Below are 455,512 nucleotides of genomic sequence, written 5' to 3' on the forward strand. Positions count from 1 at the left end.
AAAGATCGTAATTTACACCAAAAATTAAGATATTGTCTAAACATTTAATTTGAGACATAAAAAAATTTGTACCAAACATGTTATTTATGTTATATTAATACTATCTATGTATATTCTGAATATATTTTTAAAAAAACCTTTGCAAACCAAACTGAAAAATACCACGCCTGCACTTCGTGAACATTTAGATGTAATAATTTTATAATATCTTTTGGTGGAATGGTTTTATAAGATCGCGTATGGGCATTTTCGTTAATTGAAGGTCACTTAAAATGTGGTAAGATCCACATCCAACTTTATAATAAGTCACTGATGCATAAAATGGTTCTCACGCTATATGTAGTAACATTTGGTAATATTAATCATCAGTTATTTACCTATATTTATCTAGTTGTATGAATAACGATCTCTCTTAAGGCGATTGTGATTTAATTCGTTCATAATTAAATAATTGGTTTAAAATTATAGATATATACAGAGTAGCCGCAAATAATGTGTTCTATTAAATAAATTTCGAAATAGACAACGAAATATGTTATGACATCGTTTTTGTTTCTCATATACCCAGTTCCACTTAAAGACAAAAGAAAATTCATGGTCATTTTATTATCTTATATTTTAAATCCTTTTGTTAATTTTATAGCGTTTTATTATTTTGTAATAATTCCATTACTGTTGTATAAATAATACAAAATGGTATTAAATATGTTGTTTATTTTTTATGGTTACATTTATGTTTAAGAGAATCGATTCTTAGTGTAGTATCGATTATAGAAATCGAGATTTAATAAAATGACAGTGTGATGCGAGAAAATATAATGGCCTGTTTCGTAATCAGCTAACAATTTCTCTAGATAATAACTAATGTTATTGATATTGCACTTTAATTATTCTATATATAAGTGTTGAAAACAGAAAAATTAACACGTTCTCATGACTGTTTAATTGTATAAGATAAAAAAAAACGAGTAAAAGTTACTTTGTTCCGTTTTTTCACACAATTTTTTCCCTATCGTGAATCTATATATCGCCAACAGACAAATATTTAAATCGAATTGATGAATCATCCGCCTTACAAACACTGTTGCCACTAATTCAAAATTTATAACTAGAAGCAATTGAGTTGTAATACTAGTTCGTATATCAAATGAAAAATAATGTAATAATGTGATAATTTTCAATTAAATTAAAATAATCTATAATCATTAATTGTTTTTATTTAACCAACATCTCATATCCCGTCTAATACAGGTAATTGAATAATGCAACACCGGACTCATTAAAAAAAATTGAGCAACCAACTTATAATAATTGAATATTTATTGTGGGATTAATTACATATTTTAATCAACAATGTCGAGTTTGTTTGTTAAATGAAAGTAATATGAGATTTCACCTCGAAATTATTTAATGAAATTCATATAAGATAAAATCTGTCGTCGCCATTATTGTGGTTACGACATACCTAAATCTAGCCGCAATAATATCATGCATTTTTTGCGCGGAATTCTTCTTCTTTCACTATACCTACGGTAAGTGGGTTAGCCGGCAGTTTATTTTCATTTATTTGCTATTTGAATAATTCACTATATTCGTGTGTCATCTTCACTTTCTCTTTCTCGACTCGTTTCGACCTTTTAACCTATTGTCATGAGAAAATTTCATAACGAACTCTAAACTTTAAAATGGAACATTAGCTTTAGGTAAATTGAAATAAAGGTCGTACGAAAGAGATTCAATATGAAAAAAAAAATAGTTATTTTTTCATTACTATTGGCTAAAAATGACAAATTATATAATAAAAACTTTATATTATTTAATTGATTTCATAGTAAACTTCACGCTTGTTCACTATTTTTGATTCATTTGTCATTTTCAAGGCCATTCACCCTATTATATCTATAGACGGTATTAATTAATTTTATATACAGGGTGATACAAAAGTTTCATTAGATTTGCAATTTATATTAGTTACATCTCGCTAAATTGTTTTAACTTCCTGTTCTTTTGTAATAGAATGTCGTGTTGTTTAGAAAATTAATGTAATGATCATGTAACAGTGAAATTATAATAATCGATCAACTTCACAATGGACCAAAAGAAAAATAATTGAACGGGGATTTTGATGAATTATTTCAACTAAGCAGATAACTATGGTTGAAATATATTAACTTATTATCACATTTAGATTTATTAACTAATCAACAAGTTTGAATTTTACAATTTCCTTTTTAACTTTTACTAATTATTAGATAATTAATTTCGAAAGGGCTATTAATATTAGGTATATTGAAAATAGTTATTTAATGATTAAAACTATTTTAAATGATTTATTGGTTAATAAAAATCACATTTCTTCCTTTGCTACGAGGGCTACTACTTAAGTTTTCAGATATGGCAACACCGACGAAACATCGATGCTCTGCATAAACTGCACTATCACATGTTTTGGAGGTACCTCAATCGGGATTGATTCAAACGCATCCAAAAATCTATTGATCTCAATGGAGAATATTTTGTAAAACAATAAATCCATATTGTATAATTTTAAATATTTGTCTATCTGAAAACTTAAGTAGCAACCCTCGTATTTAATTGTTTGTACTGTTCTTTTTCACCTGATTTCCAAACAACCTGTAAAATAGCAAATGAATAGATCTATTGTTTTAATAGTACGATCGTGACTGCAATTTCAAAATTCCAAGCGATGCACTAAGTATTTTATTAATATGAAATATTCCACTATTTTATTATTTTATTTCTTATTAATTTGTTCATTTGAGTTAAATAAGTATAAGCGATCGCCAAACGAACGCGTCAGTTCATTGTTCCGATTTTTATTGTTCTATGCAATGACCTCTGTCGATAGAGTAAAAGGCGTTGTCACGTTGTTAGAAAATTCCTTGAATCACAAATTTATAAATAGAAAACTGATTAAATATCGTTAATTTTCAATATATTATATAATTACATAACAACCGTTTATAGTGATGATTATATATTAAAAATATTTGTTAATACATAATTATACCGTTATGTAATTTACATATAACTATTTAAAAAAGAAATTATAAAAAAAAGATAGTTATTAATTTATATTTATTTTAAATAATTCGTTGTGGAGGTGGAAGATATGAATATTCAGCGTTTGAAATACTCAATATTGTTGATTGACCTTGTATATTAAAAACTATAAACGTTTGTCATCTTCATGTTTCTCGGTGTATAAAAAACTATGCATTTTATAAATCATAACATAAATTTAGGCAGTTTATAATTCGATCCACCATAACCTTAAAAAACTGGCAACAGCATATACGTCAAATGTAGAGTAGATGTTTTTATTAACTTAGTTTTTTATATTATATAAAATCAAACCTTACAAATTATTCGTAATTAAACTTTACAAATACAAGAAATTTCCTTTTTTTTCTATATCGTGACTGATACCTTAATACGTAATATCAAAATTGTCAATTTCGAAACGTATTCAATAAAAGAACAAAATGCAAATGAAAGGTGAAATCACCTAAAGAAATACCTGACCAAGAATAGTTATCTGATGATGAGTCGGTGTATACATACCAACCTACAAGTTTGATAAATTTCATAAGGTCAAATTGAAGATGTAGCAAAACAATAAAAGAATCCATTGTGAATTCTCAAGGATAATATCGATCGTTCCTATAAGACGAATGTGTTTTTATTAATACATAATTTCTTACAGGACCGGATTTACTATGAGTACTAATACATATATTTTTTACGATTATTGATAATTACTATAGTAAAAAAACATTTTTGTGCTATCTAAAACTATTGAATTTCTATTCCATAGATAAATTATATACGGATATAGAAATATATTTAGTTGATGTCATACCTTAAGATGGCGCTACTTTAAGAATGTATGTTAAATTATATTGGCAACATATCCAACAAGCTTTAATATGTAATATTTATTTTCTTGGTGAAATTTTATAATTTGATAACAAAAAAATAAAAAATTGGTAATAATTCCGTTTACCTTGATGGTTATTGACGAAGAAAAAAAAAATAATTCAATTGTTCGCGCTTACAAATTGTGCGATCACATTAAAAAAATATGATTTAAATAGGTCTCGGTGATATTTTGAAACAATGGGAAGTGTTACACAATTTCCTAGACGTGAAAATTGTAGATAAATAAATGTAAGAAGTCGGCCAGGTGTTTTCAAAAACGATTTTTACGCTTACTTATTTTCACGTATACTATATTAACTAAATAATTAGTTTTAATTTGTTGTTACATTTTTATCGTATTAATAAAGAAATTAATTATAACTGAGTTCTATTAAATTGTTTTGTGCTGCCATCTATATTTCAAACGCTGAAGCTATAATGAAATTCTCGAATAGTCAACTGTAAATATGAAATAGTAGGGGGAACGGGCGAAAATCTGAAACTGATTTTTTTGCGTATGTTATTAGTTGTTTATAAAAAACAAGTAAGTATATGATTATTTTATATAAATTAATTGATTTTGAAATTTTGTAAATACCTAATAATCAACAGTTATAATCATATATAATACATACATACATAATATTTGAATAAACAAAAAATGTTTTTGTAATTGTTTATGAAAGAGATACATTATAGATGTGAGTAAATCGAATATATAATTTTCAAAATTTCCAAACTTGATTGCGTTGTGCTCTATTTTTTAATTGGTTCTCAAATGAATGTCATATTTTGACATTTTGACAAATTATTTAACGTCAACTTTGATAAGTATTAAAAAAATTATTTTTCATTATTAAAAATGCAATTAATATAAACCTGTTTCCTTTTTGCCGTATTAACAGAAAAATTAAAACCAAATTCTAATTAACTGTGTTGTTCTGCTACCTATGTCTTAAAAGCTAAAACTCTAATATAATTCTCGAATAGTTAACTGTAAATATAAATTAGAAATAGTGGAGCGCATCGCGCCAAAAAACTAATTTTTGTGCGTATTTTATCACTTTTTTGTAAAATAAAATTAAGAAAATTACTATTATACTATATTATATAGATTAATTGATTTAAAATTTTCATAAATAGATAATAATAGTTATAACAATAAATCGTTAAATTTGAAGAAGTAGAAAATGTTTATGGAAGTGATATATTATTAATTCGTATATATATTTATATGAATATTTTTATATAAAAATAGCGTGTCAATTTTACAGGAATTTTTGTCAAATATACATTTTTAAACAAATAATCAAGACTTGTCAAAAATATGATTGCGTTGGTGGCGTTTTTTAATTGGCTCTCCAATAAATGTCATATCTTTTTTGACATGTTATTTGAGGTTAATTTTGATAAGTAAAAAAAAATTATTCTTCATTATAAGAAATGCAGTTATAATAAATTCAACAGGTTTTCAAACCAAATCAATAGCAGTTTTATAAAAAAATTTCAAGTAACTGAAAAAAAAACTAGTTTTATATTTTCTGTTTAAAAAACAAATAGCCGGTTTGCCAACATGGCGTATCTTTGGTGGTAAGTAATTTCTTATATTTATAAACTAATTTATGTATTAAAATATATTTTTTATTAATTTTTAGGCATATTTACGTAATACTCTCAATTACGCTTTTAGTTTTTGCAGTAGATAAGAGTAATTTTAAAACTTGTGATCAAAGCAGTTTTTGTAGGTTCGTATTCAATCACATCGTACAAAATCTAAATAATAATTAATATAAATACATTTTAGACGTTTGCGAGGTGTAAAACCAGGAGAAAGTAAATACGAATTAGATTTGGAACAATTAGAAATTACAGACGACTCGGTTGAAGCAAAATTATTAAACACCGAAGCTGGTGTACTTTTCAAGTTTTCATTAACAGCTATTAATGGAAACATTTTTCGAGTCCAAGTCGACGAAGCTTCCCCTTTATATCCAAGGTTTAGGCCACAATTTGCTTTAAATGGAGAACTACAAGTAGCCAAGTAAGTTTTTAGCTTTTCATACTTTATTTTGTGTTAAAAAATGTTTTTTTTATATAGATTAAAACTTATCGAACGAAATAAAGATTTTGTATCTGTGGGGTATAATAGAAATAAAGTTAAAATACATGCTAGACCTTTTAAAATTGATTTTTTCGAAAATGACGATCTGATCAGTGTTATCAATGGAAGAGGTTTATTCTCATTCGAACATTACAGAAAGAAACAAGAACAGGTAAGTAACCAATTTAAATATTTTTTTTATATATAAATAATTCCTTTTAGGCTGAAGATGGTGGAGAAATAGTTGAAGATCCTGGATCATGGGAGGAAAATTTCAAAAGTCATCATGATAGTAAACCGAAAGGACCTTCAGCCGTCGGTGTAGATGTCAGTTTTCCGGGAGCTTTAAGAGTTTACGGTCTACCAGAACACGCCGATCGGTAAGATACAATTTTTTATAATGAAATAATCGTAATTTTGATACTTTCAGCTTACCTTTAAAAACAACCCGTCCCGGTGGAACCGATCCATACCGATTATACAATTTAGACGTGTTTGAGTACGAATTGGATTCCACTATGGCTCTATACGGGGCGATTCCTGTAGTTTACGCCCACTCCACTAAAAGAACCTTGGGAATCTTCTGGCATAACGCTGCGGAAACTTGGGTAGATGTGAATAACAGTAAAGACGGTTTAGTCGCGTCTATAGTAAACTTAGTTTCAGGTGAATTGTTATAATGAATTTAATTTATTTAATGGTATATTTGATGATTTGATTTAGGTTCTTCGAATGATAATAATGTTGATGTACATTTTATGAGTGAAAGCGGTATTGTTGATTTATTTGTCCTAATGGGACCAACACCTAAAGATGCAGTAAAGCAGTACGCCTCTTTGACTGGGGTTCATCCGTTACCTCAATATTATACTTTGGCTTCCCATCAGAGCCGATGGAATTATAATGATGAAGATGATGTCACTACGGTACGTACTCCAATTTTTTGATGTCATGATTTTAGTTTATTTTGTTAGAAAAATGTGAGTATTTGGTGTTTAGTTATCCTGGAATGTGTCTTATGACCTTGAAGCTTCCAATTTATGGAGAAAATGGAAAAAGTGAATATTTGGTGTTGAGATATCCTGGAATATGTCTGAAGACTTTGAGGCCCTCCTTCAAAGGAAAACATGGAAAAACTATGAATATTTGGTGTTGAGATGTCCCATAATGTGTCTTATGAGCTTGAAGCTTTCTATGAATGAAGAAAATGTGAATATTTAGTGTTGAGTTGTCCTGAAATGTGTCTCAGGACCTTGAGGCTCTACTTCAATGAAGACAAGGAAAAAAATATTCATATTTGGTGTTGGGATGTCCCAGAATAAGTCTTTTAATGAAGATTGTCTTTGAGGCTCTCCTTTAATAAAGACAAGAGAAAAAATGTGAAATAGTGACTCTACAATTCAAGAAAATCAATTCAATTTCAACAGTTTTCAATAGTGTTACCAAATTTATGGTTTTGACTCATCTGATGGAATTTTATTGACGCAAAGTGACGAAAACAAATGTTTAATTCAATCTTGTGATAAATTGAATGTAGTTTTTTGAAAAACTTCAATATTTGGTGCTGGATTATCATGAAAAAAGTATCGATACTTCTAATCGACAAAGAAAAAATCATAAAATATGAATTGTTGGCTCTAGAAATTAAAAAAAAATAGGACACAATATCTTTTATATACATATACAGGGTTTGAGGAAACTTTGATATCCTGAAATCCAGCCAATAAGTCAATCGATCTTCAAAGTGGAGAATCAAAACTAATCTGTTCAAGAGACATTAGCATTAAGAAGATACCATTCTTAGAACCCCAATTGGACCAAAGGCTCAAAATAAACTCGCCGGCTGACCTAAAAGGTGGTTTAATCATTGTAGATGGAGACGGAGGGTCTTATAGGAGCTCAATGACTCAAAAAAGTTTTGATAACTAATAAAACAAAATTATAAAAAGGACTTTTATTGTCTTAATATGATTATGGTACATATTTCATTTTATATTACGTGTGTTTGTTGAAAAATGTATTGGGTTGTTCCCAAAAGTCTATCAAAGGGTAAATTCTCTCAATAAATAAAGAAAAATGGAAAAAATTTGGATTCCTTACTGTAGAATACAAGAAAATCGATTCATTGGCTGCTACAACGGGCTAAAACTGATTATAGAGCCCCTTTTGGCTCATATCTATGCATTTACGTCATTATTGCTGAGGAAAGGTCTAAAACGAATTTTGGGGCTCCATTTAAGTATCTGTTGAGGAACAGAATGATTCTAGGCCTATTAAGGTCCATATCCATATATTTAGGATCATTATTACCTAGTAATGGTTTATAATAGATTTTGGAGTTTCTTATAAGGGTTCCGGTAAGGAACAGAATGGTTTTAGCTCCATAGAGAGAGAGAATATGATTTTGATACAAACTTTTATAACACGTTTCTTGAAAATAGTGCATATTAGGGCTTATGTTGTCTTTGAATGTGTTTCAAGGGTTTAATCCTCCCCATAAATGGAAAAATGACAATTCTCGACTGCAGGGTTCAAGAAAACCAATTTAACATCCCCTACTATCCAATTATAGGGTTTTGTTTCGATATTGTTGCTAAATTAATAATTCTAACTCATTTGAAATTTTATTGTCATGATGAAACTTTTATTTTCAAATGTGGATTTTAGGGGTGGTATTGTCCTGGAAAGTGTTTCATTGAATTGACTTTAACGAACAAAAAGTGAATTACAGATTTTATAATTAAAAAAAAAAATCAATACAAAATTCAGATACAGTATTTTGTTTTTACATTGTTGCCAGATTAATAGTTTTTACTACATTTTTTGTGAAAAAAAAAATTAATTTTCAAATATTTCTAATGAAATTTGATTATTTATTATACTCAGGTGGTTCAAAATTTCGATGCCAACGATATGCCAATAGACACAATGTGGTTAGACATCGAATACACCAATTCGAAAAAATATTTCACATGGGACCCCATCAAATTCCCCCATCCCGAAACCATGATCAATAATCTAACAGCAACCGGTAGAAAATTAATAGTCATCATAGATCCCCATATAAAAAGAGAATCAGGTAATTCATTTGAGGTTTGCTTTTTATTTAAAAAAAAAACAGTCAAAAGTTTGACATTTCGAATTATTTCGATCTTTATCAAAATTACCAAAAAGTTCTAAGAAATTATAAAATATATTAAACGTATAAATAAATTGAGTATATATATATATATATATATATATATATATATATATATATATATATATATATATATATATATATAAACGAATGTGCTAGTGCGGCTCTGTCGTTTGTTTACGTCGCCAAGAGAATCTAATTATTCGGGAATGTAAACAAACAACAGGACCGGACTTAGTACGTATAAATATGTAGAATTCGTTATTTTAAAAACAATTTTTAAATTAGTTTATTTTTAGTTTTAAAAGCTGATTTCAAAAAAATCAACGAATCTATCATAAAATTACATCGTTTTAATACGATATATCGCAAGCGACTATATTTTTAAAAAATGAACAAACAAACCAAATTGAATTTAATTAATTCGACTTTATTTTAGGTCTGCTTTTATTAAAAATATTTTTTTTTTAAAAACAGTCAAAAATTATCAAAAAGGTCTAAGAAATTATAAAATATACTAAACGTATATATAAATTGAGTATTTTCGAAATATAAACGAATATGCTAGTGCGGTCCTGTCGTTTGTTTACATCGCCAAGAGAATCTCATTATTCAAACGACAGGACCGGACTTAGTACGTAAAATATGGTGTGCAATTCGTAATTTTATTAATAAAAAATTTCCAAAACTCATTCCAAATACCTAAAATAACCTATAAATATTTATTATTATATACAGGGTATTTCGTACACGAAGAATCAATATCGAACGGTTATTACGTGAATAATAAAGACGGTGCGGTATACGAGGGTTGGTGTTGGCCTGGATCTAGTAGCTATTTAGATTTTTATAAACCGGAAACAGTTGAATACTACAAAAATTTATATTCCTTGGAAAATTTCAAAGGGACCACTCACGACGTCAATATATGGAACGATATGAACGAACCTTCGGTTTTTAACGGTCCAGAAATAACCATGCCCAAAGATTGCATCCACCACGGTGGTTGGGAACACAGGGATGTACATAACGAATACGCTTTATCACACGTAAGTTAAATTATAACATTAAATAAATGGGATTAATAATTTTTTTATTGTTTTTACAGACCGTAGCTACGTTCTTAGGACTAATCCAACGTAGTCCTAACCGTCGTCCTTTTATCCTTACCAGGGGTCATTTCGCAGGTTCTCAACGTTATACCGCCATGTGGACAGGGGATAATACTGCGGATTGGTCTCATTTAGCTATCAGTTATCCGATGTGTCTTTCGGAGGCTTTGGGAGGTATCAGTTTCTGCGGGGCCGATATAGGGGGTTTCTTTAATAATCCCGATGCGGAATTGTTGCAGAGGTGGTATCAGGGTGCTGTTTGGTTACCTTTTTATAGGGCGCACGCTCATATCGATACTAGGAGAAGGGAACCGTTTTTATATTCGGATGACGTTAAAAATAGGATCAGGAATGCTTTGAGGTTAGTCTTATTTATATAGAAAATTAACCCCGGGGAATTTTTGTTAATAAAATTTTTGATTTTTTAATGTTATATAAAATTACTTCGGCAGTTAACGTGTTAATATGTATTTTAATTATTTTGGTGACACACAGATTTGAATTGGGTTGTATCGGGTGAAAACGGTTTTTCACGTGGATCAGAATCATCGAAACTGGTTTGGGGACATTAATTTCGATTTTATCAATAATAGAAATCCTTATACAAGTACCTGTTGTGTTAAAAATAAATTTTCTATGATTTTTCACACTTTTCCCTACAAAATTTCTAATCATTAGTTTTTTTTTTATCTATTTTTAATGTCCTGATGGGTTTATTTAAGTGATAGTGCCTCTAGTCAGAAAGTGTGGGCTGTTTTTACCCGCATCGATGTAATTAAGGTCATACTTTCTCAAAAATGTTCTAAAATGGATTATAGAGGCCCATTTAAGTTATCAGATGAGGAACAGTGTTCAGTGAAGGTTCATATCGATGTATCTGAAGTCTTAGAAGGGTCTAAAATGGACTATAGAGCCCCATTTTGGTTGTCTGGAGTTGTTTTCTATTTTGATCAGTGAGAAACAGTCCATTTAAGGCTTATATCGATATAATAAAGGTCATAGTTACTTAGAGAGGTCTAAAATGGACTATAGAGTCCCATTCTTGGCTTATTTAGACTGCTGCTAGTTCTATTAAGGCACATATCTATGTATTTAGGGTCGTAGCTTCTGAGAAAAGGTTTAAAACGAATTTTGGAGTCCTTTTTAAGTTTCTGAAGAGCAACAGTGTTCAGCGAAGGTTCATATCGATGTACCTTAAGTCATGGTATCTTAGAAAGGTCTAAAATGGACTATAGAGCCTCATTTTGGTTGTCTGGGGTAGCTTTCTATGATAATCAGGGAGGAATAGATTGATTTCAGTCCAATTAAGGCTTACATCGATGTAATAAAGGTCGTAGTTACTTAGAAAGGTCTAAAATGGACTATAGAGCCTCATTTTGGTTGTCTGGGGTAGCTTTCTATGATAATCAGGGAGGAATAGATTGATTTCAGTCCAATTAAGGCTTACATCGATGTAATAAAGGTCGTAGTTACTTAGAAAGGTCTAAAATGGACTATAGAGCCTCATTTTGGTTGTCTGGGGTAGCTTTCTATGATAATCAGGGAGGAATAGATTGATTTCAGTCCAATTAAGGCTTACATCGATGTAATAAAGGTCGTAGTTACTTAAAAAGGTCTAAAATGGACTATAGAATCCCATTTAAGGATCTTATCTATGTATTAAAGGCCATAGCTTCTGAGAAATGCTATAGAACGAATTATATATTCCTTGTTAAGTTTCTGATAACGTTTCCAGCAACTATGACCTTGAAGGTTGTTTTTACCTATATCTATGTATGATCTAAAACGGATTAAAGGGCCCCATTTTGGTTGTCTGGGTTAGTTTTCTATTATAATCAGTGAGGAATAGATTGATTTCAGTCCAATTAAGACTCTTATTCATATATTTAGGACCATTGATGCTGAGGAACTGTCTAAAACAGATTTTAGAGCCCTATTTGAGTTTCTTTTGAGGAACCGAATGGTTCTAGTCCTGTTAAGGCTCATATTCACGTATTTAGGGTTATGACATTCTTACTGATGGATGACTAAAATGGATTTTGGAGTCCCAGAAAGGATTATATCGATGCACTTATGGTCATAGTTTTTGGGGAAAGGCTTAAAACGGATTTTGGAGCCCCATTTAAGTTTCTGGAGAAGTTTTCTATTTTATTCAGTGAGAAATAGATTGGTTCAAGTTCTATGGAGGCTTCTCATTTTTCGTTTTAGTATAAAAAACAAAAATTTCAACCAATTGACTCCATTTTGGCTAAAGTATAACAAATCACAGATGAAGTTAATCGGCTAGTTTATTATATATTATACAATAATAGAGTAAAATGTGAAATTAATCAAATCCCTTTTTGTTACCGTTTAAAAAATAACAACAGAAATTGATCAGTTCACTTTTTCGCTATAGTATAACAAGCAAAAAATGGAATTAATCAGCTCTCTGTTCGTTTCAGTATAACAAACAAAAATTTCAATCAATTCACTCTATTTTGGTTAAAGTATAACAAATTACAGATGAAGTTAATCGGCTAGTTGGTATGTTATACAATAATAGAGTAAATTGTGAAATTAATCAGCTGCCTTTTTGTTACGGGTTAAAAAATAACAACAGAAATTAATCAGTTCACTTTTCCGCTATAGTACAACAAACAAAAAATGATATTAACAAGCGATTTTTCTATCTTTATATTTTAACCGAGCCGAGGTTAACGGGGGGTTGTATCCTAAAATTACCAAACATTATTTTTTTTTCTGATATATCGGTTGTGTTTCGTATCATAGTTTAAAAAATTTCAATTCCCACTATTCGATTAAAGTAATCTCATATAATGAAGTACATAGCAGACGCTCCATTTATTTTATACACCCGATTTTGTCAATTATTATTATTTACAATAAATTTGATCGCTGTATATATAATTTTTTATTATTTACAGACTGAGATACGCCCATTTACCTTTATGGTACACGGTTTTTTGGCAACACGAAACCACCGGCGAACCAGTAATTAGACCATTGTTCTACCATTACCCGGAAGACGAAAACGTCCTAGACATCGACGACGAACTCCTAGTAGGAGATTCCGTACTAGCCAAAGCTATAACCGAAGCCGGTGTCTCCAATGTGAACGTTTATCTCCCAGGAGGCGATTCGGAATTGTGGTACGACATAGAAGACTACAAATTATACCGCGGTACTGGTAATCACAACATACCGGTGTCGTTGGATAAAAATTTGGCTTTCTACCGCGGAGGTAGGATAATATCGAGGAAGGACAGACCGAGGAGATCGTCCAAAGTGATGGACAACGATCCTTATACTTTGTACGTGGCTTCGGATTCGAACGGGAAAGCCGGTGGATACCTTTACGTGGACGATAAGGAAAGTTACGGTTATAAGAAAAACGAATATTTGTACGTGTATTTTTCGTTCGATGGGAAAGTGTTGAGCGGAGTTAGTGTCGATAAAAGCGATTATCCTACGACTGAATGGATCGAGAAGGTTGTTATCCTCGGTCCTCCCGAGGGGATACGAGGAGCTAGACTTGAGAGTGGAAGTTTGGGGGTAGCGGAATTGGATGTTTCGTATACTACTGATGATAGGGCGTTGGTGGTTAGGAAACCGGGGGTTAGCGTCAGGGAACGGTTTACTATTACTTTGTATTGATTTTTATATTTTTTTGAGGGGGGAAGCGAGGATTTTTATTTCTTTTTTCGTTTAAATAGTGTAGTAGGTTTATCAGTTTTTTCTTTAAAGTACCAAAATTTGTGATGTCTAATAAAGTATTAAATAATAAACGAGTTTTATTTATTATTCTTTTTAATTTTACACATATTTCGAAAACTATTTTTTTACCTCGTTTTAGGAAATTTTTCGATATGTGGCAACGTCGTAAGGTTTTGTGAGTTTTTGTTGATTTAACAGTAAGTAAATGAAATTTTTGTTATCATTCTGAGATAATCGAGAAATTTTTGATTAAAACCGGCAATTAACCTCAAAAGTCGATTCAGATTAATTTAATCATATATTTTTTTTTAAAACTTAACGCACCTATATTGCAAAAACGATTTTTTTCCTCGATTAGGGAAATTTTACGATATGTGGCAACGTCGCAAGATTTTGTTTAACAGTAAGTAAATGAAATTGTTTTTGAAAATTTTTGTTATAATCCGGAGAAAATAATTAATTAACAATTAACTTTACCTACCAAACGATTTCAATTTCAAAAAATTGCAACATTTTTTCATATTTTTCATAAAACGATTTTTCACCTCGTTTATTGATGTTTCGATATAAGGCAACGTCGCAAGGTTATGTTAGTAGTTTTCATCGATTTAACATTAACCAAATGAAAATTTTTGATTTCTTAGAATTGTTTTTGAAAATTTTTGTTATTATACTGAGAACATCGTGGAATTTTCGAATTTTTTTCAATAAAAACGGCGATGTTCTTTTTCAAAAAACGATTTCAATTCTTGTATTTCATTCATTAAGAAAAAATTAGAACATTTTTTCATATTTTTCATAAAACGATTTTTTTACCTCGTTTAGGGAAATTTTTCGATATACGGCAATGTCGCAAGGTTATGTCAATAGTTTTCATCGATTTAACAGTAGCCAAATGAAAATTTTCGATTCTTTATAATTTTTCTATGATTCTGGAAAAATCTTGAAATTTTCAGTTTGTTTTATTTAAAACAGCAATTAATTTTTTTTAAAAGCGACTTCAATTCATTCAACCGGTAGTAATTTTATATTACTTTTATTATAAAGGAAAATTCATTTTTCAAAAATAAAATGATACTACTTCATATTTCAATTTTTCCTGATACCTTCATAATTCAAAAACAATTTTTTTACTTCGCCTAGGGAAATTTTTTGAAATGTGGCAACGTCGCAATGTTACGTCAGCGAATGTTTACATATCATTTAACTATTTGAATTGAAACTTTCAGTTTTTTTAATGTTTTTTATACTTTTTATATACTAATTTTTATTATTCTAAAACTATTTTAAAACAATTAGGATTTACATGGACCGGTGGGGATATTTCTATTCGCTTTTTTTAAATTCTAAATTTAGCAACAGCGACATCTAATCGCTAAAAGTCAAAGTTTTCAGTTTACTGGTAACTGTAAATACCAGTTTTACTTCAATTAGATGTCGCCACGACAGTTTAAATTTCGCATTTAGTTTGATATTTCGAAGCTTATAATACGAGGTGTGAATATTAATAACGAGACTTTTGTCAGTTGTTAATTCCTCGAGGACGTGCCCAATTTTGTATTTTACAATTTCAATAAACACCAATCTTGTTACTTTCAATGCAAATTTGATCGTAACGAGGTTGAAATCGCTCGGTGCCAGATTAGGGCGAATAAGGTGACTAACACTAACTTTTCAACCACACCTCGTAGTTGTTTATTTTCGATTTTATAGTCTTAGATTTTTCTATTTGGGAAATAAAACTACGGAGATTTTGTATAAAAATTTATTGTACTATAAATGTATACAAATTAAACCGAAAATATAATTTCTACCCTCTAGTAATACTTTTTATACAAAAAAAGGTGCTGCTCCTTGAAAATTGCACTAAACGAAAATATCGAAAAAAAATGGATTTTTTAATAACTTCTCTCAAATAAAAAATTATATACACATTTCGAAATAATAATAGAAAAAAACGTACTCGTATCGATCACATTAAATCATTCTACAAACTTTGGTAGGTACAATAAAACGTACAAAACTGGTTCGTAATTCAGTACGAATAATAAAAAACTAATAAAAATCGTAGTAAAAATTAATTTTTTAAAAAAATTCTTACCAAAAAAGATGTTTTTCTTTAACAATTCGTTATAAATAATCGTCAATGGATACTAACAATTAGGTTATGAGTTCAAATGAAACAAGTGAACGTGTAATGAAAACTCGGTCTTCTTTTTTATAAGATGAAAATATCCACTAGATAATAGAAGTGTAGTAGGTTTGATTGTTAAATTTGGAAACGAAATAAGAGAAAAGGCCACTAAATTTAAATTGATAGAATTTTAGATAGGATAATAATAGTTTTTAATAATAAATAAAAGGTAATTGAAAAGTAAAAAGATTAACGATCATGAAACAAAAAGTTAAAAGAAGATGATAAAACTAGAGGTAATACTAAAATCAACATAAATAGAAAAATAGTCAAAAAACCGATATAGAAAGAATATTTTAAAAATAGAAAAGAGAATTCCGAAAAAAACTTTTTTATATATACATGAAAGAATTTTTCAAAAAAATTAATCATTTTTAACATACATTTTTTTTTTTGAAAATATTGTTACTATTAAAATAATTAGAGGTATCTTATTTACGTTGGGATTCACCTAATAGTTTATAAATATAATACGAGGAATATGAACTTAATTGAATACTCGAGAATATAAATAAAATTTATAAAGGCAGTAATGATGATATTTGAGGTTATGTTTTATTAAAAGTTTATTAGTTTAATTATTTCTTAGGAATAGCGAAAACGATCTAGCACGACCGTATACGATTTTATTTCGTTTAATTACCTCAAATGAAAATGATGTTTGAAAATGGTTTTCGATTTTTTTACAAAAATTTCTATGGATAAGATTCGATTTTAATTGTTTTGACAGAATCAGAAGTTTTCTTTTAAGAAATCGATTATCAATAATCAAAAAGAGAAGCAGAATGAAATGAAAGAAGATTGATTCTAATTGTTTTGACATCAGAAATTATTTTTTTTAAGAAACTGATTATCAATTTCTGAAAATAGAATCGGAATGTTATTATTTAAAAAGAATGTATGGATAAGAATCGATTTTTGATTCAATTTGAGTTGTTTTGACAGAATCAGAAGTTTTTTTAAAAAAATCGATTATTAATTCTTAAAAAAACGAGCAGAATGTAATTAATCCATTATCTTTTGAAACTAATGCATGAATAGGAATCGATTTTAAAAACTAATTGACGTTAAAATCGATTTTCGAATAGAAAAGATTCACGTTAGTCCTTTTAAAAGTTTTTTGCAACTTTTTTTAGGGAGAATAGAAGAAATTATTCACGGAATTTTGAGGTTAAAAAAATATATTTATCGATAGGTATCGATTTTTAAGTCGAGAATCGCCACAAATTCTCGTTACAATCAATTTTTTATTCGAAAATTGCTACGTATTGACGTGTCTTTTTAAATGTTTTTTCCACATTCTCGGGGGAGTATAGAAGACATTAACAACGGAATTTTGAGGTTAAAAAAATAAAAGAATTTTCGGAATCGATTTTAAAAAAGAGAATCGCCACAAATCGACGTTATAGAAATATTAATCGATTTTCGAATCGAAAAGATTGATATTAGTCCTTTTAGATGTTTCGCCATTTTTAATGGGAGAAAATGAAAAGTAATCCACGTAATTTTAAGTATTTTTTACCAAAATTATAAAAAAAATCATTTTTTGTAATAATTTATACAAAAAAATTCATTCAAATACCATAAATAATCGAATATTACCACTAATATAGCGTTGTTGCCACTTATTAAAAAATTTCCTTAATACAAAGTAAAAAAAATCGATTTTCAATTAAAAATGTTATAATACGAGTTAAATTCGAAAATTCATAAAAATCATAACATTTAGATTATGAACAAATTATATATATAAAAAAAAAACAAAACAAAGTAATAACGTAGAAATGGAATATTTGAGGTTATGTTGAACATTTTTTAATAAATTGACATTAATCATTAATTTCGTAACAATCTTTTCAAAAAAAAAAAAAAGAAATTATTCGTTAAATATACAGGGTAATGTACAAAATAAAGTCCAAAGTAGGGTTTATTAATAAATAAATGTATATATATATATATATATATATATATATATATAAAGAAAAAGAAACGAAAACAAATTATTAATTATACAGGTGGTACCGAAAAACTTTAGTCTCATATCAAACTATATTGCGGAACACTACATCGTTTATATCACTAGGGGGAACGAGTTATTACCGACAATTTGTTTTATAAAAAATTTTTCTAATCAGTAACGAATTTTTCGGTAACAACGATTCCTCTATCTTTTTTTTTTTTCATTTAATATATCGATTAATTCTTCTGTCTAACGTCGACCAATTTGATATCCCTAACCTGCAAATTCTTATCGCTTTTGGCGGCGAATTTGATAAGCGCCTGCGTCGATATCTGCAACGCGTGCCTACAATCCAACCTAACCAAATTTTCGCATTTCGATAAATGTTCCAAACTGTTTTCCGTAACCAATTTCGAATGACTCAAATCCAAACCAATCAAATTAGTAACGGTATTCGATGGTTTAGTCGTCAATTGAGCTATACCGGCGTCGGATATTCTCGGACACATCCCCAAACCGAGATACTGCAATTTGGGTAAATATTGAGTTACGTACCTCAAAGCTATATCGGTTATATCGGTACCGGCCAATTTTAAATTTTTCAAATTTCTAAATCGGATTTTTTCCGATGCCAAAACCGTTCTGGTATCGCTATTCGGACCAATTATATCCCTCAAAGCGGAATCGTTGAAATCCGATATGAAACTCAAATCTAAAGCCACCAATACGGCGGAATGATTCGATTTCAACGATATGGCCGTTTTTACGTTGACGCTTACCAAAGATAATTCCTTCAATTGCCCCAAACGTTGTATCAACCAAGGTAATTGGAATTTGTTAATATGGCACCAATCCAAACTCAAACATTCCGGTTGTCTTCTAACTATACCTTTCAATATATCCGATGATATATGTTTCCGGTTGAAAGACATTTTTTTCCATAACGAAGGATCGACGGTGAAGGTTGCCCAGCTTTTGCACACCGTTGCCGCCGTTAATAATTCGCCGGGCGTTAAATAACGAAATATCAACAACATGCAACGTTTATCCATGGCTAGGTTGTTCGTGGGTGCCGTCGGTGCGGATGGTATCGGAGCCGGTCGTACAACTACCATCGGTTTTTTTAATACTTTAGTCGAATTGCTGACTATTTGTTGGGCGAGTTGCATCCGAAAGGCCGTTTTCCTCGGCGGATCCAACGGGGGGGTGGTTTTTATTTCGATTTCGGTATTTTCGCTGGATCTTCTCTTTTTTATCGGTAAGGGATCTTTGTGTTCAGTGTCGCTACCTGAATCAGAGATGTGTTCTTGATGGATTTTGTTATCGATGGCGCTCGAAGCGTCCGAACTTATCGACATGCGTCGTATATCCGAGGATTTTTGGCGGGCGCGAAAATGTCTCGGTCGGTAATCGGTGTTTTTGCCTAATTTGCAACACATCGGGCATTCCCATGAATTTGGCATGTCTTCGTTTATGTAGCCGGTGAATTCGGGGCATAAACGTTGAACGCATTGGGGATGGGCTATCTCGTAACATACCTTGAAGAAAAATCATTAAATTTCATCGAAAAAATATTAAATTTCGTAATAGACATGTAAATTTTTTAAAACTTACTATATATATACAGCAATTTATATAAAAAAATAATTTGAGGTTATGTCAACTATAATTTAAATGTTTTACTTCGACGTTGATTTTTTTTGTAGAAAAAATTTTGGAATTTGTATCAACATCGAGGTTAAGAAATATAAAAAAGGTTAAAAAAATCGAAATAGAATTGATATTTTCCAAATTTCGTATTATAATAAGTTGTCATGCTATAAAAATGTCTGGATTTTATAATTTTCAAAATCGCACAATTTTCAAAAATTACTTTATATACAACAATTTACGAATGAAAAAAATTAATTTGAGGTTATGTAAACGACAATTGGAATCAATTTTTGCCTCGAAGTTAATTTTTGGTAAAAAAAATTTGGAATTGAAAAAAATTATATTTCTACCAACATTGGGGTTAAGAAATTGAAAATTAGTGAAAAAATCAAAATCAAATTCATATTTTTCAAAATTTAGATACAAAATTTTGTCCGACGATGAATTCTGAAGCTATAAAATGTCGTAATTTTTGAAATTATAATGAAATTTTGAAAAAATTGCAGAATTTTTGAAGATTATTGTATATATATAGCAATTCACAAATGAAAATATGGGATATTGAGGTTATGTAAACAAAAATTGGAATCAATCAAATCATATATTAAAAAAAACCGATACAAAAACACACAAATTCAAATGATAATGAAGTTTAAAATTGTAAAATGCAAATATTTTTGAAGAATCCATCGACATAAAAAAGGAATAAAAAACATCTAATAAAATGTACAATTTTTTTAATTCACTTCATATAAGAGAACTTGGGGATAAAAAAAACATTTTCAGGTTATGTAATGACTATTGTGACCAATTTTCATTGAAGCATTAATCAAAATTGAAAATACCATAAAAAATTCGTTTTATATCGAGTATGAAAACTGTAAAAAATCAATTTTCATCAAAAACCATCAATTTGAAATAGAAACAATGGAAAAAAACTTAAATCAAATGGCCAATTTTTGAAATATACTGTATACACGGCAATGTACGAAAGAAAAAAATGTATTTTAAGGTTATGTAAGTTATGATTACGATAATTTTTGTTAAAACATCTAAATTTTGTAAGTAAATATCAGATTTTGAGAAAATATTGGAATTTATAACAAATTTTAGGTTAGAAAATTGAAAATTTTTCAAAAAAAAGCAGACAAATTGTCCAAGAACATAATACAAAAGTGGAAAAAATCGTATTATTTTAAATTTAAAAGCTGCGAAACGTAAAATTTTATTAAAAATGTCATTAATTCGAAGAATTGATCGAATAATATTGATAATGTGAGTAATTTTTGAAACGTACTGTATATTCAACAACTTACATAAAAAAAAATTAATTTGAGATTATGTAAAAGACAACGACAATAAATTTTCGTTAAAACATGTAAATTTTGTAAGTAATTTTGAAAAAATATTGGAATTTATAACAAATTTTAGGTTAGAAAATTGAAAATTTTTCAAAAAAAAAACAAAAAAACAGACAAATTGTCCAAGAATATGATACAAAAGTGGAAAAATTCGTAACATTTTAAATTAAAAAACGTCAAAAATGTCATTAATTAAAAGAAATAAGCGAAAAACATTGATAGTATAAGTAATTTTTGAAACGTTCGACAACTTAAGAATGAAAAAAATAATATGAGGTTATTTAAACAACTATTATGACCTATTTTCACTCTGATATTAATTTTTCATTATTAAATTTTAGTATTTAAATAAAAAAAATATTTTCAACGATTTTTGGGTTAGGAAGTTAAAAAAAATTGTAATAAACCCAAAACAAAATTCGAATTAAATATAAAAACATAAAAATTCTGTAAAAAAATATGATTTTAAAAATATAAATAGAAGAAATAAAAAACAAAAATAATTGAGGAATATTTGAGGTTATAATCTTACCGAACATTCCATCAAGTTGCTGGCGCTTTCGCACCTTTGGGGTCCTTTCTGTAGGGGCGTCACCGGCGTCTGCATCCATCCGTCCAAGCCGCAATGCGAACACGCCGCCGTAACCGGCAACATCGGTTGCAAACATTGCCTCATGTTGCAAGTCTGTTTAGCACGTCCCGGTCCCCCGAATTTTACCATATCCAAACAAAAACTGCATTCCCCACAATCGCTCCGTTGACAAGCCTCGCATTTTTTACATCTAAATAAATCGATCGTCTTATAATATCCCGATTTAGTATCCGGTGATTTTTTTATAAAAATCAACAATCGATTTAGTATCAAGTAACTTTTAGAATCGATTATCGTTCAATACAAATTTGGTATCGAGTTATTTTTGCTAGAGAAACGAAGAATCGATTTTTTGTGAAAATTTGGCATCGAGTCATATTGATTTCATGAAAAAAATCGATTATCGTTTGATTTAATGTAGTGTAGATTCAATTTTTTTATCGAAATCAAGAATCGATTATCGTATTAACTTGATTTGGTATCGAGTGATTTTTTATACAAAAACGAGAATCGATTATCGTTCAATACAAATTTGGTATCGAGTTATTTTTTCTAGAGAAACGAAGAATCGATTTTTTGTGAAAATTTGGCATCGAGTCATATTGATTTCATGAAAAAAATCGATTATCGTTTGATTTAATGTAGTGTAGATTCAATTTTTTTATCGAAATCAAGAATCGATTATCGTATTAACTTGATTTGGTATCGAGTGATTTTTTTATACAAAAACGAGAATCGATTATCGTTTAATACGATTTTTTTCGAGTGATTTTTTTATAGAAACGAAGAAACGATTTTTCGTAACAATTGTTATCGATTTATTTCATGAAACAACAAAAATCGATATCATTTAATAGAAATTTATTATCGATATATTTTTTTTTATAAAAATCAAGAATCGATTATCGTATAAACTCAATTTGGTGTCGGGTGAAGTTTTTTCATAGAATACAATAATCGATTATCGTATTAACTCGATTTGATATCGAGTGAATTTTTTTTATAAAAAACGAGAATCGATTATCGTTGAATACAAATTTGTTATCGAATAATTTTTATATAAAACATCAAGAATCGATTATAGTTAATACCGATTTAGTATCAATTCAATTTTTTATAGAAACGAAGAATCGATTTTCCGTAAAAACTCAAGTTGATATCAACCGCTCGTTTTATGAAACATCAAGAATCGATTACCAAATTAACTCGATTTTTTCAGAATATCAAGAATCGATTATCAATCAATTCAATATCGAATGATTTAGTTTATGATACATCTAGAATCGATTATCGTTCATACAGATTTAATATCAAGTGATTTTATTACTGAAATTATTTATCAACTCAATTCAATTTTGTATCAATCAATTTTTTTATAGAATATCAATAATCGATTATCGATTTAATCCGATTTTGTATCGATTTAATTATTTATGATTTGGTATCGAATGAATCTTCTTTTATGATACGTCAAAAATCGATTATCGTAATTTCTCAGCTTAGCATCGAATGATTCCTATTAAAATTTCTAAAAATCGATTATCGTACACAATCGAGACATGGTATTAAACGATTTTCAGTCAAATATCATTAAATGGTTATCTTATGATCCAGATTTGGTATCCAGTATTTTTTTTATTCATACATTTGATTTCTTATGGCATTTAATCATCCAGTCACCGTATTAAGCTGATTTAACACCAAGAATTTCGATAAATTATCACGAAGAAACTGTCCATATATAAACCATTCATGATATGCAGTAATTTCTTGTAACATTACACCAATCGGACTTTTTATGGAATATAAATCGATCTTCACATAATCCAGACTCGATCTCTAGTGATTTTTGATAAATTATCGCGAAGAAACTGTCCGCATATAAACCAAATTTAGTATGCAGTGATTTCTTGTAAAATCACACCAATCGGTCACCGTATTGAACTGATTTAGCACCAAATAACTTTTTATGAGTTAAAATGGATTATCACATAATCCAGACTCCATCTCTAGTGATTTTTGATAAAATATGAAGAAAAATACTGTTCAGACTTAACACCAAGTGATTACTTAGAAAATATCATGAATTTGTTCAATAAATAACGAAAATTCAATATGAATCGATTATTGTATAATCCCGATTTTGTACCTAGTAACTTTTTTTGGTTTAATAAAAAATAACGCTCAGTTTAATTATTAAACGGATACCCACCTAGTTCGTCTTCTCCTTGGTCCTCCTTTTTCTCCAGAACTTCTAGGTCCCTTAAAAACCCCGGTAGGTTTCGGTAATTTATTTAAATTATTTCCTTTGTTGTACGGACCCCTGGGAATCGAAAGTTTCGATTTATTTTCGAAATCATCGGGAACTGTCGAGAAAAACAAAAAATCAAAACTAATACTTCCGATTAAAAACGGGAAAATCCTTTTATACCTGTTAGAATTGGTCGACCGGTTATAGCAAGTTCTCTGCTATCCTGTCGATGAAGACCGATCAGAGTCCTGACGTCCTGTATTAACGAAATCGGATCCTTGAGTAAATCGGGGACGTTTTTTTTGTGCGGCGGTAACATGTGAAGGTACAAAACGATTTCCTGTGAAATCATTTTTTTTTAAACAAATTTAATTTGGTGATTTTCGTTTATATATTTACTTTTAAGCCGTGCAGTTCGGCTTGCGTGAGGTGTATATGCATCCTATCTGGTGGTATGGGGGCGTCCTGACCTGTCGTTAAATGAGAATTTCCTAATAAACAATGTACGTACCTCTCGAGTACGTACCATAACATTTCTGTGAAAAAAGGATACCGAAACTTCTGTGGAACCTGATAAATGGAAAATTTTCGAAATTTATTACGTAATTTCATGTGATTTTCAAACTTCAATTACTGAAATTTATCGTTTACTCAATTATTTAACTCAAAATAATAAAATTTTGAAAAATATTCATCAATATATAATTATAAAACTTGATGTAAATAATTTTAACGAAAAATTCATATTAAATACTTCTGAAAATAAAATAAACGTGGCAACATGGTATTTCGTTGACAAATAATGAAAATACTATACATTTTATCAGAAAACTATATAAAATTCCATGGTTTTTCCCTTACTTTCGCTATAAAAATGTATTTTCAACTATTATATCAAGAAAATCCGGAAATTGAAAAAAAATTTGACATGCTTGTATATAAAATTGTATATTTCCGAAACCATTTACGATATTAATTTATTTTTGATACGAATCAATTGAGGAAACGTGTGATTAACTGATTTTTGTATTGGATTCCACCAGTTTTATATTTCTGAGAAATATACAGGGTTAAAGTTGGAATAAATATTTTTTCAATAAATAACACTATATGAATTATACATCTACATTTGTGGAATGTCCACGTTGTATTGCAAAAACATCAAAAGAGAAATGTTGATTTTATCCTAGAAAAAAATTCCTTTCGTGAAGGTACAAAGCGAATTACATAACATAAAGTTGAAAGTTATGAAACGAAATTTGGTCACCGTATTAAGCTGATTTAATACCAAATGACTTTTTATGGAATATAAATCCATCATCCTATAACCCAAACTCGACTTCTAGACAATTTTGATAAAATATCATCAAGAAACTGTCCATATATAAACCATACTTGGTATACAGTGATTTCTTAAAGAAATTACATCATTTGATTGATGACCGTATTAAGCTAATTTAGCACCAAATGACTGTATGGAATATAAAACCATTATCCTATAACCCAAACTCAGTCTCTAGTCAATTTTGATGAAATATCCCGAAGAAACTAACCATATACGAACCATATTTAGTATGCAGTAATTTTTTTAAAAAATTATATCAATTGGGCACCGTATTGAGTTGATTTAACACCAAACAAATTTTCATGGAATATAAATTGTTCATCACACAATCCAGACTCGATTTCTCTTAATTTTTGAAAAAATATCATGAAGAAACTGTCCTTATATAAACCAGCCTTTCGTGATGATACAAAGCGAGTTATATATAATCTAAAGTTAGAAGTTATGAAAGAAAATTCCAGAATCTGCTAAATTTTGATAAGTAAATTCAAAAGTTGCGACTAATTATTAGCGGAAAATTAATGAAAATTGAATCGTTAAAAATGTAAATACGGAATAGTATTGAAAAAACTTTTTTTTTCTACAAGATGAAGAAAAATAGGTGATGAATAATATATTGAAATATTGGAAACTTGTAGAACAATTCGTGTTGATATTTACACGGTAAAATAATATGTTTTTAAACCCTCACCCATATCCTTAATGATTATCCTTTAAACATCCTTTTTATAAAACTAAACCGAAAAAAACACAAAAGAGTTCGAAATATTCATGTAAACAACACAACCGATTATTAGTAAACGCCATATTGACACCATATTGAATCACGTGGTTTGAAGAATATCTTTTTGGAATGAACGTTGCCAAATTTCATAAATTAAGTTTCTATTATAATCGAAGTTAAAAATAGTTATAAATAATATTAAATATGGTTTAAAAATATTTTTTTTCAATTTTAATAAAATAATGATTATTTGAACAGTTTTTTAAATAAATAGAATAAAATTTATTATATTTTATGTAACTTATAAAAATTGGAATAAAAAAAATGTTAGTAGGTATAAAACTTATTATTTTTCGAATTATAAATATAAAAAATAAAAAAAAAATCACTTACCTTCGTCGTATCCTCGACTTGTGCTATTTTGAGTTGTTTATCTATACCGTAGGAATGCAAAAAATTCCCGCCAAAAACCAACGAATCTACGGGTGTGTAGACTGCGTGTATCCACCCGGTGGGAATGAAAAACGTATTTCCTTCCTGTAAAACAATCCTGGCGCATTTTTCCACCGTATCCCCGAAGAAAATATCAGATTGTTTACCAGATAATACCCAACGTTCGTACAATTCCAAATTACTTTCCGTCGGCGGTATCAACCAAAATACTTTCCCCCCTAAGAAATAATTAAAAAAAAAATGACGATGATTTTTTTTATATTAATCCCGATTTAGTTATAATACCTTTGAGGATGTGATACCAAACGGACGTTCCTCCGAAATCTACGTGGAAATCCGTGTAGCACCCTTTTACTGACATAAGGCAATATTTTTGAACTTTGGGGTATTTCATTTCTTCGAGGACGTTAGTCGCTTCTACTTGACTTTCTTTTAAATGTCTAGGCCACACGCAATCCACCCAATCTATTTGTCTAAACAAGACATAATATCGTAAAGTTAGGTTAGAATCAACTAACCTTGGAGTACTCTATAGTACATTTATGTCATAATCATATGTTTGATTCCGTTGAAAATTTTGTGGAATAAGAAAATAAAGTTCTATCGAAGTGGCAACTGCGCTTTGAAACGAAACAGGTGCATGAACATGATTCATTATGACTCGAAGTAAATTCATATTTTACGAATTGTTAGTGTTATAAAAAATTTTAAAATAAATAAAATTTATAGAATGATGAAAAAGTTTGAGGTAGGTCACAAAAAGCGATACACTTTGGATGGTTTGAAACGCTACAGTAACAAGGGTCAATGAACCCGTTTGCTCGTAGACGCCATCTTGGAAAAAAATAGACCACTCCGAATGCGTCACATTTTTGAAACTTGAAAAACTGTCAAAGGAAAATAGAAAAGATAGAAGAGGTAAAAAGCGTTAGATTGGAGATCTAGGATTCCTGGAAACTCCTTGACGACGACGCGCCCGACTAACTTACAAAAAACGAGATTAGCGTCAAGGCCTGGCAAACTCCTTTTGGGTTCTTCAGCTCAAAAAATCGCTAATTTGAGACATCGAAAAACATTAAAGCCGTTACATTGGAGAGCATCCCCGTTGAGGTTATTCAGGATGTCTATACCGCATGGAAATCTCGATTACGAGATTCTTTCTCGGAACGCGGCCTACGCGATCAAGTTTTGCGAGAAACCAAAAAAAAAACAGTGGAAACTTTCTAGATGCTCCAGGTGTCACAAAAAATATCGAAAAGGAATGTCTGCCACCTGGAGGAACCTTTACGCGGAAATACTACGAAGATTTTAAAAAAAAGCGTCAGATTTGAGATCTAGATTCCTGGAAACTCCTCCACGACGACGACGTGATCGACTAACTTTCAAAAAACGAGCTGGCAGACTCATTTTTGGTTTTTCAGCTAGTGGAAACTTTCTAGATGCTTCAGGTGGCACAAAATATATCGCAGAGGATTGTCTGTCACCCGGAGGAACCTTTACGCGAAAGTACTACGAAGATTTTTTAGAAAAAGTGTCAGATTGGAGATCTGGGATTGCTGAAAACTCCTCGACGCCGACGCGACCGACTAACTTTCAAAAAACGAGATTAGCGTCAAATCCTGGTCGGTCTACAATCCCGGCAGACTTCTTTTTGGTTCTTCAGCCAATGGAAACTTTCTAGATGCTCCAGGTGACATAAAAAAGATCGCGGAGGAATGTCAGCCACCTGGAGGAACCGTTACGCGGTTTGAGGTGTGGTGACGACTCCAGAAATGTAGAAGAATGGACTGAAAAGGAAGAACCAGCTCCAAAGAATGCAAAGACCGTTCAGTCATGGCGTCATTTTTTTGGGATGCGCGTTTTTTCCAAAATTTTTTGTTGAGCCAGGTACTTCTCGTATAGGAAGTCATTTTCTGTTGGTTTTGTTACTTTTAACGCAGTTTTTACCCTAAGAAACAAGTAGAAGTCGCACCGTGCGATATCAAAGATTTAATCCAATGCCAAAAAACAAGATAACCGATTTTTTGACTTGGAGGGGCAACCAGAACGTGAAAACTCTTCAACATCTCCTCGGTCATCTTGAAAACGATTAAACCACTTAAAAACACGTGGACAAACATTCATTGTTATAAATATGAATTATGAGTTTCAGTTGCACCGCTACACTGGTTTGTTTACAGACGCGGTAAATAGTAGAATTCAGACTAAACAGCTGACAGTCGTTGTTAAGCGATAGCCACACCTCGTAGAAACAATTTCTTAGCGGATTTGGTACAGATTTGAAAAATCATTTGATACGTTAGGACGGTATCGGCTTCGTGGTCGAACTTTTGGTCAACAACAAACCAATTTGTGAAGAGATTCGTTAATAAGACGAATTTTATCAAATTAGGAACCATAAAAAGCGATTATTCGGTCAGTTGATGGACGAGATAATACGACGAATATTCCACAAAAAAATCGAGTTTCAGGTAGATATAAAAAAAGTTATGGGTTACCCTTTATGTAGTAAATGAAATAAATATATTTACTTTACCTTACTACGGTCGGACTTTGTACATAATTTTCTAATTTAGTATGAGAAAATTCTAAAGATATCACATTTAATAATTTGTCTTTTTCGGGTTCCTCGTAATATTTTTGCCACTCTTTCATTGTCATTTCACTATTTTTTTGCGTATTTACGTCCATTACGTCTAAAACGCGTCGAGAACCCACGCACATTCTTACGTCGTTTATTGTAAAATTCGAAGTTGGTACCCTTAGTCCTGGAACAAATACAATAATAGGCAAACGTTGTTCGGGGCGGCTAGTATATAACAACTTATGAACATTCCCCCATCAATATCCCCACACCCACCAGAATAATTGCACGCAAATTTGGAGATCGGCTCCATACATACCCAGGAGATCCTCGAAGACACCAATTCGATTTATAGGCAATCCAGAGTGGACCAGAAGCTTAGAGCATAGAAAAAAGGTCGATAATACCACGACAGATGCTCTTTCGAGCTGTCAAACATTATTATATCCTCCTTGCAGCCGGTCCTGCTTAGATTTCGTAGAATTAGAAAATTTGGCGAAGGCGAAATGTTCGGAATCCGTTTGATGTTTGTTTTATATAACTTTTTATTGTGGCAGGCGGTTTATTTACATTACTTCTTTTGAATAATTTCTAGGAAGGTCTATTCATTTGTTTTTTATTTTCTTAGATGTTTTTAGAATTATTTTTTGACATATAAGGAGTTATTGTAGTGCAATTTATAATAAATAGTCGTAGTGAAGAGACCGAAATAGAAAGTAATCGAAAAATTTAAATAAATTAGTTAAGTGATAGTGATAAGTGAATTATTTTAAATTAGTGTAGTGTATAGTGTTTATTAACGCCACGAATAGAAATCGTACAAATAAATAAGAAAAACATTGTGAGTAAAGACTTTGAACCAGAAACTTATCTATTCAAATACGAATCCTTCATTTTCATCTCGTCAGTTTCAACTCTGACAAACGATATTTCAGTCAATATTGACGCGAAGATTTGTACATTAAAAAAAAAAATGATATTTCGGTTAATTTGGATAACAAGATTTCGATATCCAAGTAGGACCGACTCCAAGGCGGAGGTGAGTTCGTAATTTCACATAGAGCAGTACTCCAAATATGTCCAGGAGCCTTTGGATGTCATCTGCTATTAAAACTGTGTCATCTGCATATCGTATATTATTGATCCATGTAATAGCAAAGTAATCGAAGAATTTAAATAAATTAGTTAAATGATAGTGATAATGAATTACTATAAATTAGTGTAGTGTATAGTGTTTATTAACCCCACGAATAAAAATCGTACAAATGAATAAGAAAAACATTGTAAGTGAAGACTCTGAACCAGAAACTTATCTATTCAAAGATAAATCCTTCATTTTTATCTCGTCGTCGATATTTCTGTCAATATGGATGACAAGTTTTCGATATCTAAACAGGACCAAGCAGGTCATTTATATCATCTGCTATCAAAACCTTGTCATCAGCATAACGTATATTATTGATCCATGTAATAGCAAAGTAATTTAAATAAATTAGTTAAGTGAAGTGAAGTGTATAGTGTACCATTTACTTTTATACCTAATTTTTGACCCTCGAGGGCTTCTTCGAATATTTTTTTTTCGAATAAAGGTGGGGGAACCATTCCCTTCTTAACAACTTTGAGGATTTTTTTGACCTTTAAAAGTTCTTTGTCAACTCAAACTGCGGCTGATTGGATCCATTATAAATAGAGTTTATCTGGTCTACGTAAAGTCGCTTCAGTTTTTGAACGAGTTTATGGTGTTGTAGTTTGTCAAAAGCTCATTAGTAATTATTATATATCAAATACTATTGATCAATCTAAACCACTCTTATGGAAGCAACGTTATTATAATTATATGGAAAAAAAATGTTTGTATCGGTGGAATTTGAATGAAAACTTACCCAATCCAGTCTTTTCCTTAAACAATAACGGGGTATTGAAACCGTGCCTTTGAAAATAAGCGACGTTCAATTCGCTACCGTGCATTTCTTTAACAATATTATGAGAAGCGAACGATGGATCTTCTAATTTTTCTTGTAGATTAAACGTTCGATGACCTTCGATGTCTTCCTCGCCCACGGCCCAATCTTCCGAATAAAGTTTCTTTTGTTTACGTTCCCTCTGTACAATAACAACGAAATCGTTTAAAACTAAATTATAGACATTCCCCGTATAATAAAACGACTGTATATTCACGATAAATACGAGGGTTGTCGAAAAAGTAAAGAATCTAATAGTAATTCGCGAAGTAATTCTGGACGTTTAATTTTAGAATAACTTTACCGGGTGGGCAATTAAAAACGATATCTCTTGGACGTATCTTTTCGATTTGGCGATTTGGAACAGGCAGAAAACGATTTACGACCTTAAGATAGGCCTTTCGTGCCCCATTTGATGTCGATGGAGTGGCCAGCATATAGACCCGATCTAAATCCGACAGAACATAGTTTTCCTATACCAAACTCGATCCCAGATCTTATTGTTGCAGTAGAAACCATGGTAGCCATAAATATGACAGGCAGCCGTTTTTATTCGCCAACCCGGTATATTCGTCACTTTCAAATTTAAGAAAGAACCAAAAGTCGATGTGACCTAAATCGGAATTATATGAAGTCGTACTCCATCTATATGATAAATGAGAACTTTTGGAACAAACCTCGTAAATAATTGATTGCATAGACCACTATATTTATAAAAAATCTGTTTATTACAAGTTATAACAATTTTTGAGACCCGAAGATGACATCACAAATAAGCAATGGAAGATTTCGAAAATTATTCGACCCAAAACGAAAAATATTTTCTAAAATTCTAAATCTACTTGTTCAAATAACTGTTACGTGAATGGAAGAAAATCAAATTAGTGTAACCTCCACAAACTTTTTAACAACCCTGTACATAGAACTTCCCAAAAACCGTGTTATATATTTTCGAATATTAAAAAAAAATTAAAATAAAAAAATTATCACGAATTCTATAAATAGAGAATCAGATGAAATCTAAAAAGTCCCCTAACGACGGTCCCCCAAATCCCCAACTGTTGAACCTCGACATATCAGTAACACGAGATGCAGAATCAATAAAAAACCAGATATAAATACCTCAGAATCTTATAAAAAATATTCGACCGATTAATTTATGTTTAAAAAACTTTTTTTTAACCAAAATAAATATTTAAAACCAACACGTACCATTCGCGAAATATAATTTGGTCGATCTTCGGCAGGAGTGAGCTTTTTACTCCTGTACGCCATCTTGAACACTACTGAAGCTCGTAATTTCTGCTTGGGTACGGGAGCTTTCAGCAAGAATATATATCGACAGTGTTGCCGGTTCACGAAACGATATATCCTTGATTATTATAAGCTAACAAAAATTATAAAATCTTTTATTTTATACGAATTGTAGTGGAAAAATATTCATTTCGATATTATTTCATTAATAATCAAGTATATATACCGGGGTTGATTAAAAAGTTTCTTATACAATAAAATTTTTGCACTATAAGAGATTTCAAAAAGATACCCTGGAACCAATTTCTTCTTAATACTGCCAAGCGTAGGTCGAAACGGTATAAAAAACCAAAAATAATAGTGTCGTTTATACGAGGGCATGTTCATATTAATCTATAACCATGATTGTGAAAAGGAGGAGCCTACAGGGTAGTCTCAAAAAACCACAATCGCTGAAGATGAACGTATTGAATTGATCAGTAAACGTCACCTAAGTCTAATGATCCTAGACTAAGTTGGAATTTCTGGAACCGTTGGCCAAGTTATCGTCTTCAGAAACTTAAACTAACTTAAGATTATCTTCAATTTCTGAAGAGGATAACTTGGTTAACGAAACGCGCGTCAGACAGTGTAATTGTGAGTGTCGGTGTAGTCGTGGTATAAACAGACTTTAGTCTCGTCGAAACGCGCGTCGGGCACTGTAATTGTGAGTATTGGTGTAAAGGTGGTGTAAACAGTCTTCAGTCTCGTCGAAACGCGCATCGGGCAGTGTAATTGTGAGTGTTGGTGTAAACAGTCTTCAGTCTCGTCGAAACGCCCGTCGGGCAGTGTAATTGTGAGTGGTGGTGTAAACAGTGTATTCAGAATAAGTTTAAAGATAGGGATCCGTCTGTGAATAATTTTACAGTGAAAAAGAGATTAAAAGGGACAATGAAGAAACCATTGTAAAACGTCAAAAATTAAGAAATAGGATATAAAAATTGGACACATTTTAGAGTGGAGTTTCGACTGAGAAACACGACCAGGTAGAAATTAGAAAGATTTAAAAAAAATTGAAAACAAAATGTAGTATGCCATTTTATGTATATTCCAAAAAAGAATGTTTTAAATCCTCTACTAATGCCAATTAAACGCTTCGAAGACTTAATTAGCATTTAATTTTCCGCTTTTTTCTTAGTTAAGTCAAAAGCTACTTTAGACAAACCTCGTATAATAATTCCAAAAAGAACACTTTTAACATTAATTTTTCTATTAACAAATTTATAAAAACCCTGTATATGAAATTGTACGTTAAATAATATTTTATAAGCATGGCGAACGTTATTCAAAAACAATAATTTAATATGATCGGGGAAATTTTCGTAGTATCGGCAACACGGTCGGGAAACGTTCGCGCAAATAACAGTAGGAAATCTAATTTAAAGCGCGCGCAGCAGTTATATCGTATCTTTATACCAGTGTGGTGGTATCAAAACGACTTTCTGTTTTAGTATACCGATGAAATCGGAAGTTTTAGGATGAGGTGCGTTCTCATTGTTTTAACTACAGGAACGAAACGAGTTTCAGACATCGAAATTATTCTAAATACATAACCTCCAAATAAAAACAAACAAAAGTCGTAGAAAACGATAATAATCAACTCAACTAGTGTCAAAAAAATGGTTATGTATAATTTTTGGTGTTTACAATATAAATATTATTTTAAATAAATTTTTACATAATATCCTGTATATGTATATATAGAACGTAATTTTGTTGAGAAACTATGATTTGAAAAATATTATATTAACTGGATTCAATGAATTTATGATGTGAAATAATGAAAAATTTTATGTTTCTATACGTCTCAGTTAAGACTAAAATGGATTCTGAAAGAAATACCTACATTTCAACGTGAAATTTGACATTAGAATTTTGACGTTCACAAAAACGTGTCAAATTTACGTAAATACGTGAAATGTATTGTAAACAAAGACTTCCATTATTGCGTTACTAAGGATTACGATTTGTACCTGCATAAAATTCAATTTCTCGATTGACCCAAGTAGTGGATGCACCAGTTCAAGCACCCCGTGCAATGACACGACATACGATCATAATAATTCATTAGATCATCTACCGTATTAATATAACACAAATAAACGAAAAAAATATAATAATAAAACGTCTTATCGAAGTGTACGCAGTCTATCTTAGTGGGCTTTTCTAAAGATAAAAGCCATCCAAGGTATGGCGACCAAGTTAAATGTATATAAGTGCTTTACGTGAGATTTGTTACTACAACTATGGCGTCTGCATTATTGAATTTTGTACTTACCAACTGTCTGGGTGGTTGTTTTTTACTTGGAGCCGCGTTTACCGACATTTTCACGTGTTTTTTGCTAAACCTACGTAAATATTTATCGTATTTAATGCGAAATTTTACACTCCACGTCTGCACAAAGCGCTATCCAAAGCGCAACTGAACTAAAACGAACAGCTGCTGTACATCAAGTCACGACTACAATACAATATTTTTATCTCCCTCGCTCCCATTAATCTCATATTATAACGTATGTCGGTTATTCAACTTTTCTTTTCCACTTGTCATAATTTGTGAAATTACAAGGAACTAAGTTCAAGTCCTTATATTTTTCGTAGTATTTGCTAATAGACTTTTTAGGACACGTATTCAAAGTTTAAGGGCGATTATAGATCAGAAAAAAAAAACAAAAAAAATAAACGTCACGTGGATGAATGTAAGGTTGTATAAGTTCTTTGTTTAATTATTTTGTCGTTTACTATTTTTAAACGTGTGTGTATGTAGGTATATTATGTTTATTAATAGCCTTGTACATTTGGTATTGTTTTGTAATAAAAGTGAAAACAAGTTTAATCATAAAAATATACCCCATTCACAAACATAACAAGCAGTAAACAAACAGAATCTTTCCAAATCTAATATTAATGTTTAGATATAACCTTAGTTGGAATGACGTTTAAATTCACGCCTACGAGGGCTATTGTAAAAATTAATCAATGAAACTAATTTGTTTTGTGTTATAATTGTAAAAAATTACGTAGTATTCATGAAATTCGAATGATATAGATAATAATACTTGATAGTTTGTGATTGCTCCGCGTGAAAATTGTTATAATTTTCTTTCGTCACCAAAGAATGTCATGGGTTACACTGATAGACAAAAAAAATTTACAGGAGGCTAGATCTTTAATTAGCCATCATGGTTGTATTCCATCGTCCTTGGCATAAAATAAGCACTTTGAACTTCAAATAGAACAAATAACTCGCTCTATATAATATTTATGCTTATAAATACATGCCAATTTGTAGTTTATTGTAAAAGTGTGGTTAACTCTATTTTTGATTATAAAAGATTAACCAAACCAAACCAAACTTAACCTAAAAAATTTCTAAAGATTTATACTTGTTCAAATTATGATATTAATTGTTTGTTTCTGTAAGTAATTTTCGAAAAAAAATGACATTCTTCGAAAAAAAATGTTTAATTATAGTTTCCTGAGACAATCGGGAAAATTTATGGATTTTGAATTCTTTATGGACAAAAGAAGTGTTCAAATTTTGGTTTTAAAACTTAGTTCTCATTTTTATCTTAAATAGCTTCAAGAAAATGTAAGAAAAGTATTAAAAATCTTAATTTTTCGATTTATATGACCAAAAAAGGGGTCTAAAGGATCTTAAGAACATATTGGAAAGTCGTGTGGCTTTACAAATACTTTTTCCATTATTTGTAATGTATTGGCATTATAAGAATAATCATTTGAACTGTGTTACAAAAATCGTGTAAGCCAGTGTTTATATTTACTTTAAAAACTATTCTTTAACATGGGTTTTACTACTTCAAATTCTCATTCTAATGTATATTTTGGAAAAAAAGCGATATCTTTGTTCTACAACTGTATTATCCACATATGTGTTAGCAATTTTATATTTTCTACATATTTATTAATATATACAACCTCCCTCGTATATATTTATGAGTATTACTTCCTGTGAGAAGACGAATCAATAAACAAGTACCGCTTAGTTGACAAAATACGGTTGATTGGTTACTTTCTAAATGTAGAAAATGAAACATACGAATTATTTAATTTTCTTCTCAAAAAAAAACTTTTCATTTTCACGCATTTCCTAGAACCACCATCTTGTATATCATCTTATAAATTACATATTGCAAATAGGTAACTTGTGTCCCTATAATATTTCAACCATTACGAAATAATAAAATTTGTTTACATTTTTTTATAAAAACTTTTTACTCTTAGTTAAAAAAAATCTGTTAAAATTAAATAATTTTTTTGCTTAATTGTTTATTTTGTGAAACTACTCGGTCGGTAACTTATAAATATGACGTTTCTTATATAGTCTGGGAGGCAACGTTGCAAATGACAATAATTTCAGGTTGCTTGATTCATAGTTGTATTAAATTTTATTTTATTTTATTTATTAAATTTTATTAGATGTAATCTCGCGATATGAAAGTCAGCAGGCTCAGGGAGGGTGGATAGGGGCTTCCTCCCGGACTAATAAGTACATACTTCAATTTTAATTTTGAAAAGTTAATCAGTAGAAGTATGAACAGGGGTGTAAATACTAAAGATTCGTTACTTTATTAATTAAAAAAAAATGTAGATATACGATATTGCTAAATATTCAAATTATTTAATTATTCTCTAAAAAAAACATTTTATTTCCACTTATTCCATAGAGCTGCCATCTTGTATCTTATTTGATAAACTACATACATACTCCAATGCAAATAACTTTTTCCCTAAAATATTTCAACCATTACGAAATATAAAATTTGTATACATTTTTTTATATCTACTTTTTACTCTTAGTTGAAAAAATCTGATAGAAGTGAATAAATTGTTTAATTTGTGAAACTACTCGGTCGGTAACTTATGAATATGACATTTCTTATATATAATGAGATTTTTATTCAAAAAAGCAGGAAGTTAACTAGTAGAAGTGGTGACAGTGATTTTTTTGTCACAAAAGTACGTGAATTTTTCAAAATGTGTCTATTTAGTAAGTTTTTATTGAATGAATTAATGAGTTTCCTTCTTTACATGTCAAATGTTGTTAAAAAGTTCTCGATAAGTCTGTCAAAAATAGAATGAATCTTTTGTAGTCCTAGGGGGTATAATTAAAAAAAAACGTTTGATGAATGCATTTTCATTTATTATGGCATTATTTCTAACAGTCTTATGGTTAACAACAAATTTCCAACAGAAAAATGAATTTCATGAACTCAAAGTTTTAATGAAGTGGTATAAAAATGTCGATGTTGCCACGTTTACGATACATTTACGGTAACCATTCCGCATCTGGATCAATTGTTTTCCTAACATCGTTGATTTGTTCGTTATTTGCAGATTTATCCGAAACTTTGTGATAAACATCTTTCGCTTTACCGGAAATATACTCTACCCCATCTCCTAATTTTTCCCCAGCTTTTCTAATAACATCCCCAGCTGCTTTTGCCGATATAGTTTCATCGTTAATATTTATATTGTATCCGGCGTTAGGATCTTTAGGACAGTCGTTTTGTTTGATAATCGAAAGATCGAATGGACTGATTTCCGCATTTTCCAACTTATTTCTCAACTGAAAAACATCGAAATAAAACGAAATCGAATCGATATTCTACGTTTACGTACCTTAGTAATATACATACTATCCAAAGTTTTAGTTCTCGATAATATCGTAGCGGATTGTCTATGAGAGAAAGCTATTTTTTGACAAGTGAAAATACCTGCGTACGTTTCGTAATCGGTACTAAATACTGTAAAACTTGAAGAGCCGGCAACACCTACAATAAATATATAAAACAACGTAACCTAACATATATTTATCAAATTACTTAATGGAAAGCTGACAGACATTTTAGCTGGTACACTTTTATCTAAAACTTTCAATGTGCCCTTGTAGTGGTATCCGTGTTTTAAAGGTGTTAAGGCCAGAAGAAAATGTTGACTAATTTCTTCGATATTGAATTGACCAGGTTCGTCACTTCTGGTTATATTATATAATATACAACTACTTCCGGTACTTGTTTTCTCTATTACGTACCATATTCCCAACATCTAAAAATAGTTTCATAAATTAATCCATAGAGGAATCTACTAAATCAATTTAAGTAGGAATTGTTCGCCATTTTGATTATCTTAAATAGAGGGCGTCGTCTATTGTACGTAATCATATACGTTAAAAGAAAATTTATTATCTTTTAGGTTTCAGAATATTTATATTATAGATATAAAGAATCGATATAAAATATAATCGATTAATATTCTAAAAATAATTATGAGAAATCTTAATACTCAATTTATAATAATGAAAAAAAAAATGTTTTGTTGAGATGGAAGTATCATGTCAAGTTCTTATACAGTGTGGTTAGTGTGCGTATACGTATGCCGTATACGATTTCTAATAGGTGAACGATGGTATATTTCAAAATTTTTTGTCTTATAGTCGATGAGCATCAATAACGAATACTATATAAAATGATTTCCAATCATACAGGATGTCCCAAATTCCCATTATTTTTAGAAATTTGTTCATAACTTCAGAACAGTTAGAGATACGTATATAGGGTATTCTTATACAGTACGATAGAACTATAAGAATGCTCTTAAAATATACAGGGTGTTTCATTTGATATAATGAAGTAATTGAGGTTTGAATTAGGCAAAAGTGACCTGTAATGGTAAAACTAATGTCACGATTGATAGTTTGAGATATTTTAAATCCCAGTAGTAGCAATCACTTGAAGTTAAATGGATTTTTCGAGGTTAAATTTCAATGACAATGCTTCATTTCCGAAAAAAATTGAAAATGTAAACGACAAAATCTAGATATATGGAACCTGATTTAAAATTGATCTAAAAATCATATATTTGTATTATTCAATTCCTCTTGGGACATCCTGTATATCTGTTTTTACACTTACCCTGTTCATTTCGAAATTGGGCATAGGTTCGATAGTAGGACAACTACCTAGATGATATGTATGCATTTCCACATTTTCCACTATAAAAAACACTAAATATAACCTCAAAATATAATTAAACATTTTTTTTATTTTATTAAAACGAATAATTTTCAAAAATTTCCCTCAACTACTGAAGAAGCGAGTTAATGACTGAATTCATTCAGTTATTCATTGTCGTTTTATACTTTGATGCCAGAAGCAAACCAACTAAATAACGTTAAATGAAAAGACAGAGACGGATTCGAACAGAATTTTCTTATTATCATGTTTCAGTGTTGAAAACGTGTGATAAATTGCTTGAATTTAATCAAACGGATCGTATTCTATTGAAAATTAATTTATAATAATGCCCAATATTCAATAATTATAATTTTTATTTTAGATTTTTACGATAATTTAATTTCTTACGCCGGTTCTGTGTGGTAGTTATACTTAAATTAACAATGACCCTAGATAATATAGAGACGTACAGCGGGTCAGATAGATCACGGTCGTATCGATTCATGTACATTATTTGTTTTGTTAATTTTATACTAACGGCATCTCTTGGAATAGTTTTTTTCACAATTATTCATAGAAATTGTTGAATTGAATGATACAATTAATCTAAAATACTTTCTCTTTTATAAATTGTTAGCTTTAATAAGATAAATTTAATTTAAATGTAATTGGTGGAATGTCGAGTACGAGACAGCTTTGTTTTACCTTAAAACCCATGATATTATCCGATTTATTGTTTAAAAAAATCAACTATGATGTTTTATCTACAAATTGGGACATTAAAAGATCAATAGGTCAAGTGTTTTTCGAAAAAAAACGTATTTGGAGTTTCAAGGTAACAAAGATTAAACACAAAATAAAAACGATACATCTGGCAACAATGAAAACGTCTGGAAACTGTTGAAATAACATTTCATATATCCATTTTAATATATAATGAGAAATGGGATTATTTATATCCTTACAGAAAAAACTTTTATGACATAACCCCATTTTTTTGTGGTTGGTTCTTCGATAAACACACATTTTTATTATATATATTTTTCGTATATTTTTTGTAAAAATTGCAGTTTAAACTCAAATATATTAAAATTCCCAAATATAATCTATTTATCTGATTAAAAACCAAAATATGTATTGGATAAAATGAGTGGGATTATATAAACGATAAATTCGGCAACATTGAAAATATCTGTAATCTTTAAGACATTTATAACTAAGTTTATAGTGTTTTGTCTACCAATTTTCGAAATAATAATTCATTTATAGAATATTGTTCTACTTTAGAATTCTACTTTAGAATTAGAAGTCGGATTTTTTTATCTCTTACAAAAAAATTACAAAGTAATGATCACAACTTATGTTTTCCAGCAAACCTAATTTTATAGGTATTATTTATATTTTTCCTACAAAAAATTGTAGTTTATACACATGTATATTAAATTTTTTAATAAATACATAATGTTTTCTAGTCAAATATGATATTTTTCTTTTATATAAAACAAAATTCATGAAAAGAAAAAATAAGCTAATGGTAAAAATAACATCTTATAAAATATAAACTTGGCAACAATGTAAACGTCAGACAATCAATTAGTGACTAGATGTTTCATATTATTAATTGGGTATGTTTCTCGTTTTTTTTTTTTGTAAAATTTGTAAATATATAAAAATTATTTTCAAATTAAATAAAGTAGGATTTAAACTTTATATGATTGAAAATGAAATTATGATTCTACTCTATTTGTAAACTGGGAGTAGTGATTTGAATTTATGTTGGCAATACTGTTGATTCCTGATTGGTCAGACTACAACCGATTTTACTCACCATATGATCAAAGCAACAACAGTGGTTATTTTGTTATTTCTTACATTAACGGTTTTTTATTATTTTTTAAATTTGTTTAAATTATAAAATTTTTGTTGTAATTAAGTTAAAAATGAAATATATAAGTGACTACAGTGCAAGTGTCTAAAATGAATTAAATTTGACTTTTGTATATTTTTGTCTACAAGTTTTCGAAATAATTATTCTTTCATACATCTTCGTTTATCAATTAGAAATCTTTTTTTTATGTATCGTACTGAATAAAATACTTGTTTTCGATGTTTACCTTAAATTTATTGTATAAATAGTTTGTTTTTATACAAATATGAGAATCTTTCTCAGAAATACAAAATTTTTTAGTCAAATATGGTAAGCGGAATACTGGGGTCAAGTAGATAAACTCTCATTTGATTATTGATATTCTATGAAATGTATAAATTGAAATAAAAAGATTACTTTGTTTTTATTTACGACTTAAACAGGTCAGGACTCAAATTGGATTTGTTCTAGTACTTTTTACTCCAAATAGAAATTGAGAAGAATTATTAGTTAATGAAAATTTGAATTTTTTTAACTGAAATAAGACTCATTTATCACATTTCAGGACTAAATAATTTTTTTTCACCAAAATTAAATTTGACTTATTTTCAAAGTTTTTTTTCCAAATTTAGGACTCATATTGCGCAAATTTGAAGTTTTTGTCCAAAATTATCCATTATTTTGTATTTAACTGTTTTTTAAACATGTCAGGATTAAAATTGGACATATTTTTAACGTATTTGATCCAAATTCAATCTTTTGAGGCCGGAATTGAACCCTATGATAACGGTTTTGGCCCAATTTTAGATTTCCAGGACTGAAATTGGACTTATTTTGAACACTTTTGACTCAAATTTGAGTTTTTTGACCAAAACTAATTCATTCTGTTTTATATTATGAGTTTAACATGCTAGGACTAGAATTGGACCCGTTTTCAATGAGTTGACCCAGATTTAGATTTGAACGACTTATTATATTTACTAATAACCCAAATTGAATTATTCAAGACCGAAATAGGACTTCTTTTTAATGTTTTCGGTCCAAATTAAGATTTGATAGATTGATATAGGACTTATTTTCAACGTTATTAACCAAAATTGAATTTTTTTTTAGACTGAAATAGGACTTAACTTTAAACGTTTTTGGTCTAAAATAAGATTTGAAGGATTAATATACGACTTTAACGATTTTGGCCCAAATTGAATTTTTTAAGGATAAATAGGACTTATTTTCAAAGATTTTGGTTAGATTTAATAGATTGATATAGGACTTAATTTTAACCTTTTTGTGCCAATATTATATTTGAACGACTTATATAGAACTTATTTTCAACGTTATTAACATTAATTGAATTTTCCAAGACTCAAATAGGCCTTATCTTTACAGTTTTTGGTCTAAATTCAGATTTGAAAGATTGATTTGAAACAAGCATTTTTTCGTCAAAATTATTAATTAATTTGGTAAATAAGGTAAATAAAAAAAACAAATTATTCTAAATACTATTTATTTTCGATTAAAAAAAAGTGTAGGTACAGAAAACTGATCTTACAATCACGAATAGGTAAATCAACTCATAATGAACAGTAGTTTGAAAAACATTCAATGTATATAGATTCATCAACAATATCTCATATGATACAGGGTGTACCAAAAAATATTCAATTGATCATTACCGTTTCAGTAAAAACATTCGACAAATGGTTTCACTAAAAAAATTAACAACAATCAACAATATTTCAAAATTAAAACTTTTTCCGAAAATAAAAAAATACAAAGAAACTTTTAACATGACCGCCGAACAAAATTTTGGGACACCCTTTACTATTAATATGTCATCTTTTCATTTCTTTTCACAATTCTATAAATAAATTACGTAAAAATGTTTATATACAAAATAATACACATTCCGAATGTCTTCTTTTCCCTGAAAATTAAAAAAAAAATCCATTTGGTATAGTGGTAAATAGTGAAAAGAGGATTTAGTACTATCGAATGGATCAAATTGGGACTTGCGATACTCATAAGGAACTACAATTACACTCAAAGTTACATTATCTGGTCCTTCGAGACGGATTTGAATAGTTGGAAGGCTCGAAGGTCCTTTTATAACAAAATTGAGTGTTGGTATAGTGGTAAATAGTGAAAAGTGGATTTAGTACTATCGAATGGATCAAATTGGGACTTGCGATACTCATAAGGAACTACAATTACACTCAAAGTTACATTATCTGGTCCTTCGAGACGGATTTCAACAGTTTGAAGGACCAGTTATAACAAAATTGAGTATTGGTATAGTGGTTAGTATAGTAAAAAGTGGATTAAGTATCAAGATCAGATTTTTTTTAACTAGATGTTGGGCCATTTAACTCAAGATGTGATATTAAATTGTGTTTGTCAAAAAAAAATATTATTTTACCTCAGTCGTCCTCCATGAATTCTTCGTCTTCTTCCTCCTCGTCTTCTTCGTCGGATGTTCCGAAGGAAAAAGATTCATCATCGGTTGACGTATTTTCATCGCTTTCATCCACTAAGATGTTGGACGTTTGATGTTCGTTATTTTCTTTTTTCCTCAACCTCGATCTCAACACTCGTTTGTCCGATACCATCTCGTCGTTTTCCTCTTTTCCTCTTCTATTTTCGATTTCCTTGACCGTTATTTTTCTTGTTTTATCTTTATCGTTATCTTCTTTAACGTCAGTCTCTTTATCATCTTTACCGTCTCTCGATTTGGGTTCTGTTTTTATTTTGATCGCTTCGTGTATCGCCATTTTGTAATTATTTATGTCCAAAGTGTGACCGTCCGAGGGCGCAACGATCTTGGTGTCGATTTCCTTTTCAACGGCGTTGTTGATCAAATGATCCGGTAACCTTTCGAGGGAAACGTACGGATTGTGAGGAACCGGAGTTGGGTCTTGCGCCGTATCCGTACCCCTCTTTCGATTGCTTCTCCGCTTCGATACGGGATCCTCTTCGAGTTTGTTAACGGGAAGATCTTCGGTTTTTGCGCTACTTCTCGTCTCACGTTTCGGACGGGCGAGTTTTTTGCGAAGGCGGGCACTAGTTGGTAAAACACCGGAAAATCTCACTTCCTAAAATTTGCACCGAACAGAAATTAAGCTAAAGACGCAAAACGATAAAGATAAAAGAAAACTAAGATAAAAGGGAGAGGAAACAGACACGAAAACAAAATAAACAGATAGAGAGGCAGAAAGTAGAGTAACAGACAAATAGATGGATAAAAAAGGCAAACAAGTAGACAGGAAGGCAGATTGTAGAAACATACCCAATCAGAGGAGTAAAAGAGACAGACAAGTAGATAGGAAGATTGTAGAAACATAGACAAATAGAGGAATAAAAGAAGCAGACAAGTAGATGGAAGATTGTAGAAACATAGACAAATAGAGGAATAAAAGAAGCAGATAAGTAGATGGAAGATTGTAGAAACATAGACAAATAGAGGAATAAAAGAGGCAGACAAGTAGATAGAATGATTGTAGAAATAAAAGAAACATAGATAGATAAGAGTCAAGGAGAGAGACTGAAAGGGGGCAGATAAAAGGAAAGTATAAAGGCAGAGAGATGGACAAGAAGCAAATAGAAAAACAGGAGGAAAGTAAAGAGAAGAGGATAGAGAAACATGAGCAAACAGAAGCCAAATGCATGGACAAAAAGCAGATAAAAAGTATGGATGGGAAGATATAAATAAAATAAGATAAAAGGCAGATAGTTGGATAAGAAGCAGATAGAAAGACAGTTAGTAAGATAGGAAACAGGTAGAGAAACGGATGGATAAAAAGACAGCGAAAAACATGAGTAGACAGATAGAAATAGAAATAAAAAGAAGACAGAAGGATACAGAAGAAAGTCAGATAGAAGAAAAGACAATAAAAAACAAAAGCAGGCAAGGGAAAAATGAATAGAAAAGAGAATGGAAAAGAAGCAAATGAAAAGTATGGATAGGAAGATATAAATAAAATAAGATAAAAGGCAAAAAGGTGGACAAGAAGCAGATAGGTAAATGAGAGTTAAATAGAAAGACATGCAGAGAAGAAAGAAAGTAAAAAACATGGTCAGAGAGACGTAAAAACTGATAGAAGAAAGATAAATGGACAAAAAATAGATAGGAGAAAAATAAAAAAAGAGATAGAAGGAGAAGAAGCAGATAGAAAAAGAGTTAGTAAAATGGGAGACGGGTAGAGATAAAAAGACAGCGGAAAAAATGAGCAGACTGGTAGAAAGAAGACAAGAGAAGCAGATGGAGAGAGGGGAGGCAAATATTAGGACAGACAGATAAAGGGAGATAAATGGATGGACAAGGAGTAGATAGAAAAAAGAAAATCGAACGATGAAGCATGAAAGACAGGAAAACAAAAATAGTTAGAGAAAGAGAGACACAGATGAACTTACGTCGTCCCTTTCGCGTTTTATCTGTTTCCTTTTCTTCTTATTCTTCTGTTTAGACGCGTCTTCGTCGGTTTCTTCTTCTTCCTCTTCTCGTTTATGTTCGGATAGATGTTTTTTGATTAAAGGATACGGTACGATTTCGGTACAATATTGACAAGATTTCGAATGTATTCTCATGTGTAAATTCAACATATAGGGCGTACCGAGATTAACGCAACATCTGGGACACGTCGAACAATGGGAATTCATGTGATTGATATGGTCTTTGAGTAAATGTTTGACGCCGCATATGTAACACATGCAATACCTAAAATAATATTATTTATTTGAATAGTTGAAATCGAATTCATTTCCGAGATATTTGTTCCTCACCTTGTTTTACCTTCGAAAAACAACAAATTGTTTCTGGCGTAAGGCGATGTCAAATAATCGTGATCGTTGACGTAAAATCCGTCTTTGGTATAGTGCGTGAATAATACGCACAATTCCCTATCGACGATTTGGACTTTTTCGGGGATTTTTTGTTCTTTACGGACGGTCGTTAATTTTAATTTTTTCCCCTTTTGCGTATCTGGAAATAGAAAAGAAAATCCCATAGGGAACGGAAATATATTCGAAATAAACGAGCCTCAACACATTTGCGGGAATAATTAAAGGGCGGAAGGCGATTTTTACGATGCGCGCGCTTATCGACTTGTCGTATACGTCAAATTGTAACTCGTCTACTGATACACACCATGAGGCCGGTCCTGTACTAATATATATATAATGAACTTGTTCGATGACATAAACCTTGAAGCCGGGCCTGTCCTATTATATTACAAACTAGCCCATTGATATAGACCGTGAAGCCGGTTCTGTACTAACACGTAACGAACTCGATACAGACTCTGAAGTCGGTCCTGTCCTATTATGTTACGGACTTTCTCATTGATATAGCCCCTGAAGCCGCTCCTGTCCTAATATGTTAGATACTCGTCCATTGATATAGACCGTGAGGCCGCTCCTGTCCTAATATGTTAGATACTCGTCCATTGATATAGACCGTGAAGCCGGTTCTGTCCTAATATGTAATGAACTCGCTCGCCCACCGACACAGATTCTGAAGCCGGGCCTGTTCTAAATGTGTTGTTAAAAATGAATTTTGGTCGATGGGCGACTATCTGTTTTTAACCCATTTACATTATGTTTTTACAGAAACAATTTCTGATATGATTTTTTTTTATTTGTTTTACGGTGATTTAAAGATTTCCGAGAATCGGAAATTCTAGAATGTGATGTTAGTATATATAACGAAGTTATAGCAGCCGTAGAAATCAATGGATAATTTGATGTCGTAGTGAACACACCAGGATAGTGACAAATCGATTAAAAGGTATATTTGATATTAATTTAAAGATGGTAGGGGATTTTTACCATGCGCGCGCATACCGACATCATCATCGAATTAAATCTATTGTTACGAACTCGCCAGCTGATGTAGACCTCGAAGCCGGTTCTGTTCTAATATGTTGTCAGAATGAATTTTGGCGGATGCGCGACTATTTTTTCTAAATTATTTACGTTATGATTTTCTAAGAAGGTTTTTATGTTTTTTACGGCAATCTAGAGATTTCCAGGAATCGCGGATTCTAGAAAGTGATTATAGTATATAAAATGAGGTTGTAATAACCGTAGAAGTTAGTAAATATTTAAAAGAGAAAAAAACATTAGGAAACGGAAATGTATATAAAATATTTGAAATTAATTTAACAGTGAGAGTATTACGAACTCGCCTATTGACAGAGACTGCGAAGCTAGTCCTGTTCTAAATTTTGACGGATGCGACGTTTGTAACTTATTCACATCATGTTTTCATAGAGACGCTTTCTGAATAAATTTTTTCGTTTTTACAGAAATTTAAAGATTTCTAGATATCGAAAATTCCCGAATGTGATGATAGTATTTAAAACGAGACTCTAGCAGCCATAGGATTTAGTAAACAATTTGATGTTATAGTGAAAACATCGTAATTGTAAAAAGTGAACTGAAAGGTGTATTTGAATAAATTAGTTGTTAAGTGTTAGTGAAAAATTGTTTAGTGTTGGTGAATAGGCAAAACAAAAGTTGTTTTTTCAATTTCAGTTTCAAATAGGGGAAAATCATCGAAAATGTCGATTATTGAAAAATATGAACGTAAATTTTGTGATTTCACATCATATATGATAAAAAATGATAATTTTTTTTAAGTTAATAATTTGTTAAAATAAACCAAAATACCCCCCTAGATTGAATTTATACTCATTTTCACAGAAAAAATAGACATATATATATAAAAAATTTCAGTAGTATACGAGGTTTGCCGAAAAATATTAAAATAGATGGAATGATTACAATGATATACAATAGGGGGATGAATAAAATCGAAATTTATCCGACTAGTAGATAAAAATTGATAGAGAAAGGTCACATTGACTGCATTTAGTTTTTTAACTGAAAAATTGCCCTAAAAAAGCATCACAAAATATATATTAACATAGTCAAAAGCCTTAGTGAGCTCCTTTAATAATGAGACATGAATTTCATCAACAATTTTTTTACTGAACTCACTGTTTATACTACCAACACCACAACACTGCTCGAAACACGTTTCGACAAACAAATTTTCGTCTCCAAAGCGCCAACATTACTTGAAACACTTTTCGACAACCAAGTGATTATCTTTAAAGCACCAACGTTGATTAATATACTTTTCTATAATCAAATTCTCGTCTTCAGAGCACCAACACTGACTGAAACACGTTTCGACAACAAAGTGATCATCTTTAAAGCATTAACACTGACTAAAACACGTTTCGATAACCAAAAACGTGTATCAAACACCAACTTTAAAACACTTTTCGATAACTAAATTCTCGTCTTCAGAGCACCAACATTGCTTGAAACACGTTTTTGGTTATCGAAACATGTTTCAGTCAGTGTTGGTACTCTGAAGACGAGAATTTGGTTATCGAAAAGTGTTTCAAAATTGGCGCTTTAAAGATGATCACATGGTTGTTGAAAAGTGTTTCAAGCAGTATTGATGCTTTAAAGATCATCATTTGGTTACCGAAACGTGTTTCAGTCAGTGTTGGTGCTTCAAAGATGATCACTTGGCTGTCCTGAAGTGTTTAGATCAATGTTGATGCCCTGAAGACGAGAATTTATTTGTCAAAAAGTGCTTAAATCAACGTTGGTGCGATGGTAGTATAAACAGGGTATTCAGTTCTAGAAAATCCAGTTCGGTTAAACGTTTTTCTAAGAGAAACGATTGATATTTTATCTATTGTTAATTGAAATATATACCAGTGGTAATAGTTTGTTGTGACGTCAATGTCGCATTCGAAATTACGTCCGTCGATTGGGGTTCCTCTTGTTTAATCATTTTTTTTCTCATCCTGTACATACGACAATATTCGGCGTTCGATTTCGTTTTGTTTATTGAAATTTTATCATCCCCCTTCTTCCTGTTACGATAATTTTTACATTTATCGGCGTTAGACAACGGCGAGTCTTGTACTAAAAATTAAAAAAAAAATCAATGATTGATTTTTATAATAGAACAAAAATTTTATACAAAAAAAAACGTAGAAACGTCGCTCAACATCTGGTATATTCGAGAACTTTCGAAAACAATAAAAAAAAACCAACCGCCTGGAACCTCGATAAATGGGTCGTACGATTTCGAAAACGCTCAACTAATGTGAACTTTAGATCGATCAAAAATTGGTCAGATGCGGAAATACAAGTAGAAATTTTGAAAGGGGCGTTGTTGCAGCAGGAAATGTTTCTGGAATGCACGTGAAAGGACGAGGCTTTTTGGAAGATTATTTTAGACATTATTCCGATAATATGGTTGATGACGTCGAAAAGATTCCACGAAATTCGTCGAATTGAATAACAATTTCTCGCAGCCTCGATGAATGGATCGTACGGCTTCGAAAATGCAAAAATACCGAGTTAAATTAACACCCTCAACCGGGATAAAACAAGAACAAAAATAAAATACTTCAAGAACAATGAGTATATATCGTTAATAACTAGTCCGCTACACAAACTGTGCAGCCGATTCTGGTCGATGTTAATAAAATCTAAAATTTGGTGGACACTCCAGAAACCAATTTTCAAATACGGTTATAAAGCAGCAATTCTTTGTATTGTTTTTTAAGCTGTTTACAGTATGTTGTAGCAGTTTTTACAGAATCAATTTCTAAGGAGACTTTTTTCGCTTTTTTTCAAGAATCTAGAATCCGAATTATCTAGATACCCGCTGTGTATAAATAGGTGATTATTTATCAGCCGATCAGTCAGTAAATATTTGAATTACATAGTAAATATAGGATAGGAACAGCAAAAAGTATACAGTACCGCAAATTCAAATAAATTAGTGTGTTAGGGGTTAGGGAATAGTTTAGCATTTAGTGAATATTTTAATGTTTAGTGTAATGGCGTAGTGATTGGTGAATAGTTCAATATTTAGTGAATAGTGTAGTGTTTAGGGGAGAAGTTTAGTGAATAGTTTAATGTTTAGTGGAGAAGTGTAGTGTTTAGTGAATAGTTTAATGTTTAGTGGAGAAGTATAGTATTTAGTGAATAGTGTAGTGTTTAGGGGAGAAGTTTAGTGTTTAGTGAATACTTTAATGTTTAGTGGAGAAGTATAGTATTTAGTGAATAGTGTAGTGTTTAGGGGAGAAGTTTAGTGTTTAGTGAATACTTTAATGTTTAGTGGAGAAGTATAGGATTTAGTGAATAGTGTAGTGTTTAGTGAGAAGTGTAGTGTTTAGTGAATATTTTAATACTCAATATAGAAATGAACTGTTCAGTGAATAGTGTGGTGTTTAGTGAATAGTTTAGTGTTTAGAGAATAGTTCAAGATTTAGAGAATAGTTTAAGATTTAGTGAATAGATTAATATTTAATGTAGAAGTTTAGTGTTTAGTGAATAGTTTAATGTTTAGTGGAGAAGTGTAGTGTTCAGTGAATAGTTTAATGTTTAGTGGAGAAGTATAGTATTTAGTGAATAGTGTAGTGTTTAGGGGAGAAGTTTAATATTCAGTGAATAGGTTAATATTTAGTGATTAGTTTAATGCTTAGTGCATATTTTGGTGGTAAGTGAATAGTTTAATATTTACTGATTAGTGTAGTGTTTAGTGAATAGTTTAGTATTTAGTGCATAGTTTGGTAGATAGTTTAATGTTTAGTGTATAGTGTAGTGTTTAGTGAATATTTTAGTTTTAGTAAGCAAAAAAGTCGCGTAATTTAGCCCATCATTAAAAATTGTATAAATAAATAAGAAGAAAAACACTACAAATATAAAAATTCACTTAAACATAAAAAAAAACATGAAAAAAAGATCTAAAAATCAAAAAATCAAAAAAATTTGGGGGAAAAAATGGAGAAATTGAGTAAAAGCAATGAAATAAGAGCAAACAAAATAAATAAAACTAAATATTATAAATCATAACATAAAAAATGTCATTTTGACATATTTTTGTTTGAAAACGATCATCCCCCTGTAACTATATACAATACTTGAATTACGAAAATATTGAAAATTTTAATATAAACGAATAAGAAAAATACCGATTAACAAAAAATTTTATACCGAAAAATTATCATCCACTACCATATATAACGTAAAATCACTTATAATCGCATATTTTTATATTAAATAATTTTTTTAACCACCCCGTTTCAATAATTATATAGACAACTACCTATGAATCAAATAATTTCACCAATAAATTATTTTTCCACTTATTGTGAAAATACAAGACCGAAAAGTGAAATATAAAATCGTATAACCCCCTATATTGAATAACTCACCTGATATACCGGTGTTCAGTGGTTTATTACCGTCCGGTTTATCATTACCTGTAATTAAATGTGAATCATAATATGGAGGAGAGTTGATATTATTGAAAATAAAAAAAATTTTACAACAATTGGGTAAAATAAGAAAAATTTTCTACCTGTAATTGGAACGCTGTCGTCTAATTTATAACCGTCTTCAGTTCTGATTAACAATCTCCCCCTATACATGAACTGATCGGGTAAATTGTAAGTTTTCTTTTCGACGTTTTTCTGAGGCGGTTTCAATACGGATAATTTTTTATTACTATTCAACATAGTTATTTTGAGATTGTCATTTTTTTCTTTGCCATCTTGTACTTTGGTCTGCTTTTTGAGTTTGAAGAAATCCTTCGGAACGATTAAAAAACAAAGAAATGATGATTGAACGCAAAGAATTTTTTCTAGGTTAGGTTATATATTTATTTACCTCCAAAGAAAAATTTTGTATCTCGACGAATTCTGGTACGTCTACGTATTGACTATTGTCGCACGAATCTAAAGAATTTATCAACTTCTGCCAAGAGCTTGTGTTACTAGCGTCATCTAAACTCAAATCGGGAGCACTAAGAGTGTCCTCATTGTCACTAGAAGAGAAACATACAAAAAAAAGATACTACAACAAATGACTCTCCCTATATTAAGAAACATTCAAACCATATACTACTACAAATGGCTCTCCCTGTATTAAGAAACATACATAAAGGATACTGTATTGAGAAACATACAAGCCAAGTACTACTACAAATGACCCTCCCTGTATTAAGAAATATACAAATCTATGATTAACACAAATGACTCTCCCTGTATTGATTGTTGTAAATAATTGAAACAGCTCAAAAATCACATTGAAATTTTGAGGTTGACTATAGAAAAGATAAACGTAGCGTTCTAGATGAATTTATTTAACATACAGGGTTTTTCAACTTTAAGGTTAAATAAAATCAATATAAAACGGGTATTCAAGAATTCTCCAACACTCCGATATTTATAGTTCAATTACAAACAATAGGAAAGTAATTCTTTCTATGATTTTACTGGTAAAACTAGTAAATATACAGGGTTTTTCAACTTTCAGGTTAAAAAAATTGATATGAAGTGTATTATGGGTTCTATAGAATTCCGAAGCTATAAAAACACAAAGATATTTTTAATTTAGCCAATAAGAATGGTAAAATGGTGTTTTTCGTGACTTTATTAGCAAAACTATTAAATATACCAGAATTTCCAGCTTTAGGGTTCAATAAAATTAATTTAAAAAATATTATAGATACTGAAGGATTCTGTAACTGAAAAAATACTCAAAATATTTCCAATTTAACAAAGAACAAAGGTAAAAAGGCAACCTCTATGATTATATAGACAAAACTATTACACATACAAGGTTTTTCAGCTGTAACTTTAAATGAAATTAATAAAAAAGTGAATAATTCATATTGAAGGATTATTGAGCTATAAAAACATACCGATGTTTATAATTCAACCACAAACGAAGGTAAAATAGCGCTTTCTATAATCATATAGACATAACTATCAAACATACAGGCTTTTTCAACGTTGATGTTAAATTAAATTCATAGTTTTATGAATTATGAGTATTAAGGGATTTCCAGCAACAATAGAGATAAAAAGGCCTTCTTTATGATTATATAAATATAATTATTAAATATACAGGGTTTACCAACTTTAAAGTTCAATAAAATTAACCTAAAACAAATTAAGGTTTTTTAGGTTTCTGAAGCTTTAAAAACACCCTCAGATTTCTTATTATACCACAAACAGGGGTGACAAAAGACGTTCTTCATGATTATATGAAATAAAGTATGTAATGTACAGGGTTTTCTAACTTTAAAGTTCAATAAAATTAATGTAAAACAACTTATGTATTTTAGGTTTCCGAAGCTTTAAAAACACCCTCAGATTTCTTATTAAACCACAAATAAAGGTGACAAAAGAAACTTTTCATGATTATATGAACAAATTCATTGAATATACAGGGTTTTTCAATTCCAAAGTTGATCAAAAAATAAATCATGGTATTGAAGGTTTTGTATCGACAATGAAACAAAAATAAAAAAGTACCTGTCAAATTAAAACAAATTTTATTAATTACTACTTACTCAGCTAAAGGATTCTTGGCAGGTTCCTCTAATGGTTCTGATTTAATTGTCACAGGACATAAAACAATATTTCCAGATAACTTCTTAACATTTGACTCACTTTTGTTATTGGTAACCTCAACCTGTTTACTAGTAGCTTGCGATGGAGTTTTATTGGTATTTAGTACCGCAGTACTGCTATCAGGAGATAACACCAAATGGGTACCCAACAGATTGTGAGCCGCTTTCATTTGTTGATTGGTCAAAGCCGTCTGAAGTACCTTAAATGAATTATCCGTCATTTGTTTATCTCCGTTTCAATAATAATTCCAATACTTACGCTGGAACTATTGAAAATCTGATTCGGGTTCCATTGTTGGGGTATCCTCAAATTTTCGTCCGCTTGAAAATTTAGTATATTTGCCGAAGACCCACTCTGTTTCTTTAATAAATTATCTTCTTTACTACTACCCGCGGTATTATCAAATCCCATTGTGGGCGGTACGGTGGTGTTTTTTTTGGAAGTATCCTGTTTTGTTATTTGGTATACGTCGATTTTTTCTTCAAAATCGGACGCGCTCTTCTGATTATCTTTCTCTTTATCAAAAACCTCATCAGAAACCGTACAAATATTGGAAATTTTGAATAAATTTTCTCCTCTTATTTTCGCTTTTCTTTTTTCCGCTTCCACTTGTTCGTCTTCCAAAGGATTACCAGAAAAATCGAAATAATGCCCATTTTGGTCTCTCAATAAACCCGTTTCCTCGCAAATACTCATCGAATTCTCTATCACGATATTATCTAAATTATTTTGTTTAGAGATATTCCCTTGGTTCTTATCCATTGTCGGTTCTTTTTTATTTGAATTTTCCTGATTTTTGATATTTGGAAAAGTTGAAGGAAACAATTTCTCGTTTTCTTTATGCTCTTTATCAATATTCTCCTTTTTAATCTCTCTAACTACTGATTCCGGTAATTCTTTACCTTCCAAATTCAAATATTTCCCTTCCTTATTTTTAAATAGCCCCGTTTGTGGGCACACTTTTAAAACTTCCACTCGTTGTCGATGTTCCGGAGGTTTAGATGTTTTGTTTTCCTTATTAACCTCCTCAGGTTGGGTCGGTTTATTTTTTTTACATTTTGAAGACTCCACCACGATTGGTTCGGTTGGTTTTGGCAATATCGGTATTCTTATCTTCCTAATAACTTGTTTAGACGCATTAGAACTAAGAATAGAATTAGTACTCAGTTCTGGGGTAGGTTGTTGTGGTACAAGTGTCCTGATCTCTTCAGAATGGACCGTATCTGTTTTAGAAGCTTGCTTCGTGCCCTCGTTGCTTAAAGGATCCTAAATTGATCAAATAAAAAGTCTACATGACCCTAAATTGAATTTGTTAACAATATTTGTTATTCAAATTAATAAAATCATCATAATTCATAAAAAAACTTGTATAATTTCCATAAAAACGATGTTAATACGAATGAGAATTGAAAAACATGTCGAAAGTATATATATATATTTGTTAAAACTCACCTGAGGAAAATCCTCGATCGAATCTTCATTCCATTCAGATAATATACTTTGTGCATCTAATTGTCCTTTGAACTGTTTTATATATTCTATAACAGCGGACAAGTCGATTACTTGAGCTGAGCATTGCATATTTTTTAGATAATCGCCAATTAGTGCTTCTGTTTCTAAACATCTTTTCCTAAATGTATAAGCAATTCTGAGACTTTCTTTACATTCAAAACACAGTTCAGGTCCAGTAGACAGTCCTAGATACTAAAATTAGGTTAGAATAATATTTGTTTTTATACGTAAATACACAATTTCTGTAACAAAATCTTCTTTTTGTTAACACAAAAGTTAATTATTCGTTTTAAAATATTTTTAATCGACAATTAACGAAAAAACGTATTGACGTGATTACCATAAAATAATAGCTGTGAAATTTGAGTACTTACTAGTTCTGGTACGATATATCTGAGTATGTGTGTAAACATCAATCCCTTACCAAAACCAGACTGTTCTTGTAATCTAAAAGATATACCCCTTATAGGCGTTAGACATGTTCGACAAACCGGAGGAACTCTCTGTTTATTTTCCACTTTGTTCTGCATCTTATAGCATTTTATAAACTAATTTATTTTATTTTATTATATATACCTCAATGATATCAAAAATTGACGTATGACATTATTGACTGTAATGACAATCTGCGTATAACCTAAAATTAGGTTAAATATGCGCAGTACGCTATATTATTAGTAACTTTTCTATTTGTACTAGAATTAAGTTGGTATTCGTAATGATAATTGACATTTGACAGAAAAAATATTGAAATTTCCAAAATAAATTTATAGCTTTTACGTTCGTTCTATTAGAATTGTTGATATAATAACATTAATTTACAATAAAAACAATACTGTATTAGGTATAAAGATTCAAATAACAAAGAAACATGGCGTCGGTAAAATTTTTTATAATTCATTTAACAAATCAGTAGTACTGACGAATTTTTTTGATATAAAACTTTATTCTACTATTAATAATATATGAAATTTGAGAATATCATCTTGATTATAATAAGAAAATAATTATTATTTTAACCATACCGCGCCATCTATTTTAGAAGTATCAAAGCTTATACGTCCTTGAAATCGAAACTTCAGTTTTCTTTAATAAACAATGGAATGAATTTACAGGTGAAACAGGTGTTTTTATTAACACGTATACCTAATTTTAATGTATAATAAGAAAGAAATATTTAAAGTTAGAGTTGAAAAATTTGTTTGAGATTCTCTATTTATGTACTATTTTCCATTATTAGATAATAAGAAATTGAATACGTAAAATATTTACATACAGGTTATGATCAGATATACAAGATGATGAATGTTTTCAGAAGAGACAGTACATCGAATATTACATTTTAATTTAAAATAATTGTAGTGAACATAGTTATGTACAGTTTCTTTCACAAATATCTTTTTAAAATAAAATAAAAAGAGATTATTAGCATTTGGTAGATTTATATAAATGAAAATTTATTTTTCGATTTATAAAGATAAATGTATACGAATATTTAAGAAAGCGGCCAGCAATAAGAAGAAGATATTAACTATAGTTTCATAAATGTTGTAGATAAGCGCAATGTTTTTTTATCTTGTATAACAATTTATAAATAGTAATGCTATAACATGAATTTTTTATGAAATATAATATTTAAATTATAAATATACGAAAATTAATTAGAAAATAATTGTAGCAAACTGATATTATAAGGAAAACAGTATTTTTATGATTCATTTAAAGATTTATAATTGTTGAAAATATTAATTTTCAATTAGTTAAAATAGCGCTTAACAAATGTTTTTATTTAGCTATTTCTTACGTAATGGATCTTACGAAGCAATTATTAGACTAGGCTTATATGAAATGCTCATTTGTTTTGTTTAGTAACCTTATATGTAATGAAAGAACCTTTATACATTGCAAAAAAATTATATTTTTATTTTCATAATTTCATTTTGACTTTGCTTCAAATTCGTACTCCACTGAATCGTCGGGTGAAATCGGAAATTAATAAAGCAGCTACATTCACGTTGCTTAAGAGAAACGTCAAAGTTTTAAAATAATTTTAAAACGTTAACGGAATTAGAGTGAATATATTTACAAACACGACTTCGATAGTATTTTAAATGGATAACTTTCAAACTCCAATAAAAAATAAATTGATAAATAATGTTATACAAATACCTCCGAGTCCTTTAATGAAAAAAATAGGATTCGGAACACGTAAGTAACCACAAAATTAGTTTTATTAAATTCGATTCGTAAATCAATACATTTGTAGATGTTGTTGTTTATGAATTTGAAAGATCACCTCTACCCGAAAAATCCCGTTCACCTTGGGCAATAAAGAAATTGATCGAAAGCCATAAACAACAAGATTCTGCCAAAACTGCTAATAAACGTTTAAAAGCAGAAGCCGAAATTCTTCGTAAATTAAATCATCCCAACATAGTCGGGTTTAGAGCTTGTACTAAACAATCAGATGATACGTGTATAATAGCTATGGAAGGATGTACTAGCTCGCTAGGGGATTTAATAGAGAACCGATTAGATTATTTAGGAGACGTTCCGTTTCCTCCAAATACTATTCTTAAAATGTCCAGTGACATTGTTAACGCTTTGGATTATTTACATAACGAAAAGTTGTTGTTACACGGTGATATTAAATCAATGAATATATTGGTTAAAGGAGAGTTTGTGATATGTAAACTTTGTGATTTCGGCGTGTCTTTACCACTCACTAAAGCCGGAGAAATCGATAAAGAAAAAGCCGGAGAAGACGTAGAGTACGCAGGTACGGTTATTACATACGATCTTTTTAAATTATTGATCCACAGGTGACTAAAAAATTGATTTTATTGGTACATTTTGATCTTTATCTACTAAAATTTCGTGTTTTTTTGTGATTAATGATTAATTATAGGTACACCTCATTGGTGTGCACCAGAAGTTTTTCAAGATAATCAGATAATTACGTCCAAAGCTGATATTTATTCGTTCGGTCTCGTTATATGGGAAATGTTGTCACTTGCTCCACCAAATATGTCGGAAAGTTTCGAAGAATCGTTTTTCGATTCGTCAATTGATGAAAAAATCGAACCAAGACAAAGACCTCCTTTACCGGATGTAGATTTAGAACCAGAGTATAATTTAGTTTTGGAAATATATTTTTGTTGTACGATTGTGGATTTTATGAAAAGACCAAATGCTCAAAATTTAGTGAAAGTCTTTAATCAAATTATGGATAAAAAATGATGATTTTATGTATATAACGAAGTTTATTAATTAATTTTTTTAAATCAGCTTCAAATAAAATATTCAAATTCATTTATTTCTTTTATTTCATATTCCTTTAAAAATTACGAAAAATTTATATAAAAATAGCGAATCAGGTTGTATACGAGGTACTTTGGAAAAATCAAACAAAAATAAAGTAATAAAACTTGAAAATTGGGAAGTGAATTGAAAACTTTAAATTTTGTAACCATTTTTTGAAATTAAATCAAACATTTCTATTAAATACCCTCCTACGCACATTTTTTACCTAAAATTATATTACTAAAAATATATTTATTTTTATGTATTTTGTGGTGTACTAAATAAATAGCCAAATCATATAAGTTGTTGCTCGTTCAAATTACCCCAAATTTTAGCATTAACAAAGTTTATAATATTTTTTTTTTCAATATTTTGTGTTAAAAACTTGTAATATGGCACTGTTTTATTAGTTTTATTCTCATGATTTATAATAACTTTATTCAAATGTAAAACTCATACTGATCAAAGTTTTCGTAAAATTTTACAAATATACAATTTTATTGATTTTCGATACTATTATAACCACTTGGCAACGTTGTTAGTCGAACCATTACTTCTAATATACTTAGTGGGGATTATTGCATGTTTGCCGGTTATATCCATCTATGGATTGTATTTGGTAAAATTGTTTTTAAAAAAATTTAATTCAATATATCGTTAATTTTATATTATATAAATAATTAAACTAATTTTAAATTAGTTGTTTTTTGAAGTCCATAATATTAGTCAAAATTTTATTCAAAACAATATGAATATAAAAAAATATTAACATTGTACAGTAAATATGGCAACGTTATAATCTTCTAGAACAATTATATTGGCGAAAGCTAGCACTCAACGCGACGAACATTTTGTGTTAATAAATGTTATTTAATCATTTATTAAATAGTTTTATTGTTTAACTTTATGAAAAATATCAACAATTACGCGTGTAGCTTGGAGATCATTTTCACTCAGCTTTATCCTTAAAAATGTAAGTATTTTTACATTTTACAATTATTGAATTGTATTGAGTTATTGAGTATTTTTTTTATAAATTCCTTAAAAGAAGTTAAATTTATTATGTTTAGCAAAGTTTTTTGTAATTATTTTTGCTGTATTATATTTCTTGAGGATGCTATTTTAATAAAAGAATTAGTAATTACTACGAAAAATAATTATCGCATATGGTATTTCAGCAATTGCTAAACTAAAAAGTTTACAAAGAATGCGATATAAAAAAATAGAAATCAGTGATAGTCCAAATGTTGAAACTAAATATTTACTCATGATAATTATTAATTGAAAAATATTAATTATGCATTTTTTTGTTTAATTTATGTTAATTAATTTGGTTAAAATCATACCAAGCAAACTAATAAAACAACTTAAAATTCGGAAGGTAACCTCATTTAACCAAACAAATTTAGTTGAATAGTTCGAATCTGTATATATTTTTCCAAATTTAGTGAAACGTTCCTATAAAATACCTTCCTCTGCATGTTTGTTTACCTAAAATTGTTTTACTATTTTTACCTATTTTATTAACGTCTGGTAACACTGTTAAGTATAAAACTCACGTCTATCGAGTATAGAGGGAACTGTTCGAAATGAAGAAAAAGTGTACACTAGTGCAGATATATTCAACAATGTTGTTGTTTTGGGAGGAATAGAGTATTTTTAGTTGAAAATTTAATAATCTCTCTTATTTTGGGTCTTTTGCAATATACAGTCGAACTCCGATAATTCGAACACCGATAATTCGAATTCCTCGTTAATTCGAACTTTTGCGTCGGTCCCTTGACATTCCTATTACTAACACATGTAAAAAAACCTCGATAATTCGAACTTTTGAAGTTCGAATTATCAAAAAAATTCGTATTTTCTGTGTTAATTACCGAAAAATTCGAATTTTTGGCGTTAAAATAATTGAAAAGTTCGAATTTTTGATGTTCGAATAATTGAAAAATTCGAATTTTTCTTGTATAAATTATGTATGTACAAAGGTATTAAAAAATTCGAACTGTTAGTGTTGAAAAAAATTGAAAAATTCGAATCTTCAGATTCTAGGTAAGACGACGATATTTTGTCGAATCACTCGATTTGCTTCAAAGGAAAAAATCGTCAGCATGAAGCAATCTAGCATAGCTGATTTCTTTACAAAAAAATAAATATATGTATTTTTTTTTTATTTTAAGATAAATAATCGGTCCTTTTTAGGACCAAAAATTCTTCAAACGTATACAAATTATTATTTTAAATAAATAAATAAATAAATAAACATGTTATATACCCATAACATATTTATTTATTTATAAAATGGAAAGATGCATGGAAATGCATACATATATGTATGTAAATGTGCACAACTCCGATAATTCGAACACCTCGATAATTCGAACTTTTGCTACGGTCCCTTGCAGTTCGAATTATTGGAGTTCGACTGTATTTCTATTTTTCTTATTTTATAAACATAATCTAAATAACTCGATGTTCACACCATCGAATTCAATGCGGACAAGAACAGTAACTAACCAATAGATTTTTCGTAGTTTTATTTTTTATATAAATATGTATGAATAAGAACTTATAATACAATGCTTTACACTGATGTTATAATGACGTCATCTTAAATGCATTTCATAAATACGTTCACATCACCTTGTTTACAACGTTGCCATATATATTTATTTTTCTCTTTCACTTAGATATCAAAAGTTTATCATATTTAATGAGTTTTATAAATTGTTTCCTCAACGTTGCCACGTTTTCAAAATAATCCGATTTCAGTAATAAGTTAGGAAATTTTTATTTAGAGTACGAATAAAACAATTTTTTTATAAAATATATTTATTTACAATATAAAATATACTTCTATATATACATATAATAAAATCAGATATATAATTAAATTAAATAGAGGCAATAGCCGAATTTTTAAAAAAATTATGAGCACATAATAAGGTAATATGAGGTGATTCAAAATTATACGAAATGATAATATTGTGAATAAATATTCGAAATCATTTATAAATACAATATTTTCGAATGTTCATTTGATATAAATTTATAATACAACAAAAAAATCCACAGAAAAATACACGTTGTGAATAATTTTGTATATGGAATCGAGTCTTCTAATAAAAAAGAAGAAATTACACTTTCGTCCCGCTTTGATGATGATCGCCTATCGTGACTTGCGTCACGAAAGGTCCCCTTCCTCTACCGGAAGTGGGATGTCTACCTTGAATCGGTTGATTCCTCGGTAGCGAATTCGAATTGACGTCCGGTTGGTAAACGGATGGTTGGTGATTTGACGTTTGTGATGCGTTTTGTCGCGATCGACCGCTATTCAGAATCGATTGTATGCTTTCGTATTCGTAATAGTTGGATACCGGACGTAGTTGGTTGTCGGTTCGTGTCTGACGTTGCGAGTGATATTGATGTTGTTTCCGACTGAAATTATTTAAAATATAGTAAATTCGGAAAGTATGGTCGAAATACGGGGTTTAAATTACTTAACGAGCTAGAAACAATATTATATCTACAACTTTTTACTTCTTACACTTTTCTTTTTGTTTTTTTTTGATAAATCGTGTTGATTGAGGTCCTTTTTGATAGAAAATCAAAATAGGTAAAAATCGGCTCAATTTGATCGAAATAAGTCAAGTTTCTACATGTTTTCTTGTCAAAAGAGACCTAAATGAAGACGATTTATTAAGAAAAAATTACTTTTTTGTTTTCTACGTGTAAGTATAAAAATACGAATTGACATCACTAAAATCAATGTTTGAAAAAAAATAATTTTTCCCAATTACTTACGAAATACAGTTAAGCGCGGCAACATAGCATACCGTTAAAACTATGTAATGATTTTTATATTTACGAAGTTGAATTTGGAAAAAAACTTAATTATGCTAGAATCAATAATATTTTTCCACAAAAACCAAAATTACAAAAATTTACTAAAAGAAAAACAAAACATGCAAAGCTGTATGAACATAAACACACTTTCCAATAGTTTACCATACATTTTCTTTCTAGATGTTTTAATTATTATTTTAAATTGTAATTAGTGTGTTTATTTTCTTAATATAATACGTAAAAACACCACTAGTTGGATATCACCCCATAAAAACAAACCCCCACGATTTGCAAAACCAAATAATCCATACACGTATAATAATTTACTTGAGGTCTCAATTAATTTTCTATTACACGGCTTTGAAGTTTGTAATTAAGTAAGAAACATAAAGAGAATGAAGTTTAATCTGAATATATCTCTCCTAAACGATTTATTTTAATACAATCCAAAAATTTATATTCACTATATAGTGGTTTTTTTTTGTAATACATATGGCAACATCGCGTTGTGAACTTGAAATTGATGCAGCGTTCTAAAACCTCATTCCTACTCGTGTCATAACAGTTTCGCCATCTTGGTATTACGAATTGATAATTTGTTTGTTATAAATTGTATTTTTATGAGATTTTCTTATTATAAGTCTTATTTTGATAATAAAAAATGATATTTTTCATGTGTTTTACGATATAATATAAGTAGGAATAGCGTAAATAAAAATCATCAAAACTAATACAGGTTAGTATACAAATATGATGAAGTGTTTTTTAACTTAATTAGTATAATCAGTATGTGCAATGCGTTAATATTTTGTGATTAAAGATATTTGCGAACAAATATCATGTTTAAAGCATTTTTTAAAGAATATTTCAATCGAAGTTTATCCTCTTTAAATTGATAAGTTGCTACATAATTTTTTTAGGTATGTTGTTAATTTTCAATCAAATATCTCATTTATCATATATCAATCATTGAATTAACTATATCTTCTTACAGTGTGTCTCAAAAATTAAATTTTATTCATAGATTCGATTTAGTAGATTGTTAACATGTAATTGATTCATACAAATTGGAAAATTTTTTTTTGAAAAATTTCAAATCAATTTCTTGAAATATATTTTTCTATAGTTTTTCAAAAAGTGTACTTACAAATAGCATTTTATTTCAAAAAATTGCCACATGGATTGACAGAATCTAGTAAATAACACAAAATTTTTGTTGAAATCCAACAGTGATAGTTGTTTTAAAAGTAACTCTGAGAAAACAGGAAATGTTTAAAAAATTGAATCCAGAGTATGAGCTCGGATGAAGCATGCTACAAGGAGCATTTTATTTAAAAAAATCTCCACGTGGATCAATAGAATTTCGTAAAAAACATAAAGTTTTTGGTGGAATTGAACAATAATAGTTGATACAGTATTAATACTGAGAAAACAGGAATTTTCAAATGAAATAAGTTGCAAGGGGCATTAAATTTCGAAATCTACACTTTGATTTAACAGAATCTAGTCAAAAACATTCGATTTTTGGTGGAATTGAACAGTGATTTGAAAAATTTAAAAGTAACACTAAGAAAACAGGAAATATTTAAAAAAACGAATCCTGTTTTGAGCATGAATTCAAATAGGAAAAAATATTTAGAATGCTGGTAGTTTTTTCCATAAAAATATATATTTTTTAAATTTCAACTATACAGTGTTTAAAAAAAATATGAGATGGGTGATTTCGTTTTTTCTTTGACTGAATATAACATTTGAATAAAATTACATTTTATTGAATTGCAAATTTGCTAATCATATTTTTGGCATAAAAATATACTTTTAGGTGTTAAAAATTCAGTTACCTTTGTCGTTTTAAAATTTCTGGGGCTTAAATATCTATATTTTTCAAAAAAAAAATCGCTTAGTGGTTATTTTACGTAAAGTATTTATGCTGTGGGGTAAGAAGCTTTAGCGTGAGTTAAAACAAGAAGGGAAATAAATAAAACAGTAACATTTTGGGGTGCATACCTTTCCTCCTCCACCTTTAATCTTTGCTGTTGCACCTGAAGACGCATCTGTACTATCTGACTATCAGATAGGGGGTCTTTATTGCGGCTAACAGGACAAAACAAGTGTGTTACATTTATGGGGGACGTACACAATGTTTTATTGCCAATAACGTGATATTTCCACGTCGTTCGGCAAATCATTTGGGTTAGTTACAATACAAAATGTGCACGCGAAAAGTATTAGGGAAAAAACGAGTTTCCAGGAAATTCTATATGAAAAAATATAAATTTTAATGCAAAAAATAGTATTACTGAGATTTTTCCAAATATTGTCGTTCTTTAAATTAGATTTTAGGTATACCTAGTGACCCATCATGAGCTAGGGGTTCCAAATGACGAAAATTTTTGTTAGTTTGTTGTTAACACCCTCTAGATCAGAAATTTTTATCATTGAGCGATTTGAAACATTACAAACCTCGGGGTTACCGTTTTTTAACATATTTGAATGGGTAAAAATGAAGATCTAGCAATGAAAAGTTAGCTAAGACCCCTGTAGAGTCTCTTCTCCGAATCTCCCCCGGAATTAACTTGAGCTGCTTTAGAAATTTCAGTTATAACGATGGAAATTTGCATAAATCCCAGTCGAATCTTTCCCTAGACCTCTGGGAGTTCACCTGGACAACCCCTGTAGAGTTTTCACTTTTGAATTTTTTGGTGGTTCACCTGGATCACTTTTGGAATCAATGATCTTATGGATGAAAGTTGCTTAAAACTGTCGAATTTCTGCCCCTAGATCCTTGGGAATTCAACTGGACCACTTCAGACCACTGACATAACGATAAAATTTTTTTTAGAGTCCCATAGAATCTTTGTTCTAAGTCTATGGGGGTTCACTTGGATAATTTTTGGAATCAATGATCTGATGTTTGAAATTTTTTGAAAACTTCCATAGATCCTTGGGAAATCACCCGCACCACTTATGAAAAAACTGACATAACGATAAAATTCTGTCGAGTCTTTGCTCTGGATCTCTTGAGGTTCACCAAGACCTTTAAGAAATAACTATTCGATACTATTATAATCCATCATAATTTTCAGTTGACTAACTGATCCAGTACCAATTCGACATTTGGTTACTTAAATACCTGCAGGAGATTTCGTCATAGTTTTGAAAATGGAAGAATTTTCACAAAATAGCGCTCGATTCCATTACAATCTTCGGAAGGTCAAAATTTCGACTTCTATTCCATTTAACCCACGTTTTTGACATCTTGGATACCGTAAAGTTTTTATTTCGTCCCCAACATGAATCAAGCTTCTTGACATCAAAATCTATATTTTCAAGAATATAATGCTATAAAAGTGAAGCAAAACAATCAAATAATTACGAAATTATAGTATATGAATGAAGAAAATAGCTCCAAAGGTCAAACGAACCCATAGGGTTGTTCGATGGTTGCCATACCGGTATGATCCATCGTGTCTTCAACCTCTATCAAATGATTCAATATTGATAAATCGAGTCCAAACGTAGAAATCTACTAGATGTTGGTATACAGATATTGTAAAAGGCTTTTGACTTGGTCCTCTTCCATAAACTCGAAGATTTACCAACGGATTCGTTTTAAAAATAATCTGAGGGTTTGTTAAAGAGTAAATTATTGAGTATTTATACTTTAATCTTCTTTTATCTCGATTTAAATAGAAAATTGAAGACATTAGGTAAAATGAGTACCCTCGGTTTTTCCCCTGTACTTTTCGTATATAGATATACACATTCACCCTAATTAAAATCATTCGAAACATTTGACGTATTGGAACGTTTTTCTCACCTGATATGATTCTGTAGTTCGTTATAATTAACGTAATGCGTAAAAGGAACCGAATCCGTAATTCCAGATCTACTTCCCGGTCGTCCGTATTCGACGTACGAATTTATCGGTTGTTCTAATCTCTGTTGATGTCTCTGATCGTAAACGTCTCTATCTTCAGTTTGGTAATAAGTGTGTCTGTGTGTCGTTCTCTGTTTGTGTAAATCCCTTTCGTGACGGTGACGGTGTTCCGATGAATTTTGTCTGTATTTTATCGAAGGGGCTACGGTATTTTCGGGTATCACCTATCGATCATAATAAAAAGTGAGGTTAAAACAATTTGGAAATACCGTACACTTCAAAAATTTCGATTAAAATTATTCGCGTTTATTTGGCGTTTTCTAAATTGCGGGATCCATTTATCGAATCATATATGAAAGATTTTTACCGATAATCGGATTACTTTATTTGATATTTTTGACTGAAACGAATAGCATTTCCTTTTTATTATGGAAACGTCGTATTTCATAGAAAATTCCCTTTTTTTTTAGTTATGGGCAAATTAAGATAAACTAAATTTAAGTAAACCTAACTAAATCGTGGTTAAAGTCAATTTAACCTATTCGAAATTTAAGTAAACCTTATCTAAGTCAAGTAGACCTAATCTAACCTAACATACGTCAAGTAAACCCAACCCAACCCGAAGTAAACCTAACACAATAGAAGCTGAAGTCAAATAAACCCAACGTAATCGAAATTTAAGTAAACCTGCCTTAAGGCAAGTAAATAAGACCTAATTCAATCAAAGCTAAAGTAAACCTGACTTGAGATAAATAAACAAGAACTAACTCAATCGAAGCTAAAATAAAACTGACCCAAGCCAACTGAACCCAACCTTATCGAAGTTAAAGTAAACCTAATTCAATAGAAGCTAAAGTAAACCTGACCTAAGCTAAATAAACAAGACTTAACTCAATCGAAGTTAAAGCAAACCTGACTTGAGCCAAGTAAACCCAATGCATTCAGGAAGTAAACCTAATCTAAGCCAAGTAAACCCAACGTAACCGAAATTTAAGTAAACGTAATTTAATAGAAGCTAAACTAAACCTAACTTAATAGAAGCTTAAGTAAACCTAACTTAATAGGAGCTAAAGTAAACCTGACTTAAGCCAAGTAATCAAGACCTAACTCAATTGAAGCTAAAATAAACCTGACTAAGCTATACAAACAAGAACTAACTCAATCAAAGCTGAAGTAAACCTGATTTGAATCAACTAAATTCAATTCAATCGAAGTTAAAGCAAACTTGACCAAAGTTAAAGAAACCAAACGTAATCAAAATTTATGTAAACCTAATCTGAGCCATGTAAACTTAACCTAATCGAAATTTAAGTAAACCTGACCTAAGCTAAATAAACAAGAACTAATTAAATCGAAGCTAAAGTAAAACTGACTCAAGCCTAGTAAACCCAACCTAATCGAAGTTGCAGTCGACCTAATCAAAGCCAAGTAGACTTAACTAAATCGGGGCTAAAGTAAACCTGACTTAAGCCAAGTAAACCTAACCTAATTTTTTTTTATCGCAAACCGACTAACCTGTACTTGTTCAGCGTGCCTATGTAAATAACCGTGTCGCTGATACAATTGCTCCCTTAAATTTTGCCCTTGTCCTAAGGGTTGTTGTACATGATTGGCAGTAGGCGACGAACGATTCTGTGGTGGTTGTTGAACGTTATGGTGCGTGGAATGATGCGAACTTTGCGAATTGTTATGGGAATTTTGATACATGGTATTTTGAGAACCCTGCGAAAGATGGTACGATCCTTGAGATTGATGGGATGTGGGGGGATTGGGAGTATTCGACGGTTTTTGCGTCATTTCTTGCGATCTTTCGCTTTGACTACTCTGACTTTTGTTATCGGGTTCCTGTTGGGGTGTAACCGCCACCGCCGTATCGAAATCGGCGGTGTGGTAATGTTGGACCGGTTCCGCCGGTTGGAAATCGAGTTTTCGGTGCTTGCCAAATCTGTAAGTCGAAAAATAAAATGCGATTCGTTATGAATTTTCGTTAATTATACCTAAACATCGATCCTATTCCTTTAAATATTCCCTGTTTCTTCTTGGCTGATTTATTTTTGGTGTCGATGGTCGCGTTCAAGGACGATTGTCTGGGGGCTCCTCTGCTATTTGTGAAACCGTCTATTTCGCGTTCGTTTTCCATAGGGCCGTCCAATAACCAATGTTTTTTGGCACCTATTTCGCTACGATGATTAGGATCGACTACGGCTGCTCTGAAACTTTCTTCGCATCCCCTACCTCGGATAACTTTTAGAGCCCCGTTTGGGCCTCTGTAACTGTAAGCGGGATCGCCTTCTTCTTGCATTTGTATCTAAATAAATAAACGAATAAATAAATAAATAATTTGATAAATTTATATTATTTATTACCTCTTGTACCATGGTTTGTAACGATTCCAAACTAGACGATTTTTTCATACCGAGACTCGGTCCTAATTGACCCAATTTATCGGCATCTGTTACGAAAAAAAAAAATCTAATTATCTATCGAATTAATTCGAATTAATTGGTATTTGTGATGATAAATGATAATTGCTTACATTCGGGATGTTCTGAAGACCTGTTTACACTAATGACAGACTCCACCGAACCTACTCGAACTAAACCGGCTGCGGGATTAGATGAGAAAACACACATAATTAGCACAAATATAGCATTCGGTTAATAAAACATAAAAAGGCGTACAAGAAAAGTAATGATTTGACAACAACTATTTAGAACACTATCCAGATCATCAAAATGTAAGAATTAAACCATCACGTTAAGAGGATTTCTAATGAACAAGAAACCAGATTCAAGTCGTAGCGACTTTTTGCTTGTCCCAAAATTGAAATATATCGTTACAAACTCATATCCGCCCAGTTTGGATATAATAGAATTCTATGATTCGGCGAATGCGCCGCTTTTGATGAAATACCCGGAATTCGTTTGATTTTGTTTTTATATAACTTTTTATAGCAAGCAGTTAATTTTTGAACATTTTTTTTTTCAACCAACACTGCGCATTCTTTAACAAAATATGCGCACTCTTCAAGAAATTCTGTGCATTCTTCAATTAATTCTGCGCATTTTCATCAAAATTCTCAGCATTTTTCAACAAAATTCTGAGCATTTTCAACAAATTTTGCGCATTTTCAAAAAAATCTGCGCATTCTTCCATAAATTTCGCGCACTCTACAACAAATTCTACGCATTTTTCAAGAAATTCTGTGCATTTTTCAACAAATTCTGCTCTTCAAGAAATTCTGTGCATTCTTCAATTAATTCTGCGCATTTTCATCAAAATTCTGCGCATTTTTAACAAATTCTGTGCATTTTCCAACCAATACTGCGCATTTTCAAGAAATTCTGTGCATTTACATTGATTCTTTTGACAAATTTATATTTATTTATTTTTTTTCTTCATTTTCTTGGTTATCTTTAGAATTATTTTTTGGATATATAAGGTGTTTACGTAGCGCAGTCTACCTTATAATAAATAGTCGTAGTAAAAACTCCGAATTAGCGAAGTAATCGAAGAATTTATATAAATTAGTTAAGTGATAGTGACTAGTGAAATTATTATAAGTTAGTGTAGTGTATAGTGTTTATGAATTGGCCCCACGAATTGAAATCGTATAAATAAATAAGAAAAACGTTACAATAACTTTAAACTATAGTAGTTGAGACCTCTGGGAACCATTTAAAATATTACAACAGTTAAATTAGAACCAATATTAATGGAACATATTTAAAGGTGTGTTAATATACCACTTTTATTGGATTGGAATAACGTTGTTAATCGAACAATTTCATTACTTTTCTTATACACCTCGTAGATAAGGTAACGAAGCAACAAATACAAACATTAATTTATATATATATATATATATATATATATATATATATATATATATATATATATATATATATATATATATATATATATATATATATATATATATATATATATATAAAATATGGTTTTAATGAGGATTGGCGCCGATGTAAACTCATTGTATATTTAGTGATTTAAATGAGTGTTTATTCACTAATAAATTGAAATATTGAATTCAGTTTTGTTTACCGAAAATTAACAATTGACAGATGAAATTGATTGATTGAAATCGATAATAGTTTGATAATTGACCATTTATTAGACTGTGAAATTTGAAATTGACAGTAGTTTGACAATAATTGACAGTTTATTGGACAATTGAAAATTTATCAGAAATTTATTGATTGTCGTTTGACAACTGTCAGTTCATTAGACATTTGAAATTGACAATAGTTCGACAATTCAGACAGTTGAAATGTTGACAGACGTTTTATAATTGACAGTAATTTGATATTAACGGTCGTTTGATAATAAGACAGTTCATTAGACGGTTGAAATTGACAGTTTATTAGACATTTGAAATTGATAATAGTTTGATAATTGATAGTTCATTAGACAGTTAACATTGACAGTAGTTTAACAATTGACAATTTATTGGACAATTGGAATTGACAGTTTATTAGAAATTTAATATTAACGGTCGTTTGATAATACACAGTTCATTAGACAGTCGAAATTAACAATAATTTGACAATTAACAATTTATTAGAAATTTGAAATCGATAAGTTTGATAATAGACAGTTTCTATTCGAAATTGACAGTTTAGTAGAAATTTGAAATCGATAATAGTTTGATAATTGACAGATGACATCGACAATTGACAGTTTGATAGAAATTTGAAGATTACAGGATGATAATTGAAAGTTTATTAGAAGTTCGAAACTGACATTTAATTGGACAGTTTACAAACGCATCGTGCTAGATTTTATAGATAGGAAACCTAATTTCATTTAAAATTCACTAGATACGGGGGTATTAATTGAAATACAATATAGAATATTAACTTACGTTTCTCCTTTTTTCTTTCCTCCCTCAATTTCTTCGATTTTTGATAGGTATCGGTATTTTTAGCGTCCAAAGTGGCGTGTCTCTTTTCGGACATACTCTGCCTACCGAAAGCGTCTCTAGAAAATCCTTGGGGATTTTCTAAAGATAATTGACTGGCGTACGTGGCGTCCGTACACTGTACGGTGGTTTGCGAAGACGTATCCGTACTTCTATCACCGTTACTTCCCGATAAATTCGTTTTAGTGTCTTCGTCGACGCGATTTTCCGGAATTTTGTTCGTCACGTGAACGTTTATCCTGAAATTACGAATAGACATTTAGAGAAATACGATTTTTCTTGCGATTTTAACGATTTAATTACTTTTGCGGATGCGGCAATACCCTGGAACCGTATTCGTCTTCGATGAGAATCGGTTCCGCAGTTGCCACGTTCACCGTAGCGCTGGACATGTTGCCGAATGAGTTATTTCCAAGCATGCTACTAGACCAAGTATCGTGAGTAGCCTGAAATTTATACGAAACTTGAAATATTACGACTACGTAATCTCCTTTTAGCTCTATAGCGCCTTTACGCACGAATTAAATATAATATTTTTTCTATTAACGACAATTTTATCGAAATACGAAAGTTTAATGGTAATTTTCCTTTATAAAATATACGATTATTAATATTTTAATCCAAATTTGAACAAACGGACGAAATTGTATAATTATGAAATTTTTTTTCGACATGTATAAATGTCGCATAAAAATAATTATTACTGAATGAATAGAAAAATAAAAAATTGTATCTTTGCGGCTTGAACCTGGGACCATCGCCTTATTATAGCCACTATACACTATGGAGACCTTAATAATACATTTTTTACGCGCTACTGTTTAAATAATATTTTTTTACGCACTCAAAAGTGTGACTAAAGTATTATTTCGATCAAGATTGTAGAAAAATTAATATTTTTTAAAAAATGTTTCAGTATATTTAAGACAAAAATGAAGCCTATACGTTTGAATACCAAAATAACAAGATTTTTGTTTACCAATAAAAGATTTAAAAATAATAAATTAACCGATTTATCTCTATATATTTCATAATCTTGTTATAAATTTAAAGGTGTTGTCACGTTTAGCTTTATTTCGCGAATAACAAGATTTTTTTCCAAATTAAAATTGATATTCAAATTAACGTTTTTTTTTGGTGAATCGTCTCGATTTTTTCATCTTTTCTGATTGAAAATTAGGGCACAAGATAAAAAAAATTACGTTTTGATTTATTCCGAATTTTTAATAAATAATTTTCAATCAGAAAAGAAGAAAAATTCGAGACGATTTACCACAAAAAAAACGTTAATTTGAAAAAAATCTAGTTACATATGAAATATTTTTAAACTTGGCAACATAACATATGTTTACGTCTATAGTGCCGGTTATAATAACTAAAAATATGCTATGTTGCCAAATATTTCATATATAATTAGATTTTTTTCAAATTAACGTTTTTTTGGTAAATCGTGTCGATTTTAGTTTAGGTTAGGTCAGGATATAAAAATTTGTTTCTTGTTAATTGAAATAATAATGAGATTAATGTTGTCACGTTTATCTAAATTTCATTGATAATTAGATTTTTTTTAAATCAATATTCATATTAAAATTAAACATTTTTTCGTCAAATTATTTAGGTTTCTGGTTTCTTATGATTGAAAATTAGTTTTTCAAAATTCAAAATAAGTCGAAACGTTGATTTTGACTAATTTTCAATCGGAAACCCTGAAATCAAAACAATTTAGCAACAAAAACGTTAATTTTAGTATCTAATTATTAATGAAATAAAGGTAAACGTGACAACATCGTTAAATTTATAACAAGATTAAGAAATTCATGATAAATAATTTCATTACATTACGAATCTCCAAATATTTGTATTTATTCATTATTTTTGTTTTTTGTGATAAATTTTTGAAAAACACTTATAATATGTAATCAAAATAATAAAATATAATAAAAATAGAAGTTCCACTAAAATTACTTTATTATAAATTTAAAAGTGGCAACACAGCATATGTTTAGATGTTATAACTGCCATCATGGATTTAAACATATGCCGTGTTGCCACGTTTAAATTTATAATAAAGTAATTTTAGTCGAACTTTTATTTTTATTTTATTTTATTATTTTGATTATATATTATCAGTGTTTTTCAAAAATTAATCACAAAAAACAAAAAAAACAGTATATACAAATATTTTGAGATTTTGGGTCAGGTCAGGATATAATAATTTGTTTCTTGATAATTAATAATCAGATTCTTCTTGAATCAATATTTATATTGAAATTGAACGTTTTTTTTGCAAAATAATTTTGGTTTCAGGTTTCTTCTGATTGAAAATTAGTTTTTCAGAATCCAAAATAAGTCGAAAAGTAAATTTTCAGTTAGAAAAAACCAAAAATCAAAACATTTTAGTAACAACAACGTTTAATTTGATTATAAATATTGATGTAAAAAAAATTTAATTGTTTTTTAAATTTAGATAAACGTGACAACATCGTTAAATTTATAACAAGATTAAGAAATGAATAGAAATTTATGATAAATAATTTCATTCCATAACGAATCTCAAGATATTTGTTTTTGTTTTTTGTGAATTCATTTTTCAAAAACAAATAATATTTTTTAATTAAAATAATAGATATCAAAAAAAAAGTTCGACTAAATTTTTTTATTATAAATTTAAACGTGGCAACATAGCATATGTTTAAATATTATCATATATCATGAATTTAAACATATGCCGTGTTGCCACGTTTAAATTTATAATAAAGTAATTTTAGACGAACTTTTTATTTGATCTATCATTTTAATTATATATTATCAGCGTTATTCAAAAATTAATTCACAAAAAACGAAAAAAAATCAGTATATATAATTATTTTAAGATTCATAATGTAATGAAATTATTCATCATAAATATCTATTCATTTTATAATCTTGTCATAAATTTAACGATGTTGTCACGTTTATATAAATTTCACAAATAATTAGATTTTCCTTAATTCAATATTTATATCAAAATTAAACGTTTTTTTTCGTCAATTTATTTTGGTTTCAGGTTTTTTCTGATTGATAATTAGTTTTAGAAAATCAAAAATTAGTCGAAACGTAAATTTTCAATTAGAAAAAACCAAAAATCAAAACAATTTAGTAACAAAAAAGTTCAATTTCAATATAAATATTGATATAAAAAAAAATCTAATTATTTCTGAAATTTACATAAACGTGACAACATCGTTGAATTTATAACAAAAATATAAAATTTTATAAAAAAAAAGAAATAAAAAAGAATGCAATACAAATAAAATGTAAAAAAATTTATTTTTTAATAAATTACCTTGTAATAACTTTCGTTTCTCAATTGTTGTTGTTGGAATTTTCCATTTCCCGTCAATCTTTCCAACACCGGATTCCAAGTATGCATGGGACTTAACGGACTAACGTGTCCGTTGGTATTGATTTGTGATTTACCCTCAGAAATATTCCCCATTCCACCATGCGGATTAAAAATAACCGTATCAGCAGAATCACCGGAATTATTCACCGAATTATCGCTTTTCTCCTGCGAATCCCCACCGGAAGTACTAAAAATTTTTCCGTCACAAACAAAATCACCAAATAATAATAATAATTTTTACTTCAAAATATTATCCACGGAATTTTTCCTCGAGCCGGTAATCGGCGATTCCACTTTCCTCGCTATCGTCAACGTGATATGTCCGGGTACGGGTCCTTCCGTATGCGGTATGGCGTTCTTCAAAGTTTCCATCGCGTCGCTATTCGTCTGTTGCAACAACGAAATCCCGTTAACGTTAAGCAATTGATCATTGGTACGTAATCTGTTATCCCTAGAAGCCGCCCCGCCGAACATAACACCCTTGATGAATATCCCCAGATCTTTGGTACCGCTGGTTTTTCCTTTGACGCTTATCCCCAAACCGGCTTTTTCCGAATCGTGAACTGGTATATTGAACGTTAGAATCTCGCGATGTTTCCAAGGGAAAACCATAGTTTCGTCGATTTGATCCGAAGGCTGAAAGAAATTTCGTTAAATACCCACACGAAACCATAAAACGAACCCATCACCAAAATATAACGTTAACTATAATGACGGTAAAGCGATAACTATATTGGCGCCAATTATTCCCTTCCGCGCAGTGTTGCCACTACTACAAATTTCTACCTAAATTACGAATTGAATGAAATAATAAAAAAAATATATTTACATTATCCTGGAATTGAGAAATTATTTTTGCTACCGATCCTTTTTCGGGAGTAGTCCGGTTTTGTAAAGCTTGTATGTGACTTTGTGGTAACGGCGGTATGCTCGGCGGTATATCTTCGATCGCATCTTCTTCTCGAACTTCTTTTAAATCCACGTCCTGTATAAAAAGAATAAATACGCTAAAGCACAAAGACGCAATAACACACAAGCTTTCAATTTAAATTTCTGCTACAAATAACATCTATGCTTGGCAACACTGTATTAGTTTTAATACTTACAATTATCCTTGGTAGAACGTTGTCTACGACGACGTCTTCTTGTCTGGATACTACTATTTTAACTTTACTCCCTAACGGTAGGCTTTTAATTAGGGCCACTGCTTCGCTTTGAGTTTTTCCGGTCATTTCTTTGTGGTTTACTTCTAGTAGTCTATCACCTATTTTGAGACGACCGTCCTCTATAGCAGGACCCTGATAAATATGAGAAAAAAATTAATTCGTAAAAAGTTTCGGTTAATATCAATTTGCACGAGTTTTAATGGCAACGTTGTCAGTTTGCACGAAAAATAGTAAAAGGTTTCCGTAAATATCAGTTTCGGTTTAAATCAACTTTACTACTCGGAGTCTTGAACAACAATGAAAATATGGTAAAATAATATTATTTTCCCCAAGCACAAAATGGCCGAAACGTCAAAAACGCGTGACTTGGAATAATCTATTGAATAACTGGAGTTTTTTTTTTAGGTTATTGATAAAAAAGATATTTATTCTGATGTAAAAAGAAACATTTAATTCCTAGTTTAATTTGTTGATTTGATATATGGTTCGTTAATAATTCAATTTTTTTCTAAAATCATATCTATTGGTAAAAAAAATAACGAAATAGTATCATTTAATCGAGCTTCTTCTGCGCATGCTTGTTATAAAGTCGATATACATTAAACGACTTCTGAAAATATATTTTTACTCGATTTATAACTGATGATTGAAAATAAATCGATTATCAATCATTTGAATGCCAACATTTTATTCTATTAACATTTTTTTATGCATCGTACAACTGAAAAAATTTGTGTCATGTCGCGATTGTGCAATCTATCAGATGGAATTGCACTGTTGTCGGCTTGTACGAAAAGTATTAAAAAGTTTCGGTAAATACCAATTTATATGAGGTTAAAACGTGATAATTCCTCTTCTTGCCGATTTTTAATTTTAAAAAATATGATAGATTAGACAATTCACATGTGCAATGGCGGTGTTGTCGGTTTGTACAAAAAATATTTCCAAATGCAAAAACATATGGAAATAATAGGTCATATTGATATGACGTCACGACGCGTCAGTCATTTACTAATCACATTGTGGAAATGGAAATAACTAGCAAAAATTCAGTAACTGGTACCTAAATCTGGGTAATGCGAGGTATGATAACGAATTTAAAGTGAATTTTAAGTGAAATATGATTTTTTTTTAAATAAATTCAGCCGATTTTTAAAAAAAATTGAAATATTTAGTGATAATTGAGTCAATGTTATCTAAATTTGGATAATACGAGGTATGATCACGAATTTAAAGTGAATTTTAACTGAAATGAATTTTTTTTTAAATAAATTCAGTTGATTTTTGAAAAAAATGAAAATATTTAGTGATAATTGAGTCAATGTTATCTAAATTTGGATAATACGAGGTATGATCACGAATTTAAAGTGAATTTTAACTGAAATGATTTTTTTTTTAAATAAATTCAGTCGATTTTTGAAAAAAAAAGAAAATATTTAGTGAAAATTCAGTCACTGTTACCTAAATCTGGATAATACGAAGTTTTTTTTTTCTTCCGAAAAAAAAAAAACTTACCACAGCGTTGATATTTTTGATGTAAATAGGACACTTTCCTCCGGCTGGGTTATCTCTCGTCGTAATACTGAACCCCAATCCGTGCGCCCCTTTCGTCAATTCGATCTCGATTTTTTTCCCGATTTTCCTTGTATTAGCAGTCAAAAGCCCTTTGAGATTTTTCGAAATGGCCGGCACTTTCTTCGTAGGAGACACGGTGGCCACTTTAGTGTTCGTACTTTCTGTAAGGTGGCCTTAATTTAAAAAATACTTCGTGTTCGAAACAACAATCTGAATAATAACAAAAAAAAATTCAAAACTAATTCGAAGACATACGTTTTTGTTCGCATTCCACCATCGAAACGTTCTCTTTATCGTCGGGATAAGCGGGGTAAACGGGCGGGGGCGGTTTCCGTAAACCCTCCAATCCAGACGTTTTTATCACTTTCAGTCTTAATTCCGGAGAGGTTAGGGACAGTTTGAAAATTTCTTGCACCCTGAAAGAAAATTAGATATGACAACTATGCACGGTCGCCGTTAACATCATCGTTGAATTATTCTGGTAGATCGGATCAGTTGATTGCGAAACGAAATATCCAACGAGTTCAATGAAGCATTGATTCGTCAATACAAAAATTGCAAAGTTTCCTCTTATTCCAATACCACAATTCCCTTTTTTTTCTTCTGGCTATATCGGCGTTAATTTCCCCCTAACTGTACTGCTAGATTCTTGTACGTAAAGCTCAGGATCCATCTTGTCTTCTTGCTGTGACGATCAATGGAAATGTTCGATTTTTCTATAGATCTCACTCTTCATGATGTGAGATGGTTTTAACCAGTCAAGTCTCTAGAAAAGGCGCAATTTCCCTGAGATATCGGCGTTCGAACAAAAAGCGGGTAGAAGGTTTCGGTTTTTCTCAAAATCAGGTAAATTAAAGTGTAATTATTCAATTGTATGCTATTTGAACATTAAGAAGATTACGTGGAATCTTCTAGGTCAGTCAGATGTCGACGGATTATTGTTTAACTGAACCAAGTTGTTCGGGAAAATGTATGCCTGTATTAAGTATTTTTAAAAAGCAGACGAAAATCCGAAACAGCCGTCTGACCCAGGCGAGGCGTTTGGAATCGTTGAAAAATTCATTGTGTTTCGAGACCGCGAAGGGATCGGGTCTCGAACGCTGTTTCTAGAGATTCGGCACGCACGAAGACTTTTTTCTCGTGCTATCTCTCCATTACCCTCGACATTAAGACCAACGCCCATAGGAAGCTTCTATAGTTTCGTAGTGTGCTATACAACCTCTACTAAGCAGAAACTGTTTTGAAACATACCGTATATGCCTCAATGGATCGTCTGGTTCCGGTTAATTAGATTCTGGTAGTGGAGATAATAGTAGACAAACTAGTTTGTCCTTCTGGTCAAGTATAATTGATTTTTCCGATGATTTCCAGCTTTTATTTAGTTTTATTTTCTTAGGTGACGAGAAAACTAGCTTTGGGGATACGTTGCAGCCTATACTGTTAAAGTGACAGTTTGATTTTGATAATACACATATTTGAGTATTTTTCGTCGATATCTAGCTAGTTTTATAAGAATTTTAGTTCTCTATGAACATTTTTTTATGAGATATGCGATAAACAGCTGAGTGAGATAAATTTTAAAATCAAATATTTCGATTTCTATATACATTAGACCTTTTAATTGAAATATTCATTTTTCTCAGTGTAGCGATTAGAATTTTTTTTCTTTCAATTTTAGGACAAATATGAAACAAATACTTTTTAAAACGAGTTGTCACTTAGTTTTTTACTATTTCTTTTTTCTTATTATCAAGTCACGATACACGTCAATTTGTCAGAGTTAAATCAACACAAATTAATCATTATATGTATCAAAATATTATTTAACAAAAAATACGATATATTAAGCAAAAAAAAAATATTATATACGAGGGTAACTCGAAAAAACAATTATTTTTATCAACTTGTTTCTAATGATGAAAAATGCGGAAAAACAGTTAAAAAAATCGAGGAAAATGTATGGAAATATTATTTTAAAGTTGCTCCATTCACTGGAATGATTCTTACGTGATTTTTTATTCTAAAATTTCAAAAAAACAAATCAAAACTACGGCTAAATAAAAATTGATTTTAGATAAACAAAAAATTGAAATATTCATTTTTCTCAGTGTAGCGATTGGAAATCTTTTTTTTTTCTTCCAATTTCTGTTATTTAGAATCACGATTTTGTGACGTACTTCAACAAATACTTTTCAAAACGAGTTGTCACTTAGTTTTTTGCTATTTCTTTTTTCTTATTATCAAGTCACGATACACGTCAATTTGACAGATTTAAATCAAAACAAATTAATCATTATATGTATCAAAATATTATTTAACAAAAAAATACGATATATTAAGCGAAAAAAAAATATTATTTTTATCATTTAGTTTCCAATGATGAAAAACGTTGAAAAACAGTTAAAAAATCGGGGGAAATGTATTGAAATATTATTTTAAAAGTTCTGCGTCCTTTGGAATGATTCCTACATGATTTTTTATTTTGAAAATTAAAAAAAAAAAACAAATCAAAACTACGGCTACAAACTCACCTTTGAAACGGTACATTAATTAAATTCTCCCCGTTGATTTCGACGACTCTATCATAAATAGCCAATCTCCCGTCCCTGTCTATCCTCCCTCCTGGTTCGATACCCTTCACCAACAACCCCTTCTCCCTTCCCAAACTGTCATAATCGGGTATAACGTGAATCCCCAACGGTCCGGGTTCGTTTCTTATCACGATGATTTCCTCCCCGTCCGTTCCCGCGGTGGTATTAGCTTGCCCCAAAGGTTCTTTCCGTCTCGATTCTCTCGGAAGCGAACCGGATATGTGCTGTCTGGAAACGGCGGCTCTTTCAGCCGCCTCCGCCCACCGATACCTAAATAATATAATCAAATTTCCATATCGAACGATTTTACGACAAATTCCAAACCTACCCAGCTCCGTCCGCTCCCAAAAACTGCATCGATAATCGATTGCTACCATCTCTAGTTATTTTCCTGAACCCGTGGTCTTCTTCTTCTTCTCTGGTATCGTCCATCCAATCAGGACTTGCGTAACCCGAGCTCGGCGGTTCTAATATCAATGGGGCGGCGCTCCAACGTTTCGGATGTTCGGAAGGCACGGGAGGACCTGTTGGAAGTTGATTCAAGCTGGGTTCGCTGCCGCGACGAACCTGCAGAACCGGTACACCGTTCGCTATTTGTTCGCCGGTTACTTCTATGTCGGTGAGGGGGTAGTTTGGACCGTATTTATGCTCACCGTCCTAACAAACAATCGATTAGGGTTTTTATTGTCAAAAACGAACTGTCAGTTGTCTCCGGAAGCTGTCTTTCACGGAAACAAACTTTCAATTCTATTTTTGGGAATCTTGAGTTTTTGACCATCCTATAAACCGAGGAGATTGAGAGAATTTGGACTTTTTGGAAAGGTGGCAATGAAGACATCCAAATAAAATTAATCAAGAGTTTGTATTGGGCGGAAAAAACATTAAAAATGGATTCAGGAAGAGCGGAAGAAGGTTTTATGGCATGTCAATGGAAAAACGACTGTTAGATCAATTTGTGAAACACAGCGAAGTATCGGTGATGGTTTAGGGATGTTTTGGAGGAGAGGCGACTGGTAAAAATTAAAGAAAAAAGCGTTTCGGCCATCAGAATGACAACGATCCGAAGCATTTCTCGAAGCTGCGCAAATAGAATTTGAAAGAGCTTGGAAAGAAGAATGAGCCGATTCAGTTACCCGATTTCAACCCTATTGAGTTGATGTGGAACGATTTGGACGATTATTGGACCAAAAGAACCTTGTAAACATATTAAGAGACTTTTTTTCACAAAAAAACTGTCTTTGGGGAGTGAACGTTCCAGTGTTTTTAAGCCTCGTAAATATACAAGGTGGTTCAAACTTAAGATAAGTTGTTAAAGGAACGGACTATAATAAAACGATTATAGAACGCCGCATAATAGATTTATGTTAGTTAACAGGAAATAATAATTTTATTTCGAAATAAATTCAACAGGTGATGCATAAAATATTTAATACAATCACGTCTTTTGATTTAAATAATAATAAGTATTGAAAACAAAGTCCATTTCATAAATTAGTTTCCGGACTTTGTAACATTAGACACAATTATCCTAACAAACAGTTTTAAATATTGACCATGTTGCCAGATTTAGACAAATAAAATGACTTTGATAATTTTCGAATGCTTACGTGAAAAATATCGGGACTTCCTGTACCAACCGAACTCCCGCTAGCTCCGTCTCCTCCTCCATGGATATGGGCGCCTTCTCCATCTTCGAAACTCGCTAAAATTTGTTCTCTATCGTCCGCCACGTCGTTTAATTTATCATCGGGATCTAAGATTCCACCACCGTGGGACTGCAAATTGTGAACCGAGACCCAGGAATCGGAACCCTTAAAAAAATAATATAGATTATGAAGCAACTTGTTAATATACTCAAGCACGATACGATAAACACGGTAAACATTATACACTTAAATGCAAAAAAAACTGTGCAGGAATATTGGATTAACACACACACACGTGCAGATCTACACGCCTCCGCACTTTTTTTTAATCGCCCTTGTTGATTTACTTGTACAATCAAACCTTTCCGGCATACCGGAACTTGTGTGCTGTACTTTAGAGATTTCCTTTTTATTTTATACTGGAGATATTATTTGTACAGATTTCTATAAACGTTTCGGTCTATATAGGCAAGCGACCCAGCAAAGGAAGTTTCCGACAAACCGGAACGTGTGTGTCGGGCTTTAGTGATTTCCTATATATTCATATAGATACCAAAAAATATACAGGTTTGTATTTATAGACGTTTCGGTCTACATACGCAGGCGATCCAGCGCATGTGGAAGTTTCCGACAAACCGGAACATGTGTGTCGAGCTTTACCTAAAACCGAGTCGTAATAAAATGCAATATGTGTTATTTTTGACGAGCTATTTCATTATACGTAACGTAAAATATTATATATAGATCACTAGGTGATTGAACAATTTAAAAATGATAATTTTATATAAAAACTTATAACAGCTTCATAAATACGACGAGAAATATTTTATGGTCTGGTAAATATGTCCTTGGATGGATGGACGAACGTTTTCAATTTTTTTGTATTCACAAAATTAAACTTTCTCTACTAAGTGAATTCCGAAGAATCTCTAATAATTAACCAACCGTTTAAATTTGGCAACCATGTAAATAAACCGTTTCTCTATATAATAAATTGACATTTAACGATTACTTCCCAGTATTCCGGATCATTTATCCTTGAATATTAATTTTATGTCGTCGAAAATAACACTTTAGGCACGTACGAATGTACCCGAAGCTCGTTTCAGAAAAGCAACCTGTTTAAATTACTGATACCTGCACGAGTGTAAAGTTCACACGATCCGTTAAAATGATACTTGATACCTAACAGAGGTAATAACTAGCAAAATTTGTCGTGAAAGTCACGTATATTTCTTCAAAAAAATTTATTATTCTTTTCAATTGACTATCTTATTTTTATTATTATATTTTGGTGGAATAGTAAACTTATCAATACCAAAAGAGAATGGACGCTGGAAAACATAAATTTAAATAAATAAATATAGCTGAATTGGTAATGAAATAACTCTGTATCTCATAAATAGTTAAATTTATAATAAAATAAAAGTATTACATTGCTATTGACGTATAAACTTACAATATGTATATTACGTCATCTTATTTGGCATAATAAAAACCTATTACTATTCCACCAAAACAAAATCAATATCGTCTACATTTTTGAAATATTATTGAAGTACTTGTCTCTTGATGGTACGATTTGAATTAAATTATGTTTATAAATCTAATTGCTTTTTAATAACCAGCAATTACTGATTATTTAATTATTTCGTGGAAAAGAAATTTATTTAGAATTATATATACGATAAATTATAGTAATATAAATGGTGACTCATAACTTATAACTTCGTGTGTGTACGAAAGGGCAAAACAGTTTTAAAAAAAATCGTGTAGATTCTTCACCAAAATTCGATAATTTTTAAATTTAAGATTTGCCACGTTGTCAAATTTAATTATAATTGATTTATGTGGTAAAAGTTCAGTACCTCTCTTGTCTTTTGACACATTTTAAAATTATTTATAATCTTACTTTTTTTTTTTAAATTGAACATCCTGAATTTTATTGCATCTTTAGAATCAGCTTGACTTCCCCATAACAATAATTTGTGATGGGTTTGTTCCATGGGGTATTTAAGAAGTTATAACGAATTTCCATGAAAATCGTAACGAATTCAATACTCTGTACAGTGTGATATTAAAGCTGCACTAGATTCTATTCTGGATGAGACTTCTACGGAGAGAAATCTTGAAGAAATTCCACTGGACAAAAACAGCGTCGTGAAGATGTTTCCATCGATTGTTTGGCAATGTTTTACAAAAGATAAGGATGAGGATGGACTTACAAGGTAGGACCGAGTCCAAAGAAGACAGTTCCTTCCACAGGTGAGGTTATGGAGTCACTTACGAGACGCTTCCTGTAGAATTTTTCGACGTTTTCTGTACGGACAACGAAAATAATACGTTGCTGTACAATTTTTTTTTCGAAATCGCCAGTATTTATAAATGCATTTAGCAGTATTCCTGCAGTATGTTTTCTCGAGTCCATAAAATAATAATTTATGTAAATGATACTTGATGCAAATTGAAGAGATGTCATAAAAAACCTGTCGCGGTGTTAGCTCGAAGAAAAACTCGTCCGTTTATGTATACAAAAATCAGGGTCGTACTGCATATAACAAATCAATTTAGAAAATTTTTCGTAATACAACATGATAAATGATGTTTTTTACGCACGCGTACGCGTGAGAAATCGCGTCCTTCTAAGCATCCACTCCAGGATAAATCCACGGATAGGTACGAATAAAAAACATTACGTCCCCTGTCATTATGACAGGTCCTAATTTTCGTTCGCGTAGATTCGCGCGTAAACAGGTACTTCTGGAAGGAAGAAGTCATTTTATAGTGAAAGAAATAAAACACCAGCGTCTTGCACAGGATAATTCAGATAAAAAAATTGAAGCTACGGAATCATCTAGATCATGTGGGGATTCTAGGATTTATGATAAGATTGAAAGCAGTGATATATCAATGGGCAAAAACGTCGTGTAAATAGGTTCAACGCATTGGGAAATGGGGCATAAAACTTCCAGAAAAACTGTTTTCATTGGGAGGAGTTGAGATGCGTAGAAACTTGTAGAAACTTTTAGGTATAGGTGCAAAATTGTTGATGTTCTAATGGTCTCATCAAGCCTTTCAATCCTTTGGATTACGACCATCACTTTTGGTGCTTTAAAATCCTCTTTTGAGGTGGATTACTATCCGTTTTCTTTATAGTTTATCGTTTGTCTTGGCTGCTTTTGTTATTATTTTTTTCCATTTATTTCGTTTCTGGAATTTTGCTCTCTGTTCTCTTATTTCTTCCCCTATTTTGTTTCTCCAAGTCTTTCTCGACCTGCCTCTTTTTCTTAGCCACAATGGGGTTCGATTGCGTTATTATTTTGATCATTTCAGTTGGTTTTTTTTCTCATTATATGCCCAATCCTGTTGAGTCTCTCATATATCAATATCATCATCATCATCATCTCCATTATCATGATCAAGCCTTTCGATCCTTTGGATTAGGACTATCGCTTTTGGTACTTACAATCCTTTTTTGAGGTGGATTACTTCCTGTTTTCTTTATAGTTTATCGATTGTCTTGGCTGTTTTTGTTATTTTTTTCATTTCTTTCGTTTCTGAAATTTTACCCTCCAGTTCTCTTATTTCTTCCTCTATTTGGTCTCTCCAAGTCTTTCTTGGCCTGCCTCTTCGATGGGGTTCGATTGCGTTAATCTTTTGATCATTTCAGTTGATTTTTTCCCCATTATAAGCCCAGTCCAGTTGAATCTTTATGCTTTTATGTATTTCACCAAATTTTCCTTCTCCACTTCTTTGTTTTTTTGGACCTGTTATAATCCTTATTGTCTTTCTCAAGGTCCTTTCAAGTTCTTCTTCTTTTCTTTTGTTAATTACTGTTGTTTACATAGCGTTGGTGATTACTGGCCTTATTAGCGTTTTGTACATTTTTATTTTGTTTCTTCCATAGTCTTAATATCCTTTTTGTATCCTTTCCTTTATCCTGTCTCTGGTTCTTTGTCCCTAGATGTTAGTAGTACTATTTAACTGGATTTTTTCTCATTCCTTCAAAGTAAATTTCGAAAAAAGTGAATAAACCAATAGATCGAAAAAAAAAAATTATAGAAACTGCCAAAAAAGACGAAACTTATTGAAATTTAATATAATAATTAGTTGTGTGCTAATTTAACAATTTTTTTATGCAATTATTGTATTGAATAAAAAACTGTCGACAATAATTGACCAACTGTTCGAAACGGGGTTAAAGACCTTGAAAAGAAAGCAATTTCGTACGAAATTAACCGATACCTCAATATTTATATGTATATACATACACTTTCACTTTAAATAAATTCGTTGTTATTTTCTTAGAACATAGATACAGATTTTTGTACGCAATTTTGTAAAAACTATATATTAACATAAAATATGAATGATATAAAAGTTGTTTCATCTTATTACTGTATTGGTTGGGTGTCAAAACTATTAATAACACACCAAGCGTGTATATGCTGACTTAAATACTAATTCTATTGTATACAAAAGCTAGAATCAATTATATTTTTTTAATTTCTTATTTATTAGACCTTTTGATATATTTAATCCATCTAAATGTTCTTGATTTTAGGTCTCTGCTGTGTTAAAATTAGTTTTTCTAGATAGATAAAATGACGTTTCGAGTTTTTTTTTGAATAATTTTTGGAAGATGAAATTTGACGTTTCGAGTTTTCTTTAAATCTTTATCAAAATATATTGGAAAAATTTTCACAACCTCTCGAACAGTTACATGACTTGCTTTAATGTGACCAATATCACGTGACAAAGTACAGCAATAACATGAGTTATTCGACGAATAAAGCAACGTTCTCTATCGGTAAAAAGCGAAATTAACTAACTTTATATAAATATCTGTTTTTGGTTCTTTTCAAAACAAAAAAGTATCAACCCTCGTATATTTATAAATATATATACAGGATGACTATATATATACGACGACTTGAAACTATCTGCATATGGCAAAATACTTATAGTAGAATCATGAAAATTTCTACATTTGGGTTTTCGGGTACGATCTTTTTAACTAAAATATTTTCAAAGATGGCCGACTTCCGGTAAAACCGGAAGTCGTCTGTAACTTTCTTATTTTAAATGTAACACTCTGTAAATTAATACGTTTTTGAAATATACGTGAAATTTTAGTATACTTTTGTCTAAAAACGTTTTTCGAAAAATGCATACTTTTTCAATTATTTGAAAAAATTTTGACCCTTATAAACTATTTTTTTACGAGGATACTCTTAAAGATATGAAAACGGTTTTTATTCGGTTGCTTTTGGCAAGGTCAAACGTATTTGAATCTATGTTGAAAAATTTTTCATTTTATACAGGGTGTGTATAAATAGTATTCAAAGTTTAACTCTATAAAAATCAAATTTTTCTATTTTTTTTAATAGAACCACCCGGTTTTTTCTATTTTAATGCATTTAGGGGTAAAAAATAAGGCAAATTCATGTATACTTTCCTTTGTCAAAAAAATTATATTAGAAAAATGCATAATTTTTGAGTTATTAATTTTTTTTTTAAATTTTGACCCTTATAAACTATTTTTTTACGACGACATCCTTAAAGATATGAAAACGGTTTTTGTTCGATTGCTTTTAGCAAGGTCAGACGTATTTGAATCTTTATTGAAAAATTCCTCAATTTATACAGGGTGTGTATAAAAAGTATTGAAAGTTTAACTCTATAAATATCAAATTTTTCTATTTTTTCAATAGAACCACCCGGTTTTTTCTATTTTAATGCATTTAAGGGTAAAAAATAAGGCAAATTCATGTATACTTTCCTTTGTCAAAAACTTTTTTTTGAAAAATGCATAATTTTTGGGTTATTAATTTTTTTTAAAAAAAATTGACCCTTATGAACTATTTTTTTACGAGGACATCCTTAAAGATATGAAAACGGTTTTTGTTCGATTTCTTTTGGCAAGGTCAGACGTATTTGAATCTTTATTGAAAAATTTTTCATTTTATACAGGGTGTGTATAAATAGTATGCGAAGGTTAACTCCATAAATATCAAATTTCTCCATTTTTTGAAATGGAGTCGCCCGGTTTTTTCTATTTTAATGCATTTAGGGGTAAAAAATAAGGAAAATTCATGTATACTTTCCTTTGTCAAAAACTTTTTTTAGAAAAATGCATAATTTTTGGGTTATTAATTTTTTTTAAAAAAAATTGACCCTTATGAACTATTTTTTTACGAGGACATCCTTAAAGATATGAAAACGGTTTTTGTTCGATTTCTTTTGGCAAGGTCAGACGTATTTGAATCTTTATTGAAAAATTTTTCATTTTATACAGGGTGTGTATAAATAGTATGCGAAGGTTAACTCCATAAATATCAAATTTCTCCATTTTTTGAAATGGAGCCGCCCGGTTTTTTCTATTTTAATGCATTTAGGGGTAAAAAATAAGGAAAATTCATGTATACTTTCCTTTGTCAAAAAACTTTTTTTAGAAAAATGCATAATTTTTGAGTTATTAATTTTTTTTTTTAAATTTTGACCCTTACAAACTATTTTTTTACGAGGACTTCCTTAAAGATATGAAAACGGTTTTTGTACGATTGCTTTTAGCAAGGTCAGACGTATTAGAGTCTGTGTTGAAAAATTATTCATTTTATACAGGGTGTGTACCAAAAGTGCTCAAATCTAGACCACACCTGCATTTCTAAATATTCACAGAAAACATTTAATATCTGGATATCGATAAGGTTTAGGTGTAGGAAAGTATTCATGAATTTGCCTATTTTTTACTCCTGAATAAATTAAAATAGAAAAAACCGGGTGGTTCCATTTAAAAAGCATAAAGAAATTTGATATTTATGAAGTTAAACTTTGAACACACTTTATACACACCCTATATAAAATGAAAAAATTTTCAACGTAGATTCAAATACGTCTAACGTTGCTAAAAGCAACCCAACAAAGACCGTTTTCACATCTTTAAGGGCATCCTCTTAAGAAAATAATTTATAAAGGTCTGCAACTGTCAAATTTTTTACAAAAAAATATGCATTTTTCGAAAAGAGTTTTCAGGCAAAAGTATACTAAAATTTTAGGTAGATTTCAAAAATGTCTTAATATACAGGGTGTTCCATTTAAAATAACAAAGTTACAGGTAGAGCCGGAAGTCGACGATTTTTGAAAATATTTTAGTTAAAAAGATCGTACCCGAAAATCCAAACTTAGAAATTTTCATTATTCTACTTCAAGTATTTGGCCATATACAGATAGTTTTAACTCGTCGTGGGACACCCCGTATATATATAAAACGAATTTTTTAATATTATATAGGTAAATCAATTTAAAAACAAAAATAAATCTTCGTACTTACTCGCAGTCTAGGTTGATTAACGCAATCGCACTCAAAATGTATTTTCCTTAAAAATTTTCGAAAACCGGATACGTTAATAAAAAGTTTATCGAGTCTCAACATTTTTTACTCGTATTAACATCGAGCTCGTTCTACGATTGACACAGGTACACTGAGACTTGTCTCCAGATGCATTAAGTTTAGTAAGAATCCCTTGGAATTCCCATTAAAACCTAGAGATATTTTGTTTACCTGTCCCCGGGGGTGTTTCATCAAAAGGCACTGTATTGAGGTTATGTCAGGTAATTTAATTTCTCGTGAATTAGATTGAAATAAGGCAATTTTAATAAATAACGTATTTTTTTTATACAAACAATTTGTTTCAAATTTATCTATTTATTTATTATCAATAAACTCGTTTTAGATGAAGGAATTTGTAATTACGATATTCAAACTTTAAATAACACTGGTCGACAAAAAACATGTTTTCTAATAACACAAGAATGATAAAAGTGTGATAAAATATATACAAATACGAAAAAAATAACTGTAACACGTGAGGTTTTTATGTTACATTCACTGTATTGAAATATTTATTGAAAAAATAATTCCACGTTTTTTTAATCGTACATAATGACAATATTTATAGAAGAACAGAATCTAGTTTACCTTCCATATTGGTTAGTCTAAACGTTCACTATTAATGGCTGCCAAACAAATACTAAACGACGTATTTTTCAAGCAACTACCGCCATCTCTATGTCGAGTCAGGTACTTCTGGAACGATCCTCGTACTGGCTCGAAAATTAAGAGCACTCGAAATGCCAGTCGAACGAAATGTTTATCAGGCTAAAGTGGTAGAAAAATTATTTAAAACATATTAGGAATATAATCACTCGAGATAAATGAAATATGTTAATGACGGCGTTTTTTTTTATCGAAGAATGTCTTTGGGCGTTTGTTATCTCGCAAGTACCTCGTAAAAATAGTTCTGTTATATATTATGAGAACTCTGGTTATCTTCGAATACCTTTCATAAGCTAATGTGAAACGAGATGATTTATTCAAATTGTTAATGACGTAATAACTTTCTGTTCTATTGATAATTTTAATATCGAAAGTGAAAATATTTAGATTTGGGCGACTTTCTTACGTACCAATAATTTTAATAAATATAATACGTTTTTGAAATCTACGTGAAATTTTAATATACTTTTGTCTAAAAACTTTTTTCGATAAATGCACACCATTTGAGTTATTCATTTTTTTGTAAAAGATTTTAACCCTTATAAACTATTTTTTTACGAGGACATCCTTAAAGATATGAAAACGGTTTTTGTTCGATTGCTTTTAACAAGGTCAGAAGTATTTGAATCTTTATTGAAAAATTTTTCATTTTATACAGGGTGTGTATAAATAGTATTCGAAGTTTAACTCCATAAATATCAAATTTCTCAATTTTTTTAAATAGAACCACCCAGTTTTTCTATTTTAATGCATTCGGGGATAAAAATAAGGCAAATTCATGTATACTTTTCTTTGTCTAAAAAATTTTTTTAGAAAAATGCATATTTGAGTTAATTTTTTTAAAAAAAATTTTTACCCTTATAAACTATTTTTTTACGAGGACATCCTTAAAGATATGAAAACGGTTTTTGTTCGATTGCTTTTAACAAGGTCAGAAGTATTTGAATCTTTATTGAAAAATTTTTCATTTTATACAGGGTGTGTATAAATAGTATTCGAAGTTTAACTCCATAAATATCAAATTTCTCAATTTTTTTAAATAGAACCACCCAGTTTTTCTATTTTAATGCATTCGGGGATAAAAATAAGGCAAATTCATGTATACTTTTCTTTGTCTAAAAAATTTTTTTAGAAAAATGCATATTTGAGTTAATTTTTTTAAAAAAAATTTTTACCCTTATAAACTATTTTTTTACGAGGACATCCTTAAAGATATGAAAACGGTTTCTATTCGGTTGCTTTTAACAAGGTTAGACGTATTTGAATCTTTATTGAAAAATTTTTCATTTTATACAGGGTGTGTATAAATAGTATTCGAAGTATAACTCCATAAATATCAAATTTCTCCATTTTTTGAAATGGAGCCATCCGGTTTTTTCTATTTTAATGTATTTAGGGGCAAAAAATAAGGAAAATTCATGTATACTTTCCTTTGTCTAAAAACTTTTTTCGAAAAATGCACACCATTTGAGTTATTAATTTTTTTGTAAAAGATTTTGACCCCTATAAACTATTTTTTTACGAGGACACCCTTAAAGATATGAAAACGGTTTTTGTTCGATTGCTTTTAGTAAGGTCAGACGTATTAGAATCTGTGTTGAAAAATTATTCATTTTATACAGGGTGTGTACCAAAAGTGCTCAAATCTAGACCACACCTGCATTTCTAAAAATTTACAGAAAACATTTAATATCTGGATAACGATAAGGTTTAGGTATAGGAAAGTATTCATGAATTTGCCTATTTTTCACTCCTGAATGAATTAATTCATGATTTTACAATGAGTATTTTGCCATATACAGATAGATTTAAGTCGTCATGGGACACCCTGTATATAATGGATGGATAAAGAATCGACCCTTTGGAGGGTGTAGATGAAGCCAAACGTCGAAAATTTCAAAACACCTCACTCGAGGGGCCTCAACTTTTTTACCATACACGATAAAAGAAAAACGGAAAATACGTTTTGAAGATCTCACGTATAAAATTTGGGGGGATTCATGGCATAAAATCAAGGAAAATTGGAAAAAAAATGTTTTTTCTTGAATTAAGCGCGATATACCCTACTCATTTATGGGGAGGGGTCCAGGAATCGCTGAATATTGAGCTTCAAATATTTTTAGTGTAGTTTAGTTATATAGTGTAAATTTAAAAAAAAATACTTCAACTTTAACCCTGTATATTTCTCACAAATATGAAACTGAAGGAATCCGATATGCTCAGTCGCTTAGACATACGACAACATATGACAACATAAGTCGTTATATCGAATAGTTTCGGAAATATAAAATTTTTTATACAAGCCCATCAAATTTCTAGATTTTTTGACATAACAGTGGCGAATACATTTTTATAGCGAAAACATATGATAAACCATGAAATCCCATGCATTTTCATGTCCAAAAAATCCGAAATTTTTGTTATTTTTCATATCAAATGTATATCCATGAAGTTTCCCTCAGTTTTTTTAGTTTAGGTTCAAAATTATACAACTACTATGAATCACATATTTTTTATCGCTCTGTATATATTTTTACTTTCAATTATTGTTCGCTTCCTTTCATATATTGAAACAGAAACTTTGGATAATTAAAAACGAGTGACCGAAACGACCTTGAGCGTCATCCGGCGATTCTTTCAACGATCCCATATTTTTTTTTTAAATTCGACTCCAAGTAAATTATTCCAAGAAAATCCAACTAACCGAAAAACACACTACAAAAAAATTATGACTAAAAACTTTAAATACGAAAATTATCTACTTCGTTGGTCACAAGGGTGAAATTTAATTTTGTTATAGTCCATTCGAACTAGAGAGCGAGCGCCGATTCGAAACTTCAAATCCTGCCGTAGAATTTTAACTTTTACTTTTAATTACGATGCGTCAATTTGTGATCGCGGTTGTCATGAAGATTAGACAACTCGAGACGTAAGATTACGCAGCTCGGGATTTTAATCGTGAAATGAAAAACAAAAATGTTTATTTCGTATTTATAAAAGACCCACTACCCAAATTCAAGTTATTTTATTTGACTAACTCAACCTAACCAACATAACTTAACTTATTATGCATTATGCGTTATGATACATTTGTACACTCATTTTTTTATGCATCGTAATTTTTATTAACCCCTCCTAATTACGTTCTATAAACCTCGTTTTTTTTATTCATTTAGTTCGTTTCCCACAATGGTTATTGTGGAAATATAAAATTCATTAATTACACTAAGAACAAATCTCGTGAGAGATAATTTAAATTAATTTAAAATGCGGTTTGATTGTTTGTAAATTGGCGTGACAATCGAAACGATAATGTGTGAATGATTGTTTATATTTTCGGAACGTACAGTGTTGTCAAATATCAAAAGCTGAGCTGACGTAAAAAGTATAAGTCTAAATAAATAGTTGAAGGTATTTAATTTATAATAGTGATTTGTTGTAAGGAGATACGAGATACACGTAATGTCTTTATATAGAAGGTGTTTTTAAATTTATAACCGTTCGAAATAAAGATTTGCTAGTTAAACAAACGTGTCAGTTTATAAATTAACCTCAAAAATATTGAAATTTTTCCTTTTTAGATCAACTTTTATAAATAAATATTGAAAATAATGGAATTTTATTAAATTTAAAACCGAATTTTCAAAGAATCGTTGAACAAACACTTCAATTTCTATATCGAACCCAAAAACATGGAAATTAGTTCAATTTGAAAGAAAATTCCCAAAGAATCGTTAATCAAAAATCCCTAGTTTCAAATTAACCCCAAAAATATAGGAATTCTCACAATTTGTAGTAGAATTTCTAAATAACCATGGAACGAATCCTCCAATTTAAAAACTAACCTCAAAAATATGAAAATTTGTTCAATTGTAGTTAAAAACTCTTTCAATAACCATAACAATAAGGAGATTTGTTCAACATGGAGCATAAATGTCCAAATGATCGTTGAACAAACTTTCAAATTCTTAAACAAACACCAAAAACATGGAAATTTGTTGAATTTGAAACGGCAACTTTTCCAGAATTGTTGACAATCGTCCAAATGAGAATTAGACCCATAATTTTCGAGGAATGGTTGAACAAACTCTCCAATTTTGAAATTAAGTCCAAAAACACGGATTTCTGTTGAAATTTAAGCAATCACCTAAAGGGATCGTAGAACAATCGTCCCAATAACAAAAACATGGAAATAAAATTTATTCAATTTGAAGCGGAATTTCCAAAGAATCATTGAGCCAACATATCAATTTCCAAATGAACAGAGAAATAGATGAACAAACTCTCCATTTCTCAACCCTCCACCAAAAACAAGGAAATTTGATGATTTGAAGCAGAACTTCCAAAGAATCGTTGAACACACTCTCCATTCCTCAACCCTACACCAAAAACAAGGAAATTTAATGAATTTGAAGCAGAATTTCCAAAAAATCGTTGAACAAACTCTCCATTTCTCAACCCTCCACCAAAAACAAGGAAATTTGATGAATTTGAAGCAGAATTTCCAAAGAATAGTTGAACAAACTCTCCATTTCTCAACCCTCCACCAAAAACAAAGAAATTTGATAAATTAGAAGCAGAATTTCCAAAGAATAGTTGAACAAACTCTCCATTTCTCAACCCTACACCAAAAACAAGGAAATTTAATGAATTTGAAGCAGAATTTCCAAAGAATCGTTGAACAAACTCTCCATTTCTCAACCCTACACAAAAAACAAGGAAATTTGATGAATTTGAAGCAGAATTGTCAAAGAATCGTTGAACAAACTCTCCATTTCTCAACCCTACACTAAAAACAAGGAAATTTGATGAATTTGAAGCAGAATTTCCAAAGAATCGTTGAACAAACTCTCCATTTCTCAACCCTACACAAAAAACAAGGAAATTTAATGAATTTGAAGCAGAATTTCCAAAGAATCGTTGAACAAACTCTCCATTTCTCAACCCTACACAAAAAACAAGGAAATTTGATGAATTTGAAGCAGAACTTCCAAAGAATCGTTGAACAAACTCTCCATTTCTCAACCCTACACAAAAAACAAGGAAATTTGATGAATTTGAAGCAGAATTTCCAAAAAATCGTTGAACAAACTCTCCATTTCTCAACCCTCCAACAAAAACAAAGAAATTTGATGAATTTTAAGCAGAACTTCCAAAGAATCGTTGAACAAACTCTCCATTTCTCAACCCTACACAAAAAACAAGGAAATTTAATGAATTTGAAGCAGAATTTCCAAAGAATCGTTGAACAAACTCTCCATTTCTCAACCCTACACAAAAAAAAAGGAAATTTGATGAATTTGAAGCAGAACTTCCAAAGAATCGTTGAACAAACTCTCCATTTCTCAACCCTACACAAAAAACAAGGAAATTTGATGAATTTGAAGCAGAATTGTCAAAGAATCGTTGAACAAACTCTCCATTCCTCAACCCTACACCAAAAACAAGGAAATTTAATGAATTTGAAGCAGAATTTCCAAAAATTCGTTGAACAAACTCTCCATTTCTCAACCCTCCAACAAAAACAAGGAAATTTGATGAATTTGAAGCAGAATTGTCAAAGAATCGTTGAGCAAACTCTCCATTCCTCAACCCTACACCAAAAACAAGGAAATTTGATGAATTTGAAGCAGAATTGTCAAAGAATCGTTGAACAAACTCTACATTTCTCAACGCTCCACCAAAAACAAGGAAATTTGATGAATTAGAAGCAGAATTTCCAAAGAATCGTTGAACAAACTCTCCATTTCTCAACTGTACACAAAAAACAAGGAAATTTAATGAATTTGAAGCAGAATTTCCAAAGAATCGTTGAACAAACTCTCCATTTCTCAACCCTACACAAAAAAAAGGAAATTTGATGAATTTGAAGCAGAACTTCCAAAGAATCGTTGAACAAACTCTCCATTTCTCAACCCTACACAAAAAACAAGGAAATTTGATGAATTTGAAGCAGAATTGTCAAAGAATCGTTGAACAAACTCTCCATTCCTCAACCCTACACCAAAAACAAGGAAATTTAATGAATTTGAAGCAGAATTTCCAAAAATTCGTTGAACAAACTCTCCATTTCTCAACCCTCCAACAAAAACAAGGAAATTTGATGAATTTGAAGCAGAATTGTCAAAGAATCGTTGAACAAACTCTCCATTCCTCAACCCTACACCAAAAACAAGGAAATTTGATGAATTTGAAGCAGAATTGTCAAAGAATCGTTGAACAAACTCTCCATTCCTCAACCCTACACCAAAAACGAGGAAATTCAATGAATTAGAAGCAGAATTTCCAAAAAATCGTTGAACAAACTCTCCATTTCTCAACCCTCCAACAAAAACAAAGAAATTTGATGAATTTTAAGCAGAACTTCCAAAGAATCGTTGAACAAACTCTCCATTTCTCAACCCTACACAAAAAACAAGGAAATTTAATGAATTTGAAGCAGAATTTCCAAAGAATCGTTGAACAAACTCTCCATTTCTCAACCCTACACAAAAAAAAAGGAAATTTGATGAATTTGAAGCAGAACTTCCAAAGAATCGTTGAACAAACTCTCCATTTCTCAACCCTACACAAAAAACAAGGAAATTTGATGAATTTGAAGCAGAATTGTCAAAGAATCGTTGAACAAACTCTCCATTCCTCAACCCTACACCAAAAACAAGGAAATTTGATGAATTTGAAGCAGAATTGTCAAAGAATCGTTGAGCAAACTCTCCATTCCTCAACCCTACACCAAAAACAAGGAAATTTGATGAATTTGAAGCAGAATTGTCAAAGAATCGTTGAACAAACTCTACATTTCTCAACGCTCCACCAAAAACAAGGAAATTTGATGAATTAGAAGCAGAATTTCCAAAGAATCGTTGAACAAACTCTCCATTTCTCAACTGTACACAAAAAACAAGGAAATTTAATGAATTTGAAGCAGAATTTCCAAAGAATCGTTGAACAAACTCTCCATTTCTCAACCCTACACAAAAAAAAGGAAATTTGATGAATTTGAAGCAGAACTTCCAAAGAATCGTTGAACAAACTCTCCATTTCTCAACCCTACACAAAAAACAAGGAAATTTGATGAATTTGAAGCAGAATTGTCAAAGAATCGTTGAACAAACTCTCCATTCCTCAACCCTACACCAAAAACAAGGAAATTTAATGAATTTGAAGCAGAATTTCCAAAAATTCGTTGAACAAACTCTCCATTTCTCAACCCTCCAACAAAAACAAGGAAATTTGATGAATTTGAAGCAGAATTGTCAAAGAATCGTTGAACAAACTCTCCATTCCTCAACCCTACACCAAAAACAAGGAAATTCAATGAATTAGAAGCAGAATTTCCAAAAAATCGTTGAACAAACTCTCCATTTCTCAACCCTCCAACAAAAACAAAGAAATTTGATGAATTTTAAGCAGAACTTCCAAAGAATCGTTGAACAAACTCTCCATTTCTCAACCCTACACAAAAAAAAAGGAAATTCGTTAAATTTGACGCAAAATTTCCAAAAGTTCATTGAACCCACTCCCCATTTTCTAAATTAACTACAAAAAAATCGAACTTTAATAACTTCTAAAACCTTTTCATTTTCATTTTGTTCTAAAATATATTTAAACTATGATAAAAACGTTGAACCAAAATTTTTTTGAGATCATATAAAACAAAAGCCGATTTCGATTTCTTACCTTTTTGATAGAATTATCGCTGGAAGGTCTAGTAATAGAAATCCTAGTAGTAGATCTCCCCGGAACGTTCCTCTGTAATTTTTCCACATTATAAGTTTGCCTCCAACCGAACAAGGACACTATCTTTTCAGCCACTTCGTTACACTTTGGTCCTGTCGTTACAGTTTGACAACCGTCGAACATTTCATCCCGACGTCACTTACGACAATATTTATAAAACGTACACGTACATAGAAAACACCTTCCGTTGATTATAACGTCAATACTGATAACAAATTTCCATGATAAAAATTTATTTAACGCGAATTTGAGGCGGCGTTCGCTTCAAATAATATTATCATCGTTGAGTTCCTTTCTCTTTTTAGAACGCAAAAACGTCCTCCGACTATTTAATAACAGCGAGGGTACGAGAAAACGGTGGGAAATTTTACCGCCTCGCCTGAATCTACTCTCTAAACTAAACCGTCGTATCAAACTGATAGCAGTCGGACGCACGTTCTGATTACGAGTCTAGAAAGAGAAAGGTAAGTAGAGGTGGTTAATATACTAATTATTCGGTTTTCCAATCCTATTCTCTAATGTTCTAATTAAATATGACAGCTGTCTCCATTATATACAAGGTAATTCGCAAATTAACTCAATATCGTATCAAAATTTTTAAATTGTATTTGGTAATTCATACGAGTACGGTCCCAACAAAGAAAAAACGAAAATTTCGGAAAGAAATCTATTTATTTATGAACTTAAGCTCAATTTAGCTCCATACACTTTTCCCAGCGATGTTGAATAAGTTCGGTAACCTTTTTATATTAAGAATCGTCAAGATCTTCAACTGCTGACATTGTCTAGCCTCATTGTTGGAAAATCTTTGACCAACAAGCCATTTTTTCAAGTTTGAAAACAGAAAATAATCCGAAAGGAACTAAATCAGGCTTATCAGGCAATAGGGAATATAAGGTAGTAATACATTGATTCTTAATGAAACAATACTCTTTACTTAGCCGAATGTTGTGATAAGTTCACCGTTGATAGTTTTTCCTATTTCAAGATTTCCAAAGGATCATCGAACTAACGTCCCAATTGCCAAATTAACGGAAAATTTTTTGAATTTGAAGCAGAATTTCCAGAGAATCTTGGAACAAACTCTCCTTTTCTTAACTCAACATCAAAAACATGGAAATTTGTTCAATTTGAAACGGTAACTTTCGAAGAATCGTTGAACAACCGTCCCAATTACAAAAACATAGAAGATTGTTCAAGTTGAAGCAGACTTTTCGAAGAATCGTTGAACAAACTCTCCGATTTTCGAAATAATACTAAAAATGCGAACTTTTGTTGAATTTTAAGCCTCCACCTTCAAAGGATCGTCGAACAACCGTCCCAATTACAAAAACATGGAAGATTGTTCAAGTTGAAGCATCATTTCGAAAGAAGCGTTGAACAAACTCTCCGATTTTCGAATTAATACTAAAAACACGGACTTTTGTTGAATTTTAAGCCTCCACCTTCAAAGGATCGTCGAACAACCGTCCCAATTACAAAAACATGGAAGATTGTTCAAGTTGAAGCATCATTTCGAAAGAAGCGTTGAACAAACTCTCCGATTTTCGAAATAATACTAAAAACACGGACTTTTGTTGAATTTTAAGCCTCCACCTTCAAAGGATCGTCGAACAACCGTCCCAATTACAAAAACATGGAAGATTGTTCAAGTTGAAGCATCATTTCGAAAGAATCGTTGAACAAACTCTCCGATTTTCGAAATAATACTAAAAATGCGAACTTTTGTTGAATTTTAAGCCTCCACCTTCAAAGGATCGTCGAACAACCGTCCCAATTACAAAAACATGGAAGATTGTTCAAGTTGAAGCATCATTTCGAAAGAAGCGTTGAACAAACTCTCCGATTTTCGAATTAATACTAAAAACACGGACTTTTGTTGAATTTTAAGCCTCCACCTTCAAAGGATCGTCGAACAACCGTCCCAATTACAAAAACATGGAAGATTGTTCAAGTTGAAGCATCATTTCGAAAGAAGCGTTGAACAAACTCTCCGATTTTCGAAATAATACTAAAAACACGGACTTTTGTTGAATTTTAAGCCTCCACCTTCAAAGGATCGTCGAACAACCGTCCCAATTACAAAAACATGGAAGATTGTTCAAGTTGAAGCATCATTTCGAAAGAATCGTTGAACAAACTCTCCGATTTTCGAAATAATACTAAAAATGCGAACTTTTGTTGAATTTTAAGCCTCCACCTTCAAAGGATCGTCGAACAACCGTCCCAATTACAAAAACATGGAAGATTGTTCAAGTTGAAGCATCATTTCGAAAGAAGCGTTGAACAAACTCTCCGATTTTCGAAATAATACTAAAAACACGGACTTTTGTTGAATTTTAAGCCTCCACCTTCAAAGGATCGTCGAACAACCGTCCCAATTACAAAAACATGGAAGATTGTTCAAGTTGAAGCATCATTTCGAAAGAATCGTTGAACAAACTCTCCGATTTTCGAAATAATACTAAAAATGCGAACTTTTGTTGAATTTTAAGCCTCCACCTTCAAAGGATCGTCGAACAACCGTCCCAATTACAAAAACATGGAAGATTGTTCAAGTTGAAGCATCATTTCGAAAAAAGCGTTGAACAAACTCTCTGATTTTCGAATTAATACTAAAAACACGGACTTTTGTTGAATTTTAAGCCTCCACCTTCAAAGGATCGTCGAACAACCGTCCCAATTACAAAAACATGGAAGATTGTTCAAGTTGAAGCATTATTTCGAAAGAAGCGTTGAACAAACTCTCCGATTTTCGAAATAATACTAAAAACACGGACTTTTGTTGAATTTTAAGCCTCCACCTTCAAAGGATCGTCGAACAACCGTCCCAATTACAAAAACATGGAAGATTGTTCAAGTTGAAGCATCATTTCGAAAGAATCGTTGAACAAACTCTCCGATTTTCGAAATAATACTAAAAATGCGAACTTTTGTTGAATGTTAAGCCTCCACCTTCAAAGGATCGTCGAACAACCGACCCAATTACAAAAACATGGAGGATTGTTCAAGTTGAAGCAGCACTTCGAACAAAAAATAGTCGGACGGTGCCAGATCAGGGTTAAATGGTGGGTGTTCAATCTCCATAAATCCACATTTGTGTACAACAGCCTTGGAAAGCGAAGCGCTATGTACTAGAACATTGCCATAACTTTTTTGGTACTTTCCGTGACATTTGCTTTTTTTTGGCACGGGTTCTCCTTTCCGATGCCTCTCCACGAGTCATATTTTCATATATAAACGCTCGTGGAGGATCCTTAAAAGATTTGTTTTGAAAATGTCGGTCTGCACTGCAATTTCTTTTGTTTCTCGGTACTATTTCTCAAATTATCTTTGATATATCAGACCCATTTTTATTTGCTGAAAACGATGGATACAAATCGCCGTAAACAATCACCAATCAGTTCTAATTTGTGTTGATGTTAATCATTTTTTATTATAATAATTATAATCAATTGAGGAACTAAATAGAATAGTTTTTGTTTAAAAAACTAAAACTTGTAGTATAAATCTGGCAGTGGCAACATTATGGTTTTGTTCTAAATATTATTAACCCCTGTAGATAATGTAAACAACTACGCGGTAATAAACTTTCTACATAATATTTATTTTCGTATATTGTTGGTTCAGTTACAAATTTATCTTTTTTGTTAATTACTCGCTAACAAGACAAACAAATTTATCTTTAGTGGTGTGTTATTTACTTTTGTAACGAGGTCACTCATTTTCTCTTTTCAAATTTCAATATTTTTCGCCGAAAAATACCCCAATAAGTGAAGTAACTCACGTTATAAAAACTTTTTATTCCCTACTTAATTATACAGGGTATTTCAATAAAAAAGAAACATCACATTTCATACTTTTTTACGTTTTCAAAGACCTCCGATGTCATATTATTGATATTCTATCCGAATTTTAGAAAATATTCGGTAGTCATGGTGTATATTTCTAAAGCCGGGTTGTCACTGCGCGAAACGAATCGTACTCACCTCGAAACTTGTTTCGCCTTCCGTAATGTGCACAGTGTATATGTGCACAATGTGTTTTCGTCCCGAAACGTTTCGTCCAGTCGAGACATTTTCGCGCAGTGACAACCCGGCTTAATAATATAATCTACGAGGAAGTACCTGGCCTGGGAAAATTGTATGGAGCTAAAATGAGATTACGTTGAAATATTTGAGCCAGGTACTTTCTTCTTCTTCGTATTAGGGCTTCCTTCCTTCCTAAACGTTTTTCGATTACATTTTTGAGTCCTTATTGAAAAAAATCTAGGGTTTGTTTAACCCCTGGGGGCCAATTCTTGACGATAGTTTAATGTCCGATAAACTGACCAAAGATCCTCATTCCTATCGGTGATTATTATAACAGAAAAATCAACTGCAGCCGCACAATTTAATCGACTAATTTTCTCACCTGAGCGCAACGAGAAAAAAAAATGGAATTTTTAATTATAGATTATTAGTCTTTAACGATCTAATCAAATATAATCATTATTCATTTATATAAGTACGTGAAGTACACATATTTACATAAAAATTACTTGCGTTGTATATTAAAAATGAAGCGAAACAGTTATACGACTCCGTGCAGTACCGGACTAGGATATTCCGATAATGGAAATTTTATTAATATAAGTTAAAATTCGTACAAAGGACACTCTGTATATAAATTGAAAAAGGTCTACGATGATTTATATGAATTGTAATTCAATTATTATTCAATATAGAAGCTTCTTATTCAGATTTTTACTACAGAAGTCTTTAAAATCTTCAGTAGGAATCTGCTGACTCATCATCTATCAGATTTACAAAGTTTTCTTATTTTCCTCAAGTTTCTTGGAATTATTTTCTGGGTTTTACGAGCTGAAGATGTCTACTATTGCTTTAGGTTTCTCGATATTTAATCTATTGTGTTCTAGCAGAATTTTCAACTTTCCTTGTTTCTTATTTAGTTGTTTTTTTGGTGTCTTCAAACTCGACGTTCTATAATATCTCGATGCTTTTCTAAACGCCAGCCTGTTCGAATTTATACTGTTCCAGCATGTTTTTTTAACATTTACTGATTTCTTCATCCACTTTGATGTCTTCTATGAATTCTCCAACATCCGCAGGACACCCTGAGATCTATAAAGATCTATAATTGATTCAGGTTCTTTAATATTCGAACATATTTGAATCTATTCAGTTCTAGAAGGATTTTTAACTTTCCTTGTTTCTTATTTAGTTGTTTTTTTGGTGCCTTCAAACTCGACGTTCTATAATAGCTCGATGCTCTACTAAACGCGAGCCTGTTCGAATTTATAGTGTTCCAGCATGTTTTTTTTAACATTTACTGATTTCTTCAACCACTTTGATGTCTTCTATGAATTCTCCAACATCCGCAGGACACCCTGAGATCTATAAAGATCTATAATTGATTCAGGTTCTTTAATATCCGAACATATTTGAATCTATTCAGTTCTAGAAGGATTTTTAACTTTCTCTGATTCTTATTTAATTGCTTTTTTGTGATCTTTAGACTCGTCAGAACACCTGATGCTCTAGAAAGTTCTATAATAGCTCGATGCTTTTCTAAACGCGAGCGTGTTCGAATTTATAGTGTTCCAGCATGTTTTTTAACATTTACTGATTTCTTCAACCACTTTGATGTTTTCCGAGTCTCTTTTAGTTGCTTTCTGTTTGCTATTGAATTTTTAGGCTCTTCAGAACATCTGAGGATCTATAGGATTATATAATTGCTCTACGTTCCTCGAAACGGAAGTCCATTTTAATTTATTGCGATTTTCAACTTTCCTTGATTCGATATTTCCAGCAAAATAAGTGAAAATGTTAGGAAATTCTTCGGGGATTACATTTATAGAACATGTTTGCCACAAACGACACAACCCGTCATATATTCAAAGAGAGTTTAATCGTGGTTAAAGAAACTGACTTTTTCTTGGCCCAGTTCTACTTCCAGCTGATCGGTTTTAAGACTTTTCTTTTTAAATTCGAGCAAATATAAATAAATGGAGAACAATACTGTAATTAAAGAACAGTCTCCAAGAAATGGATAATATATATATAGTATAATTTCAGAAATAAATTTCCATTTTTATTTTAAATAAACATTCGTTTGACTACAATGTGTTTTTTATCGTTTTTCTATAATGCCAAAATTTATGCCTCCCCTTGTATTTTCCCAAAAACGATTTCACTTACAAGAAAAAGTTTCAAAATTGGTTTTCTATGTGGTTGTAATTTTGGATATTACGTATACGGTCAAAAATATTGTAAACAAAGTATTTTTATCACGGGGGGGCGAAACTTAGATGCGAGGTCGTTGAAACTGATACCCAACTTATTTTTATCATATCAAAGGACTCGCATCACCGTGATTCCGGCGCAATTCAATATCCTTGTGTACACATTTTAGTCAGTGGTTGTTCGAAACTAAATTTTTTAAATATGCTCTGATTACACTGATCAACAACATATAATTTATACCAAATTTCGAATGTACTACGGCCACCAGACAATAATAAATCAATGACACAACAGGTGTTTTTGTAAAAAAAACAAAATTAGAAAAAATTTTCTTTGATGTACAATAAACAGCTGTGGCTTTGTATGGAATTATAGGCTCATTGATTAAGTCTTCGTAAATTTCCGGTTTATGGTTTCCCAGGGAACTTTTGACAACGTTTTCAAGCGATTTTTTCCAGATCCCTTTCCTTCAAACTTTATATCCTTCATTCGATCTCTTATTTGTGGACCAACTATAAGATCCCACTGCCATGTTTAGGCACATCTTTTACAAAATTTTCCATAGGGTCGAATTTTATATGTAACGTTTACTGAAAGATCATCTTTAACTTTATTCTGCCTTGGAGAAAGTGATCCATGCTTGTGTAGTGACTTTTATGTTTCTGCCGTCCCATTCGCAAATAAGACAACAGTATTTTGTGTAACCAAGATGTAGCAATAACTTCAAAATCTCCACAAATTTTCTTGGTTACGATAAAAGGTTTTATCATAAAAATTATTCTACATTCGAATGCTCCCCTTCAATATAATCCCTTTCCATGGCCAGACACCTTTCCATACGTTTTTTCCATTGATCGGAGCTGTGCTGGAAGTCTTCATTGGTAAGGGGCTTTAGGAGCTCTGCAGTTTTTTGTTTTACCGCTTCCATCGACTCAAATCGGGTCCCTTCCGAAGCAGATCTTTTTCTAACCTTTCAAGAAAATCTGAGCAAACCAGTTGACGCAAGAGTTTTTGATCAGGAGTCAGATTTTTTGGCACCACAGACTTTTCTCTAACCGTTTCTTTATCGGCATTTAGAGCCTCGACAATCATCCGGTTGCTCATTCGACGAATTTAGTTGATTTTGGTCACTGTTTCTGTAGTTGAAACAGTGAAAAGCGTTTACGCGTTTACGTTTAAATTATATCTTTGTTAATTTTTTATTTATGGGTGTAGAAAATGGATCACCCCTCGTATAATTTAATTTTTATTAGTTTATTTTGTAATATTTAATAAACAACGTTACTAAAATCAACATTATACATTATTTATTTATGTACACAATGTCCAAAACAAATAAAAATATATTACCGGGTAATAAGTCGCTAAAGGGACCGTACTATATGTACAAACACATTTTTTTTCACACGAATCAGTTTATTTTGTAATATTCAATTACAACGTTACTAAAACCGACATTATAAATTGTTTGTTTATGTACAGAATGTCCGAAACAAATCAAATTTTATTACCGGGTAATAAGTCACTAAAGGAACCGTACTATATGTAAAAAACATTTTTTTTTTCACACGAATCAGCTTATTTTGTAATATTTAATTAACAACGTTACTAAAACCAACATTTTATATTGTTTGTTTATGTACAGAATGTCCAAAACAAATAAAAATATATTACCGGGTAATAAGTTACAGCAGGAACCGTACTATATGTACAAACACATTTTTTTTCACACGAATTAGTTTATTTTGTAATATTTAATTAACAATGTTACTAAAACCAACATTTTATATTGTTTGTTTATTTACAGAATGTCCAAAACAAATAAAAATATATTACCGGGTAATAAGTCACTGAAGGGACCGTACTATATTTACAAATACATTTTTTTTCACACGAATCAGCTTTCTTTGTAATATTTAATTAAAAATGTTACTAAAACCAACATTTTATATTGTTTGTTTATGTACAGAATGTCCAAAACAAATAAAAATATATTACCGGATAGGAAAAACATCTGCAGAATACGAAGCCTAATTTATGTAATTTTATCATTTTTAGGGGAGATATGTGGTAGTGTAAGTTTTGGTAGAGAAATATGAAATATAAAAACCTCGTAAGCAGCTGGAGGTGGAGCTCCACAATGTGATTTTGTGACCTTAATAATGCACTCTAGGATTATCAAACACGTAAATACAAGATTTGCGTTCTAAACATGTGAAATCCGAAAAAAGGGGCTAATCTACCCGAATTGAGGGATTTGTAGTTGGACAAATCGATAGCCTGAGTTTCTAGATTCGAATTTAAAAGATTTCAAAATTTTTTAGGTTAGGTTAGTTTAGGTTGAATGAATTTAGGTTAGGTCATGCTGGTTTCAAACTCTCTGAGTTATATCAAGCGATTTTTTAAAAAATTATATGCCTTTGATGCGACTTTCTCGTTTCAATATCTTTTATTGTCCAATTGCAGCTGTAGAATCACTAACCGTCACATGATACGGAAATCTTACCGTAAAAAAATATCAATCAAGTAACATACAGTATGTTTTATAATCGTTTTTATAATTACGTGAGAATAGAATGAACTCCGAGAATGCAGAAAAATGCATCCAGTTTGCAGTTATTCAGGGCAACGCCTAAGTTACTAATTTATATTAGCTGTCGGTAGTGCAAAGTTTACTTATATACACGTTTATCAATGATCCTTGTCCTAACCTTGAATTTTTTACAATAATTTCGGTTTAAGGTTTAAATTCGATAAATCAAACGTAATTTTGGTCTATAAAAATAAAGAAAATTACGATCGGTGCGCTTTTCGGTGATTGAACTTTATTAAAAAATAAAAGTATGTCACCATGACATTCCATCGATAGTGAATCGAGGGAATTTCACGTATTGAACTGACTACAAAGCGTGAAAAGACGTAAAAATCACCCTTTTCATATAAGAGGAGAAACTATAACAAAATTACATGAATGAGACTTGAAATTGTCCAGATTGGGTCCCCAATGACTTTTTTCTGTTCTCAGTATCGGTATCATAAAAACCGATCTTGAAAACATTCTGGAGTGGGGTGGAACCAATCTGATTGAATTTAACGCAGTAAAAACCCATAAAACTAGAGTAGGTAGATATTGCATCACTGCATTACGATTTTCAAACGATAGAAATAGAGTAAAAATAGCACGGGAATATTAAATAATTATAGTGACATCCTATTTTATCGAAAATAGCAATACATGATTAAATTAGTTTTCTGGTATCTCAAACATATAGCGCCACCCTCGTACAAGACCAATTCATATTATATAAACGAAGAAAGTGATTTTTGAATCGATTATTTCATGGTTCACGTAAATCATCAAAATTCGTGGTAAAGTAATAATATAACACCCCGTATATCAAGTATATTTCAATTTTATAACTATCATTTGATTATTAGAAAAAAAAAATATGTCGTCGTTAAATAGTGTTTAAATTGCTTTTTGTTACCTACCTCTGTATATATATAAATGTCAATTTACTTTTTTTAATCAATACCACAATTCATACTAATGTCATATTACAAAATTGACGCCTATTGTTTTTTTTACCATAGATAATTATTAAAGATAAGTTTAATATTTCATTTGATACGTCACAGTTGAAAATACTTGATGATTTTGTATAATTTACGGTTTAAAATGAAGAAAGGAACGTATCTATATTGAATTTATATCGAAACATTTTTTTTATATTCAAAAAATTATATATATTAGATATTAAAGTGATAATTTTGAATTTGTGGATTATATTTCATATATTCACCCAACTCCCCCCGTATCAACACATTAATAGAATTCCATGTTCATTAAACTTTCTAACCTCAAACGGAATCGCGTCCCTATCTCACAGCGTAGTGAATATTTCGATTTTTTACGTTGGTAACCGTGAACGGACGTGAAAGAATAAATAATACGCCGGAATCGCGAATGGCGAGCACAAGTTCGCCTTGCGTTCGTTTATTGCATTCCGATTGCACTAACTGACAGAAGGTGAGGTAAGTAGATAAGCGACCGTTTTTACTAATATGGTGGGAATATTACGTTTTCTAATCATACGAGGTTCAATCAATATTTCAATTATTAAATTCCATAAACAATTTGTTAATAATGAAAATAGAGAAAAATTTTTTTTATAAAAGTTGTACGAAATCGACTAAATTTTTCTAAAAAAAATTCACAAAATGAACAGGGTGGTCAATAAATTAATTTCTTTAAATGATATTTAAGTAGACTTCATTTAATTGTTGTTTAAAATTGTATTATTACCGGATATGGGAGACGTAGAAAGATTTTTAGTATACCCGGTGGGCAACTAAAGATGTCGGTATCAGTTCCCAATGTTTAGGTTTCAGTTACCCGAGAAACCAAACTTACCTTCCAGATTTCGTATAAACTTTCACATTTTAGTAAATTTTTAATTAGAACCTTCCTATATGTCAAATTTAGCACGGTCATAATTTCAGCTTATGTTCCGTAAGAGGCACAGATTGTTAAATAAACTGAAGTTTTGGAACAAAAAGATTTATTTTGTGCCAGAACTGTTTTAGAACTGTCCGGACTGTGACAGAACTATCACTGGGGGTTTCAGAACTGCATAGAATGTGCCAGAACTCTCACAGGGGTTTTAAGAACTGTTTAGAACTGCCTAGATTGTGCCAGAACTCTCACAAGTGCTTTCAACTTTGTTTTATAACTACAACATGAACTCCACTGTGTTTTAGAACTATCAGCAGTTTTCAGAACTGTTTTAGAACTGCCTGTACTGTGCCAGAACTCTAATGGGGGTTTTCAGAACTGTATAGAACTGCCTAGATTGTGCCAGAGCTCTCACAAGGGCTTTCAGAGTTTTCAAAACTGTTTTAGAACTGCCAAGACTGTGGTACAGCTCTCCTATCTCCATCACTCTTCTAATGTGACGTTTTTTTGTATTTTTTTTTTAAATAAACTTTTTATGCATATTATTTTATCATAAATCTACAGCGTTGCATTTTTAGATATATAATTACCCGAGAAAATAATATAATTAGTCGTAGCCTTTAATTAGTCTTCTAAAACAATAAATCTAGTTGTCAACAAAGCTGAATATAAACTAAAATCAAAGTCGCATATAATTACGTCCGATCAAAATTCATCTCATCGCGCATACAATGAAATAAATTGCAAATATTTATTTACGAACGTTGTAATTTTACAGACACGTAATTCGAATAGATCGTAACACCACTCCCAACATTCTTCACCGATCAGAACCGAATTTACTTAAAAACCTGTATCACCATATGTATACAAATAAGAGTTAATCCGACCCTGTTCGTTGACTAAATAATTGAATCAAAGGCGTGACTTTCATATGCATACGTAAATAATACCACAATAGAAGATGTTAAAATTAATTGTACAATCCTCGTATATATACATACTTTCATAACTCATATCAAAACACTGATAGTTTTCTTTTCATAATAATTGAAAAAAAAATATTTATAAAAGGATGAAAGACACTCCAATGCTCTTCAGTTATTAACACGACAATAAAGATATAGATCTTTTAGAAATTCAATACGATTATTCAACGATATTATTTTACGTTAATTGAAAAAAACATTTTGAATGGGTTTTTTCTCATTTACAAAGAACACGTGCAAGATTATTTCTTATTCGAATATGTATGATAGATTCATACTTTTTACATAGACAACATACCATACAATTCCGAACTATTTCATGTAATCTAGTACACAAGTTATTTCTTACGCGTAGGCAACCAGTATAACAATTCAGTATCGTAAGTTGCATATATCGTAGTTATCTCACGTAGAAAAATTAATCGGTTCCCAGGTGTTTTGTGTGTGTATTTGAAATTGAAATAGTGAATAAAAAAGTAAACAAAAACATTTGCGGTCGGTGAATCATTTTTATCTCGTTCACCTTACGAAATGGGAGGTGATAACTGTATTTATTTATTATAAAAAGTGTTGAATCAATAGATTTTATTATATTAATATAAATATTGCAGATAGCAGTTTTTTTTGAAATGTGTAATTTTAATCTGTGTTGTGATAAAAATGCGTAATTATTATGATAATAAACTTGAATCAAAACTGTGAAATTTGATATTCAATAATGAATTTACCAACAAAATGATTCTGTGTAATCTATGACAGTGTTGTATGACATAACCTCAAAATATGAACGTGTATTTATTTAGGTCGAATGTATTTTTTTATTTAATCTGATTAATTATAAGATTCAATTACATGAAATCGTATATTATTCGAAAAATATCTCTTTTATCTCTTACAAAATGGTATGGATTGAAGTAACCTTGAGATGTAATTGTTTTAACCAAATTGAATTTATACAAATAGAGGTGTGATTAATCGCCATTATAACGAAGTTGTATAATCAGTACCAAATCATTTGTTTGTTTTTTTTTATATTCATTGTTTTTTTTACTATTCGATTCGTGTTATTCACTTTTAGTCCACCTTTGACATTGTTTGTTACAAAATTTGGCAACATTAGACGATTCTCCTATGTACGTGGGTTATCTAAAAAGTTTCCGTAATCATTTATATTTATCAACATAATTTTTTTTATGTTGTAACCTATTCAACCATTCCAAACTAATAGTAGCCGTCATACCGACATCTTCGAGTTGAATTCTGAAACTTTTTAGTTGGATTCAGATCTTTTTTTCCCTTTGGACATTCTGTAAATATTCAAATCTCTCTTGGTCTTCATCTACTTCTGTTTATTTTATACTTTAGATTGCTACTGCTATCCTGATTTGTTTACAGCGATAGTAGCACTGACAGTTTCGTAATTTAATAGCCATACCTCGTAATTTATCATCATTGTAGTAGCCGGTTAAGGATTCTTGGTAACGTGTATTTTAATTGTTAAATATGACTAATGTTATAAAAATTATTATTATAAACTTTTACGAGTTACCGAGAATTTCGATTTAATCAACGTGTCCAAGTAAGGGGACTGCATAATTCGATGGTGAATCAAGATGGTCGATTTGCATATTAGAATTTGCGGAATACAAAATATAAATATAAAAAAAAATAATTGATGCTTTTTGAAATCGAAATTACAACTTTTATTAACTATACGTATAATTTGTAATCGTTGAAACAATATTTTAACAAGCAAAATTAATCTTTCAAGGTCTTTACGGTAACAAAAAACCATTTATAATTGCTATACAGGGTTATTCAAAAATCCCCAGTAGTATATTTCAATATATTTCACATAAAGAGATTTCAATCCGAATAAATGACTAAATTGGTATTTTTGGAACGCATTGTTAACACTATCACTGAAAATTACGCCGTCTGACACGTGTTTCGTGTGCCAAGTTATCGTCTTCAGAGAGAGAAGGTTGGGTTTTGTTATTTTATAGGATATTTTTGTTTGGGCTAGAGTTTATTATAAATATGACCCCGATATAGGAAAAATTATCCTCTGCGATGCAGGAATTTATAATTTATGAGGTGATTACTTTCCGACAGATATCGTACGTGTGCTGGTAGACCTTGTTGGATCCAATGACGTTATAACGTCTTTTATGATTAAAACACCATCCATCATCATAAGTACGTGACTTCACAAGTTAATTTGATGAAATTAATAAATGGAGAAATCACACACATGAAATTTATCGAGTATCGAAGAAAAATAGTGGCACGTGAGAGGGGCGAGCGCCGCATCGCTGCAGAAGCCGCTAGATCAGGTATAGTACAGGGTTGGCATAGTATTATCGTAATACAGTTTGTTGTATAATTTTCTTAAACGTATCTGACACAGAGACAGAAGTTGTTGATTATACCCAGCCTAAAAAAAATTTTAGTCTTAATGAGAAAATTGTTGATGACGTTTTTTCAAATTATTCGTGAATACACCTAATCATTCAGTGGCCATCGAGAAAAAACATTGACAAACCGTTGTTAACGAAGATAATGTTACGATTAAGTTCGTGAAATGGGTCCTTAATACGGCTCTGTCTGGCTATTATGAAATCCTAAAACTCGGCGAAGACGCCAACATTTGATGTACGATTGAAATACCGGAAATTCAAAAATTCTTTTGATTAATTTCTATTTATTTGTTTTTTTTTATTTTCTAGAAGTTTTTAGAATTCTTTTGGAATATATAATAATATATAATATTAATAATAATATATATATATATTTAGCGCAGTTTAGTTATCGCAGTAATCGAAAAATTAGTTAAGTGATAGTGATAAGTGAATTATTATAAGTTAGTGTAGTGTATAGTATTTATTAATTAACAAATAAAGTAGAAAAACATTACAATAAGAACTTGCCTGATTTTAAAAGGTTAATATTTCATAATTTATTAAAAGAAATGGGATTTCAGTACAAGAAACAGTTTATTATTAGGAAAAGTAGAAATTATTGTAATCTGCTACTGGACTATAACAATTTTGGACAATTTTGATAGATGGCGTTCTAGAAACATCGTTCTAATGGATCTACCCTAATAAATGGACCTCTAGGCAGGTTGTTTCATAATTTGGTCCAAGCGTATACCATGTGGCATCCACCTGTTTTCGTAAACATAATTCAATGGCGTAGAAATTTGTTTTTTTTGTATAATTATTAAAATGGAGACTTTTACAGATATTTTATTGAAATGTAGATATTTTGGTTGTTTTAATCCTCGTGATTCGACAAAATATAAATTTTATTATGGCTATAAAGGAAGTAAATCATTTTCAATTCTATATATTTAGATTAACCTTCATAATTTTTTTTTCAATGATTCATCACAATACCATAGATTTTCATGGGAAATTATTTCATTTTAAATTGCTCTTAATTAATATTTCATATTATATTTTGAATAAAAATAAGATTAGATACATTACTCATTATAAATGGGGTTCCCATAACATAAAAGTAAAAAAAAGAACTTAATAAATTTGCTATAATACTCCAAGTTACACCCGGAATTAATCATTTCTAATGTTGGTCCCCATTAGGATCGTGTACCATCTTAATGAATACAATAAACCTTGAAGTTAAATAACCGGGGGTTAGTAAATTTGCCCACGAGAGATTCTATATCTGCCTGCGTTGCATTCGTGCACGGTTTTTAAATTCATCGAAGTCTAAAATTAAATTTGCACACCATCAAATTGTAATGTATCTTACGGCTAATCAACGATGGTTGTCCACATTCGTTATATAAAAACATCGAAATTACTTTGAAATAAACTATTTATTAAATAATGAAATAAGTACGAAATCAATCGTTTGTGATGTGGGTCCCCATTAGGATCGTATACAATCTTAATGAATACAATGAATCTTGAAGTTAAGTAGTCCGGAGTGCGTTAATTTACACATTAACAGTTTATTATTCAGAATCACTTCTGGTGCAGCTGTTGGGGAAGATTTCAAGACCCCAGTTGCCCATAAGCCCATAAGGTATTCAGACCAATTCTAGTACCATAAAATCCCACTACTTTCTCATCGAGTTTATTTTCCTTGACGACTCGATAAAATTGGTTTCCAGAATTTCACCGATTGAATATTTCACAATCATCCCTCGTAGATCGATTCCAAACAAATATTTTCTACGTAATTTTGAATATTTAAAATTTGTTTATATTCGATATACTGTATTCGTTAAGTCGACTCACCATCTCGTAATCGTAAAGCATGTAAAATGTAGGAAACAAGTCAAATTTTTTAGGGCAGCCTAGCATAACATCGATTCAATTGCACCTGTTTCCTATGAAGGTGTCGGTCTACCTGCGTGAATCCTCATTTTGAATCGACCGTTCGTCTGTATACGAATCGGGTATTAAAAAGAAAAAATCAAACATTTATAATTAATTTCAACTGAAACCATATTTGAAATATTTCATTTTAATTAAAATTCGTGAATTACGAGGAATATTAGAATAGTACCGATGTTTCTTTGTGACGCAATCAAACAGGCCTGTCAAGTTAGAGAATCAATTTACGGAGAAATAAATTCTGACGTTTTTTTGTAAAAATACCTAAATTAAACGTTTCTAATCATCACAAATCTAAAAATTAATTAAAAAATTCGATAAATCTATTTAGAAATGACGTAATTTTTCAAAAAAATAAACTTAACGTTTATCCGTAAGGTGGGTGCCGCGAATACTTAATGCTGATTAAAAACTCGACTGTATTAAAACGTTTAAATACCTCGGGTACACCTCTAGACCCCATAAAACAAAAATAAAATCAAAACAACTGAATTTATACGGGGAAAATGTTCCCATAGACAGCAATAAGGTCTTATTTCGACCAATAAGGTATTAACCATAATACTGGGTGTTTCCAAAAGTGTAATTATTAAAAAAAAATGGTAAAAAGTTATGTATTGTTTAAAATAAAAGTTTCATCCACCATATTCACCCGATCTATATTGAGAATTCGTTTGATTTGGTTTATGTGTCATATAATTTAGTCAAAAATTATAAAAAGAAATATTTTTCAAAGTACAATTTAGAGTTTTAGACGTGCCTCTAACTAAATTAAGTGTCTGGTAAGTGATAAGTAAATAACATTTATAATTTATCAAATCGCCCTCGTAATTATGTTCGATAAGAATAAAAATTTCCATGACTACGTCCATGGGGTTGGTCGTAATTCCCCGAAACCTTTTAAACGCACACAGCGAGAATCCCGATTGATTTATGCCTACCAAAGGCATAATACTTCGACTTTCATTTCATTTAAATTGAAAAAAAAAATCTTTTAGGATTTTAAAAGCGTTATATGTGGAAAAAACCTGAATCAGGTCGATTTTTATTCATAAATTGACAATTTACAGCATGTAAATTTCATGCCTGATACCAACAAGGTTCCACACGACACCCTTTCTTAAAATTTTCGCATAATTCAAAGGGGGTGCCGAAGGTGGATAATATTTTAATACTATAAATTGTCAATTTATAAACACATCGTACAATTTATTCTAATCAATAATGTTTGTTCGATTTGACCATGAGATGATCCCAAAAGTATAGTTTTTCCAATATCAATTGCAGATTATAAAAACTGGTTCGAAGCCCGTTTTATCTGCCATATTAAATTATAAAATATAAAGAGACGAGTACAATGTACCTGCCTGTAAGGGAGTTTGGTTTAAACCATATACCAGACGTGAACTGAGTCCTTTTTTTGTATCCTAATCGTTTTTTTAATGCAAAATGAGATTTTAAAGCAGAAACCATAAAGGAAAATGAATTTTATGCAAATAAAACAAAAGAAATAAAAACATTTCGATCCAAAGTATGTTTATAAATAATAATGGTAGTCAGAATCGTCTCTGAAGAAAACATTAAATTATAAAACGTAAATAGACGAGTAGAATGTAAATGTTTGTAAGGGCGTTTGGTTTAAGCAGGATACCAGACGTGAACTGAGTCCTTTTTTTGTATCCTAATCGTTTTAATGCAAAACGAGATTTTAAGGCAGAAACCATAAAGGAAAATGGAATTTATGCAAATAAAACAAAAGAAATAAAAACATTTCGATCCAAAGTATGTTTATAAATAATAATGGTAGTCAGAATCGTCTCTGACAGGAATATTTCGGCCAATAAAAACGCATTTAAGTTCACGATTCGATGTTTTGATTGGTAAACAGTGGAAATGATGAGTCCACGTGGACTGACGGTTTGTTAGATTTTATACGGGGAGCATACATTATTTTTTATTTCTTAAATTAGTACGTTGGTAACTTGTCCAGTTATTCCGAAAAAGTATGCAACCATTTTCCGGCACAACAACCGACATATTCGCATCAGCGTTGCCATATCTCAAAATTTTATGAAATAATGTATTATTACTAAGAAATGAGTCAACTTGGATCAAAATTATGTAAAATCCTTCTCTTATTTAAGTATAACATTCAACATTTATCATTTGAAGTGTTATTTATAGTGAACAATTCATTTTTCTGACATTCTAGAGTGAATTGAAACACACCATAACCGTTTTATTGAATGCCTCTTACTGTTTTAACGTAATCAGCTCGACTAAGAACTTCGTTTAGTAAGCTGATATAATATTACAACCGTGAAAGAAGCTCAAATAAACTGTACACAATTTTTTTTCTACGAGAAGAATGCAGCATTGCGGTAAGTATGCAAATGCATTAGTCGGGGAGCGCTCACTTCGATAAGTTTAAATTCGATTACAACTACAATCAAAATTTCGTACGATCATTTTAAATATTAATCCAAAAATTATCTAAAATTACCGCAACCTGCAACCTTTTTCCTGAAGAAGGATTGATAATCTTTATCATTTCGAAACGTTGCAAGAACTCTAATGTCAGAAACGCTGGTGGCCAAGTACGACTAGATAGAGTCCAACTTCTTAACTAAACCCAAAGTTTTACTGGACCTCCTGGCACCTGGTGCACAGACGGCGCTTGGAGGAATTACTTCAGCGGATGACACCCCAAAATAAATGGAATCTGGTTCGTTTGGAATGTTTACGTGCTATACTCAATCTGCTCAAATAACAGAGCTGCAATACAAACCCTAACGATCGGAAAGGTGTACTCTAGGCTTTTGTTGGAGTGTAATGAAAATCTAGTGAGTCATAGCTGCGAAATTCGTTCATTCGTTCGTTTGGGTGCCCGGCGGACTCTCTCGCCAGACTCACTTTGGCGAAATCACCGATGGTACCAGAATCAACTCTCTTAACTGTCTTCTTGCAAGACGGGCTCTACAGGAAGGGATAGAGACGTTCGACGTGAGATAAATGAAAACAAACATCTGACACGCCATTTGCGCACCATAGACATCAAAGACGATCCGGATTACAGCTAGTCCATGGAGAAGGATGATCCCGGGTCATCTGTGAGAGCCCACGAGCGCGGTTTGAGCCTCACAGCTTGTCGAGCACTTTCTTGACCGTTTTGAGGAGTAATAAATTGGAGGGAATCGTAGAAAGAGACATTTGGCATGAGATAAATGAAGACACACATCTGACACGCCATTTGCGCACCATAGACATCAAGGACGACACGGATTACAGCTAGTTCATGGAGGAGGATAATCCCGGGTCATCTGTGAGAGCCCACGAGCGCGGTTTGAGCCTCACAGCTTGTCGAGCACTTTCTTGACCGTTTTGAGGAGTAATAAATTGGAGGGAATCGTAGAAAGAGACATTTGGCATGAGATAAATGAAGACACACATCTGACACGCCATTTGCGCACCATAGACATCAAGGACGACACGGATTACAGCTAGTTCATGGAGGAGGATAATCCCGGGTCATCTGTGAGAGCCCACGAGCGCGGTTTGAGCCTCACAGCTTGTCGAGCACTTTCTTGACCGTTTTGAGGAGTAATAAATTGGAGGGAATCGTAGAAGGAGACATTTGGCATGAGATAAATGAAGACACACATCTGACACGCCATTTGCGCACCATAGACATCAAAGACGATCCGGATTACAGCTAGTCCATGGAGAAGGATGATCCCGGGTCATCTGTGAGAGCCCACGAGCGCGGTTTGAGCCTCACAGCTTGTCGAGCACTTTCTTGACCGTTTTGAGGAGTAATAAATTGGAGGGAATCGTAGAAGGAGACATTTGGCATGAGATAAATGAAGACACACATCTGACACGCCATTTGCGCACCATAGACATCAAAGACGATCCGGATTACAGCTAGTCCATGGAGAAGGATGATCCCGGGTCATCTGTGAGAGCCCACGAGCGCGGTTTGAGCCTCACAGCTTGTCGAGCACTTTCTTGACCGTTTTGAGGAGTAATAAATTGGAGGGAATCGTAGAAGGAGACATTTGGCATGAGATAAATGAAGACACACATCTGACACGCCATTTGCGCACCATAGACATCAAAGACGATCCGGATTACAGCTAGTCCATGGAGAAGGATGATCCCGGGTCATCTGTGAGAGCCCACGAGCGCGGTTTGAGCCTCAGCTTGTCGAGCACTTTCTTGACCGTTTTGAGGAGTAATAAATTGGAGGGAATCGTAGAAAGAGACATTTGGCATGAGATAAATGAAGACACACATCTGACACGCCATTTGCGCACCATAGACATCAAGGACGACACGGATTACAGCTAGTTCATGGAGGAGGATAATCCCGGGTCATCTGTGAGAGCCCACGAGCGCGGTTTGAGCCTCACAGCTTGTCGAGCACTTTCTTGACCGTTTTGAGGAGTAATAAATTGGAGGGAATCGTAGAAAGAGACATTTGGCATGAGATAAATGAAGACACACATCTGACACGCCATTTGCGCACCATAGACATCAAGGACGACACGGATTACAGCTAGTTCATGGAGGAGGATAATCCCGGGTCATCTGTGAGAGCCCACGAGCGCGGTTTGAGCCTCACAGCTTGTCGAGCACTTTCTTGACCGTTTTGAGGAGTAATAAATTGGAGGGAATCGTAGAAAGAGACATTTGGCATGAGATAAATGAAGACACACATCTGACACGCCATTTGCGCACCATAGACATCAAGGACGACACGGATTACAGCTAGTTCATGGAGGAGGATAATCCCGGGTCATCTGTGAGAGCCCACGAGCGCGGTTTGAGCCTCACAGCTTGTCGAGCACTTTCTTGACCGTTTTGAGGAGTAATAAATTGGAGGGAATCGTAGAAGGAGACATTTGGCATGAGATAAATGAAGACACACATCTGACACGCCATTTGCGCACCATAGACATCAAGGACGACACGGATTACAGCTAGTTCATGGAGGAGGATAATCCCGGGTCATCTGTGAGAGCCCACGAGCGCGGTTTGAGCCTCACAGCTTGTCGAGCACTTTCTTGACCGTTTTGAGGAGTAATAAATTGGAGGGAATCGTAGAAAGAGACATTTGGCATGAGATAAATGAAGACACACATCTGACACGCCATTTGCGCACCATAGACATCAAGGACGACACGGATTACAGCTAGTTCATGGAGGAGGATAATCCCGGGTCATCTGTGAGAGCCCACGAGCGCGGTTTGAGCCTCACAGCTTGTCGAGCACTTTCTTGACCGTTTTGAGGAGTAATAAATTGGAGGGAATCGTAGAAAGAGACATTTGGCATGAGATAAATGAAGACACACATCTGACACGCCATTTGCGCACCATAGACATCAAGGACGACACGGATTACAGCTAGTTCATGGAGGAGGATAATCCCGGGTCATCTGTGAGAGCCCACGAGCGCGGTTTGAGCCTCACAGCTTGTCGAGCACTTTCTTGACCGTTTTGAGGAGTAATAAATTGGAGGGAATCGTAGAAGGAGACATTTGGCATGAGATAAATGAAGACACACATCTGACACGCCATTTGCGCACCATAGACATCAAAGACGATCCGGATTACAGCTAGTCCATGGAGAAGGATGATCCCGGGTCATCTGTGAGAGCCCACGAGCGCGGTTTGAGCCTCACAGCTTGTCGAGCACTTTCTTGACCGTTTTGAGGAGTAATAAATTGGAGGGAATCGTAGAAAGAGACATTTGGCATGAGATAAATGAAGACACACATCTGACACGCCATTTGCGCACCATAGACATCAAAGACGATCCGGATTACAGCTAGTCCATGGAGAAGGATGATCCCGGGTCATCTGTGAGAGCCCACGAGCGCGGTTTGAGCCTCACAGCTTGTCGAGCACTTTCTTGACCGTTTTGAGGAGTAATAAATTGGAGGGAATCGTAGAAAGAGACATTTGGCATGAGATAAATGAAGACACACATCTGACACGCCATTTGCGCACCATAGACATCAAGGACGATCCGGATTACAGCTAGTCCATGGAGAAGGATGATCCCGGGTCATCTGTGAGAGCCCACGAGCGCGGTTTGAGCCTCACAGCTTGTCGAGCACTTTCTTGACCGTTTTGAGGAGTAATAAATTGGAGGGAATCGTAGAAAGAGACATTTGGCATGAGATAAATGAAGACACACATCTGACACGCCATTTGCGCACCATAGACATCAAGGACGACACGGATTACAGCTAGTTCATGGAGGAGGATAATCCCGGGTCATCTGTGAGAGCCCACGAGCGCGGTTTGAGCCTCACAGCTTGTCGAGCACTTTCTTGACCGTTTTGAGGAGTAATAAATTGGAGGGAATCGTAGAAAGAGACATTTGGCATGAGATAAATGAAGACACACATCTGACACGCCATTTGCGCACCATAGACATCAAGGACGACACGGATTACAGCTAGTTCATGGAGGAGGATAATCCCGGGTCATCTGTGAGAGCCCACGAGCGCGGTTTGAGCCTCACAGCTTGTCGAGCACTTTCTTGACCGTTTTGAGGAGTAATAAATTGGAGGGAATCGTAGAAGGAGACATTTGGCATGAGATAAATGAAGACACACATCTGACACGCCATTTGCGCACCATAGACATCAAGGACGACACGGATTACAGCTAGTTCATGGAGGAGGATAATCCCGGGTCATCTGTGAGAGCCCACGAGCGCGGTTTGAGCCTCACAGCTTGTCGAGCACTTTCTTGACCGTTTTGAGGAGTAATAAATTGGAGGGAATCGTAGAAAGAGACATTTGGCATGAGATAAATGAAGACACACATCTGACACGCCATTTGCGCACCATAGACATCAAGGACGACACGGATTACAGCTAGTTCATGGAGGAGGATAATCCCGGGTCATCTGTGAGAGCCCACGAGCGCGGTTTGAGCCTCACAGCTTGTCGAGCACTTTCTTGACCGTTTTGAGGAGTAATAAATTGGAGGGAATCGTAGAAAGAGACATTTGGCATGAGATAAATGAAGACACACATCTGACACGCCATTTGCGCACCATAGACATCAAGGACGACACGGATTACAGCTAGTTCATGGAGGAGGATAATCCCGGGTCATCTGTGAGAGCCCACGAGCGCGGTTTGAGCCTCACAGCTTGTCGAGCACTTTCTTGACCGTTTTGAGGAGTAATAAATTGGAGGGAATCGTAGAAGGAGACATTTGGCATGAGATAAATGAAGACACACATCTGACACGCCATTTGCGCACCATAGACATCAAAGACGATCCGGATTACAGCTAGTCCATGGAGAAGGATGATCCCGGGTCATCTGTGAGAGCCCACGAGCGCGGTTTGAGCCTCACAGCTTGTCGAGCACTTTCTTGACCGTTTTGAGGAGTAATAAATTGGAGGGAATCGTAGAAAGAGACATTTGGCATGAGATAAATGAAGACACACATCTGACACGCCATTTGCGCACCATAGACATCAAAGACGATCCGGATTACAGCTAGTCCATGGAGAAGGATGATCCCGGGTCATCTGTGAGAGCCCACGAGCGCGGTTTGAGCCTCACAGCTTGTCGAGCACTTTCTTGACCGTTTTGAGGAGTAATAAATTGGAGGGAATCGTAGAAAGAGACATTTGGCATGAGATAAATGAAGACACACATCTGACACGCCATTTGCGCACCATAGACATCAAGGACGACACGGATTACAGCTAGTCCATGGAGGAGGATAATCCCGGGTCATCTGTGAGTGCCGACGAGCGCGGTTTGAGCCTCACAGCTTGTCGAGCACATTCTTGAACGTTTAGTAAAACAATGGAGGGAATCGAATAAAGTTTTTTTGTTTAAAAATGTTTTATTGAGAAAAATAATTCGTTTTTAGGTTTATAATAACAGACGTCTGAAAGTTTAGCGAGGGAGAAAATGACGAATAAAGGGTGAAGGGATTATAACAGCTGCTGGAACCGTTGACTCGTGACCGCATTCGCATGACACGCTTTTTTCCAAATCCTACCCCGCATATATCAACGTAAAACTATAATAAAAATAACCCTATTTTCTAATATTTTTTTTACCAAAACCAACGACATCTATTTAAATTAACCTTTTATGGTGTGTTTACCGCCTACTATATCCCATAGATTTTATCATTTTATGTATATATATATATATATATGTGTGCGTGTATCTTCCTGTAGCATTACATAATTTATTTAATATACAGGTTGTGAAGAAAAAGAAATAAACCACGTCGACATATCCTAAGGGTCAGTATCCTTTCTATCGAGTGTATTATCTCGTAAACAACACGTTATCTAACAAGTGAAGCGTCAAAATGCACGTTGGACTGTTATTTTTTTTTCCTTATTATTTATCGCTACTTGTAAATCGAGTGTTATATCATACAGAGTGATCAATTTTATTCGAAGAAATCAACACTATGCGTATAAATAATAATAGTTATTAAAATGCGTTGGTAGCGAAGTTTTTATGTAAAACTGCATATACAGGGTCGTAAAATATGAAACGAAATAGATTTGTTAGAAATTAAAGTGAATATTTAGATACCTAGTAAGAAAATAAGTTTTTCAATTGGATTTTTCTTATACTTTCACGTTACCCTCGTATTTTAATAGTAGAACATTGACAAATGCCTTATTATAGTCGTTAAAACAGACGTAGGTATTTTGGTTAACATCAATACAAAAACCTTTAGAATATGGATATTTAGACATGCCCTTTTAGACCCCCCCAGTTTAATTTTATTGGTATAACCCAAGATCACATCGAACTTTAGTAGTTTTAGAAGAAATAAAATATTAACTTTCAATTGTGTCTGTTTCATGATATATAACACGTGCTCGTCGAATAGATGCGTTTCAAAAATGATTAACCGATACATGAAATAATTAATCTGCGCGGAAGATGTGTCAGGAAATCTTAAAAACAGGCTCTGTTGTCGACGCGCCGCGTTGTAGACGACAGTTGAGGATGATTTTTACAGCAGATCGGAAGTTTGCGAGTTTTACTTGTGGTCGGATGAAGCAATCTTCGAGCTGAATGGTTCGGTCAATCGGTATAACTGCTTGTACTGTTATAACAAGAATCCTGACGTTTTTATTGAAGCTTTTTTGGGCAGGTATTCGTCCACTTTTTCGAAAAACACGTGGCAGGTTATATGTGCGGGAGTTCATTTTGGAAACTGACACCTTGTGAGACCTTCTCAAGTACCGCGTTTTCTTAATAGGACCACACACTTTTTAAATTCAATAAAATTCCTGTATCCCACCTCGTATAATCACAAAATGTAAAAATAAACGCCCGGTTTTGTTTTAATTCATAAAATTTCCGAATTAAATAGTCAAACATCACGTATTTAACTTTGTACAGGGTGCGGCAGCATAACTTCCTTTTTTCAAAAGTTAATAAAACTTATTGTATGAATCAGAAAATTTTTATTCGTTTTTTATAATACAGGCACATACATAAAGTTTTGTTTTACTGAGTTTTGAAGATCAAATCAGTTAGGTGACGTCCCCCATTCTCCATACACTGAGTAAACCGATTTCTGGCGTTTGTCATGACTCTTGCCAGCATAGCAGGCGTTATGTTGGCAATTTCTTCCTGGATGTTCGTCTTCAAATCTTGTAGGGTCCTTGGACGGTTCACATACACACAGGATTTCAAAAAACCCCATAGGAAATAATCACAAGGGGTCAAATCGGGAGAGCGGGCTGGCCACTCCAAATCGCCCCTAATTGAGATAAGGCGCTCTGGGAAGTGTTCCCTCAAAACAGCCATCGATGTTCTTGAAGTGTGTGCCGTTGCTCCGTCTTGTTGGAACCAAGTGTCCCCTAAGTCCAACTCATCTAGCCGTGGGAAAAAAAATTCCTGTAACATGTTTACATACCGGTGCGAATTCACTGTCACTGTGACTTCATTTTCCTCAAAGAACCAGGGACCAATAATTCCACGTGAGTAAATTGCACACCACACTGTGACTTTAGGTGAATGCAAAGGCCGTTGATGCAATTGTCGAGGATTGGTATCAGCCCAGTAGCGCATGTTTTGTTTGTTTACGGATCCACACAAATGAAAATGGGCTTCATCACTAAAAAAAACAATAGCGTCCTCAGGAACGACTTCCAGAAAAACCTCACACGCGTTCCTCCGAGAATTGAAGTCACGTTCAGAAAGTTCCTGCACAATTGCCATCTTGTATGGATGAAAATGAAGATCATCATGAAGTATTCTCCTCACAGAACGATCGGAAAGTCCAAGGGCAGACGCATGTTTGCGCGCAGAACGCCGTGGTGATCGCAACACTGAAGTTCTAACTAACTCAATGTTCTCCGGTGATCTAATGGGCCGAGGGACTCCAGTTCTTCGTCTTGTCACACTTGCAGTTTGTCTGAACGTAGTGACCCACGTAACAATTGATTTCCGGTCCGGGACAGGGGCCAAGGGGGCTAAATTAAAGCGATTCCGAAAGGCGCGCTGGGTTGCGATCACAGAACATCCGCTCGAAAAGTAAACCTCAACGGCAAACGCACGCTCCTCACTGTTCCAACGCATGATGGCGACTGAACTGTGCCGGGACAAAACTTTATAGTCCCCCCTCTCGAACGAGACCACTAGCACTCCGTTACGACATCTACCGACTAAATGGCGAACTTTTTAAAAAAGGAAGTTATGCTGCCGCACCCTGTATATCAAGCATTCAACTTCCTTCATATACCTATTCGTAAAATTCCACGCATCCTACTAATTAGTTTTCATATTTAATCAAATATACCTAGTCGTAAATTAATTAAGAAAAAGCGTTCACTTCGTAATCAGCGAGTTTCCGTAGGCTTTGATTTCACTACTACCTATCAGTTAACCTTCAATTTCAACTAGAAGACTTAATTCATAATAAATTTCATTCAACACCGAGATATTATATTAGTTTTAGATTCACTGTGTATATCAATCATCCTTAAAGTAACACTTTTTTATATTTAATATATTAATTAAGCTTAGGACTATCCAGTCATAAATTAAATTATACAAGACAAGTTCGGAAACTTTCTCTTTAAAACTTTTTTTTCCAAAACAAATCTTCAAAACTTTGTAATAGGATATTCTCTTTTATTTTTATTTACGCGGGGTATCCTAAAACTTGGAGAAATTATTTGATTGCAGAATTAAATTTTGTATGTTATATATTACGAGGGTTTCTACTTAAGTTTTGATATATATGTCAAATCTGACATTGCCATCACAAAATTTGACGTTTTCAATGGTGAACGTACTCAAAACGTAAACACCAATGTGAATATGTCAAATCTGACATTGCCATCACGAAATTTGACGTTTTTAATGGTGAACGTACTCAAAACGTAAACACCGATGTGAATATGTCAAATCTGACATTGCCATCACGAAATTTGACGTTTTTAATGATGAACGTACTCAAAACGTAAACACCGATGTGAATATGTCAAATCTGACATTGCCATCACGAAATTTGACGTTTTTAATGGTGAACGTACTCAAAACGTAAACACCGATGTGAATATGCCAATTCTGACATTTCTATCACAAAGTTGGACGGTTTTAATGGTTAACGTACTCAAAACGTAAACACCGATGTGAATATGTCAAATCTGACATTGCCATCACGAAATTTGACGTTTTTAATGGTGAACGTACTCAAAACGTAAACACCGATGTGAATATGTCAAATCTGACATTGCCATCACGAAATTTGACGTTTTTAATGATGAACGTACTCAAAACGTAAACACCGATGTGAATATGTCAAATCTGACATTGCCATCACGAAATTTAACGTTTTTAATGGTGAACGTACTCAAAACGTAAACACCGATGTGAATATGCCAATTCTGACATTTACATCACAAAGTTGGACGGTTTTAATGGTTAACGTACTCAAAACGTAAACACCGATGTGAATATGTCAAATCTGACATTGCCATCACGAAATTTGACGTTTTTAATGGTGAACGTACTCAAAACGTAAACACCGATGTGAATATGCCAATTCTGACATTTACATCACAAAGTTGGACGGTTTTAATGGTTAACGTACTTAAAAAGTGTTGTTATACGAGTGATATTTGAGATGTTCGTCAAAAATGACGAACATTATCGTGCGATCATTTTCTATGAGTTTAAACGTGGATTAAATCAATAGCAAGGTGCCGATCAACTCGCTTCGACTTTTGATGATCAAACACCATCTCTAGACACTGCGATTCGCTGGTTTTCCGAATTCAATCGTGGTCGCACTTCACAATAAGATGAATTTCGTGAAGGTTCGTTCAAAATCGGCTTTTGTGCCAGGAATTAATCGATGCTGATATCGCAAAACCGTTATGTGACATACCGGGGAGTTTAATAAGGCATACTTAGTTCCATTAGAGCAAAGTAGAACGGTCAATTCTGAATGGGATAGGTTCTAAACCAATCGTAGAAGACGTATCATTCTTCACCACGACAATCATCCACCATACAGTCCTTATTTGGCATCCACTGATTTCTTCTTATACCTACATATCAAATATAAATTGCGAGGTGAACACCTGAAAAAGTCTTTCAAAATAAAACTGTCCACGAGTTTTTTTTTAAATCCCAATCCTTTATTTCAAATCTCGAATGTTAGAGCCTTGATAAAGATAAAATAAAAGATCGAAACGTTGGGATTTGAAAAAAAAAACTCTTGGATAGTTTTATTTTGAGTCCTCAACCTACAACACCATTCGAAATTTCATAAGAAAGTCTTTAGATAGATCTTTGAGCCCTCGGGGTCTGAAATGACCTGTTTTTTAATAGACACTAGGTATAAGTTAATTTCGTACGATTTTAAATACTTTAAGGAGGTTTTTCAACCCCCAAAATGAATGCGATTAATATTTTTGTTTGTATGTTTAGAATACATTCCTATTGATTGAAATCACGTCAATAACATTACCTTATATTGGAATTCATAATGTTGACTAACAATGGTATGTTATACCAGTGAAACAAAACACTATGTACATGACCTGAGTGGGAATTGCCATTGATGACGAATCAACGTTTAAATGTTAAATAGATGAACTTTTACTTAAACAATAGATATATAAAGATTACGTGTTTTGTTTGACGTAAAATAATCAAAATGTATATAAAAATATATCTGTAAAGTCGAAAACAAAAAGGTTAAAAGCATAATAATGATTATACTTAATTTGATACAACAAATCAAATACCCCCGGTAAAAATATTTATCGACGCCGTGTGTTAATTCATAACATATTTAGTAAAGAGTTAGAATTAATATAAAAACACGTGTTTATACTGAGATAAAACTGGTTTCCAACTAAAAAAAAAAATAATAACACTTCCAATTGTGAAATATATTTTACATGAATGTGATAATACTAGAATTTTTTACTAACTAAATATTTAATAATGTATTTAAAACATAAAATTTGTCAATAATTAATAATAATAATATTGATATAAAGCTATGATGAACATTACCAAGGAAACGACGTTTCACATTGCATACAAAACATAACCACAAATTCTATAACACAAACAGAACTTACCTTTCCCGTAGCTTTCTTATATCTCAAAGTAGCTTCCCTTATTAAGTCCTTGACCAAGATATCACCGTCGCCACAAGGCACAACCACACGTACACTACCAAAACACACTGTAACCTTCATTTTACATTAAAAAATCGCGGTTTCATAAACTTAGGTATGTTGACGCCATGCTACTATTCTAACGTACATTTCACCTTTACGTTTATTATCACTGCTGTCGCATTCCAACCGTCCGGTGTTCGTGATTCGAGAATGAAAATTTTCGTTGTGTCTTTCCGATTTGTGCACAGGGGCACAATTTTCAAAACAAACAATCGTTTAATAACACAACGTTTGCTTTCACTCGTAGAATTTTACGAACTAAAAATTTTAAACGAGTTTTCCCCCCCTTCGGCTACCTGTGCGATGTGGCCAATGGTTTTCGGGATACCAGCATGTGGCTGGCATGACAACTATCAATGGAATGTCGTTTTGGCTGCGTTGCCGATATGTACAGGTAAATTTGAGGTAACTCTATTTATTAAAATATTTAAAATTAATTTTTTACATATTAATATGAATTGAAGCCGATTCTAATTCGATTTTTAGAAATTAAAAATATATTAAAACGTGAATAAAAAAGAAAATTAATTATAAATACCTATACCAACTAATAAAATTAACAAAAATATCTACATTATCAATATACAATATATAAATATCGGCAAGATTCCAATATTTTTTTTTTTTAATTTTAAATTATAAATCTTTTTATTATTCATTATATGGTTGACGATTTAAAAATTTCTATATTATTTAGAAAAAATATGATACTAGACAACAGCGCTTTAACAGCGTAGTAGGAAAATATTATGGTTAAAAAATAATAAAAGGTACAATACTATAGACAACTAGCAATATACAACTATATTGAATGTTGTCTAATATTAGAATAATAGTTTGTTACGAATTTAATATACATAAATAGCTTTTTAATCCAAAATATAGTCTTAAGAATATGAATAATATGTTACGTAATATTTCCAATATAAATGATACTTAGATATTGCACGAAATGATTTTATCGGATTTTCAATAGTATATAATTATATAGTTTTATATGATGATTTTCATAAATATATGATTAAATTGTATCATTATTAATAATCAATATATGAATTTTGATAAAGACCGTAATCGGTTGAAACGTCAATTTTTACTTGTTTTTTGAAACCAATTTTCTCTCAAAAGAGACCTAATCAAAGCTATTCATCAAGAAAAACATATAAAAATGCCTAAAAAAAGTATTATTAATATAATTTTAAAATAATTATCGGAGCTTACTAGGCTAGTAACACTCAATACAGAACTGTTATGCTGGTTGCCTGTATAACTAAAAACTTATTTTGAAGAATTTAATTACAAAATACATTGTTTCATTCGGTTGATTGAATATCGTGAGATATAAATTATTTATAATGCGAAATTGTTTATTTACAATAAAATTAATGTAATTATATAATAACGTTTGAAGGTGTTGTCGTGGCCGTGAAAAATTAAATTAACTAAACGTAATGAAAGGCATAAAAGATATACATTTGTATTGTCAGGTGCACGCCTGTTATACAGTGTTGCCGTTTTTATTCAACGTATTTAAGTAGAACTTTTTTGTTAGATATTATGGTTGTATATTATCACTATATTTATTATTTAATTAGTGAAAAGGGATAAGATAGAAGTGGGATGATTTAAAAGAAAATATACTTTAAATAAAAGTCATATAATTGCATAAATAATAACATTTATTGTGTATTTTCTAACTATATATCAGATTAATTGAATTAATATTGAGGTATTCGGTGCTAGTATGACATATTAGCATTAGTTTCTCTCGATTTCATCTTCTTTATTGCCAAAATTTCGAAAATTAATAGAATCAAACTGAAGATAACCCCGCTGGCGAATATTAAAAATGCCGCATAACAATCTAGTATACCGGCGCTTCCGAAATTACTTCCCTTACTTTGACAAACCGGTTTTTTAGTGTAAATTCTATTCGTATCACGTCTTTGTATTCCATTTTCCAGAATTTTTCTCAAACTAAAATAAATAAATCAGTGGCGGGAACAATAATGTTTGAAAACCCCGAATTAATTGATTTTTACGTACCCCACTTTAATAATTTCTTTATAAGCAGATCCTTTCTTAATAGAGACCCATGGTTCTATCAAATTTATAAACACGATTTCTTTCAAACTACATTTTTCACTTTCCTGGAAAGTATTTCCTATCATTTTATAACCGGAAGAAACTTCTACGTGGAAAGCGAAAAAACCCTTTTGCACTCTACTGATCCCTTCCTGCATTGTCATGAAATTCGGTTTTTGTCCTTTAGGTGCGATTTTTTGTTGATAAATCGCTTTTCTAATAGGTTCATCTGCAGTCTACAGAGAGAATAAAAAAATTTTGGTTCCAATTAAATTAGAATCATACAGTAGATAAGAAATTAATTTCAAATCATTATAATCAAATGAAATACAAGACATCTACGCCACTGCTTCTCCACGGCGCAACAACAACGCGCAGAGAGAATAATAGACGCCAATTGTTTTTTAACACTATGTTAAAAATAAGTTCGTCATGATATTTTTTATTTATTCAACACAATAAATTCATATAGTGCATGTATTTTGTAGAAATCTAATAGAAAATGTTAATTTTTATTTCCTTGTAAATATGTAGTAAACGTCAATTTCTTCTTCTCTTTTATAGTTTTACGTGTGTTTGAGATATTAAGTTCTGTGATTAGAGGTACACATATTGTTCTAAAGTTAAACGGTTCTGGCTACTGTGTTCTATAAATATGTTAATAATTTGTAAAAATGTTATTTGGAAAATATATATTAACATAAGATAAAAGTTTGTGGTTACTGTATCATTAACGTTTTTTTTAAGAAATGTATCACCTAGTTTGTAATACTATGATTTGGAATAGAAATATTGACATTATATTGAAAGGTTCTGGCTAATTCACCTACTTAAGTGAATATAAAAACCAAGTTGATAAAATAAAATTCAAATATTTTAGATAGTTGTAATGTAGTAGGAATAAGTAGGACAATCACAACTCACCTTGAAATAATAATGAGAATAAACAATATCTTCAACCCCTAACGAAATTCTAGAATTTAACAAATCTTCTAAAGTTTTAATACTCTCCGTTGTGCTTTGTAAAATGGCGACTATATTAGCCGAATAAGAAGTATATAAAAACATGGTAGCTATAAAAGCGAATATTGTAGCTATACGACCGGCGTTACTTTTAGGTTCGGATTCCGCCCCCTGTTGCGTCACCGCACCCAATTCCATCACCAAAACATCGAAAAACCCCGGTCTCAAAGGCACCACCGAATTCGAATTATTTTCTTGTACTTTTTCTCGAAAAGTAGGATCTTTCCATTCCCATTTTACTATTATATAAATTACTATGAAAATCAGCGGTACTAAACCGAAACAGCTGTACCAAACGTCGGTATCGAACGGTAAAGTGAACACGTTCGATACGTACGATAGAGGGGGAGCTCTGAAGATGAATTTAGCGTAAGTTGGAGCACTCGGTGCTACGTATTCTATCACGTCTATTCGGTCAATAGTGAAAAATAAAGCTGTGCCTGTAAAAGATTAAAAAACAATCCTAAATAGTGAAATTATAGGCGGTTTTTTTTTTAACAAAAATGGATAAAAGTTGAACAACTACTATATTCTTCTGATATAACTTACTTGGTTTTGAAAACTAATTCTTTTTTCAATTATTACGAAATTTACTATTTATGCATTGAGAACCGGCAACACTGGTATTACCAGGTGGGCTCGGTCGTAACGAACTTGAAGTTAGGCATTTTGACAGAATATGAACGTTTTGCTGTGCGAATTTACATTAATTGAAATATAATCTTGTGTATTATGTGATTTTAAAAAAACATATAAATTTCAAAAATTCGTTTTTTATAATATCAGGATATAAACAGCAACCGTTATAGAATTCTTCTTTTGCTAACAACAAAAAAATTCAGCAATCTAATAAATCGTCAATATGCATTCCAAAATGGCCGTCGTGGGGTAAATAAATGCTTTTGCTATAAGTTCTTGTGTAGTTTCTAAAATTATTTATTTAATATGATACCCAGTGGTACGGCAAAATCACTTCTCAAAGGATAGCCTCCGGAAACATTGCTTTGCGTTGTTTTTAGTGTAGGTAAGCAGTAAATAAATTCTGAAAAGCAGTATATTGGAAACTGGTACATAGAAGAAAGTCAATTGTTTATCCCACGACCGTTGTTTCGACGTAGATCACCTGTTTTCTCAGTTTGTTTAATAAAAAAACTCTTCTTCTTTTTTAATAACGTGATTAAGATATAAGAATATTTACCTCCAATTTCAGCTCTATCTGATTGTAAATCTCCAATCATTCCAGTAAATTTGCTAGTATTACTGTCTCTGTAACCCCAAGTTGTATCAAATATAGGGGTAGAAGTGGCGTTTAAAATAACCAACAAATATTTCATTATCAACCAATTTAATTTGGATAATGGATCGATATGGGTATTTCTAGAATCCCAAAAATTCAATTTTAACAAAAATTAATTCAATAGATAATATCAGAAAAAGAAGAAGAAAACAAGCTAGTACCTGTAATCTTCTAGGTGTTTATATGTATCGGAATTAGTAACCACGTAAGAAATATTCAAATTCAATCCTTTCAAATTTGTTCTATTCCTCGAAAATGAAAGTTCATCGTATTTAAAAAATCCTTGTTTGGAATTCCATCGAGCTATATCATTTTCCAGAAATTCCGAAGAATCTTTCGACACTTTATACAAAGCTTTAATTTTGTATACGTAATTTTCTTTTTCTAAATTTTCCACGACAAAAATTTGACTGTCCAATCTGTAATAATAATTTTTAAAATCCTCATAATCGCCGTCGGACAGTATAATCCATCTAAAGGGTTGCTTAAATAGATCCATTTGATTACCCTAAAAACGATACGCGGGACTACAATTTATATGTTCAGATATTGTGAAATGGCAACGTTGTAATATCATAGGCGAAACATGGATATTCGGGAAAACTATACTTTTAATACGGAAAATTAACATGATTTTTAGATTTTTCGCACAAAAATACAAAGTATTCCATGTTTTTTGGCATACTTTCGTCCTAAAAAGATGTATTTATAATATCAACCGACAATGCCACTGTTGTCATATTTCAACCTAAATACCAATTTTTAAATCAAGACGTATCATATACCACGTTGCGATATTGAATCAAACCTGATTAAAATATTTTTAAATCATGTATAATTCCATTCATAACTGAAATTATACAGTATAAATCTAAATAAAACTTTTATTCCCCCTATCTTGGCAACCACAAAATGTTTAAAGGTCGTTTTTAGCAAACGCGCTTACTTTAAACACCAGCTCCATCTATATGACAGTACCTAACAGTTTACAGATTTCTTCCGCTTTTCGAATATATTTTTACTATATTGTTTTATTTCATTAAAAACTACGAACTACTTACTCGCTCTAGTACCATTACAATTCTTATCAATCAAAAATATTTGGTGTTCTGGTGGAAAAAATGTTTAAAGGTCGTTTTTAGCGAACGCGCTTACGACTTTAAAAACCAGCTTCATCTATACGAGAGTACCTAATAGTTTACAGATTTCTTCCGCTTTTCGAATATATTTTTACTATATTGTTTTATTTCATTATCAACTATGAAATACTTACTTGTTCTAGTACCATTTTCGTACCGTTGCAACTCATATCAATAAAAAATATTTGATGTTCTGGTGGAAAATAGTACGATATGTTTTTATTTGGGTTCTGAATATCGCAAGGGACGTTATTTGATGACAATTCTTTCCAAAGCAGTAATTTATTTTCTAAAAAAATATAGTTACGTCAGTCTAATAATCTGACATAAGATGGCGCTACGACGGAGTATACTTACCTCGTGACCAACAAATGAATGCATTAAGTTTAACAGGGCCCTGTAATTTTAAAACGAAATCATTTACCATTTTGATAGTTTCATATTTTGTTTGTAAAGACAACTCGAATGCGATAGTAAAAAAGGGCAAAACTACGTTTAGCCTCATTCTGGAATTCTTTAACGTAATCCTTGATAAAGCCCGTATTTATACTATCTATGCATTATTTATGTATAAATCGGAAACGAGGTGGATCACAATAACCAGTGATTATAAGCATTTTAATTTAAGTACGCGGAATGTGGTGATTATAGGTTAGGGTTAAGAATTACACAAATATCGTGTAGTTCTTTACGTTATTTCATCATGTACCGGGTGGGCAATAAAATTAAAAAGCAATTTTTTTAAATTTTACTTCATTAAGTGGCACTTTATGTACGATAATTGAATTCTGCGCATTTTTTGAGTGTATCGAATAAGAGATGGGGGAGAATGGGTACAAATGCCTGTAAATCCGTTGTATTTAGCCGATTTTCATAAAATAGATGTTTTTTGAAAAAAATTTTGTCCAGAAGTACGAAATATATAAATTAAATAAGTAATTTAATGTAATATACAATGTTATTTTCATGATATTTGATTTGAAACGAAACCAAATTTCTAGTTTATTATAATAGATTCAATCAGGAATTAACGCATATTAGTTGCGTTTCGTTGACTCTAGCCCCCAATACCATTTCAAGGTTATTTATTATAAGCGTTTCGAAGGTATTTTTTTCACCAAATATTGATGCGGAAATTAATTATAGAAAATTGATTTTGAATAGAAAAAAATCTATTAAAAAAATAACATATGTAAAGGAAAAATAAACGTTCGCTTCGTTACTTTCAAATCTTATAGCGAGTGGATCAAAATTATTTATGTCTCAAAAAAAGTTATGCAATACCATGTGAAAGTAAATAATAATTCGTTTTGATTTACTGATTATCCAACAATATTTGTCAATTTCACTTTTCATATTTTATATCAACGAAAATTGTTTAAAGCAAACATTAAAAATCACTTAAGAAAATTACGTCACGTCACGTGAACGATAATTTAAGTATAATAGAGACATACGAAGTAAATTATTAATATTTAGGTTGTTTATTGTATGTTGTAGATATTAAGTGTAATTTTTTTCTATATAAAATCCTCTTGACACCATTAAATCTACAATTTTAATAAGTTTTTGTCATAATACGAGATTATTACGAATTGACAACCGGCAACACTGGTGTCGTCAGGTGATCTGTCGTACCATCTTGAAGTTTGAAATATTTGACAGCACATAAACGATTTATGGCGCGAAAAATATATTTGTTGTTTAAACATATGATATTGTGAGAAAATTTTCAAATTATAATATATGAAAGATGTGTTTTATCAAAATATGAAAAATTTTGTGTTGTTGTGTTGTGTTTTCCAATAATAAATTAGTGATAACATCAAAAAGCAAGCACTACACAACTTTTATTTACGAGTCCTAAGGTATATGAATAATATTCTTTAGTGACAGTATAAACAAAAGTGGTATTTTATACTGATGTTTATGTAAATATGTCCGTAAGTTATATAAAAATATTATTACTCTAATCTAAGGATAGAAAACATTGAAGTATTAATATCTATACCTCCATCATTGAACAATGGAAATGTAAATAGATAATTTACTAGTTCATAAAGTATGTAAATGAGTTACTTAAGATATATTACGAAGGTTACCTACCTGTCGTAATATTAAATTGCATACAAAGCTGTATGTGAATTTATATTAAAACTATTAGAATGAGAACGATTCAATGACTATTGTTAAATTGGAAATCTGCAGTAGGAATCATTAAAAAAAAATCCTTTTTTATTATAATCAAGGTGAAATCTTGATGTGGAATATTCAAACTCGGTTTGTTCAACTCTTAGACTTATAAATTATAGTCCAGTCAAACTAGACTTCCGTATTTAATTAAACAATTAGGTATAAATAATTTTAGTTAAAAATTATTGTGATGGCTACTACGAATCAAAAAAAGAATTATTCAAATTCATAAGTTGGATACCGAGAAAAGTTAAGTTTAGCGTTTTTTGTTTAAAAACAACTGTGCAACTCTTTAGGCGACTGTACAATCTCAGCGAGACATCCCAAAACATGCTAGAGCATTATTGTACACTATCCCGCGATTCAGTGTCCATATAACCTTCTATTTCTTCAATAAATAATTAAGATATCGCAAACGTCAAATACATCATTTGATTCGTTTCGAAAATAATATTTCGTAATCGAAAAACGTAAATTTAGCCTTTTTTTTAATTTTAACACAACTTCGTCGCATAATAAAATAAAACATATTTTTTTTCGGTAATCATTTATGTTTTTAGCTAATTTGACTGGACTATTTCGTAAACTGTGTTTCCGATGTTTAGAAACAAAAAAGTTGCCAGTTTGTGATGAATTAAACTTACAAGATGGCGTCATTCGGTGTAATCATTATAAATAGTCTATTTAAAAAAATAGTTGACAAAAAATGGTCTATAGTGAAAATTAGAGATGAAAAATTCAATTCCAAACTTGAAATAATAATAATAATAAATAGTTAGGAGTTTTGATTTTCATACATAGAATTGGCTTCACTGTTTGTAAAGAGTAAAGTAAAATTTACTTGTTTGTTTTTTATATTGAGAACCGGCATCACCGTTTGTTAAGTAAAATAAAATCTTTATTTTAAAAAATCGATTTTAAATAGAAAACTAACATATGATGGCGTCTTCTATAGATTTAACTACGAAAGAACGTGTACAGTTTGCACAATGTATTTAACATCGAATCAAAACTAATTAACATCGTCATTCTTTTATGTGCCAAATGCAGTGGCGTAGCATAAAATATTTTAAATACAAATTTATTTCGATTTTATTGTTTCATAATACAAAATTTTATTTTATATTCAAGATATATACACTTAGGGTTACTAATTTATTTAAATAAATAATTGTTATTGTAATTTATCCCAATTATTACATTTTAATAAATTTATAAGAAATATTAAGCAGTTCTTTCAATACCCGCCGATGAAGGCATCGTCAGTGGGAGTAATGAGATGTAGAAGGAGAACTTGAAATAAAAGTTCTTCTTTCTAGTAGCGTTTAGTTTTAAATTGTTTCCATAGTACAAACTAGAGAGCAGGTCAGGTTCGACCCACTGCGATTTTCTGATAAAATAAAAATATGTTTTTAAAAATTCTAATTGTCGTATCGGTATTTTGTTTTTCGGGTGCGTTCGCGAAACTTGACGAAGTTTTCGAATGGAAACAAGTGAAATTCGAATGGCCAAACGAAGAAGCTGAGAAAATAGCCATTGAAAACGGGGATTATGTACCGGAAAATAATTTACCGTTGGGATTGGTTAGGTGGAAGGATAAACTTTTCGTTACTGTTCCCAGGTGATAATTTTTGATGTTTCTACTGGAAAAAAATGTAATAAAACGTAAATTTTTTGTAAAAAAGTTTTATTTTATCATTTTAATGTTTTTTTTTATCAATTTTGAATCATATCAATTTGAATATTTGATAATTTTATTCATAATAGTGTTGTTTAATGGAAATAGAAAAAGATTCAGTATTGGGTGGTGGGTTTTAGATGGAAGCATGGAGTGGCTGCAACTTTGAATTACATTCTACTCAATACAACAGAAAAATCACCTAAATTCCACCCTTATCCCGATTGGAACGCGAATCTACTTCCAAAAGAAGGAGAGGATCCAGTAGAAAACCAGATTGTATCAGTTTTTAGAATGAAAGTCGATCCTTGCGATCGTTTGTGGATAATGGAAACTGGTTTAGCAGATATTTTGGGTAATCCAAAGCTCGTTATTCCACCCTCTATCGCTATTTTCGATTTAAACACCGATAAGTTGATAAAAAGATATAATTTATCAGAAACTGACATCAAGGGAGAAGATTCGTTCTTCGCTAATATTGTAAGTATGTTTTTTTAAGTAAATACGACATAAATTCGAAAAAATTTTTTTTTATTAAAGATCGTAGATGTTACTAACGAAACATGTGACAAAGCTTTCGCCTACATCCCCGATTTAGGAGGATACGGTATAGTCGTATACTCCTTAGCCGAGGATAAATCGTGGAGAGTTAAGCACAATTATTTCCATTTTGATCCGTTAAAAGGCGACATGACCGTCGGCGGAGTTAATTTCCAATGGACCGATGGAGTATTCGGAGTTGCGTTAGGACCATTAAACGAAACAACCGGGTGAGTGGATTTGATTATTTCGCGTTAAATTTGATGAAATGACGTGTTGGTGTAGTTTCAGAACGGCTTATTTCCATGCCTTGGCTAGTTGCAATCAATTTTCCGTTAGTACGCAAGTTCTAAAGAACGAAATCTTGGCAACTGATCCAGCGTCGTTTGATTTATATCAAGTAGGTATAGGTCGTAAATATATTCAATTTGTTGTGAAAATTGGCAACGCTGTATAAAATAATATATCTTAACGGGGGCGTACTTAAGAATCGGGAAATTTCATCGACAATTTTTTTTTCCCTTCCATCTACTGCACTAATCAGGGGCACACTTTTGAGAATCGTGGAATTCGATCAAATAATTTATAATTTTTCTCCTTAATTTAGTTGGAAGGTATCAAAGATGATAAAGGACAATCTTCATCATCAGATTTCGATGTGAAAACCAACGTTTTATTCATAACGCAGCTACAAAGAGATGGTATAGCCTGCTGGAACCCCAGAACTAAACTCGAACCTGATAATTTCCCATTGGTAGTTCAAGATCATGAAAAATTGATTTTCACTAACGATATTTCGGTAATAGAATCGATTCTTTTTTTTTATTTATTGGAAATTTAATAAATGAAGTTTTATTTTCAGATCGATGCCGAAAGGAATCTCTGGATTCTATCGGATCGAATGCCAATTTTTATTTACAAACAATTAGATCCGAATCAAATCAATTATAGAATAATGAGAATTAAAATCGATGATGCAATCAAAGACACTGCCTGTGAAGCTTGAAATAATCGATCAGTATTATAAAAAACGCGATTTGCATATTGTAAAAAAAATTTTAATAGGGGGGAATAAATTTTTTTATGAAATTGTTATTATTTTAACCCTTACATAAATTGGGGTAATAGCATCAACCATAGAATTATTCTATTTCGTACATTCCGAGTGAGATTATTGATATGGTAGTTTTAGTCGAGTTCTGGTTTAGACTCTACACCCGTGTGTACATGGGAACGTGATTTGTCATGTTTGTGGAAACGTATTCTCGAAAATGGTTGAGTTAGCGATTTGTTGATTTTCTTCCTGTTGAACCTTATCTTGAGTAAGACTACTCTAGAATTTCAACTCAATCCAATCATTAGTTTGGTAGATATGATTTTTTAAACATTCGTATGTTTTACATTAGTATTCGAACATGGATAGGATAGAACAGTTTATTTTGTAGAATAATTATTTACTCTGTATATAAATACCACCTCTGATTGTTTCATTATTAAAATAAAGCTCGAAAATTCCAAATTCCGTTGAATAATTTACGGTACGAAATGGAATAATGGAAATTTCGAAAATCTGCTATGATGAGCACGAAAACATGGCTATAGCTGGATCTTCGGTTTCATAAGTTATCAAAACGTCCCTAAATTTATCCAACAATTGCAACAACTGACTCCTCCGCAGATTCTCCAGGTACATAATCTCCTCCACGTGGTGGTTTCCTTGGAAATATTCTTTCCTACATAACCGGGCGAATAATTTCAGATCTTCCGGGGTATTCGTCGCAGGGATCTAAAAAGGAAACTAATGAAGGTAAACACCACAATTTAAAATCAAATCGTGGTAAAAAGAATATAAAAAAAGTTTTTTCTTTAAAACTTCCTGCTATATTCAGCCCTAAACTACATAATCATTGAAATTTGTATTTCGTCAAAATGAATTGTACATTTTCTTGGTATTAATCAAAATATTTTCACTGATGATTAAATTAAATGACAGGATTAAATATTTATTGAAAGGATTAGTGTTGTCCTTTCAGTTAAGAAGCAGGAAAATCAAAAAGTCTTGTAAAGGATTAATTAAAATTGAAGTTGAATTAAATGTGAAAATACTGAATTTAACTATTATTTACCTTAAAAATCGAACTTCTTTCTTCATCTGGAAAGTCCAATAGTAATTCCTCTTGATAATCCTGTTTATCATCTTCTGTCGAAGTGAAACTCATATTTTCTAATCTAAATTAAAAAAAAAATTGTTCTGGAAAGATTAACCCAAAAATTTTGATGAAAGCTAGTCGATAAAAGGTTTCATTCATCCACCAGCCTCCTTCACAATTTGATTAAATATCTACGAAAATATTTATTTTGGAGAAAAAAGTTTTAAATAAAATATCTTATCAAGTGTCAAACTAACCTAACCTATTTTCCTGCAAAATATTTTGGGTCATAACATCCAAAATAATAGTTTTAATAAAAAAATTTATATAACCTTTTTTGTAAGTTTAATTTTTTATTTAAAACTTTTTTCTAAAATCAATATTTTCAAAAATATTTAGTAAAACTTGATACGGTAAACTAAGCTTTACACTTTTATTCCACTTTGGTAAATATCAGAGGATTCATCTTTTAGGAACCACATCCAAAAAAATAAATACTAAATTATTTTAAAGTTTGTATACTACTTACAAATAAGCGTTTCTACTAGATGTTATTTCTGTAGCTTCAGAAATTGTTGAAGCCCCACTTTCCGACTCAGTCCTATCAGCTGTTTGATAATTAGAAAGAACAGTGCTGCTTCTAGGTGATGGTAAATGTTTTTTAACAGCATCCCTAAAATTAATAACAATAACAACTAAATAATGAAAAAAACATCCAAACTAACACTTTATTTATAAGCAATCCGTTATCTGTAGGCATGTACTGAATATAAGTGTGCAGCTGCAACAATAAATGTTGTTGTAACATCCAAATAATAGTTTGTACTAGTTGTGATTGCTGCGAAGGGTGACATAAAGGGTTACACTTTTGTCCCAAAGACGTCGGAAGGGAAAATTCACCTATACAACGTATCAAATTCAAACCTACAAATAAAAACTAATAAAAAAATCGATCCTAGATCTAAAACAAACAGATTTACCTGGAAAAGCTTCTTTAAATTTATCTATTAAAGGCGAGTTCAAATGTATCGGAGCGTTTGGAGATATAACGTATTTATTAGTAGAACATATCGGGAATATAACTGTTGCTTTTGCCCAATATACTAAATGAGCGGTTAGTTCAAAAACCTTAAATTAAAACAATAAAAATCTAGTTAAATACAAAAATCACTTACCTACATGTGTTAATGTTAAATCAGAATCGGCTGCAAGGGTTTGTAAATTTTTTAGAGGTGAATACTGAGAGAGCATTCTGTTTAGAGAAGGTGAACCGTCCAATGATGTAAAATCGTTCATTTGATTTAAAGGATGCAGTAATAATAAACTATGATAAGGTCTTAGTGCATTTAAACATCTAAAAATTGAAATCAAACTAGATTATATATATATATATATATATATATATATATATATATATATATATATATACACATATATATATATATATATATATATATATATATATATATATATATATATATACACATATATATATATATATATATATATATATATATATATATATATATATATATATATAGGTAAAAATATGAAAATACCTGTCAATATCCCCTGGTTCTACAATTTTCCCTCTCATATGCCATTGATGCACTTTTTGTGGTAAACAAAAACTTAGAGGAATCCATTTGTTTATTCTTAAACTAACAAGCCCCGTTGAACATAGATCGTCGTACATTTTCTTAATATTAGCAGCTAAAGAACATTTTTCTAATATCAGAGTAAAAGCATTACTTGGGGTATTAGTAAATCCGTCATCGTGAGCAGTAGTCATTAATTGAGTTTGATCCGAAACGTAACCACATCTCTTTTCCTCGTATTTAAGAACAATACCCATTCTCTTACTCAAATCATGATAACATTTTACTAAAACATCTTATATTAAAAATAAATTAATTAACTAAACTTTTTACTTACCTACAGAATGACTAGCTAATGCTTGTAACGCGAAAACAATATTAACTAACATTCCAGATTCATCCTCTTTTTCACGCTTATTTCTTAATTGTAATAAGGTAGGATGACTAACGAATCTAACATCGTTTACTTTTAACTCAAACTTTTTGTTATACAACTCGGTTTTAACCGCAAAAAGTGAAGAAAGAACTTCATCGGTGAAACCGGTCAAATTTTCTTTATTTATATTTGAAAAAAGATTGTTATTACGATGAAGTAAATCGTCTACTACAGGGAGAGTATAAGGATTTTTTCTTCTAGTGTTAGAGGGTTCGTTATTTAGTTTACTTTGAAATGGATACCTAAACAATAATCTGTCACCCTTACTATCAGATTTAACCAATATAATACAAAGAGGACTAACTTCCATCCCTACAAACTTTTCAACTCAGCATCCCTCTAAATTGTTTGTTACCACAAATTCAAATAACCTAACAAAACATATCTGTCAAATTTTATGTAAATGTCAGTTAATTACACAAGGCGTATTTTTCGAAATGTAAATCAATACACTGACTGGTAGTAACGACGTAATCAACCATAGAATTAATCTTCTTTTTTTCTATACTAGTTGTTTACTAAAAAGAGCTTATCGAAAACTACCGATTTAAAATCGGGTAGATCATCTATCAGCTGATTGTAAATCCTGAATCAAATTTTGATTAGTTGCCGAATGAGACATAAGTACAAACAACTGTCAAATAAAATTGCTAATGTCAAATGTCAAAACATTTACGAGAACTGTCTTTCAAAATTCGGAACAAGGTTTAGAACATAAAGTAGTACTACTCTATGTCCTTAAGCAGAGCATACACGGTCAATAATACTGACAGTATCGAAAAATATTGTCAGTAATACTGATCGTGTAATCCGAGGTATTGAAGTACTGAAGAGGGTACTGAAGATTGATGCTTCAATCCATTCATTCCTCAGTTCTGGTCGCCGAGTAGTGGGGATACTGACAGTAATAATGACCGTGTGGCCGGGTTTGCTTCATTCTTCAGTAATGAGGCGGGTTTAGGTTGTGAAAACACGTGCCATCTAATTGATGAAATCTTGGAGTTCGACGTTGGTTTGCTTTTTGTAGAGTTGCCGTTTATTTTCTCTGAAAACGTGAAGCCTGCTTATTTTCTTACGAATTTAAGTTAAATTACGTTATTTAAATTAAGTTAAATTAAGTTTAATTACGATAAATTTATCTTCCTCAGTTATTAAATTGTGCAAAAACTCGTGCATCCAAAGTAAGTACAAGATTATTTTTAAAATACTGTGAATTTAACCCTCTGGGTACCACGGTCCTCATGAAAGTCAAGTACCACAGGGGTCCTTTTTGGACCCCAAATATTTTTTTCCATTTTAAATCTTGGGTTATTGAATAGGAAGTTGAAACTTGGTACTTTCACATGTTTTTGAATGCTAATAATGAATTTTACCTTCAAGTTTACTCATCTTTTAACTTATGCCCAAAAATAAATAAAAGGTGCAACTTGTTTTTTCTTGTATTTTCTGAAGAAACAATATTTTAAAACGGAGTTTACAAAGGTCATACAGCAGAGAAAGTTAAATTCTCGTAAAAGTGTTGGGTCCCAAAAGGACCCCATGGTACTCGGAGGGTTAATAACGAAAATATTAATCATAACTTCATTTACATTTTGTTAAATAATTTGCAGATGGAGGATAATATGGACGAAGATCTTAAATTATTTATTCATACTTTTGAATCCATGCCCGAATTGTGGAGCTCCACAGATCCAAATTACATGAAAAAAAATAAAAGGATGGAAGCCTTAAATAAATTATTGCCTTTGTACAAAAAAATAAAACCTAACGCGGAAATTTCCGATGTCAGGAAAAAAATAAATACATTAAGATCAAATTTTCGAAAAGAACTTAAGAAAATTGAATCTTCGAAAAGGTGAGAATATATACCAACATTTTGATTTTCTTAGTAAAATTTTATTTAGGCATTAGGTATAGTTGTTTTTATAATAATTATATAAAAAAGAAAATATGAAATGAATTTATTATGTTATTAAAGGTCTGGATGTGGTACCGAAGACATTTACACTCCGTCGTCATGGGTATTTTATGCTCTTCAATTTCTTGATAAAATCGAGCAGCCATTCGAAACCCACTCGTCGATTGATGTGGAAAACGAGGAAGAGGAACAGGTATGATTTTGATTGTTTGGTTTTTACCATAAATTTCAGTATTAAATTTTTTGAAATAAAAAATTAACATTTGCAAAAGTATTATGACAAATTATTATGTAAGATTAAAATATGTACAATATTTATCCCTTGTGGATTTTGCGTCGCTTGCATTCCTACTATGTTCTTCACGAAGACTAGCCCCTACATCTATGCTTTCAATTTCGTTTTGTGCACTAAAGTTTAGAGATTCCTTTTTTAAGTAATTATGCAGATAGCAGCATGCTAGTGTAATTTTTGTTGCTTTGTCAGGACCAAGATTTATTGGCTTTTGAAACACACCAAATCTTGATGCGAGAATGCCAAAGGCATTTTCGACTACACATCGAGCTGTGGACAGTCGTTTATTGAAAGTATCTTGCTCCTTTGTACATTTTTTTTGAGGGTATGGTTTCATAAGGTTGCAGTGCAAAGCAAAGGCCTCATCTGCCACAAAAACGTAAGGAAAATAATCCTCTGAACCTGGTAACTTTGTGGGAGGTGGAATATGCAATTGCTTTTTTAGAAACAAATCCCAAAATTTTGTATAAAAGAGGACCCCACCGTCGGAGATCCTACCATTAGCTCCTACATCCACCATTATAAATTCCTTATTTGCATTGACCAATGCCATTAAAACAATGCTAAAGTGTCCTTTATAATTATAATACAGAGAGGAGGTATTAGCCGGTTTTTTTATGGCGATATGCTTTCCATCAAGAGCTCCGAGACAAGTAGGAAAGTGGCAGTTCTTGCTGAATTCTGCTGCAGTTAATAACCATTCCTCTTCTGTTAAGGGAAGCTGTAAAAAAAAAAATATTTTTTAAATAATAATAAGATTGTTATTATTAGTAGTAATAAAAATTTGCTGTAATTAGTTACAAAGAATGTCAATCATTTTTAAAGCATGAAATATGAACATCGAGGAATTTTTTAACTCTTGTTTTATTTTTTAGGCTCAAGAAACTACAAACATAATTCCAGAGGACGATGTTATCACTCAGCCTTCGACTTCAATAAATTACAACAGAAAATCCAAAAAACAAAAAAAATGTAATAAACAATCAGATTTGCTGAATTTAGCGTGTGAGTACCTGACCAAGGAAAAAGAAGGAGATTACAATCTTAACTTAGCGAAAGTTTGGGCTACAAAATTGCAAAATTTGGATGCGTCCCAAAAAATACTTGCCGAAAAGGCCATAAACGACATTTTATTTGAGGCTACAATGGGGAATCTGCATCACAACTCCGTTAAAATCAACGAGCCGCAATCTTCCTGCCTCCATTCATCAAATCCTTCCCAAATACTGAACGGAACCCTTCCTAGTCCAGTCCATGTCCCTTCTACCACCACCACTTCCCCCCAAAAAATTATGATTTTAAACAATAATAACAATTATGATCCAATCGATGATAACGGCATTTCATCAAAAAATAACTTGAAGGACTACTATCATACATTTTCTGAATAAAATAAAATTTTGTAAAGTGTATAAATGCCTATACATACTAATAAAATATTTTACTAATTGAATTTTTTTGTTCAACTTACCTTGATATAATCTCGAAGCACATAGATGAGAGTTTCACATGTTTCAATTATCATTGAACTAATTGCTGCTGGGGAAATCAATGCTGAGAACTTGAGGTCAGCAAAATTTCTTCCTGTCGCCAGGTATCGCAAAGTAACAGCGAGTCGCTCTTTTGGACTGATACTTTGTCTCATATTAGTGTCTTGCTTTTTAATATGAGGTGAAACCATGTCCAATAAAGTTAAAAACGTTGTTTCACTCATTCGAAAATAATTTTTGAAATCTGCAGGATTTTTAACTACTATTTCATTCAATAGGTTTAAATGGGTGTACCTGTCTCTTTCCAACAGCCAATCCTTAACCCATATTCTTCTTTTTTTTCTTTTTTTTACAACAGCAGAAGCTATAACTATTGCCAAACAGGCTCTATCCATGTTAAGTTATCTACTAAAGGATGGAAAGCGGGAACTGACGAATAATATTGACAGTAATAATGACCGTGTGAATTAAACGAACATCAGTAATACTTTCAGTAATAATGATCGTGTAATCACAGAAAATACTGAAGAAGGGCACCTTCAGTACTTTTATCAATACCTACTGTCAGTTTTATTGACCGTGTATGCTCTGCTTTAGGAGCAATGGACAGCCTAAGTCTCAGGTCACAGATACGGGCGGAGCTTATACAGACTCCAAACAATTTCGTTGATAATGGTAAATGCCCATAAGCAATTGTTCATGTAGTGTTTTCGTGGTTTATGTGATAAAATAAGACTTTTCAGTTGAATATATTGTTGAAGGAATGTACGATTTAAGAGGTTTTTATTAGTTTTTCACGAGGTGAGTTAATTTAACATATTAATTCTGCTTCAAAACTTGTTGAGGTTAGGTTTAATATAAAACCAGAAAAAAGTTATGCATTTTGTTGCAGAAAGTCCATTAGTCTAATAAACCACTTTTTTTAGAAAGCAAGTTGTAAAAAACCTTGTGACCGACCTACTACCAAGACCTTCAACTGAGCCACTACCAGGTCCTTCAAGTGAGCCACTACCAGGACCTTTAACTAAACTATTGCCTTGGTCTTTAAAACGAGATCATGAAGTGACTCATATTAAACTTGATGCTTCACTCCTGAGTCCATCATCTGCATTTCAAGATACTGAGAATTACTTTTTGACGCAGCAGGTGGTTGATTGATGGTGATCACAAATTTCAATTATCTTTCAACTGTCTGCAGCCCTCACAAACTCGCAATATCCCCCAATTAAAGAAGTTGAGGAGTATTATTTGATTAACCATATGGAGTTGAGCCTATGTAAGACATATTATAATTTTGAGTTTTAAATATTTTTTATTGTAGCAATATATTTCATTATTCGAATTATTTTGTAAAAAGTTTAGAAATTTTTATTTAAAATTATGTATATTTAGATTTTACTTAATTTATAAATGACTTGATGTAATGCAGTTATTGTTAAAAGTAATAATAATACTGTTTTTCCAATTTAATAAAAGCCTGTAAATCCAATCACAATTGTCATAAAGTTAACAAATACGATTTGTTTTAAAAATCTTTATTGGCAAAATGGCATTTTACATTTATATAAAAAAACATAATTTCCTGAACAAAAATTTGTATGGAGTGGCTTTTCAGTCTAAAATGAATAGTAAAGATTTTTCCAACTGTATACTCTATCTGTTAACACTGTAGAATAGCCTAAAATCACATTGAAAAACGTCAAAAATTTTTATTTAATTGTCTAACAACTTTGGTAAGTATTGTTCTATATAGAAATTTTCCAAGAGTAAAATGTTTTCTTTCAATGAATATTCAAACTCTACAATTGTCACAACTGTTTCCTTCAGGTTATAAATACATAAACAAAATTTTTTATTTTTTAAAATATGTAAAGCTCCTTGAATTTGGTGATAATAATTGTGACTTGTATTTAATATCAAGTTACCCTCATTGTCATAAAAAACTGTATATTTATTGAAATTCCTCAATTTTTCGGACAACTTACCATTTCTGAAAGAATATGGGCATTTCACTTCTACAAAGGCTTCTTCTTCATCAATTATTCCATCAGGGCTAGCACCAAGAAGTCCTGAATTTGTAAGCCATACTCCAGTTGGCCGAATATTTAAATTATAAATCTGCTTCAAATGATCTAGAGCAGGGATGGGGAAACTTTTCTTCTGGTGCCAATTTTTGCTAACGAAATATATGGCGACCCAAGTAGCATTACATTATTTACTAAAATAGATATATTGTTTTAAGTTTTCTGAAACACTAATTTCTGTGAAATATTAAAAAAATAACATTTTTAATTGCAATTAATTGAACTCAAGTTAGCTGTGAAGTAAAATGTTGAGTAGTGCTGGTCTTTGTGGGAACGTGACATGTGGAACTGTTTTTGTTTCTGCATGACTTCATCATAAGCCGGCTCCATTGTGATGCTGAATTGTTAACAATGAAAAAAGGAGGTCATCCGAAAGCCTTTGAAAACTTTGGTCCACACAAATAGCTTGTACCAAACATAGCCATTATTTTCTGGGCGTGGGCAACTATATTTGGGTATTGTGTCCTAGATAAGGACTTATAAAATTCCAATTTGTCGGTGTTCAGAAATAGTTGCTTCAAATGAGTAGACGCATCTACTCGAGCTTCATTTTCAGTTTTCGCTCATATCCCCGTCCGCGCTCGCACATGTTGTTTTATGTGCGACGTGCACTGCCAATATTGCCAATTGAAGAGAATGTAATTTCTGATAATAAGAAAGTTGTACTTGATTTTTGTTTTTGGTCGTAGGCCGTAGTTTCCCATTCCTTATCTAGAGCATCTTTTTCATGAGTTCTACCCCACTGAATTGCTTTGATACCATCCAAATTGTATTCATCTCGAAAAATAATGAATTGATTATAATAAAAAATATATGTCAAATTAAGCTAAAGTAAGGAAATGCTACATAAAATACCATTTTTGAAAAGACTACTTTTTAAAAAATCAATCTAAGAGGCTCAATAAGCAAATTATTGATAACATCTATGACTAAACTATGAAATAAATTTATGATTTATTACTCACCTAAGAGTGTTTTGAACAAACTCACTGAGAATCTGTTTCTCCTGCATGCTGCAATAATAGCACCGAAGTTGCTAGCAGTTAATCGAAATTTTCTTGAAAGGTACCATTTTTCATTTGACACCTGGCCAGTAGGAGGACAAATATTTATTTTATTAGCTGATTATAAACAGCACATTTCTCTTTGAACACAGTCAGTATATTTGTGGCTTCCAAAAAGTCCTTTGAAGAAATTATTTCTTCAATTACTGGAAATCCATTTTTCAGCAAATTTATTGATTCCTCTTAGATAGCTAGGTAAACCAACAGTATTTCCAAAGCTGTGTAGCCCTTCCTTCAATCTGTTGATTGATGCTTCTGGTACCCCACCTTTAAGAGGTGTATAGGGCTTTGGTGGGTAAAGCTCTTCTGCAGATTTCACTGGCCCAACCTTCGGTTTAGGTAGGCCTTCCATGCACGCGCTTTATCTGTATAATGATAAATGTTTACATATTGTAATGCCCAAAAAGTGCCAACGCCGTATTTTACATCCCTGGGACTAGTGCAGGTGGCTTCTTCAATTTCACCACTACAATAAAATTATAACCGGATTAATTTCATATTACATTAACAAAGGTATATATACCTACCTATAGATACCTTGTAGCTTTTCTCTTTCATACTAGCAAATACTTCCCCTCTGATTACCTGCAAATCAGAGTCAAAGTCCATTTTGCATGACTGGACTCTAAGGCGTTTTCACCCCTTTTTATAATTTTGTTGTGTCATCTATAAAAGCACTGATGCTGGAAAGTTTTAGGACATGTTTAAAACCCATTATTTTCTTAACAATAAAAGGATCTGCAAAAAAAAACAAGTTTTAAAGCAGAATTAATATGTTAAATTAACTCACCTGGTGAAAAACTAATAAAAACTTCTAAATAGTACGTTCCTTCAACAATATATTCAACTGAAAAAAAAATCTTATTTTATCACATAAACCACGAAAACGCTAAATGAAAAATTGCTTATGTGCATTTATCATTATCAACAAAATTGTTTGGAGTCTGTATAAGCTCCGCCGTCTCTGTTACGTCATACTTAGGCTGTCTATAAAATTTTACTCGAGTATTCAAAAATTGATATTACCGAACGCGAATCGAGCAGTGAGTGTATTGCCGAACGATACTGAAGAATCAGAATTACAGATTCACCCAGCAGAACGCAGTAAAAACATATTTCTATCTTTTTATTTTATCTATGTTTGACATTAACAAAACAACAACACAATCAAGTATATAATATTAGAATACAATTGTGTAGTCTCCATACCTATGAATTTGATAAAATAGTGAATTTTCGAAGGGATTCATCATGGGTAATCAATTAGTGGGCATAGCCCCTTCTCAAATTTACACTGTAGACCGATATCTAACTGATATTCCAAATATAAAATTCGATACAAGGTAAGTAATGATTTATATAAATATATATATAAAACGTTATTTTTTTTATTATGCCCCGTAGTCTCGGAAGCACTCGGTTTTTAAAAGTAGCCAGAGCTGATTCTCAAGAGGGATTGTTAGTAGTAAAGGTATTTACGATTCACGATCCCTCGTTACCGCTCTCCCCCTACAAAGATCATTTAGAAAACGTGAGAAAGAAATTGAGCTCTGCAGTCAACTGCTCACCATATCAGAGAATTATTCTAACGGAAAAAGCGGGAATAATAATGAGGGAGTACATAAAATATAGTTTGTATGATAGAATTAGTACTAGACCGTTTTTAACGGATATCGAAAAACGTTGGATAACTTTCCAAATATTATACGCCCTCCATCAATGTCACAAAGTTGGGGTTTGTCACGGTGATATTAAACTCGAAAATATTACAGTAACTTCTTGGAATTGGGTTATGTTGGTTGATTTCGCTTCGTTTAAACCGACTTTCCTTCCGATCGATAATCCAGCTGATTATTCCTATTTTTTTGATACATCTCGTAGAAGGGTTTGTTATTTAGCCCCAGAAAGATTTTCTAGTACTAGTACTACGATAACTGAAAGTAGTTCATTAATTGCTGAAGCAAATTGTGATTCTGGTGAATTAACACCGGCTATGGACATTTTTTCTGCGGGGTAAGTTTCTTTTTTTAATAAATATATAATAATAAATTTATTTATATTTTATTTAGATGCGCGTTATTAGAACTTTGGAACGAATTACATGTTCCTTTCGAATATTCTCAACTATTATCCTATTGTAATGGGAAATATTCTCCTCAAAAACATCTTAATAAATTAGAGGATCCTAATCTCAAGTCTCTAATATCGAACATGATAGAAAAATATCCTTCTAAAAGAAAGAGCGCCGAGGATTACTTAGCAGAATATCGTGGAACTCTATTTCCAGAATATTTTTTTTCGTTTTTACAATCGTATATGCTGATTTTTTCATCTAGTCCCATATTATCAGCCGATGAGAAAATCATTCGTTTAAAGAACGATATAAACGATATATTTACATTTTTGGGGCCTATGACTAAGTCCAAGGAAGATAACGATAGTGATAAAACAGATAGTGAAAAAATTGATAAAGGAGAATGTGAAGGACTAGTTATTATAACAGCTTTAGTGACTTCTTGTATAAGGGGGCTCCATACGTGTTCCTCTAAACTATACAGTTTAGAAATTTTATTAGAATTAGCATCGCATGCTAGCGACGAAACTGTATTAGATAGAATTGTACCTTATATAGTAAGTACTTTAATTTGTTTTATTTAATTTTTTGAAATATTTACATAAATATTAACTCAAGTCGCACGCTCGCAATCAAAAGTCAAAAGATTACAATTAATAATAAAGAAAATACAAGTTTAAACTTGTAAAAATAATAATTCATTTGGTATTTCCCTACCTGATTCTAATGAAAGCTTTTTCATGGATGGAATAAGGTTCTTGTTCCATCTTGTTCTATACTATTCAATTCTTCAGTGAGAACCATTTTGACGACAGACTTGATGGCTAGTACAATTTGTCTAGCCTTCCATAAACGCTCGATAGGATTTAAATCCGGCCTACGCGTTGGCCAATCCATTTCAACATCTTGTAAATACTACAGTACGGAACCTGCAGTATGCGGACAGGCATTGTCCTGCATTAGGATGGAACTGGCGTAGGGAACGAAGCGATTCACTAAAATTTTTTCTTTGTATCGTTTTGTTGTTAATCACCACTCTCCATCGCCTGTTTCGATAAAAACAAACTCGATTTTGGTTGCTGTAAACTCGTCCTCTTCCATCGCTACAATACAGGCACATTCTGCTTAAGTCTAAAGAGGAAATGGAGGTCCATTGCTCCTCAATTCAATTTATTTGTTCTTTGGTAAATTGTAGACGGGATACTCGGTGGTCTGAGGTTAATTTGAGGCCAGTATCTAAACTTTTTGAATTGAGGTTAACTGCCTCAAGACTTCCCATAATAGTATAGTCAATTCTCGCGTTTCTCTGAGTTCTTGTTGGACCATCCAAGAACTTCCACTAAAAATACTGCGCGAATCTTTTTCCAGGTCTTCTATAGACGCGTCCTTTTCTGTCACTACCATGCAGACACATTCTGCTTTCGTTTTAGTAAATAATGAAGCCCCATTGTTCCTTAGTTCAATCAATGTGTTCTCTGGTAAATCGTAAACGGAATGCTCTGTGGGTTGGGGTTAATTTGGTGCTAGTATCTAAGCTTTTTGGCTTAGAGTTAGCTACCTCAAGAATTCTTATAACAATCCAGTTATTCCTCGCGTTTCTCTGGGTTCTGAATACCTGTAAGAGCCCCATTTTTCCAATGCTGTGCTGACCTCTCTCTTGGATTGTATACACTGCGACCCTATTGTGTCCGAATCTCTCGGATGTCTACCTTTTCCTTTCCCGAATCGCGTCTTCGATGGAAATTACTAATGTCTTAACAACGACGGAAAGTAGCAGACTGAAACTCGTTCAACGCACCGGCCACTGGGTAGTTTGACTGTTCGAGCAGCTTTATCGCTTGTTGTGTCCATATTCAGGTAGAATTATTGGTTGGTATTGAGGGAGGTGTGTATCAGTTGACGTTTAATGAGTAACTGATAACTGATCAGTTATCACTAACCGTCAGCGACTCGCGATTGCGGGAGTGTCGATTTGTTTGCTTACTAGCGAATTTAATCATTTGTAGATGTATTTAGCGCACGATAGTTCCACGCGAGTCAAAATATCAGCTATAAATACAATAACAAAATGTTTAGATTTGGTTAGTAAAATATCTAGATCGGATGCTAACGTCTTTCCGGAATATATATTACCAGAACTTGCTCCCCTAGCGACCGATCCGAATACTTGTGTTAGAGCAGCTTATGCTAAAAATATAGCAACTTTGGCCGAAATAGCTTTAAGGTAAAATACTTCATTTTCACGATGACGTTAAACGAATGAATAAAAAATATATATATATAATTTTTGAAGGTATTTAGAACAGATACAAAATGATTGGTACGATAATAATAATACCAATAAACAAACAGAGGAACACACGTTCAATTACGAACTGGAATTGCAAGCTTTACACGATATGGTATCACAAACCGTAACTGCCCTTTTGACTGATACACAAGCCGTCGTGAAACAAACGATGATGGATAGCGGTATTACGAAATTATGTGTGTTTTTTGGAAAAGTCAAAGGTAATTTCAATCGATACATTTTCGGTATTTAACACGTTGTTTTCTGGGAAATAGTACTGCGCTGGAGTTAATTTGGGACTGGTAGCTTGCCTTTTTGGTTTAGAGTTAACTGTCTTTGAGTGTTCTTCCAACTGTCTTTCTTTGAGTCTTCTTCTAACTGTCTAACTACTCTACGCGTTTCTTTGAGCTCTTGTTAAACCGTGGAGGTTCCTCTTCCAAAAACCACGTTTTCTAATATGTAACAAGGCGCGAATCTTTCTCTAGGTCCTTTGTAGACTCGTCCTCTTCCATCTCTACAATACAAACACACTCTGCTTTCGTTTAAGAAGATAATGGAGCCTCATTGTTCGTCAGTTCAATCAACGTGTCCATTGGCAAATCGTAGTGGGCTGGAGTTAATTTGGGGCCGGTAGCTGGACTTTTTGGTTGAGGGTTAACTATCTTTGAGACTTCTTTTAACTGTTTAACTACTCTAAGCGTTTCTTTGAGCTTCTTCTTTCAAGAGTCCTCTTCCATCCTTACCACACAGGCACACAATGCTTTTTCAATAACGTTATTGAATGCTTGTGGTGGTGTTTCATTGATACGGCGTCTAATTTCGGCTTTTAATCCTTCGATGGTTACAGATTTATTGGCATAAACCTGTGACTTCAGATAACCGCACAATCAGAAGTCTAAAGGCGTTAAATCGTAATAACGCGGATGCCAATTCTGGTCACCAAATCTGGAGCAAACCCCTGCAAGATCATGCGGAACTGTCCGACTGAAACCACATGTCGAGATCAATAGCTTCCAAATGAGGCACCAGAAACTGTGTTATCATAAAAACCATTGTGGAAGCATTGCTTTCTTAAGGTTAGCTGTCTTTTAAGTCTTCGTCCGACTATCTAACCACTTCACGCGTTTTTTGAGCTCTTGTTAGACTATCCAGAAGCCACTTTTTGTATTACGTTAATTTTGATCTTGAATAAAAAGGCTATAAAACAAGAACTGTTCGATGTTTTGATAGTTCAAAAACGTTTTTGTTTGAACTGATCGTTTTCTGCGATTTGTTTTCCCGATTTTTTCGAAGACTTCTGGTCGCTACGTTACTCTAATGGAACTGTAACAACATGTCCAATTATTCCGATTTTGCAATACTAGTTTACGCTTAAAGCGACAGCCTATTTTTGACGATTTTTACGAAATTCATCTTGCAACGATTGTATTTGGATAACCAGCGATAGATCGCCAAAAATCGAAGCGAGTTGATCGGCATTTAATTCAAGAACTCTTCCACAAAGTATGAATGGTTCGTTTAACCGAATCGAATAATATCTTCTGACGTCACAGTCACTCTACGCGTTTCTTTGAGCTTTTGTTAAATCATGGAGGTTCCTCTTTCAAAAGCGACGTTTTATTTTATGCAACAATGCGCGAATCTTTCTCCAGGTCCTTTGTACACTCGTCCTCTTCCATCTTTACCATACAAACACACTTCGTTTCGTTTAAGAAGATAATGGAGCCTCTTTGTTCCTCAATTTAATTTACTTGTTCTTTGGCAAATCGTAGCCAGGATTCTCGGTGGTCTGAGGTTAATTTGAGGCCAGGATCAGCTGCCTCAAGACTTCTTATAACAGTCCAGGCAATTCTCGCGTTTCTCTGGGTTCTCGTGGATTTTCTAAGCCCCAAAAAACGACAGTTTTTCCTATTAACGAAGCCATCGAAACGAAAATGGGCATATTATCTAGCAACCCTCGTATAAGTTAATTTTTCTTTGATATTTCGATAATTTGATGGTTAATTGAATCGGGAAAATTATTTTTGATGTGTTTTAGCAAACGACATTTTATTATCACATATTATCACATTTTTAAATGATAAAGAAGACAAAGAATTACGAGGAACTTTTTTTGATTGCGTAATTGGTGTGGCGGCTTATATAGGGTGGCACTGTTCCGGAATATTCACCCCCCTTCTACTTCAGGTAAATATTTATTACTATAACATTTAATTCATCGAAATTATGTAATACCGCCCTTTAAATATTTAGACTTTCGAAATAACAATTTGACACAATTTTTTATTTGATATGATTTAATTTTTCTTTTCCTCCTGGTATATTCCGAACATAACGGCGGTTTTTCTAATCTCTAGGTCGTTTTTTTGGAAATTTTTATTATTTCCTATGATTTAATTTTTCATTTTCCCCCGGTACATTACGAATCTAACTTGAATTTGATAGGAAAATAATAGTTTTTCATCCCACAGTGTTTAACCACTCATAAAACACCAGTTTTATGGATGCAATTCATTTCTTTGTATCTTTTAACGAAAATTTTTGGTTTTATATGATTTAATTTTCCTTTTGTCCCTGATACATTTCGAACTATCTTTGATTTGAATGAAAAGTAAGAATTTTTCGTTTTACAGTGTTTTACGGACCTTAAAACACTTGTTTTATGGTGCTCAACCATTTTATTGGTATCTTTTTGAAAAATTTAAAACTTTTCTATGATTTAATTCTTCTTTACACCTGGTATGGTATATGCCGAATCGAATTTCTATTTGATTCTTCTTAAAGTGTTTTAAATCTTTTAACGGCAATTAAACTGATCTCCAGATCATTTTTTGGAATCTTTTATTATTTCCTATGATTTAATTTTCCATTTTCCCCCGGTACATTACGAATCTAACTTGAATTTGAGATAAAAATGATAATTTTTCCTCCCATAGTGTTTTACGACTCTAAAAACACCAGTTTTATCGATTTTCCTTATTCCCCTGATATATTCAAAATTCATCTTTGATTTGGAAGAAGAATGGAATTTTTTCGTCCTACAGTGTTTTACAATCCTTAAAACACTAGTTATTTATTGATCCAAACTGTTTTTTAATCTTTTTGAGAATTCTTTGGTTTTTTTCATTTTCCCCCGGTACATAACTCGAATTTGAAAAGAAAATAACATTTTTTTTATCCCACAGTGTTGTACAACGTTAAAAACACCAGTTTTATTGATGCAATCCATATTTTTATACCTTTTAAAAATTATTTTGTTTTTTATGATTTAATTTTCCTTTTACCCCTGGTATATTGAAAATCCTTCTTTGGTTAGAAAGTATAATGGAATTTTCTCGTCCTACAGTGTTTTATAATCCTTAAAACACTAGTTTTTTATTGATCCAAACTATTTTTTAATCTTTTTGAGAATTCTTTAGTTTTTTTCATTTTCCCCAGGTACATAACTAGAATTTGAAAAGAAAATAACAATTTTTTTATCCCACAGTGTTTTACAACGTTAAAAACACCAGTTTTTTTTTAAATTAAACAATCTTTAATATCTTTTTAAACACTTTCATCATTTAATTTTTCTTCATCCCCTGGTATTTTGTTGATAGGTAGATTTGACAGATATTTTTCCTATGAAAATTCTTTTATGTTTACATGATATTTTTAGGGTTTAAGTGATTCTTCTGAATTTGTAACGGCTAAAAGTATAAACGCAATGTCCCATTTAACAGAACTGAACCTAGTGACTAAACCATCGCTGTGCGAATTAGTCACAGAATGTTCCTATTTTTTGGTACACCCTAGTTTATGGATAAGACAAGCAGTAGCCGGTTTCATATCCACTGCGGCTAGAAACCTTCCAGTTCTGGACGTACAATGCAAAATAATACCGAAATTGAAGATCTATATGAAATATCAGTTGATACAGATAGATAAGTGAGTCGATAATAATCGAAATTATTTCTTTTTTTTTTTTTCAAATTTGGAAAATTTTTAGACCGGAACTTCTGTTGGAATGTTTGGTGAGTCCAATACCGAGGAATGTTTATGACAGTGTCGTTAGTTACAACGAAATAGATTCGATTTTCGAGTTATTGAAGGAGAGGAGATGTTTGAGAGAGTGTGTTAATACAGGGAAAATACCAACTACGGATTATTACAGGGACGCCCAACCTAGTTTGAAAAAAGTATATATTTCTAACACGAGAGATATTTTATATCGGATAATAATTATTTTTTTTTGTTGTAGTTGGTTAAGAGATTGGAAGCTAACGGAATGAACGAAAATATCGAAGAGTATTTTTTGAGAATGGCGCATCATTTAAAAAAAATCAACAAGTACAAAATAATCCAATCGGAAAATAGGTTGAATAGAGCTTCGGAAGGGAAAATTGAAATAAGTTCCATTAACGGATCGGTGAAAAGCCATGTGATGAATTTGGGGGAGACCCAAAAGGGGGACTACTTAACGAACAGGTTTTTATACAAAAATAATATTAATATCTAATTTGCTTGTGCTCCATTTCTTTTTACATCATTTTCTTAGGAATATTGCCTCCACCTATACCTAGAAGACATTGTGTACAAGACTTTCCATCTCTTTGTCCTGCTTCCAAACTACGTAGACTCCTCCTAGAGGAGGCTATTTTTTAGGAGTATTATATCTCAATTTCCAAGTCCTTCAAAGGATTTAGGGTGATGTTTGACAGGGCAGTGAACTGTCAGAAGATCTATCATCTGTTTGATATCGTTTATGTTCATCATGAGAAGTCCATCAACCTTTATAACTACTTAACATCTCACAAATTTTCTTAATTAACACTTAAACTGATTCTTCAAATATCTGGTCATCGTATGAAGTTCTTCAACCTTTGTAGCTTGTCTTAGACTGTCCTAGGCCACGAATATTCGTCCAAAAAGACTCTAATCGATTATTCAACTATCTGGTCATCACTAGAAGTTCTTCGAACTTCTTAGCATCTCACAAATTGTCTTAATTAACATTTAAACTGATTCTTCAACTATCTGGTCATCGTCTGAAGTTCTGCAATCTTTGTAGCTTGTCTTAGATTGTCCTAGGCCACGAATATTCGTCCAAAAAGACTAATCGATTATTCAACTATCTGGTCATACAAATTTTTGCTAAAAAATGATAAGAACTGGCAATTTGGTACCCAAATACCCAATCCAGCTCCTACGGAATATCTTTGTCCATCTTGCAAAGCATTTGGTACAATGGTTTTTCACTGATTTCCTGTCGGATGTTCTGGTTTCAATTTAAGTGTCTGAATTAGCACGTGGAAATTGATAATTGCCTTTTTCTTAGTTACTTTGTATGTTGTAACTGAATTTTGATAAGAGTCCATGTTTCCAAATCGTTCCAATGACATAAGAATCCAGTAAATATGAAAATGTTTTTCTACATATATTATTAATCAGGATTTTATAGAAATAATGAATTAATTCCATTACTATTATAACTTTTCGCAATGTTTAATTTAAAAAAAAATTCACCTAACTTTAGACTACACAGAACTAACACTTCCGGATCAATAGACACTAACATTAACTCAGAATGGAATTATAGTACTGAAGTATTAACAAGACATTCAGAAAGTACCAATTCCGGTGGTCCACCATCGAGATCTACATCTAGCAGACCATCTTCGCCTCCGCCGGATACCAACATTCAATTTAATACCACAGAACCGTCTTCGAATGCCAGTCTACACGAAAGATCTTACATACAATGTAAGTAGTGAGAAAATTTTTTTATTTATAAATCAGTTTGTGTGTAATTATTTATATTTTATCGTAATTAGTGTTACAAATGACATAAAAATTTTTTCTTAGTCCCTTAAAAGCCCCTGTACAAATAATTAAAATTGTTATGGAAGTTAAAAATTTGATAGATCAAGTTTTTGATACTTGTTTAGGTGATTAATGTATAAATCAAGTTGCTGCATCCTTTTTTACAATTTATAAGACTAGAATCACGAATTAACCCTTTAATTCATCCCCTATTACCACACTTTCAGACTTTCAGTCACCTAAACACTAATTTTGAAGTATTTACATCATTATGAAAGTTGAAGATGAAGATTTCACATTTAGGAACCTGTCGAAGTGATTAACAGATAAATCAGTTGCTCAACAAGTTGCTGCATCGTTTTATTACAGTTTAAAAGGCTACAATCACGAATTAACCCTTCAATTCATCCCCTATTGCCACAAAAATGTTTAAGATTTGATACTTCACATTTAGACTCAAATTGAAGTGATTAATATACAAATCATGTTGCTGCTTTGGTTTTTAGAGTTTAAAAGACTAAAATAACAAATTGATCCTTCAATTCATCCCCTGTTACATCTTCAGATCGATAGGGAAGTTCGAATTGATCTAAATAATGATTTTTATTATTTACACAGACCGAAAATCGGATTGTTACATCGAACTGGCAAATTTGAAAAATAGACAACAGGATCACTATTTTGAAGCTTTAAGGTAAGTAACAGAGTATAATATGAAAATTTTCCCAAAATTATACTTACCATAAAGAATGTATTTTAAAACATTCATTTAATATTCACTTTCATAAAAATAATATGCTACTACTTACACTGACTTTTATATAAGTTTTTCGTACAAATTTTTGACTATTCACTGTATATTTTTATTACACATTATTATTAACTTTTTTTCTTTTGTATTTTTATCAGATCGCGCCTCTTCGTAGTCGTCCATTCATCTTATTTATTTTTTCTGGTTTATACGACGCTTAGACTATTTAGTTACATTTAGTGTGACTTCTAAAGCGGTAAAAAATAGGATTAACGTCAAAAACGAACTCCAAATTAATCGATTAGTGTTTTCCAATGCTTTTCGATTATTTTACTAAAATCGAGAACGTTTATAAATACATCTTTGAAGAGAAATCGATTTTTAAATAATCGATACTCCCCACTGATTCACAATAATCTTGATACATGTTCTGCTTCTTTCTTTTTACTCGCTATTCCAACATTTTCTCTTTGTTCTTCTTTTCAGTTTCATGCATTATCAATTTTTTTGCATAATCGTTGTATTTGTCAAATTCAATTTCTTTTAAGTCATAACTAAGTTCGAGAAATGCTTTAAGATATTAATAAAGCTATTAATATACAAGGATATTTTCAAAAGTACTTTTGATTATTCAAAGTACTTCAAATTTAGTATAATACAGGGTAATTTCCAAAAGAATTTATTTACTCTCGTAAAATGGTTTATTGAGATTTTCTTTTTTTTTGGAAGTGCATTAAATTACTTGATATTGAATTAAATAATACGGGGGCTTTTTCAAAAGTAGTTATTGTCTCTTATAAATGTATTATGGTTTTTCTTGATTATTCATTACAAACATGTAATTTAATATAATACTGGGGCGCTTTCAAAAGTACTTGGAGACTTTAAATTAACATTTATTAAGTAAGACGGGGGCATAATAATTTTTATTGATGTTCCAGTATAAATTGGAGAAATTGAATATAATTGATACGGTGTTACTTTCGAAAATAATTGTTGAAAACGACCTTATAATAATAATTATTTTGTTGCTCATTTGAAAATAAGTGATACGGGGGTACTTTCAAGAATAATTATGTTGAAAAAGATATTATAATAATTTTTAATGAAAAATTGAAAACAAGTGATACGGGGATAGTTTCGAAAGTATTTATGATGAAATTGAAAATAATGATAGGAGGGTACTTTTAAAAGTATTTGCGTTAAAAACGACCTTAATATAATAATTTTTATTGAATAATTGAAAATAAGTAATACGGGGGTACTTTCAAGAATAATTATGTTGAAAAAGATATTATAATAATAATTTTTAATGAAAATTTGAAAACAAGTGATACGGGGGTAGTTTCGAAAGTATTTATTTTGAAATTGAAAATAATGATACGAGAGTAATTTTAAAAGTATTTGCGTTAAAAACGATCTTAATATAATAATTTTTATTGAATAATTGAAAATAAGTAATACAGGGGCACTTTCAAGAATAGTTATGTTGAAAAAGATATTATAATAATAATTTTTAATGAAAAATTGAAAACAAGTGATACGGGGGTAGTTTCGAAAGTATTTGTTAAAAACGACCTCATAATAATTTTTATTGAATAATTGAAAATAACTAATACAGGGGCACTTTCAAGAATAGTTGTGTTGAAAAAGAAATTATAATAATTTTTAATGAAAAATTGAAAACAAGTGATACGGGGGCACTTTCAAGAATAATTATGTTGAAAAAGATATAATAATAATTTTTAATGAAAAATTGAAAACAAGTGATACGGGGGTAGTTTCGAAAGTATTTATGTTAAAAACGACCTCATAATAATTTTTATTGAATAATTGAAAATAAGTGATACGGGGGCACTTTCAAGAATAATTATGTTGAAAAAGATATAATAATAATAATTTTTAATGAAAAATTGAAAACAAGTGATACGGGGGTAGTTTCGAAAGTATTTATGTTAAAAACGACCTCATAATAATTTTTATTGAATAATTGAAAATAAGTGATACGGGGGCACTTTCAAGAATAATTATGTTGAAAAAGATATAATAATAATAATTTTTAATGAAAAATTGAAAACAAGTGATACGGGGGTAGTTTCGAAAGTATTTATGTTAAAAACGACCTCATAATAATTTTTATTGAATAATTGAAAATAAGTGATACGGGGGCACTTTCAAGAATAATTATGTTGAAAAAGATATAATAATAATTTTTAATGAAAAATTGAAAACAAGTGATACGGGGATAGTTTCGAAAGTATTTATGTTAAAAACGACCTCATAATAATTTTTATTGAATAATTGAAAATAAGTGATACGGGGGCACTTTCAAGAATAATTATGTTGAAAAAGATATAATAATAATTTTTAATGAAAAATTGAAAACAAGTGATACGGGGGTAGTTTCGAAAGTATTTATTTTGAAATTGAAAATAATGATACGAGCGTAATTTTAAAAGTATTTGCGTTAAAAACGACCTTAATATAATAATTTTTATTGAATAATTGAAAATAAGTAATACAGGGGCACTTTCAAGAATAGTTATGTTGAAAAAGAAATTATAATAATTTTTAATGAAAAATTGAAAACAAGTGATGCGGGGGTAGTTTCGAAAGTATTTATGTTAAAAATGACCTCATTATAATTTTTATTGAATAATTGAAAATAAGTGATACGGGGGCACTTTCAAGAATAATTATGTTGAAAAAGATATAATAATAATTTTTAATGAAAAATTGAAAACAAGTGATGCGGGGGTAGTTTCGAAAGTATTTATGTTAAAAATGACCTCATAATAATTTTTATTGAATAATTGAAAATAAGTGATACGGGGGCACTTTCAAGAATAATTATGTTGAAAAAGATATAATAATAATTTTTAATGAAAAATTGAAAACAAGTGATACGGGGGTAGTTTCGAAAGTAGTAGTATTTTCTGTATAGTTTTGGAATATGGTTTTCTTCATAGTTTAAAATATTTTTTTTGGGTATACAGGGTGTCCCAGAAATTGCACGCCAGGCTGACACGGGAGGTAGATCAGCTTTAGATCTATCAAATAAAAGCAACATGACCTCAGTAAAAGTTTTTTAGTTTTCGAGATATTAACACCTTTAGGTTTTTTCAGAAAATCTCTACTTTTTGCCCTATTTTTGTCTGTTATGGGCATAAGAAACCTCTAATTTATAATTCTTTTTTTTCTGGGCTACCACTAATAGTTGGTTGAGACAACCCAGTATTCATTTTAATAAAAAGTAGCACGACATTAACAAAAAAAACAACTCAATCTTACCTTTTGTTTCAAAGCGAAAACCTTAACTAAAGTTTGGTTAGCGACTGTGAAAAAAATGTACCAGACTGAGTCTGGTACATACAGAAAATGTTCTTAAAAACTAGCCTACTTAGTGCTCTTTAAAAATGGTATAATATTCATAGAATTATAAATTAGAGGTTTTTTATGCCCATAACAGACAAAAATAGGGCAAAAAGTAGAGATTTTCTGAAAAAACCTAAAAGTGTTAATATCTCGAAAACTAAAAAACTTTTACTGAGATCATGTTGCTTTTATTTGATAGATCTAAAGCTGATCTACCTCCCGTGTCAGCCTGGCGTGCAATTTCTGGGACACCCTGTATATTGAACTTACTCGCAAAGTGTTTTATATTATATTGAAATAGAAACAAAGAATGGGTGGAACAGGCAACTTGGCGTCCACAATTACCGCCCCCGGGTTGGAGATTGAGAGGCGTTTTGATAGCCCATTTGCACGAACATAAAGGAGCCGTAAACAAATTGTGCGTTTTACCGGATACCCCGTACTTCGCCAGTTCTTCCGTAGACGGTTACGTAAGGTAAAAAACTCGTTCTCAAAATACCATAATCGAATTGAAATTATCACATCTTTCGATTAAAGGTTATGGGATTGCGCTAAAATGGAAGGTAAAAACATCGCCAACCGATCAAAACAATACTTCAAACATTCGTCGAACATAACCGGCATGGCGGTGTGCGAAAGCGGACAATCCTTAGGCGTGATATGTCAAGATGGTTCCGTCAATATATTGAGAATAGACAACGCGAACAATAAGTAAATTACGTCACCGAAAACAACCCTCCAGAATCGTGTGAAATAAATCGATTTTTTTTTCAGGATGACGCCAGGACAATTTCGACAATTGAACCCGTACGACGAAGGTTTCGCCGTCGACGTTCAATGTTTGGATTCGGGATCGCAGAGCGTGTTAGTTTACGCCACTCTGTACGGTTCTTTGGTCGGTTGGGATCTTAGAGCGCCGGGGGTGGCTTTCAGATTGGAAAACGGTTTAAAGAGCGGGGTTGTAACGACTTTCTGTTTGGATTCGCACCAGAGTTGGTTGATGCTCGGTACCAGTAATGGTACCCATTCCGCGTGGGATTTGAGATTCCAATTACCTATCATGACTTTTGATCATCCGTCAGGTATCGATTTCGTTTACTTTGGTTTATTCCAGGTGCGCTTTGTTCGAGGAACTTTTCTACATTTCGGTATATATATAATTTAATAACCGCGGTGATTATCAATTTTTTTTTTTTGGAAAATCTTGATTGGAACGCACAGTTTACATAATTACATCGTCTGACCCGCGTTTCGGTTACCAAGTTATCGTCTTCAGAGACTATACCTTCGCCAACCGGTTCCATAAAGGTTTTTATGGAATATTTTTCGATTTTTCGCGATGTTCTGAAAGTGAGTGAAAGAAAAGATACCATATGAGCTTTACACATGGAGTAAAAGAATGGAAACATGCCCGATAGAGTGAAAAACTACCATTATTACTTGCTGAAGCCTTTTACAGGAAGTGAAAGGGAGAAAAAATGCCTGCTGGAGTGAAAAACTACCATTACTACTTGCTTGAGCCTTCTGCGGAAAGTGAAAGAGAGAAAAGATGCTTGTTAAAGTGAAAAACCACCATTATTACTTGCTGGAACCTTCTGCAGGAAGTGAAAGAGAGAAAAGATGATTGCTAAAGTGAAAAACCACCATTATTACTTGCTGGACCCTTACACAAATAGTGAAAAAGGAAAAAGATGCCTACTAAAGTGAAAAGCCACCATTATTACTTGCTGGAACCTTCTGCAGAAAGTGAAAGGGAGAAAAGATGCTTGTTAGAGTGAAAAACCACCCTTATTAATTGTTGAACCTTCTGCAGAAAATGAAAGGGAGAAAAGATGCTTATTAAAGTGAAAAACCACCATTATTACTTGCTGGAACCTTCTGCAGAAAGTGAAAGGGAGAAAAGATTATTGCTAAAGTGAAAAACCACCATCATTACTTGCTGGACCCTTACACAAATAGTGAAAAAGGAAAAATATGCCTACTAAAGTGAAAAGCCACCATTATTACTTGCTGGAACCTTCTGCAGAAAGTGAAAGGGAGAAAAGATGCTTGTTAGAGTGAAAAACCACCCTTATTAATTGTTGAACCTTCTGCAGAAAATGAAAGGGAGAAAAGATGCTTATTAAAGTGAAAAACCACCATTATTACTTGCTGGAGCCTTCTGCGGAAAGTGAAAGAGATAAGATATGCTTGCTATAGTGAAAAGAAAAAAAGAGAACCGGTATGATTGAACAAGAATGAAAAAAAAAACTAATTTAGCAGGATAACCAATAACTTGCAGGGATATCAATTTTCTTAGGACCTAATATACAATAAGACTCCAATAAAACGAATTGAGCCTTAAACTACAAAATACAAAAAGTTATTCGGATTGAAAATTGAAAAAAAAACTACAAAAAAATCTATTAAATTTTTCTAATCCTTCTAAAGGTTTTGATTTTAGGTCCCTTTTGTTTTAAAGAAACATTTAGAAGCATTAATATATCAAAAGGTGAAAGATATAAGAAATTTGAATTTTGTTGTTTTTGTTTGAAATTCCCGAATAAGTAGAAAATAACCTCACTTACTTCCAATTTTCGTATTTTCAACGACATATTGAACATATATTATCTTACAGATATTATTAGAAATCAACATTTTAGACGAAATTTTTATTTTGTAATATTTATATACAAGAAATTTTTTTTCAAATTTTTACACACAAATATTTGCGGTATTTCAATTCTTCTTTAATTATTTTCTATTTAATTTGGATATTAGTAGCTATACATCAAATTTTGAAACTATATATTCACCATAACAATTATTTCAATGGGATTTTGTTTTTCAGTCGTAAAAAGGCAATGCATATTTAAATATTAATAACCTAACAAATATACTATTGTTTTATTAAAAGTTTAACTATTATTCAAAAATTATTAACTTCATATTAAATGTATTTAAACCAATCAATCTACATACCTTTACATCTACGGCATATCAAAACGATGTGTCACACAATATTAACAAAAATTTTTTTCCCGAAAAATAACAACACAATATTACACAAAAAATTAATTTATCATCAACACTTTTTTCTTTTACTTCGTTTCGAAGCAATAGACAAAATTTGGAAATTTTTCACACCACACATTCCGCCATTTTGGAATTCAACTGTTCACGTTATAACAGCCATCATGGATTTAAATATACGCTATGTTGCCACGTTAAATTATTTCAGATTGTATCAATTTTGATTCATACAAAGAGATTATTTCAATATTGGAAATTTAGTAGTTAATATTATCAATTTTTTTATTATTGTATAATAATGACATGTTTTATTCCAATTAAAATCATAGAATTAATATTAAAAATAAAGAGAGGGAGCTTGTTCAAATGGGTCCTAATTGCTGATAAAGAAAGAGACAAAATGTACCACTCTCGATCTCTCTTAACTCTATTCTGATTGGATCGCCATAATGTCGAAGTATGGAAAAGCATTTTATTGGCGAGTAGAGGGAAGTAGAGAGTGATAAACTAATGCTCTTTCTCTCTCTAATCAAATAGTACAATCCCACTCACATGCTGCTCTATATTTAATATTAACTCTATGATTAAAATACAGTTGATTGTAAAGTTGATTTTTATTCGAATTCAAAAGGTAACGTAAGAATAAAAAAAGTGATGAGTCACCCGACGGAACATTCTTGGGTACTTTCCAGCGTTCAAGGTAACAACGAAATATCTATGTGGAACATAGAAACCAGCTTCAGACAGGAAGTTTTATGGGGCAGTACCACGCCGCCTCTCTCGAAACAAGTGAGTTCGTTGGTAAATTGAAAGGAAAATATTATTTTTTATGGTTTTCAGGGTACACCGCACAGCGTGTGCGCAATGTTGGGCGGTTGTATCGATAGATCTCCATTTCTTTTAACCGGTGGTAGCGATCAAAGATTGAGATTTTGGAATTTGGGAAAATCTAGTTTTGAACAATCTTATTTGGCCATTCCAGCAGCTAGCGATCCCATCGGTACGGCGTTGAGCTACAGACAACGAGTGATTGATGGTAAGTACCGTGATGAAATATTCATTTTGATACAGAATTATCATAAATGAAAAAGTTGTTATTATCATTATTATTAATACGGGGGTGGTTTCACGTGTATTATAACCTCCTTCAGGTACTAGCGTGATATACGAAGAAGCTTGCACTATGAGAAAACTCGATAGGGGTGAAGAAATACCTAGACCGGGACCAGAACCGCCAGCTGCTGGGCATAGAGATTGCATTTCAGATATCGCTATGTGTAAAGCGTCGCAATGTTTCTTGGTAACTTCGTCTAGAGATGGCGTTATAAAAGTATGGAAATAAGGGGTGGAATTCACCTATAAACTTATTTATTTATTAGGGGGTGAAAAACCATTTTGGAAAAATTAATCACGTCGTTGTCCTGTTGACTTAAATATAACAAAAACTTTATTATTTTCGTCGTATAAGATAAAAACTTTGTGAGTTAGAAAAACATGTGATATTCTCAAATATTTTAAGTATTTTTTCAGTTTATGTAAATATTATTACATAATAAAGCGATTATTAATCTTAAATTGTTTAATTTTTTGTTAATACCTAATCAATTTCCTAAAATTACATCTTTAACACGTTCACTGCCAAAGCAATTTTCACAGTTCTATTTAATCGTATTGTATCATTAAAAATTCTAATTTGCATACAAAGTTTTCGCCAAAAGATACAGAGAATATTAAAAATTTAAAGAAAAATTATCTCTTAGTTGAATTATATGAAAAAAATCTCTTTGGGAAGGTTAATTAAAAGTTATTTCATATACAAAGAAAATATAATCACACAAATTTATTTCACACAAAGCACAAGTTTGTATATGAACGTTTGAATATTTTTAGCACTAAACATCTGTTTTACACTAGTTTAATCACTAATTACGTAAACATTGCACATATTAAAAAGAAAGCAATAAAATATTATAGATGTTTGCACATCTTGACGTAATTGGAACAACTGTCAAAGTCATCTATCGAACGCTGTAACCCACAAAACGTACCCTTTGGTATGTTATGTGTACTCACCTAAACCATAGATAATTTTTTACATTGATCTCCATACTATAGCACAATAAAAAATCAGAACAAAAAACTCGTATATGCGTTTTGTGGTTTGGAAACAATACATCGATATTTATATAAAAGAAATATCAAAACTCAAAGTAGTGTGATAACTATTTAAAATGTACAACAAGTTTGAATAAAACAATAATATATTAAGTTATCAATAGACCAAGGCTATGCCGATAACACACATTTAACCATAGATATACATTTATTCCATATACATACGATTGAAAGATGAAAAGTTGAATTCCGAGTACGAATTCTGTATACGTGATCAGTGGTTTGGTTATACATCGATTTTTAAGTGAAATAAATATCGAAATTGACAATACTCTAATAATAACTATTCAAATAGTACATCGAGTTTAAATAAAGCAAAAATATGTATGTACACTAAATACGTAAATATTTCACACAACATATTTAGAAGAACAATTGTCAAAGTCATCTATCGAATGTTGTTTTGTTCTTAACACCCTCTCATTAACCATAGATAACCATTTAAACTAATAGATGGAAAGTTAAATTCGGAGCTCAAAATAATACATCGATTGATGTAATTTGATAAAAGAAATATTGAAATTCAGAATAGTCTAATAATATTAAAATTTGTATATAAAGTTTGTAGAATGTATTAATGTACATGAAACATCAATTATTCGTTTCTTAATATAACTAAAACTGTCAAAGTTGTAAAAAGTATATGATCACGTTGTCAATACAGTAACACTAAACCATAGATAATAACTCACTCTATATATGTACATATGATAGAATTCGATTCCGAACATAAATCACGTATATATGTAGATCTGTGATTTATAAATTGAAAAGGTATATGATAAACTTTAACTTTTTTTTTCAAACCATGTTTACCACCTCCATATTTTATATTTATATACTTTGATAATATGGGACGTTTTCACCCGATAAACATTCCAAATGACCTCTTTTTATTTATAAATATTTTGGTGAAAGTACCTATTAGTTCACATTCTAACATGTTAAGTGGCTATCATAAAAACGTTAAAATACATTAGAATCAAACATAAAATCGATTTCTAGGTGATAAAGTATAGATGTCAAATAATGTAAGGTTATCTACGTTATTTTAATTAGGTATAAATAATACTTATAAGCATTTAGTAAACAATTAAATTATTTGAGCGTAGATGAATTTAGTGATAGAATAACATATAAGTGTAATAAATTGAGCTTAGTAAGTGTTTTATTTATTCATTAAAGATCTTAGATTGACTACATATAAAAAATATTTCACGTAAAGTCAATCGAAACTCGATGAAAAATAATCTTTTTAATATTAAATAATATCCATCAAATCCTGATACAAGGTTCTTTTTTATTTATTTTATTAAGTATGCTTGATTTAAGATCTATTTTGATAAAGAGCGTGTTTATTTTTTGACTTTTGTTTCTTATAAAAAGTTATCAGAAATTAAGTGTTTTTGGAATGAATGTATACTCTTCTTAATGAGCTTTCTCATTTAATTTCTGTACAGATAATCATTCAACAGGAAATGATTAAATTATCTGTTGATTTTATTGCTTGAAACCACAGTTTAAAAACAAACATTTCCATAAGAATACGTGTTTATAATTATTTTAGATACGTATTTAAAAATGTCTAGTATATTACATAAAGTAACAAACCCTTTTAAAAAAGCGACATTCGGTATGGGTTGTTTTTGGGCCAACGACGCTTTGTATGGTGCCCAACAAGGAGTACTTAGAACTAGAGTAGGATATTCCGGAGGTACCACACCCTCTCCAACATACAAATCCATGTAAGAATAATACACATAAAAAAACAATTAATTTTTATTTAAAAATTCCATTTTTATTAAAATAATACTCAAATATCTATTTTTTATTGGTTTAATTATACAAATAAAAACATAACCTATTCGTTATTATCATATTTTTAAACCATTGAGTTTATATTAAAGATAGAGAAATGGAACTTTGATAATGAGAGAAAACATCAGTATACTACTCTCTATCTCGCTTTATTCTATCAGAATAACCAATTAACCAATCAGAAGCGAGTAAAGAAAGATAGAGAAAGGTAAAATTGATGCTCTTCTAACCACACTTTTGAATGTCACATTTTGACAACTGACACAGAACATAAATATATGGTTGTTCTAGCGGTGATCACACTGAAGTTATCGAAATCGATTACGACCCAAATGTAATTAATTTCGAAAAACTTCTCAAATTATTTTGGGACAATCATGAATATGGTTTAACAACTAGGATAAAAAAACAAGTAAGTCATATAAAAAAGACTTGAAGGTTTTTAAAACTTGTAACTGAACTTTTTTCAAGTATGCGTCATTGATTTTGTATCACGACGAGGAACAGAAAAATATAGCAGAGGCGTCGATGAAAAAGGAATCTCAAAATCGAAATGAACAACTGATAACTCAAATTATTCCTGCTGGACCGTTTTATCCGGCTGAAGAGTAATGAATATAGATTTTTTTATAGTTATAACGTTTAATTTTAATCAAATTTTTAGTTATCATCAAAAATACAGACTTCAAAAACATTCTTTTTTGTGTAAGGAAATATCTATTACCCCTGAACTTCTTCAAACGTCACATGCAGCAGCGCGTTTGAATGGGTACTTAGCAGGAATCGGGAAGGAGAACGACCTCGAAAACGACATAATTAAATTGGGATTGTCAAAAGCAGCTGGCGAATATTTGAGAAAAGAATTTAAAAGAAATGCCGGCGGTACTTTATACTGCTAAAATATTTCTAAATTCGATATCCAACACAAATAGAGAAAAACTATTTTATAATTATTTAAAAGCTAATTAAAAGTTTAGACTTACTGTTTTTCATTTTCACCTTTGAATTCACGAATCATTTTTCTAGTTTAAAATCTACGTTGCAACTATTTACAAAATGAAGGTAAACTAAACAAATCGCAAGTGACAGATGTTTACATAGCTTCCACGTTGTGAATTTTTTCCTGATATTAGTATGGAATGATTTGTAAGTGAATATTTTTTTAGTGATATATTTTTTTATACCAATGTATACACTCTGATCAGTTTTTGAACGACTTCCATCAGTTGCGGCTTGATGAAAATGTTCAGCAAGAGATTTTAAATTTTACCAAACTGCATTAACAGTTCTGAATGAACTAGCAAATTTTCCGCGCCTGATTCTAGTCCGCGTCGATTTTTAGGAGATTGATTTAAACAGTGTCACGTGATTATTTTTGGAAATTTATTCAATAATTTTGTAGCCACTCCTGATCTTTTTCCTAACATTAGACTTGCTCCGTCACTGGTAAATGCAATTAAATTTTGTTTCCAAATTATTTAAAAGGTATTCCACATATTCTAACAATCGTCAATCAGATTTCTACAGTAATATGACTCTTTCTCCTCTGACCTTCTATTTACCTCAATATTAACTCCAATTATTTCATGATCACTTATGCCAGGGAAATTTCTCGGAACCTCCTGCATAATCCTGAACTTTGAATGTTTCTTACTCTATTTGTGTCACTATTGTTTTTTTGCCAGTCAATGTTATTTTATGTCTCCCAGAAATACTGCTATTTGCTTATGTAATAATTCATCACCCATTTTATCTTCAAAATCTTGCAAGAAAACAGCCGAACTTGCGTTTGGGCACCTGTAGAATGCACCAATTAAAACACTTTTTTATAACAGTGATCAAAAACTGTAGTCAACAGGGTCATTAAGCCCAACAGATAATCCAAAGTAGCTCATTGCATAAATAATCACTCCACCAGTATGCCTGCTGTTAGATCTACTGCATGTTGCATCCATCGATATTAAATTCATTTTATAGTATATATAATAAAATAAACCACTACCAGGTCTTTCAACCGAACCACTACCAGGACCTTCAACCAAACTACTGCCAGGGTCTTTGAAACGAGATCATGAAGTGACTCAAATTAAACTTGATGCTTCACTCCTGAGTCCATCATCTGCATTTCAAGAAGCCGAAAATTACTTTTTGCGGCAGCAGGTGGTTGAATTACCTGAGAAGCTGGAAAAGTTATCGACAAGGTTCAGCTATGAAATTGTGAAGAACAAAGATGCTCATGTACTAATGTATACTGGTATTCCAACCAATGAGCTGTTCATGGTACTTTTTGAACTATTGAACAGCATTAAATTAAAATATTATGCTGGATGGAATGTTCAGATCGTTCCTAAAAGTGATCAACTGTTTATGACCTTAATGAAGCTAACGTTTAATCTTCCACATGAGTATTAGATTTAGTTGTAGTACAGCTGTCTTTCATACTAGCAAATAATTCCCTTCTGATTACCTGCAAATCAGAGGTGAAGTCCATTTTCTTGGCATGACTGGACTCTAAGGCCGTTTTCACCTCTTTTTATAATTTTGTTGTGTCATCTATAAAAGCACTGATGCTGGAAAGTTTTAGGACATGTTAAAAACCCATTATTTTCTTAACAATAAAAGGATCTGCAAAAAAACAAACAAAAATGTACCGCAAAAATAAAATAGACATAACCTCTCAACAAGTTTTAAATCAGAATTAATATGTTAAATTAACTCGCCTGGCGAAAAACAAATAAAAACTAAAACTTCTTAAATAGTACGTTCCATCAACAATATATTCAACTGAAAAGTCTTATTTTATCACATAACCCACGAAAACACTAAATGCAAAATTTGCTTATGGGCATTTACCATTATCAACAAAATTGTTTGGAGCTCCGCCCGTCTCTGTGACGTCAGACTTAGGCTGTCTATTAGTGGAATAAGTTACAGTGTTGTCAAGTTTCAATAAAAAAAAATCTTCAATATTTTCTTTTTTATTAATAAACACATATTTTACAAAAAAATATACTACTTAAAAAAGACAAACAACAAAGTTTGTACTTTTTTCAAGTTTACATGTATTCTACGTTTTTTATTACATTTACCAATGTTAACCAAGAACTTTAAAAGTCCTCGTAAAAAACTGGGGTAATTTATATTTCATCCTATAGTTTGTCAACTTGGAAATGCCATATTGTCAATTTATTCTCATTATTACAAAATATAGTAATTAAACAAATTTTTCACTTAAGACTATATATAGAAAAAGTAGTTCGTTTTTTATGAAAAAAAAACAAGATGTTAATAAAAAAAAAATAGTCAAACTAAGTTACTAAATGATTCAGCAGCTGTTCAATCGAACATAACCTCAATATACGTACATATAGAGAAGAGAATAGTTTTTGTAAGACCCTCGTATTAATTATTATAAAAATAAGTATATGACACGACGAAGATAGATAATAATAATTCAATATGCTGCAAAAACTTCGTTTTTTATAAAAAAACAGGAAATTAATTGAAAAAATAGTCAAAATATATTACAAAAAGATTTGACAGCTATTGAATCGAATATAACCTCAAAGTAATACATGGTAACGCTTTTGATTCACTCATTCAGATGAGTTGAAGTGAATCAAGGAAATATTTTCTCAAAAATAGTAAAGGGGAATTCAGGGTTTGCAGCTCATTTTTTCAAGCAACTCTTTGTATTTCCAACAAAACCTAGCTTATTGAAATAGATTATATCAAAGAACACATAAATTCTTTTCCTGCTGTGGAATCTCACTACGCCAGAAAAAATAGTGAGAAAAAGTATTTATCTAGCGATTTCAATATTTCCTCAATGTATAGACTTTACAAAGAATGGTGTGAAAAAACAGTTTGCCAAGAATCCAAAAGTAAGGACAAAGAGCATGCAGAATTTGATAGCAGCTTTCAAACCTTTACATTTGATCTGCAAAAAGTAATGCAGCTCCCAACATCTGCGGTTTCCCAATTTTATTATAGCCGAAAAATTTCTGTGTATAACTTGACTTTCTTTGAAAGCAAAAACAAAGAAGGAAGTTGGTTTTTTTGAAATGAAAGAAATCTCCTTATTTTCTCACACCTGCTCAGGCCAAAATCACAACCAGCAAGTCGTCGCTGCTCTTCTTTATACTGTTGTGAAATCAAGTCATTTAGAGGTGGTTGACCATAAATTTTTGGAATCCGGCCATTCTTACATGGAATGTGATTCCATGCATTCCACGATAGAAAGGAAAATGAAAAATAAAGAGATATTTATGATGAATCATTATAAACGAATATTTGAAGGAGCCAGAACAGGAAAAAATACGACACCCTACAAATGCTTTGAGCTGTAGTATACAGATTTCTTAGATTTAGGAAAACTCAGTTCTAAGATCATAAAAAAACTGATATAGAATGAAACAAGGTTAATTGGATTAAAATCAAATGTTTCAAATTTTTGAAAACAGAATCAAACAAAATATTTTATAAGTACAGTCACAAATATGACTACAAGGCATTAGATATTAATAGCTCATCAAATCGAGGAAGACCACGAAGCAATGATAACTGTTTCCCAGCTCTCGTCCCTGCCTATAGTGTCCAATTAAAGTTAAATAAAGCAAAGAAAAAAGACTTGATCCAACTTTGTGACAGAGGAGTCATTCCAGAGGAAGTCCAGCAGTGGTATAGAAATAAACCGTCTCTAGAAACTTCAGAAGTAATTTTGACCTGAAAAAATGTGTGAGATTTTTGCGTATATTATACTGTAAGATATTATATTTGTTTAGTGTTTTTCTCTGAATACAAAATATTTGTGAAACATATCTCTCTGTAAATAAAAAGATTATAAAAACATTATATTTTATTTCACTAACACCAACTAACGTACTTGAAATATTGTGGGAGGTAAAACTCATTAAATGTGAAAATTAAATTTTCGTCCACTATGAATCAAGTGTTAATTTAAAAAAAGGTAAGATAATTTAAAATTAGTTTAAAAAAAGGAATTCAGTGGAAATTTTGAATGATTTATGATTTTCCTATTTTTAATGAGCGTATCCCCGTTTTTTTGCTCTCCTGAAAAATTTTGATTTTGTTAATGACTTTTACCTTCAAGCATATATATAGTAGAGAGTAGTTTTGCTAAGACCCCCGTATTGATATTTAAAAAAATACATCATGATTTTATAAACAGAAATGGCACAAAGTGAATCAGTAGAGTAGCTAGGGATGGATCACAGCCCCACGAGGCCATTTGTTACAACTTAATTGATTAAAAATTGAATCATTGTAATGCTACTATGACTGTTACTATAAGGATAATTAAAGAAAAAACGAACTTGTTGATATGATTTTGCCCCCTAACTACGCTTCTAATATAGATTTATGTAATTTTGAAAATAAAATAAAATTACCCAATTACGACCAAATATTTACATGAATTGTTTATAAAACTTATTCACATATACATAAGGCACTATTTGCACTCCTTTGTTGTCAGCAGTAAATTCTATAAAAGAAAATAAAACCCATAAATTTATATAGAAATGCAAAAATTTAATAGAAAATTTAAGACCAAAAATATTGGTAAAAAAAGGGTGAAATTCTGTAAATGGAAATTATTATAATTTTATAAGGAAAGCAAAAAAAAGAAAAAACAAATATTGTGGATAAAACAAGATGAAACAGGCAAAACTTGAAAAAAAAATCATTATAATCGCAATTTACTCACCTTTACGTAAATCTTATAAAAATTCTTCATATTCTGTTAAAATTTATGAATATCCTGGATCGTTACAACCCCTTATATCGAGAACTAGATGTATGTCTTTGGGCATAAGAGTTACCCTATGGCAGTGCATGGCACATTTATTGGCATCTTCGAATAGATATGTCAAATATATCTCTGCAGCTTCTTGTATAGCTTTGAGAGCTTCAATTTGAATTTTGTGCGATCCCAACCCTTGTTCCATCAATATTTCTCTAATAAGACGAGAAAATGGGAGACGAGGGATGCAGTTTTGAACTGATGCTTGTAATCTTTTGATTTGTTTTAATGTTGTCCTGAAAAATGATTATACAGATTTTCAGCGATTATTTATATAAAACGTACCTAAAAATTTTGAATTCTTTATTTCCGATATTCATACACACTTTGCCGGAGCCGTATTTTCGCTTTTTCGGGGTCTTTTGGGAAACTTCATTATCAGAACGTTGCGAATTCGTTATTGACTTCCTTTGAGGAGCAGATTTCCTTTTAACCATTTTGTAGCATCTGTTCAATAGTTTTATATAGCGGCTGGTTTTATTTTATTAATTAAAAGAAATATATAGTAGTATATATAGCAATATAATAGTAACAGCTACAAACATAACCACAAACATAGACTAAAAATGTTTTTAACTACTTTTAAATCACTTTAATAAAATAACAATAAGATTAATAACAACTTTGTTATTTTCAAGTTATTTTAAATTAAATAAATAAAATTAGAACAAATCTTGTGTATAGACAGCGACAAGATTAACCGCCAATATTTTGACATGTATTTCGACCGTGGCTAATACTCCGGCACACACTCCGAAACCAATTATATTTTCAAATTTGATACAAAATTGATTGTGATCAAATACAATTACATTTTATTAAAAACTTTTTGATTTCAAAACCATGAAAGGATTATAATTGTTATCTATAAATATAAATAAATATGAATAATAATAATAAAATGCTTTTCGTACATTTTAACGTTTAATTTTGGTTCAATATTTTGATATAAATTATAATAACAATGTTAAACTAAAATTTTTTCATTACAACAACAAATTTAAGTAATCTAACTTTTGAAATATAATTTGTGTTGCCTATAAACAAACTTCTGAAATATAATAATTATGACTAAAAGTACGTAATTCGGTTTAATAATAAAGTAATATATCTATTTAATATTATTTAAACGAAATTAAAAATATATTTTATCAATTTAAAAGATTATTCGAGAACATATAAACAAAGTTTAACGATAAATAAATTCGTTCTAGATACATCTCTTTTCCCATATGAACTAATCGTCAATAGAAAATTCTAGGTTATAAAATGTCAAAGTGGAATGTTAAGTTTATAAAAATAGTTTAAAAAAAATCAAAAAGGATGAGTAAACATATGTACTCGACAGCAAATCTTTCCGACAAAGATTTAAAAGAACAAGGAAACCGTTTGTATAATTTGAGAAAATACGAAGAAGCCATAAATTGTTACAGCAAAGCCATAATCAAGAACCCAGACGTAGCCCATTACTTTACGAATCGAGCTCTTTGTTATCTGAAATTATTAAAATGGGAACAGGCGTGTATGGATTGCCGAAGGGCTTTAGACATGGATTCAAATTTGGTGAAAGGTCATTTCTTCCTTGGACAAGCTCTATTTGAAAGTGATAATTATGACGAAGCTATTAAACATCTACAAAGAGCGAATGACTTGGCGAAAGAACAAAAAATGAATTTCGGAGATGACATTGCCTCACAATTAAGAGCTGCTAGGAAAAAACGGTATTTATATACTTGTTTCGATTTGGTGTATTTTTATTGGAAATTTCGACTTTTTTTCACGTTTGATTATTTTATTTCTTGCGGTTGTTATTTTAATGACTTAGGTTATAATTTCTTGAACTTTAGATTGTTTTTTTTGTGAAATCTCGTCAAGTTTTTGTAAATATTGAAAGAAAATTCATTTAATTTTGTAATTTTACAGATTTTCCGTTCAGGAAGAAAAACGTATAGCGCAAGAAATAGAATTACAATCGTATTTGAATAAATTGATTGAAAGAGATAGAGAAATGAGGATACAAGAGGTGCAGAACGAAGAAGGCGACAATGAAACCACCAAACAAACCATCCAGAACATTAATGAAACATGCGAGAATTACCTAAACGAATTGAACCAATTGTTTGCGAAAATAGACGATAGGAGAAGGAAAAGAGAAGTGCCTGATTATTTGTGCGGGAAAATTAGTTTCGAGATTCTACAAGAACCTGTAATAACACCGAGCGGTATCACCTACGATAAGAAGGATTTGGAGGAGCATCTACAGAGAGTGGGGCACTTCGATCCGGTTACTAGAGTTAAACTTACCCAGGATCAGTTGATTCCTAATTTCGCCATGAAGGAAGTTGTCGATGCGTTTTTGACCGAAAACGAATGGGCTTTGGACTATTAATTTTTTTTTATTCGTTATCTGTTAAGTCTAGTGTTATGGTGTGCTATTCACATATAATTAAAGTTCTTTCGAAATGAGTTTTTATCGTTAAACGACGTTTCGACCCTCGTCGACCACCAAACGCATTCCGAACGACATTTCTTTGATCTCAAATTTTGAAAATTCAAAATGGCGGCCGTGTGAATTGGATTTATATTGTGTCGGGTACACAGCCGCACGCCATCTAACAGCACCGGTCATAAGATAGAATCAAATACGTAGGGAATTTTAAGTCCTGTAACATGATGCAACTAAATTTCCCTAAAAAATCTTTTTCGACTCTCAATTTTTCTAAAATTTGTAATTTAATCAGGAATTATAATGAAAATAACATAATTAAGTCAATATTTTATGAAAATATAGAGGAAAAGTTTCTGAGAATAATGGTTTTTTCAAAATTTGAAAATTCAAAATGGCGGCCATGTGAATTGGTGTTATATTGTGTCGGGTACACGGCCGCACGCCATCTAACAGCACCAGTCATAAGTTAGTGTAATAAAGAGCCAAAAACGAAATTATAAGTGAGTCCATCTATTGGGTAACCATAGAACTATGCTCTAGATATTTTTTGAAGTAAAAATTGGTATTATTAGACACTTTTGAAGGTTGTACTGTGTTTTGGATTATGGAAAAAGTATATATAAGGCAGGAGTTCATAGAAAAGAAAGTTTTGTGGATAATTGGAGATTATTTATATTATAATTTTTGATTAAATGTACATTTTATCATATTTTTACATTCTTTCGAAAAATTAATAGGTTAGGAATTTTTTTGGAAATTTTGTTGACACTGTTTTTTAAACTCCAACTCTTCCCCTATAGATTGGAAAAATCTGCATCTTGAAATTATTAATATTAATAAAACGAATGGAGATTGAAAAAAATTTATATATAAATTCAATTTGAATGGGATCCATTTTGAATTTTCAAAATTTTTAGGAACAATTCTTTTATATTTTCAGATAATTTTTACTATAATTTTTTATAAATAAACAAACTTCAATTTTTTAATCAGTTTTTTTGGAAAATTAAGGAATGAAAAATATTTTTTTGAAATCTAGTTTTATCACGTCATACGGCTTTAAATTTCCTATAAATTAGATTTCTACAACTTTTTTGTACGATCAAAAATCACAGAAATAAATTTCTAGTTATGGATATGATCGTCTTCAATGTTAATTTTTCCACTTAATCTACCGGACTATAGAATGACAAAAATTCAAACAACCAGAATTCTCATATTTTATTTATAAAATAAATAACAGTGAATTATTTACAAACTTAAATCAAAATAATTAATTTTAATATTTTTATATAATAAAAGAGTCTTAAATGTGCAGCATAAGGCAAAAATTTCTTCGTTATTGGCACCATTCCTTCCCCTTAATCTAAATACTTATTTCACAATGTCAAACTGAACGTACTAAATACAAGGTGTCCAAAAACCCCCCAAACAAACTACAGATACCAGACGTCATTTTATGTCAACCTAACCAAATTTTTTTTAAAGGAAAACGTCAAATTTTGAGGTTATTTATCTTCGAATGCCGCTTACTTCATTCCGGATAAATATTAGGTTAGATTCACGCCAAATCACATCTAGTGAATGTAATTTACGGACATCCCCCGTATTTAGCGCGTCAAATAAAATAAATCTTTCCAACTAAAATCATATCCCAGTCATAATAACGATCATTTAATTAATTTGAAAATGGTTGATTATAAATAATTCGAATTTCAAAAATTTCCACAATAAAAAAATATACAGGGTGTCCTAAAACAGTAGATTTGTTGTTTTACGACTTCAAACATTTTACGAGGGTTAATTCGAAAATAACAATGCTGACGAACTTAAGGCGGGTTTAACGCCGCCATCTTGAAGATTTGATACATTTTACGAGGGTTACTTTTACTTACTTTTTACATTATACGAAGGTCGTACAGAAAAAAAAGGAATAAAATTTAATTACAAATTTTTGTGTTTCCTATTTGGTGCCTAACGATTACCACATGTAATTGAGACTGCGTAAACTGATATCGAAGCGTTTCTACGAGGGTCGTATTGAGAGTAAGAGACGTTTGGGTCTGAAGTAACATTGGGAGGAATTAGCGCCGCCTTTTTGACATCCTCGATCTATAAGTATCTTGCTTATCATACTTCGTATACAGGGGAGTGTTCAAAGTAACTTTACTAATGGAAATTTATAATTCTTCTGAATGTAATACATGTTTTTATATGTTTGTCTGTCGAAATTAGAATTGCTAAAGAAAATTTTATCAAATTATAGAAAGTGAACGGTTAAAAGGTTACTAATTAGAACATATTTGATGATAAAGTTTCGTTTTTTCAAAATATTTAGCAACTGTTGAACGAAAAGTTTGTATTCATCTTATAGCCCCCGTATAAATCGACGAAATATTAAAAAAATGATAGAAACTTGATTTTTACATTGATAACTAAGAAATAGTGACCGATTTTTCTAGTAAAAACATTTTTCTCTTGTTTTTAATTAAAAAAAAAAAGTTGAATATTTTCCAAACAACCCTCGTAGACATACATATAATTTGTATAATTTTTTTATTGTACAATTAAACGAACAATTACTTTTCGTATAACCCTGTAAATCTATTATTCTAATTTTCATACATTCTACGAGGGAAGTTCAAAAATGTTTCAGTGTATTAGACTTCCTACAGTATTTCCCTTCCTTAAAAATGGAAAACGAACTGCTGCAATTGAAAATTATGAAGTTCAAGCTGTAATAAGAGTTTTTTTTTGACAAAAATCCAAAAATCAAAACAAATATCAGGAAAAAACTCCAAAAGTGGATCCCTTTTTCCATAATATCCTTGAAAGGAAGTTTTTAATCATCTTACAGCCTCCGTATTAGTAGAAGAAAGATTATTAAATGAGAAAAACATGATTTTGACATTGATACAATAAACCTGTGATTTTTCTAGTGAAACTATTTTTTTTTTAATTTTTTATTTCAAAAAGTAATATATTTTTCCAAACAACAACAAATATATAAATTTTTTATTGTACACATAAACGAACGATTGTTTTTCGTATAACCCTGTAAAACTATTATTTCAATTTTTTTATATTCTACGACAGGCGTTCGAAAAGCAACGAACATTTTGACTTAGTTTAACAACATTTCCCTGGCTTGAAAATGGAAAACCCACCGATGCAATTCAAAATCTCGCTAATAATTAAGTTCAAGCTGCAATAAAAGTTTTTTATACAATACACAATCGGCATCTATATCCAGAGATAAGAAATTGTTTATAATGCGATGAACTATTGAAATAATTCATTATTTAATTTTAAAACAACCGATACTATTGAAACATCCCTCGCACAACTCGATTATAAATAACCAAATGTTTCCTAAACAAAAGAAATTATACAAAAACGTGACATTTACCTATGTTTCGGTTAAAACCATATTTTAGGACACCGCGTATACTAGAATCCAAAAAAATCGTTTCGATATCGAAACATTTTCCCTAAATTGGTATATCGAGGTTATGTTTTTCGATGTACCGCCTCCTGGCGGTGGCTATCAATTGTTCTTTGCGTTCCTGGAACGATTTGGTACGTTCCGAAGCGGATTTCGGAAAAGAAGAAGCCGCCGTGCTAAACGAAGAGCAATTCGAAGAACCGGAAGTCGAAGGTTGGTTATTAGACGAAGAGGATTGTTCAGGGGTAAACTGAACTCGACCCTCGAGAATATTTGTGATCGTACTATCTACATTCCTCGTTATATCTAAAAAAAAATAAAAAATAACCAAAATAATAATACAGAATGGAGAATGATCACCCACTATATAGTCCTGATCTGTATCCGTACTACTATTTTTTGTTCGTAAAGCTTAAGACTGATATATAAATTGAAATTGAAACGATATTTAAGACGTATAATAAGTATTGTCTATTAAACTTAAATTACTATATAGGGTGTCCCACGACGAGTTAAAACTATCTTAACTTACTTAAGTAAAATTTTAACTAAAATATTTTCAAAGATGGCCGACTGTAACTTTGTTATTTTAAATGGAACACCCTGTATATTAATACATTTTTGTAATCTACGTAAAATTTTATTATAATTTTGTCTAAAAACTTTTTTCGACAAATGCATATTTTCTGAGTTATTAATTTTTTTGTAAAAAATTTAACCTTTACAAACCCTTATAAATTATTTTCTTACGAGGATACCCTCAAAGATATGAAAACGGTTTTTGTTCGGTTGATTTTAACAAGATCAGAAGAATTTGAATCTATTATTAAAAATTTTTCACTTCATACAGGGTGTATATAAAAAGTGTTCAAATTTAGACCACACCATATCTAAAAATTTACAGAAAACATTTAATATCTGGATAACGGTGAGGTTTAGGTATAGGAAAGTATACATGAATTTGCCTTATTTTTTACCCCTGAATGCATTAAAATAAAAAAAACCGGATGGTTCTATTTAACAAAATGAAGAAATTTGAATTTTATGAGGTTAAACCTTAAACACTTTTTATACACACCCTGTATAAAATGAGGCAATTTTTAAACATAGATTCAAATACCTCAGACCCTACTAAAATCAACCGAACAAAAACCGTTTTCATACCTTCAAGGGTATCCTCGTAAAAAAATAATTTATAAGGGTTTGTAAAGGTTAAATTTTTTACAAAAAAATCAATAACTCAAAAAGTATGCATTTTTCGAAAAACGTTTTTAGACAAAAGTATACTAAAATTTCACGTATATTTCAAAAATGTATTAATTTACAGGGTGTTCCATTTAAAATAACAAAGTTACGGTTTACGGTTCTACTAGAAGTAGGCCATCTTTGAAAATATTTAAGTTAAAGAGATCGTATCCTAAAACCCAAACGTAGATATTTTCATAATTTTACCATAAGTATTTTGCAATATATACAGATAGTTTTAACTAAGTATCGTGGGACACCCTGTATAATATTAAATACTTACACAAATCAGTGTAAATTGCGTTTAGCGGTACGTGCGGTAGGACTTCTTTGACTTGTTTCCCCATTCTGGTAAGTTCCGGGGTATTTAATGATCTGGTACGAGTTTGGGGTCTCGGGGGGGCAAAATTAGCACGTTTTTCCCATTCAGTTACATCGTTCGAAGTATAATTAGTCGTTTGTACCTGAAACGAATTTAATAAATCACGCAAAAAAATTAAATAAACAACTTGTAATTACACCTTCAGCGCCGTTGCCATATTTCGACGTACGTTTTCCGCGAATTCTTGATCGCTCATAGTTTTCCTATCCGATGGTTCAAGAAACGTGAGTCTGTAATTAGTTACGGGGGAAAACAGATAATAAACTAAATCACTGAAATAAGATGAACCCATTACGGTTACCGAGATATCCAAAAAGGGACGGTCGACTGTAATACAAATAGGTTGAACCTAAAAAATTATTTATTATATGAAAAATAAAAAAATAAAAAACAATAGTTAGGGGTTGAAATCGAACTTACTTTGTTGGTAAATTCGAAGGGGTATGTTTTGAATTTGAGAAGCGCTTTTCCGTTGGTTACTTTGTCTTCGGGGGCGAAATAAACGGGGGTCCTCTCTTCCATAAATTGTTTTAGGTTATTCTTAAAGTTATCTACGTTTACGATAGATCCGAAGCAGTAAGTACTAAACCCTAACACCCTTTCTACGGTCGTTCTACAACTAGGCTGAAAATTTTTATACTTTACATATATTTTGGCACGAGTACAATTTCCTTGGCGCCAGAATTTGGCTACGCCATTTTGTGAAATCGTGACGAAGCCAGGGCGAGTTCAATACCGCCAACTTGATGTTTACATACATGTTACGAGGGTTGTTTTGAATGTAACAAATCATGTCGAAGCCAGGGGGAATTCAACACCGCCTTCTGGATATTTACATACATGTTACAAGGGTTGTTTTAAATGTAACAAATCATCACGAAGCCGGGGCGAGTTCAGCACCGCCATATTGATGATTTTACACGTTCTACGAGGGATGATTTAAAAGTAACAAAGCTGATGAAGCTACTGCGACTTTATCATCGCTATCTTGATGATTTTATATATTATACGAGGGTTACTTTGAATGTAACAAGTCTGACTAATCAACGGGCGGATTTAACACCGCCATCTTGATAATTTTATACAGTTTACGAGGGTTTATTTGGAAGTAAAATGTGCATCAAAGCAAATAGGGGGTTCAAAATCACCATTTTGATCATTTCAGACATTATACGAGGGATGATTCAAAAGTAACAATACTGATGAAACTACGGCGACTTTAACATCGCTATCTTTTTGATTTTATACATTTTACGAGAGTTACTTTGAATGTAAAATGCCTAAAGAAGCAAAGGATGTATTTAACACCGCCATCTTGATGATTTTACACATTATACGAGGTGGTATTGAAAGTAACAAGCCCGACAAAGCAAAGGGCATTTTACATTCAAAATAACCCTCGTAAAATGTCTAACGAAACAAAGGACGGATTTAACACCATTATCTTGATGATTTTTCACATTTTACGAGGGTTATTTTGAATGTAACAAGTCTAACCAATCAACAGGCGGGTTTAACGCCGCCTTCTTGATGATTTTACATATATTAGGAGGGTTGATTTAGAAGTAAAATGCCCATAAAGAAAAGAGGAGGTTCAACATCGCCATTTTGATGCTTTTTCACATTTTATGAGGGTTATTTTGAATGTAATAAGTACGACAAAACAAAGGGCGGTAAAACGGCGCCTTCTTAATGATTTTACACATTTTACAATATCTACATACATATGATAAATTATGTAAAAATCAAACAAAAACTGTTTGATTGTTGAATTACAAGACTCCTATTTGATATAAAGTGATAAAATGTATCTCAAACTAACTAGTTTGTAACTTATAAATTCGTTTTGGCGCCAAGAAAACCATACCCTCACTAATATACTGATGAAATAATATGACAAAATATTATAAATATCATAAAAATTAAGTTTCCTTTTTTATTTTATAAAAATTTATACTTACCGATACGGCACCTGTAGCTTTACAAACAGCTACTTGGTCAAAAACTGATACGCTATTACTAATATATACATGAACCTTTTCTTTAACTTTAAGATTTTCAACATGAACTGATATTCCTAAACCTAAACAGGCCAGTTTATTGACAAACTTTTGAATCCTCGGTGTATCAGGCAAAAATTGACAAATGAGAAATAAGAAAAGTAGTAAACAACATCGTAATACTATTAAAACTAACCCCAAAGGGAGATAAAATATGAAAAATATAAAACTAACGTCACTATCAGGTATCCTGAAACAAAAAACCCTACTCAGTACATACATTTATTTTTTAATATTTACGTAGTTTAACTAATTTTAAACTGTTCGTATTATTATAATTTAAATAAATTGTTTTTATAATATTAATAATATACGTTTCTTACCTATTTCTAGCTAAGAGATTTGCAATTTCAACATTTGCCATATTACAGTTGAATTTTAGCACGAAAGGTCAATAAAATACTAACATTACTTTTGTAAAGAAAAGATTAAATAAAATGCATTTCTTCTGTTATGATACGCGTAAAATTATGATTGGATTATTTACAATCACTAACAATAATTTTTCAATCAAAAAATTTGGGTTTTAAGCATCAACCTCAAAAAAATCTACGATGACAACTAAAAATTAAAATGACGTTTATCAAAATTCTGGTATAAATTTCGACACATTTTCTCCCTCTTTCTATCACATTACGTGTTAATTCATAGACAAATTAATAGTTGGTAGATCCAAAGTTGAAATTTTTTATACAATAAAAACTCGTTTTAGGATAAATCTTTATTAGTCGATGTTATTTCAACAAAAAAAAACTCCTTAATAAGTAACGAGGAATTATCGATAAATACAAGCTGCCACTAGAAGTTAAGGAGCAATTTTATGTTGACACACGATGCTTGCTTGAAACGATAAATGAAGTCACGTGGTATAATGTCAAACTTTAAAACGCTAAAAAAAACTATAATCTATTTAATAATTGATCGATTAATATATGTTATATGTTAGGGTTATGATATAATATCTAATTGCACTTTTTAGATAACTAGTGCTCTTGTAATCTATTGTCGCTTATTTCAAACGACGAATAAGTTATTTTGGGATGACGTCACAATCAGCCGCCATATTGTCTTGGGGGACAAATAAAGCATTATTTACATTAAAATTATTATTAGTTTTATTTTCAATTTTGTAGTCGAAAATATTCATTTCAATGAAAAATGGGCTCGAAACAATCAATTATTGTACACAAAAGAAGTGAAATTTTTGTTTGACTATCACTATGATATGGCCGACGTTTCAAGTCACATTACGTGATATTTTGCGACAAATTAATTATTAAGAAATAGATACCAATATTAATTTATATATTCTAACCTCTCTGATATACAATTATAATAGATGAAAATCCCGGTATTTAACGAAAGTATATTGATTAAATTACAATATTTTGTTGATATTTATTTGTTATAACGTCAAAAAGAGGCGTAAAAAACCAAACAATTGATACATAATAACGTAGATATATATAACAATATATAATTTAATTTCACTTAGTTGTTTATTTTATTGCAAGATATATATCGATTATCATTATTTTAATTTTAATTGGCGAAAAATTCCTTCCTTTATGTATGCTGTCATATATTAGTCTATGCTATTTTTTCTCTAAGCATTCGCATTTTCTATGGTATAAATTTGTGACGTACGTGTCAATCAAATCATGTGATTTTAAAGCGCTTATATAAATGGCGGATAGGGGGGATTTAATGTTTATTTATCTTTAATTGCCTTTGTGACATATTTAGAATAAGACAAACCAGTAATAAAAAAGGTCAAGGACGGTATAGACATCGATAGTAAATAACAAAGTATATCAGTTTACGTTATGTAGTTATTATCTCTAGTGTTAAAACTTTTTTTACCAAAATTTCAACGATCGCTAATTTCCAACTAGCGAAAATGGAGCGTTCGAGATCGCAAGAAAATGAAGACGTAGAAACCTGTGATAGTGAAAATTGCTGTGATTCATCCACCAAACCTTTGTTAACGGAAGAAAGAATGAGGAGGAAATTGCAATTTTTCTTCATGAATCCTATAGAAAAATGGCAGGCTAAGAAGAGATTCCCCTATAAATTCGTAGTGCAAGTGATTAAGATAATATTAGTTACGTTCCAGCTGTGTTTTTTCGCTTACTATAGATATAATCACGTTAATTATACTTGGGATAACAAAATAACTTTTTCGCATTTGTTTTTAAAAGGCTGGGATACTACTAGAGAAGTAAACGCGTATCCCCCGTCTGCAGGACCTTTAGCGGTATACAAAATTGACGATTTCTATTCGACTATAGATTATGCTTATAAAGGATATTCGGATTTGGAAAAAGCAATCGGTCCGTATTCGTACGCTAATGAAGATAATAGCAAAAGTGACATGGTTCTATGTTTAAAACATTATAAACAAGGAATCATATTCGGTTTTAACGAATCTTATATTTTTAATAGCGAAATAGTTGAACAGTGCTACAACATCTCGGAACCACTTGATTCGTCTTTCAATTCGAAACGATTCGTACAAGATGAACATATCAAAATAAATTTTACCGCTTTAGTTGAATCTTCCTTAAAATTTTCCATTAAAACGGTGAATTTCAAAGCAGCCGGTCGGATTTCACCTCCGAATTGTTTTCTATTCAACATCGAAATTAATTTCAATAACGAAGATCACGATGGGCAGATGATAGTATCTCTAGACGCCGAACCTATTCGTTTGATATGCAAAGGGGACGTGTGGTATAAAACAGACAGTGAAATAGAATCAGTTCTTCGAAGTATACTCAACTATTTTGTTATGTTAATATGTATAACGTCGTTTGTTCTGTGTTCGAGAGCCGTTTGGAGGGCGCAACAATTAAAAGTGATCACCAATACATTTTTTATAAAAAGATTCGAACAACCATTGAGCCAAAAGGATAAAATGAAATTTCTAAATTTGTGGTACATCATGATCATAATAAACGATTTGTTAATCATAATTGGATCGGCCATTAAAGAACAGATTGAAAAAGAATCTTTTACTACTGATCAATGGAATATTTGCAGTTTATTTTTGGGTATAGGTAATTTGTTGGTGTGGTTCGGAGTATTGCGGTATCTAGGATTTTTTAGAACTTACAACGTTGTTATTTTGACGTTACAAAAAGCGGCCCCTCAAGTAGCTAGATTTCTACTTTGCGCTTTGTTAATTTACGCGGGGTTTACTTTTTCCGGGTGGTTAATCTTAGGGCCTTATCATTTTAAATTCAGATCTCTAGCTACGACTTCGGAATGTTTATTTTCTCTTATAAATGGCGACGATATGTTCGCGACTTTTTCGATTATGTCAAATAAATCTGTTCTTTTATGGTGGTTCAGTAGGATTTATTTATATACTTTTATAAGCTTGTACATTTATATAATTTTGAGTTTATTCATTTCGGTCATAATGGATGCTTATGATACAATAAAATCTTATTATAACGAAGGTTTTCCTAAAAGTAGTTTGGAGTGTTTCATAGGAGAGACGAATTGTGAAGACGTTACTAGTGGAATGTACAGAACTGATTCCTCGGACAGTTTGGGTGGTTTAATGAAAGATCTTTGCTGTTGTAAAAAAATATATCAATCATATTCCACCCTGACGTCGAATAGTCAATCAAGATCAAGTATACTTATATAAAAATTCAGTAAAAACATTTTTTTTAATTATATAACAATAAAAATAATATTTTCGTACAAATTTTAATAGTTTCACTTTTTACAGTTTATTTTTACTCGACTGTAAATTTATACGTTTTATTGTTGAATAAAAAGCTAGAAGAATTCACGTTTTTTCAATTTACCATGAAAAAATATCAAATTTTGCCTTAGATTTTACATCAAATGGTATTTAACCAGGAAAGTATCGAAACTTCTGACAGAATTAACGTATTGTACGATTCTATATTCCATTGGCTGTTTTTAATAATTCCCAAAGAATCCAAATACGTTTTAAATTATTTTCAATACTATTCAACGAACGTATTTAAAAAAAATTGATTTCTCGTAACAAAACAAATTCATACTGAGGACTTTTCGGAATTTATAACCTATAATATAACCCACAGAACATACCCAACAAGAATCTGCAAACTAAGTTATTATTCAGTAGAAACGCGTATTTTCGATGCGAGTGCTTTCGATGGTAGGTGGCAGAAATAATATATTTCCGTGATTCATATCAAACAATACTATATTCTATGTTATCCAGTTCCGATTTCGCAGTTTCCTGAATCCAGGAATATATTATAAACCTTCTTAGCCTAATAAATTATAAATTTTCCTACAAAATAGATTTTTAAGAAACTACCTTGATCAAAAATTAAGAGAGTTATATCTAACAACAGTTTTTTTGTAATAAATTTTGGAGTATAATTTGCTTTAGTGAAAAAAAACTTTATAAATATTGATTAAGGGTTGAAAAATATATATCGTGCGATCTTTATCAATCCCACATTTTTTTCTCAATTTTCTGAATGCTAAATTTTATTTTATTCAATTTTAACAATAAGGGACAGTTTTCACCTCTTACACTAATTTTCACATATTGACATAGGGAAGATTTTGAAATGAAGGATAAATAGAACTTAATTCCAAAATTTCACGCAAATGCGAAGCGTCTTAAAAGAAATCTGAAAAGATACCATATTTTCACCGTTATTCACTGGACTATTAATCCTAACAACTGTATTGTCATATTTTATTACAATAGATCAAGTTTTATTTGCCATCCAACAATTTGTAGATACTCACAATCATTAGGAACACATGAAAATATTTTGTTTTATTGATACATTTATATGTTTTACATAATATTATTCAAATTCAAAGTGGAAAAACATCATAATAAATACATAAAAATTATCCCTCAACATACAACGAACATTTTAACAACGTTGCCGGAATTTAAAAATAGTCGGACTATTAGGATATATAAACAATAAGGTTATAATTTAACTTTTTTATATTTCTTAATCCCTCCTATAAATTTGATAAAAACAGAAGTAGATGGAATGGTTTTTTGTTCATTCGTTTTAAAAACCTAATTTTCAATCCAATTTATTAAAATGATAACGAAAATATACCAAAACGTCAATTTTTACCTGTTATATTAAATATTAAAAGAGACGTAAAATCAAAAGGATCTACAAAAAAATGAATAAAAACAAATAAATATTTTAACAATCGTTCCACCACTCTAATAGTTCATGTTAAACATAAATTAATATACACATTTGATTTAAACTGCTAGAATAATAGATTGCACAATTTGACAACGTCTTATAAACGTATAAAAATTGCCTACTTAAGTAGCCATCAGCTGTCACTCATAGATCTTCAATTTAAGCAAATTAATATTAATGTATAAAAATAACAATTTTATTGTTAGAACAAATTATTATTAATAATATTCGCTTATATGATGTATCGATCGAAATAATAGATATTTACTTGAATAATGTAATATTATACGAGTAGACTGATCCCAACCGTTCGAGATTATATAAAACGAACGAAGGTTATATCATTTGTTACATGACGTGGTTCGAATACATCGTTGATGAATTGTAGTTGTTATATACTTTTAAATAAAATTCTGTTTATTTTGAACGTTTTTTTATGTAATTCATTTTTTAAAATTTGTAAAAATCGTATTTTTGTACTTAAAACATTTCTGTTATATTGTACGATTCTTCGTATTATTTTCCTTTACAGAGTGGTTCTGTATATTACAATGACTGTTATATCGCCATTTTGTTGATCGGGTGTATTAACGCGATTCTTTTGGGTTTTAATATAAATAAAACTACAAAAAACTAGTAAACATTGATGTATAACTCATATAATTGGATAAAATATCAACAAATACAAATAGCATTAAATCAATTACATAAATATATCATATTTGAGCCACACTGTACATACTGTATCATAGTTTTAATACTACATAGAAAATATTTGTTCGATAATTGTGGAACGGTGTAAATTTTTTAATGAAAAAATTCATTACAAAGATCATTGATGATTTTTGAAAATAGTTTTGTTATCTTAAAAGAGGGTTGAACTGTATAATAGAGAGTGTTGGTGTAGTGATAATAAACAGTGTGTTCAAACAATATTTAAATTAAAATTAGGAACTATCTTTCAGAAAATTCAATAAGTAAATAAGACTTTGGAATTAAAGGTCATTAAAACTAGAATTAAATAAAATCACAGAAAGTATTTACATTCGAAATTATCATTAAAGATACTTCATTTAAATGTAATTAGTACATTCATTAAATAACAATCTCTCAAATAAGATATATGTGGAATTTGAATATTTTTTTATATATAATGTAAAGTTACTTACTGAAAAGATTTCGATAAACTTTACAAAAATATAAAGTTCTTTTTTTAATAAATATAGTATTCACTAACTTGAATATACATAATAAATAAAATAAATTTAGAGATTTTAATCCCAAAATTTCAAATAGTGTTTAAAAATGAAAATCAGTTAAAAGTAAATATTTCATAGGTTATAAATGTTGTCAGATCTCGGGTAATAAACAATATGGTGGCTATTTATCAACCATAGACATATACTATGTCTATGTTATCGCTACTGCAGAAGTAGAAAATTCTGTAGAGCGTTCTAATAACCATTGACATAATACACGATAGTTATAACGTTCGTAATTTTATCGACAAAACAGTCCAAAGTGTACTTTCATGTCACACAAATATTTCAGTAATCTTTAAATGCGGTGTTGCCGTTGTGAGATAAAAATAATAGAATTTGGTACTTTATTTCTGGCGGAAAAATTTGTGGAACCAGACAGATCTTTATAGGAAAATGAAAACGTCGATAACTGAGAGGAATTTTTGGACGAATTGAAACGATTTAACACTCCATTGTTGTGATTGTCAAACCATTTCTATCGATACATTGTTATTGCTATCAATAGTTATTTAATTGAACCTGTATCTCGGAAACGTTCTTTCCCTTTGTTTCTATAACGAAAATATGAACAAAGAAAATACCGATCATCGAAGCAAAACCGAAAATATAAAAAGTACTGTCTTGCCCTATATAATCGCATATTTGCACATAAAATCTGGTAAGTAGGAAAGCCAAGAACCAGTTAAAAGTCCCCGCCGTAGAACTAGCGATACTTTTAATCTCAGTAGGAAAAATTTCCGAAGAAATAACCCACGGAATGGGCCCCAAACCTACCGAATAAGCGATTATAAAAACACACAAAGCGCTTACAGGTAAAAACCCGAGTTTCCCCAAAACATCCTCGTCCATTCCGCTCCGGTCTTTAAGAGAAAAATACACACCCAAAAAGAATATACTGAGCGTAATAAACAACGACGACACAAATAAAAGTATTCGTCTACCAAGTTTATCGATTACCAAAGAGGCAACGAAAGTTGCCATAACCTGAAAAAAACCTACAATAATAGAAGCCGTATTGGCATCTAAACTTATACCAGAAGCTTTAAAAATATCCGTAGTATAAAGAATAATCGTATTTATACCGGAAAATTGTTGAAAAAACATCAAAGAAGAAGAAATAACGAAAGCTATAATAATTGAACGTTTTTTAAATGTATCAATTAACGAAATACTAGTTTGTGTACTCTCCTTCAAAAAACCTTCAATTTCTACTAGTTCAGCATCAATTCTATAATGAAGCCCCCTTAATAAGATCAAAGCTTGTTTAGCTTCCTCGTATTTCCCTCGTTTTATCAAATACACCGGCGATTCTGGTTGAATTACAAAGAAAATAATAAAAATAAACGGTACGGAAGCGCACCATATGGTAAAATAAACCGGGGTCAAATATTTCCCCACTACGTACGCTAAAAATATCCCCACAGTAACCATGAGTTGAAAGTAACTACTCAAAGCTCCTCTTAACGATTTATGAGCGATTTCGCTGGTGTACAACGGCGCAGCTACACAACAAGCCCCCGCAGCAGTACCGGTTATTAATCTACCGAAATATAACATCAACACGTTTTCAGCAAAAATAATTAATAACCAACCAATAGTAAACGGGATGAATAGGAGTAATAGCGTTTTTTTACGACCTAGTATGTCGCAAATAAAACCTGTCGGTATACACATCACCATTCCTCCAAGCATCACGAAAGATCCAATCCAACCTAATTGGTCACTATCTAATTTAATATTACGATATTTACCAGTTTCTAAATCGTTGAGAATCGGTGACGTCCATGCTAGTACTGTACCCGCTGCCAACGCTGATAGGGTGGCTGGGAAATATGATTTTAACGTAAAAATACGAAAAAAATTGTATTAACCAACTTACCTGCAAATGCTGCGATATATTGTTTAAATTTTTTAGGTTTGTCCCCACTGTTATCCTGAAATAAATAAATAAAGTCAATAAACGTATACAAAAAGTTCTTATTTTTTCACAACAAAACAAAATGATTATAAATATCTTGTACACACTTACGACAGATCCATATCCGGATTCTTCAACTATATTAGAATTTGTAGAAGTATTTATTAAAGAATACCTGTCTTGACTCATATTAAATTCGATTACAACGATTTAATAAATGATTGTTTAAATATTTTGTTGTTATTATCAGCTGTTATAGTGACGTTTAACAAAAGTCTTCCCATCTGTTGCGCAGAATTAGATCTACTTCTTTTTTTGAATACTACATATTTTACATCTACAGCTACAACTAAATATATATAAAACAGAAATATGAGATGCCTAATTAATAAAAATACAATCATAATCTTTTAACAATATAATTGTATAAATATGAAATTGTATTTTTAATAACGATATAAGATAGAGAGTATTATATTTAATAAATAAAATTGACTATTAATTTAATGAAAAAGGGAAATTCGACAACATCGCGAAAGTAAAAATTGATACATTGTTCATTAAGGGTCAATAGTCATTACGGCGCATTCTCCAAATTTGTTGAATGTTTATTATGAACAATATTTGAATGTTAATATACTTTATTAAATCAAGTTAAATATAAGAAACTTCACGATATTTGTTTCGAAAAATTGTCAAATATAAGAACAAACGAAAACAAAATGAAATATTGGAAGATGGTTAGATAAAAAAATTATTATATTAAAAATTTTTGCATTAAAGTTAACTATTGACGTGGGTAGCGTGTCCTTGTCATGTTACAATTCTCTGATGATAAGTGGCATACCAAAAATTTTTGAAATAGAATTGCCATTAAACGTTAAAAAATTCTTCGTCGTCGATATAATAGATAACTATAATTTATTACAGAAATTAAGTATACAATTATTAACTAAATGTATTCAAATAACTTATCGTTTAACATTCTATTGTTCATAACATTCATTCTGTTGATTATTCTTTCGTATAAAAAGAAGCGAAAAAAAGCGAAACACCAATTCAAAATCGACAATGAACAACAATCAACTAACTTCGATTTTGTTGTGTATCCTCGTTGGGAGCACTTTGGGGCATGGTAAGTTTCATAACCTCACTTTTATACATAGTTTTTAATGATATGTAACATCTCAGTTATTATATTTTTATTGTTTAATGTTTTAAATACGTTCTCCATAAATAATTTTAAAAAAAATTACTGTTTTCACATATAGAAATTAATACATTTTGAATTGAGCCTTAAACTTTGAGTCAGTTTATATGATATACTCAACAGATGTTTTACATCGTTGCCACATCATAATATTTTTCTGATTACAATAAAAAACTATTAGGAAGCTATTATTCAATTTTTTTTTTAATTTTATTACAGAGTATCAACGTGCTAAATATCTAGCACCGAAATCGAGATTATCCTTGTTTAAAGAACGATCATCTGAAACCAAACAATGTCATTTACAATGCACACAAGAAAAACCGACCGGACCGTTGCAATTATTCGTTAACCAAACCACAAATCTAATAGCGATCGTTAACACAACGGCGAACGTAGCATTGATCATCGATATAAACGCCAATATAACAGCAATACTTAACGGTACAAGCGGTGGTGGCGTTATCATAGATATCGCAACGCAAACGGGGCGTTACATCAAATCGAGCACAAATATTAATCTATGGTTGAATTCACGGGATTCGTTCCAAATCTATTTCTCGAAACTAGAATCTCTAAAAGTATTATTGAATTTAAATATCGGTGTTAAATTTGACGTTAAATCATCTTCTAAGGAAACATACGAATTTACTGGAAATCTTTTAGTTAAATTAGTTGATAATATTGATATACAAAGTGATATTACAGTTGGTTTATCACTGTTTATCTCTATATCATCGAACTTTATTGTTTTGTTAAAAGGAAATCTTAATGGGATTCTCAAGTTGATCGGTGCAGCCGCAATACACCTACAAGGTGATGTATTGAGATTACAAAACTTCCTAAGTGGTATAGGCGTTATTTTCGGACAAATTCAAGGAGGTTTGTTCGCAATAATCGAAGCAAACATCTCCATCAATTTCTCTGAATTACTATCTTCTAGTAACGGTATTGAAGTACTGACTCGTTTGGTACTCTACTTAGGTGCTAAATTCGATTTATCTGCTCTGGGTAATTATTTGAACAGCGTCGAACAGCTGTTAAATGTCATAGTACAATTAGGAGGTGGAATTAGCGTCGGAGTAACCGGCGCTCTTAAAGTTATTTCTCAAATAGTCGGCGTTCTACAAGGATCAATCAATATTGAAGTTTTAATACAAACTCTAATCGAATTTTCCGCCAATAAACACGACGATATCGAAATCAAAGTCTATTGGGATACTTTAATCGAAGCTATACGCGTCACTAACTGCCAAAACGCCCTATCGGTAACTATCGATATTATAACGCAAATACAAAATAATAATTTAATCGTTTTGGGTATAAACGTCTCAGAAATACTACAAGTTTTGGTTACGGGGTCTCAAAAAGCTTTGGAATTAGTTGTTAAAGTTCTTATTCGAATTGGAGGTGCGGTAAATATTTCTCTATCTATTTCCATTCTTCTTTTCGCACTTATCCGATTAGTGACGACTGTGTACGGTGTCGTTCTTCTCAGAGGACTCGGTATAACGATTAAAGTCACTGGAAATATAGTGAGTTATATACTGAAGAACATCAATATTGGTAACATCATCGGTTTGCTTACGAAATTCGATGTCGTATCTCTACTTAAATCCATTCCTATACTGAGCGATATTTTTGCCGCACTTTCATCGGCTGTTCAAGTTAGTAGCGGTGGAGAGTTGCAGATTAGCGTGTTGTTGAAATCTGAACAATCCACGAGTGTCACCGCTGGAATTGGGGTTTTCATTAAGGGTTTGTTGAATATTAACGGTGCTACTACGCCTAAACCGACGCCCGTTACCCTTCCAGCTGTTGACGGCAATGGAAACGGTTACGGAACGTAAGTATAAATCATAAATATGACTTGACAACACTGTAGCGATATTATATTATTTGTTTTCCTCACGTTTCCGTGTTAAAATTTCACATAAATTTGACTCGTTTTTTACGAAAATCGAAAAATAAATTATTCTTCTTAACGGTTATGTAACTTTTTCTGTGGAAATCAATTATTTCATCCCTCGTATATAAATAGAAATATTTTCAACTCAATTAATACAAATCACCTCCCATTAATAGTTTTAAAATTATTTCATAATTAAAATAATACACGAATTTAAAATAATCATACTAAACTCATATTTCTATAAATAGTATTAATTTAGTCCAATAGTAGTTTTAAATTTTTTTTCCCAATAAAAACCGCAGATTTATTAATCTGACAACCTCGCATTTTTTATGTCATATCATTGACATCAAATATACCTCTACTTCGTTTTATGTGATGTTTATGTAGATTTATTTCTATAGTGCATCGAACGTCGTTGCGTTTGATTCTTTTACACAACCACAAAACTCATTATCAAATATTCATAATTTAATCGATAAAAATATTTTCGATTCTTTTAATATTTAGAATAAATGGTAATGGATCTATTGGTGGATCAGTTAATTTTGGAGGCAATGGTTTATTCCCTTGGTTAAATAGCTGGAGTTGGGGTGGAAACAAAGGTAAGAATATTATATATTCATATTAATAATCTAATAATGAAGTTTTCTATCGTCCAATTGTTTAATAATACAGATTTAAACTGTTTCTAGATACTCTAGGTAACGGAAATTCTAGCAGCGGTACTGGAACTGGTACTGGTAGTGGAAGTGGAAGCGGTACTGGTAGTGGAAGTGGAAGCGGTACTGGTAGTGGAAGTATCGGTGGAAACGGAGGCGGAAATGGCTCGTTTACATTTGGTCTAGGAGGTAAATTGAATGTTGAAAATTCTATACTTAATGACGAGAAAATTTTTCGATCTTAGGTGATGATGGCGCGTCTTCAGGAAATTCCGGATCATTTGGATTGGGACTGGGAGGTGAATTTTTTGATTATTATTGTTAAATATTTCCTATAAACCAATTTAATTTGCTTTAGGAAGTGGTAGCAATGGCGGAAATGGAAGTTCAGGAAGCAGCGGAGAAACTGGCTGGAACTTTGGTGGCAACTCAAATGGAAACTTAGGCGGCAGTGGCAGCGGTACTGGTAGTGGAAGTGGAAGTGGAAGCGGTACTGGTAGTGGAAGTGGAAGCGGTACTGGTAGTGGAAGTGGAAGCGGTACTGGTAGTGGAAGTATCGGTGGAAACGGAGGCGGGGATGGCTCGCTTACATTTGGTCTAGGAGGTAAATTGAAAGTTGAAAATTCTATACTTAATGACGAGGAAATATTTCGATCTTAGGAGATGGTGGCGCGTCTTCAGGAAGTTCCGGATCATTTGGATTGGGACTGGGAGGTAAATTTTTCGAGTATTATTATTCAATATTTTCTATAAACCAATTTAATTTACCATAGGTGGAAATGGCGGAAATGAAAATTCAGGAAACAGCGGTGAAACTGGCTGGAACTTTGGAGGGAACTCAGATGGAAACTTAGGCAGTGGTTTGAGTGGAAGTTTTGGCAGTAACGGTCATGGTAGTGATGGAGGAAGTAACGATGGTAGCTCAAGTGGAAATGCCGATGGGAGTGGAGGCTTGGACATAAGCTTAGACGGAAGTGGTAATGGAAGCGGCAGTGGAAGTGGAAGCGGAAGTGGCAGCGGAAGTGGTAGCGGAAGCGGTAGCGGAAGTGGTAGCGGAAGCGGTAGCGGTAGCGGAAGCGGTAGCGGAAGCGGTAGCGGAAGCGGTAGCGGAAGCGGTAGCGGAAGCGGTAGCGGAAGTGGAAGTGGTAGTGGAAGCGGCAGTGGTAGCGGAAGTGGAGGCTTAAGTTTAGGTGGAAGCGGAAGTATAGGAAGCGGACATTTTGCGCTAAGAGGTAAAAACAAACATGTAAAAATTAATATTTGTTCCCGGAGTGTATATTCGGGTATAAATGATCAAAAAGTCTTTTTAAAAAAGAAGAATGATAATCTTAGATTAAAGATGAGTATTTTCATTACATATTAATTTTTATTTGTTCATTTTCAGACAACAAGAATAAAGGACACGCTCGAAATCACCACGAACACTCTCGAACCCACCACGAACACTCTCGAGCCCACCACGGACACGCTAACAACCAATAAAATAATGAAATATATAGTCTTCCATTTATAGATACTGTAAATAAATAATACGCATCGTTATTTCGTTTTTTATTTATCACACTTATATTATTGGAAAATTCCAATGTTACATAACATTTCGAAATTGAAAGATAGAATCAGTACCAGCAGACTTTAAGGTATGCAACCCAGCATACGCAAGGAAATTTCAATGTATGCAACTCAACGTGCATATCAACTCTGCCTTTTATTATATTTAAATAAAACTGTTGTTACGTTTTATTTATTTAATGCATAAATAAAACGTTCCGCTTTTGCTTTAGTTTTATTTACACTATATGTATACAATTATGAATTAATACTTTACGGCCGGTTATTTCTAGCCTCTGTCATACAATACTACTACTGACAGCTTGACATTTTTTCGCGGGTTGTCCACTCTTGCCGATTCTCAATACTAAAGGTCTAATCACACTACAAGTGTGTTCTCAATATTAAAGGTTTAAATATCCTACAAGTGTGTTAATTTATTTAATATTATATTAGATAAAAGAGAGCGAAATGAAGGATATACAAAACAATTTGAACTCGAAAGGAATCTAAAAACATAAGTTCGATATACGAAACCAGTCTCTAAATATTGGGTTCACCTGTTTAGCTCATTTTTATTGCTTTAAAAGAAAATATAGCGGTGTGACTATATATTTAAATGTAATTAATGCATCTAAATGTTCTTGATTTTAAGTCTATTCTGTTTTAAAATCAGTTTACTTAATAATTTTTAGAAGATAAAATTTGACGTTTCGATTAATTTCAAAATAGAACAGACCTGAAATCAAAAACATTTAGATGCATTAATATATCAAAAGGTCTAAGAAATAAGAAATTAAAGAAATTTAAATGTAGTTTTTAATCTAGTGTTAGAGCTAACTAGGTATTTAGCAATGCAGTACTCAATACACAAGTGTATGTTTCTAGATGTAAAAGAATTGTAGATAAAAAAGAAGAATGTCAAAATTTTCAATGCCTGTTATTTCGTTATTTTAGCCGATTAGTATTTTCATTTAATCGCGATGTAATTTATCAAAAATAGTTGATGTTAAATTTTGTTTGTGCAATGTAAGATATAAATTGGTGTGTGTATTACAGAAAATCGTTGAAAAATATTTGTTGTGAAAGTGTGTGTAACTAATAAAGTGTTTTGTACAATTCTACTGTTCTTTTCGGTGTTTTTATTTATTTAAAAGTGTTTAACCCACGAGTTTCGTATAAAATAGGTAATTTTTCGTGTCCTCGATATACTTTTTAAGTGTTATATATTTTATTGCAAGACGAACGTTATTTAAAATGTTTCCTCAATATATTCGAGATACGTATACGTATATGACTGTTCTTTTCCCCAATTGCCACTTAGTACGTGATGAAATAAAACACAAGGTAATATAATATAATTTTAATATTTTTTTTTTTAAATAAAATATAATAAATTAAGCAATCAATAATATCGATAATGGCATATAATTGACTAAATATACAATTTCACACATAGTTATAAATATTCAAATACGATCTATTTATTTAATTTTAGATTTTCAATTGTTTAAAATAATCGTTGTTATAAAACAAAAATATTCGCACACAAATAAATTTGATGGAATTAAATTATAAGAGTGAACTGACATATGTCAAATTAAATTATTCACGATATCTCGTTAAAAGCGTACGAAATAATGACGTCGTAGATTTAGTATTACAAATTCATGGGAAGTTGGATACAAATCTCAAATTATTTCGTACTATCGATGAATAATCGATTATTGTTTTGTCAAAATAATGTTTACCAGTGGCGTGGGGTTTAAAAAATAGGAATAATTTTTTTTTGTTTTTAGTGTTTTACACGATTTGAATTTGTTTTTTGTATAAAATCAGAAAAAAAAAATTATAAAACGATTAAAACAGATAAAATTTTAAAATCACAAGATAAAATATTTTCGGATCACACGATCAACGTGTAAATCACGAAAGTCGAATGCGATGTAAAACATTACTAAAAAAAACAACAAATATATATATATAAAAACCAGGTACTTTAAATAAAAATTATGACTAATTATCGAAAGAAGGATTGTCGATACCCTCTTTTTCGCTAGATTTAATCGGTTCACCGCTTAAAATGGCTTGTACTTCCGCGACGGTTTTACCTTTCGTCTCGGGTACGAGGAAAACAATAAAAACAACTCCCAAGAAGCATATCCCCGAGAAAATATAGAAAGTAACGTCCGGTCCGACGCCTTCTTTCAAATTAACATAAAACTTAGTGACTATAAAAGCCAAAAACCAGTTAAACATAGCGGCCGCCGAACACATCGTAGATTTAATCTCCTGAGGCAACAATTCCGCCGAAATCATCCACGGAATCGGTCCGAAACCCAAAGAGAACATCACAATGAAAACACTCAAACACACTATCGGTAAAACACCGATAGCATCGATTCGATCTTGATCGATGAGATTTCTATAAGATAACGAGAAGTATACACCAAGAACCAAACCCGAAACCCCCATAAAAACGATCGATATTATCAATAAGATCTTCCTACCGAATTTATCGACTATTAAAGCCGATAAAAACGTAGCCACCGTTTGTAATACACCGACTATAATCGTTCCGGTACTCGGTTTCAAGCTAGAGGAACCGGCAGCTTTGAAAATATCCCCCGTATAAAAAATAACCGCGTTAACGCCGCTCAACTGTTGAAAAAACATAAGACCGAACGTGATGATATTAGCTTTGATACTAGCTTTAGTTTTCAATATTTCCACAAACGAATTTTGTTCCGAAGTAGATTTTTCGATGTTTTGTTGAATTTCTTTAAGTTCCGCGTCACAATTATATGCAGATCCCCGCAATCGTTGCAAAGCCTTCTTAGCTCCATCCCCGTTATTTTTCTTCATTAGATAAACGGGAGTTTCCGGTTGGAAAAAGAACACGGCCGCGAATACCAAAGGAATAACAGCGGATAGTACGGCTAGAGTTAAAGGCGTGACGAACGCGCCTGCTACGTAAACGATAAGAATACCGACGGTTAATAACAATTGAAAAAAACTTCCCAGCGTTCCTCTGATGTTCGTTTGCGCGATTTCCGCCGTGTAAATAGGCGCCGCGACGCAAAACGCCCCCCCGGCTAATCCCGTTAGAAACCTACCGGCGTATATCATGCTGAGATTCTTAGCGAAAATGACCAATAGCCAACCGATCGTGAACGGTATCACCGTTAAGATACAACTCCATTTTCTACCGATTTTGTCGCAGAGGAAACCTATGGGGAAACAGGTCACCATGGCTCCTAATGTTGCGAACGAACCGATCCAACCTAGAGCGTCGTCCGTTATTTCGATATCGTTGAATTCGGCGTTTTTTAATCGATCCGATATGTTGGCGGTCCAACCGAGGATAGCTCCGGCGGCTACAGCTCCCAGACAAACTGCAAAACAAAACAAAAATGTAAATAAAAAGTGTTAAATATTAAAAGATGAAGAAAACAACGAATAATTTGATTTGACAGCCGGGAAGATTTGGGAAGAAAGAGGAATGGTGTTTGAACAGGAAGAAACCAGACCAGATTAGAAATGTTGGAAGGACGAAGTACTAAAACGAAAGGATGAAAGCAAATAAAATATGTGAATAAAGGAAATTAAAGCATTCGACATTCATTCATCGGAGGAACAAAGAAAAACTTGAAACTTGACAATCAACTGCTAAATGATTTGAGACAGGATCTGGAAGAAGAAGAAGACGAAGGAAGAGTCAGTGAATGAAACCATCGAATGGCAGCTCTCTTAATTTGGCGGGGATAAATAAATCGTTTGTTCTTGATTGTTCGATCAAATTTGATGTTTGTTCGACCGTTTTATTCTTAATAATTAATTTTTCAATTCCCCAGCAACATCATGGTCTAATTATCGTTTTTGCGCACGCGCGCTTATACAAGATTACGCGGGGTTCATTTGAATCTCGTTCATAACAATGGCGTATAAGCCAAATAAACTCAAAATTTAGATTTAGCAAATGAAAATCGTAAATTGGCTCCATAAAATGTTTTACATTATCAAAAACGCATTTTTTTTAACATATTTAGATTTTAAACGGCTAATTATCAAAATAAACTTTAGACTTATATTCAGCGAATCAAAATGCATGATAATTATGTTTAGTTAAGTTTGAAAATTTTTTTATCATCATAGCTTCCGAATTCCTTTATTTTTCGGTTTTTTTTTTAAATTTTCTTGAAATTTTTAAGAGTATACAGGTCGAGCTTACCTCGTATTCGGATTCGGCGGGTTAAAATACAAAGACTTCGAAAAATCCGGTCAAATGTACAGAGAACTTTAATTTTTTATTGTGTGCCAGTGTAATTATTATTTGTGTTGACTGATATAAACAAGATTCAAATGAACCGCGTAATCTTGTATAAGCGCGCGTGCGCAGAAATGATAATTGAAAATTTAATAATTAAACGATCGAACAAACATATTTTTTTGACCGAACAAACGATAACTCACTGAGATTGAGTAAAATAATAAAAAAAACTCATAATTGATTACGTTAGGAGCTGAGTTGAGGTTAAAATTTTGATAATAATTTATAAAAAAATGAATTTCGAACAAACATCAAATTTGATCGGAAAATCAAAAACAAACGATTTAGCAAAAAAAAATGAAAAAAAATTTGTCTCCGCCAACTTAAAGGCTCAAATAAACGGGTTTTTACAAGCTAATAAGTCTGCTGTTAATTAGGTTAGGTTATTGTGAAGATTTGCTAAATTATTGGTGGTTTCCCTACAGTGTCCTATCTAGATCCTGTTGTGAAGATAAAGTGAAACACTAGTAATATTTCACAAAGACTACACCAACAAAGCAACAAATCGTCGAGGGATGCGAATTTTAACCGACTTATATATGTCTGAGCTGAAAGAAAATCAGTTGTTAGGCCAAATGGATGCGAAGCTACTTAAGTCTAAAATCAAGTCCATTAAAAATGAATGGTCGAAGAACATAACAAATCGCCCTAAGTACATGGGTTAGAAACCTCGACATTGTTGTTTCTGAAACTCGACACAGGTATTCCAGAGACTTGAATATCGTGTCCTGTTTTGGCAACATTTCCTCTACCATTCCCAATAGTTCATCAAACTGTTGACCTGTAATTCTCAATTCTATACGCCGCAGGATCTTCGTTTCTTCAGCTATTTCAGTAAAGTATTTGATGCACCTTAATCGGTACATCTTCCTATCCACGGTTTCACCCACACGTTTGCACTTTCCGTTTCGTGTTTTTAACTACAACTGCAACTCCCGATTGAACCAGATCCTCTGACATCTTCAACACTAACTCCTACTAGCAACTTGTGCACAAGCTACTGTGAGTACAAGCAGCTAGTTTACGAGCTGCTTGTGAAAAAAGCCGGCTTGTAGCTTGGAAACTCGCCCCGTGTACTTGAACTTTAAGAGAACTTCGAATGACAGTCGACAGGTTCCATTAGAGGTTGTAAACTCTTGAGGAAGCGAATATATGGGCACAAGAGCAGTTGCCAAACCAAATGGTAATTATTTACCCAGAACATAACAAAAATTAAATTTGACAATTTTTTAGATGTCGTATACAAAGTTCTAGCCAGAATGATAAAGAGTAGAATCGGTAAATACTCGACCACACAAATGAGATCTAAAAAGGGTTCATAATGAAGACTAAACCACAATAATAGTTAGGACCAAGGATTAAATCCGGAGCTTCTCTTTATGTACTGTAAAACATCCATTTCAGGCTCTAGCAGCTCTAGGAATACTTTATTTGGTAAAAGAACGAAACTTATCGAGTAATTTTGAAACAAAAATGTTGTTTAAACCGAGGAGATCCACTATGAGCAGTGTTCTAGAAATAATCCCGAGAAATATCGATTTAATAATAAACAATAACAAACTAAAAGTCACCTACTATTTGAAAATAAAGCAAAAGAATGTGAATAAATGAGCGATAGAGGAAAAAAAAACCCGTTAAATGAGGCCATTGCCAGCTAATTATCATTAACGATTTTTTTTTAAAGAAACAACCAAAATACGTAAGTTTCGATAGCGCGGAAATATATTACAATTAGTACACTATTCCACGATCTCTGAAACCCCTGAAAGCGGCTAAATGGTTCCAAGTTTGACAAGATTTGCGTCCTATTGGAAAGCTTGATATTGAATTTTAAGTAAATACGTGCGTTTAATCCTATCTACCCTAACCTAACTTGCAGCCGTAACAGATTTTTTCTATGTGTATAGTTTGTTTTACACGCCCATGTTAATTTCGACACTCAATATTTTATCCCCCTGTTAATAAATAATAATAAAACGTTTCTTACCGGAAAGAGCTGCGATGTATTGAGGCAAAGTTTTCGCCTGATTACCGTCGGCCATTTTATTCTGTAATAAAGTAAAATTTGTAAACTAAAATTCAAAATTCCCTCCGCCAACGATGATTAATTTCGAATGTTTCGATTTGCTAATATCGAATATGATTAATTTCTGTTTTTGTTTGTTAGACTGTATATACATAGTGGGTGGAGGGGCATAGTATATTACTGTAATTAACTAGAAGGTTTATGTTATGGCGGTATTAAAGTTATTATTAATAAAAATTGATTTGATTAATTCACATATCGGCTGTTTGGTTATAAAAAATAAGATTGAGCAAATAATTAATGAATACGTTAATCTAATCACGTATTACCAACCATTAAAATAGAAAGTGACATTTCTTTTTCTCTATATCTGGCTTTCCATATCGATTGCGGTCTAGATTCCGGTATGAATATAAAAAAAAAATTAAAGTATGTGGAATAATTTTCGACAATAAACTTAACACGAATTTCATTATAGTACAGGCAAATTAGGTTTTGATTTCCTAAATTATGGGAGGTTATGGGTTACTGAATAAGTCTTAACAAAATTACGGGCACGGTTTTTCAAAATTTTAGGAGTTGGAACTCAAAAATATTTTTAATCATGAATAACTCGAAAACTACGAGGAGGAATTCGAAAAAAAGTGCTAGAGAAAAAATATAGAGCACAAAATTATCTAAAAATTGGTTTTCAAGCATTTTTTCCTAACCTCAAAATTTTCACTTTAAAATGGGTTTATACACTCAAAAATATTTTGAATTGTGAATAACTCGAAAACTATGAGGATTTCGAAAAAAAGTGTTACAGCAAAAGTGTACAGTACAAAATTCTCTACAGATTGGTTCGCGAGCATTTTTTCCTAACCTCAAAATTTTCACCTTGCAATGGGTTTATACACTCAAAAATATTTTGAATAGTGAATAACTCGAAAACTATGAGGAATTCGAAAAAAAAGTGCTAGAGAAAAAATGTAGAGCACAAAATTCTCTATAAAAAAGTATCCCAAGTATTTGTTCCTAACCTCAAAATTTTCACCTTAAAATGGGTTTATACACTCAAAAATATTTTGAATCGTGAATAACTCGAAAACTATGAGGATTTCAAAAAAAAATGTTACCGAAAAAGTGTACAGTACAAAATTCTCTACAAAAAAGTATCTAAAATATTTGTTCCTAACCTCACAATTTTCACCTCAAAATGGGTTTATACACTAAAAAATATTTTGAATCGTGAATAACTCGAAAACTACGAGGAATTCGATTAAAACTACCCAAGCAAAAAATGTAGAGTACAAAATTCTCTACAGATTGGTTCCGAAGCATTTTTCCTAAGCTCAAAATTTTCACCGTAAAATGGATTCTTGGAACTTGAAATTCAGTAACCGAAAACCTTCGAGAATCTAGTAAATCAGAAGTGCCCAATTTAATTTCGGGTTTAATCCTATTTTACCTGTACTATTATAAAATTAGAGTGAAGTGAATGTGAAGTTACAAATTATTGGAAGGTTAGCAATCACACACCCTGTATTAGACTGCTGGGGATAAAGAGCCACCCCGTAGTTTAGAATTATTTGTTTATCAGCTTTATATTATATTCGGTTTCGAAATAAAAATATGGTATTCAGTCCAGTTGCCTTCTTACTATTCTATCAATCCGCCCTCGTAATATTACACTTACTCGTAAAAATTAAGGTTTTATTTGTTTTTGTTTATTTTCGTAATTGTTAATTTTTATAATCAGTTTATCTTGAAGTTATACGTAGCACTAAAATTTATATTATTTGCATAGAAATATAATAACCTAACATAAAATCATATATAATAATCCAAAGATGACATAATTATAATAAACGAAAATAGATGTGCAACGTCAAATGCTGAAAAATAATAATTCTAAAATGTGACATTTAATAAAATGAAATAATTGCCCCAATTACCCCCAATACCGAACGGAATTTGGGCTAGAAGTGAAACGTTGCTAGTTGTTCTTCTCCCGTAATTCGAACAAGCTCGTGGCAACATCGCGCTGTCACGTAATAAAGAGCAACGGAAATATTCAATAATTTACATATTATTATATATAATTAATTTTAATTAATTACTAATTATAAATTGCTCTGGTTAGATTTTAATTCATTAAAGGTTAGGGGTTCTCATATAGAAGAAGACTGCATCTTTGACAGTTTTGTATCACTATACCTATCCTATGTAAGATATCTAAGAGGAGTACGTAATTTTACATCTATTTAATAAATATTTGGTCGATTAAAAGTTATTATAGCGCCATCTGTATGTCACTTTATAAAGATGTATAAACAATACTACAAAGCTAATGTATTCGTTAGTGAACTATTACAGGGTGGACGTGGGCAGAAACTATTAGAAACAAAACAATATTTACCTGTCTCTAAAGGATATATTTACATCGAATACGATTTACAGAAAGTTGTAACGTTGAGTAACTAGGAACGATTATCTTTATTGTCAAGATTTTAAGTATCTCTTGGAACAATAATAGATAAGGTTTTAATATTATTTACAATCCAATCGGTCGCAGACAATGAACAGAGTGGTCCAATCTATCATCACAAACGAAATAATTTCAATAAAACTAATAAAAGTATCTTATTTCCTTAATATAATAATAGTTTAATATATCAATCGATTAAAAATCGACGTGGAGAAATTTTTATAAAAATTGAAATATATAGCGTCATTATGTATATTATAAATTAAGTCGAGATTCCTATTACTATTTACTAACACTTAAAGACAGTATTGTTTTATAATATTAATAATTATAATTGTTTTTATTTTAAACCAAAACATGCTAGAAAAGAATTGACCTCGTTCTAAATTTAACCTTGAAAATACTTGATTAGTAACGCCCTCTATTAGAGTCATATAAAAAAACTAATTTAAGGGGCGTGTCGACTACCAAAACATACACTGTTGCCAGTAATTTGGATGTAATCGAAATCGTATTGATTTTTGTTTTATCATCAATAAATATTGTTGATCCTAAAAGTTTTTAAAATGACTAATATTTATTTTGTTTTAAGAAATATATATATATAAATACTTTTGAAAAATTTTCCAGGCGTTCATAAGATTTTTAACGTTGATTATTGTAGTCGTTCTTTGTCGTAATAATATGACGTTGCATGCTTCTGAATTTTCTATTGGTGGCAAAATATAGACTAGTATATTTAAAAATTGACGCCTTGTATAAGATGTAAACAAATAATGTTGTGTATTTTCGATTATAGGACTGGGTAATGACCGTTAATTATCAATACAAAACAATGAATTTTATTATCTGTAAAAATGCATCTCTTGGAAATTAACACAACAAAACAAAATATACGAGGATGGTTCAAATGTATGGATTCTCCACTTCTGAACATCTATCAATATGCGTCTATCGCTCACTATCTGTCAAAACAAGCTGTGTCATTTAGGTTGACAGTTTTGACAGAAAAATTAAATGAGATGTTTGAAAAAAGCATTACTTAAACCAAGTTCGCTTGTAACATAAATTTTATTGGTACGAGAGTCGTTTTAAAATTTCTACACTCGTAATAATTGGAAAAATTTCAGTATCATTTTATTATTAAATATGCGGCAACGTCGCACTGTCGTCTAGCCAGTTTCTAAAGAGTGGGCAGATTCACAAACTCAGGGTATTTATGTTTACGTCACGTCAGCCACATAATGAAGAATTATGAAAGATTAATATTAATATTTCATTCAATTAAGATTTTTAAAGGAAGTAAACTAAGTCAAAATTATTTTAAATGTGTTTAATGATGATTTATTTTGATTTTAGGTGTCTATTCATATGAAATCAGTTTAAAATTACAGGTACAAATTTGACGTTTCGACCTACTTCGGACTTAACCAAGTAGGTCGAAATGTCAATTTTTCACCTGTTACTTTGAATAGATTTTTTATAAAAAGGGACCTAAAATCAATATAAATCATCACGAAAATCATATAAAAAGGTATAAGAACCGAAAATGAACACTTAATAAGACGAAAATATCTTTAATAACGTTAAAATATTTATTTTAATTCCTTTTACATTTTCCAGAGACTCCATTTTGGAAACGTTTTCAACTGACATATAATAGTTTGAAATATATTTTTAATCTCTATAACCAAATGTATATAAATAAAAATAATAATTTGGAATCATTTTGGTATTGATTCTATAATATGCTATTATATTTTAAGCGACGTTGTCAGATCAATAAAAATTTCTGATTACATTTAGAGGTTAATATATAAGTAAAATAAGATATGCAGTTATTTACCTCTCCAACTCGTTTGGAAATCACCATCTCATGAAACGATTGTCGTTGAACTAACTCAATTAGGAAGTAAGTAGGTTCATTCTTATACGGCAATAACAGCCAGTATCCCAGAGAGTTTATTATTAGATAATGCCTTCAGATTCAACAACATAAATAAATATTTTTGTCAACAGTTGTTTTTTAATAAAGCCTTATTAAACTTACGAGGGTGGACGTAAAATAATGTACGAAAATCGAATTAATTCTAAAAGAAACTTGATTGGTGACAGCGAAAATGATCTAGAAGAATTGTTTTACGTAATCTAGCTAATATTTTTCGTTAGAATTATACACTAGGAAAAATTCGAAACGTTTAGGTGTGGTTCATCTTTGAAAATAAGATTTTCTAAAATATTTCTGACAAATGATCCTTGATTCATCTAGTTCAAAGAATTGATTTCGAATTTCATGTTGACACAATGTCATACGGTCGTTTTGAAGTATTTAAACGATTTGTATCCACTACTGAAACGTGTTAGATTGTAAATTTCGTTTAATTAACTTTTTTTTTATAAACCAATATGTTAATTAGTGCAAAATGTTTATCTGATACGTAAATATAAATACGTGACATTTTTTTTAATATTTACATAAATATTTTGCAGTTTATATCGCATTTTGTAGGTTGGTAAACAAGAGTTTGTTTTTTTTTCAGTTCTGAAAATACGTAAAATCTATGATATATTAAAATTAAATAAAAATATTCGGAAGAGTTCATAAAAATCGACGACGGGAAAAAAATTACAACGTGGCAACGATGTAAAACATATGTCTTATTACTGTTACTTGGTAACAACTATAAGAAACCAATTAAATTCGTCTCCATTTGTCACGTGATACTTATCATATGTTTGTTTTGTTCACTTGTTTGGGATTTTCAAAATTATTAAAATCATAAATAATATGATCAGAATAATTTGAGTAACGTTAATTTATTTAGTCAACGGCACAGCAATCTGTGTAAATCAAAATTAATACATCGTATCTGTGAGATAAAGATAATTGTTTTCAAACGAACTGATAAAATCGATTAATATTATTTATTGTAAAAATACGATTCGCTCGTAGTACAAAGAATATTTTGATAATTTGGAGAGATTATTCTAAAAAATTACTTGATATCTGATTATTCAAATCATATTGAATTAATCATATGAAATCACATTTGATTATTATCAGACAAAAGTGTTTCAACCTCACTTTTTGTTGATTTCATTTTAATTAAGTGCATCTGTCAAAACGTTTTCTATTCACGCTTTCAAATGTTTCATCTGATTGTTTCCGAATGAAAGCCGTAAATAAACTTTTGATTGCGTTCAATTTGTACATGGTGGTTAATTTTAATATATTCATGAAACATAATCTTCAATTTAATGTCGAATAATTTGACTTTGAAAACGATTTCCGAATTAGGAAGAGAATATGCGAGTATAGTCAAAACATAATAATATAGTCCGGTCAAATTTGCTCATGAAAGGTTATGATTATGAAAACATTGTAATTCGTGCGATTATCAATAAAAATATCAGAAAATCGTGAAACATCTGTTTTTTCGTAGACTTTTCAATTTTAAGTGCCAAAATGTTTCCTTGTTATTCGATTTTTTATTTGAAAAAAGTCGCAATGTGCTAAATCTGGTAATTTAAACGGATGTGAAAAAAGAAGGAAGCTTTAGGTCGGTTTTAGTGGCTATGCCAACTGTTCTTTATCACTAATAGACTCGTTTACACTTTTTAATCGCTCATCACTTATAAACTGTAAGTACCTGACACGTGACATGGAAAAAGTCATATTATGAAGGAAACAATTGACAAACCTATTTGAGAACTGAAGCCCCCTTTGAAACTGTCAATTTCCTCACCTGCGCATGAGTAAAGACAATTATAGTACAGAATTTTATTATTACATCAGGGACTTTTGACCAATTTGACTGGGCTATAATGAGTGAGGGCGATAACTGGTTATTAGTGACAGAAAACTATTATTATTTTCACCTGTTACGTCACTTGATTTAGTCACAGTAAAAATTTTAATACCATTGACCATAATTAATTATTCGGTTTTAATTAATAAATTCTAAGCTGAAAATCGATTTGATCGTGAATCTATTATATTACGTAAAGTAAAATGTTTTTTTTTTCAATTAATTAGTTTTTAAAATATTCTCGAATGAAAATTGTAGACAAAACTCGACAGATCGCTTTCTGAAATATCTTCACTTAACAATGTTGCCAGATATAAATACTTCAAACCAAATTTTTGATCGTAAATTAATATATCACTTGGAGTTTATGAAAAATTTCCCAACTTACCAATTGTTTTATCGAAAATTCACTTTTCATCAATAAAATTTAGGTACACTGATCAAATAGTCCGGAAATTAACTGACACACAATCCACCCGCTAAGAAACAACTATGTTGGGGGGTTATAACAGACTAATAGAGCATGCGCCAGAAAACGTATCCCATAAATGTAGATTCAAAGCGATAATGCCATAAAAAATGACTATGATCTGAATTAACCATAAAATTAGTATTAATTGAGTATTTTCCGATTAATTATAAGACATTGATCAATTTTTCGATTATTTATTTCAAAAAAAAAAACATTGAAATTGACAATAGAAGCTATCTAAATGATTTCGATATTTAGTTTGATAAAGATTTATTTGTATAACATAAAAATTAATCAAATAAATTTTCTATTACTTGAAACAAATTATAATACACATAATGAATCATAAAATTATATACAAAAGTGCTTATACAGTATGTCCAGTCCATTTTTAAATTAATCACACAACTTTAATAAAAAAAAAACGAACAAAATATAATTCTTAATTACTGACGTTTCTCAGAGCCGGCAACATTGCGAATTCAAAATATACGAAGTTCTTTTTTAGATTCACTCCAACGAAATAAATAATATTCTACTAATTTATAAGACCAAAATATGTTGAACAAAAAAAAATATTTTTTTTTCACATTGACTAACAATCTCCTATTTAAATAACTAAACAACTGACGCAACAAACACAAAAGAATAGATATTAAAATAATGATAGGTACAGTCCCGGAAACAATTATGTGTCTATACAATTTTTTAGTAAATAATATTAAATTGGATTAAAATAAATGAAAATGTATATTTTCTAATAATTCAAGGCCGTTTATGAATATTATTATCAATTAAAATATTAATTTAGAGATCTAAAAGGGTTATATTATTTAAATTTTAATATTAAACCGTTAACGTTTTGACAGACGACGACGTATAAGATTAGGTAGAATCAGTGTTGCCACAAAATTTTTTTTATTTACACCCGGAGCTGGTTACAAAAACGAAATAATTTGGTTATTTGTAAATTATTATGAAATGTACTTTTTATTAAAGTTTTAAGCCAAAATTATTCGTCACTTTTTATATAAAGTATAGGTAAACGTTTCTGTACGTACTTAACACTAATTTAGTGTTATAGTTGCTACAGACGGTTCTTAGAGGTGAATTTCTGTGTTCTATACAGGAAAATTCTGAATTAAGAAGTTAATTAAAATTTTGAAAGACAGTATTAAAAGAATATAGTCAAATATTACATTGATATTATATAAAAAGAGTTAGGGGAGGCGAGTTAACTGTGGCAACGCTGGATAGAATCTTGGAAGGTACAGTCCCGGAAATAATCATCTATTTATGCGACGTGATATTGTCACCAAACGAATTGGATTTAAACAGAAGAAATATGTATTTCAAATATTACAAGGACGTTTATGAATATATTTATCTACTATTGACGGTTTTTTTCTGATCATTTCACTGATATAAATAAAATTATTTTCCCGTAATGACATGTCATTGAAGAGGGATATTGGTTTTTTGTTGTTGGTTGCCTTGTTGTCTTCTCTTTTAAGTACGATTGAAAATATTCAGATCTTGTTTTTTTTTAATAATATACAAAGTGAGTATATAATTTGGAATTTATTATTTAATTATATTGTGTTATATTTATAATAAAGAATTATAGGAAAGTTTAAATATTATGGATAAACGTGTATATTTGGATATTTTTTGTAAAAAAAATACAGTTTAAGGATTTGAACGAAAAAGCGAACGATTTGGTTCAATAATTTTACAAAAAACAATTAGAAACAACTTTTTAATCGACCACAATATTCAGTTAGATTTTATAGAAAGTATATTAGAGAAAAAAATAAATAAACAACTTACCAATGTATACTTTTTGGGCATCTTCATCTTTGGCACTGGTCAACGGCCTATCTTCTCGAAATAACAACGAGAAACTGGTCGGTAGCTTCTTTCAGGTTTTACCTTTCAAAATCGCATGTCAATGCAAAACCACGTATCGGAAACAGCACTGATACCTACCGAACATACACACGTATATATCCTACCGAATAAAAAGTACAATTTTTTGTTTATTAAGTATTTAATACAGGGAAATTCGTTAGTTGATTCCGACATTTTCTTATCGTTTTAACACTATTTTTATACATACAGCATGTCTAAACATACGAGGGAGGTTTTATTAGTTAAATGACGTATTTTCTATTTCGTGATAATATTAACTTTTTTCATATTTATTTTTTTATGTGGCTACTAAAACTAAATTATTGATCAGATTTATGTAAAATTGACAGATGACATTAGAATGACGTATAATCACCGTAATGAAAGTGCTGTCAATTTTTGATAAATAATTAAATCTTGTTGTATTATGTGTTGGGTCATAATTGTTAGTATTTGCTACGTTGCCAAATTTATTTCGACTTTTATAATGATAAGAAATTAAAATTCGCATTAAAGTGGTTTATTATGTATTATTTTATCGAGATTGGAAAATAATTGAAATAATAATTAATTTTTAGAAATAATAATAAACTGAAACTGAATTAAATATTTAAAATACAACTTTACACTATACAGTATATCATATTTCAACGGATTCTAGCGAATTCTTTCAAAATCTTGAAAATATTTTCGTTTCGACATGAAGACTTTGAAATATAATTTTTCTTTGTTACCAGAGGCGTGCTAAGAGGGATAATAGTTGTTTGTTATCCCTACGATAATGTCGAAATAATAATGTTTTTTCAAGAAAAATTGACATTTTATTATATGATTATAATTACATCCGAAAAAAATTGTTTTAGTTCAAATAAAACTTAAATAAAATTAAATTTTGACGTAATTGAAAAAAAAAAATTTCTTACTCACAGTACGCCATCTATCCAAAAATCCTTTTACCTCATTCCTATTTTCACAACTGGCAACACCGGTATTTCAAGGTAAAATCTGTTATACGAGGGTTGCTAGTTAAGTTTTGATATATATAAAAAAAATATCTATAAATGGTTTTTATCGTTTTTAATAATATCAATACACTTTTGTATGCGTTTGAACCAATCGTCGAAGCATTTTTTCCATTTCGATCGAGGTGATTTAAACGCATCAACCGACACAAGTTTTTTTTTGAGCGATTGTCAAATTAAACGGTATCCAACTCAAACAAATCTTTTTGACAGCCAAATGTCGTGCAATATTGAGTGGAACTAATGCCCAAGTCTACTTGCTGTTTTAATCTACGTCGAAAGTCATAGAAAATCGATTTAATTCCATTTTTTACCAAAATAAATGTTTAGAACAACTCAAATATGACTACGTTAACAATTAAAAATGTCAAACTGTATTATAGCAATGTCAGATTTGACATATTTACATCACTGTCAAAACTTTAGTAACATCCCTCGTATTATGTATTTATTAGTCGGTGTACGATTTATTATGACGTTGTTTAAATGAAATTCTAATAAAAAAATATTGTTCAAATTAAGAAAAAAACTAAATAATCGGTGAAATAAATTAAAAAAACAATGTTTCCAATTAATATAAGTATACTAAAATTTGGGAAAACATAGTTAACTTACCACCAAAATTATTCTCACCGCAACATACGAATAAACTGGCCTATAAAACGAAGAATTCTGTCCGAATTACTGGCCTAGAACGCGATCGACACAGGTAAAAGTTGAAACGACTGCTGCGGCTGTTGTGGAAGAATGCGATTTAAAATGTTAGTGAACTGCCTTCCAGTCACAACTTTGACGAGCCTCCGCTTACTGTTATATGGTCTGTGACGTGGTTCGTCAGTTTTCTCTCTTTTTTTTAAGTCTTTCAGGTGCTTCGGCCACCGCAAAATTCTTCGAGTTATAGGGAAATACTCAACGTCAATAATTGTCAACTTTTTATTAGGAATCTTGAATATTGTAAATAACAGAAAATGGTGAAAATATACTAGAGTTATCAAAAGAAAATTTTTTTATATCAAATTCATTCTTTTTAATCATCTCTAACAGTTTTATTGCTATAAAACAAGTTTTCAATCGTTTACAATTTTGCAGTTTCAAATTTTTTACGATTATTTGATCTATATACTTCTCTAATTGAGAATTAGTTTTTGTTTATGATAAATGACGTGTTAAATTTTAAACAACATCACGTCACGTAACCTACTGTCACAGATGTCCATGTCACGTCACGTCACGTCATGCGTGGTTATTTATTTCATTTTTTTTTTACTAATTTGAGGTTACGTTTCAATATTTTACATTGTTCACTCCCATTTTCTCTTGTGTACGGCTATCCAGAATTGGAAATAAAGTGAATAAATGCTCTGAACAAACATATCGAACCTACAAGCAGGTTAAATTTACCACATAAAACGTAAAGTACTTTTATGTTTAATCTGTTTGACCATTTAGTGCGTTGGTAAGCCATTTCTCCCTAGAATAGTAACTTTCGTTATATTCCGTTGTACAACTGAAAGTAATTACGAATTTATGTCATAAATAATTTTAATAAAAACGAAGTATTTAAATGTTGTAGTTGGCTCACAAAGTAGTAAATTATTCTGTTTCAACCTGTATAATCTAATGTATCTATTTTCATTAAATTCAGCTTTACAATTTTGACGAGCTTTATAAACCCACCTGCTATTTTAAACTTTTAAGTTACCCTGTATTTACGTCTTCATGATATGAGATAATTACTATGTACCGCGTAAACCTGTTATAGTTTGAACTCGTGTTAGTTTATAGACGTAATATAATTGGTTAAATTACCATAATCTCCTCCTTTCCTACAGCCTCTTAAAAAATTCTCTTAAATTTATTTCGTAATGCAAGCTGCTTTTCTAATCTAATAAATTTCGTTTAATGACATAAAAGCAGCTCAAGAGGTTAAAACGAAATCACCTTGTATAAAATATGCATACAAGTTCACCTCGAGAGTATACCAAAACAAAATATTAGTTGTTATATAAGTATGTATAAATTGGACTTTGTTTCAAGGTAAAACAATCATACAAGATATTTGAGGTAGGTATGTGGTCAGATCTCACGTATTATTAAAAAACAATTGTTCGTAATCAGTGGAAAGGGAATTCCATTAAGTATTACAGAAAAATTTAATCATTATTACTAATATAAGAAAAACCTGGTAAAAACCAGTACATGCATCCATCTGACACAAACAACTTCGTCCAAATCAAATTTTTAAATGTTCGACGTCAATTAAAAACCTCATAGGTCCAAATTTAATCAATTCATATGGTTTTGCGATTTTCAAAGAATCTCCCTGTATATTTAGTGGAAATTAAAATATTTGAGTAATAACTCAGTTGAATTACTAATTACGTGTCATACTTTTCTATACAATTGAATGTAGGAGCATTGTCTGGATTTGTTTATTAAATAAATAACCGTAATCTTTGTAGTTGTTTTCAAATTACACAATTCGAAAAATAATCTAAGAATTTGTAGATAACGAAACAATGCTTTATCCATATTTTATTTAGAATTTAATTGACCATACGCTAATCTATTAAATCATCTATGGTTTCATAGATATAACCACAGAACATACCCTAAGATTGAGTATTAATTTTAATACATCTTCGTAGTATGCAACTTGTCTTACATGAAATGTTATGGTAATTTATTTTACATAAAACAAAAATACTTTAATATAATATAAATAATATATATTATAATATATAAAATAATAAGTAATTGATATTTAAATATATTAAATCAAATTAACATACTCTAAATATATGTTATAAAAATTGAGTATGCAACTTATTTTACACACGAAATTCCGTATTGTTTTACGTAAACAAACTATTTTTCAAATGATTCACGAAGATATTATAAGAGTTTTATTTTCAGTTAGAGTCTTAGATAAGTCTGAGTAATTTAAGTTCTCAAAATAAATATCATAATGGTATTGCATTGGTGATACTGGTCTGCATATATCTACGGTTTTTGTTGTTGCTTTTTTCTTTCTTTATGATTTTATCAATTATACGGATAATTTTTTAGATAGAATTTTAAGAATTTTGTTAAATAAATATTATGTATTACATTGGATTTTTTAATATGATATATTTTTTATGTTGAGAATTGATCAATTGACAGCTGACCCGAACCCAACCTAACCTTGACCCTATCCAACTTCACACTATACTTTTGTTTTATATAGAGTCAAAGTTGGTAATTATGTATTCTAATGTATTCTGATTTTATTTAAAATTAGTAGGCGATAAGCACCTTTTGACAGTTTCATGTAATAGTGACACAAGCGAAAAGAAAGGCGAAAGAAAAACGTGCTCCGAAATTGTTATTCCGTTATTATTGTTATTTGAACGCACTTTGAAATCCTGTTCAATAAATCGAACATTGATCAAGATTGGACTCAATTTATTTGCAACTACAAACCCAAAACCCACTGTAAATTATGAACATTTTACCATATCCTCGATTAAGATTTGACTCTTCTTACAAGATGGCTACTGCATAGAAACAATTTAATATTCGTAAGAAGTATTTTTTTATATTTTGGAATATTTATATAAATATAGCTGAAAAAAGCCAAACTTTACTTTTTTGGCTTAGAATTTCATTATATTTCTTATGATATATTTACCTTTACGCAGTATAAATCTGTAAATTTCGCGCCATTAATAAAATTCAAATTTGACAGTATTTAGTACTGTCAATTTACATTAGTGACATTAGTAGTTTGTTCAATTAAATTAAACCATCGACGGTACATAACGCTCCACGTTCGTCAAATACGATTCAGTATGCAACATTTTAACAATTATATGGTTTCATATTTAGATAAACACAGCTTAAAAGAGTCGAACTTTTTTCTTTCTTCTCAATATTTAGAATTTTATGATGATATATTAATTTTAAGGTAGTAGAAACATGTGAAATTGACGCTATTAATAAAATTTATATTTGGGAGTATTTTTTGACAGATATGAAATTGGTAGTTTTAGTTTGTCTGTTTAATTAACATAAACCATCGAAATATATGTAACGTGTACACGAAACTAATATTAGCGATGCGTTCGTCAAAAACTTATTTAAAATAAACTATAAATGATTTACTTTGCAAATATTTATAAATCTGTTATTACGTCATTGTTGACGGTCATCTTGTTGGATGTTCAACACGAGCGTTATTTGTCTAACGAAGAGGAAGGGAACAGAGTTGAGAGTTGAAAATAAAAAAAAACAGATTTCTGATAATCGTTTTTATTTTCATATATAAATTTACATAGTTTTGTCAATAAACAGAATTGTATATAATGAGGCACTATGTAAGTTTTTCATATTCACTAATATAATAATTAAAAATAAATTTCAGACAAATATTTCCAGCAATATAAATATATCACATACACAAACTTGTCCAAAATATCGAATGTAGTTTGAACATTTCCGCAAATTGAGTATTAAATTTGAAATATCTTTTCGATCTAACCTCGTATATTGTCATGATTTATATTGAGCAATCAAATCCACTACACTTTATTGGAATGTTTTAAAACAGTGTTTAAACTACATCGTATTTTAGTTGCAATAATTTGAGATTCGCTATAATAATAATTAAATAAAATAAATATAATACAGTTAGAGCAAAACAAATTTTAACGCCATATTTAATTGTGGAATCATTCGAACAAACCTAGTGTAAAAAATAAAAGTGTTCTATTGTTCCAAACGATCCGTTCGCACCAAAAAAAATCCATCGAATTATACATTAGAGTACAAATGTCAATCCAACCACAGATATATAATTGAACAACTACTGTGTCTAAGTGTCATGTATTTTCTGTTAATTTTATTTCATAGTATTTTAGGGTTATGTTCGTATTTATCATAAGTTTTATAATAAATAACAATATAAAAGTCGATTTATTTTTTAAATATGTTTTAATTAAAATAAATACTAATTAATTTGATAGCACTTGTGAATAATTTGATAGAATTAAATCAACAAATTTCCAATTTTCTCCTTGTTTAAGAATATATAGGTTATGTTATAAAAACGTAATAAAAAGAAAATTCTATGTAAAAATTAGCTCCCGGTAGCCATAAACCTCAAATTCGGTAAGTATATAATCAAAAATTATTAAAAAAAGAAGCGTAATTGTATTGTGAAATGAATTAATTAGAAAAAATTATTTTCGTGCCCCGAAAGAGCATTAACATTTGGGTTGCGTCAACTGTTACAAATATTGTTTAAAACATTGTATTGGTGATATAAATACGAGGGATGGTCGCTAAATACAAGTATAAAATCAAAAAAATTACAAAAATATATATATATATTTTTTTCATTTATCAAATATCAATAACATTGAATGAATAAATACAATATGTGGTTAAATGTATATTTTCGCGAAAATCTCATTGATTAAGAGGATGAAAATTCGAGTATTTTCAAAAGATGTCTCTATTTCTCTATAAGGTACTGTATTTATTGTTTTAGATGATCATAAACACGTTGACTGACAAACGGATATTAAAATTTATTTATTTTATATCAAAAGTATTTGGCACTGTAAAATAGATCGATTCTATCAACGGATTAGGCAAATAAATCATGGGATGTTTCAAAATTTTTTTGTTTTAAAATCGATTAATGTCAGTCAAAGTATTAGATTTGTTACTGTATGAAATTTAGCTGAAAACTACTTGAATGGAAAATAACAGATGATAGTTTTGATTTTATATACAAAAAATCGTTAATCTGTATATAATAGAATTTTTTTCAAATTGGACTTTTTGGGCGGTTTAAAATCATTAATTTATACATTTTTTATAACTAATTCAGTTCTTGTTATTTGGAACCTCAAATCTTAACAACTGGGGTAAATAGAATTTGAATATCTCAAAAATGTTCAGTTCGGATTCTTTTTACTAAATTTGTATAGCATTTCTAAAGTCAATTGAAGATTAGCAAAATATTAAATTTTAGCCTGGAAAATATAAACGTAACCTGATGTAACAGATCAAAAACAAAGAACAATTTACCAAATATCTTGTATAATATTCTTAAAGTCAACGGAGAAGTACAAAATTCAACGTACCAACATAAAATAAGTTAAAACTGGTGCCCAATTTTCATTTTATTGAATATAATGTGTAGTATATTCAAAATCGATTGTTTTTTCATAAAAATGTAAATAAAACATTTCGAAAAACGACTTGAACATATTCTCTCACTTTCTAGACAACTTGTCACTGTTTATTAGCAGATCGCTAAATGTTATTTTTTTATTTCTGACTAAAATACTAGTTTGTGGAATAGATGATTAATATACAAGTATTTCTGTAATACATTTATGAGAAATAAGCACCAAATATGGAAATTATTGTACCTGTATCTAAACCATTGTCCGGTATATCAAATATGAATGTTTAGTATCTTTAGAGTCAATGAAGACCTAAAAATATCGAATTGAATGTACCAACATAGAAAGTAGATACTAAAAATTATGAAATAGGTTAAAACCTATGTCTGATTAACCAAATATCAATGTATAGTATCTTTAAAGTCAATGAAAGACTATGTCCAATGTATATATATATATATATATATATATATATATATATATATATATATATATATATATATATATATATATATACTAAATGATATAAAACAAATTAAAACTAATGTTAAAGTTCCCGTTTACTCAGCAGTGTCACAGAATTGTGAATAGAATCAAGAAGAGCCTTGAGAAGAGTTGAATTCGAAGAAGAATTATCAGAGTAGCATGAAAAACATACAGGTATACCCCAGGGTAATGTTCTTAGGCCGTTCTTGTATTTACCATTCATAGCCGATATACAATGTACCCCTAAGGCACTTTAAGCAACGCATGCCGTGGATACAACAGTGATTATTAAAACCATTTAAAAAATCTATTTCGAAAAGTGGAAAATACATTAAACCAAATTTGGCCCGCCATAAAAAATATTCACCATACTCATCAAATTTCTATTGATGTATTACTGTATTTTTTAAAATTAAAATGATAGTACAAATCAAATTAAGGCACGTATATCATGTATAGTATTTTTAAAGTCAATGGAAAACAACAAAATAACAAATGTAATAGGAAATATAAGGAAAAAAGCTCTAAACCAAAGGAGTAATTTGTTATTACAACTATTACAGGTTTTATACAAACATTATTTAAACCAAATGAGGAAAATGGACATTGAGACAAATTCTAACCTCAAAAAATACTTAGAAAACCGGGAAAATATAAACTAATCCTGACATTTCAATCATATTTAGTTAGATCAAATTTTTTTAGGTTATTTCCTATTTTTTTATTCTATAGTCAAAATTCTTCCAAAAGTAGCAAGGAAAACAAAAATCTTGTATCAGATTCTTTTTACTAAACACCAAACTCATAATTATTAATGTATAGTATTTTTAGAGTCAATGAAAGAGTTGGGACATGAATATTCATCAAATGTGAAAGTATTACCCTCAAATTTGTTTAAAATTGATAATTATACTGAAAAAACAACCCAATCAACTATAGAAAAGTTCAAATCATTATTTTGGTGGATATTTAGTAAATGCTTGGAAGAAAATCATGGAAACACTTTTAGTTAGGACAAACTTTTTTTGATTATTTCTTAAAATTTGTTTGAGTTTATTGTCAAAATTCTACCAAAAGTTACAAAAAATAAAAAATTTTGTATCGGATTCTTTTTACTAAATAACAAACTCATAATTATTGATGTATAGTATTTTTAGAGTCAATGAAAGAGCTGACACATGAATATTAATCAAATCTGAAAGTACTACCCTCAAATTTGTTTAAAATTGATAATTATACTGAAAAAAACACCCCAATTAACTATAGTAGGGTTCTAAAAATCATTTCCATGGATATTTACTAGATGCTTGAAAGAAAATCATGGAAATTCAACAACTTTTAGTTGGCACATAATTTTTTTAGATTATTTTCCAGAAATTGTTTAAAATTGATAATCACATTGGAAAAAACACCCCAATTAACCATAGAAAAGTTTTAAACATCATTTCGGTGGATTTTTACTAGTAGCTTGGAAGAAAATCAAAAAATTGAGACAAATTCTAACACCAAGACTTGGAAATCCAGAATAATATTAAATTCAAGATATAAGCGGAATAAAATAAATTAAATCTTCAATTAACTTAAGTTGAACGTTAATTTCAAATAATTTATCAACTTACTTGAGTCCCGATGAAAATACTAACTCTTCCCTTCGAATACTAACTAAATTTACACTTTTCGATAATTTGATTAAAAGTTTGTTTACCGACAGTAGTATTAACACCTTGTATACATCTAAACAGAGAATCCGCCGAAATATCTTCGGGTAAATGAGTAAGGAATTGCGCCCCTTGTAAAAAATCCATTTCGATAAGAGTATCTTGATACAAATTCAATATACCTAAAAAAAATAATAATAAATCGCTGCACAGGACCGTCTCAAGGACATACCTAAACCGGTTCTGAATATAAATTCGAATCCGTCTCTTAAAAACACGTCCCAGACTCTACAGGCGATATCCAGGGGCATGGCTTTGGCGAATATGGTATATATCCAGTCAAGTAGGTACAAATCGGGCGTCAAACCGGATTTAGAAAAATGGGAATGGAGCTTGGGTAGGTTGTGATTGAAAACTTCATCATAAGCTTTGTAATAAGTCTGCATCCGGTCCTGATTTAGAGTGAACGCCGATAAATGTAGGGGTTGATTCAATAAATTCGAAAAGCATATAAAAGCGTCGCAGGGTTCCATGTTTAATATCAAAATGGCCGCTATGTAAGACATACCTTGAACGTAACCGACGTCGGGCCTGGACACAATTTTTTTATAAAAAATCGATAGATTTTTGTTTAAAAACTTACCTATAACAAACGTAAGCTGCTAGAAGGGAATGTAAGGCTTCTGAATAAGGTCCTCCTTCTTGAAAAATTCCTAGTTGGGGAAAAGTTCTCGATATATCTAGTTGGATGACGTCCATGCTACTCTCTTGATCTAAATCTGATTTGCTGTTGGTTATTTCTACGTTATTAAGGCGATTTTGAGCTCGGTTTACACAAATATCGTAAAGTTGGCGAGTGAGATTTAATTCGTTGCCTATAGCTAACCGCCATACTTTGCCTCTGACGCTTGAAGGAAGACCCTGCCACCAAAGGTCTAAAGTTTTCCTATGGGAACACCTGAAAGGGATAAATAACAAATGTACTGGAACTTTTTATGGTTCTCATCATTGGAAATCTCTCAGATTTTATGTATAGTATTTTTAGAGTCAATGAAAGAACTGAGACATGAATATTCATCAAACACGAAAGAACTACCCTCAAATTTGTTTAAAATTGAGAATTATACTAAAAAAACACTCCAATTAACTATAGTAGAATTTTAAACATCATTTTGATGGATATTTACTAGATGCTTGGAAGAAAATCATGGAAATTCAACAACTTTTTTTGATTATTTCCCATAATTTGTTTGATTTAATTGTCAAAATTCTACCAAAAGTTACAAAAAATGAAAAATTTTGTATCGGATTCTTTTTATTAAATAACAAACTCATAATTATTGATGTATAGTATTTTTAGAGTCGATGAAAGAGCTGGGACATGAATATTTATCAAATGCAAAAGAACTACCCTTAAATTTGTTTAACATTGATAATTATACTGAAAAAAACACCCCAATCAACTATAGAAAAGTTCAAAACATCATTTTGGTGGATTTTTACTAATTACTTGGAAAAAAATCAAGAAATTTTAGCCATATCTAAAATTAGACCAAACATTTTTTTATTATTCCTTATAATTTTTTTGATTTTATTCTCAAAATTCTACCAAAAATTACAGCAAAACAAAAATCTTCTATTAGAATCTTTTTATTAAATAGCAAACTCATAATTATTTATGTATAGTATTTTTAGTGTTAATGAAAGGGCTGGGACATGAATATTCATCAAAAAGGAAAGTACTACTTTCAAATTTGTTTAAAATTGATAATTAGTCAATGAAAGAGCTGGCTCATAAATATATAGTGTTTTTAGAATCACTAGAAAACAGAAAACAATAAAACAAAAAATATAAACGAAAAATAAAATATTGAAGAATTTAATAATAATTTTAAACTCACATTGTGTTCCAATTGGGCAATACATTTTGAATAAAATGTCTTGTTGAAGCGGCTTGTCGTTCCTCAATTTTCAATTGCTGTTTCTGCTGTTTATGTTTAGCAGCTGTCGTTTGGGCTTCTTTCTTCTTCACAGCAACTAATATCGCCTTGTATTCATCTTTGTGTCTCTGGTCTTCTTCCTGCGATTTAGCCGGCAAATTAGAAGGCCTGTAAAATGAAAATTAATTTTTTTTTCTCGAATTATATGAAAAAATATGCAAATTATCAACCTTTCGTGTTGTATTAGAGCCGAGGAACTCGCAACTACATGTACAGGTGAAATGTTATCATTAGCATTCGGTTGTTTACTGAAAATCTTCCAAACACTACTCGTAGGTTCGGTAGACACTTTCCAAGTAAAAACGTGCCTAAAATGAGCTACTTATGATAAAATTTTGAGAATGCGTTCATTACTTACTTTGAGAGAAAATTCGTTAAACTTTTTCTTCTCAATTTCATGTTACTTATTTCCAAACTAGAAACTGATCTGTCTTCGGAACCAATCAAGCTTCCAGAAGTCGAAGGGTCACTAATAGCACTCCAACTGGAAATAGTACTGGAAAAAGATCCATCCTCGTTTCTCCTATGTCCTAATTTTTTTAAATTACTTTCATCGTTATTGCTAGAGTCTTTTTCAGTTTCAGTCTCATAAGTCTTAGGATTGTCAACTAAATGTAGTTGTTTAGTTATGGGACTATAAGCTAATGATATGTTTTGTAAAGCTTCGTTAAAAGAGAGTTTGTTTTTCACATAAGAGTTATCACTATAATTACATTGAGAGCTTTCTTGAGTATTCGAAGATTTCATTGGGGATGATTGAGATGGACTCGATTCGACGTCTTTTAACTTTTCATATCTTTCCGGCCAAGTTCTGAACGTTTTAAACCACGATTCTGTTTTTTGACATTGTGAGTCTTTATCTAGAGATTTATTCCACTCGTTCGTTTCTAAGGATGTTTTTAACTCACTTTCATTGTTGCTGCAGTCTGGTAAACTTTGGCTTCTTAAAGTACTCGAATCAAAATCGTACTGAGTTACGGATTTCAATCTATCAACTACTGAATTTCCCCTCGTGTCTTCATTAGATAAACCGATTTGTTTTCCTTTGATCAGAGCTCGAGTATCGTAATTTTTCATACTTGGTTTATTATAAAACCAATTTCATTTAGTTATAAACGCTCGGATGAACAATTGGAATATTTTCCATAGGAAATAAATCGGGTTTTGTCACAATAATCGGTGATATTTAAACCATGTTGATTATTTTTTATACTACATATGATCTAAAATGTTGACACTCTCCTACCACGGAGGCAGCCATTACTTATATCTGTCAATTCATTGTCAAAACAACCGTAATATATAGAATTATTTTTAAAACAATATTTTTATTATAAATTTATACAATATAGTCTTATATTTTACGATAATTATATCATTTATATTAAAATATTAATAACTTATAGTTGACATATTTCCGACATTACCCGATTATTTAATCCAGTAGCACAACTGAAAATAATTAATGAAACTTTTTTCGCACAAGAACCTTATAAAAATTTGATTAATAAAAGTAGAATTGTATATTAAATTATAGGGTTAATGGATTTAGTTAATCGTATTTGATTTATAAAAAATAAAAGCTATTATTTGAATATAAATTTTAAATATTATACTGCACTGGGCGTTCGGGTAATATCGGAAATTTGAGTAGCCATCTTTTGATACTGTCGTGCTTACAACAACAACGTGACATTTTGAAGAATTAGAGGTGGAAATTAACCCTTCATCTAAATAGTAAATAAAATAAATCTTACAAATATGATATATACAGAAATTAAAGATAATTTACGTTTAGTTTCGAATGATAGATTAGTGAGAACAGTGACTATTATTATAACTTTATTTATTTTATTTATCGCGATATTTTTTCGGTAAGTACTTATTTATATATCAAAATAATATAATAAATTAATTTATTTATATTTTAGACTTTTCGGTGCTTTGATTATTTACTTATCTTATCTATTCGGATACACTGTCGCCTGGTTTTTGATAAAATATCAGGTGCAAACAACGATATTTTTGCAAAGGATAATAAATTTTTATATAGAACGGAAAATTATTAAGAAATCTTTAAAACCCTCTTGTAGTATTTGTGACGATTTATCGTGTAGGAGACATCAACAGACAAAAAGTATTACCCCTTGGAAATATATTTATATAAGTCCGCATTTAAATAATTCAATTGAGCACGTAAGTCTTATTTATTTTTTCATATTATTTATTTTATAAATATATTTTTTTGAAGTTTTACGAGAGAATAATAAGTAATTTTATAACGTCCTGGTATGAGCAATTCACGGACGATCAAGATTTTTTAAATGAATTGAGATACTGCTTTAAATTTTCTACCTCTACTATAGTAAATAGAGTATTAGAGTTAGATGTTGGGGATATAGTGGCGAATAAACTTATTCCTTGTGCTGTGAGACATATTGATGACTATTTGTATATACAACAAATTGTAAAATTGAGAAACGTTAAATTTAACGATGTCGCTACTGAATATTTAGGTAAAAGATTACATGCTGCAGCTACATCTCGAAAAAATGAACTCGACTATTTAAAATATTTAGTATCGTCTTTATTAGACCAAAGTTTACCAGGAAATTATATAAAATGCAGGTAAATATAGAGGTATATTAAAAAATATGATTTTTGTTGTTTTTTATGTATTTATAGGAATTTTTCGGTGATGATGCGCGAGATTTTAGCAGGATGGGTATTTCTACCAATGATGGATGTTATAGCGGATCCTAATATTCTTAATTATCTCGTTATTTTAGCTATTACTTATAAATCGAAAAAAACTACTAAAAATAATCAAATTGATGAAGAAGTTGAGTTTTTGTGTAATTATACATCATCTAAATCGAAAGTTTCATCTTTTGCTACCAATTTAAATAAAATTAAAAACAACACTGATCTTTTATATTCTCTAATGCAGTTTTTGAAAAATCACGATCACGTTAACTTATTGCAGTTCTGTCTTGATGTTGGTAAGTTTTTACGGGGCCCAAAGTAGGGGTTACAAGAAACGGAAACAATTTTTGTTATAATTTTCATTTTAGATGATTTTAACACGAAATTACTAACTCCTGAATTAACTAAGAAACAAATCGAAGAATTGAATAATGAAGCTTCGAAATTGTTTAAAGAATATTTGGATAGGAACAGTTTCAGCTTCATCGGTTGCCCTTCTGACGTTTCAGACGAATTCGAATTGATAATTCGAGACGTTTACGTCGTGGAAAAATTATCCAAACTTTCCAAATTGCTTTATACGGCTTACGATTTCGTTTACAATATTTTGGAGACGGTTTGGTTGCCGCAATTTTTCCACAGCAATGAAGTGAGTATAAGGAAACGAAATTATAACAGAATAAATTATTTTAATGAAATTTTTGGTTTTCTTTTATTTTAGTTTTACGGATGTATATGTGGTTCGAAACAGATAATACATAATAACAAAAATCAAAATAAGTAAGTATTTTTAAATTTTTATCTATTACGAAGAAATTTTATTGATTTTTAATAATTTTTGTTTATAATTAAATTGAATTACTAACAAAACTTTTTTACTAACTTTAGACTTCTGTTGTTAACATTTGGTTCTCCGAATAAAGAGAGGTAAGAACCGATTTAGGGATTTTAATATTTTTTGTTTGTTACCAAGTTTTGTGATATGAAAACACCACTGTGAATTTGTCAAATTTGACATCTTTAATGGTGAAATATTTTTTTGATACATCGAATTTATAGGTCTTTTTTGATAAAAAAAATTAAAAAATCTATCAAAATTGACCTAAAATCGACGAGAAAAAGGTCTAAGAAGTGAAAAAATTTTTAGATTTAAAAAATATTATGAACCGGCAAATCAAGGTACGGTTTCTAAAATAAGTACAAGTTTAGGTAAAATAAAAGGAGTGCTAAAAACGACCCAATCGATTGAAGGGTCGTTTTTTCCTCCCGAAACTCACCCCGTAGAAAATGGTACCATCGAAGATACTCTTCTAGATGATTGTAAGAGTATTTTTAGAGATATGAGTACTTGGAAAGTCACCATACCAAATTACGAGGTAAGTGAATAAGTACAACTCGCAATAATCAATATAACCTCAATATCACAATTGTTATTACTATTTTTCTCTGTTATTTTTAGAGTTTTTTCTCTATTACGTATCTTTTACATTATCTTCGATTATTCTTTAAATAAATTTATAATTGACAGTTATATGTGACAGAAAATAACCTAACTTTCATCAATGTCAATATGTCATTACGTTTAACTAATGGTGTACTTTTACGTTGTTAATCGTGATTGGTCGAAAAAGACATTTACGATTTTGACATTTATAACCTCACAGAACTAATTATCTGTCCGAAGTGTACACCGAGCATCAACTAATCTACGAGTGCCAACTCAATAAAGAATTATATATATGTAGGTATTGATTTTCTGTGATTAAAAAATGAGATATAAAAATGATGAGATTCAAGGGTTTTTAACTCTCGTATTTTTTTTTTAATTATATAAATTATGGAATTTTTTCGATTTCTTATGCCTTTTATATATGTTTATTCTCCCAAATGTTCTTGCTTTTAGGTCTCTTCGATTTTAAAATTAGTTTTTGTTAATAATTTTTTAAAAAGAAAGATAAAAATTGACGTTTCGACTTGTTTTCAAGTTTTTATCAAAATATGATATTGACACTGACAATTTGCTTAATTACATTAATATCATATTTTGAGAAAGACTGAAATACGTCGAAATGTCAATTTTTATCTTTCTTTTTAAAAAATTATTAAAAAAAAACTAATTTTAAAACCGAAGAGACCAAAAATCAAGAACATTTAAGAGAATAAATTGTTGAATTGACCTGGTATTTTTGTTAGTTACCCACACGTATTAAACAATAAATAAAGTGAATAAACCAATAATTTCATTTGTTTTTTCATAATTTTGCTCGAAACTAGCTGTATAAATATGATTTATTCCTTTTATATTGAAATAATAGCTTTTCGATTACATTACCATTATTTTTAATATCGATGATTGCTGGAAGTTAGCTCATTTTAATTTTATATGAGAGTTTTATAATTTACGGACTTACCTGGATTATAAAAAAAAGCTTAACTAAACGTTGGTAGTCGTGTGGTATCAGTCTACAGTGTTGTAACATTTATTATAATCAAAATCTGGCGGTTGTGTCGAAATTATTTATTCGTCATTTTTCATTTTATAAATAACTATTTATTATTCTATTTAAAATTATTATTCGTATTTTTGATGTTGAATTTAATTCAATCTTACTTACATATGTTAACTTTAAATTATAAATATACATTAATGCATTTCGTAATAAACGATTGGGAAAAATTACAACGTGGCAACTATGTAAAACATCTGTTATGTCTGGAATTTTTTTACGTTTTGTTTGTCAATAGAAGATAAAAAATGGTATATAACTTCGTAATTTTTTTCTATTTGAATAAATTATTAAATTGATCTGATATTTTTTTATTATTTTGATATTGATTAAGAACGAAAGAAGTCAGTTAACTATTTTTGGTAGTTTTGCTAGTACCTAGTTGTCTCAGTTTTACAATGTATAAATATTTTTCAGTATTCAATAAAACAAGAAAAAGTGGCAACATTATAAACGGGGAAATGAAACTTTGTTGTAACAATTGAAATGCGAAATATAAATGAAACCGTTGCTAGGGAGAATTATAGTCTTAACATTGGTAGCCATGTGGTATTAGTCTACAGTGTTGTACGATTTATTATTAGCAGAATTTCTGATTTGTCTCTTTTTAATTTTAAAATAATTATATCAATTCTTGATATTTTTTTATGTTTATTCTGAATTGTTTTGATTTTATGCCATTTCTGATTAGAAATTGGTTTTTTTTGAAAAGGTATAAACTGACGTTTAAACTTATTTCGTTCTTTACCGAAACTTTAGTTTTGTACCTTTAAAAACTAATTTTTAGTAAAAAATTTAAGAAAAAAACATAATTGGAAATGAAAAATTTAATAAATTTCAATGCATCTATATAAATTTTTACTTCACATTAACTTATGCACTTTACGAGCTTGGATAAAAATTACAACGTGGCAACTGTGTAAAACAACTGTCATTATGTGTGGAAATAAAAAAGTTGTTTACGTTTTGTAGTTTGAGACGCGATGTAAATTTGGAATAAAACATTTTTTAGGCAAATCCAACTGATAAAGTTGTATATTTTTGTGTGAACGTAGAAAGAACAGAAACTAAAAGAAATTGGGTGGTACTGAGAAAAGATCAAGATTTTTATACGCTGAAAGCGAAGTTGGTGGAATTTCATGGAGAAAGTGAGATTTGCGATTCGCCTTTACCTTCTAGAAAGTAAGTTTTCGTAAATATTTCTACTTATTTGTGATTTTGAACTTGTTTAATATAATACTTTATGAGATAGTATGAGGTTATGTTGGTTACTTCGAGTAGTTTTAGAAATGAATATTTCAGGGCCGGATCTTCCGTCGAAACGAGAATGATGAAATACGAGAGTTTTATAAAAAAATTATTACAAAAATCGAATTTAAAAGGCAGCGATCTCCTATTTTATTTCCTAACTATAGAACAGAAAAATTTTTCTTTGTATATAGAACGAAACGCTTCTAATATACAAGATCTTGGAAATATCTATCAATCAGTGGCTCACAAATTGAGAAAAGAAAAAGGTCAACATCTAGATCCGTTTATGAGTTCGTTTTTGTTATCTACGGGGCAATCGAAAAACGAGTAAGTTTCGTTAACGAATTTTTAAATAAAATCTTTTACAATTAATTCGAATGGGCGGAAAAAAGTGAAGAAACCAACGAAACGCTTGGCAACGTAGCATATATAGATAAATTAATTTTCCATCAGTTGATACACTAAATTTACAAATTTCAGAAAATTTTCGAAATTCCTTATGAAACAGTCTTTTTCCCCAAATCTCGGAATAAAGGTTAAATTTGGCAATATAGCACGTGTAGTAGAATTAGTAATTCGACTATTGTTTAAAAAAATTTAGATATTTCAGAAAATTTTCGAAATAATTTAGTCTGAAACAGTTTTTTTCCTAAATCTTCAAATAAAAGTTAGATTTGGCAACATAGCATATAGTAAAATTAATTTTTCATCAGTTTTTACTTTATTATTTCAATTTTCTTAATATTTTGACAAAATTTCGTTTGAAACAGTTTTTTCCTCAACTTTGCAAATAAAAGTTAATTTTGGCAACATAGCATGTGTATTAAATTCAATATTTTAGCTGTTATGTCAATAAATTTACAAATTTAGAATATTTTCGAAATAATTTCTTGTGAAATAGTTTTTTCCCTGAATCTTCGAATAAAAGTTAAATTTGACAACATAGCATGTGATAGAATATATTTTTTGGTAGTCGGTACTTGAATAATTTTAATTTTCTAAATTTCTTATGAAACAGTTTTCTCCCTAAATCTCTAAATAAAACTTCAATTTGGCAACATCTCAAGTTTAGTAAAGTTAATATTTCAATAGTTGGTACTTGATTATTTTAATTTTGATAACATTTTCGACAAGTTTTCAATTGGAACTTTTTTCCTTAAATTTCCGAATAAAAGTTGAATTTGGCAACATAGCATGTGTAAAAAAATCAATTTTTCATCTGTTGCTACTTGATTATTCCAATTTTCGACAAAATTTCGTTTTAAACTATTTTTTTCCTTAAATTTTCAAATAAAATTTAGATTTGGCAACATAGCATGTGTAGCCAGAATACATTTTTCGCCAGTTGGTACTGGAAGGATTTTAATTTCCTAATTTTCTTATGAAACAGTTTCCTCCCTAAATCTCCGAATAAAAGTTAAACTTGGCAACGTAGCATGCGTAATAGAATCGAATTATTCCAATTTTCATAACATTTTCAATAAAATTTCGTTTTAAACTATTTTTTTCGTTAAATTTTCAAATTAAACTTAAATTTGACAACATTTTCTGAATTTCTTATAAAACAGTTTCCTTCCTAAAAGTTAAACTTGGCAACGTAGCATGATTAATAAAATCAATATTTTGGCTATTGGTACTTGATTATTCCAATTTTAATAACATTTCGTATGAATCTTTAAATCTCGGGATAAAAGTTGACTTTGGCAACATAGTACTTGTAGTAAAAGCAAATTTCGTTAATTAATTTTTTTACAGTAAATTCGAATGGGCGGAGGAAGGCGAAGAAATCGATATTTCATCCACTCAAAACAATTCGTTTCCGAAAACTTACAAAAATCTCTTGTTCGATGACAATTTCGGTGTGCAGTACAGGATTTTAAAGGATACTTTGAGCAGTTGTTCGAGTCCTGAAGGGATAACGGAAAGTGTTTTTTATCTAAGTCGGTATTAGCGTACTGTTCGTATTTGTTTACTGATTTTTTTTTTGGTTGCAGTGAAGAACGTTTTCAAAATCCCCGAAGGAATTTTGAGATTGTACGCATCGGTTTGTGGCATAGCTCAAAATTTCGTAGATTTGACCGCTAAAACTGCCATAGATAAAAAAATCAAATCCAACCTGAACCAATCGAATCTCGCTTATCTCATCAGGCAGTTGGAGGGTGAGTTGACAACGATTTTTGCAAATTTTCGCGATTTTTCGAAAATATTGGGTTTTTGTAGATGTAGTTTTCAATGAAAAACCGCATGTTAGTAAAGAAGAATTGGAAAAAAGACGGATTAGAGCTTCCGAAACATTGCGGGATTCGGTATCGACTGTGGTGACGAAAATATGCGGTCCAGGTGTTAAAGACGGTTTACAATTGATATTAGAAATTGTACAGAATCCGCATTTCAATAAACAGGTAATTGAAAAACCAGTTTACTGTATAAATTATGTTCAAATTGGTTTTTTTCGGAATTTCCCTAAATTTGCGAAATAATTACGTTCGACAACACTGTTATCTTATACAGTTCACATCTGTTTACAAGATAAAATAAGTTATTATCAGATTTTCGTAATAAAGACAGAAACGTTGGAAATTTAATGAAAATTTTATTGAAATTGTAAAAAATTCACTAAATCTAAGGAAAAATTTCGTTTGACAACACAGTTATCTAATGTAGAAATGACTTTTGATGAAATTTTAATAGATTTTAATGTCCAGTAAATTGTAGATCGTTGTATTGAATACTTTTTGGAAATTTTTCTCTAGATCCAGGTTAAAGTACATTTCGCAACACTGTAAACTATTTGTCGTGCATATTTTTATAGTTTCAAGACAAAAAACGTTAAAAATTCAACAAAAAATGCATTGAAATATTTAATAAATTGAATACGGAAATTTCCTAGGATCTGCGCCAAAAACTGAATGTGGTTACACTGTAATCTACTAATTTTTCCAATTTTCAATGTTCAGTAATAGATAAATGGTTGTTTTTAATACGTTCAGCAAAATGTCATAAGATCTAGGGAAAAATTTTGTTAAGTGTACGTTATTATAGTACAAATTTTGTTTACGAAAAATTCAGTTTGGCAACACTGTAATATCCGTATAACTCATAGATAACGACCAAAGAGAGACGAAAATATTGAAATATAGACAAAAATCGTAAGAAAGTGTTTAATAGATAGTTATTGCTATACGTTTTAAAAAAAATCCCTAAATCTGGGGAAAAATCAATTAGCAACACTGTAATAATCGTATATTACATAAACCTCGTCTAAATAAAGACGTAAAAGTGGAAAAACTGATAGAAACCTGTAGAAAACTAATCAACGAATAGTCACTTTGTAAACAATTTCCCTAAATCTACTGAAAATTCGGTTCAACAACACAGTAACGACCAAAGAGAGACGAAAATATTGAAATATTCACAAAAATCGTAAGAAACTGTTTAATAGATAGTTATCGCCATACGTTTTAAAAAAATTCCCTAAATCTGGGGAAAAAATCAATTAGCAACACTGTAACAATCGTATATTACATAAACCTCGTCTAAATAAAGACGTAAAAGTGGAAAAACTTGGAAACATTGTCATGTCATGTCACATTGCAAAAAATTTTCCTAAATCTACTGAAAATTTGGTAGAGCGACCTGTAATCATGTTAGTTTAGATAAACCGCAACTGAATAGAGACACAGATATTGAAATATTGACAAAAATCGTAGAGAAATATTCAATGAATACTCATATTGTGAAATTTTCCCCAAATCTGCAAAACAATAAGTCTAACAACACTGTAATCTTCGTATCCTTTTGTATGACGCCATTTTTTTGTTAAAAAACAAAATATGGCGTCTAAAAAATTGATAACAAACGTTCAACTAATTTTCAAAATATATATTTTTCTGTAATATAATTTCAAAATTTGACATAATTTATTTTATTTTCCAGCTGGCATACAATTTGCTAGACATAATTTTGACAGAAATGTACCCGATGCTCGACAAATACGAAGAACATTATTAATGACATTCAAAAAATAACGAAAACGTCAAAACTTACCAGTTAATCCTATTTGTTTACAAAAAAAAATAATTTCGTATTTTTTCCATTATCTTTTTGAGTTTGTGATATTCCTAAAAGAAAAAGTGTCCAAGTATTATTTTATTTATTTGTACAATAAAATTATAAATAAAACGGATTTATTGTTCACAATTGTGCAATTGACTCACCACCGTTTCCCTCTCCTTATACTCGACATACCTGAAACTACACTGAGAAAAAACGTTATTGGGACGGGGATACGTGAAATAAAACTACTTTCTTAATATAAATATTTTAATTAAGATCTCTATCTTCTAAGTATTTATATTCAAATGTAAATCCTTCTTTTTTCCTTTGTCCCCACTTCTCATAATCGAAGTAGATGTAAGTCCCCTGGAACAAGACGCCACCGTTAAAACAATTTATTAGAAAAAAAAATTCGTTTCCAATGAAATTCAGTTGCATTTGGCAACATCGGTTAACGTCAAATCGATTTTTTGACGGTTGGTACTCAATTGTTTCAATTTTCGACATAATTTCGTCTAAAATAGTTATTCCCCGTAATTTTCGATTAAAAGTTTAATTTGGCAACGTAGTAAAATTAATTTTTCATCTGTTGGTACTTGTTGATTTGAATTTTTCACATATTTTCGAAATAATTGCGTCTGCAATAGTTTTTTTCCTTAAATCTCCTAATATACGTTCAATTTGGCAACATAGCATGTGGAGTACAATCAATATTCCGACTCATGTTTCAATAAACTAACAAAATTCATAATTTTTTCGAAATTCGGAGTGAAACGATTTTTTCCATAAATCTCTAAATAAAAGTTAAATTTGGCAACATAGCATGCATGGTAAAATCATAATTTCAACTGTTGGTGCAATAAATTTCAATTTACTAAACATGTTTTCCTTAGATCTCTGAAAAAAGTTAATTTGACAACGTTGCAAGTGTAGTTAAAATAATATTTCGGCAGTTGGAGTTTGAATGATTTAAATTTTCATAATTTCTTATGAAAAAAATTCCGAGATAATTTCGTCTAAAACAGTTTTTCCCCATAATCTCCGATAAAAAGTTAAATTTGGCAACATAGCAAATCGTAAAAATTTGTTTTTCAACAGTTGGCACTTGCCGATTTAAATTTTCGAAATTATTTCGTCTGAAAAAGTTTTTCCTATAATATCCGAATAAAAGTTAAATTTGGCAACATAGCAAAATTAATTTTTCGAAATAATTTCGTCTGAAACAGATTTTCCCCATAATCTCCGAATAAAAGTAGAATTTGGCAACATAGCATGTTATAGTAAAATTAATTTTTCAACAGTTGGTACAATAAAAAAACAGTAATATATTTTCCCGCCAAAAGGTACCTTAACCTATAAAAATCCTTTATAATCGATTATAATAAAAAGCTTTGCCAAATTTCATAATATAAAATCCGATAATGAGGCTGTATATACCTGTTCGTATTCTTCATTGATGATCTTGGGTTCTTCGTGCCTCTGGAACCACATCATATATTTAGTGTGAAACCTCCAACTTTGTTTTTTGAGCGCTTTGGCCGCGAGGTATTGGGCTTTGGTACCTTCCATGTAGTAGAACACGAAGAATAAGGTTTCCGTCGCTAACCTCTGGAAGAACTCTAAACTGTCAGAGTGAGCGAGAGGAGCTTGTATGTAGTAAGAAGGCGTTGTGCACGGGCTCCTTCGTAAAGTTAAATCATTAGATAATACATAAAAAAAAAATGTCGAAATGCTTTATATCAAAAAACCACTTTTCTTAGTGTATTAGTTGCCGAAACTCGTATCTATTGAAAAATTGTTCGTTTTTATATGCTAAAAATCCTATAAATGCAATTAATTATATAATTTATTGATAAAAATATGTAAATTTACATTGAATCATTTTTTCCAGTGTAGAGGTTACTGAAATTAAAACTATTCTTTTTTAGAATTAGTACAAGATTTTTTTAGTGAACTAGCGTATATCAGAATTGGACCAATGAAAAAATTTATAAGTTTAAATGAATTTTAACAATATGTACACTAAGAAAAAAGTTCATTCGATAAATTAATACTTGGATTAATGAATTTTTTGGATAGTTGCATTTGTAAGAATGTCTTACAAAGCTACTAGGTATGAAAATTGCATTAATTTATTAATACTTCAAATAACGAATTTTCAAAGTAGCTGCATTATTAAAGTTATTTTATCACGATAAATTTATATAAAAAATACAATTATTGAACAAATTATCCATTAAAAACAGTTTCACAAAATTATACACTGAGAAAAATGGTATATTTAGTATAATTATGCTTCGACATTTTTTAAATCGGTTGCAATGTTAAGGTTATATTAGCATAATAAGGCGTATCAGAATGCTATTACCGAACTAATTATTAATTGAAAACGTACAAGAAACTTATACACCGAGAAAAGGGATTCATATCCTTTAATTGATGAATTTTGAATCATCTACACTTTCAAGATTATTTAGACTCGGTAATGTGTATGAGAATTACACTTATCGAACGAAATATCTTTTGAAAAAAGTTTCAAAAACTCGTACACAAAGAAAAAGTGATCATTTTATATTTTAAAGCTTCAATTGACGAATTTTAATCCAATTTTTCTATGATAATGTGTATAAGAACTAAAATTATTGAAATTATTATCTATTGTAAACACTTCCAGCAACATATACACTAAAAAAAAAGGTTCATTTAAAATGTTCAGGGATTGATTAACGATTTTTTTACAATGTATGAAAATTGCACAGGTTAAACATTTTATCCGTTAAGAAGAGTTCCAGAAACTTTCACACTGAGAAAAAGATACATTCAGTATTTTATTCTAGTGTTGAATTAATTATTTTTTCAGTAAGACTGGAATCGATGAAAAAAATGTGTGATATATCAAATGGACACTTTTTCTTGGTTTATATATACAGTAACTCTTTTAAACATATAAACAATTTAATAATTACAATTTTTATATACAGTATCTAACGAAAAAAAACTGCAACTATTGAAAAAAATCGTTAATAAACGATTGATATATTGAATAAACCCTTTTTTGCAGTGTATAAGTTGAGAAAAATGAAAATATACGAATAATTATCAACAATAATAAGTTTATATGCAGTAGTTTGGAAAAAAACAATTTATAACCACAAATAATTGAAAAAAATTGTTAAATGAAAATTCAAGCATCAAATAAATACTTTTTCTCAGTGTATATGTTACTGAAACTATTCTCGACAGAAAAATTGTTCAATAAATGCGATTTTTGAACACCGAACCTCGATAGAAAAACATTTATAACGACAATTGAAAAAATTAGCATTTTCAATACTTAATATATTGAATAAACCCTTTTTTGCAGTGTATAAGTTTGAAAAAATGATAAATAGACGAATAATTATCAACAAAAATAAGTTTATTTGCAGTAGTTTGGTAAAATAAAACTTTAAACCATAAATAAATTAATCAATTAATAAATTAAATAAATTAATACATTAAATTGATACTTTTTCTCAGTGTATATGTTGCTGAAACCGTATTAAACAGAAAAATTGTTCAATAAATGCAATTTTTGTAAACTGAATATCGTTAGCTGCAATTACAAAAAAAAATTAATCATTTCGATCAACATATTCAAATAATCCTTTTTCTCGGTGTATAAACTTTTTTTCCAATAGAATTGTATAATTTGCGACATTTTAAAACATCTATTTCCGTTTCTACCCAAAATACTACGACAATTTTACAAAATTAACCTCAAAATACTAAACTCAGATATCATCATCAATATTCCAGTAACGCCATATACATATTAAACAAAAATACTTTTGCCCAATGGTGCGCGCGTTCAGACTTACCTGGGCAGGTACGTTCTTATCCTTTCGGAATCCGAAGGGTGAGGCATATGGTAATAGGCTGCTTCCATTAGCTGGAATTGCGTTTGGTGTTCTTTTTGTAGAGGTATGGCCCCCAAAGGCGCCACCCCCAACAAAGGTGGTATGTGCGCGTCGGATTTCCCCTGGTTCTGTAACTTGTTGGGCTCGAGGATGACTTGGTTGTTCTGTAAACCCGCTTGGTCAATCACCTGTTGAGCCATCGATTTCAGCGAAGTCAAACCGTCACTTATCTGAAAATTTATGGCGATTATCAAAATTAAAACGATGTTGTCGGTTTGATTTTACCTTTTCCGGTGTTGTACCGTTGGGTACTTGCTGTAACGCATCCACATCTGACGTAGACAGTTCGCTACCGTTATTCGGTTCAGGACTTATGCAGTTATTTTGTACATGTTGTTCGTTATATAATTTCGAAGGGGGGTTTGTTGAATTTTGGATTCCCTACAAAATAAAACGTTCAAGTAACATGTTTTCGAGAAGAAGAACAATTTAATTGTATGCTGTAACGTTAAAACCTTGATAAAATGGTGGAATTTGTATTAAGTCCTCCAAAATTAGGGTTTACTTCATAACGGTAACCGTATTTTTCTAATTTCCCCTGTAATACAAAAAATTTTAACGAAAATTTGTTCTATATCCCATCCAGTACATTCTTTTAACGTTATTATGTTTTTGTGAAGAAGAAATAGTGGAATTTGTATGAAATCTTTCAAAATTAGGGTTTTTTTGATAACGGTAACTGTATTTTTCTAATTTCCCCTGTAATACAAAAAATTTTAACGAAAATTTGTTCTATATCCCATCCAGTACATTCTTTTAACGTTATTATGTTTTTGTGAAGAAGAAATAGTGGAATTTGTATGAATTCTTTCAAAATTAGGGTTTATTGATAACGGTAACTGTATTTTTCTAATTTCCCCTGTAATACAAAAAATTTTAACGAAAATTTGTTCTATATCCCATCCAGTACATTCTTTTAACGTTATTATGTTTTTGTGAAGAAGAAATAGTGGAATTTGTATGAATTCTTTCAAAATTAGGGTTTTTTTGATAACAGTAACTGTATTTTTCTAATTTCCCCTGTAATACAAAAAATTTTAACGAAAATTTGTTCTATATCCCATCCAGTACATTCTTTTAACGTTATTATGTTTTTGTGAAGAAGAAATAGTGGAATTTGTATGAATTCTTTCAAAATTAGGGTTTATTGATAACGGTAACTGTATTTTTCTAATTTCCCCTGTAATACAAAAAATTTTAACGAGAATTTGTTCTATATCCCATCCAGTACATTCTTTTAACGTTATTATGTTTTTGTGAAGAACAAATAGTGGAATTTGTATGAATTCTTTCAAAATTAGGGTTTTTTGATAACGGTAACTGTATTTTTCTAATTTCCCCTGTAATACAAAAAATTTTAACGAAAATTTGTTCTATATCCCATCCAGTACATTTTTTTAACGTTATTATGTTTTTGTGAAGAAGAAATAGTGGAATTTGTATGAATTCTTTCAAAATTAGGGTTTTTTGATAACGGTAACTGTATTTTTCTAATTTCCCCTGTAATACAAAAAATTTTAACGAAAATTTGTTCTATATCCCATCCAGTACATTCTTTTAACGTTATTATGTTTTTGTGAAGAAGAAATAGTGGAATTTGTATGAATTCTTTCAAAATTAGGGTTTATTGATAACGGTAACTGTATTTTTCTAATTTCCCCTGTAATACAAAAAATTTTAACGAAAATTTGTTCTATATCCCATCCAGTACATTCTTTTAACGTTATTATGTTTTTGTGAAGAAGAAATAGTGGAATTTGTATGAATTCTTTCAAAATTAGGGTTTTTTTGATAACAGTAACTGTATTTTTCTAATTTCCCCTGTAATACAAAAAATTTTAACGAAAATTTGTTCTATATCCCATCCAGTACATTCTTTTAACGTTATTATGTTTTTGTGAAGAAGAAATAGTGGAATTTGTATGAATTCTTTCAAAATTAGGGTTTATTGATAACGGTAACTGTATTTTTCTAATTTCCCCTGTAATACAAAAAATTTTAACGAAAATTTATTCTATATCCCATCCAGTACATTTTTTTAACGTTATTATGTTTTTGTGAAGAAGAAATAGTGGAATTTGTATGAATTCTTTCAAAATTAGGGTTTTTTTGATAACGGTAACTGTATTTTTCTAATTTCCCCTGTAATACAAAAAATTTTAACGAAAATTTGTTCTATATCCCATCCAGTACATTCTTTTAACGTTATTATGTTTTTGTGAAGAAGAAATAGTGGAATTTGTATGAATTCTTTCAAAATTAGGGTTTTTTGATAACGGTAACTGTATTTTTCTAATTTCCCCTGTAATACAAAAAATTTTAACGAAAATTTGTTCTATATCCCATCCAGTACATTCTTTTAACGTTATTATGTTTTTGTGAAGAACAAATAGTGGAATTTGTATGAATTCTTTCAAAATTAGGGTTTTTGATAACGATAACTGTATTTTTCTAATTTCCCCTGTAATACAAAAAATTTTAACGAAAATTTGTTCTATATCCCATCCAGTACATTTTTTTAACGTTATTATGTTTTTGTGAGGAAGAAATAGTGGAATTTGTATGAATTCTTTCAAAATTAGGGTTTTTTGATAACGGTAACTGTATTTTTCTAATTTCCCCTGTAATACAAAAAATTTTAACGAAAATTTGTTCTATATCCCATCCAGTACATTCTTTTAACGTTATTATGTTTTTGTGAAGAAGAAATAGTGGAATTTGTATGAATTCTTTCAAAATTAGGGTTTATTGATAACGGTAACTGTATTTTTCTAATTTCCCCTGTAATACAAAAAATTTTAACGAAAATTTATTCTATATCCCATCCAGTACATTTTTTTAACGTTATTATGTTTTTGTGAAGAAGAAATAGTGGAATTTGTATGAATTCTTTCAAAATTAGGGTTTTTTTGATAACGGTAACTGTATTTTTCTAATTTCCCCTGTAATACAAAAAATTTTAACGAAAATTTGTTCTATATCCCATCCAGTACATTCTTTTAACGTTATTATGTTTTTGTGAAGAAGAAATAGTGGAATTTGTATGAATTCTTTCAAAATTAGGGTTTTTTTGATAACGGTAACTGTATTTTTCTAATTTCCCCTGTAATACAAAAAATTTGAACGAAAATTTGTTCTATATCCCATCCAGTACATTCTTTTAACGTTATTATGTTTTTGTGAAGAAGAAATAGTGGAATTTGTATGAATTCTTTCAAAATTAGGGTTTATTGATAACGGTAACTGTATTTTTCTAATTTCCCCTGTAATACAAAAAATTTTAACGAAAATTTGTTCTATATCCCATCCAGTACATTCTTTTAACGTTATTATGTTTTTGTGAAGAAGAAATAGTGGAATTTGTATGAATTCTTTCAAAATTAGGGTTTTTTTGATAAGGGTAACTGTATTTTTCTAATTTCCCCTGTAATACAAAAAATTTTAACGAAAATTTGTTCTATATCCCATCCAGTACATTCTTTTAACGTTATTATGTTTTTGTGAAGAAGAAATAGTGGAATTTGTATGAATTCTTTCAAAATTAGGGTTTATTGATAACGGTAACTGTATTTTTCTAATTTCCCCTGTAATACAAAAAATTTTAACGAAAATTTGTTCTATATCCCATCCAGTACATTCTTTTAACGTTATTATGTTTTTGTGAAGAACAAATAGTGGAATTTGTATGAATTCTTTCAAAATTAGGGTTTTTTGATAACGGTAACTGTATTTTTCTAATTTCCCCTGTAATACAAAAAATTTTAACGAAAATTTGTTCTATATCCCATCCAGTACATTCTTTTAACGTTATTATGTTTTTGTGAAGAACAAATAGTGGAATTTGTATGAATTCTTTCAAAATTAGGGTTTTTTGATAACGGTAACTGTATTTTTCTAATTTCCCCTGTAATACAAAAAATTTTAACGAAAATTTGTTCTATATCCCATCCAGTACATTTTTTTAACGTTATTATGTTTTTGTGAAGAAGAAATAGTGGAATTTGTATGAATTCTTTCAAAATTAGGGTTTTTTGATAACGGTAACTGTATTTTTCTAATTTCCCCTGTAATACAAAAAATTTTAACGAAAATTTATTCTATATCCCATCCAGTACATTCTTTTAACGTTATTATGTTTTTGTGAAGAAGAAATAGTGGAATTTGTATGAATTCTTTCAAAATTAGGGTTTATTGATAACGGTAACTGTATTTTTCTAATTTCCCCTGTAATACAAAAAATTTTAACGAAAATTTGTTCTATATCCCATCCAGTACATTTTTTTAACGTTATTATGTTTTTGTGAAGAAGAAATAGTGGAATTTGTATGAATTCTTTCAAAATTAGGGTTTTTTGATAACGGTAACTGTATTTTTCTAATTTCCCCTGTAATACAAAAAATTTTAACGAAAATTTGTTCTATATCCCATCCAGTACATTCTTTTAACGTTATTATGTTTTTGTGAAGAAGAAATAGTGGAATTTGTATGAATTCTTTCAAAATTAGGGTTTATTGATAACGGTAACTGTATTTTTCTAATTTCCCCTGTAATACAAAAAATTTTAACGAAAATTTGTTCTATATCCCATCCAGTACATTCTTTTAACGTTATTATGTTTTTGTGAAGAACAAATAGTGGAATTTGTATGAATTCTTTCAAAATTAGGGTTTATTGATAACGGTAACTGTATTTTTCTAATTTCCCCTGTAATACAAAAAATTTTAACGAAAATTTGTTCTATATCCCATCCAGTACATTCTTTTAACGTTATTATGTTTTTGTGAAGAAGAAATAGTGGAATTTGTATGAATTCTTTCAAAATTAGGGTTTATTGATAACGGTAACTGTATTTTTCTAATTTCCCCTGTAATACAAAAAATTTTAACGAAAATTTGTTCTATATCCCATCCAGTACATTCTTTTAACGTTATTATGTTTTTGTGAAGAACAAATAGTGGAATTTGTATGAATTCTTTCAAAATTAGGGTTTATTGATAACGGTAACTGTATTTTTCTAATTTCCCCTGTAATACAAAAAATTTTAACGAAAATTTGTTCTATATCCCATCCAGTACATTCTTTTAACGTTATTATGTTTTTGTGAAGAACAAATAGTGGAATTTGTATGAATTCTTTCAAAATTAGGGTTTTTTGATAACGGTAACTGTATTTTTCTAATTTCCCCTGTAATACAAAAAATTTTAACGAAAATTTGTACTATATCCCATCCAGTACATTTTTTTAACGTTATTATGTTTTTGTGAAGAAGAAATAGTGGAATTTGTATGAATTCTTTCAAAATTAGGGTTTTTTGATAACGGTAACTGTATTTTTCTAATTTCCCCTGTAATACAAAAAATTTTAACGAAAATTTGTTCTATATCCCATCCAGTACATTCTTTTAACGTTATTATGTTTTTGAGAAGAAGAAATAGTGTATTAATTCTTTCAAAATTAGGTTTTTTTTGATATGGTAACTGTATTTTTCCTATTTCCCCTGTAACTGATTATATTTTGACAAGAAGTAGCCATATTTTTCCTACTTCTCCTTTAATTTATTGAATCTTTTGATGAGAACTTGTTTTATAAACATTGGGGGAACTTTTTAAAAGAATAGAAGAAAATATTATACAAATAATTAAAGAAAATAGAAATAAAAAAGAAAATGAAAGATTATTTGAAAAATTTGTTATAATATAAAAGAGAGGAACATATAGGAAATAAAGAGAAATTATAAGAAAAGGAATAAGTAGATAGAAAATAGCGAGTATATGATAGAATATATAGAAATAACCAGAATTATAAGGAAAAGAGAGAAAATATGCGAAAATGAAAGTAAAATAAAGGAGAATATAAGATAAATGAAAAAATATATATAAAAAAGAGAGGAAAAGATTGGGAAAACAGAAAAAATAAGAAAATATTTGGATGAAAAGAGAGAATACAAAAAATTGAAAATAAAAGAAAACGATCAGAAAAAACAGAAATTATAAGGAGAAATGGGAGATTATAAAAAGAATAAGAGAAAATAAAGGAGAAACAAGAAGATGAGGAAAACGGAAAAAAGAAAATATTTGAATGAAAAGAGAGAATAGAGAAAAAAAAGTGGAAATATTAGAAAAAATAAAAGAAAAACAAAGGAAAGATGGGGAAAACAAAAAATAAGAAAATATAAGAAGAAGGAAAAAAGTAAAAATAAGTGAAAACATAAGTGAACAATCGGAAAAAACAGAAATTATAAAAATAAAAAAGACAACATAAGAAAATTTTTTGGAAAAAATAAAGGAAAAACGATGAAAAGATGGGGCAACCGGAAAATTGCAATATAACAATCAATTTCAAAAAATGAATAATAGTAAAAATGCGTAAAATACTTACTAAAGACGTAATGGGATTTGTATGGACCGTTGTATTGATGGCGTTGGATGTGTTTTGAGTATGAACTTGACTAACAATGGTTATCACAGATGCGGGATTGCTCTCTCCTGTTGCTAACAACAATTTTCATCATTAGTCATTTCGATAATTCCTTTCGCTCGAAATACTTTTATTCACAATAAACCTCGGAATTATAGTTAAACTTGGCAACACAACAAAACGTTGTATGTACATCAAAGACATTCAATACAATGAAATCGAGTTTTATAATTCCAGCCAAATCTAACCTATAATAATATATCATGTTTATTATTCACGGAATAATTTACAGCGTTGCCAAATTATATAGATTCTAGCGATTTCAAAGAAATTAATAAAAGATGACAATTAATATTTCGAAAACTCCGTTAAAACAATTTCGCCAGGTATACTATTAATTCCAGTTATCCCCGAAATTATGTTGAATTTGGCAACATAGTACAACATTAAATTTTTACGTTGTTAATACGAGTGAATCGAATTTTGGATCGAAACCTATCAAAAACTGTCATCTTTATTATGAATAAAAGAATTTACAGGGTTGCCATATTTTTTTGCGCCAAATGTCATCATAACCTATAAAATTCTGTCACAATAACTGACGATAGAATGATTTGCACCGTTGCCAAGTTTCATTATATAATATCCCGCGATATTATTCCGTTTGTTGACCTTTTAAAATGTAATTTGTTTACAAAAAATATTTTTTTCATGATTATCAAATTTACGAGTGAATCCGCTAAATTCTACATTGAAAATTCATAAATTTAATGAGAAAATCGATATTTTTCGTTTTATATCCAATAATCTCCAATTAAAAGTTAAATTTGGCAACATAGCAAGTAGTGAAATGAATTTTTCAATAGTTGATATTACAAAAATATCATCGACTTTAATTGATACTACAAAAATATCAACGATTTGAAATTCCCGCCAAATGTCATCATAATCTATAAGAATCTGTCAAATTAATTAACGATATAATTATTTACGGCGTTGCCAAGTTTCTTTAAGTAAAATCCCGCAAGAATTATTCCGTTTTTTAAGCTTTTAAAATGTAAATTGTTTCTAAAAACCATTTTTTTTAAGTTAAATATTAAATTTAAGATAGAGAACCGATAAATTCTACATAGAAAATTCATAAATTTATAAATTTTCGTTTTATATCGAATAATCTCCGATTACAAGTCGAATTCGGCAACACAGCAACCACTTGGTATTACAAAAACCTCCACGATTTGAAATTCCCGCCAAACGCCATCATAACCTATAAAATTCCGCCGAATTAATAAACGATATAATTATTTACGGCGTTGCCAAGTTTCATTATGCGAAATTCCGAGATAATTGACCCTATACAACAAACACTGTTTCAAATTTCCATTATTATCAATATTACGAGGGGCCATCCGATAAATTCTACCACGTGGATTAATAAATTAATTAAATAAACATCAATTAGAATCAATACAGTGAAAAAAACGATGAATCATCTTAAAAAAAAATGAAATTTTCTACTTACTGGTGACTTTGGCCGTAGTGGCGGCGGCCACTGCGGCGAAATTACCGCAAATCGAACTCGTCGTCGTCAACGATTGCGCTACCGACACAGGCGATGCTTCTCGTCCCGACAGGATCTTGTTCCCTATAGAATTTTGCGTACCGCCACCGCCGACGTTATTCACTAACGATACCGTAGCCGGTTTAACCGCCGTCGGCGGGATCGCGATCCCAACGGAATTACTGACGGTCGTAGGCGTTAATGATACCGTCGAAATTCCCATACCGCCACCGCCACCACCCACCGTACTATAGTTCAGTACCGAATTTAGGTTAGAGTTCGTTACGGATTGACTGTGGGTCACCGCCCTCACCGGCGTCGGTTTCACAGGCTGAAATTCGAATATTTTTAACGAAAATCGGACGAAAAGAAAAAATTTTCCACTCACCTTCGGTTGTTCTTTTCCGATAACCTTTTTACCATCTTCGTTCGAGTTGTCTCCGAAATGGTTGTTGTAGTTGGAGTTGGCGACGGCGGCGGCCGCCGCCGTCGCTAGCGACGTCATCGTCAACGGAACCACTGACGGTTGCTGGAGGGGCGGCGATGACGTCGGAGGCGGAGGCGTCGAACCTAAAAGACCCATCGATTGGTCTGGTATGAGACAAATCGTTAATTCGAATTGAAAATCGATTGTAATGAAGCCAGAATCGATGAGTGCTAGTAAAAATATCGATAAAACGTGAGTGTTGTAAATTCTGGCTTCATCGATTGATAATTTTTGTCTCAACTAACCGGATATGTTGGAGGTGGGCGAACCGCCGGTTTCGTTGCTATCCGTCGTCGCCGATGAAGGCAGACCGACTCCGGATAGTTCGACTTCGTCCATGCCGATGATATCGTCATAAATGAATTCGTTATCTTCGAAATCTGGTTCGGTATTGAAGTCTATATAGTATTCGACGTTGTCTTTTATGTTTTTTATCTAAAATAATTAACGGATGAATATTGTGTAATATTGGAAGCTAATAGCGGTTGATGTAACCTCAAAATTATATATCTACATTAATAATTTCACCCCCGAAGTTCAGGATTTAATTCGGTTTAGATTACAGGAAGGACATAGATGATAAAAGGAGCCAAACATAACTAAATTTTATACGCCCCGTATCTCAAATAATATTAGAATTGAAAATGTGAAATTTTTAATATATCATAGAGTAATTATTCCTAAAACGATTTATTTTAACTACAATTGTCTACGGTTATTGGTTTGAGAGATAACAGCATTTGTATGGAATCAAGTCATGTCCTATCATTTTAGAAAAATTTAACTTGGAAGCCTTGTATCTCCAAAAATAATGGCACTTAAAAGGTGAAATTTTTACTATTCATAGAGTAATAAATCCTAAATGGATTTATTTCAACTATAATTGTCTATGGTTATTGGTTTGGGAAATAACAGCATTTGTATGGGATTATGTCATTTTCTATCATTTTAGAAAAATTCAACTTTGAAGCCTTGTATTTCCGAAAATAATAGCACTTATAAGATGAAATTTTTACTATTCATAGGGTAATTATTCCTAAAACGATTTATTTTAACTACAATTGTCTACAGTTATTGGTTTGGGAGATAACAGCATTTGTATGGGATCATGTCATTTCCTATCATTTTAGAAAAATTTAAATTGGAAGCCTTGTATATTCGAAAATAATAGCACTTAAAAGGTGAAATTTTTACTGTTTATAGAGTAATTATTCCTAAAACGATTTATTTTAACTACAATTGTCTACGGTTATTGGTTTGAGAAATAACAGCATTTGTAAGGGATCATGTCATTTTCTTTAGTTTACAGAAAATAGAAATTTGATGCCCTGTATTTTGGAAACCAAAATCATTTGAAAAATGAAATTTTCACATATCATAAAATAATCATTTCTGAACCGATTGAGCCAATTTCCATATATTTTTACGTCAGAGTTTAAGAAATATCACAAAAGATAAAAAATTGTTTTTTTTTGTATTTCCTATAAATTGAACAATTGAAACCAAACTTTGATGCCCTGTATCTTGGAAACCAGTATCATTTGGACAATGAAATTTTTACAGAACGTAAAACACTCATTTTAGAAGCGATCAATCTTGGTTTCAAGTATCTATGGTTATTTTTTTGATCATGTTTTTTTTTCATTTACAAAAAATAGAAATTTGATGTCCTGTATCTTGGAAACTAGTATCATTTAGAAAATGAAATTTTCACAAATCATAAAATAATCATTTCTGAACCGATTAAGCCAATTTCCATATGTTTTTACATCATGATTTAAGAAATATCACGAAAGAAATAAAATGATGATTTTTTGTGTCTTCTATAAATTTAATAATTAAAACCAAACTTTGACGCCCTGTATTTTGGAAACCTGTACCATTTGGAGAATGATTTTTTTACAGATCATAAAACAATTATTCCCGAATCAATTAAACCATATACCTTGATTACTTATTTTGAAAGATATTGCCAAAAATACGAAGTGATGACATTTTTTCTCTCAATTATCTTCCACTCTAAAAAGTTTGAACAATTTTTGGAAACAATATCATTTAAAGGGCGAAATACGCACAGGTCACAAAGCGAATCTCCTCATTCTCCGTTAAATCGAACAATTTATCAATATAAAAAAAATAGTCATACCTGTTGCACTTCAACAGACATATTATCCAACATCCTTAACAAAGTCTCTAATTTCCTTATGTGAAACCTATGTTTCTCTAATCTAGATTTCAGTTCGTCTATCCTATCCTGTTTATCTTTGTCCAGTTTTTTCTTTTTGTTGGATAATAGCTGTTCTATTTCAGATTCAAAGCTATCAGTCTAAAAATAAAAACGCTCTTCAAACAACGGCTTGTATTACTTTTTATTTAAATATTAAATCACAAACTTTTAATCGTATTCCAAATCATCTAATACACTAAGCGGATCCGTATACACAAAAACTTACACCGATATTAAGTTTTTCTATCGATGACGCTAACCAATGCTGGATTTCTTCTCGCTCCTTTTGAGCAGGGTCTAATTTCTGTGCTGCACCTAAACCTTCTTTCGAATAAGCCTTCGTTTTAGTTTCTCGTTCTACTACCTTAAACCGCTCCATTTGCTACAAAAAAGGGGCACAATAAAATTAATCACTTCACCAAGAGCTTAGATGCAAAAGTAAAAGTCTCAATTAGGTTTATAAGGAAATTTTTAGGGAAAAAATCAAGCGAAGTAGACATTAAATCAAACAAGATTCATTATAAAACAAAATAAGTGTATAAATAGGGTTATATAGGAAATAAACGAGTGATTTATACAAATTTGACAAAACTGGCTTAAAATCACATCAACAATGAAGTTTTAATCCAAATTTCGTCTTCACATCAAAATAATTTCCTTCGGACATCAATCGAAATCAGTTGCACAATATAAGCCCTATTTTATATGGAATAATCATAAAAAAATGGTGAAAGCTGCGAAAGACACTGGATTAACATATCGAATTAAAAAACACCAAATCAGTGCTATACTTTGGGGCTAATACTGTGGAATAACTATTACACAAGCTTTCAACAAAGGGAAATTAAAATTAAACATGCTAGGGCTCCAACAAAGGAGCCCTAGCAATAAGAAACATAATGAACAGCCAAAGACCATCTTCTGATAAGTCCCAAAAGACATTACCATCTTTTAAGAAGATAACCAGGAGACTATAAACATTTGGCTTACTTTGCCTTAACCGCGCCCTTGGCAGTGCTGAGCACTCACAAATGATCTGATCTTCAGTTTCAACCACCAATGGCACTTAGGAATGTCCTTGATTCCCATAGTGTTGAGGTTATATCTAAGATAACTAAACCATGGGATTTCATTAACTGGGTACCAGGAATATAAAGAAAAATATCAGAAAATTTGAAAAATTCTATGCTGAAAAACGAGGCAGTGGAAGGCAGACATCAGAAATATAGGAAACAACATAATTGACTAATTCATGTCAATTCAATATCAAGAAAATAAAATTACAAGCACTGGGTACCATGAATATAAAGAAGGAAGCAAAAATATCAGGAAATTTGGAAGATTCTATGCTGAAAAACGATTTCGGGAACATACAAAACATGTGAGACCAGTGAACACATATAGCAAGGAGACAAAAGCAGACGCCAGAGGTAATGTTAATAAGATGATCAGGAGAGAATGGAGAGGATCATGAGAGATAACAAACCCTAAAAAAGATCATCAAAAGACAACTAAAATGATAATAAAATAGTTGGAAATCTATATCACAGGAAAAGCTGAGGAAAACTGAAACTGAAATGCACCCTTAAAGATTTTTCTTTGGTGTCAATACAAGTTTTCGATTCAAATTGAATCACGTTTATAAACTTTTTTCTACATATGAGGCAGTTTCTTCATGATTTTTGTCTCCAATCTGGGAACTACCAAAAAAAGCTTAAAAAAACACCGATTTTCTATTTTATCAAAATATTACAATTCAAAGATACTATAACTTTAATAAAAACAAAATTTTTTGATAGGAATTTATTTTGAAAAATGAAAATAGTATCGATATGAATTTTTAATGTAAAAAATGCAATTATGTCACTGTTTTATAATAATAAATTATAAACAAAATATAATTATGTTTACAGTTTAACAGGCAGATGTTATTAATTTTGCATATGATTTGTTTTTATAAAATTAATATGACGTATTACGCTGATGAGACCCTATGATACATAAAACTTGTAAGTATAAGGTGTTCTACTACTCATACAAAGCCCGGGTGACTAAAATTTCAAAAAAAAAATTCCCAAAAGTTTGAATGCACAATTATTAAATAATTTACTACTCAAAAAGCAATTTGCAGCAATAATGCTTCAAGGAGACCTTCTAGTCACAATTTAAGTACACACAATTCAAATTAAAATAAGAAATTTACCACCCCAATACATAATAAACTGTATCTAAGCTCAAAAGATGTCGTCTTTTTATCTTAAGAAGACATCAGCATCAGATAATAGAAGGAGAGTTATAGATTCAATAGTAGATCATCAAAAAACACAGCCATACAAAAAGTGGTAATAGAACTTTTTTGTGAACCTGGAGCCCCTTAAACACTATATAATAAAAAAGGAGATCGGAGTTTAAAATCTACAGGACCTAATAAGATCAATCGTAACTAACTTGAGAGAAAAATTATCAGAGGAATTAGAATAAACAAAGCAGTCTGAAGAATGTGAAATAATAGAGAAATTGTTGAAATATTAGCCAATAAAACCATCATGAATTCATTAAAACCCAAAGGTTGTAACGTTTTGGCCCCATTCAAAAGAAAGCAGATGCCTAAGAAAATCATATAGAGAGGTATAAAAAATTGGTAGACCCTGTATCAGATCAAGTTCAAGAAGATTTACAATGAATGTGAGAGGATGGGGAACAGCAGACCAGTTTGGGGGCGAATCATCCAGGAGACAAAGTCTCCTTTAGTGCTGTAGGTAAGGTAATTTGCCCCTAACTATTTTTTAAATAAAAAAACGAATAAAATATAATTAAATATCTATTTCTAATATAATTACTTAAAATATATAAGAAATTATATAAACAAAATTGAAAATAGAGGAAAAATTTCATTTTATTTTTAATATATGTAAATTAATAAAATAAGTTAATTTTTTCGACATACCGTTTCTATAAGTTTCCTATTTTCCATTAAAACACTTTTATCTTTAATTTCAGCCGAAGCTATCCAACTTTTAATTTGATCTCTTAGCCTTTGTAATTTTTTAATTTCTTTTTTGAGATCAGCCTCATATTTCTCCTTTTGGTTACTGTTGGCTGCATTATGGACTTTTTGCCAAATGTCTTCGAATGTTTCAACGCCTTCTGTAACTTTTTTCAGGCAACGGTCTATTTCTCCTACAAAAAAGATTTTAACAGTTTTGATTACTATAATTTCAAAATATTGTGGTCATGTTAAGAATTTTAAATAAAAACAATTTTTATAAGCAATTTAATACAAATAAATTATTATTCACGTCACATAACTAAATTAACTAACGAGTTTTTAAAAATAAAGATAAACTTGATGTGTTTTTATTAATTTTACATAAAATTACAAAAAAAGTTAAATGAAACATCTAATAATGGTTTAAATTTAAAAAAACATTCAAGTTTAATACTAATTTGTTTTATAAAAGTATTTTTGAAATACAATCTGTGTTCCAGATCTTGATCACATATTTCACTTAAAGACAATAATCTACAGTTGTAGTTACCTCTAAACGAACAGAATTCTTAACAGTACGTCAATTGGGTCTATAAAAAAACCATATTGTTCGAACAGTGATATGAACTTATCATTGAAAAACATCGAAAATTTCACTTACCTTGTAATTTCCTAGTAGCCGCCATGTCTGCACTCCTCAATTCATAATAAAATTTGCCTCCTATAACTATTAACCTAAAACTATCAGTACCATTCCAAAATACCGTTACATTCACCTATAATAATGTAATTGAAAAACAAGTAAATCTCCTCGTAGCCTTTTGATCCACGAAATATTTTTTTTAAACATAAATAAGCCTGTCCCCTAAACAAGACAATAAAAAGTTTCAGAAAACCAACTTAATTAATAAATGACATTGACAGTTGTCATTAAGGCGATTTTTCTAAAATGCTATATTGAATACAGCGTCGATTAGAAATTGCCTAAAAATTAGAAGTTTTGTATAAAACATGTTTTATAACCTAACCCAATATTTCAACATACTTTCTTAGTAAGTAGGGATGACAAGTTTGAATTATTCGCGATTGAAGAGTGCATAGAATATTATAAGTAAATTTATTATATTTATTAAAGATAATTTAAATTATCTTATAAATGGCTGCTAAAATTAACATTATTGATCCACCTTCGTCGGCAAGCTCCGATAGGTATGTCATTTTTTATTTTAATTAAATAAAAATAAATAAAATTTATCCTTGAATGAATAAATATTGGATAATTTTAGTTTTTTATATATCTTTAGTATACGTTTACAATATTGCTTTGTTGAAAATGATCTATTTTTAGTGACATCGAGGAAACGCACGCCGATTTTTCAGAGGTTTTTCCAGAGATAGAAATTGAAGAGGAAAAAAGCGGAGATTTCCATACCCCAGCTTCTCCTATAACTGTACCTTATTGTCCAAGACCTCCTTCAACAGGTAAGTGAATTAAATATTTAATGTTGAAATATTTACATAAATGCAGAGGTGTTTTTATTTGCAAAGTCTGATAAAATTTTTTTATCACATTCGAATAAATGATTTAACACGTTAACAGCCAACGCAATTTCCAGAATTTTATTCAATTGTATTATATCAGTAAAAATTATAATTTAAATATAAAATTATAGTCAAAAAGTGTAAAAAAAGTAGATTTTTCTTGTTTTAATTTTTTTGCTAGCTTTTGTAACAAAAATCTATTCTAGGAAGTTATATAATATTTGGCAGTCAACGTGTTGAATATTCATGATACTATGTTGATATTTTACACAGGAAATGTTGAAAACGAATAAATTTATTTGATTTGTGGAATAAAAGGTTTCATAAACAAATATTTCCGGAAATATAATTTTTAAAGGTTCTCAAAAATCACCTAGATCCAGAAGACAAAGAACGACATCTTTAAATCAAACAAAAAAACCCACGGAATCCATTATAAGAACTCAACATCGTACAATATACACAGCGGGTAGGCCGCCTTGGTACAACAGTGTGGGACAAAAAGTTGAACCCTTCGTCATAGGTAGAAAGATATAAATACATTTGACGGTATTTTAAATTAACCCGACGTGTTATTTTTAAGGAATATGTGGTGGAAGTGCCTCGGGGAAAACAACTGTAGCGGAAAAGATTATAGAATCCCTCGGGGTACCGTGGGTGACGTTACTTAGTATGGATTCCTTCTATAAAGTATTGAACGAAAAACAACATGAAATAGCCGATAGAAACGAATATAATTTTGATCATCCTGATGCATTCGATTTCGATCTATTGGCGCAGACCCTTCAGAGGCTCAAGGAGGGTAGAAAAGTGGAAGTACCGATATATAATTTCGTAACGCATTCTAGAGAGGCTAAAACGGTAAGTGGAATTTCTGGAATACCTCTGGGGACTTTGATTTTGAAGTGATTTACTTTAAAAATCATACAGTAGAAGTTAATTAAAAAATCGAGTCCAATTTTTGAAGGATTACTTCTAAATGATCATTTTATGTATAAAAAAATCAGGATTGCACCGTCGTTAGGAATTGCTGAGATACGTGGGTTTACAGTCGAGATGTTGAAGATTAGGGGGGAAAATATGACTAAGGCATTTAATTTTAGTAAATAGTAGTACTAGATGTATAAAAATTTTATTTTTTGTAAATAATTTCTCCCTTTATCCATAAAAAATAAATATAACGATCTAGGATTGACAATTTAGGAATTATTTGTGAAAAAAATTGGATCGTAATATTTTTTAATATTGTGAATTATGATTAGGGTTGAAATTAAAGTTTTTGGTTTATTTTGAACTTAGATTCGTACTTTTCTGATCTGTTTAGTTCTAGTGGATGCATTTTTTATTGTGTGGACGTAATTTTCGAAATTTGAAAATTTTTAGGTTATGAAAAGTTAAAACTCATTCAGAACCTCAAAAAAAAAAGAAATAATTTCGAGTTTTAAAATACCGTCAATCGATTTAGGGCGAAATTTTACCTATAAGAACAAAATTTTTGAAAATATTTCATCAAAAAATGGATAAAATCGTGAAAATACAATAATTTTGAAATTTTTTTGCAATAAAAAATTGCTAAAAAAATTTGTTCGATAAAAACATTAAAAGTACCACTAATGGAACTTTAGGAAACTAAAAGTCGACTGATATCTCTAATTTTTTAATAAAATGTCATTTTAACTTTCAAATAGAGGGTGGAGTTTTTTTTCAAAATCATACAGATCAAAATAATGAAAATATGAATTTTATTTTATACAGGAGGGCTTAAAAGTATTGTTTTATATAGAAAAACATCGTAATTACTGTAAGAATTGTTATTTCTGAGATACCGGGTTTTAAAAACGAATATATCGAGAATAGGGGGTTAAAACTATATTATCATCTTTGAGGCTACAAATTTTGGGGAAAAGTAGTGTTAGAAGTGTGAAAATTTCACTGTTCCTAGAGAACTCCTTCCCAAACTAAAAGTTTTGGGGCAATTTTATACTGAAATTTGTGTTCCTCGGGTCGATTTAGCTCTAATTGATGCATTTGTTTAAGCCCAGACGTGAATTTAAAAAAATTAGAAGTATCGGTACACACAAAATCAAAACTCTTTCATAATTCAAAAATTAAAAGAATTTTGAGTTTAAAAATATCACTAATCGATTCAGGATGAAATTCTACTTTCTTGAACGAGTTTTGTGGAAAAATTTCCTCGGGAAATGATGAAAATCTTGAAAATGGAATGATTTCCAGATTTTCCATACTGTAGCTCTAAAACAATTTAATTAAAAATTTTTTCTTGGAAAAAGTTTGGAAGGATCAAAAAAGAATTTTTAGAAGTCATAAAATGTCGTTCCAACCACTATACAAGGGGTTGTAAATTTTTTTCAAAAACACATTTCCATTTAAAAAATTGCCTCGATCAAAACAACGAGAATATTAACCCCATATTAAGAAATAGTACTTAAAAATGATTATTCTATAAAGAAAAAAATCATGAGTACCATAAGAGTTGTTATTTCTGAGATACAGTACTTCAAAGTTGAAATATGACTACAATTTATCGTTAATTTTGTGTTTCTCAAAAAATATCAATTCGTGAGATGAAAAATAAGCAAATTGCGTTCGTCTAAATTAATTTCCAATTAGCTTTTCGTATTTTAAGGTCCATTGATATACCAAGGGTCATTGAACAACCTTAAAATAAACTAATTGTTAAATACGCTAGACTACGAAGCGCGTTATATTTTTTGAATGACTATTTTTAAAAACTTCTAGTCATATTACAACGTAGTAAAATTCCCAAACCATAACCTTGATGAAATATTTCAGCTTAACTCGCCAATAAACGTGATTCATAAATTAATTGTAAATCTATTAATAGAAATATCGAAAATAAAAAAAAACGAATCTAAACATTTAATTTTTCAATTAAATATTTTCAAAAATAATTTAGATCGTATCTAAACTGTCTAAAATATAAAATTCCAATTTCGAAAATAGTTATTATCGATTCACATCATCCCTTATAGGTAATAAGTTTTAGATCGGTTTCGGTTGTATCGGGTCTCTTCAGCACGGGATACACGCACACTTATTTTTATTCTAGAAAACAATGTACGGCGCTAACGTGATAATATTCGAAGGTATCTTAACTTTTCACAATCAAAAAGTAATCGACATGTTGGATATGAAAGTATTCGTAGACGCCGATCCGGACGTCAGACTTGCTCGTAGGCTGAGACGGGATATATCCCAAAGAGGTAGAGACTTAGAAGGGGTCATAAAACAATATACGTCAATGGTACAACCCTCTTTTAATCATTATATCGCCCCTTTGACTAGTCACGCCGATATAATAGTTCCTCGGGGTGGAGAAAACGAGGTTGCCATTCAGTTGATTGTACAGCATGTCCAAACACAGTTACAATTGGTAAGTATATAGTTAATAAATAGTTTGAAAATCGTTTTTGTTTATTTAGTTATTTTTTGATTTAATAAAAAAAAATATTTAATGACAATAAAAATTATTATAACAAATATTTTATTAAAAAAAATTCGTCATAATATTTATTTCCAATTATGTCTGATGTAGAATTAAACGTGGCAACATAGCGATTCGTTAAATTCATCATGGCCGTTACAACTTTGACAGTACGATCTCAATAATGGCGGACAGTGGTTGTTATAAAAGTTATTTTGAAATAAAAAATAAATTTCGATATAAAAAACTTGAAATTACTGTGAGATTTAAGAAAAATTAGTGATGTGGAATCCATTTTTTACAAATAAAATGATGAGTTTTGTCGAAAAAATGTGTAAATTTAATAACGAATCTTCTACGTTCTCATATGCTGGAAGCCAAAAAGATTCGTAAGTTATTTATTTTGTATAAAATACGTTTTTATTATTATTGGAATCTTTATTTACTTTCAATTTATAATAAAACAAGAATTATATTCATCAGATTACGTTTAAATAACTATTCCATAAATATTTATATCTTATAATCATCTGTTATCGAAACATCTAATATAATTCAAGAAAAAATCAAGTTGTGTTCATAGTCGCGTAGTGGACAGTCAAGTTTGGTTAATTTTAACAAACAAATTAACTAATATATCAAGATTTATTGAAAATTTTTAATTTTATAATAGCCATATAATTGCAACACATTATTTTTGTAGCGTGGTTTAAAACTTAGAGAAGAACTAGTTCAGGCGTATACAGAGAATAAACACAACATGCCCAGACCTGATACCGTTCGATTATTACCTACCACCCCTCAAATTAGGGGTTTGCATACGTTTATTAGAAATAAGGATACACCTAGGGATGAATTTATATTTTATAGTAAACGATTGATAAGATTGGTTATCGAATACACTTTATCACTGATGACGTTTGTGGATAAGACCGTCGAAACCCCTCAAGGTGTTTTGTACCATGGTAAATACTATTTTTATTAGAAAAAATCTTCAGGGATGCAAAAAATCGCTTTTAATGTAATAGATTCGAAAAAAAAAAATCTATCAGTTCTAGTTTTTGAGATATAAGGTAATCGAGGAAGTGTAGATTATTTTTGTGGCGATTACACTTTGAAAAAAATATGGGAAACCTATTTTTTAATTTTATGAAAAGAAATTTTTGTGCATATTTTGGTGTTAATTTTGGACAATTCGAAAATGGAAAAACAAACAAAAAACCGGATTTTTAAAAAGCAATCAAAGAAACAAAATTTTTAAAAAACAAACCTAATTTTCAAAAAGAAAAAACTTTCGAGAAACAAGCAAAAAACATGAAATTTTCAAAACAAATGAAAAACCAAAATTTTACAAAAGAAAACAAAAAAATTTCAACAAGAAAAAAAAACAAAATTTTCAAGAAAAAAACTAAAACTTTCAAAAATCAAAAGAAAAAAAAATTTTAAATTTTTGTTTGCTTTTTAAAAATTTTGGCCGCATTTGGACAAGAAGAAAGTGTTGTTTCATCAAGACAAATGCACCAGCTCACACATGTATCGAATTTATTAAACATCGCTGGGAAAAGTGTATGGACCTAAAAGGAGATTACGTTTGTCTTTGTTGGACCAAGTACTTCTGTGACCATCCTCGTATCATTCAAATTACGGCCAATTCGAGCCACAATGCAAAATTTTGTTGATCTTAATGAATAATATTTCGGAAATCAATAGAGCCACATCTAATTATAAATATTACTTAACTACCAACCCTCGTAAAACTGACTTTCTAGATGAAAATTTAGAGTAAAAATGACATATCTCGAAAAATAGATCTGAAAAACGGAATCTATGAACAAAAATAAATCAAAACAGTCGTATATCGAATTTTTAATTATACAGTGTATTGTTAAATTAAATTTTCAGGTAAAAAAATGGCTACGAGTAACATTTGCGGTGTTTCTATATTAAGAGCCGGTGAAACGATGGAACAAGCAGTTTGCGATGTATGTAAAGACATTAGAATAGGAAAAATATTGATACAAACAAATCTACAGACAGGAGAACCTGAGGTATATATAATCTTTTAGGGATAAAAAAATCCAATTAATTTCAATTTTTTTCCAGTTGTACTATTTACGATTACCCAAGGACATAAAGGACTACAAGGTAATCCTGATGGACGCCACCGTAGCCACGGGAGCAGCAGCTATGATGGCTATCAGAGTTTTACTCGATCACGACGTTTTGGAAAGCAACATTTTGATAGTGTCGTTATTAATGGCGGAATCAGGTGTTCAATCGATAGCTTACGCTTTTCCCGAAGTCCAAATAGTCACTACGGCCATAGATCCAGAGATTAACGACAGATTTTACGTATTACCCGGTATAGGAAATTTTGGTGACAGATATTTTGGTACGGAACCTTCTGAATTGTAAACTGTCGGTTGTTAAGCTCCCAACTTTATTCACCAAAGGATTTTTCGGTGCAGAATCGTTCATAGGGGGCCAAAGACTGGATGTGGATGCTGTTACTACTCGTGAAATTTTTTTATGTATAAAGTGTTTTCAAATTAAATCATATTGTTATATGGAGTATATGGTCGATCTTTATTATTATAAACCGTTATTTCAAAATATAGAGGGGAAATTTGGGAGAAAAGAAGAAAATAAAAGTGTGATAATAGAGAAAACTGTTAGTGTAATGGTGAAAATAAATGACGAAACCTAAAATAATAGTGTGATAATAGTGAAAACTTGATAAAGTGACAAACGGAATTAACTAAACCTAAAATAAAAGTGTGATAATAGTGAAAACTTAGTGTAGTGAAAAAAAGTAATTGACGAAATCTGAAATAAAAGTGCTAAGTGTGATAATAGTTAAAACTGTTAGTGTAGTGGTGAAAATAAATTACAAAACCTAAACTAAAAGTGTGATAATAGTGAAAACTTAGTGTAGTGAAAAAAGTAATTGATGAAATCTGAAATAAAAGTGCTAAGTGTGATAATAGTTGAAACTGTTAGTGTAGTGGTGAAAATAAATTACAAAACAAACAAAGTGACAAAAGGAATTGACTGAACCTGAAATAAAAATGTGATAATAGTGATTCAAGTCCAAATAAGTACAAAAAAAATAGAATTTACGTTGAAATTCCAAACAGTGTCAGCAAATTGTTTTAATAACCGAATAAAAAAAAAATTGAAAAATACTTGTGCTGATAGGAACGAAATGCTAGCAAACCGTCGAAATGGTCTAATTCTTACACATAACACGGGTTTTACACTAAATATAGAGATATATTTAAAAACAAATATAGAGAAGGGATAAATAGAGACGAAATAGAAGAAGCTTTCCAAAAAAAGATTTAAAGGATGAACATAATTTTTTACAACCAAACTTTGAGGTCAAAAGAATATCGAAATCAACAAATATACGATTATTAAGCCTACTGTACACTTTGGATATTAAAAAGTTTGAATATAAAATTTTAATTATAAATATTTAGCTTTTGGTCTTACAGTTCCGAAATATGTATAAGTGAAGATAGAAATTACTATTTTTCGTTCTCCAATAGAAAATTCATTCCAAAAATATTAATCGATTATTTTCTAGATTAAATTATGAAATTAATAATTGTCTAGATTTATTCCCGATTATTATCAAAAATAGTTTCCTCTGTGTCAAAATTGATTTCTAAATATGTCAACCATAGACAAAACGTTAAGTTCTATGATATACTCGATAATAAATGTATCACCTTATCTATAGATATAGTAATTAGTTACTATATCTATGACCTTATCATTGTACAAAAGAAACTAAATTATAATGATAAATAGAAAAAAGAAAATGTGTAAAACATTTTTTTATCATTTTCCTTCATATAAACACAAAAAATAAGAAGTAAATAATAATCAGAACATGGAACGTAACTTATAATTTATGACGTCGTTACTACTGGCCACGTTAGTGATACAAATTTCGAAAACTGACACATAGTAATGTCATATAGAAAACAAACGAAGGTATTATAATGGCGGTTATTTTCATTTTAATATTTCGAAATCGGTTTGTAAAATGCTAATTTTTTTGCTATCATTGATTATAGAAGATGTTTGGTAAGATTTTATTTGATACCATCAGTTTTAAAACGAAACGAATGATCTTGCAAAAAAAGGAGTGAAAGATGGATTTTTGCTCTAAAAGTAAATATTCGATTGAAAGTAAATTAGGGTAAGATGCTCAAGATTGCTTAAAACATTCAAAATATGTGAGTTAATGAATATTCACATAAATTAATCTTATTGACAGGCCGAAACATTTTTTATAAGTTTAAAAATGAATTAATTAAAAGATACCAAAAATTAACACAATTTATCAAAAGAAACATAAAAAGGGATCTTCGAAGTAAGAAATTAAAGTTATAGTAATTAATAAGAATATGAAAGTATGAGTTTTCAAAAATCATTTTTTTTTAAATAAAAATCTTTAAAAATAGAAGATTCACATTCTTTTAACATGGGATGAGGAAATGAAATAATTATCAAAACTTCAAAGAAATTTCTCAAATAAAGGAGAAAAAGATCAAATTAAAGTTGTGAAAAATAGTTTTTTGAAATTTTTAGTGACATTAATACTTTTTTCTCTAAAGCTATTTATACATATATTTTAGGATTGAAATCTAATTATCCTTTCATCCGTTTTTTCCACTTCTTCCTATCCTTTGTTACTTTGTTCATCTACTGTATTATTTTTCCTTTATCTGTACCAAAATTTTCCTGGTCCCTCCTTTTCTTATGTATATTAGACTTTGTGGTGTTGCTCGTTTTATATTTTCGTACCAGATTAAACAAAAGTATCAATTAGGTATATTAAAATAGAAGAACACATATTTATTTTTTCATAAAACGACGATAACAACAAACTAAATATACAACAAGACATAAGATCATTAAAAATAAGAAAAAAATACTAAAAAAACCAGATTAAGATAATTTAGTGATAAAAAATAACTTTGTATACTGGGGGGAGTCATTTTAATCATAACGTAGCGCTGATTGAACAATAAGCGACGTTACCGTTTCTCAAATTTAATAGAAACATAAAAAAAATGAAAAAAAAAATTATTTTTCTATTTGAGAAGCAAATTCGACTCCGAGAAGTTGATATCAACACCGAATATAAAATTTTCTATAATCTAGAGTATCCGAAGATGAAAAATTTTATACCAAAAGTCTTGATATAGTGGAATATGGAAATCAATAAGAATTGAGGTACAAAAAAATAGATAAATACATTTATTATCGTTTTATTTACAAAAAGTCCTATAAATAAGCATAATTCCATAAAATCCTCAATAAAACCGACGCCAACAGGACTATTAGTCCGTACAACCATTTATCATCGACGCCCTCTTCCAAACCAACCCCCGACACTATCCCCTTCTCCAAGGGTTCCCTCAAACCGGGCATAACGACATCGTCGATTGGTTCCCCGATCATAGAAAACTTCGAAGCTTTCACCACCCGAATTTTCACCATTTTCCCCAAATATTCCTCTTTTAACGGTATCAAAACTTGTTCGTAGAATTTATTATGCGCCACGTAATATTTTTTATCGTGAGATATTTCAGTCGCTAGAACTTCTTGTATCTCCCCTATTTTATGTTCGTAAGGAAAATATGAGTGAAACAACTCGGTTAACCTAAAAAAAAAACATCTATTAACCTCAAATTCACCTCGACCTTCCATCCCTTTTTACCTTTTAGTTCTCTGTTTAACTTCCCGAGTTGGTACTCTTGCAAGTAGAGCCGCGGGAGTCCCCGGTCGAGGATAAAACTGATTAATAAACAAACTGGGAAATTTATATTTTCCGCACAAATCCAAAGTTTCCCGGAAATCTTGTTCCGTTTCCGTCGGAAATCCGCAAATAATATCAGTAGCTATAGTTATACCGGGTACCCTACAATATCCCGCGATTAAATTCACGCAATTTTTCCCTTTTAAACGTTCACTTACTTTTCCCTAAGGAAATTCACGACGTTTTCGAAATCATCTCTGCAATATTCCCTTTTCATATCACTTAAAACGGCGTCGCTCGCCGATTGTATCGGTACGTGGAGGAAAGCGTAAACTCTATCGTCCCCCATTATCTTCGCTATTTCTTCTAAATGTTCGAGAATATACGGGGGATTCGTCATACCTAACCTTAACCTACAACCTTTCGGTATTACTTCCACCAATTTCCATAAAAGTTCCGGTAAAGTCGTACCTATATCACGCCCGTAAGTACCTACGATTCGATTCTATTACAATTTTTACTTTATCTATGTAATATTAACCAAAAAAGTCAAAAAAATACACGCCAGAACGAACGCGGATAGCCCCCTCTCAAGGACTTTGACGTTGGTAGAGGAACCGGGCAACCGGGACCCCCTCGGACGTACCAATTTGGGCTGGTGCAAAGGACGGACTGCTAACGGACCGTTGAACACTTAAGGCTTCAGATAAACCCGTCAACTCCATTGATGAATGGTATCTGAGCCTAAATAAAAGTCGCGAATGATGCCTGCGGGAACCTCGATCAAACTCCACGGTATATTATCCTTATTCTGATGTACGACGCTGTGTTGCACATGACAGTTATTCCCTAGCTACTCGTGGAAACTCCACGGACATTATTAACAAAAATAACTCATTCCCTTCCTACTATATTGTGGATTATGAAATATTACAACCCACAGATTCCAGTTTTCCCATCGAAAGTCCTTCTAGGCGGTACAGTGACAAATCCCTCAATTTTCCCCGATGGTTCGGATTAATCAAGGACCACGGTACCCCCTATACCTAAACCATTGGTCTCTTTCGATGTCCAAGTTCTTAATGGTACTTTTGATAACGTAAATAGTGCGAAGAAGGAAAACCACGACTGTCCAGACTACTCACGACTTAACAACACCAGTTCCTAAGTTTACCTCGACCTCCAAACCTCCCCTAACCACCTTAAACAAGACGTGCAAAGTCGAAGTGAATCGGTCGCCAACTGTTACCTAAAAGCAGCTGCTCGATGTCTGGTGCCATCTTCTTCCTATTCGGCTGGTTTGGAATAATAATTACGGCCGAAAATGAAGTGGCTACACACGAAACTCCCTCTAAATTTTAAGTCTTCGCGGAGGAGCTATGGAATCGTGACTCCAACTAAATAACAGAACCACCTAGTGCACGTATCGCGTCAGAAGCAGACTTCTGCGGAAGACACTCCAAATTAAGAACTCGGAACGGGCGATACTCAATCGAAGCCATAGAAACACAGTAATCTCAATCTGATCAGATAGCGGAGCAGCTATAGAAGCCATAACGACCATATGGGTGTGTTCTAGGTTAGTGCAAAAAAGTCATAAGGGCCTAAAAAGTCTCTTAAGTTAAGGACTCACTAGAACAAGCCTAATGGTGTCAAACCGAAGCGCCATGTCAAGGGGGGGCACGACAAGCCTTTGGACACTTACCACCACTATAACAAAAATAATATCAACCAAAAAGACGTGTATGATAAATCAATGAGTGAGCCCTAAAGGATTTACTGTGGCCCCTTTTTCTAGTTCAGTGCTTATAGATGATCTACTAACTCCGCTTCCATTAGAAAATGGCTTTAGCTACCATAGTTATTAACTATTTCATATTCCCTGTTTTGAAAATCCAAAGTCTTCCACATTTCAAGAGGATATGGATCATCTACGAATCTGGTATCTCCAGGTATACAATGAAGTCCCTCTTCATAATGTTGATACATTTTCTTTGGTTATAAGGTCCCAGGAGTATGTTTACTTGTCTTAGTCCATGTTGATTTGTCCAGTAACTATTTTTTTTTCAATCTACATCCTTTTGTAGGGTTTTCTATATATCATGGTCTTAAAAACAGTTTATCTGTTCCCGCTTCACCAAATCTGTCTGTTATTTCATTTCCTTCCACTCCTGTATGTCCTGGAACTTTATTATTTTTCTGCAGCTCATAAAACTTGTCCAGGTTTACTCAAATCGACTTGGATCTTATGAAACTGCAGAGCTCTAATGACCATTTGGTTATTAGATAGGAAGATACTAGATAAAAGTACTAAAATAAGGGTGTACTTTGAAATTATACACCCATGTAGAAATATAGTACTAAAATATGATTAAAAAACCGATGAAAATATTTAATCTATTGAATTTTTTTAAAAAATTCATTATTTTCTAACTAAATTCAAACTAATCTTGCAAAATTTTAGTTTCTAATATTCAATATGTTGACTGGAACTAATAATATACTTCCCTGAGGAGATTTTTAATATTATGACAAAATTGTGAAAATTTCCTTGGCAGTCAACATGTTAAATTCAATTCAATGCAAATAGCAGTAGAAAAAAAAATATATCAAACAAAAACATTTTTGTACCAAATATATTTGTTATATTGAAATCCTTACCAGTATCTTCTGAGGTCAACCAAATCTCAACAACCCCTTCTTCGAATGCTTGTTTCGCCCTAGCAATAATTTCTTCCGGAGGATAACTGCCTAAATCACCCCTAGCATGTTTAGTTTTACAATAAGTGCATTGATTAAGACAACCTGTGTTGATTGCTATGATTTCTATCAGAGGATTCCTCCTCACTTTTGGAAGTAATAAAGAAGCTCCCCCAATTTTTTTACCATTCTCCTTTTTTGTACCTAATAATTTAACAGTGTTACCCTGTAAAAAATTATTAAATTATGAGAAGAATTATATAAAGACGAAATTTACTTTGAGGGTTTCTTCGACTACTTCAACGACTCGGTCTATTTGTTGAACTCCTATTATACTCAACCCTTGTATAAACGACGTTTTTGGAGCTCCTTGGGGTACACATCCTGCTAATACTAAATGTTTACCTTGTTTTTTAGCGGATTCAATTTCATTTCTATAAAAAAATTAAATGAAAGCTTGTTGTACTTACGTTTTGAGTTAACTACCTGAAATGATCCTCTGCTGGACTTTTAACTGTACAACTATTCAATAAAATTAAATCAGCTTCTTTTTTATCTTCAGTTAATTTATATCCGTAAGCGGCCAATTGTCCAGCCATATATTCCGAATCCGAGCTGTTGTGTGCGCAGCCCCACGTTCCAATATAAATTTTTTGAGTTCCTGGTATATTTTCTCCTATAGGTATCGGGGGTTGGTTTTCGATTTTGTTCTTAAATAATACCGATGGTTTCTAATACGGAAAAATGTCATAATAAAAAAAATACGTACTTTCTTTTTTGCTTGAACTTTAACGTTCTTACGACTACTATATCTATCTTTGGGAGTTAGATCTTGAGAAGAAATTAGATCTTCGATATCGTTGATTATTTCATTGCAAAAAGTTGAATAGGTTGAACTACAATAAATATACTATTCTGTTTTTTTTTAATTTTTATTAGTAATGCCGAGATTTACCTGTCGTGCACAACTTCTACATCCATTTTTTTTAAATCTCTACTGTTTTTTTAAAGATATAAAAAAAGATAATTTATTTTAATATTTCGTATATAAAGTTATAAAAATTTTTATAACACGTTTGTTTTTAAAAAAATTGTTAGAGTTAATTTCTTCTTCATTTTTTAAACTTTACCATAACAGCACTATAGCTAGTTTTGAAAATAAAACTGTAATCAAAAAAGTTATTTTCTATAGAGGAGGTTATTTAATTAATAAATTGTATAAAAAAAAGAAAAGAAAGAAAAACAAATTTTTCGTATGTTTTAGTAAATTTTATTTTTTTGAAATTATAATTTTATTAACATGTAAAAATGCCTAATAATAAAATTGTCATTTGTCATCACAAATTTTATGTTTGTAAAATGTTAGGTTAGACATGTTGAAGTTGCACGTTGATTTTGTTTAGTATTGAAATATTTTACAACTCTCATTAATTAAAATTGCAAATAAATTGAACAAAATGACTAATACCGAAGAGTTACTTTACGAATTTTTATTAATACCAAGAACGTATGAAGAAGAAACTGAAAAATTAGAAGCCGAAACCAAAAACTTTAACGAATTGTTAACTTGTACTGAAAACTGGAATAATTTTTTCGAACATTCATTCGATAATAACCAAACAAAAACATTTTTTAATAATATAGACGAAGAAGAAAAACAGAATTATTTCAAATTCGGTTTAGCGTGTATTACCTATTTTGTACAAGGTAATTTTACAGGACCGAATCTGCCCAAAGAAATCGATAATTATTTTAATTCCCACAAATTCGAAACGTCTAAATTTTCAAAATTATTATCGGTTAACAACGAAGACATTAATATTAATACAAAATATCCTGTTTTACTAGTAACAGCAAAATTAATTTTTGAGCATTGTGTTATTAATGAAACAGTTAACGATTGGTGGAATTGGAGAGTTATTTGGGTACATCAACAAATTTTGGAAGACTTAAGCCCTTCTTTACTTTCCGAAGCTGATAGATTATATAAACAATTCCACATCAATCCCGAATTAAATAGTAAGTTTCAAATTCTTGTAATTATAAATCTATTTTTAATTATTTTTAGAATATATAAAATCCGCGTTAGATGTCGAAGTGGCTCAACTATATCTCACTTTTAGACAAATTTCAAGAGCTAAAGAACACATTTTAATGGCTCTGGAAATGTTAGGAATTCGATACGACCTATTAGGCGCCCTTGGTAAAAGAACACGATATCAAGAAAAAGAATTAGCACAGTTAGCTTTAAAAGTAACTGTTGAAGAAGAAAGGGAAGAAGATGAGACGATAAATATAGAAGAAAACGATCTTCCAAAAGATATTCCAATAGGAGACGACGTTCTTTTAAATTCAATCGATTTTTTAGAAGATTTAGGTATAAAATGTAAATTAGGACGTTTGGAACAAAAACTTTTCGTTACTATTGTTAGTGATATGATAATATCTAAACCGCAAGATGGATTACAGAAAGAACAAATGATGCCTTTTATAGATCTTGTACTAAGTCAAAAAAACACGTTTACCATTAAAATAGCCTGTTTATTGATGAGATGTAAATTAGAAACTAAAAATAGTAAAATTTTAGAACGGGCATTAAAACAAAGCGAAGAAATATTACAATGTTTAAATAAAGAAAAACCTCCACCTTTATCAAGAATAATCGACGCTTTTGGAACCGGTATGCCTCCAATATGGAAAATCGAAATGCAATATGCTAATATTTTGATAAGTTTGGGGTTGGTGAGGAGCGCTTTGATTACTTATACGAAATTGAAGCTTTGGGAAGAAGTAATAATTTGTTACACCTTTTTACAACTAAAACATAAAGCTGCCGAAGTTATACAAGAACAAATTGATCAAAATCCAACCCCAAAACTATTTTGTTTATTAGGTAAGAAAATAATCCATTCTACAGGATGATTTGATTAATGTGATAAAAACTCTTTTCTCCTTTTCACTCACATGGTGAAAAACACCCTATATTTTATTGCATATTTGGAATATAAAGCTATGGTTTGTTCCATAGGGTATTGAAGATTGTTTTGGTGTGTCTTTGAAGGTTTTACAACCACTCCGCACCTACATCTAGAAGGTATTTCGTACAAGATTCTATATGTCTTTGTCCTGCTTATAAAGGAGGCCATTTTTTTGGAATCTCACTTTACAAGGTCGTCCTATTGTCTTAAATGTGGAATTTGATCCATTAGAAGACCGACCAACAGTTTCTGGTCAGCACAAGAAGTTTTTCATAGTTTCGAATCGATAAGACTCCATCTGATTCATTAGCAATTCATTCTGCTCCAAGATAATGGAGTCGTTGCCCCTTTTTTGGAATTCTATCTGCTTCTTCATTTCCTTTGTATACCCTGATGACCCAGAATCAATTTTTTTTGTAATTAGCGATTTTAGAGATCGGTTACACTCCCAGACTAGTTTGGATTTGTACTGAATAGTTTTAGGGTTCTTCAAGTACTCTTGGAAATTCATTGTGCGTGTTGGTGTTTCCAATTTAATGAAATTTTTTTTTCTAGGAGACGCTACTGATGACGTATCCTGTTACGAGAAGGCTTGGGAATTATCAAAACGACGCAGCCATAGAGCGCAACGTCATTGGGGGAAGTATCTTTTCTCCCATAAAAAATACGAAGAATGCATCCCCCATTTCGAAAAAGCCTTGAGTATCAACCCTCTGCACCCTCCGACGTGGTTCAGATTAGGCTACGCGGCTCTTAAAATAGAAAATTGGCAAACGGCGGCGACCGCTTACAGGCGGTACACGTGCTTTGAACCAGAATGTTTCATAGCGTGGAATAACCTAGCGCAAGCGTGCATAAAAATCGGTAACAAAAGGGGCGCCCACCAGGCGATTCTGGAAGCCCTGAAATGCAACTACGATAATTGGAAAGTTTGGGAAAATTTGTTGGTGATCAGTTGCGATATTTCGAATTTTTCTGAAGTCATCAGGGCTTACCACAGATTATTGGATCTCCAAGAAAAATATTTGAACGTCGAAGTGTTGAACGTGTTGGTTTATAACGTTTGTAACGATATAAACGATTCCGAGGGTCAGACGGCGCATCGGTTCTTACAGAAAACTAGGGAATTATTGGGGAGGGTTACTTCCTTGTACCCGACCGAAGGGTATATTTGGGAACTTTATGCAAACTTGTCCCCATCGATTCTCCTCAAAGCTCAACGGTTGCAGCGAGCTTATAGGGGGTACACTCAAGGTTCCTGGGATAAGAATCCTACGACGTGTCAACAAGTGTTGTACGTTTGCGTTAAGTTGGCGGAAATTGTGTTGGACGACGATATGGATCCTCGAGATACTATTGTTAATTCCGTTAAGTTGAATTTGAGTTCTGCTATTGCGGCTGTTAAGAAACAGGATTTTGAGGAGACGCGCGATTTGGTCGGACAAGTTTCGGTGCATTTGGATAAAATCGTTCAAAAATTAAAAAACGACGGTGCTAAAAGTAACAGTTAGGTTTCAAACGTTTCATTTTTTTAATAAAAATAGAAAAATATTTTGATTTTTTCATTTATTTCCTTATTCCACCAACACTAAATGCACTATCCATTAAATTATTGGGTTACTCTTAACTATGCACTAATTATCACTAAACACTTATTTAATTTATTTAAATTCGCCGTTTAGTTCACTTTTTTTCTATCCTGATATGTTTACTACGATATCAAATTATTTACTAACCTTTCGCCTGCTAGAAGCTCATTTTTTTAAGGTGAATCTATAAACTCATATGCCCGCGTTGGCGAACATAAATTAAACTTGCATACCCAGCCAAAGTAGCAGACCATGTAACTGTATTGTCTGTGGTTAAAAAAAAAAAAATTCACAATAACTTAACCTTAAAATACGTATCAGTCATCTTATTCTTCTCTTATTGGTCTTGTTTAGCTCGATAATTGAGTGCGGCTTCAATAACTAAATAAACGTTGAAAACAAACCTTCTTTACAATATAACATATTCTTAATATAATTAACATAAATTTAAAGAAAGATAAACTGTTAACAATTTTTATTTCCAGATATCAATACAATAATGTATATTTATCCCTAATGATAATAAATATCTCGTTAATTTGAGCTCGTTCGTGACACAGAAGTCGAAACGTCATTCCGAGACGATCTTTTGACATTTAGCTTTGATTCTAAATACTCCATTTTTTGATGTAACTGAAAATTTTCGTACATTAAGTAGTTATTTTTACGCACCTACAAAAAAATAATCCATCAATTGCGTTTCTAAAATTAACAAAACAAATATAAATTCGTTTTAAAGTCATAGTTACTTCTTGTAACAATAACGCTTTCTCGGAATTTGAAGTGTTCTGTAATTGTTCACTTAAAATATCGTCCTTTTCCAATGACTGTTTGGTTAATACACTCACGAATCTGTTATGAACAAGTCGTAAAGTATCTCTTTCTTCTTTTAACTTTTCAATCTACAACGCGAATTTGAAATAAATAAAATCACGTTTGCAAGAAAATTGTTCCACCTCTAATAATACAGTACTAAAGGTGAGAACTGTTTTTTAAAATAATAATCGGAACGTAACTTTGTAACGGTTCCAAAACCTAAATTATTTATTTTTACCTTTCTATTTTTTCGGCTTTTTAATCTACTAATTTTTTCTAATAAATTCTTGAATTCCGTTTCGTATTTTTGTAAAATGAATTTGGCGTTTTCTATTTCTTCTTTTAATCGAGTATTTTCCGTTTGATATTTTCGTACTTCGTTCTGTCTTATATCTAGTATTTTTAATAAACCATTCTGGTTTGCAAGTAATTCTTCATATCTAAATAAAATGTGTCTAATATAACTCATTTTCAACCCACAAAGATAATTTGTATTAATCACGCATAAAAAACTCACTTACGAGGGTTAACTGAAAAGATTACAATCTAAAATTTTTTAATTAATATCATAAAAAAATGTGATATTAACAGTTTTTTGTACAAAAATCAACGTTGCCACGATGGTATTACATAATAATTATCACCTATTAGTGTATTATTCTATATCAATATTATTTGAGTCAATAAACTCTCAAATTGTGTATTCAAAATGGACGATATCGTACGTTTAAAAACAAGCGACGTAATCTACATGTTGTAGGTAGTTAAAAACTTTTTAAACAATCCACGTAATCACATATCGATTATATTAATTTAAATTGTTTAAATTTAAATAAAGTATTAACATACTTGTATTGTAAATGTACCAAGCTCATAGTATTACATGAAGTACTGGAATTCGATCTAGGCACATCTCTACCATTTTCACTTAGTTGCATCATACCTACAAGGTCATTGAACTCGATTACTACCCCTACGTGAATTTCACACATTTTCAAGTAATATTTGGATATATAACAATGAAAATAGAAGTTATGATAATAGAATGAAATAATTACAGAGTGATTACCAAAAATATAATCTTATAAATTAGGTATTCGGAAGAATCAGCGACATTAGAGTGAAACTTGACTTAATACTAACCTAAAAGTTGTTTATTTTCTGTTTGAGCTTCATTTAATTGATTCGTCATATTTTGTTTACTGATTTGATCTAACCGAATCATCAACAAAATTTGTCTGTCTAATTTAGCAGATTTGGAAAGGTTGTTTTCTAATTCTTCAATTAGGGCATAAATATTATTAAGTCGTTTTAGAAATTCCGTTTTTTCGGCACGATTTGTTACCTGAAATATCAATTTTATGGTGGTAATTCAGCACAATTTTGTGCTATTCACTAACCTTTCGATGGTTTATCATAAGATTTAATACAAAAACTGATACACAAGAAAAAAATTATTATAGGAATTGAGGTTAACAATGACATTGTCAAAAATAACTGTTTCCACGTCATTGTGTCATTTTTCTACTGAAGTAATTATTAAATACACCCTATATAGTATAATTTAGAGAACAAATAAAACTTGTACTAGGGGGACTTAGTATCATGTTTAAGAATAAGTAGGAATTGAAGAAATTTTTTGAAAAATATTAAAACAATTTCAAATTCGATTAAAATTTTCGTTAATTCGAGAAAAAATGACTTTGGTTCCCTAAAAATGAGATGTAAGGGAAAAAACGTGGAGACGGTTTTAAAAAAAATTTATTTAACAAATAACATGCAAATAAAACAATTGCATTAACAAAAAAAAAAACAACAAACTTCTCTATATAATAACAAACAGTGTCTAATAAATAAAAAAATCGTATTTGAGGATAAAATTTATCTAAAAAAAAACATTGAGATAAATGGTAGACTAATTTTTTTGCGTTTCTGGATTAGTAACATAAGCAAACAGTCGTTTACCCCACCACGATTCTAAGTCAAAGGGTCTAAAATCTTGAAGTGATATACATGGTCCATCTTCATAATAACAAACTGATGGTTCACCTAAAAAGTAGAAATTAATCGTATAATCTAAGGAAAGGAAATTTTTTACCTTCGTTTCGTTCTGCACTTTCTTCAAATTCGGCACAAACTGAATTCCATGCTAAAAATTAATATTTTATCGAAGCACTCAACATATCTTATGATTACTTACATTCGTGGATGAAATTTATAATTTCTTCATGCTGGGGCGTAATTTGATTATGTTTTGGACTAGAAGGTGATGACTTTTTATGAAAAACTGGCTTTGGACCACTGAAAAAAATTATTTATTCATTATACTATTATACTTATATTATAATTGATACTACTTACTTTTTATAATCATTATCTTCATTTTCGGTCACTTTTTTATTCGGTTCTCTCAGATTTTCTATATTTTGTGGAATACCTGAAACACAACAAATATTTTTAAGAATATAGTTATTATTATATTAATTGAAAATATACCTCTTCTTGTCGTTTTTGCAACAAATTTACTAGTTCCTTTGACATTGTACATTTTGAAAATAAAAATAATAAAAAACACTTAACCTAAAATAATCATTACGAATTATGATGAAAATTAGACATTAATACCAACCTTATAAAAACGTAATAAAACTATTTACTAACTTAAAACGAAACGTTATTTAGTTGTAGCCATAAATATATACTATAATTATTAATCGAATATTTTGGATAGTTTTTTTTGTAAATTGACGTTATAAAAATATGAATGTTTTTGTTTATCTAGAAAACTAAATACACGAGACCATTGTTTTTAATGGAGAAGAATAATTTTGGTTAGTATTATATTTACGAAAGTAGTGAAAATGAGCTCTTATCTAGTTTAGGGTTTATAAATTATAGATCCGCAGAATGATAAAATTAATTACTATGATAATATATAACTTTCAAACAGCTTTGAAAAGATTATCAATAGATGGGAAGTAGTTGATTTGTTGACATAGAAAATCAAATATACGAAACTAAAGTCTTTAATAAAAGAAGAATGTCAAGCGTCAAATAAATCTGATTTTGGTTAGTATATTTACAAATGTAGTGAAAATGAGTGCATCTCTAGTTCGTAGGGGTTTACAAATTGTAGATCCACAGTATGATAAACCCAGTTAGTATAATGTAATATTAGAATTTTTTATGTTTGTAATTTATAATATGTATTTCAGATAAAAGGAAAAAGAAATCTGATGTATTTACCCTTGCTCCCCAGAATAACAAGTTGATCAAAAAAGTTCGAAAACAGGGAAAAGGTGAATTAAAACTCAGTTTATTCACAAATTTTATTAATAGTATTCGGTTTTAGAGTTTAAAATAAATTTATTATCCACTGAAAAGAAATTAACAGTAACTGAAGCAAGAAAAAATAATAAATCAAAGGAAAAACTACTTGAAGAGAATCTACGAAAGTTAAAACGAATTAAAAAAGCTAGTCGAGTACAATTAGATAAGAATTTAGTAAAACAGGTAACGTTTCAGATATTTCGAAGCCTAATTGTAAAAACTTCCATATTTTTTTCAAAATTACAAGAAGAATTGACAAATTATCGATTTTATTATTTTTTTATTAGATAATTGATAGGGCGGTAAATAAGCGACCAATAAGGAAAATTAAACCCAAAACGGAGAAGAAAACGGCATTTACAGAAGAAGATTTCAAAAAATTTGAAGAGGAATATCTCAATTAACAATGGCAATTACAGATTGCACTTTAGGATATGTCCGACTAACATTCGGTTGTGGAATTTTACTACACATGTTCATCCAATTGATAATTTTGCCCATTTTACCCGTTGATCATAACCCCTTAGAAAAATACACACCAACGACAATGATACTCTTAATTTGTGGAACTTTTGGTTTAATTTTCATCGGATTTTTATCTTTATTTACAATAATTGTAATACATAGATCTAAATCTTAATTTTAATAAAAGAAATACATGAAAAATAGTATTTAATAAGGTCCTCTTCCTAATCCAGCTCCCCACCAAGGCCTGAAATCAACAAACAACGATAATTCCTATTTTTTAGAAAAATTCGCTAACTCACATTTGTCTGTACTGCATCGATCTTTCCGATGTCACAAAAGCCCTACCCCTCGTACCTCTAGCTATTCTCGTAGAAGCTAGAACTTCTCTACTCAATTTATTATATCCAGTAGGTCCGGTTGGTTGTGCTCCGCAAGTTTCTAAAGCGACAAAATCGTCTACGTGTAATGATGGCGGTCGAGATGTATTTGGAGGACGAGATCTAAACAAATCTGGTCTTTGGGGCACGCTTCGAGCGAATCCTCTAGCTCTCATTGGTGTTACTACAATTATTGATAAATTTTCGTAAACAAAAATTAGATTGAATGTGTCTAAAACCTACCGAACGGTTTTTTTAATTTTAAATTTACATCTTCCATTCTCTTTTTATCGTCCAAATTGTCATTTCTCGATATCCTACATAATTTTTCGATTTCTTTTATGATGTTGAAGTCTGGTCTTAAATTTTGTCGACAAATTTCAATTAGATCACAATTTACCTTAAAAAATTTAAATCGGTCAAAGTAATCAAACTGCGATTATAAGTTTAGCCAGAATTTCTAGATACTTGAGGTTTAAGAAATTAAATTTAAAAAAAAAAATGAGAATATTCATGAAAGTATATGAAAAAAAAAACTCCATAGATTTTGCAAAAAATTTATAAGATTTATTTCAGGAAATCGAATGCAAAAATTAAGCAAAATCCGTAGATTATAACATTTTTGAATCGATAAATCAAAAAATTAACCTATTTACATAGTATTACACCAAATATTTCCCAAAAATAACAATTAAATTATTCATCGTCATTTAACTACAGTTGTAAGTTTAGACAGAATCTCTAAATGTCAAATTTTAGAGGTTATAGATAAAAAGGTTGTTTGTAGGTTGATTTAAATTTTAATAAAAAATGGAATTGTCGTGTAAAGTACAAGAATACGATTGGGGTAAAAGGGGATCACAAAGTGCTGTAGCACAATTACTAAAAAAAAGAAACCTCGATGTTAAAATAGATGAATGTAAACCTTACGCCGAATTATGGATGGGAACTCACGTAAACGCCCCATCTATTATTAAAGAAACGGGAGAGCTTTTATCAGATTATATTGATAAGAACCCGAAGGTGTTAGGTGAAAAAGTAGCCGAAATTTTTAATAACCAATTACCGTTTTTATTTAAAATTTTATCTGTTAATAAAGCTTTGTCAATACAAGCTCATCCTACTAAACAACACGCGATTGAGTTGAATAAAAAGTTTCCCGATATTTATAAAGATCCGAATCATAAACCCGAAATGGCCATAGCTTTAACACCTTTCGAAGCAATGTGCGGTTTCAGAAACCCACGAGAAATAAGAGAATTCATAACTCACCTTCCAGAATTGGAAAATATAACAAGATCTAAAGACGAAGTGGATGATGTTAAATTTTTAGAAAAATCCTTCAGGTAAGACAAATTTTCGTCCAATAACAGTATAATCACGTTAAAACATATATTTTAGAGCAATATTAACTTGTGAAAAAGATTTAGTGGCTAAAACGATAGAATCTTTAAAAACGAGATTTGCTAATCTCGAAAAATGCGAACGAGATAAATATTTGTCGTCACTTCTCGATAAACTAAATTCTCAATTCCCCAATGATAATGGAGTATTGATGGTTTATTTTCTTAATTACATTAAATTACAACCATCGGAAGCGATATATCTCGCTGCTAATAAACCCCATGCTTATATTTATGGTGACTGTGTTGAAATGATGGCTTCTTCAGATAACGTCGTAAGAGCGGGCTTAACCCCAAAATTACGAGACGTTCAGACACTTTTAACAATGCTAGACTACACGGAGGGTTAGTAAAATAAAATTTTGATGGCGCAAAATGAAAATTCCGATTTTTAGATTTGACTCAAGATAGTCGGTTTAAACCGCAAGTGGAGAATGAGTATACAACGTTATACAAACCTCCAGTACAAGAATTCGCTGTTGTTAGGATAAAACTACCGAAATCTATTAGAAAATATACTATACCGAAAAGGGATAGCGCTAGTATAATAATAGTTATTGATGGTACTGGGAAAAGTGTCGACAAGGAAGTTGTACCTGGATTAATTTTGTTTTTAGCAGCCCAAGAGGTTTTAGAAATAATCGAGGTTTATTCGGAAAGCATATTGATGTATCAAGGGTTTACCAATGTTGAATAATTGATATTTTATGTTGTTGATAATAAAATTTCAATAGACTTTGTTTTTGTTTCAATTACAACTCTCAGTGTAGGTTAATAAAGTTTGTATCGAAAAAAATGTGTTGGTGTACCTTACACCAATTTTAATTTATGAAATTTCTTGAACAGGTAACGCAAATTTCGTAATTTACTAAAAAGGTAACGCAAATATTGTTGGAATTTCCAGAAGAAATGATAGAATATCGTGAAAATTCGCAAATTTTTGTAAAAAATTACGCAACAATCTTTAAAATTAAGAAATTTCTTGAGAAGGCAACGCAAAAATTCAAAAAATTTTGTAATGTCTGGGAAAGGTAACAGCAAAATCGTTGAAATTAATAAATTTATTGAAAAGGTAACGCAAAAATCGTTGATATCGAGAAATTTCTTGAAAAGGTAACGCAAAAATCGTTGATATCGAGAAATTTCTTGAAAAGGTAACGCAAAAATCGTTGATATTGAGAAATTTCTTGAAAAGGTAACGCAAAATTTTTTGAAATTTTATAACTTATTAAAAAGGCAACGAATATATAGTTGAAATTTCCACGTAAACTAATGAAAATTCGCAAATTTTTCAAAAAAAAAAAAACACAACAATTGTTTAAATTTCGTAATTTCTGGAAAACGTAACGCAAAAATCGTTGAATTTGAGAAGTTTCTTGAAAAGGTAACGCAAAAATCGTTAAAATTGAGATATTTCTTGAAAAGGTAACGCAAAACTTGGAAATTTCGTAATTTATTGAAAAGGTAACAAATATATTGTTGAAAATAACGCACAATAGTTTAAATTCCGTAATTTTTTAAAAGGTAACGCAAAAATCGTTAAAATCTCTTGGAAAGGTAATGCAAACATTTAGGAAAATTTTGTAAATTATTGAAAAGGCAACGGATATATTGTTGAATTTTCCATGAAAAGTAATACAAAATTGTGAAAATTCACACATCTTTGGAAAAATAACGCAACCATTGTTCAAATTTCGTAATTTCTGTGAAAGGAAACGTAAAAATCGTTAAAGTTGAGATATTTCTTGAAAAGGTAACGCAAAACTGTAGAAATTCCCAAGAAAATGCGAAACCATGAAAATTCAGAAATTTCTTAAAAAAAATTGTTTGAATTTTATAATATCTGAGAAAAGTAACGCAAAAATTTTGGAAATTTCCAGGGAAAAAAATGCAAAACCGTAGAAATTCACAAATTTCAGGAAAATTTCGTAATTTCTTCGATATTTTTAACAAAATAAAATATTACCGTGAAGCAGAACTAATTACTTACATGTTCCGAATCGTTTTCTCCTTCATCTGTCGGCAAACCTAACCAATAAGTACTAGTGAGTCTTTCGTCGCAAGCGTCGGAAGAACTAAATACCAATCGTTTAGAAAATTGCACCAACAGACTTTCTGGTGCTGGTAGATTAGTTTCCACAATCGGATTCGATTCTTTATTAGCGTCGACACCGTCTTGGAGGAGTTTTAATAAAGCCGTTAAACCCTCTAGGAAACTTTCGTAGGTTTTGTTTTCCTCCACGGTTTCCTAAAAACCGCCGGATATAAATTATACATACCGGGTTTATCGGTATACAGATTTCTTATCTTCCGAGAATAAGTGGCAACGTGGCTATTAGAAAGAAATATTCAAATGAATTAGATATTTTATTATTTGTAATGAAAATTCATCGATTTGTGGTGTTTTAGAGTGATTTTAAATTGTTTTAAATTTATAATAAAAAAGAAGGTTAGGTTATTGTGAGTATATGTAACGTCAAACCGATCTCTCACGATTATGAACGATTCTATATTCCGTTTGATGAATGATACAAAAAGAATCGAATAACATTTTCTACGCAAAATGATTTCGATTCTTTTATAAAAATTGGAAACTATTTTAATTTGTTTAAAAGAATTACAAATTCTTTTCAAAGAAATCGATTATTAATTATTCACGAAAATTAAATAGTAAATAATATTTCTATTCACTTTCGATTAATACAATTCAAGAAATGAATCGATTTTTGATCAAATGAATTCTCGTATAATCTAAGGATAAAGTTGGTTGACCATAATATGTAACGTCAAACCGATCTTTCACGATTATGAACGATTCTATATTCCGTTGGATGAATGACACAAAAAGAATCGAATAACATAATGTACACAAAACGATTTCGATTCTTTTATAAAAATTGAAAACAATTTAAATTTTTTTAAAAGAATTATAAATGCTTAATAATAAATCAAATAGTTAATAACGTTTCTATTCACTTCGATAATTTAAATTCAATAATTGGAATCGATTTTTGATCAAATGAATTCTCGAATAATCTAAGGATAAAGTTGATTGACAGGACAGTTACGTCGTTCGACGTTGCCACATTGATCTTAATATCGGTAACAATGACAATTTTTTTGAAAGAGTAAACATAGTTTATATATTGAAGTATTCCGAAATAAAATTGTAATTATTTTAGAAGATTTGAAATAGAAAACTTAGAGCAAAAAAAGCTAGTTCTAATAACAGGCGAATGAAAAAAAATAATCAACTGATCAAATCGAGTGAAAGATCACGTCTAAATTGTTTTCGACGTTGCCATATTGATTTTAAAATACGACGATTACAAGGAAATCAGTCTTACGGAAAAAATAAGATATAAGTTACAGGGGACGATAAGAAAGTAACTTTATGATAAAAAATAATCGGAAGGATTGAAAACGTTTTGAAATTTAGGAGAAAACGGGAAGGAAACGTGATATTTAGGCCGGAAAAGGGAAATAAATGATGATTGTTGACACACACACACACGCGCGTGCGCGTATGAAATCCCGACATTCCACCACTTCCTTATCCTCTACTTTAAGTTTTATGGAAGATTTCGTGGGTCTTTTTTTTTTTGTTAGAGTTACACTTTCGTCTTTTTGGTCTGGACGTTTTAATATGTGCGGTTTCGCTGCCTTTTCAGGCTTCTTCCGCAAGAAAAGGTCTCAACCGAGTGGCGCTTGCAACGATAACTTCGCACTTGCTAATGAAGTGCGAAGTTACCGTCTTGGGGATACGTTCGGAAAATCTGGGATCTTGGAGGAATTTTTTTTGTTTTTACGATTGTTTAGGGCGGTAATGAGATAAAAAAAAACCCACCAACGAACGTTTATCTCGAAAATACTTTAGTTCAATCAAACGGGAAACGAAGAAAACGATTTAGAACGGCTGATAAATACTAAAAAAGAAAAAAATCACCTTTAAAATTTTTTCGCATTTCTTCAACGGATGTTGCTCGTTATCTTCGCCGCTTCTCCATCCGACGATATTCCTCAATTCCTCCGACGAAAGTTTAATTTTCCTTGGAGAATACGGCAAATTACCGTCAGATTCTTCTTCGACGTTAACGCACACCCTCAAAAATTCCACCGACGTATTCAATGTAGACAAACATTCCCTATTATCTTTGGAAAAATTATCGGCCAATTTATTCAAAACCGGTAGGAAAAGATCGTTTTTTTTGAGTAGATTATCTTTAAGGTGCGAAAAACCGTAATCGTGTTCGGTTAGCAACAACAAAGTTCTAACAATAGGTAAATAAGTGACGAAGGAATTTTCGTTGATAAGATGTTCGCCCATCATGTTAATATACATCAATAGATGTTCTTTTATAGGCATAGAATTAGCTAAATAACCGTCTTTGCTAGTACTACCGGTCTGAGTTAGAGTTATTTCCGTATCGCAAAAACTCTGCAATATACTCAATATACATTCTTGAGCTTGTACGTGACTATTATTGGTATTGATAATTTTCAATATTTCCCCGAAGGCCGGTATTAAATTAACGTATCTTTCTTCGGTTTTCGAAGTTACCGTACTATTAGAATGTAACAGATGCAATACGGCACATTTTATAGTATTCTGAGTTACTAAACACGCTAAAAAATTCAATAATCTCGCTATATGAGAATTGCACGGTGATATTTTGGCGTTTTCTTTCGGTACTACGGCGTCGTATACGTTATCCAACACTCCCCTAGCTATCATAACCGCCGAATTAGCCGCCAAATCCGCTATCTGTACGCAAATACGTCTCAGTAGATTCAATAATTGAGTTTGCGTCGAAATACACAATATATTAACAGTATCTTGTATTATAGTAGTGTGAGGATGTAAATGCGCCGACCACAATTTCCTCAAATTCATTATCCACGATATTTCGTCGTCGCTAATATCCTCGATAGTTTGTAACGGTAATGGTAACGGTAACAATTCGGAAAAAATCAAAAGTCCCGATACGAACGTATGCGGTAATGATGTTATGTATTTAATAACCTCCCCGCACATTTTCGTCCACAAAGTTTTCGATAACGAATCCTTTTCGTTGACGCGTTCCGATACCGGTTGAGTATATACCAATAAAGTATCGACGATTTTAATTTTAACGCGTTGCGCGTCGAAATACACCGCCGAACTAACCGGGAAATTATTTAACAAATCGTAAGTTCGTAGTAGTATCGGTATGGCGGTTAAATCTTTGAAATTCGTATTTTGACATTGTATGACGTACGATAGCATCTGTTTTAGTAAAATCACCGAAGGTCTGATCGAATTGACGATAATCCAACCTTGATTAGCGGCTATTATCGACGAATGCAAACTCGGTTGTTCGTAATAATCGCAAATTTTTTGTAAAAATTTCGTTATAATCGAAGTACCGTCCAACGAAAACAATTGCAATATCACGTGTTTATATTTCAATTCGACGTAATCTGATAAATAATTTTCGTATAATTCGTCGTAAGGACGAATACCCAAATGTTCGATTATCCTTAAGGAAGTTATAATAGGACCGAGATTATGGGGGAAATTTTCCATATGTTTCACTATAGTTTCCACGAAAATCGAAATATTATCGTACGATAAATAAATTATATTTTCGAAAGGTAATAAATAATATTTTAATTCGGTGATTTTGTTATTTTCGTTGTCGTCGAATAACATATTATAATTACATAAATGTAATAATAATTTCGAATGTTTTTCTAATAGGGGTACGTTTGATACGACCGTTACCGCTATATAAATCAAATCGATTATATAACCTACGGAAGGGGTGGTTTTTATACGGTTCAATATCATTTCCGGTTTATCTTTCGAAAAAATATAATCGAAAAATTGCAATAAACACAATATATTATCGTCCATACCTAATAATTCGGCGCACGTTATTTTACCGACCGGTTGGAACGTTAGACAGAATAAACCGTGTAAATTATCGATTATTTCCGGTTGATCCCAATCGTAATTCAATCGTTTACCTTTATCTAACAACGAATCGATATGGTACAACCCTCGTAATTTATAAGAAATTTTTAAACCTAATTTTTGATCGATATTATCGTAATCGTCGAAATTTTTTATGAAAAATTTCACTAAAACGTTCGTCGTTTCGATATTATCGTATAAATATTTCAAACTATCGGATCGTGTTAAAAATATCGATAATACCTCGTATATAGGAGTTTTGATTAAAGGTAAATTCATAGTAGTCGAATGCGTCAATAATAACAAAAATATTTCCAATAAATCGAACATTTTAAAATAATTAATTAAAATATTATCGTTATTATCTTTGATAATATCAAATTGCGACGCCACTGGTAAGAATCGTTTAGGTTGCGATAAAACGAACGGTCCCGTATTAACATAACCTAAAATTCGATTTAAACTTTTCGTTATAAAATTCATTTCCGTCGTAGATATTTCGTAGGTTATATCGCGTAATTTTATAACCGTTGCACGTAATTCCCGAAGCATTTCGTATAAATTCAATTTTCTTATTATAGAAATCAAAGCGAATTTCAATCTAACTAACGGATTATTCCGTATATAACCGATTAATTTGACGTAACCAATCGATTTTTTCCCTAATAACGAGTCGTCCCACAAAAATTTCTCGATTGCTAACTCGTGATGTAAATACGTATCTAAAGCTTTAAGTATCATCAATTTTATGGATAACGCCATGAATTCTTGTTCGTACAAATTAATTAATTGATGGTGTACGTTGAAATTACTGCCCAATAATAATTCGACGAAATCCCGACTGGTACAACAATAATCCGCTAACCTAACCCCACTTTTTAGATGTCGAATCTTATAAGTCGGTTGTTTTTGTAGGTTAGCCAATTCGTAATCGATGGAAATCTTCAACCAATCCGTTATAGTGGTAACTACACCCCTAACTTGTTCTACCAATTCTTTATCTTCCTTAGATAAATCATCAGATCTTATATGAATTGTTTCGATGTACATTTTCACTATATCACCATATATTTGATAACTACCGATGTTGTTTATCACTTTTTCGCTCAAATGTACAAATTCTTCCTTAATTTCGGTGTTTAGATCCTTAAAAACGTCCTTGTCGTATTTCGTGATGCTCGATTTGAAATAATCGTCTGCTATACTTATAATTGTTTTAAAATTTTCTTCTATATCGATACTGTTATTATTTATAAGAAACTTTCTCTTTTTAGGATATCTGATCAATTCGTTCACCCCTGGTACGAATAATTTGATTAAATCGTCCGTATTAGTATAAGCGGTATAATCAAATTCCATATCCTGATAGTGATCGGGATCATCAAGGATGTCTTCATCGCTTAATATTGGTTCGAATTCTTCGACGTCTAATTGTAGGGGTTCTTCTACTGGTGTTTCCTTCACCGGACTAACTTTTACTTCCTCGTTGGCTTCGTTTATTTCAATATCCTCTTGTTGGGGGTTTGCCGGTTCTTCTACTTTATTTTCAGTGTGTTCTTGAACGTGAGGTGTATGCGGTCTTTTTGGGGAATGATTAGGCGGAGTTCTAGGTCGTTTTCTATCCTCCCTGTCTTCGTTTCTATTATAAGATCTTCTATAATTATCGTCGTGTTTGTATTGTCGATCGCGTTCGTGTATTCTTTCCCTATCATTCCATTCGACTTCCGTTCTTTCAATACGGTAATCCGGTTCGTGTTCTTGCCAATTAACCTCTTGTTCTCTTTCAGTTTCTCTGTAATCGCGTAATTGTCGATCTTTACTTTCCGATCTGGTGTAACGTTTACGGTCGATTTCAGAACGATCTCTAGAATGATCCCGGTCTCCTTCTCTACGAGTTTTGTTGTCCCATTCAGTCTCCGGAGTGTGATGGTAACTTCTAGGATCTTTAGGAACGTCCGGGTAGTAGTCAAAGTCTTGAACATATTGCTCCGGTTGAGTAAATTGCTAATATTTCAATAAAATAATCAATAATAATGAAAATAATAAAAAAAAATATCATACTTGATAAGGAGTAGTTTGTTGAGCAGTATAATCGATAGGAACCGCATCTTGAGGCCACTCGGTATCAAGTGGTGAACCAGAACAAATTTGTTGATTATCCTGTATAACATTAGTTTGATTCGTTAAAGAAGGATTAACGACAGGTTGAATAATCTGTTCAGCTATATTCTTAGTAAGAGTTCCATATACAGCAAGCGTTATAGTAGTATACCATCCTGAATTAAATTAAATATACAATAAAACAAAAACACATCTTTTTTTAAAACTAATACCTCTAAGAACAAGTCCATCAGTAGGTATTTTCCTGACGGTATCATTTGGAACGCAATCCAAGTTGATACAACCGTTTTGATCGTATTTAAAACCACCCAAAGTTTCGAACGTGCTAGCTCCCGTTTTACCTAAATCGTTCACGAAAAATTCAATATCGAATTGACTGGGATTCGTTGCACCCAATCTAACACCTCCAGGAAAATCTGCTTGTACTCTAGCTCCCAGAGGAATAATTCTTACTTCGACAACATAGACTGGTTTAGGAAATTGCACCAAATCTAGATTAATTTCCTGGAATAAATATAACGTTAACGTGCTCAATGTTGGATATCAAATATACCTCTGAGTTATCGTGAGCAAATGTATCGAAAAATAGTAATTCTACTGATTCCGACATTGTATTTTTTTCATTACTCCATACACAATTTGAAAGTATGGTTTTAAACAACTGTTGTGGCTTTTAATTGTTGACATGTTATTCGTCTTCTTTTTTTATTCGATGCCGTGACTCCTCTGACATAGTACTTTCAGTCATAAATTTGAGTAAAAAGGAAATTTTAGTTTTCATATAATTTATTATTATGTAATTTCGTAAACCACTAATATCAAAATTGAATATAAAAAATTAAAATACATCATTGTATACTTTTACAATAACAAAACAATGACATGTCACTAATATGAAATGTAAATTATTCTATTATTTTGCTTTGAAATATACAAAATATCAAAATTTGTAATTTTTCATTCATATTCATCGTCTATTCATAGATAATTTACGTAAATTGAAAAAAGAAAAGTTGATTGGAATATTTCTTCGTCAAAGATATTTATTTAAAAAAAAGAAGAAGAATTAGTATTAACCTTACAAAAATATTTTAACGTTCTGTGGTACTTTATTTTTAAATTAAAACATTTTACATAATGTCACCAACTGGAAGTATTCTAGTTGGTAAATATAAGAAAAATTATTTTTACGGTAAATATTTAAATGCCTGTTGCAGGTGGTGGGACCGGATTTATAGGAAAATCTCTTTGTAATCTTTTGAAACAAAAAGGATATGGTACCACTGTGATATCTCGTATGCCGGGCGTCCAAAGAGTTTCTTGGAATGAATTACAACAATTGGGTCTACCGAAAAATACAAGAGCCGTAGTTAATTTAGCCGGACAAAATGTTATGGACGTAACCAGAAGATGGACCGCCGGTTTTAAACAAAATATCATTCATTCTCGAGTTAATACTACGAAAACTCTTGCAGCTTTGATCGATAAATCAGAAGAAAAACCCCCCGTTTTTATCGTTATTTCCGGTGTAGGAGCCTATAAACCGGATAATAGCTACGAATATACAGAAGATAGTTGTGTAAAACCTTATGATTTTTTTTCAGAGCTATGTAAAGATTGGGAAGAAGCGGCGCAATTTCAAGATAGCGAAACGAAACGAAAATGTAGGATAGTGAAAATTCGTAGCGGTGTAGTTTTAGGTAGAGACGGAGGAATGATCAAACAATTATATCTCCCATTCTTTTTGGGTCTTGGGGGACCAGTGGGAGACGGTTCGCAGTTTTTGCCTTGGATTCATATCGACGATTTGATTAATTTGATTATTTTTGCGATAGAAAATCCTTTAGTTGAGGGTGTTTTGAATGGTGTTGCGGAAAAACCGTGTACGAATATGCAGTTTACTAAAGTGAGTCGAATTAATTTTTTTGTTATATAATGTGATTTACGTTTATTTCAGGCGTTCGCGAAAGCTCTTCGAAGACCGGCCTTAATTCCTATTCCGAGTTTCGTTTTTAACGCTTTACTCGATAAAGAGAGGGCCGTTATGCTTACAGAAGGCCAAAAAGTGATTCCGAAGAAGACACTCTCACTTGGATTTCGCTATAAATATCCTGATATAGAAACAGCTTGTAATGAAATTGTAAATAAATAAACTCGTCAACTATATGTTTTAATTAATTTTTTTAACCTAACAACAATTTTAATAATCTTTATGACAAAAAATAAAAACTTACATTTATATTGGCAGTTGTGAGGTTATGTACCTACAGAATTTGCTCCATTTGTTAATTGTTTCCAAACAAAAAGAAATAACAGGTAAGTAAAAATTTTGGAAATTGTAGAAAAGATATTTTTGGAATATAAAATTTTAATGCTATAATTTTTTTTATTACGTCAAATTTCTCAGTTATACGAGATTTAAAATCATTTTTTTTTTACTTCACTTCAATGTTTCATAAAAATATACATGACGAATAGTTTTTATTAATTAAAAGAAATAAACACTAATATAACGAAATACAACTGCAACTATTCAACGAAATGAATGACAATCATTTTAAATAAGCAATTTTAAGTATTTTGATAATATTGAATTGACAAAATCGTGAAGTGTAACCAACTTTCTAAGACTTAATTTCCCTTCTTGGAGTTAATCGTATTCACGTCTATAGATATTTAATTTGTTATATTGATTATAATAATCACTAAAAATATCGTCTTGTTAACGTGAAAATAGATCCTCAAGTTCATAATAACGTAAATTATGAATCATAACTTGATTAGAAGTAAAACAAACTACTAAAAACCGGCTGAATAGCCCTGGGAGCCGTGACTTTTCTAACCTATAAAAGAAGAAACTAATATTTCATCCATAGATATAGTAACAATAGACTGGGTATTGAATGAAATTCATATTATAATGAGATAGAAAGAAAGTTATCCCTACCAAATGCTAGATACTATTACTAATCACCATACTGTAAAATAAAAATAGGTCTACCTTATATTTATTTCTAAATTTGGCACAACTTTTCAATATATAAATTATTTAAATTATGCAGTCTAGTTTTATCAAGTCTATGTGTAATAGTTTCAAGACTCGACGTTGCCAGAATGTGTGTAATATCATTTAATTAGATTGAATTCATAAAACTAATAAATCTTTGTTGATTTAATCATTATTTAGTTATGGATTAATAGTAAATTATAATAAAACAAATAAAAAATATTCTATAAATTTATTATATGATTCTTATATCCTTAAAACTATAATACTTTTTTCACATAATAAAAACAAAGTTGTATTTGACGCATAAATTCCTATTATTTCCTCGTTACACAAATTAACGACTTGTTGTTGCGCTATTTTCTGTACTCTCCTACCGGTTGTCCTATTTCTGAGTTCCGTATTTGTAATCGATCTATTTTGTCGATATATAAATAAATGACCGTTAGTTTCGCATATAACCGCGTAGTTCATATCAGGCGGACATACCGTATACTTTCGATTCTGTTTTGAAGCTTGGACGTATCCCAAAGCTAACAGAGTTCCTTCGTGCGTAATAGAAAATGTTTCGTTATAATGTGGTTGCCACAAACATATATCAACATCGTAGCGAATGCCTACAGCCGGGACTAAATCTGGGCTCAAATTTGCACATAATAAAACTTGGTTAGTACCTAAATTGATTTTGTGAGTCGTTCTATTTGTCTTCCCACACAATCTTTCGAAAGTAAACGTTTTGTCGTTTTCAAAATCGCACTCTTCGACTTGCTGGGAATTGAACGTCGAACCACATTGAGGCATTGACTGTAAAAGTTGAACCCTTTGTAATAAAACGAGATGCAAAGGGATTTAATTCCAAAACACATTAATACAAAGTGGAAACGGTACAGCTCTTATATCACGTGACTCTGATCAAATATAAAATCGATTTTTTTCCCAAAACCAAGTACAAGACGTACGTAATAATTTCTTTAAATTGACAGCAGTAATCGTAAAAAGAGACAACGATATAATTGACCTAACGTGAATAATTGACAGTATTAAAAGTTGGATTTGACGTTACCGCATTTTGAGGTTATGAGTTTTATTTACTGTGTTTTTAACGAATTTTTTTATTGAATCACTTTTCATTTAATTATATACGAATATACTTGTAAACTATTAAAAAACAACGTATAAAAAGAGTTTTGTTAAATAAGTTTAAAAAGTAAATTTATTTTTTAATTAACAATTCGTAAAAGCCCGACTTTTGGAATATTCGTCATAACTTTCATTTCTACTGACACATTTGACAGAAATTTCGATTCGATTCAAATCAATATTATCACTGACATATAAGTCACGTGATGAAAGTCCCCATTTCTACTCATAAAAACGAATGGATACAAATTTCAACATTATGTAATCATTTGAGGTTATATATCGATGGAAGCATTATGAGGGCATAAAGAAGAATTATTACTTGAAAATCATGATAAATGAAAAAAAAAATAACATCGACTTTGTAATTGTTACATTAAATTAAAAGTAATTGAAATAATGAAAATTACGTCTTTGAACAAAGAATTAATGAAAATTAAAACTGTGAACTTTTATAGCAAAAATTACTTAAATTTAAACGAACATCAAAGAAAAAAAACTTATTTTAGTACCAGTTGAATAGTATATACAAGTAGCATTGATGATGTATACAGCAAAAACGAAAAAATTGGGGGTAAAAAACCCTTAAGTCACCGTTGGAATGTACCCCCTACAATTTATTTTGAAATAAATAGTAAAAGACCGAGTAACAGTCTAAATTGCTCAAGAATCACCGAAGAGACAATAAAAAAGGTAGAAACAAATATTAAGACCATACTACCTCCGAAACATCCCCCAATCATCAGTTAATCACACAGCTATTAGCAAATATTTGTTTCTACTTCTTTAATGGCTTCCTAGAGCATTTCTAGAAATTTGAGATTGATACTTGGTCTTTTTCTATTTCAAGTAAAAATAAATTGTAAAGGTTGCATTCCAAGGGTGACTTTGGGTTTTTTTACCCCTAATCTTTTCGTTCTTGCTGTATACATCATGAATGGTACTTGTATCTACTTTTCAACAGATTTGGTACAAAAAATAGTAATAAACGAATACTTTTCCATCATACCTCGTATATAAAAATATATAATTAAAAATAATGATTTATTACCTCAGATTCACTAGTCAGATGACCTAATCTCGCATGTACTTCTTCCACTATACAAGAATCTACAACATGTTCACCTGTATGATCGTTTTTAACTAATTCTGGCCACATAAGTCCCGTTTCACTTTTATATAGACTAATTTCTAATAGTCCTGGTATAAGAGTCCAAGTAGTTAAATCGGGGTCTATTCTTTGATATAATTCCCCTTTTATCAAATCTATTTCACCACATTTTACTTTTATATAAGTATTTTCAGTATCTACTCTGATTATTCGTTTATTGGTATCTGGTGGCAATGGGATTTTGATTGTTATGTCTTCAATATTTTGCGACCATTTATATACTTTTTCCACTGGTATTACTGTTTTTTCCACGATCGGAACATCTGAATTCAATATAAATCCACATTCATCGTCACTAACAACATATATAGCTTCACAGTTTTTTTCAATATAAGCGTACTGTACGCAACCTTTTGTTTTAATCTGCTTAATAGCGGCTTGTTCCCATGCGTCTTGTATTTTTTTAAATGATATCCAGTGTAGTAATGCGAAGAATTTTTCATTTTTACTTTTCTCCAAGCTTAAAGCCAATACATGCAGTTCTTGATTGTCATTGTTCACTTTCAGCACTGCATCTAATATAATGAAAGGCGTATCTTCACCTATAACTTCATCAGAGAAGCATATGGAAAATTCTTCGTCATCATTTCTGTTACCGGTGTTTATAATATATAAAGTACCAATACCATCACCGATTACAGCTGTTGATGATGAAACGAATTTTAAAGACGTGTTATAATCACCTGTTTGCCTCTCCCTGTTTTTTCGAAGTTTTAAAACAACTAATGGATTTATAAGATCCCCTTGAAGTGGATCCATGTAGATTTTACAAATATTGAATTCTTTATCTATATAATACACCGAATTTATCTCATCAAAAATATCGGATATTAAATGATTGTGATACCCGAACAAATTAGCATGTAGTATGGAACATTGTTGTGGATTTAAAAGTACCCTGTCAACTGGAATCGTAAAATCTAACTTTTTCATTGGTATTTCTTGAAGTGATAGTTTATAACCATCAAAATTTGAATCCAGAAGTTGTCTATTAGGTATTAATTCTAATGTTGTTAACATCTTTCTTATTTTCGTACAATATAACCAAACAATTTTAGGTTAGTAAAAGATATTCTTCTTTTTTATCATTAAAGAATTGTACGAGATAACTACTAATCTATATCGTAAGAGTATCCGGAAAAGTGACTGGAATTCTATTGTAACAAGTCACATATATTATATAAGGGTATTACAAATATTCACGTATTTAAAATAAAACTTCCAATTGCAAAATCAACCTTTATTGTATTATAATCTATTAAAATACATTTCCTCAAATACGATATAAAATATATCTACGCGTCTACGTTGGTAAATATGTATTTCTATAAATTTTACAAACCCAACAACATATAAATTTTTTTTTAAATAAATTCATTTCTATATATTTACTCTCGTATTATAATAAATTGTTTTTCTATAAACATCCAACTTGCACATTAAAAACTATCAAAAGCCACAACAAATACCTTATCGTATCTTTTCATACATGTGAAACAGGATCAAAAAATTTATTTTTTTATCGAACAACTTTTTTGGAAAATAAAAAAAAACTTGTTCTAAAATGCAGTATTTAAGATAAACGATATACTTTCGGGAGTAAAAATAGGACGAATAGAATTCAGGACGTTTTCAGGAGAGATGCAGACCTTCTGAATCTTTTAAATAGGATTTCAGATATAAGGACGTTTATTTATAATAAATTTCACATATTTAAAAAATGGCATGTTTTTTTACAAATTGATACCTATTTCCCATTATTTAGGTCTTTCTGGTCAACCATTTCAACATTCTTGACATCGTCATAAGGTACACAGCACTTTTGATGATATATGTATATATTTCTTTTACATTATACAGTTTATACATATTTTGTAGACAACTGTAACAGAAAATGCAGATATAAACAAAAACACTTCTTATTACATTATTTATATCTAAAATTTGCAGGTACAAACATATTTATATTCAAGTGTGACTGAAATCATTACTCGCGTAACAGTGGAAATTTGATGTTAAGTATTGGCAGCCCTGTGTCATTGATCTACAATGTTGTAAGATTTATTGTTAGCATAATCAGGTTATTGTTAGAATTTCTTGTTTTATCGATTAATTCCAACAATTAATTATTTTTCAATTAAAATTTGTATCCTATCACTACTAACCATAATAAACTTAGATGATTTCAGAACTGGAAACAAATTACAACGTGGTAACATCTCTACAAACTTATCATATGTTTATTATTTAATATTAATAGAGATGTTTCGATTCACGAAGATAGGGAACTGCTACTCATGAATCTTGAAATAAAGTATATTATTAACATCAACTACTTATACTTCATTCCATATCGACTTTTCTGTTGTTGATCGATGTTATTGTAGAACATTTGATTCTATACTTAATACAAATAAAATATTTCAATTAATATTTTAATAGTTTGGCAACAGCGCTAATATTTAATATCTGATATTTACGGTTCACGTTGTTTAATGTAGTAGTTCATTTGCTATGAGACGAATTGAGGTTATTTCAATATTCAAATGAATAATTTACTGCCGAGCTGATAGATTTTTATTCGGTTCAAATTGTTTATATCTACAATTTTCTGTTTGGTTTAAATCTACAGTTTTGAAAAGCGTTTTCCAAAAAACAAGTTTAGAAATATAGCTTTTCGAAAATCTAAACGTCTACAGAAATTTTATATAGTGAAAGTGTACTGGTTTTGAAAATATTTTTTACATAAATATTATGCACAATAATAAATCGTATTATACGGGGTTACGTCGATAATATAATATTCTGTATAAATGAAATGTTGTATGCAAATTATTATTTTGGAAATGTATTGTGATTTTATACCATGTTGTATAGGTAAGTCGTTTTATTTCGTAAAAGAGAAGAATTTATCGAGTGAATAAAACGAACCGCGTTGTAAAATATGAATACCTAAATACGCTTCATAAATAAGATACTTTTATTTCCAAAAAAAAAACCTGGTAGTGTTCTAATACGAAAACACTAGTAGACATCAAAATTCACGTAAAAAACTATTGAAACTGACTCATAATTCAATAGAAACTTTTTAATTTTAACGAAAAAAGTTATTCTTGATAAAAAATTTTACATGTTCTAAATTATGAAAAACAAACATCAGATATTAAATTATTTTATAATATACAAGGTTTCTTGAAAAATATGATTTTTTTATAAAGTACTTAGAATTTTGACAGTATTTTATTTTTTTTTAATGTAAACAGAAATAAAATTTTGAAAAATTTTTTGAACGGCAATGAAAATGTTCGAAATACAAAAATAAAAAAAACGAGCAATTTTTTTTTCAAAATCAAAAATGAAAAATTTATCCCTAAGTCGAATCAAAAATCTATTTACACAGTATTAGTTTCATAGTATACACACAGAGGGCGTTCTAGAATTATATTTGTCCCTGTATGGGAAATTCTGGACATGCGATTGGTTGGCCACGAGCTAAGACGATAATGGCGGCTCCAATAAGAGAACCGCGCGAAACAGATGTCTGTTCAAATTATTGAAAAATAGGAGTTTCTTAAAGAAAATAACATTTATAGATATAAATAAAGAAATTACAAAAAAGTACGAGTGAAATACAAGTTTTTTCTGTCTTGTTTACATCCGCGAGGCCCCATGACAGCAGAAACCGAAGTCGCGCGCAGGCGCGGGCGCCATTACTTTCTTGAAAAACAGTCACATAGCTATTTTTCTTACACAAGGACGTTATAGCTTCCGTCCAGATTTTCCTATACGCAAAATCAATCTTATATTGTGCGTGCTAAGTATACAACACATATGAGTCAGACACATTTATTTCTGCCAAAAGGTAAGTCTCAATAGAGGCTTCTCAATCGAAAATATCCGTAGAAAGTTATATTATTTGCTATAATAAGGTTATAGAGAAGTTTGAAGTGGATAGAGCACAAAGGTAATTAGATATTAGACGGCAAACAACTTCCGAAACAACTCAAAAATAAGTTACATGATGTAGATCGTTGGTGCGAACCATAGAACCATAGACAGATGTCTAATGTTACGGTATGGGCGAAAATAATGTCGCAATATGTCAAAAGTCAAACGTCTTTAACCACAGAACTAAATATTCAAATGTCATTACGTTTTGTTATCGTGCTAGAGAAAAATAATTTGAATTTGTCATTTTGACATACTGTGAAGTATATCAAGCGTTAATTTTCGAATTTTTTCATCAAATTTCATATATATATATATATATATATATATATATATATATATATATATATATATATATAAGTTTTGTGTATCTGTCAAAATTGATTAAAGTGGTTGTTCATCTCGAAGAAAAATGCCAACAATATATGATAAAGTAATTCTTTGTTCTGTGTCAGAAAGAAATGTACTGGCCGTGCAACTCAAAGCAACAGGCCAATACTGACGAAAAATACAGCAGCTCGGACACGTATTATCATCAAATTTCAAATTCAAGATTAAAAAAATTGTCTATGTTGATGTTATAACAATTTTTGAGATGTCACTTGAGGGATTTAATTCGTCAGGGACAAAGAATATCAAAATATGGACATGAAAATGATCCTTCGGCTTTATTTCAATTTTGACAACGACTCTTGTCACTATTTGTTGTTATTTCGAGAGTTTTTTACGGTTAGAAGTCTTCCCGTTTCTCCACATACCTCTTACTCACCAGATTTAACACCCTCAAACTTATATTTCACCTTTTTACTTTGTATTCTTATCGAAATAATTTTCCACCACACCCCGTAAGTAAATTTTTTGTTCTGTTGTTGATATTTGTACTACTGGTTAAATTGCCTGAGCAGCTCAAAGGTGGAGGCCAACAGTACAAGAAATACTTTTTTGGTTCTATGAGTTGTTTACGTTCTACGTTTCTAAGAAATAATTATTTGTTCTGTGTCAGAAAGAAATTAAATGGATGTGCATATCTAAACAAGAGGCCAATATTATAAGCAAAGATACGAGGTGTGATAAATAAATTTTCATAGTAGAATATGAGACGCTTAAAAAAACTCAATAAATAGTAATATATGTCTATGGTGATGATATAATAACTTTTTAAACGTCACGTGAGGGAATGAAAATCGATCAAAGACGAAAAGTATCAAAAAATGGACCAACGTCATTCATTTAATCTTTACATCGTACCATACCACGATTTGTTGTTTTTTTTGCGGATAGAATTCTTCCCGTTTCTCCACATACCTCTTATTCACCAGATTTAACATCATCAAACATATATTTCACCTATTTACTTTGTATCCTTATCAAAATAATTTTCCACCACACCTCGTAAGTTTTATTCTCCAGAAACAGTTGTATTTGGCTGCGAGTTTCGAAGTAAAAGGCCAACAATATAAGAAGAAATCGGTTAGATTAATTAAAGCTACGCGTCAAAAATATTGTCATACTATACACAAATACATTCTTCTAAAACGACAGACTAAAAAGCTTATTCAACCTTCGATATCCTAAAAATTTATAAAACCGTCGTCAAGAATATAACGAGGAGCACGGGTTGTGCATAGGTGGGATTTCGTCTTCCACCGGAAGTACCTGTTCATTCTTCCATTTGTCTCTTACTTCTTGGACTCCCTCGAATACTCTCAATAAATTCAAACCGGCCAATGACACGACGTCTTTTTCCGTCCAATTAGGGTCAGCTAGCAGTTCGGCTAAGAGATAAGGATATTTAGACACGTCTTCTAATCCACTAGGTGTCATATTTATCCCGTCATATCCTGAAAACGAGCAGGTACCATACGAAAAAACAATTTTTCTATAGTTACAATCATTAAATTATATTTAAAAAAAAAAACTTGGCAACGCTGTATAACTTCTATAAATAAATACGATAGTTCCGCATACGTTTATATTGAGATCATATTTATTGGAATAAATAAAATAACTCAATATCAATCATAATTATTATTTTGATGAAATTTTATTTATTTATAAATATTTGAATGTAATAACAAATATAAAACTTGGTAAGTTAATTAGAAGTTGACAGTTGACATACTGAAGTCTCAAAGTTTACACCATTTCCGCTAAAATTCCACTTATACTTATGAATCTTTTGTTTTTTTATTGTACAAATAGATTCTTCATCAATATTTTCTGTTCGTTTTATAGTTTTGTAGCAATTAGCTTTTTTTTATACTAAGTTTAATTATTTAGTTTATCTCAACATCAGCAACATAGGTTATAGTGGTCATCTGACCTTAACAGTACGCTTGGTTGCCACGTTTAATTTTACTTCAGAGATAATTTAAAATAAAATTTCATTAAATTTTTGTTATATTAATTTTATTATTATTTATATATTGGACTTTCGTAATTCATAAAGTTTATAAATAATTGAAAATAAGTGAAGTAATGAAAACTTTTCATTAAATAAATGAAATATTTAAATATAAGTATACAAGGTTTACTTCAACTTAAACCCTGTATATATAAAGAGTAATTTAGAAACAAGTCTTCTTAATCGATTCATATTAAAAATAAATCGATATCTCGATTGGTTTCGAAAATAGAATTTTTTATACAAGTCAAATTTTTGGTTCTGGATTATTTGACATAATAGTTGAAAAAAAATTATGGAATAGTATGTATTTTTATCTGAAAATTATAAAAATCATGGTAATTTTTGAATCAAATTCATAGTTTTTCATAAAATCCAATTTAAATTTTTCGAATAAAATTTTTTTTTCGAACAAGTGGTATATTTTTCAATCTCCTCGTATCAAAAAGTTTTGGAATTGTAATTTATCGTATAAATTCGGACACTTTTCCCAAATTTTCCCCCAAATCAAAGATACTCCTTCTCTCTCTACCCTCCATAGAAAGAAATCGAAAGTTCTATGTTTTCGTATTATCTATATACTTATAAATATTTATGCTCCGCCTTTAAACGTTACGTCATAATTAGTCGTTAAAACATCATTTGGTACATAGCAATAATAATTGATATTATTTTCATGAATTTTTATTAATTATTCGTCTATAATAATTGTTTTGCCGAACAAATCAACTCCTTGTATCAAAAAGTTTTTGAATTGTTATTTATCGTATACAGCGGGACACTTTTTCCAAATTTTCACCCCTATGAAAGATACTACTTCTCTCTCTACACTCCGTAGAAAAGAATCAAAAGTTTAACCTCTATGTTTTCGTATTATCTATGTACTTATAAATATTTATGCTCCGCCTTTAAACGTTACGTCATAATTAGTCGTTAAAACATCATTTGGTACATAGCAATAATAATTGATATTATTTTCATGAATTTTTATTAATTATTCGTCTATAATAATTGTTTTGCCGAACAAATCAACTCCTTGTATCAAAAAGTTTTTGAATTGTTATTTATCGTATACAGCGGGACACTTTTTCCAAATTTTCCCCCCTATGAAAGATACTACTTCTCTCTCTACACTCCGTAGAAAAGAATCAAAAGTTTAACCTCTATGTTTTCGTATTATCTATGTACTTATAAATATTTATGCTCCGCCTTTAAACGTTACGTCATAATTAGTCGTTAAAACATCATTTGGTACATAGCAATAATAATTGATATTATTTTCATGAATTTTTATTAATTATTCGTCTATAATAATTGTTTTGCCGAACAAATCAACTCCTTGTATCAAAAAGTTTGTGAATTGTTATTTATCGTATACAGCGGGACACTTTTTCCAAATTTTCCCCCCTATGAAAGATACTACTTCTCTCTCTACACTCCGTAGAAAAGAATCAAAAGTTTAACCTCTATGTTTTCGTATTATCTATGTACTTATAAATATTTATGCTCCGCCTTTAAACGTTACGTCATAATTAGTCGTTAAAACATCATTTGGTACATAGCAATAATAATTGATATTATTTTCATGAATTTTTATTAATTATTCGTCTATAATAATTGTTTTGCCGAACAAATCAACTCCTTGTATCAAAAAGTTTGTGAATTGTTATTTATCGTATACAGCGGGACACTTTTTCCAAATTTTCCCCCCTATGAAAGATACTACTTCTCTCTCTACACTCCGTAGAAAAGAATCAAAAGTTTAACCTCTATGTTTTCGTATTATCTATGTACTTATAAATATTTATGCTCCGCCTTTAAACGTTACGTCATAATTAGTCGTTAAAACATCATTTGGTACATAACAATAATATTTGATATCATTTTCATGAATTTTTATCAATTATTCATCTATGATAATTATTTTTTCGAACCAATGATATATTTTTCGATCTCCTTTTATAAAAAAAAAAACCCTTTTTTATAGAATTTGAAACAAAATTTTCGAAGCAACATGATCCCCTTTCATATTCAAATTTTTTTTAATGGATGATTATATATATTCATGTTTGACGGAATAAATAATACGATTTGAAAGCCAGGGGCGGTTCATGCCCAATGGTTAACATATCGTAACTTTTACAGTTTTTTTGCTTTTACTTTTAATTAATTTTTTAATGAAAAGTTACTTTTTGTTTTATGGTTTAGGAGATTTATAGATTTTTAAATCGTTGTAAATGCTATGCATACCGTACGCCATAAAGAAACATTCTGAAAAAAATTATCATAAATTGTAATTATTTATTGAAAATACTTTGAATACACCATCAAAAATCAAGTTACGATATGTTAACCGTTGGGCACGAGCCGTTCCTGATAAAATTTCCGATTTTCTTGTATTACAACGTTGCCAATATACGAAGAAAGAAAAAATCAAACGAAATGGTGGTAAAAACACATTTAGCATTCGGATACGGTAAAATTTCAATCAAACAAATATACAGGGTGAAAATTAAAAACTTACCAGCTCCGATTCCGACGTGTTCGATACCAGCAACAGTCCTAATATGATTAATATGTTTAATAACGTCTTGTATAGTGGCAGTTTCGTTACAAGTAACATGGTAAGTGTAAAAATTTACCATGACTACTCCTCCGTTGTGCGCTATCAATTTGAGCACGTCGTCGGGTACGTTCCTAGAGGAATTGCACAGCGAAAAGGCGCTTGAATGTGAAAATATAACCGGCGCTCGGGATATATTGAGCGCCGCTTTGGCAGTGGTCATAGATGTATGAGAAAGATCTATAATCATACCAAGACGGTTCATTTCTTTAATAACGCTCTTCCCGAATTCCGAAAGACCGTCTCTGGTCTTGGTATTGGTCCCTGTTGCCCAAGGGGTGTCGCACGAATGGGTGATGGTTAAATATCTAAAATTTAACCTCGTAATTCGATTATGCAACCTCGAAAACAAATTACTCACCTAGCACCTAGACTGTAGAAAGTCCTCAAAACGGCCAAGGAATTACCTAAAGCGTGTCCTCCTTCGACTCCGATCAACGAAGCGATCCTCCCTTCCTTATGGACCGATCTAATTTCCCGCGTAGACCTCACCAATGAGAAATGATTAGAATTGAACTCGACCAGCCTTTTGATGACGTCTATCTGCTCTAAAGTGACTTGTACAGCGTCGAGATGTTGAGCTTTGCAAGGCACGTAAGCAGACCAGAATTGAGCCCCCAATAGACCGGCTCTAAGTTTCGGTATATCCGTATGAGACCATTTACTAGTCGCCCAAGGTTCTCGATCACTTATAGAACTCAAGTTTAAATTGAATAATTTATTGTGAACGAATTTTCTGAGGTTCCAGGGTAGATCGTTGTGGCCGTCGATTAGGGGTTGTTCTTTTAATAGTTTTTTTATGACATCGAGTCGTTGTTCGGAGGTTTGGGGGGGCATGTGGGGACCTAGAGCTAGGGGTAGGCCTAAACCGGCGGTTAGAGTCGCGATTAAAACGCAGATTATTATACAGATGCACCAAGGGCCTTTGAAAGTTGTTTTGGAAGTGTCGCTGGATGTGCTGCAAGAACATGATTCTATGGAGCCGTGGTAGTCGTAGGGGTGGTAATAATCTCGAACGTCATTGTAATATTGAGGCACGTTAAAGGATGTTTCTCGAATTGGATATTCGTGAGCGCAATGGGGGATCTGAAACAATAACATCGTGAAGGATGTACTCGAATGCGTGTAGCGTGGACATTCTGTATATTTTGAGATGCGGAAATGAAATTTATGATGAGACAAGTTCACGTATACCGAACCAATAAAAAAAAAGGATCATTAATCAATTTTTAATTTATTTTTTGTGTTTCCTTCCTATTTCTTGGTATTTTCGGGTCGTGCGTTGTAGATCTAGTGCCAATATGATATATTATTTCCAGTTCTTTCAAATACATAACCTCAATTTTTAGATATTAAACAGTTTCGGGATTTTAAGGGAATTTGATTCATTAATCAAAATACGTAGATTTGACAGTTTTAAATCGAGTAAAAATTACAAAAAATCGTCGTATAATATATAATCGTCATAAAGAGGAATGAATTACTTGAAGAAATATTTGTTTTCTATATATATATATATATATATATATATATATATATATAATAACAAGGATGCTTAGGATATTAGTAATATCTGAAGTGTAGAAGTGAATTTAAGAAAAACGTGTTTTCACTAAAAAAAATATATTGACCAAAATAATTCGAATATTTAGATTAAATTTTAGAAATCTTTGCTAAAAGAACGAAAAAAATAACCAAAGCATTATATGGGTATATTCACGAAGTACGGGGCAATAAAGTTTAGGTAGTAAACATGAGAATAAAAAACATGCTATCATTCAAAAATTCATATTGTCCAAAATAATATGAATCTGGGAATTAAATTTTGAAGACATTTGCTTAAAGGATAAATATACATGGAAAAAAATCATCAAAGTATTATATGCAGATATGCAAGAAATACGGGACGATAAAATTTAGGTAGTAAAAATGAGAATAGAAAACATGCTCTCATTCAAAAATTCATATTTTCCAAAATAATACGAATATGGGAATTAAATTTTGGTGACATTTGCTTGAAGGATAAATATAAATGGAAAAAAATCATCAAAGTATTATATGCAGATATGCATGAAGTACGGGACGATAAAATTTAGGTAGTAAAAATGAGAATAGAAAACATGCTCTCATTCAAAAATTCATATTTTCCAAAATAATACGAATATGGGTATTAAATTTTGATGACATTTGCTTAAAGGATAAATATACATGGAAAAAAATCAGCAAAGTATTATATGCAGATATGCATGAAAAACGGGACGATAAAATTTAGGTAGTAAAAATGAGAATAAAAAACATGCTCTCATTCAAAAATTCATATTTTCCAAAATAATACGAATATGGGTATAAAATTTTGATGACATTTGCTTAAAGGATAAATATACATGGAAAAAAATCAGCAAAGTATTATATGCAGATATGCATGAAAAACGGGACGATAAAATTTAGGTAGTAAAAATGAGAATAAAAAACATGCTCTCATTCAAAAATTCATATTTTCCAAAATAATACGAATATGGGTATAAAATTTTGATGACATTTGCTTAAAGGATAAATATACATGGAAAAAAATCAGCAAAGTATTATATGCAGATATGCATGAAGTACGGGACGATAAAATTTAGGTAGTAAAAATGAGAATAAAAAACATGCTCTCATTCAAAAATTCATATTTTCCAAAATAATAAGAATATGGGAATTAAATTTTGAAGACATTTGCTTAAGAGATAAATATACATGGAAAAAAATCATCAAAGTATTATATGCAGATATGCATGAAGTACGGGACGATAAAATTTAGGTAGTAAAAATGAGAATAGAAAACATGCTCTCATTCAAAAATTCATATTTTCCAAAATAATACGAATATGGGAATTAAATTTTGGTGAGATTTGCTTAAAGGATAAATATAAATGGAAAAAAATCATCAAAGTATTATATGCCGATATTCATGAAGTACGGGACGATAAAATTTAGGTAGTAAAAATGAGAATAAAAAACATGCTCTCATTCAAAAATTCATATTTTCCAAAATAATACGAATATGGGAATTAAATTTTGAAGACATTTGCTTAAAGGATAAATATACATGGAAAAAAATCAGCAAAGTATTATATGCAGATATGCATGAAAAACGGGACGATAAAATTTAGGTAGTAAAAATGAGAATAAAAAACATGCTCTCATTCAAAAATTCATATTTTCCAAAATAATACGAATATGGGTATAAAATTTTGATGACATTTGCTTAAAGGATAAATATACATGGAAAAAAATCAGCAAAGTATTATATGCAGATATGCATGAAGTACGGGACGATAAAATTTAGGTAGTAAAAATGAGAATAAAAAACATGCTCTCATTCAAAAATTCATATTTTCCAAAATAATACGAATATGGGTATTAAATTTTGATGACATTTGCTTAAAGGATAAATATACATGGAAAAAAATCAGCAAAGTATTATATGCAGATATGCATGAAGTACGGGACGATAAAATTTAGGTAGTAAAAATGAGAATAGAAAACATGCTCTCATTCAAAAATTCATATTTTCCAAAATAATACGAATATGGGAATTAAATTTTGGTGACATTTGCTTGAAGGATAAATATAAATGGAAAAAAATCATCAAAGTATTATATGCAGATATGCAAGAAATACGGGACGATAAAATTTAGGTAGTAAAAATGAGAATAGAAAACATGCTCTCATTCAAAAATTCATATTTTCCAAAATAATACGAATATGGGTATTGAATTTTGAAGACATTTGCTTAAAGGATAAATATACATGGAAAAAAATCAGCAAAGTATTATATGCAGATACGCATGATATACGGGACGATAAAATTTAGGTAGTAAAAATGAGAATAAAAAACATGCTCTCATTCAAAAATTCATATTTTCCAAAATAATACGAATATGGGTATTAAATTTTGATGACATTTGCTTGAAGGATAAATATGAATGGAAAAAAATCATCAAAGTATTATATGCAGATATGCATGAAATACGGGACGATAAAATTTAGGTAGTAAAAATAAAAATAAAAAACATGCTCTCATTCAAAAATTCATATTTTCCAAAATAATACGAATATGGGAATTAAATTTTGATGACATTTGCTTAAAGGATAAATATAAATGGAAAAAAATCATCAAAGTATTATATGCAGATACGCATGAAATACGGGACGATAAAATTTAGGTAGTAAAAATGAGAATAAAAAAACATGCTCTCTTTCAAAAATTCATATTTTCCAAAATAATACGAATATGGGTATTAAATTTTGATGACATTTGCTTAAAGGATAAATATACATGGAAAAAAATCATCAAAGTATTATATGCAGATACGCATGAAATACGGGACGATAAAATTTAGGTAGTAAAAATGAGAATAAAAAAACATGCTCTCTTTCAAAAATTCATATTTTCCAAAATAATACGAATATGGGTATTAAATTTTGATGACATTTGCTTAAAGGATAAATATAAATGGAAAAAAATCATCAAAGTATTATATGCAGATATGCAAGAAATACGGGACGATAAAATTTAGGTAGTAAAAATGAGAATAGAAAACATGCTCTCATTCAAAAATTCATATTTTCCAAAATAATACGAATATGGGTATTGAATTTTGAAGACATTTGCTTAAAGGATAAATATACATGGAAAAAAATCAGCAAAGTATTATATGCAGATACGCATGATATACGGGACGATAAAATTTAGGTAGTAAAAATGAGAATAAAAAACATGCTCTCATTCAAAAATTCATATTTTCCAAAATAATACGAATATGGGTATTAAATTTTGATGACATTTGCTTGAAGGATAAATATGAATGGAAAAAAATCATCAAAGTATTATATGCAGATATGCATGAAATACGGGACGATAAAATTTAGGTAGTAAAAATAAAAATAAAAAACATGCTCTCATTCAAAAATTCATATTTTCCAAAATAATACGAATATGGGAATTAAATTTTGATGACATTTGCTTAAAGGATAAATATAAATGGAAAAAAATCATCAAAGTATTATATGCAGATACGCATGAAATACGGGACGATAAAATTTAGGTAGTAAAAATGAGAATAAAAAAACATGCTCTCTTTCAAAAATTCATATTTTCCAAAATAATACGAATATGGGTATTAAATTTTGATGACATTTGCTTAAAGGATAAATATACATGGAAAAAAATCATCAAAGTATTATATGCAGATACGCATGAAATACGGGACGATAAAATTTAGGTAGTAAAAATGAGAATAAAAAAACATGCTCTCTTTCAAAAATTCATATTTTCCAAAATAATACGAATATGGGTATTAAATTTTGATGACATTTGCTTAAAGGATAAATATAAATGGAAAAAAATCATCAAAGTATTATATGCAGATATGCATGAAATACGGGACGATAAAATTTAGGTAGTAGAAATGAGAATAAAAAAACATGCTCTCTTTCAAAAATTCATATTTTCCAAAATAATACGAATATGGGTATTAAATTTTGATGACACTTGCTTAAAGGATAAATATAAATGAAAAAAAATCATCAAAGTATTATATGCAGATATGCAAGAAATACGGGACGATAAAATTTAGGTAGTAAAAATGAGAATAAAAAACATGCTCTCATTCAAAAATTCATATTTTCCAAAATAATACGAATATGGGTATAAAATTTTGATGACATTTGCTTAAAGGATAAATATACATGGAAAAAAATCAGCAAAGTATTATATGCAGATATGCATGAAGTACGGGACGATAAAATTTAGGTAGTAAAAATGAGAATAAAAAACATGCTCTCATTCAAAAATTCATATTTTCCAAAATAATAAGAATATGGGAATTAAATTTTGAAGACATTTGCTTAAGAGATAAATATACATGGAAAAAAATCATCAAAGTATTATATGCAGATATGCATGAAGTACGGGACGATAAAATTTAGGTAGTAAAAATGAGAATAGAAAACATGCTCTCATTCAAAAATTCATATTTTCCAAAATAATACGAATATGGGAATTAAATTTTGGTGAGATTTGCTTAAAGGATAAATATAAATGGAAAAAAATCATCAAAGTATTATATGCCGATATTCATGAAGTACGGGACGATAAAATTTAGGTAGTAAAAATGAGAATAAAAAACATGCTCTCATTCAAAAATTCATATTTTCCAAAATAATACGAATATGGGAATTAAATTTTGAAGACATTTGCTTAAAGGATAAATATACATGGAAAAAAATCAGCAAAGTATTATATGCAGATATGCATGAAAAACGGGACGATAAAATTTAGGTAGTAAAAATGAGAATAAAAAACATGCTCTCATTCAAAAATTCATATTTTCCAAAATAATACGAATATGGGTATAAAATTTTGATGACATTTGCTTAAAGGATAAATATACATGGAAAAAAATCAGCAAAGTATTATATGCAGATATGCATGAAGTACGGGACGATAAAATTTAGGTAGTAAAAATGAGAATAAAAAACATGCTCTCATTCAAAAATTCATATTTTCCAAAATAATACGAATATGGGTATTAAATTTTGATGACATTTGCTTAAAGGATAAATATACATGGAAAAAAATCAGCAAAGTATTATATGCAGATATGCATGAAGTACGGGACGATAAAATTTAGGTAGTAAAAATGAGAATAGAAAACATGCTCTCATTCAAAAATTCATATTTTCCAAAATAATACGAATATGGGAATTAAATTTTGGTGACATTTGCTTGAAGGATAAATATAAATGGAAAAAAATCATCAAAGTATTATATGCAGATATGCAAGAAATACGGGACGATAAAATTTAGGTAGTAAAAATGAGAATAGAAAACATGCTCTCATTCAAAAATTCATATTTTCCAAAATAATACGAATATGGGTATTGAATTTTGAAGACATTTGCTTAAAGGATAAATATACATGGAAAAAAATCAGCAAAGTATTATATGCAGATACGCATGATATACGGGACGATAAAATTTAGGTAGTAAAAATGAGAATAAAAAACATGCTCTCATTCAAAAATTCATATTTTCCAAAATAATACGAATATGGGTATTAAATTTTGATGACATTTGCTTGAAGGATAAATATGAATGGAAAAAAATCATCAAAGTATTATATGCAGATATGCATGAAATACGGGACGATAAAATTTAGGTAGTAAAAATAAAAATAAAAAACATGCTCTCATTCAAAAATTCATATTTTCCAAAATAATACGAATATGGGAATTAAATTTTGATGACATTTGCTTAAAGGATAAATATAAATGGAAAAAAATCATCAAAGTATTATATGCAGATACGCATGAAATACGGGACGATAAAATTTAGGTAGTAAAAATGAGAATAAAAAAACATGCTCTCTTTCAAAAATTCATATTTTCCAAAATAATACGAATATGGGTATTAAATTTTGATGACATTTGCTTAAAGGATAAATATACATGGAAAAAAATCATCAAAGTATTATATGCAGATACGCATGAAATACGGGACGATAAAATTTAGGTAGTAAAAATGAGAATAAAAAAACATGCTCTCTTTCAAAAATTCATATTTTCCAAAATAATACGAATATGGGTATTAAATTTTGATGACATTTGCTTAAAGGATAAATATAAATGGAAAAAAATCATCAAAGTATTATATGCAGATATGCATGAAATACGGGACGATAAAATTTAGGTAGTAGAAATGAGAATAAAAAAACATGCTCTCTTTCAAAAATTCATATTTTCCAAAATAATACGAATATGGGTATTAAATTTTGATGACACTTGCTTAAAGGATAAATATAAATGAAAAAAAATCATCAAAGTATTATATGCAGATATGCAAGAAATACGGGACGATAAAATTTAGGTAGTAAAAATGAGAATAAAAAACATGCTCTCATTCAAAAATTCATATTTTCCAAAATAATACGAATATTAGGATTAAATTTTGGTGACATTTGTTTAAAGGATAAACATACATGAGAAAAAATGAGCATTGGTATACTTCTATCCAATAAGTAATTTTCATTTGATTTCCCCTTAATGACGCGAAATCACAATATTTAATAATTATTACTCATAATATGAACAATGATTTTAATCAATATATATTTTAATTCGGATCTGAAATTAAAATAAACCTCAATTTACCGACAAATTCCTCAATAACAAATTAAAATTCATTATATTTTACATATCTTGCCATTATACATATCACGATTCTCTGTCGGTATAACAGTTTACTTCAATTAAATGATACAGATACAACTAACAACAACAATCGTTAAGTGAAATGACTTTATATCAGATAATGACGTATATAGTGACGCGTTATTCCGATGAATTACGAACCCGTTTAGAGTCTCACTGCCGGAAAATGAAATGACAGTTTGTTATCTGCGTAAATTGTTTGAATTGTCTTCCTCTTGGGTTTTGTATGTGTCCTAGGAAAATAAACCTTTTAGATTTGTTACAATCGAATAAATATTAGTTTTTTTAAGCTTTTGATATGATTTACGAAATCAAAAAGTATATACAGTGGATATAATAAACAATTAAAAAAATCTTATTGCGAGATGAATGTTAAAAAGTAAACAAAATTCATAGATAAAAAAGAAGATTATAATATCAAATGCACTGTTCAATTACATATTAAATTTTCTAGTAAATTTTCATCTGGAATCGATTACACGTCATTTTTGTTTAATTTTATTGACAAGCTAAAAGTTTTCTGTTATTTGAAACGTCAAAATATACAAGAAAATATAAAAAAATTAACCATCGTATACAGTTGATGACTCATAATCATGGTTTTCATTTAGTTATGAAGACGTAAAAAAAGAAGATTATCTATTTATGTCTATTAAAGTTGCTATTGCTGTTGCCACGACATGGAACAATCATTTATATTGACAGTTGAAATGTTTTATGTTGTTTAATTTTCGTGAAACGTTAAAACTTCAAATATGAACGTCAAAAAATTACGTTTTGTGTGTAAACCGTCAACAAATGTTACCACTTTTAAATCAAACTGAATAGAAATAATTTTCTTGATATGTTTTTATCGATATGTTTTTCGGCGGATCAGTATTCCGAGCAGGAAGTCGAGATTAATGTACATATTCCATTAACGTTTTTCGTCTACCAATAAAACCATATTCTAAGGTTCAAAGGGCGCGAAAACGTATAAGAAACAACTATAAATTCCAATCTCAGCATTTGTAAATGACTGTTATTGAAATTAAGTGAATACACGAGGGAAAGTCATTTTTTTAATGAAAAATTTACTTTACCGCAAGAATGTATCTTCTTTTTTAACTTTACATATAGTACAGGTAAATTATCTATAAAATTATTTATGAAAATTTGACAGATTACTTCAGAAACATGGCGGAAACTAAAGGAAATATTATCAAATATCCCTCGTATGTTGTATGGCATATTTTATTACAACAACCAATTATAATTTATTAAAAAAATAAACAAAAAATGTTTTTTATAATATTAATAAATATGAACATATCTCTAATCGACTTTTAAAATCTGGCAACGTTGTTTAAACGTATCTGTATGACTATTAGATATTTTTTTAAGTACCAGAATATATGAAAATGTACTAAAATTTGTTATCCGCCGACAAATGAGAAAACGAGGGTTATACAAATGGTATGTTGCTTTTGTTTGAGTTAAACATAGTATTAGATCATAATATGATAATAATACCCCACTTTTTTTATGTTATAATACAATTATTTATTAATTTATATATGAATCTCTTTAAAAATATTTAAAATTGCACAATAGAGGGCGTAAGTTACCCCCGCACAACGTTAAATAATGACCTAATCACTTTTTATAACGAGTTCACCCTGTATAGTTTTTAAATGCCGTTCGTAATGTTTTTTTTTACTATCTCCCGTATAAAAAATGTATCACTCAACAATTTTCATAAATCCCCCACACTTTTGTGATAATACCGTTTTCAATATTAAAGAAAATAATATTTTTTTAACTCACCTGGTAGTCTAGGACATTCCCGTACCCCATGTGGTTGCAAGGACACGGACAGTTCTGTATGTGTTGTCTTAGCTCCGGGTCGAGGGTAGAGAGCCACGAATGCGGGCGCCCTCCTCCGGCGACGGTAACCATCGGAGACTAGCATTTTACAGCCGCCACCGCTGCATTGATCACCTTGTGCCACCTGCACCCCGACTGATGTGCCTGTGTTGCTCTATTCCTGTTGTCAGCGCTCAGCTATCGCTCTTTATTTCACCTCGTTCGTATATATCCCGTTTTAGGCCAATCCCGGGAATTATTTTGATTTTTTTCATTTATTTATACGTAATATTTTTCTTTATAAATAAATAATTAATTAGATATAATAACGTCTACTGCATATTCCCATTAATGTGTAAATTAAAAAAATTTAAACGTTTGTTACATTTATTTATAATTATATTTGTTATTCAGAATGTTAAATTGCTCTGAACTGGCCTATTTCTTCTTTTCTGTCTCGCTTTCGATAAACTGAGGGTGGGGGAATAAAACGAGAATGCCTGGAGATGGTCACATCATCATTGACAGTTGAATCAAATGTGTGTTTCCATATTTCTCACTGTATTTAATAACTCCATGAATTTTTAAATTAATTTTTTTTTTAAACGGAAAAATGGTATAATTCAATTTATTATCAATATCTTTATAAATAATTGTTAATTTAAATGCAGTGACCTCGGTAGCTGCGATTCCTTTGATCGTGTTTTTTGTCGCCTTGGTAACGGCTTGTTTGCTCCCCTGTTTTGAGTAGTAAGCAAGTGAACGGCGCAACTGTCCTTGTTCTGATCAGGTGTGCTTTGGTTATAAATTCGCTACGATAACGTGATCAATTTCTACGAAATTTTCACCAAAAATAAACGTGAAAAAGTTTTAGTTATAACGTAAATTTTTATTGCAACAGCTTAGACGATTAAATGAAATAAGAACGTGAAGTGTCTTCTAAATTATAATTTCGACGATTTAAACGTAAATGTCAATCTTCTCGATTGTTCATTCACTCGTTAAAAATTTAATTTCCATCGATGTTATGTTTACTAACACCAATATGAGGTTAGGGGAAAAATAAACTGTCAAATAATATGTGTTTATTCACAGATTTTAATTTTTTTGTTATAATTAGTAAAAAAATATATTATTAAGTACCCTATAGGTAAAAAAATTCCGTTTTTCGTAAATTTAGAACAAGTGAAGGGAGATAATGTAATTATTCCGATCAGGTGTGACTGGTTTTTTTACCAGACACAGGCTCGTTTAGCTTCACCTGTCAGTTATTTATCCATGGTAGAACAGATAATTTGGAAACGGGTCAATTGAACCGTACGGTTTATTGTTACAGAGGCGTCGTAAAAAAAAGAAGAATTTAAGGTTAATTATTAATATTAAACAACTAAACTTTGAAAATTAATTGTTAAGGGTTCTCATATATTCGTAATCAATATAAAACATCTAGAAATACCTGGTTTTATTGGGAAATTGATTCAAGATAAAATGAAAAGTTACTAATTTAAAAATAATAATGTATTATTGATTCACAATACACAAAACGAACTGTAGTCGCCATTATTTTATCACGTAAACATTTTAGTGAAAAATGTTTTGCATAATTTAGCTACTCAAAATGAAATTTTATATGTTTGTGGAGAGATTAGATCTTATAAATAAATTAATTTTATCAAAAATATTTATTTCTGAATATGTTTACAAATGAAAATGGTATTGATATATTTCACTCGATAAAACCGGTGTTGTCAGATCAATAAAATTTACGAATATATAACTATTAATATATTTTACTTAGGAATTTTAAAAACATTGTAAAAATAAAGTAAAATTAAAATAAATCTATTGTTTTTTATGTGTTTTACGAAATTGTAGACAAAAATTTTGTACATTTTTTAAACATACTCAGAAAACCCATTATCAGAACGAAGATGCTGCCACATGCTCGTCTTGGAAATGATTACATTCCAAAGAAACTTCTGAAAAAAAGCAATTCCGCGACATCAAGAATTTATGTAAGTGGTTTTTTCATATACACGAAAGATTTTAGAAAAGAAGAATATACAGAGTAAACCGTAGACGTTTTATAATTAGGTTAGGTTAGTTTTATAATTAGAATAAAAATTATACGAATTTCAAAGATCAACTAGAAGAATGTAGCAAAAATAACAATATACAAGGTGGAGATAAAAAGATTATAAGACGATAAAAAATACGTTATTAAGTATGAGTATATTTTACATGACATGTTGGAGAAATAAGATAATTTCTTTTTATATTGAAGTACATTAACCTCTTGAACTAATCTGTTCATTATCTAATAATCATTAAAACACAAAAGACGTCATCTTTCTTAAAGTCCATCTCTGTTAAAATGGTCGATATTCGTTGTGCGTCACACGGCGCATGATCGTACCTGTTGCCCGCGTGGGTCCTTTGAGATGCTGGGAGAATCATAATTAAAAAGTGTTTTTACCATAAATCTTTATAGAAAATGAGTAGATTCACTTAAAAGTATTGTCAGTTATGAAGATATGTGTTGTGAATTAGTGAAAATACTTAAAACACGTTTTTGGGTGAGTATTTTTTGTTGTTAAAATGAAGATTGGGGTCTTTAATTTTGCATATACAATCCACTAATATCGACAAAAAACTTGTTTGGAAGCTCCTATTTTTGATTTGATAATCAGATTATATGATATGATATAAAATAGACGTTTAAAATAAATATATTATTGTATGAAATATAAAATTGTGCTTTATTTAGAAACAAAATATAATTATTTTTCAACTAAATTCGATGGATATCGATTCGTTTTTATGGGAGAAATAAATACAAACAACAGAAACTTGTTTTTTTGTACTTTTATTTTTAATTTTGAGGTTATGTCGCAAACCAATTGATGTAAATTGTTTGATTTTTATTCACTACAATTTTTAGAAGAAACATCTTATAAGATAGATTATTTACTTTTTCGTAGTATAAAATAAATAATTTACGTAAAGTATACCAGGTTTAAAATAATGAGTTTCATTTATTTATGAATGTATATACGATGGCGAGTCAAAAAGTCAATTTTCTCACCTGTTATCATATAACCTAACCTAACTTATCATATAAGTTAATATTAGTAATTCCAATGGGGTTGTTATTTGTTTTCTGACATAATTTGAACAAGCTGCGTTTTTTATATAAAAAAGGAAATAAGTAATTTAGTGAAAAAAATTATAGCTGACACCAAGGATTTAGCTGTCAGAGACTATTACTTGTTTCCAAATAAAATCTTGGTAAAAGTCGCTTTTTTGAATTCCAATTAATGGGTTTTTTCTTTAGTATTTTGAAAAAATATTCCATTTTTCAATTAAATATTGGCAAAAAATGGCTTTTCCAAATACAGTTTGAACAAAAAATTTTTCATTATTCAATTTTACAAAAAATGGCTCCCCTTATTTCGATTTGGACAAAAAATGACTCCCAAATCAAATTTAGACACAAAATATGTTGTCCAAATTCAACTTGGACAAAAAATGATTTTTCTATATTCAATTTGGACAAAAAATGGCTCCTCCTATTTCGATTTGGACAAAAGTGACTTTCCCAAATTAAATTTGGACACAAAATGTGTTGTCCAAATTCAACTTGGACAAAAAATGATTTTTCTATATTCAATTTGGACAAAAAATGGCTCCTCGATTTGGACAAAAGTGACTTTCCCAAATTAAATTTGGATGAAAAATGTGTGGTCCAAATTCAACTTAGACAGAAAAAAATACTTTTTCTTTATTAAATTTTGACAAAAAATGACTCCCACTATTTCGATTTGGACAAAAGTGACTTTCCCAAACTAAATTTGGACAAAAAATGGGTGGTCCATAATCAATTTGGACAAAAATGGCTCCTCCTTTTGCGATTTGGACCAAACATTCAAAAATGACTTTCCCAAATAAAATTTGGACAAAAAATGTGTTGTTCAAATTCAACTTGGGCAAAAAATTCCATTTCCATATTCAATTTTGACAAAAAATGGCTCCCCATATTTCGATTTAGTCAAAAAATGATTTATATTTCAACTTCGACAAAAAATATCTTTTCTATTTTCAATTTTGACAAAAAATGATTTCTCCATTTCAATTTGGACAAAAAACATCTTCTTCTAATTTAATTTGGACAAGAAACTCAACTTAGACAAACGAATTCTTTTTCCATATAGAATTTGGACAAAAAATGCGTTTTCTAAATTAAATTTGGACAAAAAAATGGCTTGCCCAAATTTAAAATGGTTAAATTTGGATAAAAATGACTTCCCCTTTGAAATTAGGACGAAAAATGGCGTCTCCAAATTCAACTAGACAAACAATTCTTTTTCTATATCAAATTTCCCCAAACTCAAATTTAAACTTGTACCAAAAATAGTTTTTTTAACAATTTCGAGTATACATACGTGTATATTCAACCCTCAAGGACATCACCTGAATCTTTATTTTTCGTTGTTGTCTACACCAGGATTTGTGCTCGACTTCGGTTAGTAACCCACTTAACCACGGCGACCACTACGTCAACGACAAGTGTTTATTAAAAAAGAAGAAGAAATTTCTTTTTTTTTATTACTGATTAATTCATTCAATTACAAAAATAATCACCTCTCTTTTTTCAAATGTAATCGGCATTTGTACTACTATTTTTGAAAACAATCTCAAATATATTCAAATGAGTCTGCTTAATACCCCTTTCTACACGTACCGTATTGATTAATGTGTCGAGTTTTAGAATTTATACGAGTTTAAATGTTTCGTAACTTTATTTTCCAGTTTCGTTTTATTCAAGTATTAGAAACAACGTAATTAAATGTAAAACTTTCGATCGAATTTTTAACCCGTTAAAAAGTTTTTTCACTACGCTATAATTTTACAAATAACCTTCAAATGTTTGCTTATGAGAGTTTACTAGCGTTTTAAAATTGTCGGGTGATTGTCAAAAGATGGTTGGTCATAATTAAATAATAACTACGAATTCTTTAATATATTTTATACCACCCGTATAATTTATAAATATTATGAAACGTTACATTTTTCAAATTATTATTAATTACTTTTCAAATTTCGTTTTATAATTTAAAGCAGATAAAATTTGTTGGTTATAAATAAGACGTAGAGATGGCGATGTTATGTTTACATGTTAGAGTAATCAACGCTTAGAATCATATATTTCTTTATAAAACATTTACATCTACAATTACAGTCTAAATTTTACATTCCATATACTTTTAAATAAAACATAACCACACTTTTTATACGTTTACAAGAGTTACATTCATTTCATTAAAAACAGTTTAATTAAAACTGTCGTGGGTATTCACCAGTCATGTTTTATCGAAAGATTGAATGTCTTCATTTCCCCGTTCGTTATATATTTAATTCGTTTATTTGGAAAAGCGACAAAGGAAAACGAAAACCCCATTCAGTAGGGAGTTTTAAATCGAAGCCATATCTTATTATGTGAAGACCGCCATTTTTTCCCGCGTAATCCATTCAAGAATCCAATTTATTCGAAGACCACTTACACCGAATTTTTTCAAAGACTCGGTTTTTAGCTACCATTTAACTTTGGTATAAACAAAAATCTAGGGATTGTTAATTTTTTTTTTCTATTATATTATATGAAAATATTTTTAAAATGTTAAAATCGTATTTAGAAAAATATAAAATACGTTGTACGTCTATGTTGTTAAGCTAGGTCGTTATTTCGAATAGAAACCACCTCAACTCATCATATCAATAAAGGAATGTACTTCGAAGGCTTGAAGCATCCTTAGACAAGGATTCTCTTGTTATTAACTTTGTTTTTTGGTCCTAGAAGTAGTAGAATCAAGCTAAGAACTGTACGTGAACAATCGCGTAACTTCGTCTAGTATCGTATAAGCTCGGTGACACAAAACTATACAAATTTATTAATTTATTTGGAATATTTACACATTACGAGAATGTTTCAAACCTTATTATGATAAATATATTCAATAAAATAATTTAACAAATTGTTTTTACTAATTAAAAATAATTAACAGAGTCGAAATTTACAGGATGATACTTTTGTTAACTGACGTTTCTTCGTAGTACTGATACTTTCTTTTTTATGATGACGTCATACATTTGGGCGATTGTAAATGTTATCGACAGCAATATAAATAAGATTCGATACGGTAATTTACAATTTCAGAGCTCAGAATGCATCAAGGTGCATTCCTCAGCACCGGATGGACTCGAGGAGGAGCTTCCGAAGTCGTTCGTCGAGCTCATCCCGCTTCCGGTGCCCAATGGAACGTTCAAGTCGTCAGGGGGAAAGTCAACGGAAAATGTCTTTGGAACGCCTGTAAGGCTCTCAGTCTAGGTTTGCTGTTGATGGTATTAGGAGCAGCAATGGCCACCATAGGTGAGCATATACGAGGGCTAATCATAAAGTAAGCTACTAATTAAGTATTTTTAAGTATTTTTCGCGACTTGGAAATTCTATAGGCAGCTAAACATTCAATGTGACGTAAAAAATATTTGGCATAAATTAAATCGAGTAACCGTAGGAAATTTGTCTATTAAAGTATCTTTTATGAGGTGAATATGAAAAAAATTGATCGGAAACGTTGTTTAGAATCAACATCTAGACCTTTCTACCGAATTTCGAAATTTTCGAAATTCTCAAATACCTTTGAATATTTCTGTTTGTGTTTGCTAACCTTTGAAATGTCTCCGGGATCACTATTGCAACCTTGAATCAACTCTGAATGTTTCTGATGGCCTTGAACCAATGCTGGAAGCTTCTATAACATTATTCGGACATATCTGTGTTAATCTTGATTCTAAGCGTCTTTTTGTACACCACGAACTATCTCCGGACATTTCAAGTAACCTTAAACCAAAAATAAAGGTCTCTACTAACTTTAAACCTATGCTAAACGTCTCTATTAACCTTCAACTATCTCTGGACGTCTGTATCAACCTTCAACCACCCCTGGATGTCTCTTCTAGTCTCAAACCAATGCTAGATGTCTCTATTAACGTTCAATCATCCTTTCGATATCTCTTTTAGCCTTGAACCAATGCTAGACGACTCTATCAACCCTCAACTATGTCTGGACATCTCATCTAGCGTTGATCCAATACTAGACCTCTATATTAACGTTCAATAACCTTAGGACGTCTGTTTTAACCTTTAACCAATGCTAGACGTCTTTTTCAGCCTTAAATCAATGTCAGACGTCTCTATTAACCTTTAATTATCTCTGGACGTCTCTTCTGGCTTTGAAGCGATACGAGACGTCTTCAACTAATTCTGGACGTTTCTTCTAGCGTTGATCCAATACTAGACCTCTCTATTAACGTTCAACCAGCTTTGGACATATTTTTTATTAACGTTCAATAATCTTTAGCAGTCTCTTTTAACCTTTAACCAATGCTAGACGTCTCTATCATCCTTCAACTATTTCTGGACGTCTGTTTCAGCCTTAAATCAATGCTAGACGTCTCTATTAACCTTTAATTATCTCTGGACGTCTCTTCTGGCCTTGAAACTATACGAGACGCCTTAAACTATTTTTGGACGTCTCTTCCCGCCTCAAACCAATGCTAGATGTCTCTATTAACGTTCAATCATCCTTTCGATATCTCTTTTAGCCTTGAACCAATGCTAGACGACTCTATCAACCCTCAACTATGTCTGGACATCTCATCTAGCGTTGATCCAATACTAGACCTCTATATTAACGTTCAATAACCTTAGGACGTCTGTTTTAACCTTTAACCAATGCTAGACGTCTTTTTCAGCCTTAAATCAATGCCAGACGTCTCTATTAACCTTTAATTACCTCTGGACGTCTCTTCTGGCTTTGAAACGATACGAGACGTCTTCAACTAATTCTGGACGTCTCTTCTAGCGTTGATCCAATACTAGACCTCTCTATTAACGTTCAACCAGCTTTGGACATATTTTTTAGCCTTGAACCAATGCTAGACGTTTTTATTAACGTTCAATAATCTTTAGCCGTCTTTTTTAACCTTTAACCAATGCTAGACGTCTCTATCATTCTTCAACTATTTCTGGACGTCCGTTTCAGCCTTAAATCAATGCTAGACGTCTCTATTAACCTTTAATTATCTCTGGACGTCTCTTCTGGCCTTGAAACTATACGAGACGCCTTAAACTATTTTTGGACGTCTCTTCCCTCCCTCAAACCAATGCTAGATGTCTCTATTAACGTTCAATCATCCTTTCGATATCTCTTTTAGCCTTGAACCAATGCTAGACGACTCTATCAACTCTCAACTATGTCTGGACGTTTCTTCTAGCGTTGATCCAATACTAGAACTCTCTATTAACGTTCAACTATTCCTGGACGTCTGTTTCAGCCTTAAATCAATGCTAGACGTCTCTATTAACCTTTAATTATCTCTGGACGTCTCTTCTGGCCTTGAAACGATACGAGACGCCTTAAACTATTTTTGGACGTCTCTTCCAGCCTCAAACCAATGCTAGATGTCTCTATTAACGTTCAACCATCTTTGGACGTCTTTTTTAGCCTTAAACCAATGCTAGACATCTTTATTAACGTTCAATAATCTTAGGACGTCTGTTGTAACCTTTAACCAATGCTAGACGACTCTATCAACCCTCAACTATGTCTGGACGTTTTTTCTAGCGTTGATCCAATACTAGACCTCTATATTAACGTTCAACCATCTTTTGGCGTCTTTTTTAGTCTTGAATCAACGCTAGACGTCTCTACTAACCTTGAACTATTGCTAGACCTCCATTTTCTTCAAATCAACAAAAGTTGCTCCACTCAAAATGCCGTAGCTCAAAAACTAATGATAGGACAGGTGGCAAATTTATATACGAGTATTTTGAAGGTTATGGCCAACTGAAAATCATATGGATTTAGTACTAGTAGCGCCAGCTATGTGTCAGCCTACCTTTCAAATGTTGATACTAAACAATCCAGTTAAATAACTCGTCATTTATATTCAATAAATACCCAATTGTTCGAAAGTAAAACTACGTCTTCCGCTGATAAGGGCCTGACTCCGGTAAATCAAATTTATATTATTTAAAGAATCGTTCGACGAGAAACGTCTACTAATTTGTTTTCTTTAGGTTATTACGCCGATCATCTATCAGCAACTCCGGAGTTCAAAGGAAACTTCACGTTTCGAACGAAAAACGAAACGAAAAGTTTCCATTTGAACAATTTATCCTACGCCGGTCCTATCGTAATGGGTGTCGGGGGTAAGTTAGACAGGTCTTCGAATTAAATAAACTGATAAACATTTTATGAAAACGTCGTCAGGTTTTATCGTTGTGGCGGCTTGCGTTATGACTTTCGAAGCGCGCGATTCCGCAGCTAAAGTCGTACCGGCTAGATTCAAACTGAGTACGACGGGTCCTCCGAGCGTTTGCGGTCACGGCAGCTGTAGCAGTAGACACAGCTCGTTGAAAACATCGGCGGTGCAGGTAAAAATCGTTTTTTGAGATTACAATTTGTGATACAGGGTGTATTATAGGTTCAAACGATGACTCAACACCCTTATACTCATCAGAGCACGTCCTCGACGGATAGAAGGGCGTTGACTCAGTCTTTTTTACATTTTTCTAGGGGCCTTGCGTTGGAAACGCAACAGAATAAGAATTTGCTCAAACTTCCGCAGGTGGGTTAAACGTTTAGTTGGTTGTATGAGATATATTATTTAGTTTCTCGATAGGGATCTATAAATAGAAGTCCTTCCGCTCCTGATCTTGTATTAGAACGTACGGAACAGCCTCCATCGCCGCATATCCGTACGCCCGTGCCCCAAAAATCTAATACGAAGCCGAAGACTTTCGCCGCATGCGCTCTACTTAATCCGGGTCTGCTGCAGAGACATGCGCTGTCCGTTGACGAAACGGCGGGAAATTATAGGTAATAAAATAAAAAAAATTTCCTGGTTTTTCAAATTTCTCCCGTAGAAAATTCCCAATTTATCGTTTTCGGGTTTTTGGGGAAATTACTAGTATTTTTGAGTTTCTCAATATTTTCTCTATACTATCTTTCGAATTTTCGCATTTCTGAGTATCCCTATTGAAAAGTTTCTGATTTTCTTACCTCGGAAAGTTTCTGAGCACCGTTCATTACTACTACTACTACTTGTTTTTTTTTTCTATTAAAGTTTGTGGGCTTCAGCGTTTACAAATATCTGAGTTTTTGACTCTGTTTTTCTAAGTCACAGAATTTCTGAGTATACGAACATTTTAAGTTTCTAGCACCTCAAAGTTCAAAGTTTTCGATTTTCCCAGCTTTGAAAATGTCGGGAATTTTTGATATTCTTAGCACTGAAACTTTTAAAATTTCTGAGCAATCGTATTTATGGAAACCTGGATTTTCTGAATGTTCAATATTTTGAGTATCTCTACTTTTGTATTTTGAACTTCATGATGTTCCGAATTTCTTTACGTCAAATTTTCTGAGATTAACGGTCTAGAAAGAATTTTCTTATTTCTGAAGAACCAAATTGTTAAAAACTCAAATTTTCGTGTTTCTGAGAATAAGAGCTCGTGATCTTTCGTGTTTCAAGGTTTCTAAATCCTCGTATGTCTAATTTTCTGAGTTTATAAACGTTTGAGTTTCTAATTTCGTCGATAAGACCCTATAAATTGAATATTTCTGAGTTTCTGATATTCCTTTGCATTAATTTATGAGTCATCGTATTTCTGAGTCTTTGACTTAATGAAAGTCTAAATTTTCGACTTTCTGAGTAACTAAACTTCTAATTTTCCAGGTTTCTGAGTTTCTAAATGTTCGAAAATCAACATTTCAGAGTTTCTGAAAATGACGGGTATTCTGATTTTATATTTTTTGGATTTCTGAGTTACTGCCATAGTAAGTTCTTCGTTTCCTGATACTACAAATGACTTTTTTCTGAATTTATGAGTCACCAAATTTCTAGAAACTGGATTTTCGACATTATAGGCTTCTGAGATTGAGTTCTCGAACTTTAGAGCTACCAAATTGTCAAAAACTTCGAAATTTCGAACTCCTCAGTACTCAAGCTTCTAGTTTTTTGTATTTCCGGATTTCTGAGCTCATAAATGTCGAATTTCAGTTCATGTTTTTTCGAATGTTCGAGTTTCTATGTTTCGAAAAAGTGTCTGGAATGAAGTTATCAAAATTTCTGAGATACCAACCTAATTAAAATCTAAATTTTCTACTTTCTGAGTAATTGATTCTTCAAGTTTCTGGTTTTCTGAGTTTCTAAATGTTCGATATTCTACATTTCAGAGTTTCTGCATTATCTGAGTTTGTTTTTTGGGTTTCTGAGTTACTGCTATAGTAAGTTCTTCGTTTCCTGATACTACGAATGACTTTTTTCTGAATTTATGAGTCACCAAATTTCTAGAAACTGGATTTTCGACAATTTAGGCTTCTGAGGTTGAATTCTCGAACTTTAGAGCTACCAAATTGTCAAAAACTTCGAAATTTCGAACTCCTCAGTACTCAAGCTTCTAGTTTTTTGTATTTCCGGATTTCTGAGCTCATAAATGTCGAATTTCAGTTCAGGTTTTTTCGAATGTTTGAGTTTCTTTGTTTCGAAAAAGTGTCTGGAAAGAAGTTATCAAAATTTCTGAGATACCAACCTAATTAAAATCTAAATTTTCTACTTTCTGAGTAATTGATTCTTCAAGTTTCTGGTTTTCTGAGTTTCTAAATGTTCGATATTCAACATTTCAGAGTTTCTGCATTATCTGAGTTTGTTTTTTGGGTTTCTGAGTTACTGCTATAGTAAGTTCTTCGTTTCCTGATACTACGAATGACTTTTTTCTGAATTTATGAGTCACCAAATATCTAGAAACTGGATTTTCGACATTTTAGGCTTCTGAGGTTGAGTTCTCGAACTTTAGAGCTACCAAATTGTCAAAAACTTCGAAATTTCGAACTCCTCAGTACTCAAGCTTCTAGTTTTTTGTATTTCCGGATTTCTGAGCTCATAAATGTCGAATTTCAGTTCAGGTTTTTTCGAATGTTTGAGTTTCTTTGTTTCGAAAAAGTGTCTGGAATGAAGTTATCAAAATTTCTGAGATACCAACCTAATTAAAATCTAAATTTTCTACTTTCTGAGTAATTGATTCTTCAAGTTTCTGGTTTTCTGAGTTTCTAAATGTTCGATATTCAACATTTCAGAGTTTCTGCATTATCTGAGTTTGTTTTTTGGGTTTCTGAGTTACTGCTATAGTAAGTTCTTCGTTTCCTGATACTACGAATGACTTTTTTCTGAATTTATGAGTCACCAAATTTCTAGAAACTGGATTTTCGACATTTTAGGCTTCTGAGGTTGAGTTCTCGAACTTTAGAGCTACCAAATTGTCAAAAACTTCGAAATTTCGAACTCCTCAGTACTCAAGCTTCTAGTTTTTTGTATTTCCGGATTTCTGAGCTCATAAATGTCGAATTTCAGTTCAGGTTTTTTCGAATGTTTGAGTTTCTTTGTTTCGAAAAAGTGTCTGGAATGAAGTTATCAAAATTTCTGAGATACCAACCTAATTAAAATCTAAATTTTCTACTTTCTGAGTAATTGATTCTTCAAGTTTCTGGTTTTCTGAGTTTCTAAATGTTCGATATTCAACATTTCAGAGTTTCTGCATTATCTGAGTTTGTTTTTTGGGTTTCTGAGTTACTGCTATAGTAAGTTCTTCGTTTCCTGATACTACGAATGACTTTTTTCTGAATTTATGAGTCACCAAATTTCTAGAAACTGGATTTTCGACATTTTAGGCTTCTGAGGTTGAGTTCTCGAACTTTAGAGCTACCAAATTGTCAAAAACTTCGAAATTTCGAACTCCTCAGTACTCAAGCTTCTAGTTTTTTGTATTTCCGGATTTCTGAGCTCATAAATGTCGAATTTCAGTTCAGGTTTTTTCGAATGTTTGAGTTTCTATGTTTCGAAAAAGTGTTTGGAATGAAGTTATCAAAATTTCTGAGATACCAACCTAATTAAAATCTAAATTTTCTACTTTCTGGGTAATTGATTCTTCAAGTTTCTGGTTTTCTGAGTTTCTAAATGTTCGATATTCTACATTTCAGAGTTTCTGCATTATCTGAGTTTGTTTTTTGGGTTTCTGAGTTACTGCTATAGTAAGTTCTTCGTTTCCTGATACTACGAATGACTTTTTTTTGAATTTATGAGTCACCAAATTTCTAGAAACTGGATTTTCGACATTTTAGGCTTCTGAGGTTGAATTCTCGAACTTTAGAGCTACCAAATTGTCAAAAACTTCGAAATTTCGAACTCCTCAGTACTCAAGCTTCTAGTTTTTTGTATTTCCGGATTTCTGAGCTCATAAATGTCGAATTTCAGTTCAGGTTTTTTCGAATGTTTGAGTTTCTTTGTTTCGAAAAAGTGTCTGGAAAGAAGTTATCAAAATTTCTGAGATACCAACCTAATTAAAATCTAAATTTTCTACTTTCTGAGTAATTGATTCTTCAAGTTTCTGGTTTTCTGAGTTTCTAAATGTTCGATATTCAACATTTCAGAGTTTCTGCATTATCTGAGTTTGTTTTTTGGGTTTCTGAGTTACTGCTATAGTAAGTTCTTCGTTTCCTGATACTACGAATGACTTTTTTCTGAATTTATGAGTCACCAAATATCTAGAAACTGGATTTTCGACATTTTAGGCTTCTGAGGTTGAGTTCTCGAACTTTAGAGCTACCAAATTGTCAAAAACTTCGAAATTTCGAACTCCTCAGTACTCAAGCTTCTAGTTTTTTGTATTTCCGGATTTCTGAGCTCATAAATGTCGAATTTCAGTTCAGGTTTTTTCGAATGTTTGAGTTTCTTTGTTTCGAAAAAGTGTCTGGAATGAAGTTATCAAAATTTCTGAGATACCAACCTAATTAAAATCTAAATTTTCTACTTTCTGAGTAATTGATTCTTCAAGTTTCTGGTTTTCTGAGTTTCTAAATGTTCGATATTCAACATTTCAGAGTTTCTGCATTATCTGAGTTTGTTTTTTGGGTTTCTGAGTTACTGCTATAGTAAGTTCTTCGTTTCCTGATACTACGAATGACTTTTTTCTGAATTTATGAGTCACCAAATTTCTAGAAACTGGATTTTCGACATTTTAGGCTTCTGAGGTTGAGTTCTCGAACTTTAGAGCTACCAAATTGTCAAAAACTTCGAAATTTCGAACTCCTCAGTACTCAAGCTTCTAGTTTTTTGTATTTCCGGATTTCTGAGCTCATAAATGTCGAATTTCAGTTCAGGTTTTTTCGAATGTTTGAGTTTCTTTGTTTCGAAAAAGTGTCTGGAATGAAGTTATCAAAATTTCTGAGATACCAACCTAATTAAAATCTAAATTTTCTACTTTCTGAGTAATTGATTCTTCAAGTTTCTGGTTTTCTGAGTTTCTAAATGTTCGATATTCAACATTTCAGAGTTTCTGCATTATCTGAGTTTGTTTTTTGGGTTTCTGAGTTACTGCTATAGTAAGTTCTTCGTTTCCTGATACTACGAATGACTTTTTTCTGAATTTATGAGTCACCAAATTTCTAGAAACTGGATTTTCGACATTTTAGGCTTCTGAGGTTGAGTTCTCGAACTTTAGAGCTACCAAATTGTCAAAAACTTCGAAATTTCGAACTCCTCAGTACTCAAGCTTCTAGTTTTTTGTATTTCCGGATTTCTGAGCTCATAAATGTCGAATTTCAGTTCAGGTTTTTTCGAATGTTTGAGTTTCTATGTTTCGAAAAAATGTTTGGAATGAAGTTATCAAAATTTCTGAGATACCAACCTAATTAAAATCTAAATTTTCTACTTTCTGGGTAATTGATTCTTCAAGTTTCTGGTTTTCTGAGTTTCTAAATGTTCGATATTCTACATTTCAGAGTTTCTGCATTATCTGAGTTTGTTTTTTGGGTTTCTGAGTTACTGCTATAGTAAGTTCTTCGTTTCCTGATACTACGAATGACTTTTTTTTGAATTTATGAGTCACCAAATTTCTAGAAACTGGATTTTCGACATTTTAGGCTTCTGAGGTTGAATTCTCGAACTTTAGAGCTACCAAATTGTCAAAAACTTCGAAATTTCGAACTCCTCAGTACTCAAGCTTCTAGTTTTTTGTATTTCCGGATTTCTGAGCTCATAAATGTCGAATTTCAGTTCAGGTTTTTTCGAATGTTTGAGTTTCTTTGTTTCGAAAAAGTGTCTGGAAAGAAGTTATCAAAATTTCTGAGATACCAACCTAATTAAAATCTAAATTTTCTACTTTCTGAGTAATTGATTCTCAAGTTTCTGGTTTTTCAATTTTTTTTGGTTTCTGAGCTACTGGTAGACAAGGTAGGTAGGTACTTAGTTTTTGGATTTGGAGCATCAGGGTTATAAAATTTCCGAGTTTACATCAGATTAAATCATATATTTTAGGTTAAGTAATGATTCCATACATCCGTGCGGAAGTCAGGGATCCATGGCGATGGATTTACATTTAGAATGCCCCGTAACACTCCGCATCAAAGATAAACGTAGAAACCCACTAAAGAGACAAAGGAGAGTCGACGAAGAAGTCAGCCACGTACAAGATGAAACAATTAGACGAAGCTCCCATTCTTGTTCAGTCAAATTACCAAACCACAATTTGAAAGACACTTCCAAAAGGGGTAAAATCAATTATTATATTGCCTATGGTGCCATTTTGGATAGTTCGTTCGTTTTAGGAGGTTCGGCGCATCAATTACCAACACATTACACTCACTGCCGATCATCTTCGACGAAACGGAGAAGCTCCAACGCGTCCGATGTCGGTTGTAGATCGAGACCGAGGAAAAGAGATTGCGCCATCGCCAAGGGAAAATTAGAAAGAGCCATAAGTTCGGATTCAAGACTTCCTGGTTTGTAGTAATAATATTCGAGCTTACAACTCATTTAATGTCTATTTTCTACAGGCGTTTCTAGATACCCTCCTCATAGAACTCCTCAAGTTACACCAGAAGTTAGTCCACAAATTTCTCCGCAACCAACACGCGCTCAAAATTCTTTGGAGGTAGATCCGGGAGGTAACTGTGAGGATATTGAGGTTAGGTTATCTCAACACAGTGTACATTTTAGTAACAGTTCTCAGAAATGAGGGAGGTCGTCGTGGTGCTGATGACGAAATTTTTCGAATGAATGTATTTGGTAATTTTTTTTTCGTATTCTGAGAACAAGAAAGAAAATGGAGTTCAAAATTCGAGTTTTGCCGATATCTTAGGTCAAAAGTTTCTGAGCGTCGGAGCTTTTGAGTTTGAGATATGCCAGCCCTCGCAATTTCTGATCACACGATGCGCTGCTCCTAGATTCAAAGTTTCTGAACTTTCTGAAGCAAAAGTATTTGGATTTTTTTGGGATTTTTGAGCTTACGAAATTGATGTGTCTGAGCATACGGCGTTTCTGACTTTCCGGTTTTCTGATCATCCCGAATTTCTGAGTATCTGGATTCTTGGTGTCATGAGTGTTCATGATTTTCTGAGAATCAAATTTTTCGAAGTACTAGATTCCAATGTCCTAACTTTCTGAGCATCTGAGTCCTTCAGTTTTTAAAATTTCTGACCATCCACTTTTGTATTTTTCTGAGTTTCCGATCATTTGAATGTTATAATTATCCGAGACCTTCAGTTTTGACCATCCAATTTTGTATTTTTTTAAGTTTCTGAGCGTCTGAAGTTTCAGTTTTGTCGAAATGTCAATATCTCAGCTTTCTGAGCATCCTAGTTCTTAATTCGTTTCTGTTTCAAAATCTCCCGACTTTCTGAGAGATTTCTTAAGTTTTCAATATTTAATATTCTGAGATTCTGAGCTAACGAAATTGCAATGTTCCACGTTTTCAATCGCTTGAATTTAGTGTATTTATTTTATAACTCTCAGACTTTCTGAGCATCCGAATTCTTGGGTTTTCAAATTTTTAAAATTCTGAGCTTACGAAACTCCGAATATCTGAGCATCTGTATCTAGCGGATTATTGTGTGATATACTCTCCTGTTTTCGGAGCCTCCGAATTCTTAATTTTCTAAGCATCTGTTTTTCTGAGCTCACGAAATTCTGATTTTCCGAGCATCTATTTCTTGCGGATTATTGTGTGATATACTCTCCTATTTTCTGAGCCGCCAAATACTTAATTTTCCATACATCCGTTTTTCTGAGCTCACAAAATTCTCAGTTTCTGAGCATCTGTATCTAGCGGATTATTGTGTGAAATACTCTCCTGTTTTCGGAGCCTCCGAATTCTTAATTTTCTAAGCATCTGTTTTTCTGAGCTCACGAAATTCTGATTTTCCGAGCATCTATTTCTTGCGGATTATTGTGTGATATACTCTCCTATTTTCTGAGCCGCCAAATACTTAATTTTCCAAACATCCGTTTTTCTGAGCTCACAAAATTCTGAATTTCTGAGCATCTGTATCTAGCGGATTATTGTGTGATATACTCTCCTGTTTTCGGAGCCTCCGAATTCTTAATTTTCTAAGCATCTGTTTTTCTGAGCTCACGAAATTCTGATTTTCCGAGCATCTATTTCTTGCGGATTATTGTGTGAAATACTCTCATATTTTCTGAGCATCCAAATACTTAATTTTCTAAGCATCCGACTTTCTGAGTTTCCAAGCATCTTGCGGATTATTGTGTGAAGTACTCTCCGATTTTCTGAGCCTCCAAATATTTAATTTTCTAATGACTTTCTGAGCATCCGTACTCTTCTGATTTCTGTGTGGAAAATTCTCCGATTCTGAGCATCCGATTTTTCGAATATTTAAACTATCTGAGCTCACGAGATTCAGAGTTTATGAATAGCCGAGCTGCATAAATTTCTGAATATACGAGTTAACAAGCCAACGTTTTATTAGCGCCCCGACTAAAACATCTTTAATACGAAGTACCGGTTGTCCCAATAAGAACGGCTCTCGGCCATATCTCGGGAACCATTTATAGTACAGCTTCGGGAAAAAAAAATTTATGACAAAAGTGACATTGAGAAAAACCTGGAAATTATTTACAGAGTTGTAAGTCCACCGCCAGAGGGCGTAATTAAATACTAAAAATTATAAAATGAATAATTTACAAATTTTGTCTGATTTAGATGCATTTAAACTATTCGTATCGTATTCTTCAAGACATTCAGCGTATATTTGATCTTACAAGTTTTAGTCTATCTCTTCAAATAAGAGATGGGGGAAAGTGGGAACTTTATTATGAAAAAACGCATGTAAGTCCAGTTTTACTTAATCTATCTATGCAAACTTAGTCTTTTTGAAGAGAGCTCCTTTCTACCAATGTAAGAGTTATAATTTCGAAACAACCTAATGAATAACGTATATGCTAGAGGGCGCTATTTATTTATTTTTTTAAATCTAGCTATCCTTGAAAAATGTTGAATGGAAACATGCAGTTTTAATTAAGGAATATGAAAGTAGATAAAATTAGCAACAGAATAGCGAAAACCGCATCTCGATATCTTTTTCGTATTACGAGATATCTTAAGAAATGTGTAAATTTCAAGCATTTTCCTCTAAACATAAATTACTGCTGTTTGACTGAACGGATTTTAACATTTTTTGATTCCTCAAAATTGTCTTTCCTTGGTTGCTGTTACCGGGAAAATTTCTTGAAGAATACGATAATCATAGTTTAATTGCATCTTAATTAGACAAAATTTGTAATTTATAATTTTTGGTATCTAATTACGCCCTCTGGCGGTGGACTTACAACTCCGTAAATAATTTCCAGGTTTTTCTCGAGGTCAATTTTGTTATAAATTTTTTTTCCCTAAGCTGTACTATAAATGGTTCCCGAGATATGGCCGAGAGCCATTCTTATTGGGACAACCGGTACATACTGAAAAACTGGTCAAGTTAAAATCCAAATATTAATGATGGATGTTATATGAACTTATATTTGTATAAAAAAATGTAGTAATGAATGGTTAGATAGTTTTCACATAATATACCCACTGATTGTAATTGTTGAAAAAATTATATTAAAAAAAAAACGAAGTGTTTTATTTCCAAATTATCTCCTTGTTTAATAAAATACGTCATACCATCTTCTTTCACATTACAATTGGCCTCGACCTCAGCAGTCTAGCATTCTGTGAACTACTACAACTTACTTCGTTGTTATTAACCCTAAATATTAAACGTATATTAATATTTAAAAAAAGAACAATGTTAGAAAACTCTAATTTGTACCTGTAATAAATTTAATTAATACTTCTGTAAAACTATAATGATATATTAAGACTTTTTTGGGAAATAAATGCGAAGATTTCTGATAAAGCTAGTGAATAAATTAACAGTTAGGTCTTTGACCACATAAGGACTTATCTCAATCATCTTAATATTTCGTAAGGTAGCAAAATATTGACCTTACAATGTTTAACCTATCGATCAGTCTTGGAAAATATTTAAATATATTCAAAAATTGTTTCTTTTTGCTGCCGATATACTTGGAAAATTCACAATTTTACTAACTGTTGATATTAGTGCGGGGGATTAAAGTGCAAAATTTATTCTTAAAACATCGACTTTATTTTAACCTAAAACTTATTGTATTCGGTTTTTAAATATACCAGAAAGATTTGAAATATAATTTTTTATAAGATTATAACAACTCAGTTTATAATTTGCATTATTATTGTATAGGGTGTTTCAAAAATTTAAATTGACAGCTATCATAACGTTTTATATTATAATTACCTTATAGTGTGACATGATATTTTGACAGTTCTCATTCTAGCATTACAACATACAGGGTGGTTCATTAAAGGTAAGTAAGAAATATGTGATAATATACAGTATAAAGAAAAAATAAATTTGATTATTTTTGTTAAATAAGCGGCGTTACTGAAAATTTCACGCTTGGCGTGAACGCTCGGATTTTCCTTCGACACCCGGTCAGTTTTCAGCAGACCGGTGGTTTTTCCAACGGTCAGTTTTCTATTAACCGTCGCGGGTGGTGGTCGATTTTCTTTTTATAGAAGATGGGGTGTGCTAGCAGTTCTCCACTTGTAGAAAACGGAAAAAACTTCATAGAAGGTGCTAAAGATTCAGTTTCGGAGACGTTAACAAAAGGAGGGAAAGTATTGGAAGGTAGGATTTGATTTAGTTCTACCTTTAAACAAGTTAATATAATTTTTTTCACAATTTACAGTGTATTTTATGACGTCTGTTAATTCAATTCTCTAGTTATAAATTTCTTAAGAACTTTGTTATTTACAGGTTTACCTACCATTATAGTTGTACGTATGTATCAATTTAAAACAAATTTTTTTACTTTCTTCTTTTTATATTATTTTCCATGCTTTTTTTGTATGCTTTTTCAACGTAATTCCTTTGACAAACGACTTGATAAAGTAGGTCACTCTTATTTTATCAGGTGAGTAATGTTAGTACACTGTAAAAATTACACTGTTAAATTTCAAATCTTAATAAAATATTTTGAATGACTTATTTTGTGTATATCTTATATATTGAAAATAAATCGAAAAATGGTAATACAATAAGTAATGCCACGTCAAAAAATCAAGCAATTTGAAAAAAATTTGACATGCTTGTAGAAGAAATTCGATATTCTGAAAACTATTCGAGATATCGATTTATTTTTTACAGGAATCGATCAAGAAAACGTGTATCTAAATTACTCTCTATATTGGTTTTCTTCAATTTCATATCTGTGCGAAATATACAGGGTTAAAGTTGGATTGAATTTTTTTTTTTACAAAAATACTTTATAGTATCTACAGTTGTGTAATAGCAACGTTGTAATACAAAAAAATCGAAGGAGAACGTTGATATTATCTTCAATAATCTCAAAAAATCCAGAAGTTTCGGTTGAATAAAGTTTTACGACAGATAAAACGCAAAGTTGACCTTGAACATTAAAAACAACTTGTAGACCTTGATTAAAAAGTTATACAACTTTAGTTTGATGGAAAACAATCTTAAAATATGAATTCTTAAAAAAAATAGATTTTTGTATTTTAAAATGAATTCAAGGTTATTTTAAGCATAAGAAAATAGGCAACATTCAAGAGGTTTGTTTATATAGTTCAATTTCCCCTATCTCTTGAATCCAATGCTATAAATCTAATTTAAATAGTGTATTGGCTTGAAAAAATGATTCAATTTTCAAATATTTCATGTTATTATTTCAAAAAGTCCAAATTTTAACCCATATTTTCTTTACTATTGTTTCAACACCCTGTATATCAGAAACCCTGTACTTTTGAGTAGTGACAATTTTTTTATAAATAGATTGATCTTTTAGGAATATTTACTCGTGATAACAAATTCTAATAATGATAATTTTGATCTGTGCGATTTTTTAAGTGAGTAGGATACAATTTATTTTTGTTTTGTCAAAAAAATCACTTAAAAAAACTTTCTTTAGAGGTTATATCAAGAATTAACTCGTTATTTACATTTTGGGATTGTTTATTTCGTGAAAATATAGTTTTAATTCCCCGTCGAAACCCAAAAGCGAAACATAAAAACAGCTGGAATATTATGTAGACTTTGAAGTTATTTTGCTCTTAATATATTAAAAGACAAATTTCTTACACCGCTTCTTAAAAATATTAATTAAAATCCCGCTTCTATTATTAGAAATAATTTTCTTGTACAATCAATAACCTAATTTACCAATTCAGATGAGGTACACAACTTGAACAAAAAATATATTGATGGCTTCTAAATATAGTCCTTCACGCAATCATGACTTCCACTTACATTTCTAAAGAAAAGTTTGCAATTCATCATAATTTCTAATACCATGCAAATGTAGTTGTTGAATACGTCTGAAGCAACATGTTTTAAGATCTAGAAGTGATACAGTGACTTGAAATTAATGAGTCAGCTGACCATGAAAAATAATTATGAAATATTTCGCCTTTTCATTGGAATAAATAAAAGCTGACGAATTATTTTGAATATGTAGAAGGGATTGAAGGTTTCTTTAATAAAGATTTGAAAAAAAAAAAACACTTCTTTATTATTAATCTATAAATTAATAATATGATTTAACAAAAAATTTCGTCTGAATATTTAGTAACGGTTAAAAAATAACTATTCATCTCCGTTTTAAGCACGAATGACAGATGATCCATCGAAGTTACCTGAATTAATCAAAGACATCTGTAGAAGGACTTACGGTTTCATAGATAAAAAACAATTATTCTTCTTTTTTTGACCTCCATATTTACAGCAAATAATTAAAAACTGTTTTTCCAAATATTTTTTTCTTATAGATTCAAAACGTAATTTCTATAATAAGCTGATAAATATTTCGTGTAAATAGGCATTTTGTCTAGTAGCAGAAATCCAATAAAACTATATATTATTAACAGTAATTCAACGAGCTCACGCGATTTTGAAAAATCGTTAACATTTTGAAGTTAAAAGAAAAACGCATCACGCTATCAACACTTAAAATATTTCACACAGGACCGTAATTGATTTACAAATTTCGCTTATTGAATACATTTAAGTTTTCATCAATAAATTAGATCCACGTCAGTTCTTTATAACACAATTTTTCGTTGAAATTGTTAACGAAAATTTCATTATTGATTTTATATACCAAATGACTTCATAGCATAACGTTTTTGAAATATTAAAATTAAATTGGAATTTTATGAGAAGAAATACTTATTGACTGGACTATTGTGAATTGTAACGAAAATATTCCCTTTAATTAGACAGAGTTATTGACCTTCTAGAGTGTACAAAAAAAATAAATACACGTATAGGTTAACCCTATAATCAGTATACTTTTGAAAATACGATATAACGAGTTATAATTACAAAGATAATAACGATTGTGGTCAATAGCTGCTCTCTATAATAAATTAACGTTAAGTTTAATAGTCAAATGTTTCCCGCCATATTAAAACAGCGTTGCCAGCGTTTTAAAATAGTACGATGATTTGAGAAATGTAAAATATTAAAATACACCTAAATAAATAATTTGTTGTAGATGTTGGGGAAACAGCGAAAGAGGGAATCTCATCAGGACTGGATACAGTGAAAGAAACCGTTCATACAGCCGTCACTACCGCCGAAAACGGCGTCGAAAACGTTATGGGAAAACTAGGAGAAACTTTTAATTTAGCCTCTTCCAAAGCAACAGATTTACATGAAGACATCGAATCTAAAAAACACGAATTAGTAGCGAACGTTTCCGATACAGCAGCCGAAGCTATTTCCGAAGCTGAAACAGTGGTAGTTTCCGAAGCTGAAAACGCTAAAGAAGCGTTCACTTCCAAAGCATCGCCAGTATTTGAAACTGTTCATTCCATAGGTATAGAAATGTTATTTGAAAATTATGAATATTTTTGACTTCATTTTCCAGGTGAAGAAATGGAACACAAAGCATCCGAAATACAAGAAGATGGTATTGAATTTATCGAAGATATAGAGGAACACGTTCTGGGTGATAACGTCCACAAAATGGAAACAAAACCGGAAGAAATCCTTAAAACGACATCTACAGAATCACCTGTAAAGGAACTGGTAAAGGAGGAGTAAGTTATCTGATGTGAGTGTTGAAGTTAATCGTGCTTTTTTCTCTAGTTTTTTTAGATAAATTCATTCTAGAGTCGATTGCACGATAATTGAATATTTTTATTATATTTATTAATATACAATAGTCCGAATATTTCGTAACGGTTTTAAAACAACGATCCATCTCAAAATGATAAACAATCGAAATTAATGAATTAATCAAAGACTTCGAGTTCACAAATAAAAAGAAACAATCTTCCGTATAGTGAGTAGAACAAAGAAAGCATAACATTTATCGAAATGACAATACAGTGAAATATTTTTAAGAAACATAACAGCAACATGTACATCAGTACGATATAATAATATACAAGAGACTGAATATTTCTTAAAATAACGATTCATCTCCAAGTTAATCACGAATAACAATCGAATATTCAAGTTACCTGAGTGAGTCAATGACACTTGCATAAAAAGAAACAATCCATTTTACATATAGTGTGTAGAACAAAGAAAGTATTACATTTATAGAAACCGAATACTGTGAAATATTCTAAAGAAGCTATTAAATTAATTATTTGAATAATTCATAAATTAATATGATGCACTAAATGCCACCATTCTTTTTTAATTTAATATATTGTGTATCAATTTGATTGAAATAGCTAAAAGCTTGAATGAAATATTGTTTCTTGTTTTTTTTTTAACCTCTATACTTTCAAATTATCTATTGTGTATCTACCGTCAAATAGAATGATGTCATAAGTTGTCCACCAGTGGCGTGCATATAAATTTTTGTATCAATAATGTGTAAATAAATCTTATAATTTTGACAGTAGTGACATATATTATTACAAAACAAAATGAATGTACTATTAACGAGACATGCCGCAAAATATATTTATTGTATTCCTGAAGGACTTAGAGAGCTCATGACAGATATTTCAAGGGAAGTACTACGAAGTCAACCGGAAAACATGTATCTTTTCATAGCGGATTACTTAGAAGCTTTGCTTATTACCAGAGAAAACGCGAGAATTGCTGCAAGAATGGTTCAAAGTATAACTGAGATAGCGGAAGCTACCGTGGAGTTTTTACAACAAAGTGGTAAATTACTTATTAGCAATTTTTGCTACGATTTTGAATGTTATTATATAATTAATTAGGTTTGGATAAACCGCAAGTTGATAAGATAGTAGAAATTATACACGAAGCATTCAAGAAACGAATCAGGGATGACGTTATAACGATTCAAGCCGAACAACAAACGGAAGAAATAGAAGAAGCTAACATCATAGCGGATATACTCGAACAAGCGGAAATTCCATCGGATCTGGCAGAAGAGTCCGCTAAAATAATCCAACAGGCATATAGGAAATTCAAGACGAGAAAACAGATGGAAAGACAGCTCTTAAGTGGAATTATCGATTGGAGAATAGCCGCTAGAAGCGCCATAAGATTATACAGACAAACCGGTGTTACTAACGAAGAAGCTAACAGAGCTGCTACTTTAATAAAAGCTGCTTACAAAGGTTATTACACCCGACGTATTATGAAAAAACTCAAAGACGAACAAAAATTCTTACATCCGATGTTGGAAGAGGAAGAAGTTGCCATAGAACCCGAAGAAGCACAGGAATTCGATTTCGAATATAAACAAATGTATTCCGTTGATTCGAAAACCGTCAAAATCGATTATGACACTGTTATACCCCACGTAGATTTCGGAGACGTCACCACTGCTGAGGTAATGTGTGTCAAAAAAAGAGAGAAGATAGTGTAGTAAAAAAGTGGGAGGAGTCTTACAAAGAGTGATGAATTATGGAAGGAGTATCAAAACAGAGAGAGACAGAGAGAGTGTGAGACTGTTGAAGAGGAAGTGTTATAAGAAAAGGGGGAGTGTTTTAACAAAAAGGGGGTGTCAAAATAGAGATAAAGTATTAAAAAAAGAGAGAGACATAGCGGAGAAGCAAGTTCCAAAAGAAATAGTATAAAAAAGTACTAAAGCAGAGTAAGAATGAGAGTGGAAAATGGATAAAAGATATAAAAAGGAGAGGGAGACAGAAAGAGTGGGGAAGAAAGTAGACTCTTAAAAAAGGTGGTGCTGAATGAAAGATAAAAAAAGGGAAATAAAAAGTGGGAGGAGTGTTATAAATAGAGAAAGAATATTAGAAGTGAGGAGTGAGAAAGAAAGAGAGGAAAAGTTGGAGTATGAGATTGAGAGAGAAGTTAAAGATGATATATAGATAATTATTGAAAATTAATTTTAACCTTCAAGGCCGCGAAAGAAGAAATAGTAACGCAAAAAAAAGAATCCACGCCTTCAGCTATTATTTCGTATGCTTTGGATAAAATTTTGGATAACGTTATGAAAAAATCTGATCAGAATTATGCGAAAATCGCTGTAGAAACGCCTCCTCCGGAATCAGAAGAACCGAAGGACGAAATTTGGCATGTCGAGAATTATCTTGAAGAAGAAACGGAAGGTGCTTGAACATTTTTTTAAAGAAATCGATGTTCTCGATGAATTATTTGAATAAAAATATTTTTACAGAATTTAATGTTTAAAATGGGGTCAACGAACTGATATAGTCCGGTTAATTCGGGTTAACCACGGTAAATAAATTCGGATGTTGTTTAAAATTGGATAGATTATTCGAAATGCAATAATAAATGAATACACATCTATACAATACACACAATCTAAAAAATTCGAATTTTTTTGCTCAAAGCTAATTTGACCTGGATATCAGTTAAAATTCAATCCTTTTTTTTTTCTATTGGACAAACATTCCGTAGGAAAATTGAAAAACAAAGAATATATGGCTCAATAAAAAGCTCGTAACACCGTGGGGAAATTTAATATATTCCCAAGGTGAATGTTGAATAACTATATTTTTTTCATATCTGATGAAGTTGATATATTGGCTGACAAGCATATTTTTTAAAAAGCATCTATAAAAAAAACACTATTTTATCTGATTGAGATTTAAAAATCATGTTGGGAATTTATTACATTCAAAAACAAAAATTACCGTTTCGCAAAGTTGAATAGATAATTCGAAAACGTAGGTACAAATTTATTATTGGTCTATGGTTGTGGAGCTGTAAGTAGTCGAATAGGTCAATAACTAAAGGTAGAAAAAAGAAGAAGATTATTTCTCTAATAAATCGTAGTGTCATTATCAAAAAAATTTGTAGTCCAGTTAAATTAGTTATTTAATTCTGTAGAAAACAATTTTGGAGCAAAGATACTTTCATTATCGATTGGAGTTCCTCGGTGATCTATTTTAGGATAAAATATTAATTTATGAATGATAAATTTTAAAATCTATCTCTCTAATTGTTGTTTTAGATTACAACCGACATTTTGGGAGGCTGCAGCCGATGCTATATTACTCCAAAGGACAATAAAATCTATGGATTTTCGCGACGTAGGTATAGACAAAAAAAATTACAACCAACAAGAAATATATGACACTACAAATGAATTAATAAAAGATCACGTAAAAGATACTGTTAACGATTGATTTAATCGTTGTCGTTTCAAGAGTCTCATGTTTGTAATTTTCTGAAATATATTTTGCTCACTTTGTAAATTGAAACTTTATTCGACATTTCGTGGTGGTTCAAAAAGTTTTATATTAATAAAAATCATGAAATCTTTCAAACTCCACAATGCATAAAAATATTACTTTTTACAGTGTACATAAAATAGTTTCGACGAATAATGCAGTTTGGTTAATAATTCTACAAAATGATTGTGACAATTCAATCTATACTAACCAATTTTTTACATTCAGCTAGATTGTGATACTTTTGTTGTGACCTGTATATTGTATTTAACTATATCGATAACCGTAATACCTGCAGTCAGAAATAAGTATATTTTTTATATAGGTTAAAATGGAGTGATGTTAGAAGTTTATTGTCCTATTAATATATATCTAATGTTTACTAACATTGTCATATTTTAAGGTTTTTAGAAAATAATTAAATGACTTTAAAATTTCCTTCAAATCTAGTTTCATTCCAACCAGAAAACAATTAATCAAATAATATTATATACCAAATGATGTTTTTTGACATTACGTTTCAAGGCCGAATACTAATATCTATACGTGTATAGAGAATAGAAGAAAATAAAGTTTTTTCATACAATCCAACTAAATTTTATCTATAGCTCAAAAACCGTACAAAATATGTGAGGCTATCAAAATACTCAATTGTTATTTTCGTTATATTATATTATTATGTTTAGTTATGTTATTAATATCTCATAGTAGTTCTAAACGTTAAAGCATATAAGAAATAATAAAAAAAAAGTTGATAAAAGACATGAATAAAATATGGACGAGGCCAAAAACTAAGCATGTAATAAGAAGAAGAGTATTTCCCTGATGATAATATGTCTTACAGATTTTATAGTACAGTCAAATTAGTTCGTGACAATATACAAAATGAAGTAACATAAAAAAATACGCGAACCAAAAATTTTGTTAAGATAGGGTCATTAAAATGAAACTAACTTTTAAAAATCTGTGTTTATTGACAAACTTTGACCGAATGTAACTAAGATATTAACAACAAAAAAATTCGATAAAGTATATTTATAAATGTGAATTTACTGTCACAACATCGCCGACGGCGGCAATTACTTCAATTTCAACAGCAGCGTTTAATGGTAAAGTAGCGACTTGAAAAGCAGTCCCAGCAGGAGGATCTTTATTAAAATCTACAATGTAGAAAACCAGTTAACGGACAAACAAAATTTTTCTATTCATATTTACATTTGTGGTATACTTCATTCACTGCCGAAAAATCGTTGATGTCTTTGAGGTACACGGTGGTTTTCAAAACTTGATTTAAATTTGAATTTCCCGCTTCTAAAACATTCTTGATGTTTTCTAAGGCTTGGATAGCTTGAGGCACCACTCCCCCTTCCACTAATTGATTGGTTTCTTTAGAAATTCCTAAAGATCCCGATAGAAACAGTAAGTTGTTGAATGAAACAGCCTGACTAGAACAATATATATATATACTCTATACCTCTAAAACTAAATATCCCTAGAAATTTTAATTCCCCTAATGATCGAATTTAATTATAACCGAATTACGTTGCCAAATCTAGTAAATGTCAAAATAATTAATTCATTCTTCTTTCTTACTTCGTCTTTACGCTAACGACTAAACATCCATGGTATCAAATCAAATACTTATCTAAATATACATTTAATGATAATTAATTCAATAATGAAGTTGCTGTAAATACTATTATTTTGTTCCATTACAGGGTGTATTGTAATTTATAGTCTACAAAAATTTATACAGTTTTAAAATGAAAAAATTTTGTACGTACCTGTAGACTGGCACCACAGGAGGTGGCGCTTTTAGTGTTGTAATAATTTGTCTCACTAGTTTCGACATATTTACTTAAACTAAATGAAATGAATTGATTATTTTTTTTATCTATTAATATGCGCATCAATGAATTTCTAGGTCATTTAAATCAGGAGCGGAGAAATTTTAAATCCTTCAAAATATTTTAATTTAGTAATTTAAACTTTCGATTTGTCGCTTTTAAAGATAAATTAATGCAAAAACGAAGCAGGGTATACAAAATGGCAACCAGTCATTAATATAGATTCTGTGCTCGTATTACTTATTGTTAATACATTAAAAATAATATAAATATTTTTGAGACGTCGTTTATATATTACATAAAAAAATTTGGCTCATTATTTAAATAGAAAATCATTTAGAAACCTCACAAAAGTAAATTTCGTTATGATCCGCCACTGGTTACGTAAATATTATCAAACAAACGAATGTTTTCGTACTGTACTGATGAAATATACTACTTACATAATAAAAGAAATATATCCTTGATATTTTAGTCAAAACTAAGAACACTTTACAAAAAAAAACTAAAACATTTTCTATCACTAAAACAAATCACCCAGCACTTTTTCAAAATAGAACAAACAAAAAACACACTAACAAACACATACTTCGCAAATTCGTAGTTAAATATTAATAATTTTCATTTAAAACGCGAACAAGATTAGTTATATGCTTGTAATCTCAATAATGGAGACCAAACTAACGTGAAATACATTTTCCCTCCAAGAAAACAAACATGGCGTTCCAATTACTCGAGAAGATTATTTTTGATTGGTCAATAATATGAGAAACAATAAATTATACGTGGCAACGCTGTTAACCTTCCAGAAGATTGGTTCCAATAATTATTTTTTTTTATTACATAAAACTATTTAATAAAGTGAATAGAGATTTTGATATTATCGAGGATAAAACATTTGCACCTTTTGGCTTTATTTTAATGTACAAATAATTTAATAATGTTGAGTATAAATATTTTACCTGAGAAAAGGTGGAGATGGTGAATTTTTATGGGAGGTAATAATTTCTCGTACCAAATTTGCCATTTTTAGTACGATATTGATAACAAATTTGTGACAATACAAACTAAAATAACAGATTTGATGACACTGCTTTTATAATTTTTACACAATTCTTATCATTTTGACTTTCAATCGAGTAGGTTCAAAATAAATAAATCTTCTATAAACAGAACCGGATTTGTTTAATTTTGAACAGAAAATATAAAGACTTTGTTTTAATTTATTTTTTTTGTGAAATTACTGCCACTTTGATAGTTCTCATTTAATTTTTGCAGAATACTATAGTTAATCGATTGGGAACAATTATTTTGATGTACTCGCGATGCCATCTAATGTATTAAAAATGAAGCAACGATTTATAATCATAGATAAATCAATAATGATAATCATACTATCAAACAAGTGGTTTGTGTAATAGAAGGATATTGGACGAGGCAATTAAATTCCGTACAATCAAGTTATCTATGGAAATAACACGAGTGAAGTTAGTTTTTACAGTAACCTAACCTATTGTAATAAATATAATTAAACGATTCGAAAATATGAATTTTAGTAAAAATATTCAATCAATTTGAATCATAGTTTCTTTTTAATGTAATAAAAATTTATAACAGTGTAATATTATACCATTTTCGATAAGGATTAGGGATAAAATACGAAAATTGGATAATAGTGGAATATCGCCAAAGGAAAAAAGGTAAAATATATAATTAAATGTAAATTTCATGTATCAATTTGTTTATTTACAATTTCAATCTAATATTACATCAAGAGTTCCGAATCTGTACTGCTTTGAATTTGTATTTCTCACTAAAACTTGATTAGCACATTTCATAGTTAATAATTTGATTAAAGCCCCCGATGTTATATATCCTATAGCTTTAGTTTTACCTGTAAGGAAACTAAAGTCACCGTGTTTTACAAAACCTAGTATTTCTCTAGTACAAGATTTTCGTATCATCGTGGGTTCTGGAAGCCAGAGTTTCCTCATAGTACACGTGTAATCTTTTAACATTTCTTTATCGATTGGTATGATCTAAAATCAACGCGAAATTTGAAAAATTTTCAAAAAAACAAAAGAATCGAACATAAAATAATTTGCAGGAAATTTTTATGTTAAATTTGGCAGTGAGATCAGTTTATTAAATAATAGATACTAAAAATTGAATTTGAGGTGAAAGATCGAAACAAATTATGGAGAAGAAAATGTTGTATTAAAAATCCGCGGTTGTTTTTAATAAAAATGGAAAAGATTGCAAAAAAAAAACAATTAAATAATCTCAAATATTTCAACAATATATCAAAATCAACTAATTTTTATCCCTGTACCTTAAAAAAGGACTTCTTTTTACTATCCTTATGTTAATTAAACATTTTGTTAATTTATTTTGTGATTACGACAATTAATTTACGAAAATTATCATTAGTTGTGATCAAATACCCACCCATTAATATCAGAAATAAACAATTTTTGCTTGAAGTTTTCCACTTAATTTATGTTTCACTTACAGAAATGACTTTAAAACACAAAAAATCCAAATCAAAAACTCTCGAAAAAACGTGAATTTGCACGGTTTTAATGTTTAAAATTCACGAAATGTTTGAGGTTATGTTCTGAAATAACATCAACGTAGTTAGAATTCCGTTGTACGTAATTATAACCTATAATATTGTAAAACGAAAATATGCAAGTAAATCTTGACACAAATCGATTAATTGACATCGAAATTCGAGTTAAAAATTTGAATTCGTTATCCGCGATTAGTACGCGGCGCGTCTACTCGACTAGCACGTGTTATCATAACACAGACACAACTGTCTGAAGCACGAACGTATTTTCCGACAGCGTTGCCAGACTTAAGAGCATTACCGACAATATTTAGATCCAGTGACTCGGTATTTTGAGGTTATGTTGAGAGTAAAAAGATTAGGTATGTAATAAAATATTCAAATTAAGAATCGGGATACTTACTTTTCCTTTCTTTTTTCCTCTGATTCGTTTTTTTCTCAACTTTTTGAGCAAATTTTTGTGTTGTTTCCTCAAAGTTTTCCTTTGTTTCTCATAAACGTCATTAGAATTTGGTTCTTGTGGTTCTTTGACGTAATCTCGATCTTGCGGTAGACATATTATAGAAAATTGTCGACACAAACCTTTTTTTATCAACGTTATTTGTACGGGAACCAAACAGTTTTCCAACAAATCAATTTTTTCTTTATATTTTTTAACCAAAGCGTCCTGAAATAGTATAACCATGAAATCGAACTTTTCCTTTTAAATCCTCGTGGTTCGCTTACACGAATATTTTTTAAGGCGATTCTGTCTCTCAAAACAAAAAAATCCTTCACTACATTACACGTTAACGACCATTCCATCAACAACATCCTCCAGTTCCATTTGAATGGACTACAAATTCGAAATTTCGCGAAATTCGTTCTCTTATTCACGGGTAATTTGAAAAAAGTTTCTTTACATTTCAGAGATATTTCGTTTTCTTCTTTTTCCCCTGCTATAGTATCCGGATACAAATTATTTTGCGATCCGGATTCGAATGATATTAGATCGTTATCTCTTAAACCGCCAGCTCTGGCGCCCCACATTATCAATGCTAACCAAGTCGGTTGGGCCCAAACCGACGGTAATATAATATCCCAACCGCTACCGTAACCTTAAACATCTCCATTTTAAAATTCCACAATCCACACTCTCCAATTATAGAAGGCGTCTCATAAATAATGTCTGTTTTCAATAACCAATGTTGTTTAGTAAATAATAAGACTGGGTTTATACGAAGATTGTCCCAGAAGTACCTGGTTTCGCCTACAGATGGCGGTAGCTACTTGAAAAATACCACGGCATATGTGTCAAGTTTGAAGACGCCATGTTGTTTAGTATTCCTTCGATAGCCATCAATAGTGAAAGTTTTCAGTGAATTTGTAAATAATCATCGTTATGTGAGGCGTTAACACAACCAGTATAAAAGCTGAACTAAATTCTACTCTGGTTTAGACTGTTTCTTCGTTATCAACAATAAAATATTGGGTAGGAAAGTTTAAACGAGACCGTACGACCTGCAAGTACCAGCATCACAGCGGTCGACCAAATGTAGTAACGACTCCAGAAATGTTGAAGAAAATCCACTGGATGATCGTCGATTGAAAGTGCGCGAGCTAGCGGACGTAGTAGGCAAGTTGGGGGCCGCATTAGCTCACAATAGAACAAAAACAGCGTCGCGAAGTTGTTTCCATCGAGTATTTGACAGAAAAGCATCAACTATATCATCTGGATGATCTCAAAGTATACTAAACCTTCACTTAGGACCTGCAAGTACCAGCATCTCGGTGATCGACCAAATGACGACTCCAGAAATGTTGAAGAAAATCCACTGGATGATCGTCGATTGAAAGTGCGCGAGCTGGCAGACATAGTAGGCAAGTTGGGAGCCACGGGATGATCGAAGCATACTAAACCTTCACAACTCCACCAGAGACACGACAAGACTTTCCGTTCGATCGACCTCTCTTCGCGAAGGGTCATGGTGATCTAACCACTAATTTTTCACGTTCGGGTTCAAAATTCAATGTTGCGATGTCAGAAGCACCGGTTAAAGCGTCGACACATTTTGCTTAGAACCCTCTGAGGATGAAGAGGATTTGTCATTATCCCTACTTTTGAATTCCCTTTGGAATTTTATAATATTTCCCGCAGGAATCGTCCGCATACACTGCCTCGGTTAGGATTAAGCCCCTCACCAACGTCTAGGTTCAACGGCTCCTTCAGAGGCCACAAGTTAGTCTGGTTATCGATGATTGGTGCTACTAGATTGTACGAGGGTGGTTCAAATATAACTGGAAATGCCATGAAAGAATCTGCATTGATTGTTAGACTGGTTTTTTACGAAAACAGGCGGGACCGCGTAACTTCGCTTTTTGCTGTATTTATTGGAGGATGAGTTTCTCGATAAGACTCAAGTTAAGTAAACGGTGTTGCGCTTTCCAAAAAGGGGGCTAACTTGCCCCAAAACAAGTATAAGAACGTTAAAGCTGTAGAAAAACGCATTTTGGAAGACTGACGCAGTACTGTACGCGATATGAGACAGTTGGGTGCCGAAACTTCACACGCTCGGAAATTTGCGCGCGTTTTCGCGTAACCTCAACAGTTTGTATTGAGTCTCTGAAGACGACAACTTGGTTATCGAAACAAACAAGTTTAAATTGAGGAGTAGGTATTTTCCCATATGAAAACCGACATTATTTATAAGACACTTTTTGTAAAAACCTACCCCTGAATTTGGCGTTTTTCGCCCCAGGTCTTTGTACCAATATAATGGGAAAACTGGCCGGTGGTTCTAATAAATCAGTCCCAGGTACAAGTAAAGTTTCCCTTAGTTTATTTAGAATTGCGGTTGAAATTTTCGTTTTTGTTAATTCCTTACGGACGTTTTGACACCAAAGAGGACTATCAGAAAAGTTTTTACTCAGAGCGATATCTGTACCGTTCGGATTACTATCAATCGGTAGAGATTTCGTTCTTTTTGGTGGGAAATTGTATCTCGGATCTGATATAATTAAAGGCAATATCAAATGAGGAGACACCTGCAAGAAAATATTGATTATTTATTATATTCTTACTTGAAGGGCTATAAAAAGTATTAGAGTTTCGATTGAAGCGTTCAGATCAAAAAATCTAACCGAGTTACGTGACATAACCTTCATTCGGTTGATATTCGAACAGTCGGTAAGTCTAAACAGTTTCCAGAACGTGATGTCGATTGATTTCGCTGCCATAACAAACGTTCTTGTACATTGACGACTTTTTAGTAACAGGCTGCTCAGAAAAACGTATTTCGTAGGGGGGAAAAATGTCAATTTGTTAGAAAAGAGGCCACGTAACTAGGTCGCAAATACGTTTTACTAGATTTTAACCGAACTTTGCATTAGTAGCAATGAACTTTACAGGGAAAATGCCAAACTGCGTAAATCTGTTCACAAATTCTGTTATACCTTGGTTTTTGGCGGCAATTTAATCTTACTATTGATGGTTCTAACGAAAAATGTGAACTTTTTGGAAATTCCGTTGAGTAAAATTTGCCAATTGCGTATGTTTCTCGTACATTCACAAAACGCTAAGCGTATAAACAAACATCATTTCGGTTCGTTCGACAATGTACGGTACACAACGTTGCCAGTTTCATTAATTGTCTTAGAAACCCCATAAAACATCGAACTGGATTCAATTAAACTGTTCACTGTGAAAAAACGTTCTAAATGTTTCCAGTTCCTCCAAAAATCGACATGGCGTCACAAAATATCTAGAAAACGTCATTTCCGTTTGAACAACAACGTTGAAACCGATACACAACGTTGCCAGATCGCTGATAGTACTAATACCCTGTTTAATTGTCTTAGAAACATCGAAATCGATTCAATCGAACTGTTCACTGTGAAAAAATCGATTTTTTTTCTATTTTTGACATTCCACGCCCGTTTAGAACGTTCTAGATATTTCCAGTTGCTCCAAAAATCGACATGGCTTCACGAAATATCTAGAAAACGTCATTTCCGTTTGAACAACAACGTAGAAACCGATACACAACGTTGCCAGATCGCTAATAGTATTAACATCCTGTTTGTCTTAGAAACATCGAACTCGATTCAATCGAACTATTCACTGTGAAAAAATCGATTTTTTTCTATTTTTGACGTTCCACGCCCGTTTAGAACGTTCTAGATATTTCCAGTTGCTCCAAAAATCGACATGGCTTCACGAAATATCTAGAAAACGTCATTTCCGTTTGAACAACAACGTAGAAACCGATACACAACGTTGCCAGATCGCTGGTAGCATTACCATCCTGTTTAATTGTCTTAGAAATATCGAACTCGATTCAATTGAACTATTCACTGTGAAATAATCGATTTTTTAATATTTTTCACGTTCCTCGCCTGTTTATAACTTTCAAGATGTTGCCAGTTCCTCCAAAAATCGACACGGCGTTACAAAATATCTAGAAAACGTCATTTCCGCTTGAACAACAACGTAGAACCGGTACACAACGTTGCCGGATCGAAGGTAGTATTATCACCCTCTTTAATTGTCTTAGAAACATAAAAAAACATCGAACTGGATTTAATTGAACTGTTTACTGGGTAAAAATCGATTTTATTGATATTTTTGACATTTCACACCCGACGCGAACGTTCTAGATTCTAGTTCTTCCAAAAATCAATATGGCGTCACGAAAGATTTAGAAAACGTCATTTCCGTTCGCTCGACAATATACACACAATGTTGCCACATCGCTGGCAGTAGTACAAATTGCTTAACTTACACACTTAAGACTGCTAAAGGCGGCGGAATCCTTTGTTATTTTTTCTTCTTCTTTTTTTTTCTACGGTATTTTTGGCTACTGCAAGTAAAACTAGAACGACTGTACATAAAAAAAAATCCACTTACCTCGTTTGGAGATGCCGCAGATTTCAACTGTTCCCAATATTCGTGAGAACTACAAAATGGTTCTGACCAAGTTTCTTCGAAATATTTTTTCACCCACTCCGGCTGCCAAGGTTCGTATTTAACGACTTTAAATGTATTTCGAAGTACGGCATTTGAAAGGGGACCGGTTAATCTAAACCTACTCAAGTTCCATTGGTTTGTAATCAAAGTTATTGTACCGTTAAAATAAATTTTCGTATCGTCCGATTCCTGTGAGGGTTTGAAATCGAAATTATTTAAAAAAATATCTAAAAGTTCAATGTGAAACGCGGCGTGGCACCACAACCAGATTTTTCTCATTTGCTGATCACTTCTTGGAGGTTTCCAATGGAAATAAACTGCACCTACAGCTCTGCGTGTGTCAGGTCTGAAAATCGTTGTAGAACCTTCCCTTAATCCCCCCAAATAAGCGTTAGCTCCTATACTTAAATTCAGAGTTGGCTCTGTTAATCTTTTAAACAAATTAATGATATCCTCAAATTCTCCTGATAATTCTAAGCAATTATAATATGAAATATCTTGGATTAAACAATGATTTATTGTCGCCCTGTAGCAAGCTCTAAAAGATTTATCACAAGGACAATACGGGATTTTGTATCCCCATTTTTCAACTATATGGAAACGTTTGGCATGCCAAATATGTGTTTGTAACCAATTTATTCTCCTTTGTCGTCTACTATACTCACTATTCAAATTAGAAGGACGTCGTCTATACTTTCTGGAAGGTCGTTTACTCTTCAATGGCAGACCCGATTTTTTCCTTTGGCTTAAATGTATCTCTCGTAAACGTCTAGGTAATCTTTTAACATTATGAGACATCGCCCTTCGTCTCATGTGTCGTGGAAGCTTTTGGAAAGCTAGTTTTACACCAGAAGAAGTGTTGATGTTTTTATTCATTACTTGTATTTCTCGACATCTAGCTATCGCTATTTTTTCTAGCGTTAAGTATTGTGGTAAATCATCATTTTCTGTTGGTGTTTCAGACATTTTTCGTTTATTTATTACACAGGTATCACTTAAAATTTAGTTCGGTTTAATAAACTACACTAACCTCAAACTAATTTCAACAACACATGGACTTAAATAAGTCAAAGTGTTTAGAGCTCCGTTGGAACGAGCTATAAGCTACAATATCGAAAACTGAAAAAGTTTTTTAAAAAAACGACCAAAGATTTTTTTGTATTATAATATGTTTTGTTTTGTAAAATTTTCTGAAAAGTTTGTTTTGCGTTTTTTATTTATAATTTTTTCTTAAATGATTCGTATGTTTAGCCATAACATAAGTAATAAGTAGATAATCTACGGATTTCGTTACAAAAAAGAAGAAGACTTTTAACACGTGGTTTTATTTACTAGTATGTTCAAATTAGGGTTAATACAAGTAAATTGGTAAAATTAGTATAATGGAAAAATATTTAGTAGATATTCAAAAGCGTTTATACATATGTAACAAAATATATGAAATGTATAACGATATTTTGAATTCGTACGTTTCCGATTTTTACTTAGAAAACCATTGGAGCAAATTACCTAAATCGTGGCAGTATTTTTTCGAAGATATAGATATCAACGAACTAAGTAATATATTGGATTTATCGAAAAGTATCAAGAAGAAAATATGTCCTTTAGCTCTATTATGTATACGATGTCTTATGATGAAATACACGTTACCGAGAAAATCAAAACTAATTTCAAAAACCCCGATTTACAATTTTGAAAACAACAAATTTATGAATTTTTTTTGGAAAAATGTTAAATTAAAAAAAAGACATGAAATAGATGTAATGGCGAAACAGTGTTATAAATCAGCTGAGGAAACAGATTGTTTTTATATAGTTGATATCGGTTCTGGTTTGGGGCACTTGAGTAGGATGTTATCTTATGGTTATGGCTTTAAGGTATGTACGTTTGAAGCTATAGAAAAATTCACGATAGCAGCTCGCGAATTGGATACAAATTTTGAAACGACTTTAAATACAAGAAATATAAAACATAAAAATACGTTCCAAACTATACATATAAATAAAAAAATAACAGTAGATTTAAACATCGGCGTGTTTTTAGAATGTGTTAATAAAGCTTTTAATATTGATAATGCGACATTCGGTATTGTTGGTTTACATCCTTGTGGGAATTTAGGAGCGACTCTTTTAAGGTTTTATGTCGAATGCCCTAATATACGTTTCATAAACATCGCTAGTTGTTGTCGCCTCTAAACGAATCTTGTTTCCCTTTAAGTTCGTTCTGTTTATCAAAAAACATAACATTATCGTATCTAGCATGTGAAATAGCTTGTCACGCTATTGAAAACTATTCCAGAAAATTGAAATCTTCAATTGAATATAATAAACTTAAAATTCACGCATATAGAGCTGCATTAGAGAAAATTTTAGTATCACATAATCCGGCATTAAAACATTCTATTATAGGTAGTGCAAAATGTGATGAGGATCTTACTTTTTTAAAGTACGTTCAAAAAGTTTGTGATAAATTTCCCGAAATTTCGTTAGACGAAATTTTATATCATGAAAACGCGGTTTCTTCTAGTTGGAAGTATGTTGTCGTTTTTTATTCCGTTAGGTTACTTATGGCACCTTTAATAGAAAATATGATTTTATTAGATAGGGTTTTATATGTTATTGAAAACGTTAGTCACTGTGAGATAAATCCTATATTTGATTGCACTATTTCACCAAGAAATCAAGTACTTTCCGCTACCAAATTTAAAAGTTAACTCTGTAACTTTATAAAACATAAATATATTTTTACTTTTGTTTCAATTGTATTATTTTCACCTTTATCGTTTTAAAAATATTAAACAATTTCTTGTTTATCACCATAGGCGTAGAACCATTTATATCAATACCTATTTTATTATTCTTTGGAATTTGACATTTAACATTGTATCTTTCGAAGTAATTATTTGTTTGTTTACTGCAACTTCAAGTGGCCTCTTCTCTAGTAGAACAACACTACTTACCACTGTCATTATTGTCATCGTTTAAATTTACGTTTTTGTATATAAATTATGTTTTCAATAAATAAAACAACTTTTCTACGTTTCAAATTTATATTTTTATAAATATATCATATTATTTTCAACTTTACTGTTTCAAAGAGAAATATCACAAAAAACAATTTCTTGTTTATCTATGTCTGTAGGTAACGACCGCTACCGACCATAGGCGTAGAAAGATTTATAAATTTTAATTTGTTTATACTTCTAAATGCTCTTGATTTTAGGTACCTTTTTATCTGTCTTAATAAAAATTATAAAAGAAACCAATTTTAAATCAGAACTAAAATCAAAAACATTTAGAAGCAGAAATATTTATATCGATAGCTATTTTTTTATTTCCTAGTATTTTGCATTTAATGTTGTGATTCTATTATTCGTATTGTTATAGAAAGTTTTCAGTTCTTATATTCAGTATAAAACTATTTTTATACATATTTTGCTAATAAATTTAATTTAATACTGTTAACTGTATGATGTGAAATCGTTACGCTACTGATTTGAAATTTTACAACATAGAGTTGACTCCAACTTCAAGTGGCCTTATCTCTAGTAGGACAAACTACTTAGCACTGTTTGAATCAAAATTTTGTTTATAATTAAGATTTTCAATAACTGAAACATTTTTTTTCGTTTTAAATTTGTATTTTATATTTTATTTATTTATATTTTTACTCTCATCTCAATTATATTATTTTCAACTTATTGTTTCAAAAAGAAACATCACAGAAAACAATTTCTTGTTTATCTATGTCGTTAGGTAACGACCGCTGCCCACCATAGGCGTAGAACGATTTATATCGACAGCAATTTTATTATTACTTGGTATTTGACGTTATGTTTTTAGAAGTAATCCTTTATTTAACGAAATTTTTCAATTCTTATGTTGAGTCTAGAACTATTTTTATATATATTTTGCTAAAAAACTTTATATACTGTTAACTACATAAATTGAAATTGTAACGCTACTGATTTAAAATGATTTTACAATATGGTGTTGACTGCAACTTCAAGTGGCTTCTTCTCTAATAAAACAACATTACTTACTACTATCATTATTGTCGTTGTACATAAATTAGATTTTTTATAAATAAAACAACTTTTTTTTCGTTTTAAATTTTCATTTATTGAGTTCAACAAATAAAATAAAAGCTTATATATATCAAGGTTTCCAGAAGTGGGAATGTTTACTGTATTAAATCAGAACAAAGTTTCGGTTAGGAATAAGCCGCCATTTTATGATCAATACTGATTATTGCATTTAACTTTACTACCACATGGGAGGAATTTTACTAATATCAAATAATTCAAAAAAAAAGAACTATAGAATTCGAAAATACATATAATTTATGAAATATTCATAAACTCGTTTTACTTATTTATATAAACAAACAGGTTAAGTATTGACATATAATTTCATTATGTTTAGAATCCCCCTGTACGTAATTTTAAATGTGTGTTTCATTGAAATAACATTTTATTATATTTAGAATTTCGTTATACGAATTCCATATCTATAATAACAAAAATATAAAAAGTTTGTTCGAATTTTTGTAATTTAAATAGCAAAAATTTTAATAACTAAATATTAAAAGAGTATTCTCTATTATTTTATTTACGTTAGTATAAATAGTTAGCAAATTCGAAATTAATAGATTGGAATCTTGGTAATTTTTAATTTTTTTGACAAAGTTCAATGCCTCTAAGGACTCGGGGGATAATTTCTGGTAGAAATTTAGGTTATGACGAAATTTAATGGTTACACTGTTAATAAAAAAATTCTGAAGAAGAGATCAAATTAAATTCCAAAAACGGATATTTGACTGATTTTTTTGGAAATTTTTTTATATTTTGAAGTTCAAAATGAATTATATATTGAAAAACTATTTGTTTAATTACCGAAAGATGAGGAACCACCAAATTAATATATTTTCGAATTCATATAAATAAATGAGGAAAACACGATTTATTTTACACGAAATTTATCTATTGATTGGGTATATTTTTGTATATAAATTGCTTAATGTCATTCAGTTCTTCATCTGATGACGAATGAGATAAACCCCTGAATGTTTTGAATTCGACATCTCGAAGCATGGATTTTAACACTGATGCTGTCATTTGGCCCCATTTATAAGGTACCACTGGATCGCAATCACCGTGACATTGTAAAATCTTTAAAAAAATGAACTAACGTTACCGTATACTCAACACAGACGGAGCAATAATTAAAGAGAAGAAATAAACGGACAAAAATTCACTATGTACTGTATTAGGATAGAAAAATATAGAAATGGAAATATTTGAAGCAGTAGTCGTTCCAAGTGTGACAGAAAAAAATTGTACAACAAAAAGAAAAGATCGAGGCAGTGGAAATGGAAAGGTCAAGAAAAATAGTTCGATAAAATAAATGGGAGAAGATGAAGAATGAGAACATGAAAAGGGGGATAAAACAAAATCGATAATGGAAAAAAGGAGATTGATTAGAAAATATAAAAAATACAATGGAGAAAAGAACCAAATAAAGCGGCTTAGCACTAAATTAGAAACAACTTTGTGGAAAATTGATGAAAAATGGTGAATTATAAAGAAAAATGGCAAAAAATGGGAGAAAAACTAAATAGGACAAGATAAAAGACATGAGAACATGAAGATAAATATTGAAACAAGGTCAACAATGGGAAAAAATCAACAAAGAAGGCTGCAAACTATTAAAAAATGAAACAACTTCATGAAAAATGGTGATTTATAGAGAAAAATGACAAGAAATTAAAGAAAAACTAAATAGGACGAGATAAAGGACGAGAAAATGAAGAAATATATTATAAAGAAAAACTTAATAGGATAAGATAAAGAATGTGAAAATGAAGAAAATATTGAAACAAGGTCAATAATGGGAAAAATGAACGAAGAAGGCAGCAACCTATCAAAAAATGAAGATAAAGACCAAATAAAGCAGCTGAGGATCAAACTAGAAACAACTTTGAGGAAAATTGTTGAAAAATGGTGAAATAAAGGGGGAGAAATGGGTACAACAGCAACTGAAACTCTCATATGACACCTAGAAGGTAAAAATAAGGCAAGAAGTATAAATCCTCATATTTGCTTTTCTAAGAAATGATTTTAACAGATCATTACAAATAATAATAAAAATAATTGAAAGAAAACTATGTAAAATCCCTGAAATGAAAATAATTTTGTCAATTTGTATAAAAATAATAAGACTTACTGGTAAAGTATCCTCTGTTTTCTTCATTGCCGGAAAGGATTTATTCAAAGGTAACCAACAGGATAAACCTACAATACCGGCCAATTTTTTCGGATAAGTGAGACCGGAATACAAAGCCAGAGCGCCTCCTTGGGAAAAACCTCCTATGACGATCCTATTAGCGTTAATTCCCGCGCTAATTTCGTTTTCAATTAGAGCATGGATTTGTTCAGTGGCTTTTTTTATACCTGTCGATAAAAAACGTTGAAATAATAATAAATTACATCATGTTAATAAAGTACCAGGTTCGTCTTCTGGTCCTGAATCGTCCAATGTCTTCAGATCGAACCAACTCGGCATACGGAAACCCGCATTTAAAGTTACTTGTATTGTTGGTGCTGTAGGGCAAATAACTTTGACGTGTGGTGGTTTTATAGCAGCCATAGCACTTGCCCATCCTTGTCTGGGAAGTAAAAAAACACACAATTTCAATATATTAACCAGAAACATAATTATAAGAAAAAACCTTTTTTATTTACTAATATTATATTTTTAATTCAATTAACCTAATATTTAAATCACTACTTACCCGGTATCTCCTAAACCGTGTAAGAATATAAGCTAAAATTACGATTATATCAAGATTAATATAAAAAAAACATTAATTAATACTTACAGTTCCAGTATGTTTAGTGGTTGCTGCGATTATTACTGGGGCTGCCATTATTCATGCAATAAATTACAATGATTTGATGATATTTCCTTATCAGCACATTTGATCCCAAATTATGGAAATTACGAAAATTATAACAAATTGGATTTTTTCAGGCAGGTTGAGATATGAAGTTGACAAATGACAGTGACAAGGTGATTTCATATGTGTGACATAAAACATTTATAAATATACTACCAGTATTGCTTTCGTGTATAATATATTGCATACCCATTAGAAAGTTATGAAATACGTAATTATTCATTATAAATACAATAATAGTGATTCATATTCATATGATTCATAATATTTTTTAATTTAATAACATATCAAGTACGAAAATGATTTTATTCATGTGAAAATATTTTGACATTTTTTATATAAAAGTCAAATAATTTTATGAACATTACTGAGTTTTTCCATACCATGCATTTTCAAAATATTGAGTTAAATATTGCAATTTTCCAAAAATAAAGTTAAGTTTTGTAACTAAACATTAATTAGATCGTTAGTTTTTGTAGCTTTTTATCGCATTTTGTTTTATTTCAATGCATAAAATCGAAATTAATATCAATTAACATGTGCTTATTCCGTCCCTGTTCTATTAGAACACATCGTGTTGGCGAGTCCGTAAAAACATGTTGCGTAATGAAAAACGTACAGCGGTCCAGCTAATTTTCGTACTTATCCCAATTGTGGCAATACGTTTATTTAACTGACTCATACTATTGATACTGTTTGAAACTGATTCATTTTATCATAATCCCTCACAATAAAAACTTATCGTTACTCGTCTATTTATATTTTTGAATTGTATCCAATAATAAGATGTAACCCTACCATTTACTGCATAAATTGCATTCTTCGTTATATAAAAATCATTTAGTTTACCGAAAAATCGATAAGAGCACGCCATTTTGGTCAGTGTTAAACGAACATAACCTGTTTCTCTTTCGTGCATATGGTTTAATCGCGTTAGATTAATTTTCAACGCGAAATTATTACTTAATACCGCTATCTCTAATTAAATAGTTATTTTTGTTATTTTTGCTGGTTCGTTTCTCATTCTGCGAATAATAATAATCGGACATTCGTAGGGAACGTTGTGGTGTGTAATTCTCGTTGAGCGGTAGTGATTTTTTTGTATATCAGTATAATTATTTGTTGATTTTGTGACATCACATCGATTAACGATGTCTACTTCACGTATATTATCTCCCTTTCATATTTATGGGAAATTTCAGCCGACTACGTCACTCTGTAGGCAGAAGTCAGCTGTTTGTGTCGGTTCGCGTACAGTGTTGGAAAAACACAACTTGAGAAGAATGGCGACCTACCAGCCTACTTTAAATATCGATAATTTAAATCCTTGTATTAAGGTAATGGAATATGCAGTTCGAGGACCTTTGGTCACCCGGGCCGGCGAAATTGAGAAGGAATTAGAAAAAGTAAGTTTTTTTTGTGTACATTGTAATCTGGTTGTCAAGGTGCCAAGGATTATTTAATAATTCCTGTTATTAGTAAAATCCTTGTTAGGTAAACAGTTGATAACAAAGGAATTCGTTGTTTTGGGAAGATACTTTTGAAAGATTCATAAAAACTTGTTTATGTTTTCTTTTATTGTATTAACAAACTGGTTTCTTTATAGAAATTTTCCTATAAGGTAGAGTTTCAGATATCACGTTTAACGATTTTAGTAGATACGAGGGTAATTCGTAAACTAGTTATGTAGTGATAAAATTCTTTAACTGCAAGACGCCGTGTTTGCGTAAAGAAAATTATTTTTTTTTTTATTTAGAGTTGGTTTATACAGAGTGTGAAAAATATAAGGTACTCAATACCAAATAAATATATATTAATTTTTTTTAATCTTCACCTTATGGGATTGAGTAAGTGGAACGATAAATTTTGTATAATATGAAGTTATTCGAAAAAAAATTCAACGGGGTTAAAAAAGATATAACGTTATAAAAATTGAAAAATTTACGCGATACTTCCGTCTAAACTGTCCATAAAAAACTCGTTTGATTGGCGTTTTCGAGATGGTAATCCATTTATCGACATACCAGATGTCCGATTTTTCCAATAATTGATGGACAGTTCGACTTTTTGATTTGAATTCATAAATTAAAAGAAGGGTTTAATTTTGGGGAAAAACCTTTTATACAAAAATGGGGTTTGTCTGAATAGTAGAAAGACGTACATTGAGAGAGAAAATTAAAAATGATAGTGGAACTACACTTTGATGTTTTTGGGCAGTCCGAGGAACAGATCCGTTTTCTGTTTAGGTTAGGTTTATCGAACTTAGGTTAGGTTATATTAATTAGCTGATAATCTGAGGAAAATATATAAGAAGAATCGTTGTTTCATTTAATTCTCTCTACGAACACGTATAAATGTAATTTGATAAACATTATAAAGCTTTAAAGCACCCGGTATATTAATAACATAACTAGCATCTTTTTCTAGCATTGAATAATTATTTTAAATTCCCCTGTAAATTTCGCAAAATTAAAAGAGATTTTGAATGACCCTGGTAGTATTAATTCTATTGTTTACTTTTTCATTTATAACCTTGACCACATATTGCTTGAAGTATATTAAAAACTTTGTTGATTTAACTCAAAATATTTAAAACTTTGCAAATATTTGAAACTTTCGATTTTTATATTCGTAGAAATATAAAATGTATATAAATGTAGCTGTCAGATTAGACCGCCATATTTGGATTGACATTTATTGTTGTATAGACTTTTATTAAATCATAGCTATAATAATTGAACTTTAATGATAAATAATAACGTGATACGATAAAAAAATATGTTTGAATAATCGTGTTTTATCTATTTGAACGATCTAAATCTGTTTATATTATGTTGCAACCACTAAGTTGTTTCTAACCTAACTTACGTCACAAACAATATTCATATAATAAGGTAACATTCTAACTACACGATGCAAATAGAACGTTCTTCATTTTTATTACATATTTTATTGAAATAACCAATGTCATATTAATTTAAATAATCCCGTAAATTAAATTGTTGATAATAAATTTGTTTTCTCGTGTTATTTTTTGACTTTTCGATATTATCAGTTGAACTTACAATTATTATTATATAGTGAAATTTTGTGACATCCTTATCAATAAACTTTCAACCGATGTTGTAATACATGAAATATTCAATTCCACGCACCATAATATCAAAACTATGTTATAAAATTAATTTTTCCCACAAAAAATTTTGCATTAGATTTGATTTTAATCATTTAAACAATAGGGAATATACATGTGGTATAAATTCGATTGTTGTTTTTCAGAAATATTATAGTCACAATATTATCATATAATTATTTCAAAATTCAAAGTTTTTTTTAATTGTATGAAATGATCATTGAAAAGTACAAAATAACTGAGCGAAATTCAAATTTAATAAACGCATCGTCAGTGTTAATTGTGTTTAGAAAAAATTTTCATCTACGAATATGACTGAAAGTGGTTTTGTGAAAGCACAATCAGATAATTTACCAGTGAATTCTTATTTTCGCATGTCTCGGTATTTCAAAAAAAAATCAGGTGTCCTTCTATTACATTACAATACTTATAGAACGATTTTTTAACTTTTTCCATGACTTTTATCGATATAATAACCTATAAAGTAACTGTCACACTTGAAGTAAACTAATACTGGATGTGGGAAGTGATATCATCCAAAGTCCGCGAAAAATAACGTCGTTCAAAACAAGCCAAATTTAAACGAGACTGACAGAAAATATATTTTTTATCGAGTTATAACTATATAAAAAGAATACATGCATATTTCCCTGTAAATAACGTTTATCAAACCTCCTAGAAATACAACTTGATTCATGGTTTACATCGTTGCCACGTTGTAATTTTCGTCGCATTGTCGGATTTAGTTTTTACGAATAATGAATTGATACGACGTTGTATGGAATACTGTATTTTCAATGAATATGAATTAAACTGATTATAACTTATAATGTAATCAATTACTTCATAAAATTCGAGTAAATAACACAATTACCAATTACAACACTACAGAATGATACCCCACGGCTGCCAACGTATAGATATAAATGTCCCTTGATACACTATAATTAATTTATGCAACTAAATGTTTTTGATTTAGGTCTCTTCTGATTCTAAATTAGTTTCTTTTATAATTTGTTATAGACAGATGAAAATTTGACATTTCGACTACTTTTAGTCTTTATCAAAATATGATATTGACACTGACAATTCAATTTTATATAAAAGCCGTGACTAGTTGTTCCATTGTCGTTAATTTACATTATATTTCTGTAGGGTTTTAAATTCAGTTCGTGTTGTCTAAGGTATTATTACGAATAAAACAATGGAAATATAAACGTAACAGAATAAAATGGTTTATTCACGCGTTTAAATTTGAAATCTAAATCCGTCGTCTTTACGTCATTCGGATTCACAGAATATCTCAAACTGTCAGCGATCACGTCTTCTAAGCAACTGACTCTCGCGCGCTTTTTGTCTAATTATTACGTTATATGACCCCCCTCTGTCGCGTTGTTAAAAGAATAGAGATGGGAGATAACAAAAAACGATAACTAAATAACAAAGAAACGAAACGGGAAATTCGTGAATATTAAGATACGGGGCAACTTCCGTCTCTTATTTTTATCGAACTAACTTGTAACAAATGTTGTTACAGGGTGTGAAAAAACCATTCAAAGAAGTAATTAAAGCTAACATCGGTGATTGTCATGCTATGGGCCAAGTCCCCATCACTTTTATCCGTCAAGTTCTAGCTTTAGTAGCATATCCGAAACTATTGGACGATCCCACGTTCCCGGAAGACGCGAAACAACGTGCGAAAACTATTTTACAAGGATGCAGAGGGAGCTCGGTAGGATCTTATACAGATTCGCCGGGTATTGAAATTATTAGGAAGCACGTAGCTCAGTACATCGAAGATAGGGATGGTATTCCAGCTGATTGGCAAAATATTGTCGTAAGTGGAGGTAAGTCACAGATTTAACATTTAATTATTATTATTGAACTTACTTGTTTCGGTTCCAGCTGTAACGTCTCGAAGTATGAGACTTGATGTTGAATATTTTATTGTTTGTTCTATTGGGGGTGTTTTTTTTTTCATGTTGTCACTAAATTCTTTCACATTTTCCGGTATATTTTTAAATAACTAGGTTATTACAATCTTATGGTTTATTTCTTCACCTAGATCTTCATTTCTATAGCACTCCCTGTATATTTTAGCGAAGTAAATATCTTTGTCAATACATCTCTGATTAAGTCTGGTTATTTCCAGTTCAATCCACATTTTCGCGTAGTGATACTTTTTTTTATCATCAATAAAGACTAACTTTGATATTTCTCCTGATAAAATAGGTTCTTTGGTACTTAATATCCTAAAAACCCATTGATTTCATACTTATTTGTAGTATTTATTAATCTTGTAGGATATTTCATATTTATAGTGGCCTTTCGACTAAGTTCTTTCTTTTCCGCTAACGACTGACAGAGAATGAATTATATAAAATTAATTTACAAGAAAGTAAGATTTATCTACATATGTTGCTAAGTAAAAATTTCTGAGAATGTATAATGTTTTTGCTGCGCTTTTAAGTTTTCTTGATAAGCCGCGTATGTAACTCGTTCTAGGTTTATAACATGATGATTTATATGATTAGTTACACTATTTTGATATATACACCGAAATAATTTCAACTTATTACGTTATATTAACGTGTTTTTTTATGACTTTACATCACCACACTACACCAGTTTCGATTCTTTTATTGCACAATGACACAAATTGGTTTATAAAAAAAAATTTATATTAACAAGCACTGTAAATTCTTTCACGAAAAAAAGTTAAATCATATCTATTGTTTTTATTTTCTAATTCGTATTACATGACTGAAGTTACCGCCAAAAGCACAATGTCACAACTGTCAATGTCACATAATTTGTTTATAATTACTGCGTTCGTCTATGTACATCTGATTAATCTGACTGTTCAGTAACGTTCGACAATCCACTTCATTTCGATCTCACTCCTGGGATTGCGTTCGATTGTATACATTTTTTTCCACTCTGAGTAAGATCTATTTGTGTCGAATCTTGAAAGAGGGTTCTCAGATTTTTTTTTGACTTTTGATGTTTCGTTTGACATTTCAATGCTTGTCAATTAGCAATTTTATCGACAGTTTATATTTATGTATTGTGAGTTGTTTTTGTATAAATAAAATAAATAGCCTTATTCAAAATGCATAAGAACTGACTAAGTAAAATACTTAGTCACCTCCAGATGTCACGAACTGCTATAAAGTCAATTTCTATAGTTTCTCACTTCACTAGTTACTGCTCTGACCAGTTGATTTCAATTGTTTTAGGTTAGGTTTTTTTCGGTAATTATCACAATCAATTCGTACAATTTTTGTTCACGTGATACAAATATTTCTCTGCTCCCTTTGTTCCGCGAATGACATTACCGAACGCAACTAATAAATAAGTGGATAATCTCGTTATTTATAATTAGGTGCTAGTGATGCTATTAAAAACGTGTTGAAACTTTTCATAAACAATATAAATGGGAAAAGTCCAGGGGTGATGATTCCGATTCCGCAATATCCGTTATATTCAGCGACGTTAGCCGAGTTTAAAATCGAACAAATTGGTTACTACTTGGACGAATCTAAAAATTGGGGCCTCACAGTTGAAGAATTACAGGTAAGTTTTTCTTCTTTCGGGGCATCGGTTTTGTGAAATTTTTACTAATTTCTCACGTTTGGACCAGTTAATATATTACTTCGACGTTGGCAGAAATGTATCAGTATTTTTTATTTGTCTATGATTTTGCTTCTTCTAGTTTGAAAGTTGACTTTTGTTGTTATTTGACCTAACTATGATTTATATATATAGTTTATGTAATTATTGTGTTTACTTCAGGGTTTTAGTATGTTCTTGTGAATTTTGGTGTTTTTTGTGCATTTTTCTTTGTTTGTTTGTATTTACAAACATTTTCAAATGGAAATTTTTAATAAAATATAGATTTTTATAAATAATTACAATGGTGTTTTTTTTGAAAATTTGATATTTTCATTTACCATGACAAAAAAATTGGAACATATTTTGATGTAAGGTAAATTAATAATAACTTTCATACTCTTCTTATTATTTTCTGTAATCTTTTACATTTTCAATCTCGTTTTGTTAATTCTCTTATCAATAAACAAATTAAAACACCTATATTCATGTAATAGTTTATTAAAATATAAAAAACAATTTGATTTGAATAAAAATTATCAAATTTTATCATTTTTATATTCTACAATCGAGTTTTATCACGAAAAAGGAGAAATAAACTTAATCAAACATTTTTTTAAAAGTTTTTATTTATTTAGCTGTTTTATTAGAAAATTTTTTAATTTTCATTAAATTGGGTTATACAAACTAAATTTCTACTATTTTATATCTATTGGTATTTTTTTAGTCTGTAGATAGTTAATATATCCAAATTCTTCATTATGTTACATTTGTGTTTATATATTTAGAGTTTAGTAAGTAAAAACGTAAAAACTTCTTGTTCAAATTTCTTCCTCCACAAATCTTTGTTCTATATCACGTTTTATATTGTTAGAGGTCTATAAATGAAGCAAGGAAGTATTGTGCACCTAGAGCTATAGTTATTATCAACCCCGGAAATCCTACAGGTCAGGTTTTAACCAAAGAAAATATTCAAGAAATCATAAAATTCGCCTACAAAGAACAACTATTCATCCTAGCCGACGAAGTATACCAACACAACATCTACGATCCAAATTCGAAATTCCATTCATTTAAAAAGGTAAGAGGCTTCCATTGTTCTGCGTTTGGTTTAATTTCAATGATTTCAGGTGATGTTCGAAATGGGCGAACCGTACAAGGACATGGAATTAGCTAGTTTCATGTCGTGTTCTAAAGGATACATGGGTGAATGTGGTCTGAGAGGCGGTTACGCTGAAGTATTGAACATGGATCCCCACGTCAAAACGCAATATCTGAAAGCAATCAGCGCTATGTTATGTTCGACTACTTTAGGTCAATCTACGTTAGACGTTATAATGAATCCCCCGAAAAAAGGAGAACCTAGTTACGAGTTGTTTATGAAAGAAAAAAACGACGTTTTGGAATCTCTCAAATTGAGAGCTAAAATGGTAGCGGAAACTTTTAATTCAATTGAAGGTTACAGTTGTAATCCTGTCCAAGGCGCCATGTACGCCTTTCCTCAGATTAGATTACCGCCTAAAGCTATAGAAGCGGCTAAGAGGAAATCTTTAGCGCCGGATTCGTTTTACGCTTTCGAACTACTAGAATCCACTGGTATTTGCATAGTACCGGGTTCCGGATTTGGACAAAAACCTGGTACTCATCATTTCAGAACTACCATTTTACCGCAGCCGGATAAATTGAAGACCATGTTGAATAAATTCGCCGAGTTCCATTCGGAATTTTTGAAAAAGTATAGTTAAGATAAAAATGTAACGAAAGTGGTATTTAACTGTGATCAATCGTTACGGTTTCGGACAAGATCCATCAGGGAAACTTTATTATTGAACAAAATCGGTTTTTGTAGCTTTTACCTCGTCAGGTTTGTAGAAGAATGTAAAAAACAATGGAGAACGTCATTTATTACTAATTTTATTCAACTGTATATGACCCAAATTAAATATTAATCGAACGAAACTTTAGGAGATCTAGTGTGTACAGGAGGAGTATTGAATACAATTTTTGGGATTATGTTGAAACTTATGGACAAAATGTAACTAATTCAATAGGCAACTCTAGCAAAGTAAATCCGAAGAGATGTATTTGAACTAATAGATGGATTCATTTGAAGAATTTCCAAAAAAGTGGATAATTTTGTTAATATATGCATTCATGAAGCCCCTAGGGAAATGTAACCAATCTAATAGGCAAATATATCGTAAAAAGCTTATTCGAATCAATGTTGACAAATTTATTGAAGATTTTCTATGAAAAAATGAACAATTAAATCAATTTGTTCATTGGATACATTATTTATGAATCCCAGGGAGGTGTAACCAATCTAATAGGGCAATTATACTGTAAAAAGATTATTAAAATGAGTCGAGTGAGACGAATTTATTGAAGAATGAAAAAGTCAATAATTTGTCTAAAAAGTTCATTAGATACACAATTTATGTAGCCTATGGACATGTGCCCTATCAAATGGGCTATTCTATTGAAAAAATGTTTTTGACATGAGTTGAGTCAAAGCAAGTTAATTGAAGATTTCCTATGAAAAAATGAACAATTTGTTCATTGGATATATTATTTATGAATCCCAGGGAGGTGTAACCAATCTAATAGGCAAATATGTGAATAACAATTTAAAGGAGGTTAATATTTCCAAAACCAAAATTTTTAACAACTACTAGCGATTTTTACATTTTCCATACACCTGAAGATCTAAACACTACTTTTACTTCATATCAATAATTTAAAGAAAACAAATTATGCAATTTATTACTTGTTACGAATATATTTTATATTATTTATTTTATTTAAAAAATTTTACTTACCATAGGGTACGACAACAAATAAATAGTTCACCATCCTTTTGCAAACGAATAATCACTTTATACAATTGATGTTTATGAACCACTTTTTAGTCCGGGTAATAATAACTAATTAAAAATAGAGAAACTAAGGAATTTTTATCACTTTTAACCTGTCTAAAAGGTACAAACTTTCATACCAATACAGTATACAAGCCTTTTCCACGTAATTCTTCGCAAAACCAGGAATTTTCTTCAGTTACTTGTACTATCTTTATTATCAGTCCATATTTTACCTCATTTTTTTCCTATATATAGCATTAATTTCGTCTATACGTTTACCTGTATTTATCATTAATCTTTTAGGCACACCTCGAAGTTGTTTTTCACTTTTATCAACCGGTTAGTTTAGTAAACTAATATTTTAAACGATATTTGTCACTAAATTATCCAAAATTCCATTGTTTTATTGAAATATATTCTATTATCTTGTAAACAATAATCGGGTTCAAATGATCTACTTTATATAGGTTAGATACAATATTTTTCCTGTAACTTTGCCTTTGTTTATATGACTACACAGCTACCGGATATAAGAATGATATTTATAAAATTTTTATTAAACAGTTAAAAACTTTGATTAATGTAATAAATATTAATATTTTTTGGGTAGATCTATATATATTTTTTGGTAATTGATGAATTTGAACAGATTTGTGCGACAAAAATTAACATTTTAAGGATTTGTAAAAGAAGTAATGATTGTTTTATTTACTGATGGGTCTGAAATTAAAAAAAAAACTTTATATATAAGGGTAGTACAAAAAATATGTTATTGATAACGGAAAAATATTTATTTCCGCCTTCCTAATTAATCGTATTGTGTCTCCAGAATTTTTCTTTTTATCCAATATAAACTATTTTTGACATTATATTTCCCGAATAAAAAATTTGGGAAATTTTTTTATCAATAACATGCTTTTTTGCTCACTTGTAGCAGATATTATGAAATGTTTTATTGTTGAAGTTATATCCAGAGATTCTCGTAAAAGTCACTAAAAAAATTTGTTGTTTCATTTCCTGATTCCCTCTATTTTTTCCAATAATCAATTAGCATTTATATTAAATATAAACAAAAAATAACTACAACTAATCATAATCCCCTCGTATCCTTGAAATTGGTTTTCGAATTCTCGATCTTTCTTTTTTGAAGTTGGAAACGTGTCAGGTGTCAGGGTTATTCGGCCAATTAAAATATATGTCTCGGATAACATTGTCCATATACATAATATAAAAAAATAACGATGAATACGGCTGTCTTTCAAAATATACACCAATAGACTGACAAGTTATGATGAAACGTCTAATTCATATCAGTTTAGGGACAGATGACATGTGCACTAAATTGCGTTCGTGGTTAGCTCAGTTTCTAGTATTAGTTCTATGTTCGCGATAATCGATTCTAACACCTCGAGTGACGCGATTTGGAATATCGGCCATATTGTCGTGAGGGACAAACAAAAATTTTATTCCATTTATGCATAGAGAATTGATAGTTTAAAGCACTTTTTTAATTGAAATCAATGTCTTCACCTAAAAAAAAATGAAAATAAACACCATTACTAAGAATTTTATTGTAAAAAGTAATATTTTGCAAACCGCGAAAACGAAGTCATTATTATTTACTAATTAACACGTTGACATTGTGTCATATAAAGGATTGAAATAAAAAAACACAAATTTATAAACAACTTTTATATTATTTTCTGTAAAAACAGACAATTTTGTTCCCAAAATATTTACACATAGTTACATAGAGTTGCAACAAGACCATAAGGAATATTTAAAAAAGAATCGGGTAACTTCGTGCTGTAAGTACGTCAAAAGCTCTATAGTCTACAAGCAGTCAGTCGTACCCTTAGAAGAAGAGATCAATTCAAAATAATCGATAGTTAAATTTATCATATAATAATAATCGATAATGAAACTTTTTATATTTAGCTGTTTATTACAATGAATAAAAGGATTTTATAAAAAAAGAAGAAGCATGTCACTTGTTAATTCTTCAACATTTAAGTTTATAAACGTTGGTGATGGAAAGTGTATAGTAAAATTTCGATTATATAAAAATGTAAATATTTTTTATAAAAATTCAAGTAAATACCTATAGATTATAACGAATCATCTCTTCTATTACAAATATTCGTTATTATCGATAAAAACATATAATTAAATAACAATTCAATAAAATTTAAACTAAAATAAAACAGAATCAAATATTTCTCTTTTTTTCAGTAAATTTCGTTATAACAATGTTTGGACGGTGTTATATTATTTGTTCTTATTGGAATGTTGAAGGGAATGTTTAAATAAATTTCATATTATACAGGAAAACTTATTTAAAATATTTACATATTTACTCCAGTTTATCTGTGAAAATTGTTAACATTCAAGAATATTTATTTGTAGTTTTACTAAAACAAGGTAAGTTCAAAATAATTAATTGAATATCACATATTTTTAATGTTTTTGTGAGATAAATTAATATAAATAGAATGTAAATGTATTGAAATTATTTATAGAGTAGTATAGGGCAGCATTAGGGATTGTTTTATTACTAAGATTTTATTTATGATCGATATTTTAGATATGGATCAAAAACTGGATTGTGTTATGGAAAAAATTCACTCTATACGTTCAATTTATGTTTAATCATAGATATTTTTTTTTTAAATTTCACAGATTAAACTGGATTTTGGAAGAGATTACAGTTTTGTTTTAGTTATTTATTTTCATCTTAAATGGAACTAGATCACTTCACTCATTTGCTCGCTATTCTCAATGGCACTTCACATATCCCAGATTCACGACAATTCTTTTCATATCTCTAGTCCCATTCCATGAAAATATCGTCTCACTACGTTTTTTTTTTATTTTTCTTTAATAAAAAAATATATTTTTCAACATTGACTTAACCACAAACATTGAAAAAAAAAATAATAAATTATTGACTAAAATATCTAATCGACTTTAAAAACCCAGTCAGAGTTTTTCGATAAAAAAAAATCTTACCTGGTTTTCAATCAATCGATTTCATTTTATAATACAAAAAGCTCACGTTTTTAATTTTGAATATTATCTATTGTAGACGAAGGCTATGTTAAAAATTGGGTATTTAATCTTATATCAGCAGTCTTCTTCTACGAGTTTTTGTGTATCTTTGCCCGTATCCTGGGTAGCTGGGTCAAGTTCTCGATGCTTGACTTGCACGTGAGGCGATTGCATATGTTTCACACTAGACGGCGCTATTACAGCGCTAGGCGGTTCCAGGAATGTTTCGCTTTTCTGTTTAGCTAAATCCGAAGATACTTCGTACAAACCTAAACCATAATACAAGATAAAACTTTTTTTTTCCCAACCAAATATTATAATTGTTTACCTCCGCTACCGTTCGGCAAAGCTTCCGGATTATTCTGCACGGCGTCGTACATGGGATTGTGGAAATCTCTATTTTTGTTACCGGTATTGGCGCTTAACGCGTCTAGACCGTAAGCTACGTCAGCCGTTTCGGACGGGCCCCCTCCGTTGTTGAATGAATTAGGACCGAATTCCACGTTGGTTCCTTGTCTAAACGAAACGCTTTGGCTGCTCGCCAGGCTACCTAAACCTGATCCTTTACTGCTATAATACAAAAAGATTGATATAACTAATGTATTGTGACGGGTACACAGCCGCACGTCATATATCGGCGCCGATATTAATATAATGCAAACTGTTAGGCGGGGGTTATAATTCAATGTAATGGAAACTATTTATGGAAGAAGTTTCTAGATTATTGAAGGTTTTCTATTACTAGATATACGAAAATAAATCATCCCAAAATTTATTCAAATCCCGGCTCCGGTAGAGAAAATTTTTTACTTTATCAGGACAGCAACAAAATATCTGTATTTCTCCCATTAAAACAACCCAAAGAGTCTCTTTATGTGCTTGGAAAAGTAAAGTTATGTCAGAAGTGTCGAATGTTATTTTTTGGTTAAAAAACGTGCTAAAGTAAATCTAACCTAATCGAAGGTAGAGTAAACATAACCTAACTATAAAATGGATTCGTTTTTCGGTCAGCTCAACAACCTCAAGAAACAATTCCCAATGCGAATATAAACAAAAGACGAATAAATAAAAAGTGTACAACAGTTATTTTTATCTTTTTTCTCACCATTCGTCTTTTCCCTTTATAACCAACCCTCCAACTTCCTAAAATACCCCTAACCTCAAAATAAAACCTTCCAATTAATCGTTGGTGTTAACTTCCGACGACTGGGACCTCGATAAAGGGAACGAACGACTTCGAAAACGCTAAAATAACGTGTTTAAGCCCCCCAACTCCCTAAAATAGCCCTCCCCCAAAATAAAACGTTACTTTCAATTCAAAATGCCGAACCGGAAGTTAACCATATCAATCATTGGTAAAATCGACAGTACTTACTTCCGACGTCCGGGAACTCGTTAAATGGATCGAACGACTACGAAAACGCTAAAATAACGACAACAAAAAGACAGATCATGGATTTACCACGATCTATGTCTCTTTACTTTATTCTGATTGGATGGCCATGACGTCGAAGTTTTCGAGTGGTAGGAACGACAAAGGGAAAGAGAGATCAGCAAACCGATGCTCTTTCTCTCTCTATCGATAGTACAATGGCATTTACAAGCCGCTCTAGCTTGAAAATTACCTCTACGATAGTAACGATCCAATTTGAATCATAATTTGCCATAAATTTAAATTTCGCTCCAAAATAAATTAACACGTCATGCCAAGTTTGACATTAAAGCGGCGTTGCCGATATTTCAAGAGCCGTCAAGTCGTACGATCAACGGTGCTGTAATGACAGCGAGTGTTGGATCGTAAACAGAAAAAGAATAAAAACAAAATATGGGAGAGCAAAGGTCCAAAGAAGGATTTTGAGAAGAGTAAAGGAGGGGCACGAACGTACAAGCCGAGATGGTCCGAACGGATGCGACATACAACCAGAATGGACGAAGATAGTTGTGTCAAAAGATCCTTGTAAAGGTGAAGAGGAAAAGATGGCGTTCGCGGAGAGAAAATGGCGTCAGCGGATAGAAGATGGCGTCCGCGGAGAAAAACACGTAGAAAAGATTTAGAAAGAATGGGAATGGAGAATTGGCGTGAAGCACTAATGAACAAAAAAATATAGGTACTTACAAAGGTCTTTTCCTGATGAAAACGTACACTCCCATGGCGGCGGCGAGGATCAACAATATAACAACAATCGGTACAACGATCGCCGTGGTATTGGTCCGGCTACCGGCTGTACTATGTTCCGAATGTATTTCGCAAAATTCCCCTTGGTAATTAGGTAAACAGTGACATTGTAATTCGTTACTGTCTTCGATTTCTTTACAGTTACCGCCGTTTTCGCATTTACATATTCTCGGTAGAGGTCGTTCCCGTTCGGATGCGGCGTCGCATACGATATCGGCTTTGATTTTTTGACTCGGCGTCGACGAATCCGGACACGAACACCTATGTCCGTTCGGTACTATCAAACAGAGATGGGAACAGTGATTGTTCGAACAAGGATCTCGTATAGAGGTGTTGTACCTCAAATCGTGATAAACTTTAACGCTAGACGGATTCTGCATATCTCTCTGTATTACTACAGGAACTCCTCGACCGAATTTATCTTGTTGTATCAATTCCCCGGTGTTTTTCGTTATCCAATAGATATTCGATTCGAAAACGTCTAAAGATACAGGATGTTTCAGTATATCGCCTCGTATAACGATTTTTCTATTGGTACCGTCGAATTTCATACTTTCGATTACGTTAAGTTTGGTATCCACCCAATAAACGGTGTGATCCATGGCGTAGTCGATGGTTAGACCGGTCGGATGACGTATCTGATCGGTAATTAACGGTCGACGTTTCGAACCGTCCATCCAAGCGACTTCTATTTTCGGATTCGATCCCGAATCCGACCAAAACATTTTACCTTTTTGCGGATCGACGGCTAACGATGAAGGATTCTCCAAACCGACGCTTACCAACGATCTACGATATCTACCGTCGGTTTTAGCTACCATAACTCTACCTTTCGGTTTAGCGCTTCTGTCCATTTCAGTCCAGTATAAATTATTGGCGATCCAATCGACTGCTATTGCGACCGGTTTAGAACTACCTTTTATACCTAAATCTTGTGAATAACCGGTTTTAACTTGTCCGTTTAAAGCGTTTACCATATAAGAACGTTTGATTGTTTTTTGTCTACTATCGGCCCAAAAGATCATCTGTTGCGTCGGGTTATAATCTACGGCGTCTATACGTTGTTCTTCGGTTATAACGCCCTCGACGTCTCTTAACCTCAATTCGAAAGATCGTATTTCACCACCGTTGGCCACTAATAGAGTCACGTCTTCTTTAACGGCTTTACAAACCCCGGATAATTGATCCGATAATTGGAAACCTTCCCTACAAGCGCATCCGTAGGTACCGTTCAAATTTATACATATTTGCGAACAGTGGTGAGCGGAAGTGACGCATTCGTCGACGTCTAAACAAACTTTTCTATTTTCCTGAGATATTATAAAACCCGAATAACAAGCGCATATGTAACCGCCATCGGTTAAATTCATACAGTGATGTTCGCAACCGCCTTTCGTAGCATCCGAACAAACGTCGTTGTGATGACAACCCAATTCGTCGGAACTATCCCCGCAATCGTCGGCGAAATCGCAAACTTGTTTTTTATCGATACATTTCCTATTCGCGCATTTATATTCGGTCAAACTATCGCAAGGTTTCGTTTTCGTCGAACACAACGTCATATTATTCTCGTCCGAACCGTCGCCGCAATTATCGATACCGTCGCATAATTGGTACTTCGGTATGCATTTGTGATTGGCGCATTGGTATCTTTTCAAAGTATCGCAATTGAAATTCGTGCATATAGATGGCGATTCGTCGGAACCGTCACCGCAATCGTCGGCGCCGTCGCAAATATCCGCAGGACTAATACATAAATGATTATCGCATTCGTATCTGGATTCGGGACAATATCTTCCTCCAGGATATTTCGGGGGGCAGTTCTTTTCGTCCGACATATCTCTGCAATCTCTATCGCCGTCGCAACGGAAGTAAGCGGCTATACAATGACCGGAAGCGCATTGGAACGTTCCGTTTTTACATTGAAAACCGTTACAATCGCTTTCGTCGGAATTGTCGCCGCAATCGTCTTCGTGATCGCATCGCCAGCGTGACGAAATGCATTTTCCGTTACTGCAACTGTCAAAAATATATAAAATATGTCAAAATAATGAAACAATTGATTAAATAGATAAAATAACTTACCGGAATTCCGATTCCGAACATTCTCTATAAACCCCTTTACAAACTTCTTCTAGTTCGTCGGATCCGTCTGCGCAATCGTCGGAAAAGTCGCATTTCCATTGTTTAGGTATACATCTGTTGTTTTTACATTTGAAATCCGTTTCCGGATTACATTTCGGACAATTTATGGGTAATTCGTCCGAATTATCTCTACAATCGTCTTTACCATCGCAGAATAACCATTTAGGTATACAACGATAATTAGCGCGACCAGGACAACGTTGCCAACCTGTGGTGCAGTTCTTTTGTCGGCACATGTACGCCGGTTCGTCGGAATCGTCGCCGCAATCGTTATCGGCATCGCAAGTCCATAATTTCGGTATACACTTGCCGTTTTTACAAGTAAATTCGGTTTCCGGATCGCACGTTCGCTTGTGACATATTTCGGGATCTTCGTCGGAACCGTCTTTGCAATCGGCGTCGCCGTCGCATTTCCAACTCGCCAAAATACATCTACCGTTCGATTTGCATTTCATTTCTAATTCGGGACATTCTTTGTCGCAGTTTTGTTCATCGGAATTGTCGCCGCAATCGTCGGTACCGTCGCATATTGTTGCCGAAGGAGTACAGTTCAGATTTTTGCATTGGAACGTACCGGCGCGACACTGGCGGGGCGGACACGTAGACGGTTCGTCCGATCCATCTTTGCAGTCTTTCTCGCCGTCGCATCTGAAAAATTATACGTTCGATATATACTGCTAGTCGAATTTTCTGATTGACATTTGACATTAAAGAATCGATATTATCGCTATTTCGAGTTTGAAACTCGTAATATGACATTACGAATCGAAAATCCAAAATATCATTATGAGACGTTTGTTAATCGAATCAAATTCAATTCAGTTTTCAATTCAAAATTAATACAAATAAGTGCAAAATTACGGTATTTGAAATGTAGAATCGGTAATTAGAATTTGAGGTATGAAATTCGATATTTGAAAGTCAGGTTATGACATTTGAAATCGATACTTGACAATCGATTTTTAAAAAAAGGCTTGCAGAATTCGAAATTCGACATTCAAGATGGAAAATCCGTAACTCAAAATTCAGAACTTGACTTATTACACTAGAAATCGAAAATGGAAATGGAAAATCGGTAATAGATTTATCGAAAAATCAAACTTTGAGGTGTGTCAATCGATTCAATTGAAAATTAATACAAATGGATCTAAGATTACGATATTCGAAATGTAAAATCGATAATTAGAATTTAATATAAACAATTCGACATTTGAAAGGTGAGATATAATATTCGTAATCGATATTTAATAATCGACGTTCAAAACTCGCCTTGCAGAATCGAATTTCGACATTTAATCACTTGTACTAACCTAAAACATTCATAGACAAATTCACTTTTAAGCACATACTCGAGATACGTCATTTGAAATAAAAAATTGATATCACGATGCTAAAAATTGGTCATTGATAATCCAAAAAATCGAAATATGACGTTTCCCATTCGATATTGTTGAAAATTTATGAAAACAATTACAAATTAATTCAGTTTTCAGTTCAAAATTAATACTAATAGGTTCAAGATTAATATATTCGAAATGTAGAATCGATAATTAGATTTTGAAGTATGAAATTCGATATTTGAAATCGATTTTTAATACACGGCTTCCAGAATCGAAATTTGACACTCGAAATGGAAAATCCATAACTCAAAATTCAAAACTTGACATATTACACTAGAAATAGAAAATTGAAATGGAAAATCGGTGATAGATTTATCGAAAAATCGAACTTGAGGTTTATCAATCAATTCAATTGAACATTAATCGAAATATGACGTTTCCAAGTCGATTATTGTTAAAAATTCATGAAAACAATTACCAATTAATATCAGCTGACATCAGATTACAATATTCGAAAAATAGAATCAATACACAGCCATCGATATTTGATACACGAGATATGATATTAGAAATCGATATTATAAAATCGATTTTCAATACACGGTTTCCGCAATCGGCAAACGATGAATTACATCACTCAAAATTTATACAAGTACGTTACTGAAAATATTTCTATAAATTATTAATCGCTGTTGCCAAATTGACAATAATTTCCAAAAATTTCGATAAATATATATTTACTTACTTCCAAAACCAAGGTATACATTTCTCGTCGCGCCCTTTACATTGCCATTGACCAGCGGTACAATTCGCCACGCACGTCTTCTTATCATTCGACAAATAAAACTGATTCGGACATGCGCATTTATAAGTAGTGTTCCCTTCGTCTCCGTACCCGTCGATGTTGAGATAACTAGAAACCGGAGGCGGCGATATCAAACACAAATGCGAACAACCCCCGTTATTATTCCCGCAAGGATTATAATAAGGAAGTTGTCTCAACGAATGGAACACGTGAATATCGTACGGTTTATGCGTGGTATTCACCAACAATTCCAAATTTCCACCGTGGAATTTATTCGCTCTCGATACGGCTTTCAAATTCCAATCCGTCCAATAGATGTAGTCGTCGAATAAAGATAAAGCGAAGACGTGCGGAACCGCCGATCCCGCAAGAACTTTATGTATATGTCTCCCTTCCAAATCGCAATGAGCTATGTAATCCAAATGCGCGTCGGCGTAATACAATCGATCGGTGAAAAAATCGATCGTCAAAGCGTTCGGCCAAGCGATTCCGTTTTCCCAAGTTAGTATTCTGGTGAAATTCGAACCGTCCATTCCTAATTTTCCTATAAAAGCTTGCAGATGCCAAGACGTGAAATATAAATACCCGGTACCCGGATGGACGACTATAGCTCTCGGATCCGGTATGCTGGTTTTTAACGTCTTCCTGTTTGTTCCCGTTAGTTCGGATACGTCGAGATTTTTCGAATGTCTGTCTAGCCAATACAATTTTCTACCGATCCAATCGACGGATATACCTTCTAATCCGTGCGAATCGTGGCGAACAACGGCTTCTTTGATTCTACTACCGAAACCGCTTTTGTAAATCGTTTTGGCGGTTACGTCGCAGAAAAAAACATTTTTTTCTTTCATATCGTAATCCAATGCCACTACGTTCATTAAATCTTGATGTACCAAATTGTAAGTGTGCGCGTCTACGGATATATTTCTGATGTAATATTTGTTGGTGAATATCACCCAAGGCGTCTCGTCGTCTTTGCGTTTACACGTATGTTCGTCCGGTTCCCTTTCGTAATATTCTTCGTTGCATTTGCAGTAATAACTGCCCGGTGTGTTCGAGCAGTATTGGGAACACACGCCGGGTGTTTCTATACATTCGTCTATGTCCGCGCATGCTTTACCGTCATCCAATAACCTATAAAATAATATTTTTTACTAAATATATTGCTACTTTTATTTAAAAGTTAGTTTTCCCAGCGGGATTGTGGCAATATTCAACACCAAAATGTAATAACTCCAATACTTGACTATAATTTAATTCCCAGACGTTGAATGCATAAGTATTCGAAAGCTCGGAAAATATATTAGAGTTAGTACACTTTGGTGTTTAATTTTGAAACAATCCCACTACGAAAACTTCGTTCGAATTTAAATATGTGTAACTACATATCCCCGGAGCGATGCTTTTTATTCCAAATTCCATAGATATCCGCAAATATATTGAATTTTCATTATCCTTCTTTAGGTTATTATAAGCTATTATTATAATCTGTCCTAACCTCACTTCAATATTCGTTTAATCTCAAAAAAATCATTGTAGTATAAACAAACGTCAATGTCTATTTAAGACCGTTCTAATTTAGTTATTTTCGATAGAAATTTTAGGCGTTTTTTCGTGTTTGCAATTTATGATTTTGTTTATGTGCGTAAAATATAGTTTCATGACTCTAAACTAATTAAGAACTGTAGGTAGACGATAGAAACTTAACCTAACGTAAACTAACCTAATCAGCATAACAATTATTTTAAAAAAATATATTTTCTAAACAATTGTCGATGTTCATTGGTGTTCGTCAACCTATAACCTCACTTAAACCAACCTTAACCTAATTTAAGTCAACCTAACCTTACTTACCTAACCTAACTAAGAAATAGAATTTGAAATTCGAATGGTAATGTGAATATTGATAATGAAGGGAAAACAGGAAATGGAATAAAATTGATTTAAATTAAAATCAAATGGAAAATGTTGTTTGTTGAATACTTACTTATATCCTTGGTTACATTCGCAATAATAACTGGTAGGTGTATCGACGCACTTGTGCCCGCATTGGTGTATCTCAATTTTAGCACATTCGTCGATGTTGCAATGCAGAGGCTCGTCAGAATCGTCGGTGCAATCTGACACTTTATTACAAACCAAATTATAATTTATACACTGACCGTTGTTGCATCTAAATTGCGTCGGATCGGCGCACGTCGCGTTGTCTTTTTCTAAAAATCGAAAAATTATTCAATTACAAAGAATATGATATAATTTTTATTAATCGTCTTACTGCAATCGACTTCGTCGGATCGATCGCCGCAATCGTCCTCGCCGTCGCACCTGTACTGCATGCGGATACACTTGAAGTTTTGACAGGTGAATTCTTGCGGGGAACACGTTTTGTATTTGGTGTTGCATTCTTTACCTTCGTCCGTACCGTCTCCGCAATCGTTATCGTGATCACAAGTCCAGCCCTACGTGAAAACAACGTTTTTATCCTTATTAATCGATATAAAAATTATCATTGCGTAACATTCAATCATTAAAACGCAATTTCTAAGATTATTCTACCGATATTTTCATAAAGTTGGGATTATTAAGAATCTTGGATGTCGTCTTACAACTGTCGTATGTTCTGTGCCATCCGTCAACTATCGTGTGTTCTGTGCCATCTGTCAAATATCGAGTGTTCTCTGCCATCTGTGTCGTTTCCGTCGACTGCCAATATAATATTTACCAAAGGTATAAAGTCGTTAATAAGTTATCAATTTGACGGATAGGGGTCACCAAAAAAAAAAGTTATCGTATTTTGATCGTAAAGTATGACGTTTAAACTGACATCGGTCAAATTTTGTTTGTTAGTATTATTTAAAGTGATCAAACTCTTGACTTTTTCTTAAACAATGAAAAACATTATGGGTACTCCCAAAATGAAATTGTCAAGAATTTTTTTGAGTCCATGTGATCATGGATTTAATCTAAAATCAAAATGAATGGACTAAACCCTCCGAAAACCAAAAATAATGCAGTAATCGACAGGAAAGTTTACATCCTCAGCTATTTTAATATAACATCGACTATATGGCAAAGAGGAAAAACAATGATTTTTCCTGTACATTATTGTACCGATAAAAGAAGGAAAACAAAAAGGGACGGCCCTATATCCGAAAAAAAAAACTTTTCTTTCACCTTGTTGACAAAAACAAAAGTCAGTTTCAATGAATTTAATATTAAATTCCTTCAGGATCCATCATAATCTCCATATCTACACCCAAATGACTAATAATTCTTTTCTAAAGAAATATAAAACAAAACATATAGTTAATCGTAAAAGATAAATCTATTTGATGATAAAAGGAAATTTTTTCCATAAAAATAGGAAAATCCTTGGACTGAATGTATTACTGTCAAAATTAATTTTCTTAAATAATGAAAAGGTATTTGATTTAAAGTTTATCAATAGTGTAAGTAGCAGCGATAGTAAACGAATTGGAACTGTAATGACATAATGTAACGCTAAAAAATAAGTTGTAACGCGAGAAATCGCTAGGTTGTTAGTTATTTTACTTATCAATGGTTGGTATACATGCGTCATTTAGATTTCGTGGTCACGGGTTAGTTTATCGGGTACAATGGTGTAGATAAAGGAATGTGTATGTGTGGTAGCCATTTTGTATCGATTTTAATTTCGATCACGTTCCAGTTACGTCGGACAATAAATATTGTGATTTTATAGTACATGGTGGCATATAATATAAATAATTTTCATTAAGGATGTAATTTTTTGTTATTATTTTTAAATTAGAGTGTTTATTACAGTTAGAAACCTCAGTTTAAAAATACAGGTAAATTGTAGTTGATTTTATTGAATTAGAGTGAGGTAACTATACAGGGGGCCTTCGATAAGATACTGTCTAGAATTGGGATAGAGTGGGGTAAATAAAAGTAATTTTGGAAAATATCATTAGGAAAAACGCGTTAAACCTTCCAAGTGCGCGTTTTTATCTACCGATTAGGCATTAAACGCCTGAAATACAAATAGAATAGTCCAAAGGAACCTTGACGTATTGATTTAAGTTGTGTGTATTTACCCCCGATCTGTTTCCAAATAAAACGACAGTTTTATATCAATGTTTAACCTTCTGAGGAGACTCAGATGGTTGCCAAAACTACCCAGGCGTCATTTTGTTAACTATAATCCCTCCCTTTCTTCGACGATTGGCGAGTACGAAATCACCAGACATACTATATCAATATTGTGTTGGTAGACGTGAGAAAGGAAGTACTATAACTTACTTTATTGATGCAACGACCGTTGGCGCACGTGAATTGATCCTCAGAGCAAGATTGAGGCGTGGGACAATTATGTAACGTCGCGTTCTCATCAGCGCCATCTACGCAGTCAGGATCGCCGTCGCACAACCATTTCCTGGGTATACATTGAGCTCTACCCCATTCTTTATTAGCTTCGCAGGTGAATTCGTTTTCTTCATCGCATTTTCTATCGTCTAAACGGAAGAAATGAATCGATTTTTCGCGAAAAAAATTAAATGAGATACTTACTGCACTCGTGCCTGTTATCTTCATCGCTGTTATCGAGACAATCGTTATCGCCGTCGCAAATGTATATTCTCGGTACGCAATTTCCGTTATCGCACGTGAATAAATCACCGAAACACGTACGACCGTCACTCTTGCAATATTCCGGAGGTTCGTCCGCGCCATCTCCGCAATCATCATCTCCGTCGCAATACCTGAAAATAAATGTACAAATTATCATTTTTTATAGATTATATACATTCAAACTTAACCTAAAAAGTGAAAAGGTAGGTTATGTATTATAATAACTGTCAATTGTTAACTTACCACGTTGCCGGTATGCATCTGTGATTCGAACATCTGAAACTGTTCTGTGGGCAAGTTCTGTGCGAACAGTGTAGAGGATTTTCGTCGGAATTATCGCCGCAATCGTTATCACCGTCGCATAACCAATAAGGTTCCACGCAAATGTTCGTATTTTCGCATTTCAAGTGATTAGGTGGACAAGTCGTGTTCTTGGGACATCTTTCGTGCGTTTCGTCGGATGTAATGTTGTCTTTACAGTCGTTAACACCGTTACAAACCTGAAAACCATTATATGAGATATATACAAGGTGGTGAGACAAAATTTGTGTTAAAGAGGCGTTCCCTTCGACATTAAAAAGGATACGACAGGATCTAGTCAAAAAAGACAATCAATTGTAGTCTATTTTTGAGGATTCTTAGTCTAAGAAGCACGTTTCGGAAACTTTTAGTTTCTTTTTGCCTTTTCTCTTAATTTTTGAAGGCATCATCGACGAGCAAAACATCACAACTTTCCGAAGGAACCTCGACGTGCGGATTAGAAAGTTGAACTCACCTGTGTCATGGGTATACATCGATGATTAGCACAAGTAAATTCTCCAGGAGCGCATTGTGGATATTGGCAATCTTTTTCGTCGGAACCGTCTTTGCAATCGTTTTCGTGGTCGCATTTCCATGATTTGAAGATGCAACGTCCGTTCGCGCATCGGAATTCGTTCGGGGAACAAGAATGGAAAGCTGAAAATAATAAACAATTCATTTGAATAATATTATGAACAATGAAAGGAATTTATTGATATTAATTAGAATATCTTGGGGAATTGTGGAGTAAAGCTAGTTGGTAACACTGGTTTTGACGTCACTCCTCGCGGTGGCACTATGAAATATGGATTTTTCATTCTGCGTCTTAACAAAAAAATGACTCTTAACATTTCCGAAAGTGACGTCAGCCACTTTTATCAAAAATGTAACCGTACATCTAATTTTAATAAGATTTCACCCTACTCCACGTAAAATTTTTGACAGCGATGACATTTTAAGACACAATACCAGCGACGTTTTTACGTTACGGCCCATTTTCTTTTTCGGCTAATGAAAAAATGCGTTCAAGTTCTACTACATAAGCTTGTCCAGAAGTAAACACCAGAAAACATAAATAAACGACGGCATAATCAATCGTACAGCTTCGTATCTCGGGAAAAATCAAGTCGCAATTCAAAATTTTAATTTTCAATCAATAAAACGATCTTATTTGCCCACCGACGCCATAATTAGATCTATATATTGTAAAACTCCTTCCGAAATAACACTGAAGTAAGTAATACAATTGTTATGTCAAAAACATAACCTCGAAACGCGAGCCAATTCGTTATGTATCGAATTTTGACAATTAGCAAGTGTTTTTGAGATACTAGAATCACAGAACTAAAGAAATTACAAAATTCAAAAAAAAATTGAAAAAAAAATGATATATGTTTATATGATTGTTTGCCCACAAACGCCATAATTAGATCTATAAAAACTCCTTCCGAAATAACTCTGAAGTAAATTATACAATTGTTAATCAATAACATAACCGCAAAAAGCGAAATTGTTTCTAATGTAACGAGCACTCAAATTCCCATCGAATTTTGACAATTATCGAGTGTTTTTGTAATACTAGAACTACAGAACTAAATAAATTGCAAACTTCAAGAATATTTGAAGAAAATGATATATGTTTATATGATTGTTTGCCCACAGACGCCATAATTAGATCTATAAAAACTCCTTCCGAAATAACTCTGAAGTAAATTATACAATTGTTAGTCAATAACATAACCGCAAAAAGCGAAATTGTTTCTAATGTAACGAGCACTCAAATTCCCATCGAATTTTGACAATTATCGAGTGTTTTTGTAATACTAGAACTACAGAACTAAATAAATTGCAAACTTCAAGAATATTTGAAGAAAATGATATATGTTTATATGATTGTTTGCCCACAGACGCCATAATTAGATCTATAAAAACTCCTTCCGAAATAACTCTGAAGTAAATTATACAATTGTTAGTCAATAACATAACCGCAAAAAGCGAAATTGTTTCTAATGTAACGAGCACTCAAATTCCCATCGAATTTTGACAATTATCGAGTGTTTTTGTGATACTAGAACTACAGAACTAAATAAATTCCAAACTTCAAGAATATTTGAAGAAAATGATATATGTTTATATGATTGTTTGCCCACAAACGCCATAATTAGAAAATTATGATTATATTGTAAAGCTCCTTTCGAAATAAAACTAAAGAATTGTTATGTCATAAACATAACCTCGAAACGCGAAAACATTCGTTATGTATCGAGCACTCGAATTTCCATCGAATTTTGACAATAGTCGAGTGCAAACAAACCTATTCTAAACTCTGAGAACATCTAAATAAAATGATATATAATTTAATGATATACTTACAGCAGTAGTTTGTGTCTTCGTCGCTGTTATCGCCGCAATCGTCTTCCCCGTCGCACGCCCACATTCTTGATATACAACGTCCATTGGCACAATAAAACTTGCTCGTATCACAAGTTAAATTTTTAGCGACGCACATTTTACCTTCGTTAACCAATTTGCTATTATCATCGCAACGACATTCCGCGGTACCGTTAGGCGCCGGATGACAACTCTGCGCGCACCCACCGTTATTAATTCGACACGGATTCACGTTACACCTTTGTCTTTGACTCGAATAAACTTGTATATCTCTCGGACTGTCCTCCAATCTTTTAACCATTTCGATCATATTAGCCCCCGTGTGTTTTTCCGCTCTATAAACCCCCCTCAACTGCAAATCCGTCCAATATATATATTTCCCGAAAACCGTTATGGAAAACGGGTAGATTGTAGCCGATATTAGTACTTCTCGATTCTTCCCGTTCAAATCGGAACGTTCTATCTTTTCTCTAACTGCATCCGTCCAATATAACATATTTTCATCGTAATCTATAGCTAAGCCGCTCGGTTGAGCTAGATTTTTATCTATGATTATACGTTTAAGCGATCCCGCCATGGTTGTTCTAAATATTTTACCAGCGGTACCGAATTTACCCCAATCGGTGTAGAAAAGCGTCCCGTTGCAAGGATCTAGTACGATCGCTCTAGGTCTTTCGACTCTAGCTATCATAACTAAATCTTTTCCGTCCAAATTCATGGCGTATATACTCCGATTCGACGAATCGGTCCAATATATCTTTTGTTGCGTCCAATCGTACGCTACCCCTTCGGGATTTATACCTTTATTCCGTAGATTTATTATGGAATCGATATCCGGTTTGGTGGCTGGTATTTTAGCTATTCTAGCCCACGGTTTGATCTGCGTGAAAAATAATAATTGATGTTTGTAGTCGAAATCGACGCCTACGACGTTTGTTAAATTACCGATAGGCGCGAACGGTACGTTCGTATTTAACGGATCCAAATGTACCGTTCGGATTTCCGTTCTTGTGGAAAATATTATGTATTCGTTAACGAAACCGCATCGACGATCATTGGTGATGTTACCGGTAGCGCAGTCGCATTTGAAAGAAGGTTTTTGCGAATTGGCAACATCGTTTGGAAAAGAGAAACATAATTGTTCGCAACCGCCGTTACCGAATTTTCTACAAGGATTCGAATCGTCAGTAGGTTGATTTGTAATATCGTATATAGCTATATCTCGTAAAAACGATAAATTATTTCTCACTTTAATCGGTAAAGATATATTTCCAGGTAATTTCGAAGCTTTAAATACGGTTCTCAAATTTCTATCGACCCAATATATATCGCTTTTGTATATCGCTATACCTTTCGGATTCGGTAAATTCCTACGTATCACTTGTCTGTTACCGCCGCTATACGAAATTTTCTGTATTGTATCTAATTTTGAATCAACCCAATAGACGTCGTGAGTGTTCATATCGATCGTCAAATCAGTCGGATTACTTATACCGGAAGTTACTAACGGTAACCAATCGGATCCATCCAAATTAGATTTACCTATTCTGGGATATTGTCCGTAATCGATCCAATAGAGGATTCTTTTTATCGGATTAACGGCTAATTCTCTCGGAGCATCGGTTGTTGATTTTACAATCACTTTTCTGTATCTACCGTCTAACCAACAAACTTCGACGTAATTCTCGTGGGGGAAAACGTTAGTGAAATACATATTCCCGGCTATCCAATCGATCGCTAGTCCTCTTATACCGCTACTACCGATACCGTCTTTGATAATATGTTCAAGTTCGGTACCGTTCGGTCTTATCCTGAACACGCCGTTCCAATAACCTTTATTCAGTTCGATCCAATAGATCCAAGCGTCGGCGAAGTGTACGTCGACGTGTAAAATATGATGTCCGGGTCCGGTTATCGGTACCATAGCTTCCGAACTGTCCTTCAAACTGTAACCTCTGGTTATATCTAATTGGGATACGACAGCGAACGTCCTATACGGCGAACAATTAATTTCGTTTTTTTTGTATCCGATGCCGCACGCGCACGTTCTGGTTCTACCCTCAGCGGGTATGCAGATCTGTTCGCAACCGCCGTTATTCTGTAGACAGGGGTGGTCGGCGGCGGGTCTCTTTTTGTATATGGTGAATGATTTCAAACTCGGTTCGTTTTCTAATATTATTCTCGGGTTGTTACCGGTAGGTAAAGCGATTTGCACCAATTTTTCGTAATCGGGATCTAAGTAAAATAATCGATTCCCTAAAACTCCTATAGATTTAGGGGATGATATGTAGTTATCTTCGGTTAATATAGTTGTTCTTCCCGTTCCGTCTACTCCGATTTTACCGATCAAAGCTGGATACAAAGTACTGTAGTACAACGTTTTCGTATCCAAATCTATGACCAAAGCGTCCGGTTTATCCAATTTATCCAATAGTATAACGGGGTTGGTACCATCCATGTTGGCTTTGGCTATTTTTTGCGGTACTCCGTAGCCGCCTTCGTCGGTCCAATATAATTTACCGTCTAGAGGATCTAAACAAATGGCTCTGGGAGATGCTACCGAAGTTTCCTCGCCGTCGTTTGCTAATACGATCGTTCTATGTTTCACTTTTCCGTCTATTCTGATCACTTCGATGTTACTCGCTTTCTTATTACCGATATAAATGTTTCTACCGAGCCAATCGAAGGCGATCGTAGATGGGGAACCTATTATACCGTTATCTATACCGAGAACTTGAGTTTTGTTACCTCCGGTATACGGTGTACTCCATATTGTGCACTGTAAACAAAATCAGAGTTTTATTAGAATGTAAAGACCGATGTGGAACCGATACATAAATTTTCTGATGAATAAACCTCAAAAAAGTGATAAAACACGTCACGTTTTTAAGTCATAACCGTAACCATAAAAAGTTCTAAAAGACATCACATTTTGAATACGTACCCTCAAAAAAGTGATATATTTTGAATATATAACCTCGAAAAGTGCTAAAAACGTCATATATTGAAGAAATAACCTCAAAAGGTACTAAAAAGCGTCATATTTCGAAAAAGTAACCTTAAAAAGTGCTAAAAAACAGTCATAATTTGAAGAAATAACCTCAAAAAGTATTAAAAAGCATCATTTTTGAAAAAGGAACCTCAAAAGTGTTAAAAATCGTTCTATTGTGAAGGGATAACCACAAAAAATGCTAAAAACATCATATTTTGAAAAAGTAACCATAAAAAGTTCTAAAAGACATCACATTTTGAATACGTACCCTCAAAAACGTCATATTTTGAATATATAACCTCAAAAAGTGGTAAAAAACCGTCATATTTTGAAGAAATCACGTCAAAAAGTGGTAAAAAGCATCATAATTTGCAGAAATAACTTCAAAAAGTGCTAAAAGCGTCACATTTTGAAGACGTAACCTCAAAAGTATTGAAAAGCGTCATATTATGAAAAAGGTACCTCAAAAGTGCTATTGAAGAAATAACCTCAAAAAAAATCTTAAAAAAACAGTCATATTTTGAAGAAACAACTGCTAATACGTGGCACAGTTTGAAAAAATAAAAAAAAAGGTACTAAAAATAGTCATATTTTGAAGACAACCTCAAAAAGTGCTAACAAGCATTATATTGTGAAGGAATAACCACGAAAAGTGCTAAAAAACCTCATAAGAAGTTACCATAAAAAGTACTAAAAGACGTTACATTTTGAAGACGTACCCTCATAAGTATTGAAAAACGTCATATTTTGAAGAAATCACATCAAAAAATGGTAAAAAACGTCATATTTTGAAGAAATCACATCAAAAAATGGTAAAAGCATCATATTTTGAAGAAGTAAAATTAAAAAGTGCTAAAAGAAGACAAATTTTTAAGACGTAACCTCGAAAGTATTAAAAAGCGTCATATTTTGAAGATATAACCTCAAAAAGTGGTAAAAAACGTCATATTTTGAAGAAATAACCTCAAAAAGTGGTAAAAAACGTCATATTTTGAAGAAATCACATCAAAAAGTGGTAAAAGCATCATATTTTGAAGAATTCGAATTAAAAAGTGCTAAAAGACGACGACACATTTTGAAGATGTAACCTCAAAAGTATTAAAAAGCGTCTATTTTGAAGACATAACCTCAAAAAGTGGTAAAAAACGTCATATTTTGAAGAAATCACATCAAAAAGTGGTAAAAGCATCATATTTTGAAGAAATAAAATTAAAAAGTGCTAAAAGACTACAAATTTTTAAGACGTAACCTCAAAAAGTGCTAAAAATCGTCATATATTGGAGAAATAACCTCAAAAAGTGCTAAAAGACGTCATATTTTGAAGACATAACCTCAAAAAGTGGTAAAAAACGTCATATTTTGAAGAAGTAAGATTAAAAAGTGCTAAAAGACGTCATATTTTGAAGACATAACCTCAAAAAGTGGTAGAAAACGTCATATTTTGAAGAAATCACGTCAAAATGTGGTTAAAAACGTCCCATTTTGAAGATTTAAGCCCAAAGATTGATAATATACTCACATTTTCGCCTTGTTCGTCTTTGCTTTCCAACCAATATATCAAATTATTCTTTCTATCGTAATCGATCTGTACGCCATGTTCTATCCCGACAATAGGAGTTATATAACCCGTCGATTCTTCTCCCGATGTTAACGAAACGTCGACGATCTGCGTACCCTTCATCACCATCAAGAAATTATTGTCTTCTTCGCTGCAACTACCGCCCGAATTCGATTTATAGCCCGGTTTACACTTGCAGGTATAACCGGAGCTGGTCGAAGGCGAAAGTAGACAAATATGTTGACAGGGGTTGTTTTTGCAAGGGTTTTCCGATACCGGTTGTAACGAGGGATGGTGGACATGTATGCTCAACGGTTGGGATATGAGATGGGATACGACGGTTTGGTTATTGCCTTTATATTTGTGAGCGGATAAAACTCTGTTTAATTGTCTGTCGGTCCAGTAGAGGGTGTCTTCGAATATCGTTAGGGAATGGGGATGGAGGAGATAATGACTTCCGGCTAGTACTTGTTGTCTACCGGTTCCGTTGTAGTAACAAAAATCGATGAAATCTAATTTCGAATCGGCGAAGTAGATCCTCTGAGTGGGGATATCGAGAGTTAGACCGTTGGGCCAATAGATTTTAGTGTTGATTATGACGGATCTGTTCGTACCGTCCATACCCATACGTTCTATTCGCGGATTCTCCCCCCAATCCGTCCAGAATAACCAGCGAGTTCTGAAATAAAACGGACATAAATAAAAACGAAATTACTCCATGTGATTATGTATTTACCCCGGGCTTGGATCTAGGCACATTCCTCTTGGTTGCGTTATATTTTCTCGTGCTAATACGATTCGATTTTGACCGTTTTCTTGTGCCACTTCGATGGTATTCAATTTCGAATCTAACCAATAAATATTTTTGCCTATCCAATCGTAAGCTAGTCCTTCTACCAAATCTAGTCCCGTTGATATTATTTCGACCGGATCTCCGCCTCTATCGAGTTTGGAAATTTTCTTTAGTTTCATATCGGACCAAAAGATGGTGCCTGTTAACATGTTAGAAGCCGTTGCTACTACGTTTTCCACAATAATCGGTACCCTTTCCAAGCCTTGTTCTTTTAAATCGGCGACAAGAATCGAATGTCTGTTGGATATGATCAAAAATGCTATCGAATGATCTGAAAAAACGGAAATTTTAATTTGTAGTAGTACTTTACTCCAAATTTATATAAAAATACATTAAATCGTTATAATTACAATACTATAATTAATAGAATATGAGAAAATAAAACTAATAAATAATTTTTTATACTCAATTATTTCCGAAGTAAAATTAAACATGGCAACATAGCGTATATTTAAATTCATGATGGCCGACGTTAAACAACAACCGTCATAATTTGCTTAACAACAAAGTTGCCAAATTGAAAGAGAAAATGGTACTTTCCATATCGGATTAATTAAATGAATTATCTTCGTGATTCGTGATTGGTAAAAATTTCTTTCAGTATAAGAGGTTCACCAAATCGTGTTTTGTTAAATTATAGAACGTTTAAATTATCTTTAATCAGTATTAAGGGTGGAATGGGGTGAATTATCGTCAACATTTCAAAATTTATATAGAGTTAAATTCAAGGTTATGTATTAATACACATATAATATGAATATTTCCACATTTTGGAAACAGTTTTTAGGTAATATACAATGATACTTGAAAATTTGAATAATTTTTTTTTAGTCAAACTAATGTTAAATAGAAAATTGGCCACATTCCTAGTTGATTTATATTTCGTAACTGTAGCTGTTTGAAGTTTAGTTCGCGGTTAAAACGTAAGCAGTACAAGTAATTTTCCCCAACAAATTTTATGTAAAAACAAAAATTTAGTGGCGTGAAAAACTTAATATTACTACAAAATGAAAAAAAAAGCAATGATAAAGTATCTATTTGTGTAATATAGTGATAAGTGTATTTGTTTAAGTGTTAAATATGATGATTTAATTCGTTATTGAATACTGGATATTTATTCGTATTAATGTGTAAGTATTAGATTTGTTATAATTAAATAGGTAATCCTCAATACACTAAACAAGAAAATCTCATTAAAATAATAATTATGATAAATGCTTACTTCTGAATCATGTTTAGTTTTTAGATGAATTTTGTTATTCTTTTAAAACTACCAAAATATAATAAAAGTCGTATTTAACATTGTTGCCATGTCGTGTGTTTATATCACATATTTATACATGGTTATACGAAAGTTATAAATTTAAGACAAAAGGTGAATCAATTGGTTAAATGAAATAAAACATTTTTATCGAGTTGTGTGTATTATTGTTTCTACGAACTATAATAAATTGCTTCTTTAGTTAATAATTTCTCACGAAATCAGCTTTAAATGAGAATTTACTAGAGAGACAACATTTGTTTTATTATGTGATTGATTTTATTGATTATTTTGGATGTTTTGAAGAAAAATATGTAAATGACATGTTTCCTTTGTTTTTTTTAGGAGCTCATCGGTCTTTTAGACACTTAATTTAGACGTAATGGCAAGTTTTTTAGTAAATTGGTATTAACTAGCATTTACCTATAGTTGAATGAGACTTGTACATTATCCTTTACGTAAAATATAAACGAAAAACTAAAAATGACTAAAACCATCCTAAAATATATTTTTTTTAACCAACACTTTGTTTTTTTGCAATGATGTCGTGTTTCCATACCTATAAGTGAGGTTATGTTTTATATTTGGTAAAAAAATCGAGTATTTTTCTTTGTCTTGTTACTTGATCATTCTATAGTGTAAAATAATACAATCGGGGAGGAAGTACCCCCTTCCATTGTGCCATAAACATTTCGCGATTCATGAGTTACCTCAATGAAAGAATAAAAACAAATAAATAAGATTAGACCCTCGTAAATGATTCAACGATAAATATAAATATTTCTAGACGAGCTGTATCAAAAAAAAAACTGGTAAAAGGACATATTCACGTGACATTTCCTTGTGAATTACCATCTATTGTCTAAGGATGCAAATCGTGTGACTAAATCTGCATATTTTAAATAAATTATCTAAAAATATGATCAAATACTTACTGAGAGCCTTGCATGTATGTTTATCCGGTTCTAACTGGTATCCACCCGTACAGGAACAGAAATAAGATCCTTTAGTATTAGTACACGATTGAGAACAAATTCCCGGTGGATCGCACTCGTTCAAATCTTCACAGTTCATACCGTCTTTGGACAGAGTTTCTCCTAGAGGGCACAAACATAACGGTCCCTAAAAATAAACGGAAATTATTGAATAAATATTAAAAAAAAAAAAGGAAATTAAGATCCTTACTTTTGGAGTTTGTTTACAACTATTGGAACATAGTCCTCCTTGGTGTTTACATTCTTCGAAAAGACAATCTGGACCTTCGTCGGCTCCGTTTGGACAATCCGGTTTACCATCGCATACGTTAGTTAAGTTAACGCAACGTTCGGCGACATCCGGACACAACCATTGACCGTGGGGACATCTGAATGGCGGTTTAACACAAGCGTGTATGTGACTTTCGTCCGAACCGTCTTCGCAATCTTTCTTTCCGTCGCATATGTACGCCTAAAGATAAATAAATCGAAAATACAACATTTTAATTGTTTGGTCCTTCGAGTCGGTTATAAAGCTCGAAGCACCGTTATTGATAATTATTAAACTGCTTCTGTTAATGTCTTACCTTGAAGATACATTGAGTGCTGTTACATTTATAGAAATTGTTGGGACAGTTTATATTTCCGCAATTATCCGGTTCGTCCGATCTGTCGTCGCAATCTGGAGTACCGTCGCAATGCCAAGCTTTCGGTATACAAATACCGGATTTGACGCACTGGAATTGTTTTTCCGGATTACACTGATGGGGCGCTATAGACGCTGAAATTCGAGAAAAAAAATAGTTCGTTTGCTCGCCGAACATTGTAGATGTCTTATATCTGAGAAGTCTGCTCGTAATGAGAGCTCAGGTGGCTCTGTGTGTAATGTCCACTATATTAATCGGAATTATACGAAGAAGATAGATAGATGGAGCAGAATTCACTCCATTCCACTTTTTATTGCTTAAACTTTAGTTATTTTTGTCGAGGTTTGAAAATAAGTGTTCAAAAAGAAAAGTATGACGTATAATTCGATGTCAGTCGGCTGTCAGTTCGTAAGAAATCGGTTAAGGAGTTATTACGACTTCTCAGTACATGATCTGATTCTTAAGTATCAAGTTATAGACGAAGGCGAATCAAAAAGAAAGGTATGACGTATAATTCGATGTCAGTCGGCTGTCAGTTCGTAAGAAATCGGTTAAGTAGTTATTACGACTTCTCAGTACATGATCTGATTCTTAAGTATCAAGTTATAGACGAAGGCGAATCAAAAAGAAAGGTATGACGTATAATTCGAAGTCAGTCGGCTGTCAGTCGCCACAAAACATATAAAAAGAAATTTAGTCCTTTTTCCGAACAACAATAAATAAAGTAGAATAAACTTACGACATCCCACTTCGTCGCTACCATCATTGCAATCAGGAATACCGTCACATTTATAACTTTCTTGTATACATTGTTTCAAATCGTTGCATTTGAATTGATTACTTTGACAAGTGATCGGCGGACAATCCTTTTCGTCTTCTTTATCGAAACAATCGTCGTCTCCGTCGCACACCCAATTCTGCGGTATGCAATGACCGTTTCTCGGACAAGTAAATTGATAATAGGCGCACGTTTTTTCTGCGCACGAATCCCCTTCGTCGGAACCGTCACCGCAATCGTTTTCGGAATCGCATTTCCAACTGTTCGGTATACATCGACCGTTATCGCAATGAAATTGAGTACTGGAACACGTTACGTTCACGCAACCAGTTTCGTCGCTGAAATCGCCGCAATCGTTTTCGGCGTCGCATTTGAACGTCATCGGGATGCACCTACCGGATTTACATTGAAATTCGTTCGCGCCGCACGTCGGTTCTACAATAAAACGAATATAGGTTAGGTATATCGTGATTGTTTGAAAATAAAATAATAAATTATCATACTTACTAGTACAATTTTGATTTTCGTCACTATTATCTAAACAATCGTCGTCGCCGTCACATACCCAAGACTTCGGAATACATCTTTGATTACTACACGTGAAATCCCAACTGTTTGGACAAGCTTGCACCGGGGGTTCGTGATTAGGATCGGCTTGACAAGTTCTACCGTCGTCGGCGAGTTTTTCTCCGTACGGACAACCGCATTTAGCTACGAGTCGATTAGTATTTTCCCTCGGTAGAGCAAAACACAATTTGTGACATTGTCCGTTATCGTTCCAACACGGATGCGAATCTAAAATCGGTTGTTCTTTCTCGCTGTAAATCTTAACGCCGTACAATCTATTAGTTTGCGGCTCTTTCACTAAAACCTCCTCATCGGCTCCGGTTAATTTATGCAATTTTATGATAGCGTCCAATCTCCAATCGGTAATGTACATATAATCATCGTAAATTACTATACTGAAAGGATGTCGTATTAATCTCGAATTAACCGTTTTAACATCGGTACCGTCTAAATTCGAATGTTGTACGTGATCTAATAAAGCGTCGCACCAATACAATCGATCGGTATCGAAATCGATCGATAAACCGTTCGGCCAACCCAAAGTTAAATTCTTGAATATCATTAAACCGGTACCATCGGATAAAACTCGAGATATATTAGCCGGTCGATCCCATTCGGAATAAAATACGAAACCTCTATTAGGATGTACGACGATCGCGCGAGGTCTTTTTAAATCTTTAATCAACGTTCTGCGGTAAGTTACGTTACGAGTTGAAAGAACGTTAAGAGTACCTTTCCTACTATCGATGTAATACAAGTTTTTAGCCGCCCAATCCACAGCTAAACCTTCGACACCTTCGTTTTGCGAGGCTAGTACTATTTCTTTATCGGTACCGTTACGATGTACTCGATATATAACGTCTTGTAAAACGTCCGAATAATAAATAAAATTATCTTTAGCGTCGTAATCTAAACCGACGAATCTAGCACGTCGCGACACCACCGGAAGAATAGCTTCACTAAAACCTTCGATAACCGGATCAAGAACTTTACCTTTGATGAATCTCTGTTGGGAATACATCAAAAAATCCGTTATTAAATCGCAATTACGTTCGTTTTTAGTTAATTTCCAACCGATATTACAAGCGCACCTGTATCCTAATTCGTTATCGTCTGTTTTGGTTACCACGCACATATGTTGACATCCGCCGTTGTTGTGACCGCAAGGATTCGGTACGTCCGGTTGTACTAGACCGTGAAACGCTTTAATACCCTTCAAATCTTTCAAATCCTTCATCCTATAAATCGAATGTATACTACCGGTTTCGTATTTATCGACAGACATAACTCCTTGTTTAGTACCGTCGGTCCAATAAACTTTACTTTCGAATAAAGTTAGACGCGAAGGATTTGGTACTTGTTGACCTCGTAGTACCAAAAATCTTTTACCTCCTTCGTAATCGACGGTTTCGATGTAATCTAATAGAGAATCGCACCAATAAACTCGTTTCGTTATTATATCTAAAGCTATACCGGAAGCTTTGTAAGCCGCTTCCGATACTATGGAAACGGATTTAGTACCGTCCATGTTTGTTCTTAATATTTGAGAACTATCAGCTACGAACATCAAACCTACTGTAGGATCTAGAGCTATATCCGCCGGATTAGTTAAATTCGAACCTAATACCACCGCGTGCCATCTACCGTGCAATTCGAATATATCGATTTTTTGTCCAACTGAATCGGCTACGTATAATTTGTGTCCTATCCAATCGACGGCTACGGCGATCGGTAACCAAGTACCTGGTAATGCTAATTCGATATCCGGCGGTGGAAATCCCGAAGTACTGATTATCTGTTGGGAATGTATTTTTTTTGTTTTAATATCCGACCAATAGAGGGTGTTCATGTTGTAATGAAAATCCAAACCGCTAGCACCGGTCGTATTAACGACTACTTTGAGATTACTACCAGTTTTCGACATACTGAATACAGCTTTATCGTGGGCGAAGTATAACAATAAGGATGACGAATTTTTAGCTTCGCATCTATTTTTTTCTTTTATAAAATATCCGTTGGCGCATGAACAACTGTAACCACCGTCGCTGTTCGAACAATATTGATCGCAGTATCCCCATTCCAAACATTCGTTTCTATCCGTACAAGTTCTGTTGTCCGGCGATAATTTTTTTCCTTCTGGACAATAACACGATCCTCCAGTTAGAGACGCTTGACATTTGTATTCGCAACCCAGTATCGGACATGATAATTTGGCTAAAAAACGAAAATTATCATCAACAATCGATGTTTGATACAAAAAATAACGAAAAAAAAAAGTCAAAGTATTTTCAAATCGAAATCGAAGCTTAGTTATTAAAAAAAATGAATTCGTATTATAACCGTAATAGCATCGCCATTTCTGCCGCTAGGGCGCAATTCGTCGCTAGTTCAGAGCCGCGCGGGCCGTTGATCTACAACGTTCTGTTCGTTACTAGTGACCGTTTTTTCGAGTGCTGTTTCACTGCTATTTCGTTTTTTTATTATGGTAAATTTAAGTGAACAACGTGTCGCTGTGAAATTTCGTTTTCTACTCGGTAAAAACGCCGCTTAAACTGTTTTAATGTTGAAAACTGCTTACAGAGATGATGCTATGGGGAAAACTCAAGTGTACGAGTGGTTTTCTCGATTTAAAAATATCGATTGATGACTAAACTCGCAATGGAAGTTCATCAACTGCTCGAAACGATGAAAACGTTGAAAGAATTCGGATCGACAAACAGGTAATTGGTTTTTCCACTATAACAACGCACTTGCACACTCAGCCATCACTATTTGCCAGTTTTTGGTTAAAAATAACTGCCCCACGCACCTTACTCGCCTGATCTGGCTCCGTGTGACTTTTTCTTGTTTTCACTCATGAAAAGAGGCATGAAATGACGAGACATGAGTCGCAACCATGTCTAAAGATGAGTATTTTGAAGGAAATATTGTCGTTTTGTAAATATATAGCATTTAAAAAATAATTCCTGTTATTTTTGGATACCCCCTCGTATATATATATACTATCCTGATAAAGAAAGTATGAATTTATTGAATTAATATACCGTCGTAGGTTCTAAACGAATATATAAAATTTCGAATTTTTCCGATGGCTCAAAGTTAGTAAAAATAGTAATCCAAAGATGGCGTCATAAGTTATAAGACTTACAACAAGCGGCTTCTTCGTCGGCGTTATCTTCACAGTCCTTTTTCCCGTCGCATAATTTATTTTTTTGTATACACTTATGAGTACCCCCGGGACCCCCTTTCGGGCAGAGGAATTTGTTATCCGGACAAGCAATGGCCGTACAATTAACTTCGTCCGATCCATCGGAACAATCTTGGTAACCGTCACACCGGAACTGACTCGGTATACAAAGAGCGTTCGCGCAACGGAACTGAACGCCATGACAAACCGGAAAATCTGAAAAAAAAAATAATTTTTAATATCGTTAATTTATTATTATTGAGTAGTTGACTTACTGCATCCTATTTCATCGGAATTATCTCCGCAATCGTCTTTGTGATCGCACTTTTGAGACATCTCGATACATCTATGTCCTCTCGAACATCTGAACTGATCTAATCGACAGGATACTCCGGGACATCCTTCTTCATCTTTTCCCGATCTGCAATCGACGTAACCGTCGCATTTTTTCTCTTTCGGAATGCAAGGATCCGAAGCTTGGGTTCCGCAATGGAAATCGTCGTTTTGGCATGTTCTATATGCTATAAATACAAAAAAGGTCAGTCAATTATATAATATGCGTAATGGGACAAACGGTATAGTAAGGAATTGTAGTAAGCAAGCAACCAACAATACAACTAAAATTGTGCGCCACCTATGTTTCAGTATAATTATTAATTAATTTTTAAATAGATTTCTTTAATAAATGTCACATTTATAAAAATTTTTTCAATATTTAAATCCATTACGATACACGTGATTGTATTTTTTTTGTTCAATAATGATACGGTTGAATAAACCGAATACGTCATAACGTGTTTGCGAAACGTAGAATTGGAAAATCCATTAAGATTCAATCTTCCACCGGATGCGCCGCCATGTTGTCAATAAATGTTTCGATTCGATAACAGAATAATACCGTTCTGTATTAAGGGTTATCCAATAGTGAAAATACAAATACGGGATTGTATTCCTGTTAGGGGTTTGTAAATTTAGAGACAATTATTGAAATATACAGGGTCACAATTTATTGTTTGTTGAAAATATTTTAAATCTGAGTAAATAAATGTGTTGTATGTTGTCTACTATAATTATATTTCATTAGGCAAATCTATTTCTCATATTTATTGATGTAATATAAACAGTGTTGCCGGTTTTATATAAATATACCTAAACTTAGATATAATAGGTTTTAATAAATCGAATATATATATGTTAAATTAATTAGAGATTGGAAACTATAATTGAAATGACTAACGCGAGGAAAATGATTGATAATCTGAATAATTAATCTTTTTTCTTTTCTCGTAGTATTCCAATTCTGTTGAAGCGAAAATACTCATCAATTGAAATTGATTGAATTCAACTAGCGTGAGATGAGACGGCTCTATAAACACAATCCGTCTGATTTAATTTCTATTTTGCATTCGCATAAATTAGTTTTGAATTTAGTTTCAAAATTTTAGGATAAAAAGACGTGTTTGCATTTAAAAATAAATTTCATTGAAAAGTAATAGCGTTTTTATGTAGTAATACCATGTAATATGGTAGCTGTGCGCTGATTGATATACGAGGGTTGAACTAATGTATCTTTGAATGAAATGTTTCTAAAAATTTTTAGATCTATATTGAAAATTTGATTAATTTTTGGTAAATTCGAGCTATTTCACAAAATTTCGAAAGTTGTGCAATTTCTTTTAGTTTTTATAAACTTTTATATTATTCCAGAACATTGTTCAAAGTCTCAGAACTTTCCTGGAACATTCGAGGAGTTTTCCGAAAATTCGGCAACTTTGTGAGAAATCAGAGCAATTTATGGAAGTTTCAATAACTTTCTAGAACATTCGAACAATTATTTGAAATGTCGATAACATTCTAAATCTAGATTGAACATTCGAGAAATTTTTCAAAATTTTAGTAACTTTCTGGGAAAATGAAGTAATTTCATTGCAATTTTTCGATATTTTAGTTAATTTATGAGCAAATCGATCGGTTTCTTCAAATTTTTATAATTTTCTAGATATGTCTATGAGATTTCATCGAATTTTCGATATTTTAGTAGCTTTGGGAGCGAATCGAGCGGTTTCTTCAAATTTTTATAATTTTCTAGATATGTCTATGAGATTTCATCGAATTTTCGATATTTTAGTAACTTTGGGAGCGAATCGAGCGGTAGCAGCAATTTCTCGATCTTTATGGAACATTCGAGTCATTTTTCAAAAATTCGGTAACTTTCTTCGAAGTTAGAGTATTTTCTAAATGTTATTATAACTTTCTATATATTTGAAAGAGTTTTCGAAAGTTTTATGATGTCCTGGATTTGTCTTGGAAGCAAAATTCCAAAAAATTAGTAGCTTTTCAGACTTTTTTAGAAACATTGAGAAATTGCAGAGTTTTTCAGTATACCTTTCAATATTTTCCACATTTCACCGATATTTTGGATGCTGAATAATTTCCCTGGAAATTTTCTGCAGCATTTCGAAAGAGTATTCAATTTCTGAACAATTCTAAACTTTCCAAGACTTTCTTGACAATTTTGACAAGTATTTTGCTATAGGTACCCTGTCAAAATGGTGAAATTACAAGATGGCGATAAGAAATTTCCCCAAAAACCTACAGTATTGCCATATATAGTAAAATTACAATTAAAAGCACACAGTGGATTCAAACACGTACATTTCCTTTGTTACATACGGAAATTTACTTGAATATCATCTACCCTTAATCAAATTTTCCCGTCTTAGCGAATTTCTCGTAAGATAATCAATTTTAAAGTTCGTATCTACGTTCCGCTCTTCTCCAAATACTCCCCATGAACACTGACAACTAATAGTCTTTCCGCTCGGCTCAACTTCAAAACAGTTAGGGTGGTTGGATATGTGCATAAATCGATACGAATTCATAGAACCAAATAAATAAATAATGAAACTTGAAAAAAGATGTGTTCAAATTTGATTTTAGGCCCCAATTTGAGTCGAATTAGGATCAGATCGTGTACTCACTGCATTCGTTTTCGTCTGATCCATCGATACAATCCACAGTCATATCGCATCGGTAATGGGGGGGCAGACAATAAGTCCTGTTCCAACTGTACTGTCGACACGTTATCTGGCCGGTTTCGCATTCGGGAGGAGCTGAAAATAAACAGAAAAGACATATATTGACGTTTCCTCACGAATACCTCATCAAAAAACTGTCAATACTGACATAACCCCCAAAACAAGTTGTCTAAATGATCTAGAAAACCCGTTACGTAATTCGTATCTACCAAAAAGAAACTTATCAATCTCTGGTTCGCCAATAGACGCCTCAAAACCCGAGAGGAAACTCTCTTCAACAGCATACACCGGTGATTTACTTTTTTCCGCGTCTTCTGCAAACGTTAACCTCAGCTCTGCAGAGGAGCAGTTCCTATATCAGGGTCGATTCCAATGAAGTTTTCTCACCATAAGAAATTTCCTAATCTTACTCAGAATTTGCCCAAGGAATCTCTTGATTGATTTACTTCTTAAAATTTCTTTTAAATTCATTTTGAAATCGTGCAATGTTAAAAAATTCGAAAGATAGCGGTAAAAAGTCTTTAGCAAAAAATCTGAGGCTTCGATAAGTTTCTTGAGGTGCCATTTTGTGCATGGTGCAGGATTTCTAGCTTCTTAAGTTCATCTCATAAATGCTCGATAGGATTCGAGTCTGGACTACGCGCCGGCCAACCCACAGCAGCAATTTCCTGCATTAGAACGCAATTTTCGAATATAGATGTTACGTACATCCCTTTTTAGTATAAATAACATTTATTTGTCAATTATTCGATTGATAAGAGTAAGAACTGTAAATATTTGTCAATTTTCTATTAGTTTTTCTCATAAATTACTTACGACACGATTGCCTTTCGTCCGCTCCGTTTTCGCAATCAGCTTGGTAATTGCAAACCCATAATGTTGGTATACATTTTCCTTCGGGACATTTGAATGTACCAGAAGGACACACAACGCCGGTAGGTGAACCTGTGAAATAAAAAAGAAATTTTGATTAGTCCGTATTCGATGGAATGGAGATTCTACATCATTCGACACCCTTAAAACCGATTGTATACCGAAAATTGTTTGTCTTACAGAATTTCAACGTCGTAAATTTGATTATTTCGGCGATTACTTCCTTTTGGCCCCCAAGTTTTAAAACTCCTAACGCTAATTAGAAGTAAACGGCTGAATTAATTTCTGTTCAAAGTTGGTGATGAGAACTCCGCGTGGGGTTGGATCCCGATGGGTGGATTACAATGATTAACTTAGAGGGATATCAAAATTAAACAAAAAACAATGTGAATGTAAAGTTAGTGGAAAAAACAGGGATGGAATTAGAAGATGTGAAATATCTATGGGATTAACAAGAAGTTTACGAAAATTTATAATAAAATGTCCATTATAATAGCGGAAATAAAGTTTCTGCTGCATTTTACCCCCAAAATCTAATGTAAACTCTGGTAACACGCATCTGTCGCCCCTACAAGTCACCTACTTCCAGTGTTGCTAAATTAAACGCACCTATCGCCCCTACAAGTCACCTGCAACCAGCGTTGCCATATCAAGCTCCAAATTGCGAGTGAAATCACTTATTTTTGATAAATCGCACCTATCGCCCCTATAAGTCACCTGCTTCCAGTGGTAACAAATTAAACGCACCTATCGCTCCTACAAGTCACCTGCAACAAGTGTTGCCATTTTGCGAATGAAGAAAACACTTATTTTCGATAAATCGCACCTATCGCCCCTACAAGTCACCTGCTTTCAGTGTTACCAAATTAAACGCACCTATCGCTCCTACAAGTCACCTGCAACAAGTGTTGCCATTTTGCGAATGAAGAAAACACTTATTTTCGATAAATCGCACCTATCGCCCCTACAAGTCACCTGCTTTCAGTGTTACCAAATTAAACGCACCTATCGCTCCTACAAGTCACCTGCAACCAGCCTTGTCATATCAAACGCCAAATTGCGAGTGAAATCACTTATTTTTGATAAATCGCACCTATCGCCCCTATAAGTCACCTGCAACCAGTGTTGCCATATTAAACGCCACATTGAGAGTTGAATCACTTATTTTCGATTTAACGCACCTATCGCCCCTACAAGTCACCTGCTTCCAGTGTTACCAAATTAAACGCACCCTACAAATCTTCTGCATCCAGTGTTGTCAAATCACTTATTTTCCGGAAAATAACAATTGATAATTCTTTTAAAAAAGTTTCTAGAAATTCTATTATATTGTTTGTCGTTTTTCAAATAAGTAGAGTATGATAATATTTTTTGATAATTTTTATATTTAAAATACCCCTTTGAATAATATTCTTTCTAAAACATCAATACAAAACATCTGGATATAGATCTGACATCAGGGACGGATTAAGCTACTGGCTTGAGAGATATAGCCCCGAGCCCCATCATTTGGAAAACATTCCGTATTTTTTAATGTGTTGATATCACAAATCTAACGTATTGATATTATTTTTTTAATTTTTACGGGTTTCCGAATTCCTTAAGAGAGCCGCGTCATTATTTTAGCCCCGGGCCTTATAAAACTTAATCCGGCCCTGTCTGACATGCTTTGGTATATAAATCAATTCGTTACGAGTTTCCCTCATTTCAGAATATTATATATAGAACGATCTTGGAGCTAAAATATATCCATGTTATTGTTTTTTTTTCAAATATTTGTGCCTACAGGTGAAAAAATAAACCATAGATTAATAATTATCCTTTAAAATCCTAAATTCATAATTAGCACATAACTTTAGAAAACACAATACCGGCCCTGTCCTTCGTACGAGTAATACCAATTTTAGCTCTGAAGCTCCCATACTATTATCGAACAAGATATGTCATCCAAAAAAATAACTCGACTAATATAGAAAGTTTTATCGCAAATATTGTAAATTCCTTTCGGTAATAAAAATGAAATATGAAAAAAAAATCGTGGGCATCAATGTCATTACCACAATAATTCTGTGATTTAGTAGGTCACTGACCATTTACCATTGAATACGCCAGTCCAACGATGGGTGAATAAACAGGAAGTGATATATTGAATATCCGGTAGAGGCGCTGCAAGAAATAAGGAAGATGAAAGTAGGGGAAAGTGGGTCTAAAATGATGTAGTGCTAGCTCGAACTGGAACGATTTTTTTTTACAATTATTTCAATTTACTATATGTACTCAATTCAATATATTCTACAATAAGTACATATAGCGATCAGAAAAATACGGTGTGATGTTCATCTTCGACAAGATTTGACAGAAAGAACTGTCAGAAAAAAGAGAGAAAAAGAGAAATGTAAATAGAAAGACATACAGGCATAGTGAGGTGAAAAAAATTTAAGTGAAAAGAAACAAAGAGAGAAGATAATAAAGAAAGAGAGAAAGAAAAATACAAACGGACAGAGAGAGGTAGAAAAAAGAGGCAGACAGAGAAAGAGATAAAGAGGGAGCGATAGAGGGAGATAAAATGATAGTCAGAAACAGACAAAAAATAAATACAGAGACAGACAGAGGAAGAGAAAGAGGGATATAAAGAGACGAACATTGTGAGAAAGTAATAATGAAAGGAATAGGTATAAATGGATGTGGAGAAAAAGGGAAACAGAGAGTGAGACTTAAACAGAAAGTGACTGAGAGATAAAGAGAGAAAATAACAGAAAAAGAAAAGAAGAAAAGAAAATAAGCACATAAAGGAACAAGTGCGGGACAGAGATATAGAGAAAGAAACAAGCGGACAGAGAAAAAGTGACAGACAGACGGAGAGAGAGAGAGAAAAGGAGGAAATATAAATAAAAGAACATAGAGAAAAAGTAACAATGAAAGAGAGGGACAAAAAGAAAGAAGCAGAAATGAAATTAGAGAAAAAGAAAAAAAAAGATTGAGACATAAAAAGAAAGTAACAGAAAAAAGAGAATAAAAATCAGAGATATAGAGAAATAAACAAGTGGACAGAGAAAAAGTGACAGACAGACAAAGAGAGAAGAGGGGGGAATATAAATAGACGAACATAAAGAAAAAGTAACAAAGAAAGAGACAGACAGAAGCAGAAATGAAATTAGACAAAAATAAACAAAGAGACGGACAGAAATAGAGAGTCAGATATGGAATTAGAGAAAAAGAAACAAAGAGTGAGACATAATAAAAAGAAATAAGTAAGAGACAGAGATCTAGAGACAGACAGCCGGAGAGAGACAGAGATATAGAGAAAGAAACAAGCTGACAGAGAAAAAGTGACAGACAGACAGATAGAGAAAAGTAGAGAGAAAGAGAGAGATATAAAAACCGTAATTATCTCGTTATGAAAAGCTTGTAATTATTAAACTTATTAATAAACGAAATATAATTAAACTAATTTCTAATTAAACTGTATGAATTCTGATTTGAAAATAAATTTTGAATAATTCATGTGCCTTTTAACTAGACCAATATTCTCATTTAACATCACCGTCGCCGTTATACTTTGGCATCGGTCGCCGCCGCTCTGAAGTAGGTAAAATCAAGGTGGAAAATTAAATTCTCGGCGGTAATTTATACAAGGTTGCAAATAATTAATATACTTAGTTATGAAGCTTTGAGATTTTGTATATAATTTTAATATGATTCACGAAAACGAGATGGCGTGTATGTATGTTTTTTAACAAAAATTCTATATAGTGGTGGTACTGGGTACGTAAAGTCTTTATTAAATGAAGATGGTACCATCTCCATCCATATAAACACCTACAAAGCTCCATAGGAACCTTCTTAAGTTGGGTTCTTCAGTACCCAAGTAGTGCTTCAATTTTTAATGCAAAAAGTTGCCAGTTAATGAACTTAGTCAATATGTAGTACTAGGACAATTCCATGGAAGATAAGTAACGTATCAGGGCACTAAAAAATATTGTAAATATACAGGAAACTGTAATCAGAAGTCCAAAACGTCATACTAGAAATTTACGAATCAATCTTGAGAATTAACAGACAAAACTTGATATTTTTTCTGGAAAGTACGTAGGCCTTTGCCCCTGTAATCCTAAGATGGTCCCAGAAGTACCAGGCATGACCTAGAGAGACGGTAGCTGCTTAGAAAATACTCACACGACCGGCAAGTACCAGCATCTCAACCAAATGAGGTGACGACACCAGAAATGTTGAAGAAAATCCACAAAGAAGTACCGAATGATCGTAGACTGATAATGATTTAGATCTTTCGGATTATTATCTGTTTCCAGACTTGTAGAAAAGTTTCGGTGGTCAAAAATTCTCCAATAATAATGAGGTGATGTATCTAACTTATTAAACATTGCTGGTAAAAATGTATAGAGCTAAAATGAGATATTTTTTACCAAAATTTTTATTTTTTCTTTGTTGGGCCAAGTACTCTTGGAACCATCCTCGCAAACCTACACCAAACGAAATTTTTGTTCTTGTAACAACTTTTAAAAATGCCAAAATTAACGTCACTACAAACATAATGTGAATACTAGCTTATAAGTTATCAAAATTACCATAACCACGTGATTACAGGGAGTAATGCCTCCATTTTGAGCCGAATAATTTTACGAGGACGATATTTGTAACACGGCTTATGAAATAAGTTTCAAGCTTTAGATGTAGAGCTCGAACGAACTTCTTAATCATAGTTTGTTCTACATACGAAGCAGTTACGAAATTAGTTGAAGAAAATTCTCAAACTATGTCATTCAATCTACAACATAACCGACAAATAAGAAGAAATAATATATTATTTAATGGTAATATAGGTAATAAATTACGCAGATCTCAATAATATTCCAATATTCAACTCGAACAAAAAATATCTATTTGTCTATCTCAAAACTTTAGTAGCAACCCTCGTATATAAAGAATATAGCGACGTTGCCATATTTTGAAAAACAATAGTCCACATCCGATTATAAATATTTGTTTATCTCATAACTTTAGTAGCAACCCTCGTATATAAAGAATATAGCGACATTGCCATATTTTGAAAAACAATAGTCCATATCCAATTATAAAAATTTGTTTATCTCAAAACTTTAGTAGCAACCCTCGTATATAAAGAATATAGCGACATTGCCATATTTTGAAAAACAATAGTCCACATCCGATTATAAATATTTGTTTATCTCATAACTTTAGTAGCAACCCTCGTATATAAAGAATATAGCGACATTGCCATATTTTGAAAAACAATAGTCCACATCCGATTATAAATATTTGTTTATCTCATAACTTTAGTAGCAACCCTCGTATATAAAGAATATAGCGACATTGCCATATTTTGAAAAACAATAGTCCATATCCAATTATAAATATTTGTTTATCTCAAAACTTTAGTAGCAACCCTCGTATATAAAGAATATAGCGACGTTGCCATATTTTGAAAAACAATAGTCCACATCCGATTATAAATATTTGTTTATCTCATAACTTTAGTAGCAACCCTCGTATATAAAGAATATAGCGACATTGCCATATTTTGAAAAACAATAGTCCATATCCAATTATAAATATTTGTTTATCTCAAAACTTTAGTAGCAACCCTCGTATATAAAGAATATAGCGACGTTGCCATATTTTGAAAAACAATAGTCCATATCAAATTATAAATATTTGTTTTTATTTGTCTATCTGAAAAATTCAGTAACAACCCTCGTACATACGAATCATCAATTTAAATGACATCATTATCTGAAAAAAAAATTGTTTACCACGCTGGGAGCAAACTCTCGAGAATGTGACAGATGCTTAACTAATTTTAAACCTGCCCTCGTAACTCCACGATATACAGAGCTACCTTGTAGTAGGTCTAAACACGGGGTGTAAATAACTATACAATTGGCACATATTGTGGCTTTACTTAATCAAAGATCAAAACAATATACAAATGGGACAATAAAGAAACTGGATAGTACATATACACTCCTACACTATATTATTCTTGAAAAATTATAGTAAACGATAAAAAAATGAAAAAAAAAAGTTTGTAATTGACACAGATATCGTAACGGTAATATTTATGTCGCGCCTATAGACACGCTCAAGTTAATTTAACATTTCGCAGTGACATTAAGATACTATTCCCTCACAATTTATTATTTCAACTAAAAACTTTTATGCATATTATTAATTTTCTTTACTCTATTTACCTTTTATTTCTTATCAACACACAACCCGTACAACGTACAGTTATTTTCTCTAACAAAAACTTTGGTATAATATAATTTAGCAGTTTACCCCCTTCCCCCCAGTTATATCTGATATCTCAATCTAGCCAGTATTAAAATTAATATTCAGTTATCCCACATTTTGAATCCAATTTGTATTCCACTACCAAATATATGTCGTCTTAAGTTGCCGTTACCGTAAAGATAGACACTGCTAAAGATTCCTTGTCCTTGACCTTCACAAACAGTTTGTACTTATTTCTTGCGAGCGCTGAGCATAAACTATAAAAAGTACACGTTTTACTACTTGACTAACCTACATTCTAACATTTCAAATAATGGTATTGTTGATATTAATGGTATTACAAAAGAACGTGGAAAATCGTGCAAAATGAAAGTTTTTCTAAGCGAATTTTTATTTCAGATGCCGCCGGCCATTTTGTTAGCGAGTAGTACGTGATTCTATGAATAATGAACATGTTTTGACTCAATACAAATGTAGGTTTATTTTAAACGAAATATATTTAAAATAATGTTAATAATGAGGAAAATTTTAATAAACTAATAGCGGTGTACTCCATTTTTCAACTAATTTTGAATAAAATTTCTTTTAAATCTCTAAAAATCCCCTTTTAAAAGCAGTAGTTTCTATATAATATAGTTCTGTTAGTGACATTTCTACGGAAACTTTGTCACCTACGCCCTCTATTGAGTGAAAATTATATCACAATTTTGTATATCATCAGTTGTACTTTGAAAGTAGTTAATTTAGACTGAAGAATAAACAAAGCTCAAGGTGTTTTTGTTTGACATTAAAGCGCGAAACATAATGGTCGAACACCATTAGATTTGATTGAGAATATCCTGCCGTTGCACCTTCTCTCCCTTCCCCTCTAACGTCTTATCCATCATCGGTTCGCAGTGGCCACGGTACCCATCGGTACCAACTACCGCCGGAAGGCTTTCGTTTTGTTTCTCTCGCAAAGCAGCGTAGAGATGGGAATAACCGTTTCGGTTATTCTAACGTTAATAAAGTTTTAATTAATGTTAAGTTAAGTTTTAAAATCACAATTTTATATTATTTTTATCTATTATTCATGCTTTATATCGATATAAAATATGTGATAGAGTAAAATAAAAATGGTAATATATAAATAATTAAAAATTGTAACGGCCCACCTCTATTAGATGATGATTATTGTGGTTTCTACCAGAATCGCTTTCGTAACATATTAGATACAACTAATTTTGACCCTAAATTAAATTAAGACACGTCCAAATGTCAACGAGAGATGAGTAGACGCTTACCACGAAGTTATGTGATATCGGATCGATTTTGATCGATCACCCTCGAATATTCGAGACTCCATGTGCATATATAAGAAGGTTAACACACGTATAATGGTTTAATAAATAATTATCCTATTTATACAGTATTTCAAAGCGAAATATGACGAAACTAGAGGTGGTAACTACATTTATAAACGGAAAACAGTTGCTGTAGGTAAAAAGAAGTCACTGACTGGAAAGAAATTTCAAATTATACACGCAATGCTTCCAAAAGATACGAACAAACGTCGTTAGATTCATTCTAACACGAAGTTTGCCTCATTAACCACTGATAAAATGTTTTTAGCTAATACGTAGGAAGATAAACAAGCAGACTCGATGTTTAGTCCTTTGCTCGCTTTTACCACATTAGTGCGGGGTTTATACAAAGTCCAAACTGCTATAAAAAAAGTAACAAACCGTACGGCTTGGATAAAGGTTTTAGATTTTCGAGAGAAAAGTCGGGGAATTATTTTTTAATGAATGTAAATGTATGTACAATAAAAAAAAACAAACAAAAACCACGCATTACAGTTATTTAAAATTCTAATGAATGTTCATTTATTCGGAATTTGTTCATTCAAAAACTTAATTTTGTATTTTATTTATTCTATTACACAACACTATTGAAAATAAAACGAATTTCCCGCTACAAGTTTGAATATATTGCAATTATATTTACTATACATAAAACCTAGTAGTTCGAGCCAGTCCGGCCCTGCTCTTTGTTTACGTTCCCAAACAACTTCTAAAATTATACGATTTTTGTACAATATAATTTTTTTATAACGAAATCAAGTTTATGACAGTTCGTTTCGATAATATAATTTTTTTTCAGTGTACTTTTTCACTTTAAAACGTCATTTATCAACATTCTAAATAATGTCTGTTGCCACGAGCTCCGCTGCTACTAAAACTCCTAATTTTCGCGCCCTTACCTTTTGTCATACATTTTCACGACCTGTCTAGACAATTAAAACAATCAGTCTTGCGAGAACGTTTATTAAAACAGTAACCTCAACGCTTGTCAGATAAATAATCAGTTTTAATCCATCTTAAAATCTCAATTTTACAAATACGAACTACATTATTTATACATCGACATATGGCAACACTGGTGTTACCTCATGAGATCTGTTATCGCCATTTTTAACAGTTTTCAGATTTAATCCACGTGATGTGGTGAATATTTGTTCGAAAAAAATTATTTATTTAATGCAAGGAACACAGCTTCTAATAAAATGTGATTACTGTTTGTATTTATTTTTATTTTGAATTCAACAGTACTGCCATCTACGAATTTATATCGCAATTTCCGAATGGTATCCATTTTTAATTTACATTTTCCGGTCTAATTAATAATGCTGCCATCTCTAAGTTAATTATCCTACTAATGTTTGTATCTAATTCCAGATTTCCGTTTAATTTAACAGTGCTGCCAAATTTGAATCATTTTTATAAATAATGCTTTTGTCTACAACTAATTCGAATTCATACTTTCTGATTATATCTATATTTCTATTTCATTGTCTAAATATTTAAAATTCAATTAACAGTGCTAACATCTTATTTCTTATGAATATGTATGTAACTATTCCTATTTGGTGTTTGAGTTATTACGTTTGAAGTAATCAAAACGTTATTTCAGTAAAATGATTTTCTCGACTGTCGTGTACGTCTAGATTAGAGGGCGCTGTAGATAGTGACTTCCATTTCGATATAATACGACTTATCTATATTAGAATCAGAATCGTAGTTTGAGAATTAGAATGGGAATAATGGCTTCACTAACACAATATTAAATTTACTCTAATTACGGAATCTATTATAACCACAAACCGATTGAAAATTAAAATTTAAATGGCTTCATTCGATTTTATGCTAAATATATAGACGATTTTCACTCAAATGAATATTATTCACATAATTTGATTATTTTTCGCTTGTCAAATATCTATTATTTAATCTGGTGACTTAGTTTCTTCTTTTTTTAAGTCATCTACTGACTTGGTCAGTACGACCACATCATCTACCTACATTTTACACTATAACTATAACTTTATACTCATTTTCTTATGAAATTTCTTAATATTATTGTTACTGGATGAATTTGAAAAACGCAATAATCATTATATAACTGTGAGCACTGTATATTGATCGTATTTTTATATATATTCGGTTTCATTGTTTATTATGCATGACAAATGCTAGGAAAATACAGTTAACTGGCACAGAGCAACGCTTCAACAAGGACATTATAATGTCAAAACGGTATTGTGGATATTGATTTCGATTTAAAGCTAATATTATTTCATTTTTTCTGTTTTCAATCTAAAATTCGAACTTTTATAAGCTAAATCGTATTTAGGTTGACAAACTGTTTTTTATATTCACGCGGCGTTGCAACATCTCACTTCGATAACCATAAGTCAGCAATTTTATTTTAACATCCACTGTGCGTTCCTGATGTGGTTTTTGGTCGAGAAATTGCCTGACAAAACATCCAAAGTATCAAGTCAAAACGATCTTACACGACTATGCACGATTCTATCTATGTTTTTAGTGACCATTTTTGTCTGTTATCTTAAATTTCTAATTTAAGCACCTTTACTTTTTATAATACATTTTTCAGGCAATTAAAATTAAAAATCTGTCTTATTATAACTTTTTTTAGATAGTAACTTTGAAGCTTTTCTAATTATCACAGTTTTAATCCGTCTATATTTCCAATTACGAGATTTATTATTTATACCTTGACAACCGGCAACTCTGGTGTTGTCTAGTGATTTGTTACCGCCATTTTAAGCAGAGTATGCTGTTCGAATACTTCCACATGATGTGAGAAAAGGTTTGTTTGCGAAAATATCGATTTATTTCACTCAAAATCAGTTTTATTCAATTTAGTAGAAAATCTGAGACCATACAATTACTTTTGTGGGAAAAACATATAAAAGCACTAACATCAAAACGATCTTGCACGACTATGTACGATCCCTTGGCGGCTTTTAATGATTTGAAGAGTTTTCAATGCTTTTATGGTTTAAAAATGTTTTTACAAAAATTGGAAACGATTTTAATTATTTTAGAATAAACAGAAATGATTTCCATTGTATTCAATTATATTAATTACTAAATAATGAGATATTAATATTTCTATTCTCTTTTGACAGCTCGTGAATATTCGTTAATGTTCGGGTTATTAGTTTAGTTAGGGATATTTCAATCAGTTGGTAGTTTTACAAATTAATAAAACGAATATGAGAATATTTTAGTTAATGTAAATAAATAGGACAGTTATATTTCAAAAATATACATACAACGTTGAATTTAGTCAATTAGCTAAAATGTTTGGACATATTACATCATTATTTAATAATCCGGTCCAAATGTTTATTGATAGTTTTTTGCAACAAATTTAAAGGTGGCGGTGCCAATTAGAAAATAACAGTTTTCCGTAACCAAAATATTTATTACGAAACGTTATAACATATGATGAAAAATTGTGTAAACTCCCATTTACACTAGCAATAATTTGTTAAAAACTTCGGGAGAAGAAAACTTCGAAAAACAACTATAAAATAAGACTCAACTTTTATTACTTTGTAAACTTCAATAATACCAACTGTTGAAAATGAGAAATCTCGCTTTTACTGTCACAACTAGTACCAAAAAAGACATATTTCTTCAAAGTTTTATACAGGGTGTATCGCTGGAAGTATCTTTTAGACGTTTTCTAAAATTATTTAATTTCTAACACATCAACATCGTTATGATATGATGCGAGATACGGATAAGAAATACGAGGGTTACTTGAAAAATTTCCTATTTCAAACTGAAGATGCGTTGAGAGATTTTTACCAACGTTTAGTTTGTTTGTCAGGTCGGAAACTTCTCACACAAGCCTTGTATATTAAAAATGTGGAATCAATTTGTCATTTCCTTGAATTTTCGTGTTTAATTTCAATATTGGAATTTCCCGGTGCAGATTTACGACGTTGTTTTACAAATTTATCACAATTTAACACTTTTATCTTTAAAAATATCACCTTGATTTTATTGAAACGATCTACAGAGCGTTTATTTTCTTTTTACTTCATTATTTATTATGTTGAAAACGCACATTATAAATAATAAAATAAAAACAGTTCCCAGAACTGTTGTCATCATTCCCACGTCGTTAAAAATTTCAAAACTCGTTACAACAAAAGAAATATCTCAATTGTTTATAAAAAGAAATAATAACGTGAAAGGTCAGATTATTAGTTTTAACCTGAAATTGTGTTTAAGGTATAGAGGACTCGTGCGTAGTTGCCAGCGTTTTAAAGTTGGAACTATATAATACAAAATGTGAACCAAGCTAAAGAAGTGTCAAAATCCATTTAAAAATGGCCGCTGTGGGGTAAACAAATGCTTTTGCCGTAAATTTCTGTGCGGTTTTTGAAATAATTTGTTTTATTTTTATACTTAGTTTTATTGAGAAATGATTTATTAAAGAAATATGTAATTTTCTCTCCGAAACATGGCTTTATGTTATGCTGAAACTGGTGGAAAATTAGCAAGATTCAAACTGAAGTTCATTCATCTTTTCATTGACAGATTACAACAGGACCGGCTTCGCGGGCGAGTTCTCAACAATATTTCTATCTTATGATTCGCAATTATTGTTGAAGCGATTTAGAAGTAACGTCAACGAGTTTATTTTTCCATTAAAACTTCAGTAATTTACAACCAAACGAGAATTTGAATGAAACGCGAGACGAAAAAGTCTTTTTTTTAAATAAATATTGAATGACGGACTTGCGGGATATCATAGAAGTTTGAGAATACGGTAGTCAGACTAGAAACGGGTCCGTACTTACCCCGGGTGCTAGACATCTTCTAAACAGATTTTCTGATCGTTATAATGAATTTAGTTCTATAAGTGGCATGCTTACGAAGTAAAAAACGTATATAAGATGCAAAATAGTTGAATTCAACAATATTTCAATCGTCTAAATGAACTTATTAAAAAAAAAGCAGCTCAGAAATGAATACTAGTGGCCAACGGACGTTACTATCACTGAAGCCGGTCCTGTTCTTATAAATTCTGCATTCGGAAGTACTGGGGATTCGCTTTTATGACCTTAGCGTAATAATTTCGAAATCGGAATAGAAAATTAGTTTGCTTAAGACTTTTAATAGATGCTGTGATGGAATCGGAAAATTGAAAGATGGCGAGCAAATATTTACTCAAGGAATAATTTTAAACTTTGCTTTCAACATAAATTTTCGTTAGAAGAGGCTATTAATATTTGAGAAGGAAAAAATTATATCCTAAACCGGTTATATCGAGTTAAGCATAAAACAGATTCGCTTAACCTTAAAAAACGAAAAATTATTTACTGATAATAAAAAAAAAATTAATTGAATCACCAGTTATGAGTACGCGTCTTGGTATTCGGTACCCGATGGTACCGAGCACATTATTTCATCGTTTTAAAATAATTTTGCTTAATAATCAGTCCGGCCCGGAAATTTTAAACATCAAAACAAACCCATAAATTTGTTTATTATGTTTATATTTTGTTCAATTCATTGTTAACGTTTTGCTATTTTTTAAATAATCACAATAAAATATGAAAATACCTGACTTTTCATTTTACCATTTTACATACGAGAGTTGCTACGTAAGTTTTAAGACATGGCAACACTGATTCGAATATGTCAAATCTAACAATGACATCAATGATGGCATCAGATGCATTCAAATCACATGTAGAATATTTATATTCATATGTCGAATTATAAATATTTGTTTATCTCAAAACATTAGTAGCAACCCTCGTATATAAAGAATATAGCGACATTGCCATATTTCGAAAAACGATAATCCATATCCAATTATAAATATTTGTTTATCTCATAACTTTAGTAGCAACCCTCGTATATAAAGAACATAGCGACATTGCCATATTTCGAAAAACGATAATCTATATCCAATTATAAATATTTGTTTTTATTTGTCTATCTCAAAACTTCAGTAGATACATACGGAATACAGCGACATTGCCAAATTTCATTAAACTCACCTATTATAATTTGTAATTGAATTCTATATTAAGATTCCGGTAAATGATTGAAGAGGGTATAATTCACTGATTACAAAACTATTATATATAGTTTACGTTTTTACATTTTACCAAAGACATTACGAAGTAGTTTTTGTGTTTCAACACCTATCAAGTAAGAATTTCTTGAACTTTTACGTAAATCAATATATGTGGCAACTACGCGCTAAGTCAAACTAACTTTAATCAGTCTAGAACTTGAGCGAACTTAATGGGTGATTTTCATTGATAATTAATAATGAAAAATAAAATTTTATACCACAACTTGTGATAAAATTAAGTAAAATAACGTTTTTAATCTTTTATTGATGTTATGGAATCTGATTTCTTACAAGAAATGTATAAAAAAATCTCCCCGTTGAATGCCTACCTCATAATTTTCAGAATATCGTTAAAAAATAATTTTTTTTGTAAATAAGCAAATACGCAATAAAATAAGCGAGTACTGATGATATGTTACAGAAAAATGTAAACAATTTTCTATTATAATTAAGCATTACGATATGGCAACGTTGATAATTATTACGTATTTGTTTTTCGAGTAAATACCTCCCAAACAATGTATTAACATTGAATTTGTTACCTCGTATATGAGGAACTATCTCAACAATTTGAAAAAATATATTTGTTACGAAGGTAGAGGATATAGGTGGGCCGAAAGTATCATAAAATGAAAAGTCGTCGGAGTGACTCGAAAACGCATTGTCGTGTCTTTGGAAGTGTTAAACGTCAGACAGGCCGTGTAACTGTACTAAAGTTCGTCGACCTCTTTCTTTTTCTACGCCAACTATTATATTATTTATTCTCTAGTACCAAATATTTCGTTAGATAAATTGTTTTTTACATATAATAACATTAAATTGGCAAATATTTTTCTACAAATACAAATTACCCAACTCATTATTTATATAGAATGTTTATAGTAATAATGGTGGATATGCAAAATTCGATTTGACGTTTACAATGTTGCCAGACAATAGTATTTGACCAAAGTTTTTATCAATTCATTTAATTAGTTAAATTAAAAGATTTAATGTGTAATTAACGTTCTTTTCTATCTGGTATTTTCTGTATGGAGTGTATAATTACTTTGAGAAGTTGTGATTGTAGAACTTCTCTCGTTCTTGTATACTACGAGAATACTAAGAAGGCTAATGGTGACAGCCATTAGAAACGAAAAGTATGGAAGCTTCTCTTCGATGAAGCCCTTAATTCCGTGTTCTCCTTATATTCTATGGTTTGTAATTTATGTTAAAAGTGTTTTTAAGGAAATGGAACAAAGTTTTACCGTTTTAACGGGCCATAGAATTCGTACTTTTTATGTTGGTAGCTATTAACCACGCAGAATATTAATAAACTATTAAAATGGAAGGTTTCTACGAAAATTTAAATCGTTCTTTATTCTAAATTTTTTTTCTTCATTTATAGGTTGATCTTAATATATTCTACATTAGTTGCCATACATTTGCAATGTTGCCAGTTTTATAATTTTAAATACAAATAGGTACAATCATTATTTGATATTATAGCGAAATTATTTTTTGAAAATATGCAGACTGCTCTATTGTATTATTTTTATTAAATTGTGATATTATTCATAATAAAATTTCATTATTTATGTCTTGTTACCATGCGAAGTAATCGTATCGGGCGGGAAATTACGTCATTGTAAATGTAGGAAACTGTAATTAAACTTGTTAAGATTCAGAACAGACGGTTGCTACGGTAAATGTTTTCTGTTTGTGAAATTACAAAGCATTCGACGAAATGTAGTTGTACTATGATTATTTTGAATAAAAAAGAAGAAGAAGAAGAAAGTAGGGTTATAACAACAATGTATTGATGTTTTCAACTTTTTGTATACTTAAAAATGGCGTCTTTCTTCGAATGACGATATACGTGTTTTATAAATTTATTTGTGGGGAATAAAACTATCGATTTGTCGTAATTTTATAGATATTCCGGGAGAATAAAACGAGGCACCTCAGCGGCTATAAAAACCGAGCGTTTCATATAATTTTGCGACACGATGCATAACTTAAAACATACGACTGTACTCCGGAATAAAGTCAATCTGTTTGGTTGTCACCCCAGCGGACCAGACGTGCTTGGAAATTCCTCGAGTTAAAGTCCCCTTGGGGATCCGAACAATTCTTTTTTTCCCTACAATTTATTTCTTACTTTTAACAATAGAATTTGTGATTACAATCAAAAAAATATATATATAAACAGTAAATTATGATAGTAGATCGTCGAAAAATATTCAAAATTCTATATTTTAAAAAAATTATTTCAAATTATGACCTCTATCTTCGACACTACATATATATCCATTATACAAGAGTTTTGATTGAACATTTCCGAACTCTATGATCTCCCGATGTTGCCAGATCACTTTTAATTATAATACTTCAAGATTAAAGTGTTTAAACACATATACAAGACACAAGACAATTCGTATTATGCAATGCAGTAATAATGAACTCCAGCTGATCCACCCTGTATAATACTTCCTTTATTTCCTCAATCTTTTACTTCTTAGTCATTTTTTTTCGTTTTTATTTCTTCTCATTCTCGTTTTTTATTTAAATATTTCATTTATATGATAAAATTTTTTAGATTTAGGAATTACAGTTCGAATTCTCTGAAATTCTAACCTAGGGACAATCTGTATATGAATTTAGTAGGTTAGTAGGTTGTTGGGTAACTCACTTTTGTTGATTACATTTATTTTTAATTGAATGTTTATAATAATAATTTGTTTGCTTATAAAAAGTAGGTTCAGAATTTCTTCGGAAATAAAACATATTATACGAGGACATCACTTACATATTATATTTTAACTTTGTTATATTTTTCTGTTAAGATAAAATTTATTTATCTTGTATTTGCTTGTTATAAAATAAAATTGGCAACGCCTATTTTACGATTATGTTCGCCATCCGATTGTTTCCTGATCGGCCATATTATCACAGTGACGCCACGTTGTAAATTACTAGTTGATGGTGTATTTACAATATTTTATTGGTTTTTGGGAAATATATTACTATGAAAACGTTAATGCTTAGAAATAAATTATTAAATTGTATTACACTAACTGCTATATAAAATTATAAATCCATTAGAGTTTCGTTTCAATTTTAAATGACTACAAAAGTTATAGATAATGTTTTATTAAGGACAGTAATGTTTCAAATTCTCAATTACGAAATTTAGATAACAATCATTATGCTATCAGTCATTGAGAAACAAGAAGAAAAATTTTTCGTAATATTTCCCATCCCCTGATGACTAAAACTTTACGTATATTAATGACGATTATCTTTGAACTTATGACGTCACAATACGTAGAGACTTTTATTATTAGCGACCATTTTGGTTTTGTTTACCCTTAAGTATATATTAACGGCCTATTAGAAATTTTATTTATACCAAAGATCTTTAATCAGAATTGAAAATACTTTTCATATTGACTTAGATATTATAAATATTATATCGCTGATCATTGAATATTAATCAGCTTTAGAAAGCTTCAAACTTTCTTTTCGTTTATTAGATACGTACGCCACTGCTGTTTTAACGAATGTGCAAAAAGCGTAAATTTTCCAATTTAACATGTATTTTTAATATCGCCAGCCGGTGGGAGTCAATATTTCGAACAAAAATTGAAAAGACCCTTACTGCTAGTCGCGATAATCTAGATATGATATTCAATATTATAAAAAAATTTATTTGGTTTTGTATTGGGATTACAAAATGATTATTTTCTTTATTGCTTTTACACGGTGTAAAAAATAATTAAAAAACAGTTAAATTGATAAAATAAATAATATATATATCAATACTTAATAGTAGGTATTCGATTCTTCTTCTTTTTTTTTCTATTAATCCATATGATGTCTTCTTTTCGATTAATATATTCACGTTTGATTTTATAAATTACTTTGAACTAATTAAACTAATTGAAAAGTTTTATTTCTACTGAAAGGTAATTAAAATCTTATTAAAATTCCCAGAATGTGTAATTTTATATCCCAAATTAACGAAAACAAAACGTAATTACGAACTAATTAAATTTTAATTGAAATCAGGTAGTATGAATCATCGTATAAAATTTTTGATGTATAAAAGTGTTAATTTGGCACAATCTCGTACTAATTTTTAATATACTGTTAGCTACCTACGCCATCTTTGTTACTAATATGAAAGATAAATTAATTCGGCGAACAGAAGGAAACTGTAAAGTTATTATTTCATTGCTATGGAAATTAAAAATTGTTTTAAACGCTTTATATTCATAATATATAGAAAAAAAATGTCTGTGAGTGATTGAAAGTTAATTTAGTTTCACGTTGTAAAAGATATTTGAATTCTCAACACCGACAAATACCGGAATCGAACGATGAATTACGAAACGTTTTACTCTGGAAATGAAAGAAGATTAATTTATATATGATTGATACATAACCCCACTTATATAAAAAATATTGTTTTTAAAAGCAACTAGGATATACCGGATTCGGTGTAAAATATAATAAATTATTTGAAAATACGGTGTCGATAAATAAACACTGCCATCAGCATAACAATAAAAATATATTACGTTTGATGCAATTCGATAATTAGGTAGCCGAGCTAAGCAATTTTAAATTTAAATATAGTCCAGTCAAATTAGTTTGAAAAAAGGTAGAGAAATTAATATGTGGATGCCACGTGTTTTTTTCTTGTTGAATACGTCAATACTGCGAAAAATTAATGGTATAATTTTTGTTTATATCATTGTTTAAAGGTTTAAAATATGTTTGTTCTTATTTTATAAAAAAATAATGTTGGGATGAATTTCTATGTATGAAAGAAGTTGTAGGTATTGAAAGAATCTACAAAACTAGTTATTTATCAATTATTTACATCGCAAATTGAAAAAAAAACTAATAAATGTACGTTTTTCGATTTTTTGTAATAAAATATTGTTTATCATAGTTATTAATTTGAATTTTACAGAATGTAGAGAGTCGATTGGGGTGTACGTTGTGGGTGCCACAAAAGGGGGGTCCGCAATCGTAAGCGGGGGTCCATTTCTTATTCACGACGCGTCGAGACATGCAAACTTGTTTATTGGAATTTCGTAAAGTGAATCGATATTAGTCTGATCGATTTCAAACCAGATTCAGTGACCTCAACTCGTAATTCCGATGAGACAGCCTCTATTTAATATAAACAAACGCTGTAATCTCAAATTTTCATGAAAAACTGAAATTTATGAATTTGGATTGGAGGGATTTGGCGAAATTTTTAAAGCTATGAAAAATGACGTTAAAAAACGACTAATTTGACTGGACTAATACGTGTATGTACTACGTATTTAACTGAAATTAAAGAACAATTTACATTGTTATTTTATTGATAGGAAAAATACGGATAATTTACAAGGATATTGAATTAATGAAGTGAAATTTTTCGAAATTTTATGTAATATAACATCCACTCAATAAATCGTATGATTGACGCATGGATGGCGCTGCCAATGTCAAATCCATATGACGTTTACGAAGTACTAACTGTCAAAAGACTATGTAAAATTCAGTTAAAAAAAAGTGACAGCCATTGAAGTGAAATTACTTTTCTTAGTTTCAAAACAATGTGTGTTGATTTATCGTTGCTTGTTGATAAAAAAAAATAATGTACAAGCTCCGTAATGGATTCAAAAGTGTTATCTGGCTCTGTTCGATGGAATTTGCTGAATTTAAACTGTCACCAATGATGGTGGACGTTTTGGTCGTCCATTTGAGCTGGTTACTCCAGAAAACATCAAGAAACTCCACAAATTAGTTATATCTAATCGTAAATTGAAATTACGTGAGATAGTCAAGACTTTAAAGATGTCAGTTTCAATTATGCGTCAACATTTGATCACGTGAAACCTTTTTTTAAAATGGTTACTGCGTTTACACACGGTCGATCAAAACCAACAACGTCTTGATGATTCAGAGCAGTTTACACATAATAAATCAGATTTTTTGCATGGATATTCGACAATTGATGAAATTTTGCCAAAAAAAACGTGTTTTTATTAGCCACACGACGTATTGAATGATAGTTAGATTATAATGGAACCTGATTGCTAAAATATCTAAAAGAACTGATTGGAAAACCTCAATTAGGTACAAAGTATCTAAAAACACTCTTTTTAGTACCAAAATGAATTATTTTATCTATTAAGACACGTGAATTGTGTTAAATTTCGTCATGAATCATCAATTGGAAACATTTTCAAATCGTCTTAATGGTTTCTAAGTTTCTAACCTCATCAACTATTGATGTCTCTCGGTAACTCTAACCGGAAATGCTTGTTTTTCATTAAATTTCCGGTAAACTTCATCAATTCTTAGATACTTTAGAACTATTGAACGTATCAAAGAAATTACGACCGCCAAAATGATATACCAGGGCGAGTTTTAAAGAAACGTTCATTATATCAATTCCTATCTCAGAAATTGTGAAAAATTAACTAATTATCTATTTAACACGTCTGCAAATAATGCAGTACTGTTGTTTAGGGTCGTTCTGAAGTTCGCGAGATGGTTTAGGCGCAAACAGCAACGCCTTAACTACGTTTGCACTTAATTTTTTGGCTTTGCCTCATTCTAGATCTTATCCACCGAAAAAATTCAAACGAACACAGTCAACATTAAAGATTTTGGCGAATATGTTACGGAATCGTCGATTTCTTGCAGTCTGGAACGTCAGACAGATATTTTGCAATGTTGAGTGAACGAATTATGGGAAAAATCGATAATAATCGATCCTACATCGAAACTACACTTTTCTCAAGTTAAAACAACACTTAGGTGACGAATGCTTTGATAGTGATGATAAAATCCGAGCAGAGTCGTAAACAAACAACTTCTTTGACTTAGAAATACAAAAATGTGTCAAAAACTACATTGGAAATTAGACAACAACGTAAGCTTTCCGACGATGTATAAATTAATTATAATAAACAACGTTTTGTATTTGTAAAAAATTTAGGAATAAACTTTTGGTACAACAGTCGTAGATCAATGGAATGATGATATAAAGTTGCTTAATTTTTCGTAAATAATAAATAAAATGTAAAAATGTACAAAAAACATCAAATTTAATAGTTATTTTGAGACAAAAATTAAAAATAAAAATTCTATTACGAAGATGGATACAGAAGTACTTGTTCTAACCTAGAGATGGCGGTAGTTGCTTGGAAAAAACCACTGTATTAGAAAGTATACATTCTATACAGCATACGTTTCAAGTTTGCAGACGCCGCGTTGTTTTGCGACGTTTTTAATGAATTTGTAACCATGGAAAAAAATTGGTTCGGTTAGGTTATGAAAATCCTTAGCTCAACCAATAAAAAATCTCTGGATGAGACTGCTACTATGTAAAATATTGAGTTAAAACGAGGCAGTATCACCTGGCATTTCAAAAAGTGCGGTACATCGCATATTAACTGAAAATTAGGACATGAGGAAGCCTTGGGCAAGATGAATGACTTGTTTGCTCACAATGGAACAAAAAAAACGTCTTAGAGATGTTTCCATCGAATGTTTCACAGAAAAAAACCAAATTCTTGCGCCGTTTCACAATCACGGATGGTTAGTAAATAATTTCACACCCGAACAATCAAAAAAATGAACTGAAATGGAAGGACCTGGTTCCAAAAAGAGACAAAGACCGTTCCATCTGCAGGCAAGGTTTTTTCGGGATAATTTCCATTGAAAAAGTAAAAACTATCAACGGCAAGTATTTTACGAACTTATTACAACGTTTGAGCAAAAAAATCAAGTAAAAACGGCCGCATTTTACTAAGAAATGCACCATCTTACACATCCGTTATTGCAATATCCAAAATGAAAGAATTGCAGTTTGAATTGCTACTTTATTCGACAGATTTAGCCCCTTCGGATTATTTTGTGTTCCCAGGTTTAAAAAAATAGCTCGGTTGTCGAAGATTTTCCAACAATGAAGATACGATGTATCGAAATTATTGAACAAGGAGATTATATATTTTTTCCCAACTTCTAGTGTTTTTTTTTTTTTCGTTGAACCAAGTACTTCTTGGATCATCCTTGTATAAATCCGAAACTAAGCAAATATCAACTTTATGGGACTTGTTTACCCACAAAACGGCATAATCCTTTGTTATTTTTTTTATTTTCGACGAATTTTTCGCTTCTTCGAGCAGGGCCGGATTAAGCTAGGGGCTTGGGGGGGCTATAGCACCGGGCCCCATCATTTGGAAATCATTTTGTATTTTTTGTTGTGTTAATACCACAAATCTAACGTATTGATATTATTTTGTGAATTTTTCCGGGTTTCCGAATTCTTTAAGGGGGCCCCGTCATTATTTTAGCCCCGGACCTTATAAATCTAAATCCGGCCCTGTCTTCGAGTGAAAATAAAACTAATATACCACAAAATATGAAGCGGGTACGCCACGTAATTTGTAGTTGTAATTTTGTTTATTTTTTACGTATTATGACCTGTTTTTTTTAATCTAAAACGTCGTGTAAATACACTTTTTAATGATTTCTAATTTATCGAAAAAACATCATTGACTTTCACCGAAGAAACGGTATAAAATGACAGTTGTTCTACATATTTACTACACGTTGATAACCGCAAAAATAAAAAAAAACGAAGATGACGGGTTATTCACCTCGTATATCTACGAATTTTATTTGTTTTTTTTTTTTCGTCAACTTACCTGTATTCGGTAGCAATCTTGTTTCGGCGGTTATGAACGGTAATAAACCACACAACACAAATAAAAAGAAGTTGTTATAAACTTCGGGGCTACCCCCGAACAACTGCATTTTACACTAAAACCCACGACATACGAGTTTATATATATATATAAAAATAATAATAAACACTTTAAAAAAACTTGTTAAACAAACATCCCATTCTTATAAAAAATTTTTTATTTCACTGTCGTTAATTTCGATAAAGTTTCAACTGACGACGTGTCGCCCCGTGTTCGGAAAAGTCTCGCGACGACTGCTCGTGTCTATCTAGATTTGCCTCTTGCCGGTGTCGGATGAAAAAGTGGATTTGCCTGTTGTACATTAACACTGCGCGTGCGCGTTTACTGCGTGAATACAGGTAATTCGACGAAGAACAATATAAATGATATTTTTCTTTCTACTAATTATCACATCGAGATAAATTTCAATAGAAAAATCTCATTTTTAAACCAAGAACAAAGTAAAAAAATTTCCAAGATACGAAAACGAAGTTTATATATGTTTATAATTGGGTTTTTAATGATATACAAGGTGTATCTGTACTAGTATTTCAAACAGTACATTTCATTTGTTATACGAGGTGTAGTTAGAAGAACTGGGTGTTTATAATATCCATTCAAGCGACAAAAATAATGAATTTCACTAGTTTGGGTATTATTTTGGCCATTTTACACTAACTCAATACAAATTAAGCGAATCTTTGTGTGCAACAAAGTGCCGATCAACTCGCTTCGACTTTTAGTTAGGTTAGTTCGCCGGTTTTCCGAATTCTATCTCGGTCGTACTCGGTACGGAATGAATTTTGTGAGTGTCGTTCAAACTGTACGTAAACTGATATTACAAATCGTCATTCGACGTACCGTGGATATTGCGGCATTAATTCCACTCGCATACATTCAATATTGGATAATTTACCCTTGCAAGTGTCAAACTCTGTCATCTGTCAAAGCCGGGGGATGTCTAATACAGATAAATTTTGGCCAAAACTGAACGTCAGAAATTGGTAAGAGTCAAGTTTTGACCGTCGAGGACGCAGAGATATTAATATATAGCACGCTATTATGTGAACGCCAACACCTACGAACTGTAAACTATTTAAATTCAAAGAAAAACGTTTTTAAACAGTTAAAACATCCAAGTGATGGATTATCCACCGAGGAGAGTACAATTTCCGCGATTTAACAGCAGATAAATATATTAATTAGGCCAAAATAAATCGAAAATAAAGAATTAAATTTTTTGATATATCGCTTCGTTTTCGAGATATCGATACTTAAAGTTATAATCAAACGTTAGTTCAAAATTCGCTTTATATTTAACAGATGGCGTTCAATCCTTCGTTTTAAATGAATATTTCATCATTTCAAATTCAATATGAATCTTGTAATTCAATAAATTTTCAGATAAATAGATTTTTTGTTTAATTTTTATATTATTTACCCTGATACTCCAAAATTATATTGAAAAAAAAACAGATTTTTATAACAAAATAAGCCATTTTTGATAAATTTCATTACACTGTGATGAATATGCACCACGAGAAAGTTAGGTTAGGTTAAGTTATGTTATGTTAGGTTAGGTTATGTTAGGTTATGTTAGGTTATGTTACGTTAGGTTATGTTAGGTTTGGTTAGGTTAGGTTAGGTTAGGTTGATATATACAAATACTAAATAAAAATAAATTTTTCCAACTTCAAGTATCGATATCTTGAAAACGAAGCGAGATGTCGAAAAATTTTATACCTCATTTTCGACTTATTTTGGGTCGATTTACAAAATGGCATAGTCAAATCCAGGCGCCACAGAAATCGTACTCGCGCTCATCCGCCGTACACTCCTAGTTTGGCACCCAATGATTTATTTCTTGTTAATCCCGCACATCAAAAATAAATTACGAGGCCAATGATCAAAAAATTGAAATCGTGGTTCTATAAACGAATACTCAAGATACCCTTATGACAAATGTCCTCAGAAGAATGAAAAAATAACGAAAAATAGTGAAAAAAATATTTGAAAAAAGAAGCCCAGGAAGAAAACGACCATCCTGGCTTAAAAACCTTAATATCTTATGTGGTTAGGTTACGTTAGGTTATGTTAGGTTATGTTAGGTTATGTTAGGTTATGTTAGGTTATGTTAGGTTATGTTAGGTTATGTTAGGTTATGTTAGGTTATGTTAGGTTATGTTAGGTTATGTTAGGTTATGTTAGGTTATGTTAGGTTATGTTAGGTTACGTTAGGTTATGTTAGGTTATGTTAGGTTATGTTAGGTTATGTTAGGTTATGTTAAGTTAGGTTAGTTCGAATTTGCGTTACCTTTTCACAGATGTTCTGGGACTTGATGCAAAAAGTTCGAGAGTGAGTAGATGACCTGCAAATACTGCTGTGAAATGATAAAAAATTTCTCATACGACCTCTCTTTTCTGAGTCAAAGGACTTTTTGTTAAAGAATCGATTGAAAAATTCATTGATTTCATGTTCTACAGGTTGTCCTTGTAAAAGTTACGGATTGTTAACCATTGGGCATGAGCCGCCCCTGTGCTTTAGATAGAAGTGTAAAATTTATTCCGTCAAATACACTACATGAACATACGTAATTATACATAAAAAATTCATAATTTTCGAATGTATAATTTAGAAAATATAGTTAAATATCTGTTCTGATTTAGCAACTTTGAAGACCTATAACTCAGAAACTAGGGGTCGTACGAGAACATTTTTTTATGTCAAAGCATTCTCGAATTTATGGCATCAATTTCCGTTTAAGCTTAAATCCGTAATCCCCCTATGAAGCTTCTCGACGCAATTACGTTCTAATTTGTGTGGATTAAATTCTATTCAATTATCAATTTCAATCGTTTCCAATAATTAATAAAAAAAAAACGATCAATAGACAATAGATTTTTTTTACAATTCTTCATAAATTACAAGTATTCAAAACACCGATTGTTTGTAATATAAAAATATTTACTTCTAAATGTTACATAATATCAATTTATAAAAAAAAATGTAATCGATTCCTAAACCGGAATTGTAAAAAAATGTGGGTTTGTATTGAATTCTTTTATAGTTAAAAGCATAATACACACATACGAGGGGATATCTATAATTACACAGCATTCAACACGAATAAAGTAATATGTCATTTACGTCGTCACACCTTGCCGTGTTGTCTGTTTTTCAAATAGTCGCGGAAATTAAGAAAATATTTGTATATTGACGTGAGAAGTTCATAATCCCAAGCGACTAAACAACTGTGTAAAACCTCGTCATTTTTCAATTGTAAACAGAGGTTATGGCAATTTTAGTAACACAGATAAATTTTTAAGGTTATGTAACTCAATAACAGATTTAAACGTATATATAAGACCGTTTAATCCTAACAAAAAGTAATCATCTAGTTTAATCATATATCCATGGTAAAATTCCATTTTTAAAAGTTATTTTCAATTTACGTCACTTCCTAACTATAATTTCATTGAATTGTTTGTTTATTGCATATTAGACGCAATGGAATTGTTCATATTCCCCCTATATCATAAAACCCCGCAAGTTCGTGATTGTTCTCTTCATCTTTGCATGAATGTATTGTCCTTCACAAATATACAATATCCATACGCGATGGATGCCGCTAAAGCTGGTGCCGGTGCCATGCCGTACCAGCCTGGTTCTTCTTCGGTCATTTTACCCCACTACAAACAGCTAGGTAACTAATTTAGTTAGTCCAGTAGAAATAGCTTGAGAGTAATAACAAAATAAAACCGTTTTCTTCGTATTTTTAATTTTAAATTCAGTAATAGATTGTTCTATTTTCAAATGAATACATTAAAATTTTTTTTAAAATATAATATTCGTCAATAATAGTGTTAAAAGTCAAAATATTACATATAACCATAGACATAGTAAACCTAGACTACGTATTTGATAAAATTCGAGTTCCAATATTAGAACGACAAGTTATTGTATCGTTATCTCTGTCAAAAGTTTGAAATATTCTTTCTAATTTCTTATATCATGTCCTATTTATTTCTATAATCTATAATCACTTCTGAAGTTGGTACAACTTTTTAATTATAGAAAGTCTAGTAATACTATTTCTACGTATATAATGAATATAGCACGTTGTTTGACATTATACAATACTTTTGTAAATAAAAATACTTCAATTGATTAGCTGATTTATTTGACATTTAGTTTTGCGCCATGTCAAACTGTCTTTAAACAACTACGGTCACGATTAGTTAATTCTAGACCCCAACCTATTTTTCCTTGACTATATTACAAGCGAGACGGCGCATTCCGTGATTATACACCTGTGTGTAGTACTTCCATTCCATCCGCCCAACTATTTTTCCATTTATTAAAATGTGATTCAAAATATAGTCGATTATTTAAATTGAACGTTTCCAAATTGTCATACATTAACGTTTAAATGTTTTGTATGTAAATTTGATTTTGTTCACCTGAGGTCTCATACGCTCATCTAACTTTTATATTATGGCGTTTTGTACAATTTAATATAAAATTATAGAGTGTAAATAAAAGTGAGAGGTAGGTACCATAAGGTACCAAGCGATGACCGTAACGGCATATTACATGACCAGTAAAAGAATTTTACGCACTGCTTATTTAAAATTGAAAGAAATTATGTCTAATATCCTTTGGTCACAAAATCGTATTTGTCAAATTAAGCACAAAATATTGTAGAATTATAGAGTAGGCAATATCATTATTAGGCTAATTTTGTAAACTGCCCTCTAGCATCGAGTAGTGATACTAAATTATAGAACACAAAATAAAAATACATCGCTAAAAATAAGCTAAAAATAATTCACGTCAAACTTATTGGTTATGTTTATGCTTGCTTTAAACATTTAAATATTTGATTAGATGACTTTAAATGTATTTTTATCCTAATTTCATTTTTACTTCCCGAATTTAATTCAATAAAAAAATGATTATTCTCAAACCGTCTTGGGTAAACCATGATCGTAAGTTAAAGAAGCCATATAGTTCATAAAAAAGTGATTAATTGATCTTTTTCAGAAAGCAAACCTATTTTTTCCGTCGATATCCACCCGAATGGAGGACGATTTGCTACTGGGGGACAAGGAGGCTCCGGAGGAAGAATTGTTATTTGGAATATTGGCCCAGTTTTAAATGAAAACGAAGAATTTAATTCAAAAATACCGAAAATGCTATGTCAAATGGATAACCATCTAGGTACGAACTTTATATTTTTTATAACAATATAGAATTGCTATAAAAGATTAACAATTACGTGATTTTAAAATAAATTGTACGAATTTTCATTTTATTATGGTAAGAAGTTGATTTATTATAGCTTGTGTGAATGTCGTTCGTTGGAGTAATGCCGGGCATTTATTAGCCTCCGGATCTGATGATAAATTAGTAATGATCTGGAGACTAACAAACGAAGGTAGTTCATCAGTATTCGGAAGTGGTCAAATTAACGTAGAAACTTGGAAATGCATTCACACTCTCAATTCACATAACGGAGACGTTCTAGACATTGCGTGGGCTCCTCACGACGGCTGGTTAGCTTCAGGAAGCGTAGATAATTCCGTTATAATCTGGAACGCACAAAAATTTCCAGAAAAAGTTGCAGTTTTAAAAAACCACACCGGAATGGTCAAAGTATCTATCAAATAACAGTATTAAATATATTTTCGTAATTATAAACGTTATTAGGGCGTAACTTGGGATCCTGTGGATAAATACATCGCCAGTCAATCCGACGATAAATCTTTAAGAATATGGAGAACGTCAGATTGGACTCAACAGGAAGTTGTGACTGATCCTTTTAACGAATGCTCTGCTACCACTCACGTCTTAAGATTATCCTGGTCGCCTGATGGTCAGTATTTAGTATCAGCACACGCGATGAACGGAGGAGGCCCAACAGCGCAAATCATCGAAAGGGAAGGCTGGAAACAAGATAAAGATTTTGTAGGACATAGAAAAGCTGTTACGTGCGTTGTAAGTAATCAAATCGATAAATATATTTCGTTATATAATTTTTTTTTAGAGATTTAACTCGAATATTTTGAAAAAACAACAAAAGAACAGTCCGAAACCTACGCAATATTGTTGCTGCGCTATAGGATCTAGAGATAGATCGATTAGTGTCTGGTTGACTTCTCTAAAAAGACCGCTGGTTGTTATTAAGGATTTATTTGATGATAGCGTTTTAGATATGTCTTGGAGTAGTAACGGGTTATACCTCATGGCTTGCTCTTGGGATGGGAGCGTCGCTTGCGTTATTTTTACCCAAGAAGAAATCGGAACTCCTTTAACAATGGATGAAAAGGTGAGAGAAAATTTTAAAATTATTCTTGCCCTTCAGTTATAACAAGAACATGGTTTGTTTTACAGCTTTTTTGTCTATATTTTCCTGTATATAACATTTAATTTCATTCCTTTTCAGCTTTATCTTCTTCTATTTTGATCTTTACGTGTGTTTTGGTGTAGATTCTTTTTGTGCCTGTTTCTTTTAATTTTCAACGTTTTTGAACCTTTTTTTTCCCTAAAAGTTAATGGTAACTTAATTTGCTTAATTTTCCTGATCTTATTGTCTGTAATTTACTTCCAAATGTTATTATTGCTTTTATTTAACTTATTTTTGATTTTTAGAATGAATTATATGAGAAAATGTATGAAAAATCGTTCATAACGGTAGAATTTCATCTTCTACAGGTTTCAAATTATTGTGCCCCCAAAAACCCACAATTTCGAGACATTTCTTCACCTTTTCCTCTTCCTCAAAGTTTTTAGTCCCCATTACATTCTGTTTTGACTTTATTTTCGTTCCGGATGTTATTTTTATCAATTTGTCGCTTATAGAATGAATTATATGAAAAGATGTACCACAAATCGTTCCAAAAGAGTTGGAACTTGTCCTTCAGCGGTTCCCAAATAATAGAAAACCCCGAATTATTAGGAGCCCTAGAAGAAAAAGAAAAACAAGAAAAATCGAACATATCGATAGAAATTCAAGACCCACCCCAACCGGTAATCCCACAAAAAGATATCCAATACGAATCCCCTAAACCCAATCAAAATATCTTAGTACCTCAGAATAAACAATTAGAAACGAGATTACCATCAGGAAAAAGGAGGATAACCCCCATGATGTTAACACCTTCGAAGGATAACAACGAAACTAGTAACCAAAAGTGAGTTATCCTCAAAAAATCAATTTTTTTCAAACGAAACTATTTTCTTTTCCAGAATTGATTCAACTAGTAATTCCCAAACGTCTTTCAGTAAATCATCCCCTTCTAAAAGTCAAATTATCATTGAAACTGTTAAACCCCAAGACATACAGAAGCCACAACAAACTACCATCCCAACAATGTGAGTTTCCCATAATTTTTTTCGATTTCCAGGAGTTAATTTGGAATTTTTTTCAGTCAGCAAAGTACAACAATGACTAAAGTAGTACCCCAACCACCCAGTGTCCAAATCAACCAGTTAATGTGTTGCGAAGTACCAGGAGATGAACCAATTGTTAAATTCATCAACGTTTTAGATCCTTTGAAATTAGCCCCGGGGGTTGCGGCGACCAAAGAATGCGGTATCGTTAAATTACAAGTGAGTGTATGGTGTGTACCGAAATAAATGTTTAATAAATTGGTTTTTAGATGACGAATAATTGCCATAAGACTCCGAAAGGTTCGCTTTCCAAAATAGAGGTGTTTAAAAATATGACCGACAAAGATCTTAAATGGGATACGTATTTAGGTGAATATTTTTTTGGATTTTTTCATAAAAATCAAAAAAGTCATCTAAAATAGTATCCGAAAAATTTATTTCGCAAATAGTTCACATCAATTTTTGCTTTTTCTTGACTTTCTTAAAGATTCTGGTTCTCAGTCCACTTTTAAATATTATTTTCATTATTTAGATTCTTATAGACTGAATTACATGGTAAAAAGTACTACGAATGGTTCTGAAAGAATCAAAATTTCATCTTCTACAGGTTCCAAATGACAAAAAATTTTATTTGGTACCTCAAATTTTGACTTTTCTTGACCTCCATCTCCTCCTTGAAATTTCTGGTCCTCAAAACATTCTATTTTTATGGTACTTCACTTTTAAATGTTATTTTTATCAATTAGTTTCTTATAGACTGAATTTTATGGAAAAACGTACCACAAATGATTCCAAAAGATTAAAAATTTCAACTTCTACATGATGAAAAATTCCATTTGGTACCTCAAAAACCTCAAATTTTGAGTTTTCTTGACCTCTATCTCCTCCTTGAGGTTTCTGGTCTTCCATACAGTCTGTTTTTCTAGTACTCCACTTTTAAATGTTATTTTTATCAATTAGTTTCTTATAGACTGAATTTTATGGAAAAACGTACCACAAATGATTCCAAAAGATTAAAAATTTCATCTTCTACATGATGAAAAATTCCATTTGGTACCTCAAAAACCTCAAATTTTGACTTTTATTGACCTCCATTTCCTCCTTGAAGTTTCTGGTCCTCCATACAGTGTGTTTTTATAGTACTTCTCTTTTAAATGTAATTTTCATTAATTTCTTATAGAATGAATTAAATGATAAAAAGTACCTCGAAATCATCTTCAACAGGTTCCAAATGATAAAAATTTTTATTTTGTATCCCATCAACTCTATTTGGATGAATATTTCTGTGGATTTTCTATAAAAATTAAATCTTTAGATCTCCCAATAACATATAGCGAAGAATCTACTACGATTAATCAAAAATCTAGTACCATACCAAAATATATGATGAAATAATTTTTTTTATATAAAAAATTTCGTCTTCAGGTTCTTCTATAAGATGCCTAACGGCCAATAGAAAACTCATAGTGGTATGCTGTGAAGATTTAACAATAAACTGTTTCGAAATAAAATCAGGAGCTCGACCTCTACCTCCGATTCTAATAGAAGATTTGGTGTCTTCGATAAGTTTATCCCAAGAAGGGCACTGTTTGGTATTGACCAAAACCGGTCTGATACATATGTGGGATCTGGAAACTCACAAAAATATTTTTTCCAGGATATCTATAAGGAGTTTGTTAACGGGAAAAGGTGAGGATGTTGTTATATCGATATCGAATGAGAACTGATTAAAATGATCTTGTAGGGATGGTGAACGGTTGTAGTTTGGGACCCTCCAATCAACCTGTGATTACTTTAACTGACGGAAGGGCTTACGCTTACAGTGTCGATCTAAAAACGTGGTAAGTGGATGAAAATAACAAAAAAATGGTGTTTTGTTAATTTTATTTACATATTTTGAACAAAATTAGATACTGGGGCAGAAATTTGTTCACAAATTGATTTTTTCGTTCTTAAACTGGATATAGTTTGATGTATTCTTCATAGGGTTATTTTTTATGGAAATTCTTTGTTATTTATTATAAAAACCTGTTTTAATTATGATCAAATTAGTAATAGTCTTGTATTACCTCTCTATCGTACCAAAAGTTCTACAATAGGACTTGAAATGTAAAATTAACCACAAAAACTACTTATACCGCCCTGATTTTCAGAAAATCTCTTAAATAATTCATTTTTTATAAATTTTTGAAATATAAAGCTCCAATTGTTACAAAAAATCCCTTAAATCTTCAATTTTTTATTATTTTCCAACATAAAGCTCAAATTTATCCAAAATATCCCTTAAATCTTTAATTTTTTAACAATTTCCTCACATAAAGCTCTAAAAGATGTACTTAATCCACCTTAACTGGTTTTATTCATGTTTTCAAAGACTTTTTTGTGTTTTTATTCTATTTTGTGGGGTTTACATAACAAATCATTTAGGGTTAATGTAACAGGCACACTTTTCATGAGAAAAGGAACATTATTTATTATATTACCCTTCTACAGTTTTAAAATTTTAACTGATGGATTATCAACCACCAAAACAACTTACTTGTTTTACCCCTAATTTTCAAAAAAATCCCTTAGATCTTTCATTTTTCATGAATTTTCCAAAATAGAGCTCCAAGTACCCAAGTACTTCTAAAATATGTACTTAAATCCACTTTTACTCATTTTATTAGCATTCTAGAAAGTTCTCTAGTGGTTACTGTCATTATTCTATTTTGTAGGAATTTTTTTGTAGGGCTTAAAACCCTAAGGCAGTATTTTCTTAAAAAGAATGCCAATAAGTCTTCTATTACCTCCTTACAGCATTAAAATTCCATCAGTGAAAATCGAAACTAAAAATTGATGAACTATTAGCTACCAAAACAACTTATCCTACCCCTAATTTTCAAAAAAAAAACCTCAGATCTTTAAATTTTACAATTTCATTAAATATCTCTTGACACCATTAAAGTTTTTAATAACTGTACCACTAAAACTGCTTATTCTACCATATTTTTCAAAAAAATTTACCAAGTACCCAAAATTTAAAATAAATTTGTCCTACTCTTATTTTGGGGGTTGTTATGATTATCCTATTATTGTAGGGTTCAAGTGTCGAATCCTTTGGATCCTGTTTGTGTAACGGGGAGCAATTTCATAAGGAAAGTACCGATGACATTGCCTCTAGCTTCTATGCAAAGATGTATGGCTTCGCAAAGAAGTATGGATACTTTACCACCGGGAGTTACACTGAGTTTCTTAGAATCTCAAATAACAGCCACGGGTGTATTGGAATCTAGTACTGAGTATAAGTATTGGTTATTTGCTATTGTGAATCATTTATTGGAGAAAGGTAATTAGAGGTGGGTAGTTATCCCTGGGGTATAACTTAATGTAATTTCAGGACCCGAATGTAGGCTTAGAGTTATATTGGACGATTTGATGGGTCCTACCCATAAAAGCGCTAAGAAACCAAAGGTGGATCAAGTTATGGTAAGTTACTTTTACTAATGCAATAGATAGGATATTTTTTTGGTTTTAGGGTATGAAAAAACGTAAATTGTTGAATGAAATATTAGGAATTATCAAAACTAAACTGCCATGGCAAAGACTTTACAAAGAATACAGTGAACAAGTTAACGAGTTACAAGATGATCTATAGGTTAAATTTTTGTGATATTAAACATAATTTTAGTAAAATAAATTTTTTAATATGAACTACTTTTCATTCTAAAACCCTACCACTACTTTTTATTCAAACGGAACAAAAAAATTAGAAATTTATCAGTATTTTCAATATTTTTATTTTACGAAGTTAAATCATTTCTAAATACAAAAAAAAAATAGTTAAACAAATCTAATAAATTTTTATTTAATAATATTTACATTCAAAATGGAGATAATCAAGTTTTTGATTCTTTTAATGTCCTTTTTCCTCTCCAATTTATTTATTTATAAGAGAAAAGGTTTATGGTACAAATGAACTACTTTAGAATCGGATAACATTCATAAAAGTACTTCTACTGAAAACGAATACTAATGGTAGAAAAAAAATAATATTGCATACTATAATTTTCATTCCAAGTCCTTATTACTTCTTTTTATTTGAACAGAACAGAAAAAATTAGAAATTTATTAGTATTTTTTATAATTTCCTATTGCAACTTGTGTTTAGTTAAATCATTTCTAAATACAAAAAATGGTTAAACAAATGTAATAATTTTTTATTTATCAATATTTACATTTAAATTGTTAATAATAAAGTTTTTGATTCTTTCAATATTCTTTTTTTTCTCCAATTTATTTATTTATAAGAGAAAATATTTATGGTACAAATGAACTAATCCAGAATCTGATAATATTTGTTGAAGTACTGCTATTAAAACTTTTATTTTGGGAAATTGAATCATTTATTAAATACAAAAAAGTAATTAAACAAATCTAATAACTTTTTATTTAACAATATTTACATATAAAATGAAGATAATCAAATTTTTGATCCTTTTAATTTCCTTTTTTCCTCTTCAATATATTTATCTATATCAGATAAAGGTTTATAGTACAAATGAACTACTTGAGAACCTGATAACATCGCTAAAAGCGCTGCTATTGAAAATAGTGAATACCTTCCCCAACTAACACCTGCGGGCATCTTTACGTTAGTCTTTATTTAGATTGTTTGATTATCTTTTTCAATTTCTTGTTCTGCTAAATTTTTAGCTTGTCTCTTCTTGAATGTTCTATCTGAAATCACGTAAACGAAATCGAATGAGATTTATTTAAATATTTTGAGATATACTTACAAAAATTTATTTCGCCAACATGCCAATTAATCATTGAAAATTCCAGAGCTGCACCTAGTACGAAAAATATCGGAAGGAATCTATACATACCAAAATACTTTTTACCCGGCCATTTATTTAGAAAATTTCGAAAACTAGGAGAATACAACTTCATTTAAATTTATCTTATTTACATAACAATTTTTTTTAATGATTTGAACTACTGGAAGTTGTGATATAACCTTAATTCTTTTGACAGCAATTGACTTATAAAATCTAGTGATTTTTTTACGTAAAAATAGTCAGTTTTTAGCGTATATTTTTTTAAATTTGAAATTATTAATTAATCACCAAGCAAATTTTGTAAATAATCAATTTCTTGATCAAAAAATAATAATTGTCATTAAACAGTCAAGTATTTTTGTTAAAATTATATAAATCCGTGAATAATTATAAGATCGCGGTTCATAGAGTTTATTTGTAGATCTGTCATAAATCGATTTCCAAGTTTGTGTTTGGAAAAATAAAATGAAGTTCATAATTCAAGACAATGTAAAAATGTTTTATCCTACAGCCGAGGAATGTAAGGTAAATAATAAAGTACATTGCACGGAAGAAGGTTGTACCAGTATTTTTATATCGGAATCTAACCTTAATTTACATTTAACCAAAACTCACCGAAAACCTCATTTATTAGAAGAATCTATCACGAAGCATTATTTCTGTCCAGAACTTGGATGTTTATACAACGCAGACAAATACTTCAAAGAATTAAAAAAACTTCGTACACATTATATGACGAAACATTCTTCAGAACAATATATTTGTTTAAATTGTAATAAGATATTTCCACAACAGAAAAATCTTCAACAACACTCCGATTATTGTGGCGTGAATTTTACTTGTCCCCAGTGCCCCGCTTATTATGCCACATACGAATCTCTACAAACTCACAGTAGAAGAAAAAAACATTGCATACCTTTAAAGACTCATTATAAAGTTATTAACACTTGTTCGAAAAGTGATACTCTACTACAAGCTACAGATAGGCCTATTTTACCTAAAAGTTCTTTCAATTTAATAATTGTACCAAACGATACTAAGAAATTTAACCAAGAAAGTCAAACGTACAACATACCATCGATTTATAAAAGCAAAATGACTCAAGTTTGTAGAGAATTTGATAGTAGAAATAATCAACAAACACAAACTGGTAATAAAAGTGAATATTTCACAGTAGAGACACAAACTATAGGAAACTATCGTAATTTATCAAGAAAAAATAGTGGATCAATGGATAATTCGTCAACGCAAAGAAGTTTGAAGACTCAAACTGATGTTATAGAATCGAAAAACTTTTCTTGCAATACGTCGTTTAAAGACGATTTTCCTATTGAAACTAATAGTTCTAGTACACAAACTGGAGAAAACAACACTTCCAATAATAATAATTCTACACATACCCACGATACGATATACACAGACACCTCTGATTTACTTCAAGACGTAAATGTTGGTAGCTTCGAGTTCGATAACTGCAACATGGAGACACAAACTGACTTCATATTTGACGACGTTATGTTCGGTTGTGATTATATGAGTAACATGTACACGCAGACCTCCGATCAAATTTTGAGTGATCTAGGTTTCAGTAATATTCAGACACAAACTTTGATAGATGACGTTCTGAAATCTGTCGAAAGCCAAACTGTTATGTCCAGGAGAAAACAAGACGTCGGAGATAGAGATATGACGCACATGGAAACACAAACCGATATGGAATTTAGGGAAATGTTGGAAGTTATCAATTCATGACTATAACTTAATTTTATTGTTTTTAAATGTTTCATTGTGGAATCTTTATGTGTCTGTTAAATTTAGTAGTTGATGTAGATTACCAATAATAAATGTTTTATGAAGTTGATTTTATACATTTTTATCCTAAATTTAAACAATGTATGCCAGAAAATGGTTATATTATTCGATATCTAACAATATATTACGTTAAAACTAACTTCAAATTTAAGTCGTAAAACCATTGAATTAAAAATAAAGAAAAGAGCAATAAATAAAAGTATGATTTTTGCAAATGGCAGACCGCAATATCCGCTTTACCATTGGCGTACTATATAAAAATTATTTTGTAGCGAAGTATACAAAAAATGAACAGAAATGAGGAAAAATTTTATCAAATATAATAGAATTAACGTTTACCTAAAACAGAAATAATAATATAAGAACTTATAATAAACTTTTATTGTAGGAAGAGCATGTGACTACAACTTTTAGCTTTGGGGTTGTAAATTAATCACAATTTTTGGTACAAAATATTGGAAAAATATTCATAATATTTTCTTTAAATACAGATGTAATCTTATTTAATTCCTAAAAATTGAGCATCGTGATAAAAATGAGCAATTAGATATTAATATTGCAATTAATTTGTAACAGGTGTAAAAATAATAAAGCTATTCTTCCATTACTCTTAATTCAATGGAACATTCACTGTACAAACATGTTCAGCCATTTTGTTTCTATCCTAGATCTTCCAAATGAATTTTTAAGTCAATCGTATAAAAAAATAAGTGCCTTTAATATTAATGTGGATCTTCCATTAAACTATAATCTAGAGATTTAACTTCTATAAAAGTAATCATACCACTAATACCTTTTGTAGTACTAGATGTCATTAATGACGATACGTCAAATGTGACCAAAATTTTTAGTGATTTACATCCATTTCATTCGGTTTACATCATTTCAAACATATATGCGCATACGAATGCATGGAAAAATTAGTTAGAACCCTCAAGCTTATTTTAAAAGATGGCGGTAATTGTGTACAACATATTTTTAAAGTGAGTAATATATTTAAATTTATATAACCCACTGATAATCATAACAAAACTTCTAACAACACAATGACGATTATCAACATCATTTTAATTATAATAATCAATACTTAACTTGTGAATATAATTGTTCATATGCATCTATTTTATACATTTATAATTACTACGAAATTTATAGAACAAATGATTATCAGCTGTTCAAGTTTCAAAGTCAGTCACATATTGCCCAAGGCCGCACCTGTGCTATTCACATCAAAATATTACATACAGATGTCACCACTGTGCTCATAATTATTCTAAAAAAAGTTATAAAGTATAATAAAATAATATTAATCGTTTAAAGGAGTAAAGTTAAATAGATAATATTGAAATAAATGTAATGTATACCGATATAAGGTTAGGTATATTATTTTCTATATGGAACATATCCAGTATGGTGTCGTGTTGTCAATTTAATTGTCAAATTTATTAATCGAAATGCCACTGTCAAAGACGTGAGATCGTGTGTGTGTTGTTTTCGTGTAACGATGTGATTATTGATCTTTTTTCTTAAATTAACCGGTGGAAATAGAAATGAAAAAATCATTAATTTCCAATGCGAAATACGAGAAAGTACCATACGATGAAGATATTTTTACATGCAGGGTAAGTTTTTATTAATCATTCAGGTATATAAATAACTAATGTCCGATCTTTGTTTTCATATTGATTCAATTTTATATAACTGTCTCAAATTTATGAGAAAGTTGCTAAAATATAATATTTATTGACATGGAAAAAGCATATGTTATAACCCCTATATTTTGATTATTAATCATATTATCCTTTGTTAAATACAGTGTATTTGTTAAAAATTTGTATAAACATTAAAAATACTGCTCGAGTCGCTTTTGTTTCATAATTTTCTTTTTTGTTGGCAATATTTTTTATTCTTAAAGATTACGTGTTTCTTATAAATCTCTCCTTGAAGGTATTAAATGAAATTGTTTTATCTTAAATATGTTAATAATTTCTTGATAATATTATTTGTGAATGGTTTATTAGATCATTTTATTTTTACCTAAATATATTAAAATAAATGAGCGTGCGTATTTATGGTACTTTTAGTTAATTATTTCAAATTTTATAACCTAATTTATACGGTTTTAAGAGGATCGTAATTTCTATTAGAAAGCTTCTTCAATATAATTGCTTGAAATATTGTATGAGTTTCCACTTGATAGATGTTTTAATTATTTAAAAAATACATTTGATCAATAGGGTTTTCTAATATTAAAGTCGACAAATACTTTTCAGACATTTTTTATTTAGATATTGTGACATTAATAACAAAAAATCTTGTTTAGTGTAATTGATACGAGGAATAGATGAAAATAGGTCAGTTCTATTGTCAAGGGAACACTTTAATTGAAAATTTGTAACCTTCATGGTTTAATAATTATAAACTTGATTGGAAAGGGGTTAAGTCATCATTTTGCATTTGTATTAAATTATTTATGGCGATTTGAAATTCTTCTTTTTCTTCTATTTATTCGAGAATATTTGAACTGGAAAATAACGCGATTTATAATTACAATTTGAGCGAATCGCTCCTGGGTTATAATATATTTTTGACAATATCAAGGTATAGATTGTTAGTCAAGTTTTTTTCTAGAAATAAAGTTGAAATTGAGACGTATTTGTCTTCTCTACATCAAATTTGTGCATATATATTTAGTGCTTTTTTTTATGTGACATTCCCTCATTTTTACCTGATCGAAAAAGGGGCTCAAACGTCTACCCCTCGATGGTAACTTTCACTCTAGTACTTCTGGAACCATCCTCGTAGATATTTAAATCACGAGGCTATTGCGACCTTGAGGAATTTATTATTAATATATAGGACGTGATTATTAAAATGTTATTGAAATTAATATAAATTCATATTAAAAAAATAATAAACATAAATTATAATAAATATTTCTATTATTGCTGAGCAAATCTCGAAAAAGAGGTACTCTTCTATTACTATAAATAGATTCTTTTTTTTTTGCTTATCATACACTTGACATTTTTTCTAAAGATAAGATATTAAATAAAGTATCTGTAATTTATGTGATTCGCAAAAAAAAATGACTAAAAGGTTGGTATTACCGCTGTAGTGATTGATATCTAATCACGTACGTCGTAAATAATACCCTCACCGGGAAATGTTCAACACGATTTTGAATAAGACCATAATTAACTGCTCCAAATATTTTAAAATTAGAAAAATATTCTCGTACATTAAGTTTAATTCTATGATAAACCATGTCCCACAGGACTCTCTTTAATTTTAAAACGTCAACCGCCATTGAAGATATTTCGTTATAAAAGTTTTAACTGTCACATGACACGTATTATAATACCATGTCATTTTACGAAAATCTTTCCTTCCACTAAATTCACAAACTATTTTATAGCCGTTTGCGCAGATGATTCAAGGTCATTTTAATATTGAATCTTCAATATTCAGCCAGCTTAGATAAGTAAAAATTACACGAAAGTTGTTAATAGAATAGTGAAGCCGGTTTTCGTAATTACACCAATATTTTATGAATTCCAAAAAACCGTTATTCAAATACAAAGTAAAAACAAATAATACAAGACGTGAATCGTTTTTAAAAGGTCAAGTCTTCAAGGTTTGGGTTGTCTAGAGTTTATAAAAACACGTATTTTTTAATAAAATATTAAGCATACATTTTTAAGATAGGAAGATACTGCTAAGTTGACAATACAAGAATTAATTAAAAAAATTTACTAATTAATCTATTTAACGTACTTCTATTTGTGCGTTCAGTATTCCGTCCGCCTCATTTGAACGACTCATTTTTTTACGAAAAATCAAAGCTAAAAAAGCATTTTGAAAATTATGAATAGTTTAAGTAGGCTCCCGCGCGAAATGTCGAAAAACCATATATTTTTTGATAGCGTAGAGTATGACAAATCCAACGACACCTTTCTTTATATAAGTTATCGATCAAAATCTAAATAAATTTCATTCAAAGTTCGCTTCTTTGACCTGAGATCTTATGGGAACCGTAGTTAAATAATTTGATTACAAATTAAATTAGATATATGACTATATATAGATTTGATTGGTAAGCAATTAATCTTTCTAATGGTGTTAGTTGTTATAGCGGTTATTAACTAAAAATTGTTATAATTCAATGCATATCCAGTAACTGAGCAGAAATTAGGGAAACGGCCATATTGTTTCTGTCACTCAAGGAAAGCGCGCGAAATTTAACCACATATACATACAGGAGATCTCTGCTTATACTATATAAGTATATGTGTAGCAATACTCGACGCTTTTTGGCTGTTTTGTAAAAATCAATTGAGCGACTATTTATTTTTAATGAAATGTCAACTTTTAATTAAGCAACTTTTATGCATTATTTTAGTTCATAATTAATTTAGGATTTTATTTGACTAGTTTGGTAGACGCGGGAACCTCCTTAACACGATCATGATATGAATGTTCGGAAAGTAATCCTGATCTCGTGTATTGTCGTTAGAAACCGACCGATAAAATTGATCACCTGACGAGTTATTTCGTTTGTTTTCTCAACTTCAGTTAAACGCTTTTAAAGTTTCTTTTAATATTTTTTTAACCAAATTCAATTTTTATCCCTTGTAATATTTTGATTTTAAATCTGATAATTATCTGTCATTGGCAACACTGTTAAAATTCCCTAACGATCGAACCGAATACGACTGGTTCGGATCAAACGAACAAAGCTAATATTTTATGTTTGAAAAACTTTATTATTTACTTATTTTATTCCTGATATTTCAATTTCTTTTATTAGAAACGAGATGGATCTTCAATATTTTTCTAACCTAACATTGTGTAATTATCTTATGCAGACATTGCTACTTAATTAATTCAGACGATTCAATCGACCCAGATCATTATTATTAAAACAAAAAAAATCGATTAGAAAAAAAAAACTGATCGATAATTAATTGCCATTCGACCTCATTGACTAATTTTATATAATATAATAGGAATCAGCCAACCTTAAATGTTCAGTTTCCCCTCTACAGATTATCATCAATAGGTAGAATGAATTCAGTTTTGCATGATGGTTATATGCGAAAATAGTTCTTCGTTAAATAGAGTGATTATAATGTAACGATGAGTATTTTTAAAAAGTTTTTACATGATTCCGGTAAAGTAGAAGAAAATGCCGTTGATAATGAACGGCCGGAAGTGGAAGACGAAAAGGTAAGATGTCGTATTGTCTCTACTTGGCACCGAATTATTATGTCATCCAACAATTTAATTTGTTTTGTTTTCTTAATGAATTGAACAGAATCGGACTCACGTCGAATCATGCTGGGACTTTCTAAAAGAAATTATTTTAAAATACCTATAAGTAATACAGGTAATTTAAATTTTTATAAGTAATTGAAACGATATTTTCAGGGTATAAATATACAGGGTGTCCTACAGAACCGTATAGGGGAGTCCAAAATATGACGATTGGGGGCAATTTAGTTCTAAACTAAGAGTCCTGATTTCTTTTTAACTTTTTAAATAACATTTTTGAAAACAGGTTTTTGGTTATTCGAATTGAATGAAAATGAGAAAGTTTTAGAATCAAATTATCCATGTTATAAAAATATTTTTCTAATCAACTGACGGATCAAAAACTTTTGTGAAATTTTAAGGTTAAGTCAAGCCTATATAACACCCAGAATGGCACGATCACCTTCTATTTACCTTTACTCAATTGATTGTATTGAATTTGGTATTTTCAAGTTGAAAGATGGCAAAGAAATTAACTTTTCCCGAAATTGTAAAATGTATGTGTTATATATTTTTTTGAATAGATAGAAAATTTTGAGATAATTATTTTGAGAATTGGGTTTCCATGCAGCGAACCTGTGGCAGAAAATGTGTTTTTAATGTTTATAACGAATTCTTTTTAATATGTTCATTATAAATGCATTTTCAGTTGATAACTTACCGGCAAACTATCAACATTTTAAATTTTAACAAGTATATTTCAATAAGTATTTAATTTCACAAATAAAAAAATGAATTTTGTTGGAAAATGGTGTCTTAGTAAAGAAGAAGTAAGTTTTTTGATTAATCAATATTTTTTATATCGATTTTTTAAAAAAAACTATATCTTTATTAAAATCCTAGCTTTGCTGGCACCCTGTATATATACATATTCTATTCTTCCTAGAGTTTGTTATAATTTTATTAAATAAGTACACAAATGCTGCCCTAACGACACAAACGAAACAATTTATAGGTTAGAAAGTCAGTTGAAACAAAATCAACTTTCGTAATGTTATAACCACAACAAATATACAAATAATTGACGTCTAAACACTATTACATTCTTTTTTTTTAACATTTCACCACTCTTATATCACTGTTTATATCCCATTTTTATCAAAAACCGAATGTTTAATTTCTTCCCGCTTGTATATATGTATTACAGTATCCTTTCCAGCGGTAGTGATGTCATGAACTGACGTCATATTGTACTTGTTACAAAAATGCAGGGTTGTCAGATGCATTTCATGAAATTATGATTATCAAAATGTTAATAATATTTTTTATAACACAAACATGATCTTAATAACTGTAAAAAGATATTCAGCGAACTAGATACATGCGTAATTTATATAATATACCTATCTATATACAGGGTGTCCTGTAAAAGAACCGATACTAAGCAGAGGCGTATAGGGGAGCCCAAAATATGGGTGCAATTTACCTCGATACAAAGTTCCATTTCTGAGGAGTTGAGAGTCTTAAATTAGGGACAAAAATTCCAAAAAAAAACTATTTCTTTGTAACCCATGGGATTATTAAGGGCATTAATTAAGTTGAAGGCGATCGAATCGTTCTGGAAGAGTTAATTAGGGGTGACCTAACCAAAATAAGTTCTCCATCTCGTATACTCGAATAGAACGTTCTCGATTAATACCAGGGTTGCAAAGAAATTAATTTTTTTTTTTCGAAATTTTGGGCACTACTGCGAGACTTCTCCTTACATATACTCATAAAATTTGTGAACTCATTTGTCTAAATTGCTTAATAATTACAGAACTATGTTAAAATTATCAGGTTACGTTAATATTCTATTATAATATTAAAATTTGATAATTACGTGTATTTTGGCAACACTGTAAGATCGTAGATTATGCAGATTGACTATTTAGCAACATCTTATCATCAGAATCGTTTAGATGAGTCAAATTTTGTATCAAAATGAAATGACTTTTTGATATAACATCCCCATTTTTTTAAAGATTATGTTTTTTTTACATTTATAGTAATTTTCCATGCCATTGAACTTTACACATTCTTTAATGACAGTCCAGGTTCGGACTAGAAATATAGAAGACACTGAATGGTGTCATTTACGATTTTTTTCCAAATCCAAGCCAGAAAAACATTTAAAAATTGCCACTATTAATTTCTATAATACGAGGAGACTTCTAAAAGTTGTATTATATGTGTTATGACTCGATATATTGTCAGTGAATAATAACCTTCCTTTGAATAACCTACTTACTAATAACTTTTTTTTTGAAATATTTGCATTATTTTCATTCATCATTCTTAAAGATAATAATAGACAACGATAATTACAGTTAAATATTTAAATATAATCGCAATGAGTTGCAGTTGCATATGATATGTATTTATCTGTCTGCCGCTAGTTGTAGAATTTATATTCAAAATATAGAAATAACGTACCGTGAAATAACACATCCTGTTTACAAGAATTTATATATTACGTGAAACATTTCAATCGATTCATCATTGTAAATAGTAAATAACCATATTTTAGTTCATGTTCTAAATATAAAAAAAATCAAATAAACTCAATTTTCATGAATATTGGAAATAACACCCCTTTAGTTCAAGGACAGAAAGAATAGGACGGTCTACGTAACCAAATCTGTCAACTGTCTTCTGACGTCACAAATTACAGGACGTTATATTGGATATAACGCTCCTTTAGTCCAAGGATAGAAAGAATAGGACGGTCTACGTAACCATATCTGTCAACTGTCTTCTGATGTCACAAATTACAAAATATAAACAAATACTAAACTAATAAATAATGTGATTTCTTTTGTGAAATATGGGGGCTTTTATAGAATGATCACAGGTTTGCAGTAATTTGTGATATCACAAAATTGGATTTTGTTAATCCCTATGCTTTTTAATTATCTATGGTCAATTACATGAACAGAGCTATTCTATCTTGTGTATGACGTAACAAGTTGACAAAGTAATGGTTTAATTGCAATCATTTATAGATCAATATCGATTAAATAAAGTGAAAACTCATATTTATAGATCGATTACAACATTCAATAGAGTAAAAAAATCGAATTCAAACGTTTATTTTAGACCGACAAAGATAATACAGGAATATGGTTGACAGCTAGCGAAGCAAGTAGTTTAAGTTATGAAGAAGTAGCGGAAAGGTTACGTGTAGATATTAGGAAAGGTCTAAATTGGCAAGAAACGAGTGACAGAAGGAAGGTAGCTGGGTGAGTATTTATTATATAACCCCAAACAATAGCGAAAAATTTATTATGACAAGTGACGTTTCCTGATTGGCATACGCATCATTTGAATATTTATTTTGAAACTGTGTAAACTTTTGTTTGTGTTTTAACAGACGTTTAAAAGTGACTTTATTTATTGTAAAACATCCTCCTGTTTCAACAAACATTGTTTTAATCTTTTCATTCAAGTTTTATTCTTACTTAACATATTTTATGTGAAGTTAACTATTTTAATTATCCGTGACGATTTAAAGACGTGTAAATCTACAATGTACACATATCTAAATCACTGTTTTGTCTTATGTTAAAACAATCTAACATGTAATTAATTCGTAATCACACTATACATATGAGAAATAATACATCGTTGTTTGAGTAAAAACATAATTACATAATATATTTACCAATTTTGATATCGAAAATATTTATAAATAACATAAATTGTATTGCATTTATTTATACGTGCTTTCGAAAGATAATTATCGACGTGATTCATTGAAAAATTATTGTGAATCGACAAGATAAAGATTATTTTTAGGTATAATGAATTTTCTGTAAAGAACGGCGATCCACCATGGAAAAAGTACTTAGAACAATTCAAAAATCCATTAATTTTATTACTGCTGGCATCGGCGGTAGTATCTGCGGGCATGAGTCAATTCGACGACGCCATCAGTATTACAGTAGCCATAGTTATAGTTGTAACAGTTGCTTTCGTACAAGAATTTCGATCTGAAAAATCCTTACAGGAATTGACGAAATTAGTACCACCATCATGTCATTGGTTAGTTAATTTTAAGGTTCCCCCATATATATATTTAACCAGTTATGTTTTAGTTTGAGAGAAGGTACTCCAGATACGTTCTTGGCAAGGGAATTGGTACCTGGAGATATAGTGTTGTTGAATGTGGGAGATCGGGTACCAGCAGACGTGCGACTATTCGAAGCGCACGATTTAACATTAGACGAAAGCTCCTTCACAGGTGAAACCGAACCAGCTAAAAAAAACACGGATCCTGTTATCAGACCCAATGGGGCTCATTCGTCTAACACAAATATCGCTTTTATGGGAACCTTGGTACGAAACGGTATCGGAAAGGTAGTTTTTTCATTAAATAAAATTTATAATGTATGTAATTAAACATGTTTATTATTTTGTAGGGTATCGTAGTATGTACAGGAACGAATAGCGAATTTGGCTCGGTGTTCAAGATGATGTTAGAAGAGGAAGCCCCAAAAACTCCTTTACAAAAATCAATGGACAAACTCGGAGCTCAGTTATCAATATATTCGTTTGCTATAATTGGTTTCATCATGTTGGTAGGATGGATCCAGGGTAAACTTATTATGGAAATGTTCCAGATTGGTGTTAGTTTAGCTGTAGCTGCTATCCCGGAAGGTATCATACACTTTATACCATAAAATCTAATTCCATTTCTATTAGCTTCAATATTTAATTGAATTAATCTTTCATAGGCTCTTTTATAGAATCATATCGTGTATTTCTTCTTTTAAATCTATCGTATGTTTATATAGTCTTTTTTAGTGATAATACCTGTTTTAGGATAATTTTAATCGACATCCTTTTAACCTCTAGGTGCTAGGGTCTATTTCACAACAACTTTATTGTATGTTTTTAGTTAATTCAGTATTTTTAGTTATTTTCTTGCAAAGTTCTGCTTGATAACTCATCACTTCTTGAATTTCGAATATAACTTCTTGTGTACACCCTCTAATGGTTATAACTTCCGTTTGGAAGGTACTAGATTGGGTTTCCATTGATATATTCCAATTACCATCCCTTTTAAGTTTTTAGAAACATCAATATGGTCTGTTTTTAATTAATTTGGTATTTTTTAATACTCTGTTGCTAACTTCTGCTTGATAACTCATCACTTCTTCAATTTTGGATATAACTTCTTGTGTAGACCTTCTAATGGTTATAACTTCTGTTTGGAAGTTATTGGGGCGGATTTCCATTGATATATTCCAACTACCATCCCTTTTAAGGTTTTGGAAATATCAGTATGGTCTGTTTTTTGATTGAATGATCATTTTTTTTGTTATTCGGTATGATTCTTGAAATTTCTTTTTGAGACCTCATTTAGTGCTACTTCAGGTGGTGTGGATCCCAATAAGACAGTTGATGAGGAGTTTTAGTAATTATTTTTTCGGTAAAGGAGATATAAAGGATCTTTTTAGATTGATTTAGCTAAGGGAAGGTACTACCAGAGTGTTCCTCTTCATTTTATTCGTTCTTCTAATTTTCCTACAGAACAGAAAGGCTTCGGGGCTTACTTTTTAGTTGATTGACTGCGTTTTTTTGTTCATAAATTTTTGATTTATCAAAAATTCCTTCGGTACAAATGAACTATTATGAAAAAAAAATTCACTATTTTTGAAAAACTGCGTTGGAAAACTTCACTTAATGTTAACTATAAATTTGACTTTTTTAAATATTTGAAAATTGAATAAAATGTTTCTTGTTCATAAATTTGTATTTTATCGAAAATGCCTTCGGTACAAATGAACTACTATCATAATAATTTTTGAAAAACTGCGAGGGAATACTTTCCTTAAAGTCAATTACTTCAATTACTTGTTTAAATATTTAAGTCATTGTATTATTACAGGGTGTTTAAATAATTTTCAAAAACAAAATGGAAGTGGATTTGCAATAATAGTGTTATTACTTATTTATTCATTGTTTTCTTGGAAATAATCGAGCGTTGATATATTTTTCAGAGAAAAAAACTGTTTTTTGATCATAAATTAGTATTTTATTCAAAATTGTTACTGTACAAATGAACTACTATGAAGATAATTTACTATTTTTGAAAAATTAGGAGCTAAAACTTGACTTTAAGTCAACCATATCATTTACTTGTTTACTTATTCGTGTTATTAAGTAATTACAGGGCGTTTTAATAATTTTCAATAACAAAATGGCGATTTATTTGCAATAATAGTGATATTGTTGATATTTTTATTGTTTTATTTGAAATATTCAAACGATTATATATTTTTCAGAGAAGAAAATTGTTTTTTTGATAATGAATTTGTATTTTATCAAAACTTCCTCCGGTACAAATGAACTAATATCAAAATAAATGGATATATTTGAAAAATTGCAAGTGAAAACTTTTCTTAAAGTCAAATGCATAATTTTTTTACTTATTTGGGTAATTCATTTATTAGAGTGTTTAAATAAATTTCAAAAACAAAATGGAGGTGGATTTGCAACAATAGTTCATTGTTTTCTCAAAAATATTCTATAAATGTTATTTTAAAAAAAAAATGTTTTTTGGATGATAAAATTGTATTTTATCAAGAATTCCTCCGGTACAAATGAACTACTATCAAAATAAATGGCTATATTTGAAAAATTGCAAGTGAAAATTTTTCTTAAAGTCAATTAAATCATTTTTTTCATTTATTTGGGTAATTCTTTTATTACAGGGTGTTTAAATAATTCTCAAAAACAAAATGGTGGTGGATTTGCAACAATAGATTATTGTTGCAAATCCAAATATTAAGTAAATGGTATTTTTTAAGAGAAAAAAATTTTATGTTTCATGCTTCCTTACTATTTTCTTTAGTAGTTCCATCTCTGCTGCTACTGTTTCTCTCCACACCTTTTTATTCATTTTAATAAGTCAAATTTACTTTTTTTATATATACAGTATGTCATCGATAAATATATTTATCGGTGTGATGTTATCCTAGTAACTTATGCCACAATACCAAAGTAAAAAGCTGAGGATCCAGTAAAAACTATCTCTAGGTGTTTTCCTAACTCTCTAACAGTAAAATTGAATATTTTCATGACTCATATCCATTTCTATTGCGATTAATCATTTTTTATTGAATCTAAATGTCTCATTGCATAAAAACCCTTTCGCGTACTTCCTAAATCCACCAAAAAATGGTTTTAATGCAATTTCATCCAACCTCATTCCATTTTTTGTAGGTTTACCGATCGTTGTAACGGTAACTTTGGCTTTGGGCGTAATGAGAATGGCTAAAAGGAAAGCTATCGTTAAAAAACTACCAACAGTCGAAACTTTGGGGTGCGTAAACGTGATCTGCTCTGACAAAACCGGTACCATAACCAAAAACGAAATGACAGCTACTGTATTAGTGACATCAGACGGTTACATAGCCGAGATAACAGGAGCAGGTTACAACGACCACGGTCAGATTTTGTTACACACCAAATACGATTTCCCGGATAAAGCTCGAGAAAGTATTAGGTTGTTATTAGAGGTAAAATTGAAATCGTTTCTATATCGATATGTATTATTTCGATTTTTGTTTTTTAGGTGGGGGCTGTTTGTAATAACGCCGTTATAAAAGACGAAACGTTATTGGGTACGCCTACAGAGGGAGCTCTATTAGCCGCAGCCATGAAACACGGTATGGACAATATTGGCAACCGTTACATCAGACTCAAAGAATACCCTTTCAGTTCCGAACAAAAAATGATGGCAGTGCAGTGTATTAACAAATACGACAATAATAAAGAAGAAATATTTTTCGTTAAGGGGGCCATTGAGAAATTGTTATCGAAATGCACCACGTATAATTGGAATGGTAATGGTTTAATCAATTTTTTAATAATCTAACCATGTACCGAGGCTTTTCAAGGCTCAATTTCTACAATTCTTTCCCATAGGTTGACATTTTGTACTTCAATTCGGTTCTACGCTTCTAAAATCTTCTAATAAATTTTTCCCAGCCACCGTCTACCTCTTTTACCTCATTTTTCTCCAAAATCTTTCATTAATTTTTATTCCTCTTTGATTCACTTCCATATGTTACTTTTGGTCGTGGTTTGTCTGTTTTGAAGAACTCTTGTGCCCTTGTATCTTAATTATTTGTATTATATAAAAAAACTCCTTCGGTACAAATGAACTACTATCAAAATATTTTGCTGGATTTGAAAAATTGCAAGTGAAACCTATTCTCAAAGTGAACTAAATCATTTTTTTACTTGGCTAATTCGAGGCCACCCTGTAACGTTTATTGTTTTATATGTTTTTAATCTTCCATGTTTCACTTCCGCATGTCACTATTGGTTGTGGTATGTCTGCTTTTTAAAACTCTTGTGCCCTTAATCATCCCACGGCTTAACTTATTTGTGTTATATCAAAAATTTCCTTTGGTACAAATGACCTACTATCAAAATAATTTACTATAATCGAAAAATTGTCAGTGAACACTGTTCTCGAAGTCAAGTACATCTTTTTTTATTTATTCGGAGTATTTCAAGGTAATTCTACAATATATTTCCACAGGTTGTCATTTTGTACTTCAATTCGGTTCTACGCCTCTAAAATCTTCTAATAATTTTTTCCCACCTTCTTCCTCTTTTACCTTCATTTTCTTCATTTTTGACCTTTTTCGTATATTTTCCTTTTAGTATGTCCCAATTTTCTCATTATTTGAGCTTTTATAGGATTTATAAAGTTTCTTCAGTTCTTGGTTCGTTCTTCTTCTCCAAAATCCTTCGTTTGTTTTTATTCCACCTTGTTTCACTTCTGTATGTTACTTTTGATCGTGTTTCGTCTGCTTTAAATAACTATTGTATCCTTGTGACTTAATTATATATATTATATCAAAAAAATTCCTTTGGTACAAATGAACTACTATCAAAATAATTTGCTGTATTTGAAAAATTGCTAGTGAAATTTACTTATTTGGGTAATTCATTATTCATTCATAATTATCAAAAGATAAAAAGGTGGTGGATTTGTAACAATAATTGTATTGTTTCACTTCCTTATGTCTTTTATTGAGCAAAATATTAAGTTAGTTATGCATCACTCTGTATAGTTCGAGATAATTTCAAAATATGGAAATTAAAGACACCCATTAGTTTTCTTGATAACATTTTGAAGTTTTTTGGTGTATCGGATTCTGTTGAAGTTACTTCCCGAAGAGACACTGTCTTATAAGGAAGCTAATAAGGATATATAGTCCAAAAAATTTTACTTTTCTTCCCTATTTTTCTTCTTAAACCCTTCTAGGAACATTTTTCTACGTTACACAATAAATGTACTGTGAAAGTACCTATAGTTAAACTTGCTAGTACTGAATTCATATTTCAAATGCACCATTCACTAATTTATTTTCCCATTAAAAATCTTTATTAATATAGTGTTTTACTGTCTATATCTACAATCAACTGTTGCATATCAATTTTTTGTGGTACCCAGGTAATCAACAACCGATTAGCGATCATAAAAAAGAAGAATTTCTAGCAGAAGCCCACGAAATCGGTAAAAAAGGCTTAAGAGTCATAACATTAGCGAAAGGTAAAACCCTACAAGATTTAATGTACATGGGAATAATAGGAATATGTGATCCACCGAGACCGAGAGTTAGAGAAGCCATTTCCATTTTAAAAGAATCCGGGGTACAAGTTAAAATGGTTACCGGAGACGCTATGGATACAGCCATAGCCATCGGTGAATATATATCTATAAAATAATTTGTTTATGGCTTAATATTTATTTTTATTTCAGCTCAATCCATAGGTTTGGAAACGCTTCCGTCTCAAGTACTTTCCGGTGAACAATTAGATAGATTTACGGAGAACGAATTGGACGAAGCAACTCCTGGAGCTACAGTATTCTATAGAGTATCGCCGAAAAATAAATTATCGATAGTGAAATCCTTACAGAGAACTGGACATATAGTGGGTATGACTGGAGACGGTGTAAACGATGGTGTAGCTCTGAAAAAAGCGGATATAGGTATAGCTATGGGTAAAAATGGGACGGATGTGTGTAAGGAAGCCGCCGATATGATTCTTGTCGATGATGATTTTTATACTATCATGTAAGGACTTTATTTACAAATACATTACCGTTCCTAAAGTACTACATGTTGTAATAAAATGGTTTCCGTACATTACGAAAGTAGTCCTCAAAACATCACCATGGTGTACAAATAGTAGATAGTAACCTATGGAGAGGAAATTCTAGTAATAAATACCTAAGCTAGTGTGGAAACACACTGTACTCACTTTACTAGGATTATAAAAACTAATCCAAAAGTGGCAGCACTGAAATCATAAACTTTTTGAACTCCCGGTAGAAGATTTACCAATAATGACCTATGGGGGAATCGCCTGGTAGAAAAAGTCTGTTATCTGTGATCAAGATGTTCGAAAGCTGGATTAAAATGAAGAATAATGATAAACTTAAGAGACTGAAAGGTCCTTGTGACAAAAATATCCTTCCTAGAACTCCTACTAGATGATTTACCAATAAAAACCTATGTGGGAATCACCTGGCAGAAAAAAAATTGTGATCTGTGATAACGATAATCAAAAGGTGGATTAAGGAGAGGAAGAATTACAAAATCAAGAAAATGGAAGGTCCTTGTGACAAAAATAACCTTCCTCGAACCCCCACTATATGATTTATCAATAAAAACCAATGTAGGAACCACCTGGCAGAAAAAAAATTGTGATCTGTGATAAGGATAGTCAAAAAGTGAATTTAGGAGGGGGAGAATTACAAAATCAAGAAAATGAAAGGTCCTTGTAGCAAAAATACCTTTCCTAGAACTCCTATAATATTCCTTTTTCCTAATCTAACATGACAACTTAATCTAACCCCACTTTTACCTTAAAAATCGAAATCTAACCTCATTTAGACCAACCTATTCTAACTCAATCAGCATAATTGTTATAGAAAAAGAGCACAATCGAACATTATTCAGGGATATTTATTGGTATATTGGTATAACTTGACCTAATTTGATCTAACCTCTCTTTAACCTATCCTAACCTCAATTTTTTTTCAATCTAATAGACTCTTTTATATCATGACATTCCTTTTTGCCAACTTAAGCTTAATCTAACCTCACTTTAACCTTAAAAACGAAATGTAACCTCATTTAGACCAACTCAATCAGCATAATTGTTATATAAAGAGCACAATCGAAGACGTTTCAGGCAATTGTCGATATTGATTGGTATATATTGACGTAACTTGATCTAACCTTACTTCAACTTTAAAAAATGAAATCTTACCTCATTTATACCAATCAAATCTAACGCTTTCAGCATAATTGTTATATAAAGACAACAATCGGAGGTTTTTTAGGTCGTAATCGATATTTATTTGTATATATCAACGTAACTTGATCTAACCTCACTTTAACTTAACCAGCCCTAACCAATTTTTTCAATCTAATAGGCCATTTTGAACCACAATATTCCTTTTTTACTGTAAAAGGACGAAAATCAGTTAATTAATTTGATATAGTGTTAAAATGTCTTATAAGAAAATTCTATTTATTGGAAAATTCAATTTTGACTGGAATTAGATATAGCGATCATATGTGATAGTCAAAGGAAGATAATTTTTTTAAAATTCTCCTATTTTCAGAGCTGCGATAGAAGAAGGAAAAAGTATTTTCTATAACATTAGGAATTTCGTTACTTTTCAACTGTCAACTTCGATAGCAGCTCTATCTTTGATAGCTCTATCGACAATATTAGATATACCCAATCCGTTGAACGCCATGCAGGTAAATATTCCAACCCCTAACCTGCAAATATATATTTTTAATTTTCTTCCAGATATTGTGGATAAATATAATAATGGACGGACCACCAGCGCAAAGTTTAGGGGTAGAACCCGTAGAAGAAGACGTGGTGAAACAAAAAGCGAGAGATACAAAAGAGCCGATGATAACAAAGAAACTAATATTGAACGTACTACTATCGGCGCTGTTCATTATTGGCGGTACGCTTTGGGTGTTCCAAAAAGAAGTAAGTAAACGTTACATAACCTCAAAAAGTTTATGCAATTTAGTTTTTCAGTTGAGTTCAGAAGGAATCACGGCTAGAGACACGACGATGACGTTTACTTGTTTCGTTTTTTTCGACATGTGGAACGCACTTTCGTGTAGATCGCAAACTAAAAGCGTCTTCACAATAGGTTTGTTTTCGAACAAGATGTTTTTGGCAGCGGTAACGCTTTCCGTGTTGGGACAGATGTTGGTTATATACCTACCACCGTTACAAGCGGTTTTTCAAACGGAAGCACTAACCGGTTGGGGTGAGTTTAAAAACCGTGTTTAGGTTATCTTTTCTTCGGTACAAATGAACTACTATCAAAATAATTTACTATTTTTGAAAATTTGCCAAGCGAAAACTTTCCTTTAAGCCAACTGAATCATTTTTTTCCACTTATTTGGATCATTATTTTGTTAAAGGGCGTTATAATAATATAAATTCACAGTTTTCAAAACACTAACTGGTTGGGGTTAGTGAATATTCAAAACCGTGTATCGTTTATCTTTGCTTGGGTACAAATCAACTACCATCAAAATAATTTACTATTTTTGAAAATTTGCCAAGCGAAAAGTTTCCTTCTAGTCAACTAAATCATTTTTTTTTCACTTATTTGGGTCATTATTTTGTTACAGGGTGTTTAAAAATATAAATTCACAGTTTTCAAAACACTAACCGGTTGGGGTTAGTGAATATTCAAAACCGTGTATCGTTTATCTTTGCTTGGGTACAAATCAACTACCATCAAAATAATTCACCATTTTTTAAAAATTACAAGTAAACTAAATAATTTTCCACTTTATCCGATCCTTTAGTACTTTATTTATTTTATATTGATTTTTTGTTTTGTTTTTAGATATTGCCATGTTGACCGCCCTTACGTCTTCCGTATGGGTGTTTTCTGAGTTAAAAAAATTGATAGAAAGATATATGGAGAGGAGGTGCAAGGGAAAGAGATCTCCTTTGGAATACGTATGACAAAAAAGGGGGTTTAGCTGCTCGATGCTCTCCCCCGAACCCAAATTATTCGGTCCGTCTGATTAGAATGTGCAAATTATCAAACTATCACTACTCTATGTGAATAAAATATCACTTAACGTAGTCCTTCTTGTTGGTTCCACGTCTATCCGCAACTGGAATCGGAAGTAAACGTTGGGAGTTGTACCTAGAGATTCCCAAATTTTATTTCGCTTTCCAAAAATCACGTTTCTACTCGATATCTTTTTTTAATTTTTGGATCTAAGACGTTTCTAAAATGGTGCTTTTGCGTGTAATTCAAATTTATTCACTTGCAATCTATTTAGGCTTAAATAATTAAGAAAAATAATATAAGGGTGTGTTAAAAGTTAGGGTGTTTCAAAAATTAGCAATAACAGGATTTTTTTGACTTCACAATTGCTGAAAAACATTAATTTCCAAAAAAGTTATGGAATTATTGACTATATGACCTCCTTGAGTTATTAAATAGCTTTTGTGGGGTTTTTCAACCCCTATAATCAACTCCCAATTAGTAATAGTTGGATTAGGTACGCCAATGCAACTACCGGAGTATATCGGTTAACGGGGAGGACGGTTTTGTCAAAAATGGGGCAACAACATCATATTTTGGACCCACTGGGTTTTCATGAGACGTACCATCAATAATATACCAAACAGGATCAGATGAATCCTTATTGGAGAATCAATCCAAAATATTCTCAACCATTTCAGCCAAGAACACAGATTGTGATGTCAAAAAAATCCCTTTTCAAAATAATTCTCAAAATAAAATGGAATCTTCTATAATTATATTGGATATAAAAGACAAAACTATACAAGGCGCGTTAGCACCGGTTTTCTAAGTACTACTCAACTTTTTTCGCTACTACTTCTAAAGTTCAATTTATTTATTGGGCTAAAAACGCCATTTTGTTACTGAATTTGTATTTTATCAGAAAATTCTTTCGGCATAATTAAACTACTGTCAGAATAATTTGCTTTTATTTAAAAATTGTCAGTAAAAATCTGACTTAAAGTCAAATACATAATTTATTTGTTTAACATCATCTATTACTTTCAATACAGGGTGTTTAAATTAAAAATAAATAATTTACATCTACATTTCGTAGATTTTTATCAGTTGTAAATATTATAGTTGAAATTATGTTTCATTTATCTTTCCTTCCGTACAAATGAACTACTATTAAATTAATTTGCTATATTTTAAAAATTGCACTTTCTTGGAACATACATTTATTACAGGGTGTTTATAATTGACTTACAGTTATTGAAACACTACTCGACTTAATTTCACTGTCAACTAGGATCTTTTTTTCAAAAACTAATACAATTTTTGACAGATATAAATTAAAATCAATGTCACTTATTTTTGGGACCATCAAGTATATTTTTAGAAAAAAATATGATTGCCTGAGGTTTTTTGTTATTAAATTTGTATTTTATCAAAAAAATTCCTACTGTTCAAATGAACTACTATCAAAATAATTTGCTATTTTAAAAATTAGCTGCTGAAAACTTCCCTTAAAGTTAACTAAATAATTTTATTTCACTTACTTGAGTCATTCGTGTATTACAGGGTGTTTATAAATAATTTACAGTTTTTGAAACAATACTCGAATTAATTTCACAGTCATTTTGTAGATTTTGATCAGTTGTACAGATTATAGCTCAAATTATATGTAACTAGGAGCGAAAACAAGACAATTTTTGAAAAAAATAAATCTAGAGAGTTTTTCAAAATTTAGATATTTAATTGTCAATTTTGTATATTTAGAGGAATTCAAATTTAAAAATTTTCAATGAGACATTAATAAATAAATCATAAAACCGATTATGTAATTTCCATGTTTTTATTGAAGAATTTACTACATACAGGAGGTTCTATTTTATTTTGACATATATACCATATCTAAAACTTTTTACCTTCAACTTTAATAAATAAAAAAGGCAATTGACTTGAAGAGGGAATTGCCGAAACGTTCATATTCGTAGTATATAAAATGTATATTAGATACTCCGTTTCTGGGTATCTATTATTAAAAATTTCATCAATTCTAAGATCAAACTTGAAATTTGTGGTGATATTAGGATTAGTTTCGAAACTATTTTTTTCTAAGCATCCGAAAACCTTTTCGAAGTCACATCTCTTAAAATTTGATCGGTAGATAAAACTACTACAACAGAACAAAACAAGAGTTGGGTCAGATTTATATGCTTCCGAAGAAATTTTATCTTCAGGTGAAGAATAATCTAAAAATAATTTTTTTTTTATGGGGTAATTGACAATTCTCAAGAAACTAATTAATATTGTATCTGAAGGGTTATTTTTTTCATAATTTCATGATTTAATTTTGAATTTTCCCACTATAACACTTGAGGTTGACGTAGCTTCTCGAATGAAGTTGTTTTTTTTGCATACTTTGACTAATGACTGTAATAACCATTTTTTTTTCTTAAAAATATCAATTATAATTGATTTTTTTTCACTAAAACTAGTGTAAAAATGTAGAACGTCTATGTGATATTTTTTTATACTTTCACCTACCAAATTATCTCAAGTTACATTTTTCTATTGTTATCCGGGAAATATTTTGAAAATTTATAGTTGAATTGAAACAAAATCTGGTATAAATGAACTACTATCAAAATAATTGTATTGTACCAAAGAAACCTCTTTGGTACAAATGAACTACTATCAAAATAATTGTATTTATCAAAGAAACTTCTTCGATACAAATGAACTACTATCAAAGTAACTGCTTTTTTGGGATCTGTGAGTAAAATTCAACTTCATCCTTTATTTTTTTACCTATTTGGTTAATTACAGGGTGTTTGAATTAAAAATAAATAATTTACAGAAGCGAAATAGATTTGCACCAACTTCAACAATTGATAACTATTAGAAAAATGTATAAAGCTATTTGCTGTTATTTTTTAATTTAATTTCGAGTATTTGCACATGCTAAAGGATCTAATTTTCGTTATTTCACAGCTAATTGTTAATTTATTTATTTATTTTAAATGTTTCTATATATTTTTTTCAAGGAATCACACTAAGCCATTTTTAAATTCCGATTTTTTTTATTTTTCAAACTATATTTTTAACAGTTCAGAGATTCATATATACAAAAGAAGACACATTCATTTTTGACTATGTTTCATTTCATCGCAGTATATATATATATATATATATATATATATATATATATATATATATATATAACAATTTTTAAAATTGTTAAAATGCAAAATTGAATGTTGCTTTTTGGTGAACAATGTGTATAATAAATGAGATTAACAAGTATTTTTTTTATTTAAAACTTTAATAGCATAACTTTTGTGCTATACACTTTTTTGTTTGCTCAGTTTTAATGTAAGTTAAAAACTATGAACGATCTATTGAAATAAATGATAAAAATAATTTTTTTTTCATTTCATACACACCCTATACCATTTTTATAAATTAAAAATCTGCCCAATTTCAATAATTCTGAAAATAAACATGGGAAATACTACCGTTTAGACCCAATTCAATCAGCAGGGCCTTACCCCAATTTTCAGATAGGTTAGTATATTTCCGTTCTTCATGAAAAAAAAAGAAAGTAAAGATGTTATAAATTCATCACAAGTTGAAAAAAATTGCAAAAATCTAATAATTACATGCGAAATTAAATGTTGCTTTTTGTGAACACTGTATAATAAATGAAATTAACAAGTATTTTTTCGTTTTTAACAATAATAGCATGAGATTTGTGTTACGAACACTTTTTATTTGTTCAAGTCAAAAAATATGAACAATCTAGTAGAATAAATGATAAAGACAAACTTTTTTCTTATTTTTTACACCTTATATGATTTTTATTAAATCAAAACGCTTTCCATTTCAATAATTCTGATGATAAGCATGAGAAATTCTTAATAAACTCTACAGTTGAGTGCATTTCAATCAGCAGAGATTACTTACCACAATTTTCTGATAGTCTAGTATAGATCCATTGTTGATGAAACTAAGCAAAGTGAAATTGTTGAAAAATCCATAGGATAATTGGAATATTCATTGCATTGTATATAAATCGAAAAAAAAGCAAAATCAAAACCATTGAAATAAATAATAAAAATATTTTTTTTTCATTTTTT

The 455,512-nt window shown here is 31.1% G+C and overlaps 48 protein-coding genes and 3 long non-coding RNA genes across 80 annotated transcripts; 24 read left to right on the forward strand and 27 right to left on the reverse strand.

Annotated features, from left to right (window-relative positions):
• Positions 1 to 4,534: 4,534 nt before the first annotated feature.
• LOC130898954 (neutral alpha-glucosidase AB) lies at positions 4,535 to 14,082 on the forward strand. Its single transcript, XM_057808583.1, has 11 exons — positions 4,535 to 5,532; positions 5,598 to 5,687; positions 5,747 to 5,983; positions 6,041 to 6,215; positions 6,266 to 6,423; positions 6,474 to 6,709; positions 6,767 to 6,969; positions 8,930 to 9,122; positions 9,921 to 10,231; positions 10,291 to 10,655; positions 13,222 to 14,082. Exons 1-11 carry the CDS (start codon positions 5,516 to 5,518, stop codon positions 13,949 to 13,951), a joined length of 2,715 nt encoding a protein of 904 aa, XP_057664566.1. The 5' UTR covers positions 4,535 to 5,515; the 3' UTR covers positions 13,952 to 14,082.
• A 2,140-nt stretch (positions 14,083 to 16,222) lies between these two features.
• LOC130898955 (jmjC domain-containing histone demethylation protein 1) lies at positions 16,223 to 35,053 on the reverse strand. Of its 2 annotated transcripts, none has more exons than XM_057808585.1 (10): positions 34,661 to 35,053; positions 31,012 to 31,231; positions 29,081 to 29,312; positions 26,830 to 27,017; positions 26,485 to 26,762; positions 24,422 to 24,592; positions 24,203 to 24,362; positions 23,984 to 24,137; positions 21,712 to 21,961; positions 16,223 to 19,703 (listed from the first exon to the last, which is right to left on the reverse strand). In XM_057808585.1, the coding sequence occupies exons 1-10, from the start codon at positions 34,706 to 34,708 to the stop codon at positions 18,402 to 18,404; spliced, it is 3,003 nt and encodes a 1,000-aa protein (XP_057664568.1). In that variant the 5' UTR covers positions 34,709 to 35,053; the 3' UTR covers positions 16,223 to 18,401. The 2 variants fall into 2 exon arrangements, with proteins under 2 accessions (XP_057664568.1, XP_057664567.1); XM_057808584.1 differs by lacking the exon at positions 34,661 to 35,053 and adding an exon at positions 32,302 to 32,371.
• A 2,471-nt stretch (positions 35,054 to 37,524) lies between these two features.
• Positions 37,525 to 39,520, reverse strand: LOC130898957 (apolipoprotein D-like). Its single transcript, XM_057808586.1, has 4 exons — positions 39,318 to 39,520; positions 38,229 to 38,451; positions 38,026 to 38,177; positions 37,525 to 37,972 (listed from the first exon to the last, which is right to left on the reverse strand). The coding sequence occupies exons 1-4, from the start codon at positions 39,438 to 39,440 to the stop codon at positions 37,673 to 37,675; spliced, it is 798 nt and encodes a 265-aa protein (XP_057664569.1). The 5' UTR covers positions 39,441 to 39,520; the 3' UTR covers positions 37,525 to 37,672.
• A 3,193-nt stretch (positions 39,521 to 42,713) lies between these two features.
• LOC130898958 (uncharacterized) lies at positions 42,714 to 55,820 on the reverse strand. The gene is made up of 12 exons (XM_057808587.1): positions 55,565 to 55,820; positions 55,131 to 55,382; positions 53,937 to 54,944; positions 53,618 to 53,877; positions 51,928 to 52,084; positions 51,620 to 51,848; positions 51,474 to 51,521; positions 48,955 to 49,167; positions 46,003 to 46,201; positions 45,634 to 45,937; positions 43,643 to 44,315; positions 42,714 to 43,150 (listed from the first exon to the last, which is right to left on the reverse strand). Exons 1-11 carry the CDS (start codon positions 55,718 to 55,720, stop codon positions 43,644 to 43,646), a joined length of 3,498 nt encoding a protein of 1,165 aa, XP_057664570.1. The 5' UTR covers positions 55,721 to 55,820; the 3' UTR covers positions 42,714 to 43,150; position 43,643.
• Positions 55,821 to 57,129: 1,309 nt separating this feature from the next.
• Positions 57,130 to 58,502, forward strand: LOC130898959 (lymphokine-activated killer T-cell-originated protein kinase). The gene is made up of 3 exons (XM_057808588.1): positions 57,130 to 57,398; positions 57,457 to 57,969; positions 58,099 to 58,502. The coding sequence occupies exons 1-3, from the start codon at positions 57,302 to 57,304 to the stop codon at positions 58,428 to 58,430; spliced, it is 942 nt and encodes a 313-aa protein (XP_057664571.1). The 5' UTR covers positions 57,130 to 57,301; the 3' UTR covers positions 58,431 to 58,502.
• A 2,877-nt stretch (positions 58,503 to 61,379) lies between these two features.
• On the reverse strand, positions 61,380 to 127,432 carry LOC130898960 (partitioning defective 3 homolog). Of its 8 annotated transcripts, none has more exons than XM_057808593.1 (20): positions 107,423 to 107,562; positions 97,258 to 97,767; positions 81,480 to 81,683; positions 80,201 to 80,529; positions 79,813 to 80,142; positions 77,537 to 77,697; positions 77,222 to 77,442; positions 75,647 to 75,838; positions 75,370 to 75,525; positions 74,782 to 75,176; positions 74,481 to 74,727; positions 71,459 to 71,601; positions 71,099 to 71,394; positions 68,753 to 68,821; positions 68,583 to 68,668; positions 68,214 to 68,524; positions 67,732 to 68,161; positions 66,157 to 66,440; positions 64,344 to 64,430; positions 61,380 to 61,928 (listed from the first exon to the last, which is right to left on the reverse strand). In XM_057808593.1, exons 2-20 carry the CDS (start codon positions 97,438 to 97,440, stop codon positions 61,628 to 61,630), a joined length of 4,425 nt encoding a protein of 1,474 aa, XP_057664576.1. In that variant the 5' UTR covers positions 97,441 to 97,767; positions 107,423 to 107,562; the 3' UTR covers positions 61,380 to 61,627. The 8 variants fall into 8 exon arrangements, with proteins under 8 accessions (XP_057664576.1, XP_057664578.1, XP_057664580.1 ...); XM_057808592.1 differs by having other exon boundaries at positions 61,381 to 61,928; positions 77,222 to 77,454; positions 97,258 to 97,522; positions 107,423 to 107,584; XM_057808591.1 differs by having other exon boundaries at positions 61,381 to 61,928; positions 77,222 to 77,454; positions 97,258 to 97,579; positions 107,423 to 107,584.
• Positions 127,433 to 128,787: 1,355 nt separating this feature from the next.
• On the reverse strand, positions 128,788 to 133,142 carry LOC130898961 (ionotropic receptor 75a-like). The gene is made up of 7 exons (XM_057808598.1): positions 133,005 to 133,142; positions 132,782 to 132,936; positions 131,670 to 132,016; positions 131,410 to 131,588; positions 130,113 to 130,651; positions 129,150 to 129,424; positions 128,788 to 129,080 (listed from the first exon to the last, which is right to left on the reverse strand). Exons 1-7 carry the CDS (start codon positions 133,072 to 133,074, stop codon positions 128,843 to 128,845), a joined length of 1,803 nt encoding a protein of 600 aa, XP_057664581.1. The 5' UTR covers positions 133,075 to 133,142; the 3' UTR covers positions 128,788 to 128,842.
• Positions 133,143 to 136,152: 3,010 nt separating this feature from the next.
• On the forward strand, positions 136,153 to 138,147 carry LOC130898965 (protein yellow). The gene is made up of 6 exons (XM_057808603.1): positions 136,153 to 136,461; positions 136,659 to 136,998; positions 137,059 to 137,288; positions 137,344 to 137,458; positions 137,666 to 137,857; positions 137,921 to 138,147. Exons 1-6 carry the CDS (start codon positions 136,247 to 136,249, stop codon positions 138,062 to 138,064), a joined length of 1,236 nt encoding a protein of 411 aa, XP_057664586.1. The 5' UTR covers positions 136,153 to 136,246; the 3' UTR covers positions 138,065 to 138,147.
• LOC130898964 (GATOR complex protein NPRL3) lies at positions 136,561 to 141,974 on the reverse strand. The gene is made up of 8 exons (XM_057808601.1): positions 141,144 to 141,974; positions 140,768 to 141,092; positions 140,388 to 140,562; positions 140,189 to 140,336; positions 139,934 to 140,132; positions 139,738 to 139,881; positions 139,185 to 139,287; positions 136,561 to 138,844 (listed from the first exon to the last, which is right to left on the reverse strand). Exons 1-8 carry the CDS (start codon positions 141,550 to 141,552, stop codon positions 138,632 to 138,634), a joined length of 1,716 nt encoding a protein of 571 aa, XP_057664584.1. The 5' UTR covers positions 141,553 to 141,974; the 3' UTR covers positions 136,561 to 138,631.
• A 314-nt stretch (positions 141,975 to 142,288) lies between these two features.
• Positions 142,289 to 144,900, forward strand: LOC130898967 (uncharacterized). Its single transcript, XM_057808605.1, has 4 exons — positions 142,289 to 142,423; positions 142,853 to 143,097; positions 143,221 to 143,353; positions 144,328 to 144,900. The coding sequence occupies exons 2-4, from the start codon at positions 142,853 to 142,855 to the stop codon at positions 144,841 to 144,843; spliced, it is 894 nt and encodes a 297-aa protein (XP_057664588.1). The 5' UTR covers positions 142,289 to 142,423; the 3' UTR covers positions 144,844 to 144,900.
• Positions 143,348 to 145,541, reverse strand: LOC130898966 (putative nuclease HARBI1). The gene is made up of 2 exons (XM_057808604.1): positions 144,924 to 145,541; positions 143,348 to 144,173 (listed from the first exon to the last, which is right to left on the reverse strand). Exons 1-2 carry the CDS (start codon positions 145,335 to 145,337, stop codon positions 143,448 to 143,450), a joined length of 1,140 nt encoding a protein of 379 aa, XP_057664587.1. The 5' UTR covers positions 145,338 to 145,541; the 3' UTR covers positions 143,348 to 143,447.
• On the forward strand, positions 145,536 to 146,714 carry LOC130898969 (uncharacterized). The gene is made up of 2 exons (XR_009059949.1): positions 145,536 to 145,743; positions 145,869 to 146,714. It is a non-coding gene; the product is annotated as an uncharacterized LOC130898969 (long non-coding RNA).
• Positions 146,462 to 149,140, reverse strand: LOC130898968 (uncharacterized). Its single transcript, XR_009059948.1, has 5 exons — positions 148,881 to 149,140; positions 148,618 to 148,828; positions 147,992 to 148,556; positions 146,928 to 147,160; positions 146,462 to 146,620 (listed from the first exon to the last, which is right to left on the reverse strand). It is a non-coding gene; the product is annotated as an uncharacterized LOC130898968 (long non-coding RNA).
• LOC130898963 (phosphoinositide 3-kinase regulatory subunit 4) lies at positions 149,109 to 166,969 on the forward strand. 2 transcript variants are annotated; one of them, XM_057808599.1, is made up of 17 exons: positions 149,109 to 149,433; positions 149,495 to 150,103; positions 150,160 to 150,721; positions 152,171 to 152,388; positions 152,458 to 152,675; positions 154,493 to 154,641; positions 156,113 to 156,381; positions 156,443 to 156,632; positions 156,695 to 156,921; positions 157,970 to 158,196; positions 158,875 to 158,950; positions 162,684 to 162,857; positions 162,920 to 163,093; positions 163,157 to 163,464; positions 166,026 to 166,183; positions 166,235 to 166,430; positions 166,546 to 166,969. In XM_057808599.1, exons 1-17 carry the CDS (start codon positions 149,342 to 149,344, stop codon positions 166,734 to 166,736), a joined length of 4,038 nt encoding a protein of 1,345 aa, XP_057664582.1. In that variant the 5' UTR covers positions 149,109 to 149,341; the 3' UTR covers positions 166,737 to 166,969. The 2 variants fall into 2 exon arrangements, with proteins under 2 accessions (XP_057664582.1, XP_057664583.1); XM_057808600.1 differs by having other exon boundaries at positions 149,172 to 149,433; positions 158,033 to 158,196.
• On the reverse strand, positions 163,705 to 164,320 carry LOC130898970 (uncharacterized). Its single transcript, XR_009059950.1, has 2 exons — positions 164,187 to 164,320; positions 163,705 to 164,116 (listed from the first exon to the last, which is right to left on the reverse strand). It is a non-coding gene; the product is annotated as an uncharacterized LOC130898970 (long non-coding RNA).
• Positions 166,970 to 168,481: 1,512 nt separating the features above from the next.
• Positions 168,482 to 170,369, forward strand: LOC130898971 (peptide methionine sulfoxide reductase). 3 transcript variants are annotated; one of them, XM_057808607.1, is made up of 5 exons: positions 168,482 to 168,628; positions 169,137 to 169,314; positions 169,679 to 169,799; positions 169,859 to 169,995; positions 170,052 to 170,369. In XM_057808607.1, exons 2-5 carry the CDS (start codon positions 169,151 to 169,153, stop codon positions 170,284 to 170,286), a joined length of 657 nt encoding a protein of 218 aa, XP_057664590.1. In that variant the 5' UTR covers positions 168,482 to 168,628; positions 169,137 to 169,150; the 3' UTR covers positions 170,287 to 170,369. The 3 variants fall into 3 exon arrangements, with proteins under 3 accessions (XP_057664590.1, XP_057664589.1, XP_057664591.1); XM_057808606.1 differs by having other exon boundaries at positions 168,558 to 168,728; XM_057808608.1 differs by having other exon boundaries at positions 168,581 to 168,600.
• Positions 170,370 to 174,426: 4,057 nt separating this feature from the next.
• LOC130898972 (uncharacterized) lies at positions 174,427 to 175,946 on the reverse strand. The gene is made up of 3 exons (XM_057808610.1): positions 175,497 to 175,946; positions 175,116 to 175,447; positions 174,427 to 174,893 (listed from the first exon to the last, which is right to left on the reverse strand). Exons 1-2 carry the CDS (start codon positions 175,646 to 175,648, stop codon positions 175,159 to 175,161), a joined length of 441 nt encoding a protein of 146 aa, XP_057664593.1. The 5' UTR covers positions 175,649 to 175,946; the 3' UTR covers positions 174,427 to 174,893; positions 175,116 to 175,158.
• A 448-nt stretch (positions 175,947 to 176,394) lies between these two features.
• Positions 176,395 to 177,678, forward strand: LOC130898974 (E3 ubiquitin-protein ligase CHIP). The gene is made up of 2 exons (XM_057808612.1): positions 176,395 to 176,932; positions 177,135 to 177,678. The coding sequence occupies exons 1-2, from the start codon at positions 176,535 to 176,537 to the stop codon at positions 177,598 to 177,600; spliced, it is 864 nt and encodes a 287-aa protein (XP_057664595.1). The 5' UTR covers positions 176,395 to 176,534; the 3' UTR covers positions 177,601 to 177,678.
• A 1,643-nt stretch (positions 177,679 to 179,321) lies between these two features.
• On the reverse strand, positions 179,322 to 185,402 carry LOC130898973 (lipid droplet-regulating VLDL assembly factor AUP1-like). The gene is made up of 6 exons (XM_057808611.1): positions 185,116 to 185,402; positions 184,694 to 184,982; positions 183,153 to 183,356; positions 182,872 to 183,081; positions 182,634 to 182,814; positions 179,322 to 181,411 (listed from the first exon to the last, which is right to left on the reverse strand). The coding sequence occupies exons 1-6, from the start codon at positions 185,154 to 185,156 to the stop codon at positions 181,152 to 181,154; spliced, it is 1,185 nt and encodes a 394-aa protein (XP_057664594.1). The 5' UTR covers positions 185,157 to 185,402; the 3' UTR covers positions 179,322 to 181,151.
• Positions 185,403 to 186,436: 1,034 nt separating this feature from the next.
• LOC130898975 (mucolipin-3-like) lies at positions 186,437 to 188,593 on the forward strand. The gene has a single exon (XM_057808613.1). It carries the CDS (start codon positions 186,693 to 186,695, stop codon positions 188,448 to 188,450), a length of 1,758 nt encoding a protein of 585 aa, XP_057664596.1. The 5' UTR covers positions 186,437 to 186,692; the 3' UTR covers positions 188,451 to 188,593.
• A 2,043-nt stretch (positions 188,594 to 190,636) lies between these two features.
• LOC130898976 (facilitated trehalose transporter Tret1-like) lies at positions 190,637 to 193,481 on the reverse strand. Its single transcript, XM_057808614.1, has 3 exons — positions 193,285 to 193,481; positions 193,135 to 193,189; positions 190,637 to 193,078 (listed from the first exon to the last, which is right to left on the reverse strand). Exons 1-3 carry the CDS (start codon positions 193,360 to 193,362, stop codon positions 191,754 to 191,756), a joined length of 1,458 nt encoding a protein of 485 aa, XP_057664597.1. The 5' UTR covers positions 193,363 to 193,481; the 3' UTR covers positions 190,637 to 191,753.
• Positions 193,482 to 194,153: 672 nt separating this feature from the next.
• On the forward strand, positions 194,154 to 198,499 carry LOC130898977 (uncharacterized). Of its 4 annotated transcripts, XM_057808618.1 has the most exons (10): positions 194,199 to 194,308; positions 194,603 to 196,229; positions 196,806 to 196,900; positions 196,991 to 197,146; positions 197,203 to 197,256; positions 197,316 to 197,561; positions 197,618 to 197,671; positions 197,731 to 198,050; positions 198,081 to 198,189; positions 198,342 to 198,499. In XM_057808618.1, exons 1-10 carry the CDS (start codon positions 194,245 to 194,247, stop codon positions 198,437 to 198,439), a joined length of 2,823 nt encoding a protein of 940 aa, XP_057664601.1. In that variant the 5' UTR covers positions 194,199 to 194,244; the 3' UTR covers positions 198,440 to 198,499. The 4 variants fall into 4 exon arrangements, with proteins under 4 accessions (XP_057664599.1, XP_057664601.1, XP_057664600.1 ...); XM_057808616.1 differs by having other exon boundaries at positions 194,154 to 194,308; positions 197,731 to 198,189; XM_057808617.1 differs by having other exon boundaries at positions 197,000 to 197,146; positions 197,731 to 198,189.
• A 1,357-nt stretch (positions 198,500 to 199,856) lies between these two features.
• Positions 199,857 to 215,345, reverse strand: LOC130898979 (facilitated trehalose transporter Tret1). Of its 4 annotated transcripts, XM_057808620.1 has the most exons (4): positions 215,164 to 215,345; positions 213,446 to 213,600; positions 204,826 to 204,886; positions 199,857 to 201,903 (listed from the first exon to the last, which is right to left on the reverse strand). In XM_057808620.1, the coding sequence occupies exons 2-4, from the start codon at positions 213,470 to 213,472 to the stop codon at positions 200,525 to 200,527; spliced, it is 1,467 nt and encodes a 488-aa protein (XP_057664603.1). In that variant the 5' UTR covers positions 213,473 to 213,600; positions 215,164 to 215,345; the 3' UTR covers positions 199,857 to 200,524. The 4 variants fall into 4 exon arrangements, with proteins under 4 accessions (XP_057664603.1, XP_057664602.1, XP_057664604.1 ...); XM_057808619.1 differs by lacking the exons at positions 213,446 to 213,600; positions 215,164 to 215,345 and adding an exon at positions 211,532 to 211,879; XM_057808621.1 differs by lacking the exons at positions 213,446 to 213,600; positions 215,164 to 215,345 and adding an exon at positions 209,181 to 209,287.
• A 4,252-nt stretch (positions 215,346 to 219,597) lies between these two features.
• Positions 219,598 to 226,143, reverse strand: LOC130898980 (TBC1 domain family member 12-like). Its single transcript, XM_057808623.1, has 6 exons — positions 225,230 to 226,143; positions 225,042 to 225,179; positions 224,773 to 224,979; positions 223,515 to 223,829; positions 223,104 to 223,462; positions 219,598 to 223,053 (listed from the first exon to the last, which is right to left on the reverse strand). Exons 1-6 carry the CDS (start codon positions 225,946 to 225,948, stop codon positions 222,872 to 222,874), a joined length of 1,920 nt encoding a protein of 639 aa, XP_057664606.1. The 5' UTR covers positions 225,949 to 226,143; the 3' UTR covers positions 219,598 to 222,871.
• A 365-nt stretch (positions 226,144 to 226,508) lies between these two features.
• LOC130898981 (sorting nexin-14-like) lies at positions 226,509 to 235,535 on the forward strand. Of its 2 annotated transcripts, XM_057808624.1 has the most exons (14): positions 226,509 to 226,745; positions 226,803 to 227,067; positions 227,123 to 227,499; positions 227,557 to 227,873; positions 227,946 to 228,226; positions 228,299 to 228,357; positions 228,466 to 228,504; positions 228,725 to 228,953; positions 231,097 to 231,266; positions 231,387 to 231,662; positions 233,091 to 233,275; positions 233,330 to 233,494; positions 233,556 to 233,737; positions 235,272 to 235,535. In XM_057808624.1, exons 1-14 carry the CDS (start codon positions 226,633 to 226,635, stop codon positions 235,344 to 235,346), a joined length of 2,733 nt encoding a protein of 910 aa, XP_057664607.1. In that variant the 5' UTR covers positions 226,509 to 226,632; the 3' UTR covers positions 235,347 to 235,535. The 2 variants fall into 2 exon arrangements, with proteins under 2 accessions (XP_057664607.1, XP_057664608.1); XM_057808625.1 differs by lacking the exon at positions 228,466 to 228,504.
• A 105-nt stretch (positions 235,536 to 235,640) lies between these two features.
• LOC130898983 (CCR4-NOT transcription complex subunit 3) lies at positions 235,641 to 253,942 on the reverse strand. Of its 4 annotated transcripts, none has more exons than XM_057808626.1 (12): positions 253,693 to 253,942; positions 252,990 to 253,222; positions 250,269 to 250,424; positions 249,962 to 250,141; positions 248,061 to 248,250; positions 247,717 to 247,919; positions 247,290 to 247,659; positions 245,729 to 245,841; positions 239,576 to 239,731; positions 239,252 to 239,520; positions 236,829 to 237,072; positions 235,641 to 235,757 (listed from the first exon to the last, which is right to left on the reverse strand). In XM_057808626.1, the coding sequence occupies exons 1-12, from the start codon at positions 253,715 to 253,717 to the stop codon at positions 235,659 to 235,661; spliced, it is 2,238 nt and encodes a 745-aa protein (XP_057664609.1). In that variant the 5' UTR covers positions 253,718 to 253,942; the 3' UTR covers positions 235,641 to 235,658. The 4 variants fall into 4 exon arrangements, with proteins under 4 accessions (XP_057664609.1, XP_057664612.1, XP_057664610.1 ...); XM_057808629.1 differs by having other exon boundaries at positions 245,729 to 245,835; positions 247,717 to 247,898; positions 253,693 to 253,928; XM_057808627.1 differs by having other exon boundaries at positions 245,729 to 245,835; positions 253,693 to 253,928.
• A 55-nt stretch (positions 253,943 to 253,997) lies between these two features.
• On the forward strand, positions 253,998 to 260,611 carry LOC130898984 (uridine-cytidine kinase-like 1). The gene is made up of 8 exons (XM_057808631.1): positions 253,998 to 254,240; positions 254,380 to 254,513; positions 254,932 to 255,096; positions 255,157 to 255,434; positions 257,665 to 257,988; positions 258,743 to 259,004; positions 259,942 to 260,087; positions 260,143 to 260,611. Exons 1-8 carry the CDS (start codon positions 254,188 to 254,190, stop codon positions 260,452 to 260,454), a joined length of 1,674 nt encoding a protein of 557 aa, XP_057664614.1. The 5' UTR covers positions 253,998 to 254,187; the 3' UTR covers positions 260,455 to 260,611.
• A 2,687-nt stretch (positions 260,612 to 263,298) lies between these two features.
• On the reverse strand, positions 263,299 to 267,722 carry LOC130898987 (threonylcarbamoyladenosine tRNA methylthiotransferase). The gene is made up of 8 exons (XM_057808634.1): positions 267,471 to 267,722; positions 267,285 to 267,411; positions 267,002 to 267,225; positions 266,793 to 266,949; positions 266,477 to 266,741; positions 264,034 to 264,307; positions 263,777 to 263,977; positions 263,299 to 263,719 (listed from the first exon to the last, which is right to left on the reverse strand). Exons 1-8 carry the CDS (start codon positions 267,494 to 267,496, stop codon positions 263,341 to 263,343), a joined length of 1,653 nt encoding a protein of 550 aa, XP_057664617.1. The 5' UTR covers positions 267,497 to 267,722; the 3' UTR covers positions 263,299 to 263,340.
• Positions 267,723 to 267,841: 119 nt separating this feature from the next.
• LOC130898986 (tetratricopeptide repeat protein 27) lies at positions 267,842 to 271,042 on the forward strand. The gene is made up of 3 exons (XM_057808633.1): positions 267,842 to 268,534; positions 268,584 to 269,408; positions 270,049 to 271,042. The coding sequence occupies exons 1-3, from the start codon at positions 267,973 to 267,975 to the stop codon at positions 271,002 to 271,004; spliced, it is 2,343 nt and encodes a 780-aa protein (XP_057664616.1). The 5' UTR covers positions 267,842 to 267,972; the 3' UTR covers positions 271,005 to 271,042.
• A 500-nt stretch (positions 271,043 to 271,542) lies between these two features.
• LOC130898989 (myosin-3-like) lies at positions 271,543 to 273,377 on the reverse strand. The gene is made up of 6 exons (XM_057808636.1): positions 273,299 to 273,377; positions 273,042 to 273,243; positions 272,748 to 272,841; positions 272,137 to 272,338; positions 271,832 to 271,984; positions 271,543 to 271,754 (listed from the first exon to the last, which is right to left on the reverse strand). The coding sequence occupies exons 1-6, from the start codon at positions 273,314 to 273,316 to the stop codon at positions 271,617 to 271,619; spliced, it is 807 nt and encodes a 268-aa protein (XP_057664619.1). The 5' UTR covers positions 273,317 to 273,377; the 3' UTR covers positions 271,543 to 271,616.
• A 264-nt stretch (positions 273,378 to 273,641) lies between these two features.
• On the reverse strand, positions 273,642 to 274,548 carry LOC130898992 (MAPK regulated corepressor interacting protein 2). Of its 2 annotated transcripts, XM_057808639.1 has the most exons (6): positions 274,528 to 274,548; positions 274,395 to 274,478; positions 274,260 to 274,335; positions 274,099 to 274,199; positions 273,997 to 274,047; positions 273,642 to 273,947 (listed from the first exon to the last, which is right to left on the reverse strand). In XM_057808639.1, the coding sequence occupies exons 2-6, from the start codon at positions 274,444 to 274,446 to the stop codon at positions 273,814 to 273,816; spliced, it is 414 nt and encodes a 137-aa protein (XP_057664622.1). In that variant the 5' UTR covers positions 274,447 to 274,478; positions 274,528 to 274,548; the 3' UTR covers positions 273,642 to 273,813. The 2 variants fall into 2 exon arrangements, with proteins under 2 accessions (XP_057664622.1, XP_057664621.1); XM_057808638.1 differs by lacking the exon at positions 274,528 to 274,548 and having other exon boundaries at positions 274,395 to 274,511.
• Positions 274,549 to 274,843: 295 nt separating this feature from the next.
• On the forward strand, positions 274,844 to 275,894 carry LOC130898990 (active regulator of SIRT1-like). The gene is made up of 4 exons (XM_057808637.1): positions 274,844 to 275,055; positions 275,114 to 275,197; positions 275,251 to 275,411; positions 275,516 to 275,894. Exons 1-4 carry the CDS (start codon positions 274,995 to 274,997, stop codon positions 275,630 to 275,632), a joined length of 423 nt encoding a protein of 140 aa, XP_057664620.1. The 5' UTR covers positions 274,844 to 274,994; the 3' UTR covers positions 275,633 to 275,894.
• Positions 275,869 to 286,247, reverse strand: LOC130898985 (protein virilizer). The gene is made up of 8 exons (XM_057808632.1): positions 286,107 to 286,247; positions 285,766 to 286,057; positions 285,494 to 285,708; positions 281,423 to 285,436; positions 279,467 to 279,724; positions 276,317 to 276,473; positions 275,996 to 276,257; positions 275,869 to 275,940 (listed from the first exon to the last, which is right to left on the reverse strand). The coding sequence occupies exons 1-8, from the start codon at positions 286,161 to 286,163 to the stop codon at positions 275,901 to 275,903; spliced, it is 5,295 nt and encodes a 1,764-aa protein (XP_057664615.1). The 5' UTR covers positions 286,164 to 286,247; the 3' UTR covers positions 275,869 to 275,900.
• LOC130898988 (mannose-6-phosphate isomerase) lies at positions 276,792 to 278,212 on the forward strand. The gene is made up of 3 exons (XM_057808635.1): positions 276,792 to 277,419; positions 277,475 to 277,821; positions 277,872 to 278,212. Exons 1-3 carry the CDS (start codon positions 276,884 to 276,886, stop codon positions 278,171 to 278,173), a joined length of 1,185 nt encoding a protein of 394 aa, XP_057664618.1. The 5' UTR covers positions 276,792 to 276,883; the 3' UTR covers positions 278,174 to 278,212.
• A 395-nt stretch (positions 286,248 to 286,642) lies between the features above and the next one.
• LOC130898993 (epimerase family protein SDR39U1) lies at positions 286,643 to 287,719 on the forward strand. Its single transcript, XM_057808640.1, has 3 exons — positions 286,643 to 286,718; positions 286,771 to 287,459; positions 287,511 to 287,719. The coding sequence occupies exons 1-3, from the start codon at positions 286,691 to 286,693 to the stop codon at positions 287,703 to 287,705; spliced, it is 912 nt and encodes a 303-aa protein (XP_057664623.1). The 5' UTR covers positions 286,643 to 286,690; the 3' UTR covers positions 287,706 to 287,719.
• A 1,058-nt stretch (positions 287,720 to 288,777) lies between these two features.
• LOC130898994 (nudC domain-containing protein 1) lies at positions 288,778 to 291,961 on the reverse strand. The gene is made up of 2 exons (XM_057808643.1): positions 290,752 to 291,961; positions 288,778 to 289,364 (listed from the first exon to the last, which is right to left on the reverse strand). Exons 1-2 carry the CDS (start codon positions 291,889 to 291,891, stop codon positions 288,807 to 288,809), a joined length of 1,698 nt encoding a protein of 565 aa, XP_057664626.1. The 5' UTR covers positions 291,892 to 291,961; the 3' UTR covers positions 288,778 to 288,806.
• Positions 291,962 to 292,096: 135 nt separating this feature from the next.
• Positions 292,097 to 310,503, reverse strand: LOC130898995 (dipeptidase 1-like). 2 transcript variants are annotated; one of them, XM_057808644.1, is made up of 4 exons: positions 309,909 to 310,503; positions 300,208 to 300,932; positions 299,748 to 300,154; positions 292,097 to 296,660 (listed from the first exon to the last, which is right to left on the reverse strand). In XM_057808644.1, exons 1-4 carry the CDS (start codon positions 310,038 to 310,040, stop codon positions 296,413 to 296,415), a joined length of 1,512 nt encoding a protein of 503 aa, XP_057664627.1. In that variant the 5' UTR covers positions 310,041 to 310,503; the 3' UTR covers positions 292,097 to 296,412. The 2 variants fall into 2 exon arrangements, with proteins under 2 accessions (XP_057664627.1, XP_057664628.1); XM_057808645.1 differs by having other exon boundaries at positions 292,127 to 292,753; positions 309,909 to 310,131.
• Positions 310,504 to 311,855: 1,352 nt separating this feature from the next.
• On the forward strand, positions 311,856 to 326,568 carry LOC130898996 (uncharacterized). Of its 2 annotated transcripts, none has more exons than XM_057808646.1 (9): positions 311,856 to 311,962; positions 316,162 to 316,374; positions 319,087 to 319,218; positions 319,280 to 319,443; positions 319,494 to 319,637; positions 319,692 to 319,888; positions 325,380 to 325,612; positions 325,670 to 325,843; positions 325,898 to 326,568. In XM_057808646.1, the coding sequence occupies exons 2-9, from the start codon at positions 316,170 to 316,172 to the stop codon at positions 326,077 to 326,079; spliced, it is 1,431 nt and encodes a 476-aa protein (XP_057664629.1). In that variant the 5' UTR covers positions 311,856 to 311,962; positions 316,162 to 316,169; the 3' UTR covers positions 326,080 to 326,568. The 2 variants fall into 2 exon arrangements, with proteins under 2 accessions (XP_057664629.1, XP_057664630.1); XM_057808647.1 differs by lacking the exon at positions 311,856 to 311,962 and adding an exon at positions 312,353 to 312,523.
• A 3,366-nt stretch (positions 326,569 to 329,934) lies between these two features.
• Positions 329,935 to 337,143, forward strand: LOC130899001 (alanine--tRNA ligase-like). The gene is made up of 4 exons (XM_057808651.1): positions 329,935 to 330,070; positions 332,955 to 333,278; positions 333,330 to 333,501; positions 336,837 to 337,143. The coding sequence occupies exons 1-4, from the start codon at positions 329,962 to 329,964 to the stop codon at positions 337,009 to 337,011; spliced, it is 780 nt and encodes a 259-aa protein (XP_057664634.1). The 5' UTR covers positions 329,935 to 329,961; the 3' UTR covers positions 337,012 to 337,143.
• On the forward strand, positions 334,291 to 336,037 carry LOC130898999 (uncharacterized). Its single transcript, XM_057808650.1, has 3 exons — positions 334,291 to 334,588; positions 334,648 to 335,228; positions 335,760 to 336,037. The coding sequence occupies exons 1-3, from the start codon at positions 334,345 to 334,347 to the stop codon at positions 335,973 to 335,975; spliced, it is 1,041 nt and encodes a 346-aa protein (XP_057664633.1). The 5' UTR covers positions 334,291 to 334,344; the 3' UTR covers positions 335,976 to 336,037.
• Positions 337,144 to 338,010: 867 nt separating the features above from the next.
• LOC130899003 (rutC family protein UK114) lies at positions 338,011 to 340,097 on the reverse strand. 2 transcript variants are annotated; one of them, XM_057808655.1, is made up of 3 exons: positions 339,866 to 340,097; positions 338,272 to 338,501; positions 338,011 to 338,216 (listed from the first exon to the last, which is right to left on the reverse strand). In XM_057808655.1, the coding sequence occupies exons 1-3, from the start codon at positions 339,928 to 339,930 to the stop codon at positions 338,092 to 338,094; spliced, it is 420 nt and encodes a 139-aa protein (XP_057664638.1). In that variant the 5' UTR covers positions 339,931 to 340,097; the 3' UTR covers positions 338,011 to 338,091. The 2 variants fall into 2 exon arrangements, with proteins under 2 accessions (XP_057664638.1, XP_057664636.1); XM_057808653.1 differs by lacking the exon at positions 339,866 to 340,097 and adding an exon at positions 338,841 to 338,937.
• Positions 340,098 to 340,595: 498 nt separating this feature from the next.
• LOC130898997 (ribonucleases P/MRP protein subunit POP1) lies at positions 340,596 to 347,652 on the reverse strand. The gene is made up of 5 exons (XM_057808648.1): positions 346,361 to 347,652; positions 344,187 to 344,499; positions 342,202 to 342,572; positions 341,879 to 342,142; positions 340,596 to 340,942 (listed from the first exon to the last, which is right to left on the reverse strand). The coding sequence occupies exons 1-5, from the start codon at positions 347,384 to 347,386 to the stop codon at positions 340,658 to 340,660; spliced, it is 2,259 nt and encodes a 752-aa protein (XP_057664631.1). The 5' UTR covers positions 347,387 to 347,652; the 3' UTR covers positions 340,596 to 340,657.
• Positions 347,653 to 347,752: 100 nt separating this feature from the next.
• On the forward strand, positions 347,753 to 350,532 carry LOC130898998 (methyltransferase-like protein 25B). The gene is given in 2 exon segments (XM_057808649.1): positions 347,753 to 348,604; positions 348,607 to 350,532. Coding segments are annotated over 2 exon segments (1,329 nt in total). The 5' UTR covers positions 347,753 to 347,802; the 3' UTR covers positions 349,134 to 350,532.
• Positions 350,516 to 353,493, reverse strand: LOC130899002 (acyl-protein thioesterase 2). The gene is made up of 5 exons (XM_057808652.1): positions 353,300 to 353,493; positions 353,213 to 353,244; positions 352,926 to 353,086; positions 352,645 to 352,871; positions 350,516 to 351,590 (listed from the first exon to the last, which is right to left on the reverse strand). The coding sequence occupies exons 1-5, from the start codon at positions 353,345 to 353,347 to the stop codon at positions 351,402 to 351,404; spliced, it is 657 nt and encodes a 218-aa protein (XP_057664635.1). The 5' UTR covers positions 353,348 to 353,493; the 3' UTR covers positions 350,516 to 351,401.
• Positions 353,494 to 354,096: 603 nt separating this feature from the next.
• LOC130899005 (alanine aminotransferase 1) lies at positions 354,097 to 362,519 on the forward strand. Its single transcript, XM_057808658.1, has 5 exons — positions 354,097 to 354,783; positions 358,048 to 358,357; positions 359,896 to 360,086; positions 360,997 to 361,203; positions 361,253 to 362,519. Exons 1-5 carry the CDS (start codon positions 354,529 to 354,531, stop codon positions 361,865 to 361,867), a joined length of 1,578 nt encoding a protein of 525 aa, XP_057664641.1. The 5' UTR covers positions 354,097 to 354,528; the 3' UTR covers positions 361,868 to 362,519.
• Positions 362,520 to 364,657: 2,138 nt separating this feature from the next.
• On the reverse strand, positions 364,658 to 419,265 carry LOC130899004 (low-density lipoprotein receptor-related protein 2). 2 transcript variants are annotated; one of them, XM_057808657.1, is made up of 24 exons: positions 418,949 to 419,265; positions 396,465 to 396,593; positions 395,592 to 395,723; positions 392,886 to 393,131; positions 392,572 to 392,826; positions 389,364 to 391,637; positions 388,818 to 389,291; positions 388,019 to 388,212; positions 387,643 to 387,903; positions 387,393 to 387,579; positions 385,080 to 385,467; positions 384,305 to 385,022; positions 379,776 to 382,572; positions 377,878 to 378,059; positions 377,346 to 377,602; positions 377,043 to 377,233; positions 376,776 to 376,987; positions 374,770 to 374,953; positions 374,482 to 374,707; positions 372,435 to 373,628; positions 370,290 to 370,997; positions 368,145 to 370,223; positions 366,357 to 366,595; positions 364,658 to 366,297 (listed from the first exon to the last, which is right to left on the reverse strand). In XM_057808657.1, the coding sequence occupies exons 1-24, from the start codon at positions 419,055 to 419,057 to the stop codon at positions 366,104 to 366,106; spliced, it is 13,830 nt and encodes a 4,609-aa protein (XP_057664640.1). In that variant the 5' UTR covers positions 419,058 to 419,265; the 3' UTR covers positions 364,658 to 366,103. The 2 variants fall into 2 exon arrangements, with proteins under 2 accessions (XP_057664640.1, XP_057664639.1); XM_057808656.1 differs by having other exon boundaries at positions 366,357 to 366,598.
• Positions 419,266 to 423,799: 4,534 nt separating this feature from the next.
• LOC130899009 (protein HIRA homolog) lies at positions 423,800 to 430,073 on the forward strand. 2 transcript variants are annotated; one of them, XM_057808663.1, is made up of 14 exons: positions 423,800 to 423,976; positions 424,032 to 424,208; positions 424,330 to 424,643; positions 424,698 to 424,985; positions 425,035 to 425,316; positions 425,850 to 426,181; positions 426,237 to 426,362; positions 426,419 to 426,599; positions 426,650 to 426,749; positions 427,806 to 428,069; positions 428,125 to 428,221; positions 429,461 to 429,708; positions 429,760 to 429,848; positions 429,898 to 430,073. In XM_057808663.1, exons 1-14 carry the CDS (start codon positions 423,940 to 423,942, stop codon positions 430,015 to 430,017), a joined length of 2,655 nt encoding a protein of 884 aa, XP_057664646.1. In that variant the 5' UTR covers positions 423,800 to 423,939; the 3' UTR covers positions 430,018 to 430,073. The 2 variants fall into 2 exon arrangements, with proteins under 2 accessions (XP_057664646.1, XP_057664647.1); XM_057808664.1 differs by having other exon boundaries at positions 423,814 to 423,976; positions 429,760 to 429,842.
• Positions 430,074 to 430,783: 710 nt separating this feature from the next.
• LOC130899016 (ubiquinol-cytochrome-c reductase complex assembly factor 6) lies at positions 430,784 to 431,007 on the reverse strand. Its single transcript, XM_057808681.1, has one exon. It carries the CDS (start codon positions 431,005 to 431,007, stop codon positions 430,843 to 430,845), a length of 165 nt encoding a protein of 54 aa, XP_057664664.1. The 3' UTR covers positions 430,784 to 430,842.
• Positions 430,784 to 434,170, reverse strand: LOC130899015 (small integral membrane protein 4). Its single transcript, XM_057808679.1, has 2 exons — positions 431,159 to 434,170; positions 430,784 to 431,099 (listed from the first exon to the last, which is right to left on the reverse strand). The coding sequence occupies exons 1-2, from the start codon at positions 431,310 to 431,312 to the stop codon at positions 431,026 to 431,028; spliced, it is 228 nt and encodes a 75-aa protein (XP_057664662.1). The 5' UTR covers positions 431,313 to 434,170; the 3' UTR covers positions 430,784 to 431,025.
• On the forward strand, positions 431,413 to 433,061 carry LOC130899013 (uncharacterized). The gene has a single exon (XM_057808677.1). It carries the CDS (start codon positions 431,666 to 431,668, stop codon positions 432,950 to 432,952), a length of 1,287 nt encoding a protein of 428 aa, XP_057664660.1. The 5' UTR covers positions 431,413 to 431,665; the 3' UTR covers positions 432,953 to 433,061.
• A 154-nt stretch (positions 434,171 to 434,324) lies between the features above and the next one.
• LOC130899007 (calcium-transporting ATPase type 2C member 1) lies at positions 434,325 to 452,146 on the forward strand. 3 transcript variants are annotated; one of them, XM_057808662.1, is made up of 13 exons: positions 434,325 to 434,634; positions 441,404 to 441,546; positions 442,103 to 442,348; positions 442,402 to 442,663; positions 442,726 to 442,963; positions 445,535 to 445,830; positions 445,887 to 446,157; positions 447,783 to 448,034; positions 448,092 to 448,407; positions 449,967 to 450,108; positions 450,161 to 450,352; positions 450,404 to 450,641; positions 451,233 to 452,146. In XM_057808662.1, exons 1-13 carry the CDS (start codon positions 434,563 to 434,565, stop codon positions 451,352 to 451,354), a joined length of 2,790 nt encoding a protein of 929 aa, XP_057664645.1. In that variant the 5' UTR covers positions 434,325 to 434,562; the 3' UTR covers positions 451,355 to 452,146. The 3 variants fall into 3 exon arrangements, with proteins under 3 accessions (XP_057664645.1, XP_057664644.1, XP_057664643.1); XM_057808661.1 differs by having other exon boundaries at positions 434,352 to 438,241; XM_057808660.1 differs by having other exon boundaries at positions 434,352 to 438,241; positions 450,161 to 450,641.
• Positions 452,147 to 455,512: the final 3,366 nt, after the last annotated feature.

Source organism: Diorhabda carinulata, chromosome 10 (assembly GCF_026250575.1).
Source record: "Diorhabda carinulata isolate Delta chromosome 10, icDioCari1.1, whole genome shotgun sequence".
NCBI classification, from domain to species: domain Eukaryota; kingdom Metazoa; phylum Arthropoda; class Insecta; order Coleoptera; family Chrysomelidae; genus Diorhabda; species Diorhabda carinulata.

Coding starts and splice junctions, on each gene's coding strand:
- LOC130899002 (XM_057808652.1), bottom strand. CDS start 353,347: ATGGCAGCCCCAGTAATAATCGCAGCAACCACTAAACATACTGGAACT. Junction 353,245..353,299: donor CCACTAAACATACTGGAACT/GTAAGTATTAAT, acceptor TCGTAATTTTAG/CTTATATTCTTACACGGTTT. Junction 351,591..352,644: donor AAACAGAGGATACTTTACCA/GTAAGTCTTATT, acceptor ATTTTTTTAAAG/ATTTTACAATGTCACGGTGA.
- LOC130898955 (XM_057808584.1), bottom strand. CDS start 32,364: ATGGCGTACAGGAGTAAAAAGCTCACTCCTGCCGAAGATCGACCAAAT. Junction 29,313..31,011: donor TAAGGAAAAGACTGGATTGG/GTAAGTTTTCAT, acceptor TATTTGTTCCAG/GACTAAGGGTACCAACTTCG. Junction 26,763..26,829: donor TTGGTATCACATCCTCAAAG/GTATTATAACTA, acceptor ATTATTTCTTAG/GGGGGAAAGTATTTTGGTTG.
- LOC130898959 (XM_057808588.1), top strand. CDS start 57,302: ATGGATAACTTTCAAACTCCAATAAAAAATAAATTGATAAATAATGTT. Junction 57,399..57,456: donor AAAAATAGGATTCGGAACAC/GTAAGTAACCAC, acceptor ATACATTTGTAG/ATGTTGTTGTTTATGAATTT. Junction 57,970..58,098: donor AGAAGACGTAGAGTACGCAG/GTACGGTTATTA, acceptor GATTAATTATAG/GTACACCTCATTGGTGTGCA.
- LOC130898975 (XM_057808613.1), top strand. CDS start 186,693: ATGGAGCGTTCGAGATCGCAAGAAAATGAAGACGTAGAAACCTGTGAT.
- LOC130898983 (XM_057808626.1), bottom strand. CDS start 253,717: ATGGCGGCTACTAGGAAATTACAAG. Junction 247,920..248,060: donor GCCCACCTCCAACATATCCG/GTTAGTTGAGAC, acceptor GTCTCATACCAG/ACCAATCGATGGGTCTTTTA. Junction 247,660..247,716: donor TCGGAAAAGAACAACCGAAG/GTGAGTGGAAAA, acceptor TTCGAATTTCAG/CCTGTGAAACCGACGCCGGT.
- LOC130898967 (XM_057808605.1), top strand. CDS start 142,853: ATGGAGGATAATATGGACGAAGATCTTAAATTATTTATTCATACTTTT. Junction 143,098..143,220: donor AAAATTGAATCTTCGAAAAG/GTGAGAATATAT, acceptor ATGTTATTAAAG/GTCTGGATGTGGTACCGAAG. Junction 143,354..144,327: donor AAAACGAGGAAGAGGAACAG/GTATGATTTTGA, acceptor TTTATTTTTTAG/GCTCAAGAAACTACAAACAT.
- LOC130898965 (XM_057808603.1), top strand. CDS start 136,247: ATGTTTTTAAAAATTCTAATTGTCGTATCGGTATTTTGTTTTTCGGGT. Junction 136,462..136,658: donor CTTTTCGTTACTGTTCCCAG/GTGATAATTTTT, acceptor GGTGGGTTTTAG/ATGGAAGCATGGAGTGGCTG. Junction 137,289..137,343: donor CCATTAAACGAAACAACCGG/GTGAGTGGATTT, acceptor GTGTTGGTGTAG/TTTCAGAACGGCTTATTTCC.
- LOC130898989 (XM_057808636.1), bottom strand. Junction 271,985..272,136: donor AAAGCCGAAAAAATAGAAAG/GTAAAAATAAAT, acceptor TTCGCGTTGTAG/ATTGAAAAGTTAAAAGAAGA. Junction 271,755..271,831: donor AAGCGTTATTGTTACAAGAA/GTAACTATGACT, acceptor ATTTTTTTGTAG/GTGCGTAAAAATAACTACTT.
- LOC130899013 (XM_057808677.1), top strand. CDS start 431,666: ATGAAGTTCATAATTCAAGACAATGTAAAAATGTTTTATCCTACAGCC.
- LOC130898977 (XM_057808615.1), top strand. CDS start 194,245: ATGAACAACAATCAACTAACTTCGATTTTGTTGTGTATCCTCGTTGGG. Junction 197,147..197,202: donor GTTTACATTTGGTCTAGGAG/GTAAATTGAATG, acceptor TTTCGATCTTAG/GTGATGATGGCGCGTCTTCA. Junction 197,257..197,315: donor ATTTGGATTGGGACTGGGAG/GTGAATTTTTTG, acceptor AATTTGCTTTAG/GAAGTGGTAGCAATGGCGGA.
- LOC130898961 (XM_057808598.1), bottom strand. CDS start 133,074: ATGGTAAATGATTTCGTTTTAAAATTACAGGGCCCTGTTAAACTTAAT. Junction 132,937..133,004: donor ATTCATTTGTTGGTCACGAG/GTAAGTATACTC, acceptor ATATTTTTTTAG/AAAATAAATTACTGCTTTGG. Junction 129,425..130,112: donor ATTCTCATTATTATTTCAAG/GTGAGTTGTGAT, acceptor TTCTCTCTGTAG/ACTGCAGATGAACCTATTAG.
- LOC130898973 (XM_057808611.1), bottom strand. CDS start 185,156: ATGGCAAATGTTGAAATTGCAAATCTCTTAGCTAGAAATAG. Junction 183,082..183,152: donor CCTTCGAATTTACCAACAAA/GTAAGTTCGATT, acceptor ATAATTTTTTAG/GTTCAACCTATTTGTATTAC. Junction 181,412..182,633: donor CGCAATTTACACTGATTTGT/GTAAGTATTTAA, acceptor ATTTTTTTTTAG/ATATAACGAGGAATGTAGAT.
- LOC130899004 (XM_057808656.1), bottom strand. CDS start 419,057: ATGCAGTTGTTCGGGGGTAGCCCCGAAGTTTATAACAACTTCTTTTTA. Junction 392,827..392,885: donor TTCCGATGAAATAGGATGCA/GTAAGTCAACTA, acceptor TTTTTTTTTCAG/ATTTTCCGGTTTGTCATGGC. Junction 389,292..389,363: donor CGAAAATCAAAATTGTACTA/GTAAGTATGATA, acceptor GTTTTATTGTAG/AACCGACGTGCGGCGCGAAC.
- LOC130898958 (XM_057808587.1), bottom strand. CDS start 55,720: ATGCAGAACAAAGTGGAAAATAAACAGAGAGTTCCTCCGGTTTGTCGA. Junction 55,383..55,564: donor GATATATCGTACCAGAACTA/GTAAGTACTCAA, acceptor ACCTAATTTTAG/TATCTAGGACTGTCTACTGG. Junction 49,168..51,473: donor ACTGAACACCGGTATATCAG/GTGAGTTATTCA, acceptor TTTAATTTTTAG/TACAAGACTCGCCGTTGTCT.
- LOC130899003 (XM_057808653.1), bottom strand. CDS start 338,908: ATGTCGAAACTAGTGAGACAAATTATTACAACACTAAAAGCGCCACCT. Junction 338,502..338,840: donor CCTGTGGTGCCAGTCTACAG/GTACGTACAAAA, acceptor ATATTGTTCTAG/TCAGGCTGTTTCATTCAACA. Junction 338,217..338,271: donor GAATGAAGTATACCACAAAT/GTAAATATGAAT, acceptor TCTACATTGTAG/ATTTTAATAAAGATCCTCCT.
- LOC130898954 (XM_057808583.1), top strand. Junction 6,216..6,265: donor ACAGAAAGAAACAAGAACAG/GTAAGTAACCAA, acceptor AATTCCTTTTAG/GCTGAAGATGGTGGAGAAAT. Junction 6,424..6,473: donor CTACCAGAACACGCCGATCG/GTAAGATACAAT, acceptor TGATACTTTCAG/CTTACCTTTAAAAACAACCC.
- LOC130898994 (XM_057808643.1), bottom strand. CDS start 291,891: ATGTTAACAACATTAGAATTAATACCTAATAGACAACTTCTGGATTCA. Junction 289,365..290,751: donor ATCTGACTAGTGAATCTGAG/GTAATAAATCAT, acceptor CAACTTTTACAG/TCAATGCCTCAATGTGGTTC.
- LOC130899015 (XM_057808679.1), bottom strand. CDS start 431,312: ATGAAGTTGTATTCTCCTAGTTTTCGAAATTTTCTAAATAAATGGCCG. Junction 431,100..431,158: donor TGTTGGCGAAATAAATTTTT/GTAAGTATATCT, acceptor ACGTGATTTCAG/ATAGAACATTCAAGAAGAGA.
- LOC130898963 (XM_057808599.1), top strand. CDS start 149,342: ATGGGTAATCAATTAGTGGGCATAGCCCCTTCTCAAATTTACACTGTA. Junction 150,104..150,159: donor ATGGACATTTTTTCTGCGGG/GTAAGTTTCTTT, acceptor TATTTTATTTAG/ATGCGCGTTATTAGAACTTT. Junction 163,465..166,025: donor GACTTTTGATCATCCGTCAG/GTATCGATTTCG, acceptor CGAATTCAAAAG/GTAACGTAAGAATAAAAAAA.
- LOC130898964 (XM_057808601.1), bottom strand. CDS start 141,552: ATGGAAGTTAGTCCTCTTTGTATTATATTGGTTAAATCTGATAGTAAG. Junction 140,563..140,767: donor GAACCAGGGGATATTGACAG/GTATTTTCATAT, acceptor TTCAATTTTTAG/ATGTTTAAATGCACTAAGAC. Junction 140,133..140,188: donor ATTTAAAGAAGCTTTTCCAG/GTAAATCTGTTT, acceptor TTTTATTTGTAG/GTTTGAATTTGATACGTTGT.
- LOC130898960 (XM_057808592.1), bottom strand. CDS start 97,440: ATGTTCGACGGTTGTCAAACTGTAACGACAGGACCAAAGTGTAACGAA. Junction 71,395..71,458: donor GTATTGCCGCATCCGCAAAA/GTAATTAAATCG, acceptor TCGTAATTTCAG/GATAAACGTTCACGTGACGA. Junction 64,431..66,156: donor GAACTACAGAATCATATCAG/GTGAGAAAAACG, acceptor TTGTCCTGTTAG/CCGCAATAAAGACCCCCTAT.
- LOC130898987 (XM_057808634.1), bottom strand. CDS start 267,496: ATGGATGTAGAAGTTGTGCACGACAG. Junction 266,950..267,001: donor CCAGCAGAGGATCATTTCAG/GTAGTTAACTCA, acceptor ATTTTTTTATAG/AAATGAAATTGAATCCGCTA. Junction 266,742..266,792: donor TAGTCGAAGAAACCCTCAAA/GTAAATTTCGTC, acceptor AATTTTTTACAG/GGTAACACTGTTAAATTATT.
- LOC130898993 (XM_057808640.1), top strand. CDS start 286,691: ATGTCACCAACTGGAAGTATTCTAGTTG. Junction 286,719..286,770: donor AACTGGAAGTATTCTAGTTG/GTAAATATAAGA, acceptor TGCCTGTTGCAG/GTGGTGGGACCGGATTTATA. Junction 287,460..287,510: donor CGAATATGCAGTTTACTAAA/GTGAGTCGAATT, acceptor CGTTTATTTCAG/GCGTTCGCGAAAGCTCTTCG.
- LOC130898997 (XM_057808648.1), bottom strand. CDS start 347,386: ATGTCTGAAACACCAACAGAAAATGATGATTTACCACAATACTTAACG. Junction 342,573..344,186: donor GAAAAACGCCAAATTCAGGG/GTAGGTTTTTAC, acceptor GAGATGTTTAAG/GTTACGGTAGCGGTTGGGAT. Junction 340,943..341,878: donor GAGGAAAAAAGAAAGGAAAA/GTAAGTATCCCG, acceptor CGTTGATTTTAG/ATCATACCAATCGATAAAGA.
- LOC130898979 (XM_057808619.1), bottom strand. CDS start 211,561: ATGAAAAGTGAATTTTCGATAAAACAATTG. Junction 204,887..211,531: donor AATTTTCGATAAAACAATTG/GTAAGTTGGGAA, acceptor ACTTTATTACAG/AATAAAATGGCCGACGGTAA. Junction 201,904..204,825: donor ATACATCGCAGCTCTTTCCG/GTAAGAAACGTT, acceptor TTTGTTTTGCAG/TTTGTCTGGGAGCTGTAGCC.
- LOC130898996 (XM_057808646.1), top strand. CDS start 316,170: ATGCATCAAGGTGCATTCCTCAGCACCGGATGGACTCGAGGAGGAGCT. Junction 319,219..319,279: donor TATCGTAATGGGTGTCGGGG/GTAAGTTAGACA, acceptor AAACGTCGTCAG/GTTTTATCGTTGTGGCGGCT. Junction 319,889..325,379: donor GAAACGGCGGGAAATTATAG/GTAATAAAATAA, acceptor CATATATTTTAG/GTTAAGTAATGATTCCATAC.
- LOC130898990 (XM_057808637.1), top strand. CDS start 274,995: ATGAGTGCATCTCTAGTTCGTAGGGGTTTACAAATTGTAGATCCACAG. Junction 275,056..275,113: donor TCCACAGTATGATAAACCCA/GTTAGTATAATG, acceptor TATGTATTTCAG/ATAAAAGGAAAAAGAAATCT. Junction 275,198..275,250: donor AGTTCGAAAACAGGGAAAAG/GTGAATTAAAAC, acceptor ATTCGGTTTTAG/AGTTTAAAATAAATTTATTA.
- LOC130899009 (XM_057808663.1), top strand. CDS start 423,940: ATGATTATTCTCAAACCGTCTTGGGTAAACCATGATC. Junction 423,977..424,031: donor GTCTTGGGTAAACCATGATC/GTAAGTTAAAGA, acceptor GATCTTTTTCAG/AAAGCAAACCTATTTTTTCC. Junction 425,317..425,849: donor CTTTAACAATGGATGAAAAG/GTGAGAGAAAAT, acceptor TGTCGCTTATAG/AATGAATTATATGAAAAGAT.
- LOC130898974 (XM_057808612.1), top strand. CDS start 176,535: ATGAGTAAACATATGTACTCGACAGCAAATCTTTCCGACAAAGATTTA. Junction 176,933..177,134: donor AGAGCTGCTAGGAAAAAACG/GTATTTATATAC, acceptor GTAATTTTACAG/ATTTTCCGTTCAGGAAGAAA.
- LOC130898985 (XM_057808632.1), bottom strand. CDS start 286,163: ATGTCGGAATCAGTAGAATTACTATTTTTCGATACATTTGCTCACGAT. Junction 285,437..285,493: donor AACAAACTACTCCTTATCAA/GTATGATATTTT, acceptor TTGAAATATTAG/CAATTTACTCAACCGGAGCA. Junction 276,258..276,316: donor AAAATTAAAAAAACCGTTCG/GTAGGTTTTAGA, acceptor CAATAATTGTAG/TAACACCAATGAGAGCTAGA.
- LOC130898976 (XM_057808614.1), bottom strand. CDS start 193,362: ATGAGTCAAGACAGGTATTCTTTAATAAATACTTCTACAAATTCTAAT. Junction 193,190..193,284: donor AATCCGGATATGGATCTGTC/GTAAGTGTGTAC, acceptor TATTTATTTCAG/GATAACAGTGGGGACAAACC. Junction 193,079..193,134: donor ATATATCGCAGCATTTGCAG/GTAAGTTGGTTA, acceptor CATATTTCCCAG/CCACCCTATCAGCGTTGGCA.
- LOC130898981 (XM_057808624.1), top strand. CDS start 226,633: ATGATATATACAGAAATTAAAGATAATTTACGTTTAGTTTCGAATGAT. Junction 227,068..227,122: donor TAAATAATTCAATTGAGCAC/GTAAGTCTTATT, acceptor ATTTTTTTGAAG/TTTTACGAGAGAATAATAAG. Junction 231,267..231,386: donor TCGCCTTTACCTTCTAGAAA/GTAAGTTTTCGT, acceptor TGAATATTTCAG/GGCCGGATCTTCCGTCGAAA.
- LOC130898966 (XM_057808604.1), bottom strand. CDS start 145,337: ATGGATAGAGCCTGTTTGGCAATAGTTATAGCTTCTGCTGTTGTAAAA. Junction 144,174..144,923: donor TGCTTCGAGATTATATCAAG/GTAAGTTGAACA, acceptor TTTTTTTTACAG/CTTCCCTTAACAGAAGAGGA.
- LOC130898971 (XM_057808607.1), top strand. CDS start 169,151: ATGTCTAGTATATTACATAAAGTAACAAACCCTTTTAAAAAAGCGACA. Junction 169,800..169,858: donor CAACTAGGATAAAAAAACAA/GTAAGTCATATA, acceptor ACTTTTTTCAAG/TATGCGTCATTGATTTTGTA. Junction 169,996..170,051: donor CCGTTTTATCCGGCTGAAGA/GTAATGAATATA, acceptor TCAAATTTTTAG/TTATCATCAAAAATACAGAC.
- LOC130899016 (XM_057808681.1), bottom strand. CDS start 431,007: ATGCCCGCAGGTGTTAGTTGGGGAAGGTATTCACTATTTTCAATAGCA.
- LOC130898984 (XM_057808631.1), top strand. CDS start 254,188: ATGGCTGCTAAAATTAACATTATTGATCCACCTTCGTCGGCAAGCTCC. Junction 255,097..255,156: donor AGTTGAACCCTTCGTCATAG/GTAGAAAGATAT, acceptor GTTATTTTTAAG/GAATATGTGGTGGAAGTGCC. Junction 260,088..260,142: donor TACAGACAGGAGAACCTGAG/GTATATATAATC, acceptor ATTTTTTTCCAG/TTGTACTATTTACGATTACC.
- LOC130899005 (XM_057808658.1), top strand. CDS start 354,529: ATGTCTACTTCACGTATATTATCTCCCTTTCATATTTATGGGAAATTT. Junction 358,358..359,895: donor AAATATTGTCGTAAGTGGAG/GTAAGTCACAGA, acceptor ATTTATAATTAG/GTGCTAGTGATGCTATTAAA. Junction 361,204..361,252: donor AATTCCATTCATTTAAAAAG/GTAAGAGGCTTC, acceptor CAATGATTTCAG/GTGATGTTCGAAATGGGCGA.
- LOC130898957 (XM_057808586.1), bottom strand. CDS start 39,440: ATGTTTAATTATATTTTGAGGTTATATTTAGTGTTTTTTATAGTGGAA. Junction 38,452..39,317: donor CCAATTTCGAAATGAACAGG/GTAAGTGTAAAA, acceptor AACTATTTTTAG/ATGTTGGGAATATGGTACGT. Junction 37,973..38,025: donor ATAGTATGTATATTACTAAG/GTACGTAAACGT, acceptor GATGTTTTTCAG/TTGAGAAATAAGTTGGAAAA.
- LOC130898995 (XM_057808644.1), bottom strand. CDS start 310,040: ATGGTTACCGTCGCCGGAGGAGGGCGCCCGCATTCGTGGCTCTCTACC. Junction 300,933..309,908: donor GGAATGTCCTAGACTACCAG/GTGAGTTAAAAA, acceptor TTATTGTTTCAG/ATCCCCCATTGCGCTCACGA. Junction 296,661..299,747: donor ACACGTCGGAATCGGAGCTG/GTAAGTTTTTAA, acceptor GCTCGTTTTCAG/GATATGACGGGATAAATATG.
- LOC130898999 (XM_057808650.1), top strand. CDS start 334,345: ATGAATGTACTATTAACGAGACATGCCGCAAAATATATTTATTGTATT. Junction 334,589..334,647: donor GGAGTTTTTACAACAAAGTG/GTAAATTACTTA, acceptor ATAATTAATTAG/GTTTGGATAAACCGCAAGTT. Junction 335,229..335,759: donor GAGACGTCACCACTGCTGAG/GTAATGTGTGTC, acceptor TTAACCTTCAAG/GCCGCGAAAGAAGAAATAGT.
- LOC130898986 (XM_057808633.1), top strand. CDS start 267,973: ATGACTAATACCGAAGAGTTACTTTACGAATTTTTATTAATACCAAGA. Junction 268,535..268,583: donor CATCAATCCCGAATTAAATA/GTAAGTTTCAAA, acceptor AATTATTTTTAG/AATATATAAAATCCGCGTTA. Junction 269,409..270,048: donor AAAACTATTTTGTTTATTAG/GTAAGAAAATAA, acceptor TTTTTTTTCTAG/GAGACGCTACTGATGACGTA.
- LOC130898980 (XM_057808623.1), bottom strand. CDS start 225,948: ATGAAAAATTACGATACTCGAGCTCTGATCAAAGGAAAACAAATCGGT. Junction 223,830..224,772: donor TTGCCCAATTGGAACACAAT/GTGAGTTTAAAA, acceptor TATCCCTTTCAG/GTGTTCCCATAGGAAAACTT. Junction 223,463..223,514: donor GCAGCTTACGTTTGTTATAG/GTAAGTTTTTAA, acceptor AATTGTGTCCAG/GCCCGACGTCGGTTACGTTC.
- LOC130899001 (XM_057808651.1), top strand. CDS start 329,962: ATGGGGTGTGCTAGCAGTTCTCCACTTGTAGAAAACGGAAAAAACTTC. Junction 330,071..332,954: donor AGGAGGGAAAGTATTGGAAG/GTAGGATTTGAT, acceptor AATTTGTTGTAG/ATGTTGGGGAAACAGCGAAA. Junction 333,502..336,836: donor AAGGAACTGGTAAAGGAGGA/GTAAGTTATCTG, acceptor TTGTTGTTTTAG/ATTACAACCGACATTTTGGG.
- LOC130898988 (XM_057808635.1), top strand. CDS start 276,884: ATGGAATTGTCGTGTAAAGTACAAGAATACGATTGGGGTAAAAGGGGA. Junction 277,420..277,474: donor TTTTTAGAAAAATCCTTCAG/GTAAGACAAATT, acceptor CATATATTTTAG/AGCAATATTAACTTGTGAAA. Junction 277,822..277,871: donor AATGCTAGACTACACGGAGG/GTTAGTAAAATA, acceptor TCCGATTTTTAG/ATTTGACTCAAGATAGTCGG.
- LOC130898972 (XM_057808610.1), bottom strand. CDS start 175,648: ATGGTTAAAAGGAAATCTGCTCCTCAAAGGAAGTCAATAACGAATTCG. Junction 175,448..175,496: donor AAAGAATTCAAAATTTTTAG/GTACGTTTTATA, acceptor ATCATTTTTCAG/GACAACATTAAAACAAATCA.
- LOC130899007 (XM_057808660.1), top strand. CDS start 438,152: ATGAGTATTTTTAAAAAGTTTTTACATGATTCCGGTAAAGTAGAAGAA. Junction 441,547..442,102: donor GACAGAAGGAAGGTAGCTGG/GTGAGTATTTAT, acceptor GATTATTTTTAG/GTATAATGAATTTTCTGTAA. Junction 442,964..445,534: donor TGTAGCTGCTATCCCGGAAG/GTATCATACACT, acceptor CATTTTTTGTAG/GTTTACCGATCGTTGTAACG.
- LOC130898992 (XM_057808639.1), bottom strand. CDS start 274,446: ATGTACAATGTCAAAGGAACTAGTAAATTTGTTGCAAAAACGACAAGA. Junction 274,200..274,259: donor GAAGATAATGATTATAAAAA/GTAAGTAGTATC, acceptor AATTTTTTTCAG/TGGTCCAAAGCCAGTTTTTC. Junction 273,948..273,996: donor AAGTGCAGAACGAAACGAAG/GTAAAAAATTTC, acceptor TCTACTTTTTAG/GTGAACCATCAGTTTGTTAT.